The sequence below is a fragment of the Myxocyprinus asiaticus genome, chromosome 27 (assembly GCF_019703515.2).
Source record: "Myxocyprinus asiaticus isolate MX2 ecotype Aquarium Trade chromosome 27, UBuf_Myxa_2, whole genome shotgun sequence".
In the NCBI taxonomy this organism is placed as follows: Eukaryota; Metazoa; Chordata; class Actinopteri; order Cypriniformes; family Catostomidae; genus Myxocyprinus; species Myxocyprinus asiaticus.
In genome coordinates this window covers 554,354-1,072,500 of record NC_059370.1, presented here as the reverse complement: position 1 = coordinate 1,072,500, position 518,147 = coordinate 554,354, and the positions used below count along the sequence as shown (strand labels likewise).

General features: G+C 42.1%; 7 protein-coding genes across 7 annotated transcripts; 5 read left to right on the top strand and 2 right to left on the bottom strand.

Annotated features, from left to right (window-relative positions):
• Positions 1–31,603: 31,603 nt before the first annotated feature.
• LOC127418180 (uncharacterized) lies at positions 31,604–477,759 on the top strand. Its single transcript, XM_051658628.1, has 2 exons — positions 31,604–32,334; positions 476,981–477,759. The coding sequence occupies exons 1-2, from the start codon at positions 31,869–31,871 to the stop codon at positions 477,178–477,180; spliced, it is 666 nt and encodes a 221-aa protein (XP_051514588.1). The 5' UTR covers positions 31,604–31,868; the 3' UTR covers positions 477,181–477,759.
• On the top strand, positions 39,568–45,542 carry sh2d1ab (SH2 domain containing 1A duplicate b). Its single transcript, XM_051658638.1, has 3 exons — positions 39,568–39,734; positions 40,217–40,280; positions 43,865–45,542. Exons 1-3 carry the CDS (start codon positions 39,598–39,600, stop codon positions 44,018–44,020), a joined length of 357 nt encoding a protein of 118 aa, XP_051514598.1. The 5' UTR covers positions 39,568–39,597; the 3' UTR covers positions 44,021–45,542.
• Positions 65,016–118,296, bottom strand: LOC127418175 (ADP-ribosyl cyclase/cyclic ADP-ribose hydrolase 1). The gene is made up of 11 exons (XM_051658623.1): positions 118,159–118,296; positions 117,949–117,997; positions 117,621–117,683; positions 117,391–117,511; positions 117,058–117,184; positions 116,138–116,276; positions 114,385–114,467; positions 71,314–71,387; positions 70,434–70,526; positions 70,031–70,117; positions 65,016–65,813 (listed from the first exon to the last, which is right to left on the bottom strand). Exons 3-11 carry the CDS (start codon positions 117,631–117,633, stop codon positions 65,741–65,743), a joined length of 810 nt encoding a protein of 269 aa, XP_051514583.1. The 5' UTR covers positions 117,634–117,683; positions 117,949–117,997; positions 118,159–118,296; the 3' UTR covers positions 65,016–65,740.
• On the top strand, positions 255,973–277,286 carry LOC127418183 (ectodysplasin-A-like). Its single transcript, XM_051658636.1, has 6 exons — positions 255,973–256,079; positions 256,538–256,714; positions 256,792–256,826; positions 257,880–257,931; positions 273,401–273,522; positions 277,007–277,286. Exons 4-6 carry the CDS (start codon positions 257,886–257,888, stop codon positions 277,250–277,252), a joined length of 414 nt encoding a protein of 137 aa, XP_051514596.1. The 5' UTR covers positions 255,973–256,079; positions 256,538–256,714; positions 256,792–256,826; positions 257,880–257,885; the 3' UTR covers positions 277,253–277,286.
• LOC127418174 (gap junction beta-1 protein-like) lies at positions 363,340–367,395 on the top strand. Its single transcript, XM_051658622.1, has 3 exons — positions 363,340–363,441; positions 364,066–364,188; positions 364,679–367,395. Exon 3 carries the CDS (start codon positions 364,693–364,695, stop codon positions 365,518–365,520), a length of 828 nt encoding a protein of 275 aa, XP_051514582.1. The 5' UTR covers positions 363,340–363,441; positions 364,066–364,188; positions 364,679–364,692; the 3' UTR covers positions 365,521–367,395.
• Positions 367,894–372,788, top strand: LOC127418160 (gap junction alpha-3 protein-like). Its single transcript, XM_051658586.1, has 2 exons — positions 367,894–368,098; positions 368,837–372,788. The coding sequence occupies exon 2, from the start codon at positions 368,861–368,863 to the stop codon at positions 369,926–369,928; it is 1,068 nt and encodes a 355-aa protein (XP_051514546.1). The 5' UTR covers positions 367,894–368,098; positions 368,837–368,860; the 3' UTR covers positions 369,929–372,788.
• LOC127418156 (RING finger protein 148) lies at positions 388,080–431,320 on the bottom strand. The gene is made up of 7 exons (XM_051658579.1): positions 430,885–431,320; positions 414,884–415,131; positions 414,702–414,773; positions 413,851–413,933; positions 412,959–413,046; positions 391,508–391,625; positions 388,080–390,252 (listed from the first exon to the last, which is right to left on the bottom strand). Exons 1-7 carry the CDS (start codon positions 431,306–431,308, stop codon positions 390,143–390,145), a joined length of 1,143 nt encoding a protein of 380 aa, XP_051514539.1. The 5' UTR covers positions 431,309–431,320; the 3' UTR covers positions 388,080–390,142.
• Positions 477,760–518,147: the final 40,388 nt, after the last annotated feature.

Below are 518,147 nucleotides of genomic sequence, written 5' to 3'. Positions count from 1 at the left end.
AATGAGCTAGTGGGCGATCCTCTGCTTGGAGACAGTGCTTCCTTTCTGCTGTGCACCAAAGCAGACAAAGAGCTGCTCGGAGCTTCTAAAGCTCTGCGTGCGATCCAAATAGATGCGTAAGGTGCGCACCGGACACAGCAACGACAGGGCTGGGTCTGCCTCCTCCTGGGGCAGCGCTTGCAGGTTCAACACCTGGTCCTTAAAAGGGGTCGTGGGAACCTCGGGCACATAGCCCAGTCGGGGTCTCAGGATCACATGAGAGTAGCCCATACCGAACTCCAGGCACGTTTCGCTGACAGAGAACGCTTGCAGGTCTCCTACCCTCTTGATGGAAGTGAGTGCAGTCAGGAGGGCAGTCTTCAAGGAGAGTGCCTTATGCTCAGCTGACTGCAAAGGCTCAAAGGGGGCTCTCTGTAGACCCTGAAGAATTACAGAGAGGTCCCATGAGGGAACGAGGCGCGGTCTGGAGGGATTCAGCCTCCTGGTGCCTCTTAGGAAGCTGATGATCAGGTTGTGCTTCCCTAAGAACTTACCGTCGACTGCGTTGTGGTGTGCTGCTATGGTGGCAACGTACACCTTCAAGGTGGAAGGGGACAGCCTCCCTTCCAACCTCTCCTGCAGGAAGGAAAGCACTGATCCGACTGCACTTCTCTGGGGTCTTCCCATCAGGAAGAACACCACTTAGCGAACAGATGCCACTTAAAGGCATACAGGCGCCTCGTAGAGGGGGCCCTAGCCTGAGTGATCGTGTCTACCACCGCAGGTGTAGACGTCCCATCCAGGGGCCAGACATGGAGATTCCAGAGGTCTGGTCGTGTGTGCCAGATGGTGCCCCGTCCCTGAGAAAGAAGGTCCTTCCTCAGGGGTATTCGCCGGGGGGGTGCTGTCGCGAGGAGCGTGAGGTCCGAGAACCACATCTGGGTGGGCCAGTAGGGTGCTACCAGGACGACCTGCTCCTCATCCTCCCTGACCTTGCACAGGGTCTGTGCAAGTAGGCTTACTGGGGGAAACGCATATTTGTGCAGGCCAGGGGGCCAGCTGTGTGCCAGCGCGTCTATGCCGAGGGGGGCCTCGGTCAGGGCATACCAGAGTGGGCAGTGGGAGGATTCTTGGGAGGCAAACAGGTCCACCTGTGCCTGTCTGAATCAACTCCAAATCAGCTGGACCATCTGAGAGTCTCCACTCTCCCCTGAGGGTAACCTGCCATGATAGCGTGTCCGCTGTAGTGTTGAGGTTGCCCGGGATGTGAGTGGCTCGCAGCGACTTGAAGTGCTGCTGACTCCAGAGGAGGAGACGGCGGGCGAGTTGTGACATACAACGAGAGCACAGACCACCTTGGCGGTTGACATATGCTACCGTTGCCATGTTGTCTGTCTGAACTAACACGTGCTTGCCCTGGATCAATGGCCGAAAAGTCCGCAGGGTGAGCAGAATTGCCAACAACTCGAGGCAGTTGATGTGCCGGATAGCCTCTGTCTGCAGCTTCACCGCTGAGAACTGCTTGGCAAAGTCCTTGACGGTGTCGCCGAATAGGCCAGCCTGGGAAATGGAGGCAGCAAGAAACCGTGTCTTGTCGGCCTCACCCATCTCGACCAGGTTGAGCCAAAGGTGGTGCTCCTGGACCACTAATGTGGCCATCATCTGCCCAAGAGACCGCGCCATGACCTTCGTCACTCAGAGAGCGAGGTCGGTTGCAGAGCACAGTTCCTGCATCAAATCTGGGGCGGAACTACCCTCGTGCAGTTCTTTCAACGCCTTGGCTTGGTGGACCTGCAGGAGAGCCATGGCGTGCAGGGCAGAGGAGGCTTGTCCAGCAGCACTGTAGGCTTTAGCTGTCAGGGACAACGTGAACCTACAGGGCTTGGACGGGAGCTTAGGGCATCCGCACCAGGTGGCGGCACTCTGCGGGCATAGGTGCACCGTGAGCGCCTTATCCACTGGGGGAATTGAAGTATAGCCTCTGGCCGCCCCACCATCGAGGGTAGTGAGGGTGGGGGGAACTGCAGAATCGGGGCCAGGCAATAAAAGGTGCCTCCCACGATTTCGTCAGCTCCTCGTGCACTTTCGGGAAGAAAGGCACTGGAGCGGGGCGTGGCTGCTTTGAGTGCCAAGGGTTCAGGGGAGAGTGGAGGGTTCCACTCTTACCCGACACTCGCAGCCGCCTGGGAAAGCATGTCTGTCATTTCTGCATCAGCCTGTGACTGGGCAATCGTCCCCGAGGGGTTTCAGCCCCCAGCTGAGGTTTCTGTGTCCAACTGGACAAGCCTACTCTCCGATGCTGCGCTCGAGAGCTCATCATCTTCACGGGCTCCGAACAAGAGGCCAGACGAGCCGTGAGACGAGCCGGCGGACTCATCCGGAAGCCCGAATGGGGCAGACGAGCGTGCTGGGGAATGGGAGGTCCACGAGGGATACCCAGCGGAGGTGATCCCATTGGGGTCCCCAAATCACCCCCAGTGCTAGCCGCGCTGACCTCATACCCGTAGGTAGAAGGACCGAGGCGGGGAGACACTGGGGTGGTTTGCTTTCTTATGAAAGCAAGCTGCGACCGCAACATTGCCATGGTCATGTTCTCGCAGTGAGAACATGAACCATCCACAAACGCTGCCTCCATGTGGGTCACGCCCAGACACGAAAGACAGCGATCATGACCATCCGAAGTTGAGAGATAACGACCGCAACCAGGAATAACACACAATCGGAAAGGCATCTTTAAAAAGACGTGTCTTTAAAAAGACGTTCCGTGTGTGCCTATAGAAATATACTCTTTTAGAGGAAAAAGCCCTTTCAGAATATATACTCTCTTTTTATTTTCTGCCGAAGCACCCAGGGGCGTTCTCTGCAGTGCACCAGTGCAGAGGAGGGAGAAGCCACTGAAATGCGCCGTCAGATCCAGCAGAGGTGAATGAACAATAGAAATTCAGCTCAGTGAGCATGACCGTTCGGCTCCGAAGAGAAAATCTGAATGAGTGGTTGCATACCAGCTCCTTTTATACCCGTATGTCCGGGGGAGTGGCATGCAAATACCACTCGCCAATTTTCATTGGCCTTTTATCAAAGACCAGAGGTGTCTCGGGCTCCCAAGAGTGACCCCTAGTGTCACTACATCGACACAACGTCGAGTGAGTGACAGATAGGGAACACTGGTATTCACGGAAAAACTGAACCGGATACAAAAACAAAGATGAAGCTAAACTAACAATCAAGGCAATACAAATACTGGAGATATCGTCACGAAATCTATCCCAAGAAGGAATGGCGAGAACATGTGAAGTCCAAACGAGACTAGACCAAGAATGAGAGCCTGAGGTGAGTATTTATAGTGTTCGTGATGACATGATTAATGGAGATCAAGTGAGCTTAATTAGTATTTAGGAGAGTTGGAGCAGGGAAGAGAGGGAGCAGAGACTGATGAGGGCCTGACTTATACATTTTGAACAAAGACGTTGTAGAAGTTCCAATGAGAAGCAGGGTGGCAGTCCAGGTAAGTCAAGATTTAATGGTTTTTCAGTCTAACAAACACAGTCTTTGGCTTTTCAGCTTCACAAGACAGCATTGGCTTTTCAGCTTCACAACAGAATATACAGCTTCACGACAGAATATACACTTTAGCTTCACAACGGAATATACACTTTAGCTTCACAACTTCAGGTCTCTTTGTCCCTGACTCTCTCTGTTTCTCCGGCGTTCTCGGCAGCCTTTTCAAGCCCGTCTCCACTGTAATGAGACACAGGTGTTTAGTGTTAATAATCACCAGGTGATGGTCCTTACCGCTTCCTCTCTCCCCAGTGACAGACACATGACCACGTCCCTCTCCACAGACGTGTAATATTTTAATACATTTCCTGATGATGTTTAATATTAGGAAACAAACTGGCCTGGTTTAGGTTCAGATGTCCCTAGAATAAAAATTATTCCCAAATCATTAAGAGTCTGCTAAAAGGAAAACAATACCTGTTAACAAAAATGTTTACTATAGAAGAACAGTACCAAATCAGTAAAGTGGTTTACTCATGAATATGATATTTAGGCATATAGTAATACGATGTTAAGATAGTTTGATTTCCCACAGCACCCTGAAGTACAAAAATTGTTGAAGTTTCTAGATGCTCAGATCAAATATAAATAATATTAATTACAAACATGAAATGCAACTAAATATCTTAAATACTAATTGCAATAATGTGAAGGAAAAAAAAACTGCTTCACACACATGTTAACCATGTACGACGGACACCACAGAAGACCATTTCTGACGCAGGAAAAACCATTACCGTTATGTGAATCACATCTTCGGACACACATTACAAGGCAAACCAAACTTTTACTCTAAACACGCAGTGAAAGGATGCTGAGCTGGGGAGTCAAATCTGAAATATTACCAGGCAGTGGCTTATTACAGACATTTTAAGTCGCATATGCAAGTGATAAACTCTCATTGTAAAGTGCTGTTCATAGAGTAAAAGATTATTTTTGGGATTTTAAGAATCGATATCGATATAATCAAATGAAGATTACAGTTAGTCAGAAAATCAATATTTTTGCACGCCCCTGGTTTTAAAAGTGTGAGGGGACTAGCATGTCTGTGAAAGAAATTGGATCAGTTTCAGTCTCTCTTTTGCACCTCATAGAAGCATCACTGACTGCACTAAGAAACGCCACTCTGAGTTTGCACTTTAAACCACCTACTTCGTCTTTATTGAACTGTTGGACATGACATGAATACAGAAATAGTTTAATATAAATATCATGATACAGGGATCTAAAGTACCAATACATTATCATGAGGAAAAGTATTGCAATATATCAATATTTGATAGTATTGGTACAACCAGTGGCGGCTGGTGCCCAAATTTTCAGGTGGGGCTCTGAGCCAATGCGCGCGCGAGAAAAATTTTGGCGCATGTGCATGTTTTTTTGTTATGGAGGAAGATGGATTTATCAATAAATCCAAGTCCAGAAGTAAATTGCCTTTTACACTGAATTCTCTTTTATTCTTTATATAATTTACAGTTGTGCTCAAAAGTTTTCATACCCTGGCAGAAATTTTGGCATTGGTTTTGAAAATATGACTGATCATGCAAATTATGTCTTTTATTTAAGGATAGTGATCATATGAAGCCATTTATTATCACATAGTTGTTTGACTCCTTTTTAAATCATAATGATAACAGAAATCACCCAAATGGCCCTGATCAAAAGTTTACATACCCTTGAATGTTTGGCCTTGTTACAAACACACAAGGTGACACACAGAGGTTTAAATGGCAATTAAAGTTTAATTTCCCACACCTCTAGCTTATTAAATTGCAATTAGTGTCTGTGTATAAATAGTCAATGAGTTTGTTAGCTCTCACATGGATGCACTGAGCAGGCTAGATACTGAGCCATGGGGAGCAGAAAAGAACTGTGTAACAAGGTAATGAAACTTTATAAAGATGGAAAAGGATATAAAAAGATATCCAAAGCCTTGAAAATGCCAGTCAGTACTGTTCAATCACTTATTAAGAAGTGGGAAATTCAGGGATCTCTTGATACTAAGCCACGGTCAGGTAGACCAAGAAAGATTTCAGCCACATCTGCCAGAAGAATTGTTCGGGATACAATGAAAAACCCACAGGTAACCTCAGGAGAAATACAGGCTGCTCTGGAAAAAGATGGTGTGGTTGTTTCAAGGAGCACAATACGACAATACTTGAACAAAAATGAGCTGCATGGTCAAGTTGCCAGAAAGAAGCCTTTACTGCACCAATGCCACAAAAAAGCCTGGTTACAATATGCCCGACAACACCTTGACACGCCTCACAGCTTCTGGCACACTGTAATTTGGAGTGACGAGACCAAAATAGAGCTTTATGGTCACAACCATAAGCGCTACGTTTGGAGAGGGGTCAACAAGGCCTATAGTGAAAAGAATACCATCCCCACTGTGAAGCATGGTGGTGGCTCACTGATGTTTTGGGGTTGTGTGAGCTCTAAGGCAAGGGGAATCTTGTGATAATTGATGGCAAGATGAATGCAGCATGTTATCAGAAAACACTGGCAGACAATTTGCATTCTTCTGCACGAAAGCTGCGCATGGGACGCTCTTGGACTTTCCAGCACGACAATGACCCAAAGCACAAGGCCAAGTTGACCCTCCAGTGGTTACAGCAGAAAAAGGTGAAGGTTCTGGAGTGGCCATCACAGTCTCCTGACCTTAATATCATCAAGCCACTCTGGGGAGATCTCAAACATGCGGTTCATGCAAGACGACCAAAGACTTTGCATGACCTGGAGGTATTTTACCAAGATGAATGGGCAGCTATACCACCTGCAAGAATTTGGGGCCTCATAGACAACTATTACAAAAGACTGCATGCTGTCATTGATGCTAAAGGGGGCAATACACAGTATTAAGAACTAAGGGTATGCAGACTTTTGAACAGGGGTCATTTCATTTTTTCTTTGTTGCCATGTTTTGTTTTATGATTGTGCCATTCTATTATAACCTACAGTTGAATATGAATCCCATAAGAAATAAAATCAAATCAAATCAAATCAAATCAAATCACTTTATTGTCACACAGCCATATACACAAGTGCAATGGTGTGTGAAATTCTTGGGTGCAGTTCCGATCAACATAGCAGTCGTGACAGTGATGAGACATATACCAATTTACAATAACATCAAATTAACACAACGCAATTTAAACATCTGTTATACATAATTAAACTCGACTTAAAACATCAAATTAACACAACACAATTTAAACATCTGTTATACATAATAACACTCAACTTAAAACATCAAATTAACACAACACAATTTAAACATCTGTTATACATAATTACACAACTTAAAACATCAAATTAACACAACACAATTTAAACATCTGTTATACACAATTACACTCAACAATATACAAATAATAACATACACTGTACAGTATACAATATGCTGTTTTTTTTTTTTGTTTGTTTTTTACTATATAGATACTATATAGATACACATTATTCAATAAAAATTAAAATATATATGAAAAAAGTATATATATAGAATGTACAGTATTGTACTGTATTGACATTCAGGCTGTCGGTTGATAGTCAGTTGTTAAGAGAGACATAATATAATAACAGTAATATAATTTATGACAGTCCGGTGTGAGATAAAAGAGTAATAAAGTGCAGGGCTGATGTATTTTGATCGTGGGAGATCAAGAGTTCAGAAGTCTGATTGCTTGGGGGAAGAAGCTGTCATGGAGTCGGCTGGTGCGGGTCCTGATGCTGCGATACCGCCTACCTGATGGTAGCAGTGAGAACAGCCCATGGCTCGGGTGGCTGGAGTCTCTGATGATCCTCCGAGCTTTTTTCACACACCGCCTTGTATATATTTCCTGGAGGGAGGGAAGCTCACCTCCGATGATGTGTTTGGCAGTTCGCACCACCCTTTGCAGTGCTTTGCGGTTGTGGGCAGTGCTATTGCCGTACCAGGCGGAGATACAGCCAGTCAGGATGCTCTCCACAGTGCAGGTGTAGAACCGTGTGAGGATGTGGCGGTTCATTCCAAACTTCCTCAGCCGTCTCAGGAAGAAGAGGCGCTGATGAGCCTTCTTCACAACGACTTCAGTGTGGACGGACCATGTGAGTTCCTCAGTGATGTGGACACCCAGGAACTTGAAGCTGCTGACTCTCTCCACTGGTGCTCCATTGATGGTGATTGGACTGTGTTCTCTGTCTTTTCTCCTGAAGTCCACCACAAGCTCCTTTGTCTTACTGACGCTGAGGGAGAGGTTGTGCTCCTGACACCAGTGTGTCAGAGTGTGCACCTCCTCTCTGTAGGCTGTTTCATCATTGTCAGTGATCAGACCTACCACCGTCGTGTCATCAGCAAACTTAATGATGGCATTGGAGTTATGTGTTGCCACACAGTCATGTGTGTACAGGGAATACAGTAGTGGGCTGAGAACACAGCCCTGTGGGGCTCCAGTGTTGAGGGTCAGTGATGAGGAGATGTTGCTGCCTATTCTAACCACCTGGCGTCTGCTTGACAGGAAGTCCAGGATCCAGCTGCACAGCGAGCTGTTTAAGCCCAGAGCCCGGAGTTTCTCATCTAGCTTGGAGGGCACTATGGTGTTGAATGCTGAGCTGTAGTCTACAAACAGCATTCTCACATAAGTGTTCTTTTTTTCCAGGTGGGAGAGAGCAGTGTGTATTGTAGATGCAATGGCATCATCAGTGGAGCGGTTGTTGCGGTAAGCAAACTGCAGCGGGTCAAGATTGAGTGGTAATACAGAGCAGATGTAATCTCTGATTAGTCTCTCAAAACATTTGCTGATGATGGGGGTCAGAGCAACAGGACGCCAGTCATTTAAACAAGTTATTTTCGATTGTTTTGGAACAGGCACAATGGCGGATGTTTTAAAGCATGTGGGGACTACAGACAGAGAGAGGGAAAGGTTGAAAATGTCCGTAAAAACACCAGCCAGCTGGTTCGCGCACGCTCTGATGACGCGGCCCGGAATGCCGTCTGGACCCGTGGCTTTGCGGATATTCACCCGTCGGAAGGATCGGGTTACATCCGCTACAGAGACGGAGAGTGAACTAACCTCTGTAGCTTCGGCCGCGAGAGCTCTCTCCGCGAGGGCGGTGTTATTTCCCTCGAAACGAGCATAAAAAGTATTTAGCTCATCCGGTAGAGAGGCAGCGGTGTTCATGGCGGAGTTTTTATTCCCTTTAAAGTCCGTGATGATGTTAATTCCCTGCCACATGCTTCTAGAGTTGGTGGTGTTAAACTGTCCCTCAATCTTACTCCTGTACTGGCGTTTTGCTGTTTTGATAGTTTTTCGGAGGGCATAACTGGCTTGTTTATGCTCCTCCGCGTTCCCGGAATTAAAAGCGGAGGTCCGCACATTAAGTGCCGCGCGAACATCGCTGTTGATCCACGGCTTCTGATTCGGATAGATTCGCACAGTTCTGGTCGGAATCACTTCCTCTACACACGTTCTGATGAAACACATTACGCTATCAGCGTAAAGCTCGATGTCGTCATCAGAGGCGGACCGGAACATCTCCCAGTCCGTGCGATCAAAACAGTCTTGTAGCGTAGAGTCTGATTGGTCCGACCAGCACTGGATCGTTCTGAGGGTGGGTGCTTCCTGTTTCAGTTTCTGCCTGTAAGCGGGCAGAAGCAGAATGGAAGAGTGGTCCGATTTGCCAAATGGTGGGCGGGGGAGGGATTTGTAGCCATCCCGGAACGGAGAGTAGCAATGGTCCAAAACCCGGTCCCCTCGTGTGTTGAAACTAATGTGCTGGTGATATTTTGGTGCGACTGATTTTAAACTGGCTTTATTAAAGTCCCCGGTCACAATGAACGCGGCCTCAGGGTGCGCGGTTTCCTGCTCACTTATACTCCCATACAGTTCCTTGAGTGCCCGGTCTGTGTCGGCTTGTGGGGGAATGTACACAGCTGTGATAATGACTGCTGTGAATTCCCTCGGTAGCCAGAATGGTCGACACAGAAGCATAAGAAATTCCAGATCAGGAGAACAGAAAGACTTGATGGAATGTACGTTCCTTGTGTCTTGCCTGCTCACTCATGTTTTCTTTAAAAATGGTACATATATTACCAATTCTCCAAGGTTGTGCAAATTTTGCGCGCAACTGTAATGCCAATATGAAAAAATTCCAATTTTACAAACGTGTGTGTGTGTGTGTGAGAGACAGACATCTTATTTGTACAGGACTTTTGCCCTTCTGTCCTTCTGAGTCCTAACTTCTCAATGACACTATACAGGTGTCCACTTGTGATCGAATCAACCAAGACACATGTTAATGCCAGGTGTGAACAGGTCCATAGACCCTTACAGCTTACCTCTGTAGCCAACCGCTGTTGCTCTCCTGGTCCTAGTGTCCTCCGATTCTTTGTGGGCTGCTGCTGCACAGATCCAGAAGGAATGGAGTCCCTGATCCAAAACACAAGTTACCATCCACAATTAGTCTGTCATTGAGTACTCTGTGTTTAATAAACTATATTATCATCCTAAATTGATTTTCTATTTTTTTTTTGGCATGCTGTCGGTGAACCTCTGGATGAATCCTGCGATGTAGACAGAGTTGATTTTCCTCTTCTGCAGCTGGTTAAACAATGTCAGGAAAAAGCAGAAATCCTCATCTTCCATCATTCTCACAAAGCCCCCAGCCTCTCTGAGAGTTGAAGGATCAAAGTTACAAGAGTCTCTGATGGTCAGGAAACACCGTAGGAAGTCATCCTTGTGTTCATACACACTGTTAACAGCATGACTGTGGAAGTTCCATCTTGTTGTTGAAGTTCCAGGAAGTCTGTGTTCCTTTGAAAACGGTAGTTGTCTGAAGGTGCTTGTCCAACACATTGTCTAGCGAGGTGGCAAGATCCACTAACCCCCTGAAAACACCAGGGTTGTCTGAAGATTCGGTCTCATCGTGGCCACGCAAGGCTAGCTCAAATGCCCCGTAGAATTTCACACAGTCAGTTATCTTTGATAAAATGTGCCTATTCTTATCCACCTGTTCATTGTGCTTTCTTACCCTGATTCTGTGGCCTTCGTCCAGTTGCATAGCTATGTTGACTCTGCCAAGGATTGCTAGCTTGACACTATTGTCCATATGTGCTCTTGTAGACTCGTTTCTTTGTCCTCTCCGATCAATGTTTTATGTTCCTTAATCCTAAAACAGTCCATGTTCCATCTGTCCCCATTGTTTTAAAAAGTAGACATGGAAAGCAAAATAAGGCATTTGCATGACTACATCCAGCTAGCATCGTGTGTATGTTTTGCTCTTTTCGTTAGCCTGTTGTTTGTTGTTGATGTCAGGTTGATCTGGGCCAAGCTCTTTTACCCGTAGTTTCTCCACAAAAGTTCTCCTCTCATATGGATTTTGCTGAAGAGATCTTATTGAATTTGGGGCAGACTGGGCAACTAAGATCCTGCTCCTGTGTCCACTTTCATCATTGCTATAGTATTACAATCTACAGGCAGAGACTGTTAGTCGTCCAATTAGACGATGTCAGGAGTCCCAACCACCACCGACTGCGCATGCTTGGGGTGCTTCTGTCAGTGCTCCTCAGGCCATAATATCAAGGCCGTTGATTGGCTAAATTTCTTTGCACATGTGAATAACTTGTGTCAGCATTGGTTGGCACCGCTCCTTCCAGCACCCCAAGCATGCGCAGTCAGTGGTGGTTGGGATTCTTGACGAGAGAAAGGATAAAAAGGAAGCTAATTTTCCCCCACATAATGATTTATATTTTATATATTACACGTTCATATGCATTTTAAACACACACATACTTAAAATAAGTTAAAAAAAAATTACTTAAATGTTTATTTAAAAAAATATATATATATACTTTCCACCAGGTGGGGCGGTGCCCCAGCGCTCCCTATGGACCAGCCGCCACTGGGCTCAACCCTATTTTGTGTACTCTTAATTGTCTCATCTGTGTTTGATCTGATACTGCAGCAGCACATGCATCTTCACACAGGAGGTGCTATTTCCTGCAACTTTGCTGCATGAGAGAATGTTCCTGCAATGTTCACGTTCATTAGAAGAAAAAAAAACTGCCGGTAGAAGAGGGAAAAAAACACGATCTACCACATCCTGAAAACATCACAGATATTTCTCGTGTGCATGTGCCTTATGCACCTTGCTCAGTTACCAGTTACACACAACACATAGATTAACTTGTACAATAATTTGTTTGGCTTGTTTGTAGATTAGCTTTTTTTGTACCTTAGCTAACTATACATGGTTAAAAAAAGAAGTGTAGTTAAGGTACTGAGAAGGTAGAGTAAATGTAGTATACAGCCTGCATACTGCCTTCTTTGCTAATGGGTGGAAAACCAAACTTAGTTCCAGAAACGTTTTAAGCCATAAATGTCATGTGACTAATAACACTGGAGCCACCGGAAAATGACGTCCTAACACAGCTCCCAATACTGCAGTAATACTGCATCCAGTTTATCACACTTGTACTACAGTTATAAAACTGCAGTCATTTTTTGTAAGGGACTCATTTGCTTCAATCACACAGTGTGTCATAGGCGGTCCTTTCAAGGCTTTCTTAGCTGCAATTCTCTGATTGGTGGATCTTTCTCTGCTGGGCCATGTTTATTGCAGTTGTTCACCAGGAACTCTGTTAAAGAAATCATTCACCCAAAAATGAAAATTCTCTCATCATTTACTCACCCTCATGCCATCCTAGATGTGTATGACTTTTTTTTTATTCTGCAAAACACAAACAAAGATTTTTAAAAGAATATCCAGCTCTGTTGGTCCTCACAATGCAAATGAAAGGTGACCAGAACTTTGAAGGTCCAAAAGGCAGTATAAAAGTAATCCATAAGACTCCAGTGGTTAAATCCATATCTCCAGAAGCAATACAATAAGTGTGGATGAGAAACAGATCAATATTTATGTCCTTTTTGTACTGAAAATCCACTCTTTCACTTTCACATTCAGCTACCTACTAGTTGGTGTTGGTCAAAGGTGCAGACTGATAGTAAAAATTAAATATGGACTTAAATATCTGTTTCTCACCCACACCTATCATATTGCTTCAGAAGATATGGATTTAACCACTGGAGTCGTATGGATTACTTTTATGCCTCCTTAATATCATTTTTGGACCTTCAAATTTCTGTCACAATTCACTTGCATTGTGAGGAACAACCGAGCTGAGATATTCTTCTAAACATTTTTATTTGTGTTCTGCAGAAGAAATAAAGTCATACACATTTAGGATGGCATGAGGGTGAGTAAATGATGAAAGAATGTTCATTTTTGGGTGAACTACCCCTTTAAACATGATTTTTAAACAATGAAGTTGCAATAATGCGTAATGATGGCTTCAGCAAAAGCATATACCATCGATGCACAACCTCTGAGCTCAAGATAGGTCTGTCTTTAAATATTTGTAAGTTATCAGTAAAAACCAATTAGTCTATGGGAAAAATTAATGGGATTTTTACTTCCGGAACCTGACTGTTGCACTCTATAGTGGGAGTTCCCTCTTAAGTCATACTCTGGGATTCCCCCATCAGTAGTAGTACAGTAGTTATTATTGTAAATTATACAGCAGTTAGTTCTGGCCCTTGAATCTGACTGGACAAGAGGCGTTCCAAGAATGCTAAAACAGCAATTCATATCAGCAATGCTTCACTGTTTGTATAACTCCGCTTGAGTATATAATTGTAATAATTTTACGGCATGATTTTCAATGATGTTTTTTAATGAATACTGCTCAAAGAGGACTATAAGACAAAGCTGCTTTGACACAATGTGTATTGTGAAAAGCACTATACAAATAAATATGACTTGACTTGTGTTAGTGGCATTCCAAACTAAAAGTGTAAGTGCAGTTCAGAAATGTAAGAGCAACTATAGATGTGGGGATTTTCATTCATCCCTGTGATATTAAAGGTTTCAGCCAGCAGGTGGCGACCATCTTTTATGTGAAATGACAGAATTTAGTTGAGGTTAAAAGAGACTGCTTTGTCAGTCAGTGCACGAGTTTGACATCATTGGCTTGTCTCTCACTCCATGATTGCTCAGATTACTACTAAACTATAGCTGAGAAACAGAGTTCAACTAAAAGCTTCAGCATTACTGACGATCACAGCTGAGAGTCGAGCAATCACACGCTCAGGGTGTCTACCTGATACCAGAGTTGGGAGGAGACAAACTTTCAACATGGCGAAGGAGAGTACAGTTTCTAGTGAATTATTCTTGAGAAACGGCAGTTGTATAAGGTGCCAGTGCAGTGTCTTGTTCCCGCAAAATGCCCAGGAGGACCCCCGTTCCGGGGGTTCATATTTTGAACTAGCAAAGGCAAATCTTGATCCGTGGCGCAAGAAAGTAGTTCCACACCCAAGTACATTTTTGGGACAGTTCTTAGTTTTTCCTTTTTTTCATTGTTCACTGAACTGTTGTATATAAGCAATACCACACGAGATCTTGCTGTTTTGTCCATACATCTGCACAGCTGTGATTACCTGCTGACTCATGCCTTCAGTTGAATTAAAGCCGTGCTGATATACGGCCATGGCAGCACTCTTGATCATGTCATATTGCTTTATTGATGTGTTCTGGTGATAGGTTTGGACAGTTCATATAAATTAATTAGTTCAAATGAAAAAATAAATAAATAAATCAGAAATTCACTTGAGCCCCTGTGTAAAACTCAACAGTCTTAATTCTTTTTTTTTTTTTTTTTTTAAATAAAAATATTTACAATTATGTACAAAAAGTTTAGGGTGTTTTCAAACCTAGCTCATTTGGAACATTTGTTACGGAACCAGGTGCGGTTTCTCCCTTAGTTCAGTTGTTTAGGCATATATGAAAACAGCAAACACACTCAGATTTGCTCCAAAACAATTGGCCCGAGACCTCCTGGATGAGGTGGTCTCGGACTGATTGCAAGCGAACTCTGGAGCAGTTCGCTTGTGGTGAGAATGCAATCCGACCCAACGGACCAATGATCCGACATTAGATAAAGACATTGAACTATAGAGATCAAGACAGAATTCTTTAAAAGCATTATTAATATCAGTGGCCGAGGTAAATATTTCACCACCAGCAGATTTCACTGAGGGAATGGTAGAAAAAGACTCTCTCTGTTTTATAGGTCTAGCCAGAAGATTCCCTGCCTTGTCCCCCCGGCTCAAAGTATGACTGTCTAGCCCTGAATAGCCAAAACTCCACCTTCTGCGACAAAATAGTATTATATCTGTATTTCAATCGGGTCAATTCCCTGAGGCCATTAGACAACAATTGGCACTTCAGCTCTGCCTCGGCACTTTTAATATTCCCTTCCAATTTCATGAGTTCTTGTGCTTTGGATTTTTTGATAAATGAGGCATACTGTATGATCCGACCCCTAAAAACCACCTTAAGTGCCTCCCAAGCCACTCCCACAGAGAATATTGAGGACCAGTTGGTTTCCTTATAGACACTGATTTCAGCCTTTAGCATTTGTTGGAATTCAGGATTATGCAAAAGGGATACGTTAAAGCACCAACCATATGATTTCTTTTTCTCCATATGTGACAACACCTCTAAACACACCAGGGCGTGATCTGAGACTAAATGTTTCCAATTGAGCAATCAGCAACTGATGAAATGAGGGACTTATATAAAAAATAAAATCTATTCTAGAGTAAATCTTATGGACTGATGAAAAAAATTTATAGTCCCTCCCATATATTTACAAAAGTCTCCAAATATCTGTTAGACCAAGATTTTTACACATCCTGTGAAGCGTCAATGTTGCTTTAGGGGGCTTGCACACTTTTGCTTCACTATGATCAAGGACTGAGTCCATCAAAAGATTAAAGTCTCCTCCCAATATTATATCAAGAGGGGTGCCAGCGGCTTGCAACATCCCTTCAAGATCTATAAAAAAGCCCTGATCATCAACGTTAGGTGCATAAATATTAGCCAAAATAAGACTTTGTCCCTGAATTTCAGCTAAAACAATAATGAGTCCCCTGCTCTTACTCGAGCCAGCACTATAAAAAAACATGCCCACCCCATATCTTCCCAAATTTTTCAGCTTCCTGCGGAGAAAGGTGGATTTCTTGAAGAAACACTATATCATATTTCTTACGCTTAAGAAGAGAAATAACCTTCCTTCTTTTCATGGGGTGCCCCAACCCATTCACAATCCACGTGGACAGAGACAATCCACTCATATTAACATTTGACATTTTGACATATAAGAAAAAATAGATCGTGTGTTAAAAACAAGATTATAAAGACCACATTCCAACATTAGTGCAACAATCAAAACCCGAACATCCCCCAGAACAATACAAACAGAAAAAAGAAAAACATGCACATTAACCCCATGCACGACAGCGCCAACTGGTGTCCATCCCTCCAAACATAAACTATGAGAACCCCCACGACATCCTTGCCGTCGGATTGCTCAAGTCCGGTGTTTCTATACAAATTTTGTGAGATATAATAAAACAGCAAAAGATAATCTATAAAACAAACTCCAGCCAATAGGTGGAATAAGCACAAGAGCATGTAGATTCGTCCAAAAAACTGTCCTGAAGGTGTGATACTCTACAAAATAAACTCCAGCCGATAAGCGGAACCAGCACAAAAAGAACACGCAGATTCCGCAAACAGTCAAGCAAATGTTCAGTGAGCCGGTCCACTCGGCTGCAACATGAGTGCAAACAAATGCATGCCGCTATTGTGGTCGGTGGTTGTAACATGTCAGATTTGGTTCAGTAGCATTTAAAGTATTGTGTTAGCTGGGTTAGCTAGCTAGCTACTAGGGATGGGACAATATATCGAATTTTGATACATCGTGAACCCAAAAAATGACGAACCATATAGAGGCTCAATATGGTTCTTTATTTATTTATTTTATTTGCAACAAACATCAAACATTCTACACTGTTTACAGGGTTCACACAAGGTCCTTGAAGTGCTTAAAGTTTAGTGTTTTGTTGAAAAGTGCTTGATAATAAAACAGAATATTTCTTCCGTGTAATGTGTCCATCAAAGATGAGATCCTGCACTCCACTTTCATTGAATAATGTGTCTTTTAATATCCCTTCTGTTATTTACAGTCAGATAAAAAAGTAAAAAGAAATAGCATGGATGCACTAAAAAAAGAGAGACAATAAACAGTGCCATTTTTGTGCTTGTTATAGGAATATTCCAGGTTCAATACAAGTTAAGCTCAGTCGACAGCAATTGTGGCATAATGTTGATTACCACAAAAATTTATTTGGACTTGCTCCATCTTTTCTTTAAAAAAATAAAATAAAATAAAAACGTCATGGTTACCTGTGTAACCTCCATTCCCTGATGGAGGGAACGAGATGTTGTGTCGATGTAGTGACACTAGGGGTCACTCTTGGGAGCCCGAGACACCTCTGGTCTTTGATAAAAGGCCAGTGAAAATTGGCGAGTGGTATTTGCATGCCACTCCCCCGGACATACGGGTATAAAAGGAGCTGGTATGCAACCACTCATTCAGGTTTTATGCTGAAGATCCGATATAAGGTCCGACCATTTCAGCGGGTAGTTCAGCGTTGTGGCAGGAGGGACACAACATCTCGTTCCCTCCATCAGGGAATGGAGGTTACACAAGTAACCATGACGTTCCCTATCTGTCACTCACTCGATGTTGTGTCGATGTAGTGACACTAGGGGTCCCTATACGAAATGCCACAATTGGCTGAACTGTGTTATGTGAACTGGCGGTGTGTGGTGGGCAGACTACTGTGTGACTCATAGCCAGCACACCAGGTCGACATGTAACCTCCCACAACATAGTTATGAGTGTCAAATGGCCCTTTTTGGAGACAAGTTGACTACAGAGACAGGCTTAAACCAGTTGTGGCCTCTTTTCCCCTTCTCTTTTTTCCACTCCCTAAAAAAGAAGGGGGATTATCTGTCTGGGCCGCCAGGTCTAGTCGGGGGGTGTCCCTCCCAAGGGGAAGACACAGCAGAGACCACATCTCGCCCAAAGAGAGGGGGAGATATTTAAGTGGAAGGATACCTCACATGGTCTTTCCAACCATGTGGAGAGTCTTCAAGGTAGATCCTGCCCAATGGGGGAGGAGTTACTACAAACATGGAGACTGGGGCAGAGGGGCAGAGGGGCAGTTTGCCAACAGGGAAACGAGAGTGCCTTAAGCTCGGCTGACTGCAAAGGCTCAAAATGGGCTCTCTGTAGACCCTGAAGAACTACAGAGAGGTTCCATGAGGGAACGAGGCGCGGTCTGGAGGGATTCAGCCTCCTGGCACCTCTTAGGAACCTGATGATCAGGTCATGCTTCCCTAAGAACTTACCGTCAACTGCGTCATGGTGTGCTGCTATGGCGGCAACGTACACCTTCAAGGTGGAAGGGGACAGCCTCCCTTCCAACCTCTTCTGCAGGAAGGAAAACACTGATCTGACTGCGCATCTCTGGGGGTCTTCGCGTCGGGAAGAACACCACTTAGCGAACAGACGCCACTTAAAAGCATACAGGCGCCTCGTAGAGGGGGCCCTATCCTGAGTGATCATGTCTACCACTGCAGGTCTTCCGCGTCCCGTCCAGGGGCCAGACATGGATATTCCAGAGGTCTGGGTGCGGGTGCCAGAGGGTGCCCTGTCACTGAGAAAGAAGGTCTTTCCTCAGGGGAATTCACCAGGGGGGAGCTGTTGCGAGGAGCGTGAGGTCCGAGAACCATGTCTGGTTGGGCCAGTAGGGTGCTACCAGGACGACCTGCTCCTCGTCCTCCCTGACCTTGCACAGGGCGCGCTGTCAAGGAGACTGAGTCCAACTCCAAACCAAGAAAAGAGATGCTCTGAACGGGGAGGAGTTTGCTCTTTTCCCAGTTGACCCGAAGCCCTAGTCGGCTGAGGTGTGAGAGCACCAGGTCCCTGTGTGCACACAACATGTCTCGAGAGTGAGCTAGGATTAGACAGTCGTCGAGATAGTTGAGAATGTGAATGCCCACCTCCCTTAACGGGGCAAGGGCAGCCTCTGCGACCTCCGTAAAGATGCGAGGAGACAGGGACAGGCCGAAAGGGAGGACTTTGTACTGATACACCTGACCCTCGAATGCAAACCGCAGGAAGGGTCTGTGTCGAGGAAGGATCGAGACGTGGAAGTACGCATCCTTCAGGTCTACCGCCGCAAACCAATCTTGATGCCGGACACTCGCCAGAATGCGTTTTTGTGTCAGTATCTTGAACGGGAGTCTGTGTAAAGCCTGGTTCAGTACTCGCAGATCCAAGATTGGCCGCAACCCACCGCCTTTTTTCGGTATGACGAAGTAGGGGCTGTAAAACCCTTTCTTCTTCTTGGCTGGAGGGACAGGTTCTATCGTACCCTTCCGTAGGAGGGTAGCAATCTCCACACGCAAGGTGGCAGCATTTTCGCTCTTGACCAAGGTGAAGTGAATACCGCTGAACTGGGAGGGTGCCTGGCGAACTGAATCACGTAGCCGAGTCGGATGGTCTGGATCAGCCATCGCGACGGATTGGAAAGCGCGAGCCATGCGTCCAATTTCCGCGCAAGGGGGACCAAGAGGACAACATCGTCGGACGTACCGGCAGGTGGGGCCTCGCGGCGGGGTGGAGCTCAAGGTGCCACACCACTTCGTGGCCGTGCTGAGTCTAGGGACATTGAAGCACTTACCTGGCTCCTTGTGACCACCCCCGGAACAGCCTGGGATGGGGGAGGAAGAGGCCTGTCATCATAACCCGTGGAGACTGCCAAATCTGGGGCAGCTGTGTGCCACAGCTGGGTGCTCAGGGGTGGAAAGGCCACCGCTGGAGTGCCAATCCTGCAAGAAAAAACCCGTGGACGGTAGTCATGGTGATGACAGTACACACCGGGTATGTGACCCAGGGAGGAAGGAAGGAAGACGCTCTTTTGCTGAACTGTTGGGTACTGCAGCCATGCGGCGAAATCAAACAAAAAGGCAACAAAAGATTTTCCACCTGGCCCTCCACCGGGGGATGGAGTGGTCTTTTTACCAGCTCCACATGAGTGGGTTCCCTCGTCCCTGGGTCGCCCGTCTCGGGGGCACTTTGAGGACCTCCGTGGGTTCTTAGGCACCAGCTGTGAGATGGGTGGCGTCTGCTTCCTGTGGTGGGCTCCACGCTGGGGCCGGGCCGAAGGAGCGGGCTGCAGCAGAGCCGGTGCAGTCACCGCAGGGGGACGCCCTTGGCGACGAGCAGACGTCTGCTGTTTTGTCGGCCTCGCCCATATCGACCAGGTTGAGCCAAAGGTGGCGCTCCTGGACCACTAGTGTGGCCATCGTCTGCCCGAGAGACCGCGCCGTGACCTTCATCGCTCGGAGAGCGAGGTCGGTCACGGAGCGCAGTTCCTGCATCAAATCTGGGGTGGAACTACCCTCGTGCAGTTCTTTCAATGCCTTGGCTTAGTGGACCTGCAGGAGAGCCATGGCGTGCAGGGCAGAGGTGGTTTGTCCAGCAGCGCTGTAGGCTTTAGCCATCAGGGACGACGTGAGCCTACATGGCTTGGATGGGAGCTTAGGTCGTCCGTGCCAGGTGGTGGCGCTCTGCGGGCATAGGTGCACCGCAAGCGCCTTATCCACTGGGGGAATCGCCGTATAGCCCCTGGCCGCCCCGTCATCGAGGGTAGTGAGAGCGGGGGAACTGCAGAATCAGGGCCGGGCAGTAAAAGGTGCCTCCCATGACTTCGTCAGCTCCTCATGCACGTCCGGGAAGAATGGCACTGGAGTGGGGCGTGGCTGCTTTGAGCGGTGCCGCGAGCCCAGGAACCAATCATCAAGCCACAAGGGTTCAGGGGAGAGCAGAGGGTTCCACTCTAACCCAACGCTCGCTGCCGCCCGGGAAAGCATGTGAGTCATTTCGGCATCGGCCTGTGACTGGGCAATCGTCCCCGAAGGGGGAAGCCCAGCTGAGGCTTCTGCGTCCGACTGGACAAGCCTGCTCTCCGATGCTGCGCTCGAGAGCTCATCATCTTCGCGGGCTCCGAACAAGAAGCCAGACTCGCCATGAGACGAGCCGGCGAACTCATCCGGAAGCCCGATTGGGGCAGACGAGCGTGCTGGGGAATGGGAGGTCCGCGGGGGGATACCCGGCGGAGACGATCCCATTGGGGTCCCCAAATCGCCCCCAGTGCTAGCCGCGCTGGCCTCATACCCGTAGGTACGAAAGCAAGCCGTGACCGCAACGTTGCCATGGTCATGTTCTCGCAGTGAGAACATGAACCATCCACAAACGCTGCCTCCATGTGGGTCGTGCCCAGACACGAAAGACAGTGATCATGACCATCCGAAGTTGAGAGATAACAACCGCAGCCAGGAATAACACACAATCTGAAAGGCATCTTTAGAAAGACGCGTCTTTAAAAAGATGTTCCGTGTGTGCCGCTCTTTTTGAGAAATATACTCTTTTAGAGGAGGAAAAGCTTTTTCAGAAAATATACTCTCTTGTTTTTCTGCCGAAGCACCCAGGGTCATTCTCTGCAGTGCACCAGTGCAGAGGAGGGATAAGCCGCTGAAATGCGCCGTCAGATCCAGCAGAGGTGAATGAACAGTAGTATTCAGCTCAATGAGCATGATCGTTCAGCTCCGAAGAGAAAATCTGAATGAGTGGTTGCATACCAGCTCCTTTTATACCCGTATGTCCGGGGGAATGGCATGCAAATACCACTCGCCAATTTTCATTGGCCCTTTATCAAAGACCAGAGGTGTCTTGGCCTCCCAAGAGTAACCCCTAGTGTCACTACATCGACACAACGTCGAGTGAGTGACAGATAGGGAACCTGTGTTACAGTGAGGCACTTCATTTTTGAACGTTAAAATACTTTTTCAAAAGTATAGCCACAAGACAAACAATGTGTAAACATGATTTTAGAGTGATACAATCGCTTACTAACCTTTTCTGTGCAAAGTTATAGTCAGTTTTAGCCATGATGATGTAATGTCAACAAACCCTAAAATGACTGTAAAAATTACGATTTAAACAACTTTACAGCTCAAATACTACACATGTTTTAACAGAAGAATTAATGTCAGTGCTTTTGTAAAATTACAAGCTTCACATTTCTGCCTTTAAACCTTCCAAAAATTGGCCCCCATTCACTTCCATTGTAAGTGGGCTCATTGTGCCTCACTGTAACACTAATTTTTCCTTTTTTTAAGAAAAGGAGGGACGAGTTGAAATTATTTTTGTGGTAATCAACATTATGCCACAGATGTTGTTGATTGAGCTTAACTTGTATTGAACCCAGAATATTCCTTTGAGACACACTTGTAACTTTCAAGCACATCCCTAGGCAGACAAATTGAACTGAGATCGGTGCCCTTAGTGACCTTACTAACCTGACTTAATGGAGCCAATCCGCAAGTCTCAAAGTCATTCTGTTTGGAAGATATCCTTCTGAGACATTTTGAATGGAAGTTAATGGTGGTGGTTGCTAGGGTGCTCTAAATCAGGGGTGTCAAACTCAGTTCCTGGAGAGCCACAGCCCTGCAGATTTTAGTTCCAGCCCTGCTCCAAAATGCCTCCTTGTAATCTTCAAGCGCTCTTGAAGACCTTGATTAGCTGCTTCAGGTGTGTTTAATTAGGGTTGGAGATAAACTCTGCTGGACTGTGGCCCTCCAGGAACCGAGTTTGACACCCCTGCTCTAAATGGTTGCTAGGGTGTGGCTATGCCATTTCCAAGATGATACTTAAAGACTGATTGGTAGCCCGAGTGAAATGAGCCCACCCCATGTCTCTACGACATTCTGATTGGGAGATATGATCCCACAAAATTCATTATCTTGTCATAGTAGGAAAAACAATTTTTTTTTTCATGGGCGAGACCCTCGGCATAGTATGTCAATGGGACATTTTTGGGACGTTTTTTTGCCCCCCCCAGGGGTGCACCATACCCCCAACCCCTTAGAAAAGTCATAGCACAGGTGTCGTCAATAGGCCGGTTGATTTGACACCTCATTTGTGGGTCTACGACAAACGGTGCGGGACGAGATAGGTGTGAGATTACAATGTGAGATTGCAATAGTGATGCTGTGCTTCGCAAGCACCACTAATAATAATAAGCTTAAATAGTAGATCAGTAGGTTGGCTCTTTCAAGCCAACCTAATGAAACATGAACCAATAACAAGACAAGACTAATAAACCAATAAAAACAAAAACACAATGAAACATGTTGGGAACAGGACAAGACATATGACAATGAAACAGGAATAGGAAATAAACAATGAACTTCAAAATAAGAGAGATGAAAACATGAACAAAACACATAAAGGTGACAGATGGTCAGTTGTGCTACAAAAGCTTAAAATGATCTAATATGTAAAGGGGAACACAACAAGAATGAAAAACTGGATTAAGTGGAATTATAGAGCAAAATGTCCCACTACACAGTTCATGAATCATTGGATAGCATTCCAGGAATAACTGAAACTGCGTGAATGTAAAGGGTGGTGGTGCTACAGCTTTTTAATTCTTTGCATTCCATTATTTTTATAGAATAATATATATATATATATATATATATATTTATTTACATTATTTTTTGCTCCCTGTTTGTAAAAGATGAATAAATATGATGCATCACCAAGCAAGCACCCTGAAAATTTTAGTGTGTGATAGACCAGCAGCTGTCGTGTGATGTCTTTGAGATACCTCTGTAAAAAATGCTTCTGCTCCGACAGGTATAACGCTAAAGGGCGTGTCGTCAATGTCACTTTCCCAACTGGAGAAGTCAGCAGTTCCCTATCTGTCACTCACTCGACGTAGTGTCGATGTAGTGACACTAGGGGTCGCCCTTGGGAGCCCCGAACACCTCTGATCTTTGAAAAAAGGCCAATGGGAACTGGCGAGTGGAATTTGCATGCCACTCCCCTGGACATACGGGTATAAAAGGAGCTGGCTCGCAACCACTCATTCAGATTTTCTCTTCGGAGCCGAGCGATTGTGTTCAGCGAGATTAATTACTCTGCCGATCCATTCACCTCGTAAAGCTGTTGGATTTACAGTGCATTACAGCGGCTTCTCCACCTCTTGCACTGGTGAAGTGCAGAGAACGCCCCTGGGCACTTCAGCAGCTAAAAGAGTATATTCTTCCTACTAAAAGAGCATATTTTCCCTTCTAAAAGAGTGGCATTAACGGAGAGCATCTTTTTAAAGATGCCTCTCCATCTGTGTGTATTTCCTGGTTGCGGTCGTTACCTATCCGCTTCCAATGGCCACGATCGCGGTCTTTCGTGCTTGGACGCTGCCCACGTGGAGACAGCGTTCGTGGATGGGTCACGTTCTCACTGTGAGAGCATGACCATGGCAACGTTGCGGTCGCAGTTTTTCCTTCGTTAGAGGGAAAGACCACCCCAGCAGCTCCCCGCCTTGGTCCTTTTACCTACGGGTTTGAGGCTGCATAGGTTAGCACTGGGGGCAATTTGGGGACCCCAATGGGAGCCACTCCGCCGGGTAACTCCCCACGGACCTCCCATTCTTCCCGTTTGCCCCGCTGGGATGAGACCGCCGGCTCGTCTCAGGGCGAGTTTGCAATCTCGTTTTGGCACTCGCGAAGTGGATGAGCTCTTGATTGCAGCATCGGAGAGTGGGCTGTCCAGTCTGACGCTGAGGACTCGACTTGGCTCCCACCTTTGGGTGTGGTCACCCAGTCGCAGCCTGACACGCAGCTGGCAGCCATGCTTGCCCGGGCGGCTGCGTGTGTCAGGCTGGAGTGGGACCCTCCACCCCCCCTGAACCCTCGTAGCCTGACGATTGGTTCCTGGGCCCGGAGCGCCACTCATGGTCCCTTTTCTTCCCAGAGGTGCATGAGGAGCTCACGAGGTCAGGGCGGGCACATTTCACTGCCCAGACCCGGTTTCTGAGCTCCTCTGCTCTCACTACCCTCGATGGTGGGGCTGCCAGGGGGTACTTGGCGATTCCCCAGGTGGATAAGGCGGTTGTGGTGCACCTGTGCCCGCAAAACGCTGCCACCTGGCGGGGCCGCCTGAGACCCCCATCCAGAACCTGTAGGGTTATGTCGTCTCTGGTGACTAAGGCCTACGGTGCCGCTGGAAAGGCCGCCTCTGCCCTGCACGCCATGGTTCTCCTGCAAGTGCACCAACCCAAAGCGCTAAGAGAACTGTACAAGGGTAGTTCTGATCCGGGATTGATGCAGGAGCTGCGCTGGGCGATGAAGGTCATGGCATGGACTCTCAGGCAGGCGATGTCCACCCTGATGATCCAGGAGTGCCACCTATGGCTCAACTTGGTCGAGATGTGGGAAGCTGATAAGGTACATTTCCTTGTTGCCCCCATCTCCCAGGTCAGCCTGTTCGGCGACACTGTCTAGGACTTCGCCCAGCAGTTCTCGGCGGTGAAACAGCAGACGTAGACTATTCAGCACATCCTGCATTGGTGCGGTTCAAGACCTCACACCTTGTCTGCTTGTCACCAAGGGCATCCTCCTGCCACAACAACACTGGTTCCGCTGCAGCCCGACCAGGTTCAACGGCATCCACTTCAATTCGGTGAAAGGTGAGAACGCTGCTGCCTTGCGCGCCTGTTTCTCCAGCCAAGATGAAGAAGGGGTTTTACAGCCCCACTTCATTGTACCCATAAAAGGAGGTGGGTTGCGGCCAATCTTGGACCTGCGAGTTCTGAACCGAGTTCTTGACTCCTGTTCAAGATGCTGATGCAAAAGCGCATTTTGGCGAGCGTCCGGCATCAAAATTGGTTCGCGGCGGTAGACCTGAAGGACGCGTACTTCCACGTCTCGGTTCTACCTCTTCCTGCAGTTTGCTTTCGAGGGCCGGGCGTATCAGTACAAGGTCCTCCCCTTCGGTCTGTCCCTGTCACCTCGTGCCTTCACGAAGGTCGCAGAGGCAGCCCTTGCCCTGTTAAGGGAAGTGGGTGTTCGCATCCTCAACTATCTCGACAACTGACTGATTCTAGCTCACTCGTGGGACTTGTGTACGCACATGGACCTGGTGCTCAGGCACCTCAGCCGGTTGGGGCTTCGGGTCAACTGGGAAAAGAGCAAGCTCTCCCCAGTTCAGAGCATCTCTTTTCTTGGCATGGAGTTAGACTCAGTCTCAATGATGGCGCGCCTCACGAGCGAGCGCACGCAATCAGTGCTGAACTGTCTGAGAGAATTCGGGTGGAAAACGTCAGCCCCACTGAAATTATTTCAGAGGCTTCTGGGGCATATGGCATCCTCAGCGGCAGTCACGCCGCTCGGTTTGATGTATATGAGACCACTTCAGCACTGGCTTCAGACTCGAGTCCCGAGATGGGCATGGCGCCATGGCTCGTCACGCCGGTCTGCCACCGTCTGTTCAGCCCTTGGACTGACCTGGCATTTCTACAGGCAGGGCTTCCCCTAGAACAGGTCTCCAGGCACGTCGTGGTTATGATGGATGCCTCCAAGTGTGGCTGGGGCACCGTGTACAATGGGCATGCAGTCGCCGGTCCTTGGTCTGGCCCACGACTGCATTAGCACATCAACTGCCTTAAGTTGCTAGCAGTATTGCTCACCCTGCAGAGGCTTTTGCCGTTGATCCAGGGCAAGCAGTTGTCCATCCGGACCAACACAGCAATGGTAGCGTACATCAACCGCCAAGGCGGTGTGCGTTCTTGTCGCATGTCGCCACTCGCCTGCCGTCTCCTCCTCTGGAATCACCAGTGACTCAAGTCATTGCAAGCCACTCACATCCCGGGCAACCTCAACAGCACAGCGGACACACTGTCACGGCAGGTCACGCTCAGGGGAGAGTGGAGACTCCACCCTCAGGTGGTCCACCCTCCCAGGTGGCTCCCCTCAGCACAGATGCGCTGGCACGCAGCTGGCCCCTGGGACTACGCAAGTATACGTTCCCCCCAGTGAGCCTACTTGCACAGACATTGTGCAAGTTCAGAGAGGACAAGGAGCAGGTCATCCTAGTAGCACCCTACTGGCCTACCCAGACCTGGTTCTCAGACCTCATTCTCCTTGTGACAGCGCCCCCCCGAGGAAGGACCTTCTTTCTCAGGCACCATCTGGCACCCGCGACCAGACCTCTGGAATCTCCACATCTGGCCCTTGGACGGGACACGGAAGACCTAAGTGGCCTACCACTGGAAGTGGTAGACACGATCACTCAGGCCAGGGCTCCCTCTACGAGGCGCCTGTATGCCTTGAAGTGACATCTGTTCTCTAAGTGGTGTTCTTCCTGACGCGAAGACCCCCAAGAGATGCGCAGTTGGATCAGTGCTTTCCTTCCTGCAGGAGGGGCTGAGCAGCTCATTTGAAAAGCAGCTTGAAGGTGTATGTAGCTGCTATATCTATTTCTGCCTGCCTGGTAGACATCTCGGCCTGGATGAAGGAGCACCACCTGCAACTCAACCCAGCCAAGACTGAACTCCATGTCTTTCCAGCCAACCCTGCTGTTGAACACAACATCACCGTGCAGCTGGGTGCAACTACAGTAACGCCTTCCAAATCAGTCAGAAATCTAGGAGTAACCATCGATAAAAGACTAAATTTCACAGACCACATCTCAAAGACTGCAGGATCATGTAGATTTACACTCTACAATATCAGGAAGATAAGACCCTTCCTCTCTGAACATGCCATACAACTGCTTGTCTAGTCACTTGTCGTAACTAGACTGGACTACTGTAACGCTCTCATTGCAGGCCTCCCTGCATGTGCAATTAGACCCCTGCAAATGATCCAGAATGCAGCAGCACATCTGGTCTTTAATGAACCAAAGAGAGCACATGTTACACCACTCCTTGTCTCTCTCCACTGGCTGCCGGTTGATGCGTGTATCAAATTCAAGGCTCTGATGCTGGCATACAGAACAGTCACTGGGTCTGCTCCAGCATACCTAAAATCATTTATGCAGAGCTACGCGCCCACTAGAAGCCTGCGGTCAGCTAAGGAACGTCGCCTTGTTGTACCAACATAAAGAGGCACCAAAGCACTTTCCCGGACTTACGGCTTCATCATACCACGTTGGTGGAACGACCTTCCCAACTCCATCCGTGAAGCTGACTCACTCTCTGTCTTCAAAAAATGACTAAAAACACATCTTTTCCATGAGCACTTAACCAGTCATTAAAAAACAAAAAAAATCCTGTTGCACTTTATTCTGATGCTAGTGAAACTTTGTAATACAGCACTTTTCGTACCACTGTCTCCTTAAGATGATTCGCTTATGTTTTCCTCTTTTGTAAGTCGCTTTGGTAAAAGCATCTGTCAAATGAATAAATGTAAATGTAAATGTAAATGTAAATGTATATTGGCACATCACGATGCAGTAGACGGTAAGTATTTGGGGAAGCACGAATTGATCGTCAGGTTCCTAAGAGGCGCTATGAGGTTAAATCCCCCCAGATTGCGTCTCATCCCCTCGTAGGACCTCTCCGTGGTCCTTCGGGGCCTACGGGGAGCTCCATTTGAGCCCCTAGAGTCAGCTGAGCTTAAGGCATTCTCTCTTTGAAGACTGCCCTCCTGACAGTGCTCACCTCCATCAAGAAGGTAGGGGACCTGCAGGCATTCTCTGTCAGCGAAACATGCCTAGAGTTTGGTCCGGGTTGCTCTCATATTATCCTGAGACCCCTATGTGCTCAAGGTTCCCAAGACCCCGTTTAGGGGGAGACCCAGCCTTATCGTTGCTGTGTCCGATGCATGCTTTGCGCATCTATTGGGATCACATGCAGAGCTCTAGACGCTCTGTGCATCTCTTTGTCTGCTTTGGTGGACAGCGAAAAGGGAGCACTGTCTCCAAACAGAGGATCGCCCACTGGACGTGCCACCCCCCTTGGGGCTATGAGCCCACTCTACTAGGAGTGTGTCGGCCTCCTGGGCTCTGACCAGTGGTGCCTCTTTAGCAGACATCTGCAGAGCTGGGCAACACCCAACACCTTTGCGAGATTCTATAATCTCCAGGTTGAGCTGGTTTTGCCCCGTGTGTTTTCATGTACGAACAGGTAAGTTCCGGGACAGCTGGCCAGTGTACCGCTTGTGCATAGCGCCTTTACCCTCCCCCAGGTAAAGACGTGCGCTTTGACTCCCATTCCTGTCCACAAAGTTATGGACCCTGGATGACATTCCTCCTTAGCCCTGTGGCAGGCGGGTTTGTGGAGAAACTCGCTGCCGGCCTAGTACATGTGCTAACTAGGCCCTGTACTAGGATTGGTGCTCCACATGCACTGGTTCCCCGTAGGTAACCCCGTGTGATGTATCTTCCGCAAAATGGTTTCCCTGTTGGTAAACTTCCTTGGGCAGAGGTTCCTCTGCCCCTGGTCACCGTGTCTGTAGAGCTCCTTCCCCCTTGGGTAGGACCTACCACGGGACTTCCCCACATGACATACTTCTGACAAAACTCGGTAAGACCATGAGATGTATTTCCACTCAAATACCCCCCCCCCACCTCCGGGCAGAGTGTGGTCTCCGCGGTGTCTTACCCTTGGGAGTGACACCCCCCTACACGGACACTTATGGCCCCCAGTCGGTAAATGATTTCCACTCTTTTTGGGGAGAAAAAAGAGGAGAAGAGGCCACAGCTGGGCTAGTCTGTCCCCATTTTTTGGGCAGTCGACTTATCCCCGAAGTACAGGGGACTGTTCGACGCTCGAAGGAGTGTCGGGGGAGGTAACTTGACAGCCTGGTGCTCTGGCTACGAGGCACACAGTGGTCTGCCCGTCTCGCACTGCCAGTCCATGTACACAGTTCAGTCATTGTGGCGTTTTGTATAGGGACATCGACACAACGTCGAGTGAGTGACAGATAGGGAATGTCCTGGTTACTTTCGTAACCTCTGTTCCCTGATGGAGGGAACAAGATGTTGTGTCCCTCTTGCCACAACACTTAACTACCCGCTGAAATGGCCGGGACCTTGTCTCGGCTCCTCAGCACAAAACCTGAATTAGTGGTTGCGAGCCAGCTCCTTTTATACCTGTATGTCCGGGGGAGTGGCATGCAAACTCCACTCACCAATTCCCATTGGCCTTTTTTCAAAGATCAGAGGTATTCAGGGCTCGCAAGGTCGACCCCTAGTGTCACTACATCGACACAACGTCTCGTTCCCTCCATCAGGGAACAGAGTATTGGACTCAAGATGGCGCCGAGTATGGCTGCTGCGTTGTGAGCTCCGACACAACATAGCAATGGTTTGTTTGTTTTGTTTACAATTCTTATGTTTTTTTGTCTTGGATGTTGTCTGCCTTATTGTCTACGACAGACAAACACTTTTGGACATTGGTTCAGCGATCTCACACCGAAAACCGGACTTCACATTCCTCAATGCCGACCCGCTGTTTACAAACACGCAAGCGGAGCCCTTTGTCTGGGCAGCACAGCCGCGGAAACGCAGGAGGAAAAGGGGAAACAGAGCCGGCGTTCTCATCAGAGTAAGACGCCGCGCAAATCGACCCCCGCTACCCACTATTCTACTGGCAAATGTTCAGTCTCTGGATAACAAGCTCTGCGAGCTGAAAGCGCGGATCTCTTTCCAACGAGAGACGAGGGACTGCTGCATTATCTGCCTTACGGAAACTTGGATGTCTGCGGAGATTCCAGACTCAGCCATTGAACCCGCGGGGTTCTCCATGCTCCGAGCGGACAGAGCGAAAGACCTCTCAGGTAAAACTAGAGGAGGTGGTGTATGTTTTATGATCAACAAATCCTGGTGTGATCAGAGGAACGTACATTCCATCAAGTCTTTCTGTTCTCCTGATCTGGAATTTCTTATGCTTCTGTGTCGACCATTCTGGCTACCGAGGGAATTCACAGCGGTCATTATCACTGCTGTGTACATCCCACCACAAGCCGACACAGACCGGGCACTCAAGGAACTGTATGGGAGTATAAGTGAGCAGGAAACCGCGCACCCTGAGGCCGTGTTCATTGTGACCGGGGACTTTAATAAAGCCAGTTTAAAATCAGTCGCACCAAAATATCACCAGCACATTAGTTTCAACACACGAGGGGACCGGGTTTTGGATCATTGCTACTCTCCGTTCCGGGATGGCTACAAATCCCTCCCCCGCCCACCATTTGGCAAATCGGACCACTCTTCCATTCTGCTTCTGCCCGCTTACAGGCAGAAATTGAAACAGGAAGCACCCACCCTCAGAACGATCCAGTGCTGGTCGGACCAATCAGACTCTACGCTACAAGACTGTTTTGATCGCACGGACTGGGAGATGTTCCGGTCCGCCTCTGATGACGACATCGAGCTTTACGCTGATAGCGTAATGTGTTTCATCAGAACGTGTGTAGAGGAAGTGATTCCGACCAGAACTGTGCGAATCTATCCGAATCAGAAGCCGTGGATCAATAGTGATGTTCGCGTGGCCCTTAATGTGCGGACCTCCGCTTTTAATTCCGGGAACGCGGAGGAGCATAAACAAGCCAGTTATGCCCTCCGAAAAACTATCAAAACAGCAAAACGCCAGTACAGGAGCAAGATTGAAGGACAGTTTAACACCACCAACTCTAGAAGCATGTGGCAGGGAATTAACATCATCACGGACTTTAAAGGGAATAAAAACTCCACCATGAACACCGCTGCCTCTCTACCGGATGAGCTAAATACTTTTTATGCTCGTTTCGAGGGAAATAACACCGCCCTCGCGGAGAGAGCTCTCGCGGCTGAAGCTACAGAGGTTAGTTCACTCTCCGTCTCTGTAGCGGATGTAACCCGATCCTTCCGACGGGTGAATATCCGCAAAGCCGCGGGTCCAGACGGCATTCCGGGCCGCGTCATCAGAGCGTGCGCGAACCAGCTGGCTGGTGTTTTTACGGACATTTTCAACCTTTCCCTCTCTTTGTCTGTAGTCCCCACATGCTTTAAAACATCCACCATTGTGCCTGTTCCAAAACAATCAAAAATAACGTGTTTAAATGACTGGCGTCCTGTTGCTCTGACCCCCATCATCAGCAAATGTTTTGAGAGATTAATCAGAGATTACATCTGCTCTGTATTACCACTCAATCTTGACCCGCTGCAGTTTGCATACCGCAACAACCGCTCCACTGATGATGCCATTGCATCTACAATACACACTGCTCTCTCCCACCTGGAAAAAAAGAACACTTAAGTGAGAAAGTTGTTTGTAGACTACAGCTCAGCATTCAACACCATAGTGCCCTCCAAGCTAGATGAGAAACTCCGGGCTCTGGGCTTAAACAGCTCGCTGTGCAGCTGGATCCTGGACTTCCTGTCAAGCAGACGCCAGGTGGTTAGAATAGGCAGCAACATCTCCTCATCACTGACCCTCAACACTGGAGCCCCACAGGGCTGTGTTCTCAGCCCACTACTGTATTCCCTGTACACACATGACTGTGTGGCAACACATAACTCCAATGCCATCATTAAGTTTGCTGATGACATGACGGTGGTAGGTCTGATCACTGACAATGATGAAACAGCCTACAGAGAGGAGGTGCACACTCTGACACACTGGTGTCAGGAGCACAACCTCTCCCTCAACGTCAGTAAGACAAAGGAGCTTGTGGTGGACTTCAGAAGAAAAGACAGAGAACACAGTCCAATCACCATCAATGGAGCACCAGTGGAGAGAGTCAGCAGCTTCAAGTTCCTGGGTGTCCACATCACTGAGGAACTCACATGGTCCGTCCACACTGAAGTCGTTGTAAAGAAGGCTCATCAGCGCCTCTTCTTCCTGAGACGGCTGAGGAAGTTTGGAATGAACCGCCACATCCTCACACGGTTCTACACCTGCACTGTGGAGAGCATCCTGACTGGCTGTATCTCCGCCTGGTACGGCAATAGCACCGCCCACAACCGCAAAGCACTGCAAAGGGTGGTGCGAACTGCCAAACACATCATCGGAGGTGAGCTTCCCTTCCTCCAGGAAATATATACAAGGCGGTGTGTGAAAAAAGCTCGGAGGATCATCAGAGACTCCAGCCACCCGAGCCATGGGCTGTTCTCACTGCTACCATCAGGTAGGCGGTATCGCATCAGGACCCGCACCAGCCGACTCCATGACAGCTTCTTCCCCCAAGCAATCAGACTTCTGAACTCTTGATCTCCCACGATCAAAATACATCAGCCCTGCACTTTATTACTCTTTTATCTCACACCGGACTGTCATAAATTATATTACTGTTATTATATTATGTCTCTCTTAACAACTGACTATCAACCGACAGCCTGAATGTCAATACAGTACAATACTGTACATTCTATATATATATATATATATATACTCTTTTTATATATATTTTAATTTTTAATTTTTATTGAATAATGTGTATCTATATAGTATCTATATAGTAAAAAAAAACAAAAAAACAAAAACAGCATATTGTATACTGTACAGTGTGTTATTATTTGTATATTGTTGAGTGTAATTATGTGTATAACAGATGTTTAAATTGTGTTGTGTTAATTTGATGTTTTAAGTTGTGTAATTATGTATAACAGATGTTTAAATTGTGTTGTGTTAATTTGATGTTTTAAGTTGAGTGTAATTATGTGTATAACAGATGCTTAAATTGTGTTGTGTTAATGTGATGTTTTAAGTTGAGTGTAATTATGTATAACAGATGTTTAAATTGTGTTGTGTTAATTTGATGTTATTGTAAATTGGTATATGTCTCATCACTGTCACGACTGCTATGTTGATCGGAACTGCACCCAAGAATTTCACACACCATTGCACTTGTGTATATGGCTGTGTGACAACAAATGTGATTTGATTTGATTTGATTTTTGAGGTTACGAAAGTAACCAGGACATTTCCAGGGCAACAAGGACATTCATCACCATGGAAGTCAACGGTTCAAACACTGAGAACTGTGCCACAGCCATCAACTATTCTTCTACAAATGTCATTTTCACATTTCATCAGGGTATGTCTCATGGCTATATCTTTTTCCCCCCATTGCTATAAATATTAAATCACATACCTTCGAAAGGTAAATTATTGCATATAATTAATGTTATGATTATTGATTAATGCTTATTCTCTTCAATAAATTTATATCATTAACAGAAGTGTTTCATCTAGGACAAGTTAAAGTTGGTACCATGTTTATATATTTATAAAATGTATTTGTCTTTTATTTACATTTATGTGTATGCATTAGGTAGATGGGTTATCCTAGGTTACTTGTGCATATCCAAGCTCAGTCAAACTAGACAGTTATCAGTATGTATATTCCCTAAGTATTCATCAGTGTGTTCTTAAATAATTAAACCCATCACCTTGGCATTAGCACCACACTCTACCAGTTGAAGTAGGAGTTTTTACATTTTGACGCCAAGGACCCCAAAATATGATGAACCCTTGTGTGAGAAAAATAGCAAACATGATACTATGAAGACTTTTAGTTTTTAAAATTAAATTATCTCTTTTTGTATTGTTATTGTACTAAAGCTAAAATAAATTATTATAACTTTATCTGGAAAATATTTACTTTTTATTTATTTGACAGTGTATATTTCTTCTGTTAGAGTAAGATGAATAAACCTAAAGTGAAACAATTCAAATGTATTTGTCGAGTGCTTTCACAATACTGTTTCAAAGTAACATTACAGAGAAAAGTGAATTACAACCCTTATTTCTAACAAACAAAAGTATATATTTTTTCATAATAAATGAAAATATATGCAGATTTTTTTATGTGTGTTTTTATTCCTTACTAAGGCTGTCAAAAGAATAAAATAATTTTGATTAATTTAATGATCTTTTAGAATTAAACCATAATAATATCAAATTATGTTAACATTTTTTCTTTACTTTTGTTTTCTTTGAATAATTTTTCTGGACCACCCCTTTGTGGCACCCTGTGGGCCCCCAGTTAGAGAATGAGGAGGGGAAAATAGTATCATCCTGTGGGAAGATTCTGCAAAGGTGTGAAGAGCTCGACCTGCCAAAACAAGAGAGCACAGGAAATGTTTTTTTTTTGGCATATGCCTCAGTTTCTTTTGAGATTTGCACTGTACATTTTTTTTTACTGTTTACAGGAAGTCAACACAGAGCTCTGCAGCCACAGCAGTCACAGTTTAACCGTATTTTTTTCACAGGAGACACTCAGAACACTTACTGTGTTAGCGCCGATGGCTTTTTCCACATGACCTTTGCCAACAGCATGGATGTGACGCCAACCACAGAGCTTTACGTGTCATCTGGAGTCCTTAACGTGTGACCAAGTGCAACTTCACCCTACGCGGCGATCACAGTCCAAACCTGAATGGGTGGAGGCAGAGACACGAGCCGGCAAACAGCAACTTCACCAGCTCCAGCACAGACTGAGGGTACACGCAACACATCCCCACCTCAGCTCTCCAGAACTGTTGCATCACCAGCACCTGTCACTGTTCACAGTCAACCACAGACCACCCAACCACAGATGTGTGACATGGGCTGCACTCTGTTGTCAAACGACTCTAGATTTACTTAATGTGAGAAGATTTATTTTCAGTTTGATGAGTTTAGAAAAATTACATATGCTAATTAGCCCACTGATGTATGCATTATTAACTCACTCAAAAAACAAACAAAAAAATAAATTTATGTTGTATATGCCTGTTTTGGATCAAATATAGAAAATACATACCCTAAAACATATTTTATATTTTTAAAAATTAAATAATTTTTACCCATATCATTTTTTTTATTTCCTGATGTTTCTTTTTACTTCAAAACAAGAATATAATGAGTTAAATTCTTTCGTTTTTTTTTGTTTTTTTTTACCTCAGGATTACAACCTGTGATCACCTAAATACAATGAAGTGAACATCACCTACTCGGCCAGACATGGAGCTGCTCAGAACTCAGCTTTGTGTTCTGTTATGTTTTATGAGTTAAATTATGACAAATTTACTTGGATTATGACTAATTAGCCTAATTAACCTAATTAAAGCAAATCATAACAATATACAGAAAATGTATTATAAAGCGCTACACACTCATAAAGAAACTCATAAACATTCCCCAGTCTAATGAACTGATATGATGAGTTGTTGCTCATTCTAAAATTATAACAATAAAGTTAGGCATCTAAAAATATGGCGGCCACATCAATAACATCAAACCTCATTGGTTCCTATCACGTCAAACATAACGTTATGCTGCAAATTTGATCAAGAAACCAAAGAGGTTTGATGTTATTGATGTAGCCACCATATTTTATTCCCCTAAAATTTCGTCTGAAATGTGGCAATGACATGTTTAATTTACTGTATCATATCACACATATACCTGTACCATTAGTTCCCTATCTGTCACTCACTCGACGTTGGTGTCGATGTAGTGACACTAGGGGTCACTCTTGGGAGCCCGAGACACCTCTGGTCTTTGATAAAAGGCCAATGAAAATTGGCGAGTGGTATTTGCATGCCACGCCCCTGGACATACGGGTATAAAAGGAGCTGGTATGCAACCACTCATTCAAATTTTCTCTTCGGAGCTGAACGGTCATTTTCATTGAGCTGAATACTACTGTTCATTCACATCTGCTGGATCTGACGACGCATTTCAGCGGCTTCTCCCTCCTCTGCACTGGTGCACTGCAGAGAACGCCCCTGGGCTCGTCGGCAGAAAAACTAGAGAGTATATTTTCTGAAAGAGCATTTTTCCCCTCTAAAAGAGTATATATTTCTCTAAAAGAGCGCACACACGGAACGTCTTTTTTCCGATTGTGTGTTATTCCTGGTTGCGCTCGTTATCTCTCGCCTTCTGACGGTGGCGATCACTGTCTTTTTTTCCCCACTGTAATCTGATCACTGTAAATTTATTTGGTCACACCCCCTTTGAAACAACAAAAACGTTCACAACTTTTCTTCCAAATGGACAATGACCCCAAGCATACCTCCAACGTTGTGGCAAAATGGCTTAAGGACAACAAAGTCAAGGTATTGGAGTGGCCATCACAAAGCCCTGACCTCAGTCTGATAGGAAATTTGTGGGCAAACTGAAAAAGCGTGTGCGAGCAAGGAGGCCTACAAAGCTGACTCAGTTACACCAGTTCTGTCTGGAAGAATGGGCCAAAATCCCAGCAAATTATTGTGAGAAGCTTGTGGAAGCCAAGTTAAACAATTTAAAGGCAATGCTACCAAATACAAACAAAGTGTATGTAAACTTCTGACCCACTGGGAATGTGATGAAAGATATAAAAGCTGAAATAAATCATTCTCTCTACTATTATTCTGACATTTCACATTAAAAGAAAAGAAAAGAAAATAGTGATCCTAACTGACCTAAGACAGGCAATGTTTACTACGATTAAATGCTAGGAATTGTGAAAAACTGAGTGTAAATGTATTTGGCTATGGTCTATGTAAACTTCTGACTTCAACTGTATGTGTTCTTAGAGAACAATCCTTTTGATACAATCTAATCATCTCACTGTCAATAAACAGTGCATTCTGGGAATGTCAGTGTTTCTGTCAGCTGCATGTACAGCATGGCAATACTAAAACAAAAATAACTTTGCATTCGTAATTTTAATGACCACATAAAATTGCAACAGACAGCAGTCATTTATATTTCAGCAGTGGTGTGGTGTAGTGGTGACAGCGCAGTACTGGTGTTTGCTGGTTCGATCAAGGAGTGGGTCATCACCATTGTGACCTTCAGCAAGACACTTAGCCAGCTTACTACAGGGGCACTAAAACTGTAATAAGTGAACTGTAAACCACTTTGGAGAAATGTGTCTGGTAAATAACAATTTACTAAAGTTTAGGAAAGGACAATATTTAGAAGCAACATAGAAAGCATTGTTGTTCAGAACCTATTTGCAATTAACATATGAACAAAGCACAAAAAAAAAAAAAAAAAAACAGCCACAATCATGAACATACACCCACACAGAGACAGGATGTAAAGTGGTAACAGGGATGCTCTGCTGACAGCATTCTGTGCTTGATCAGCTGCATGCACGCTTGTGTTTATGTGGCAGACACTTGTCAAGCCTCCAGATTTACAGAACTCTCATATATCTCTCATACTCATCATATCTGATGGCTTTTATTTTCTTTTTTTTTTCAAGGAAAAAAAGGAAAGATTTTACTTTTCAACATACCCTGTGATAATTATATGAGCCCAGGGCCGCAATGCTATTGTTCTATTATGCAAAACTCTTCGATATCTTACAGCTTTATCCATAATTTTAGCTGATCTGTTACCTGAAATTATTTTATTATTGTGTGCAGGTGAAATTTTATGTAGGGATTATGTCCCTTTCAGAACTTTCAGAAAATCGGAAATGTCCCGACCATCATTTGGGCAGTTTTACCTCACAGAAAATACTTAAACTTTTTTTATACCATTTTTATATTTTCATTTGAACAACTATTAAATGTCCTTAATATATTTATTAATGTGTAAATTATTGTACTACCTCTTCTGAAGCAGCACATAAACGGTGTTGTCACGTGGCACCATTTACTTTTCTCAGCACTGTTCAGGGTGCACCAATCACAGACAAAATTGATAAAAAATCATTTTCTGGAGATTATACAGCCAGATTTCCATTGATATTTTACATCCAATCCTTGAAATTAGTAGATTTAAACAAGCATACTTTTCGTGTACAAAATCTTTCCTGACAAAATGTCAAAAACTTTGTTTTGCATAAGTTTTGCATGACACGATTGTGTCAGAGGTGCAGGATTTTAAGATGCTGGTATAATTTTGTGTTCCATTCAACTCGGAAAGTTGGATTTTCCAACTTCCTACCAGGAAAAGTGCAATGGAATGGCGCTTGAAGTCGGAATTCAAACTGGGAAACTTTTGCGGAAATTTTCAACTCCGATTTCTACGAGATGCAGATGCTTCCATACACATCATCTTCCGAGCATCTGGAATGCCTTTATGGTCGGAGATATCAAGTTCCAAAAGCACCATCTGACTTGAATGGAACACAGCATAACTCCCAATAAATGTTTTATTTTGCACACTGGAGAAGAGCATCAGGATTATAAAATATTTTTTTGTTAATAAAATAAGGCATTTGTGATAAAACAAAAATAAATAATTAATTGTAGGCTAAGCCTAAAGCCTATACTTTGTTCAGGAGGTCTTCTTTTTCAGATAAAAATGTAAGTACATAAAAATAAGCAATATGTGAAAAGATTATGTGGGAGTGAGGGGAGTTGGAAAGCAGAATGTGAGGAAAATGTCAGTGTTTCATTCTCCTCATAATTTGTTTATTTTGTGATGTCATTTTACACATGTAAATTGTAATTTACGCTTTGATAAGATTTCCATTATAATACATTTTAAAGAATCTCACTTTATGTCCCTTGGATATTATATTCTCGAGGTAAATCATCTTGAAAAAGATAACATTTCATTTTGACCCATTAATCTTAGGTTTATCGCATCGCATATCACTGCATATTATCCAAGTGTATCTTGCATATCACATTTTTCCTTCTAACATGAAGCCCTAGTGGACTGTTCTTAATCTGTTTATTGTTTAGAAATTCTTTTTTTTTTTTTTAAGGCTAATATTTAATATGGTGGGGCAGTGAAATCAGAAATGAGACTTGTTATATGAGGTAATACATTTATTTTGCCTATATTACCAGACGCATTTTCTTAATACCAACATTTTGAGTATTATCCTTGCCATATGTCCCTACCAACTTTCAAACCAAACCTACGCCCTTGATTGTGTGTATATACAGTATATGCCACATAACGAAAGACATTAGGAAAATCAGAGTAATATTACAATATTATGTAGATCTTCTGAAATGTAATTTGTTGACTCATATTACAATAAATACAAGTTTTAAAGAACTCTTTGAATACTTTTTACAATGCTCTGTAATTACATTTCACAATAATCTAAACTAATTTAACATTAACTTCACAGACAAAAAGAGAATAACACATATTTACAGCATTAATCTGCAAAATACAACTAATGTTCTAAACCCTGTTTGGATGTAAGTTGGCTTTATGTGCTATAGGCAAGTAGTATAGCAAAATACTATTCAGTAATCTTCAAGTGACATTTTCAAGGCATTTGCAATTGTTGCGGAATATGTGTTTTTCTGCCTTGTTTCATCATTTCCTGCTCAAGGGACAAATAGCACATGCTTATAGGGGTTGTCTTAGAAACAATGCATGCAGCACAATGGAATCACTTTCTGTTTATCACGGGGCCATCAGCCGAGACATGTGTGAGAGGCGCTTGTGTGAAGTGGGTAAAGACGGGAGCTATTTAATTCGTGACAGTGAGAGCGTGCCGGGAGCGTACTGCCTCTGCGTTCTGTAAGTTAATGAAATCGCTGCACTTGATGTTTTAAGATCATTAAAAAAATAGCTAAATATTATTTATTTCTGAACACTTTAGTATTTTCTCAAATAAGGAGTCTTTTATTATTTAGCTCTACTGTCAAGATGTGACATATATATATATATATATATATATATATATATATATATATATATATATATATATCTTTTTATAATTGATTTAATGATAAAACAATTATATTTTGGCTGGAATTAAATTGAATAAGTAGTAATAAATATATTAAAATGTATATAAATAAATGTTGTTTTTTTTCAATGAGATACATAAAAGTGCCAGTATTGGTTTAAGATTTAACATCAGAGTATTTAAGTGTAAAAGCTGGGTCCTATGCTATAGTATACTAGTAATTTCGTACTCCCGTAGCACCTCTCAGGTCTTAGTCCTGCAGTGGCTTTGCTTAAGATGTGTTTCTCATGTTTGCGGTGTGATTTTGCAGATGTAAAAGTTTTGTCTACACATACAGACTTCAGCAGGACACAGCAGGCTCCTGGGCAGCAGAGGTGAGAGGCTCTGAATACAAGCAAACACGAAACATTTGAAGATATACACAAAATTTAACCTAATGCGCAAAAGTAAATATAAGCATTAAACAAAAATCTGTTATAGTTTTATAGTGTTGTGGTCTACTTTTGAAAAATTCTGCTGTGGCACTAATGATGTTTTTGCTCCTAATGATAATGTTTATAGTTCCCTATCTGTCACTCACTCGACGTTGTGTCAATGTAGTGACACTAGGGGTCACTCTTGGGAGCCCCAAACACCTCTGCTTTTTGAAAAAAGGCCAATGGGAATTGGCGAGTGGAATTGCATGGCACTCCCCCGGACATACAGGTTTAAAAGGAGCTGGTATGCAACCACTCATTCAGATTTTCTCTTCGGAGCCGAGCGGTTGTGTTCAGCGAGCTGAATTACTCTGCCGATCCATTCACCTCGAAAAGCTGTTGGATTTACGGCGCATTGCAGCGGCTTTTCCCCCTCTTGCACTGGTGAAGTGCAGAGAATGCCCCTGGGTGCTTCAGCAGCTAAAAGAGTATATTCTTCCTACTAAAAGAGTATATTTACCCTTCTTAAAAGAGTGCCATTAACGGAGAGCATCTTTTTAATGATGCCTCTCCGTTTGTATGTAATTTCTGGTTGCGGTCGTTAACTCTCTGCTTCCGATGGCCACGATCGCGATCTTACGTGCTTGGGAGCTGCCAATGCGGAGACAGCGTTCGTGGACGGGTCATGTTCTCACTGCGAGAGCGTGACAATGTCAATGTAGTGGTCGCGGGTTTGAAGACTGCCCTCCTGACTGCACTCACTTCCATCAAGAGGGTAGGGGACCTGCAGGCATTCTCTGTCAGCGAATCGTGCCTGGATTTAGGTCCAGGTTACTCTCACGTGATCCTGAGACCCCAACCGGGCTATGTACCCAAGGTTCCCACGACCCCTTATAGGGATCAGGTGCTGAACCTGCAAGCACTGCCCCAGGAGGAGGCAGACCCAGCCTTGGCGTTGCTGTGTCTGGTGCGTGCTTTACGCATCTATTTGGATCGCACGCAGAGCTTTAGAAGCTCCGAGCAGCTCTTTGTCTGCTTTGGTGGACAGTGGGAGCGCTGTCTCCAAACAGAGGATCACCCACTGTGTCGTTGACGCCATCGTGATGGCATATCACACTCAGGACATGCCACCCCCCGTGGGGTTACGAGCCCACTCTACTAGGAGTGTAGTGGCCTCCTGGGCCCTGACCAGTGACGCCTCTTTGGCAGACATCTGCAGAGCAGCGGGCTGGGCAACACCCAACATCTTTGCGAGGTTCTACAATCTCCAGGTTGAGCCGGTTTCGTCCCGTGTATTGTCAGGTACGAGCAGGTATGTTCCGGGACGGGTGTACCACTTGCGCATAGTGCCTTTCCCCTCCCTTGAGGTGAAGACATGCTCTTTTGACTCCCAGTCGTGTTCACAAGCTGTGATCCCTGGATGACTTTCTTCCTTAGCCCTGTGGCAGACGAGTTTGCTGAGAAACTCGCTGCTGGCCCAGTATGTGTGCTAATTAGGTCCTGTACTGGGGTAGGTGCTCCACATGTGCTGGTTCCCTGTAGGTGTCCCCATGTGATATCTTCCGCTAAATAGTTTCCCTGTCGGTAAACTGCTTCTTCCTTGGGCAGAGACCCCTCTGCCCCCGGTCACCATATTTGTAGAAACTCCTCCCCCCTCGGGTAGGACCTACCATGCGACTTCTCCATATGACATACTTCCGACAAGACTCGGTAAGACCATGTGACGTGTTTCCATTCAAAATACCCCCCCTTCTCTGGGCGGGGTGTGGTCTGTGCAGTGTCTTCCCCTTGGGAGTGACATCCCCCCAACGTTGACATTTATGGTCCCCAGTCGGTTTACAAATTCCACTCTTTTTTGGGAGAAAAAAGAGGAAAAGACTGGACTAGCCTGTCCCTATTTGTTGGGCAGTCGACTTGTTCCTGAAGGACCTTTCGACGCTCATAAGAGCATTGGGGGAGGTTACGTGGTGGCTTGTTGCGCTGGCTATGAGGCACACAGCGGTCTCGCACTGCCAGTCCACGTAACACAGTTCAGCTAGTTGTGGCGTTTTGTATGGGGACCCCTAGTGTCATTACATCGACACAACGTTGAGTGAGTGACAGATAGGGAACATCCTGCCACAACGCTGAACTACCCGCTGAAATGGCCGGGACCTTGACTCGGCTCCTCAGCACAAAACCTGAATGAGTGGTTGTATACCAGCTCCTTTTATACTGTATGTCCGGGAGAGTGGCATGCAAATTCCACTCGCCAATTCCCATTGGCCTTTTTTCAAAAAGCAGAGGTGTTTGGGCTCCCAAGAGTGACCCCTATTGTCACTACATTGACACACCATCTCATTCCCTCCATCAGGTTATGAAAGTAACCAGGACGTTTTCTTCATTGCTACAGTAAATAAACAAATACTTATGTGCCAATCTCAGGAAACAGTGCCATTTATGCCTGGTAACGTAAAAAAAGATCCAATTAAAGTATAGCAAAATACTATTCAGTAATCTTCAAGTGACATTTTCAAGGCATTTGCAATTGTTGCGGAATATGTGTTTTTCTGCCTTGTTTCATCATTTCCTGCTCAAGGGACAAATAGCACATGCTTATAGGGGTTGTCTTAGAAACAATGCATGCAGCGCAATGGAATCACTTTCTGTTTATCACGGGGCCATCAGCCAAGTTGTTTTTTTTATTTTTTTATTATTATATTTATCATTGTGCATGACCATCCACATTAAAATGTAATGGTGATGAATAGGGACATGAAAACTGGCAAATATTCCAATGAAAAACAACTATTTTAAAAACCATTTAAAAAAATATATTTTTTTTTCCTACATTTTCTAAATTGAGCAAATAATGTAAGTTAAGTATGCTCTTAATTATATGAGTAGTGAGTCATGGGATCACACAAATCACACAAATGACAAAGTTTCTGAGATCCAATTGTAAATATAACTCAGAGGTCTGAAACAATTAATGTTTTCAAGGCAAATATAAGTTATGGTCTGGGTCTAAATGACATTACCCTCATAATTCTCTATTCTTTGAATTTGGACGTATCTGTAAATATATGTGCATTTGGGTCGGTTGAGATTTCACAGAAAGAAATCTCGATTTCTATTAGCACAGCTGTCATCTCTGTGAGGTATGAGGTAGACCCCCTTAACGACACACAACCATTTCATAAAGTGAATGTCTCATTTTAAGACTGTAAAACCTCAGTTTCCACAGCAGCTGCATCCGAGGACTGCATGACATTGCGGTTACACTTTTGGTAGAGATGACACGATAAAAACAATACAAGCATCATTCTATTTGTGCATCTTAAACAATTCATCACTGAAAACATAAACATACAGTATATCTGGACTACTTATGATTGTGATTTTTACAACAATTGTTAAAACAATTTTTTTAACCAAAAAATTGTTTAAACAATTTTACTGACATTTCTCTAAGCTAGTTCAACGGATTCTTGATTATGCTGATTTAATATTAGTCATCAGTATTTTTATTTAATTATAATTATTATTATAATTTTTTTCAGACTGCACCTGGTCAGAATAAACGTTCATTCCGGAAAGTCAAGAATTTGATAAGTGCATTTGAGAAACCGGACCAGGGCATCGCTGTTCCCCTCCTCTACCCTGTAATGGTCCAGAACTACGTCCATGGGGACTCATCACCTGTGGAAGATAGATAAAAAACAGTTACTGTGAATTTAACAAAACAAATGTAATATTGAATAAAAGGTGATAGATGTAGCTGTTCATGTTATCTTTAAATTCATAAAAGATTTTAAATGATAATGCAGGTGTAACAAAAATACTCTACATAAAAATTTAGAATAAACCTTATTAATCAGATCTTAGTCAAAATTCAAAACCATAATTTCTGATACTACAGAGAACTTTACAGCTGTGATGGGGACTGAACTATTAATCTAAATTCTAAATCTATGTGATTATTTTGGTTATTACTATTAATAAAGCGCTATATTATTTAATTCCTGTTACAGTAAGACTGTAATTCATACAATTTGAATAAAATTTGAGTAAATGTTTGTAGTATCAGTTTTATTGTCTTATATGTTTTTAATCAAATTATGAATTTGTATATATATATATATATATATATATATATATATATATATATATATATATAATAACACATGATGTTACTTTTTCCAAGACATTTTGTTACATGTGTTTTTTAGTTGAATGTTATGTCACAGTCTGGCCATGACTGTGCCCTCTTCCCTCTTTCTGTGTGTCATGTCTGTGTTTCATTTGGAAGGCTGCATGCTAGGTAGGACGCGTCCTTCGAAGGCCGTCTCGTTTAAACAAGTCTTGTTTAAATGAGACAGCCTTCGTAGGACAAACGGAAACGGAATGTAACATGGTTGCTATGACAGCACGCTACTCTTTAACAAGTGCCAGTGTTTTGAGTGAGAATTTAACAAATTCCCTTTGGAAGGGAATGTATGAGGTCAAATTTAGGAGAGTTATAATGATGTAAATTGAAAAGAAAATAGATTTTACAGGTGTACTTTTAGTCTAATACTTTAATATAATTATACATATTATATACTTTGCACCCATCTACTGAGGTACTTAAACTTGGGAATTAACATTACTTGCATTTGAACATCATATTTAATTTTTTTTAGACATTTCTGTTGAAGCATATAATTGTGGGTTGTGAGTGCCCACAAAGGATACACCTCATGCATCCTCCGAATTCCTGTGAAAGAAGGTCGCATTTGAAGGATGCATTCAAAGTGTCCTACTGGCTTTTCTGAAACGAGACAGCCTCGATGACGTATGCGGCCAACAAATGCGACCTCCGGAGGATGCAGCCTTCCAAATGAGACACAGACTGTGTGTGTCATGTCTGTGTGTGCTGGTGTTTTCCCTCATGTGTTTCAGGTGCCGCTGGTGGGCGATTGCCATTTCCATGGGAACGGTGATTGCTCAGCTCATCAGTGGACAGACGGCACCTGTCCCTCATTATGTACCTCCTTATTTAAATCCCCCTCATGTTTCTTTTCCTTTGCTGAATTCTTTTGTTTGTTTATAAGTGTATCAGATGGTCTGTATTCGGTTGGTAAGGCTTTAATAGCCCTCAGTCGGTTCCAGAGTACTAGTTAGATACTAGTTCTGTTTTGGTTTTGGTTTTTCTCCATTGTGAGTTTTTGTTTGTATTTTTGCCTTTGTTAAATAAAGCTAATTTTAGTTCCATCTCTGTATTTGGGTCCTTCATTTCTGCAACACATCTGTGACAGAAGAATTCAGACACAGACGAACCCAGCAGAGATAGATTTAAAAAAAAAATCTGGTTCTCCTGAATGCCAGCATGCGGAGTACATGAAGAAGCTGTGTGGGGTACGGCAGGAGGACAAATCCGTGTGGGGGTATGCCTTAAGAGTTTTTGGCATTATCCATGGGTCTGGGATACAATCAGCATGCCTTATTGAGCTTTTTAGGGCAGATCTGACTGAGCCCATAAGTCAAGTCATTTGTATTTATATAGCGCTTTTCACAACACACAGCTTTACAGAAAATCATCTTTCAACAGAAAATGAAACTGTAATATCTATAAAGTCTTAGAGTGATCATTGTGTAACTGTAAATTGTGTATAAAAACAAATAATTAAATAGTTAAATAATAATTGTATTTAGAACCTCAGTGAGCAAGGCGACTGTTGCAAGGAACACAAAACTCCATAAGATGTTGGTTAATGGAGAAAAATAACCTTGGGAGAAACCAGGCTCACTGTGGGGGCCAGTTCCCCTCTGCATGAATATAATGCCAATATTAGTTATTTGTGTGCAGTGCAAAGTCATGGTTTAAACTGTTAAGGGCCAGTGTTTTAACAAAGATTTTGTTGGATTACTGTAAGACTATTGACTAATGTCTTTGAAGTCCATCCTGGATTAACTGCAGAATTTCACATAAACTATGTTTCCATCCAAGGATTTTTTGCTAAATTAGTTTTTGTGCATCAAAATATAGCTGATGGAAATGCAAATTATCGCTAAAATATCGACATAATATTTTTCCGTTTAACTCTAGCACATAAACTCTATGTCGATTCTTCAAATGTTGCGAAAAACTGGTTTGGAAACACTTTTTGTCGAGAAAATTGGCATTAACGCAAAAATGTAGTGTTACATGACAGAGTTTACCCCAATCGTTAGCCTGTGTTAATCATGACGACGGTATACATCCTTGAAAGCCAATTTATTGTACATTATTATGGATTGATCTTAACGGCATATAGATCCGATGCTGCAAACATGACACTTCCAGGAATGCCAACACAAATATCTCCTATCATGCACATAGACAAGTGCATGGAGAACAAATTAATGGCCACTCTTTGCGATTAATTTAATCATGGTAGACATCCATTTATTTATTAAAGTTGCTTTTCCACACCATTCAAAATAATAGACGGCAGTCACGGAATTAGTCCACAATACAAAAAACATAACATTTCTGTGCACAAAGATGTTTTAAATTAAAAATAAATACACAATACTAGGAAAAAAAAAACTTCAGTGTGCTTTTTTGGAACACTAACATATAACCCAATTCTATAAAATTATTGTTTAGCTTACTTTTGAAAAAATGCCATCAAAATTCCCTGTATTAAATTAAATAAATTACCAAACGAAAAAAGCATTAAATTAAAAAAATAAATTACCAAACGAAAAAATATTTTTAGACCTGTATATGCCTTTTCTTTACACAAACTTAAATTAGCTTTACCCTGTTCTGTAGACAAAAAAAAAAAAAAAAGCTGAATTTCATTATCAGAATGTTCTAAATTTTTTTTCAAGACTATAAACTATCATAAACTTGGACTCAAGATGGCGCCGAGTATGGCTGCTGCGTTGCGAGCTGCGACACAACATAGCAATGTTTTGTTTGTTTTGTTCACAATTCTTATGTTTTTTGTCTTGGATGTTGTCTGCCTTATTGTCTACGACAGACAAACACTTTTGGACATTGGTTCAGCGATCTCACACCGAAAACCGGACTTCACATTCCTCAATGCCGACCCGCTGTTTACAAACACGCAAGCGGAGCCCTTTGTCTGGGCAGCACGGCCGCGGAAACGCAGGAGGAAAAGGGGAAACAGAGCCGGCGTTCTCATCAGAGTAAGACGCCGCGCAAATCGACCCCCGCTACCCACTATTCTACTGGCAAATGTTCAGTCTCTGGATAACAAGCTCTGCGAGCTGAAAGCACGGACCTCTTTCCAATGAGAGACGAGGGACTGCTGCATTATCTGCCTTACAGAAACAGAAACTTGGATGTCTGCGGAGATTCCAGACTCAGCCATTGAACCCGCTGGGTTCTCCGTGCACCGAGCGGACAGAGCGAAAGACCTCTCAGGTAAAACTAGAGGAGGTGGTGTATGTTTTATGATCAACAAATCCTGATGTGATCAGAGGAACGTACATTCTATCAAGTCTTTCTGTTCTCCTGATCTGGAATTTCTCATGCTTCTGTGTCGACCATTCTGGCTACCGAGGGAATTCACAGTGCTCATTATCACTGCTGTGTACATTCCCCCACAAGCCGACACAGACCGTGCACTCAAGGAACTGTATGGGAGTATAAGTGAGCAGGAAACCGCGCACCCTGAGGCCGTGTTCATTGTGACCGGGGACTTTAATAAAGCCAGTTTAAAATCAGTCGCACCAAAATACCACCAGCACATTAGTTTCAACACACGAGGGGACCGGGTTTTAGACCATTGCTACTCTCCGTTCCGGGATGGCTACAAATCCCTCCCCCGTCCACCATTTGGCAAATCGGACCACTCTTCCATTCTGCTTCTGCCCGCTTACAGGCAGAAATTGAAACAGAAAACACCCACCCTCAGAACGATCCAGTGCTGGTCGGACCAATCAGACTCTACGCTACAGGACTGTTTTGATCACACGGACTGGGAGATGTTCCAGTCCGCCTCTGATGGCGACATCGAGCTTTACGCTGATAGCGTAATGTGTTTCATCAGAATGTGCGTAGAGGAAGTGATTCCGACCAGGACAATATGGATCTATCTGAATCAGAAACCATGGATCAATAGCGATGTTCGCGCGGCACTTAATGTGCGGACCTCCGCTTCTAATTCCGGGAACGCGGAGGAGCATAAACAAGCCAGTTATGCCCTCCGAAAAACTATCAGAACCGCAAAACGCCAGTACAGGAGTAAGATTGAAGGACAGTTTAACACCACCAACTCTAGAAGCATGTGGCAGGGAATTAACATCATTACGGACTATAAAGGGAATAAAAACTCCGCCATGAACACCGCTGCCTCTCTACCGGATGAGCTAAATACTTTTTATGCTCGTTTCAAAGGAAATAACACCGTCCTCGCGGAGAGAGCTCTCGCGGCTGAAGCTACAGAGGTTAGTTCACTCTCCGTCTCTGTAGCGGATGTAACCCGATCCTTCCGACGGGTGAATATCCGCAAAGCTGCGGGCCCAGATGGCATTCCGGGCTGCGTCATCAGAGCATGCGCAAACCAACTGGCTGGTGTTTTTACGGACATTTTCAACCTTTCCCTCTCTTTGTCTGTAGTCCCCACATGCTTTAAAACATCCACAATTGTGCCTGTACCAAAACAATCAAAAATAACTTGTTTAAATGACTGGCGTCCTGTTGCTCTGACCCCCATCATCAGCAAATGTTTTGAGAGACTAATCAGAGATTACATCTGCTCTGTATTGCCACTCAATCTTGACCCGCTGCAGTTTGCTTACCGCAACAACCGCTCCACTTATGATGCCATTGCATCTACAATACACACTGCTCTCTCCCACCTGGAAAAAAGAATACTTATGTGAGAATGCTGTTTGTAGACTACAGCTCAGCATTCAACACCATAGTGCCCTCCAAGCTAGATGAGAAACTCCGGGCTCTGGGCTTAAACAGCTCGCTGTGCAGCTGGATCCTGGACTTCCTGTCAAGCAGACGCCAAGTGGTTAGAATAGACAGCAACATCTCCTCATCACTAACCCTCAACACTGGAGCCCCGCAGGGCTGTGTTCTCAGCCCACTACCTTGTACACACATGACTGTGTGGCAACACATAGCTCCAATGCCATCATTAAGTTTGCTGATGACACGACGGTGGTAGGTCTGATCACTGACAATGATGAAACAGCCTACAGAGAGGAGGTGCACACCCTGACACACTGGTGTCAGGAGCACAACCTCTCCCTCAATGTCAGTAAGACAAAGGAGCTTGGTCTTCAGAAGAAAAGACAGAGAACACAGTCCCATCACCATCAATGGAGCACCAGTGGAGAGAGTCAGCAGCTTCAAGTTCCTGGGTGTCCACATCATTGAGGAACTCACATGGTCCGTCCACACTGAAGTCGTTGTGAAGAAGGCTCATCAGCGCCTCTTCTTCCTGAGATGGCTGAGGAAGTTTGGAATGAACCACCACATCCTCACACGGTTCTACACCTGCACCGTGGAGAGCATCCTGACTGGCTGCATCTCCGCCTGGTACGGCAATAGCACAGCCCACAACCGCAAAGCACTGCAAAGGGTGGTGCGAACTGCCAGACACATCATCGGAGGTGAGCTTCCCTCCCTCCAGGAAATATATACAAGGCGGTGTGTGAAAAAAGCTCGGAGGATCATCAGAGACTCCAGCCACCCGAGCCATGGGCTGTTCTCACCGCTACCATCAGGTAGGCGGTATCGCAGCATCAGGACCCGCACCAGCCGACTTCATGATAGCTTCTTTCCCCAAGCAATCAGACTTCTGAACTCTTGATCTCCCATGATCAAAATACACCAGCACTGCACTTTATTACCCTTACTCTTATATCTCACACCGGACTGTCATAAATTATATTATTATTATTATATTATGTTCTCTCTTAACAACTGTCTATCAACCGACAGCCAGAATGTCAATACAGTACAATACTGTACATTTTATATATACATATACTTTTTTTATACATTTTTATTTTTAATTTTTATTGAATAATGTGTATCTATATAGTAAAAAAAAAAGAAAAAACAGCGTATTGTATACTGTACAGTGTATGTTATTATTTGTATATTGTTGAATGTAATTATGTGTATAACAGATGTTTAAATTGTGTTGTGTTAATTTGATGTTATTGTAAATTGGTATATGTCTCATCACTGTCACGACTGCTATGTTGATCGGACAATAAAGTGATTTGATTTGATTTGATTTGAATTGAAACAAACGAAGCAGAGCTGGAACTACAAGCCTGCTTTGACTGCACTGATTGGAGTGTTTTTGAGGCTGCAGACACCAATCTGGATGAGCTCACAGATACTGTTACATCATATGTCAGTTTTTGTGAGGATATGTGCATTCCTACTAGGACTTATTTAACATTTAATGACAAACCATGGTTTACAGCAGAACTCAGGCAGCTTCGTCAGGCCAAAGAGGATGCTTACAGAGTTGGGGATAAAGTCTTGTACAATCAGGCCAGGAACGCACTGAATAAGGGAATCAGAGCGGCTAAAAGAAGATACTCTGAGAAGCTGAAAAACAAGTTTCAGCTAACGACCCTGCATCAGTGTGGAGTGGCATGAAACAACTTATGAATTACAGGACTCCTGCCCCAAACTTGTGGTGGACAAACAACTGGCTGATGACCTGAATGTGTTCTACTGTAGATTTGAAAGGCCCAATCTCACACCCCACACCCACTCTGACCTTCACTTCACACAAACACCAACACCTCCTACAACCCCCCTCCTCCCCCTCCTGCTACTCAACCTGCACTTAAGATCTGTGAAGATGATGTGAGCCACGTCGTTCAACAACAAAGGATAAGGAAAGCACTGGGCCCAGATGGCATTTCACCTGCATGTCTTAGATCCTGTGCTAACCAACTGGCCCCCATCTTCACACAGATCTTCAACAGATCACTGGAGCTGTGTGAAGTCCCATTCTGCTTCAAACGTTTCACTATCATCCCCATCCCAAAGAAACCAAAAATCACAGAATTTAATGACTACAGACCTGTCGCCCTGACATCTGTGGTCATGAAATCATTTGAGAGACTGGTGTTGGCCCACTTGAAGAACATCACTGGACCCTTTCTAGATCCCCTTCAATTTGCTTATCGAGCAAACAGGTCTGTGGATGATGCAGTCAACATGGGATTGCATCATATCCTGCAACATCTGGACAGACCAGGGACATATGCAAGGATCCTTTTTGTGGATTTCAGTTTGGCTTTCAACACCATCATCCCAGCTATACTCCATATTTTCTTTAATCTAGTAAAGAAAAATAATGAGTGATTTATTTTATTGCTAAATAAATCTATTTATTTATGGCGATCTATCTACAGTAGTCTGCAGTTGCGTGTAAGTGTGTTTATTTCATTGTTTTACTTTGTTGTAGAGTGGTATTCATTGCTAGACTTGTGCTGTTTGTTTACTGTCTTGAACTTGTGCTGTTTGTTTACTGTCTTGAACTCGCGTCGCTTAAACGTGGGTTGGTGTGTGTGTGTGTGTGTGCTATATTGTTTTGACTTGTCCCAGGGTATTCACTGCTAGATTTAGCGTTGGTTGTCCAGTGTGTAAAACTATCGTGATTTTTATTGTCTATAAACAGTGCTTCACTTGTTTTAGAGTATTATTTATTGCTAAAGTGCTGCATAATTTATTTGCGGTGTACGGAAGTTGAGTTTGTTCCTGAGCTTGTCACCTCGCGCGACCCTTAGTTTCGGTTGACCACGTGACTAGATTTGTTGTGCTAAATAGCATTAAGCATTAATTTTTTTTCATTGAACAGCTTGTTATCATCGTGTATATATTTGACTTGAATGCTGACACAGAAGCGGCAGCGGAAGTGGTAGCCGTCGTGTAAAGCCCTCCTCGTGTGAAGACCTACTCGGGTAAAGACCAGCGAGTCTACCTGTGCGAGTCCACCGAGCAAGAACACAGACAAGGCACCACTCACCTTAGCACTTAAGTATTTTTTAATTTTATCTCTTGTCTTATTTTCCATCTATATACTAACATGTCTACTTCACGAATAACACATGCCTTCAAGCACATCCCTGTTATCTGTTATAGACTGTTTACACGATATCGATGCAAGACCAAACGCAACCCACACAACCTACGGCCACTTTGCACTTCAGCACCTGCTCCGCTCTCTTTCTCAGTGGGACTCTGGAACTGCCAGTCAGCTGTGAACAAAGCTGACTTCATTCCAGCCTTTGCCACACAGTCCACCCTCAGCATCCTGGCACTGACAGAAACATGGATACGTCCAGAGGATACAGCAACACCTGCTGCTCTCTCCAGCAACTTCTCCTTCTCTCACACCCCGGTACACACCGGTAGGGGTGGGGGAACAGCTGCTCATTCATAGCAACTGGACTTTTTCACCACACTCTTCACTATGTAACAATACTAGTTTTGAATTCCATGCTATTACTACAATGCAACCCTCAAAAATACATGTTGTTGTAGGGCTTTACTGGTTGTTTAAATCAGTGTTACTATCAGAAATAATTAATAATTATTTCTTTAGTTATTAATTAATATTTAAATTAATTAATTGAATCTAACTCATTAAAACCTCATATGGGGCTCCATATGTAAATGTAGTGCGCTATGTTTAGGAGCGGGTTTGGTTATTAGCAATAATTAATAATTATCAAAGATAATTATTAATTATTAAAATCAATAGAACATTGATGAGAATCAATGTTAGCTTTTTTTAATCCTTTAAATCAACAATTATCAAAGATAATCACTAATCATTAACATCGATGAAACATTAATTAAAATTAACACTAGCTTATTGATCATTCAAATTCAACAATCATCAAAGATAATTATCAATTATCAAAAATCAATAGAATATTAATAAGGATTATCATTGATGGGGCACCACCCTGGAATCAGGGACTAATAACCAGATTGTATAACAGTCTCAATATTAGATTGTTTTCTTAGGAAAATCGACATCCGAAGAATATCGATTTTCGGGAAGAAAAAAAACAATGAATGAAGGCTTCAATCCGAGCACTGACATCCCGTCAGCATGACACAGGTGTATGCAAAACAAACCAAAACACTTCTCTTTGTAATATAACAAAGTTTATTTATGCAGTAATATCAATTAATAATTAATACAATGCAGTCAATAAACTTCCGACTTACAACTACAAACTAAACAGTGATATGATTAGATATGGAAACCAAAATGATCCTATAACACATGAGGGTGTGTGTGTGTGTGTGTGAGAGCGAGTGTGTGTTTGTGTGTGTGTAAGGAGGGACGCGCGCAAAATGGTGGACGTGACTCTCGTGGAGAGTATGTCATGCGAGACTTCCGGCCAGGGAATTTGGCCGTGAATATGGGTGGAGAGAAACTAGTCAATGGCGTCTACTAGTTACCGCGTGTATCCGCTTGTATGATAGCTTAGGGACAAAGCTGAGCTTTATCACGAAGCTATCTACTAGCCAAAAATGTGTCCGAGAATGTTTGTGAAGGATCGCACGCGTGTGTGTGTGTGGTTAGTATGAGAGAGAGAGAGAGAGAGAATTAAGTGACGGCCCCAAAGCCGATTTCGCGATAGTGGGAGAGAAAGCAGCTGTTAGTTCATCACTCAGAGACGTGGTGGACGGCTCGTAAACCATCCCGCGTTCTTTGATTCTTTAATGGATACTCAGTTTGCCGGTTGTGGTTGGACCATAATACAGCAAATCAAATTTGTGATAATTAATACCCTGAGTGTTAATAATGAGCGGACATGGCGGTCCGTAAACTGTACAAGCAATAACCTTGGTACACAGGAATAACACACTATAATATTCTATCTCTGCCCAGACATAAAACTCTTACTTGAATCGCATGAGGATGCAGAATGTGTGTTCATCCGTCCTTTAACTCAGACTCAGTTCCTCGAGGCTTGGGTGATGACGGGAGGCCATTTCCTCGCTCTGTCGGCGGGCGGTATGGCTGCTGATTCTCGGCGGGCTGGCGGAGAAATCAGCGACTTCACTTCTGCAGGCAAACAGAAGAAGATGCGAATTGCTCGGCGGTCTCCTTCGGATCCGTTAGAGTGTTCGGTGGAACACAGAGTAATCTCAACTCGTCCAGCGAGATGGAGATTGTATGGCCACAGTTTCAAGTCGGACGTTACTTCCTTGTGCCACGAGGCTGCACCTGAGAGCAGCGATGAGCTGCATCTACACACGGCGAGCAAAGTTGCTGGAAGCAAATCCTGGAAGCATTTCAGAGGTATTTCTACTCCTGATGATGTCATGGTTGAGGTGCGTTCTGTCATGTGCCTCATCCTATAGGAGTTGAGAGTTCGATCCTTTAGTGAGCAAGGCTTCATGGGATTTGTAGTCTGTTTTGGACTCCCTTTGTTTGATTTTGGCGCGATGTTTATCAGTATAATGTATGACCTGGTATGTGGGCGCCTGAGTTAGGTTTTACAACTGTGTTAGGCCTGCCTTTGTCTTCTATCTGAATACATGAGGCCCAAAATTGTTGTCATCTATCGCCCTCCAGGTCAGCTGACAAAATTTCTTGAGCAGTTGGATGTCCTGCTCTCCTCCTTGCCGGAGGATGGTAGGCCACACTTGTGGTTCTTGGTGATTTCAACATACACCAAGACAAGCCCCAGGCCACTGAACTGAATACTCTCCTGGCCTAATTTGACTTGGAAAGATTACACACCACAGCAACTCACAGATCGGGCAACCAGCTGGACCTCATTTTTACACGTAACTGTACCAACTCAAATATTCTTGTTACTCCTTTACATGTCTCTGATCACTACTTTGTTCAATTCAACATGACTCTCCCATCTACATTAAAACAGTCTCCACCTTTGGTTTCCTTTTGCCGTAACCTCCGTTCTCTTTCACCCTCAAGCCTTTCCATTGCTGTCTCTACCTCTCTTCCCACACTAAATGTATTTACCACGCTTAATGTAAACACTGCCACAGACACACTAAGCTCTACTTTAACAACCTGCCTGGACAACATCTGTCCTATCTCCTCTAGGCCAGCACGTGCTACACCACCCAGCCCCTGGCTGTCTGACGTTCTTCATGAACATCAGACTGAGCTCAGGGCAGCTGAGAGGAGATGGCAGAAATCTAATGATCCAGCAGATCTAGGTAAATATAAGCCTCTGCTTGCAACTTTTTCAGATAACGTTAAACCTCCTATTACCAGAACAAGATCAATAGCACCACAGACACTCGCAGCTTTAGAACATTCAACACACTTCTCTGCCCTTCCCCTCCATGACCTGACACATCACTGACAGCAGACGTCTTTGCCACATTTTTTACTAATTAGGTTACAACCATCAGCAATACATTCTCAGCACCACACCCTGTCAAACACCCGTCTCCTGTATGCAACTCTTCTGTCTATATGTTATCTCCTCTGACTGACACTGAGGTCTCTAAACTCCTCCTCTCCAACCACCCCACCACCTGTTCCCTTGACCCCATTCCTTCTCACCTTCTCCAGGCCATTTCTCCGTCCATTCTACCTGCACTCACACACATAATTAACACATCTCTACTTACAGGCACTTTTCCTACTACATTCAAGCAGGCTCGAGTAACCCCGCTGCTGAAGAAACCCGCACTTAACCCCACACAAATAGAACACTACAGAGCAGTCTCTCTCATCCCATTCATGGCAAAAACACTTGAAAGGGCAGTTATCAATCAAACCTCTGCCTATCTCTCACAGAACAAGCTGCTGGATGACAATCAGTCAGGTTTCAAAAGTGGACACTCCACCGAGACTGCCCTGCTGTCTGTCACTGAGTCGCTGAGACGGGCGAAAGCTGAATCCAGATCATCCGTCCTGATTCTGCTGGACCTTTCTGCAGCCTTTGACACAGTCAACCATCAGATCTTACTCTCTACCCTCTCCTCGCTGGGCATCACAGGAACTGTGCTTGACTGGTTTAACTCCTATCTCTCAGATATGTCCTTCAAGGTAGCCTGGAGAGGTGAGGTATCCAAGCCATATCCGCTACTTACTGGGGTACCTCAGGGATCAGTGCTTGGGCCACTTCTTTTCTCTATATACACAACATCACTGGGACCCATCATTCAGACACATGACACGCAACTCTACTTGTCTTTCCAGCCCAATGACACCACAGTGACTGCTCGAATTTCTGCCTGCCTGGCAGACATCTCGGCCTGGATGAAGGAGCACCACCTACAACTCAACCCAGCCAAGACTGAACTCCTTGTCTTTCCAGCCAACCCTGCTGTTGAACACAACATCACCGTGCAGCTGGGTGCAACTACAGTTACGCCTTCCAAATCGGTCAGAAATCTAAGGGTAACCATCGATAACAGACTAAATTTCACAGACCACATCTCAAAGACCGCAAGATCATGTAGATTTACATGATAAGACCCTTCCTCTCTGAACATGCCACACAACTGCTTGTCCAGTCACTTGTCATATCTAGACTGGACTACTGTAACGCTCTCATTGCAGGTCTCCCTGCATGTGCAATTAGACCCCTGCAAATGATCCAGAAGGCAGCAGCATGTCTGGTCTTTAATGAACCAAAGAGAGCACGTTACACCACTCCTTGTCTCTCTCCACTGGCTGCCGGTTGATGCACGTATCAAATTCAAGTTTCTGATGCTGGCATACAGAACAGTCACTGGGTCTGCTCCAGCATACCTAAAATCATTTATGCAGAGCTACGCGCCCACTAGAAGCCTGCGGTCGGCTAAGAAACGTTGCCTTGTTGTACCAACACAAAGAGGCACCAAAACACTTTCCTGGACTTTCGGCTTCATCATACCACATTGATGGAACGACCTTCCCAACTCCATCCGTGAAGCTGACTCACTCTCTGTCTTCAAAAAACGACTAAAAACACGTCTTTTCCATGAGCACTTAACCAGTCATTAAAAAAAAAAAAATTCATGTTGCACTTTAATCTGTTTTGAATACTATTCTGATGCTAGTGAAACTTTGTAATACCGCACTTTTCGTACCACTGTCTCCTTAAGATGATTTGGATAAAAGCGTCTGCCAAATAAATAAATGTAATGTATGTAAAATGCATTGATTCAATGGAATGTAACTTTATAATTAACATATTAACATTAATTGACTGATGGAACTGTGAAAAGAATGTGGGTTATATGATATTTGTATTAATTAATTAATTAATTATATTTATTTATCACACATCTGCACATATACAGTGAAATTCTTTTTTTTTTTTTTTCCCCCACATATCCCAGCTAAGCTGGGGTCAGAGTGCAGGGTCAGCCATGATACAGCACCCCTGGAGCAGATAGGGTCAAAGGCCCAACAGTGGCATCTTGGCAGTACTGGGGCTTGAACCCCTGACCTTCTGATCAGTAACCCAGAGCCTTAACTGCTGAGCCACCACTGGGCTAAATATAAACACATAAAACCCTCTCTTCCCATTACAAGAAAAAGCACAATGTACACAATTTGTTCACTTTTGAAATGTGTAATCTCACACAAGTTTGTTGGCTTTGTAAGTCTCTTCAAGCAAGCTTTTATTTTCCAAGCAAGTGGTTTCTGTGAGACTGAGCTACTCTATCTGTGGGAGGAACTGTTCTAGCAATAGACTCTTAACCTGTGGCCTGTTTAATCCCACTATTTCTACTGTTTGCACTGCTTTCAGTCTCATATGATGAAAATTAATTTCAGTTTGGCATCGTTCTGCTTACTGTTTTTCTGTGACTTTGGGATTGTTGGACTTGGATCAAGAGAGTCATACAATAGTTTAACAGTTCAACTGGATATACTGAATAGGCATGCCTGCACTACCTGTACTGCAGCACTGGATTGGAAATCTAAAGTGTTGATGGGGCCACCCTTACTCATAATTAACACTACAACATCACTTCATCCTCATTGTTTTCTGATTTCAAATGACCAGTTTATTATTTTTTATGAATTCTCCTCCTATTCTTTTAGATTATCAAAATAATTTGGATAAATCATGTTGTAAAAATGCTAGGTATAGATTATCGTTTTCTTATTGTTAATATCTGGTAATGTTCAGCCTAATCCAGGCCCAAATGCTGTTTCACATGATATTACTCCTGCTGATTTTAAAACTAGGACAGGCCTGGGAATTATTCATATAAATGTACGTAGTTTAATGTCACAGCTGAACTTAGTACGAATCTGGATAAATACAGTGCTGATGTTGTTTTATCTGAAGCTTGGCTGACCAAATCAGCTGCTGAAAAAGATATTAAAATTGTAGGTTAAAATGTATATCGCACTGATCGCCAAAGAACAGGAGGTGGTGTTGCTATATACTCTATATTAAAACATTTTTAATGTTAAAGTAATTATTTCAGAATCTCTGCCAACACAGCTGGAGTTTTTAGCTTTAAACATAGATATTTCTAAGATCTTGGGCTAAGGCAAGAAAGTCAGATACTGAGGCTGACTGGCTTTGCTAGTATAGACAGTTTAGAAAGTTACTTCTCTGTTGAGGAAAGCAAAGGCTGAGTTTTATTTATCGATGACAACAGAAAATGTAAAGAACCCAAGGAAGTTTTGGAAGACAGTTAAATCACTATATGGCTGTAATATTTCCTCGGATTTTCCATCCTCTATAGTGAAGATTGATGAGATTGTATCAGATAAACTTTCAAATTTTAAATGTTTTAATGAACATTTTATTTCTTCTGGATCTTTGGTCTAATTCTAGTTCTCCTGATGTGGTGGATTATTTAAAGGTAAAGATTAAGAGTTTTGCTGATTAAACTACTTTTAGTTTTGCTCCCTTGTTAGTTTCAGAGGTTCATAATGCCTTGAAATCACTAAATCCTACAAAACCGGCTGTTCCAGATAGATTAGAAACTGTTTTCTTAAAATTTGCTGCTGATTTTATTGCAGAGCCTTTGACTCATCTTTTTAATCTTTCCTTGGACACAAACATAATTCCTAAGGCCTGGAAGGCTGCTTATGTTATCCCCTTATTGAAAGGTGGAGATCCAACACTCCTAAATAATTACAGACCCATTTTCAATCTCTCTGTAATAGCCAAAGTATAGGAATCATTGGTCAGCAAAAATGCAATTGGTTTATGCAAAAATTCAGTACTATCAGTCAGTTTTCTGGAAAAAAAAATAATATGAAAGTCACATATGACACTATTGAGGCTTTAGATAATAAGCAACAGTGTTTGTCTCTTTTTAGTGATTTATCTAAAGCATTTGATACAGTGGATCATGATATTTTAATACAGTGTCTGGGTGATTCAAGCTTGACTGATAATGCTATAGGATGGTTTACTAGCTATCTTACAGACAGAACCCAGACTGTTAAGGTCATTGGTAACCTATCTGATGCTTTGAGAGTGTGTAAAGGGGTACCACAAGGATCAGTTTTTGGTCCTCTTTTATTTTCTATATATACAGTATATAAATTGTGTCGGGGATAATATTCTTGATTCCTCAGTCTGTTTTTATGCGGATGATATTGTAATCTATTGCTGTGATTCCACCCTAAGCAAAGCTTTTAGGTGCTTGCAAAATGCCTTTGATTTGATACAAGCTCAGCTTTATCAACTGAAGCTAGTGTTAAATGTGGATAAAACTAAGCTTGTGAGTTTTACAAATTCAAGAAATGTTAAATGGACTGAAAGTAAATTTGTCAAAAAGTTTAAGTTGTTTCTACTTTTAAATACTTGGGTTTTTTTAATGGATGACAAATTGTCTTTTAAGCCTCATATACAGCAGTTAGTAAGCTGAAGTTGAAACTGGCCTTTTATTTAAGGGTTAAATCATGTTTTTCACTTGATGTGAGAAGAAAATTGGTTGAAGCAACATTTTTGCCTATTCTTGACTATGGTGACCTGTTGTACATGAATGCATCAGTGCACTGTCTTCATATGCTGGATGATGTCTACCTTTAGGCCTTAAGGTTTATTACTAATTGCTCAAACCTTACTCACCACTGTACATTATACTCCAAAGCCGGTTGGCCATCACTTTCAGTGCGTAAACTTATTCATTGGTATATATTTATTTACAAGGCAATTTTAGTATTGTTACCTAGTTATTTATCTGAATTAATGAAGCGGAAATGTGGTGTTTATGGACTACGCTCTCAGGATATTGTACTTGTGACTGTTCATAAAGCTCACTTTGAAATGGGTCAAAAGGCTTTTCAGCACAATTTTCTTGAAACAATTTGAAATCTGTCCTTAAACTTCAAATTAAGTCCAAGGAATTACAATCTTATGATTGTAACTGTTGGTAATGATTGTATTGTTATGTTATTTCATATGATGTTGATTTATGTATTTATGTGGTATACTGTCTAGATCTGGTGGCTACCATAGGAGAGTTGGCATCCTTATCCGCCACTCCCACAGTGAAGTCTGATCCACAGCGCAAGATCAATAAATCAATCCAGAGTCCATGGGCTTTTGCCATAAGGCATCAGAGACTTGGCTGGTGTATTGTTTTCACAGTCACCTGATCGATGACAAACCAAACCTCACTTTCTGTCTAATCACGTGCGTGCTTTGCTTTGCATGTTGGAATGTTTGAACCCAGACCTTACTTTATGAGTCATTGTTGGCTCAGTCTGGTTGGTTGGATTGTGAGAAGAGTACTGTACTTTGAAAGTTGAATAAGCAATACGTTACATTTAAATGATCACTAATTTAGTTTTTTTGGTGGATTTTTGAACTTTTTGTTTTGTTTTGGTAATTTGGTGTTGGTGTTTGGTGAGGGAGTGATCACTTTCACAAAAGCTTAACATTCACTGTTTACTTACATAACAATGGCATCACCAAAAAAATCCCGTTTGGGAACATTTTCAGTTGACAACTGCCAACGTATGTATGGTATTTTCAAGGGGAAAGAATAGTTTTACATATCACAATTTTTGGCATGTTTTATGCTATTATACATATTAATTCATTTGATTAATATAATTAATATCTTAATTTCATAAAACTTTATTTAGAAGGTGAGATATTTGGTGTGTGACAAGATGCACAGACCAGTTTTTAAACTGGTCAATGAGATGGAAACACGGTGGAACAGCACTTTTCACATGCTTCAATGCCTGCATGATGAAATACAGATTGTGGGGGCATCCCTTGCCTTGCTTTAAACTGACATCATCCATTTCATGTGCAGGAGTATGAAGCCATAGAGCAAATTCTGTATGTTCTCTCCCCATTCCACCAGGCCACAGTAAAGCTCTCTGAGGAAATACCAGTGTCTGGCTCCAAAGTCATTCCATTACTGAAAATGATTCACCATTCTTTACAGGGGGAAAAAAATCAGGTATTTATTTAGCCTATTCATTAACAATAATAATCAATGTTTTGGGGCTGACTTAGACTGTTGTTTTATATTAGACTGTTACATACAGTATAAATAATTAAATACAGTATATTTTAGAAATATTATATTGTTTATATGTATATACTGTATGTTTTTATTGCAACTTTGAGTAACCCATTTTTTATTTCATAGGTTAACCATGGACATCTCAAAAGAATTAAGTGAAAACCTCATCAGGCGTCTGAGGGAACACATCTGGAATATGGAGTCGCTGAGCATAATGATCACGGTAACTTTGCTGAAACCCAGGGTTTAAAACCTTGGGTTTCCTCAACCAGAATAAAATAACAGAGGCTGTCAAATACCTAAAAGCAGAATGTGCTAATATCACCAAGACCGAAGACGAAAGCATCGACACTGACACGCACTCTGTCAACAGAACCACCATCCTCAACTCAACAGCCTACAATAAGCTCAAATGTTTATTTATTAATGTATTTTTAAATAATAAAAATTAATAGTTGTTGACTGTTGGTGTATGATGTATTCAGTCAATGTACATGTACTGTCACTCCCATTCAAGTTCTTTTCCCTTCACATTTCTTAGGTAGAAACTTCTTGTTGGACAGTGCTGTGGACCAGAGCAAAAAAAGCTCAAAATGCCACAGCTGATGCAATAGTCGAAGTTGATAGATACCTTACAGAGACAAACAGTCAAAGAGCCAAAGATCCACTGGGATATTGGAAAATACAAAAACATGTGTACCCCAATCTATACACTTTGGCACTGCAGTTTCTTTGTACACTGGCCTCCTCTGTACCCTGTGAGAGAGTGTTCACTAAGGCAGAGGAAGTACTGTCAAAGAGGAGAAATAGACTCAGCCCCAACGCTGTCAAATAGCTCTTATTTCTCAATAAAAATAATTAAAAACTTCTCCATCCCCCTTCTGCCATTCCCACAGTTACACAAGCACTATCACTGCCAAGTCTCATAAGCACATTTAATAACCAGATGATCCCATCACACAATATGTTCTTATTAACATCTTAATCCTGCACTTTAAATGGATGGATCATTTTATCCATTTCAAATTTCTTTGACTTTTATTCAAACTTATTCAATTATATTATGAAATATCTTGTCATGCAAGTAGTATAGAGAATACCAATAATTACAGCCCAAATACTTGCCAAGTGCAACATATTGCACTTGTCATAGACAAGACTAGAAAATAAGCGTGAACATTAGGTTGATCATATTATTTACATTATTCTATTACATCATATTTAATTATATTGGTTCCTATTGGCATTTACTGCCATGCTTTAATGGGTAAATGATTTTATCAGAGGCAGAAAATCAGCATACACACACACACACACGCACGCGTGTTAGGCTTTTATTTGTGCATGTACCATTGAAACTACATCAATTAGGTGTGTGGTTGGTGCTTCATCTGATGGAGCTTCATCCTCAGTTTTTTTTTGCTGCTTTATTTTGTACTAACCACCAGATGACACTGTTTTGACACTCTCGAAGCTTTGAATCTTTTCCAGGAACAATCAGAGAAAAGCCTCAGAGCTTTACGAGGCTTCATTTCCTCATCCCTACAATGAAGACAGCAAACTATATGCAAACTAAGGTAAGTATAAACACAAAGACTATATAATCAGAAGAGTAAACACTTTAGGAAGTGATAAGGAGGTCTTGCACTTGTCATAGACGAGACTAGACAATAAGGGTGAACATTTGGTGAGTAGATATAGAGTCTTGGTAATGAGGGGATTAGAACAGGTGAAATTGAGTAGAGTGGAGTGAGTTGGAGCAGATGATGGCTGGAGATGGAGAGACCGATGGGGGCGTGACAATATTACATAACATATTTATATTCATATACCTACAAAAGTGGCCCTGTCCAAAATATATTGCAACTTTGAATAGTCACGATGATGCATAATCTGAAGCAGAGAGTCAGACACCGGCCTCATTCAAGGCCTATAGACCCCATATCCACCTAGTATTATGATGCGTCTTGGGTGATCTGATCACATGTGGTCAGGTGAGACACATCACTGTTTACACCTGGTCGCTTAAATGCGTCTCCTGTGACCACTTGTGATTGGATTTGGAGGGGAGGGACTCTGTTTCATGACGACATACATTAATCCCTATTTCTCCCAGATGCATCTGAAATTTAATCTAAGCACAAAATCAACATTTCGAGCAGAATTGTCTGTTATTTTAGAGGATCAGCTGTATAAACCTGAGCTGCAGATGTTCGTGCTTCTCATAAGTGTCTGTGCATGTTGATATCAGACAAACTAAAGAACTCACGCTTGTGTATTTCTGCTTTTTTAATTTTTCCGATCAGATGGTTATTTCCTTTTAAAAGTGCTCATAACCAGCAAGGTTTAAACTCTTGTTTTAGTGCAGCGGTTGATTGACACCTCAAATGTGATGCTGTCACATGTGTTTTTGACCACATACATATGTGGTTTTTGTAATCCGATCACAAAACGTTCAGACCCCATTTAGACCTGTATTTAGCGCTGACCACATGTGATCAGATCACTAAAAATGCATCTTAATACAAAGTGAAAACGGGGTCATAGTTACTATAGGTAAATAACTTAAAGGAGATTAAAACTAGAATTAAGTGGTGTGGGGTAATAATCAATCACACCTCAACAGGTGTACTGCAGCATAATTTATAACCTTTTGAATAGGATGGTTTTCTAATGACTAGTTTTGCACATTAATTGATGCAAACAGAATCAACAGACAATAGAAACAAGAATAAAAATAGATAGATGTATGAAAAATGAATTTGAAAATGTTATTTCAACAAACGATTATTTGATGAACCAAATATATGAAATAAAAGAAAGAAATCTCATAAAGATGTCAGGGGTACTTACATTTGTTCTCAAGATTACTGATAACATTTGTTTCAGACATGAAAAGAATGTATATATTTTGGAAGCTGTAATTTTTTTATTAATTTGTTTCTGCCTTTTTGCAAAATTTCAGCAGCGATGAAGGGGAAGAGCAGTGATAAGGCACTTGTTGGTTTTTGCTCAGTTATTAGCTTAAAGCTTTTAAATTTTAGCTCAAAAATATTTTTCATTCTGGTTATTATTACCTGTTTCAATTAAATGTATAACATATTCAAGTTGGATATAATTAAACAGGAAATTCACAAAGGATTTTATTCAATTCATGACATCTGGAATGTATGATTGTCACAGAGGTATGTAATAATTGTATAAATAAATCACAAAGCACTTTTATGTAGAGTATGTATTTAAAGTGAATAATGTTAGTCAGTAAACAACACATCTTAAAATGATGAAGCACAGGCTTTATTCACAACATCAAATGTAAAAATTGTTACACAGCTGATTAAATAATCATTTCATACTTTAAGCCCTAAAGACAAAGTTTTTAAATGCATGTCAATAGAATAAAACAACAGTAGTGACTTGTGAAGGAGAGATGTTTACAATGATATACTGGTACAGTAGTTGTACTCCAGTAGCATATACTGTACATAGCATAACCATCAAACCTGCTGGTGTATGGAGATGAATCATGGATATAGACATGTCTGTGAATGGCAAATTTGGCTATATTTATGCAAATGTCTGACCTGCATATATTATTCCTGAGACTTTAAATAAATCAAAAGCAATTACTGAAGTTTATTGATATTGTTTCTTGGGTGTTTTTCCACTCATCTTCATTGCTTTCCTCTACAGACGGTCAGAAATATGAAGAAAAAGTCATCTGATTAAAACAGATGAATGTATGGCCATATATTTACAAACTGTGGGTGTATTCACAAAATGATATGGCTGGTCCATGTAAAAGAATAAAGCAAAACTTTATTTGCTATTTTGTGAGAAATAGGCCATTTGAGAACCATCGCTATTCTCCTCGTTCTAATTTTTTGACATTGCGTGGACATTGTTTGTGAGAATCATTCATTTATATTTTGCATTTGGGTCTTGATTCACTTTGGTAGCTGTCCAGTTGGTAATACTCTATAAATAGCATCTCTCTCTGTTAAAGGCTGTTGGAACATCTCTGACAGGCTGCCCATTGGGGATTCTTTATACACTGCAGGATTATCAGTGTTCTGTTAGGAAAAGATACAGGAAAACATACAGTATGTGTTATTTACTATTGATATGATATATAATGGTATTACCATCAATTTAATATATAACTGTATGTTTTGAGCAGTAATTGCGATTACAAAGCTAGAGGAGCTATTTTGAATTTGTGGTTGTTTTTTTCATTTGTGTTGGGAAAACTAGTTTGAATCTTCCTGTGCTACAAGCTACTCTTTTTAAAAAGTTGTTAACTACACTGCAAGCTACTAAGAAAAAGTAGCTTAGTACACTGAATATATTTAAAAAAGAAAATAGAGACCGGACCTCTTGGAACTTTAACTGAGTACCCCTGATTTAAAGGAATATCCCGGGTTCAACACAAGTTAAGCTCAATCGACAGCATTTGTGGCATAATGTTGATTACCATAAACATTTATTTAGATTCATCCCTCCTCAAATAAATAAATAAATAAATAAATAAGTAAATCGAGGTGAGGTGAGGCACTACAGTGGAAGTTAATGTGGCCAATTTTTGGAGGGTTTAAAGGCAGAAATGTGAAGCTTATAATTTTATAAAAGTACTTACATTAATTCTTCTGTTAAACGTGTGTATTATTTGAGCTGTAAAGTTGTTTAAATTGTAATTTTTAAGGTTGTTTTTGGGTTTTAGGGTTTGCTGACTAGGGTTGGGAACCAAGAACCGGTTCTTGTTCAGAACTGGTTCCATTCTTTAAAGAATACCAGAATCGTATGATCTTCGTGACTGTCGGTTCCATTGACAGTTCACCTAAGTGGAATTTTCCGGCAATGAGGCTGTAACAGTGTCCTGAAATCCTCTGACAGTGTTTCCAGCAGCACATTTCTGCAGCAGCGCTGCCATCTACTGACTTTACAGCATAAAACACACAGCTCTAGCAGTGCTGGCTCTTTTAAATCTACAGCACGAAACATACATGCTTCCGGTACGGTATAGGTCGATTCCCGAAAGAATCATTCTAATGAGCCAGTTATTTTGAATCTACAGCACAACAAACAGCGCTTTCATTTATAGTCCAGTATACAGGTAATCTTATACTGATGTGCAAGTTATGAATGTCCAACTCAAAATTAAATAAGCACTGTTGAAGTCTCACAAGCCTGAAGTACAACATTAGGCTACAAAACAGTCCAAACTGTCTCTGGAACTGTTACTGTTTATTAATGATGATCTGTGAGGCTTAAATCAAGCAGGACAGTTACTGACTGTTTGTTCATATGACAATGTATAATTAAAAATTCATGAGATAAGTGGAATTTTATAAAAGAATAAATGAATTAATTAAATATGCCATCACATTTCTTGTTGGTTCAGATGTTTCTTTAAAATATAGTAAGGATCTATTATTGGATTGTATTTATGTCTCTAAAAATTCTGCAAACACACTTTTTACAAGAACTGCATTAAATGTATTTCTGATTTGTTATATCTGCTCTGTAGAAATCTAAAATTATCTCATTATTTGGTAACAGACAGCAGAGAGTAGTAAATGCAATAAGAAATTCCAAGAATTTTCGTTAATTGAACCGTTAAGGAACCGGAATCGTTAAGAGGAATCGGAAACGGAATCCTATTGTTATCATCCCTATTGTTGACATTTTATCATGATGGCAATGAAGTTGTAAAATTGGCTATAACTTTATACAGAAAATTTTAGTAAGTGTTTTTATCACACTAAAATTGTTTACATGCATACTGTTTAATGTCTTGTGGCTATACTTTTGAAAAAGTGAGTATTTTCCCTTCTAAACTAGCCGCAAATTTGCCACTCATTATTTTCACATGCAAATGAGCTTGTGATTCACCGCAGATGTTCTCCAGAAGTTTGCAGCTCTTCACCGGTAGTGGTGTACCTTTGGCAAACCTTTGGCAACAATGGACAATTTGCCGCAAGCTCATTTGCATGTGAAAATTATGTGTGGCAAATTTGCAGTGAACTCTAAATTTTTGTAAGGATTAACATTCAGAAATTGGCCCCCATTCTCTTCCATTGTAAGTGCTTCACTGTAACCTCAATATTTGCTTCTTTTCTTTTAAAGGAGGGGCGAGTTAAAATATTTTTTTTGTGGTAATCAACATTATGCCACAAATGCTGTAGATTGAGCTGAACTTGTATTGATCCCGGAGTATTCCTTTAAAGTTGAAAACAGGGCATTACAATAATCTAGGCGAGACGAAATAAAAGCATAAGCTTCTCTGTATCCCTAAAACTCAAGACATGTCTAACCTTGGAAATGTTCTTTAACTGATAAAAACGAATTATCTGACATAATTTTCTAAATGTACATTTTTATCAAAATAGATGCCCAAATTTCTCACCACCTGTTCAACGTTTTTTTTTAGAACCATGACCAATTATAACAACCTCAGATTTGTTAGTATTTAACTGAAGAAAATTACACATGATCCAATTTTTTATACAACAATATGTCAATTGTAAAATCATGGTTAATTATCATAAGAGTTAATAAATAGGGTGACAACATTAAATTGAATAAATATATATTTACTATACAATAATACAACTAGAAAACACCATATTTTATATAAATGAATCAAAATATAGTGATAAACTGGAGCAATAAACTAAATATTTCGCTTCTAAAAAGAAAGCAAAGACTCTAAGGATTAAGTGAATCAGTTCGTTTACATTAAACATCCAAAAATACTGACTCACTATGACTCACTAATAAGTATTGGAATTACACAACATTAATTAGAAGGGAATTGTTTATTTCAACCTTTAAACAGATTCACTAGACGATTTGGTTTTCAGCACTACATGTGAGACCCTGCGTTCCAAATGACATAAATTATGGGATGGGAAAGTCTTTGAATAGAATAAGGCTTAGGGATGATGATTACTTTTGAATGGAATGCACCCAGAGAGAGGACAGTTTAGGTTTTGATTACTCCTTCAGCTCCATTATAGCATTCACAAAACAACGTGACAAATGTAGCGTTTTGTGATGCTACAGCACTACTCATTGGAAAATGTTTTTTGTTACTGGAAAAGCCACACTATTATAAAAATAGCTACTGTCATACTATTGAAAATGTAGTTTAAACACAGTAGTAGTGTTGCTACTTTTAGTTAACTACTCTCCAACACTGTTTTTCATTTGATGGAATCAACATCTGGTTGAGTGCTAGAGAGCCTGATGAGAGTTTACATAGTTTACCACCTGGGAATAGCATGCAGCATGAGGTCTTTTAGATAAGTCCATGCCCTCAGACCCAGGAGTGACATAAGGACCTGGCTAGTGAGATACACCATAAAGATTAATTCAAATACTGGTGGAGGTTATGAACAGGAAAGCAGACACTCTCAGTATTGAGTTTTACACACCTCTTGGCATCTCGCCAGTGGCTACCCAAAGCTGCCAGCAGCAAATTCAAGGATATGATGTTGGCCTTCAGGACTGACTCTCTTTTCTCTACTTTTTCTATAGTTACACTTCTGCTTTAGCTTCTGTAGTACTCTGGTTTATACTCAAAATTTGATATTGTGGTATACTGCCAATACTGTTGGCTCCTGTATGGCAATTTCCACCCTTTTTTAAATCATTTTGATAAAAGTGAGCTAAAATCTGATGCAATGTGTCTGAAGGCACCATATTTGATTTGAGAGAGCAAGATTTTCAGTAAATAATGACTTAAGTTTTGATCTGTGCATCACACAAAGCTATTGTATGACTTCAGAAGACCAGCCAGTGAATTTAGGAACCTTCTGTGTTACACAAAGGAAAGTCAAAGCAGATCGGAATGACATGAGAGTGAGGAAGATTTGACAATTCAAACTTTTCCTGAACTGTAAAAAAATATTGTCAGTTAACCTAAACATCCAAATTAAAGCTGAAGTGTGTAACTTTTTTGGTGTTGAAATACTTTCTCTTATCCCAGCTTAATGTGCAGAGACAACTTTAAGTAAGCCATTAATTTGTAGGTTAATTTTCTTGAAAACTCCCAGTTTTTGTTAAGCTAAAATAAATTAAAATCTGTGTTAAGGTAATGTAGTGTAATCCAGCCTTAAATCAACCTTTCAAATTAGGTTACACAAACTATAGTCATTTTAATGGGTTAGATCTGGTAGAAATAGATCCTTGAGGGAACAATGGCAGGTTACTATTTTAATATTTTTCATTGTATAATGTGTTCTCATTCTCAAGAATTAGAATATTTTGCAAAAGTAACCAAACATACAAGTCACTGTCTGTGCAGGTCCAGAGGAAGCCTCGTGTTGTTAAAACCTCTGTGAGTCCCACGACTGAACCCTGGGTGCAAGACTCCCTAAAGACACAAAAACACCATCAGACATTACACTACTGTGTGATCCACAGAACTCAATAAATGTTGTTAGACCACAAGATTCATTTTTCTGATCTTGGTGTTCGTGCAAGGCACAGTGTTATTAAACTGGAAATTCTGCTTTCTGATCCACTGTTTTTTCTTCTCCTCAACTGGATCTGAAAACAGGCCATTCGGTCTCCATCTTTTGATCTTTTAAAAGATTACAAAGTTGACCTCTGTGCAGCCTGAATTTCAAATGATGAACAAAAGGAACAAGCTTGCATGCAAACAAATACAGATATGTTGTCTCTCTTACACAAAGGGACCCTCCAGGTTGTATACGACTTTAATGTGAACATGGAAGACCATCCTCGGGTTGAGATTGTCCAGTTCCACACTGCCAAACATGCTGAGGAATAAAAGCACTTGGGAATGTACTTTGAATGTGCAAAATACATTAATTGTGCCATTTGTCACATGTACATACACACTTTGTCCATAAACTCATTAGAGTTAAACACAAACAAGGTTATCCATACTCTAAATTGCTTGAATTAAACAAGTGGTGGTTTGGTTTACATCATATTACAGTAATTTCAATAGTATTTTCTGATTAAAAAAAGATCAATATTGAGACCTGGGTCTCTCCTCTGTTCAAGACATGATACCACTGCTGATTGCAGTAAATATTTGGCATTCAACAATTTAAAACAATTCAAATCATATAGTTTTGACAATATAATCACTTTATTACAAAAATGCAAATATGAAAATTTAAGTGTAGCAATCAAAGTATACAGACAATGTTAATATTCAAAGTATAGACAAAGTTTCCAGAGAGGAAGGAAAGGTCAGGGCCATCCTTACAATAACATCTAGAGTTCTGGCAAACTAGCCGCAAACTTGACAAATTTTACACATTATTTTCACATGCAACTGAGCTTGTAATTCGCCACAAATGTTTGCCTGAAGTTTGCTGCTCTTCACCAGCAGTGAACCTGCAGCAAACCTTTGGCAACAATGGACAATTTGCCCAAGTTTGCCACAAACTCTTTTGCATGTGAAAATAATCAGGGGCAAATTTGCCATGGACTCTTGATTATTGTAAGAGCAGGGATTTGACAAAGGGGATTTTTTTTTTTCACATGGTTTGTAATTCGACAAAAGTGAAATTAATACTTATTTGGCGTACCTACCTTTTTCTGTTAAAAGCGTGATGAATGGATCCATTTAGCAATACTGTAATATTGCCACAGGCAGCTGTTGCAAACTGTAATGATCAATGGTATGCATCAGTGCATCTGCATTCAATCACTCAAGTCCATTCACATCAGTATTTAGAAGTTATTACTGGCCAGCTGTGTGTTTCAGCTGAGAGTATATGACTGATTTAACTATTCTGGGGTGCGTTTCCTGAACAACGATATAACTCACTGCTTAAACACTATAGTAAGATTCTTTATTGGAGAAATTAACTAGCTCGTCACAACTGTCACCCAAAACTTTCAAACCACGTTGGTTCAACAATATAGAACACTCGTTAATGACATTCTGCAGGGGGTGGAATAATAACTTCTGCGGATATCAAATATAAATAGCTAATTTACACATATACTAGAAAGCTGTTTAATGCACTAAAGCTGATGAAGACATGAAAGCTGCATGCACTGTGTCATGCGACGTATGTATACGTTGCAATAAATGGGTTTCTTCTACATTAGACTTTGGGGTTTACCCTAACGCACTTGAGCACATACGCACATGCTTATTCTTCAAAAAAACATACAAGAACACTAATTCTTTATCATAAACACTTAAAAGCCGTGTTCTCCGACAGAAACCATTTTTGATAAAGTACTTTGTCTTAACTCCTTTAATCCCTTAAACGGCTAAATTCCTGTTTACATGGCGTTTCAGAACGCTGCTTTCCCCAGAATAAGTTGATTTAAAAAAAAAAAAAAAAGACATTGTCCGGGGAGGACAGTACGCGTTGCAGCCGGCGGGCTAGAAGGCCGAGCCGCCTTCCCCTCACACCTGCCATGGGCCTGGGAAGACAGGCCATGAAGGACGGCGCCAGCCCACATGCCTCGGGCCCAGGAGGGGAGCGCGTGGGGCCATCGGACCCCACTTGCACCTGGGCCATTCCATGGACAATACCCAGACCTTCGCAGAGCCCCTTTTCACTGGGAGGATGCCAGATCCCTTATTATTTTAGACACTGTTTTTTTCCCTGGTTACTATTTCTCCTCTTTTTATGGACATTTTATGTTTATTATTATTTTCAATAAATGCCTCTCTGAGGCTTGATGCCACACCCACTGGTCTGTCTCTTGCTCTCCTCCGCCACATATTATTAGGGCCCAAGCATTGAAAGTGTAAAGGCCCTATTGTTCTTCTTAGGATTATTATTTAGGGCCCAAGCACTGAAAGTGCGGAGTACATATTTTACTAGTTGGACTATTTCCAAACTTGCCAGCCAGTATTCAAAGTATTGAAATTTGAAATATGTCCTAATAGGCAAGTTTTAGTTACATTTAAATGTTGTTTTGGCTAAAGCAGGTATTTAAATTGTATGCTGTATGATATAAATATGATATGTAATATGATATAAAAATAATATGAATGTTTAGATTATATTTTAACTAGTGTTTATGCTGCCTCATTATCATCAACGAAGCTTGTGCTTCAAATATCTGTTCGGGTGTAAATGTGTAAAATGTGCTGTATATATGCCCATATTAGAAAATCAGCATATTAGAATGATTTCTGAAGGATCATGTGACACTGAAGACTGCAGTAATAATGCTGAAAATTCAGCTTTGATCACAGGAATAAATTGCATTTTACAATATATTCAAATAGAAAACAGTTATTTTAAATTGTAAAAATATTTCACAATATCACTGTTTTTGCTGTATTTTGGATCTAATAAATGCAGCCTTGGTGAGCAGAAGAGACTTCTTTTAAAAACATTAAAAAATTTTTACAGATCTTAAAACTTTTAAATGGTAGTGTAGGTCTAAAGTTTTTAAGTAAAGTCTTTATGTAAAGAAAATGTATAGTCAGATTACTTATTTTAACTTAAACTTGACTTTGTGAATATGCTACAAACAATACATTCAATCATTAAGTCTCCTCACATTCATTCTCTCTCAGGGGACGGGTCTTTGTCTCATCAGGTGTGAATCACATCTATATTCATGATCATCCACGCCTCCTCGCATATGGCCTTTCTAACACTAAAAGTGTCTTACAAAAGTTAAATGACTATATTGTTTTGCATGAATGAGTGATCAGGATGGTTTTCACATAATTTTTGTAGCAAAAACTCTAGGCTACAAGATCCAGTTCTCAAAAGTCTTGTGAACAAATGTTTAGTATGTGTTATATGGCCTTATTTCAGTGACTTAAAATTGTTGTTTTTTCAAAAACCACGCATAAACGTTGTGCTGAATACAGTGTTATCAGACTTTAGCCATTAATATATTTTTAAATGTAAAAAAAAAAGCACAAATGTCAAGGCCCAAAACACCATCAGACCCCAGAGGGTTAATGTCATACAAAGTCCAGTAAACATAAAAAAGCTAAATCAATATTCGGTGTGACCACCTTTGCTTTTAAAACAGCACCAATTCTCCTAGGTACACCTGGACTCAGTTTTTCTTGGTTGTTGGAAGATAGGATATTCCAAGCTTCTTGGAGAATTCGCCACAGTTCTTCTATCTATTTAGGCTGTCTCAGTTGCTTCTGTCTCTTCATGTAATTCCAGACTCGATGTTCAGTGGGGGGCTCTGTGGGGGTCATGCAATCTGTTGCAGGGCTCCCTGTTCTTCTATTCTATTCTATTTGCAAAAGTAATGTTTGGGAGTCTAAAATATATATTTAATTTTGACTCAATAAAGCTGAAGATATAAATAACCACCTTAAGACAAATGTTTTTGTGAAATATCTAATGTGCCTAAGACTTTTGCACAGTACTGTACATTCACATGTTTTTGAGGTACTTGGCATGCTTGAATATTCATGATATTTTGCACACACATCAGAGTTGTTGGCCATTAGGCCTGGGCAAAAATTAACACATGGGCATGGCTAGGGAGCTCTGTTGCGCCACCTTTTGACAAAAGTGGTGGGGTCAGTTTCTTCTACAGTCACCAAACTTGCTACATATATTGTTCTCATCAAGCCAGACAACTTTCAGAATTAAAGTCATTAGCTCCACCCAACAGGAAGTCGGCTATTTTGGACTGAATGTGCATTTTTTGAAAATTGCAGGGTCTGAACTTTTGAATACTCCTACTAGGGGATTCAAGTGACTGGCACCTAACGTTGGCAACATTATGCCAAGATATTGAAGATGCTAAATAAACAGATTTTAAAATTTTTTGAACGGTGTTACCATGGCGAGGCAATAAATTAGGGGCAAAAATGTGAAACAGGAAGTTCCTTATAACTTCTGTGTGCATTGTATGACTTTGATGAAAATTCAGCTGTTTGTTTGTAATGGGGCTGATCACATTTATGCAGCTATTGTAGGTCACGGTCATAGCGCCACCAACTGGCACCAGGAAGTAAGTCAATTTTATCAGGCTTTGAAATAGCCCTCTTGTGTTTACATGAATTGCTTCAAAATTCTTTAGAATAATTTCAAGACACTTGTGGTGTAAAATTGTAAAATGGATATTTGATATCTTAAATAGTGTTGCCATGGCAACACATTTAGTGTTATTATTCCTTTCTTCATATATTTGGGTGTAATCTTAAATGGTTGTAACTTGCAGTACAGACCTAAGCCTGGTCTCTTTTTAAAGAAGACATTTGGTAGTTCATTGTGCAAGTGAAAACAAATAGTTATAGAAATGTAAGTTTAATGTAATGAAAATGTACTGCACAAACTATATTTTTTATATAATTAAAATATACTAAAAATATCAACTGAAATGTAAAAATAATAGAAAATCAAAGCCGCATGACTAATCCAGTTCTGTTCTAAATTGTAGGTCGATATATAAAAATTACCTTTTGGTGGCAAATTTCAGATGCAGTACCAGAAATGTCCAATAGAGGACAGCCAAGCTCCATTGGTGAATGATTCCCAAAATACCACATCTGCACAATAGACTTTTTTTCCTGCCTTATTTAGCAGTGTAAATCTCACAATTTTTTTATATTATACATTTTTGTATTAACATTTTTACTGATTCATAAAGATGACAAAGAAAAACAAAACATATATACAATGAATCAACATCCAACTCCCACTACCACCCCTTCCCCTCCCCAATCAACAACCCCACCCCGACCCCCACTGAACATCCCCGTGGTCACACAAAAGTACACACACACACAATAAATAAATAAAATGTAAAAAAAACAACAACAAAAAAACATATATATAATAAAACACATTTAAAACTATGCCTCTCTCTCCACAGCCCCTGCCCGAGAGTCCCCCAAAAATGCCAAATAACTGCCCCATTTCCCATCAAATGAATCCCAGATCCCCAGCCTTCTACACGACACCTCCTCGAAAGCTGCCACCCTCCCCATCACCGAGCACCACTCCCAAAATGAGGGCGCTCCAGCCGACTTCCATCCCCTTAACATAAGCTGCTTGCCTATCATAACACTGGTCAAAACCTAATTTTTTTGTGTTTATCCCCTATATCGATGACCGCCCCATCGCCCAAAACACATAGTCTGGGGCAAAACTAAACCTGAGTGCCCAACACGCCACACACAAAACTCTGAACCTTCAACAAAAATTCCTGGATCTCAACACACCACCAAAAAACATGGGCCGTGACTCCATCCTCCGATTGGCATCGCCAGCAGGTGGGTGTGTCTTTAAGACCAAGCCTATACAATCTAGAGGGGGTCCAATAGAATGTATGTAAAATCTTGAATTGCTTAAGGCACACCCTTGCATCTCTAGATACAGACTTGATATTTTTTAGAATCCTAGCCCACACTCCCTCCTCCAATACCAAGTTTAAATCTTTCTCCCATAATCTCTTGATAGAAGTTAAAGCTCCATCCCCCAGACTCTGAATTAGCAGGGTGTAATACACTGAAGCCTCATGACCTTTTCCAAAAGCAGGAATCACCACTCCCAGAGTATCTGCCGCTTTAGGGGAGTTTATACTTCAACCAAAAATAGTACAGAGCAGATGGCGCAGCTGTAAATACCTAAAGAACTGAGATCTGAGAAACCCAAAATGTTGAACCAAATTTTCAAATGATCTCAACACTTCACTCTCATATAGGTCACCGAGCGTATTAACCTCCCTCACAATCCACTCAGACCAGCAGAAAGAGGTCTTATTAATACATAATTTTGGGTTCAGCCATATGCTCAAGGCAACATTTAAATAACTGTCCGAATTAAACACTCTGGACACTTTTGTCCATACTGAGTGCAAATGCGAGATAATGGGGTATAACTTAACTTCTCCGATTAGTTTGATAGAAAGGCTTTGCAATGGCGAAATAGGGGCAAGAACTTCCTGTTCAATACAAAACCAGGGAGGGGCTCTCTCAGGTGGAAGTGACCAATGAGCCAAATGTCTGAGACCGAATGCATAATAATAAAACAAAATCTTGGGTAAGCCTAGCCCACCTTTGTCAATCGGCCTATGTAATTTATTGAAATGTAATCTGGGACGCTTACCATTCCAAATGAAGGACTTCGCTATGCTATCAAATTGCTAGAAATAAGAGAGGGGGACATCTACAGAGAGAGATTGTAGCAGGTAGTTGAATTTTGGAATACAATTCATTTTAATAACATTAACCTTCCCAATCATAGATAAATGTAATGAAGCCCACCTGCCCTCATCGCTCGAAAACCTTTTAATTAAGGGGTCAAAATTAACGAACTAAATCACACAAATTTGCTGGGAATAAAATGCCCAAATACTTAATGCCCTGTTTGGGCCACTGGAAGATGCCTGGCTTAAAAGCCGTCGCTAGGCAGAGCCAAAGCTTCAGATTTAGACCAACTGACTCTGTATCCTGAGAACTTAGAAAAGGAATTAATAATTCTGTGGAGGCAAGGCATACATCTAGTGGGGTTATTATCATCTGCATAGAGCAAAAGATTATGCGCCATACCTCCTGCCACCACCCCTGGAAAATCATCTTCCTATCTTATCACGGCTGCTAATGGTTCCAGGGCAAGACAGAACAATAATGGGGAAAGAGGGCAACCCTGTCGGGTGACCCTATCCAGAGTAAAGTAATCTGAAATTAATCCATTTGTTTGTACTTCCGCTACCGGGTGTTTGTAAAGTAACTTAATCCATCCAATAAAAGTATTCCCAAACCCGTATATTTCCAAAATTTTAATCCCATTCTACCATATCAAACACATTTTCAATGTCAAGTGAGATGGTAGTGACCAGAGTCTGATCATTCGCCACTGACCACATGATATTTATGAAACGCCTAATGTTATCAGAAAAGCTACGGCCCTGAATAAACCCCACCTGATCTATAATAGATGTCATAACTTAATCGGTTAGCCAGAATTTTGGACAATATTTTTACATCTAGTTGGATCAGGCAAATTGGACGGTAACTCTTACACTTGCTTGGATCTTTGTCCTTTTTAAGAATCAGACTGATCCGGGCTTGTGTCATGGTTGGAGGAAGCTTTCCATTCTTTTATGTTTCCGTATAAACTTCTAGCAAATGTAGAGCCAATTCTGTAGCATAAGATCTAAAATATTCAGCGGCAAAGCTGTCTGGCCGCGGAGACTTGCCTGTGGGCAAGGCCTTAATTACCTCGCCAAGCTCTTCCAATTTTCTCAGAATCAAGATTTTGTTTTGCTCAGTCATCAGTTTAGGGAGTTCTAATGGTTCCACAAAGTTTCTAATATTTTCATCAGTAGAAGAAGACGTGGAACTATACAGATCAAGATAGAATTCTTTAAAAGCATTATAAATACCAATTGCCAAGGTAAATCTTTTACCACCAGCAGATTTCACTGAGGGAATGGTAGAAAAAAACTCTCTCTGCTTTATATATCTAGCCAAAAGCTTCCCTGCTTTGTCCCCCGACTCAAAGTATGACTGTCTTGCCCTGAATAGCCAAAACTCCACCTTCCGCGACAAAATAGTATTATATCTGTATTTCAGTTGGGTCAATTCTCTGAGGCCATCAGACGACATTCGGTGCTTCAGCTCTGCCTCGGCACTTTTAATATTCCCTTCCAACTCCACAAGATCTCATGCTTTGGATTGTTTGGTGAATGAGGCATACTGTATGATCCGACCCCTAAGAACCGCCCTAAGTACCTCCCAAGCCATGCCCACAGAGGATCCTGAGGACCAGTTGGTCTCCATATAAACATTGATTTCAGCCTTTAACATTTGTTGGAAACCAGGATTTTGCAAAAGGGATACATTAAGGCACCATCTATATGATTTCTTTTTCTCTATATGTGGCAACACCTCTAAACTCACCAGGGTGTGATCCAAGACTAAAATGTTTCCAATTGAGCAATCAACAACAGATGAAATGAGGGATTTGGATATATAAAAAAAATCTATTCTAGAATAAATCTTATGGACTGATGAAAAAAATGTATAGTCTCTACCAGATGGGTTCAAAAGTCTCCAAATATCTGTAAGACCAAGATTTTTACACATCCTGTGAAGCGTCAATGTTGCTCTAGGAGGCTTACACACTTTTGCTTCACTATGATCAAGGACTGAGTCCATCAAAAGATTAAAGTCTCCTCCCAAAATTATATCATGAGGGGTGCCAGCGGCTTGCAACATCCCTTCAAGATCTATAAAAAAGCCCTGATCATCAGCGTTAGGTGCGTAAATATTCGCCAAAATCAGACTTTGCCCCTGAATTTCTACTAAAACAATAATGACACTTCCTAATTTATCATTAATCTGTTTGAGACATTTGAATTGTAAATGTTTATTTACCAATATAATGACTCCCTTGCTCTTACTTGAGCCAACACTAAAGAAAACATGTCCATCCCATATCTTCCCAAATTTTTCAGCTTCCTGCGGGGAAAGATGCGTTTCTTGAAGAAACACTATATCATATTTCTTACATTTAAGAAAAGAAATAACCTTCCTTCTTTTTATGGGGTGCCCCAACCCATTCACATTCCATGTGGAGAGAGATAATCCACTCATATTAACAATTGACATTTTGATATAATAGAAAAAATAAATTGTGTGCCAAAGACAAAATTATGAAGACCACATTTCAACCTTAATGCAACAATAAAACTACAAACTTCCCCCCAAATAAAACAAACAGAAAAAAGAAAAACATGCGCATTAACCCCACGCATGACAGCACCAACCGGCGTCAATCCCTTTAAACTCAAAGAGTCCATGTATGCCTACGAGAGCCCCCGTGACAACTTTGCCATCAGATTGCTCAATTTTGCCTCACAAATTTGTAAGGCAAAATTACATAACATCAAATATTTTGTAAAACAAACCCCAGCCAATAGGCAGAATAAACACAAAGAACATGAAGACTCATTCACAGAACTGTCTCGAAGGTGTATTCCTTCACAAAACAAATTCCAGCCGATATAAAGCCGTTCAGTTTCCTCGGTCAGACAAACAAATCTTCAGTGAGCCAGCTGATGAGTGCAGCAGATGACATAATCATTCCAATGTCCCACGAAAATACTCCACAAATCATACTCCAGCCAACAGGAGCCATAAGCACAAGGAACTGACAGATTAATCCATAACTGTCCCGAAGTAGTGTTATTTAACAAAACAAGCTCCAACCACTAGGCGGAACCAGCATATAAGGAAACGAAACACGCATCACGGTTCCTTGGATGGTCAAGAGTCAATTCACTTGGAGGCCGCAAAAAAATATATCCCATGATTTACACAGTCCGCCAACTTTATAAAAGACATCCTTTGTTTGGGCATGTAGATATTTTGCGGTCATCCGTAGTGTCTATTCTCAATCTGCCCGGGAACTTCATTGTAAAAGTGATCTTCCATCAATGCAAAAGTTTCTTTAAGGAAAAGTGTTAATCCACAAAACAAAACAAACTCCAACCACTCGGTGGAGCCAATGCAAAAAGAAACAAAAATGGTGCCCAGCTTCCTTCGAAAACCAGAGTACATTGAGCCAATCAACTCACAAGAAAAACACCCAATGGTTACTCACCCATTGTTTCAATAAAAGACATTGCCTGATTGGGACATGTAAATACTTTGCTGCTGTCCTTGGTGTTTATTCTCAGTCTGGCTGGAAACATCAGAGCAAAAGTGATCTTCCGCTGATGTAAGAGTTTCTTGCATTCCTTAAACCGATTGCGTTTCTCTCGTCAAGTTTGCAAAGTCCGGGAACAAGAAAATATTGTAATTCTTCCAAGAAAGCTTTCCTTTGCTCCTCGCCTGGCGCAACATGAGATCTTTATCGGATGATTTCAAAAATTTGGCCAGAATCGATCGGGCCTGTCTCCCTCAGCAGATCTGCGAGCTGGGACACTGTGAGCTCGCTCGATTTCCAGCTTGTGGCCTGTTATGTCGCGCAGACTCTGGAAAAGCTCATCTAGGAATTTCACCATATCTCTGCCCTCCTCATGCTCAGGAATTCCAACAATTCGAATGTTATTCCTGCGGCTTCTATTCTCAAGATCTTCAAGCTTTTCAAGAACACGATCCAAATCAACTTTGGTTGCGGGCGGATTAGTGGCTAATTCCCTCTCTGATGCCTCCAAATAATCAATTTGTTTTTCAACATCCGTCACTCTTGTGACTAGCTCAGAGAATTTTTTTCCATCACCGTAATCGATCGACGTATTACAGCGAGATCCTCCAAGTCCACAAGTACCTTCGTCAACATCACCGACATGTTGGACAGTTGACGGTGGATTCCTTCTCCCACCGCGCCATCCAAATCAAGTCCCTGGTCCACAGGCCTGTCTGGGCTTTCATCTTGAACCCGTAAGTGTCTTTTAATGTCTCCAGAGCCTGAGGATTTTGACTTTGCCATGTTTACCTCAAACAGTAAATGTGTAACTGGGTGTATCGAATTTCACCGGATTATATCATGAAAATAATTTTAAAAATTAGCAAAGTGTGCAGAGCTGTCTCTCACATGTCTGCCCTTCGCATGGCGTCACGTGGCTCTCCCTCATTTAAATGACTACTAAACTTTCTCAGTGTCATTATTAATATGTAAATTATTGTCCAACCTCTTCTGAAGTGGTGAATAAATGCATGAGGGGAGCGTTGTCACGTGACAACTGTTCCTTTTCTCAAGATGCTAAATTGCAAACGGATTTTTGATATATCGAACAGCGTTGCCATGGCGAGGCAATAAATTAAGAGCAAAAATGTGAAACAGGAAGTTTCTTATATCTTCTGTGTGCAGTGTATGATTTTGATGAAAATTCAGCTGAATATTTGTTCATGGGGGCTGATCGTATGGATGTGGCTTTTGTGTGTCACAGTCTTAGTGCCACCAACTGGCAACAAGAAGTGTGACACTTTGTGTGACTTTGAAATATTCCTCTTATATTTACCCTTTCAAATGCATGTGCCCACCATGCGTTATTTTCCTAGAGCCACCAGGTGGTGATGGCACCGTAATGCTTGGGCCCTTCATCGCTGCTTGCAGCTATATATTTATTTATTTTTTCAAGGTTTCGGGGGCTTTTGGGTCACTAAACATGCCAAAAACTCATGAAAGTTTTCACACGTGTCAGAGTCGTCGCCATCTGGACTTGGCAAAAGTTCATACATGGGTGTGTAGAGGGGGCTCTGTAGCACCACCTAGACTATGGGCATGTTCGGGGGCTCTGTAGCACATCCCTTTTGAGCTACAGTCACCAAACTTTGTTCATAAACTCAGCAAAAAAAGAAATGTCCCTTTTTCAGGACACTGTATTTTAAAGATAACTTTGTAAAAATCCAAATAACTTTACAGACCTTTATTGTAAAGGGTTTAAACAATGTTTTCCATGCTTGTTCAATGAACCATAAACAATTAATGAACATGCACCTGTGGAACGGTCGTTAAGACACTAACAGCTTACAGATGGTAGGCAATTAAAGTCACAGTTATAAAAACTTAGGACACTAAAGAGACCTTTCTACTGACTCTGAAAAACACCAAAAGAAAGATGCCCAGGGTCCCTGCTCATCTGCGTGAACTTGTCTTATGCATACTGCATGGAGGCATGAGGACTGCAGTTGTGGCCAGGGCAATAAATTGCAATGTCCGTACTGTGAGACACCTAAGACAGCGCTACAGGGAGACAGGAAGGACAGCTGATCATCTTTGCAGTGGCAGACCACGTGTAACAACACCTGCACAGGATCGGTACATCCGAATATCACACCTGCTGGACAAGTACAGGATAGCAACAACAACTTACGAGTTACACAAGGAATGCACAATCCCTCCATCAGTGCTCAGACTGTCCACAATAGGCTGAAAGAGGATGGACTGAGGGCTTGTAGGCCTGTTGTAAGGCAGGTCCTCACCAGACATCACCTGCAACAACATCACCTACAGTCATGTGAAAAAAAAGGACACCCTCCTTGAATTCTATGGTTTTACGTATCAGGATATAATAAAAATCATCTGGTCCTTACCAGGTCTTAAAATTAGATAGATACAACCTCAGATGAACAAAAGCACATGACACATTACACCATGTCATAATTTATTTAACAAAAATAAAGCCAAAATGGAGAAGCCATGTGTGAAAAACTAAGTACACCCTTACTGCTTCCATAGGATTTAAGAGGCTTAGTAGTAGCCAAGTGCTGCTAATCAAATGCCCTTGATTAATTGATCATCAGCAAGTGTGACTACCTCTATTAAAGCTAAACTTTTAGAGTTTGCTGGTCTGGAGCATTCAGGTGTGTGTTAACACAATGCCAAAGGAGGAAAGACATCAGCAATGATCTTAGAGAAGCAATTGTTGCTGCCCATCAATCTGGGAAGGGTTATAAGGCCATTTCTAAACATTTTAAAGTCCACGTTCTACAGTGAGAAAGATTATTCATAAGTGGAAAACATTCAAGATAGTTGGCAATCTTCCCAGGAGTGGATGTCCCAGCAAATTCACCCCAAGGTCAGACCGTGCAATGCTCAGAGAAATTGCAAAAAACCCAAGAGTTACATCTCAGAATCTACAGACCTCAGTTAGCATGTTAAATTTTAAAGTTCATGACAATACAATTAGAAAAACACTGAACAAGTATGGTTTGTTTGGAAGGGTTGCCAGGAGAAAGCCTCTTCTCTCTAAAAAGAACATGGTAGCATGGCTTAGGATTGCAAAGTTGCTTCTGAACAAACCACAAGACTTCTGGAACAATGTCTTTTGGACAGACGAGAACAAAATGGATATGTTTGGCCATAATGCACAGCGCCATGTTTGGCGAAAACCAAACTCAGCATATCAGCACAAACACCTCATACCAACTGTCAAGAACGGTGGTGGAGGGGTAATGATTTGGGCTTGTTATGCAGCCACAGGACCTGGGCACCTTGCAGTCATTGAGTCGGCCATGAACTCCTCTGTATACCAAAGTATTCTAGAGTAAAATGTTAGGCCATCTGTCCGACAGCTAAAGCTTGGCTGAAATTGGGTCATGCAACAGGACAATGATCCCAAGCACACCAGCAAATCTACAAAAGAATGGCTGAAAAAGAAAAGAAACAAGGTGTTGCAATGGCCCAGTCCAAGTCCAGACCTCAACCTAATTGAAATGCTGTGGCAGGACCTTAAGAGAGCTGTGCATAAACAAATGCCCGCAAAGCTCAATGAACTGAAGCAACGTTGTAAAGAAAAGTGGGCCAAAATTCCTCCACAACGATGTGAGAGACTGATAAAGTCATACTGAAAACGATTACTTGAAGTTATTACTGCTAAAGGTGGTTCTACAAGCTATTGAATCATAAGGTGTACTTAGTTTTTCACACATGGCTTCTCCATTTTGGCTTTATTTTTGTTAAATAAATCATGACACAGTGTAATATGTCATGTGTTGTTGTTCATCTGAGGTTGTATTTACCTAATTTTAAGACCTGCTAAATACCAGATGATTTTTATTATGTCCTGATATGTAAAACCATAGAATACACGGAGGGTGTACTTTCTTTTTCACATGACTGTATGGGCACAAACCCACCTTCGCTGGACCAGACAGGACTGGCAAAAAGTACTTTTCACTGACGAGTCGCGGTTTTGTCTCACCAGGGGTGATGGTCGGACTCGCATTTATCGTCAAAGGAATGAGCGTTACACCGAGGCCTGTACTCTGGAGTGGGATCGATTTGGAGGGTCCATCATGGTCTGGGGTGGTGTTTCACAGCATTATCAGACTGAGCTTGTTATCATTGCAGGCAATCTCAACGCTGTGTGTTACAGGGAAGACATCCTCCTCCTTCATGTGGTATCCTTCCTACAGGCTCATCCTGACATGACCCTCCAGCATGACAATGCCACCAGCCATACTGCTCGTTCTGTGCATGATTTCCTGCAAGACAGGAATCTCAGTGTTCTGCCATGGCCAGCGAAGAGCCCGGATCTCAATCCCATTTAGCATGTCTGGGACCTGTTGGATCGGAGGGTGAGTGCTAGGGTCATTCCCCCCAGAAATGTCCGGGAACTTGCAAGTGCCTTAGTGGAAGAGTGGGGTAACATCTCACAGCAAGAACTGGCAAATCTGATGCAGTCCATGAGGAGGAGATGCACTGCAGTAATTAATGCAGCTGGTGGCCACACCAGATACTGTCTGTTACTTTTGTTACCCCCCCCTTTGTTCAGGGACATATTAGTCCATTTCTGTTAGTCACATGTCTGTGAAACTTGTTCAGTTTATGTCTTAGTTTTTAAATCTTTTTATGTTCATACAAATATTTACACGTTAAGTTTGCTGAAAATAAAAGCAGTTGAAAGTGAGAGGACATTTCTTTTTTTGCTGAGTTTATATAGATCTCATCAAGCTGGAAAACTTTCATGCTTACAGTCATAAGCTCCGCCCAACAGTAAGTCGGCCATTTTGGATTGTTTGAAAAATGCATGCTCTGGAATTTGAAATACTCCTAGGGGATTCATGTTACAGGTACCAAATGTGGGCGACATCATGCCAAGACATTGATGATGCTAAATTGCAAACAGATTTTTGATATATCGAATGGTGTTGCCATGGTGATATGATAAAATAAAAACGTTAAAAAAAGGGAAACAGGAAGTGTCTTGTATCTTCTGTGTGCATCATGTGCTTTACATCAAAATTGGCCTATGTTTGGCCTTGTGGGCTGATCACATCGATGTGGCTATTGTGGGTCACGGTCGTAGCACCACCAACTGCCGGAAGTGTGACACTTTTAACAGACTTTGAAATATACCTCTTATGTTTACCTGAATTGCTTAAAATTTTTCTGTCTTTTAGACAGTGCAGATTTAAAATTCTGAAGGGATTCTTGATATCTTAAATAGTGTTGCCATGGCAACGCATTAAATGTCATTATTCCTTTTTAAGTATATTCTCATGTTTTTGAGGTACTTGGCATGGTACTTACAATTCATTTATTTTTGATAACAATTAACAGAAAATTAAATGTAAAAATGTGCACACAACACATGCATCAAATGATCCACTATTTAGAGCAGGCTATACTGTATAATCGCACTTTTAAAAAAGTGTGGACACACTGTGCCACCAAAGGTCTGTTTGTTTGTAGCTTGCTAGCCTGCTTAGCATTGTTTATTCCTCTACGTTCATTGCTTTATCCTTTGCCATCTTACCACGTGCTTAGTTTTTTTACCACTTTTATACCACATTTCAACAGTGTGTATATTACCGCAAGCACCCATTTTCTTTTCTTTTTTCCGCTTGTCTATATCTCACATTTCGACTGTGTGCATTCGTTTTCTCTGTGTTTTACATGGATTATTTAATCAGTCTCAAACATCTGCTGATCACAAACCTCCACAACAACAGCAAACAATTGCATGAGGGATTTACAGCGATCTCAAACCCTCGTGGCTCAGGAACAAACATAACAACAACAACAAAAAAATTGCGGTAAGTCATGGCATCTGCTCATGTTATTGCTTCCTGTATTCCATGCCACATGTTTACTATAGCTTCTTCCGTCAGCAGTGAGGGATTTACATGTGATAAATGTAAGGAATTAGTCAGCCTGAGGGACAAGGTTAATGAGTTAGAGACAAGCATCTGAATTCTAGTGGAAGTCAGTGAGAAAGAGAAGCCAGTAGATACTGTTTCAGATGCGGGTAGAACTACGAGCAACACACACACTTTTTGGGTGATGTCTCGGTGGCATACTCACTCAGCAAAGTGACACCACTCTCCCTTTCCTGTTAGGGTTTCCAATCGATTCTCCCCACTCAGTGATGCACCCACTGAGAATCATGTTGAAAGCGGCCTTGTTATAGGAGATTCTATTGTAAGGAACATGGAAATAGAGTCTCCAGCCACTACTGTTAAATGCATTTCAGGGGCTCTGGCATCTGACATCAGATACAATTTACAAGTGCTGTCTAATGCTAAACGTAAAGTTTCTAAAATTGTTATTCAAGTTGGCACTAATGATGTCTGGCTTCACCAGTCAGAGATCACTTGAGATAATGTTAAAGAGGTGTGTGTACTTGCAAATACTATGTCAGACACTGTAATATGCTCTGGCCCCTCCCTGCTCATTGTGATGATGAGGTTTAAAGTAGATTTATTAGTGTCACTGATCTGAGTGGTGTCCGGAGAATAGTATAGGATTTATAGACAATTGGAAGAGTTTTTGGGGTAGACCTGACCTGCTAAAGAGAGACAGACTCAAGCGCTTCTAGGAAGGTGCCGCTCTCCTCTCTAGTAATTTGGCTCATAGTCTTAATAGTGATAGAATTTGACTAACTGGGGCACAGGTCAAGAAGCAGAAAAACTGGCTGATCCGAACTTCTGCAAGCTGCTTTGAGAAGTCAAACAGGTCACATAAACTACAACACATAGAGACTGTATCACCTAGAAATCACACAGAGACTGTGTCTGTCCCCCAAACTAACAAACACAAATCCCTCAATAAAAAATAATAAAAAAAAATAAAAAAATGAAGATAAACATCATATAAAGGTAGGGCTACTAAACATTAGGTCTCTTTCAAATAAAGCACTAATTGTAAATGAAATTATTACATAACATAATTTGGATGTGCTCTGTTTGACTGAAACCTAGTTTAAACCGGATGAATATATTAGTTTAAATGAATCTACTCCCCCAAGTTATTGTTATAAACATGAGCCTGGCTGAAGTATTGAGGAGGACGTGTTGCTGCAATTTACAGTGAAGTTTTTGGTGTTACTCAGAGTACAAGATATAAATGTAAGTCTTTTGAAGTAATAATGCTTAATGTGACACCGTCAGATACAAATAAAAAATCTCTGTTGTCATTTGCCCTTGCTACAGTATATAGATCACCCAGGCCTTATTCTGATTTCCTTGATGAATTTGCAAATTTTCTATCAGATCTAATAGTTACTGTGGATAGAGCTTTAATTGTTGGTGACTTCAACGTTGATATAAATAATGAAAATTTGACATTGGGATTAGCATTTATCTATATTCTCACCTCTCTTGGAGTCAAAATGTGACAGGACCAACTCATTGCCATAATCATATGCTACAGTCAAGATGGCACCACGGATGGCAGCCTCGGTGTGGAGCTCTCCAATTATTTTGTTGTTTTTGTTTGTTTGTCCTGTGTTTAGTAATTTTTTCCAATAAGTTTTACCAGGGATGAACTGCTGACCACTCGGCAGCACATACCAGACAATCTTTTCCTGGTTTTGGACTATTCGGATGTTCTGATTGACATTTTAGTTGTGTTGTTTAAGCGCGCTATGAGATGCAGGTGAGGGAAGTAAGCCGGCATGCTGGTCAAGTTCCGACAGCGGCATTCGAACAGTGCTGCCGAGTATTCATCTAGCGAATCTCCGTCTCTTCCTAGCAAAACGGATGAACTACATCTCCTCACCCATACAAACAAGGACTTTTTAAACTCTGCTGCCTTGTATTTCACAGAAACCTGGGTGAGTGAAGCCATTCCAGACTGCGCTTTACATCTGCCGGGCTTTCAGCTGTTCACAGCGGATCGCATTGCATCGCATCGAGTTAACGGGAAAAGCGAGAGGAGGTGGAACATGCTTTTACATAAATGAAAGTTGGTGTACAGATGTAACAACATTAATGAAGATGTGCTGTCCTAATTTGGAAGAGCACTTCATCAACCGTAAGCCTTTCTACTCGCCACGGGAGTTTTCCTCGTATATTCTGGTGAGTGTTTATATTCCTCCATACGCGTGCATGAATGCAGTGCTGCAACAGCTGGCTGATCATAAAACAGACACGGAACAACAATACCCGGACTCACTTATTATTATTTTGGGAGATTTTAATAAAGCTAACCTCACCCATGAACTGCCAAAATACAGACAGCACATTACATGGCCCACCAGAGACAGAAATACATTGGATCATTGCTACACAACCACAAAGGATGCATATCGCTCTGTCCCTAGAGCAGCTTTGGGACTCTCTGATCACTGTTTGGTTCATCTTCTTCCAACCTATAGGCAGAAACTAAAATCAGCTAAACCTGTATGAAAGACTCTAAAGAGATGGAACAATGACGCAGAGCTGGAACTATAAGCCTGTTTTGACTGCACTGATTGGAGTGTATTTGAGGCTGCAGACACCAGTCTGGATGAGCTCACAGATACTGTTACATCATATATTAGTTTCTGTGAGAATATGTGCATTTCTACTAGGACCTATTTAACATACAACAATGACATACCATGGGTTACAGCAAAACTCAGGCAGCTTCGCCAGGACAAAGAGGATGCTTACAGAAGTGGGGATAAAATCTTGGACAATCAGGCCAGGAACACACTGAATAAGGAAATCAGAGTGGCTAAAAGAAGCTACTCTGATAAGCTGAAAAACTAATTTTCAGCTAACGACCCTACATCAGTGTGGAGAGGCCTAAAATACTTTACTAACTTCAAGACACCATACCCCAACACTGTAGGGAACCAACAACTGGCTGATAACTTGAATGTGTTTTACTGTAGATTTGAAAGGCCTAGTCTCACATCCCACACCCGCTCTGACCTTCACTTCACACAAACATCAAAACCTCCTGCAACTCCCCTCCTCCCCCCTCCTGCTACTCAACCTGCACTTAAGATCTGTGAAGAGGAGTTGTGCCGTGTCTTCTGGAAACAAAAGACAAGGAAAGCACAGGGCCCAGATGGTGTTTCACCCACTTGTCGAAAATCCTGTGCTGACCAGCTGGCCCCCATCTTCACACAGATATTCAATAGATCACTGGAGCAGTGTGAAGTTCCCTGCTGATTCAAATGATCCACCATAATTCCTGTCCCAAAGAAACCCCAAATCACAGAAAATAATGACTACAGACCCATCGCTCTGATGTCTGTGGTCATGAAGTAATTTGAGAGACTGGTGTTGGCCCACCTGAAGGACATCACTGAACCCTTTCTAGATCCCCTTCAATTTGCTTATTGAGCAAAAAGGTCTGTGGATGATGTAGTCAACATGGAATTGCATCATATCCTGCAACATCTGGACAGACCAGGGACATATGCAAGGATCCTTTTTGTGGACTTCAGTTCGGCTTTCAAACCATCATCTCAGCTATACTCCGGACTAAAGTACACCAACTCTCTATTCCCACGTCTATCTGTCAGTGGATCACCAGCTTTCTGACAGACAGGCAGCAGCTAGTGAGACAGAAGAAATTCACTTCCAGCACATGTACAAGCACTGGTGCCCCCCAGGGATGTGTTCTCTCCCCACTAATCTTCTCCCTGTATACCAGTGACTGCTCCACCAAGGACCCCTCTGTCAGCTCCTAATGTTTGCAGATGACACTACTGTCATCGGCCTCACCTAAGATGACTTTCTGTATACAGAAGGGAGGTCGAATGGCTGGCTCACTTGTGCAGTCAAAACAACCTGGAGCTGAACACACTCAAAACAGTGGAGATGATAGTGGACTTTACAACATTTACCCTGCTCAACATTCTAAACAGCACTGTGGCAGCAGTGGAGTCATTCAGGTTCCTGGGCACTACCATCTCACAGGACATGAAGTGGGAGACACACATTGACTCCATTGTGAAAAAGGGCCAGCTGAGGAAGTTCTACCTGCCACAGGCGCTGCTGATACAGTTCTACTCAGCAGTCATTGAGTCTGTCCTCTGCACTTCAATAACTGTCTGGTTTGGTTCATCTACGAAATCAGACATCAGAAGACTACAAAGGATAGATCGGACTGCTGAGAGGATTATTGGTTGCCCCCTGCCCCCCTTTCAAGAACTATACACTTCCAGAGTGAGGAAAAAGGCTGGAAAAATCACTCTGGACCCCACTCACCCTGCCTATTACCTTTTTGAACTGTTGCCTTCTGGCCGACGCTTCAGAGCTCTGAGCACCAGAACCATCAGGCACAGGAACAGTTTTTTCCCTCAGGCTATCCATCTCATGAACAGTTAAATTGCCCCATTGAGCCATAACTATGTGCAATACACAGTTTAGTCTTTTTTATATTTATCCAACACATCCAACCTCCTGCCATTTCATTCCTCTGAAAAAATAAAAATAAAATAAAATTGCAATGTACATAACAGATTGTATTTGCACTGTACATAACAGATAACAGATTTGTATTAGATTTGCACTACCTATGTGTATGTGTGTATGTATGTATGTGTGTGTATGTACGTATGTGTATAATTATTTTTTATTTTTTATTATTATCTATGTCTTGCTGCTGTTTTTGTATTGTTTTTGTATTATTGTACACTGGAACCTCCTGTCACCAAGACAAATTCCTTGTATGTTTAAGCATACTTGGCAATAAAGCTTGATTCTGATTCTGAATCTGTTTTCTAAAAATCTTTGTTTAAACACTGGCCCTTAACATTTACTTGGTTTACTAATTTTAAACCATGACTGGCACTGCACATAAATAACTAATATTGGCATTATAGTCATGCTGTTTAGCCAGAGGGGAATTGGCCCTCACAGGTTATTTTTCTCCATTAACCAACATTTATGGAGTTTTGTGTTTCTTGCCACAGTCGCCTTCGGCTTGCTCACTTGGGTTCTAAATACAATTCTTATTAAATTTTTTATTTATATACACAATTTACAATCATATTTAATCAAACTACACAATGATGACTATAAAACTTTATACATATTACAATTTCATTTTCTGTTAATTCATGATTTTCTGTAAAGCTGCTTTGAAAACATGCCTGTTGTGAAAAGCGCTATACAAATTCAAATGACTTGACATAGCTTATTCGTGATTGGCCAGATTTCTCTGATGACAATGGAGACATGAGTTTCATGGGCTCAAATAACAATGTCATACTTCACATACTACTCTTACCACTTATGCTGTCAGTCTACGGCAGAAATAAAAGTAGTGTGGTAGTACTGTATGCCATTACCAAGGTGTTTATTCTGACACCTCCAGTTCAGCAAAAACTCTTACAAATCCATGTTTTTATATCAGTACATCATAATATCATATTATATTATGTTTTATCATAGTAATATTATGTTTATTCATAAAAAACAATGGAAATGATTAAAAATACAGAATCATTTATTGGTAAATAAAAATTACTTGATTTGAAACTGGGACTGGAAAATTTAAGTGTTAAGAAACCAACCTCAGGCAAGTCAGATGGGCATCATGTCATGTGTCATCTAATAGTAGCAATAAAAGAAAAATAGCACATTATTTGTGTACACTTGTTGTCTATTTGTGTGGCTTTTGCCCTATGTGGAAAATAAATGCGGGGTTGCGTGAACGGGAGTGATTGGGAAGAAAATCATTATGGGCAGAGAGCAGGTGAGCATGGAGTAAAATGCAGTGGGAGCATTCGTGTGTGGGATAGAAACTTAAGGAGTGGGATGGAAAAAAACAGTCCTCTAGTCTGGAGCAACTTAAAGAGATATATGTCAAAAAAGATGACAAACATTCACATACAGAATTTTACTCCTAAAATACTCTCAACACTGCATCACATCACTCCATATCCATTTAGACAATGGAATAAGCTTACCAACACAGTGACACAGCAATTCACAAAAAAGTAGCTGTTAATGTATATAAAAAATGCATTGGTGAAAGTTCAATGTATCAGCACCATATTTGGACTCTATGCACAATGCCAACAGTATTTTGGAAGAGGTTTGGAAAGTGAACAATGCATAGGTAAAACCTTAAAGACACTCTTCTAACTGTGAACTTTAGGCTATGCAAATGAGAGAAGGAAGGATTGGCCACACTGTACCTGCCACTTCTGTTTTTAACAGCCAGTCAGGACACTGGAACAGGACAGCACCAAATTGGAATCGCCTCATGAAAAAGGCATAAAAGTGTCCTTAAAACAGCCACACACCTTACTGAGTCTCTGAAGGAGACTGTATCAGATCACTTCAACATTCTGCGTATTGGCTCCATGAGGAAAAAGAGAATATGTCTCCACACAAAAGAGAAAGGAGACACTAACAGAACAACACTTCAACATTCTGTACCTCCAGTCTACATGGAGACTGTTGCAGATGATCCAATGTTCAGAGTCTCCATACCAGAATCAAAATCAAAATGAGCTTTATTGCCAAATATGCTTACATATATTAGGAATTTGACTTGGTGACAGAAGCTTCCAGTGCACAAATAATACAGCAACAAGACATAAGATAACATATCTCTAATAACAAGAGATAATAATAAAAAAATAGAATAAAATAAAAAGTGAATAGAAAATAAAGTATATCTAGAAATACACAATAGGACTATATATATATATATATATATATATATATATATATATACGTATGTACAAATCTGGAATGTAATGGCAGAAGAGGTATGGTATGTTGGATAAATATAAACAGACTAAGCTGTGTATTGCACATTTGCGATTAACATTTTTATTGATATGTCTATTAAATATGAACAGCAGAACATATATATACAGAATCAACATTTAACTCTCACTATCCCCCTATAATGTTCGAATTAAACAGTCTGGACACTTTTGTCCAAACCGAGTGCAAATGCGAGATAATGAGATGTAACTTAACCTCTCCGATTAATTTGATAGAAAGGCTCTGCAATGACGAAATAGGGGCAAGAACTTCCTGTTCTATACAGAACCAGAGAGGGGCTCTCTCAGGTGGAAACAACCAATGAGCCAAATGTCTGAGACCGAATGTATAATAAAATAAAATAAAATCTTGGGAAGGCCTAGCCCACCTTTGTCAATCGGCCTGTGTAACTTATTGAAATGTAATTTGGGACGCTTACCATTCCAAATGAAGGACTTCGCTATGCTATCAAATTGCTTGAAGTAAGAGAGGGGGACATCTACAGGGAGAGACTGCAGCAAGTAATTGAATTTTGGAATACAATTCATTTTAATAACATTAACTTTCCCAATCATAGATAAATGTAATGAAGCCCACCTGTCCACATCGCTTGAAAACTGTTTTATTAAGGGGTCAAAATTAACTCTAACTAAATCACACAATTTTGCTGGAAATAAAATCCCAAATACTTAATGCCCTGTTTGGGCCACTGGAAAGCGCCCGGCTGGAAAGCCGCTACTGGGCAGTACGCTGTCAGAGCCAAAGCTTCGGATTTAGACCGATTGACTCTATATCCTGAAAACTTAGAAAAGGAATTAATAATTCTGTGGAGGCACGGCATAGATCTAGTGGGGTCAGAGATGAAAAATAAAATATGATCTTCGTAAAGCAAAAGTTTATGCGCCATACCTCCCTGCCACCACCCCTGGAAAATCCTCCTCCTTTCTTATCAACAGAACAATAATGGGGAAAGAGGGCAACCCTGCCGAGTGCCCCTATTCAAAGTAAAATAATCTGAAATTTGTCCATTTTTTTGTACCGCCGCTACCGGGTGTCTACAAAGTAACTTAATCCAACCAATAAATGTACTCCCGAACCCGTATATTTCCAAAATCTTAAAAAAATAATCCCATTCTACCATATCAAATGCCTTTTTGGTGTCAAGTGAGATGGCAGCGACCGGAGTCTGATCATTCACCACTGACCACATGATATTGATGAAACACCTAATGTTATCAGAAGAGCTGTGGCCCTGAATAAACCCCACATGATCTATATGTATAAGAGATGTCATAACTTTATCGGTTAGCCAGAAATCTAGCTGAATCAGGGAAATTGGACGGTAACTCTTATGGTGTCATGTTGTAGGAAGCTTTCCATTCTTTAATTTTTCCGTATAAACTTCTAACAAAAGTGGAGCCAATTCTGTAGCATAAGATCTAAAAAATTCAGCAGCAAAACCATCTGGCCCCGGAGCTTTTCCTATAGGCAAGGCCTTAATTACCTTGTCAAGCTCCTCCAAGTTTATCTCAGAATCAAGAGAATTTTTTTGCAAAGTCATCAATTTAGGGAGTTCTAATGGTTCCACAAAGTTTCTAATATCTTCATCAGTAGATGAAGACGTGGAACTATAGAGATCAAGATAGAATTCTTTAAAAGCATTATTAATATCAATGGCTGTGGTAAATATTTCACCACCAGCAGATTTCACTGAGGGAATGGTAGAAAAAGACTCTCTCTGCTTTATATATCTAGCCAAAAGCTTCCCTGCTTTGTCCCCCGACTCAAAGCATAACTGGCTTGCCCTGAATAACCAAAACTCCACTTTCCGCGCAAAATAGTATTATATATGTATTTCAATCAGGTCAATTCTCTGAGGCCATCAGATGACATTCGGTGCTTCAGCTCTGCCTCGGCACTTTTAATATTCCCTTCCAACTCCACGAGTTCTCTTGCTTTGGATTTTTTGGTGAATGAGGCATACTGTATGATGCGACCCCTAAGAACCACTTTAAGTGCCTCACAAGCCACACCTACAGAGGATACTGAGGACCAGTTGGTCTCCATATAAACTTTGATTTCAGTCTTTAACATTAGTTGGAAATACATTAAAGTGCCAACTATATGATTTATTTTTCTCTGTATGTGGCAACATCTTTAAACTCACCAGGGCATGGTCTGAGACTAAGATGTTTCCAATTGAGCAATCCACAACAGATGAAATGAGGGACTTAGATATATAAAAAAAATCTATTCTAGAATAAATCTTATGAACTGATGAAAAAATGTATAGTCCCTACCAGATGGGTTCAAAAGTCGCCAGATATTTGCAAGACCAAGGTTTTTACATATCCTGAGAAGTGTCAGTGTTGTTCTAATGGGCTTACACACTTTTGCTTCACTATGGCGAAGGACTGAGTCCATCAAAAGATTAAAGTCTCCTCCTTATATTATATCATGAGGGGTGCCAACGGCTTGCAACATCCCTTCAAGATCTATAAAAAAGCCCTGATCATCAGCGTTAGGCGCGTATATATTAGCCAAAATCAACCTTTGCGTCTGAATTTCTCCTAAAACAATAATAAGTCTTCCTAATTTATCTTTACTCTGTTTAAGATGTTTGAATTGTAGATGTTTATTTATCAGTATAATGACTCCCCTGCTCTTACTTGAGCCAGCACTAAAGAAAACACGTCCATCTCATATCTTCCCAAATTTCCCAAATAATTACTCCTGCGGGGAAATATGCGTTTCTTGAAGAAACACTATATCATATTTCTTACGCTTAAGAAAATAAATAATGTTCCTTATGGGGTGCCCCAACCCATTCACATTCCATGTGGAGAGAGATATTAACTCATAGTAACATTTGACATATTGATATAATAATAAAAAAAAATTAGATTATACAGACCACATTCCCCATTAGTGCAACAATCAAACCCCGAAAAACAAACAGAAAAAATAAAAACATGCGCATTAACCCCGTGCACGACAGCGCCAACCGATGCAATCAATCCCTCTAAACTCAAAAGGTCCATGTGCGCACACAAGAACCCCCATGGCATCTTTGCCTTCGGATTATTCAAGTCCGGTGCTTCTGCACAAATTTTGTGAGGCAAAATTACATAACAGAAAATACTTTGTAAAACGTCATGGTTACTTATGTAACCTCCATTCCCTGATGGAGGGAATGAGACGTTGTGTCGATATAGTGACACTAGGGGTCACTCTTGGGAGCCCGAGACACCTCTGGTCTTTGATAAAAGGCCAATGAAAATTGGCGAGTGGTATTTGCATGCCACTCCCCCGGACATACGGATATAAAAGGAGCTGGTATGCAACCACTCATTCATGTTTTATGCTGAGGAGCCGATATAAGGTCCGGCCATTTCAGCGTTGTGGCAGGAGGGACACAACGTCTCGTTCCCTCCATCAAGGAACGGAGGTTACACAAGTAACCATGATGTTCCCTATCTGTCACTCACTCGACATTGTGTCGATGTAGTGACACTAGGGCTCCCTATATGAAATGCCACAATTGGCTGAAGTGTGTCACGTGAACTGGCGGTGTGTGGTGGGCAGACTACTGTGTGCCTCATAGCCAGCACACAAGGTCGACGCGTAACCTCCCCCAATATATTTATGAGTGTCAAACGGCCCTTTTTGGGGAAAAGTCGACTACCCAAAAGATAGAGACAGGCTTAACCCAGTCGTGGCCTCTTTTCCCCTTCTTTTTTTCCACTCCCTAAAAAAGAAGGGGGATTATCCGACTGGGCCGCCAGGTCTAGTTGAGGGGTGTCCCTCCCAAGGGGAAGACACAGCGGAGACCACACCTCGCCCAAAGAGAGGGGGAATATTTAAGTGGAAAAATACATCACATGGTCTTTCCAACCATGTGGAGAGTCTTCAAGGTAGATCCTGCCCAATGGGGGAGGAGTTACTACAAACATGGAGACTGGGGCAGAGGGGCTTTGCCCAAGGAAGACACAGTTTGCCAACAGGGAAACGAATTAGCGGAAAATATATATTGCATGGGATTAGCCTTACAGGGAACCGCCATATGCGGAGTACCTACCCCAGAACAGGACTCTTAGTTAGCGCGTGTACTGGGCCACAGCGAGTCTCTCTGAATACTCGACTGCCACAGTTTGTGAACACTACTGGGAATTAATGGCGCATGTCTTCAGCTACAAGGGAGGTGGAAGGCGCTATGTGCAAGCGATACACCCGGCCAGCTATTCCGGGCTTATCCACTTGTGTTGCGTGCCACTACCTGGGACGAAACCAGTTCCACCCGGAGGTTGTAGAACCTTGCAAAGGTGTTGGATGTTGCCCAGCCTGCTGCTCTGCAAATGTCTGTTAGAGAGGCACCTCTGGCCAGGGCCCAGGAAGCCGCTACACCTCTGGTAGAATGGGCTCATAGCCCTACCGGGGGTGGCAGGTCCTGGACGAGATATGCCATAGTTATGGCGTCAATGAGCCAGTGTGCGATCTTCTGCTTGGAGACAGCGCTTCCTTTCCGCTGTGCACCAAAGCAGACAAAGAGCTGCTCAGAGATTCTAAAGTTCTGTGTGCGATCCAAATAGATGCGTAAAGCGTGCACCGGACACAGCAACGGCAGGGCTGGGTCTGCCTCCTCCTGGGGCAGCGCTTGCAGGTTCACCACCTGGTCCCTAAAAGGGGTGGTGGGAACCTTGGGCACATAGCCCGGTCAGGGTCTCAGGATTACATGAGAGTAACTCCAGGCACGTTTCGCTGACAGAGAACGCTTGCAGGTCACCTACCCTCTTGATGGAAGTGAGCGCAGTCAAGAGGGCAGTCTTTAAGGAGAGTGCCTTAAGCTTGGCTGACTGCAAAGGCTCAAAGGGGGCTCTCTGTAGACCCTGAAGAACTTCAGAGAGGTCCCATGAGGGAACGAGGCGCGGTCTGGAGGGATTCAGCCTCCTGGCGCCTCTTAGGAACCTGGTGATCAGGTCGTGCTTCCCTAAGGACTTACCGTCGACTGCGTCGTGGTGTGCTGCTATGGCGGCAACGTACACCTTCAAGGTGGAAGGGGACAGCCTCCCTTCCAACCTCTCCTGCAGGAAGGAAAGCACTGATCCAACTGCGCATCTCTGGGGGTCTTCGCGTCGAGAAGAACACCACTTAGCGAACAGACGCCACTTAAAGGCATACAGGCGCCTCGTAGAGGGGGCCCTAACCTGAGTGATCGTGTCTACCACCGTGGGTGGTAGACCGCTTAGGTCTTCCACATCCCGTCCAGGGGCCAGACATGGAGATTCCTGAGGTCTGGGCGCGGGAGCCAGAGGGTGCCCCGTCCCTGAGAAAGAAGGTCCTTCCTCAGGGGAATTCGCCAGGGGGGAGCTGTCACAAGGAGCGTGAGGTCCGAGAACCACGTCTGGGTGGGCCAGTAGGGTGCCACCAGGATGACCTGCTCCTCGTCCTCCCTGACCTTGCACAGGGTCTGTGCAAGCAGGCTCACTGAGGGAAACGCATATTTGCGTAGGCCAGGGGGCCAGCTGTGTGCCAGCGCGTCTATGCCGAGGCTCGGTGAAGGCATACCAGAGCGGGCAGTGGGAGGATTCTTGGGAGGCTAACAGGTCCACCTGTGCCTGTCCGAATCGACTCCAAATCAGCTGGACCACCTGAGGGTGGAGTCTCCACTCTCCCCTGAGGGTAACCTGCCATGACAGCGCATCCGCTGTAGTGTTAAGGTTGCCCGGGATGTGAGTGGCTCGCAGTGACTTTAAGTGCTGCTGACTCCAGAGGAGGAGACGGATGGCGAGTTGTGACATACAACGAGAGCACAAACTGCCTTGGCGGTTGACACATGCTACCAGTGCCATGCTGTCTGTCCGAACTAACACGTGCTTTCCCTGGATCAACGGCCGGAACCTCCGCAGGGCGAGAAGAATTGTCAACAACTCGAGTCAGTTGATGTGCCAATGCAGTCGTGGACCCGTCCAGAGGCCGGTGGCTGCGTGCCCATTGCAAACAGCACCCCAGCCTGTTTTGGAGGCATCTGTCATGACCACGACGTGCCTGGAGACCAGTTCTAAAGGAACACCTGCTTGTAGAAATGAGAGGTCGGTCCAAGGGCTGAAAAGACGGTGACAGACCGGCGTGATGGCCACGCGATGTGTCCCATGGTGCCATGCCCATCTCGGGACTCGAGTCTGGAGCCAGTGCTGAAGCGGCCTCATATGCATCAACCCGAGCTGGGTGGCCACCGCCAAGGACGCCATATGCCCCAGGAGCCTCTGAAAAAGTTTCAGTGGAACCGCTGTGTTCTGTTTGAACGCCTTCAAACAGGCCAGCACCGACTGGGCGCACTCGTTCGTAAGGTGCACCGTCAAGGAGTCTGAGTCCAACTCCAGTCCGAGAAAAGAGATACTCTGAACTGGGAGGAGCTTGCTCTTTTCCCAGTTGACCCGAAGCCCTAGTCGGCTGAGGTGTGAGAGCACCAGGTCCCTGTGTGTGTACAACATGTCTCGAGAGTGAGCTAGGATTAGCCAGTCATCGAGATAGTTGAGAATGTGAATGCCCACCTCCCTTAACAGGGCAAGGGCAGCCTCTGCGATCTTGGTAAAGACGCGAGGAGACAAGGACAGGCCGAAAGGGAGGACTTTTTACTGATATGCCTGACCCTCGAATGCAAACCGCAGGAAGGGTCTGTGTCGAGGAAAAATCGAGACGTGGAAGTACGCATCCTTCAGGTCTGGATGCGTTTTTGCATAAGCATCTTGAATGGGAGTCTGCGTAAAGCCCGGTTCAGTACTCGCAGGTCCAAGATTGGCCGCAACCCACCACCTTTTTCGGTGCAATGAAGTAGGGGCTGTAAAACCCTTTCTTCATCTCGGCTGGAGGGACAGGTTCTATCGCGTCCTTCCGTAGGAGGGTAGCAATCTCTGCGCGCAGGGTGGCAGCGTTTTCGCCCTTGACCAAGGTGAAGTGAATACCGCTGAACCTGGGTGGGCGCCTGGCGAACTGAATCACATAGCCGAGTCGGATGGTCCGGATCAGCCATTGCGACGGATTGGAAAACGCGAGCCACGTGTCCAAGTTCCATGCGAGGGGGACCAAGGGGACAACGTCATCGGACGTACCACTCTATAGCCCCTGGCCGCCCCATCATCAAATGTAGTGAGAGTGCGGGAACTGCAGAATCAGGGCCGGGCAGTAAAAGTCGCCGGGCAGTAAAAATCGCCCCCAGAGCAAGCCGCGACCGCAACGTTGCCATGGTCATGTTCTCGCAGTGAGAACATGAACCATCCACAAATGCTGCCTCCATGTGGGTCGCGCCCAGACACGAAAGACGGCGATCAATGCCATCCAAAGTTGAGAGATAATGACCGCAACCAGGAATAAAACACAATCGGAAAGGTATCTTTAAAAAGACACCTCTTTAAAAAGACGTTCCGTGTGTGCCGCTCTTTTAGAGAAATATATACTCTTTTAGAGGAGAAAAAGCTCTCTTTCAGAAAATATACTCTCTCTAGTTTTTCTGCCGAAGCGACCAGGGGTGTTCTCTGCAGTGCACCAGTGCAGAGGAGGGAGAAGCAGCTGAAATGCGCTGTCAGATCCAGCAGAGGTGAATGAACAGTAGTATTCAGCTCAATGAGCATGACCGTTCGGCTCCGAAGAGAAAATCTGAATGACTGGTTGGATACCAGCTCCTTTTATACCCGTATGTCCAGGGGAGTGGCATGCAAATACCACTCGCCAATTTTCATTGGCCTTTTATCAAAGACCAGAGGTGTCCCGGGCTCCCAAGAGTGACCCCTAGTGTCACTACAGCGACACAACGTCGAGTGAGTGACAGATAGGGAACAGACCCCAGCCAACAGGCAGAATAAACACAAAGAACATGTAGATTCATTCACAGAACTGTCTTGAAGGTGTATTCCTCCACAAAACAACTTCCAGCTGATATAAAACCGTTCAGTTTCCTCGGACAGACAACCAAGTGATCAGTGAGCCGGCTGTTATGAGTTCAGCAGATGATGATGATTTAATTCTAAAGTCCCTTAAAAATACTCCATAAAACAAACTCTAGCCAACAGGAGGCATAAGCACAATGAACAAACAGATCCATCCACAACTGTCCCAAAGCAGTGTTATTCCACAAAACAAACTCCAGCCACTAGGCGGATCCAGCACAAAAAGAAACAAAATAGGCATCCCTGTTCCTCAGATGATCAAGTGTGTATTGAATGAGTCAAATTCATTCAGAGGCCACATAAAAAAAAATACACCATGACTTACTCATCAACTTTATAAAAGACGTCCTCTTTGTGAGCATGTAGATATTTTGTGGTCATCCATAGTGTCCATTCTCAATCTAGCCGGGAACTTCAGTGTAAAAGCGATCTTCCGTCAATGCAAAAGTTTCTTGGAGTGTCATGCCATAATACAAACTCCATACGCTACGCAGAGCAAATGCAAAAAGAAACAAAAATTGCGCCCAGCTTCCATCTCAGAGAATTTTGTTTCCATCGCCGTAATCGATCGTTGTATTACAGTGAGATCCTCCAAGTCAGCAACAAACTTCGTCAGCATCACTGAGATGTTGGACAGTTGACGCTGGATTTCTTCACCCGTCGCACCTTTCAAATCGAGTCCCCTGTCCGCAGGCCTGTCAGAGGCCTCAGCTTGAGCACTTAAGTGTCTTTTAATGTCTCCAGAGTCTGAGGATTTTGACTACTTTGCCATGTTTACCTCAAAGAGCAAATATGTAACTGGGTGTATTGAATCTCACCGGATTATAACATGAAAATAATTAAAAAACTAGCAAAGTGCATAGAGCTCGTGGCTCACACGTCTGCTTCTCGCATGGTGTTACGTGTGTATTGCACATTAATTATTGCTCAATGGGGCAGTTTTAACTGTTCATGAGATGGATAGCCTGAGGGAAAAAAACTGTTCCTGACGGTTCTGGTACTCAGTGCTCTGTAGCACCTGCCAGAAGGCAACAGTTCAAAAATGTAGTGGGCTCCAGAGTGATATTTCCAGCCTTTTTCCTCACTCTGGAAGTATACAGTTCTTGAAGAGAGGGCGGGGGCAACCAATAATCCTCTCAGCAGTCTGAACTGTCCTTTGTAGTCTTCTGATATCTGATTTCATAGCTGCACCAAACCATACAGTTACTGCAGTGCAGAGGACAGACTCAGTGACTGCCAAGTAGAACTGTATCAGCAGCGCCTGTGGCAGGTTGAACTTCCTCAACTGGCGAAGGAAGTACAACCTCTGCTGGGCCTTTTTCACAATGGAGTCAATGTGGGTCTCCCACTTCAGGTTCTGTGAGATGGTAGTGCCCAGGAACCTGAATGACTCTGCTGCCACAGTGCTGTTTAGAATGGTGAGGGGGGGTCAATTTTGGGGTGTTCCTCCTGAAGTCCACAATCATCTCCACCATTTTGAACGTGTTCAGCTCCAGGTTGTTTTGAATACACCAGTAAGCCAGCCGTTCAACCTCCCTTCTGTATATAGACTCATCGTCATCTTGGATAAAGCCAGTGACAGTAGTGTCATCTGCAAACTTCAGGAACTTGACAGAGGGGTCCTTGGCAGTGCAGTCATTTGTATACAGGGAGAAGAGTAGTGGAGAGAGCACACAACCCTGGGGGTACCAGTGCTGATTGTGCATGTGCTGGAAGTGAACTTCCCCTGTCTCACTAGCTGCTGCCTGTCCGTCAAAAAGCTGGTGATCCACTGACAGATAGACGTGGGAACAGAGAGTTGGTGTAATTTAGTCTGGAGAATAGCTGGGATGATGGTGTTGAAAGCCGAACTGAAGTCCACAAAAAGGATCCTTGCATATGTCCCTGGTCTGTCCAGATGTTGCAGGATATGATGCAATCCCATGTTGACTGCATCATCCACAGACCAGTTTGCTCAATAAGCAAATTGAAGGGGATCTAGAGAGCGTCCAGTGATGTCCTTCAGGTGTGCCAACACCAGTCTCTCAAATGATTTAATGACCACAGACGTCAGAGCGATGGGTCTGTAGTCAATAATTACTGTGATTTTGGGTTTCTTTGGGACAGGAATGATGATTGAGCATTTGAAGCAGTATGGGACTTCACACTGCTCTAGTGATCTATTGAAGATCAGTGTGAAGATGGGGGCCAGCTGGTTAGCACAAGATTTTAGACAAGTGGGTGAAACACCATCTAGTCCCTGCGCTTTCCTTGTCTTTTGTTTTCAGAAGACACGGCACACCTCCTCTTCACAGATCTTAAGTGCAGGTTGAGTAGCAGGAGGGGGGAGGAGGGGGGTTGCAGAAGGTGTTGATATTTGTGTGAAGTGAAGGTCAGAGCGGGAGTGGGGTGTGAGATGGAGATTCAGGTCATCAGCCAGTTGTTGGTCCACTACAGTGTTGGGAGTAGGAGTCTTGTAGTTAGTAAGTTGTTTCAGGCCACTCCACACTGATGCAGGGTTGTTAGCTGAAAACTTGTTTTTCAGCTTCTCAGAGTATCTTCTTTAAGATGGTCACAATTAGTGTTTCTCATTCTCAATGGGGCATGTGGCAAGTTGTGCATGAAAAGGAGATTAAAAAAACTCCAATCAGTGCAGTCAAAGCAGGCTTGTAGTTCCAACTCTGCTTCATTGGTCCATCTCTTTACAGTCTTTCCTACAGGTTTAGCTGATTTTAGTTTCTGCCTGTAGGTTGGAAGATGATGAACCAGACAGTGATCAGAGTCCCAAAGCTGCCCTAGGGACAGTGCGATATGCATCCTTTATTGTTGTGTAGCAATGATCCAGTATATTTCTGTTTCTGGTGGGGCATGTAATGTGCTGTTTGCATTTGGGCAGTTCATATGTGAGGTTTGTCTGTTAAAATCCCCAAGAATAATAATAACTGAGTCCGGGTATTGTTGTTCTGTTTCTGTGATCTGATTAGCCAGCTGTTGCAGTGCTGCATTCAAGCACGCATGTGGTGGGATATAAACACTCACCAGAATAAACGATGAAAACTCCAGCAGTGAGTAGAAAGGCTTACAGTTAATATGGAGAACTTCCAAATTAGGACAGCACAACTTCTTTAACGTTATTACATCTGTACACCAACTTTCACTGATGTAAAAGCATGTTCCACTGCCTCTCGTTTTCCCTGTGCTCAGCGATGTGATCCGCTCTGAACAGCTGAAAGCCCGGCAGATGTAATGCGCTGTCCGGAATGGCTCGTCTGTTCGTCCGTTTTGTTAGGAAGCGGAGATTCGCTAGATGAATACTCAGCAGCACTGTTCGAAAGCTCATTTTCCTCGCCTGCATCTCTTAAACAACAAAAGCTGTGCCTCCGAAATGTCCAGCAAAGCATCTGAATAGTCAAAAAAATGCCAGGGAGAAACAACAGAGACAACCAGCAACAAGGTTTAATTCTGGCAAGCAAAGCTTCTCTTCAAGTTTCATGCATCTGCACGTTCCAGATTGCAAGAACCATCTTGATGCTTCCAGGAGATCAGATTTCCTCAGCTTCTTCATGTCCATGGTGGCTGAAACTTAATCCAGCTCTTTTCCCACTGTAATGTGGCCCTAAACAGGCAGGGGAAGATGTCGCCATCACTGAACTCAACAATTGATCAAGTAGAACATAAATATTTCACTATCCAAACTTCTCTCCAGAAACCTTGCCATTATCAATCTATGATTATCTAATGTTCCTTAGATTGCATAACCTGTATATCAAATGTCTAGCAAATAATCTTTGTTATTTGTTTAAATAGAAATAAGTTTTTCACCTTATTCATTTACAGAAACAGCTATTTATCTTTCCTTAAGATAATAGTCATAGTTTCCCTTTGCTACAGTACATCCAATTCGACTGCACCTGCATCTGTCCATACTATGCACTTTTATTTACCTATTCATTTATATTATTAACATATTAGAAACATTTTTTAGTTATTGTTATTCTTGTTTATCTTTTTTTTTAAATTAAACCAATTTTATCACAACTGTGTCTTCCTTGTGTTGATAATACAGTAAGGGCTCTAAAGGGTTAGGCTGAATCTCACAAATCCTTCAGATTAATCAGGTGTTTATACTGTTAAGGCGAAACTCCTTAGTTGGTGACCTGAGAATGGAGGGAGGGTACTTTAAATGACATGTGATCAAAAATCACCACATACGGGGAGTCGCATGGCGCCATGCGAGGGTCGGATGTGTGAACAGCAAGCTCTGTGCACTTTGCTAGTTTTTAATATATTTTGTGTCATAAACCGGTGAGATTCGATACACCTTGTTCCATAACTGTTCTATGAAGATAATATGTCAAAGAATTCAAAATCCTCAGGTTCTGGAGACATTAAAAGACACTTACATGCTCAATCTGACACCCCTGACAGGGCTGCAGACCAGGGACTTAATTTGGATGGTGTGGTGGGAGAGATTCAGGGCCAACTGTCGAGCATGTCGACAATGCTGATGAAGGTCGTTGCTGACTTGGAGGATCTTGCTGTAATACGTCAATCGATCACTGCCATGTAGACGAAGTTCTCTGAGTTGGTTACAAGAATGTGGGATGTCAAGAAACGGATCGATTATCTGGAGTCATCAGAGATGGAATTAGCTGCTAACCCACTAGCGACCAAGGTGGACTTGGAACGCGTTTGGGAAAAGTTGGAAGACTTTGAGAATCGTAATCGGAGAAACAACATCTGAATTGTTGGAATTCCTGAGAACGAAGTTGAAAATAGTGAAATTCTTAGACGAGCTCTTCCCGAGTATGCTCGACATAACAGGCCATAAACTGGAAATCAAGCGAGCTCACAGGGTCCCGGCTCGGAGATCTGCAGAGGGAGACAGGCCCCAATCAATTCTGGCCAAATTTCTGAGATCATCCAGTAAAGACCTTGTGTTATGCAAGGTGAGGAGTAAAAGAAGGCTTTCTTGGAAGAACCACAGCATTTTCTTGTTCCCAGACTTTGTGAATTTGACAAGAGAGAAACGTGATCAATTCCAGGAGTGCAAGAAACTCTTACATCAATGGAAGGTCGCTTTGGCACTGATGTTCCCGGCCAAATTGAGAATAGATAATAAGGATGGCCACAAAATATTTACATGTCCCCAACAAGCATTGTCCTTCATAAAGTCAATGGAATGAGTAAGTCATTGTGTGATGCAGCCGAGTGGATTGACTCACCGAACATTCACTTGATCATCCGAGGAAACTGGGTGCCTTCTTTGTTTCTTTTTGTGCTGGTTTCGCCTAGCATCTGGAGTTTGTTTTGTGGAATAACACACCTTCGGGACAGTTTGTGGATGTATCTGCGTGTTCTTTGTGCTTGTGCCTCCTATTGGATGGAGTTTGTTTTGTGGAATATTTCTTGCAAATCATTAGAGCGATTAGGGCATGTGTTACACTCATGTAACAGCCGAATGGGCCAGTTCACTGAACATTCGTTTGACTGCCAGAGGAAACTAAACAGACTTTTTTTGTGCTTGTGCCTCATATTGGCTGGAGTTTGTTTTATAGGTTATTTTCTTTTGTGTAATTCTGTCTCACAAAATTTGTATTGAAGCACCGGACTCGAGAAATCCGATGGCAAAGGTGTCGCAGGGGCTCTCGCTGTCGTGCGTGGGGTTAATGCGCATGTTTTTCTTTTTTCTGTTTTGTTTGTTTTTGGGGAAGTTCGGGGTTTGTTTGTTGCTCTAATGTTGGAATGTGGTCTTTATCAGTTTATTTTTGACACACAATCTATATTTTCTAATACGTCAAAATGTCAAATGTTAATATGAATGGATTGTCTAAGGGCTATTTGGCAATCCCCCAGTGGATAAAGGCGCTCGCGGTGCACCTATGCCCACAAAGCGCCGCCACCTGGCGTGGACGCCCTAAGCTCCCGTCCAAGCCCTGTAGGCTCACGTCGTCCCTGACGGCTATACCTACAGTGCTGCTGGACAAGCCGCCTCCGCCCTGCACGCCATGGCTCTCCTGCAAGTCCGCTAAGACGCTAAAGGAACTGCCCGAGGGTAGTTCTGCCCAGTGATTGATGCAGGAACTGCGCTCGGCGACCGACCTCACTCTCCGAGTGACGGAGGTCACGGCGTGGTCTCTTGGGCAGACGATGGCCACACTAGTGGTCCAGGAGTGCCACCTTTGGCTCAACCTGGTTGAGATGGGCGAGGCCGACAAGACACGATTCCATGCTGCCCCCATTTCCCAGGTGGGCCAATTCGGCGACACCGTCGAGGACTTTGCCCAGCAGTCTTCGATGGTGGAGCAGTAGACGGATGCTAGCCAGCATATCCTGTCCCGGCGCAGCTCAAGATCCCGCACCCCGTCTACTCATCGCAAAGGACGTCCCCCTGCAGTGACTGCACTGGCTGCGCCGCAGCCCGCCCCTTCGGCCCGGCCCCGGCGTGGAGCCCACCGCAGGAAGCAGATGCCACCCGTCTTGTGGTCGCCCAGAACCCGTGAAAGGCTTCAAAGCACCCTTGAGACGGGTGAACCAGGGACAATGAAACCCGCTGCTCTGGAGCTGGTAAGCAGATCTCTCCATCTTTTTGTTACCTTTTGCATTTAATTGTGCTGCATGCCCAAGTGGCTGCAGTACTCAAGAGCTCAGCAAGAGCAGTTTCCTTGTTCCCTGCATCACGTATCCAGTGTGCATGGCCGTCATCACGACCACCGTCCACCACTCTATTTGGCAGGTTTGGCGCTCCAGCGGCGGTCTCCCGCCCCTGAGCGCCCAGCTTTGGCACAAATCCACCACTGATGTGACAGTCTCCACAGGTCATGAGGACAGGCCTCTTCCTCCCCCATCCCAGGCTGTTCCGGGGGTGGTCACAAGGAGCCAGGTAAGTGCTTCGATGTCCTTAGACTCAGCTTGGCCACGACGTGGTGTGGCACCTCGAGCTCTGCCCCGCCGCGAGGCCCCACCTGCCGGTACGTCCGATGACGTTGTTCCTTTGGTCCCCCTTGCGTGGAACTTGGACGCATGGCTTGCGCTTACCAATCCGTCACGAGGGCTGGTCTGGACTGTCTGACTCAGCTGCACGATTCACTTTGCCGGGCATCTGCCCAGGTTCAGCGGTGTCCACTGCACCTTGATGGAGGACGAAAACGCTGCTACCTTGCGTGGAGATCGCTACCCTCCAACGGAAGGGCGCAATAGAACCTGTCCCTCCAGCCATGATGAAGAAGGGGTTTTTCAGCCCCTACTTCATCGTACCGAAAAGAGGCGGTGGGTTGCGGCCAATCTTGGACATGTGAGTTCTGAACTAGGCTTTACACAGACTCCCGTTCAAGATGCTGATGCAAAAACGCATTCTGGCGAGAGTCCGGAATAAGATTGGTTCACGGCGGAAGACCTGAAGGATGCGTACTTCCACGTCTTGATCCTTCCTCGACACAGACCCTTCCTGCGGTTTGCATCCGAGAGTCAGGCGTATCAGTACAAAGTCCTCCCTTTCGGCCTGTCCCTGTCTCCTCGCATCTTTACGAAGGTTGCAGAGGCTGCCCTTGCCCCGTTAAGGGAGGTGGGCATTCGCATTCTCAACTATCTCGACGACTGGCTAATCCTAGCTCATTCTCAAGACATGTTGTGCGCACACAGGGACCTGGTGCTCTCACACCTCAGCCGACTAGGGCTTCGGGTCAACTGGGAAAAGAGCAAGCTCCTCCTGGTTCAGAGCATCTCTTTTTTTTTCTCAGTCTCCTTGATGGCGCACCTTACGAACGAGCGCGCCCAGTCAGTGCTGGCCTGTTTGAAGGCGTTCAAACAGAAAATAGCGGTTCCACTGAAACTTTTTCAGAGGCTCCTGGGGCATATGGCATCCTCGGCGGTGGCCACCCCACTCGGGTTGATGCATATGAGACCGCTTCAGCACTGGCTCCAGACTCGAGTCCCAAGATGGGCATGGCACCACGGGACATGTCGCGTGATCATCACGCCGGTCTGTCACCATCTTTTCAGCCCTTGGACCGATCTCTCATTTCTACGGGCAGGTGTTCCTCTAGAACTGGTCTCCAGGCACATCGTGGTCATGACAGACGCCTCCAAAACAGGCTGGGGCACTGTTTGCAATGGGCAGGGTCCGCAACTGCATTGGCACATCAACTGCCTCGAGTTGTTGGCAATTCTGCTTGCCCTGCGGAGGTTTCGGCCGTTGATACAGGGCAAGCACGTGTTAGTTCAGACAGACAACACGACAACGGTAGCATATGTCAACCGCCAAGGCGGTCTGCGCTCTCGTTGTATGTCACAACTCGCCCGCCGTCTCCTCCTCTGGAGTCAGCAGCACTTCAAGTTGCTGCAAGCCACTCACATCCCGGGCAACCTCAACACTACAGCGGATGCGCTGTCACGACAGGTTACCCTCAGGGGAGAGTAGAGACTCCACCCTCAGGTGGTCCAGCTGATTTGGAGTCGATTCGACAGGCACAGGTGCACCTGTTCGCCTCCCAAGAATCCTCCCCACTGCCCGCTCTGGTACGCCCTGACCGAGGCCCACCTCGGCATAGATGCGCTGGCACACAGCTGGCCCCCTGGCATGCACAAATATGCGTTTCCCTCAGTGAGCCTGCTTGCACAGACCCTGTGCAAGGTCAGGGAGAACAAGGAGCAGGTCTTCCTGGTAGCACCCTACTGGCCCACCCAGACGTGGTGCTCAGACCTCACGCTCCTCACAACAGCTCCCCCCTGGTGAATTCCCCTGAGGAAGGACCTTCTTTCTCAGGGACGGGGCACCATCTGGCACCCGCGCCCAGACCTCTGGAATCCCCATGTCTGGCCCCTGGAAGGGACGCAGAAGACCTAAGCGGTCTACCACCTGTGGTGGTAGACACGATCACTCAGGCTAGGGCCCCCTCTACGAGGCGCCTGTATGCCTTTAAGTGGCGTCTGTTCACTAAGTGGTGTTCTTCCCGACGCGAAGACCCCCAAAGATGCGCAGTTGGATCAGTGCTTTCCTTCCTGCAGGAGAGGCTGGAAAGGAGGCTGTCCCCTTCCACCTTGAAGGTGTATGTTGCCGCCATAGCAGCACACCGCGACACAGTCGACAGTAAGTCCTTAGGGAAGCACGACCTGATCATCAGGTTCCTAAGAGGCACCAAGAGGCTGAATCCCTCCAGACTGTGCCTCGTTCCCTCATGGGATCTCTCTGTAGTTCTTCAGGGTCTACAGAGAGCCCCCTTTGAGACTTTGCAGTCAGCCGAGCTTAAGGCACTCTACTTGAAGTCTGCCCTCCTGACTGCGCTCACTTCCATCAAGAGGGTAGGTGACCTGCAAGCGTTCTCTGTCAGTGAAACATGCCTGGAGTTCAGTCCAGGTTACTCTCACTTGATCCTGAGACCTTGACCGGGCTATGTGCCCAAGGTTCCAGGTGGTGAACCTGCAAGCACTGCCCCAGGAGGAGGCAGACCCAGCCCTGTCGTCACTGTGTCCGGTGTGCGCTTTATGCATCTATTTGGATCGCACGCAGAGCTTTAGAATCTCTGAGCAGCTCTTTGTCTGCTTTGGTGCACAGTGGAAAGGAAGCGCTGTCTCCAAGCAGAGGATCGCACACTGGCTCATTGACACCATAACTATGGCATATGTCGCCTAGGACATGCCGCCCCCGGTAGGGCTACAAGCCCATTCTACCAGGGGTGTAGCGGCTCCCTGGGCCCTGGCCAGGGGTGCCTCTCTAACAGACATTTGCAGAGCAGTGGGCCGGGCAACACCCAACACCTGTGCAAGGTTCTACAACCTCCGGGTGGAATCGGTTTCGTCCCAAGTAGTGGCACGCAACACAAGCGGATAAGCCCGGGATAGCTGGCCGGGTGCATTGCTTGCACATAGCGCCTTCCACCTCCCTTGTAGCTGAAGACATGCGCCATTAATTCCCAGTAGTGTTCACAAACTTTGTTCCCTGGTTGACTTCCTCCGAGCCCTGTGGCAGTCGAGTTTTTGGAGAGACCCGCTGCCGGCCCAGTACATGCGCTAACTAAGAGCACTGTTCTGGGGTAGGTGCTCCGCATGTGGCGGTTCCCTGTAAGGCTAACCCCATGCGATTATATATCTTCCGCTAATTCGTTTCCCTGTTGGCAAACTGCGTCTTCCTTGGGCAGAGCCCCTCTGCCCCAGTCTCCATGTTTGTAGTGACTCCTCCCCCATTGGTCAGGATCTACCTTGAAGACTCCCCACATGGTTGGAAAGACCATGTGACGTATTTTTCCACTTAAATATCCCCCCCTCTCTTTGGGCGAGGTGTGGTCTCCATGGTGTCTGCCCCTTGGGAGGGACACCCCCCGACTAGACCTGGTGGCCCAGTCAGATAATCCCCCTTCTTTTTTAGGGAGTGGAAAAAAAGAAGGGGAAAAGAGGCCACGACTGGGTTAAGCCTGTCTCTATCTTTTGGGTAGTCGACTTGTCCCCAAAAAGGGCCGTTCGACACTCATAAATATGTTGGGGGAGGTTACGTGTCAACCTGGTGTGCTGGCTATGAGGCACACAGTAGTCTGCCCACCACACACCGCCAGTTCACGTAACACAGTTCAGCCAATTGTGGCATTTCATATAGGGAGCCCTAGTGTCACTACATCGACACAATGTCGAGTGAGTGACAGATAGGGAACATCATGGTTACTTGTGTAACCTCCGTTCCTTGATGGAGGGAACGAGACATTGTGTCCCTCCTGCCACAACGCTGAAATGGCCGGACCTTATATTGGCTCCTCAGCATAAAACCTGAATGAGTGGTTGCATACCAGCTCCTTTTATAACCGTATGTCCGGGGGAGTGGCATGCAAATACCACTCGCCAATTTTCATTGGCCTTTTATCAAAGACCAGAGGTGTCTCGGGCTCCCAGGAGTGACCCCTAGTGTGACCCCTACATCAACACAACGTCTCGTTCCCTCCATCAGGGAACGGAGGTTACACAAGTAACCATGACGTTTTCTTTAGTACTGGCTCAAGTAAAAGCAGGGGAGTCATTACATTGATAAGCAAGCATCTACAATTCAAATGTCTCAAACAGATTAAAGATAAATTAGGAAGAGTCATTATTGTTTTAGCAGAAATTCAGGGGCAAATGTTGGTTTTGGCTAATATTTACGCACCTAACGCTGATGATCAGGGCTTTTTTATAGATCTTGAAGGGAGGTTGCAAGCTGCTGGCACCCCTCATTATATAATATTGGGAGGAGGCTTTAATCTTTTGATGGACTCAGTCCTTGATCATAGTGAAACAAAAGTGTGTAAGCCCCCTAGAGCAACACTGACGCTTCGCAGGATGTGTAAAAATCTTGGTCTTGCAGATATTTGGAGACTTTTGAACCCATCTGGTAGAGACTATAAAGTTTTTTCATCAGTCCATAAGATTTATTCTAGAATAGATTTTTTTTTATATCTAACTCCCTCATTTCATCTGTTGTTGATTGTTCAATTGGAAATATTTTAGTCTCAGATCACGCCCTGGTGTGTTTAGAGGTGTTGCCACATACGGAGAAAAAGAACTCATATAGTTGCCGCTTTAGTGTATCCCTTTTGCAAAATCCTGATTTCCAACAAATGTTATTCATCAAAAAATCCAAAGCACGAGAACTCATGGAGTTGGAAGGGAATATTAATCAGACGACATTTTTCTACCACTCCCTCAGTGAAATCTGCTAGTGGTGAAATATTAACCTCGGCCATTGATATTAATAATGCTTTTAAAGAATTCTATCTTGATCTCTATAGTTCCACGTCTTTGTCTACTGATGAAGATATTAGAAACTTTGTGGAACCATTAGAACTCCCTAAACTGACAACAGAGCAAAACAATTCTCTTGATTCTGAGATAATATTGGAGGAGGCAAAGGCTCCAGGGCCAGACGGCTTTGCCACTGAATTTTTAAAATCTTATGCTACAGAACTGGCTCCACTTTTGCTAGAAGTTTATACGGAATCATTAAAGAATGGAAAGCTTCCACCAATCATGACACAAGCCCGAATCAGTCTGATTCTTAAAAAGGACAAAGATCCAAGCGAGTGTAAGAGTTACCGTCCAATTTCCCTGATCCAGCTAGATATTAAAATATTGTCAAAAATTTTGGCTAACCAATTAAGTTATGACATCTCTTATACATATAGATCAGGTGGGGTTTATTCAGGGCTGCAGCTCTTCTGATAACATTAAGCGTTTCATCAAAACCATGTGGTCAGTGGCGAATGACCAGACTCCGGTCACTGCCATCTCACTTGACGCCGATAAGGCGTTTAATATGGTAGAATGGGATTATCTTTTTAAAATTCTTGAAATATACGGATATGGAAATACTTTTATTGGATGGATTAAATTACTTTATAGACACACGGTAGAGGCGGTACAAACAAATTGATTAATTTCAGATTATTTTACTCTGGATAGGGGCACCTGGCAGGGTTGCCCTCTTTCCCCATTATTGTTCTGTCTTGCACTGGAACCATTAGCAGCCACAATAAGAAGGGAAGATAATTTTCCAGGGGTGGTGGCGGGAGTTATGTGTAGGGTTTCCGACCATACTAGATCTATGCCTTACCTCCACAGAATTATTAATTTATTTTCTAAGTTCTCGGGATACAGAGTTAATTGGTCTAAATCCAAAGCTTTGTCTCTGACAGCGTACTGTCCAGTAACGGCTTTTCAGCCGGGCGCCTTTCAGTGGCCTAAACAAGGCATTAAGTATTTGGGTATTTTATTCCCTGCAAATTTATGTGATTTAGTCAGAGTTCATTTTAACCCTTTAATAAAAAGGGTGATTATTTCGAGTGATGTGGACAGGTGGGCTTCAATAGATTTATCTATGACTGGCAAGGTTAATGTTATAAAAATGAACTGTATTCCAAAATTCAACTACCTACTACAGTCTCTCCCCATTAAAGTTCCCCTCTTTTATTTCAAACAATTTGATAGTATAGCTAAATCTTTTATCTGGAATGGTAAACGTCCTCGGATGCATTTTGTCAAGTTACACAGGCCAATTGACAAAGGTGGGTTAGGTAAAAATAAAAAATAAATAATTAAAATCACCACATAATTTGGTTTCCAGTTCATTTAAATTAGTGCCAGTGTGATTCTCACTACAAGTGTCTTTTCCCACAATGCAATGCAAATTAGACTGTTTTACTTAAGACAGCTCTGAACTAGTTTTATGCAACAGGCTTTCTCTGGAATCTTTAATCAGTCAGACTAATTGTTAGAAGCAGTCTTAAGTTAATGGCTATGTTCATGCAACCATTCCCAAATCATCAAATTACTGTATGTTGGTAACAATGGAAATTGCATCCATAGTTGGCTAATGATGCTTTTGGGAAATGCACCCTGGTTTGTGCTAGAATAAACAAAGCTCACATTCACAGAAGCTTGCTTCCATAGTGAGTACACGGGATGGTTCAAACATGTTGACCATTCAGGACAGGAGTGATAGTCGAAACCTTGCAACAGACAGATAGAGAAAGGACTTTATTATCAATGATGTACAGCTGGTAATGGCCCTGTAAAATGTGATAAGCATCTATTTTTGTTTTTTTGTTCTTCTTTAGAGTCATACTCTTGGAAAAATATGCTTAAAAAATTAATAGATTATATTTTATAACACCTGAAATATCTTCTAAGTATAATCAAACAACTCCAAAGTGTTGGAGAGAGTGTGGTGAGGTTGATGGTAACCACATACATATTTGTTATTCTTGTAAAAAGTTTAAAATATTATAGACAGGAGTAATCCAGACAATAGACCAAATCTTAAGACATCAAATATAATAAAGGCAAGAACATAGTTTTGGGTATATGTCCTGTAGTCCTCAATAGAGATTAGTTTTATTTGTTTAGAATCTTAAAAGAATAGTTAAATTCTCTCATCATTTACTCACCCGCATGCCATCCCATGTATGACTTTCTTTCTTCTTTAGAGCACAAATGAAGATTTTTAGAAGCAAGCAAGTGAATGGGTGCCAAAATTTTGAAGCTCCAAAATGCAGAAAAAGGCAGCAGAAAAGTAATCCATAAGATTCCAGTGGTTTAATCAATGTCTTCTGAATTGATCCAATCAGTTTTGGGTGAGAACAAACCAAAATACAAACCTTTTTCACTGTACATCTGGCCATTGCAGTCTCTAGGCACGATAATGATTTCAAGCTCGATTGCTCTCCCTAGCGTCATCTAGCGACTCTGCGCATGTCAAGCACTAAAAGTGTAATCAAACTTGAAATCATGATTGTGCGTAGAGACTGCAATGGCCAGATGTACAGTGAAAAAGGAGTTATATTTTGGTCTGTTCTCACACAAAACCAACTGCATCACTTGATTAAACAACTGGAAACTTATGGATTACTTTTATGCTGCCTTTTTTTGCTTTTTGGAACTTCAAAATATTGGCACCTATTCTCTTGAATTGTATGGACCAAGAGACCAGAGGTATTCTTCTAAAAATCTTCATTTGTGTTCTGCTGAAGAAATAAAGTCATACCCATCTGAGATGGCATGAGGGTGAGTAAATGATGAGAGAATTTTCATTTTTGGGTGAACTATTCCTTTAAGAATTACAGCCCTTAATCAAATAACATGGAATTGGAAAAGACAAGAAGCCCCTGTTTTAAAAGGTTGACTAAACTAAATACTATATGAATAATATATTAAAAGAATATGGAAAATATTAAAACAATAGTAAAAAAAAGCTTTTTGAAAAAAGATGGTCACTATTTAATGTAATATATGAAATTAAGGAATAAGTAGGAAGACAGAAAAGTGAACAGTCAAAAGGAACTGCTTTACCATTTTTTAAAAAAGCTTCTATGCATGTATGCATTATCGAATTGAAATCCAATTGTGAGATATATGTATGTGTATGAAGTGTTAACATATACAGTACAAGCACTTGTATTTTTATTTATTTTGTTACTTATTTATATTATTATTATTTTTATTATAATTATTATTATTATTATTATATTTGCTGAATAATGTGTGAGTGGGTGGAGAGAAAAAAAAGGGAAAGTAATAAAAAGTTATGCCTACTGAAAATAATTTAAATGTACAATGTAATTAGAAATGTATTGAACATATAGACACAATCAAGTGTATATAAATGTAAAAAAAGTCATACCTCTCTCTCTGTCCTGCTGTCCGCACCAGATCAGGTCATTGAACATGAATCCCACCAGTGTGTTTTCTAATGTCCAGACACTGCCTTTGACAGCTGCATAGCTGTGCATGAGATCTCTTGTCTTACTCCAGAAGAGCAACTGTTTAATGATCAGAGCAATCTGAGTCTCATCAAAATTAACAAGAGAAGGCAAGTAAATTATAGCTTCATCAAGAGCCCAATCATTCAATCAATGCCATGCATGTTTTAAGTCTGTTTGTAATTTACTGTTACATAATATAACAGATCTCAACAACACTTCATGTTTTATTAAAACACCTTCATATTGGATGAGTTTCAGGATAAGTTCATAAGAATAATTTTAAAGGAATAATGGTTGAATAAAAGTTAAGCTAATTCAACAGCATTTGTGGCATAATGTTGATTACCACAAAAAGATTACCCTTTACAAAAAAAAAAAAAAAAGACAAAATATGGATTACAGTGAGGCAATAACAAAGGAAATTAATGATAATTTACTTCCAAAAAATTTTGATTGAAGGGAATCAATATTATGCCAGTGCTGTTGACTGAACATGGAATATTCCTTTAAAGCTTAATCTAATATTCAAATTTGAATAAATTTTTGCCTTTTGACTTTTTTGACTAGAATTTGGGTCTGTGAAACTGTGAAAGGATGACTCCTTAAACTAAAAACAGTCAATGTGAGTATCAGCACTATGGAGCCACATGCTTTGTTTTTTTTTTATTTTATTTTTTTTACAAATTTAATATACTAAACATTACATTATCTGCTTAGAACATACACCGATGCAAATGAAAACAATGGAGACCGGAAAACGAAAACAAGCTTCCGTTCCGAATCGTGGAACACTTGTGTGTTCAGGAAAAGGGTGGATATTGCTGTTCTTGGGTGTCACCTTGTCACATGGTAAGATCTGAGCGCTGGCCCGGAACATTCTCTGGTAATCTTTAACTCTCACGCCACAAGGAGATCGCCTGATAACAGCCTCTTCAAACTCCCGCCAGATCTCCTCACAATTATACCTGTTAGAGAAACACACACACACCTCAAACTGGGATGTATTTTATGTGCATAATCAATGCAGGATGTCTTGTCACGTTAATCCTTGAGATGAAAGTAATGAATTGTTCATGGATGAATTCATATCAGACAGACAAAACACAAATAACACATTTAGGTTGCCTATTTTAGAGTAATACTTGTGTGCCAAAATGCTTTGACATCTCACCTGGAGCTGGGGTTAATCAGCATTACATATTCATAACACCGCCCAGTGACAATCTGCTTAAGATGTGGGGTGGTCCCAAACCCTGCTGCTGCATCCGCGAGGAAAAGAACAAAGGCAAATCCTGTTTTAATCATGCAGAAACAAGGTATTAAAGAAAAAAAAAAAAAAACTTTATTATTTAACACACTGAAAGTATTTAATAGTATTCATGTGGCCTACCAGATACTCACCAAAATACTTCATTCTGAAAACAACCTGCTGTCCTCTCTAGCAGTTAACATGCTTTATTACATCTGTCAAAAGGTGGGGGAGTAAAAACTTCATAAATGTCTAGTTGTGTCAAGGACTAATGTGGAATTTAGGGATTTTTGTCACTGAGCTCAAAGATAGAAAGAGAGATAGAGAGAGAGAGAGAGAGAGAGAGAGACAGCACTGTTGCCAGTGTACAGTATCTGTTAGATTTGCATTGTTTATTCTTTGTCCTTTTACAACAACAATATGAGTCTGTGTCCTTCATTTTAACTAAAATAATTAAATCAGTGTAAATAGGTCCTTCACCCTCACATGCTCTGGTCCATTTTTCTCACAATACAGATGCTTATCTGATCTTAAAGAAAGAAGAGATTAAAACTTGAGCGAGTGATGCAAAACAGATCAACATATATAACAGATATGATTTTAAGGTAACAAAAAATAAAACTGGTCCACAGGAACAAATAATCAGCCCAAAGCGAAGAGAAATTAAAAGGAAATTATCACAACACATACCTTCTTGTTCCGATATTTTAAAAAAAAAGTGTACTGAATGTCTGTGGTTGAGGTTTGGTGACAGATATCTTCATGTTATTTAGAAAGACTAAACTAGACTAGGAGATCCACCAACTGCTTTTTGGTTTGGTCCGTCTGAGTAAAGAAACAACCAATTCCTACACAAACACTTTCACAGTCTACTATTAAATGGCAGATTCCCATGATTCCAATTATGATGTTTGGCAGCATGTTCACATAGAGGGAGGAGGCAGTGACCCTGTGCTGACTATAGTACCAGGAGGGAGTTCCTTTAAAGCTGCACTATGTAAGATACATTTTTTTTTTTTTTTGGTTAAAAATTAACAAATTTAGATTGAGTACAAAAACAATCAGTGTTCAAAACAATGTTGTTACCTCCTCACATGTTCCAACTGGAGAAACTACACTGTTCACTCAGTCACACTCACACAGTTAAAGGAATAGTTTAACCAATAATGAAAATACTCTCATGATTTACTCGCCCTCTTGGCATCCAAGATTTGTATGACGTTCTTTCTTCTGCAGAATACAAATTAAGGTTATTAAAAGAATATTTCAGCTCTGTAGGTCCTCACAATGGAAGTGATGGGTGCCAGAATTTTGAAGCCCCAAAATCCACATCATAAATTCTCCTCTCTGCCCAGTAGGGGGCAATATGCATTAAGACTGTGAATCACCAAAAACAGAAGAAGAATGGGAAAGTGAAACTGAAGTGTAAATTGACTGAGCAGGGAGGAGAATTTCAGGTATAAATAATTACTTTAATATTGATCTGTTTCTCACCCACTCCTATCATATTGCTTCAGAAGACATTGATTTAACCACTGGAGTCGTCTGGAGTACTTTTATGTTGCCCATCTTTGAATTTTGGAGCTCCAAAATTTTGGCACCCATTCACTTGAATTTTTTGGACCTACAGAGCTGAAATATTCTTCTAAAAATCTTAATTTGTGTTCTGCAGATGAAAGAAAGTCATACACATCTGGGATAGCATGAGGGTGAGTAAATGATGAGAGAATGTTCATTTTTGGGAGAACTATTCCTTTAAGGACAGCATCACTGTAGTCTAGATAGATGTTTATCTGTTAACTGTTTGGCGAAGTTGTTTACCTGCTATAATGTTCAGATATGTTGTCTGGTAGAGTTGTTGAAGCTTACTGCTTGTCATGCTTTTATGAATTGATCAGTACCTGTGTGTTAACTGATCCCGATGTATCTACATTGTCCGATGAATTTACTGTAACATGTTTACTATTATTCATGACTTCTGAGTATTTATAACACTGCTGTAGTTTTCAGGTTGCCTAACAGTGTGTGTGTGTGTGTGTGTGTGTGTGTGTGTGTGTGTGTGTGTGTGTGTGTGTATGCGTGTCACTCTTTTCTCATTTCTTCTGTCCCAGTTACAGAAATGCACAAGCTATCACTTATTGTCCTTATCTGTCTGTTTAAAAGCCACTATGTCCAAGTTACTATTAGGTGGTTACCCATGAAATGTATGATCAGCTCAAGTTGTTTTAAATGTACCAATTTCATAGCACAGTAATGTACATATTAATTTGTTTAGTTTGTAACCATCTCTCAATTAGAACTTTACTGCTAAACAAATGATTAATTAAATCTATTGGTAACTCTTTACAATTAGGGCTGCAACTAATGACTATTTTGATAATCGACTAATCTAACGATTATTAAAACGATTATTCGACTATTTGGGCGATTATTGCAATGATTAATCATTAGCCCTTAACCGATTATTTAGCTTGTGCCCCGATTTAAAAGGTTGTATTAAACATGCTTTCTAACAATAAAGAGGACAAAATCATCTTTTAAAAATACCTCTAAATGACATTCACTGAATTAAAGGAAAAAAATACCTTTTATTAAGTTTAATTCAATAAAATATTCACTGCAAATAATCCTATTGTTATCAAGTGTTTTTGTCTTGTTTTCCATTTTAAATTGTCAAAAAATCCTTAAAACAAGATACATTTAAGAAAATAAGAATTGCTTTCAGAGAATGTATCTTAAATGTAAGTGTATTTTGTATATAAGTGTATTTTTTCACTTGGTTATACTTCTGCGAGTGCAGTAAAGACAAACTATACTTATATTCAAGATCTATTCTCTTAAAGCAAGTCTAAATATTTTATATGCTGCTTCTCAGGTGAATGCATCTTTTTTTAGGATTTTTAGATATTTTAAAATATAATTTTTTTAATATATTATATTCATTTTCTTCTACAGTATAGCTCCTAAAGTAAATGTATGTTGTTTTAAAGGAGTTTTAGATATTTATATTGGAAAACAAGCCAAAACAAAAACAAATCAAAAACGTATTTTGTTGCAGTGTGTAATGAGGCGAAGACTACCCTCTTTCACCATTCTGTTCACTTCAATCCATCTTTACTCACAAAAAAACAAACTCTCTCTTCTTAATAGAGCTGTGTACCGCCGATTTTCTTCATGATAAGATAAACACTGCAAAACATATGCATTATGATTTACTACGTTGCGAGCCATCACATAATAATCTAACTGCAGCAAGCATGCGAGAGGGACGACTGTCCCCACGCCAGAATGTGCATGAGCCGGGATGCAGTTTCAGTCTCTCCTCTCCCCCTTAGATCGGGTCACTTCTCGCGACTAATAGAAGCGAGTGCGGTAAAGTTAGTTTTATATTTGACATTCGTGACAATACCAATTAAACTCTCCATGTCTATCACATTTTCAAGCCAAACCAACTTGGAAATGCATGAATAGGTTTTCTTTGCCTAGCACAAAGCTGAATTTTAAAAAAGGAGATTTTGTTTCATACAAATTGTATTAGCCCTATAAATCAATTAAACAATTTAACCTTTTGCTATTATGACATCACAACAAATATGAAATGTTCTTAAAAATATCCCTTTCATGACACAAGGCTCTGTTTGTGGAATTTACGTTCTATATGTTTTCAAATAAATATAGTAGTGTAAATGTTTGTAATATTCTAATTCCATTAAACTCAATGACCATTCTGCATTCCCAGAATTAAAAGCGGAGGTCCGCGCATCAAGTGCCATGCGAACATTGCTATTAATCCAAGGTTTCTGGTTGGGGTAGATCCGTATTGTTTTGGTCGGAACAACATCCTCTACACACTTTCTGATGAAACACGTTACACTATCAGTGTAAAGCTCGATGTTGTCATCAGAGGCGGACCGGAACATCAAAACAGTCTTGTAGCATAGAGTCTGATTGGTCTGACCAGCACTGGATCGTTCTGAGGGTGGGTGCTTCTTGTTTCAGTTTCTGCCTGTAAGCGGGCAGAAGCAGAGCAGAAGCAGAGCGGAAGAGTGGTCCGATTTGCCAAATGGTGGGCGGGGAAGGAATTTGTAGCCATCCCGGAAGGGAGAGCAGTAATGGTCCAAAACCCGGTCCCCTCGTGTGTTGAAACTGATGTATTGGTAGTATTTCGGTGCTATTGACTTGAAGTTGGCTTTGTTAAAGTCCCTGGTCACAATGAACGCAGCCTCAGAGGCGCGGTTTCCTGCTTGCTTATACTCCCATACAGTTCCTACGGCCCTTTTTGGGGACAAGTCGACTACCCAAAAGATAGAGACAGGCTTAACCCAGTCGTGGCCTCTTTTCCCCTTCTTTTTTTCCCACTCCCTAAAAAAAGGGGGAATATCCGACTGGGCCAACCAGGTCTAGTCGGGGGGTGTCCCTCCCAAGGGGAGGACACCGCGGAGACCACACCTCACCCAGAGAGAGGGGGGGATATTTAAGTGGAAGAATACGTCACATGGTCTTGCCGAACTATGTCGGAAGTATGTCATGTGGAGAAGTCTCATGGTAGATCCTACCCAATGGGGGAGGAGTTACTACAAACATGGAGATCTGACCAAGGAAGACGCAGTTTGCCAACAGGGAAACGAATTAGCAGAAGATATTCATCGCATGGGGTTACCTTACAGGGAACCACCACATGAGGAGCACCTACCCCAGAACAGGGCTCTTAGTTAGCACATGTACTGGGCCAGCAGCAAGTCTCTCCGAAAACTCGACTGCCACAGGGCTCGGAGGAAGTCAACCAGGGAACATAGTTTGTGAACACTACTGGGAATTAATGGTGCACATCTTCAGCTCAGAGGAAGTGAAAGGTGCTATGTGCAAGCGATACACCCGTCTGGCTATCCCGGGCTTATCCGCTTGTATTGTGTGCCACTACCCAGGACGAAACCGGTTCCACCCGGAGGTTGTAGAACCTCGCAAAGGTGTTGGGTGTTGCCCAGCCTGCTGCTCTGCAAATGTCTGTTAGAGAGGTAGGTGCTCCTCAAAGCAGACAAAGAGCTGCTCAGAGATCCTAAAGCTCTGCGTGTGATCCAAATAGATGCGTAAAGCGCACACTGGACACAGCAACGACAGGGCTGGGTCTGCCTCCTCCTGGGGCAGTGCTCGCAGGTTCACCACCTGGTCCCTAAAAGGGGTCATGGGAACCTTGTGCACATAGCCCGGTCGGGGTCTCAAGATCACATGAGAGTAGCCCGGACTGAACTCCAGGCACATTTCGCTGACAGAGAATGCTTGCAGGTCTCCTACCCTCTTGATGGAAGTGAGCGCAGTCAGGAGGGCAGTCTTCAAGGAGAGTGCCTTAAGCTCAGCTGACTACAAAGGCTCAAAGGGGGCTCTCTGTAGACCCTGAAGAACTACAGAGAGGTCCCATGTGGGAACGAGGCGCGGTCTGGAGGGGTTCAGCCTCCTGGCACCTCTCAGGAACCTGATGATCAGGTCGTGCTTCCCTAAGGACTTACGTCCACTGTGTCGTGGTGTGCTGCTATAGCAGCTACGTACACCTTCAAGGTGGAAGGGGACAGCCGCCGTTCCAACCTCTCCTGCAGGAAGGAAATCACCGATCCGACTGCGCATCTTTGGGGGTCTTCCCGTCAGGAAGAACACCACTTAGTGAACAGATGGCACTTAAAGGCATACAGGTGCCTGGTAGAGGGGGCCCTAGCCTGAGTGATCGTGTCTACCACCACAGGTGCCGTCCTGTCCAGGGGGCCAGACATGGAGATTCCAGAGGCCTGGTCGCTGCCCCGTCCCTGAGAAAGGGAATTCACGGGGGGGGGCTGTCGTCAAGATCGTGAGGTCCGAGAACCACATCTGGGTGGGCCACTAGGGTACTACCAGGACGACCTGCTCCTCGTCCTCCCTGACCTTGCACAGAGTCTGTGCAAGTAGGCTCACTGGGGGAAACGCATATTTGCGCAGGCCAGGGGGCCAGCTGTGTGCCAGCGCGTCTATGCCGAGAGGTGCCTTGGTCAGGGCGTATCAGAGCAGGCAGTGGGAGGATTCTTGGGAGGCGAACAGGTCTACCTGTGCATGTCCGAATCGACTCCAGATCAGCTGGAGGGTGGAGTCTCCACTCTCCCCTGAGGGTAACCTGCCGTGACAGCGCATCCACTGCAGTGTTGAGGTTGCCCGGGATGTGAGTGGCTCGCAGCGACATGAGGTGATGCTGACTCCAGAGGAGGAGACGGCGGGCGAGTTGTGACATACAACGAGAGCACAGACTGCCTTGGCGGTTGACATATGCTACCGTTGCCGTGTTGTCTGTCCGAACTAACACATGCTTGCCCTGGATCAACAGCTGGAACCTCTGCATGGCGAGCAGAATTGCCAACAACTCGAGGCAGTTGATGTGCCAACGCAGCCGCGGGCCCGTCCATAAGCCGGCTGCTGAGTGCCCGTTGCAAACAGCGCCCCAGCCCGTTTTGGAGGCATCTGTCATGACCACGACGTGCCTGGAGACCTGCTCTAGGGGAACTCCTGCCCGTAGAAACGTGAGGTCGGTCCAAGGGCTGAAGAGACGGTGACAGACCAGCGTGATGACAACGCGATGTGTCCCGCGGCACCATACCCATCCTGAGTCTGAAGCCAGTGCTGAAGCGGTCTCATATGCATCAACCCGAGCGGGGTGGCCACCGCTGAGGATGCCATATGCCCCAGGAGCCTCTGAAAGAGTTTCAGTTGAACGCCTTCAAACAGGTCAGCACCGACTGTGCACGCTCGTTCGTGAGGCGCGCTTTCAACAAGACTAAGTCCAACTCCAAACCGAGAAAAGAGATGCTCTGAACCGGGAGGAGCTTGCTCTTTTCCCAGTTGACCCGAAGCCCTAATTGGCTAAGGTGCGAGAGCACCAAGTCCCTGTGTGCACACAACATGTCCCGAGAGTGAGCTAGGATTAGCAAATCATCGAGATAGTTGAGAATGCGAATGCCCACCTCCCTTAACGAGGCAAGAGCTGCCTCTGCGACCTTCGTGAGGGGACAAGGACAGACCAAAAGGGAGGACCTTGTACTGATACGCCCGACCCTTGAATGCAAACCGGAGGAAGGGTCTGTGTCGAGGTAGAATCAAGACGTGAAAGTACGCGTCCTTCAGGTCTACCGCCAAACCAATCTTGATGCCGGACGCTCACCAGAATGCATTTTTGTGTCAGCATTTTGAACGGGAGTCTGTGTAAAGCCCGGTTCAGTACTCGCAGGTCCAAGATTGGCCGCAACCCACCACCTTTTTTCGGTATGATGAAGTAGGGGCTGTAAAACTATCACACCCTTCCGTAGGAGGGTGGCGATCTCCACGCGCAAGGTAGCAGCGTTTTCGTCCTTCTCCAAGGTGAAGTGGATACCGCTGAACCTGGGCGGACGCCTGGTGAACTGAATCGCGTAGCTGAGTTGGACGGTCCGGACCAACCATCGCGACGGATTGGAAAGCGCAAGCCATGCATCCAAGTTCTGCACGAGGGGGACCAAAGGAACAACCTCGTCGGACGTACCGGCAGATGGGGCCTCGCGGCAGGAAGGAAGAAGCCTTGGGTCACTTGTCTCAAGAGCGCTTTGAAGCCCTTCGTGGGTTCTTGGCGGCCGGCCGTGAGACGGGTGGCGTCTGCTTCCTGCAGTGGGCTCCACGCCGGAGCCGGGCCGAAGGGGCGGGCTGCGGTGGAGCTCGTGCAGTCACCGCAGGGGGACACCCTTGGCGACGAGCAGATGGGGTGCGGGATCTTGAGCCACGCTGGGGCAGGATATGCCGGATATCACCGTCGAGAACGGTTGGCGAAGTCCTCGACGGTGTCGACAAATAGGCCAGCCTGGGAGATAGGGGCAGCAAGGAACCGTGTCTTGTCGGCCTCACCCATCTCGACCAGGTTGAGCCAAAGATGGCACTCCTGGACCACTAATGTGGACTTTGCCCGCCCGAGAGACCACCCGGAGAGCGAGGTTGGTCGCCGAGCGCAGTTCCTGCATCAGATCTGGGGCGGAACTACCCTTGTTCAGTTCTTTTAGTGCCTTGGCTTGGTGGACCTGCAGGAGAGCCATGGCATGCAGGGCAGAGGCGGCTTGTCCAGCAGCACTGTAGGCTTTGACTGTCAGGGACGACGTGAACCTACAGGGCTTGGACGGGTGCTTTGGGTGTCCGTGCCAGGTGGCGGTACTCTGCGGGCATAGGTGCACCACGAGCGCCTTATCCACAAGGGGAATCGCCGTATAGTCCCTGGCTGCCCCGCCATCGAGGGTAGTGAGGGCGGGGGAACTGAGAAATTGGGACTGGGCAGTAAAAGGTGCCTCCCACGATTTTGTCAGCTCCTCATGCACTTCTGGGAAGAAAGGCACTGGAGCGGGGCGTGGCTGCTTTGAGCGGCGCTGCAAGCCCAGGAACCAATCATCAAGCCGTGAGGGTTCGGGGGAGAGCGGAGGGTTCCACTCTAGCCCGACACTCACGGCCGCCTGGGAAAGCATGTCCGTCATTTCCATATCAGCCTGTGACTGGGGACAGTAAAGCCCTACACAAGGAACCTTTGAGGTCACACGATGAGTGGGGGATCTCGATTATGAGGTAAAGCGAACCGATAGAGGGGGCGCACGTCAAATATATCAGCTCAACCTCCTGAAATTGTGGAGGGAGGCGGTCCCTGTGACGTTGGTTACTGTAGTCCCGGAGAGGGCGGAGCTCAGGCCAGAGGTGAATACAAATGGTGAACCTCACTCTCTCTCCTCACCTTCGTCTCGTCCTGTTCCTCCTCCTTGGACAAGTGTGTACCACCCGCAACGGAATTGGGATAAGTGGCTTAAACCCCTGTTATTCGCAGTTCGAGAGGTCCCGCAAGCCTCCGCGAGGTTCTACCCACTTGAATTATTGTATGGACATAAGCCTTGCGGTGTCTTAGATGTCATGAGGAAAAATTGGGAGGAGGGACCTTCAAACAGAAAAAACAGCTATTACAGGAGAATTTGCTTCAGGCTCAAGAACGTCAGTCCCAGCTGTAAAACAGGGGAGCTCAGCTATGGGAATTTACATAGAGATAAAGTCCTTGTATAACTACCCATATCAAGCTCTAAATTACTCGCAAATTGGCAAGGGCCCTTTATTTTATTTTAATTTTATTTTTTCTCCCCTTTTCTCCCCAATTTGGCATGCCCTATTCCCAATGCACTCTAAGTCCTCGTGGTTGCGTAGTGACTCATGACTTGCCTCAATCCGGGTGGCAGAGGATGAATCTCAGTTGGCATCAATACACGCATCTTATCACGTGGCTTGTTGAGCATGTTACCACGGAGACCTAGCGCATGTGGAGGCTTCATGCTATTCTCTGTGGCATCCACGCATAACTCACCACGTGCCCCACCGAGAGTGAGAACCATATTATAGCGACCACAAGGAGGTTAGCCCAAAGTGACTCTACCCACCCTAGCTACTGGGCCAATTGGTTGCTTAGGAAGCCTGACTGGAGTCACTCAACATGTCCTGGATTCGAACTTGCGACTCCAGGTGTGGTAGTCAGCGTCTTTACTTGCTGAGCTACCCAGGCCCTGGCAAGAGCCCTTTGAGGTCACACTGCGAGTTGGGGAAGTCGATTATGAAGTCAAAAGAACAGATATGGGCAGAGTGTGGCAAATTTACCACCTCAACCACTTAAAACCATGGAGGGAGGCGGTCCCCGTGTCTTTGGTGACGGCGGTTCCCGATAGGGAGGAGTTCGGGCCAGAGGTAAACTTAAAAGCCAATCCAGACTTGTGGAGACCACCTCTCACCATTGCAAGTCACGAATGTAGCCTGGATGCAAAGATAATTCTCGGACATGTTCTCGCCTCTTCCCGGTCGTACAAACCTCATAGAACACCATATCGAAACAACCTCAGGGGTAGTGGTATGCAGCCATCCCTAAGATGCTTGATATGGGGGTAATAGAAGGCGCTAGTTCCGAAGAGTGATGGTTTCATCCGGTTCTGTGTGGATTATAGGAAAGTCTACGTGGTGTCTAAATTCGATGTGCATCCAGTGCCTCATATTGATGAACTGCTCGATCGGTTGGGTGTGGCTCACTTTTACTCGACACTAGATTTGACAAAGGGTTATTGTCAGATCCCCTTAACGCCAATGTCCTGCGAGAAAACAGCTTTTTCTACACCATTTGAATTACACCAAATTGTGACCCTTCCATTCGGTTTGTTTGGGGCCCTGGCAATGTTTCAACACCTGATGTACTGAGTCCTCAGACCGCACTCTGCTTATGCCACTGCCTATCTGGATGACATCATTATATACAGAAAATGAATGGCAACGGCATATGTAGCATCTGTGGGCTGTTCTGAGATCTCTGCGACAGGTGGGACTCACAGCAAACCCTAAGAATTGCGCAATTGGATGGGTGGAAGTACGGTATATGGGGTTCCACTTGGGCCACGAGCAGGTGTGTCCCCAAATAGTTAATACTGCAGTGATTGCAGCCTGCCCGAGACCTAAGATCAAAAAGGAGGTGAGACAGTTCCTGGGACTGGCTGGCTACTATAGAAGGTTTGTGCCTAATTATTCGGATGTCACCAGCTCGCTGACTGATCTCACTAGAAAGAGAGCCCCAGACCCGGTCCAGTGGACGGAGCCGTGCCAACAGGCTTTTATGCAGGTGAAAGCTGCACTTTGTGGGGGTCTGTTTTTACATTCTCCTGATTTCTCTCTCCCTTTTATGTTACAGACAGATGCGTCGGACAGGGGGTTGAAAGCCGTGTTGTCCCAGGTGGTCAAGGGGAAGGAGTGGCCTGTGCTGTACATCAGTCAGAAGCTCTCGGCGAGAGAGGCGAGGTATAGCACCATTGAGGAGTGTCTGGCCATCAAGTGATCGGACCTCACCCTTCGCTTCTACCTCCTGGGATGGGCTTTCATCCTCTGTTCGGACCATGCCCTGCTCCAGTGGCTCCATCGCATGAAGAAAGCAAATGCTGGTATCTGGTGCCTCAGGCATTTAAGTTTGAGATTGTCCACAGAACAAGGGTGCAGATGGCTGTCGCAGACTCCCTCTCCAGAAATGGGGGGCGGGGAGGTGGAGTACTGGGCAGGCCAGATGTCTCCCCAGTCTGAGTTGGGTGATGGGGGTATGTGGAAGTGGGGGCGTGGTTGAGCTTGTGAATGGAGAGATCAGGAGATGAGAACGGTAAGGATCATCACCAGTCAATCATTGTCTCTAACAGCTGTTTGTCATTGCAATGAGAGTTGGAGATGGATTAAAGGGCAAGCCAGATGCCAGTGAGGGGAGAGAGAGCTACCATGCACCCACAGAGACTCGTGTGTATGTTAATGGAGTGATTTTTTTGTTGTTGTTGAAAAATAAATACCTTTTTGTGTTGGAACTCGCCGACTCCCGCTTCGTCCTTGCACCCCATAATGAACGTCTTAAAATAATACTGTAAGTTTTATATTGCATATTATTTTCATGTTTAATAAAGTATGTTTTGTCCCCATCATTATTGAATCCTTGTTTTATGTTTTTAGTTTACAGTGTTATGGTTTCACTTGCATTATCAACTGAGGCTGTACCAGTGTTAATTTTTTCACAGTTTTTTGTTTTAGTTATAGTTTTAGTCTTTTGATGAAAATGTCCTTTAAAAATATTTTTGTCATGTCATATTCATTCATTTTAGTCAGTTTTACTCTAACAAAAATGACATAATTTTAGACAACGAAAATAATTTTCTTCATGCTTTAGAGACTTATTAATTTTCCGTGAAAGAATATTACATTGCGTGTAGCTTGTATCTTATGGAAACCGCATTGTCAGTGCAAGTTACACAACACAAATCACGCATATTCTGCGTGTCATTTAATTCATGTTCACCTGTTCATTCAATTCACTGTGAAGATGTAAGTTGTTCCATAAATGTTGTGGATATATTGTTGAATTTCATGTATAAATAGGATGCATTTGAATTAGGTATTTTCCCCGTTTTAAAGCCGTTCATTTTGCTGGTGTTAGCACGTTCAACTCAATCCCCAACATACTGGAATATTATTCATAAAGAATTAGATGAATCCATATCCATATAATCCATATGTGCTTCAATAGATGTTAGTTGGCGGCAGATGCATTTGTGAGTATGCATGTCTATACCTCCAGATGTGCACCGTACGAAAGGGAGGGCTTGCACTTGCAATCCGAACGGGTGCTCCCGGTGCAAATGAGGGTTCTTGCTCACAGCATTCGAATGGGTGAGCCCCCTCAGTGCTTCGAAAGGGAGAGCCGATGATACAAATAAATGCGAGTTAGCTCACACAGCCTTCGAACGGGAGAGCCCTCGCTGCGATTTTAATGGGAGAGCCTGGGTGTCATTCGAGCGGGCGAGCCCTTACTGCGATTCGGACGGGAGAGCCCACAGTCGGATCGTGAAAGCCCACACAGCGCTTGAACGGGACAGCCCACGGCCAAAACTTGGAAGCTCAAATGGTATTTGAACGGGGAGCCCACAGCCGGAGCTTGGTAACTCATGCCATACTCGAACAGGAGAGCCAGCGCGGCGCTCAAACGACGGAACTGAAAGCTTTCTAGAGGCCCTGGAGATGAGCAGAGCCTTGAGCTATGAACAACGGCTGAGTTTAAGTTGCAAAAAAATTATTAATTATTTATTCGTTTATGTATGATTAAACGCTTATGATCTCATGTATATTATCAATATGCACACATGCGTACCTATGAATGAACGTACGAGCAACATGCGCATGGACGCCCATACGCATACGGCCTTTCATTATATGAGAGTAAGAAAAGGTTGGAGAAGACGACAAAATGTGTGATTACTTCAAGGGCGAATTAGCTAATAAGAATTTGGCTAGCTCTTCTGAAACAATTTGTTCTGATGTAACTGTGGAAAGCATCTGAAAACCAACAGCGAGAGACTGAATTTGCTGCTCAGGTAGACCTTTGTGCGGTGGTGGTTGCTGCTCCATTGTGGAATGAATGACTGGAATAACGGGTCAACCGGGATGCTGAATGGAGAACTTGGGGATAGCAATTTGAGATAGCAGAGAAGAAAATGTAAGCATTGTGGAAGCAGTGCACAGGACCATCACCCGGACATTTATTTGATGTGTGTTTATATCTATTTATACATATTTCAATAAGTATGTCTCAGAAGTCAATAAGATATTCAGCAGATGTCCCTGAGATGTTAGTGATTTAGAAAGTTTACAACTCTGATCTTTAATACCTTTAGCAGATGCCAAATAGACTAATGCTTCCAGATGAAAAGGTCTATAATTGAAATCTCAGATGCACGTAGCCTATGCCATCTTGGGTGGCAGTTACCAGTGCCTGGAAATGAGCTCTCGCAGGAGTTGTTGTGAAGAATCCGCAATGCCCAGGCAGGGAGGTCACCCCCCCCTTCCCCCCTGAGAGGACCCCGTAATGCCAGTGCCTGTCTTCCCCAGGCAAGAATGGACCACTCTGCTCTTGGCAGGTGGGCCTGCCTCACCCTGAATTTGACCTTAATCCACCTGCAGACGCAAGTCATACGAACGGGAGGGTTCACTCTGTGAAACAAATGGGATGAATCCTAAAGCAAGACACCACACAGCATTCAACGGGAGAGCCTATGCTTTCCGTATGAAAATTATTGATTCTGGATTTCGACCAAGAGCTCACTCGGCGCTGCTAACGGGCTGAATCATCTAGCATGGGACCATACAGCGTTTGACGGGAGAGCTCCTAATTCAAATAAACATTAGTAATGCTGTTGTGGCAGGGAGGAGGGTGGGGCCGGGTCGTGATGCTGCACATCTAATCAGGCTAATCAAGCCCTCGAGAGGGATAAAGGCGACCGGAGGCAGCAGTTCCAGAAAGAGAGAGAGAGTTACGGGCAGCTGCCCGGCATGCGTTTGTGTTTGTCTTTTTGTTTAAATTAATCATTAAATGATTATTTATGTTTTTAAGCCGGTTCTTGCATCCTCCTTTCCCTTTTACCTTGTTACACTGGTGCCGCAACCCGGGAAGGAGGAGGGATGTGCCGTAGTAGAGTCCTCGCCACTACCATCCACCCCAATGGAGCAGCCATGGCCATCCGCTGGGGGACGGAGGGTCCGGGCCGCCTGAGAGTGGAGGAATGGCCTCCGACTGTGAGGGGAGGAGGGGCTCCTAGCCGACTACCTGGAGTGGTCACGCTGCTGCCAGGGATGGAGGAGACCCCTACCAGCCGCTAAAAGGCAGAGGGGTCGAGAGGACTGCCAACTGCGAGCGGGGAGGTGTTCCTGGCCAGCCGCCTCGAGTGGGAGAACCACTGCCAGGGGCAGGGGATACCCCTTCCATCCACCAAAAAAGTGGCGGGGCATTCCGTCCGCCAGGGGCTGGAGGACTGCCTCCGATCCGCCTGGGGAGGCGTGGCTGTCGTCCACTAGAGGGTGGAAGAGTGGCCGAGGGCCAGGCTATGGCGTATCGGAGAACCGGCAAGTAAATTTTTTTCTCTCTCTCTTCTCTCTCTCTCCTGCTGTTGCTCCGTGTTGGCCTTTCCCTCTCATTTATGTTGTTGTTGTTGTTTTTTCCCTCCCCTTGTCACCCTCCCAGGTCCGAAGAGGCAGGGATGACCTGCCAGCAGGCGGGGCCGGAAAGGTTGGGCATACATTTGCGATCTGCTGAGATCAGAGCAGAGCCCAGCACTCTGATAGCAGGTGTCTCCATTATCAGGAACATTGGCACGAAGGCTACCACAACTTGCTGCTTCCTAGAGCAACAGTGTTTGCGTATAATATGACATTTACAGATTATATATGTGTAAATTCTGCATTTGCAGACACACATACCATTAAAAGGCACTGGCAATTAGGGTATTTAATGAATAGTTGAGCAAGAATAGTAAAATGTTTGCTCCTGCAGGAGCAGAGTTTAAAACACTGTTGTAGTGGCTGAGCAATTGAACTAGAATGGTAATGGAATGGCGCAATTGTATGGCGCCTTGGGCGAAACCTGCTTCAACACGCCCCCAAAGTTGTTGACCAGGGGTGGGGTCTGTGTGGGTGCCTCCTGCCCATGTCGCCCATGCCTAAATCTGCCACTGCTTATTGTAGTGGAAAGATAGTGTTCTCATTTCTTTACAATTGTAAGCAGGGGTAGAGGATGTAGAAACAAACTTTATTTATTTGCTGGATTAAATTTCTGGATCATATGTGAAGCAATCAGGATACAAATGTATGGGCATAAATGCGAAGTCGTTTAAAGTGGTGATTTGTCATTGAATTAGGAGGCACTTGAAACTAAAGTACTTGGATGACTGTCCATGGTCTGATATTATTTAGTTTATACATATGGTTTGGAAGTTTAGTAGATTATTCTCCGAATGTAATGTAAGTAATTCAGTTAATTCTGTATTATATTGGGACGAGATGACTCAACCCGTTATGATGGGGACAAACAAAATGATTTTAGGTTTGTGCCTGAGAATCGGATTTAAAAATATATGGACACCATTTGTAGAAGTGTTGTATAAATATGGCTTCTTTATATTATGGCTAGTAATAAATTCTACAGAATAACTGAAATATTCGGAGGATAAAAGACAAATTCGAGGCAAAATCATCAAGCGCTGATTTCAACACATTACTTTAAGATTGTGTGGAGCGCTGCATTATGACAGATTTGATGAGCCACATTAAAAGGTAGACATAGGTACAAATTAGGCTCTAAGGTAAAGTTAAAGAGTCTATGATCCAATAATTCAGAATAGCTTTATTTTGTCACATGTTGTAGAGAAGATTTTCCTGTGAGATTAAAGAGATGAATTAAGTTCACCTGTGTGAAACTTTCATCCTGGTCAGTGGGAGGAGAGAATATCATACAATGGTTTAATTATACGTTTGCATAAAGTTTGCAGAAAGCGCTTGCTGCGTATTTGTCAGAGCTGTGTGGCATAGTGATCGGTCGCAAATGCTTCGAGGAGGCGAGATAGTTGCGAAATTAAGTTGTGACGTGGAGCGCAACACGCCACTTGGGGAGGCAGCTTCAATGTCAGGGTCTGCTTCATTGAGAAAAGTTTCGAAAGAAAGACATGGCAGAAACAATAGTTAAAGTGGCAGCCGCTGTTGCCACGAAAATAAGAAAACAGTGAGCTTCTGTTTTCTGTTCAGTGAGAGATGTTTGCATGTATAAGCAGTTCTTATGTTATATGTGCAATATAACCCTATTCAATAAAACATCTCAATTGCTAGTTTGGACATAATTAGTAGTTTATCGGTGAGGCACACAAAAGAGGAACACATGCAGTCTGAAGTCTTTTGAAGTTTAATATGGAGAATTACAGCAGTGTCAGACAGTAAAAAAGGACAATTGCAATACAGTGTCTCTGCAGCACAAGAAGGATTATTGTCTTTCTTTTAAGAAAATAATAAAAAGGACACATTTACAATAAACATACTGTACATTGTGACACAAAAGGTAAATACCACCTTTATGACAGAATTTGTGACAAAAAAATTACTTAAATATTGAATTGTTTCTCACTCACACCTATCATATTGTGTCTGAACACATGGATTAACCACTGGAGTCTTATGGATTACTTTTATGCTCCCTTTATGTGGATTTTTGAGTTTTAAAATTTTGGCACCCATTCACTTGCATTGTGAGGACCTACAGAGCTGAAATATTCTTCTAAATATCTTAATTTGTGTTCTGCAGAGGAAAGAAAGCCATACACCTCTGGAATGGCATGAGAGTGATTAAATCATGAGAGAATTTTCATTTTTGGGTGAAAAATCTCATTACTTTTCAGTCACTTGTAACATGATGCTACATAACACCATTTTAAGACTATACAGGATCCTAAAATGACATCAATTTTTGTAATATATTATGTGCTACAGTTTCAAAATATTAGCCTATGTCAAACTTTAAAAAGAAGCTATTAATAACATGTCCGAAAAAAAATAATCTCATAACTTTTTTGTTACTTGTAACATAGTGCTACATCACACCATTTTAAGACTGTAAAGGATCCTAAAATTACATAATTTTTTTTAGATAAAGCAAACTAGTGGAATTGCTACAACTACTTGCTAAATTGCTGACCTATTTACAAAAACATAAAAATAAGTAAATGCTCTATGCAGGGCTGGTCAACCCATTAGGCGATATAGGCAAGCGCCTAGGGCGGCATCACTTCAGGGGCACCAATCTACAGAGCCAATAAGTATGTGTTCAATCTGTGTCAAACAAAATGTGCCCTGTGTGTTCTGATGATGTGTTGTGGCGCCTCCCACAGAACAAATAGGCCGTGTACTGAATGCCTTACTATGATAGTACTCTTACTGTTTCTGTTATACCTGTGTTTGGCAAAAAACAGTGAGAGTAGTATGGATAGTATGCCATTGTGAACACGGCCATAGACTCATAAGCACAGGGCTTGTGAATCAGAGTGATGCCCGATGTGTGAAATAATCACTCTTTTGAGTCGGTTCTTCTCATGAATTTGTCTAATGTGCGGGCTGAATTGTTTGAAGCTCTTTGTCACGCAGTAAAACAGTAACGGGATGCTTTAGAATACAAAGAACAAAAACAACACTGAATGACGTGAATATTTACTACAATTCATTGAAACAAAACCTGCAGCTGCATTCAATCGTCTGACAGTGATGAAGATCATGTGCGAGTGCAGCCTGTGAACCATTGTCTACTGCAGGTAAAGATACTTTCTAAATAAAAGTGTATCAAAACACTTACATTACATGAAAGCACTTAAAATTACCAAAACCAAACCAATACCATGTTTTTTGGACATGTTCTTTAGAGTAGCCTTCCATGTACTGTAAATACCATGATATAGGCCTACTGTATATAATAAATATACCAAGGTTTTACCATATTGTACCATCACTGTACCATGATATGCCACAGCAGGCTTTTGAGAAAGTTAATTTTGATAAACTTCATCTTGTGCTGTGTAATGTGAAAAGGTGAAGACATGTTTTTAGTGTTTCATTAATGCTACACAATATATATAGGTGTAAGGGGGTTTAGTGGAAAGGAGGAGGCGAGAACCGGCTTGACAACTTAAATAATAATTTAATAAACAATTTAAACAAAACACACAACCAAAAACACACAGTACAGCTGCCTGTAATTCTCTCTCTCTCTCAAACTGTCGTCCCTGGCCGCCTTTATCCCTCGCGCGCCCCATCAGGCTGATTGGGGACCGGGTGTGTCTCATTCCAGCCCGGCCCCGCCCTCGGCTCTACACTCCTCCCGGCATGACGTACACTCTCCGGGGGGGGGGGCGTGCCTTACGCCCCGACTGCCGGCGGGTCATCCCCGCCTTCCTCGACCTGGGAGGAGACAGGAGGGGAAAAACAACAAAACAAAATGGCGAGGGAAAGGCCAACACGGAGCAACAGAGAGAGAGAGAGGAGAGAGAGAAAAAAGAAACTCACCGCTTCTCTAATGCGCTGTCGCGTGGTCCTCGATCACTACTCCACCCTCTCAGGTGGACTGCAGCCGCTCCTCCCCGGGCGGACCGGAGTCAGACCTCCGACCCCCAGCGGACAGAACACCCCTCCGCGTTCCCGGGGGATGGCAGGGCACTCCTCCGCCCCCGGCAGCGGCTCCCTCGCTCCAGGCGGTCGGGGAGTCCCGTCCCCACTCGCCTCGCGGACGGCGGCCGTTCCCCGCGTACGGGTGGTCGGGCTACTCCGTCCCCCGTCGGACAGCAGCGGTGCTCCCCTGGGTGGACGGCAGTGTCGAGGACTCTGCGACGGGAATCCCTCGTCCTTCCTGGGTTTCGGCACCAGTGTAAGGGGGTTTAGTGGAAAGGAGGAGGCGAGAACCGGCTTGACAACTTAAATAATAATTTAATAAACAATTTAAACAAAACACACAACCAAAAACATACAGTACAGCTGCCTGTAATTCTCTCTCTCTCTCGAACTGTCGTCCCCGGCTGCCTTTATCCCTCGCGCGCCCCATCAAGCTGATTGGGGACCGGGTGTGTCTCATTCCAGCCCGGCCCCGCCCTCCTCGGCTCTACAATAGGCTACTAAAGAAAATGTTCAAATGATGCTCTTAAAATCACCAGAAATGAATCTTTGGTGCTGTTTTTGCATGAATAAATAAAATAAATAATTTTATCATAGTATCAGCATCATAGTACAATAGATTGTGTAGTTGATGAGCCCCAGACTCCCCAGTAATGATGAAAGCCTATAAATGTGACTGCTGTGAAATATACTGTACAATGTGCATAGATCTTTAGGGCAGTGTGCCTTTTTTTAACATCTTAGAGACCACTTGACTTCGTTTATGTGCACTTTACATTAAAGTTATTCCTATATATAGTGATACCCATTTATGATGCCTGCTTAAGAAGCTATAACATGCACTTGCATATTTCTTCCCAACATTGTTATAATTAATGTTTTGCTAGTTTGGGTTTATACACATTAGGGTGTATTATGTGTTAATTTGTACTTTAAAAAAAAAAAGTAATACATACAGTAGCTCTATAATAATTGGGGGGGGGGGGGGATGTTAGGTCTTGCCTAGGGTGCCAAATGGGGTAGGACCGGCACTGGCTATATGCATTATGTTGCTGACGCTACTTTTAGTGGGAAGAAAATGCAAGTCATCCCATTTCAAGTTAAGTCAAGTCAAGTGGCTTTTATTGTCATTTCAACCAACAGCTAGTACAGTACACAGTGAAATGAAACAACTTTCCTCCAGGACCATGGTGCAACATAAAACAACATAAAAACAACATAAAAACAAACACAGAACTACATGAGACTACACAGAACTAAAGACCTACAAATTACTACATAAAGTGCATATGTGCAAACAATGCAAGACAGTACAATAATTGCTAAATGTGAAAATCGGATGGTGTTACTCTCTGCCAGGTGAACACCAAGGAATTTGGTGCTCCTGACGATCTCCACAGAGGAGCCGTTGATGTTCAGTGGAGAGTGGTCACTCCGTGTTCTCCTGAAGTCAACAACCATCTCTTTTGTTTTGTGTATGTTCAGAGACAGGTTGTTGGCTATGCACCAGTCCGTTAGCCGCTGCACCTCCTCTCTGTATGCTGACTCATCATTCTTGCTGATGAGACCCACCACAGTCATGTCATCGGCAAAATTGATGATGTGATTTGAGCTGTGCATTGCTGCACAGTTGTGAGTCTGCAGAGTGAACAGCAGTGGACTGATCACACAGCCCTGAGGGGCCCCAGTGCTCAGTGTTGTGGTGGTGGAGATGCTGCTCCCAATCCGGACTGACAGAAGGTCTCCTAGTCAGGATGTCCAGGATCCAGTTGCAGAGGGAGGTGTTCAGGCCCAGCAGGTTCAGCTTTCCAATTAGGTGTTGAGGAACAATTGTGTTGAATGTTGAACTGAAGTCTATGAACAGCATTCAAACGTATGTTTTCTTCTTGTCCAGGTGGGTGAGGGCCAGATGGAGGGTGGTGGCGATGGCGTCATCTGTTGAGTGGTTGGGACAATATGCGAACTGCAGGAGGTCCAGTGAGAGAGGCAGCTGGGTCTTGATTTGCCTCATGACGAGCCTTTCGAAGCACTTCATGATGATGGGTGTGAGTGCAACGGGACGGTAGTCGTTGAGGCAGGACACTGAAGACTTCTTTGGTACGGGGACGATGGTGGTGGCCTTGAAGCACGTTGGAACGGCTGCGCTGCTCGGGGAGATGTTGAAGATGTCAGTAAGAACGTCTGCCAGCTGGTCAGCACATCCTCTGAGCACTCTGCCAGGAATGTTGTCTGGTCCAACAGCCTTCCGTGAGTTGACTCTGCGTAGAGTTTTCCTCACATCAGCCGTGGTAAGACATAGTACCTGGTCGTTGGGAGGAGGGGTGGTCTTCCTCGCTGCCACATCATTCTGCGCCTCAAACCGAGCGTAGAAGTCGTTCAGCGCATCTGGAAGGGAGGCATCACTGTCACAGGCAGGTGATGTTGTCCTGTAATTGGTGATGGCCTGGATGCCCTGCCACAGGTGTTGCGTGTCGCCGCTGTCCTGGAAGTGGCTGTGGATTCTCTGGGCGTGTGTGTGCTTTGCATCTCTGATGGCCTGGGACAGTTTGGCCCTCGCTGTTCTTAGGGCCACCTTGTCACCTGCTCTGAAGGCAGAGTCTCGGGTCCTCAGCAGCACACGCACCTCCGCAGTCATCCATGGCTTCTGGTTGGAGTGTGTGGTGATGGTCTGGAGAAAGTGACATCATCGATATATTTGCTGATGTAGCTGGTCACTGATGCCGTGTATTCCTCCAAGTTGGTGGAGTGGCCATCGGTGGCACCCTCCCTAAACATGTGCCAGTTAGTGTGCTCAAAACAGTCCTGAAGAGCATAGATAGCTCCTGCTGGCCAGGTGTAACAAGGTTAAGGATGGGAAAGGAGGAGGCGGGAACCGGCTGAACAGTCAAAATAATATTTAATTTAAACAAAAAGACACACAACACAAACACACACATGGCAGCTGCATGTGGCTCTCTCTCTTCCAAACTGCCACGTTCCACTGCACTTATCCCTCTCCTCAGCTGATTAGCCCAATTGGGGGCCGGGCGTGCATAGTCACGGCCCGGCCCTGCCCTCCTCCTCGTCACACCAGGTTTTCACCTGTTTCAGAACTGGTTTTGAGCGTCTGACGAGCGGTCTGTATGCTGGCATTAGCATAACAGAGATGTGGTCTTAGTAGCCGAGGTGGGGGCGGGGCTCTGCCCGGTACGCACCGGGGATGTTTGTGTAAACAAGATCCAGCGCGTTCACCCCTCTCGTTGCAAAGTCCACATGCTGATGGAATTTAGGGAGCACTTACTTGAGATTTGCATGATTGAAATCTCAGGCGACAATAAAAAGTCCATCAGGGTGAGCATTCTGCAGTTCGCTAATAGCCCCATACAATTCACAGAGCGCCTCCTTAGCATTAGCACTGGGGGGAATGTACACTCCGATTATGAGGACAGTTGTGAATTCCTGTGGTAAATAAAATGGTCTGCATCTAACATTCACAAACTCCACCAGCGATGAGCAGTAACTAGAAACTAGCACCGGGTTCTTGCACCATTCCGTGTTGATGTAAACACATATGCCACCACCGCGAGCCTTACCGCACAGAGCTGCATTTCTTTCGGCATGAAACGAGGCGAGCACGTCTAGCTGAATTGCAGTGTCCGGAACTCTGTCGCTGAGCCACGTCTCAGTGAAAACAAAGACACAGTAGTCTCTAAACTCACGCCGCGTTGTCTGCTGGAGTCGGATGTAGTCCAATTTATTGTCCAGGGAGCAGACATTTGAGAGCAGGATAGATGGGGAGCCCCCTAGCTAGGGTTTGTTTTTAGCCTAGCATGGACCCCTATAATTCTAGTGCTGTGCACAGTGGGACCACTACCCTCAACCTCTTTCTAAGCGCATTCAGCTTAACAGTTGAAGGACTAATAATGCACATCCCTGCAATACATTCAACAGGCAGAAAAGAGGCAGGAGATTCTATTTCACAGTCCAAACAACAAACTTGGATGGGGCTGCAATAAAACCATCTGTCAGAATGGATCTTACACCATGCCACTTCGGCAACAACATGTTTATGTTTTGCTCCTTGTTCTGTAGTCAAGTTCGGTATGAACAGTTTCTTTAAAAGCCCATGACGAGTGTCTGCCTGTACATCTATAATGGGCTCTTCCAAGCTAGGAGTACTACTACACCATTTTGCATATACACATACAGATCTTTCAGTTCTACAGCCATCAACAGAATAAGCAACACCTTTATGTCTAACCCTAGTGCATGTCAAGGAATCTGAATACATTTTGTTTTACAGGTTTAGGAAAGTATCCCTCAAACTTAAAGGAGACAAAGGCTCCACCTGTGATACATAGATTAGATTGAAGGCTGCTGTGTCAGATACTGAGAATTAGACCTGCTTTCTGCTGCTTTCTGCTGTAGAATAGCCTTAAAAGTTGGTCCATTATCCAAAGGCCAAGGCAGGTTGTCCAGCTGTTGACTTTGCAGGAAGAGTCAATGTTACAGTTAATATTTTGATAGCTTCCCAACATGCCATTGTAGCGCTCAAATTAAAAACACCAAAAAGAATACACTGGCCCATAATCGAAGGTACACACCTTCAGATGCATGTGCAAGTGCATATTGGGTGTACAGGGCTGTGGACCACACAGTCTCTCAAATTTCTGAAGCAAAGTCTTAAAGTAAGTATCTGCTTTTTCAACCTTTTCCACTGAAATGATATAGGAGCACAAAATTTAACAAGCCTGCACAAAATCATACCACATGTCATACTGATCTTCTCTAATCAGTCCTTTCAGGGTAAACAATAAGTATACAGTTGTCCAATTCTTCCACTGGTCAGCAGTGAAGCCACTGAACCCTGAGGTGATTTTAGAAGGGACTCTTCCCAAGTCCCAAGTTTCTTCAGCACTGGTAGATTTTTTCACTTGTTTTGACTATAAAAACTCTGCCAATTCAGTAAGACAAAATACACGTTAAAAATACATTCTCTGAAAAACCTAAATATCTTATGCAGTGTTGTTTCTAAAACAAGATAAATCAAATTGATCTTGTTTTAAAGATTTTTAGATATTTTTACAGGAAAACAATACAAAAATTATTATCAAGTATACGATTTTTGCCCTAATATCAAAGGTCTTACTAGAAAAAAAGAAATTATGATTCAACGTGAATTTTCTTGATGAAAAAATATGATTGTGTCTGGTAACATGTGCATGTAAAATGGCTAGAAATAGCACTTTAGCTTAGCGTAAAGCTGACAATTTACACAAGGTTTATTTCTATTTCTTCTGCTCCTAACTTACTTCAAACTTACTTCTCTGTCTGCTCGTATGCATGTAACGCAGCATAAGAAAGTATTTCACAGCTGTTCAAATGCACTTTGGATCACATCATTTATATGTATAAATGTTTTCCATCTAAAAGGACTAAATATTAAATGAAACAAATGACAATAAATTGTAAAGTAATCTCTTCAGTAATCAAAATACTTTTTGAATGTAACTGTATTCTAATTACCAATGATTTAAATTGTAACTGTAGTGAAATACAGTTACTTATATTTTGTATTTTAAATACGTATTCCCGTTACATGTATTCCGTTACTCCCCAACCCTCTGTGTGTATATATATATATAGACTCACAGCACGGGAGGCTCATGCTATTTTCTGCGATCCACGCACAAGTTACCACGCACCTCATTGTGCCCCACACACTCTGACACACTGGTGTCAGGAGCACAACCTCTCCCTCAACGTCAGTAAGACAAAGGAGCTTGTGGTGGACTTCAGAAGAAAAGACAGAGAACACAGTCCCATCACCATCAATGGAGCACCAGTGGAGAGAGTCAGCAGCTTCAAGTTCCTGGGTGTCCACATCACTGAGGAACTCACATGGTCCATCCACACTGAAGTCGTTGTGAAGAAGGCTCATCAGCGCCTCTTCTTCCTGAGACGGCTGAGGAAGTTTGGAATGAACCGCCACATCCTCACACGGTTCTACACCTGCACTGTGGAAAGCATCCTGACTGGCTGTATCTCCACCTGGTACGGCAATAGCACAGCCCACAACCGCAAAGCACTGCAAAGGGTGGTGCGAACTGCCAGACACATCATCGGAGGTGAGCTTCCCTCCCGCCAGGAAATATATACAAGGCGGTGTGTGAAAAAAGCTCAGAGGATCATCAGAGACTCCAGCCACCCGAGCCATGGGCTGTTCTCACTGCTACCGTCAGGTAGGCGGTTTCGCAGCATCAGGACCCGCACCAGCCGACTCCATGATAACTTCTTCCCCCAGGCAATCAGACTTTTGAACTCTTGATCTCCCACGATCAAATACATCAGCACTGCACTTTATTACTCTTTTATCTCACACCGGACTGTCATAAATTATATTATTATTATATTATGTTCTCTCTTAACAACTGACTATCAACCGACAGCCTGAATGTCAATACAGTACAACACTGTACATTCTATATATATATATACTTTTTTATATATTTTTATTTTTTATTTTTATTGAATAATGTGTATCTATATAGTGCGTATTGTATACTGTACAGTGTATGTTATTATTTGTATACTGTTGAGTGTAATTATGTGTATAACAGATGTTTAAATTGTGTTGTGTTAATTTGATGTTATTGTAAATTGGTATATGTCTCATCACTGTCACGACTGCTATGTTGATAGGAACTGCACCCAAGAATTTCACACACCATTGCACTTGTGTATATGGCTGTGTGACAATAAAGTGATTTGATTTGATTTGATTTGGATTTGAGAGCGAGAACTACTAATCGCAACCATGAGGAGGTTACCCCATGTGACTCTACCCTCCCTAGCAACCGGGCCAATTTGGTTGCTTAGGAGACCTGGCTGGAGTCACTCAGCACGCCCTGGATTCAAACTCGCGTCTCCAGGGGTGGTAGTCAGTGTCAATACTCGCAGATACCCAGGCCCCAGTCCTTAGGGACTTTGACACTATCCTGCTCTGCAAGGTCTCAAAATACTAGAGAAAGGTTGCTAGGTGGTTGCTAGGTGGTTGCTGGGGTGTTCTGGGTTGTTTGTTAGGGTATTAGGGTAGCCCAGCAGGGGCTAACAAGGACCTGCTATTCAGCTAACTTTGACCCCATGCTTCCTTTTCTGGTGAAATAAGCTCTCATGAACTACTGAAATCGTCTCTCATCAAACTGTGAAACTTGCTTTTACAGAACTTATTGAGAGGATGTGAGACATTTTAACATCTTGTTAGATCAGTATAAGCACAATTTGAGAGACAATTTCATAAGTGTATGAGAAGAGTTGAAGTAATGATTGTTAGACACTTTCAGCTACAAATGTGTAAATATAGTTCAGGTAATATAAGTCCAGAGAATCATGAATATCTTTTGCATATGAATCTCTTTCATCTTTCATTTTAATAGTGTTTATAAGAAGCTTTTCCTGCGCTATGAATGTGGAACTTGCAAGAATGATTAAAATTGTGTGCAATACCCACAATCACATGCAGAATTTCAGGCCCTGAGTTTAATAATTTTTATATTTTAAACAAACAATGTTTAAGTCCCTACGGTCACAGCTTCAACATGTCAAGTCCGTCATCCCATTGAATTGTGGAATAATTCTGGCATTTTAGTTTAGGTTATAGAGGCAGCTTCAACTGAGGAAAAAAATTAAATGGCTCCAGTGCACAACACATGGTTAAGATGGAAAAATATTCAGTTGTCAACTCTGTCAGATTTTTCAGAATAGTGTGAAAACAAGGAAAACATTTATAAAATGTATTTTATCACTTCACTCCTTTACTGAACAATATTATTAGATAATTAAAGACTTTTGACTCTTGTGAACAATAGCATAAAATAACATGCTTTTAGTGTGTCTGACATAGTTGACACAAATGACAGAAAGATTTAAGTTATGAACTAAATAAATGTCCATTTTCAGAATTAGCATTTTTATAAATGCTGTTCGGCCATGGGTTATTAGCTGAGACCTTTGTCTACAAATATATCCATTTCAAATTAATTTAGTATTAAACAATAAAAACTAAGATTTCAAACATGTTTTGTACCTTATCCCAAGAATCAGCAGATGTATCGAAAAGGTCAACAAAAAAAAAAAAGAAAAAAAGAAAAAAGAAAAAAGAAAGAAAGAAAGAAAAATAAATGGTATAAAAAAAATACATGGTTTATAACATGGTATTTACATGATTAAGACATGATGACATTTACTCCCTTTAACTTACATTTACATACACATTTACAACTTGCCAACTTGTTCATTGACTGGATGCTTCTTTCAAGTTCAGTCAGAGAATTTTAGGTTATTTTAAAAACAATATACAAAAGCCTTAATGAAATAAGAAGAATGACTGTGGTACAGACGGCAGAAACAAAAATATATAAATATAAACAAACATGCTGGGAGGTTTTCTGATACACTGCACCATCATCATCATCTTCATCCTCATCATCAGATTGCTCCTCGTCAGTTAGTTTCAGTGCAGCGTAGATTGCTCAAAACACACCACTTTCAACAATTCATAGATTAAACATGAAAAATATATTGTTTATTTGTTGTAGGTACAGTAGTGCAGAAATGAGTCGCTAAACTAAACCAGAGACTTTGACTAAACTAAACTAAGCTAAGCTAAACTAAACTAACTGCTCGCGGCAGTATCGCACGTGAAGTTAAAGTGCCCTTTGTCCCTTTAAGAGCATCTGCTAAACAAATACACCAAACGTAAATGCGCATCAATGCTTACCCAAGTTGTTTTCTTCCAAATTAAGACCATTTTTTATATGACTTAGTAAATAATCCATTGTTTCGCCTGCGTCCAAAAAACACAAACACGCCACACATCCCCCTCTATCACTGGAACAATGAGACTCCTCCCACTGCTGTGAGTGAAACTCTTCTGTACCTGAATGCACAAAATGAAGCACATTTTACAAAGTGCGCTTTTACAAAGCAAATTGCTGAAAAGAATGAATGCATTACCCTTGTGCAGTCACTTCGCCATGTCCGTCTTACTAATTATAAATAATTATGAATTTTCCATAATGTAGTATTTATTTATATTGTAGATATAACAGGCATATTTCTTTTTTTTTTCTTTTTTTCTTTTTCACTAATTCACGACATTAAACATATGGTTTACAAATTTTACAACATTATAGGTGTGTGATGTTCATTTTATGATACACATACAGTATAATGCAGCCTAATAAAGATTAATCCAAGCCGAATTATTTCCAGAAGTGGCCTGATCTGGCCCAGCTGTGTTGAGCCAGAATTGGCCAAGTGCTTTAACGCAGTAACTAAAACAGGCAGCCGGCTGCGGGTATCATTCGACATGGATCATACCTGCTGATGCCAAGTCTGACCCACAGGCACTGCTAGGCTGCCGAGCTCGGGCTGATACTACATGCTACCTGGGTAGTTTACCTTTTTTTTCTTTTTAATCATGCGCCAGACAAACATCTTTGTTTTGCAGCATCTTGTTGTTTATTCACCGTCTTGTGCAAGAGCGCTGTGTTTTTTAGATGACATGTCAAATTAAAAAGAACCTCAAAACACCTGCTTTCTGTTAAATTGTATTTGCTGTGCTGCCTGTAGCCTTTTTTAGCACAAGTGATTGGCACACATACAGAATTTGAATGCACTGTTTTGGCAATTGTATGTGTTTTTTTTTTTCTTTATTAGGATTTAAAATGTGAATTTGACAGCACTATTAGACAGCACTGAGATTTCTGTGTTCCCCCATTCAAGTAGATAGGAGCTGCACTGGCATTACTGGAAATAGCCTCCCGGAAGCATTCCAAAGATGGCTGCCAGTGGACTGACTTTCTAGAAAGACTTTGATAAGACTAGGAACATTGTAATCAGTGATACAGGCCTAAGCTACATAAAAAATATAGCTGGTTATTTTTTCATTTTTTATGTTTTAATCAGGCTCCTTGTCTGGTTGGGCAAGTAAAATTCTCTTACATGTCTCCCCTTCAAAATTAATCTTGTCCCGTGCAAGCAGACATGCATTAATGTTGAGTCCTGGCTACTATTCAATGTAGTTTAGGTTGCTTGATGCATGAGAAGTGTGTGTGTGTGTGTGTGTGTGTGTGTGTGTGTGTGTTTCTCATTTACACAATTTACACCACTGTTTAATTCTGTTCTGTTTTATATTCTAAATTATTTTGCATCATGTGCTTTCTAGTTTTTTGCATTTCTTTATCTCTGTGGTAGTTGATGGTAGACTGGCTGAAAGGTGCTTTGTGCCACCAGAATAAATTCCTATAGCCTGATGAATATTTGTTTTGCTTTTGGTGTGAATAGGCCTTAACACATCGTTCTGAAAATGCAGGTTTTGTGCTATGAGAGAATCGTAGCTTCCAGTTAAGGGGACCATAGCAGTTTTGAACTACACAATGATATGATATGGGCTCTTTGTAGGAGAAAAAAAGATGGAACTTTTTTGGATGGAACTGCTTAAAAATATGACATTAGCAATAATTTTTGTTTATGTTCTTTTTAGCTTTTAGATCTGTGGTCTACAGTGGTTCAAGAAGAAGAAAAGATATTGTGGAGTGGAGTCGGAGTTGATCACATGAGTGATGAGGAGGATGGGATGCTGGAAGGAAGGCTGGTGTAACTGGCTAAGCCACCATTCCGTAGTCCAGTTATTGATGATCTCTACAGAAAATTGCAGAGGCGACTAGAGAGTGATCCAAAGTACCTCAGCAACCACACCGCACGTGTATACGCTGGTGAGATATCCTCTCTGAGAATTTGGCATGGCTCAGGGGTCATGGAACGTTTGCATATGTCAAGCACATCATCTGTTTCTCTGGAAGTGCAGGAATCCTTTGAGAGAACATTTACAGCAGGGGTCGGCAACCTATGGCACACGTGCCAGCATTTGCACGTGGATGGGTAATCACCTGCATGCCAGCAATGGTGAGAGAGGTGTAGACTATTTTATTTATATATATTCCGTACCTGCATTCCAATCTACATCTTGATGTAATCCTTCCTCATAATCATGCAGCGTGTTTTCATGAGCTGAATGGCTAAACAAAAAGTTGAAATATGTGACAAGACTGCAGTATACCCAGCAGACTCATGCAGCGCGTGCAAGCCATTCGTGCATCACGAGCTGGCAGCGCTTCACTTTCGGTTAATCGCGCAAATAAACGCACCCGCTTTGCTTCAGTTAGGCTGTGCGGATGACAGCCTACATTCCGTGTTTCATTTGTTTCTTTTTGCTTTCAGAACAACACGTAATGCAATAAGAAAAACACCACTATTTATCTTGAGATTTACAACCCAGCATACAGGTACACCTTAAACCATTGTCACACTCAAAATTACATTAAACGATTAAAAGAGAAACATAAACCCACATCCTGGGGTTCAAAATCTTTGTCTATTCAAAAGATAAATTAAACCTGGAAATAAAGTTTTAGGACTTTGCAGGTGCGATTAACTGAAAATGGCTAAATAGTTGATTGGCTTGTGATGCGCGAATGTCTTGCACGCGGAGCGCGAGTCCCGTCACACTTTAAGAGTGTTTATCCTCCCATTTAGCTGATGAAAACATGCTGCGTGATCATGAGGAAGGATTACATCAAGATGTAGACTGGAATACAGGTACAAAAAAAATCATAAAGCCTGCTCCTTTCTCGCTGTTGCTTGAGTGCTAGTGATTAAATGATTACAGTTACATAATATAAGAAATATTTAAGATTCCACTCAATTTCATGATCAGTAATGATGTTAACTGTGTTAATTCATTTTGTACAAAAGGACAGGTTTTCTTTCATTAAAACACTTAAGATGCTTTGTGAAAATTCACATGCAGGATCATGTTTATATTATACATTTTCACTCAAACTGTTATGCTGATAAAATCATTTGTAATGAAAATAAAAACGATTAAATCAGAAAAATGCAAAACAGAAATATTTCCCAAGTGGACTCAAACTTGTATTTTTTTCTTTTTTTTCTCTCTCTCTTTTTTTTTTTTTTTTTTTTTTTTTTTGGGGGGGAGGGAGAGTGGGGCATCAGCACAGCCATTGACCAGGAAAATAAAAAATTGCAATCCATGTCAAAAAGGTTGCCGACCCCTGATTTACACCTTTATAACTGTTCAAGTTTTTATATTTTACATGTGTATATTTGATGGTTAATACTTTGAAAGGAGTGTGTGTGTGTGTGTGTGTTTGTATGTGTGTGTGTGTGTGTGTGTGAGTGAGTGTGTGTGTGTGAGAGATAGAGAGCGAGAGAGAGTGTGTGTGTGTGTGTGTGTATGTGAGAGTGAGAGAGAGAGCGAGAGTGTGTGTGTGTGTGAGAGAGTGTGTTTGTTTGTGTGTGTGTGTGTGAGTGTGTGAGAGAGAGATAGAGAGCGAGAGAGTGGGATTTTCTGTCTAATAAAATGAAGTTTTGAAAATGTCTTGCTGCTTTTATGACTTTATTGACAAATAAAATGAAGTTTTGATATACTGATGCACTTTTGTGCCGAAGTGGTAATTTAGCATTTCAAATCTGTTCAGTGTAGATAATTTACAGACATTATTAAGACATGAGTGGTTGTTTCCGGAGATTTCACTGCTCATGTTCTGGCAAGTACAGGTATTTATGGGTAAGTTAGTAAACATGTCCATCTGTGTCTGGGGGCTTCTCGCAGTGCTGTGCGGATTGAGAAACGGCCGTGCATATAGATTGGTCTGTTTCTGTCAGTGTAATGAAACCAGGCATGCCAGGGCACATGCCCGAAAATGGTCAGAATCGTTACGCTTACAGTGTTGTGCGCTGGCATGAACAGTCTGGAAATGAGCCTTTTCGTGCAGTGAAGTGTAAAATTAATTAATTCAAAATATGTAAATAAGAGTGTTGTTTATTTTCATCAAAGCAAGTAATGTTTCAGTTTTAAATGGTAGGCCAATACAATGCCGATATATCACACAATTGAATATAGTAAATAACAAACATAAAATTTCTAAAAAAATGAATAAACTCTTTTTTAACACTATATTTACTCAATTTCACACTAAACTTTGTAAAAAAAAAAAAAAAAAAAAAAAAAAATATTGTATTTTAATTGGTAGATAGCAGTTTCTTCTGATTTCTGTTTAGTCATCAAATTTTAGTCATTTATTTGCACATGAAGAAATTGTGGAAAGAAGGAAATAACAGTACACACAGTAGTCAAGCAACCATGGATAGCATGTCCACGTTAGCAATTGCATTTTCTCAAAAATACAGAATCAAACCAATTGTACATACAGTGCATAGTGAAGAAGACATTTACTTATAGCACACGTGAAACGCTTTTACTTTGAAGGTGCACTCACGTGCTCGTGCGAATCCAGCATAAGCAGCAATCTCCTGACAGTTTAAATGGCCTGGATCACCTGCTTGGATTGTCACGGAGTGACCATCATGATTTGTGAATCAGAGGAACCTTTGATCCTGATCCTGAAGTTTTTGATTCTGGCTGATAGAATGTGCGCTTCAGAGAAATATATTATATGAGTGCTCCATGGGAAGAAAACGCTAGGTTTTCATGAGGTTCCTGAATTACATCTTTTTAAACGAGATATTTGCATTGCTAAAGGGTATATAATAGAAGTTTTATTAATATTTCCCTTTTATCATTAAAAAAGAAAGTTACAAGTTACAGGGAACTGTTGAAAAGAGGCTGATAGAATACGTGCTTTAGAGGAAGATTTATGAGTGCTCCACAGGATGCTGGATCTGCTGAAGTTGTGTGAGGTTGGTTTATTACATCTGTTTAAACGAGATATGCACATATTTGCAGACGGTATATGATATTAGTTTTATTGATATTTGCCTTTTTATCATTAGACAAGACAGTTAAAAGTTACAGGGAACTGTTGAGGAGAGAGAGGGAGAATGAAACAGGTGAGCACTTTAACATAATGAGCTCAAACGCGTGTGATATGCAAAATGGTGATATGCAGACCATGTAAATGGCATTAAGAATTATTGTAGTAACGATGGCACATAACAACAAAACGAACCGTGACTGGTCTCAGTATCTTCACATGCAAGCAGGCGATTCTCAGTGCCTTCAAGAAACAAATCGGCCAAAGGGGATACATTTATCGGCCAATACCAATAATTAAAAATGTCCAAATATCGGCCTTGGCAATATATCGTTCGACCACTAATTGTAATCCAATTTTTCATTTTTCAAATAAGCACAAAGATAACCCCCCCCCCAAATTTTTTTTTTTTTTTTTTTTGTCCTGTGGTGATTATTTGCAACTCATCGGCTACATAAAAATGAATGTATATTTCTTTAAATAGGTATTATAATTATATTCCTCTATTATCTACAGTATATTTACTATATTACTTAAATATCAACTTGGACTGGAGCTGATTTGCAGGAAAATAATTTCACTGCCTATGTCTTGTGTATATGTGTGTTACAATAAAAAGACTTATGAATTATCGTATAATGTGCTTCTCAGATGGAAGGCTGCATTCTCGTTAGGCTAGATATCTCGGCTGCCACTTCAGGCCATCTCAATTGTGAGGACCCTTCACAATTCCTTGTGAAGACAGCCTCGTTTCGCAGCTTTCGTTTGCCATATTTTGGAGGATGCATCGGGTGTATCCTTCGTGGTCTTCTTTCACCCACAATCCTTTGCACATATCCCAAATTATTTTTTAAAAAGGGCGGAAAACAAGAGTTCGGCCACAAATAAACCCTACAGCTCAGACCGAAGTGACCGAACCTCAGCACAACGAGAAGACAGACTGCGACCCGGGCACACAGCGCAAAGCAAGTGAATGACAGACAAATACGAATGACGCGAATGCATGCCGCCAAGATGACATAAGCGCAATGCACTCACGCCAATAAAACACAGAACATGGTGCATGAGTGTCTAGATCCCCACACCAACCGAAACCGAACCAGATTGGGAAGTCAGGACCCACACACCATGCTCCGGACATGAAACACAAGACCGACTGAAGAGCACACGGCAGGGAAACCACACATGAAGCCATTTGTGCTCACACAAAGACAGAAAACAAAACACAAGACAGACATAGAACAATGATGTCACGAACCTGTCACACAAAAACCCAGACTGACAGAGAGACAGGATTGTGGCAATACAACAAATTTGAAGATACAAACTAATAAATAAATAAAATTAATAAAAGGGCAATTACATGAATTTGAAAAGCTTTAAAAGTTTTATAGTTTTTACAAGTCTAGGGTTCCGTTTTTTTATTTGTATTATTATTATTATTATTGAAAGGATTTAAATATAAATTTTATGATCAGTGTTGTAAAATGTATTAAAGGCTTTTTTGAGTAACTAGCTTTGTGAATAACAAATTTTGCTAAAATAATTTAGAGATTAAGGACATATTTCTCTTTTTCTGAATTATATGGGTTTTCTGAACAAAGTAAAACATCACATGGTTCTAAGCATATGGTTTGCCATGTGCACTTACTACACCATCTCATTCTAGCACTGAATACTGAGGAAGAGTCTAGCCCACAGCCTCAGAAGGACTGGTCTAGGAAGGACACAGCCTAACTAGGCTGCAGCCTAAGTCAAATATTATATTTACTGTATGTGGATCAATTATTGAAATATTAAAGATGCTTATTGTATGTCTGATGGTAGTTTTCATTTTTATATGCCACATTTCTCAGGCTTTAGAAGTGTTTAGAAACTGTTTTTTTTTTTTTATTTTTTTTTTTTTTATATCATTCGGAAATAACCTACATACTGTATATTTCTTCACTATAAACCATGGATATTCCTTTATAATAACTTTTTTAATTAAAATTAACTAACAATACATTGTATAATGCTTAACAGATTATTAAAACTGCAGTGCTGTTAATATCCACCATTGAAAGCTGCTGCTCTGATGAACCCAGAAGTGTGTTTGCCTGCGTTGAAACATCACTGTCATTTCATCTATAATGATTCTTGTTTTACACTGAACCATCTGTATCAGAATGTATACAGATCTGTATTAGAATAAGAGCATAAAAACACAATCATGATTTATCTGAAACTGTTATAGTTTAAAACTAATTATTTACTTGATATCAACACAGGTAGAGTCTACATAAAGTAAGAATACATGTAGCTGTACACTAAGCACAAATAAATTATTCATTTCAGATCCTACTGAGATAATGTAATAAGATAATCTGCATATGCTTTGCCTTAGTGGGAAGGGTACTGAAAGTTTAACAGGACATATTACATGATTTTATACATGTACTGTAGGTTCATACACAGCTAAATATTGATTACAAAGTTTAAAATGTGTTCTTGGTCCAAAAGATTTTAATTTATCTTTAAAATATTTACACTGTTTGTAAATACATGAGAAAAAAAAATCAATACAAGTTCTTACTCTCATCCAAAACATGAGTGCCATTACATCTTTTCATGATGTTAAAGCTGACATGTAGCTTTGAAATGGAGCTACTGTACTTTTTTTTTTTTTTTTTTTTTTTTGCGTAAAGGACACTGTTTTTTGGGACATCTGATTTGCTGGTTAATCAGTGTGGGCAGTCAAGAGGGCAGCAATGGGCAGGGCTTTTTTTTTTATTTTTTATCACAGACAGATAGTACATCTACTGTGATAGAACAATGTCAAAGCAACACAGAGATATGTAAGTAATTTATAAATATTTATTTATTAAAATATTTGCAAAGCACAAACTGGTTTAACTTTAATTACTGAGCCCATTCATGAGCACAGGTTAGTTTTCAAATTTTTATTAAATAGGAGTGCATAATGATTAAAAACATACCAATAGCAATTTCTCAGAGTAGGCAAGGGAGGCAGTGCCTCCTCAAAAATTCAGGTGAGAAAAATAATCAACTGTATATACATAGAAGAAATGAAATATTGCGAGATGTGAGCTCAACAAATGTGTATAGCAGTCATCTTTCTAAAGTCACTCTTTCAAACAGCGACACCAGTGGATAAAGTTTCAGAGTGAGGCAGTGTCTCTCAAGCCTCCCTTGATCTCACTGCAATATCATTGAGCTCCTAAAGCGTGGCATGAATGTGAGGCAGGGTAACTGCCGAATATAGGCGGAAAGTCACGTGATGGGGAGACATTGGCTCAGATTAGCACTGATTCCTTCAATATGCTGTTAATTAATCAGAGCGATAAACCCCGCCCCTCATGCTCTCATCCTCGCAGCGGATCTTCGTAGATCGCTATGAATGGGACAAACTGATGTAAGTAGAGAAACTATTTGCACAGTAAACCACTAACCGACACAGGCAACAGCACTTTTGGTCACTTCCAAATCAAAATGAACTTGAAATGTTTTTAAACATGAAATGTTGTGCCAGTGAGCCTCTTAAGCACTTGCACTTAAAGGTGGAAGCTCATGTTTACCAAGGAGCAGATGACAAATTATCCAAAAATAAATATTAAAATATAGCTGCAAGCAGCATTGATGGGCCCAAGCACTATGGGTCCATTTCCACTCGGTGGCTTTTGGAAACAAAGCATGATGGACACAGCAACAACTCAACATTAATGTAAACTTGGACCCTAAACATATAATGAGTAATAGAAATATGCCACCATTCCAGTTTGACTACAACTTCATGTAATTTAATCCATTGCCATGACAACACTATTAAAGCTATCAAGCATCCCTTCAAAATTTTCCATCAGCAGTGTCTAAACAATTTAAGCAATTTGGGTAAGATAACTTTTTCAAAGTCTGTTGTAAGTGCCACACTTCCTGCTGCCAGTTGGTGGCGCTATGACCGTGACCCATAATAGCCACATCCATGTGATTAGCCCACAAGAAAAAACAAACAACTCAATTTTAATCTAAATCACACAATGCATGCAGAAGATAAGGGATAGTTCCTGTTTGCCTATTTTTGCCATTAATTTAGTGAATCGTCATGGCAACACCGTTCCATATTTAAAAATCTGTTCGCAATTTAGCATCTTCAGTGTCTTGGCATAATGTTGACTAAATGTGGTGACAGTCTCATGAATCACCATTCAGAGAATCAATCAATCAATCTATCTATCTATCTATCTATCTATCTATCTATCTTTAATTGTAATTTTAAATTTTTTGCTAACTGATTAATTTGACATTTTTGCTACAATTTAATATAATTATTTATTGAATTTTTTTTTTTGTAGATCTAAAGATTATATTGTAATGAAATTATTTACCATTTTTGTTTATCCATAAACCGGCTTTAAATTAAATGAACAAATGTAAATCATAGCATTAGGTGTTAAGGTAGTCTAAGCAGATTTTAATATGAGCACAGAAGTCATTTAGGCTTGTAATTTTTTTTCTCTAAAAATAGCCTCTAAATTAATGTAGGGCAAATGAGGACATAAATTAGTTTAGAATACTGCATGTTCAGACTGACCACACTCACAAGAACAAATAAATCAATCTGATTGGCTGATGAATCTGGCAGTCTGACTTTAGATGCCTATTCACGTGCACTGTTGAGAGATTCTGAAGGCCTGACAGGGTGGAGCTCAGACTCACAGGCTGCTTCGGCTAATGAGCATGGCTTCAGGCATGTGATTTGTGAAACAGTTGTCACAGTTTGCTTGTTAGCATGGAGGAATTGGATACATTTTTTTTTTTTTTTGCTACTCGTTTGTAGATGAATTATGAGTGGAAAGCGATTGAAAATACATCACAAAAAGGTGATTGAGAATGAAAGGATGAAAAAATATGTATTTATTTATTAGGCATGTTATGGCAGCAGAGAAGACTTTGCTGGCCCTGAGAAAACGAACAAATACAATTAGAGTTCATATATTTGAGTATTTATGTACACATTTAAATTCTACAGGTGTTTAAAAAAAATGTTACATATATGAAAATTGTCACTTTGTTCAGCATATATTGCCATTTTCAAATTCGTAGCCTACTGTATTAATAGCACTTCAAATTCTAATCACATTTTATTACACAACTAATGGGGATTTTAAGTGAATGTTAGGGATTCTTTGTATAAATGTGGGTTTTGTGTCTCATTCTCAGCACACAGGGTGAAGATGTGCAGTAACAAATAATAAAGAACAGACAAGTGTGATCAAACTTTTCTACAGAGTTCTAGTCTTACACTGAGGGGCCGTTCACATTGAGTGCGTTTGTGTCCATCTGCGCTGTTTTATAATTGATTTAAATGTAAAGGTGCGCTAGATAGATGTCTTTAACGGCTTGTTTGTGTTTTCAGACGCCATGTCAAGTTAAAAAGAACTTAAACTGTTAAACGTCTCGAGTTGAGACACATACGTTTTGCTCTTTTGTGGTGCTGCGTGTAATTTTAGTGCAAAAACAAATGCATTCAAGCATGTGAACAGCACGTAACATGATTTCAAACATTGCGCTGAAATTTCAAAAAAATATTTTGAATATTAGCTAATATATAGGACTATGCAATTACACAAACACTGTCAACACGAGTCATGCCAGCTTCTAGCAGAATTAAAACTAATAAACGTATTCAGAGCTGAATACTGTGGCTGTTCACTTGTGAAAAAACTTCACTCATAATTTCACGGCTCCCAAAAGCTGTCTTGTTAAATACAAAGAAATGAATATGTCTGCCACTGTATGTCAGGCAGGCCCAGATCTACGGGGGTGCTTGAGTGTGCTAAGCACCCTCAATCGAAACTTAGAGCACCCTCAATTCCAGACAAGGGCAAACTACTACCCGCGGGTCTATTTATCTTGAACGTTTTTTATTAGATCTTTCATTTATCTGGATTTGGGACCTATTGTGCATCCACAAGCGTTTAATATGCTCAGGGTTGCCAGATAATATATGCAACACCCCAATCAGAGATATATAGTAGCACGAATAGGAAATATTTCGCATTATGTCATACTTAATTTATGCAATCTGGCAACCATGCATGCGAGTGCGCACTTTCTCCTCTTTGAAAAAAAAAACCTTAAAGTGCTCAATAGTGCAATATTCAAAAGTGTGATGTAGCCACTCTGTGTCCATTCCTGAGGCTGCGTGTGCTGTTTAGTGCCAAGTCTGCGAGCAAACCTTTTCAGTGATGAACTTTAGTAAAATCCCAATAGATCTTCTCATCATTTGCACACGGATGAGACACACGAGCAAAACCAAGTGAGAGAGTGAAATGTTTGTTATTTGTGTTATTTGTAAAATGCTGAAGTCCCTCTCACCTGTATGTGAATGTTACTCTGGCAGTAATCATTTATCAGTGTCATGCAGCCTGTTTTATTCAGTTGTGTGTTGAACGGGATGCCAAACAAACCATTGACGAGACCCACATCATGACCCATGAGCGTGTAAACAGGTTGACAATGTTTTCAGAATTAAACAACTTCATCCACTTTGCAGCAAACATTAAAATAAGAATATTTTATTTTACTTTTAAACCAGTCTCCTGATGTAGAGTGTTAAATTGAATACTAAATTACCACTGCATTGAAGTATGGTAAAATAAACAATTAATTATTTTATTCAGCTTTTATTCAGTTTTACTTACACATGATAGAAAAGTAGCAGCAAAACTTAAAGTAATCACAGAATGGTCCCATCAGTCAGTACACACTTCATTCATTAAGCGCATGAGTGCACTTCTACTTCTGGGATTAAAAGATACAACTATGCAGAACTTTTTATCTTCTCTCTTCCATGTTCTACTTAACGGCTGATGTGGCCCCTGTACCAAAATAATCACACACCTCTGCTCAACTGAATATGTAAGACTAATAACTGGCAAGCAGATTTCCTTGAATTCCAGCAAACACACAAAATGCTGCACCAAAACATATGAACGTTATGATTTTGCAAATCAGTATGTCCTAATCTGCAGGCACAGCATTTTGCTGTCATTTTCAGCAACAGATCATGTGAAGAAGAAGAAAAAACAAAAAACAAAGCAATAAATGTTTTGTACATAAAAAACAACAACCTTTCTTTACATTGTTTTAGTAGCCTAGTATTTAAACATGATTTAATGTATTTAAAAAAAAGATTTGTTTTTTAAAAATTGTAATTACGATACACCTCAGTGATTTTGATCTGGAACCGGGCCTGGTGGATGGGTGTTACACTTTAAAAATAAAATGTAATAAAAGATGCGGGGAGACGAGAGTAGCGGAAACACAGACACATTTATTGACCGTTCTATATTTGAAAAAATAAACAAAAAACAGCGAACTCCATAGATCAGACAGCGATGAACACAAAATCTCTGCTCCAGCAGCGGGAATTTGCACGAGAGCATCGGTGACCAAGATGGCACAGCTCACGAACACCCATCGCACAACCCACTGACACACCCACAAGAACAAATCAATCAATCTGATTGGCTGATGAATCTGACAATCTGACTTTAGATGCCTGTTCACTTGCACTGTTGAAGGATTCTGTGGAATTCTGAAGGCCTGAGGGGTGGAGCTCAGACTCACATGCTGCTTCGGGCATGCGATTTGTGAAACAGTTGTCACACTTTGCATGTAAGCATCAAAGAATAAATTCTGATTGGATACATTTTTTTTTTTTGCTATTCGTTTGTAGATGAATTATGTGTGGGAAGCAATTAAAAATACATAGGCAGCAAGGTCAATCAGAATGAAAAATATTTATTTATTAGGCATGTTATGCCAGCAGAGAAGGCTTTGCTGGCCCTGAGAAATCGCCACTGGCCATATATGAACAAATACAATTAAAGTTCATATATTTCAGCATTTATGTACACACTGAAATTCCACAAGTGTTTAAAAAACAAGATACATATATGAAAATGGTCATTTTTGTCATATTCTGTATATTGCATATATCTGCTGTAAATAATTGACATTTTTATATCAGTAAAAACATTTATGAACACTTACTTTCAGCATACAAGTGTTCAGCATATATTGCCATTTTCAGATTCGTAGCCTAGAGGAGCGCGGGCACAAACTAACGTGGGGTTAGTTGTCACACACGTGGTTTAAATGTTTCCACACACACTGGTAAGATGAAACTTAATTTGTTTACTTGTTGCCATATCAACACTGTGTAGATAAAAAAAAAAAAATGCAGGAAAATCCGGTCCAGCAGTGGGAATTTGACCGCGAGAGCACTGGTGACCAAGATGGTACAGCTCACGAACACCCATCGCACAACCCAGCCATGAAACACTTGGTTTATTTTGGAAGGAAACACACTGCGTGCCAGTGCTCTCCATTAACAATCAGATCACCTGATTACCCCACACCTGAGAGTGATTAAGAGAGAGAGAGAGATAAAGACAAAACACACACTCTACATACACACAAACAATATGGCTGAGAAGGCAATCACAATGGGGGACATATTTTGCTTTTCTATTTCCTGGAAAAGAGCGCGAGCTGCAGAAAAAACTGCTGACACTAAACGACTCAGAACAAATATTTATCATAAATTCAAAATAACACATTCCAGCACTGGATCGGCAATCAAAACATACACAGAGCAGATGAAACAGAAACTCCAACTCAAGAACTGGAGATGTTTAACACATGAAATGAGAAATATAGTTAACTGAAGAACGTAGTTACACATACTTCCTATTCATAACGGACGAAAGTGGGATCGCTTCTAGACAGGACACAAAAAATCTTCTCAGTGTTATTTTGGGTATCATTCAACAATGGAGCTTGGATGCATTTCTTATAATTGCCACTCAGAGTGGCAATTACAACACACTGGGTTAGACATAGCTTGGGTTTTCTAGTATTTTTACATTTCATTTGATATTTTTATTATATTTTATTTATATAAAAATAAAGAAATATGTTTAATAACAATAAACTTGAAAATCCAAGAATGCAAAATACCTCAAAACATGTGAATATACACAAAAAGGTATGATGACATTTAATGCATTGCCATGGCAACAGTATTTAAGATATCAAGAATCCCTTCAGAATTTTAAATCTGCACTGTCTTGACATTATTCAAATTTTTTTTTTTTAAGCAATTCAGGTTAACATAATAGGGATATTTCAAAGTCTGTTTAAAGTGCCACACTTCCTGCTGCCAGTTAGTGGTGCTATGACCGTGACCCACAATAGCCACATCCATGTGATCAGCCCCCATTACCAAACATACAGCTCAATTTTGATCTAAATCACACAATGCATGCAGAAGATATGAGACACTTCCTGTTTCCCAGTTTTTTCCATTAATTTATTGCCTCGCCATGGCAGCACCATTCAATATATCAAAAATCTGTTCGCAATTTAGCATCTTCAATGTCTCACCATAATGGTGCCTAAATTTGGTGACAGTCACATAAATGGCCGACTTCCTATTGGGCGGAGCTAATGACTGTAAATATGAAAGTTGTCCAGCTTGATGAGAACAATATATGTTCCAAGTTTGATGACTGTAGGTGAAACTGACCCCACCACTTTAGTCAAAAGGTGGCACTACAGAGCCCAATTTGGTACCTGTAACATGAAATCCCTAGGAGGAGTATTTCAAATTCCAGAGCATGTATTTTAAACAATCCAAAATGGCTGACTTCCTGTTGGGCAGAGCTTATGACTGTCAGCGCGAAAGTTGTCCAGCTTGATGAGATCTATATGTGTACAAAGTTTGGTGACGGTAGCTCAAAAGTGATGTGCTACAGAGCCCCCAAACATGCCCAACTTCTAGGTGGCGCTACTGCAGGGCCCTAATAATTATGATAATAAATATAGGGAAGCTTTCTTGGAAGAACCATAATATTTTCTTGTTCCCGGACTTTGCGAGTTCGACAAGAGAGAAACGCGATCGGTTCAAGGAATGTAAGAAACTCTTACATCAGAAAAACATCTCGTTTGCTCTGATGTTTCCTGCCAAACTGAGAATAGAAACGAAGGTCGGTCGCAAAGTATTCACATGTCCAAATCTGGCAATGTCTTTTATAGAATCAATGACTGAGTAAACCATTGGATGTTTCTCATGTGAGTGGGCCTGACTCGCTGTATCTTGAGGATGCTGGGTGACATTTTGGATTTTTTGCATTGGCTCCGCCGAGCGGCTGGAGCTTGTTTTGTGAATAACACTTTTCCTTAAAGAAACTTTTGCATTGATAAAAGATTACTTTTGCATTGAAGTTCCCGGACAGATTGAGAGTGGACACTAAGGATGACCACAAAATATCTACATGCTGCTCACACAAAGGATGTTTTTTATGAAGCCGACAGATTATGTAAGTCATGGTATATACTTCTATGCAGCCTCCGAGTGAACTGACTCGACCATCCGGGGAACCGGGATGCCGGTGTTGTTTCTTTATGTATTGGTTCCGCCTAGCGGCTGGAGCTTGTTCTATTGAATAACACTCCTTAGAACAGCTGTGGATTAATCTGTTCATTCTTCGTGCTTATTCCTCCTGCTGGCTGGAGTTTGTTTTGTTGAGTTTTTTTTTATTTTTTTATGGGACATTGGAATGATTACGTCATCCGCTGAACTCATAACAGCCGGCTCACTGAACATTCGTTTGTCTGTCCGATGAATCTGAATGGTTTTATATCAGCTGGAATTTGTCTTATGGAAGATCACACCTTTAAAACAGTTCTGTGAATGAATCTACACATTTTTTGTGTTCATTCTTCCTATTGACTGGGTTTATTTTACAAAGTATTTTCTATTATGTAATTTTGCCTCACAAATTTGTGAGGCAAAATTGAGCAATCCGATGGCAAAGTTGTCGTGGGGACTCGTGGGCGTTCATGGACCTTTTGAGTTTAGAGGGATTGTCGCCGGTTGGCGCTGTCGTGCTCGGGGTTAATGCGCACGTTTTTCTTTTTTCTGTTTGTTTTGTTCGGGGGTTGATTGTTTCACTATTGGGGAATGTGGTCTATATAATTTTGTTTTTGACACACAATTTATTTTTTTTACTATATCAAAATGTCAAATGTTAATATGAGTGTACTATTTCTCTCCACATGGAATGTGAATGGGTTGGGGCACCCCATAAAAAGAAGGAAGGTTATTACTTTTCTTAAACGTAAGAAATATGATATAGTGTTTCTTCAAGAAACACATCTCTCCCCACAGGAAGCTGAAAAATTTGGGAAGATGGACATGTTTTCTTTAGTGTTGGCTCAAGTAAGAGCAAGGGAGTCATTATATTGGTAAATAAACATTTACAATTCAAATGTCTCAAACAGATTAAAGATAAATTAGGAAGAGTAATTATTGTTTTAGCTGAAATTCAAGGGCAAAGGTTGATTTTGGCTAATATTTACGCACCTAACGCTGATGATCATGGCTTTTTTATAGATCTTGAAGGGATGTTGCAAACCGTTGGCACCCCTCATGATATAATATTGGGAGGAGACTTTAATCTTTTGATGGACTCAGTGCTTGATCATAGTGAAGCAAAAGTGTGCAAATCCCCTAGAGCAACATTGATGCTTCACAGGATGTGTAAAAATCTTGGTCTTACAGACATTTGGAGACTTTTGAACCCATCTGGTAGAGACTATACATTTTTTTCATCAGTCCACAAGATTTATTCTAGAATAGATTTTTTTTTTAATATCCAAATCCCTCATTTCATCTGTTGTTGATTGCTCAATTGGAAATATCTTAGTCTCAGATCACGCCCTGGTGAGTTTAGAGGTCTTTTTCTATCATTCCCTCAGTGAAATCTGCTTGTGGTGAAATATTTACCATATTAATAATGCTTTTAAAGAGTTCTATCTTGATCTCTATAGGTCCACGTCTTCGTCTACTGATGAAGATATTAGGAACTTTGTGGAACCATTAGATCTCCCTAAACTGACAAATGAGCAAAAAAACTCTCTTGATTCTGAGATAACCTTGGAGGAGCTTGATGAGGTAATTAAGTCCCTGCCTACAGGCAAGGCTCCAGGGCCTGACGGCTTTGCCGCTGAGTTTTTCAAATCTTATGCTACAGAACTGGCGCCACTTTTGTTAGAAGTTTATACTGATTCATTAAAGAATGGAAAGCTTCCGCCAACCATGACACAAGCCCGGATCAGTCTGATTCTAAAAAAGGATAATGATACAAGCTAGTGTAAAAGTTACCGCCCAATTTCGCTGATCCAGTTAGATGTAAAAATTTTGTCCAAAATTCTGGCTAATCGATTAAGTTATGACATCTCTTATACATATAGATCAGGTGGGGTTTATTCGAGGCCGTAGTTCTTCTGATAATATTAGGCGTTTCATCAATATCATGTGGTCAGTAGCAAATGAACAATCTCCGGTTGCTGCCATCTCTCTTGACGCCGAAAAGGCGTTTGATATGGTAGAATGGGATTATCTTTTCAAGATTTTGGAAAGGTATGGGTTCGGGAATACATTTATTGGTTGGATTAAGTTACACCCTGTAGCAGTGGTACAAACAAATGGGTTAATTTCAGATTATTTTACTCTGGATAGGGGCACCCGGCAGGGTTACCCTCTTTCCCCATTATTGTTCTGTCTTGCCCTGGAACCATTAGCAGCCGCGATAAGAAAGGAGGATGATTTTCCAGGGGTGACGGCGGGAGGTGTAGCGCATAAGCTTCTGCTTTACGCAGATGATATTTTATTATTCGTCTCCGACCCCACTAGATCCATGCCTTGCCTCCACAAAATTATTAACTCCTTTTCCAAATTCTCAGTATACAGAGTCAATTGGTCTAAATCTGAAGCTTTGGCTTTGACAGCGTACTGTCCAGTAACGGCTTTCCAGCCGGGCGCCTTCATGTGGCCCAAACAGGGAATTAAGTATTTGGGAATTTTATTCCCAGCAAATTTGTCTGATTTAGTCAGAGTTAATTCTGATCCCTTAATAAAAAGGTTTTCGAATGATGTGGACAGGTGGGCTTCATTACACTTATCGATGATTGGGAAGGTTAATGTTATTAAAATGAATTGCTTTCCAAAATGTATCTATCTGCTGCAATCGCTCCCTGTAGATGTCCCTCTCTCTTATTTTAAGCAATTTGATAGCATAGTGAAGTCCTTCATTTGGAATGGTAAGCTTAAATTTAAATTTCAGTAAATTACATAGGCCGATTGACAAAGGTGGGTTAGGCCTACCCAAGATTTTATTTTATTATTATGCATTCAGTCTTAGATATTTGGTTCATTGGTCACTTCCACCTGAGAGAGCTCCTCCCTGGTTTTGTATTGAAAAGGAAGTTCTTGCCCCTGTCTCGCCACTGCAAAGCCTTTCGATTAAACTAGCTGGAGAGGTTAAGTCGCACCCCGTTATTTTGCATTTACACTCTATATGGACAAAAGTGTCCAGAGTGTTTAATTCTGATATTTATTTAAATGTTGCCTCGAGCATATGGCAGAACCCTAAACTATGCATTAATAAGTCCCCTTTCTGTTGGTCAGATTGGATTGTGAGGGGGGTTAATGCACTTGGTGACCTATATGAGGGTGGAGTTTTGAGATCTTTTGAAAATTTTGGTTCAACATTTTGGGATTCCCAGATCTCAGTTTTATAAGTATTTGCAGCTGCGCCACCTGCTCTGCTCTGTTTTTGGGAGTAGCATACACCCACCTAGAGCGGCAGATACTCTGGAAGTGGCGATTGCTGCTTTTGGGAAGGGTCATGAGGCATCAGTGTATTACTCCTTGTTAATTCAGAGTCTGGGGGACCAAGCTTTAAATTCTCTTAAAAGATTATGGGAGAAAGATTTAAACTTGGTATTGGAGGAGGGAGTGTGGGCAAGGATTCTAAAAAACATAAAGTCTGCATCTAGAGATGCAAGGGTTCGCCTTATGCAATTTAAGATTTTACATAGATTTTATTGGACCCCCTCTAGATTGTATAGGCTTGGTCTTAAGGACACACCCATCTGCTGGCGATGCCATACTGAAGATGGAGACACCATCCATGTTTTTTGGGGGTGCCTTAAGATCCAAGAATTTTGGCTGAAGATGCAAAGTTTTGTGTGTGATGTGTTGGGTGCTCAGGTCTTGTTCTACCCCAGACTCTGTATTTTGGGTGATAGGGAGGTCATTTGGTAGATAAGCACATGAAGGACTGGGTTTTGACCGGTGTGATGATTGGTAGACAGGTTATTTTGAGGAGTTGGAAGTCGGATGTAGCACCCTCGTTCCCGGAGTGGTGCGCGGAGATGGGGAGGGTGGCTGCCTTCGAGGAGGGGTCGAGTATTAGGATGGGGGTTAGGGAAACTTACAGTAAGAAATGGGGCAATTATTTAGCATTTTTGAGGGAATCTCGAGGTGGGGCGGTGGAGGGAGTAATTTAAATTTTTTTTTTTTTTTTTTTTTTATTATTAAAAAATAATAAAAAATTATTATTTTTTTACAATTGATTATTGTATGTTAATTTATGTTGTTGTTTTAGTTTTCTGTGTGTGTGTGTCTATATTCTATTGACCACAGGGGTGTTCGTTGGGGGGGTCAGGGTGGTTTGAGAGTTTGGTAGGGGGAGGGGAAATAGTGGGGGTTTAATGTTAAAAGTTTTTGATTCATTATATAGATGTTGTATTTCTTGTGTTAATTTATGAATCAATAAAAAAAATTAATAACAAAAAATAAATAAATAAATAAGGGTAACAGATTATATCAAATAAAGTTAATATTTATTGCACCAATAGATAAAAATCATGTGCAGGCTAACAGGTCCATGTTTAAATGGAGCAGGGTCATAAAATGACAAATAATATTTTAGTAGCGTGTAAAGGCGATTGATTATACACGGTATACAGAGGCACCTCTGCTAGTCATGCTCATTCACGAGAACTATTTTACATCTATTGTGGAACACACTGTGATTGTTAAAATGTTTTATATTTTCGCGTGTCATTGGCTAAGTTCTGTTCATGGTTAAATTGTTTTATGGAAAAATAACAAATTTTATGGGTATACAAAAGCAACATTAACATAATAAATTGTAATCAGGGAAGAAGTAACAACAATGAACTTACTTTGGACAGATGGATGCTAACAGTTTTGAATGACACAAAGCCGAACTCAGCAACATCTGTCAATGGGGTGAACTAAGCAGCATAAAACAGTCAGCATTATCTGAAGTTACAAAGCTACATTTTCTGCTGTCTATTGTTGACAAACATTGCTGACAGGTACGGCTTTTACAGGCTTTTTTTTTCCCTCCCCTTTTTCTCCCCAACTTGGAATGCCCAATTCCCAATGCACTCTAAGTCCTTGTGGTGGCGTAGTGACTCGCCTCAATGCGGGTGGCGGAGGACGAATCTCAGTTGCCTCTGCGTCTGAGACCATCAATCCGCGCATCTTATCACGTGGCTTGTTGAGCGCATTAACGTGGAGACATAACGTGTGGGGAGGCTTCACGCTATTCTCCGCAGCATCCACGCACAACACACCATGTGCACCACCGAGAGCGAACCACATTATAGTGACCATGAGGAGGTTACCCCATGTGACTGGGCCAATTTGGATGCTTAGGAGACCTGGCTGGAGTCACTCAGCACGCCCTGGATTCGAACTCATGACTCCATGGGTGGTAGTCAGTGTCTTTACTCACTGAGCTACCCAGGCCCCCGCTTTTACAGGCTTTTTACCAATGTGTCAGTTTGAAGGTGATTAATAGGTTAATTATTACAGGCCGTTTTATAGTAAGTAGATAAAACATGCTGCATTTATTTTTACCTGCACAGGAATGCACACTCTGTAAAAAGTCTGTAAACACAGTCAAATATGTCTTAACCAAGTGTCAAACACTAATTAACCTTTTCGTATGCAGATCTAAAACAAATAATAAACTTGAGAAGACAAGGAAACACCTTTTATGATAAACGGAAAATATGTTGAGTGTGTAAAAGACAGTGACACAGTTATGAACATGGAAATATTTCTGAGGTAAAAATCAAATTGTTTAAACAGCAGCACACTCTGAATATATAAAACAGTAATAAATATATTATTACTATTTTTATTTGTCTCGTTTACAATAAATGGCTGTTGATAGATATTTTAATATTTCCCTTTTTTACTCTTTGAAGACATTCAATGATTTATTGTGATGTGGCTCCCTCTGGTAGACATTACAACAGCCTTTTATGGCTATGATTGCCTGAAATACAGTTGAGAAATTGGGTATTTCTTATGTTATAGCCATAACAAATTGATAAAATGCGTCAGCAAAACAAGTTACATTCAAACATTTTACCTCAGATTGTTCTTTTGAGCATGTATACTAAGTTTAATTTAAGTTTAAAATATGTGCTCACAAGATATGGGTCAATTAGTGGTTATAGGCCATACCCAAAAACCTATCGGCTAATATCTTCTGAATGATTTGACATATCAAAATTATTTGGATAACTTTTTGTCAGGGATGTCTGTAGATAATGTATACAAAGTTTCATGTGAATTGGGCTAACAGCCTAGGATGAGTTCGAAAAAGTAGGTTTTTAAAAAAAATCTAAATGGTAGAAAATCTTTTGCGGAAATGGAAATTCATTTGACCAAAAGATTTGGAGGTACTGCTGGATTCACAGAAATACAAAAAACATTTGTATCCTATACGGTTCTGGAGTTAATTCAACTGCTCTGAGCACAGTTGCAGAATTAGGATTTTCTTAAGTTATAGCACCCCTAGCATAAAAAATGAATGAAACTCTGGCTGTTACCTCAGAGTGTTCTCTTGTCAATGTGTAAAAATGTTTGTTAAGTTTGAAAATTGCGCTTACAAGATACAGGCTAATTAGTCATTACAGGCCATGCCCCAAAACATATTTGCTTACATCTTCGGAATGATTAGACATTTCACAATTCTTTTGATAACTTTTTGTCAGGAGGGTTTGTAGATGATGTATACCAAGTTTTGTGTGAATTGGGAAAACGGCCAAGGGCGAGTTTGAAAAAGTAGGTTTTTCAAAAAAATTTAAATGGTAGAAAAAAATCCATGTGACCAAATGATTTAGGGGCACTGACAGAATTGGAGAAACTTAAAAAAAAAAAATATTCTAGCCTATACAGTTACGGAGTTATTAGCAAAAATGTGAATTAGCTTATTATAGCGCCACCATGTGGCCGATTCTCACAAAATGTGATATTCAGCTTCGTGTAGAGACCCTTCTTGTATATAATAAGTTTCAGGACCATCAACCATTCACAATTCAAGTTATTAGGTGCTGAAGTCAAATCGATATGTTAAGTATACAGGTGCATCTCAATAAATTAGAATGTCGTGGAAAAGTGCATTTATTTCAGTAATTCAACTCAAATTGTGAAACTCGTGTATTAAATAAATTCAATGCACACAGACTGAAGTAGTTTAAGTCTTTGGTTCTTTTAATTGTGATGATTTTGGCTCACATTTAACAAAAACCCACCAATTCACCATCTCAAAAAATTAGAATATTTTGACATGCCAATCAGCTAATCAACTCAAAACACCTGCAAAGGTTTCCTGAGCCTTCAAAATGGTCTCTCAGTTTGGTTCACTAGGCTACAAAATCATGGGGAAGACTGCTGATCTGACAGTTGTCCAGAAGACAATCCAATGATTGTCACAAGGAGGGTAAGCCACCCTTCACAAGGAGGGTAAGCCACAAACATTCATTGCCAAAGAAGCTGGCTGTTCACAGAGTGCTGTATCCAAGCATGTTAACAGAAAGTTGAGTGGAAGGAAAAAGTGTGGAAGAAAAAGATGCACAACCAACCGAGAGAACCGCAGCCTTATGAGGATTGTCAAGCAAAATCGATTCAAGAATTTGGGTGAACTTCACAAGGAATGGACTGAGGCTGGGGTCAAGGCATCAAGAGCCACCACACACAGACGTGTCAAGGAATTTGGCTACAGTTGTCGTATTCCTCTCGTTAAGCCACTCCTGAACCACAGACAACGTCAGAGGCGTCTTACCTGGGCTAAGGAGAAGAAGAACTGGACTGTTGCCCAGTGGTCCAAAGTCCTCTTTTCAGATGAGAGCAAGTTTTGTATTTCATTTGGAAACCAAGGTCCTAGAGTCTGGAGGAAGGGTGGAGAAGCTCATAGCCCAAGTTGCTTGAAGTCCAGTGTTAAGTTTCCACAGTCTGTGATGATTTGGGGTGCAATGTCATCTGCTGGTGTTGGTCCATTGTGTTTTTTGAAAACCAAAGTCACTGCACACGTTTACCAAGAAATTTTGGAGCACTTCATGCTTCCTTCTGCTGACCAGCTTTTTAAAGATGCTGATTTCATTTTCCAGCAGGATTTGGCACCTGCCCACACTGCCAAAAGCACCAAAAGTTGGTTAAATGACCATGGTGTTGGTGTGCTTGACTGGCCAGCAAACTCACCAGACCTGAACCCCATAGAGAATCTATGGGGTATTGTCAAGAGGAAAATGAGAAACAAGAGACCAAAAAATGCAGATGAGCTGAAGGCCACTGTCAAAGAAACCTGGGCTTCCATACCACCTCAGCAGTGCCACAAACTGATCACCTCCATGCCACGCCGAATTGAGGCAGTAATTAAAGCAAAAGGAGCCCCTACCAAGTATTGAGTACATATATAGTAAATGAACATACTTTCCAGAAGGCCAGCAATTCACTAAAAATGTTTTTTTTATTGGTCTTATGATGTATTCTAATTTTTTGAGATAGTGAATTGGTGGGTTTTTGTTAAATGTGAGCCAAAATCATCACAATTAAAAGAACCAAAGACTTAAACTACTTCATTCTGTGTGCATTGAATTTATTTAATACACGAGTTTCACAATTTGAGTTGAATTACTGAAATAAATGAACTTTTCCACGACATTCTAATTTATTGAGATGCACCTGTATGTTAGCACTTGTACCAAAGAAGGTGCATATTTAAAATGAACATTGTCGATCAAACGGCTGCGGAATTACAACAGTTTTTTAGCTGTAGCACCCCCTATAGGTAGAACTAAAGAAAAATTTCCATGCATCCTCAACATGGATGGCTGACTATGTGTACCAGGTTTCATTATGTTTGGACTTTGTGTTGAGTAGATATTGATCAATGGATGAAATTGCATTCAACCGAAGGAATTGTATCGCTAATATCTTCAGAACGATTTGAAGTATCAAAATTATTTTGATAACTTTTAATCAGGAGGATGATGTATACCAATTTCCGTACAAATCGGACAAAAGGTCTAGGAGGAGTTTGAAAAAGTTTAGCAAAACATTCTAAATGGCGGAAAAAAATTTATAGATGGAAATGAAGATATAAGTATTGTAGAGCTTGACTCAAGGAATCAGAGGAATTTAGATTTTAGCCCATACGGTTGAGGAGATATGACCGAAAATGTAAAGGTGCTTATTATAGCGCCACCTAGGGTCGGAAGGGTGTGTGTATATTCTCCTGAGTAGTTGGGGGGTGGGGGGGGGGGGTGATTTGGGACCACCCTGGCAAGTTTGGTGTCTCTAGGTCTTACGGTTTTTGCTACCCATGCGCTTTTAGGGCAGAAAAAGAAGAAGAAAATCTTAACAAAAACAATAGGGTTCCAGCACCTTCGGTGCTTGGAACCCTTGAAATTAGTACAAATACAATAGGGCTCCAGCAACTTCGGTGCTTGGAACCCTAATAATATTAGCATAGATGCCATTCACTTTAAAGTTTTTAAGTTATAGAATATAAGAAGTGTTTCTGGTTCCGGCAGAACTGACTAATTCAGCATAAACTATGAGTTGAGGGATAAATTAGGTGTGTGCCTGGCTGACAAGATGAGTCTTTACTCTAGAATAAAACTGAGAGAGTATGTCTGAGTCCTGTACACTGCTCGGAAGGCTGTTCCATATTTAGGAGCCAACTAAGAAAAGGATCTACCTCCTTTTGTTGATTTCGACAGTCTAGATTCTACTAATAGGCCAGAGATTTGAGACTGTAGTGAATGTGATGGATTATAGTGTAATGGAAGATCACTCAAGTATTGGGGAGCTAAACCATTCAATGCTTTAAAATCAATAAGCAGAATTTTAAAATGTACTGTATATGAAACTTAACAGGTTGCCAATGTAGCAATGATAAAATGGGCCTGATATGATCATATTTCTTGGTAGTCAGCACCCTAGCTGCTGTATTTTACCAATTTGTAATGCTGGGGCAGGCAGGAGCAGATTAAGACAAGAGCAGATGACAAAGATGATGTGAAGAACCCAAGTGCAGTTTTACTGACAGTGAAATCCAACCGTGAAATCCAAATGTGAAAGAATCAGAACCAAAACAGAATATAAACATGAACTAAACTTGACTTGACTAAGACTTGTCTACAACATTACACAAACAATACCTGACCAAGGACAAGGTAAACATGAGGATTTAAATATTCAGACATGGGGTAACAAAATTACAAGAGAGCCAATAAAAAACTGAACTAATAACATAAGAACCAATGACAGAACAGAACTGGTAACAAGATAACAAGGCAAATGAAACATGAACCAACAACAAGACAAGACTAATAAACCAAGGAACCAATAAGAACAAAACACATGAAACATGGCACATGAAACATGAACAGGAATTTACATGACATGAACAGGAAACATGGCAACTAAACTATCAAAATAAAAGACATGAAAATCAAAACATGGACAAAAACACACATAAACTGAAACAAAACTGAAGCTTATTTATTCAACCTGCAGGACATCCTCCCAAAAAGGCATTACAATAATCTAGACTTGAGGTCATGAATGCATGAATTCGTTTTTCGGCATCAAAAACGGAGTGCATGTGTCGTAACTTAGCACTATTTCTGAAGTGGAAGAATACTGTTCTACAAGCATTGGAAATGTGATTTTCAAAGGACAAATTGCTATCAAACATAACACCCAAGATCTTAACTGTAGAAGACGACGTAACAGTACATCCATCAAGAGTCAGTTTATATTATAGCATCTTTAACTCAGCAAAAAAAAAAACGTCCCTTTTTCAGGACACTGTATTTTAAAGATAATTTTGTAAAAATCCAAATAACTTTACAGATCTTTATTGTAAAAGGTTTAAACAATGTTTTCCATGCTTGTTCAATGAACCATAAACAATTAATGAACATGCACCTGTGGAACGGTCATTAAGACACTAACAGCTTCTGGACAGTAGGCAATTAAGGTCACAATTATAAAAACTTAGGACACTAAAGAGACCTTTCTACTGACTCTGAAAAACACCAAAAGGAAGATGCCCAGGGTCCCTGCTCATCTGCATGAAAGTGCCTTAGGCATGCTGCATGGAGGCATGAGGACTGCAGATGTGGCCAGGGCAATAAATTGCAATGTCCGTACTGTGAGATGCCTAAGACAGTGCTACAGGGAGACAGGAAGAACAGCTGATCGTCCTCGCAGTGGCAAACCACATGTAACAACACCTGCACAGGATCGGTACATCCGAATATGACACCTGCAGGATGGCAACAACAACTGCCCGAATTACACCAGGAACGCACAATCCCTCCATCAGTGCTCAGACTGTCCGCAATAGGCTGAGAGAGGCTGGACTGAGGGCTTGTAGGCCTGTTGTAAGGCAGGTCCTTACCAGACATCACCGGCAACAACGTCGAGTATGGGCACAAACCCACCTTTGCTGGACCAGACAGGACTGGCAAAAAGTGCTCTTCACTGACGAGTCACGGTTTTGTCTCACCAGGGGTGATGGTCAGACTCGTGTTTATCGTCTAAGGAATGAGCGTTACACCGAGGCCTGTACTCTGGAGCGGGATCGATTTGGAGGTGGAGGGTTCCTTCATGGTCTGGGGCGGTATTTCACAGCATCATTGGACTGAGCTTGTTGTCATTGCAGACATCCTCCTCCCTCATGTGGTACCCTTCCTGCAGGCTCATCCTGAAATGACCCAGCATGACAATGCCACCAGCCATACTGCTCGTTCTGTGCGTGATTTCCTGCAAGACAGGAATGTATTCTACCATGGCCAGCAAAGAGCCCGGATCTCAATCCCATTGAGCACATCTGGGACCTGTTGGATCGGAGGGTGAGGGCTAGGGCCATTCCCCCCAGAAATGTCCGGGAACTTGAAAGTGCCTTGGTGGAAGATTGGTGTAACATTTCACAGCAAGAACTGGCAAATCTGGTGCAGTCCATGAGGAGGAGATGCACTGCAGTACTTTTGATTTTGAATTTTGATCACCCCCCCCCCCTTTGTTCAGGGACACATTATTCAATTTCTGTCAGTCACATGTCTGTGAAACTTGTTCAGTTTATGTCTTAGTTGTTGAATCTTTTTATGTTCATACAAATATTTACACATGTTAAGTTTGCTGAAAATAAAAGCAGTTGAAAGGGAGAGGACATTTCTTTTTTTTTTGCTGAGTTTATATTTAGAAGTTTTTTGTTCAATAATTAGTACCTCTGTTTTGCCAAAATTGAGTAGAAGGAAATTTCTGGCCATTCAGTCTTTGATATCATTGATACACTCCGCTAACTTGGAAAATTGCTAAATTTCATCAGGTCTTGAGGAAATATAAAGCTGAGTATCCTTGCCATAACATAATAAGGAGAAAAGCATGGGACCTAAGTCTGAGCCCTGTGGCACTTTGAACTTTACTTCTGCTTGATCTGAAAACTACTCATTTACAAAAACAAATTGGTAGCGGTCAGAGAAATAGGACTTAAACCAAGCTAATGCCTGTCCACAAATGCCAACATAATTCTCAAGCCTATCCAAGAGAATGTAGTGATCTATGGTGTCTAAGGCAGCACTAAGATCTCATAGCACTCAAAGAGAAATGCAGTAGGAGGACACTACCTTTTCTAGTATTTTAGACATAAACAGGAGATTTGAGATCGGTCTATAATTAGGAAACTCTCCAGGATCAAGTTGTGGTTTCATGATAAGCAATTTAATAACTGCCAGCTTAAAAGTTTAGGGTATGTGTCCTTAAGATGGTGAGGAGTTAATAATATTGAGAATATGTTCTGAGATTACTGGAAAATACCTCTCTTAGTAGCTTAGTTGGTATAGAGTCTAGCATATATTTTCAAAAATATGCAAGTACAAGTTTTGTTAGCTCTTCCTAACCTATAACAGGGAAGGACCAATGTTGTTCATAGGGAATACTATGAGATAATGTCTCATGAGGTGTTGTTGCAGGCGGTTGCATAATTTCAATTTTGTTTCTGATGATTTCAATTTTATCAGTAAAGTAATTCATATAGTCATTAATACTGTGCTGCGAGGCAATGTCTGGTTCAGTTGAAGTTTTGTTCCTTGTCAATTTAACCATGGTACTGAATAAACACCAAGGATTGTTGTGGTTATTTTTTATGAGTTCGCTCAAATATGCAGACCTGGCAGATTTTAGAGCTTGTCTGTATAGAGACATTATCCTTCCATGCACCGTGAAACACCTCTAATTTTGTACTCTTCCACATGCATCCAATTTTCAAGCCGCTCTCTTAAGAGCATTAGTGCGATCATTGTACCATGGTTCCTGGCTTTTCTCTTTGACTTTCTTTAATCAAAGGAGGAGGGGGCGACACTCTCTATAGTGCTACAAAAAAAAAAAAAAAAAACTGCATCCATGTTTTCTGTGAATACATCAAGTTCTTATGAACTTATGGCATACTAAGTATTTTAGACAGATCTGTAAGATTGTTGGTGAAGCTGTCTTTAGTGGTTGAAAGAATAATTTTACCTAAACGTTAATGTGTTGTTGATAGAGTGACAATAGCTAAGTGTAACATACAAGAGACAAGGTAATGATCTGAGATGTCATCGCTCTGCGGAAAATTGCTATATTATCAACTCCATATGACAGAATTATGTCTAATGTATGATTATGGCAATGAGTTGGTCCTGTCACATTTTGTCTGACCCCAACAGAGTTGAGTATATTGATAAATGCTAATCCCAATTTATCATTTTCATTATCTATGTGAATGTTGAAGTCACACTACTACTAGAATGTTGGTCTAGCACCAACAAACATGCCACGGTCCAAATCACCGAGATCATATTTTTTCCCCATTTTGATGGTTGATGTGAACATTAACTGAAGCTCCTGACCCGTATCTGAATGATTTTATGCACTGCACTGCTGCTACATGATTGGCTGATTAGATAATCGCATGGATGATTGTTGGTGCCAGACGGGCTGGTTTGAGTATTTCTGTAACTCCTGATCTCCTGGGATTTTCACACACAACAGTCTCTAAATTTACTCAGAATGGTGCCAAAAACAAAAAACATCCAGTGAGGGGCAGTTCTGTGGATGGAAATGCCTTGTTGATGAGAGAGGTCAACAGAGAATGGCCAGACTGATTCGAACTGACAAAGTCTATGGGAACTAAGATAACCGCACTGTACAATTGTGGTGATAAGAATAGCTTCTCAGAATGCTATTCTGAGATGTGGGTTGGCGCTGTTTTGGCAGCACGAGGAGGACCTACACAATATTAGGCAGGTGGTTTTAATGTTGTGGCTGATCGGTGTATATAAACTAGTGGCCAAAAGTTTGGAATAATGCACAGATTTTGCTCTAATGGAAAGATATTGGTACTTTTATTCACCGAAGTGGCATTCAACTGATCACAATGTATAGTCAGGACATTACTGATGTAAAAAAACCGCACCATCACTATTTGAAAAAAGTAATTTTTGATCAAATCTAGGCAGGCCCCATTTCCAGCAGCCATCACTCCAACACCTTATCCTATGCTAATGCTAAACTGCTAATTTGGTACTAGAAAATCACTTGCCATTATGTCAAACACAGCTGAAAGCTATTTGGTTCGTTATATGAAGCTTAACATTGTGTTTGTTTTTGAGTTGCCACTGTATGCAATAGACTGGCATGTCTTAAGGTCAATATTAGGTAAAAAATGGCAAAAAAGAAACCGCTTTCTCCGGAAGCTCATCAGTCAATCATTGTTTTGAGGAATGAAGGCTATACAATGCTTGAAATTGCCAAAAAACTGAAGATTTCATACAAAGGTGTACACTACAGTCTTCAAAGACAAAGGACAACTGGCTCTAACAAGGACAGAAAGATGTACAACTAAACAAGAGGATAAGTACATCAGAGTCTCTAGTTCGAGAAATAGATGCCTAACATGTCCTCAGCTGACAGCTTCATTGAATTCTACCCACTCAACACCAGTTTAATGTACAACAGTAAAGAGAAGACTCAGTGGTGCAGGCCTTATGGGAAGAATTGCAAAGAAGAAGCCACTTTTGAAGCAAAAAACATAAAAACAAAAGGTTAGAGTGGGCAAAGAAACACAGATATTGGACAACAGAAAATGGAAAACAGTGTTATGGATCTTAAACCCTTTGAGGTTTTGTGGGATCAGCTAGACTGTAAGGTACGTGAGAAGTGCCCGACAAGACAGCCACATCTATGGCAAGTGCTACAGGAAGTGTGGGGTGAAATGTCACCTGAGTATCTGACAAACTGACAGAATACCAAGGATCTGCAAAGCTATCATTGCTGCACGTGGAGGATTTTTTGATGAGAACTCTTTGAAGTAGTTTAAGAAGTTCTGAACATTTATTTTCCAAATTGTAATAGTAATTTTTTCATGTTATTAATGTCCTGACAATACATTGTGATCAGTTGAATGCAACTTTATTGAATAAAAGTACCAATTTCTTTCCATAAGAGCAAAATCTGTCCATTATTCCAAACTTTTGGCTGCCAGTGGTGTGTGTGTGTGTGTGTGTGTGTGTGTGTGTGTGTGGTGTGAGTGTGTCCAATAACAGGGCAGTTACTGACATTAAGTGAGTAGTACTCAGCTGGTCATGTGATGCTAACATGGCTGCCCCTATGAGGGCACCCCTGCTCTATATGCACTGTGCAAAAGTCTTAGGCACATAAGATGTTTCACAAAAGCATTTGTCTTAAGAAGGTTATTTATATCTTCAGCTTTAGAGTGTCAATAGGAAATATAAATGTTAGACTCCCAAACATTACTTTTGCAAATAGAAAAGATTAGAATAGAAGAACAGGGAGCCCTGAAACAGATGTCATGGCCCCCACAGAACCCCCCACTGAACATTGTGTCAGTCTGAGATTACATAAAGAGACAGAAGCAATAGATAAAAGAACTGTGGCGAATTCTCCAAGAAGCTTGGAACATCCTATCTGCCAACAACCAAGACAAACTGTGTCCAGGTGTACCAAGGAGAACTGGTGCTGTTTTAAAGGCAAAGGTGGTCAAACCGAATATTGATTTAGCTTTTTATGTTTACTGGACTTTGTATGACATTAAGTGATAAATAAAAACTATGTATGTACAAAATTCCCTGCTCCATGCATGCGCGAGTCAAACATGTTCAAACTAGTTTGGCGCATGCGCGAAAGTTTCAGTTTGGCAGCTTCTCTGTAACGGAGTTATATGGAATCTCCTGGCTTTTGTTTATTTCTTTAAAAGTATGTGTTTCTTGGTGTGGTGTTGTTATGCGTTCATACCTCTGTAAGTAACAATATTTATCACCATTATAAATATGTTTTAGAGAGTGTCAAAGTGTTATTAAGTTAATCTTACCTCAGAAATGCTTTTATGATAATATACATACAACAGCGGTAATATTTGATGAACCAACCCAGCTATTTGCTATCAAAGTGTTTATTTATTTCTACAAGTCTATCGCTTGTCATTATTTGTTAAAGAAAATAGTAATTCCGTGCTTAACCGGCATATTAACAATTATTATACAGAGCGCACGGCAGTGCTAAAGCATAGCGCACACACTTTTGTAACCTGACACTGCTTGTCAGTAGCAGCAGCGGCAGCCTAGTTCGCTTTAATAGTTGCATTACAATATGCTCTTATTTACTGTTGCATTATACGAGTTTAAACTTATCAGTATATGCACAGTCATTAACAGTGTTTATTTTGCCATGTCATATTAATATTGGTATATATATTTATTGTATTTAATTTGTCTTTCTAATAGAAACCACTGTAGGGCTTTACAGGTTGTTTAGATCAGTGTTACTATCAGAAATAATTAATAATTATTTCTGTAGTTATTAATCAATATTTAAATTAATTAATTGGATCTAACTCATTAAAACCTCATATGGGACTCCAGTAAATGTAGTGTGCTATGTTTAGGAGCAAGTTTGGTTATTAGCAATAATTAATAGTTATCAAAGATAATTATTAATTATTAAAATCAATAGAATATTAATAAGGATTAACACTGACGGGGCACCACCCTGGAATCAGGGACTAATAACCGAATATTAAAACAGTCTCATTATTAGATTGTTTTCTTAGGAAAATCGACATCCGAAGAATATCGATTTTCGGGAAAAAAAACAATGAATGAAGGTTTGAATCCGAGCACAATGCAGTCAATAAACTTCCGACTTACAACTACAAACTAAACAGTGATATGATTAGATATGGAAATAAAAAGAATCCTGTAACACATAAGGTGTGTGTGTATCAGTGTGTGTGTGTGTGTGTCAGTGTGGTTAGTGAGAGAGAGAGAGAGAGAGAGATTATTAAGTGACAGCCCGAGAGATTATTAAGTGACAGCCCGAAAGCTGATTTCGCGATAGCTGGAGATAAAGCAGCCGTGTTCATCACTCAGAGACGCGGTTTTACGAGCGGGGCTCGTAAAAGTCCTGTGTTATTTGACTCTAATGGATGAACTCAGTTGCTGTCTCACCCGCGATGGCGAAAATGCACAACAATCCAATTTGGTTGGACCACAATACAGCAAAACAAATTCGTGATAATTAATACCCTGAGTATTAATAATTAGCGGACATGGCGGTCCGTAAACTGTACAAGCAAAAACCTTGAAACACAAGAATAACACGCTATAATAGTCTATCTCTGTCCAGACGTAAACCGCTTACTTGAATCGCATGAGGACACAGGTAGAATGTGTTTTCCTCCGTCCTTTAACTCTGACCCGGTTCCTTGAGGCTCGTGTGATGACGGGAGGCCGTTTCCTCGCGCTGTCGGGGGGCGGTACGGCTGTTGATTCTCAGAGGGCGGTACGGCTGTTGATTCTCAGAGGGCGGTACGGCTGTTGATTCTTGGCGGGCTGGCGGAGAACTCAGAAATGTCGACTTGATTGAAGATGGAAGAGAAATCTTTAATCTCTTCACTTCTGTAGGCCAATGGATGAAGATGTGAATTGCTCGGCGGTCTCCTTCGGATCCGTTAGAGTGTTCGGTTGAACACAGAGTAATCTCAACTCGTCCAGCGAGATGGAGATTGTATGGCTACAGTTTCAAGTCGGACATTACTTCCTTAAGCCACGAGGTTGCACCGGAGAGCAGCAAAAAAGCTACGTCCGTATTCGGTGAACGAAGTCGCTGGAAGCAACTTTGGAAGCATTTCAGAATTATTTGAAGTCCTGATGATGTCATGTTTGAGGGACGTTCTGTTGTGTGCCTCATCCAATAGGAGTTGAGCGCTTGATCCTTTAGTGAGCAAGGCTTCATGGATTTGTAGTCTGTTTTGGACTCCCTTTGTTTGATTTTGGTGCGATTTTTATCAGTAAAATTTACGACTTAGAAGGAGGGGGCTTGAGGAATGTTTTTATGACTGTTAGGCCTGCCTTTGTCTTCTATCTGAATACATGAGGCCCAACATTCTCCCCTTTGTTCTGAAGAGTTGGTTGTTGTCCAGCATCTTTAGAGCAACTGAAGGGCCGAACAGTTCTTGTCGGTTCACAGTAACCTGTGGGTTACGCCATCCATGTATTCCTGATAGGAAAGAGAAATGGTTGCACAGTCCATACAGTTAGAGTTCACAGAGGTTTTATCGTCTGGACAGAGATTGAGGCACATCTGGGCACAGAACTTCTAGCTAATTCTAAAACTACATTCATCACGCATAAACATTTCAAGTTATTGGAAGGCACAGCATTAACCATAACACAATCCTTTGTTGTTCTTTGGTCATAACACAAAATCAAAGTAGAACCTGACATTGGTTACTAGTAACAAAATGTTAGAGGAAAGGAGGGTTAAAGGTTAAAAAGGCTTATCCTTGGAAATGATGGGGTTAACCTGTGGGATGGGCTCAGACTGGTGTGTAAAACGCGGCTGTATGAGAAGTGAGTCCAGTCTGGCCTGTAGGTGTTGAATGTACCTGTACATGGCGTGTGCAATAATTGCGATGATCCAACCACTAAGGAGGAGCCAGAGGGCAACCAAACTGATAGGGTGTTCTTGGTAAGATGACGATCTGCTTATGTGACTATGAAACATAGTGGTCAAGCCAGTCGGTTTGAGACTGAACTTCACTAATTCCATCCCTTCAGCCTGAAGCTGCTGTTGAAGGGTGTCATCAACGGTGAGGCTGTGACCTCTAAATACGTCCATGATCTCAATTTCTGCGTCATGTTTGTTGACATTGAGATGATGGAGGACAATATCGTCAGTGTGCATGCTGGCTCCTTGGGGAACCATTAAGAACACCGTTTGGTTTGGTAGCCTTGGTTTACTGGCCTTAGTTAGTGGCTGTATCATGGCAGTCGTATGACTTGGTTGGCTGGTGTGTTAACGAGCCAGCGACTGCCTGCTCGCTCTACCTTTGTCTCTGTTCCTTCATCTTTGATGGACATGCTATCATGACACTTGTTCATGGAATTCGGCTCTTTGGCCGCAGAGGTAGTTAGTCACCTCTCTAACAAAGGGGTTGCATTTTGACAAACCCAATGAATGTACTTTGTCTTAGTACACATGTTTAGGTTAGAGATAAGGTAGAGCGAGGGGTCCTCATCATGGTAGGCGAGTGTTGGTGGTGTTTTGAGGTGAATGTGTGCATTACCTCTCTGAAAACCAACATTAAATACAGATTTTAGTCTATATATATTCTGCCTATGACGGTAGATTGAGGATAAATCCTATTTTGAGGTTCTGAGGATTTACATGGATTGGAATTTCAATGCCAAAACTACATGCCATGTGTATCTGTGAAGGTTGCACAATGGAGATAGTTGCAGATCTATGGATTTGTTTGACAAGGTTTAAGGAGACCAGGTAAGCTGGAATCCTTCCATCACTCAGACTGTTGACTGAGGGGCTAATTTCCCTGAGGTCCTGCATTAGATCTCTAACGATACACGCATAAGTTGTTTTCTCTGACAAAATCCCTAAAGAGTGCAAAGTGTTATTGATAAGAACAGATTGCAAATTTACAGTGACTATAGTACCCTGAAGGGTTTTATTCAGGCCCTGTAATTGTTTTTATTGGAGCCGTCATCTCTGCTGGATTTTTGGACGATGGCGACGTGTGTATCTGAAGCTGGCGAACTGTTTTCTGGACCAAGTGGTCTCGGTATGTCAACCTGAGCCCACATGTGTCCGCGACGGCAGTCAATGAGCGGAGCCAATCGGTTCAGTAGGTCCTGGCCAACTAACGGTGGTTCCGTATTAATGGGACATATGTAAACAGGGTATGTTAGCATCATCCCTTGAAAGGTGTCAATCCAGGCCCATTTTGTGATAGATGACCTATCTTGCGTGTAGCTTGTGACGCTTACGTTGCAGGTCTCTGTCTATAACGGTTTGCCAAGGGAGAGCTTTGCTCTAGCCACCTCTGCGAAGGTGTTGGAACCCATTAGACTATTTCGGAACCGGTGTTGAGTAGTGTGTAGGAGTTGAATGACCCATGTGTCAGGCGTTGCCCTTACGGTACAGATCGCCCAAGAAGGTCAGAAAAGGAGGGTGTGGCATGTTAGGAGTGACTGTTTTGGGGAGCAACTTAGACACTGTTCCCCTTTTCCCGACCTACAAAGTAAACTTTGGCGTTAACGGGAGGGGGTACATCGTCTAGTCATACTGACGGGGTTTCAGTGCCGTGTTCCTTTGAGGAGGTCGACGGACCTGGTGAACAACGGAGCACGTCAAGCTTAGTTACTAACTCAGTCAAGCGTCTCCTAATATCCTCCATTTCCTCTCTCAAATCCTGTTCTCTGAGGGGATTTGAAACCTTGCCTACCCACTCACCTTCTTGTTTGGGTTTTCATTTGAAACGCGCATTTCTTTTCGGCCGGCGAACGTTTTGTTGTTTAGGCCTGCCGTGAGCCTGGGGGTGTGTCTGGTCACCACCCCCCTGGTTCTGTTGTCTACCCTGCTGGCGGGGTGATCGGCGCCTCTGGGGTCCTGTTGTAGCATTCACCTTAACGCGAGGCATTTCGTTGCCTTCAAGCGCTAAGTCTGCATATGAGGCTTGGATCCCCAGGGCTCTGGCGTCGCCTTCATGCCCTCAGGCAGGGCGCACGCGTGTCTCCCATGCCAGTTGCGCGTACTTTCTGATTTCCTGCGTGGTGGGGTTGCCCATTCTGCAATGCATTGTGACGTCATATCGCACGCACTCGTGGAGGTTGTGAAGGAAAAGAGACTTGAAAGCTCGTTCCTCCTCCAGACCTGGTGCGTTACTTCCTTGGAAGTACGTGGTTCTCAGGCGTCTATAATACTCATGCGGAGGCTCGTGCCTCTTCTGGGTGATGGCGAAAGCAGCTATGGTAGCGGATGCTTCGTCGATATACAGCGAATACTCCTCGCGTAGGGCTTTACACAGAGCTGAGTAGCGGTTTCGTGTACCAGTCGGTAGCGTTTCCATGAATGCATGGACACTCCTTACCGTGGTCTTCCATATGAGCTTGAGTTTTTCGCGCGACGAAGCGTAAGGCAAATCAATCAGGCAGTGCTCAATTTCCCTAAGATAATTGTCGATGTTTGAATCTCAATTACTTGGGTCAAAGTGTTCTATGTCCCCTGCGAGGGACTCGAGTTGTCGGATGCGCTAGCGTTGGTGTCGGTATGACCACGGGTCGTCCGAGTCATCCGAAACATCATAGTCACTCGGATCGCTATAGCGATGAGGACGACTTCCTTCCCTTCGTGATGGAGTCCAGTTGACGCGTGGGGGTGGACCCTGGGTTGCGTACAGCTCCCTGGCTAATGGGATATTCGAGCCGCTTACACCACTCTGGGCTTGAAAATAATCATCCCCCCTTCGTGGTGTGGAATCAGTCGGTTTGAAACGCACGGTGGCGTGACTGAAAAATGACTGAGGAGGGCAACTATAAGGAGGGGCACCTGCATCCAATCAGCGGGCCGCTGGAGGATTTTGAAAGGTGTCTTGGAGGACGAAGTCAGAGACTGTACCACAAGGGGCAGCTCGGCTCCTAGCGTGTGTTCCTGGGTTTCTCAGGGGCACATTTCTATGCGTATCGCTAAAAAGGGGGCCCTCTTCTATGTCAGATGTTGTGCTGTGCGTTTCAGCTGCACTTACCTGATCTGACTCTACTTTTAGCTGGGCAGCTTGAAGCTGCCTGCGCAGGGCTTCGTTTTCCTCCTGCAATCGGGCATTATCTTTCTGTGCCTGGACTTCCTCAGCTTGAGTGCACCTAATTTCTTGGTGCAGGCTGAGATTTTCCCTCTGCACCGCATGATAGCTGCTCTGCAGCTGTGCGATATGGGCCTGGTGCTCGGCGGTTTGCAGTTGGGTTTTGCGGTGATGAAGAAGGAACATTTGGCCCACAAGGTCCAGGATTGTGTGCATTGGCTTCCCGACCGGGTTGTTGACATAATCAACTAGTTCCTGCAATGCTTCATCACAACGACTAACATTGTAGCCGTTAAGGTTATTTCTCTCCTCTATGGAGAGATGGAGGACAGCAGCAACTACATCTTGCAGTGCTGGGTCGACTAACCTCTGTGGAGCTTCAGCTCCACTCACGCAGGGCGATTGGTGACTCATTTTACTGGGGCCGTAAAAATTCTTGTGATAGTGACTCTGACAGCTTGTTGTTTTACAGTTGATATAATGCTAACACAAAAGCACAGTTGAGAGGCTTCGACCTGTGGCTTACGGTCTACTGTTATGTAATGTGCAAATTTCACTGTGTTCTCTCTTTGATGGCCGTCAATGAAGTGACTTGGCACCTCTCTGTAACATTTAGATGAAAGCGTTAGGAGTTAAATAACAACAACAGCAGATTTTAAGCAGACTATAGTAAATTTACCAACCCCTAATTCACTCTTAAGAGTACTTTCACACCACACTGGCTTATGTTTGGCAAGTTGTGAGAAGTAAATTGTCAAACAGAACCAAACTTTGAAGTAAGGATTTCAAGTTATTACTTTGGATTCTTATGCATACACACTGTGACAGAACTGGCACGTAGGACGCCTCACACGGGGCACCAATTATTATGTAGGGCTTTACTGGTTGTTTAGATCAGTGTTACTATCAGAAACAATTAATAATTATTTCTGTAGTTATTAATCAATATTTAAATTAATTAATTGGATCTAACTCATTAAAACCTCATATGGGACTCCAGTAAATGTAGTGTGCTAAGTTTGGTTATTAGCAATAATTAATAGTTATCAAAGATAATTATTAATTATTAAAATCAATAGAACATTGATGAGAATCAATGTTAGCTTTTTTTTAATCCTTTAAATCAACAGTTATCAAAGATAATCGTTAATTGTTAACGTCGATGAAACATTAATTAAAATTAACACTAGCTTATTGATCATTCAAATTCAATCAAAGATAATTTTCAATTATCAAAAATCAATAGAATATTAATAAGGATTAACATTGACGGGGCACCACCCTGGAATCAGGGACTAATAACCGAATATTAAAACAGTCTCATTATTAGATTGTTTTCTTAGGAAAATCGACATCCGAAGAATATCGATTTTCGGGAAAAAAAAACAATGAATGAAGGTTTGAATCCGAGCACTGACATCCCGTCAGCATGACACAGGCGTATGCAAAACAAACCAAAACACTCCTCCTTGTAATATAAACAAGGTTTATTTATGCAGTAATATCAATTAATAATTAATACAATGCAGTCAATAAACTTCCGACTTACAACTACAAACTAAACAGTGATATGATTAGATATGGAAATAAAAAGAATCCTATAACACATAAGGTGTGTGTGTATCAGTGTGTGTGTGTGTGTCAGTGTGGTTAGTGAGAGAGAGAGAGAGAGAGAGAGAGAGAGAGATTATTAAGTGACAGCCCGAGAGATTATTAAGTGACAGCCCGAAAGCTGATTTCGCGATAGCTGGAGATAAAGCAGCCGTGTTCATCACTCAGAGACGCGGTTTTACGAGTGGGGCTCGTAAAAGTCCTGTGTTATTTGACTCTAATGGATGAACTCAGTTGCTGTCTCACCCGCGATGGCGAAAATGCACAACAATCCAATTTGGTTGGACCACAATACAGCAAAACAAATTCGTGATAATTAATACCCTGAGTATTAATAATTAGCGGACATGGCGGTCCGTAAACTGTACAAGCAAAAACCTTGAAACACAAGAATAACACGCTATAATATTCTATCTCTGCCCAGACGTAAACCGCTTACTTGAATCGCATGAGGACACAGGTAGAATGTGTTTTCCTCCGTCCTTTAACTCTGACCCGGTTCCTTGAGGCTCGTGTGATGACGGGAGGCCGTTTCCTCACGCTGTCGGGGGGCGGTACGGCTGTTGATTCTCAGAGGGCGGTACGGCTGTTGATTCTTGGCGGGCTGGCGGAGAACTCAGAAATGTCGACTTGATTGAAGATGGAAGAGAAATCTTTAATCTCTTCACTTCTGTAAGCCAACGGATGAAGATGTGAATTGCTCGGCGGTCTCCTTCGGATCCGTTAGAGTGTTCGGTTGAACACAGAGTAATCTCAACTCGTCCAGCGAGATGGAGATTGTATGGCTACAGTTTCAAGTCGGACATTACTTCCTTAAGCCACGAGGTTGCACCGGAGAGCAGCAAAAAAGCTACGTCCGTATTCGGTGAACGAAGTCGCTGGAAGCAACTTTGGAAGCATTTCAGAATTATTTGAAGTCCTGATGATGTCATGTTTGAGGGACGTTCTGTTGTGTGCCTCATCCAATAGGAGTTGAGCGCTTGATCCTTTAGTGAGCAAGGCTTCATGGATTTGTAGTCTGTTTTGGACTCCCTTTGTTTGATTTTGGTGCGATTTTTATCAGTAAAATTTACGACTTAGAAGGAGGGGGCTTGAGGAATGTTTTTATGACTGTTAGGCCTGCCTTTGTCTTCTATCTGAATACATGAGGCCCAACACCACACATATATCCTCATCCACACAACTGAAGCTATCCATGCATCATATTATTAATTCCATAATAAATATTTGGATTGTAAACTTCACTCTGGAGTAACTGCAGTTCTTTCTGACAGAAGAATTAGGCCAGTTGATGTACCACGATCCATCTACGCACAAAACATCTCACAATGTATGTCATTATTTTTGAAGACATCCTCGCTATGCAACATTTTTCACAAGTGCCTAAAACTTTTGCACAGTACTGTATATATATATATATATATATATATATATATATATATATACACTTTTTGTGGACTTCAGTTTGGCTTTCAACACCATCATCCCAGCTATACTCCAGAATAAATTACACCAACTCTCTGTTCCCATGTCTATCTGTCAGTGGAACACCAGCTTTCTGACGGATAGGCAGCAGCTTCTGAAACAGGGGAAACTCACTTCCAGCACCTGTACAATCAGCACTGGTGTCCCCCAGGGATGTGTGCTCTCCCCACTACTCTTCTCCCTCTACACCAATGACTGCATCACCAAGGACCCCTCTGTCAAGCTCCTGAAGTTTGCAGATGTCACCACTGTCATTGGCCTCATCCGAGATGACGATGAGTCTGCATACGGAAGGGAGGTTAAACAGCTGGCTGTCTGGTGCAGTCAAAACAACCTTGAGCTGAACATGCTCAAAACAGTGGAGATGATTGTGAACTTTAGGAGGAACACCCCAACACTGTCTCCCCTCACCATTTTAAACAGCACTGTGGCAGCAGTGGAGTCATTCAGGTTCCTGGGCACTACCATCTCACAGGGCCTGAAGTGGGAGACCCACATTGACTCCATTGTGAAAAAAGCCCAGCAGAGGTTGTACTTCCTTCACCAGCTGAGGAAGTTCAACCTGCCACAGGCGCTACTGATACAGTTCTACTCAGCAGTCATTGAGTCTGTCCTCTGCACTTCAATAACTGTCTGGTTTGGTTCAGCTATGAAATTGGACATCAGAAGACTACAAAGGACAGTTCGGAGTGCTGAGAGGATTAATTGGTTGCCCCCTGCCCCCCCTCTTCAAGAATTATTCACTTCCAGAGTGAGAAAAAAGGCTGGAAAAATCACTCTGGACCCCACTCACCCTGTCCACTACCTTTCTGAACTGTTGCCTTCTAGCCGACTCTTCAGAGCTCTGAGCACCAGATCCATCAGGCACAGGAACAGTTTTTTCCCTCAGGCTATCCATCTCATGAACAGTTAAATTGCTCCATTGAGCAATAACTATGTGCAATACACAGTTTAGTCTTTTTTATATTTATCCAACACATCCAACCTCTTCTGCCATTTCATTCCTCTGAAAAAAACAAAAAAAACAAAAGAAAAACCATTTGCACTGTACATAACAGATTTGTATTTACACTGTACATAACAGATTGTATTAGATTTGCACTACCCATGTGTATGTGTGTATGTATGTATGTGTGTGTCTGTACATATGTGTATAATTATTTTTTATTTTTTATTTGTTATTATTATCTACAGGTGCATCTCAATAAATTAGAATGTCGTGGAAAAGTTCATTTATTTCAGTAATTCAACTCAAATTGTGAAACTTGTGTATTAAATAAATTCAATGCACACAGACTGAAGTAGTTTAAGACTTTGGTTCTTTTAATTGTGATGATTTTGGCTCACATTTAACAAAAACCCACCAATTCACTATCTCAAAAAATTAGAATATGGTGACATGCCAATCAGCTAATCAACTCAAAACACCTGCAAAAGTTTCCTGAGCCTTCAAAATGGTCTCTCAGTTTGGTTCACTAGGCTACACAATCATGGGGAAGACTGCTGATCTGACATTTGTCCAGAAGACAATCACTGACACCCTTCACTTGGAGGGTAAGCCACAAACATTCATTGCCAAAGAAGCTGGCTGTTCACAGAGTGCTGTATCCAAGCATGTTAACGGAAAGTTGAGTGGAAGGAAAAAGTGTGGAAGAAAAAGATGCACAACCAACCGAGAGAACCGCAGCCTTATGAGGATTGTCAAGCAAAATCGATTCAAGAATTTGGGTGAACTTCACAAGGAATGGATTGAGGCTGGGGTCAAGGCATCAAGAGCCACCACACACAGACGTGTCAAGGAATTTGGCTACAATTGTCGTATTCCTCTTGTTAAGCCACTCCTGAACCACAGACAACGTCAGAGGCATCTTACCTGGGCTAAGGAGAAGAAGAACTGGACTGTTGCCCAGTGGTCCAAAGTCCTCTTTTCAGATGAGAGCAGGTTTTGTATTTCATTTGGAAACCAAGGTCCTAGAGTCTGGAGGAAGGGTGGAGAAGCTCATAGCCCAAGTTGCTTGAAGTCCAGTGTTAAGTTTCCACAGTCTGTGATGATTTGGGGTGCAATGTCATCTGCTGGTGTTGGTCCATTGTGTTTTTTGAAAACCAAAGTCACTGCACCCGTTTACCAAGAAATTTTGGAGCACTTCATGCTTCCTTCTGCTGACCAGCTTTTTAAAGATGCTGATTTCATTTTCCAGCAGGATTTGGCACTTGCCCACACTGCCAAAAGCACCAAAAGTTGGTTAAATGTCCATGGTGTTGGTGTGCTTGACTGGCCAGCAAACTCACCAGACCTGAACCCCATAGAGAATCTATGGGGTACTGTCAAGAGGAAAATGAGAAACAAGAGACCAAAAAATGCAGATGAGCTGAAGGCCACTGTCAAAGAAACCTGGGCTTCCATACCACCTCAGCAGTGCCACAAACTGATCACCTCCATGCCACGCCGAATTGAGGCAGTAATTAAAGCAAAAGGGGCCCCTACCAAGTATTGAGTACATATACAGTAAATGAACATACTTTCCAGAAGGCCAACAATTCACTAAAAATGTTTTTTTTATTGGTCTTATGATGTATTCTAATTTTTTGAGATAGTGAATTGGTAGGTTTTTGTTAAATGTGAGCCAAAATCATCACAATTAAAAGAACCAAAGACTTAAACTACTTCAGTCTGTGTGCACTGAATTTATTTAATACACGAGTTTCACAATTTGAGTTGAATTACTGAAATAAATGAACTTTTCCATGACATTCTAATTTATTGAGATGCACCTGTATGTCTTGCTGCTGTTTTTGTATTGTTTTTGTATTGTACACTGGAAGCTCCTGTCACCAAGACAAATTCCTTGTATGTGTAAGCATACTTGGCAATAAAGCTGATTCTGATATATATATATATATATATATATATATATATATATATATATAATATGCACAGTAAGCCATGATTAATTTAATCCATGAATGAAAGTGTCCAATAACAGGGCAGTTACTGAAATTAAGTACTCAGCTTGTCATGTGATGCTAACATGGCTGCCCCCATGAGGGAGCCCCTGCTATATTTAGAATAAAAGAGCTTTTATAAGGTTACTGATATGCCTGAACTCTTCATTTCACATGAATGGTCATGATTTAATACATATGTTTTAAAATTACTATTCATTTCTTTAGACATAAAACTTTTCAAATTAAGAAAAAATAAAAAATAAATACTGAGTCTACCTTTAAATAGTAAAATTGTACCTGATACTTGTAAATGCACGTGAGTGGGTTTTCGTGAATTATGTCTTTTTTTTTTTTTTTGTTGTCTGATTTGTCAAACGTTACAAGCAACGGATCGAGAAAGAGTTTTCAGAAATGTAGGCCTGCACAATCAGTTAAATATTAATGATAAATAATAAAATAATTCCTGTTAGTTAATGTAAACGTTATGCCTGTGAAATTGTGTTCTGCAACATATGTAAGCTTATTTATTGCCTTTATATACAGGTATTAATCTTCCAAAATGTGATGTGGCAGATTTTTGCGATTATAAAATATTATAATGATTAACTAATCTATCGATGACTTGTCTGTTTATTGGGGTTGCAGCACAGTTGCAGAAAGGTTCTGGAAATTAAGAGATTAAGCGAACGTTAGGAGAACCATCATGTACAACCTAAACAAACGTTCTATTTCCGTAATACTTTCCTAGAAAACCAGAAACATACCTAAAACTAAAAGTTCTGTTCTGGGAACCAAACATTGTTAGTTGGGACGGTTTTCGTCCTGGAGTACAGAGTGGGATGGTCAGTATGGGGGCGTTACTCTGATTCAAACACCTCTGACAAGAAAATCAACACTGCACATGTCTCGACTTTTCTAAGGACTTCAGTACACGTCAAAAGCTCATACAGCTTCAGTGCAGAGCACTGGATCACAACTAAACCCATGATGATGGTGATGATGAGATAGTACTTGCTCTTCCTCAGTGATGGAGATCTCTCGAACTCACAGTCTTGTGTCCTGCACCTGCAAGAAGAACTGCAACAACTGCAGGATTTTCGTGGGATTCTTTATATTTTCACTTTTGTTACACGCGATAACTCTGCTGTGCTTCTTTAATCTTCGCTCTGAAGTCACTCGTGAGATCGCCCAGAGGAGAAGAAGAGAGCCGATGTTTGGAAGACACGAAGAGCGTATAGAGGTGGGGATCAAACATCTAAACATGAATGCTGTTGTCTGTAGAGCTGAACATCGCAGTCGTTTGAACAGGTTTTGTTCAGACAGGACGCGTTCTTGCGCTGGTTTTTAATTGTTGCTCGATGTAAACATGCGCAAGAGGGACGGACACTGAATGAAAGGCGCGCTTGCATCCACCGTTTCTAATTATGGGTACGTTCGCGAGAGTCCAGCACTGCGTGTGCGCGGCCGGTCTGTGTGAGAGGGGTAAAGTTGTTTTTAAGTTCGATATTCCTTGGATATTCGCCTAGAGTGCGTTAGGGACCGCCTGAAAAAGTCACACATTGAGCAAAAACGTCACTGGCGTCTTACTACAGGGGCGATTCTTACTGAAAGTCAAATTATTTGAATACATTATTTAGTTATTTTAGAAATAATATATTAGGGCTGTTAATCGGTTAAATAATGTTAACTAATTAGTCGCCCAAAATTGGGTGATAAATCCCAATTAATCACAATAAAATTATGACACAGGATACATTACAACATACCTAAAAAGCCTTCATAAATATATTTACTTAATACTTTGGCTCATAGAACTATTTAAATATGTTAAAATGTTTATACACACACACACACACACACACACACACACACACACACACACACACACCGATCAGCCACGACATTACAACCACCTGCCTAATATTGTGTAGGTCCCCCTCGTGCCGCCAAAACATCACCAACCCGCATCTCAGAATAGCATTCTGAGATTATATTCTTCTCACCACAATTGTACAGAGTGGTTATCTGAGTTACCGTAGACTTTGTCAGTACAAACCAGTCTGGTCATTCTCTGTTTACCTCTCTCAACAACAAGACATTTCCATCCACAGAACTGCCGCTCACTGGATGTTTTTTTTTGTTTTTTGCACCATTCTGAGTAAATTCTAGAGACTGTTGTGTGTGAAAATCCCAGGAGATCAGCAGTTACAGAAATACTCAAACCAGCCCATCTGGTTGGAGTTAAGGTTGTAGTAGGCTCCCAGTGGGTGGACTGACTTCCTACAGGTCAAATTTTTCCAGCATGTGTTATTATACAGAGGCAGTATTCAATTATTAAAAGCAAAATTCACCTAAATTGCATTGGCACATTCTAAAGGCTGTAGTCTTAAAGTGAACATCTGTGTTACATCCTTTTTGAGTTGGGGTTAGGGTTGCGTTAGGGTTAAATGAGGGCTAGGGTTGATGGGTGGGGTTTATTTTATATAGTGTTTGCTAGTGTTTGTTTTATTTTGCACAACACTGTTATGGTTGCAGTGTTTGTCTAACATAGTAAAGAGAGAACAGTCTAATCCTAACTCAAACCTAACCATAACGCAACCTAAATTCACAATTTTATTGAATTTTTATGACTGATAATTTTATACTGTATATTTGGTATATATCCGTATAGTTGTACATACAGGCAAAATTTGACATGTAGTAAGTTTTAGTGGTTTTATTTCTATATATAATTGAATACTGTATAATTAGACATATTAGAAAAATGGCATCTGTAGTAAGTCAGTCTATCACACTGAGAACTAACTACATCCTTTGGAATGCAAAAATATGATTTTGGTCAGATGCACAGGTAAATGTCTAAACCTGCTGGGCATTATTGCCTGCCGCACCTCCGCCTGTGCCTTCAGTTGTCCAGCTATGGGTTCATCAGCCGGGAGCCACCCATCACGAATGTTTTGCCCTATTAATCTCAGAACATCTCCTGGTGGTGGGGCAGTGGTCAGGGACGTCTGGACACCATATCCTTTCCACTGCTTCATGTTCTTCCATTCCCATCAAGACATTCCTCCTTTTCAGGTCATACCATACAGCCAGCGTTCAATTATATACACTTTAACTTAATTGTGCTAATGATATATTTGTAAGAATGTCACATCGAGAGAACACGGGTAGGAGAAACCAAAAATCCAACGAATATCGAACCTAAAACTTTACCCCACTGTCAGAGAGCTAGTGGCGTGGAACAGTAACTTGTTGTGTGTTTGTGTGTGTTGTAACAGTTGGTTATAATTTATTTCTGTGTGCACCGTGCCTTTAAGAACTTCTCATTTGCATAATACATGTTGGGTGTGGTGTGTGCGCTCAGAATACATGCACAGGTAAAGAGTGATGGCCACAGATCTGCTCTGCTGTACTGAATGATGGATGTAATTGTAATGCATTGTGAACTAACAATGAACAGTTGTGTTTTTATAAATTAACAATAACCAAGATTAATAAATATATTATTCTTTGGTAGTTCCTGATACCTAACAAACATATCCTTGTTGTAAAGTATTACCAATATTTTTGACAGCCCTAATTGAGACTATCTGCAATCACTGTACCCTCTTACCTGATGTGTTGGCTCCCTTGCATCTGTCAGTTCCAAAATTTACAGACAGACTTCTCATTTGATAAAGCATACTTTCTGTTTTCAAATATTTTATGGAGTGAATCTTTTTAGTAAATATTTTATAATGAGTTGCACTCAGTAAAAAAAACGTTTATATTTACTTTTATTTTTATTTTTGCATCTGGGACTGAGGAACCCAGACACAAAGGATTTAGCAAAATATGTATTTAATTGTGCACATTATTATTATTATTTTGCACATAATATTTATTTATTCATATTTATTTTTGCGCAGCTGCTTTTTTTTTTTTTTACACCACAATATATTTTGTGGTGCACTGCTGCAGCTGCTGCTGATGAACTGTCATAGCTACATCTGTTTTAGGATCTAGAGACCAGCCCCAGTGGCGAAGGTGGAACAGGTTATGGGGCTGGTTACCACGAATCTCAAAGTACTTCTGAGCCTGCTTCCCCACAATGATGACTGGTGACTTGCGTCTTGTGCCACCTGCTGAGGATCTGATGAAATGTGATCACTTGTTCTTTCTGGAGTGATGTCCTTGTCCAGTAAGGGGTCAGAGAGGATTAGGTGGAGACTTTTACCCTGAGGCAGGACATCCAGCGCATCCTCTCGAGTGCACGGTTGAAGCCGTTCAAGCTGGTTCATGGGGCGGACACTAACAAAGCTGTTAACCTCTGGAATGGTGGCCGTAAAATTTCCAGGGGGCAGAGCAGGCGGGTTGGGTTGCTGGACAGACACCACCATTTCAGAGCTTACAGGTAATTCAGTAGCAGTGTCAGGCACTGCCACCTCTGTGCTCTTTTGCCGAGTCTCTTCAATGACGTTGTCAGACAATGTGTCAGAGCTGTCCTGGTGCTTACGTTGGTCCTTCTTTTCCACACTTCTGGACAGAGTGACACTTAACAGCCTGTTGCCAATAACATGGCCATTCATCGCTGTCAAATCCTTCATCAGAGCTTCACTAGTAGAGAAGGTCACAAATCCAAACCCCCTACTGTTCTGCATCATTACGGTGGCACTTGTGATGTTCTGAAATGGAGAGAACAGTCTGCGGAGCTGCTCATTGCCGAAGCTGTATGGCAGGTTTGAGACAAAGACTCACACCTGGGTAACAGCTCTTGTTGTCCGTATGCTCAGGCTGTTTAAACCTGGCCTTTTGCTCTGCCTTGATGTTCTTCTCTGCACATCTCTGGACAGGTGTATCGCACTGGGCCTACTTTATTTGAAGTGGCCTGCCCAGCAGGTCCTCACCGATCAGTGCCTTCATTGCCTTGTCTGAATCTCCGAAATATGCAAAGGTGACATAACCGTACCCCAGAGAGCGGCTGGTCACCTTTTCTCTGCACACCCTCAGATAATTTATGGGACCGAACGGGATGAATGTTCAAAACAACAGCTTGTCATCCACCTCTTGTTGAAGGCCCCCATGAGCAGTGCTCCTCTCTGGTCATAATTTCCAAATCCATGTTTGTTGGACGAGGCCATTTTAATACAAATATTACTGTAACTCACAATATATATCTGTCAAAATGAACTGGCAGCAATCAGATCAAACTGAAGCAAATTAAAGGATTTTGCTCCTTCTGTTAGCTGCAAACATTCTAAATCTTGTCAACAAAACATTCTTTTGATACTGAGTAGGCCTAACCAGCAATGATGTCACACAGAGTTCCATTCACATTGCAGCTGTTCACCGTTTAAACTTTGTTTAATTTTGACCCCTGAGAATGTTGATTAAGTATAAATTAACACTGAGCAAGTTGTTGTGCATCATCACCAAAACATAATTGATTTGATTGATTTACATTGCATTAAAGAGTTAGTTCACCTAAAAATGAAAATTCTCTCATTATTTACTCACCCTCATGTTATCCCAGGTGTGTATGACTTTCTTTCTTCTTCAGAAAATATTGGAAGAAAAAATATCTTAGCTCAGTAGGTCCTTAAAATGCAAGTGAATGAAGATTTCTCTTTTGAAGCTCCAAAAATCACAGACAGTCAGCATAAATGTCATCCATGCGACTCTAGCGGTTCAATTAATGTCTTCTAAAGTAACACGATCGCTTTTCGTGCGAAAAAGATAAATATTTAAGTACTTTTTCTTTTTTTTTAAAGAGCCCACATTATGCTAATTTACAGGTTCATGATTTTATATTGGGGGTCTACTAGAATAGGTTTACATGTTTTAATGTTCAAAAAACACATTATTTTTCTCATACTGTACATTTCTTTTCCCTGCTCCTCATACTCTGGCTGAAACACACTGATTTACCTCCTATCTCTTTAAAGCCCCCCTTTCCAAAAAGCCCAGTCTGCTCTGATTGGTCAGCTGGCCTAGTCTGTTGTGATTGGTCAACCGTGTAGAGCGTGTGTCAGAAATGTAACGCCCCTTACCATAAACGAGTTTCAGCTCCCGAGTCTTAGTGAGCAGCTCTGTAAACACTACTGTAACTATGGTAACAATGCCGTCAGTTTTTGACATACCAGCTCTAGCCCGAGTCCGTTAATTAATGAAATAATGAAAGTTTGGAAGAACCAGCTGATCGACCCAAACCACCTTCGCAAGCATGACTTGAGCAGGACGTTTCACAGTGGTAAGTTTTAATTTTGTAGCTTTCTTACAAGTACACTGTTGATAATTGTGAACCTAACAAAGCTTCAAGTAAAAGACACATAGTGCATCTGAGTTAGTCATCTTTTGCTGGAATGGGTGTAGCCGAACTTTTGTCACCCGAGCTATGAACGGAGAACAGAGGCTTACTCCCGGTTAGTGAGCAAGTTAGCCGTGGACTACCTTGGATAGCGGCCATAACATTAGAGCTAAGACTCTTGAGATCGACCATTTTGTTATGCAGTTTTAGGTAAAAGCTGGCCCACAGCTGAATAGTAAACCCTTACCAAAACAATAACATTACATAGCAAGTTAGCCGAGCACTACTGTGGGTTGCAAATGTAAAATAACCGTTTGTTAAAATAAATCCATCTCCACACTTTATCACTATTCATGATAGTTAGAACAACAAACAATCTGCATAATTCTACACAATTGTAGGTAAATGTGGGCCCGCAGCTGATTAGCAAATCTATTTCAACACAATAACATTAGCTAGCAGGTTAGCAGAGGCCTACATCTGTGCACTGGGTGTACACCGTAGCTACAACACAAAACTCTGCATTTGAACTCTCGGTAGCAGATAAATACACAAATAATCAAGCATACTTACAGGTTGTGATCCTGAAGCGCCAGATTGTCCCAACAAAGTGGGAACTGCACCATCTTTCAGGAGTAACTGTCTTGAAAATCCAGCATTGGTTGTGGTTGTACTGCTAAATAATTACAATAAATATGAACCACTGATTCTTCAATTCTTCTGCCTTTGGAAGTCCAAACAAAGAGGTTTTGCTTTCGCAGTGAAGAAAACAGCATCTTCTCGACATGGCGACAACACTAACCCAACTCATCCTAGCCTCTGCTATAACTATAACGTTTGTTTGAGGGCGGGCCAAAGTAGCCCTTTGCATTATGCAAATGTGTTACATGGTGATGTAGATACTTTACAGAAGAAATGGCTGGACTACAAACAGCCCGTTTCTTGTAGTTCTTGAGCAGTGTGGTCTGTGGGAGAGAATAACTCACTTTTGTATGGACTTTGTGCTTTGTAACTTTGCAGATCTTTTACATGCACAAACAGCTATATTACACACTAAAGGAAAGGTAAAATCCCAAAAAGCATAATAGGGCCTCTTTAAATCTGAATCATGCTTCCGGTTGGCAGCGGAAAGCGTGTGACATAAGGCCGTAAAATAAATAAATATACCAAACCCTAATTAATGCAATAAATAAATAATGATTCATTGTAATTATTATAATTATTGAACAAAATATTATGAGTCATATATTTGTTTTATAATTGGCAATATAGAAATACAGAATTCTTACATAATCTATTTTCCAAGCACCACAACCAATTTTTTTCGATATGCAATATCAGTATATATATACAGACAGCACAATACATAATATTTTTACATCCCTGTATTTTAACATTTTATAATTTTATATCACGGTAATGGTATATATCACAATATTGTTATGTTTGCTGAAAATACATAGCCAATATGTTTTATTTATTATGCAATAATGTCTATTTTTCAATCATTTTTCAATAATATCATTCCAAACCTGCATGACTATCTTTTGCAGGACACAGAAGGACAAATTTGCAGAATTGCACTTCTTTCTTGTTTTTTCTTTTCTTTTTTTTCATGCATTTACAATGAACAACTTAAATTTCAGCCTGTTCCTCATGCCAAGTTGTCATCCCAGTAAAATTATGTTGTAAAAAATGTGAAGTAGTTCCATAAAGCACCTGAGCATTTTTAAAGCCTGCTTGGCTCATCCGCACAGGCACAACGGTTAAATTATGGAATTTGTTATGAAAAACAATATCCTAAACAGTGTAGAAATAAACATACAATATTTTTGTAATAATAGTTACATTTATTATGAATGTACAGTATATACATTATTTCCATGGTTTGAAATTAACTTTTTGGCTTGTGGCTGGTAGTTTCCAAGGTCACTAGCCACTCAGCATTTTCACTAGCCAAAATCCCCCACCTCGCAAAAAGTGATAAAGTTAACTGGAGACTGTAACTGTATGCATTTGTTTGGACATTTTGTTTGAACAAGAATGATACTACTGATTTAAGTCACCTTTAGAATATCAGAAGGCAAACTTGAACAGTTAGAACAGGAGTGGGATAGATCAGGTCAATCATTTGTCCATAATTCATGTTTAATTAAAGTTTTTACCCCTTAATTAAATTTACCATTGTTCTATATTGTTTAACAGTAGCATTTATATGATAAGGCCATTAACACATGTAAGACCATGGATGGCTCCACATTACTGTGATTAGTTGAATATAGTCTTCATAGTCTTTTCTAAAAAATAAACAATAGTATTTGTTATAAAAATACTAATAGCCTAAACACATTTAGAGCCTGTCTCTAAATTGTTATACAATTAAAGTGTAATAGTTTAGCCCTAATAGATTTAGTATGAATCTGTACAAGTTTCCAGTTAGTGTTACTGCAATAAAAAAATAAAAAATAAATTAAATAAAAAAATAATAATAAAAAAAAAAAAATATATATATATATATACAGTTGTGCTCAAAAGTTTGCATACCCTTGGAGAATTGGTAATATATGTACTATTTTTAAAGAAAACATGAGTGAGCAGGCAAAACACATTTCTTTTATTTCTTACGGGATTCATATTCAACTGTAGGTTATAACAGAATGGCACAATCATAAAACAAAACATGGCAACAATAAAAAAAAATGAAATGAGCCCGTTCAAAAGTCTGCATACCCTTAGTTCTTAATACTGTGTATTGCCCCCTTTAGCATCAATGACAGCATGCAGTCTTTTGTAATAGTTGTCTATGAGGCCACAAATTCTTGCAGGTGGTACAGCTGCCCATTCGTCTTGGCAAAATGCCTCCAGGTCATGCAAAGTCTTTGGTCATCTTGCATGAACCGCACGTTTGAGATCTCCTCAGAGTGGCTCGATGATATTAAGGTCAGAAGACTGTGATGGCCACTCCAGAACCTTCACCTTTTTCTGCTGTAACCACTGGAGGGTCAACTTGGCCTTGTGCTTAGGGTCATTGTTGTGTTGGAAAGTCCAAGAGCGTCCCATGCGCAGCTTTCGTGCAGAAGAATGCAAATTGTCTGCCAGTATTTTCTGATAACATGCTGCATTCATCTTGCCATCAATTTTCACAAGATTCCCCGTGCCTTTAGAGCTCACACACCCCCAAAACATCAGTGTGCCACCACCATGCTTCACAGTGGGGATGGTATTCTTTTCACTATAGGCCTTGTTGACCCCTCTCCAAACGTAGCGCTTATGGTTGTGACCATAAAGCTCTATTTTGGTCTCGTCACTCCAAATTACAGTGGGCCAGAACCTGTGAGGCGTGTCAAGGTGTTGTCGGGCATATTGTAACCAGGCTTTTTTATGGCATTGGCGCAGTAAAGGTGTCTTTCTGGCAAATCGACCATGCAGCTCATTTTTGTTCAAATATCGTCGTATTGTGCTCCTTGAAACAACCAAACTGTCTTTTTCCAGAGCAGCCTGTATTTCTCCTGAGGTTACCTGTGGGTTTTTCTTTGTATCCCGAACCATTCTTCTGGCAGTTGTGGCTGAAATCTTTCTTGGTCTACCTGATCTTGGCTTGGTATCAAGAGATCCCCGAATTTTCCACTTCTTAATAAGTGATTGAACAGTACTGACTGGCATTTTCAAGGTTTTGGATATCTTTTTATATCCTTTTCCATCTTTATATAGTTCCATTACCTTGTTACGCAGGTCTTTTGACAGTTCTTTTCTGCTCCCCATGGCTCAGTATCTAGCTAACAAACTCATTGACTATTTATACACAGGCACTAATTGATTAATTTAAAAAGCCACAGGTGTGAGAAATTAACCTTTAATTTCCATTTAAACCTGTGTGTGTCACCTTTTGTGTCTGTAACAAGGCCAAACATTCAAAGGTATGTAAACTTTTGATCAGGGCCATTTGGGTGATTTCTGTTACCATTATGATTTAAAAAGGAGCCAAACAACTATGTGATGATAAATGGCTTCATATGATCACTATCCTTAAATTTTCAAAATCAATGCCAAAATTTCACAATTTCTGCCAGGGTATGCAAACTTTTGAGCACAACTGTATATATAGTAAGAATGATATCTACTTTACAAACTGATGATGTGTATTTGTCTCCTCTTTACCTCATCAGTGCTGTTGATAATGCAGGGGCTGCCTGTCTGTTTGAGAGGTTTGACTTTCTCCATATAGAGATTTTTAGTAGAATTGAAATGGGTCACAAGTGTTATGGTGTCCGCCGGCCGCAGCGATATCGAGTGAAGTGCGACAGAATTGCGCAAGTTTCACTCTGTGCTGTTCCAGCGCTCTGGCGATCTTATTTCTGGAGCACACTGATGTGTGCGAAAGCACGCTTCATTCGCCCGCACAGATGCACGTATAAGTTATGAGAGGCATGAATACCATTAAATTTGCTTCGGGAGCGCAGCTCCAATTTGCCCAAATTTTATAGAAATTTCAATGCAAGAAAAACTTTGAAAACATCACCTGCCAAAGTGGTTAGTAAAAGTGATGGAGTTACACGCCACTGCCGATTTTTACCCGTAATTGGCGGGTTGGCAGATGTTAATTTCAAACCCTGATTATTTCAGGCAAAACACCAAAGTTACTACAGTTAATGTTACTACAGTAACTGCCAGGTAAATTTCAATAAGGGTGCTGATTTGTGGACTGAAAAGCCTGTACTTACCGTTCTGAATGGAACGATGTTTTCCTGTTTACCTCGTCACTGTAGTTTAATATGTTGGGGCTTTTAATTTTGTTTCAACTAGCTACAGCACAGAGCCTTTAAGGTTCTCATATCAGCAAAACGGCGCAGCAATATGCCGAAGGGGGCCGCGATATGCAGAAAAGGACAGCAACAACCAGGGCCGAATTCTCTTCCCAGTCCACCCATCTCGCTCTGCTCTGCCCAGCGGATGCGCTGTGCAGCTTCAGGTAGTGTCATTTCGTCACAATCTTGTAGTATTTGCAGACACCAAAGATTCCAGCAAACTGTCTAAACTAAATTGTACATGCATGCAGACACTCAAAAGAGTTTTCAACCACTGATTTCTTCATTCAGTTGTATATAGCATCAAATTTAATTTTTTTATATGAAAAATGTAGGTGACCTCGTAGCTGGTTACGGCCATGGTACCCCTTGGTTTTATTTTCTTTATTTTTTAACGATCAGTGTTTCATCTTGCTCTTCTCTCTCCCTCACGTATGAGTGTGCAGTCATAAACTAGCCATTAAATGAGTGGATCACCAACATTTGCTGTCTGCCTCTGTGCTTCATAAAGTTAATCATCAGATTAAAATACTCATATCTCTCAGAGTTATGATAAGAACGACTTAAATATTGATGAGTTTCTCACCCACACCTATCATACCCATTCTGAAGATATGGATTAAACCACTGGAGTTTTATGGATTACTTTAATGATGCCTTTATTTGCTTTTTGGAGCTTCAACATTTGGTCACCATTCAATGATGAGAGAATTTTCATTTTTGGGTGAACTATCCCTTTAAATGTTATGCATGAAAAGAATTAGTAGTGGTCATTTGTTAGTTATCAGCTATCCCTTTCACAAATATACAGTAAATGCATCACAAATGCTGGAGTACTGGTGAATCCAGAAGGAAAGCAAAAAAATCTTGCAGGACCATAATCCATCCCTGCCTGTAATGTCAGCTAAAGCATTATTCAATTTTCTTCATGCACTTGTTTCTCTCCATTAGGGACAAACATGTACTCAATCCACTAACTTTGCTGTAACTTTGCATTTCTACCAGTCTTTTCTTCTGGTTGAACTCATATAGCCTGACCAGATCCCAAACTCAAGCAAGAACAAGAAACAGGTGTCAGTGCCTGCTGGACTTTGCTGGCTTGGATTCAAGACTGAGATTATAATTAGACATAATTACTACATGCTGTAATAAATTTGTGAACTACAGGCCACATGTTGTTGTTGATGATACCTCATTCAGAGTTCTTTTGTCCGTAAAAACCTGCAATGTCACTGGTATTTAGGCCAGATGGCAATGTACCGTGAGGTGCAAAACTCTACTGCAGCTGTGAGTATTTAACTGTGTCGCTGTCCGATCCAGATGTCTGTATTAAACAAGCATGATTACAGATACCGCAGTTTACATAGCTGGAGAAACAGGAGCATCTGGCAGCAGAATGGCTGAACTCACTGGCAAGCTGCAAGAGGGCTCGGCTTTGAGGGTTTCAAAACACTGCAAGTAATTGTTTCTTTTTATAAGTGTGCTCTCATTATTGGCATTCCAACACCTGTTCACTTGTTCTGTCAACGGCGCTTTAATCAGGCAGATGGACGTGAGTTATTTCAGTGTTAATAGCCTGAATGTGTGTCTGATATTAAAGTATTTCATCCCAAATACGTTTGCCATTTCCATGATGGGACATGAAAGTTGGCTATCAGAGCGATGCGCGAAACCATGTGCGAGTGTTTGTTGACACTTCATCGAGAGCCCGAAACACAACAGCTGGATGAATGCTATTAAACACCTGTACGCCAAATGAACAATCACACAGACTAGAGGAACATCTGGGAACGTGTGTATGAAACATCTCGACGAGCAGCTCATGATGTCATCGTACTGCTTGTACTGCACATTGCCAGGACAGCATGCGAGAGAAGTCTTTTGTCTAATGCCCTAGATATTTTAAATGTGCAGGCAATTTAATTTTTTTTTTACATTTGATATATTTCAGAATATTCTGTTGTAGGCCTAGTACTCATGTGTCAGATGGACGTCTGTTGTAATATTTTACTTGTGTTGTTCGGAACCCATATGACTTTTCTTTCTTCCATGGTACACTCAGTCACCATTCGCTTTCATTGTATGAAAAAAAGATGCAGTGAAAAGTGAATGGTGCCTAACATCTACTGCACAACATGCCTAACACTTAAAGTCACAGTGTTGACAGACACAAATCACTGTGTCATGAATTAGATGGCAAGGTATTGGCAAAAAATAAAGTTGATATTGTGAAAAAAGTTTATGCTTAAAAATTATGCTTAAAGTCCCTGGATACAAATGTCAGGCATATGTGGTATCATTTGAAAGCTTAGAATCAGAACTTTTCAGGGAATACCATCACTTTTGCATTTATGTTACATAAAATAACAAAATAAGGCCAAAAAAAAAAAAAACATTTGTCACAGATGAGTGCCACCAAGAGGTGATGTAGAAATATTAATATGAATACAAAAGTTTTTCACAAAGCACTTAAATAGACTAATCATATATCAAATGAAAGACAACACAGTTTATTTTGTTACCCTACCTACCACAGTTCGAAATATGATTTCATTCAATATGATCAAATACAAACGCCACAAACTGTACATCAACTCTTACATTGGGTTGTTTTCTTTCAAATGAGCCATTGTTTACTTGTCTGTGAGCTTGTTTTGATCCAATGTTTTGTCTCAGAAGTCCAGATCGAAATATGCAGTCCAATAGAAAAAGCATGAGAAACAAATCATCAGCAAAATAGGATCTATTGATGATAAATCATAGCTTACATAGCTGGAGAAACAGGAGCATCTGGCAGCAGAATGGCTGAACTCACTGGCAAGCTGCAAGAGGGCTCGGCTTTGAGGGTTTCAAAACACTGCAAGTAATTTTTTTTTTTATAAGTGTGCTCTCATTATTGGCATTCCAACACCTGTTCACTTGTTCTGTCAACGGCGCTTTAATCAGGCAGATGGACGTGAGTTATTTCAGTGTTAATAGCCTGAATGTGTGTCTGATATTAAAGTATTTCATCCCAAATACGTTTGCCATTTCCATGATGGGACATGAAAGTTGGCTATCAGAGTGATGCGCGAAACCATGTGCGAGTGTTTGTTGACACTTCATCGAGAGCCCGAAACACAACAGCTGGATGAATGCTATTAAACACCTGTACGCCAAATGAACGATCACACAGACTAGAGGAACATCTGGGAACGTGTGTATGAAACATCTCGACGAGCAGCTCATGATGTCATCGTACTGCTTGTCAAATCATCAGCAAAATAGGATCAATTGATGATAAATCATTCTACATCATCGCAAAGCTGATGATCTCAGCTTTCTAACGAGACCTAGATAAAGCTTCTAGACAACTCAGACAAGCTATTCAACGAAAACAATGTTTAGTTAATTTATTGCCAAAACTAAACAAATAATTAGAACATTTTGCAAACAAACACAATCCATTTCTCAAAGAAAATCTCGATTCTCAAACAAACAGAAAGCGATGTGCAAATACAAAGGGACATTTGAGAGAAAATGAGTAGTTGTCCTGTACCACAGGCTTAAAAAAAAAAAAAATGCATTTTTATTTTACAAATATAAAAAATGTGTTTCAGATGAGCACACATTATATTTCACAAATAAATACAATCTATTCTACAAATTCTACACCATCACTGAACAAATACATACCACTTGTTAGTCACGTGACTTTTGGCACAATTTTCTCACAAATGGGCTGAGTGATCCTCTTTCAACAGTAGATGACGCAGTGCTGCCACAAACATGTTAAACAACTTATTAAACACTCATTTTCTAGTAAAAACTTGATCCTTTCTAGTAATAACGCGATATTATGTCATGAATAACAAACATTTTTAGTAAAAACTGAAACTGGTATTTTCTTTTTTTTATCAAATGTCCCTTTGTATTTGCAAATCGCTTTATTTTTAAGAATCGAGATTTTCTTTGCGAAGCGGACTGTGTTTGTTTGCAAAAAGTTATATTTGTTTGTTTAGTTTTGGCACTAAATTAGCTGGATGATGGAGGTCTATGCACTCTAAAAAAAAGACTTGTTGTCAACAGTGTGTGTGCTCAGCTGCGTTAGAGCTCCACCTACATTTCAGAGCTGTATATTGTGAAAAATATTTTTCCTAGTACTTGCTCCCATATACTAGAATGAAATAAGAAAATGTATGTTCATCATAACATGATGTAAACATGTACCATGTTATTTATGAATTATTGGAATATTTTCTTAAAATGTAGGAGGTTTTCTGTAAAATGAGACCAATTTTATGCAATAAGTCCACTGTATGTGTGTAAGATGAGATTTGAAATGGGTGTGAAAAACTGCAGGCAGCAGCAAAAAAAACTGTTCTAGAGTCGAAGTTAATGCATATGGTACTTGCTGAAAAGAAAAACTAGAGGGAAAATTTAATCCATGATTGATTTCTGCTCAACATCATCTGCAACTGGTGTAGCATTTGACATGCCAGAATGCTGCACATTAGATAAATGGAGTACTTGAAACAAATCTGTTGCAGATGTTGGAAGCACAACACACAATGTTCAAAATGTGTAATATTGTATGGTTATTCATGTCTGAGTCTCTGCTCATGGATTTTGGGAGATCCCCAAGAAAATGTGTGTATGTTGGCCCTGTATCTGAAATAAGGACATATACACAGTCTTCAAATCCATGAGCTATTATTGTAGAACTGGACTTTGCCTGTGTCTCAGTACTCTGCCTTTCCATGACCTTGAAATCTGTTTTTCTTTTTTAATCAGGCACATGGAGACACATACACATACTCTCAGTTTCAACACCAAGATAGAATGAGACACTTCATTTAATTCTGTTTTCACACCAGAGTTGGATCCCTAATTGTATTCTGTCATCATTTACTCACCCTCACGTTATTCCAAACCTGTAGGACTTTGTTCTGCGGAGCACAAAAGGAGATGTTCGGCATAACGACATTGTATGGGGAACAGATACAATGAAAGTGAGCGCCGACTGATTTCTGTTAGTCCTTTCATTCTGCTAAAAATCTCCTTCGGTTTGGAACATCATAAGGGTGAGTAAATGATGACAGAATTTCCATCTTGGATAAACTATCCTTTAATCTTTTGTCTGCGCGCAGGACTCTAAATTTACTATTGGAAAGTTTCTCAATAAATTCAAGACGCAAGATTTGTCATAGAAAGGTGAAAACTGTCAGACGGGCCCTGGGGGTCCCGTTTCACAGTCTAGACAAGATGTCCTGCTTTTCAACCCTAATTCACTGTGCACGCCTCGAATATGTCTTTCGTTCGGAGCCAGTTTAACTTATCAACCATCGGCCTCCTAGATCATCAAGAGTCTAATAACAATACATGAATACCAAGCACACAAGTGCAGTGAACAGGGCGTCTGGGTACGTGGTTATCCGACACCGATGTTCGCTTTGCCATTCGCTTGAGGTTTTGGCCAAGATGTGGAAGGAGGGTACGAGCACATAAATGTAGGTCATTTTGGGCCATCTGCAGTGTCATAAGACACCTGTAAAGCATTTATATATGTTTACCCATGGGGTGAGCCCAGTCGCGCCTCAGGAGAGCTTTGATTCGAATTGCTTTATCTGATCATTCTTGTGTCTTTGAATAGGGCGGAAAGCACACAGCCCACAGTCACTCTTTGGATGGGTGACAATTTCCTGCCCCTTTTTATCAGAAGGTGAAATTCAAAGCATTTCTAGTTTAGGGGCTGAAACAGAGAAGAGGTCTCTTTGGTTTTGACTGTAATGACTTGGATGAAGTGTAAGTTGTTGCCAGTAGGGTCTGTTTTGAAAAGCATGGAAGGGGCAAATGGTGGGAAATCGAACAATGTTACAGAACATTCTGTGATCTTAAAGCTCATGTGTTTCATTTGTTCTATAAAACACTTTCTCTGATCCCTGTTTAATATGCAGTCAGCAATAATTAAGCCATTTGTAGGTTGATTTGTGTGAAAAGTCTAAACACTGACTGTGGCGCTATAAAAACATTATTTTGTTTGTTTGAGCATCCCGACCATCCCGACACGGCAACATTGACTCAACCGGTGATGTGAGTTTAGGGCGGGACTATCAGCTAGGTCACCCAATGGAAAAAAGTAGGGAAATTATGTCATAATTTACTCACCCTCATGCCATTCCAAACCGTTTTGACTTTGTTTGTTGTGTGGAACACAAAAGGAGAAATGTAATGAATTTGAATGAACGAGGAGGCAAAAGTATCTTAATGTAGTCCATGCGGCTCATGCGTCGTATTCCAAGTCTTCTGAGAGCATACGCACACATACTTTAAGTAATTTTTTAGTGAAAATGAGCTTCCCTTGTGCACTCATGAACACACAACTGACAGACTTTCACAAAACTTAAATTCTGGGTTGTTCCACAACAAAATCATATATATACGATGGCAGAGGAGTGTACAACACAATCAGATTAGCAAAGCAAATAAAAGCTGAAAACACGAAATTAACAGAAAATAAGTATTTTTTAAGCACTGTATTTTAAGTCGTGTGGCATTGGGACTCATGCATGAGAGATCACAAGGCTGCTCAGAAGAAGCAGAGAGCTGCTCGTCCCACTGTAAGTCACTCACAAGAGAAGTTCCCCAGTCAGCGCATCACAAGAGAGCATTGACTGGGGAACAGAGAGTTACCCCTGAGCTTTCCTCTGTCCTAGCATGGAATAAAGCCCATTTTCGTGGGAGCAGAGCACCTTATAAGAGCTACTGGTACGCAAGAATAGCTGCAGATACTGTGACGTCATTTCGCATCATTGCCGCTACGGATCAACCAAATGTTGATGAAGTTATGTAGGGCTGCAATTAACCATTATTTTGATAACTGATTAATCTTCAATTATTTTTACAATTAATCGATTAATCAGGTAAAAATAATTTTTTTTTTAAAAATCATTTAATTTATTTTCAAAAAACTGATATGGTAAAGGCCATAAGGATTTTGTTTGATTTACAGTACTGAATTCATGATTCTATACTCTCACAAAATGTGAACAAAGCCTGAATCATGAAAAGTTAAGTTTGAAATTTTTACTATTACTTTAAGGACATATGCAAAACAGCTTCTTTTCTTTACTTGTAAAACTTAACAAAAAGTGCTTATCATTAACCCCCCTATGCTGTTCAAAAATGGTCAACACCTTGGCTGTTTGCAGTCATTTTTGACCGGATACAATAAAGGTGTACCCCCATATGTTACTCCAGAATAGAAATGTTAATAATTCTGTCCAGCTGAAAAATACATAATTATGTTAGATACATATGCTTGTACACTGTCACTAATTACATACAGTTATTTAAGTATTTTATTATTATAGGTTTTAAAATAGTATTGTCACTGATTAAAATATTCTTTAAAAAAATGGTATGTGTATCCAGTAAAATAATGTTTGCCATAGTATAAATTTACTAGTGAAATCAGACACTACAGTGGCATTATCAGAAGGACCTTAAAATATCGGGACCATTAGCATTATTATGCATTATATTCAGTATTATATACAGTTTAATATAGTACAATCATCTAAACCCTGTGGAGATTTACTCTTGCGCTGAAAAGACTCATCCTGGTGCTCACTGTATTATATGCGCTTACATGAGGAGGAGAAACCAAAACACTTTAAAAACATGAAAAGCTGCACAATTGATTACATTGAAACTGAAATCGCGGTATGATGTTGGACAGTTTAATCAAAAATACTGCACACTCTTTCTGCATTGCGATCGGTTCGATTGACGTGGATGCGCGCGATCGCTTGTTCATTACAGTTTAATGGAGACTCGTTTGTGGTTTTGCGAAATATATCAGCTGATTTTGAATTCATAACATGTATACATTATAAAACATAGAAAATAGCAGTAAAATGTAAGTTTTGCACTGGAGAGAAACTCTTGCACATCAAACAGAACAAGGACTCTGTCAACGCACCTGAAGCAGCAACCGCTTCACATTAAACTGTATGCTTATTATGATCTTCGAATTGTTTATAAAGTGCTCTCATGCGCGGACAACTTGGGTCGAGTTTTTTTCTGCTTCTACTTGTTTCCGTTGTTTTTCAAACGAGTTTCATCATGCAACACATTTTTCACCAGGCTCTAAAGTGACGTCACTGATGGGGCTTCTCCATACTTACTGTAAATATCCAATAATCAATAATAAAATTTGTTGTCGGTGATTTCCATTATCGATAATTAACAATTTTATCAATTAAATGTTGCAGCCCTAAAGTTATATGCATTAAGAGTTCTGTTAGAAACCCAGACAATTTGCATTGTCCATTGTCCAGAGCACTTAAAGCTGAAGTATGTAATTTCTGCGACACTAGCACCACCAAAAGGAATTGCAAAAATAAACAATCTGAAACTTGACCGACACAAGATGAACCCAACAGTTCAGCTCCTCCATCTATGCCAGGGGAGTCGTCCCCTGGAGGATTATGTGGAGGAATTCTGCGCTCTGGCCTGCAAGGTGGATTTTAATGAAGTGGCCCTCAAGCACTGTTTCCGTTTTGGGCTGAATGAGCCGATTTCCTCTCTGATGCCTGACGGTCGGTGTGCTGACAGCCTTGCTCAGTATATCGACCTTGCCCTGCAGATTATTGGTTCTACTTTCACTGTGGGGGAGGTGGATGCCAAGCCGGAGTTCCACGTCATGGCCGCCGAGCCGGAGTTCCACGTCATGGCCGCCGAGCCAGAGTTCCACAAGCCTGAGCCTGCTCCATGCCACGTCACAGCCACGCCTGAGCCTGCTCCATGCCACATCACAGCCATGCCTGAGTCTGCTCCATGCAAGGTCTCAGGCTCATCACTGGCCAACGAATCAGCGTTGCAGGCCTCGTTCGTTCCAGAGCCATCTTTCACTGGGCTATTTGAGCTGGAATTGGTTCCCACCCTTGTGCCCACCCTTAGTTCTCCTGTTCAGGCAAGGGGAACTTTCAACCCTCTGACCCCGCCTAGACCCTCCGAGCCCTGGACTCCGCCTTGGCCCGTCGATCCCTCAACATCACCTCGGCTCTACGTTCCCTCGGCTCCACTGCGGTCCTTCAGCCAGTCGGCTTTACCGGGGTCCCTCGTCCCTCCAGCTCCTCCTTGGTCTGTCGGTCACCTGGCTCCGCCTTTTCTCTCTGATCCTCTGGCTACGCCTCGTCTCTCCGATCCCTCAGCTCCACCAGGGACCTCCATCCCTACGGCTCCACCTTGGTCCTCAGCCCCACAGGCTCCACCTCAGTCTTCCGATCCCCCAGCTACGCCTTGCTCCTCCGAACCTCCGGTGCCACCTTGGTCTTCCATGCCTCTGGTTCCACCCTGGCCCTTCGAGCCGTCGGCTACTCTCCAGGTACCAAGTTCCCTGGTGTCACCCTTCAAGTCTCTCACGGCTCCGCCTTCCATGGCTCCGCCCCTCAAGTCTCTCAAGGCTCTGCCCCTCAAGTATCTCATGGCTCCACCTTCCACAGACGTTGCCCTGATCCCATGCTCCACGCCTTGTCTTGCCAAGCCATGCCTCAAGACCCCCCCCAGCTCCCTGCAGAACTTGTTCATGTGTTGGGGCATCGGGAGCCACCCCTAGTGGGGGGATATGTAATGTTTAATGTGTTTGTTCATGTGTTCCTTGTCATGTGATCTGGTCATGTGATTTTGTTGTGATGTGGCTTATTTCCATTGTGCTGTGACTCTTCCATTGTGTTTAATTGGATGTGACAGATGTTCGTATTTGGATCAAAAGGAGGAAGTGGAAGACAGTGATTCCTACACAGGAATGTCTTTTATTAAACTCCAAAAACTCGTTCACTTTACAGTGCAACGGTACAGCTTCACACGTACACAAACTCAAGTTGCTTCAATATACAAGAACAACGGCAGCGATCAACACACATGCAGCTTCTCAGCTGGGCTCTCACTCCCTTTTAGTGGACTTTTATCTCCCCCAACTCTCACTGTGAACATGGAAATGGTAATTAGTCACAATTCATCTCAGGTGGATGACCTTACCGCTTTCTCTCTCCCCAGACAGACGCTCGACCATGCCCTCACCTCCACATACCCCCACTGCCCCCGGCTTTTTCTGGAGAGGAATCTGCGACAGCCATCTGTGCCTCCGGTCTCTGGACCACCTTGAACTTAAATGGCTGGTGTGCCAGATACCAACGGGTGATCTGGGTGGTGGCATCCTTCATGCGGTGGAGCCATTGGAGCGGGGCGTGGTCCGAACAGAGGGTGAATGCTCATCTCAACAAATATTAGCAGAGAGTGAGGACCGCCCACTTGATGGCCAAACACTCCTTCTCTATGGTGCTGTACTTCGACTCTCTCATAGAGAGCTTTTGACTAATGTACAGCACCGGGTGCTCCTCCCCCTCCACCACTTGGGACAGAACAGCACTCAGCCCCCTGACCGATGCGTCCATCTGTAAAACAAAAGGCAGAGAGAAATCAGGGGAATGCAGAAGCGGGCCACCACAAAATGCAGCTTTTACCTGCGTGAAAGCTTGTTGGCACGACATGGGTCTGGGGCTCCCTTTTTATTGAGATCAGGCTGGTGACGTTGAAAAATTTAGGCACAAACCTCCGATTGTTGCCGGCCAGCCCCAGAAAATGTCTCACCTCATTTTTGGCCTTGGGTCTCAGGCAGGTCGCAATCGCTGCAGTTTGATCAATTTGGGGTCACACCTGCCCGTGACCGAAGTGTCACGTTCAGGGGATCTGCCAATATCCCTTTGCTAAATTCAGTGTCGAATAAAAGCAAGCTGAGCTCATCCAATCGAACAGTTCTTTAATACGAGGCATTGGATAAGCATCAAATTTCGACATTGCATTGACCTTTCTATAATCCACACAGAACCGGACCTAGCCATCGCTCATAGGCACCAGAACCACCGGGCTGGCCCAATCACTGTGGGATTCTTCTATTACGCCCATATCGAGCATGGCCTTTAATTCTTCCTGTACTACTTGTTTCTTGTGTTCAGGTAAGTGGTAGGGATGACTACGTACCACTACCCCTGGGGTTGTCTCGATGTGGTGTTTTATGAGATTAGTGCAGCCAGGCTTTTAGACTCACCTCCGGACCAAGCTCCCCCCTCTCCGGAACTACTGTCTCCAAGGATATGGGGACTGCCTCTCTCCATGGTTTTAGTAGGTTGAGGTGGTAAATTTGACGAGCCCCACCTCTATCCATTCGCACTACCTCATAATCGACTTCCCCAAATCGCCGTGTGACCTCAAAGAGCCTTTGCCACTTTGCGAGTAATTTAGAGCTTGATATGGGTAGTAATACAAGAACTTTATCTCCCTGTGCAAACTCCCGTAGCAGAGCTCCCCTGTTATACAGCTGGGACTAACATCCTTGAGCCTGTAGCAAATTCTCCTGTGATAGTCGCCCCAGTGTGTGGAGTTTTGCTCTCAGGTCAAGAACATATTGAATTTCATTTTTGCTCTGTGAAGGTCCCTCCTCCCAATTTTCCTTCATGACGTCTAAGACGCCACAGGGCTTACGCCCATATAACAATTAAAACAGGGAAAACCACGTGGAGGCTTGTGGGACCTCTCACACTGCCAATAACAGAGGTTCAAGCCATTTGTCCCAATTCCGAGTATCTTCGTGCACAAACTTATTCTTATTAAATCGTTCGACCAAGCCATCCGTTTGTGGGTGGTACACGATCGTCTGAATAGATTTAATACCATTAATTACAATAATTCATACAGCTCGCATAGTGTATATGACATGAAAGTAGTGCCCTGATCAGTGAGGATTTCTTTCGGAATCCCCACTCGGGAGATTATTCTGAAGAGTGCCTCCGCAACACTACGTGCTGAGATGTTGCAAAGAGGCACTGCTTCCGGGTATCACATTGCGTAGTCCACCAGAACCAACACAAAGCGATGCCCACGTGCTGACCGTTCTAATGGCACGACAAGGTCCATGCCAACTCTGTCAAAGGGAACCTCAATCAATGGAAGAGGGTGCAGTGGCGCTTTTGGAGTGGCCGGCGGATTCACCAGCTGACATTCGCGGCATGCCGCACACCACCGGCTAACATCCCTGCGAATGCCTGGCCAATAGAAATGGGCCATGAGATGGCTTAGTGTTTTCCTTTCTCCTAAGTGACCCGCCATGGGATTATAATGAGCCATCTGGAATACCATTTCCCGACGGCTCCATGGTATTAAAAGCTGGGTTGTATCTTCTTTTGTCTGAGCGTCCTGCGTCACTCTATACAACCGCTCATTTATAATTGCAAAATAGTGATATGAAAGGGCGATGTCTGGCTGGAGTCATTGACCATTGATGACTCTCACTTGGTCGAAGGCATGTTTGAGGGTTTCGTCTCGCAACTGCTCCAAAGGGAATTCTCCCTCAGGGAATTCCCTGAGAAGGGGAGGGGCTACAGCACTGGCCCTGCCTCCCCTGCCAGAGTATCGCACATTTCACATCCCCCTAATTTAGTGCAGGACCCATCCGCACAAATTCCCTTAAATGAATTTCTAAAATCAGGCCAATCCGTTCCCAAAATCAGTGGATGGGTGAGGCGGGAACTAACCACAGCCTCCACTCTATGCTTTTTCCCCCGGAATTTAATCATAAGAGTTACCACAGGATACTTGTGAATATCCCCGTGCACACACTTCACTCTCACCGTTTTAGCTGTGCTCAAAGCCTCGGGTTGAACCAAGCGTTGGTGGATAGTGGTTTGATTGATTACAACCGGTGTCCACCAATGCATGGTGAGTACCCCCCTTGACATGTACCGGTATCTGGTATGCCCAAGCCCAGTCGGGGGCAGCCTGCGGGATGTTGGAGACCCGTACCACCATCCCCAGCTTCATCAGAGGGCACTGATCCCAGAAGTGGCCCGGGTCTCCGCAACTCCAGCATGCTGGTCCAGGCGCTATGCCCGCACTTGCATCGGCGGGCGCCCCCACCTGAGAGGGAGAGCGGCAGGGCAGGGGAAGGTGTCGCCTCCCACGCCCAGGGAGCTGGTCTCGGTGGTGGAAGTCCTCCTCGCCTGCGTGGGGCAGGAACGGGCCCTGGGAAGAGAGCAGAATGAGAGGAGAGAGGGGAGGGGGATGAGACGGGAAAACACAGGGGGAGGGGAGAGAGAGTAGGAGGGCTCTTTCGCTCTCGGGATCGCCGTCATGTGGTCCTCCGCAAGCCGGACAGCTTCCTCCAGCGACGCCGGGCGGTGGCACTAGACCCACTCCGCAGTCCCTTTTGACAGTCGATGTATTAACTGTTCCAGTACCACCTGGTCGATGATCCCGTCGATCACTAGCAGCCATCTCCGGCAGGCGTCGCGGAGCCGTTGGGTGAAGGCAAACGTGCGGTCGGACTTCTCCAGCTTCAGGCTCCGGAAGAGTTGACGATTCTCTTCCGGACTCCGACCAACCCATTGCAAGATGGCTTTTTTTAAGTCACCATAAGCCAGGAGGCTCGTCACCGGCAGTTGTTGAGCCACAAGCTGGGCTTCCCCGGACAACAGCGGAATAAGTCGGGCCGCCCACTGGCCGAGCGGCCAGCCCCAGATCTCGGCGGTGCGCTCAAACAGATCAAGGAAGGCTTCTGGGTCGTCCGCCATCCCCATCTTCTGTAACGCGGATGGGGGCAACAGCGTGTGGGTGTCCGGGGTCGCGGCTGGGGTGGCCTCCTGGCTGAGGAGGCTCTGGATCGCATGCCGGTCCTCTGCTTGAGCCCGTAGGAGCTCCACAAACTGGCGTTCTTGGTCTTGCCGGAGCTCAAGCAGGGTTTGCTGGTGGTTCTGATGTAGGCCAGCGAGGGATTGGAGGAACTCCGCCAACTGAGAGGACTCTACGGGGCGACTTCTGTCCATCTTCAACCAAGATATTCCCAGGTTTCGGCACCAGTGTAAGGACAGTCGATAAGGAGGACATGGGAGGCAGTTTGCTCCACTCACAGGTAAGGCTTTTAATGACCACACTAATCTCTTCAGCTTCACAATAATAAATTCTTAGCTTCACAATAATAATCTCTTCAGCTTCACAATAATAATTTTCTGGACCCAGGCTCTCTCTCTGGTCTGCTGGCGGTGTGGCTCTTTTATGCCACTCTCCCCGTGCTCACTGTAATTAGAGACAGGTGTTAGACATAATTTAGCTCAGGTGCAAGCGCCCTTATTGCTTGCTCTCTCTCCAGACGGACGCTTGACCACGCCCCCACTGTCACAACAGGAGTAATATTTTTCTGTCGTTATGTCTTCAATTTCACGCAATCAGTTGAATAGAGCTCTCATTTCAGCGGTACTTTTATTTTGAAAGCTATTTGAAGTTCTTCCTGTATGTGAAGGGTTCATACACCATTATATCAAGCTTCACGCAACACGCGAGCTGAAATCTCCAAGCTGCAATGGAGAAAGAGTTCATTTGAGAGTTTACAGCTGTGTATACACTAAACACACTGATCTGTGCCTCAGCAGATTGATACTATTGGACACACTGCATGAAAATCTAGCATTAGTAGTGTGTGTTGCTTTTGTGTGTGCGTGTTCTTGTGTGTGCCTGTGTGTGTGAAGGAGATCACAGGGCAGAGAGGCACCTCTAATACTGTGGCGCGCAGTGCATGTGACTGTATATTATTTCATTAAATGACATCCTTCTGTTGTGTAATCAGAATCAGAATCAGAAACAGCTTTATTGCCAAGTATGCTTACACATACAAGGAATTTGTACAACAATACAAAAACAATACAAAAACAGCAGCAAGACATAGATAATAATAAAAAATAAAAAATAAAACTAATTATACACATACGTACAGACACACACATACATACATACATACACATGGGTAGTGCAAATCTAATACAATCTGTTATGTACAGGGTAACATTATGTAAATGTTTTTTTTTTTTTTTTTTTTAGAGGAATGAGAAGGCAGAAGATGTTGGATGTGTTGGATAAATATAAAAAAGACTAAACTGTGTATTGCACATTGTTATTGCTCAATGGGGCAATTTAACTGTTCATGAGATGGATAGCCTGAGGGAAAAAACTGTTCCTGTGCCTGACGGTTCTGGTGCTCAGAGCTCTGAAACATTGGCCAGAAGGCAACAGTTCACAAAGGTAGTGGGCAGGGTGAGTGGGGTCCAGAGTGATTTTTCCAACCTTTTTCCTCACTCTGGAAGTGTATAGTTCTTGAAGGGGGGGGCAGGGGGCAACCAATAATCCTCTCAGCAGTCCGAACTGTCCTTTGTAGTGTTCTGATGTCTGATTTCGTAGCTGAACCAAACCAGACAGTTATTGAAGTGCAGAGGACAGACTCAATGACTGCTGAGTAAAACTGTATCAGCAGCGCCTGTGGCAGGTTGAATTTCCTCAGTTGGCGAAGGAAGTACAACCTCTGCTGGGCCTTTTTCACAATGGAGTCTATGTGGGTCTCCCACTTCAGGTCCTGTGAGATGTTAGTGCCCAGGAACCTGAATGACTCCACTGCTGCCACAGTGCTGTTTAGAATGGTGAGGGGGGTCAGTGTTGGGGTGTTTCTCCTAAAGTCCACAATGATCTCCACTATTTTGAGCGTGTTCAGCTCAAGGTTGTTTTGCCTGCACCAGACAGCCAGCTGTTCAACCAGACTCATCATCATCTCGGATGAGGCCGCTGACAGTGGTGTCGTCTGCAAACCTCAGGAGCTTGACAGAGGGGTCGTTGGTGATGCAGTCATTGGTGTAGCGGGAGAAGAGTAGTGGGGAGAGCACACATCCCTGGGGGGCACCAGTGCTGATTGTACAGGTGCTAGAAGTGAGTTTCCCCTGTCTCACAAGCTGCTGCCTGTCCGTCAGAATGCTGGTAATCCACTGACAGATAGACATGGGAACAGAGAGTTGGTGTAATTTATTCTGGAGTATAGCTGGGATGATGTTGTTGAAAGCTGAACTGAAGTCCACAAAAAGGATCCTTGCATATGTCCCAGGTCTGTCCAGATGTTCAAGGATTTGATGCAATCCTGTGTTGACTACATCATCCACAGACCTGTTTGCTCGATAAGCAAATTGAAGGGGATCAAGAAAGGGGCCAGTGATGTTCTTCAGGTGGGCCAACACCAGTCTCTCAAATGACTTCATGACCACAGACGTCAGGGCGACAGGTCTATAGTTATTAAGTCCTGTGATTTTTTATTTCTTTGGGACAGGAATAATGATTGAGCGTTTGAAGCAGCATGGGACTTCACACTGCTCCAGTGATCTATTGAAGATCTGTGTGAAGATGGGGGCCAGCTGGTTATCATAGGATCAAAGACACGCTGGTGCCTGAAGCCTTCCTCATCTTTTGTTTCTGAAAGACGCGACTCACATCATCTTCACAGATCTTAAGTGCAGGTTGAGTAGCAGGAGGGAGGGGGGGTGGGGGATTGCATGAGGTGTTGGTGTTTGTGTGAAGTGAAGGTCAGTGTGGGTGTGGGGTGTGAGATTGGGCCTTTCAAATCTACAGTAGAACACATTCAGGTTGTCAGCCAGTTGTTGGTTCCCTACAGGGTTGGGGGTAGGTGTCCTGTAATTTGTGAGTTGTTTCATGCCACTCCACACTGATGCAGGGAACTGAAAACTTGTTTTCTCAGAGTATCTTCTTTTAGCCACTCTGATTTCCGTGTCTGTGATTTGATCAGCCAGCTGTTGCAGCACGGCATTCAAACACGCATTTGGCGCGATATACACACTCACCAAAATAAACGAGGAAAACTCCCGCGGCGAGTAGAAAGGCTTACAATAATAAAGAGCGCTTCCAAATTAGGACAGCACATCTTCTTTAACGTTGTTACATCTGTACACCAACTTTCATTGATATAAAAGCATGTTCCACCGCCTCTCATTTTCCCCGTTAACTCCGCAATGCGATCTGCTCTGAACAGCTGGGAGCCCGTAATGATCACACTTTGCTATATAGAGGCTTTTTTATTATTATTTTCAAATGGTCTTTGATTGCATCTCAAAACTCTCACATTACATTACATTTTGCTAACGGCAGCATACTTCAATCTGGTACTGAAATTAACAACATGATGATATCGTACCATTTACATTTTTTTGGTATCGCAGAATTTTGTTAGTACCAGTATACCGTGCAACCCTACTGTTCAAAAGCATCAAGTTTCACAGAAAACTGAAGGTAGACAATGCGCTCTTATATTCCTTCAGCACAATTTTTTTTTTAATTATTGGTCAATTTATACACGTGACAGATAGAGATCTTTTGCTGCTGTGTTGTGTCTTGACGTTTTTTCAGTGTCACACACTGATGAGCATTGTGTTCAATAAAAAAAAAAAAAAAAAAAAATGTTTCTGCAAAGAATCACTACTGCATTTAAATGTGTGATTGAATCCCTAAATGATTGTCCTGTGTGTGCAGAATACAGAAGTCACTCCCCAAATTGCCTTGATAGACAGTAATAACCATCTTTGAACAATTTACATAATGAACGCCATGTTTTGTTCATGCTGGTTAAAGGAATAGTTTAACCAAAACTGAAAATTCTCTCATCATTTACTCACCCTCATGACATCCTAGATGTGTATGACTTTCTTTCTTCTGCAGTGCACAAATAAAGATTTTTAGAAGAATATTTCAGCTCTGTAGGTCCTCACAATGCAAGTTAATGTGAGCAAACATTTTGAAACTCCAAAATACACATAAGGGCAACATAAAAGTACTCCAGACAACTCTTGTGGTTAAATCAATGTCTTCTGAAGCGATATGATAGGTGTGGGTGAGAAACAAATCAATATTAAAGTCCTTTCTCTTTAACTTTGTCCTTGTGATTCACATGCTTCCTGCATATCACCCTCTACTTCACAGGGAGGAGAATTTATGATAAAAAAAATTACTTAAATATTGATCTGTTTCATACCCACACCTATCATATCATGTCTGTACACATGGATTTAACCACTGGAGTAATATAGACTACTTTTATGCTCCCGTTATTGTAGCTTTAAAATTTTGTTACCCATTCACTTTCATTGTATGGACCTACCCTTACAAAAATCAAGAGTTCATGGCAAATTTGCCGCAAACTTTCATGTGAAAATAATGAGTGTGGTTGTGGCTAGTTTGCCAGAACTCATTGTAAGGGAACAGAGCTGAGATATTCTTATAAATATTTTAATTTGTGTTCTGCAGAAGAACCTTCTCACATCTGGGATGGCGTGAGAATTTTCATTTTTGCCATTAAGCTGCACGCTCACTCTGGACTGATATGTACGTGTTACAATGAGACCGCCGGGCTGATGAGAGAAATTACAGTAAAGAGATACACACTGGAATATATGAATGAATAAATGAACGAATGAATAAAGACACATACTGTACCTCTGTTTGTGTGATTGAACCTGTTCCGTTTGCTGCCGGCATGCTGCTTGTGTCTGAGTTTGTAGCTTGCTAGCCTGCTTAGCATTGCTTATTCCTCTATGTTCATTGTTTTATCTTTAATCTTTGCCATTTTACCACACACTTAATTTTTTTCCACTTTTCTACTTTTTCATCTGCATTTATTTTACCTTGCGCACCCGTTATTCTTTTTTCCCGCTTGTCTACATCTCGCGTTTCTACTGCGTGCATTCGTATACTCCTCTGTGTTTTACACGGATTATTGCATCAATCTCAAACCACTGCTGATCAGGAACCACCACAACAACAGCAAACAATTACGTGTGGGATTCACATGGACCTCAAACCCTCACTGCTCAAGAACCACCACCACAACATTAACAACAAACAATTGAGGTAAGTCATATCATCTGCTCATATTATCGCAGCAGTGAAGGATTCATATGTGATAAATGTAAGGAATTAGTCAGGCTGATGGAGAAGTTTAATGAGTTAGAGACATGCATCCAAACACTAGTGGAGGTCAGTGAGAAAGAGAAGCCGGAATATACTGTTTCAGATGTGGGTAGTACAGCGAGCCACACACACTTTGGTTCCAGCTGTAGAGCCCCCGCAGCAGGGAGTTTGTGTGACGTCTTGGCGGCATACTCTCACAGCAAAGCGACACCACTCTCCTGTTCCTGTTAGGATTTCTGATCGATTCTCCCCACTCAGTGATGCACCCACTGAGAATCATGTTGAAATAGCCATTGTTATAGGCGTTTCTATTGTAAGGAATGTGGAAATATCCAGCCACTATTGTTAAATGCATTTTGGGGGCTCAGGCATCTGTTATTGTTATAAACATGAGCCTCGTCTGAAAGGTCGAGGAGGAGGTGTTGCTGCAATTTACAGTGACATTTTTGGTGTTACTCAGAGGACAGGATATAAGTTTAAGTATTTTGAACTAATAATGCTTAATGTGACATCTTCAGATATAAATAAAAAATCTCAGTTGTCTTTTGCCCTTGCTACAGTATATAGATCACCTGGGACGTATTCTGATTTTCTTATTGAATTTGCAGATTTTATCAGATATAGTGGTTGACACATTTCGATTACCATTTATCGATATTCTCAACTCTCTTGGAGTCAGGCAAAATGTGGCAGGACCAACTTATCGCCATAATCATACGCTAGATTTAATTCTGCCATATGGAGGTGATGTTGATACTATAGAAATTCTGCCTCAGAGCGATGACATCTCAGATTATTACCTTGTCTCTTGTATGCTACGATTAGCTAATGTCACTCAATCTACACCACACTATCATGCAGGTAGAACTATTCTTTTGACCACTAAAGATAGCTTCACTAATAATCTTCCAGATTTGTCTCAAATACTCAGTAAGCCACAAAGTCTAGAAACAACTTAATGTAATCACAGAAAATAGAAATAGTCTTCTCTAGCACTCTTGATAATGTTGCCCCCCTTTGATTAAAGAAAGTTAAACAAAAAAGCCCTGCACCATGGTACAATGATCACACTCATGCTTTCAAGAGGACATCTCATAAAATGGAGCGCAAGTGGAAGTATACAAACTTAGGGGTATTTTGCTGTGCATGGAAGGATAGTGTCTGTAGCTACAGACAGGCACTAAAAACTGCCAGGTCAGCATATTTTAGCAAATTAATAGAAAATAACCACAACAGTCCTATATGTTTATTTGGTACTGTGGCTAAATGGGTTAGGAATAAAGCCTCAACTGAACCAGATATTCCGTCACAGCACAATAGTAAATACTTCATGAATTTATTTTCTGATCAAATTGAAAACATCAGAAATAAAATTGGAATTATGCAATTGTCTGTCACAGCACCTCAGAAAACAGTGTCTCATAATTTTTCTCATGAGCAACTTCAATCCTGTCATAGGTCATGAAGAGCTAACAAAAATCAAAACATGAAAAGCAACAATATGTATGTTAGATCCAATACCAACTAAGCTCTTTAAAGAGGTGTTCCCTTTAATCTCACAACCTCTTCTTAATATTATTAACTCCTTGCTTTCCTTAGGAAATGACCCCAAGAAACTTTAAAATGGCAGTTATCAAACCTCATATTAAGAAGCCTCAGCTTGATCCTGGAGAATTGGCTAATTATAGACCGATTTCAAATCTCCTATTTATGTCGAAAATACTAGAAAATGTAGTGTCGTAGACATGGTATACATGAACAGTTTCATTCATGATTTAGGCCCCATAACAGTACAATCAATCAATCAATCAATCAATATTTATTTATAAAGCACATTTAAAAACAACCAAGGTTAACCAAAGTGCTGTACAGTATAAAAAGAAAGAAAAATTGCTATAGCAGATATAACTGGAAACAAGTTAAAAACACATAAAATATTAAAATGGACAATTCATAATGATAATGGGATATTAAAAGCCAGAGAAAACAGGTAAGTCTTTAGGACAGATTTGAATGCTGGGATTAAAAGGGCTAGCCTGATGTGGAGAGGCAGATTATTCCATAGTTTCGGACCGGTGACCCTAAATGCACGATCACCTCTTTTTTAAGTCTAGATCTAGGCACAGAAAGTAGGCCAAGATCACAAGATCTCAGATTTCTCGATGGAGTGTATGGATGGAGCAAATCAATCAGATATTTGGGGGCCAAATTATTAAGGGCTTTACAAACATACAATAACATTTTAAAATCAATTATATACCACAGTACAGAAACTGCTCTTATCAGAGTTACAAATGACTTGCTCTTATCATCTGATCGTGGCTGCATTTCTCTTCTAGTGCTTTTAGATCTTAGTGCTGCCTTCGACACCATAGATCACAACATTCTCTTGGATAGGTTTGAGAATTATGTTGACATTTGTGGACATGCATTAGCATGGTTTAGGTCCTATTTAGCAGACCGCTACCACTTTGTCTGTGTAAACCAGGAATTGTCAAATCAACAAAAATTAAGTATGGAGTGCTACAGGTATCAGTTTTAGGGCCTCTGCTTTTCTCCTTATGTATGCTTCACCTGGGAGACATTATCAGGAATCATGTAATATCTTTCCACTGTTATGATGATACCCAACTTTATATATCTTCAAAACTTGACGAAATTTAACAATTCTCAAAATTAGCTGAGTGTATCAATGAAATGAAAGATTGGATGGCCAAAAATTTCCTTCTGTTCAATTCTGACAAAAACGAGGTACTAATTATTGGACCAAAAACCTCTAAGTATGCTGCTAAAATATAATTTGACTTTCGATAGATGTACTGTTACTTTAACTTCTACAGTGAAGAACTTAGGTGTTATATCTGATACCAATCTGTCCTTTGAAAATCAAATTTCCAGTGTTTGTAGAACAGCATTCTTACACCACAGAAATATTGCTGTTACAACACATGCTTTCTGTTGCTGATACCGAAAAACGAATTAATGCGTTCATGACCTCAAGACTAGATTATTGTAATGCATTACTGGGAGGATGTCCTGCAAGTTCAATAAATAAACTTCAATTGGTTAAAAATGCAGCAGCCAGAGTGCTGACTAGAACCAAGAATTATGATCATATAAGCCCCATTTTATCATTGTTACATTGGGTACCTGTTAAATTTCATATTAATTTTTAAATTCTGTTAATCACGTACAAAGCATTGAATGGTCTAGCTCTGTAGTACTTAAGTGACCATCTACCACTCTATATTCCATCACGTTCATTACGGTCACAAAATTCAGGCCTGTTAATAATACCTAGAATATCAATATAGGTGGATCCTATGGAATAGTCTTCCTAACAACAGACACACTCTCTCAGTTTAAGTCTAGACTAAAGACTCATCTATTTAGCCAGGCATACACGTAATTTATATATCAACTCATAATTATGCTGCTAAAGTTAGGTCTGCCGGAACCGGAAACACTTCTCATAATCTATAACTCTGCAATAAATTGAATGGCATCTTCGCTAACATTATTCTATTTGTTTCCCTGTCTCAACCTTGGGATTCCTATCCAGTTACCAGAGCTGGCTGGATCCACCTTCTATACCGAGATTACCAGAGCTTGCCGGATCCAGCTCCGTTCTAGCTTGGTGTCGGACTCCACTGCTATGTGTCGCTGAGTGATGATGACTAACTGCAGCCGGTGCCATCCAGACATCACTTCAATCTACTACAATGGACTTCAGAGGATGAACTGATGCCAACTCCAACCGTAAGACATGGGATACTTCATATGCCACTGCCTGAACCTTGGATTTAGGATGGACCTCACTGAACCTCACCGAAATGATCTGCCAGTTGATCTGCGATGCACATCAATGATCTCTGTCTGCATCACCTTAGTCTATTGATGTACTACACTCTTGAAAGGAATACAAGAGTCAATCAATTAATTGCCAACAATAGCCTTTATCAGCCAACAAAAATGGACGATGCATCTACGTATGTAAACTTCTGCAGTTAATCCAGGATGGACTTCAAAGACATTAGTCGTTACTCTTACAACACATACAAAATCTTTGTTTAAACAATGGCCATTAAAACTTACTCAGTTTACTAATTTTAAACCATGACTTGCACTACACACAAAAAGTAATATTGACATTATATCCATGCTGTTTAGCCAGAGGGGAACTGGCCCCCACAGTGAGCCTGGTTTCTCCAAAGGTTATTTTTCTCTATTAACCAACATCTTATGGAGTTTTGCCACAGCCACCTTTGGCTTGCTCACTGGAGTTCTAAATACAATTATTATTTGCTTAATTTACCTATTTATATTTATACAAAATTTACAATCATATTTTAATCAAACTACACAATGGTGAATCTAAGATTTATAGATATTACAGTTTCATTTTCTGCTAAACCATGATTTTCTCTAAAGCTGCTTTGAAACAATGTGTGTTATGAAAAGCGCAATACAAATAAAAATGACTACTTGACTAAGACACACACATCTCACATGTGCTATTACTCACATCATGTTAACTAATTGTTCTGTTTGGTTCTGTAGGCATTATATTGTATTTATGAAAATGTCTGGGTTACTTGTGTAACCCCTGTTCCCTGATGGAGTGAACGAGACATTGTGTCAATGTTGTGATACTAGGGGTTTGATCTTGAGAGCCCCAATCACCTTTGCTTAAAATAGAAAAGGCCAATGAGAACTGGCGAGTGGAATTTGCATGCCACTCTCCACCCCGGACATATGGGTATAAAAGGAGATGCCGTGCATCACTCATTCAGATTTATGCCGGTTCAGCGCCGCGGCAGGAGGGACACAACATCTCGTTCCCTCCATCAGGGAACAGAGGTTACACCAGTAACCCAGACGTTCCCTGTCTGTCACTCAATCGACATTGTGTCGATGTAGTGACACTAGGGGTTCCTATAGGAAATGCCGCAGGTGCTGAACCATGTCACAAGGTACAGAAGAGTGGACACAAGCAAGCTGCTGCGTGCCTCGCAGCGAGTGCTCAACCACATCGTGACCTTCCAGCAAGTTTAGGTAAGGCATCTCCCTAGTCCCGTTAAGGTGGGAGGATGCACTACCCAAGGAGGCTACAGCGGTGGTTAAGTAATTTGCTGTTAAGTAATTTCCTGCCGAGCACCTTCTAGAATAACGCTGGGAAGTGCTCTTCCCTCTCCAGGAGGGAGGGCACTATGGAGACCACAACCTACCAGAGGGAGGAGGGACATGGACTTACCAACGGGGAAGTTTTCATATGGAATGATACCACTGGGAGGACCCTATCTATGGAGAGGGTACACAGCAACAGTGGCCGAAGCAGAGCGAGGCTCTGATGAGGGGAAACACAGGGTTCACCAGAGGGGAAACTGAACAGTGGAAATGCGTCACACGGGATTACCCAGAGGGGAATCACCACGTATGGAGCACTGAGGCCAAGTACACGGGCTCATCTAAAAAGGGGCATACCACGAGTACTGGGCCTGGTGATGTCACTCCTCCACCGAGTTAGTCACCGAACAGTGCCTAAGATTTAGAGAGGCGACCAGGGATCACCAGTTACAGGGAACTGTTGTGGACAAAACAACGCACATTATCACCTTGATAATGTGCGTCCACACCGATGGCGCCGCGGATGGCCGTCTCAGTGTGGAGCGCTTCTATTGTTTTGTTATTTTTGTTTGTTTGTCCTGTGTTTAGTAATTTTTTTTCAGTCAGTTTTACCTGAGACGAACTGCTGAACATTCGACAGCATACAACAGTCAATCTTTTCCTGGATTTTGAATATTCTGACATTTTGTTTGACATTTTAGTCTGAGGCGCGGCTGTGTTGTTTAAACGTGCTATGAGATGCAGCCGAGGGAGACGAGCAGGTGCGCTGGTCAAACTTCGTCGGCGGGGCTTTTGAACAATGCTGCCGAGCATTCATCTAGCGAATCTCCGCTTTCTCCCTAACAAAACGGACGAACTACATCTCCTCACCAGCACAAACAAGGACTTTTCAAACTCTGCTGCCTTGTGCTTCACAGAAACCTGGCTGAGTGAAGCCATTCCGGACAGCGCGTTACATCTTCCGGGCTTTCAGCTGTTCAGAGCGGATCGCATCGCGGAGTTAACGGGGAAAACGAGAGGCGGTGGAACATGCTTTTACATCAATGAATGTTTGTATACAGATGTAACAACGTTAAAGAAGATTTGCTGTCCTAATTTGGAAGCGCTCTTTATAAATTGTAAGCCTTTCTACTCGCCACGGGAGTTTTCCTCGTTTATTTTGGTGAGTGTGTATATCGTGCCAAATGCGTGTTTGAATGCCGTGCTGCAACAGCTGGCTGATCAAATCACAGACACGGAACAACAATACCCCAGACTCAGTTATTATTATTCTTGGGGATTTTAACAAAGCAAACCTCACACGTGAACTGCCCAAATACAAACAGCACATTACATGCCCAACCAGAGACAAAAATATACTGGATCATTGCTACACAACAATAAAGGATGCATATCGCTCTGTTCCTAGAGCAGCTTTGGGACTATCTGATCACTGTCTGGTTCATCTTCTTCCAACCTACAGGCAGAAATTAAAATCAACCAAGCCAGTAGTAAGGACTGTAAAGAGATGGACCAATGAAGCAGAGCGGGAACTACAAGCCTGCTTCGAATGCACGGATTTGAGTGTTTTTGAGGCTGCAGCTACAGACCTGGATGAGCTCACAGATACTGTTACATCATATATCAGTTTCTGTGAGGATATGTGCATTCCTACTAGGACTTATTTAAAGTTCAACAATGACAAACCATGGTTTACAGCAGAGCTCAGGCAGCTTCATCAGGCCAATGAGGATGCTTACAGAGTTGGGGATAAAGTCTTCAACAATCAGGCCAGGAACATACTAAATAAGGGAATCAGAGTGGCTTAAAGAAGATACTCTGAGAAGCTGAAAAACAAGATTTCAGCTAACGACCCTGCATCAGTGTGGAGTGGCATGAAACAACTTACGAATTACAGGACTCCTGCCCCCAACCCTGTGGTGGACCAACAACTGGCTGACGACCTGAATGTGTTCTACTGTAGATTTGAAAGGCCCAATCTCACACCCCACACCCACTCTGACCTTCACTTCACACAAACACCAACACCTCCTGCAACCCCCCTCCTCCCCCCTCCTGCTACTCAACCTGCACTTAAGATCTGTGAAGATGATGTGAGCCGCGTCTTTCAACAACAAAGGATAAGGAAAGCACAGGGCCCAGATGGCGTTTCACCTGCATGTCTTAGATCCTGTGCTAACCAGTTGGCCCCATCTTCACACAGATCTTCAATAGATCACTGGAGCAGTGTGAAGTCCCATGCTGCTTCAAATGTTCCACAATCATCCCCATCCCAAAGAAACCAAAAATCACAGGACTTAATGACTACAGACCTGTCGCCCTGACGTCTGTGGTCATTAAATCACTTGAGAGACTGGTGTTGGCCCACCTGAAGAACATCACTGGACCCTTTCTAGATCCCCTTCAATTTGCTTATCGAGCAAACAGGTCTGTGGATGATGCAGTCAACATGGGACTGCATCATATCCTGCAACATCTGGACAGACCAGGGACATATGCAAGGATCCTTTTTTTGGACTTCAGTTTGGCTTTCAACACCATCATTCCAGCTTTACTCCAGAATAAATTACACCAACTCTCTGTTCCCATGTCTATCTGTCAGTGGATTACCAGCTTTCTGATGAACAGGCAGCAGCTTGTGAGACAGGGGAAACTCACCTCCAGCACCTGTACAATCAGCACTGGTGCCCCCCAGGGATGTGTGCTCTCCCCACTACTCTTCTCCCTCTACACCAATGACTGCATCGCCAAGGACCCCTCTGTCAAGCTCCTGAAGTTTGCAGATGACACCACTGTCATCGGCCTCATCCGAGATGACGATGAGTTTGCATACAGTAGGAAGGTTAAACAGCTGGCTGTCTAGTGCAGTCAAAACAACCTTGAGCTGAACATTTACATTTATGCATTTGGCAGACGCTTTTTTTATCCAAAGTGACTTACTTATTACAGGGACAATCCCCCTGGAGCAACCTGGAGTTAAGTGCCTTGCTCAAGGACACAATGGTGATGGCTGTGGGGATTGAACCAGCAACCTACCAGTTATGTGCTTTAGCCCACTATGCCACCACCACTCCACTACATGCCCAACACTGACCCCCCCTCACCTTTCTAAACAGCACTGTGGCAGCAGTGGAGTCATTCAGGTTCCTGGGCACTACCATCTCACAGGGCCTGAAGTGGGAGATCCACATTGACTCCATTGTGAAAAAGGCCCAGCAGAGGTTGTACTTCCTTCGCCAGCTGAGGAAATTCAACGTGCCACAGGCACTGCTGATACAGTTCTACTCAGCAGTCATTGAGTCTGTCCTCTGCACTTCAATAACTGTCTGGTTTGGTTCAGCTATGAAATCAGACATCAGAAGACTACAAAGGACAGTTCAGACTGCTGAGAGGATTATTGGTTGTCCCTTGCCCCCCCTTCAAGAACTATACACTTCCAGATTGAAGGAAAAGACTGGACTTCTGGACCCCACTCGCCCTGCCCACTACCTTTTTGAACTGTTGCCTTCTGGCCGATGCTTCAGAGCTTGAGCACCAGAACCGTCAGGCACAGGAACAGTTTTTTTCCCTCAGGCTATCCATCTCATGAACAGGTAAATTGCCCCATTGAGCAATAACTATGTGCAATACACAGTTTAGTCTTTCTTATATTATCTGAAAAAAACATTTGCACTGTACATAACAGATTTTTATTTACACTGTACATAACAGATTGTATTAGATTTGCACTACCCATGTGTATATGTGCATGTATGTATGTGTATGTCTGTACGTATGTGTATAATTCTTTTTTATTTTTTTATTAATATCTATGTCTTGCTGCTGTTTATGTATTGTTTTTGTATTGTTGTACACTGGAAGCTCTTGTCACAAGACAAATTCCTTGTATGTGTAAGCATACTTGGCAATAAAGCTCATTCTGATTCTGATTCTGAAAAAGGGGAAAGGTGTAATGCAAGCAGTACACTCAACCAGCTGCCCGGCCCACCTGCTGTTACCTCGTAACACTCGGGACGGAACCGGTTCTATGCGTAGGTTATAAAACCTCGCAAAGGTATTGGGTGTAGCCCAACCCGCAGCTCTGCATATGTCTGCTAGAGGGGCCCCCCTTGCCTCAAGGCATACAGCCGCCTCATAGAGGGGGCTCTGGCCTGAGTGATTGCATTTACCACCGCTGGCGGAAGATTCGCTAGGTCTTCCGCATCCCATCCAGGAGCCAGACGTGGGGATTCCAGAGGTCTGGCCACTGGTGCCGGAACGTGCCCTGCCCCTGAGTGAGAAGGTCCTGCCTCAGGGGAATGCACCAGGGGGGGACTACTGCCAGGAGCATCAGCTCTGAGAACAGTGTCTGTGCAATGAGGCTTACTGGAGGAAACGCATACTTGCGTAGCCCCTGAGGCCAGCTCTGCACCAGGGCATCCATGCCGAGGGGAGCCTTGGACAGGGAGTACCAAAGGGGGCAGTGAGAGGACTCTCGGGAGGTGAACAGGTCTACCTGCGCCTTCCCGAATCTCTCCCAAATCAGCTGGACTACGTGGGGGTGGAGTCTCCACTCCCCGCGGAGCATTACCTGCCATAAGAGTGCGTCCACTGCATGGTTGAGGACCTCCGGAAGGTGAGTGGCTTGCAGAGATTTCAGCGTCTGCTGACTCCAAAGGAGGAGGCGGCAGGTGAGCTGCGACATGCGACGTGAGTGTACGGCGCCTTGGCGGTTTATGTACACCACAGTCGCTGTGTAGCCGGTCCGGACCAACACATGCTTGCCCTGAATCAACGCTGAAGCCTCTGCAGTGCCAGTGATACTGCCAGCAACTCTAAGGGAGTTGATTTGCCATTGGAGATGGGGCCCTGTCCAGAGCCCGATACTGCTTGCCTGTTGCACATGGCGCCCCAGCCCGAGTTCGAGGCGTCTGTCATGACCATGACACACCTCGAAACCTGTTCTAAGGGAACACCCGCCCATAGAAATGCGAGGTCTGTCCGAGGGCTGAAAGTCTGACAGCACTGTGGTGTGATAGACACATGCTGGGTGCTGTGGCGCCATGCCCACCTTGGGACTCGAGTCTGTAGCCAGTGCTGAAGCGGTCTCATATGCATCAACCCGAGGGGGAGAACCGCCGCCGAGGATGCCATATGCCCCAGGAGCCTCTGATATTATTTCACTGGTGCCACTACCTTCTGCCTGAAGCTTTTCAGGCAGGTCAGCACTGACCATGCATGCTCGGTCCTGAGACATGCCGTGAGAGTGACTGAGTCCAACTCCATACTGAGAAAAGAGATGCTCTGCACAGGGGAGAGCTTGCTCTTCTCCCAGTTGACCTGAAGCCCAAGTCGGTCGAGGTGCTAAAGCACAAGGTCCCTGTGTGCACACAATAGATCCTGCGAGTGAGCTAGGATTAGCCAGTCATCGAGATAATTGAGTATGCGTATTCTCTTCTCCCTTAATGGGGCCAGGGCAGCCTCTGCGACCTTGGTAAAGATGCAAGGGGACAGGAACAGACCAGAGGATCTTGTACTGGTATGCTCGTCCCTCAAAGGCAAACCAAAGAAAGGGTCTGTGTCGAGGAAGGATCGATACGTGAAAATACGCATTCTTCAGGTCGATGGCCACGAACCAGTCCTGATGATAGCAGGATGTGCTTCTGCGTTAACATCCTGAACGGAAGTCTGTGTAAGGCTTTGTTCAAAGCACGCCCGGAGGACGGAGGCACCCTCGCCCCGCACCGCAGTGGAGAGGATGCCACTGAACCTGGGCGGGCATCTGGCGAATTGGACCGCGTAGCCGAGGCAAATCGTCCTGACGAGCCACCACGAGGGGCTAGAGAGCTCTAGCCAGGCCTCCAGACTCCATGCCAGCGGCACCAAGGGAATGACTAGATTCACCGGGAAGGGTGGTTCATGGCAAGGCAGAGCAGGTGCCCCACCTGGAAGACAACCCAGGGAGGATGTGCTGCTCCGCAAGCCCGCAACGGAGGCCGGTGGCTGGGGTGGGCGCGCGGACCAGGAGACCAGCACACTTACCTGTTCGCCAGCCGTCTCTCGCGTAAATGCACCGCTACAGCGTGATCTACATGGGGAACTTCGCCCCAAGCACTCGAGACAGATCTCATGGGAATCTGGAGGGGAGAGATAATGGCCACCTCCAGTAGCACAAAGGTGAAAGGCCATCTTTAAAAAGATGCCAATCGTTTGTGCAAACTCTTTTAGAAGAATATATACTCTTTAGAATATACTCTTTTAGCACCTGCAGACTCGGCTGCCGAAGCGCCCAGGGGAAGCACAACACTCGACCGTGCGAGGGTGACCACTGATATGTGCCGTAAATCAAAAGCATAGCCATCTCCTTTTATACACGTATGTCCAGGGCGGAGAGTGGCATGCAAATTCCACTCGCCAATTCTCATTGGCCTTTTCTATTTTAAGCAAAGGTGATTGGGGCTCTCAAGATCGAACCCCTAGTGTCACTACATCGACACAACGTCAAGTGAGTGACAGACAGGGAACGTGGTTGTCATTAGAGGTCACAATATATCAGTTTTGATGCTATTGTATCTGAATGGGAATGAACCCCCAAAGCCTTGTTCAACATCTAGTGGAAAGATCAACATCAAGTGTGGAAGCTGTTTAAGCAACTCTTGTTAATACAAAGTTTATTTTAAATTAAATGTTCAAATAGCACATATGAGTTTGTTGTTCATTTGTCCACATTCTTTTGGCCATGAGGTGTAGATTAAATAACCGTAATTTATCTAGCACTGCCCATCACACTATGCCCATATATCTCTTGTAACCCTGCAGGACAGATAGAAACTGTGATTGATTGTTGTACATGTCAGTTTGCTCATCCTGTCTAAATAGGTGGTTCTTGACAAGAATAAGCTGAACTCTGGCCCAGACCTTTTGCCATTTAGTTGAGCATTTTGTCAAAGTCATTTTATCAGAGAAAAGAAAATGCACTAAAATACTGGACACCCACACGGCTCCAATTCCTTGTCCTGCCATCTGCCAAACGTACTGTACCGATTCGCTTTCAGTGCTATTTCCTATGAAACTGATGGAGCTGATTGTCTTTTTTATACAATTGCAACATGTGCTGAAGATGTGATGTCATGTGAAATCAAGTTTTATGTGCTTGCTTTGCTGTATTTTTGGAACTCTTCTCTTAGATCTGTTGACATCTTTCACTCAGTGAAGCCAAAGCAATAATACACATCTGAAAATTGTTATCATTAAAGGTGCTCCAGCTCATTCCACTAAATACTGCTAATCAATCATAATTTAATTTCTCAGAATATGAGTACAAATAACTTAAGATGAGATTGCAACCAATCAGAGATTTAGCGCTCTTTGAAATAATCGCTACATAAAACGTGTCAGCGTCCACTACACCAATCTTTTAAAAAAGCTCTCTATTAAATAGAGCTGGTTAACGCCAACTACCTCAAGATAAGATACACATCCCAGTTCAAATGTTATGACTCAATTCATGGCGAGGCATCGCAATATCATAATTGGATCACGATTAAAGCCACAGCAAACGTGTGACAAAGCAGCGCTAATAAAAGCGACTTTGCTTGATGCTTCAGTGATGCTTGATATTGTCAAAACCGCACACATGATATGGATGTTTGAGATAGTATATCAGGGAAACAGTGGTTCTTATCAGTAACAGTCATAATTATCTGTGATCTTTTCACAGGTGAAGAGGCCAGAAGAAACTCATGAAGATTATGGCCATCTCACAGACGCAGCCAGAACAATTCTGTGGCGAACAAAACGGGCAGCTAAAGGTAAAATGTAATTCAGTCATAGTGATTTTGAAATTGGTTGATAACACATTTGACATACTACTTACAAGGATGTACACACCATATACATACCGTATTTAGTGTGATGGTTGCAACTGTTTCTGTGAGCAGATTACGGAAATCCGAGGTTTAATACCCAGCACAGCTAGTCATAAATCAGCCTCTGGTACCAAAAAATATGAGCGGTGCTTATTTTTGTTGAACATGAGTATGGAAAATGTGGATTTGCAGAGCCAGTTTGAGGCAAAAGGTACAAGTACAACAATTGTGAGTTTTGAAAGTTTGGGGTATTCTGACTCCATTGACAGCCAGAATTCTGAGAGTGTGGTTGAGTCAAAGAGTGCCTTCAAAGAGCAGTCACTTGAAAGGTCCAGAAAGGCATCCTGTTGTTCTGATGACAGGTGACACCTCACGTTTTCAATGAAGGGATTTCGAACTCAGTTGTGCTGGTTTCAACTCTGCTGCTCAGGAAAATACTTTGTGAAATGCTCTGACAGGGCTTGCAGATGTACAGTGATTTCCTTTTTTGTAACATCCCAGCTAAGCCTATTCTCCATGAGAAATTCATCCAAGGTAGGGAACATGTCCACATTTCCCCCATCGACCTGCCCTCTCCATCGCTCCAGTTTACTCACGAACCCCAACATTTTGTCAGATGTTGTTAGCTGGTTTGAATTTGGGCCCTGCAGAGACAAATTAAGTGCATTAAGCCTGTCAAAAATGTCCGACAAGCATGCAAGATTTGCGAGCCATGTTGGGTCAGTCACAAATTTTGCAAAGGAAGATGCACAATCAAACAGAAAAATCCGTAGTTCGTCACACAATGAAAATACCCGCTGAAGGACTTTCGGTCTGGAGAGCCAACGTACCTCAGTATGCAAGAGTAATGATTCATATTTGGAACCCATTTCTTTGCACAACAGGGTAAACAGTCTCGATTTTGTAGGACGAGTCTTCATTAAATTCACTATTTGTATTGCTGTCTGAAGCACAGTGTTCAAATCTGCAGGTAAAGTTTTTGATGCAAGGGCATCCCTATGAATCATACAATGAGTGAAATGAACATGCGGAGCAACATCAAGCACTAATGCCGCAAGGCCTTTATTTTTCCCAAGAATGGCTCCTGCACCATCTGTACACACGCTGACACAATTGTCCCAATACAGATCCAGATCATCCAGTTTGCTGTTGAGTTTGTCAAAAATTTCTCTCCCTGTGCATGTTTTCTCCAGAGCTGAGCAAAATAAAAGATCCTCAACCAATCGTTTCTCATGATGGTAGCGATACAAGTAGTTGGGAGGCGTTTGAGATGTCTGTCGACTCATCTACTTGCAATGAATACAATTCCCGACTCTTATTCTCTCAATTGTTTAAAGACTGACATTGGTTGCCATCTCACTGATGGTGTTATCTGACAGCGGAATTTGCTCAGTGTCACTTGCAAACTTGTCCCCAAACATTATTTTACAGATAGTCACTGCTCCTGGTCGAATAAGTCTCTCTGCAATTGTATGAGGCTTTTTTGCTTTAGCGACCAAATACGCTACCTCATATGAAGCACTCAGGGCCTTGGTCGATACTGTTGTATGGGTGGTCATTGTAAGTTTTTGGTTTGTCAACCAAATGACACTTTACGTCAGAAAAATTCACAGGCTTCAAACTGTCATTAGCAAACACCTCTGAACAAACAACGCACTGTGGACGTGACTCCTTATTTATAACAATGCATGTGTATATTTTATGTACTGTTCATCATATTTTCGTCGTTTCGATGCACCGTTGAATTTTAATCTAAGCACAAATGCAACATTTCAAGCAGAATTTTCTGTTATTTTAGTGGATTACCTGTATTAATCTGAGCTGCAGGTGTTCATGCTTCTCATAAGTGTCTATGCATGTTGATATCAGACACTCTGAAGAAGATCTGTGAAGTTCTCATGTTTGTGTGTGTATCCACTTTTTTAAATTGTCTGATAGGACAGTTATTTCCTTTTAAACCACTCATAAACGACAAAGTTTCAACGAGCCTTTATTGGTAGTTCGAAAACATCACTTTAGAACTAACAATGGAGATGCTTGTGCTGCTTTGCCTGTGTGCGTTTGTGTGTGCTTGTGAGTGAGCGAGAGAGATCGCGAATTACCTTGGTGCCTGTTGCGGCTCTCGTCAGGAATATCATTGCTTCAAATTGTCAAGATGTAAGTTTAAGTGTACTTCTCAGCAGCAGTGAGTGTCAAAATTCTTGTAGCTTTTCTATTGTTAAACAACTGTTTACAATCCCACTGAGTAGCGGGGGTGCGCTGACATGAAGGCCCTGTTTGTTGCTCGAGTGTGTGTGAGAGCGAGACAGAGGGGGAGTGACGGCTCAAATGACGGCCATTCAAAGGTAGCCATTTATTATGATGGAAGATTTATATTGTAAAAGCATAATTATATTACTGTAGAAATATTACAGTAATAAACACATTTGCAGGGACATGTGCTTAATTGTCATGAATACAATGTCACAATGCTAGAAATCCTAATGTACCTAAAATTAGGCTACATTTTCTTTAAGCACAATTATCTTATTTCTTTCTTTTGATTTTTGGGTACAATAAAACCTGTACTCATTCATGATGGGTTTTGTGAGATTCATCCAGTAGCTGCGATGGCTTTTTTTCTTAAAGTTTACTTTACTGTCTCTCTGACATCAATTTTGACTCCCAGTGCTTATAACGAGTGTTTATATCCCGCCACACGCGTGCGTGAATGCAGCGCTGCAACAGCTGGCTGATCAAATCACAGACACAGAACAACAATTCCCGGACTCAGTTATCATTGGCTGGTTCACCTTCTTCCAACCTACAGACAGAAACTAAAATCTGCTAAGCCTGTAGTAAAGACTGTAAAGAGATGGACCAATGAAGCAGAGCTGGAACTATAAGCCTGCTTTGACTGCATTGATTGGAGTGTTTTTGAGGCAGCAGACACCAATCTGGATGAGCTCACAGATAATGTTACATCATATATCAGTTTCTGTGAGGATAAATGCATTCCTTCTAGGACTTATTTAACATTCAACAACGACAAACCATGATTTACAGCAGAACTCAGGCAGTTCTGTCAGGCCAAAGAGGATGCTTACAGAGGTGGGGATAAGATTGGTGTCTGGGCAGCAGACACCAATCTGGACGAGCTCACAGATAATGTTACATCATATATCAGTTTCTGTGAGGATAAATGCATTCCTTCTAGGACTTATTTAACATTCAACAACGACAAACCATGATTTACAGCAGAACTCAGGCAGTTCTGTCAGGCCAAAGAGGATGCTTACAGAGGTGGGGATAAAGTCTTGTACAATCAGGCCAGGAACACACTAAATAAGGAAATCAGAGTGGGTAAAAGAAGATACTCTGAGAAGCTGAAAGTTTTCAGCTAATGACCCTGCATCAGTGTGGAATGGCCTAAAACAACTTACTAACTACAAGACTCCTACCCCAACACTGTAGGGAACCAACAACTGGCTGACGACTTGAATGTGTTCTACTGTAGATTTGAAAGGCCCAATCTCACACCCCACACCCACTCTGACATTCACTTCACACAAACATCAACACCTCCTGCAACCCCCCTCCTCCCCCATCCTGCTACTCAACCTGCACTTAAGATCTTTGAAGAAGAGGTGTGCCGTGTCTTCCAAAACAAAAGACAAGGAAAGCACAGGGCCCAGATGGCGTTTCACCTGCGTGTCTTACGATAACCAGCTGGCCCCCATCTTCACACAGATCTTCAATAGATCACTGGAGCAGTGTGAAGTCCTATGCTGCTTCAAACACTCAATCATCATTCCTGTCCCAAAGAAACCAAAAATCACAGGACTTAATGACTACAGACCTGTCGCCCTGACGTCTATGGTCGTGAAATCATTTGAGAGACTGGTGTTGGCACACCTGAAGGACATCACTGGACCCTTTCTAGATCTCCTTCAATTTGCTTATTGAGCAAACAGGTCTGTGGAGGATGCAGTCAACATGGGATTGCATCATATCCTGCAACATCTGGACAGATGCAAGGATTCTTTTTGTGGACTTCAGTTTGGCTTTCAACACCATCATCCTTGCTATTCTCTGGACTAAATTACATCAACTCTCTGTTCCCATGTCTATCTGTCAGTGGATTTCCAGCTTTCTGACGGACAGGCAGCAGCTTGTGAGACAGAGGAAATTCACTTCTAGCACCTGTACAATCAGCACTGGTGCCCCCCCCCCAGGGATGTGTGCTCTCCCCACTACTCTTCTCCCTGTACACATATGACTGTGTTGCCAAGGACCCCTCTGTCAAGCTCCTGAAGTTTGCAGATGAGACCACTGTCATCGGCCTTATCCAAGATGATGATGAGTCTGCATACAGAAGGGAGGTTGAACAGCTGGCTGGCTGGTGCAGTCAAAGCAACGTGGAGCTGAACATGCTCAAAACGGTGGGGATGATTGTGGACTTCAGGAGGAACACTCCAACACTGACCCCCCTCACCATTCTAAATAGCACTGTGGCAGCAGTGGAGTCATTCAAGTTCCTGGGCGCTACCATCTCACAGGACCTGAAGTTGGAGACATTAACTCCATTGTGAAAAAGGCCCAGTAGAGGTTGTACATCCTTTGCCAGTTGAGGAAGTTCAACCTGCCACAGGCACTGCTGATACAGTTCTACTCAGCAGTCATTGAGTCTGTCCTCTGCACTTCAATAACTGTCTGGTTTGGTTCAGCTATGAAATCAGACATCAGAAGACTACAAAGGACAGTTCAGACTGCTGAGAGGATTATTGGTTGTCCCTTGCCCCCCCTTCAAGAACTATACACTTCCAGATTGAAGGAAAAGACTGGACTTCTGGACCCCACTCGCCCTGCCCACTACCTTTTTGAACTGTTGCCTTCTGGCCGACACTTCAGAGCTCCGAGCACCAGAACTATCAGGCACAGGAACAATTTTTTTTTACCTCAGGCTATCCATCTCAACAGTTAAAACTGCCCCATTGAGCAATAGTTATGTGCAATTCACAGTTTAGTCTTTTTATATTTATCCAACACATCCTACCTCTTTTGCCATTACATTCCCTTGCACTGTATATAACAGATTTGTATTTAAATTTGCACTACATATATATATGTATGTATGTGTGTGTGTGTGTGTGTGTGTGTGTGTATGTGATATCTATCTATCTATATATATATATATATATATATATATAGTCTTATTGTGTATTCTATATACAGGTGCATCTCAATAAATTAGAATGTTGTGGAAAAGTTCATTTATTTCAGTAATTCAACTCAAATTGTGAAACTCGTGTATTAAATAAATTCAGTGCACACAGACTGAAGTAGTTTAAGTCTTTGGTTCTTTTAATTGTGATGATTTTGGCTCACATTTAACAAAAACCCACCAATTCACTATCTCAAAAAATTAGAATACATCATAAGACCAATAAAAATAAAAATAAAACATTTTTAGTGAATTGTTGGCCTTCTGGAAAGTATGTTCATTTACTGTATATGTACTCAATACTTGGTAGGGGCTCCTTTTGCTTTAATTACTGCCTCAATTCGGCGTGGCATGGAGGTGATCAGTTTGTGGCACTGCTGAGGTGGTATGGAAGCCCAGGTTTCTTTGACAGTGGCCTTCAGCTCATCTGCATTTTTTGGTCTCTTGTTTCTCATTTTCCTCTTGACAATACCCCATAGATTCTCTATGGGGTTCAGGTCTGGTGAGTTTGCTGGCCAGTCAAGCACACCAACACCATGGTCATTTAACCAACTTTTGGTGCTTTTGGCAGTGTGGGCAGGTGCCAAATCCTGCTGGAAAATGAAATCAGCATCTTTAAAAAGCTGGTCAGCAGAAGGAAGCATGAAGTGCTCCAGAATTTCTTGGTAAACGGGTGCAGTGACTTTGATTTTCAAAAAACACAATGGACCAACACCAGCAGATGACATTGCACCCCAAATCATCACAGGCTGTGGAAACTTAACACTGGACTTCAAGCAACTTGGGCTATGAGCTTCTCCACCCTTCCTCCAGACTCTAGGACCTTGGTTTCCAAATGAAATACAAAACTTGCTCTCATCTGAAAAGAGGACTTTGGACCACTGGGCAACAGTCCAGTTCTTCTCCTTAGCCCAGGTAAGACACCTCTGACGTTGTCTGTGGTTCAGGAGTGGCTTAACAAGAGGAATACGACAACTGTAGCCAAATTCCTTGACACGTCTGTGTGTGGTGGCTCTTGATGCCTTGACCCCAGCCTCAATCCATTCCTTGTGAAGTTCACCCAAATTCTTGAATCGATTTTGCTTGACAATCCTCATAAGGCTGCGGTTCTCTCGGTTGGTTGTGCATCTTTTTCTTCCACACTTTTTCCTTCCACTCAACTTTCTGTTAACATGCTTGGATACAGCACTCTGTGAACAGCCAGCTTCTTTGGCAATGAATGTTTGTGGCTTACCCTCCTTGTGAAGGGTGTCAATGATTGTCTTCTGAACAACTGTCAGATCAGCAGTCTTCCCCATGATTGTGTAGCCTAGTGAACCAAACTGAGAGACCATTTTGAAGGCTCAGGAAACCTTTGCAGGTGTTTTGAGTTGATTAGCTGATTGGCATGTCACCATATTCTAATTTTTTGAGATAGTGAATTGGTGGGTTTTTGTTAAATGTGAGCCAAAATCATCACAATTAAAAGAACCAAAGACTTAAACTACTTCAGTCTGTGTGCATTGAATTTATATAATACACGAGTTTCACAATTTGAGTTGAATTACTGAAATAAATGAACTTTTCCACGACATTCTAATTTATTGAGATGCACCTGTATACTTTATTTTCTATTCAATTTTTATTTCTTTTTTTGTTATTTTTTTATTATTATCTCTGTCTTGTTGCTGGATTGTATTGTTGTGCAAGGGAAGCTCCTGTCGCCAAGACAAATTCCTTGTATGTGTAAGCATTCCTGGCAATAAAGCTGATTCTGATTCTGAAAATAATCGTCATTCTCCGCGGCTCTGTGTTTTTGAAGTTTGTCTTGTGACTGCAGTGCTCATTCACTGTGATAATTGCTCACATCCAGAGACACGTGTTGCGTGACTGTGAGTACTTCAGGAAAGATTGGTGATCTGTTTAAACGAGAGAGGCACATAAATAGGCCATAAATCTGTTCACATTATGACTGTCCAAACATGAATTAGTCCAAAGCGTGTGTGTGTACAGCCTGTAATGTCAACTTCACAGGACAAATCCAGCAGGGTTTCAGAGAGATTGTGCTCTTGAGGTCAAACTCATGCAGTGATTGAAGCAGAAGACAAACACTGGCTGCTGTGACTGTGAATGTTTGAACATTAAGGTTTCTTACCTCTCCTAGACATCTCTTTTCTGTATTCTAGCTTTGTTCTTTTATCCTCATGGTGTTAAATAAAACGAAATAGTCTTTCTAGATGTAATGACACAGTATATTTGAACCTGGACGACTGCACTTTAAAAGAATTCCTCTGCATGTGTACGAGCATACGAGATTCACTAGAAACACAAGGATGGTAGTGTAGCACACACACACACACATACTTTTTCATGCACACTTTCCATCTGGGCTTAATTGAAAGGCAAGGAATTTGGCAGGATATTGTATCTGTAATGAAGCTTGCTCATTGTGTTGCGGCTAATGCTGCAGGCACATGAAAATCATGTAAACAGGAATACACAATAACAAGAGTGCACCTTACTGAGACACTGTGTGTGTGTGTGTCTGTGTGTGTGAGTGTATGTGTGTGTGTGAGAGAGAGTGTGTGTGTGTGCATGCAGTGTGTGTGTGTGTGTGTGTGTGTGTGTGTGTGAGAGGGTGAGTGTGTGTGTGTGCAGTGTATGTGTTTGTGTTAGCGTGTGTGCGTCTGTGTGTGTGTGAGAGAGTGTGTGTGTGTGTGCAGTGTGTGTGTATGTGTGTGTTAGCGTGCGTACGTGCGTGTCTGTGTGTGTGTGTGTCTGTGTGTGAGTGTGTGCAGTGTGTGTGTGTGCAGTGTGAGTGTGTGTGTGTGTGTGTCTGTGTGTGAGTGTGTGCAGTGTGTGTGTGTGTGCAGTGTGAGTGTGTGTGTGTGTGCAGTGTGTGTGTGTCTGTGTGTGAGTGTATGTGTGTGTGCAGTGCATGTGTGTGTGTGTGTGTGTATGAGCATGCGTGTGTCTGTGTGTGTGAGTGTATGTGTGTTCTGTGTGTTGCAGTGCGTGTGTGTATGTGTGTGTGTGAGCATGCGTGTGTCTGTGTGTGTGTGTGTGAGTGTGTGTGTGTGTGTCTGTGTGTATGTGTCTGTGTGTATGTGCTGTGTGTGTGCGTGCATCTGTGTGTGCGTGCGTGCGTCTGTGTGTGCATGCATAAGTGTGTGTGTGTGAAACCCAACAGGACGGAAAGGTTTGACTGAACACTGCAGGCCTATTCATGTTTTATAAACATCTGTGCTCTTATATCGGTGCTTTATGACACAACTCTTTATCAAATTCAGCCCAAGAGTCCCAGAGGAAAAGTTAATCACTCAGATTTCGTTCTTTTGGCTCTCAGATATGTTTCGTTGAGGTCTCAAAATTTTCTCAGATGTTTCTCCTAATATTCCTTAGGGAAAAAATTACAAATTAGTCAATTGTTGACATAGTATAGAGTATAAAGCTGTGAATTACTGTGGATATTAATGTAGATGGTATAGGTCACATCATTCGATCATATCATCACTTGAATTTGATGAGAAATGTTTGAGTTATAATTGAGATCTCTGACTTTTGTTGCAAACTTTGGTATCTTGGCAAATCTGAACTTGAGATATTATTCTCATTTTGAGATCTCAATAATGATTTGTCTTATGGATCATAACTTTGATGTACTCTTTGTTTCTCTGTTACAGAAGGCAGTGGAAAAAGAAAAAAAGGTAATTATTATCTATTATATATTTTATTGTAAGTGTCAAAACTGATCTTTACAAAAACACAGTAAAACAAAACACAAACCTTTGTATATACAAAATAGACTGAGAACTAATATAGACTTTAGAAACTTAAACTGAATTAAAGATAAATTAAGAATCAAAGACAAAGATAATTTGAACAGTACTTAATAAATTATAGGCTAAATATAAAATAATATAATTCTTATACTTATCATACTTACACAGCGTATTGCTGGTGTGAACTTTGAAGATTTCTAATACAAAATAGAAATGCAGAAAGTTCAAATAATAATAGTTGCTCACATAACTTTCTCTATAAGAAAAGACCACAAACAAATAAGCCTTCAAAAATAAGTGGCTACTGTTATGCCCAGAGGAAGAGGACGACAGAAGTGATGAACCCAAATGCAGATTTATTAAGGGATACAAACAAAACACAGGTATATACGGAGAACAGAACTGGATATAAAAAAAAAGGTGAAGTCAAACAAACTAATAACTTAACTCAAACAGGAGATATTCTTCATGAAAAGTCACAAGGATGAGTAGTTCACATGTAAGGAGTCCAAACGAGACTAGACAGAATGGGAGCTAGAGGTGAACATTTATAGTGTCTTTGATGAGGTGGCTGATGGAGATATGGTGAGTGTAATCAATAATCGAGAGAGTTGGAGCGGGGAAGAGGAGCAAATGACGTCGTGGGTGGCCTCGTCCCCGTGGAGCAAGACGGTCAGGGTATTGCTGATGGAACTGTGTGAGGAGTGATGGGTCCAGGATGTCATGGCGGGGTACCCAAGATCGCTCCTCCGGACCATACCCCTCCCAGTCAATGAGGTACTTTAACCAGCCCTGATGACGTAGGGAATCCAGGATGGTCCGCACAGTGTAGGCAGGACCATCCTCTATGAGCAGCGGTGGGGGGTGACTCCTGTCAGACTCTAGGGAGGAAGGAGAGAGAGAAGGCAGGTGAGGTTTGAGGAGGGATACATGAACAGATGGAGAAATACAATAATGGGCAGGGAGTGTTAACCGGTATGTGACAGGATTGATTTGCTTATTGATAGTGAAGGGGCCAATAAATCGAGGACTTAGCTTTTTGCATGGGAATCTGAGGCAGACATCCCTGTTGGAGAGCCACACCTTCTGGCCGGGATAGAACTGAGGGGTGGAAGAACGCTTGGTGTCTGCCTGGATCTTTTGATGCCAGACAGCATGTTGAAGGTGGATGTGGGCTGCGTTCCAGAGCCTATCACTTCTCCGGAACCAATGATCTACGGCAGGGACCTCTGTGGGCTCTCAAGACCAAGGAAACAGAGGGGGTTGGTAACCAAGGATGCACTGGAAGCAGGTGAGACCAGCAGCTGGGTGTCAAAGGGAGTTCTGAGTGTACTCAGCCCAAGGCAGGTAGCAGTTCTACTCAAATCAAGTCAAATCAAATCAAATCACTTTTATTGTCACACAGCCATATACACAAGTGCAATGGTGTGTGAAATTCTTGGGTGCAGTTCCGATCAACATAGCAGTCGTGACAGTGATGAGACATATACCAATTTACAATAACATCAAATTAACACAACACAATTTAAAGTCTAATATACACATAATTACACACAACACAATATACAAATAATAACATACACTGTACAGTATACAATACACACAATATAGATACACATTATTCAATAAAAAAAGTATATATAGTATATATAGAATGTACAGTAGGTTGTATTGTACTGTATTGCCATCCAGGTTGTCGGTTGATAGTAAGTTGTTAAGAGAGAATATAATATAATAATAATATTATTTATGACAGTCCGGTGTGAGATATAGAGTAAGAGTAATAAAGTGCAGTGCTGATGTATTTTGATCGTGGGAGATCAAGAGTTCAAAAGTCTGATTGCTTGGGGGAAGAAGCTATCATGGAGTCGGCTGGTGCGGGTCCTGATGCTGCGATACCACCTGCCTGATGGTAGCAGTGAGAACAACCCATGGCCCGGGTGGCTGGAGTCTTTGATGATCCTCCGAGCTTTTTTCACACACCGCCTGGTATATATGTCCTGGAGGGAGGGAAGCTCACCTCCGATGATGTGTCTGGCAGTTCGCACCACCCTTTGCAGTGCTTTGCGGTTGTGGGCTGTGCTATTGCTGTACCAGGCAGAGATGCAGCCAGTCAGGGTGCTCTCTACAGTGCAGGTGTAGAACCGTGTTGGGCCTCATGTATTCAGATAGAAGACAAAGCCAGGCCTAACACAGTCGTAAAAACATAACTCAAGCCCCCACACCATGTCGTAAATCTTACTGATAAAAATCGCGCCAAAATCAAACAAAGGGAGTCCAAAACAGACTACAAATCCATGAAGCCATGCTCACTAAAGGATCGAACTCTCAACTCCTATTGGATGAGGCACACAACAGAACGTCCCTCAAACATGACATCATCAGGAGTTGAAATACCTCTGAAATGTTTCGTGAGTTACTTCCAGCGACTTTGTTCACCGAATATAGATGTAGTTTTTTTTTGCTGCTCTCCGGTGCAACCTCGTGGCACAAGGAAGTAATGTCTGACTTGAAACTGTAGCCATACAATCTCCATCTCGCTGGACGAGTTGAGATTACTCTGTGTTCAACCAAACACTCTAACGGATCCGAGGGAGACCGCCGAGCAATTCGCATCTTCATCCGTTGGCCTACAGAAGTGAAGAGATTAAAGATTTCTCTTCCATCTTCAATCAAGTCGACATTTCTGAGTTCTCCGCCAGCCCGCCGAGAATCAACAGCCGTACCGCCCGCCGACAATCAAAAGCCGTACCGCCCACCGACAGAGCGAGGTAACGGCCTCTCGTCATCACCTGAGCCTCAAGGAACCAGGTCAAAGTTAAAGGACGGAGGAAAACACATTCTACCTGTGTCCTCATGCGATACAAGTAAGGGGTTTACGTCTGGGCAGAGATAGAATATTATGGCGTGTTATTCTTGTGTTTCAAGGTTTTTGCTTGTACAGTTTACGGACCACCATGTCCGCTCATTATTAATACTCAGGGTATTAATTATCACAAATTTGTTTTGCTGTATTGTGGTCCAACCAAATTGGATTGTGCAATTTCGCCATCGCGGGTGAGACAGAAACTTTCATCCATTAAAGAGTCAAATAACGCAGGACTTTTACGAGCCCCGCTCGTAAAACCGCGTCTCTGAGTGATGAACACAGCTGCTTTCTCTCCCGCTATCGCGAAATCGGCTTTAGGGCTGTCACTTAATCATCTCTCTCTCTCTCTCTCTCTCTCTCTCTCTCACTCTCTCACTTACTAATCACACACACACACACACACACACACACACACACACACACACACCTTATGCGTTATAGGATTATTTTGATTTCCATATCTAATCATATCACTGTTTAGTTTGTAGTTGTAAGTCGGAAGTTTATTGACTGCATTGTATTAATTATTAATTGATATTACTGCATAAATAAACTTTGTTTATATTACAAAGAGAAGTGTTTTGATTTGTTTTGCATATGCCTGTGTCATGCTGACGGGATGTCAGTGCTCGGATTCAAACCTTCATTCATTGTTTTTTTTCCCGAAAATCAATATTCTTCGGATGCCGATTTTCCTAAGAAAACAATCTAATATTGAGACTGTTTTACTATTCGATTATTAGTCCCTGATTTCAGGGTGGTGCTCCGTTAATGTTAATACTTATTAATATTCTATTGATTTTGATAATTGATAATTATCTTTGATGATTGAATTTGAATGATCAATAAGCTAGTATTAATTTTAATTAATGTTTCATTGATGTTAACAATTAACGATTATCTTTGATAACTGTTGATTTAAAGGATTTAAAAAAGCTAACATTGATTCTCATCAATATTCTATTGATTTTAATAATTAATATCTATCTTTGATAATTATTAATTATTGCTAATAACCAAACTTGCTCCTAACGTAGCACACTACATTTACTGGAGCCCCATATGAGGTTTTAATGGGTTAGATCCAATTAATTAATTTAAATATTAATTAATAACTACAGAAATAATTATTAATTATTTCTGATAGTAACACTGATCTAAACAACCGGTAAAGCCCTACAACCATGTGAGAATGTGGTGGTTCATTCCAAACTTCCTCAGCCGTCTCAGGAAGAACAGGCGCTGATGAGCCTTCTTCACAATGACTTCAGTGTGGATGGACCATGTGAGTTCCTCAGTGATGTGGACACACAGGAACTTGAAGCTGCTGACTCTCTCCACTGGTGCTCCATTGATGGTGATGGGACTGTGTTCTCTGTCTTTTCTTCTGAAGTCCACTGCAAGCTCCTTTGTCTTACTGATGTTGAGGGAGAGGTTGTGCTCCTGACACCAGTGTGTCAGAGTGTGCACCTCCTCTCTGTAGGCTGTTTCATCATTGTCAGTGATCAGACCTACCACCGTCGTGTCATCAGCAAACTTAATGATGGCATTGGAGCTATGTGTTGCCACACAGTCATGTGTGTACAAGGAATACAAGAGTGGGCTGAGAACACAGCCCTGTGGGGCTCTAGTGTTGAGGGTCAGTGATGAGGAGATGTTGCTGCCTATTCTAACCACCTGGCGTCTGCTTGACAGGAAGTCCAGGATCCAGCTGCACAGCGAGCTGTTTTAGCCCAGAGCCCGGAGTTTCTCATCTAACTTGGGTTGTGGGCTGTGCTATTGCCGTACCAGGCAGAGATGCAGCCAGTCAGGGTGCTCTCTACAGTGCAGGTGTAGAACTGTGTGAGGATGTGGCGGTTCATTCATGGTGTTTAATGCTGAGCTGTAGTCTACAAACAGCATTCTCACATAAGTGTTCTTTTTTTCCAGGTGGGAAAATCTCTGATTAGTCTCTCAAAGCATTTGCCGATGATGGGGGTCAGAGCAACAGGATGCCAGTCATTTAAGCAAGTGATTTTTGATTGCTTTGGAACAGGAACAATCGTGGACGTTTTAAAGCATGTGGGGCTACAGACAGAGGGAAAGGTTGAAAATGTCCATAAAAACACCAGCCAGCTGGTTCGCGCACACTCTGATGATGCGGCCCGGAATACCGTCTGGGCCCGCGGCTTTGCGGATATTCACCCGTCGGAAGGATCGGGTTACATCCGCTACAGAGATGGAGAGTGAACTAACCTCTGTAGCTTCGGCCGCGAGAGCTCTCTCCGCGAGGGTGGTGTTATTTCCCTCAAAACGAGCATAAAAAGTATTTAGCTCATCTGGGAGAGAGGCAGCGGTGTTCATGGTGGAGTTTTTATTCCCTTTAAAGACCGTGATGATGTTAATTCCCTGCCACATGTTTCTAGAGTTGGTGGTGTTAAACTGTCCTTCAATCTTGTTGGAAGGTCCACGCATTAACTGCCGCGTGAACATCGCTATTAATCCATGGCTTCTGGTTCGGATAGATCCGCGTTGTTCTGGTCGGAACGATGTCCTCTACACACTTTCTGAAGAAACACATTACGCCATCAGCGTAAAGCTCAATGTCGTCATCAGAGGCGGACCGGAACATTTCCCAGTCCGTGTGATCAAAACAGTCCTGTAGCGTAGAGTCTGATTGGTCCAACCAGCACTGGATCGTTCTGAGAGTGGGTGCTTCCTGTTTCAGTTTCTGCCTGTAAGCGGGCAGAAGCAGAATGGAAGAGTGGTCCGATTTGCCAAATGGTGGGCGGGGGAGGGATTTGTAGCCATCCCGGAAGGGAGAGTAGCAATGGTCCAAAACCCGGTCCCCTCGTGTGTTGAAACTACTGTACTGGTGGTATTTTGGTGCGACTGATTTGAAACTGGCTTTATTAAAGTCCCTGGTCACAATGAATGCGGCCTCAGCGTGCGCGATTTCTTGTTTGCTTATAATCCCATACAGTTCCTTGAGTGCCCGGTCTGTGTCGGCTTGTGGCGGGATGTACACAGCAGTGATAATGACCGCTGTGAATTCCCTCGGTAGCCAGAATGGTCGACACAAAAGCATGAGAAATTCCAGATCAGGAGAGCAGAAAGACTTGATAGAATGTACGTTCCTCTGATCACACCAGGATTTGTTGATCATAAAACATACACCACCACCTCTGCTTTTACCTGAGAGGTCTTTCGCTCTGTCCGCTCGGTGCACGGAGAACCCTGTGGGTTCAATGGCTGAGTCTGGAATCTCCGCAGACATCCAAGTTTCCGTAAGGCAGATAATGCAGCAGTCCCTCGTCTCTCGTTGGAAAGAGATCCGCGCTTTCAGCTCGCAGAGCTTGTTATCCAGAGACTGAACATTTGCCAGTAGAATACTGGGTAGCAGGGGTCGATTTGTGCGGCATCTTACTCTGATGAGAATGCCGCGCTCTGTTTCCCCTTTCCCTCCTGCGTTTCCGCGGCTGTGCTGCCGAGACAAAGGGCTCCACTTGCGTGTTTGTAAACAGTGCGTCGGCATTGAGGAATTTGAAGTCCGGTTTACAGTGTGTGCTTGCTGAACCAATATCCAAAAGTGTTTGTCTGTCGTAGACAATAAGGCAGACAACATCCAAGACAAAAAACATAAGAATTGTAAACAAAACAAAGAAAACACTACCACGTTGTGTCGGAGCTCGCAACGCAGCAGCCATACTCAGCGCCATCTTGAGTCAAAAAAAAAAAACAGCACTCGTGTTGGCTGTTGTTGCAGTAGGAGCGGAGAAACTGACCTATCTCCTGGATCTTTCTCTCAGCCTGGCTGTTGGACTGGGGGTGGTATCCTGAGGAGAGACTAACAGAAACACCCAGGTGGTTAACCCTCTGGGGTCTGAGGGTGTTTTGGGCCCTGGAGAAGTTTTGACATGCCTTGACATTTGTGCATTTTTCAGTTGCTTAAAAACATATTAATGGCTAAAGTCAGATAACACTATATTCAGCACACACTGGGCTACAATAATATGTGAACAACATGTATGTACATGTTTGTATTTTTGAGAAAATAACGTTTATGCGTGGTTTTTGAAAAAACTAAAATTTTAAGTCACTGAAATAAGGCCATTTAACACATACTAAACATTTGTTCACAAGACCTTTGATTGGGCTGAACAGAAAAATTAAAACGAGTGAAGAATAGGGCCCATCTCATCTGTTGGGGAGTGAGATGTTTAGCAGATTGTAGGTACTCTAAATTATTGTGGTCTGTGATGACAAGCACCTTCCAGCCAATGGTGCCACTCTTCCAGTGCCAGTTTGATGGCTAACAGTTCCCTATTGCCAACATCGTAATTTGACTCTGCTGGGGATAACTTCTTGGAATAGAAGGAACGGGATGTAACTTGGGGGGGCTGCCCTGACGCTGAGAAAGAATGGCCCCTACTCCAGTGGTGGATGCGTCTACCTCGATGAAGGGAAGGTTGGGATTGGGATGCCTGAGGATAGGTGCTGACATGAAGGAAGCTTTCAACTGCTGGAAGGCCGTAGAAGCTTTGGGGATCAGGTAAGGGTCTTAGGTTTCCCCTCGAGGTGGCTGGTGATTGGAGTGACTACTGTGCTGAAGTTCCGGATGAAGCGCCTGTAGAAGTTTGTGAAGCTGAGGAACTATTGCAGTTCTTTCAAGGTCGTTGATGGGGCCCAGGTGGTCACTGCTTGTACCTTGGAGAGGTCCATGTGAACTCCCTGGGGCATATGATATATCCTAAGGACTGGATTGTGGGTTGGTGGAAAAGACACTTCTCAGCTTTCAAATAAAGACTATGATCTTGGAGACACTGTAGGACCAGCCTTACATGATGGACATGTTCCTCGAAGGAGGGGGAGTAGATGAGGATATCATCGATGTATACTAGGACAAACCGGAGAATGTCTCAGAAGATCTCATTCATGTAGGACTGGAAGACTGAGGGGGTGTCCATACGGCATGACCTGATATTCGTAGTGGCCGCTGGAGGTAACGAAGGCAGTTTTCTCCTTTTCTGATGCGGATCATGTTATACGCACTACGAAGATCAAGTTTGGTGAAGATGTGGGCCCCTCTCAGTAGTTCCAGGGCTGCAGGGACTAAAGGTAATGGGTACCAGAACTTCACGGTGATGTTATTGAGTGTGCACTGTAGTCGATGCAGGGTCGGAGCCCTCCTGCACCGATTGTGCTATCGCCAAAGTGCCTCGCTGCCCTCCAAATGGAGGCTTTTTGTTGGCTGAACACCTCAGAGAAGTCCAGATACTCAGCGGGGATGGAAGTCTCCTGTGGCGGATGAGGGCTCTCAATGGTGGAGGTGCGACACAGGAGAGGTTCAGGATGGGAGAGACGGACAGACATCGAAAGGCACCGTGAAAAGCAGTGAGAACCCCAAGCAGTTACCTCGTTAGTGGACCATGATATGACTGGATTATGGTGGGTGAGCCAGGGGAGACCGAGGATGATGTCCGACTGGGAATCTGGGAGAACGAGCAATGGCATGGACTCGGTGTGAAGGGCGCCGATCTGGATGAAGAGAGGTTCAGTTTGGTGGGTGATATAACCAGAGCCGATAGGTTTGCTTATAACTGAGTGGAAGGGTAGGAGTCTCTCGACCAGCTTGATCTGGAGGTTGAGCCAGTTGATGAGTGAGGGTGAGATGAAATTGCCTGCCGAGCCAGAGTCAAGAAGGGCATGTACATTGAAGGAAAAGGAAGCAGCTTTCACCAAGACATCAATGTAGAAGGGTTTGCTGGATACAGGGTTACAAAAGATGGAGCTTACCAGCAACCTGGGAGGGTGGATAGGGCAGTTCGCTACATGATCCTCAGCAGCTCCACAACAGAAGCACAGGTTGTTCATTATCCTCCTCCTTCGCTCAGCCAGTGTTAAACAAGCGGAACTCACTTGCATGGGCTCCTCCTCATCCGGTAGAGATAGACAGAAGGGTGGAAGTGTGTGACCGCCTACGGTCGAGCACTGTTTGAGGCGTCGTTCTACGTGGAGGGAGTACTGAATGAGGGCTTCCAAACCATGTAAGTCATCGAACCCAGCGAGATGAATTTGAAGAGCCTTATTCAAACCTTGTCGATAGTGGATAATCAGCACTGATTCATTCCAATGGCTGGCTGAGGCTAACATGCGGAAGCAAAGGGAATACTCAGGGACTGACAACTTTCCCTGATTAAAATGGCTAAGTTTCTCACCGGCATGGAAATCCCACATGGATGGCTCGAATACCTCCCGGAAGTGTATTGTGAAAGCCACAATGGATTGCATGACGGAGCCTCCCTGTTTCCACATCACGTCTCCCCTTTGAAGAGCCTTTCCAGTGAGGTGGGATATGATAAAAGTGATCTTTGAACGGTCATTGGTGAATCGCTGGGGTTGTGTCTTGAACACCAAGGAACACTGGAGAAGAAAACCGCTGCACTCTTCTGCTGAGCCAGAGTAATTTGCCAGCAATGCCACTGGGCTGATTAATGCCGGAGGAGAAGGAAGGAATGGAGGAGCTGTTGTGGACGCTGTGGAATCTGTGTAGGCGTCCGGAGCGGAGAAAGATGAGATGATGGGTGGAATATTCACAAACCTTTCCAGGAGGGTCCAGATTTCATCAAGTGTAACTTCGTGTCGCTGGAGCTGATGTTCAAGTTCGGTTAATCGCTCGATGTGAGACATTTCTTCTGCTGGGTTAATTCTGTAGATGGTCTAGTCTTCTGTTACGCTCAGAGGAAGAGGACGACAGAAGTGATGAAACCAAATGCAGATTTATTAAGGGATACAAACAAAACACGGGTATATACGGGGAACAGAACTGGATATCAAAAACAAAGGTGAAGTCAAACAAACTAATAACTTAACTCAAACGCAGGAGATATTCTTCAGGAAAAGCCTCAAGGATGAGTAGTACACACGTGAGGAGTCCAAACGAGACTAGACAGAGAATGGGAGCTAGAGGTGAGTATTTATAGTGTCTTTGATGAGGTGGCTGATGGAGATCAGATGAGTGTAATCAATAATCGGGAGAGTTGGAGCCGGGAAGAGAGGGAGCAGTGACTGATGAGGGCCTGACAGCTACATTCAGGACAAGCAATATTAACTGAACAGAACATGTATATATTGTATATTATATACAGTATATATACAGTGAATACTGTATATATACACCGATCAGCCACAACATTAAAACCACCTGCCTAATATTGTGGAGGTCCCCCTCGTGCCGCCAAAACAGCGCCAACACGCATCTCAGAATAGCATTCAGATATGATATACTTCTCACCACAATTGTACAAAGCAGTTATCTGAGTTACTGTAGACTTTGTCAGTTCATACCAGTCTGGCCATTCTCTGTTGACCTCTCACATCAACAAGGCATTTCTGTCCACAGAACTGCCACTCACTGGATGTTTTTTGTTTTTGGCACCATTCTGAGCAACATCAGAAATGCGTAGCCGCACATGCACGCAGCTTAGAAGGAACATTGATTATAATCACATTTTAGCTCTTTAAAATATACTATTAATTAATATGATAACATGAAATTGCATATACAGTACAGCTCTGGAAAAAATGAAGATACCAATCAAATGTTTCTTAAATCAGCATCTCTACATGTAGGGCAGCAGTTCCATTCCAGTGTCTGTTGAATTCCTGCTTGAATTATTGCACCAGGAGTGGCATAAAGTCACCCAACAGCAATGTGAAAGACTGGTTGAGAGCATGCCAAGACGCATGAAAGCTGTGATTGAAAATCAGGGTTATTCCACCAAATATTGATTTCTGAACTCTTCCTAAGTTAAAACATTAGTATTGTGTTGTTTAAAAATGAATATGAACTTGTTTTCTTTGTATTATTCCAGGTCTGAAAACACGGCATCTTTTTTTGTTATTTTGACCAGTTGTCATTTTCTGCAACTAAATGCTCTAAATGACAATATTTTTATTTGGAATTTGGGAGAAATGTCGTCAGTACTTTATTGAATAAAACAAAAATGTTAATTTTACTCAAACATTTACCTAGATCCAGAGAAACTGATAATTTTGCAGTGGTCTCTTATTTTTTCCAGAGCTGTATAATAATGAAATGAGCTGTTACTGTTTGAAACAATGTTTACAATTTACAAGTATTTACAATGAATTTACATTTATTGTATGGTAATATAATGGTAATGCCTCTTTAAGAATTGTGGCAGTTTAGCAAGAGTCTCACAGAAGTGTTTTGGGTAGCGCTCATTAACTTTAAATTATCTTTACTGAACCCATGCGTGTTTGTGTTTATGTGTGGTTTTGCACAAAACAAGACAATTTTCCAAGTATTCCAGTTCTTACATTCCTGAAAGATAAATTCAAGCACTTTAAGCACTTCAAGGACCTTGTGTGAACTCCGTAAAGGGATATCTTCATGTTTGAAGGGTCATTTCATTTATGATCACATGGACATAAAAAAGTAAATACTACAGAAATATATTACTATTATATATAACCAAACTAAAGTTATATTAATTACATTTTATATTATAAAAATAAACTTGAATGGGAACCACAATGATAATATTATATAATATAATATAATAATAATATAATAAAATAATATTCAAACACAATACAGTAGTCATGCAGTATCAAACCAGCCCTTTTACTCTCGCATTAGCAAGGTGTCATTTAAATATGTGACTTCATGTTGCATCTAGTGGTGGGTAATATGCATTAAGGGATAGTTCACCCAAAAATGAAAATTCTCTCATCATTTACTTACCCTCATGCCATCCCAGATGTGTATGACTTTCTTTCTACTGCAGAACACAGATGAAGATTTTTAGAAGAATATTTCAGCTCTGTAGGTCCATACAATGCAAGTAAATGGTGACCAGAACTCTGAAGCTCCAAAAAGTACATATAATCATCATAAAAATAATACATACGATTCCAGTGGATTAATTAATGTCTTCTGAAGCGAAACACTGGGCCTGTGTAAGAAATAGATCACTATTTTAAACATTTTTTTTTTGTAAAAATGTTTGCTTCTGGCCAGCTGTGGTACGCACGGTCACTGCCTCTCGCGTGACATAAGCGTGTTGGCATGTCGATGTTGTCGGATCCCTCGGCTGGTCTGAAATCGGCAGGGAAAAATGTTCACTGCACACCCTCAATGTTTTGAGTGACTCAATGGGTGTTTTGATTTCCCAGTGAACAGCGAGCAGCCATAGCTTCAGTCGCTCAGGATCATTGATAGAAAATCAGTGAAAAGTCTTTCCTCTTGCGATGGTGACGAGGATGTAATCTAAAGTTTTTCAGTAGTTTCAGGCATCCAGGATAAGCACACGCGGGCACTATCTTGAAAAAGAAACAGATACAAATCTATAGCAAAACCAATTCAGCTCCTGTCTAACTTTCCATCACCCGCTGTAAACAAAACAGTGCTTCCGTATTTTATGTATTTCACGCGTCAGTGCTTGCCAACATGCTTACAGTTCTTTGCGAGAGGCTGTGTAACCTTGACCCTCATGAACATGCATATGTAGGGCCTTGGCCCACTCAAAATGGCAGCAGAGACCCTTTGTTCTATAATCAAAGGAGAGACATTGAACTCAGTTTCCCAGGATCCTTTACAAATTCACAACTGGATGCGAAGTCCCGCCCATGGACCCAGTCTCAAACACCATTGGTCGAAAGCGGCCTACGATCGATGACGTCATCTTGTCAATAAAACCAGCGGACAGATGTAGTTCGGCCTCTCTGTGCTAAGCTCTGCCTGGCTGTTAAGGGACATCTGTACTGTGCACGTACTGAAGGAGTTTTCCCTCCATTTTGGACTGAGAACAAAGAGACCACTTTTTCTAACCTCACCATTTGGCCACAGTAGAGTAAGATTAACTTAGCTTTGTTCAAGTCTTATAGTATACTTATAACAACCGGTTCAGTTTCACTGTAAAGCAACAGTGAATTTATTTTGAAAAACGGAAAGGCGACCGAAGAATAAAGCAGAGACGCGTCTTTTCGCTGACGAGCGTAAGACAAGGGACCATCCAGACCGTTTCTCCTGACCGCTCAATGCAACTGGAATTCCAACGGACAACCCTACTGAAATCACATAGGATTTCCCAAGTAAGGCTTGATATCTGGGCAGATTTAGTTTAGAAACTGTGATTTTTCTTGTGAAACTAAATCCTATTTTTGATTCTAAATGCTGATGTTTTGAGTATATTTGTATGTTAAACTCTGCTCGCTGTTTCGAGTTGGAAGATTTGTATTTAGTTTTCTTTTGGAAAAAGAAAACTAAATGTGGGTAAAATTTTACGTTTGTTTTGTTGAGTGATCTGAACTAGTAATTCAGTCCCGCTGTTACAAGCGGTTACCCTTAATTAAATTGCATGCACTTTTCCTCTCTCTCTCGCTCTCATTCTCTCTCTCTCTCACTGATATTCATTGAGTAAGCGGCGCCGCGGTTTATGTTCAACTCAGGCTGGTGAACCAAATTCTCCCGCCTGTTTCGTCAGTTCCTTTGTGTGTCCGCTCATTTCCACCCTCACGTGGTATCAGCTCCATTTTGGATCTAACCTTCCATTTTGAACCTGAGACTCCATTTTGATTCCTTTGTTACCGCATCTGGACACACACACACACACACACACACACACACACACTAGCATATAGCTCCACTGTTAGTTTAGGATTTCCTTGATGTATTTTTGGATTATATTCAGATAGTATTGGCTGTGTTCACTACTGCTTGATTATAATAAATCTTGTTATATTATAATAAGTACGCCTGTTTATTTTTGTTTGAATGTTGTGTTGTAGCCAACCTCTGCCACGTGAAGAACTCCCAAGTTACCTCAGAGTACTGTTATTTTATTGGTGTTAGAAACTAACTGTAACGAGATTACTATTAGATTTGTATCCCAATAATTTAACTAGTTTTTCCCCTTTTTGATTATTTTGATTAACAATTAAGATACTCAACCTGCAGGGTAGATTTTGTTTTGTTCAGAGGCTCAATCAGTAACTTGCTATCATTTTTCTCTTTTCAAAGAGTGGTGCCCCGAGAATAGAATTTAATGAGTTAAATTCTATTTAATTATTATTTAATTATTTAATTGTTATTTAATTATTCCATAATTAATAACAGTTAATTATTGATTATTTCTGATAGTAAAACTGATTTAAACAACCAGTAGCACCTACATAATACCACAGCGGGCCGGAAGTGATCGTTTTTAGTAAAAAAAAAGTTTTAAATATTGATCTATTTCTTACACCTAGCATTTCATTATAAGACATTAATTTATCCACTGGAGTTGTATGGATTATTTTTATGATGATTATATGTACTTTTTGGAGCTTCAAAGTTCTGGTCACCATTCACTTGCATTACATGGACCTACAGAGCTGAAATATTCTCATTTGTGAATCAAAATCTTCATTTGTGTTCTGCAGAGGAAAGAAAGTCATACATACAGTATCTGGGATGGCATGAGGGTGAATAAATGATGAGAGAATTTTCAGTTTTGGGTGAACTATCCCTTTAAGCACATCTCTATGCATTACATTATAAGTGCAAAGTGAATGGACATGACCATGAAGTTTTGATATTTTCATGCAAGTATAGCGCTATGCGCTAAGTCTAGGTGCAAGTGGGTTTGGCGAAATTGCGAGTGCTAAGCACTAATGGGCTGGGTCAAGTGCAATTTAATTCAGAGGTTCTTTTCCAATTATTGCACCGTTTGCGTCCTAACCCTACATTTTTCAAAATAGCAAATTGCGCCACCACTTCATAGCTTATTTGCTATTGACCAGATTCTCCAACGACAAAGATTATGTATTAGTTTCACGTTTATTCTGACACCTCCAATTCAGTTAAACTCTTACAAATCTGTTTTTCTAACAGTAAAATTGTGTAATAATATAATCTTATATATTATGGTCATTCATGAAAACAATTAAAATGATGAAACAATACTGACTCCTAGGCAGTTCTCTGACTTAACGTAACCTATTCAAATGAATAGTGTTTCTGGTTATTACATGTAAAATAAAAATGTCTGTCTGTCTGACAAATATGACATGTAATGTGATCACAACTGACCCTTCGCTAAGCTCCAACCCCCCCCCCCCCCCCCCCCCCCCGCAGAACTCCCCGTTGGAATTAATGGGAGATTGCCGTAAACGAAGCGGTTTTTGGCAAAATATTCTCATAAATGGAATGGAAAATATTTTTCCTTGGGCTGGTATGAAGAGTGACATAATTATGCATATTTATCTTAAGGTTTTTGTAAAAGAAATTGTTAAATGACACAGTAATTTGATTAAAAACTGCAGACTGAATCAGAATCAAAGGCAAACGATTATTACCGTCACTTAAAAAGAGAAAAACTTTCTTTAATAGCAATTACACATCTAATAACATTAGCGTAAGTGAACAGAGCTGTTTATAATATCTTATAACACACTCATTTTGATGCTGTGAACTGTTTATTTACTATCGCTTTTACTATGAATTTACTATTATTAGCTTTAATTTATCTTGGAGTAAATGTAGGTGTCGTTGTAGATGTTAGAAGTTCATTTGGGAATGAGGACTGACACAGTTTAATCCATAACATGCTCTTCTTTAGATTTATTTAAAGATTATTTATTAAAAGTAAAAAAAAACAAAAAAACACTGCGGGTATCCTCCCTGGGTAACACGTGTCACTATTACAAATGACCCGGTAACAACGTATTTTACATTTTTGGGATTATTTTGATAAAATCCTGCTTAAAAGTACTCAAACAGACATTACTCCTGTAGGCTTTCATTGTAAAATAGCAAACGCGTGTCAGAGTAATGGCGGCCCGACAACAGTTGCTAAAACAGGACTGGTCAGAAGCGCTTTTAAGGCAGGGCTTAGCAAAGGGTCAATTACATACTACGGGAAGCTCAAAGTGTCCATCTTGACAGCTCTCTTTTTAACTCTTCCTCAAACTGCAGTCACACTGGCACCACAAGAACGCGCACATTTCAAACTCTTCAACAGCAGCTATCCTGAGCTGTGACGTCAAAGGCAGCAGACAGGGGGAAATACATTTTATTGTTGTAAGGGCATTTGTAAAACATCTGCTTTAATATGACATATTTGAAATGTTTATGTTTAAAGTTTAATATGAAAGCTCGCAATTTAATTGGCTGTTGATGCAGGTGAGCACAGTTTTAAATTGAAAAAGTTACAGATTTATCATACCGTCTGTGACTACTTAAACTGAGTTGGAATGTAGTATGCATACTAGAAGAGAATCGATGACAGGCATGAGTTGTCTTTTTGTCACAGATTTAAACACAAAATGGTTACAAACAGAAGTTTTCCATCATTTACATTGACAGATAATTCCAGGTACAGGTTTTCATTTTGACAGAATTAAAAAAAAAAAAAAAGATGATTTGAATCCAGTGCGTCTATGTACATTTGTTTAACCATCTTTGGGGGCAGGGATATGTGAAAGTTATTATTTATGCAAGTCTGTTGGTGGTCAATTTCCTCTGTCCACACCTCTAAGGTGGGAAAAGATCGCCTGGTGCACCTGGACCTCCAGGGCCTCCCGGACCACCAGGGCCACAGGGGCCTCCTGGTTATCCAGGCATCCCCGGGATCCCTGGCAGCAATGTTTTTGGGCCTGTGGGCCCACCCGGACCCCCAGGGCCCAAAGGACTTCCTGGACCCCAGGGTCCAGCAGGTATAAGAACAAATATATATATGATAAAAAAAATAAAAATCTGGTTATCTCGTTAATAAAAATATACTTCTTTGCAGGAGCTGTTGATAAAATCAAAACAAGAGAGTTCCAGGTGAGTGTTATTTGTGTTGTTTGTTAAGGAATTACTGTTGTTCATACTTGTGTTTAGGTGTTTGTTTCAATCACTAACTTTAAGTATTGAACTTCTGCATGAAACTCATGGAATGATTTCTAAAATATTGTGGATTGTTGATGAGAGGTGTTCCCATCCATGAGGAGAAACTGGGTTTCTGTCCTTGTGTTTTTATGCAAATTTTGGAATATTGCATAAACAATGCTGGTTAGAAACACAGAGATGCAAATAAAAAATGTATATGCTTGCTTGAGGTGGATATTATTATTATTATATATATATTTGATTTATTTTTTTGTAAGAAGACATGCATATAAACTGCAAAGGAAACACATTTCCCAAATAAATTCTTAGATGCGCATCAACTTGATAAGTCATGTTATTGAATTCACTCATAACTGGACTAATATGATCACTTAGTATCTAAAACATTGTTCTGGTCATTCTGAAATGCCTGTAATAACTACTATTACTACAGTATAGTCTCTGTTTGAGGAAACGCTGTCTCAGACAATTCTGATCTGACTGGCTGGTTTGGTGGACCTTCCGTAAATAGAAACACGTTGATATAACGAGTGTTATTGAGGACGAAATAATCACTGGATTTGCCCAAGTTTGTTGAAATTGCTTCATCTGAACAAGCAAGTAAATTAGATATACACAATCAGAAATGCATATTCTGCTTTGTTTCCCTGGAAATGAACATTGGATGTTTATGTAACATTTTGATTTCTCACATCAATTAAATGCTGATGGAAACCCAGCTATAGTGACTTGGTGGTGTGCCCTTTTGTCTGGGTTAGTAAGCAACCACCTACAGTAGCAATGCCCTAGTAACCACTGAGAACTCCCTAGCAAGTGCATAGCAGCATGACAACAACCACTGGGAACTTCTTAGCAACCGCATAACAACGCCCTGGAGTTTTATGGGCATCACTCACATTTTCTTCTGAATATGTACAAATCTTGTTGTGTTTGAGCATATGATGATGAACATTTCACGTTTAAAGCTCTGAGCTGTTTGTATTGCAGCCGGCTATGGTGCACCTGCAAGGCCAAGAAACCACAATACAAGTGAGGGAAGGTAAGTATCTAACACAGTTTAGTCTATTTATTGCTACATTCACACAGCAGTAAAATACCCTTGTCAGTCCTGTTTGAAGAAATGCGTTCAGTTATCATGTCAGCAGACGTTGATAAGGCTGTTTGTACAGTCATCCGCCACTAGAGTGTGCTTGCATGCTGCAAGTCACGTCTTGTCCGCAACACAGAATAAAACCACACAGACTTCTTCATCTCACCATCACCAGAGGAGCAGTACTGTGTTTACACAGCAATTTATGATTTGGCTTCATTTCAAACAAAAAAATAAGCCAAAAGGTCCAAAATATCTCACAAACTTTTAATGAATGCTAATATGTATATTACTAACATATTTCATTAACAGTAATTAAACAATTCACAAATTTGTTCGAAACACAGCCTAAATGAATTAAAATACACTGAACTAAGAATATTTTAAGAGGAAAATGCCAATACTTGCATTTCTTAAGTGCATTCAATTTAAGGAATATTCCTGGTTCACAGCATTTGTGGCATAATATTGATTACAACAAAAATTAATTCAACTCGTCCCTCCTTTTCTTTAAAAAAAGCACAAATCTGTGTTCCAGTGAGCCACTTACAATGGAATTCAATGAGGTCAATCTGTAAACATTAAAATACTCACTGTTTCAAAAGTATAGACACAAGACATAAACAATATGTGTGTTAACATGATTTTACTGTGATAAAATCACTTACTAACTGCATCTGTGGAAAGTTATAGACAATTTTACAACTTCATTGCCATGACAATGTAACGTCAACAAACCCTTAAACCCTAAAATGACTGTAAGGATGATGATTGAAAAATTTTACAGCTCATGAATACATGAGTTTTAACAGAAGAATTAATGTAAGTGCTTTTATAAAATTATGAGTTTCACATTTCTGCCTTTAAACCCTCCAAAAATTTACCCCATTGACTTCCATTGTACAGTGGCATGCAAAAGTTTGGGCACCCCTGATCAAAATTTCTGTTGCTGTGAATAGCTAAGCGAGCAAAAGATGGCCTGATTTCCAAAATGCTTAAAGTTAAAGATGACACATTTCTTTAATATTTTAAGCAATTTTACTTTTTTATATTCATCTTTTACAGTTTCAAAATAACAAAAAATGAAAAGGGCCCGAAGCAAATGTTTGGGCACCCTGCATGGTCAGTACATAGTAACACCCCCTTGCAAGTATCACAGCTTGTAAAAGCTTTTTGTAGCCAGCTAAGAGTCTTTCAATTTTTGTTTGGGGGATTTTTGCCCATTCTTCCTCACAAAAGGCTTCTGATTCTGTGAGATTCTTGGGCCGTCTTGCATGCACTGCTCTTTTGAGGTCTATCCACAGATTTTTGATGATGTTTAGGTCGGGGGACTGTGAGGGTCATGGCAAAACCTTCAGCTTGCACCTCTTGAGGTAGTCCATTGTGGATTTTGAGGTGTGTTTAGGATCATTATCCTGTTGTAGAAGCAATCCTCTTTTCATCTTCAGCTTTTTTACAGATGGTGTGATGTTTGCTTCCAGAATTTGCTGGTATTTAATGTAATCCATTCTTTTCTCTACCAGTGAAATGTTCCCCTGTGCCACTGGCATCAACACAAGCCCAAAGCATGATCGATCCACCCCCGTGCTTAATAGTTGGAGAGGTGTTCTTTTCATGAAATTCTGCACCCTTTTTTCTCCAAGCATACCTTTGCTCTTTGCGGCCAAAAAGTTCTATTTTAACTTCATCGGTCCCCAGGACTTGTTTCCAAAATGCATCAGTCTTGTTTAGATGTTCATTTGCAAACTTCTGATGCTGAAATTTGTGGTGAGGATGTAGGAAAGGTTTTCTTCTCATGTCTCTTCCATGAAGGTCATATTTGTGCAGGTGTCACTGAACAGTAGAACAGTGTACCACTATTCCAGAGTCTGCTAAATCTTCCTTAAGGTCTTTTGCAGTCAAACAGGGGTTTTGATTTGCCTTTCTAGCAATCCTACGAGGAGTTCTTTCTGAAAGTTTTCTTGGTCTTCCAGACCTCAACTTGAACTCCACCGTTCCTGTTAACTGCCATTTCTTAATTATATTATGAACTGAGTAAACGGCTACCTGAAAACACTTTGCTATCTTCTTATAGCCTTCTCCTGCTTTGTGGGCATCAATTATTTTAATTTTCAGAGTGCTAGGCAGCTGCTTAGAGGAGCCCATGGCTGCTGATTGTTGGGACAAGATTTGAGGAGTCAGAGTATGTATAAAGCTTTGAAATTTGCATCACCTGGCCTTTCCAAATGATGACTGTGAACAAGCCATAGCCCTAACAAGCTAATTAAGGTCTGAGAGCTTAAAAAGAGAGAGCTCAAATCTCTTGGGGTGCCCTAACTTTTGCATGGTGCTCCTTTCATTTTTTTCACTCTAAAATTGTACAAAATAAAAATAATACACTAATCTTGCTTAAAATCTTGAAAAGAATGTTTCATCTTTAACTTTATGCCTTTTGGAGATCAATTCATCTTCTACTCACTTACCTATTCACAGCAACAGAAATTTTGACCAGGGGTGCCCAAACTTTTGCATGCCACTGTAAGTGTCTCACTGGAACACAGATTTTTGCTTTTTTTAAAAACTTTTTTAGGAGGGACGAGTTGAATGAATTTTTGTGGTAATCAACATTATGACACAAATGTTGTCGATTGAGCTTAACTTGTATTGAACCCGGAATATTCCTTTAAACTATATTCAATCGGTAGGCTATATGCTCTTATTATTCGGAGTCCTCCACATGCATTTTGCGGTATTAACGTTAACAATTAATTGATTGTTAATTTCCAAGACAAATGATTATGAAAATGTCTGAAAATTGACCTCCCTACTTTGCAGATGTTTCGTTGCAGTCAAACACTAATGTTAGGGCTGTCAAATTCTCTCAGTTTATTAAAACTTGATAGCAGTCCGATCACAGACACAAAATAGATGTGTAAATGCCTCTGGCTGTTCAGGCCAGATATAATATTTAAACTTTAATTCTCCCAAACATAAGTGTGTACAGCCCGTCAGAGATGAGTGTCTCTTTACTTCATGATGTGGATGTTGGACAGCCAGTGATTGTCAGTAACAGTAGTGAGCACCGTATTCTCCCACCAGAGAGGACTCCACACTCTCACACATCTCACTCTGTGATTAAAATGTAACACTGAATCTGTACATAACAGCTGACCAGGACAGTTTAAGAGTCACACAAGTAAATACAGTTGTCAATCCCAAACACTAACTATTTGAACAAAGCTATTCTGGTCAGGGAAAAAAATAAATAAATCCAATATATCTGAAAACAGCAATGACGATGCCACACCAAGCTAATATTCACTAAGCCAGTGCAAAGAGTTCAAAGAATACAGAAGTACAACTTAAAAGACTAGGCTGATTGAGGTTGACAACTGCTGTATGAACATAGTAGGGCTGCAACTAACGATTATTTTGACAATCGATTCATCTTCGATTATTTCTTTGATTAATCAATTAATCGGATAAAAACAAATTTCTTATATTTTATTAAAATATGATTTAAAAAAAAAAAATGATAAAGGGCATAAGGATTTGGTTCGATTTACAGTACTGAATTCACAATTCTTTACTCTACTCTTACAAAACTTTGAACAAAGCCGGAATCAAGAAAGGTTACATTTGAATTTATTATTATTATTATACTTTCTGAACATATGCAAAACAGTTCCTTTCCTTTTCTTGTAACAAAAAGTACACTGTAAAAAATGTCTATAATTTTAACGGTAAAAGACTGTAAAAATGCTACAGAAATAAAATGTTAATTGATTAACGAATATTAACAGTAAAATATACAGTAAAAATTTGTAATATGTTTTAAAAGACAATACAGTAGTTTTTACAATAAATTGTTGTAAAAATGACATTTTTTAGATGTAAAAAGTATGATTTTCCTGTATAATTAATGGTAAAAATTTACATTGTTTAACAAGAGAGTATGTGTACTTTTTACAGTAAATTATTGTTAAAATTACGGCAATAATCGGGCGTTCCCAGAATTCCCTGCGTGACCTATTACATTTCATTATATTTTATGGGAATAGTTATGTTTCTTCATATTTTTAATATCAGTTATGTACTTCGGGGTGTTCTGTGTTATATTTGATTTAATGTTTATTGCATAATTTTAATTTCACATGTGCTAGCCTGATGGTGTTTATTGTTTGTGTCTCTACATGTTTGTTGGTCATTGCTCCAGGAAGGGTCACTATTGATAAACTTCATGTCATCATTGTCAGCATCCTACCTCCTGTAGTTTGTCTCCATGCCTCTAGAGGTCCCTTGTGTTCTCCTCTACCTTAGTTCTTCCTCGTGTGGCCTTGTTAGCGTTATCCAGCTCACCTGTGCCTTGTTTCCCCCAGTGTATTTAAGTTGTGTTTTTTTCCCTTGGTTCCTCACTCGGTTTCTGAGTCTCTGCCCTGTGTTTCCTGCCTTGTCTCGCTAAAGCCTCTCTAGCTACCCCAAGTAAGATATCCTGAGTTCCTTTCACTGATTGTAATTGTTCACTGGCTTTGTTTTCTCCCCTCGTGGAGTTTTATTTTCTCCTTTGGTTTTGCCCATTGTTTTTTTTTTTTGTTTATGTGGTTAACAAATCTTTTGTTGATTCACCACTCCTGTGGCTCAGTGGTAGATCTCTCAACCACCACGCCAGTGACCTGGGTTCTAGCCCAGCTCATGACAACCAAGACAGCAACATGGACCCAAAAACACTCACCTGTTAGCAGTGATTGCCCAACATGAGTCATCTTTCCAGCACCATGAAGCTGTTCTCAGCCACCAGGAGGACCTAATGACCAAACACTCTCAACTCCTGGCTGATGTGATGGGTTCCCTCTGCCACCTCTTTGAACAGCTCCCAGGTGCTTTGCCTCCCTCTGCTTCACCCCTGAGTGGCAACAGGCCTACTTCAGTTGCAGAGCCTCAATTACCACCTCCCAAGCCCTTTGCTGGGGATCCTAGTTCCTGCCAGGGTTTCCTCACCCAATGCTCTTTGAGCTCCAGCCCTCAAGTTTTCCTACAGACCGCTCCAAGATTGCTTACATAATTACCCTTCTCTCAGACAAGGCACTCTCCTGGGCCTCTGCGGTGTGGCAATCCCAGGATGCCTGTTGTGCATCCTACGCGGCCTTTGAAGAAGAGTTCAAGTGAGTGTTTGACCATCCAGTCAGTGGTCAGGAAGCTTCCAAGCGTCTGCTTACTCTCAATCAAGGCTCCCACAGCACCGCAGATTTCGCCATCAAGTTTCGGACCATTACGGCAGGAAGTGGATGGAACAATGAGGCATTGATGGTCTGCTTTCAAGGAGGGCTGTCCGAGCCCCTTCAAGATGAGTTAGCCACCCGAGAACCAGCTGCTGATCACGAGTCCCTCATTGCGATGGCCATCCGCCTGGACAATCGCCCGAGAGAGCGGAGGGTGGCTCGCCGCAAGGCGTCTCAGTCCCAAGTTCCTGTGAGCAGATCTGTTTCCCCAGTCCATATTCCTGCGCTCAGGGCTTCCCCGGCTCCTGAACAGCCCCATGATTCCCCGGAGGACATGCAGTTGAGTCATTCCAGGCTCTCTCCCAACGAGAGGGAACGTCGTATGAGGGAGCGACGTTGCCTCTACTGCGGTGCTTCTGGCCACTTTCGCTCCACTTGTTCCGAGCTCTCGGGAAACGGTTATCCCCACCCAGCTACAGGAGGGCTGTGATGGGGAAAATTAGAGCTCCTCCTACTAATGCCGTTCTAGCTGTTCCAGCCACTCTGTCCTGGGAGGGCCACCAGCATCGGGTCCAGGCCATGATCGATTCTTGCGCCGCAGGTGACTTCCTGGATCTATCCTTGGCTAAGGAACTTAGGATCCCTACCCAACTTCTTCCTCATCCCCAGGCAGTTACGGCATTGGATGGTAGACCTCTGGAACCTGGCAGAGTAACAGAGGCCACTCAGTCCCTGCGACTTACCATCCATCAACACCAGCAAGAGGAGACTTTCTATCTTATTGACTCCCCCGAGTATCCTGTTATCCTGGGCCACCCCTGGCTGCGCAGACATAATCCCTGGATCGACTGGTTTGCTGGCACCATTCGGACCTGGGGTTCCACTTGCCATCTCACCTGCCTGAGTCCCTCAGCCCCTAGTTCTGAGTTTCAAGAGTCTGTCAACCTGTCTCGAGTCCCCAGTTCCTATCATCAGTTCAAGGCAGTGTTCAGCAAGTCCCAGGCTACCTTCTTACCACCTCACCGCCCCACGACTGTGCCATTGAGCTACTCCCCAGCTCCTGCCCTCCCAGGGGTCGGATCTTCTCCCTGTCGTCCCCCGAGTGCACAGCAATGGATACCTACATTAAGGAATCATTGGAAGCCGGCATCATCCATGCCTCTACTTCCCTGGCTGGGGCGGGCTTCTTCTTTGTGGGGAAGAAAGACGGGGGTCTTAGGCCATGTATTGATTACCGTGGCCCAAACAAGATCACGGTTCGGAATCAGTATCCCCTTCCTCTCATGGCCACTGCTTTCGAGCTACTACAAGGGGCTTCCATTTTTACTAAACTGGATCTATGCAACGCTTACCATCTCGTGCGGATCCGACAGGGGGACGAATGGAAGATGGCCTTCAACACCCCCACGGGCCACTATGAGTATCTGGTGATGCCGTTCGGGCTCACCAATGCCCCCACTGTGTTCCAAGCACTGAAAAATGACGTTCTCCGGGACATGCTTAACCAATTCGTCTTCGTATATCTTGATGATATCCTCATTTTCTCTGGGTCATTGGAGGAGCACAAGGGGCACGTCAGCAGAGTCCTCCAGAGACTCCTTGACAACCATCTCTACGTGAAGCCCGAGAAATGTGAGTTTCACGTAACCCAGGCTCAGTTTCTCGGGTTCATCATCACTCCTGGCCACGTGGAGATGGACCCTAAGAAGGTTGAAGCTGTCCTCAACTGGCCTATTCCCGCCACAGTTAAGGAGGTTCAACGTTTCATCGGCTTCGCAAACTTCTATAGGAGGTTCATTACGAGCTTCAGCTCCGTGGTGGCCCCCTTAACTGCGCTGACCAAGGGAGGAGGAATCAAGGTTTACTGGGGTCCGGAGGCAGCGGGGGCCCTTGAGGAGCTCAAGCGCTGCTTCACTTCCGCTCCCATTCTCTCGATCCCCGACCCAGAAAGACATTTCGTGGTGGAAGTGGACGCCTCAGAGGTGGGCGTCGGGGCAATCCTGTCACAAAGGGGTGAGGATGGGAAATTACACCCTTGTGCCTTCATGTCTCGTCGCCTGTCGGATGCCGAGCGCAACTACCACGTGGGGGATCGAGAGTTGCTTGCAGTTAAACTTGCCTTGGAGGAGTGGCGCCATTGGCTTGAGGGGGCTCAGCACCCTTTTCAGGTGCTCACGGACCACAAGAACCTGGAATATCTCCAGCAGGCTAAGCGGCTTAACCCTCGGCAGGCTCGATGGTCATTGTTTTTTTTAATCGATTTCAGTTTCTCCTGTCTTACAGACCCGGCACCAAGAATGTCAAGCCGGATGCCCTGTCCCGAGCCTACTCTCCCGAGACACAGGAGAAGCCTTTGGCATCGATTATTCCGAGGTTTAGGATTGTCGCACCCCTTCAGTGGGAACTGAAAAGGGTGGTGCGAGAAGCTCAAGCCCAAGAGCCAGACCCAGGAGGTGGTCTGGCAGGATGCCTGTACATCCCTCAATCTGCCCGGGCCTGGGTCTTGCAGTGGAGTCACGAGTCTCCCTTGATGTGCCGTCCAGGAAATGCTCGCACTCTTGACTTCCTCCAACGGCGGTTTTGGTGGCCGTCCATCAAGGAAGACGTAAAGGTCTATGTGGAGGCCTGCCCCGTGTGCAGCCAGGGAAAGTCTATACATCAGCGACCTCAGGGACTGCTCCATCCCTTACCCGTTCCCCGTAGGCCATGGTCGCACCTTTCTTTGGACTTTGTCACGGGACTCCCACCATCCCAGGGCAACACTGTCATCCTGGTGGTTGTGGACCGGTTCTCTAAGGCCGCACGGTTCATTCCCCTGCCCAAATTGCCTTTGGCCAAAGAGACAGCAGAGCTCCTCATGAACCATGTCTTCCGGGTGTTTGGAATCCCCCTGGATATTGTCTCCGACCAAGGGCTCCAGTTCTCGTCCCGGTTCTGGGGTGCCTTCTGCAAACTGGTTGGGGCCACAGCCAGCCTATCGTCTGGGTTCCATCCAGAGACTAATGGCCAGATAGAACGGATTAACCAGGATCTGGAGACCACTCTGCGGTGTATGGCGGCCAATAACCCCACCTCTTGGGCTACCTACATCATATGGGCAGAATATGCCCACAACACCCTCCTGTCCTCGGCCACTGGACTATCCCCCTTTGAATGCCAGTTCGGGTATACTCCCCCATTGTTCCCTGAGGAAGAGTCACAGGTTGGCGTTCCCTCGGCCCGGCATTTTGTCCAACGCTGTCGGCAGACCTGGAGGAAGGTTAGGCGTGCCCTTGTTCAGACCTCCCAGAGATACCAACGTCAGGCTAACTGCCGCCACCGGACGGCCCCTAATTTCCGAGTTGGTCAAAGAGTCTGGCTAGCCACCAAGAACCTTCCCCTCCGGGTCAAATCAAGGAAGCTTTCCCAGAAATACATTGGCCCTTTTTGCATAGCAAGGAAAGTTAACCCTGTTTCCTATCGTTTGTTTCTTCCCCGTTCACTTAGAATTAACCCTACATTTCATGTCTCATTGCTAAAACCTGTTTTGTCTTCTCCATTTGCCCCCCCACGCAGACCCCCTCCACCTCCTAGGATCATTGATGGCCAGCCAGCCTACACAGTCCACCGGATACTGGACTTCCAGAGGGTCCAGAACTCACTGCAGTATCTGGTGGACTGGGAGGGTTATGGGCCGGAGGAGCGCACCTGGGTTCCAGCCAAAGACATCCTGGACCCAAGTTTGATCTGGGAGTTTCGCACCCAGAGGCCGGGAGGTTCTGGAAGGAACGTCAGGAGCCGTTCCTAGAGGAGGGGGTCCTGTCAGCATCCTACCTCCTGTAGTTTGTCTCCATGCCTCTAGAGGTCCCCTGTGTTCTCCTCTACCTTAGTTCTTCCTCGTGTGGCCTTGTTAGCGTTATCCAGCTCACCTGTGCCTTGTTTCCCCCAGTGTATTTAAGTTGTGTTTTTTTCCCTTGGTTCCTCACTCGGTTTCTGAGTCTCTGCCCTGTGTTTCCTGCCTTGTCTCGCTAAAGCCTCTCTAGCTACCCCAAGTAAGATATCCTGAGTTCCTTTCACTGATTGTAATTGTTCACTGGCTTTGTTTTCTCCCCTCGTGGAGTTTTATTTTCTCCTTTGGTTTTGCCCATTGTTTTTTTTTTTTTTTTTTTTTTTTTGTTTATGTGGTTTATACCTTGGTCCGAGAAGAACTTTTGTTGATTCATTTTTGCAAGGACATTTTTTTAATAAATCTACATCTCCTGGAGTACTGCCTTTAGTATTTCATTTGGGTTCAACATTACCACTCCCATGGCTCAGTGGTAGATCTCTCAACCACCACACCAGTGACCTGGGTTCTAGTCCAGCTCGTGACAATTATGTGCCCTTTTGTAATTACTGTGGTGATTAGCAATACATTATGAATTAAAAAGCAGATTTTTACAGTTTCAGAAGGTTAATATCAAGTTTATGATTTTTTTTACTGTAAATTTAACAGAATTGTTATTTATTTTTTACATTGCCATCGTGGTCATGTAAATTACAACAGTTTTAAATGTACAGGTTGTTCTGTAAAGTTGTTTACATTTTTACTGTATTTTTTATGTAATTATTCTGGCAATCACAGCTGCCAGTTTATTTTTTTTATTTTTTATTTAAACAACAGGATTTTTTTACAGTGTACTGTTCATTAAAGAGTAAAATGATCTATAGGGTATGGAGTGGGTCAATAAATTAGCCCAGCAGAAGGCAATGGTGACACCAGAATAGAAATATTAATAATTCTGCCCAGCTAAAAAATTCATAAATATGCTAGATACATATGCTTGTACACAGTCACTGATTACATACATGTTAACTATTTTAAATTAATATTGTATGTTTTAAAATATTAGTCACTGATTACATGTTTCTAAAATATTCTTTTAAAAAATACCTGTATGCAGTAAAATAATGTTTGCCATAGTATAAATTTACTAGTGAAATCAGACATTACAGTGGCATTATCAGAAGGACTTTAAAATATCGGGACCATTAGCATTATTAAGCATTATATTCAGTATTATATACAGTTTAATATAGTACAATCATCTAAACCCTGTGGAGATTTACTCTTGCGCTGCAAAGACTCATCCTGGTGCTCACTGTATTATATGCGCTTACATGAAGAGGAGAAACCAAAACACTTTAAAAACATGAAAAGCTGCACAATTGATTACATTGAAACTGAAATCGCGGTATGATGTTGGACAGTTTAATTAAAAATACTGCACACTCTTTCTGCATTGCGATCGGTTTGATTGACGTGGATGCGCGCGATCGCTTGTTCATTATAGTTTAATGGAGACTCGCTTGTGATAAAAACAAAAAGTTTTGCAAAATATATCGGCTGATTTTGAATTCATAACATGTATACATTATAAAACATAGAAAATAGCAGTAAAATGTAAGTTTTGCGCTGGAGAGAAACTCTTGCGCATCAAACAGTACAAGGATTCTGTCAATGCACCTGAAGCAGCAATTACTGTATGTTTATTATGATCTTCTTTGAATTGTTTATAAAGTGCTCTCATGCGCTGGACAACTTGGGTCGTGTTTTTTCTGCTTCTACTTGTCTCCGCTATTTTTCAAACGAGTTTCATCATGCAACACATTTTTCACCAGACTCTAAAATGACGTCACTGATGGGGCTTCTCCGTGCTAACCGTAAATATCCAACTAATCGATAATGAAATCCATTGTCGATGATTTCCGTTATCGATAATTTCGATTTTAGCGATTAGTTGTTGCAGCCCTAGAACATAGCCAAAGATACATACCAATTGGGAGTCACCTGCCTGCTGAGATACCCTACAGTTAGCATGCTAACCGATTAGCATGCTAAAGTCGCATACTCTTCAATGAGATTATGGGCATTGTAGACATCTTCACTGACTATATGCAGAACTATTCAATTCCATTCAAAGAGAACCATGTCCTATAGAGTTCAGCTCCAACCCTAATCAAGCCCTAATCCTGAACCAGTTGATGGAGTTTTTCAGGATTATCTGAAAATTACAGGCAGGCATGGAAGAGCAGGGTTGGAAGTAAGATTTGTAGGACGTGGGCCTCCAAGAATGGAATCAAATAGTCATAATTCAGTAGCCTAACTTTCATGAAAATCAAAAATAAAGCAAATACCTTTGTGAATCTTGGTCCATATGCAGCCCAGCAGAACTGGCTATTATAGTCAGTCAAGTACAACAGATTACATTTTCAACTCACCCCAAACAGGATTCGAAATCTTAACCTTTGGGATTCAAGCCCAATGCTTTACACACTACACCAGTCAGCTGACAGTGTTAGAGGATGCCAAAGAGACATACCAAGTTAACTTAGCACACCAATTATTCACATTATGCACCAGAGAAACTAGCACGCAGCTATCTTGAAAATGGTGTCTTTGAACTTCCGGTCCAGCAATTGCTAGATGGATCTCATGGTGTCAATATCAAGCTTTATTAGCTAGCGAAGTGGATTTACAGGTTGTAGAGTTGGCAAAAGTTATCATGAGTATTTTAAAGTATTCAGGGGATGTCATAAGAACTGGAAGCAGACGGGAACATTTTAAAATAAATAATTAATAAATCCACAATATCTTACCTTCACGCTGTGGACAATCTGGTATGCATCTGTGCTCATGAAAGTCCAAAAGACAACACAAAGTCATTAAAAATATGTAAGACACCTCTGGCCATCTTCTTATGTCATTCAATCATCATGTTATAGTTAATGTGAGCAGATTTTATGAGTGTTAACCCGAGACTGGGGAAGGAGTGCCACTATATTCATACACACACACACATACACACAAGTATACACGTAAAAGTGTACGTTTTATTTTATATTCCGTTTACAACCATTTTAATTTAAGATTTTCAAAAATGTGGGGTGACAAATACATTTTAAATAGTACAATACTTTCCTTTAATGTCATGAACTTGCATGTGAAATAATATGCACTTCCACAGTTTAAAATGTTATGTAACTACACATTTTAACACATTTTGAAACCTAAAAATTAAGCAGAATTACCCGTATAACAATTAAACGCTTGTATCATGATAAAGTGCAGTGTCATAGCTGTCTGAATGTGATCTGCCAGGTCCAATTTACCTCCATTAGTGTCGAAAAACGAACATTTAAAAGTGCGTTTTCATGCACGTTCTTACACCAACGCATGTGGTCATGTAGGTAAATGCAATAAACCTCTGTTCCTTTATCGGTGTTAAGGCCATAAATGGCTTATGAATAACCTGATTGCCATAGGTAGATTTTTGCCCATTACGCCGATTTCGCTTGCCATGTAAACACCTCACTAGCATTTTTATGTAGTGGAGGGATGGTGCAGACTCACTCCATCAGCTATTCCTGAAAAATATGTTCTGTGCTCCCACCCGTAATACATTTTAATTGACTCTTCTCAGTAGTTTCAATTCAAACCAGAAGGTAAGAGACAAAACACGAAAGTGCAAAGCTCTGAATAAGGTTAATAATAGCTGAGAAAATGAATTTGATGTTGTAGCCAAAGGGTATCAAATACAAAAAACAAAGTGATAACTTTTGTCCGGTATGGTCTAAAGGTCATGTGAGCCAAATTAGTTGAGACAAAGTGTTTAAAAGACTGTTGGGCCTCATGTATTCAGATAGAAGCAAAGGCAGGCCTAACACAATCGTAAAAACATAACTCAAGCCCCCACCTTCTAAGTCGTAAATTTTACTGATAAAAATCGCGCCAAAATCAAACAAAGGGAGTCCAAAACAGACTACAGATCCATGAAGCCTTGCTCACTAAAGGATCGAGCTCTCAACTCCTATTGGATGAGGCACACAACAGAACGTCCCTCAAACATGACATCATCAGGAGTTGAAATAATTCTGAAGTGCTTCCAGAATTCGCTTCCAGCGACTTTGTTCACCGAATATAGACGTAGTTTTTTTGCTACTCTCCGGTGCAACCTCGTGGCACAAGGAAGTAATGTCCGACTTGAAACTGTAGCCATACAATCTCCATCTCGCTGGATGAGTTGAGATTACTCTGTGTTCAACCAAACACTCTAACGGATCCGAAGGAGACCGCCGAGCAATTCGCATCTTCATCCGTTTGCCTACAGAAGTGAAGAGATTAAAGATTTCTCTTCCATCTTCAATCAAGTCGACATTTCTGAGTTCTCCGCCAGCCCGCCGAGAATCAACAGCCGTACCGCCTGCCGACAATCAACAGCCGTACTGGCCACCGACAGAGCGAGGAAACGGCCTCCCGTCATCACCCGAGCCTCAAGGAACCGGGTCAGAGTTAAAGGACGGAGGAAAACACATTCTACCTGTGTCCTCATGCGATTCAAGTAAGAGGTTTACGTCTGGGCAGAGATAGAATATTATAGTGTGTTATTCTTGTGTTTCAAGGTTTTTGCTTGTACAGTGTACGGACCGCCATGTCCGCTCATTATTAATACTCAGGGTAATAATTATCACAAATTTGTTTTGCTGTATTGTGGTCCAACCAAATTGGATTGTGCAATTTCACCATTCGTCTCTGAGTGATGAACACAGCTGCTTTCTCTCCCGCTATCGCGAAATCGGCTTTAGGGCTGTCACTTAATCATCTCTCTCTCTCTCTCTCTCTCTCTCTTACTAATCACACACACACACACACTGTCACACACACACACCTTATGTGTTATAGGATTATTTTGATTTCCATATCTAATCATATCACTGTTTAGTTTGTAGTTGTAAGTCGGAAGTTTATTGACTGCATTGTATTAATTATTAATTGATATTACTGCATAAATAAACTTTGTTTATATTACAAAGAGAAGTGTTTTGGTTTGTTTTGCATACGCCTGTGTCATGCTGACGGGATGTCAGTGCTCGGATTCAAACCTTCATTCATTGTTTTTTTTTCCCGAAAATCGATATTCTTTGGATGTCTATTTTCCTAAGAAAACAATCTAATATTGAGACTGTTTTAATATTCGGTTATTAGTCCCTGATTTCAGGGTGGTGCCCCGTCAATGTTAATTCTTATTAATATTCTATTGATTTTTGATAATTGATAATTATCTTTGATGATTGTTGAATTTGAATGATCAATAAGCTAGTGTTAATTTTAATTAATGTTTCATCGATGTTAACAATTAACGATTATCTTTGATAATTGTTGATTTAAAGGATTTAAAAAGCTAACATTGATTCTCATCAATGTTCTATTGATTTTAATAATTAATAACTATCTTTGATAATTATTAATTATTGCTAATAACCAAACTTGCTCCTAAACGTAGCGCAATACATTTGATATGAGGTTTTAATGAGTTAGATTCAATTGATTCATTTAAATATTAATTAATAACTACAGAAATAATTATTAATTATTTCTGATAGTAACTTTGATCTAAACAACCAGTAAAATCCTACAAGACACAATTATCAATGATAAAAATCATGAAAAAATGCACGATTAAAAAAATTATAATAATAATACAATTTAAAGTTATGAGCAAAAATGTACATTCTTGGGATTTTTTTGACCAGAAGGTGGGTGAGATGATGGTTGCAATTAGGCCTATGCACACCAAGTTCTGTTTCAGTTGGGCAAAGCGTGGCTGAGATGTGGTCTGACTTTGAGATTTTAGTTGACTTCGCCAAATTCATGACGATGTAATTTGATTGTTTGTGGAAATTAAAAGTCCATCTAATAACTTTTGTGCAGCTCATTCTAAAAATAAACTGAGACAAATATAGGAAAAACTGGACAATATTTGTAGGTATAGCGAAAAAACTGTTAATGATATATTTTATAATATTGTGCGATCGATACAATGTAAATCAAAAACACCAGTTTCACTCAACTCAGCATTAGGAGTGAAACCTGAAGAAAAAATATATTATTATTCTAGGCAAAAGGGTTCAGAAGTTACAAGCAAAAGAAAGGTCAAACTTTGGACTGTTGGTTGCACTCGAGAGTTGGTCAGAAGACTTTTGAGGACCACCCCAATAACTGTGCCAAATTTCACAAGTTTTAAGGGCTACCATAGATTTCAATGACAGAGGAGGTATAATAATAATAATATTTTCAGCACCAGAATGACTGGTTACTTCAAAATAGTCTGAAAATCTTCCAAAGACTTTAGCAATTGTACAAATCTTTGTTGGGTGACGATACTGAGTGATTGCCATTTTCTCCTACTGAGATCTTTCAGAGGGTGTGTTGAGAAACTGGAAGATGATCGCAGCGCACCACAAAGTGTTCAGGATGCACTCGCGCTCAGGAGAGCTGGAGGTGCTGCTGGACGGGATCTACTTCATCTATAGTCAGGTAGAAGTGAGTACGCTCCTGTATACACCTCTTTATTCAGGCCTCCACCATAACACTTGTCTCTGCAACAGCTCATTCATCATTTGAAGTCTGTTACAGGTGCACTCAGTAATTGTTAGTTTATGTTGAATTGAACCTTGTAGTGTAGAAGCGTTATGCAAACGTTACCTATGCCATTGTAGAAATTCACTGTTTGCAGTCAGCCATGATTAAATCATTCCGCAAGTAAAAGTGTCCGATGACCTGTGATTACTGAGATAAAGAAGAAAGTATTCAGCTGGTTATGTGATCTTAAAATGGTGGCCCAGCACCATAGTGAATAAAACTGCTTTTATGAGAACACTAGTATGAATGAACTCTCCATCTCATGTGGGTGTAAATCATTTAAAACACATGCTCATCAGAATTGTTCTACTTCTCACTTCGGAATTTGTAATTATGACCATGGCACTCACGTTCAAGTGTTTTGATGTCGGGGAGGAAGCATTGAGGATGCTGGGTTCATTCTTGGATATTTTTTGGGAAACTCTTATTTTGACACCGTAATACATGTTAGTCAGCTTGCTGAAATTAATGTCATTTTTTGATCAAATACATGCTGTTTTCTCTGTGTAAAAAAAATACAATATGTATAAATGGTTAATGATATACATAAATGTTTATATCGAAACAATAGGCACTAACAAGGCAGCTGCATTTAGAAAAATAAATATAACCATGCTGAAAGTTTGTCTCTTCCCTCGGAAACTCCGGTGTCAAAATGATCTCTGAGTTTCCCAGTCTAAATTACGACTTGAGAGGGCGTTCATGTGCAACTTCCAAGAAGGAAACTCATATTTATGATAGCACGTGAAGGCAGCATAATGAGGAAAATCACTGTTATGTTTATTATATTAACTCAATAAGTACTTTAAAATCAGTAAGAGTGTGTATTCTAGGGCTTTCATTTGATTTTAAAATGTAATTGCAACCATTACAAAAATCAAGAGTTCATGGCAAATTTGCCACAAATTCGCCACTGATTATTTTCAAATGCAAATGAGTTTTGTGGCAAACTGTCCATTGTTGCCAAAGGTTTGCTGCAGGTTCACCACTACCGGTAAAGATGGATATATATATATATATATATATATATATATATAATACTGACGGCCAGAAGTTGGGAATAATTTACCGATTTTGCTCTTATGGAAAGAAATTGGTACTTTAATTCACCAAAGTGGCATTCAACTGATCACAGTGTATAGTCAGGACATTAATAATGTGAAAAATTACTATTACAATTTGAAAAAATGTTCAGAACTTCTTAAACTACTTCAAAGGGTTCTCATCAAAAAATCCTCTACGTGCAGCAATGACAGCTTTGCAGATCCTTGGTATTCTAGCTGTCCGTTTGTCCAGATACTCAGGTGACATTTCACCCCACACTTCCTGTAGCACTTGCCATAGATGTGGCTGTCTTGTCGGGCAGTTCTCATGCACCTTACAGTCTAGCTGAGCCCACAAAAGCACAATGGGGTTAAGATCCATAACACTCTTTTCCAATTATCTGTTGTCCAATGTCTGTGTTTCTTTGCCCACTCTAACCTTTTCTTTTTGTTTTTCTGTTTCAAAAGTGGCTTTTTCTTTGCAATTCTTCCCATAAGGCCTGCACCCCTGAGTCTTCTCTTTACTGTTGAACATGAAACTGGTGTTGAGCAGGTAGAATTCAATGAAGCTGTCAGCTGAGGACATGTGATGCGTCTATTTCTCAAACTAGAGACTCTGATGTACTTATCCTCTTGTTTAGTTGTACATCTGGCCTTCCACATCTCTTTCTGTCCTTGTTAGAGCCAGTTGTCCTTTGTCTTTGTAGACTGTAGTGTACACCTATGTATGAAATCTTCAGTGTTTTGGCAATTTCAAGTATTGTATATCCTTCGTTCCTCAAAACAATGATTGACTGATGAGTTTCTAGAGAAAGCTGTTTCTTTTTTGCCATTTTTGACCTAATATTGACCTTAAGACATGCCAGTCTATTGCATACTGTGGCAACTCAAAAACAAACACAAAGACAATGTTAAGCTTCATTTAATGAACCAAATAGCTTTCAACTGTGTTTGATATAATGGCAAGTGATTTTCTAGCACCAAATTAGCAATTTTGTATGATTACTTAAGGATAAGGTGTTGGAGTGATGGCTGCTGGAAATGGGGCCTGTCTAGATTTGATCAAAAATTACTTTTTTTCAAATAGTGATGGTGCTGTTTTTTACATCAGTAGTGTCCTGACTATACTTTGTGATCAGTTGAATGCTACTTTGGTGAATTAATGTACCAATTTCTTTCCAAAAACAGCAAAATCTGTACATTATTCAAAATTTTTGTCCGCCAGTGTATATATGTGTGTGTGCAAATAAAGTATGTTGGAGTTGGGGAACATACTTTTAAAAGTGTACTTACGTTATTGATGCTTCTTGCTGAGAGCAGCTTTAAGAAGAATTGTCAGCACTGTATCAATTAAAAACTGGGTTATCACCAACAGAAAATGAACCAAATGAACAATTGTTTATTATCGTTTTATTTTTTAAACTTATTGTATCACTGTAATATAGTGGAGGTCAGATTCTGTTTCATTGGACTGTTGTAATGATGTAAACAGTATGTGACGTTGCCAAAGATAAACAAATAAAGTGATCCAGCACAATGTCATTCATGTGTTCTGTCTTTACGACTTGGTAGAACATTTAAGTAAATAATACAAGGGACACAGGGAGTGATATTGGAAAACCAAATTCAGTATTCAGCCTTTGCATCATCAATTAAGAATCTGGTCCTCCAATTCCAATTGAGACAGCCTAAATAGATAGAAGAACTGTGGCGAATTCTCCAATAAGCTTGGAACATCCTATCTGCCAACAACCAAGAAAAACTTGTGTCCAGGTGTACCTAGGAGTACTGGTGCTGTTTTAAAGACAAAGGTGGTCACACCGAATATTGATTTAGATTTGTTATGTTTACTGGACTTTGTATGATGTTAATTGATAAATGAAAACTATTTATGGCATTATTTCTGAAGACATCCTCACTATGCAAAATTTTTCACAAGTGTGATATGAATAGGCCTCCTGAAATTAATAATTGAACATGTATTTTTGTATTGTATTGATTGGCTCTATGTAGACAGGTAGAGCTTGACAAGTTCAAGTAGATTCTTAGTAGTATCCCTCATTTTGGCTTTATAATGTCATTTTGTAAATCTGATTTTTAAGTAGAGTATTTTTTAAAGGCATGAAAAATTTAACGTTTAGTGACTTGAGACTCGACTCGGACTCAGGCGTTAAAGACGACATACTTTACTCAGACTTCTCTTTCATCTCACATCGCTGATGTGTAAAATATAAACTGTATATTCATGTTAAACATGTTAAATTGACAGCCCTAGTATCTCCACAGGACATAGAAATAAAAAATATTGAATGTGATTTGTTGTGTTCTGTTCTGTCGATCAGATATACTACCTGAACTTTACGGATATCGCCAGCTACGAGGTTCTGGTGGACGGATCAGCGTTCTTGCGCTGCACATGCAGTATTGAGACCGGCCAGCGCAAATTCAACACATGCTACACGGCTGGAGTGATGGTGCTGCACGCGCATCAGCGCATCTCTGTTCGCATGGTTTACCAAGACACGCTGATAAGCATGAGCAATCACACCACATTCCTTGGCAGCGTGCGGTTAGGAGATGCACCCTGAACATCATTTCAACACCACATGTTACAGGGGAGACCGGGGGCTAGTTGTCACACTTTGTACTCCAGTGAATATTTCTCAGGGCTTGCTTTTGAAAGTCAGTTTACGAATAAGTACATACCTGGAAGTCTTCACTACAAAAAAGCTATTGAATGCTTTCATTGTTATTGTCCAGGAAAAAAGATACAGTTCAGTGAATGCATGTTAATAACGGGGCACGTTGTCATGACAATTTCAGTCCAATATGTTGGCCAATAAATATAGTAATTTTTTTTACACATTTATAACATTTTAAATGTGTGACAACTTGCCCCGACCTGACACTGATGAAAAAAACCTTGTCCAGAGAACAGAGTTCAGTCTTTGGGTTAAAATTTCAACTTTATTATACAGTTGACTCCTCTGTTGATGTTTGCCAATGTGGTTTTATTGTGTTCCACTGTTGCTAAAGCAAAAATGACAATTTTAGCTTGGAGGGTTGAAATCATAAAAATAATTCTAATTAGGGGCGGATCTACTGGGGTGGCATTGGGCATGTATAAAATATAAAAGTATATTATAGTTTATGCTGACGTTATGTAAGAGTTTGTTGAACTGTCTCAACTCTGCCCGAATGCATTAATGACTACAGCGGTCCTTGACTATTGATTACAGCAGCGGCCAATCACTGGTTTGTCTACTGCAGTGCATGCACAGTGATTCTGTATCTGGCCTTGTTATTTAAATGAAGTCGCTCATAAATATGGGCAACTGCAGGTTGCGGTTGTTTTTGGGCTTATTTCCAGAATACAGTCACGTTTTGGGGGCTTGTTCATGTTTTGTCCACCATAGCACAAAAATATGGTCAAAAATCCCCACCTACTACCAATGTCAGAGTTGACCTTGTAATTAAAATGATCTATACCTTTAATTTTTATGTAGGCCTTAGGTGCTAATGTTCAGTTTGAGATGGTGTATTACTGCTGTGACAAAGGTGAAAAAGGACTTTATTAAGTGGAATCTGTGCATGAATCAAATAAAATCAAATCACTTTTATTGTCTCTCCATTATCTGAACTCTCCATTCATGAGTACATCAAGCTTTACCATGACTTTAATAAATCAATTCAGCCTGCAGTGTGACTTTTAGACCAATCCGGCCCTCAGTTTAAAATGAGTTTGACACTGCTGGTCCACATGATCTGTCATTATTAATCTTGTAGTTTGTTTCTCTTTTCTTTCCCTGTTTCACCCCAGAGATGCTTAATAAATGTGATCTATTCATTGACTTTAGATTGTCAGTTCTATATGTCAAATATTAAAATAATTGTTTTTGAAAAAGCATATAATTATTGAAGTGAGATTATTTTGATATAGGGAGATCGGGGCTAATTGTCACAGGGGGAAGCTGTCACAGGTAAGTTTGCCACGATACCAAAATTTCAGTAATCAGTACCAATACAAGTAAAATGTAACGATTCTCGATACCACAACAAAAATGTATAATACTGTATGCTACTGAACACACGTGCGTTTTTCAATTAAGTAAACATTACTTTAAGTTTGTTTTTTTCCAAGTAGGGCCCTATAAAATGTTTTCTTTTTTCCCAAATCTTGTTTTCTATTTTTATTTTCCAAATTCCATGTTTTAAACTTTAATTCAACTTCAGCATCAAAACGGCGTTTAATCAAATTAATTCTTAAAACTTTCATCAAATGAAAATAGAACAATTACTTCTCAGCACATTATTAGAATTATTATTATTGTGAATATACCTTTTAGTGAATATTACATTTTACTATACAGTATAAACATATTTCTGTTGGATCGAGCTTTTATTCTGACAGACTTTTCAGATTGTGTGTGTTTTTGACAGTAGCGTCACACCTCCGGATAAGCAGTTGTTTAAATGACCCAGTGTGATTATTAAAGGCAAAGTGCTGTGATTTAATTATATAAATACACTGCATGCACTTAACAGTGAATATGTGCTCTGTTCTGTCATCTATTACAACACGTGCGTGATGCTATTAATGCTGTGAGTTTAGCATATGAGCGGCTTCACACATTCATTGTAAGAACTGGTATCATGACATCTTTTTTATTTTAGCCCTGACTTGGTTCCTAAGTTCGGATAATTTTGACATTTGTAGTCACAGGGGCTACAGTATATTTAAGGATGTTTTGAGTTAAAAGTCTAATTACACAAATGTGTGTAGTGTTGTTTAGTTAAAAACTGTCATGTATTCCCTGTTTTTTGCCTTGACTCGCATGTTGAAATTCTTGTTTAGTTCCCTGTTCCTGTTTCCTGTTAATTTTGTAGTCCTTTGTAGTTTTCTTTCATGATTGGTTTTGCCCTGATTGTTTTCCCCAGGTGTTGCTCATTCCCTTGTTTGCCCTTGTGTATTTAAGCCCTTGTTTCCCCTGGTTTCTTTGTCAGTCTTCACATGTGTTGTCATGTTCTGTGCCTGGTTCCCTGTGTTTTGTTTCCTTTTATTCTGAGTTACCTTGTTTATCTTTTGTTTCATTAAAAGCTGCGTTTAGATCCTCGTCTGACACGTCACAGAAAGACTGACCAAAAATGGATCTAGCGGCTGTCAGAATTCTGCTTCTGAAGCAAGGGGACCATCCAGTTGAGGATCACGTCCGTTAGCTTTTAGAGCTAGCGAATTTAGTGCATTATCCAGACCGCTCTCTGGTGGTTTTCTTCCGAACCGGTCTGAATAGTGCACTGAAGGAACTGATGCCTGCGGCTGATCCTCGCTGGACACTCCGCAAATATGTGGAGAAGGCTCTGGAACTTTGCGGATCCCTTTACACAGTGGCTTATGGTGGGAACCCTGGGCCAAAACATGCATCTTCTGCTCCCTCGTCCAAGCCTTGCTCCGAGCCTGCCATGGCCAACAAACCAGCGCTTATGCCTGTGGCCTCGTCCGCTCCCGTGACTATGCTCCCAGCTGTCTGGAAAAGGAAAAGGACACCTTCTTCCCAGTCGCTGCCAGTGCCCACGACCATGGAGGTCGTTCCCCAGTCTCTGCCAGTGCCCACGACCACGGAGGTCATTTCCCAGTCATCCAGGACTCTTAGCCTCGAGCCTCCAGCGGCTCCGCCCGCTCCCCCAGAGACTATCTCGGCCCTCTGGCTGCCTACCAGGACTCCTGACCCAGTCCCTACCCTGAGGTGGTCTCCTGGCAATCCGCTTGATCTGCTCCGGTCTCCTGGCCTTCTGCCTGATCTGCTTCGGCCTCTTTGGTCTCTGGCTCCACCTTGGTCCTCAATCCCACCGGCTCTGCCTCGGTCTTCTGAGCCCCCAGCTCCACCTCAGCCCTCTGAACATCTGGCTCCAGCTTGGTCCTCCGAGCCTGCAGTGTCGCCCTGGCTCTCCATCCCTCTGGCTCTGCCTTGTTCTCAAGCCTCCCTGACTTTGCCTTGTTCCTCTGCTCCCTTGTGCCCCCTTGAACTGCCTGTTTCTTTTTTTTTTTTTTTTTTTTTTGTTCTTTCGTCTGGAATCAGCTCCTTTTATAGGTTGGGGCTCTGCCATGTATTCCCTGTTTTTTGCCTTTTTACTTTTATATTGAAATTCTTGTTTAGCTCCCCGTTCCTTTTTTTGTAGTTTTCTTTCATGATTGGGTTTTCCCCAGGTGTCCCTCGTTCCTCATGTATTTAAGCCCTTGTTTCACCGGTTTCTTCGTCAGTCTTCACATGTGTTGTCATGTTCTGTGCCTGATTTCCTGTGTTTTGTTTCCTTTTTATTCTGAGTTCTTTTTCTTTTGTTTCATTAAAAGCTGCATTTAGATCCTCATTCCTCGTCACAACCTTCTTAAGTTACAATTGTTCTTTGAATTCTAATGGTGACATTCACATGGAACTTAAGGTTAGGTGCCACTGGTTTAATGGCAGGATTCATAGTGACAACTTACCCTTTTTTGTTTTGACAAAAGGTCAATGTTTGTTCAGTGCCTCTTTTTACCTTGGCAATAACTGAAAATGTTAAATTGCTTTTGTAGCCAAGACTTCATTGTATGTGGCTATAGACATTTCAGAAAACCACCTATTCTGAGAAACATTTACTGAAGTAAACGTGTGACATCTAGCCCTGGACAAGCTGCTGCTAAGGAACATTTAGAATCTGTTGAAGTGTTTAATAGACAATGTCTTGCCACTCTGCAGATAAACATTTTATTTATTTTTAATGTTATATATACTTTAATGTAAAAAAACGCATTCTTTGAATGTTAGCAAAACAATTGTAAAATGATGACTATGTGGTCTCTGTGGAAATGCAACTGTATCACACATTCATGGGCATTTGTAACTTGATAGTGACTTAAATGGTATCTTAATCCAGAAGAACTATGCATTTGTGCTTACTTTAGTGTTGCCACCCCTCGTAGTCCTCATGCCAACCCCTTGCCACACCATACATGATTTTCCAGATCTGCTGCTGATTGAAATTTAAGAGGGCTTTGAAGTAAATGTGTGAAGCCAACAAACAAAACCTCTGCTAGAGCAAAAACACATTTGTGTAAGTGAACATTAGACTCAACCTGTAAGTGAGATGGGTGATACAGTATATCTCAGTAGGTTTTGAGTCGAAAGCGTGACAACTAGCCCCGGTCTCCTCTACCCCAAGAAGTTCTGAGCATGCTGGTGATTAAAAACATTTCATGGTGTGTTTGTAGAATTATTATTCTCAATGTATGTACATAAAGAATCTGTTTTAGTAAATTGATCTAATTGTAATAAATGCTTCTGAAGTTATGTGTGGAGTTTGTCTAATGTTTGGCAGTACACTACACATGAATATCTTGTTATGAAACATGATTGAGAGGTGTAATGTATCTGAGGCAGTTTGGATGAACCTGTGAATCAACTTGAACACAACTGGACGAGGCCACTCACTGTAATGATGCAATAAATCTGGTTTGTATGGAAATATGAGCCTTGGATAAAGCTGGCTGTGTCATGAAATATGTGTATATTTTCAACTGTTTAAATTTTCTTTAACAAAGCTTAAGCTGATTTAGTGTGCTGTGATGTCAATATGAACATATTATTTTCACTCATATCAATATCTTTTTGTAACTACAACATCACATTTATTTACAGTTACAGTATGTAGTCTGTGTTCAGAATAGCATACTGTAGTGTCCATACTGTGCATAGTATGCAAACTTTTGGTCTGCACAAAATACCCATTATAACCTACAGTACTTTGCAACCTGGTCTCATAGAATCAATGTTACTATAAATACATTTTTACAAACAGAATTTTACACGCCATAGTTTCCTGGATAAATGAACACTACAACAACGTGCATTTTATTCACTTTCACACAAATCACGAATACAACAACTGATTATGACTTTATAAACACACACACTGCTATGATATCGAAACACTTTTCAAATGACAGAAGACACCTTTTAAGGCTTGTATTACAGACTTGCCAACATTTACACACTTATTCCGTTCAAAATTGAAAATGCAAAATAACTGGACACGACTCACTTTATTAGGAGTAAAGCTTTGTTTGAAATGTTTATTTTTTCTTTAATGTTCATTAAAAATAGTTTTAGGTAACTGTCACACTTTTTTCTCCAGTGAAAATCGTATATGGGGTAAGTTGTCATAACAGGAACCAGCCATTAAACAGATTTTAAGCTAAATGTAACCAGTAAAAATATTATGTAACACAAAACAAAAAATGAAACCATAAACATTTTTTTCCACAACAAATAAATTGTATAGATTTATAACATTTAAAACTGTCCCCGACCTGACATTTGTTAAAAATGCCCGACCTGAGAACACAGTTCAAGTTGAAATCTTCCTTCGTTATATAATCGACTCTTATCTGAACGTATGCCCATGTGGTATATAGTTGAAAAAAGAAAAAATGATGATATTGAAATTTATGTAGGCTAAAATTATTCAATTTTAAGAGGATTTTTAACTAGGTCTTTTCTAGAGAAAACACATACACATTCATGTAACTGGACTTTGGACCTTTTTGTTATAGCCCATATGAGAACTTGTGACAACTAACCCCGGTCTCCCCTATACAGTACATGCTACTGCACAGCAAGTAACTCCACCTGAACAAGGAAACAAGATCAGACCGATGATGACAAAAGAATGTAAATTATTTGAATTTGAGAGAAGCATCAGCATAAATTCAAGAGTTCATTCTTGAAAAACGCCGTAGGACGATGTTGTTTTTATCGGTTCAACTGTAGTCAGTACTCGTAATAAATGCTGTTCATGACTTACATGTGGGAGGTTGGCACGTTACTCTAAAACACTCGCTTCAGATTTGTTTTAATCAGTGAAAGAGTTTTCATTAACATTTTGACACACTGGTTACGTTTACTGAAAGATCTCTTTATATCATTGTTTACTGTACATGTTCCCAGTTTGTACATATTTAGGTTTCGCTTTCCACAAATCAAACGGGAACTGTCAGTTGTACACATAGCAGCATATGTTTGCAGTTTATTGGCTCAAAAAATATGACTGAAGTAGTATGATTCACAGTTAGAGTATTACAAGTCAGGCAAAACATGTAATTGTCCTCTACACATGATGACAGACAGCGATTCATTAATGTCATGAGAGCTGTTTCTGCAGCCAGCAGAAGAATGACGCTCACCTGCTCTGACATTATTCACATAGTATACTCATGGAATGAGTGAATCTCATGGAAATTACAGCACAATCTTAATGGTCCTATAAAACAAACTTAATTTAATTTATAAAAAATGTCCCTGGACTGTATTAGTGAGAATTACCATTGACTAATGGAATTTACCAACTAACTCAAAAGTACAACATCCAGTGATGTCATGCATAAAACATTTTTTTTTTTTTAATCTTACTGGTCCTAAAAGTAAACTTCATTATCCTTTATTTTCCTTATCTTTTGATTTTAGGGTGCAATATGACCCTTATTTCTTCATGAGATTCATTCACTATACTGTGATTCAGAAATGCACATTATGGTAATTTACATAAATAAATAAAACTGTGGGAATGTTTAATTGCATCGCAAAGAAAAATCAGTAGAATAATAGTAGGCTATCATAATGCACATAAGTCAATTTTAATTATAAAGCACATTTAAATTCAGCTTACACTGACCAAACTGCTGTACAAAAACAATTATAAAATACAATAAAATAAAATAAAATAAAATAAAATAAAAAGATAACGTCATGGTTACTGGTGTAACCTCCGTTCCCTGATGGAGGGAACGAGACGTTGGTGTCGATGTAGTGACACTAGGGGTCACTCTTGGGAGCCCGAGACACCTCTGGTCTTTGATAAAAGGCCAATGAAAATTGGCGAGTGGTATTTGCATGCCACTCCCCCGAACATACGGGTATAAAAGGAGCTGGTATGCAACCACTCATTCAGGTTTTACGCTGAGGAGCCGATATAAGGTCCGGCCATTTCAGCGGGTAGTTCAGCGTTGTGGCAGGAGGGACCAACGTCTCGTTCCCTCCATCAGGGAACGGAGGTTACACCAGTAACCATGACGTTCCCTATCTGTCACTCACTCGACGTTGGTGTCGATGTAGTGACACTAGGGGTCCCTATACAAAGCGCCACAAGGCTGAACTGTGTTACGTGAACTGGCGGTGTGTGGTGGGCAGACTTGCTGTGTGCCTCATAGCCAGCACACCAGGTCGACACGTAACCTCCCCCAACACAGTTATGAGTGTCGAACGGCCCTTTTTGGGGACAAGTCGACTACCCAGAGATAGAGACAGGCTTAACCCAGTCATGGCCTCTTTCCCCTTCTCTTTTTCCACTCCCTAAAAAGAAGGGGGATTATCCGACTGGGCCGCCAGGTCTAGTCGGGGGGTGTCCCTCCCAAGGGGAGGACACCGCGGAGACCACACCTCGCCCCAAGAGAGGGGGGGATATTTAAGTGGAAGAATACATCACATGGTCTTTCCAACCATGTGGAGAGCCTTCAAGGTAGATCCTACCCAATGGGGGAGGAGTTACTACAACATGGAGACTGAGGGGCTCTGCCCAAGGAAGACGCAGTTTGCCAGTAGGGAAACGAACTAGCGGAAGATATCGATCGCATGGGGTTAGCCTTACAGGGAACCGCCACATGCGGAGCACCTACCCCAGAGCCGGGCTCTTAGTTAGCGCGTGTACTGGGCCGGCAGCGAGTCTCTCCGAAAACTCGACTGCCACAGGGCTCGGAGGAAGTCAACCAGGGAACAACCTTTGTGAACACTACTGGGAATTAACAGCGCACATCTTCAGCTCAAAAGGAGGTGGAAGGCGCTATGTGCAAGCGATACACCCGGCCGGCTATCCCGGGCTTATCCGCTTGTGTTGCGTGCCACTACCTGGGACGAAACCGGTTCCACCCGGAGGTTGTAGAACCTTGCAAAGGTGTTGGGTGTTGCCCAGCCCGCTGCTCTGCAATGTCTGTTAGAGAGGCACCTCTGGCCAGGGCCCAAGAAGCCGCTACACCACGAGTAGAATGGGCTCGTAGCCCTACCGGGGGCGGCATGTTTTGGGCGAGACATGCCATAGTTATGGCGTCAATGAGCCAGTGGGCGATCCTCTGCTTGGAGACAGCGCTTCCTTTCCGCTGCGCACCGAAGCAGACAAAGAGCTGCTCAGAGAGTCTAAAGCTCTGCGTGCGATCCAAATAGATGCGCAAAGCGCGCACCGGACACAGCAACGCCAGGGCTGGGTCTGCCTCCTCCTGGGGCAGCGCTTGCAGGTTCACCACCTGGTCTCTAAAAGGAGTGGTGGGAACCTTGGGCACATAGCCCGGTCGGGGGTCTCAGGATCACGTGAGAATAGCCCGGACCGAACTCCAGGCACATTTCGCTGACAGAGAACGCTTGCAGGTCACCTACCCTCTTGATGGAAGTGAGCGCAGTCAGGAGGGCAGTCTTCAAGGAGAGTGCCTTAAGCCCGGCTGACTGCAAAACTCAAAGGGGGCTCTCTGTAGACCCTGAAAAACTACAGAGGTCCGATGAGGGAACAAGGCGTGGCCTGGAGGGATTCAGCCTCCTGGCGCCTCTTAGGAACCTGATGATCAGATCATGCTTCCCTAAGGACTCACCGTCGACTGCGTCATGGTGTGCTGCTATGGCAGCAACATACACCTTCAAGGTGGAAGGGGACAGCCTCCCTTCCAACCTCTCTTGCAGGAAGGAAAGCACTGATCTGACTGCGCACCTCTGGGGGTCTTCCTGATGGGAAGAACACCACTTAGCGAACAGACACCACTTAAAGGCATACAGGCGCCTCGTAGAGGGAGCCCTAGCCTGAGTGAATGTGTCTACCACCGCAGGTGGGAGACAGCTTAGGTCTTCCGCATCCCGTCCAGGGGCCAGACATGGAGATTCCAGAGGTCTGGGCGCGGGTGCCGGATGGTGCCCCTTCCCTGAGAAAGAAGGGCCTTTCTCAGGGGAATTTGCCCAGGGGGAGCCGTCACGAGGAGCGTGAGGTCCGAGCACCACGTCTGGGCGGGCCAGTAGGGTGCTTACCAGGACGACCTTCTCCTCGTCCTCCCTGACCTTGCACAGGGTCTGTGCGAGCAGGCTCACTGGGGAAAACGCATATTTGCGAATGCCAGGGGACCAGCTGTGTGCCAGCGCATCTATGCCGAGGAAGGCCTCGGTGAGGGCGTACTAGAGCGGGCAGTGGGAGGATTCTTGGGAGGCGAACAGGTGCACCTGTGCCTGACTGAATCGACTCCAAATCAGCTGGACCACCTGAAGGTGGAGTCTCCACTCTCCCTTGAGGGTAACCTGTTGTTACGGCGCGTCCGCCGAAGTGTTGAGGTTGCCCGGGATGTGAGTGGCTTGCAGCGACTTGGTGCTGCTAACTCCGTTGGAGGAGACGGCGGGCGAGTTATGACATACAGCAGGAGCGCAGACCGCCTTGGCGGTTGACATATGCTACCGCTGCCGTGCTGTCTGTCCGAACTAGCACGTGCTTGCCCTGGATCAACGGCCGGAACCTCCGCAGGGCGAGCAGAATTGCCAGTAACTCGAGGCAGTTGATGTGCCAACGCAGCTGCGGACCTGTCTAGAGGCCGGCAGCTGCGTGCCCGTTGCCAACAGCGCCCCAGCCCATTTTGGAGGCGTCTGTCATGGCCACGACGCGCCTGGAGACCAGTTCTAGCGGAACACCTGCTCGTGGAAACGAGAGGTCGGTCCAAGGGCTGAAAAGACGGTGACAGACCGACGTAATGGCCACGCGGTGTGTCCCGTGGCGCCATGCCCGTCTCGGGACTCGAGTCTGGAGCCAGTGCTGAAGCGGCCTCATATGCATCAACCCAAGCGGGGTGGCCACCGCCGAGGACGCCATATGCCCCAGGAGCCTCTGAAAATGTTTCAGTGGAACCGCTGTTTTCTGTTTGAACGCCTTCAAACAGGCCAGCACCGACTGGGCGCGCTCGTTCGTAAGGTGCGCCGTCAAGGAGACTGAGTCCAACTCTAAACCGAGAAAAGAGATGCTCTGAACCGGGAGGAGCTTGCTCTTTTCCCAGCTGACCCGAAGCCCTAGTCGGCTGAGGTGTGAGAGCACCAGGTCCCTGTGTGCGCACAACACATCTCGAGAGTGAGCTAGGATTAGCCAGACATCGAGATAGTTGAGAATGCGAATGCCCACCTCCCTTAACGGGGCAAGGGCAGCCTCTGCGATCTTCGTAAAGACGCGAGGAGACAGGGACAGGCCGAAAGGGAGGACTTGTACCGATACGCCTGACCCTCGAACGCAAACCGCAGGAAGGGTCTGTGTCGAGGAAGGATCGAGACGTGAAAGTACGCATCCTTCGGGTCTACCGCCGCGAACCAATCTTGATGCCGGACGCTCGCTAGAATGCGTCTTTGCGTCAGCATCTTGAACGGGAGTCTGTGTAAGGCCCGGTTCAATACTCGCAGGTCCAAGATTGGCCGCAACCCACCGCCTTTTTTCGGTACAATGAAGTAGGGGCTGTAAAACCCCCTCTTCATCTCGGCTGGAGGGACAGGTTCTATCGCGTCCTTCCGTAGGAGGGTAGCGATCTCCGCGCAAGGTAGCAGCGTTTCCATCCTTCACCAAGGTGAAGTGGACACCGCTGGACCTGGGCGGATGCCCAGCGAAGTGAATCGTGCAGCCGAGTCGGACGGTCCGGACCAGCCCTCGCGACGGACTGGAAAGCGCAAGCCATGCACCCGAGTTCCGCGCAAGGGGGACCAAAGGGACAACGTCATCGGATGTACCGGCAGGTGGGGCCTCGCGGCGGGGCGGAGCTTGAGGTGCCACACCACATCGTGGCCGTGCTGAGTCCGAGGACATCGAAGCACTTACCTGGCTCCTTGTGACCACCTCCGGAACAGCCTGGGACGGGGGAGGAAGAGGCCTGTCCTCATGACCCGTGGAGACTGTCACATCGGGGGCGGATTTGTGCCACAGCTGGGCGCTCAGGGCGGGAGACCGCCGCTGGAGCGCCAACCTGCCAAATGTAGTGGTGGACGGTGGTCGTGATGCCAGCCGTACACACCGAATATGTGACCCAGGGAACAAGGAAACTACTCTTGCGGAGCTCTTGAGTACTGCAGCCACTTGGGCATGCAGCGCAATTAAATGCAAAAGGTAACAAAAAGAAGATCTGCTTACCAGCTCCAGAGCAGAGGGTTTCGTTGTCCCTGGGTCGCCCGTCTCAGGGGCGCTTCGAAGACCTCCGTGGGTTCTTCGGTGCCGGCTGTGAGACGGGTGGCGTCGGCTTCCTGCGGTGGGCTCCACGCCGGGGCCGGGCCGGAGGGGCGGGCTGCGGCGGAGCCGGTGCAGTCACCGCAGGGGGACACCCTCGGCGATGAGTAGATGGGGGGATCTTGAGCCACGCCGGGGCAGGACAAGCCGGCTAGCATCCATCTACTGCTCTACCATCGAGAACTGCTGGGCAAAGTCCTCGACAGTGTCGCCGAATAGGCCCGCCTGGAAAATGGGGGCAGCAAGGAATCGTGTCCTGTCGGCCTCACCCATCTCGACCAGGTTGAGCCAAAGGTGGTGCTCCTGGACCACTAGTGTGGCCATCGTCCGCCCGGGAGACCGCGCCGTGACCTCCGTCGCTCGGAGAGCGAGGTCGGTCGCCGAGCGCAGTTCCTGCATCAATCCCGGGGCGGAACTACCCTCGTGCAGTTCCTTTAGCGCCTTGGCGGACTTGCAGGAGAGCCATGGCGTGCAGGGCGGAGGCGGCTTGTCCAGCAGCACCGTAGGCTTTGACCATCAGAGACGACGTAAACCTACAGGCCTTGGACGGGGGCTTTGGGCACCCACGCCAGGTGGCGGCGCTCTGCGGGCATAGGTGCACCGCGAGCGCCTTTATCCACCGGGGGATTGCCGAATAACCCTTGGCCGCCCCACCATCGAGGGTAGTGAGAGCGGGGAAGCTGAAAAGATCGGGACCGGGCAGTAAAAGGTGCCTCCCGCGATCTTGTCAGCTCTTCATGCACTTCCGGGAAGAAAGGAACGGGGCGGGGCGTGGCTTTGAGCGGCGCCGTGAGCCCAGGAACCAATCACAGAGCCGCGAGGGTTCAGGGAAGAGCGGTGAAATCCACTCTAACCGACGCTCGCGGCTGTCCGGGAAAGCATGTCGTCATCTCCGCGTCAGCCTGTGACTGGGCGATCGACCCCGAAGGGAGGAGCCCAGCCGAGGCTTCCGACTAGACGAGCCCGCTCTCCGATGCAATGCGCTTGAGAGCTCATCCGAATAAGAGGTCGAACTCGCCGCGAGACGAGCCGGCGGACTCACCCGGAAGCCCGATCGGGGCAGACGAGCATGCTGGGGAATGGGAGTTCCGCGGGGGGATACCCGGCGGAGGCGGTCCCATTGGGGTCCCCAAATCGCCCCCAGTGCTAGCCGCGCTGGCCTCAAACCCGTGGGTAAAAGGACCGAGGCAGGAGCCTCTGGGGTGGCTCGCTTCTTTACGAAGGCGAGCCGCGACCGCAACGTTGCCATGGACACATTCTCGCAATGAGAATGTGACCATCCACGAACGCTGTCTCCGCGTGAGCAGTGCCCAGACACGAAAGACAGTGATCGTGACCGTTAGAAGGCGAGAGATAACGAGCACAACCAGGAATAACACACAATCGGAAAAGCATCTTTAAAAAGACGCGTCTTTAAAAAGACGTTCCGTGTGTGCGCTCTTTTAGAGAAATATATACTCTTTTAGAGGGGAAAAATGCTCTTTCAGAAAATATACTCTCTAGTTTTTCTGCCGAAGCGCCCAGGGGCGTTCTCTGCAGTGCACCAGTGCAGAGGAGGGAGAAGCCGCTGAAATGCGCCGTCAGATCCAGCAGGTGAATGAACAGTAGTATTCAGCTCAATGAGCATGACCGTTCGGCTCCGAAGAGAAAATCTGAATGAGTGGTTGCATACCAGCTCCTTTTATACCGGTATGTTCGGGGGAGTGGCATGCAAATACCACTCGCCAATTTTCATTGGCCTTTTATCAAAGACCAGAGGTGTCTCGGGCTCCCAAGAGTGACCCCTAGTGTCACTACATCGACACCAACGTCGAGTGAGTGACAGATAGGGAACAATTACTAATCAACAAGTTAATAGCCAGGGAAGGCCAAAGAGTAAAAATGTGTCTTAAGTCTAGATTTAAAGATAGAGATTGAAGGATCACACTTAATATCAGGTGGCAATTGATTCCATAAGTGTGGAGCAGCAACTGCAAAGGCTCTGTCACCTTTTAATTTAAGACGTGACTGTGGGACATAAAGGAAAGCTTTATTGGCAGACCTGAGAGACTTAGGAGATGAATGCAAATAATAAGGTCAGAAATATAAGATGGGGCTTGTCGATTAAGAGCTTTAAAAACAATCAGCAAAATCTTGAACTGAATTCTAAACAAACCGGAAGCCAATGAAGAGAAGCTAAAATTGGAGTGATATGATCACAGTTTTTTGCACTCATTAACAGTCTAGCCGCTGCATTCTGTACCATCTGCAGATGTGCCTATGAAGATTGGGGAAGACCAAGGTATAGAGAATTACAATAGTCCAGGCGTGATGTAATAAATGCATGAATGACTTTTTCCAGATCTTGAAAGGAAAGTGACGATTTAAGTCTGGAGATGACTCTCAACTGGTAATAGCTGTTTTTAACAACTGAGCTAATTTGTTTTTCAAGACAAAGCTCAGTCAAAGATAACACCTAAACTTCTTGCATGTGACAATATATGGAGTGAGATTGTCTAAGTAACTAACTATAGAGCTTCTAGTTTTGGAGGGACCAAAGATAATCACCTCAGTTTTATCATTGTTGAGCTGGAGAAAGTTATTTGCCATTCAGCATTTAATATCCTCAAGACTGTCCATGAGAGGCTGCAAAGAGTCTCTAGATTTTAATGGGAGGTACAGCTGAGAATCATCGGCATAGAAATGGAAAGATATGTTATATTTCCTAATGATGTTACCAAGTGGAAGCATGTACAGATTGAAGAGTAGTGGCCCCAAAATAGACCCCTGAGGAACCCCACAGAAGACAGAGACAGATGATGAAAAGAACTGGCCAATAGCCACTGAGAATGTCCTGAATTTAAGATATGAATCAAACCAGAGTAGTGCTGTATCCTTAATGCCCACCCACTGTTCAAGGCATGACAGAAAGATGTTATGATATACCATGTCAAAAGTGGTGCTAAGATCCAGTAAAATCAAAACTGCATTATCACCAGAATCAACTGCAAGTAACAAATCGTTCGTAAAACCTGATTGAAATGAGTCGAGTTCAGAAAAGGAAGTAATTGACAAAACAACTTTTTCCATAACTTTTTAAACAAATGGCAATTTTGAAATGGGATGATAATTATTCAAAAACTTTGCGTCAAGATTGGGCTTTTTGAGCAACGGCTGGACAACTGCACGCTTTAAACAATGCCGGAAACTAAGCAAGAATGAATAATTACTTGGATACTAGGCCCAATTGTATCAAAAGCAACTTTAATGATGTTAGAGGGAACAACTTCATAAGGCGAAGTTGTAGATTTAATCTCAAATCAAATCAAATCAAATCAAATCACATTTATTGTCACACAGCCATATACACAAGTGCAATGGTGTGTGAAATTCTTGGGTGCAGTTCCGATCAATATAGCAATCGTGACTTTGATGAGACATATACAAATTTACAATAACATCAAATTAACACAACACAATTTAAAGTCTAATATACACATAATTACACACAACACAATATACAAATAACATACACTGTACAGTATACAATACGCACAATATAGATACACATTATTCAATAAAAATAAAAAAGTATATATAGTAGTATATATAGAATGTACAGTAGGTTGTATTGTACTGTATTGACATTCAGGCTGTCGGTTGATAGTAAGTTGTTAAGAGAGAATATATATATAATAATAATATAATTTATGACAGTCCGGTGTGAGATATAAGAGTAAGGGTAATAAAGTGCAGTGCTGATGTATTTTGATCGTGGGAGATCAAGAGTTCAAAAGTCTGATTGCTTGGGGGAAGAAGCTATCATGGAGTCGGCTGGTGCGGGTCCTGATGCTGCGATATCGCCTGCCTGATGGTAGCAGTGAGAACAGCCCATGGCTCGGGTGGCTGGAGTCTCTGATGATCCTCCGAGCTTTTTTCACACACCGCCTTGTATATATTTCCTGGAGGGAGGGAAGCTCACCTCCGATGATGTGTCTGGCAGTTTGCACCACCCTTTGCAGTGCTTTGCGGTTGTGGGCTGTGCTATTGCCGTACCAGGCGGAGATGCAGCCAGTCAGGATGCTCTCTACAGTGCAGGTGTAGAACCGTGTGAGGAGGTGGCGGTTCATTCCAAACTTCCTCAGCCGTCTTGGGAAGAAGAGGCACTGTCTCACTAAGTCCTTCAACTCAGAAAAAGACACTGGCTGAAAGCTGTTCAAGATAGCTGTATTAAATGAACAGTCGAGCAAAGTATTAGAGTGAAAAGGAGTGAGGGAGGATCGAATGCCATCAATCTTTTCAATAAAGCTCCTAGAAAATCTCTCACAAATCTCAGGAGATGGTTCTATTTAATAAGAGATGAGAGGATTCATTTTTGAATTTATGGTGTTAAACAGGATTTTAGTGGTATGACAATATTTACTGATAATATCAGAGAGGTATTTAACTCTAGCTTTTTTGGCTGCTTTCTGAAAATTCACCAGGCAGTTTCTAAAGATATCAAATGAAACAGTAAGATGATTTTTTTCTCCCATCTCCACTCTGTTTTCTGACAAGTCTGTCTGAGTGCACGAGTAGAGTCATCCAACCATAGTTGTGATTTAAATTTAGGGCATTTGTATTTAAAAGGTGCTATAAAGTCCAAGATATATGTGCAAGAAGAATTAAAGAGAGAAATTAGATCATCCGGGCTCGAAAAATGCTCAGCAGCAAATGAAATTGATGATGAGACATCATTACTTTGATACATGTCGGGAAACTGATTTACAGTGAGAGAACACAGGAAAACATTCTGTTTGACAAGACAAACTGACAGTCAGAGGAGACACAGTCAAGCAGACACTCCAACACAGGAGGGACTGACCAAGGGAGGGAGGGTGGGAAGAAAAAAAAAGACATGGAGCATGAGTGTCTGGATCCCGACATCAGAACCGAAACAGAACAAGACAGGAGAGTCAGGATCCAGATGCCATGCTCTGAACATGAAACACAAAACAAACAGAAAAGCGCATGGCAAGGAAACCAAACCTGAAGCGGTGTGCCTACACAGAGACAAAAAACAAAGACAGATAGAGCACATGGCCAGGAGATAAACACTGAGCCATGCACTCAACACAAACACAGAATATGGGTGTCAGGATCTTGTCACCACAATAAACATGACTGACAAAGTGACAGGATCCTGACACAACCCGCCACCTGGCATCCCAAAAGGGGTACATCAAACAGATGACAAGAACAAACAACACCGACAAACACAAAGATTAGGGCTAGATGAAGGCACAGAAGGTACCTTCCACAGGGGGGGAAGGGTGGGGGAAACCATAAGGGTGTCTCTAAGCTAGGGGTGGGGTCGGGCAGACCAGGAGGGGGATTGAGAAAAGGGACGGGGTCCAGCGGCCTGAGGAAGGGGGGCGGGGGCTGGCGGACTGGGAGGAGGCCTCAGGACAGACACAGGGTCAGCCGACCAGGGCGTAAGTCTGTGGGAAGGAGCAAGGTTCAGTGGAACAGGTTCAGTTGGCCAGGGCGGAGGCCTCAGGAATGGGACAGGGTCTGGCGGCCAGGGAGGAGGCCCAAGATCAAGCTTGTCTTTGGCGGCCACGGGAAGTTGGGCAGACTGGAAATTGGACGCTGGTGACTGGACAGTCCAGATGGTGGCCACAGGAGACTGAGTCGTCAATGACCACAGGGAACTGGATGGGCCTGAGGATGGCCACGTCGATGGCCACAGGGGACTGGTCAGGCTTGAGGACAGCCACATTGATGAACACAGGGGACTGGTCAGAACTGGCAGTGGCCGAAGAACAGGGGTCAGAAGACTGGGTGGCGGCCGCTGGACAGGGGTCAGAAGACTGGGTGGCAGCTGCTGGGAATTGGACGAGATCAATCAAGATGGCCACAGAGGACTGGACAGACTGGTCAGTGGCTGCTGGGGACAGGACTGGATCAGACTGGTCAATGGCTGCTGGGGACATGACTGTGCCAGGCCGAGTGGCCACAGGGGACTGGACAAACTGTGTGTCGGCCACAGGGAACTGGACAGACTGAGTGGCCGCCGCCGTGGTCAGGAGCACTGGCAGCAACTGGGGAATGGCCTCTGTGGCGTGAGCGCTGGCAGCAACTGGGGAACAGGCTCCATGGCCATGAGCACTGGCAATGACTGGGAAACGGCCTCCATGGCCACGGGGAATGGGAGCGCTGCAGCAGGCACGGCCACTGCCTCCTGGTGGTCAGCAGAGGGCCTCTCTACCTTCTGGTGGTCAACAGTGGGCCCCTCCGCCTCCTGGCGGTCCGCAGTGGGCCACACGCTCCTGCCGGTCTGCAGCGGGCTCCTCCGCCTCCTGCCGGTCACCAGCGGGCTCCTCCGCCTCTTGGCAGACTGCAGCGGGCTCCTCTGGCTCCTCCTGGCGGTCAGCCGCAATCTTCCTCCTCCTACGGCAATGTGAAGCCTGAGAAGTGCCCTGTGGTGGGGGGGTGGGCATGATCTCCACCTCTGCAAGATGGCAGACATGGTACACCAGATCCCAAAGGGGTAAAACAAAAATCTCACTCAGCACCTCAGTGCTAAGCGGACTGTCCAAGACCGAAAGGAACATCTTTTTTAACATCAAGAACAGCAAACGATTTGACAGGACTCAATACGAGGGGAGCTTAAGAAGGGAATGGGTTGATAGGGAGCAGGTGCCTCTGATGATGGGATAATTGAAGAAGAACTGTTGTCCAGGTAACGGAGCTGGCGTTCTCCACGTGGCACCTGCACAACACAAGAGGGAGTGACAGACAAAACCAACACAGGACAACACTCACACAAGACAAACTGACAGTCAGAGGAGGCACAGTCAGGCCAGACTGTGACAGAAACTGTGTAACATTAAATACAGTGGAATATAATTTACAACCACAGGCATAGATTTAGGAAGGGATGATGGGAAAATGTCCATACCAACTTTCAGAAAATCATAATTGTACCAACCAACATTTGGACAATTTTACCACACAGAAAATACTTTTTTTATTTTTTTATTTGAACAACTATTTAATGTCCTCAATATATTTATTAATGAGAAAACTATTGTCCTACCTCTTCTGAAGCAGCACATAAACGGTGTTGTCACGTGACACCACAGAAACAACTTTTCTCAGCGCTGTTCACGATGCACAAAATCACAGTCGTTTGTAAGACTGATAAAAAATATTTTTCTAGAGATTATGCAGGCAGATTTATATAGGTATTTTACGCCCAATCCTTGAAATTAATTGATTTAAACAAGCATACTTTTCGTGTACAAAATATTTCCTGTCAAAATATCATAAATGAGTCATAAAAAGAGTCTTGCATGCAGCCCAATGAAGGATTCTGCTTTTTCGACCAGTAAGCACCCTTTTGAGGAAGAAACCTTAAAAATGTCATGGTTGTGTCAGAGGCAGTGTTGCCAACTGTTTCTCATGAGAAGTCGCCAAAGGCTAGCTGAACTGCCTCTAAAAATAGCTAAATCACATGATGACATCATTTATTACGTGAGACGTCAAATTTACATATGTAAATGAATTGGTGTAAAGAGCTACGGCAATTCTTTAAAGGTGTAGAACCGTATGCTTTTTTATTTTTTTATTATTGTTATTAACAATTTTTATTGATTCCATTCAACAAATTAAATAAACATCACAGAAAATGCGGAATCAAATGTTGGGCCTCATGTATTCAGATAGAAGACAAAGCCAGGCCTACCACAGTCGTAAAACCTAACTCAGGCCCCCACATACCAAGTCGTAAATCTTACTGATAAAAACCACGCCAAAATCAAACAAAGGGAGTCCAAAACAGACTACAAATCCCATGAAGCTTTGCTCACTAAAGGATTGAACTCTCAACTCCTATTGGATGAGGCACACGACAGAATGCACCTCAACCATGACATCATCAGGAGTAGAAATACCTCTGAAATGCTTCCGGGATTTGCTTCCAGCAATTTTGCTTGCCATGTATAGACGCAGCTCATCGCTGCTATCAGGTGCAGCCTCGTGGCACAAGGAAGTAACGTCTGACTTGAAACTGTGGCCATACAATCTCCATCTCTCTGGACAAGTTGAGATTACTCTGTGTTCCACCAAACACTCTAATGGATCCGAAGGAGACCGCCGAGCAATCCGCATCTTAATCTGTTTGCCTGCAGAAGTGAAGAGATTAAAGATTTCTCTTCCATCTTCAATCAAGTCAACATCGCTGATTTCTCTGCCAGACCGCCGAGAATCAGAAGCCGTACCACCCGCCGACAGAGCGAGGAAACGGTCTCCGTCATGACCCGAGCCTCAAGAAACCGAGTCTGAGTTAAAGGACGGATGAACACACATTCTGCATCCTCATGCGATTCAAGTAAGAGGTTTACGTCTGGGCAGAGAGAGAATATTAGTGTGTTATTCTTGTGTTCCAAGGTTTTTGCTTGTACAGTTTACGGACCGCCATGTCTGCTCATTATTAATACTCAGGGTATTAATTATCACAAATTTGATTTGCTGTATTGTGGTCCAGCCAAATTGGACTGTTGTGCATTTTCACCATCGCGAGTGAGACCGGCAAACTGAGTTTCCCTATCTGTCACTCACTCGACGTTGGTGTCGATGTAGTGACACTAGGGGTCACTCTTGGGAGCCCGAGACACCTCTGGTCTTTGATAAAAGGCCAATGAAAATTGGCGAGTGGTATTTGCATGCCACTCCCCCGAACATACGGGTATAAAAGGAGCTGGTATGCAACCACTCATTCAGATTTTCTCTTCGGAGCCGAATGGTCATGCTCATTGAGCTGAATAGCACTGTTCATTCACCTCTGCTGGATCTGATGGCGCATTTCAGCGGCTTCTCCCTCCTCTGCACTGGTGCACTGCAGAGAACGCCCCTGGGTGCTTCGGCAGAAAAACTAGAGAGTATATTTTCTGAAAGAGCATTTTTCCCCTCTAAAAGAGTATATTTCTCTAAAAGAGCGCACACACGGAACGTCTTTTTAAAGACGTGTCTTTCTAAAGATGCCTTTCTGTTCGTGTGTTATTCCTGGTTGCGGTCGTTTTCTCTCAACTTTGGATGGTCATGATCGCTGTCTCTCGTGTCTGGGCACGACCCACACGGAGGCAGCGTTTATGAATGGCTCATGTTCTCACTGCGAGAACATGACCATGGCAACGTTGCGGTCGCGGCTTGCTTTCGTAAGCGGCTCCCCGCCTTGGTCCTCCTACCTACGGGTTTGAGGTCAGCGCGGCTGGCGCTGGGGGCGATTTGGGGACCTCAATGGGATCGCCTCCGCCGGATATCCCCCCGCGGACCTCCCATTCCCCAGCACGCTTGTCTGCCCCAATCGGGCTTCCGGATGAGTTCGCCGGCTCGTCGCACGGCGAGTCTGGCTTCTTGTTCGAGGCCCGCGAAGATGATGAGCTTTCGAGCGCAGCATCGGAGAGCGGGCTTGTCCAGTCGGACGCAGAAGCCTCAGCTGGGCTTCCCCCTTCGGGGACGGTCGCCCAGTTACAGGCCGACGCCGAAATGACAGACATGCTTTCCCAGGCGGCCGCGAGCGTCGGGCTAGAGTGGAACCCTCCGCTCTCCCCTGAACCCTCGCGGCTTGATGATTGGTTTCTGGGCTCGCGGCGCCGCTCAGACCAGCCGCGCCCCGCTCCAGTGCCATTCTTCCCGGAGGTGCATGAGGAGCTGACGAAGTCGTGGGAGGCACCTTTTACTGCCCGACCCCGACTCCGCAGTTCCCCCGCTCTCACTACCCTTGATGGCGGGGTGGCCAGGGGCTATACGGCGATTCCCCCGGTGGATAAGGCGCTCGCAGTGCACTTATGCCCGCAGAGCGCCGCCACCTGGCGTGGATGCCCTAAGCTCCCCTCCAAGCCCTGTAGGCTCACGTCGTCCCTGACGGCCAAGGCCTACAGTGCTGCTGGACAAGCCGCCTCTGCCCTGCACGCCATGGCTCTCCTGCAGGTCCACCAAGCCAAAGCACTGAAAGAACTGCACGAGGGTAGTTCCGCCCCAGATTTGATGCAGGAACTGCGTTCGGCGACCGACCTCGCCCTCCGGGCGACGAAGGTCACAGCGTGGTCTCTCGGGCGGACGATGGCCACACTAGTGGTCCAGGAGCGCCATCTGTGGCTCAACCTGGTCGAGATGGGCGAGGCCGACAAGACACGGTTCCTTGCTGCCCCCATTTCCCAGGCGGGCCTATTCGGCGACACCGTTGAGGACTTTGCCCAGCAGTTCTCGACGGTAAAGCAGCAGACAGAGGCAATCCGGCACATCCTGCCCCGGCGCGGCTCAAGACGCCACACCCCGTCTGCTCGTCGCCAAGGGCGTCCCCCTGCGGTGACTGCACCGGCTCTGCCGCAGCCCGCCCCTCCGGCCCGGCACCGGCGTGGAGCCCACCACAGGAAGCCAATGCCACCCGTCTCACAGCCAGCACCGAAGAACCCACGGAGGTCTTCGAAGCGCCCCTGAGACGGGCAACCCAGGGACGAGGGAACCCACTCACCTGGAGCTGGTAGAAAGACCACTCCATCACCCGGTGGAGGGCCGGGTGGAAAATCCTTTGTTGCCTTTTTGTTTGATTTCGCCGCATGCCCAAGTGGCTGCGGTACCCAACAGTTCAACAAAAGAGCGGCTTCCTTCTTCCCTGGGTCACATACCCGGTGCGTACGGTCGTTACCACGACTACCGTCCACGGGCTTTATCTTGCAGGATTGGCGCTCCAGCGGTGCCCTTTCCGCCCCTGAGCGCCCAGCTGTGGCACAAATCCACCCCCGATGTGACAGCCTCCACAGGTCACGAGGACAGGCCTCTTCCTCCCCCGTCCCAGGCTGTTCCGGGGGTGGTCACAAGGAGCCAGGTAAGTGCTTCGATGTCCCTAGACTCAGCACGGCCACGACGTGCTGTGGCACCTCACGCTCCGCCCCGCCAAGAGGCCCCACCTGCCGGTACGTCCGACGACGTTGTCCCCTTGGTCCCCCTCGCACGGAATTTGGACGCATGGCTTGCGCTTCCCAATCCATCGCGGTGGTTGATCCGGACCTTCCGACTTGGCTACGCGATTCAGTTCGCCAGGCGCCCGCCCAGGTTCAGCGGTATTCACTTCACCTTCGTCAAGGGTGAAAACGCTGTTACCCTGCGTGCGGAAATCGCTACCCTCCTACGGAAGGGCGCGATAGAACCTGTCCCTCCAGCTGAGGTGAAGAAAGGGTTTTACAGCCCCTACTTCATCGTACCAAAGAAAGGCGGTGGGTTGCGGCCAATCTTGGACCTACGAGTACTGAACCGGGCTTTACACAGACTCCCGTTCAAGATGCTGACGCAAAGACGCATTTTAGCGAGCGTCCGGCATCAAGATTGGTTCGCGGCGGTAGACCTGAAGGACGCGTACTTTCACGTCTCGATCCTTCCTCGACACAGACCCTTCCTGCGGTTCGCGTTCGAGGGTCGGGCGTATCAGTACAAAGTCCTCCCTTTCGCCTGTCCCTGTCTCCTCGCATCTTTACGAAGATCGCAGAGGCTGCCCTTGCCCCGTTAAGGGAGGTGGGCATTCACATTATCAACTATCTCGACGACTGGCTAATCTTAGCTCACTCTCGAGACGTGTTATGCGCACACAGGGACCTGGTGCTCTCGCACCTCAGCTGACTAGGGCTTCGGGTCAACTGGGAAAAGAGCAAGCTCCTCCCGGTTCAGAGCATCTCTTTTCTCGGTTTGGAGTTGGACTCGGTCTCCCTGATGGCGCGCCTTACGAACGAGCGCGGCCAGTCGGTGCTGACCTGTTTGAAGGCATTCAAACAGAAAACAGCGGTTCCACTGAAACTTTTTCAGAGGCTCCTGGGGCATATGGCATCCTCGGCGGTGGCCACCCCGCTCGGGTTGATGCATATGAGGCCGCTTCAGCACTGGCTCCAGACTCGAGTCCCGAGACGGGCATGGTGCCACGGGACACACCGCGTGGCCATTGCGTCGGTCTGTCCCCGTCTTTTCAGCCCTTGGACCGACCTCTCGTTTCTACGAGCAGGTGTTCCCCTAGAACTGGTCTCCACAGACGCCTCCAAGACGGGCTGGGGCGCTGTTTGCAACGGGCACGTAGCCACCGGCCTCTGGACGGGTCCGTGGCTGCGTTGGCACATCAACTGCCTCGAGTTACTGGTAATTCTGCTCGCCCTGCAGAGGTTCCGGCCGTTGATCCAGGGCAAGCACGTGCTAGTTCGGACAGACAGCATGGCAGCGGTAGCATATGTCAACCGCCAAAGCGGTCTGTGCTCCCGCTGTATGTCACAACTCACCCGCCGTCTCCTCCTCCGGAGTCAGAAGCACCTCAAGTCGCTGCGAGCCACTCATATCCCGGGCAACCTCAACGCTACAGCGGACGCGCTGTCACGGCAGGTTCCCCGCAGGGGAGAGTGGAGACTTCACCCCTAGGTGGTCCAGCTGATTTGGAGTCGATTCGGTCAGGCTCAGGTGGACCTGTTTGCCTCCCAAGAATCCTCCCACTGCCCACTCTGGTACGCCCTTACCGAGGCTCCTCTCGGCATAGACGCGCTGGCACACAGCTGGACCCCTGGCATTCGCAAATACGCGTTTCCCCCAGTGAGCCTACTTGCACAGACACTGTGCAAAGTCAGGGAGGACGAGGAGCAGGTCGTCCTGGTAGCACCCTACTGGCCCACCCAGACATGGTTCTCAGACCTCACGCTCCTCGCGACAGCTCCCCCCTGGCAAATTCCCCTGAGGAAGGACCTTCTTTCTTGGAAAGACCATGTGATGTATTTTTCCACTTAAATATCCCCCCCCTCTCTGGGGTGAGGTGTGGTCTCCACGGTGTCCTCCCCTTGGGAGGGACACCCCCCGACTAGACCTGCCGGCCCAGTCGGATAATCCCCCTTCTTTTTTTAGGGAGTGGAAAAAGAGAAGGGGAAAAGAGGCCACGACTGGGTTAAGCCCGTCTCTATCTTTGGGTAGTCGACTTGTCCCCAAAAAGGGCCGTTCGACACTCATAACTGTGTTGGGGGAGGTTACGTGTCGACCTGGTGTGCTGGCTATGAGGCACACAGCAAGTCTGCCCACCACACACCGCCAGTTCACGTAACACAGTTCAGCCTTGTGGCGTTTTGTATAGGGACCCCTAGTGTCACTACATCGACACCAATGTCGAGTGAGTGACAGATAGGGAACGTCATGGTTACTGGTGTAACCTCCGTTCCCTGATGGAGGGAACAAGACGTTGGTCCCTCCTGCCACAACGCTGAACTACCTGCTGAAATGGCCGGACCTTATATCGGCTCCTCAGCATAAAACCTGAATGAGTGGTTGCATACCAGCTCCTTTTATACCCGTATGTTCGGGGGAGTGGCATGCAAATACCACTCGCCAATTTTCATTGGCCTTTTATCAAAGACCAGAGGTGTCTCGGGCTCCCAAGAGTGACCCCTAGTGTCACTACATCGACACCAACGTCTCATTCCCTCCATCAGGGAACGGAGGTTACACCAGTAACCATGACGTTATCTATTAAAGAATCAAAGAACGCAGTACTGTTTACGAGACGTCCACCACATCTCTGAGTGATAAACTAACAGCTGCTTTCTCTCCCACGATCGCGAAATCGGCTTTGGGGCCGTCACTTAATTTTCTCTCTCTCTCTCTCGTACTAACCACACACACACACACACACGCGACTCCTCACAAACATTCTGGCACACATTTTTGGCTAGTAGATAGCTTCGTGATAAAGTTCAGCTTTGTCCCTAAGCTACCATTGACTGGTTTCTCTCCACCCACATTCGCGGTTATATTCCCTGGCCAGAAGTCTCGCGTGACATACTCTCCACGAGAGTCACATCCGCCATTTTGTGCATGTCCCTCCTTACACACACACACACACACACACTCGCTCTCACACACACACACACAACCTGTGTGTTATAGGATTATTTTGATTTCCATATCTAATCATAATCATCACTGTTTAGTTTGTAGTTGTAAGTCGGAAGTTTATTGACTTTAATTGTATTAATTATTAATTGATATTACTGCATAAATAAACTTTGTTTATATTACAAAGAGAAGTGTTTTGGTTTGTTTTGTATACACCTGTGTCATGCTGACGGGATGTCAGTGCTCGGATTCAAGCCTTCATTCTTTGTTTTTTTCCCGAAAATCGATATTCATCGGTTGTCGATTTTCCTAAGAAAACAATCTAATATTGAGACTGTTATACTATCTGGTTATTATTGTTAATCCTTATTAATATTCTGTTGATTTTTGATAATTGATCATTATCTTTGATGATTGTTGAATTTGAATTATCAATAAGCTAGTGTTAATTTTAATTAATGTTTCATCGATGTTAACAATTAACGATTCACTTTGATAATTGTTGATTTAAAGGATTAAAAAAGCTAGCATTGATTCTCATCAATGTTCTATTGATTTTAATAATTAATACTTATCTTTGATAATTATTAATTATTGCTCATAACCAAACCCGCTCCTAAACGTAGCGCACTACATTTACTGGAGCCCCATATGAGGTTTTAATGAGTTAGATTCAGTTAATTAATTTAAATATTAATTAATAACTAAAGCAATCATTATTAATTATTTCTGATAGTAACACTGATCTAAACAACCAGTAAAGCCCTACAAAATTATGTACAATTAAACCCTTCCCCCCAAACACCCCCACCCGACATAAACACTCACCCCAGTGGTCATAAATATTTGAAAAAAAAAAAAAAAAAACAACACATAACACGCACACACAAAAAATAAATAAATAAATAAATAAAAAACATATTTTCAAAAAACAATCAAATTGCACACACATATTTAAAACTAGAGATCCCTCTCCACTACCCCTCCCTGAAAGCCTTCCAAAAAGGCCAAAATATCTGCCCCATTTCCTATCAAATAACCCCAGATTTCCCAGCCTTCTTTACATCCCTTCCTCAAAGGCCGCCACCCTCCCCATCTCCGAGCACCACTCATGAAATGAGGGCGCTCCAACCGACCTCCAAATCCTTAAAATAACCTGTCTGGTGATCATGACGCTCGTTAAGACCCAACTCTTTATGCGCCGATTCTCAACGTCGATGACCACCCCATCGAAATACAGAGTCTGGGGCAAAGTAAAAGCCGAGTGCCCAATACATCACATATAAGACTCTGAACTTTCAACCAGATGGGGTGCGTGCCACTCCCTAAAACAGTGCAGAGTAGGTGGCACAGCTGTAAATACTCATAAAACCAAATTTTCAAAAGGTCTCAATACTCCACTCTCATATAGGTCACCAAGTGTATTAACCCCCCTCACAATCCAATCTGACCAACAGAAAGGGGACTTATTAATACATAGTTTAGGGTTCAGCCATATGCTCAAGGCTACGTTTAAATAAATATCAGAATTAAACACTCTGGACAATTTTGTCCATATCGAGTGCAAATGCAAAATAACGGAGTGCAACTTAACCTCTCTGGTTAGTTTAATCGAAAGGCTTTGCAGTGGCGAGATAGGGGCAAGAACTTCCTTTTCAATACAAAACCAGGGAGGGGCTCTCTCAGGTGGAAGCGACCAATGAGCCAAATGTCTAAGACCGAATGCATAATAATAAAACAAAATCTTGGGTAGGCCTAACCCACCTTTGTCAATCGGCCTATGTAACTTATTGAAATTTAACCTGGGACGCTTACCATTCCAAATGAAGGACTTCGCTATGCTATCAAATTGCTTGAAATAAGAGAGGGGGACATCTACAGGGAGAGACTGTAGCAGGTAGTTGAATTTTGGAATACAATTAATTTTAATAACATTAACCTTCCCAATCATCGATAAATGTAATGAAGCCCACCTGTCCACATCATTGAAAACCTTTTTATTAAGGGATCAAAATTAACTCTGACTAAATCAGACAAATTTGCTGGGAATAAAATTTCCAAATACTTAACTCCCTGTTTGGGCCACTGGAAGGTGCCTGGCTGGAAGGCCATTACTGGACAGTACGCTGTCAAAGCCAAAGCTTCAGATTTAGACCAACTGAATTTGTATCCTGAGAACTTGGAAATGGAGTTAATAATTCTGTGGAGGCAAGGCATAGATCTAGTAGGGTCGGAGACGAATAATAAAATATTATCTGCATAAAGCAGAAACTTATGCGCCACATCTCCCGCAATCACCCTTGGAAAAACATCCTCCTTTCTTATCGCGGCTGCTAATGGTTCCAGGGCAAGACAGAACAATAATGGGGAGAGAGGGCAACCTTGCCGGGTGCCCTTATCCAGAGTAAAATAATCTGAAATTAATCCATTTGTTTGTACCGCTGCTACAGGGTGTCTATAAAGTAACTTAATCCAACCACTAAATGTACTCCCGAACCCATACATTTCCAAAATCTTAAAAAATAATCCCATTCTACCATATCAAACACCTTTTCGGCGTCAAGTGAGATGGCAGCGACTGGAGATTGATCATTCGCTACTGACCACATGATATTGATGAGACGCCTAATATTACCAGAAGAGCTACGGCCTCGAATAAACCCCACCTGATCTATATGTATAAGTGATGTCATAACTTTATTTAATCGATTAGCCAGAATTTGTGACATTTTTTGTGACATCTAACTGGATCAGGAAAATTGGGCGGTAACTTTTACACTCGCTTGGATCTTTGTCCTTTTTAAGAATCAGACTGATCCGGGCTAGTGTCATGGTTGGCGGAAGCTTTCCATTCTTTAATGATTCCGTATAAACTTCTAACAAAAGTGGAGACAGTTCTGTAGCATAAGATTTGAAAAACTCAGAGGAAAAGCCATCAGGCCCCGGAGCCTTGCCTGTAGGCAAGGCCTTAATTACCTCATCAAGCTCCTCCAATGTTATCTCAGAATCAAGAGAATTTTTTTGCTCAATCATCAGTTTAGGAAGATCTAATGGTTCCACAAAGTTCCTAATATCTTCATCAGTAGACGAAGACGTGGAACTATAGAAATCAAAGTAGAATTCTTTAAAAGCATTATTAATATCAATGGCCGAGGTAAATATTTCACCACCTGCAGATTTCACAGAGGGAATGGTAGAAAAAGACTCTCTCTGCTTTATATATCTAGCCAAATGTTTTCCTGCATTGTCCCCCGACTCAAAGTATGACTGTCTTGCCCTGAATAACCAAAACTCCATTTTCCGCAACAAAATAGTATTATATCCATATTTCAATCGGGTCAATTCTCTGAGGCCATCAGATGACATATGGCGCTTCAGCTCTGCCTCGGCACTTTTAATATTTCCTTCCACAAGTTCTTGTGCTTTGGATTTTTTGGTGAATGAGGCATACTGTATGATCCGACCCCTAAGAACCGCCTTAAGTGCCTCCCAAGCCATGCCCACAGAGGATACTGAGGACCAGTTGGTCTCCATATAAACATTGATTCCAGTCTTTAACATTTGTTGGAAATCAGGATTTTGCAAAAGGGACACATTAAGGCGCCAACTATACAATTTATTTTTCTCTGTATATGGCAACACCTCTAAACTCACCAGGGCGTGATCTGAGACTAAGATATTTCCAATTGAGCAATCAACAACAGATGAAATGAGGGATTTGGATATAAAAAAAAATATCTATTCTAGAATAAATCTTATGGACTGATGAAAAAAATGTATAGTCCCTACCAGATGGGTTCAAAAGTCTCCAAATATCTTGGATTTTTACACATCCTGTGAAGCGTCAGTGTTGCTCTAGGGGGTTTACACACTTTTGTTTCACTATGATCAAGGACTGAGTCCACCAAAAGATAAAAGTCTCCTCCCAATATTATATCATGAGGGGTGCCAGCGGTTTGCAGCATCCCTTCAAGATCTATAAAAAAGCCCTGATCATCAGCGTTAGGTGCGTAAATATTAGCCAAAATCAACCTTTGCCCTTGAATTTCAGCTAAAACAATAATGACTCTCCCTAATTTATCTTTATTCTGTTTGAGACATTTGAATTGTAGATGTTTATTAATCAAAGAAAACGTGTCCACCCCATATCTTCCCAAATTTTTCAGCTTCCTGCGGGGAGAGATGTGTTTCTTGAAGAAACACTATATCATATTTCTTACATTTAAGAAAAGTAATAACTTTCCTTCTTTTTATGGGGTGCCCCAACCCATTTACATTCCATGTGGAGAGAGATAGTACACTCATATTAAAATTTGACATTTTGATATAGTAGAAAAAATAATTTGTGTGTCAAAAACAAAATTATACTAACCACATTCCCCATTAGTGAAACAATCAAACCCTGAACTTCCCCCCGAACAAAACAAACAGAAAAAAGAAAAACGTGCGCATTAACCCCATGCATGAAAGCGCCAACCGGCGTCAATCCCTCTAAACTCAAAAGGTCCATGAACACCCACAAGCCCCCATGACAACTTTGCCATCAGATTGCTCAATTTTGCCTCACAAATTTGTGAGGCAAAATTACATAACAGAAAATACTTTGTAAAATAAACCCCAGCCAATAGGAAGAATGAACACAAAGAATGTGTAGATTCATTCACAGAACTGTCTCAAAGGTGTGATCTTCCACAAAACAAATTCCAGCTGATATAAAACCGTTCAGATTCCTCAGACAAAACGAATGTTCAGTGAGCCAGCTGTTATGAGTTCAGCGGATGACATAATCATTCCAATGTCCCGTAAAAATACTCAACAAAACAAACTCCAGCCAGCAGGAGGAATAAGCACGAAGAACGAACAGATCAGTCCACAGCTGTTCCAAAGGAGTGTTATTCAATAGAACATGCTCCAGCCGCTAGGCAGAACCAATACAAAAAGAAACAAAACCGGCATCCCGGTTCCCCAGATGGTCGAGTCAATTCACTCGGAGGCCGCATAAAAGTATATACAATGACTTACACAATCCGTCAACTTTATAAAAGACATCCTTTGTGTGAGCATGGAGATATTTTGTGGTCATCCATAGTGTCCACTCTCAAACTGGCCGGGAACTTCAATGCAAAAGTAATCTTTCGTCAATGCAAAAGTTTCTTTAAGGAAAAGTGTTATTCACAAAACAAACTCCAGCCACTCGGTGGAGCCAACGCAAAAAGAAAAAAGAAACCAAAATGACGCCCAGCTTCCTCAAAAGTCAGAGTAAGTACAGCAAGTCGACCCACTCACATGAGAAACACCCAATGGTTTACTCACCCATTGATTCTATAAAAGACATTACCTGATTGGGACATGTAAATACTTTGCGACCGTCCTTCGTTTCTATTCTCAGTTTGGCCAGAAACATGAGAGCAAAAGTGATCTTTCGCTGATGTAAGAGTTTCTTACATTCGTTGAACCGATCGCGTTTCTCTCTTGTTGAACTCGCAAAGTCCGGGAACAAGAAAATATTATGGTTCTGCCAAGAAAGCTTCCCTTTGCTCCTCTCCTGGCGCAGCACAAGATCTTTATTGGATGATCTCAGAAATTTGGCCAGGATTGATTGGGGCCTTTCTCCTTCAGCAAATCTGTGAGCTGGGACTCTGTGAGCTCGCTCGATTTCCTGTTATGTCGAGCAGACTCGGGAAAAGTTCATTTAGGAATTTCACCATATCTCTGCCCTCCTCATGCTCAGGAATTCCAACAATTGGAACGTTATTCCTGCGGCTTCTATTCTCAAGATCTTCAAGCTTTTCAAGGAGAGGTTCCAAAAAAACTTTGGTCGCAGGCGGATTAGTGGTTAATTCCCTCTCCGAAGGCTCCAGACACTCTTGTAACTAACTCAGAGAATTTTATTTCCATCGCCATAATCGATCAACCTATTACAGCGAGATCCTCCAAGTCAGCAAGAACCTTCGTCAACATCACCGACATGTTGGACAACTGATGCTGGATCACCTCTCCCACCGCGCCATCCAAATCGAGTCCCCGGTCTGTAGGCCTGTCGGGGCTTTCATCCTGAACACATAAGTGTCTTGTAATGTCTCCAGAGCCCGAGGATTTTGACTTCTTTGCCATGTTTTGCCTCAAAGAGCAAATGTGTAACTAGGTGTATCAAATTTCACCAGATTATAACATTAAAATAATTTAGCAAAGTGCGCAGAGCTCATTGCTCACACGTCTGCTTCTTGCATGGCATCACGTGACCTCCTTTATTTTTATTATTGAACTAATGATATAACAATTAGTATTTAACTACTAATCATTTAGCTATCACTAACTGAACTTGTCAAACATTAGACAGTGGAGATTTCTATTTATTATTATTATTATTTATTTTATTTAGATTTTTTTTTTAATTAAACTGTATTATTGAACAATGACAGTCCAAATTTATCCTAGTAAATATCAGCTAGGGGTAGGCAGCGGTGCAGTGTTGGGGATTTTTTTTTTATTATTATTTATTTTTAAACATAGATCTATATGCTTAATAATGCCTCACATGGAGCTGTTTTGGAAATCATATGTAATACATATATATTTTAAACATATCTGTTGTGTGATGCTGAACCCTCAGTGTGTATTACTTGTGCCAGTGTTACTGTGTCACAATGACTTTTTGACAGTGACACCTCATCTGTTCATATCACTTATACTTTATTATTGATCAGGAGTTCATATCCTCTCTCTCTCTCTCTCTCTCTCGCCCTGCTAGATAATTTCTCAATGCTCCTCTATCACTGTAGGCTGACTTTTCTCTTCTAAACAGAGAGCATGCATGTGAATTGAGGTTGAGAGTGTCGCAACAAATACCAACAACATGTCAGCTCATCAGTCATTCGATGTAGAACATCTGTATGGACATAAATCCAAGTGCTGATGGCATGCAGGTCAGTCACATTACTTGAAACACAAGGGGGAGCTAGAACACTGAAAAAAATGAGACATCATTCATGATAGAGCTGATGTTTTTTGTGTCGCCAGATGTGGAAGAATGTCGCTAAAGCAGGCTACAAAGGTCGTTAAAATTGTCGTTAGTCGCTAGATGGGTCTTTTACTCTAAGGGGTTCAAAAAATCACTAAATCACCAACAAAAGTTGTAGACACTGGTCAGAGGTGCAGGATTTTAAGATGCTGGTATAAGTCCCAATAAATGTTTTATTTTGCACATTGGAGAAGAGCATCAGGATTAGAAAAATGTTTTGTTAATAAAATTATCACAAATGCCTAAAGTAATTAGTTGTATACCTAAGCCTACTCTGTTTAGGAGGTCTACTTTTTCAGATTAAAAATATAAGTACATAGAAATAAGCAATAACAAAAGATAACCTTTAATTTTGATCCATTAATCATAGGTTTATCACATATCACATTCCTCTTAACCTCAAGCCCTAGTGGACAGTTCTTAATCTGTTTAAAGAGATTTAAAAGGATTCTGCCCTATGGAATAACATACCTCTGGACAATAGATCCGCTCCAACTCTTCACCTTTTTAAGTCACATCTGAAGATATGTGAAAAAAAGAATTTCACTGTATATGTGCAAAATGTATAATGTGTGATAAATAAATAAAATTATAATTATAAAATTATAAGTTATAATTATAAGACTTATCTATATTCTTTGGCTTTTGAATGAATGTATTTTGTGTTGTTTATTGTATTTAATGTCAATCTTAATTCATTGTTTTATTTACCCATGTACAGCACTTTGGTATACACTTGTTGTTTTTAAATGTGCTCTATAAATAAACTGACCTTGACCTTTTTTGTTCTTTAGAAATTCCTAAATATATAAGCTAATATTGTGGGGGAGAGAAATAAGAATTGAGAAACATGCTTTTTTGTGCATCTGCACTGTTTTTCTATAATGGATCAGTGATACTGACACGCACTGGACGGGCGTCAACTGTTGCGCTGAATCTCACTTGTTTCTTAGGGTGGTTTCACATATAGTATGTTTTAAGTAAATCAAACCCAGTTGGGTTAAAGTGAACCAGAAAGGGAACCAGCCGCAAATGACATCAGTGCTTTTGGTGTTCACAATGTAAGTGGACTTAAAAGAGGACCCATTATCTTTTTTGGTCCTCTTCACATTATTGTGGTCTCAGACCACTTGTTGTTTACACCACAGCTCCTTAAGATCTCAGACCGCATTGCAGCTAGGGCTGTTACGATTATGAAATTTGGCTGACAATAATTTTTCATAAATAATTGTGATTATTATGATAAGCAATTGTAATTGTAATAAACATAAATTGTCATACTTCTTGAGGTGTACGTATGCTTATGACAGTTACCTTAAGCAGTAATTTATTGATATTTAACTTGAAATCATATAATAAAATGGGGCTATATAATTACTTTTAAGGCTTTAAACATTTTAAAAAGAATTTTTCATTAAAAATGATTGCACAGGGATAAAATTACATAAAAAGTAATATTTTATATGTTATATCATTTATGAAACCCAGACAACACCGGCAATTATATTACATTATGCAGCAGTAATAATGTATACTGTATTTCTGTCCTAAATTCTTCACTCTCTCACGTAAGGCTCTCCGATAAAACCTACAAGCCCTTATTTCGCATGAAGGAAAACATATGAAATTCTATGTGCATTTGAAAATATGTTTCTTTATCATCTCTAGAGTAATGGAACAAGCAATGCATGTCATTTACATTGTGTGTATGAGTACTGTATTTTCATGGGAGTTTGGCGCAAACCTCCGTAGACGGTACGCCCATCAGATCACTTTAAAGCGGTTCATCTTAATGCGCTGCTCTACATGTGGCCTGTCCGTTCATTTTAGGTGCTCAAATAATACAAATAATAACAAGAATGGAATATGAGACACAAAAACACGTCATGGTATATCTACTGTACATTCGCTTAAAATTCCCATATGTGGACAGTAAATTGTGACTGGAATATGAAGTATGTAATACAGTTATATATGGCAAGCCACGAGGTACTTATGTCATAAAATGCAAAGCGGACTGGTACCTCTTCGCTTTCACATGAGACCCACAAACAAACCACAAAAGGACCCACAAACTAACCGTACTCAAACCACCTCTTGTGGTGGTCTGAGTACGGTTCACTTTTGGGTCCATTTAGGGGGGTCTGAGACCACTTGGGTTGTTCACATATACACGTTATACCGTGTGAGAGCGCATGGAGTGCTCAAACGAACTAGGCGTGAAAACAGCCTTAATGCGCCTCATGTATGATCGCCGCATTTTTAGGACATTTTCACACCTGACTCGTTTGTTTCAGAATCTAGCGCATTTTCTCCCTTGGTTCAGTTCATTTAGGCATATATGATAATTTTATAATTCCTGAGGTAATTTTAGTAAGATCGTTTCTTTCTTATGGGTAGCAGCAGAACACGGGTAGGATGGCATTAGCAACTTTCTGACAAATAAATTTTTTTTTTATGAGGCTGTTTGTGTGTGTGTGTGTGTGCGCGCGCGTGTGTCTGTGCGAGAGAGGGAGAGATCTGTGAGAACAGGCATGTTTCAATGGAGGAATAATGCAAAAGCAACTAATGACGGATATAAATAACCATGACTGAAACTTTACAACTCATATCCATCCGAGTGTAGGATAATTTATATTTGGAGCACAACTTTTAACTGGTGACGCTTGAAAATTCTCGAAAATTTGTAATGGTTGACAATTTTTTTTTACAGGTATATAATTTTAACCAGTATATCAATGGATGAGCTTAATCCTGGAACAGCGAACAAACATAGTGACCAATAAGGGGACAGCTTGCTCACATGTGACTTTTATTGACAGTTTTGGTCTGTTTTCAAATGTTGCCTTGTGAAAGTGAACTGAACCAAGAAGAAAATGCAACACTGTAACAATTTAGTCCCCTTTTCAGAACAAAGCAAATGGTCTACAGGTCTGAAAACAGACACACAGTAAAGTTAAAAAGACTTTTTTTAAAGATAAAGATAAAGTTCTGAAGAAGAGTACTTTACCATTAAACATGATTCAAGTTTGTTTTTCACCAAACAGCGTTTCAGAACTTGATAAACAGTAATACAGGGATTTTCCCATTTTGCTCTAGTGTGCATATTTAGTACAATAATTAGACAAGTTCAATGTAATTTGATTTTAAATCATTTAAAAATTAAAAGAACAATGAAGAGGCTATTTAACCACAAATGTGTGACTCCAAGTACATGATAATAAACTCAGCAAAAAAAGAAACGTCCCTTTTTCAGGTCACTGTATTTTAAAGATAATTTTGTAAAAATTAAAAATAACTTTACAGATCTTTATTGTAAAGGGCTTAAACAATGTTTACCATGCTTGTTCAATCAACCATAAACAATTAATGAACATGCACCTGTGGAACGGTCGTTAAGACACTAACAGCTTACAGACGGCAGGCAATTAAGGTCACAGTTATAAAAACTTAGGACACTAAAGAGACCTTTCTACTGACTCTGAAAAACACCAAAAGAAAGATGCCCAGGGTCCCTGCTCATCTGCGTGAACGTGCCTTATGCATGCTGCATGGAGGCATGAGGACTGCATATGTGGCCAGGGCAATTAATTGCAATGTCCGTACTCTGATATGCCTAAGACAGCGCTACGGGGAGACAGGAAGGACAACTGATCATCCTCGCAGTGGCAGACCACGTGTAACAACACAGGATCGGTACATCCAGTTACACCAGGAAAGCACAATCCTTCCATCGGTGCTCAGACTGTCCGCAATAGGCTGAGAGAGGCTGGACTGAGGGCTTGTAGGCCTGTTGTAAGGCAGGTCCTTACCAGACATCACCGGCAACAACGTCGCCTATGGGCACAAACCCACCTTCGCTGGACCAGACAGGATTGGCCAAAAGTGCTCTTCACTGACGAGTCGCAGTTTTGTCTCACCAGAGGTGATGGTTGGACTCGCGTTTATCATCGAAGGAATGAGCTTTACACCGAGGCCTATACTCTGGAGCGGGATCGATTTGGAGGTGGAGGGTCCGTCATGGTCTGGGGCGGTGTGTCACAGCATCATCGGACTCAGCTTGTTGTCATTGCAGGCAATCTCAACACTGTGCGTTACAGGGAAGACATCCTCCTCCCTCATGTGGTACCCTTCCTGCAGGCTCATACTGATATGACCCTCCAACATGACAATGGAGATGCACTGCAGTACTTAATGCAGCTGGTGGCCACACCAGATACTGACTGTTACTTTTGATTTTGACCGCCCTTTGTTCAGGGACACATTATTCCATTTATGTTAGTCACGCATCTGTGAAACTTGCTCAGTTTATGTCTTAGTTGTTGAATCTTTTTATGTTCATACAAATATTTACACATGTTAAGTTTACTGAAAATAAAAGCAGTTGAAAGTGAGAGAACGTTTCTTTTTTTGCTGCACGGATGTGTGAACCTGCCCGGTGTTACAATATATTCAGTTCCTCAGATATTTGGTTCCAGTGGGCAGAGCATACACGAATTTTCATGGATTATTCTGACATGCGTGTTGAAATGGAACTGAAAATGTTAGCGCACCACTGTCATGACTCAATATCAACTTGTCTGAAGGATTATTTCGAAAAGGTAATTAAACTTTGACAAAGTTAGTCTAAACTACAACAGTTTACATTTCTGTAACATTTGATAATTTGTCAAGTGCTTTTGATCAGTCTGTGCGCTCTGCATTCTTCAGCCACTTTAGGATACAGGAGAGCAAGCTTAAGCCACTAAACCACCCAGTAGCTTTTTCAATTCTTAATTGCGTTCTTCTATTGTATATTAATTTTTTGCAACAATTCATAGGTTGTGTACATTTTTTCCACAAAGATGTGTTTTATTAACAATTAAGGTTTCAATGCTACTGTAATTGGCTGTCAGAAAACAAGAAATAAAACAAGTTATACTTTCAGTGAGTCTTAACACTTTTTGGCAAATTTGCTTTACAAAGGATGTTTAAATATTTCTACAAGAAACAAGTTTCTGCCTTTATCACAGTTAACAACCTGATAGCAGTTCATGTAGGTCACTATATCAATATATGCCATAAAATGTTGCAACATAAAATGTTGATTTATACTTTGTTCTTGTGGCACATTTATTATTATTATTGTAGTGTGCAGATGCACCAGTTCTCTTGTCTCCTCTAACTGAGGAAAAGGACTGTAAAGTGAGGACAGAATCAGTATGTTAAACACAAGTCAGAACAGGTTAAGGAACCTCATCACCATGGATCACTAAAAGTTGGAAGCTATCATCAAACAACATTCCACAACAATACATTCCACAACAGTAGGGCTGCTCCCGACCAAAGATTTTCCTAGTCGACTAGTAGTCGTTAGTTTAAGCCATTAGTCGACTAGTTGTCACACGTTTATGATATTAGTTTAATGACTTAAATATTTTTTTTTTGGGTGGACATCAAAAAATGGTTTGAGTTCCAGGGCTGAGAAAGAATGTTATAAGTAACATTGCTAACAGTGTTCTACATTACAAAGAAATACGAAACTATAATAACGAGCCTTTAAAATATAAATGCTAAGTGGCTAACGTTAGGCTACTTACATGTTTCAAATGATAAGCCATGTTTGAGGTCGATGAATGATAGGCGAACGTTTGCCTGCAGAGTTTGCATGTCACCTTCTTGGGGTCATCCTTTACCCTCTCGAAATGTTCCCACACTTTGGATTTCCTTCCCGACATAATTAATTACCGCATGGACCAGCCGCGTAAACGATCATGTCTGTTCGTCATTGACTGCGTGACTTCGCCACTTCCTGTGGAGTTTTTTTTTTTCTGCAACCAACCGACCAATCAATACTTGGTCGATCAAGACTCTTCTCATCGACTAAAGTTTGGTCGACTATTAGGGGGCAGCCCTACACAACAGTATAGTATATATATATATATATATATATATATATACTGATTAAATGTATATCTACTAATGAAGACCTTTTTAAATGAAATGATTGAAAGAGGTTGTGTATATTGTTCACAGTGCAACACATGGTCAAAGAACAGACAATTGGGTCTATTTAATATTCGCTATTTGTCCTATTTACAAAATGAGCAAGAAATAAAGAGTGACAGAATAATCACACCAAGGTAGGTTACGAACATTGTATTAAATCACAGATACTTCTGAAGGTTTATTTTAGTCGTTGTTGTTAATGATAACAACTAATAGAAATACGAAATTAAAGATATGAAAGAAAAACAATGCAGGATAACGTCTCCGTTACGTATGTAACCTTGGTTCCCTGATACGAATTGAATGAGACAATGTATTTATTAACGCATATGGGCCAGGCTTGTGCCTTCTTACACGACCTAGTTGAAACCTCTCTACAATAATGCCAATATTCTAATATTGGCTATGGTGTTTGAGCTCCGCCTGTTTTGGTGCGAATCTGTCAGCTATAAAAACAGGTGCACAAACACCATTTCCTCAGAATTTCTGACTGAGAACATGGAGCGCATCACTCGTACCTCAAGAACTCTGAGTCTTGTAGTGCGGCTAGCATTTGCAATGTCTCGTTCCCTTCGTCTCAGGGAACCGAGGTTACGTATGTAACAGAGATGTTACCTTACGACTCAGTACACTTGACATTGCATTTATAAATGTATATGGGGAACAGAATCCCATCATGCCACACTACACAACATAACCTCCCAGAAAGGAAGCATGACGCTGCAGTACCGTGGGACGGCGACCGACAAGAGTATGCCGCAGTGAGTGACGTGTTGGGCCAGGAGGGGAGCACTCAGGACGAAAATATGGCCTAATGCAGGTGGTTGTGTAAAAGATGGGGAGCTCATCCTAAAAGGGAGGTGCATAAATATATATATTTGGCCAATGGATAGCAAACGCTGTAAACAGAGAGGACTTGTGAAGAGAGAGATGTTACGTCTAGGTTGTAAACCTTGCAAATGTGTTTTGAGAGGATCATCCTGCTGCAAAACATATGTCCTGTAAGGACACCATTCATCCATGCCCATGAGGAGGCCATGCCTCTAGTTGAGTATGCTTTAACACCAATTGGGCAAGTCTTACCCTGCGACTCATAAGCCAGGGCAATTGCATCGACAATCCAGTGAGAAAGTCTTTGCTTGGAGATGGATATTCCTTTTGTGCATCCTCCATAGCATACAAAGAGCTGATCAGACAGTCTGAACTGGCGTGTACACTCCACATATGTGTGTAGTGCTCTCACAGGGCATAAGAAATGGAATTATTGTACCTCATCCGAATTAATGGATGAGGGAAGAAGGCCTGAAGGTGAACCACCTGTGCTCTGAAGGGCGTGGTTAGGACCTTAGGCACATAGCCTTTTCTGGATTTGACAGAGGCTCTTGAAAGACCAGGGCCAAACTCCAGACATGTATTGTCGATTGATAGTACATTTAAGTCACCAACCTGTTTTACTGAGGCCAGATCCAGCAGTAGTGCGGTCTTAATGGAGAGCATGCACAAATCAACAGAGTCCAACGGTTCATGGGGGGCCCTGCGATAGCTTTTAGGACTAAAGATAAGTCCCAAGTCGGGACTGTAGCCAGCTGAGGTAGGTTTAATCGTCTTGCTCCTTTAAGGAACTTTATGATTAAATCATGCTTGCCTAAAGAGGCACCGGCTTCATGTGCGTGATACACAGATATAGTTGCCACATACACTTTGAGCGTTGATGGGGTGAGTCCTGCATCTAATCGCTCTTGAAGAAATATGAGAACTTCATGTATGGGCCAGTTTACTGGGTCTTTGCCATGTGAGAGATACCAGTCAGTGAGCACCTTCCATTTTAGCGCGTAGAGGCATCTCATGGATGGCGCTCTGGCCTGTAATGGTGTTCATGACTAAAAGCAACAGTTCTGGTGCATCTAGTATGCTCAGTTCAGGGGCAACACATGCAGGTTCCACATCTGGGGCTGGGGATGCCAGACTGTGTCTTGTGCCTGAGAGAGGAGATTCCTCCTCAGTGGTATTTCCCATGGCGAGCTGTACAGCATCTCAAATCAAATCAAATCAAATCAAATCACTTTATTGTCACACAGCCATATACACAAGTGCAATGGTGTGTGAAATTCTTGGGTGCAGTTCCGATCAACATAGCAGTCATGACAGTGATGAGACAGTACCAATTTACAATAACATCAAATTAACACAGCACAATTTAAACATCTGATATACACATAATTACACTCAACAATATACAAATAATAACATACACTGTACAGTATACAATACGCACTATATAGATACACATTATTCAATAAAAATAAAAAATAAAAATATATAAAAAAGTATATATAGTATATATAGAATGTACAGTATTGTACTGTATTGACATTCAGGCTGTCGGTTGATAGTCAGTTGTTAAGAGAAATATAATATAATAATAATATAATTTATGACAGTCCAGTGTGAGATATAAGAGTAAGGGTAATAAAGTGCAGTGCTGATGTATTTGATCGTGGGAGATCAAGAGTCCAGAAGTCGGCTGGTGCGGGTCCTGATGCTGCAGTACCGCCTACCTGATGGTAGCAGTGAGAACAGCCCATGGCTCGGGTGGCTGGAGTCTTTGATGATCCTCCGAGCTTTTTTCACACACCGCCTTGTATATATTTCCTGGAGGGAGGGAAGCTCACCTCCGATGATGTGTCTGGCAGTTCGCACCACCCTTTGCAGTGCTTTGCGGTTTGTGGGCGGTGATATTGCCGTACCAGGCGGAGATGCAGCCAGTCAGGATGCTCTTTACAGTGCAGGTGTAGAACCGTGTGAGGATGTGGCGGTTCATTCCAAACTTCCTCAGCCGTCTCAGGAAGAAGAGGTGCTGATGAGCCTTCTTCACAACGACTTAAGTGTGCATGGACCATGTGAATTCCTCAGTGATGTGGACACCCAGGAACTTGAAGCTGCTGACTCTCTCCACTGGTGCTCCATTGATGGTGATGGGACTGTGTTCTCTGTCTTTACTTCTGAAGTCCACCACAAGCTCCTTTGTCTTACTGATGTTGAGGGAGAGGTTGTGCTTCTGACACCAGTGTGTCAGAGTGTGCACCTCCTCTCTGTAGGCTGTTTCATCATTGTCAGTGATCAGACCTACCACCGTCGTGTCATCAGCAAACTTAATGATGGCATTGGAGCTATGTGTTGCCACACAGTCATGTGTGTACAGGGAATACAGGAGTGGGCTGAGAACACAGCCCTGCGGGGCTCCAGTGTTGAGGGTCAGTGATGAGGAGATGTTGCTGCCTATTCTAACCACCTGGCGTCTGCTTGACAGGAAGTCCAGGATCCAGCTGCACAGCGAGCTGTTTAAGCCCAGAGCCAAGAGTTTCTCATCTAGCTTGGAGGGCACTATGGTGTTGAATGCTGAGCTGTAGTCTACAAACAGCATTCTCACATAAGTGTTCTTTTTTTCCAGGTGGGAGAGAGCAGTGTGTATTGTAGATGCAATGGCATCATCAGTGGAGCGGTTGTTGCGGTAAGCAAACTGCAATGGGTCAAGAATGAGAGGCAATACAGAGCAGATGTAATCTCTGATTAGTCTCTCAAAGCATTTGCTGATGATGGGGGTCAGAGCAACAGGACGCCAGTCATTTAAGCAAGTTATTTTTGATTGTTTTGGAACAGGCACAATGGTGGATGTTTTAAAGCATGTGGGGACTACAGACAAAGAGAGGGAAAGGTTGAAAATGTCCGTAAAAACACCAGCCAGCTGGTTCCCGCACGCTCTGATGACGCGGCCCGGAATGCCGTCTGGGCCCGCGGCTTTGCGGCTATTCACCTGTCGGAAGGATCGGGTTATATCCGCTACAGAGACGGAGAGTGAACTAACCTCTGTAGCTTCAGCCACGAGAGCACTCTCCGCGAGGGCGGTGTTATTTCCCTCGAAACGAGCATAAAAAGTATTTAGCTCATCCGGGAGAGAGGCAGCGGTGTTCATGGCGGAGTTTTTATTCCCTATCATTCGCATCTCTATCATTTCCAGAAACCATGGCTGGTTGGGCCATTTTGGCACAACTAATAGAATTGTTTCCTTGTCCTCTCGGACTTTACATATGACAGAGTGAACCAGGCATACCGGGGGAAACGCATATTTGAATTTTGCCAGCCATCTGTATGTCATTGTGCCCACTCCAGCTGGGCTTGGGACTTTGAGTACCAGAGGGGACAGTGGGTATTCTACACTGAGGCAAACAGATCGATTTCTGCTTTGCCGAATATTTCGCAAATCCTCAATACAGTTTGAGGATGAAGTCTCCTGAATTCTGCCTTGGCGATTTATATATGCCACAACTGTCATGTTGTCTAATCGAACCAGGACATGACAGTTCGCTATTTCTGACTGAAAAGCCTTTATGGCTAGAAATACAGCCAATAGCTCTAGGCGCCGTGTGACAACTTGCCCCAGCACGACACCTCGCTGGTAAAACACAGGAGCTGTCCATATTGCTAAAACAGCTATACAGCGGCTGGATATAGTGATGCGCATGCACCCTTGGCACCAAGCACGTTGTGGCACACGATGCTTCAGCCAGCACTGAAGAGGTCTCATGTGTAAGAGACCTAATGGAATGACAGTGGATGCCGCTGCCATAAATCCCAATGTTTTCTGAAACAGCTTCAGTGGAAGTGTTCTCCCCAGTTTGAACTGAGACAGACACTGTAGAATGGCCTGAACGCGCTCGCTCTTGAGGTGCGCACGCCCGCTCATGGAGTCGATGCGGACTCCCAAAAAGGAGATTTTTTTGGCTGGGGGAGAGTGTACTCTTTGCCCAGTTCACATTGAGGCCCAAGATGCTGAAGCAGTAAGTCTCTGTGTTGGCATAACAGAGCCTCTGATTGCGCTAGTAACAGCCAATCATCGAGGTAGTTCAAGATACGCATGCCGCTCAGTCGCAGAGGGGTGAGAACCGCATCAATGCACTTTGTGAATGTGCGAGGAGCCAGAGACAGTCCGAAGGGCAGGACTTTGAATTGATATGCTGTTCCCTAAAACTCAAATCTCAAAGACATCCTGTGATGTCGTACAATTTGGAAATGAAAATACGCATCCTTCAGATGCAGTACATGCGATAAGATCCGTTTCTGAGTAATAATTTTGAACGGGTGCTTTGTGAGTGCGCAATTTAAACGTCTCAGATCCAGGATCGGCTGAAGTCTGCCATCTTTCTTTGGATGTAAAAACCCCTTTTGTGCTAGACAATTTGGCACAATCTCTATCATGTTTTTCATGATGAGACTGTGTATTTCGGCTTGTAACACTGGCGCGTATTCGGGTGAAACCGTGGAAGACAGAACGCTGTTGAAACGGGGCGGCCGGTGTGAAAACTGGATCGTATAACCATGTTCGATCGTTTTTTGCACCCATTCTGAAATACCCGTTAGGTCTCGCCACACATCCACATAACAGGACAGAGGGCAATTTGGTTTGTTTTCCGTATGATATAATGCTTCGCTCACCATAGGGAAGTGGTTGCGCATAATGTGCTTTGAAGAGGGTAAAAGGGCTCTTTACTGAGAATATGTGAGCATCTTGTGCATTTGCAATGAATGCTGTATACTTTTTTGCACTTATTGCAAAAAAGTCAATTTGCCTGAGGAGCTTGGCTTGAAATACCTGGAGCACTGCCACTGCGTGGAGTGCTGATCCAGCTTATCCTGCCGCTGAGTAAGATTTACCCGGCAGTGCGGACGTTTGTTGACAAGGCTTGGGGCGTGATTTCCACAGCCTGTTACTCGCTGGGCAGAGGTGTGCCGCTACCGCCTCCTCCACAGGGGGTAGTTGGGCATAACCGTTTTCTTCCCTGTGATCCACATTAGAAAGGATGCCGTCACTGCGCAAGTGCACCGAGAAGGGCGCGCGCCAGGACTTAGACAGTTCGTTATGAACTTCGGGGAAGAATGGGGCAGATTTGCAGATGCCGTTTGACGGAACCATTCATCGAGGCGAGAATGTTCAGGTTTCTCTGGGGGAGACCATTCAAGGTGAAGCTCTTCAACCGACCTTGTAAGGATGCGGAGCATCTCCCTGTCAGTGGCACATGCACATTCCTTGTCATCGCTGGGGGGAGGGGCGGCAGCATCATCCACTGACCACTGGCCTGATGCAGCGGAAGACATGACATTGTCATTATTATCCCATTGTCAGAACCGCTGAACGAGACGAGGCCACCCGCTCTTTCGGAAGGCCGGAGCTCATTTCGCACATTGCATATCAGAAAACATGTGCTTCATAGAGATTGAGGGGCTCGCAGGGCATGTGCTGCCATGAGGACCACCTCAAAGTCATTCTGCTGATCTGACGGCAGGATGAATCTCTCACACAAGGAACACTTACAGAACGACATCTTTAAAAAGACACGAACACGTAAGTGATATATAAATATATAAATAAATATATATTTATAATTATATCACACAAAATACAATACACAATATACAATTGTTTTGTAAGGATACACAAACCCTGCCGAAGCGCTGCGGGGAATCAGGATGCTGAGGTATGATGTTCACTGGAGCACTGCAGAGGAGCGGAAAGTGTTCCCGTGAAGATTCCGCCCGCTGACTTGTGTATATCGACAGCCATGGTAGAGGGTTTCTAGGCATGAGATGATCACTGTCTTGAAAGAATAAATTCTAAGGAAATGGTGTTTGTGCACCTGTTTTTATAGCGGACAGTTTCGCGCCAAAACAGGCAAGGCTCAAACACCATAGCCAATATTACAATATTGGCATTATTGTAAAGAGGTTTCAACTAGGTAGTGTAAGAAGGCACTCCCCATATGCATTACTAAATGCAATGTCAAGTGTACTGAGTCATAAGGGAACTTTAGACTACTGTATTTGTGTTTGCTAAAGTTTGCTCTGTTGTACTCTAATTTTGCCTAATACCTACTTCAGTAAATGCTGCATTCAGGAACATAAAACTAATCAAAACACATATAGCACTTATAAACTACAAACTGTTACTGAAATCTGAATATTGTAGTTATTACATACTTCATTCAATGCTGAAACTGCTGTACTATTTATACCCTTGTTTACGCCAGTAAATGCTGCTCTGGATTTCAACTAAAACTTATAGTTCATACAAAATAATTTTGTTTAAACAAATAAACATCACTATTTAAAAAAAATAAAACAATGAAAAATAAAAATGTGACTTTTTTTTGCATGATGACGCAAAGGAGTCGCTGAATCATTTTTTCATCGATTAATTTTGTCGGACAGCTCGAAAGAACCGACTTTCCAACGCTTCTAGTGAAAAACAGCACTATTTAAAAAACAATAATAATAAACAATAACATGTAAATGGCAAGCAAAGGCTTTTTGGAACAACATTTGAGGGATGACGCAAAGGAGTCGTTTTATCATCGATTCATTTAGATTGGACAGCTCGAAAGAACCGATTCACTAAACAGAGTTGGAGTTCTCGATGTTTCATTAAAGTTTACACTTAACAAAATGATGGAAAACATATCATAGTCCTTAGACATGTAAGAAAGACATACCAATATAATGCGATCTTCTTGATAACTTCTGGCAGAAAAGCCTTTGAAGCGCTCATATACTTCATTAATTCGGATAGCTGAGACACATGCCAGTAACCCACAGAAAAAGAACGTCCAAATAAATCTCTAGTTGCATTCTTCAAACATTTTCTACATTTCAAAAGCTTTGTTTCTTGCACGAGTTGTTGAAAGGGGCTTCGGACATAGATCGCTTACTCAGTTACCTAATAAATGAAGAATATTTTTTGGCCTTTTGTCCCTGAGAACAGCAGTGGGACCGGAGAGAAGATGAACAGACAACTCAACCCAGACAAACCGAGGAGCTTCACCGAGAAGGTACATTATTTATTACAAAATTCAATAATAATTACAAGTTCAGGTTTTGCGAGCTTCATTTGCTGAGCTTTTATTATAGCCTCACGTGTCCCTCTCATTTTACTGCTAATCTGATGAAAGCGCTGTTTAATTGGATTTTTTTTTAATATGTAATTCATTTTAATAAATGTATTTGGTGTTGACGATGGTATTAAGTTCGGTATTGGTTCACTTTTATTAAGGGGCATTTAGTTTTTTCTGACCAGATAAAACTGTGTGTCATTGATTAATGTAAAATAGGCCTGATTCATTTGATTCAAGATAATCAAATAAATACTACTCAGTCTGACAAATTACTGCTGTCAACAACACAGTCTGACACAAAAATCAGCTGTATGAAATGCACAAAACAGTGCATTGTGATCTCTGTTTTCAGAGCTGATTTTAATTTCATTAAAAACTCTTTAATATAATCGCCACATTCAACAACTCACCTGAGACAAAAAATGCTGCTAAAGGATGTAAACTAAGGCTTTCAGATATTTAATAATAATATATAGTGATGTTATTTTTCTCAATGTTCCATCAGTTTCCACTTTGATATCAGTCTTTTAGTTTCTGGATCTGGTATTAACTCCAGACTTCATCATTTCATCACAAAGTTGTGGCAAAATGGCTTAAGGACAACAAAGTCAAGGTATTGGAGTGACCATCACAAAGCCCTGACCTCAGTCTGATAGGAAATTTGTGGGCACAACTGAAAAAGCGTGGAGGCCTACAAAGCTGACTCAGTTAAACCAGTTCTGTCAAGAGGAATGGGCCAAAATTCCAGCAACATATTGTGAGAAGCTTGTGGAAGGCTATCCAAAATGTTTGACCCAAGTTAAACAATTTAAAGGCAGTGCTACCAAATACTACAAAGTGTATGTACATTTCTGACCCACTGGGAATATGATGAAAGAAATAAAAGCTGAAATAAATAATTCTCTCTACTATAATTTTTTTTTTTTTTATTTCTCCCCTTTTCTTCCTAATTTGGAATGCCCAATTCCCAATGCGCTCTAAGTCCTCGTGGTGGCGTAGTGACTCGCCTCAATCTGGGTGGCGGAGGACGAATCTCAGTTGCCTCAGTTGTCCGTGTCTGAGACCGTCAATCCACGCATATTATCACGTGGCTTGTTTCGCGTGTTACAGCGGAGACGTAGCGCGTGTGGAGGCCCGCACTATTCTCTGTGGCATCCACGCACAACTCACCACGTGCCCCACCGAGAGCAAAAACCACATATTTTAGCGACCACGAGGAGATGACCCCATGTGACTCTACCCTCCCTAGCAACCGGGCCAATTTGGCTGCTTAGGAGACCTGGCTGGGGTCACTCAGCACGCCCTGGATTCACACTCGCGACTCCAGGGGTGGTAGTTAGAGTCAATACTCGCTGAGCTATCCAGGCCCCCCTCTCTACTATTATTCTGACATTCCACATTCTTAAAATAAAGTAGTGATCCTAACTGACCTGTTTTCTACAATTAAATGTCAGGAATTGTGAAGAACTGAGTTTAAATATATTTGGTTACGGTGTATGTAAACTTCTGACTTCAACTGTACCTCTAAATGACATTGTAACAGGTTCTTGTTACTCTCCTGAAATGAGGAAGCGGGAGCCAAGGAATTTCCTCCTCCTCTCATCTTTTATTAAAGCACTTTTTAGTGTTCAAAATAAATCACTACACACACACACACACACACACACACACACACACACACACACACAAACACACACACACACAAACACACAGTCAATGCATGTCACTCTCCTCCTCTGTGGCTCTCATTTTCCCTTTTATCTCTCTGTCACCTCTCACTGCAACACAGCACAGCTGTTAGTTACCCACAGGTGTAACTCCTTAACGCTCTCGTCTCCCGGTCTCACTCTCCATTCACAAAATGGTGCTCGACCACACCCCCACATACCCCCATCGCCCGACTCAGGCTGGGTAGCCATCCGGCCTGCCCGTTACTACCCCCCTCAGACTGGCCATGGGTAAAGATTATGTTTTTCCAATTAATCGTGATCTTCATTTGTACTATATTGATATTGATTCTTAAATACCAAGATCGATCTTTCACTCAATGCTCAACCCTCTACTGCAATGAGAGGAAATCACTTGCATTTGCAACCAAATTTTGCGCTATGCGAGTTAAGTGAATATATTTGGCAACTTGCTGGTAAATGTTTACATTTCACTCACAAGTAATTGTGTAGTTTAGTCATGAAGTGTTCAGGAGCGAGATCCTTTCACAGCGTGTTGAGAGTAAAAGTTGTTCCATGTAATGTGTGTCCAAAGACAAGATCCACGCAACCCATTTGCCATTGAATCTTGTCTCTTTTAATACCCTTTCTGTTCTTTACAGTCAGTTGTTAATCAAAAACAACTACAAAAAAAACATTTAATTCTAATCATGTGTCGCACAGATGAGGTAAAGTCATTCAAGTCCTCTCTCGTTAACATGCGCTCATTTAAAGGCGCTGTTTACTGAAATGCTGTTTTTTGTTAAAGAGACAGTACCGGTTTTAGCACTTGTTCAACAAATCAATGTGAATACATAGAACAAATTATGCAATTTAACAATAAATATGTTACAAAAATATATTAAATATAATATCTTATTTATTGTTTGAATACCTTTTGTTTATTTAAAAAAATATATATAATTAGTAAAATTTATATTTTCCTAATGTACTTAGTTCAAAGGTCCCCTTTACAATTAACTGCATTAGCTGGGAGATATTTTTATATGTAAGCAAAAGGGGCATTATAACTAAAATAAACCCATATGAATCGATATTGAATCGAAATTGAATCGAAAGCTTATGAATCGGAATTGAATTTAATCGGGAAATCTGTATGAATACTCAGCCCTAGTCTTAGTTGTCACTTAGCTAATTGTCTCTTAGAGTGATGTCTCTCAGTTTCCAAAAACAATTTGGAAAAATGAGGAGAACTGTCACAACTTACCTTTATCTTGCTGAATTGAACCGAATGATTGTCACGCACATGAGCGATCATTTTGGAGGTGTTCCTGTGTTTCGCTGCCACATTTCTGTCGCATGATTTACACAAAGGGGAACCAAATCAAATCAAATCCCTGTCACTCAACCATATACACATGTGCAACAGTGGGTGAAAATCTTGAGTGGCAGTTCCAAGCAACATAGCAGTCACAACAATTTACAATAAACATCTGATTTACACATTACACAATTTACACATCTTGTTTACACAACACAATATACATTATACAGTAAACAATATTACACAAAATAAGATACTCTGTGGAGTATCTTCTCTGGGGAAGAAGCTGTCATGAGTGGTGGCGGCGCAGTGGGCCATAACTGGTAAGGTTGCTGGTTCAATCCCCACAGCCATCACCATTGTGTCTTTGAGCAAGGCACTTAACTCCAGGTTGCTCCAGGGGGATTGTCCCTGTAATAAGTGCACTGTAATTGTATAAAAGTGTCTGCCAAATGCATAAATGTAAATGTAAGTTGGCTGGTGTGCTTCCTGATGCTGCGATATCACCTGCCTAGGGTGGCTGGCCATCACTCCCTCTGCATTTTTATTGAACCCAAAATACTTCCACACTCCCGACTTAACCCTATTAGAAGGCAGATAAAGGGTCGGCTGCGTTCCTCCTCCAGCCATGCTTCTAGTCCATGCTGGTTTGTTTACATCAGAATTTGCTTATGTCATTTGTGCCTCATACACGCAGCGTTGTAAATCTTGATTCGTTGATGGAATAAAAATTATTGTGCCATAAAAAAAAATCTAAACAATTTGGATAAAAGATTATCTAGACTTATTTACGGTAGTTTGAAGTGCCCAAAATAACAATATTGTGCATGTTATTTACCGTGATATACCATATAACTGAATATCGTCACATGCCTAAAGTTGATTTCTGACCAAGGTTCCATCTGACCTATACAGAAATTGAGAAATGTAGCCTCCCGTGAGATTTAGGTGAGTTTGTTGTCAAATTTCTGTTGTTTTAGTGTTACGAGTTTTATTACCCCCCCAACCCTCCAAAGTGCATAAATCCCCCCATATGAGCCGTGGAAGGGAGGGATTCCTCAGTTGTTAGTTAGTCTTTCTTAAAAAATAAACTGTTTGTTAAAAATAATAGTCTAAACACATTAAAAACTTAAATACAAAAAATCTATTAAAGTTTACTGTGGTAAATGTTAGTAAGGGTGTGTTGATATGTAGATGTGAAAAGTAGTGGTCGACCAATATATCACAGAGGGCGATGAATCGGCCAATATTCTGACTTTTTTCAATATCGCATCGTCCGAATTTTACCATTTGGCTGATTTTTTCTTGAGGGTGCCGAAAATCGGCTGCTTGCACGTGAAGTGACTGAGACATGTAAACGACCAGTCATGGTTCATTTTGTTGTTATGTGCCATCGTGTTACTACAGTAATAGACCTGTGTGCAACACTGTCTCATTTAAATGGGCTGCATATCAGCAGACGTGTTTGAGGTCATAATGTTAAAGTGCTCGCCTGTTTCATTCTCCCTCTCTCTCCTCAACAGTTCCCTGTAACTTTTAACTGTCTTGTCTAATGATAAAAAGGCAAATATCAATAAAACTTCTATTATATACCATTTGCAAATATGCGCATATCTCGTTTAAACAGATGTAATAAATCAACCTCACACAACTTCAGCAGATCCAGCATCCTGTGGAGTGCTCATAAATCTTCCTCTAAAGCAGGTATTCTATCAGTCTCTCTTCAACAGTCCCCTGTAACTTTGAACTGTCTTGTCTAATGATAAAAGACAAATATCAATAAAACCTTTATTATATACCCTTTTGCAAATGTGCAGATATCTCGTTTAAACGGATGTAATTCACGAACCTCAAGAAAATCCAGTGTTCTCTTCGAGTGCTCACATAATATATTTCTCTGAAGCGTGTATTCTGTCAGCCAGAATAAAAAAAAACTTCAGGATCAAAAGTTCCTCTCATTCACAAATCATGGCGGTCTGACCTGTGACAATCCAAGTAGGGGATCCAGGCCGTTTAAACAATCAGGAGATTGCTGCTGTTTTCACTGAATCCGCACGAATGCGTAAGTGCAACTTCAAGGCTGCACCTGAAACCAGGGAAATGCTGCCTCCAGAGGCTGTGTATGGAGGTATGATGAAAATAAGGTGCTTTTCAAACTGTTTGGGGACCAGTTTCCTTAAGAGTTCCATTCATTCAAAACAGATGTCAGTTAAGCCATTAACTGATTATGCAGCAAGGTAGCAAGTCAGCTGCCTACGTTTTCAGATGCAGTCCAAAGTAAAAGCACTTCATGTGTGCTATAATTAAATGTCTTATTCACTATGCACTGTATGTGCAATTGGTTTGATTCTGTATTTTTTGAGCAAATACGATTGCTGACGTGGACATGCCATCCATGGTTGCTGGACTACTGTGTGTACTGTTATTTCCTTCTTTCTACAATTTCTTCATGTGCAAATAAATGACTAAAATTTGATGACTAAACAGAAATCTGAAGAAACTGCTATCTACCATTTAAAATATGGTATAATTAAAATACTTTGTAATTTTTTTATAATTTTTTTTAGGTTTGTGTCAAATTGAGTAAATATAGTGCTAAATAAGAGTTCATTTTTTTAGCAATTTTATGTTTGTTATTTACTATATTAAATTGTGTGATATATCGGCATTGTATCAGCCTATCGGCCACCCTGTTCTCTGGGTATAGGCATTGACCATTAAAAAAAACCCATATCGGTCGATCACTAGTGAAAAGTCTTGTTATTGATGCTAGTGCAGGTGTTTTCTCTTTCCCTCATCAGTGCTGTTCAGAGTGTCAGTGTTGTAGCCTTTTCAAATGGTTGAATTGCTCCATAGCGCTTTAAAATAGAAAATTATCATGTAGAATTCAAATGGGTCGCATGAGGTTTGTTATGCGTCATGATATCGAGGGAAGCCCAGTTTAATCGCGCATGAGATCCGCTCTGCGCTATCCTGTCAACGGAGCTCGCATATCGACGGAAGCCTGGTTGATGCATGTGCACATGATTATCGATGGATCACGCCGATTTGAGGGACACGCACACGATACCAGTCGTCAATCACCCTGCAAATGTTTGGTGAATTTAATTAAAACCTGCTCAAATGATAGGAGCAGCATCTTCAACAAATGAAATGTATACTTTTATCTAAGTAATCCCTGAAACACCACTGTCATATGTTGTGTCTTCTGACTAGTAACAGTGTGATGTTTTTGGAGTTCAGGTGATCATGAACTACATGCATCAGAGCCTTCCAGCAAAACCCTGTCAAAATATGATCTCCAACCCCATTGAGATGTATCTCAGACCGAAATATGTCACTCAGCAGAATGTTCTGCAGCAAAAGCTGATGTGCTCTCAACTCATTCACTTTCTGAGAACCAGTGCAAGAGTGGAACAACCACCTTCTTCTGGTCCTGATGTGAAATATAGAGCAGACACAGCTGATGGATCATTGACATCAATGCAGCATCAGAACACAGCACCTATTGAGGGTCATGAGGTTATTGCTTCGGCCAGAGGCAAGAAGGATATTAAGAATGACCAGATCTGTTGTGAAGTTTCTGAAACTTTCTTTGCAGTGAAAGACCGCAGCACTGATCGTGTGGCGTATCGCTGGATGGTCACCTCCAGCAGCAAACTGTGGGACATTGGGGATGTTTTCACAGGCATGAATCAATCTCTACCAGAGCCATTACCAAACAAAGTAAAGGATTTTCTTTTCCAAGATGACTGGAAAGTTCCTAATGCCTTCAGCCAAAGCATCTGTCCCTCAGGTGAAGAGTCCACACAGATCGATGATGTTAAAGATGGAGACGGTGAAACTATCAGAATCCCAGAGTTTCAGATTCACAAGTTTGAGGAGATGCCCGTCGTTACTACACAAATTGTAAATCCAAACAAGTTCTTCATCCAACACAAGGACACACATTTTGTGAACTGTCTGAATCCTGCTGTAAGTAGAAAGACTTTTAAATTTATTATTTTATTACTGTACCTGTGTTGTTACAATGCTGTACGAATGTCTCTCTCCTATCTCCATGTTGAAGCAGTAGTAAAAGCGGTAGGTCCTTTGTGGAGATGAGTCACATCCCAGATATTGGAGCGTATGTCTCAGCATGGTTTCCCCAGCAAGAGATGTGGTGCTGTTCCCAGGTCTCCAAAATATGTGGATTGAGCCAAGGTGAGACTAAGGCATTTTTAACTAATAATTCACCCAAAAGTTGGACCGAACCCACCCTTATGTTGTTTCAAACCCAAAGGACTTACTTCCGTGGAACACAAGGGGAGATGTTTAGCAGAATATCCATACTTATTCTTCATAAGACTTGTGCACTATATTCACTATAGAAGTGTTCTGAAGCTATGTACGATAGCTTTCTTTGAGAGATGAACTCAAGGTTAAGTCATTACTCACTGAAGATTTTGCACACAAACACAAGTGAGATTTGATTAGGCAGTGTTAATTTTCTGTTTTTTAATGTATTCATAAATTGTCTTATGAAAATGTCCTTTTTAAATTTAGTCAATAGGGCCTGAAATATGGCGTGGGATTGCATGTATTGGGCACATTTTTAATCATTACTGCAAGTTTATAACGCAGGAAATTCCCACACACATTTATTCACTTAAACATGTACAGTAGTTGAGAATTTGTAAATGAAACCACACAGCTGTACAATCAACAGAATCCAAAATAAACTTTTTATCCCACCAGCCTAGATGGCTGGTAGATGAAAACATTTACCAGCCAGTCAGATTTCTTACAAATAAACAATACAGTAAACATGTTTAAAAGTGAACTGCTTTTTTTTTTATTTTTTTTTTTACTAATTGTATTGTTTTATTATTTATTAAATATTTAATTGCCAGATAGTCCACTTAGAATTCTTTTTCAGATTATTCACTTATTACGCAAAACTACATTTGTATATTAAACTACATGTCACATGAACCTTAAGCACACATAACACAGTAACAATTCTTAGTTTATTTGGATTTAATTTCAGTCAGCTCCAGCTGATTCATAAGTCTTTATGATTCACTAAAAAGAGTCAGCTTATAGATTTACTTCTAACTAGGGATGTCCCAATACCATTTTTTTTGTCTTGTTTTGAGAATGAGTACCAATACTTCCTTTTCAGTGCTCACCAATAATGACACCTGTTTTTTTTCTTTCTGAAATCCATATCAACAGTTTATTGAAATTTAATCATAAAAATGATCTAAATAAATGTATGAATTAAAACTTTAATAAAATATAACTATTAATTTTCAATAATGTATTTTTATCAACAAAAAAAATAATAATTATCAAATGAGGTGCTTTTATTCAGAAGCTCACAGCACAATACAAAATACAACATTAGAGTTATATATTGTCAAATAAAGTGCTGCATAACAGAGTATCACAGGTGTGAGATATTGCTTAAATAAGATACAATTACTATTGATTTATTATTATTATTCGTATAAGTAGTATTACAGTTAATATTACTTAACTATACAGTAGTGATATATTTCTGTCGTCATATTTCCGTTAATATTGAGCTTTTATTTTGAAGCCCTTTCCGTTTCTGTGTGTTTTAAGGGAAGTTTTCACCTCTGGAAAAGCCGGTCGCTACGTGACTCAAAGTGATTATTAAACTGCAAACGGCTAATATTTAATTAAATAAATATGTAGTCTGTATGAAGCGAATAAGCGCTGTGCTCTCGGTCATCTGCTACAAACAGAGTGCGCAAGTGTGAGCCAAGGAGATTGTAAGAGCAGCCGGCGTCAGCATAACACCGGCTCCGTACATTCACAAGCTCTAACATTTGAAGCACACGGACACAGCACATGCAAACTATATATATTTATCTCATTAAGTCTTAAAAGTATTTGTGGTTTAATAATCACACAAGGAGATAGCATGATTTTATTTTGTGCGCTGAATGTTTATGGATTGATATTCGTTCATCAGATGGTATTGGAGCATTTTTACGGGTACAAGTACTGTATATGAGCACAGCATCCCTACTGCTAAGTGCTAACTGAGACATTCAATGAGGAGCGGGACTAGCTAATGAGAGCTGTTCCATGTAAACGCCTGCAACTTTACTGACTGCAGGCCTACAGAGCCCCCCTGATAACAAAACTGGAACGTGACATTATTTTACAACCTGACACAAGCTGACAGAAAGAAGAAAGTGCCCGAGTCTCTCTCTCTCTCTCTCTCTCTCTCTCTCTCTCTCTCTCTCTCTCTCTCTCTAAATAATTTAGTAGGCCTATGTATCGATTTGCATAATATAAATAATATATTAATAATATACATACTTAAAATATCATCCTATTAACCACCTTTATTATCTATTTTCCATAAAAATCATTACTGATTTAGCAGTAAGGTCCCCTCTTTTGGGATTCCATCTATTCATTTTCAGTGCATTTTGTCAACTTTAATCAGGTGAGTACTGACTTAAACTCTTAAAGAGATTGTTGACCCAAAAATGAAAATTCTGTCATAACTTACCTAAGGTTTTGCAAACCCACATGACTTTCTTTCATCCATATATCACAAAAGGAGATGTTAGGCAGAATGTTAGTCTCAGTCACCATTCACTTTCATTGTGTGGAAAAAAAGATGAATGAAAGTGAATGGTGACCGGAATTAAAATTCTGCCTAACATCTGCTTTTGTGTTTCATTTGAATTTCTCTCTTCTGTGGGCTTGGAAAAACATGGGTTGGGTAATCATGACAGAATTAAAATTTTTGGGTGAACTATTCTTTTAACTGCCTGTTTAAGTATTTGATATAGGTATTTGCAAAAAGCAACAATATAAATGTATGTCGGTACACTTTTGCATCACATCATCCTGGGAAACAAGTGACTAATTGAGAATATTTCTTCTGAAGAAATTGTATTTACACCGGAAACTGAAAAGTAACGTTTTTATTTGTACAAGTGTATGACCGATTAAATTGTCTGAAGATCAAGCACATGAAAATGCTTAAAGTTGTGACCTATTATCCACCTTATTTTGCAGCACAGAGGTAAGAATGCGGCTGTGTTTGCGGCAAGTGTGACAGAGTTCCGCTGCCAATGACCTCTAATAACTTGAAGGATAATAAGACCAGAATTTGGTGATATGGACTTGATATACTCAAGATGGCACCGAGTATGGCTGTTGCGTTGCGAGCTCCGACACAACATAGTAGTGTTTTGTTTGTTTTGTTCACAATTCTTATGTTTTTTGTCTTGGATGTTGTCTGCCTTATTGTCTACAACAGACAAACACTTTTGGACATTTGTTCAGCAATTTCACATCGTAAACCGGACTTCAAATTTCTCAATGCCAACCCGCTGTTTACAAACACGCAAGCGGAGCCCTTTGTCTGGGCAGTCCGGACGTGGAAATGCAGGAGGAAAAGGGGAAACAGAGCCGGTGTTCTCATCAGAGTAAGACGCCGTGCAAATCGACCCCTGCTACCCTGTATTCTACTGGCAAATGTTCAGTCTCTGGATAACAAGCTCTGCGAGCTGAAAGTGTGGATCTCTTTCCAATGAGATACAAGGGACTGCTGCATTATCTGCCTTATGAAAACTTGGATGTCTGCGGAGAACCCGCGGGGTTCTCCGTGAACCGAGCCGACAGAGCAAAAGACCTCGCAGGTAAAAGCAGAGGAGGTGGTGTATGTTTTATGATCAACAAATCCTGTTGTGATCAGAGGAACGTACATTCTATCAAGTCTTTCTGCTCTCCTGATCCGGAATTTCTTATGCTTCTGTGTCGACCATTCTGGCTACCGAGGGAATTCACAGCGGTCATTATCACAGCTGTGTACATTCCCCCACAAGCCGACACAGACTGGGCACTCAAGGAACTGTATGGGAGTATAAGTGAGCAGGAAACCGCGCACCCTGAGGCCGCGTTCATTGTGACCGGGGACTTTAATAAAGCCAGTTTAAAATCATTCGCACCAAAATACCACCAGCACATTAGTTTCAACACACGAGGGGACCGGGTTTTGGACCATTGCTACTCTCCGTTCCGGGATGGCTACAAATCCTTCCCCCGCCCACTATTTGGCAAATCGGACCACTCTTCCATTCTGCTTCTGCCCGCTTACAGGCAGAAACTGAAACAGGAAGCACCCACACTCAGAACGATCCAGTGCTGGTCGGAACGATCAGATTCTACTCTACAAGACTGTTTTGATCACACGGACTGGGAGATGTTCCTGTCCGCCTCTGATGACGACATCGAGCTTTACGCTGATAGCGTAATGTGTTTCATCAGAACGTGCGTAGAGGACGTGGTTCCAACCAGAACAATACGGATCTATCTGAATCAGAAACCATGGACAAATAACGATGTTCGCGCGGCACTTAATGTGCGGACCTCCGTTTTTAATTCCGGGAACGCGGAGGAGCACAAACAAGCCAGTTATGCCCTCCGAAAAACAGAACCGCAAAACGCCTATACAGGAGCAAGATTGAAGGACAGTTTAACACCACCAACTCTAGAAGCATGTGGCAGGGAATTAACATCATCACGGACTTTAAAGGGAATAAAAACTCCGCCATGAACACCGCTGCCTCTCTCCCGGATGAGCTAAATACTTTTTATGCTCGTTTTGAGGGAAATAACACCGCCCTCGCGGAGAGAGCTCTCGCGGCTGAAGCTACAGAGGTTAGTTCACTCTCCGTCTCTGTAGCGGATGTAACCCGATCCTTCCGACGGGTGAATATCCGCAAAGCCGCGGGCCCAGACGGCATTCCGGGCCGCGTCATCAGAGCGTGCGTGAACCAGCTGGCTGGTGTTTTTACGGACATTTTCAACCTTTCCCTCTCTTTGTCTGTAGTCCCCACATGCTTTAAAACATCCACCATTGTGCTTGTTCCAAAACAATCAAAAATAACTTGTTTAAATGACTGGCGTCCTGTTGCTCTGACCCCCATCATCAGCAAATGCTTTGAGAGACTAATCAGAGATTACATCTGCTCTGTGCTGCCTCTCTCTCTTGACCCGCTGCAGTTTGCTTACCGCAACAACCGCTCCACTGATGATGCCATTGCATCTACAATACACACTGCTCTCCCACCTGGAAAAAAAGAACACTTATGTGAGAATGCTGTTTGTAGACTACAGCTCAGCATTCAACACCATAGTGCCCTCCAAGCTAGATGAGATACTCCGGGCTCTGGGCTTAAACAGCTAGCTGTGCAGCTGGATCCTGGACTTCCTGTCAAGCAGACGCCAGGTGGTTAGAATAGGCAGCAACATCTCCTCATCACTGACCCTCAACACTGGAGCCCCGCAGGGCTGTGTTCTCAGCCCACTCCTGTATTCCCTGTACACACATGACTGTGTGGCAACACAGCTCCAATGCCATCATTAAGTTTGCTGATGACACGACGGTGGTAGGTCTGATCACTGACAATGATGAAACAGCCTACTGAGAGGAGGTGCACACTCTGACACACTGGTGTCAGGAGCACAACCTCTCCCTCAACGTCAGTAAGACAAAGGAGCTTGTGGTGGACTTCAGAAGAAAAGACAGAGAACGCAGTCCCATCACCATCAATGGAGCACCGGTGGATAGAGTCAGCAGCTTCAAGTTCCTGGGTGTCCACATCACTGAGGAACTCACATGGTCCATCCACACTGAAGTCATTGTGAAGAAGGCTCATCAGCGCCTCTTCTTCCTGAGACGGCTGAGGAAGTTTGGAATGAACTGCCACATCCTCACACGGTTCTACACCTGCACTGTAGAGAGCATCCTGACTGGCTGCATCTCCGCCTGGTACGTCAATAGCACCACCCACAACCGCAAAGCACTGCAAAGGGTGGTGCGAACTGCCAGACACATCATCAGAGGTGAGCTTCCCTCCCTCCAGAAAATATATACAAGGTGGTGTGTGAAAAAAGCTCGGAGGATCATCAGAGACTCCAGTCACCCGAACCATGGGCTGTTCTCACTGTTACCATCAGGTAGGCGGTATCGCAGCATCAGGACCCGCACCAGCCGACTCCACGATAGCTTCTTCCCCCAAGCAATCAGACTTCCGAACTCTTGATCTCCCACGATCAAAATACATCAGCACTGCACTTTATTACCCTTACTCTTATATCTCACACCGGACTGTCATAATTATATTATTATTATATTATATTCTCTCTTAACAACTGACTATCAACCGACAGCCTGAATGTCAATACAGTACGATACTGTACATTCTATATATACTATATATACTTTTTTATATATTTCTTTTTATTTTTTTTTATTGAATAATATGTATCTATATTGTGTGTATTGTATACTGTACAGTGTATGTTATTATTTGTATATTGTTGAGTGTAATTATGTGTATATCAGATGTTTAAATTGTGCTGTGTTAATTTGATGTTATTGTAAATTGGTACTGCCTCATCACTGTCACGACTGCTATGTTGATCGGAACTGCACCCAAGAATTTCACACACCATTGCACTTGTGTATATGGCTGTGTGACAATAAAGTGATTTGATTTGATTTATAAACTATTACACAACCACAGATGTACAGCAGAGTAATATCCTAATACTGAATAATTTTCACTTGCTGCTGTGTGTTGTATTGAAGAGATGATAATAAAATCTGAATCATTACTGAGTGTGACAATGCAGCTTCTTAATGTCTCCATGTAAACCTCCATTCATGTTTATCTGCAAAACCTCTGATGTTGCCTTAATTTATTTAGTTTAGAAGGCGATCAGCGCCTGATCTCTCATTCATTCTGCCTGTGCGACTGTGTGTGATGAAATGATGGCAAAGTATGACAAACGGTCAAACTATTTGTGTAACAAACCACTATTTATGAAAATAATAATAATGATAATAATATGATGTCATGCATTGCCAGCCTGCAATATAAAGCAACATAATGTAATATTTTTGTGTCGCTAAAATAGCTGGAGGTGGCTTATACCGAGAAGTCCACATTCAAGGAGGATAACGGCGGTGCCCTAGTCACGCTGAAAAAATAAGGTGGATATACTTTAAAAATCATTCCATCTGAATGTAGACTCCCCTCCTTATGTTAATTGTAGTGCGTGTTACATGTTGACTAAAATGACATAAATGTAGTCCACAAAAATAAACAAAGTGCAAAATGACAAAAACTTGTATTAAACTGTATCAGACCAAACTTTAACCAAATATTCAGGTACTTTGAAAAATGTATTAAATTACTTATTTAAACGTGTATGAAATATATTAAAGATTAACATGAGAAAACGTCATGGTTACTTGTGTAACCTCCGTTCCTTGATGGAGGGAACGAGACATTGGTGTCGATGTAGTGACACTAGGGGTCACTCTTGGGAGCCTGAGACACCTCTGGTCTTTGATAAAAGGCCAATGAAAATTGGCGAGTGGTATTTGCATGCCACTCCCCCGGACATACAGGTATAAAAGGAGCTGGTATGCAACCACTCATTCAGGTTTTATGCTGAGGAGCCGATATAAGGTCCAGCCATTTCAGCGGGTAGTTCAGCGTTGTGGCAGGAGGGACACAACATCTCGTTCCCTCCATCAGGGAATGGAGATTACACCAGTAACCATGACGTTCCCTATCTGTCACTCACTCGACGTTGGTGTCGATGTAGTGACACTAAGGATCCCTATACAAAACGCCACAAGGCTGAACTGTGTTACGTGAACTGGCGGTGTGTAGTGGGCAGACTTGCTGTGTGCCTCATAGCCAGCACACCAGGTCGACACGTAACCTCACCCAACACAGTTATGATTGTCTAACGGCCCTTTTTGGGGACAAGTCGACTACCCAGAGATAGAGACAGGCTTAACCCAGTCGTGGCCTCTTTTCCCCTTCTCTTTTTCCACTCCCTAAAAAAGAAGGGGGATTATCCGACTGGGCCGCCAGGTCTAGTCGGGGGGTGTCCCTCCCAAGGGGAAGACACCACGGAGACCACACTTTGCCCCAAGAGAGGGGGGGATATTTAATTGGAAGAATACGTCACATGGTCTTTCCAACCATGTGGAGAGCCTTCAAGGTAGATCCTGCCCAATGGGGGAGGAGTTACTACAAACATGAAGACTGGGGCAGAGGGGCTCTGCCCAAGGAAGATGCAGTTTGCCAGCAGGGAAACGAACAACGGAGGATATAGATCGCATGGGGTTAGCCTTACAGGGAACCGCCACATGCGGAGCACCTACCCCAGAACAGGGCTCTTAGTTAGCACATGTACTGGGCTGGCAGTGAGTCTCTCCGAAAACTCAACTGCCACAGGGCTCGAAGGAAGTCAACCAGGGAAAAAATTTTGTGAACACTACTGGGAATTAACGGCGCACGTCTTCAGCTCAAAAGGAGGTGGAAGGCGCTATGTGCAAGCGATACACCCGGCCAGCTATCCAGGGCTTATCCGCTTGTTTTGCGTGCCACTACCTGGGACGAAACCGGTTCCACCCGGAGGTTGTAGAACCTTGCAAAGATGTTGGGTGTTGCCCAGCCCGCTGCTCTGCAAATGTCTGTTAGAGAGGCACCTCTGGCCAGGGCCCAAGAAGCCGCTACACCACGGGTAGAATGTGCTCGTAGCCCTACCGAAGGGGCATGTTTTGGGCGAGATATGCCATAGTTATGGCGTCAACGAGCCAGTGGGCGATCCTCTGCTTAGAGACAGCGCTTCCTTTCCGCTGTGCACCAAAGCAGACAAAGAGCTGCTCAGAGACTCTAAAGCTCTGCGTGTGATCCAAATAGATGCGTCAAGCATGCACTGGACACAGCAACGACAGGGCTGGGTCTGCCTCCTCCTGGGGCTTCACCACCTGGTCCCTAAAAGGGGTTGTGGGAACCTTGGGCACATAGCCCGGTCGGTGTCTCAGAATCACGTGAGAATAACCCGGACCGAACTCCAGGCACGTTTTGCTGACAGAGAACGCTTGCAGGTCACCTACTCTCTTGATGGAAGTGAGCGCAGTCAGGAGGGCAGTCTTCAAGGAGAGTGCCTTAAGCTCGGCTGACTGCAAAGGCTCAAAGGGGGCTCTCTGGAGACCCTGAAGAACTACGGAGAGATCCCATAAGGGAACGAGGCGCGGTCTGGAGGGATCCTGGTGCCTCTTAGGAACCTGATGATCAGGTCGTGCTTCCCTAAGGACTTACCATCAACTGCGTCATTGTGTGCTGCTATGGCGGAAATTTACACCTTCAAGGTGGAGGGGGACAGCCTCCCTTCCAGCCTCTCCTGCAGGACTGCGCATCTCTGCACATCTCTGGGGGTCTTTGTGTCGGGAAGAACACCACTTAGCGAATAGACGCCACTTAAAGGCATACAGGTGCCTCGTAGAGGGGGCCCTAGCCTGAGTGATCGTGTCTACCACCGCGGGTAGTAGACCACTTAGGTCTTCCGCATCCCGTCCAGGGACCAGACATGGAGATCCAGAGGTCTGGGCACGGGTGCCAGAGGGTGTCCCGTCCCTGAGAAAGAAGGTCCTTCCTCAGGGGAATTCGCCAGGGGGGAGCTGTCGCGAGGAGCGTGAGGTCCGAGAACCACGTCTGGGTGGGCCAGTAGGGTGCTACCAGGATGACCTGCTCCTCATCCTCCCTGACCTTGCACAGAGTCTGTGCAAGCAGGCTCACTAGGGGAAATGCATATTTGCGTAGGCCAGGGGGCCAGCTGTGTGCCGGCACGTCTATGCCGATGGGAGCCTCGGTGAGGGCGTACCAGAGCGGGCAGTTGGAGGATTCTTGGGAGGTGAACAGGTCCACTTGTGCCCGTCCGAATCGACTCCAAATCAGCTGGACCACCTGAGGGTGGAGTCTCCACTCTCCCTTGAGGGAAACCTGCCGTGACAGCGTGTCCGCTGTAGTGTTGAGGTTGCCCGGGATGTGAGTGGCTCGCAGCGACTTGAAGTGCTGCTGACTCCAGAGGAAGAGACGGCGGGCGAGTTGTGACTTACAGCGAGAGCGCAGACCGCCTTGGCGGTTGACATATGCTACCACTGCTGTGCTGTCTGTCCGAACTAACACATGCTTGCCCTGGATCAGTGGCCGGAACCTCCGCAGGGTGAGCAGAATTGCCAGTAACTCGAGGCAGTTGATATGCCAATGCAGTCGCGGACCCGTCCAGAGGCCGGTGGCTGCGTGCCCATAGCAAACAGCGCCCCAGCCCGTTTTGGAGGCGTCTGTCATGACCACGACGTGCCTGGAGACCAGTTCTAGGGGAACACCTGCTCGTAGAAACGAGAGGTCGGTCCAAGGGCTGAAAAGACGGGGACAGACCAACGTAATGGCCACGCGGTGTGTCCCGTGGCACCATGCCCGTCTCGGGACTCAAGTCTGGAGCCAGTGCTGAAGCGGCCTCATATGCATCAACCCGAGCGGGGTGGCCACCGCCGAGGATGCCATATGCCCCAGGAGATATGCCTTTAAGTGGCGTCTATTAGCGCCTTATCCACCAGGGAAATCGCCGTATAGCCCTTGGCAGCCCCGCCATCGAGGGTAGTGAGAGTGGGGGAACTGCGGAGTCGGGGCCAGGCAGTGAAAGGTGCCTCCCACGACTTGGTCAGCTCCTCATGCACTTCCGGGAAGAATGGCACTAGAGCGTGGCGCGACTGTTTTGAGCGGCACCGCGAGCCCAGAAACCAATCATCAAGCCGCGAAGGTTCAGGGGAGAGCAGAGGGTTCCACTCTAGCCCGACGCTCGCGGCCGCCCGGGAAAGCATGTCCATCATTTCGGCATCAGCCTGTGACTGGGCGATCGTAACTGAAGGGGGAAGCCCAGCTGAGGCTTCTGCGTCCGACTGGACAAGCCCGCTCTCCGATGCTGCGCTCGAGAGCTCATCTTCTTCGCGAGCTCCGAACAAGAAGCCAGACTCACTGTGCGACGAGCCGGCGAACTCATCCGGAAGCCCGATTGGGGCAGACAAGCGTGCTGGGGAACGGGAGGTCCGTGGGGGGATACCCGGCGGAGACGATCCCATTGGGGTCCCCAAATCGCCCCCAGTGCTAGCCGCGCTGGCTTCATACCCGTAGGTAGAAGGACCGAGGCGGGTAGCCGCTGGGGTGGATTACGAAAGCAAGCCGCGACCGCAACGTTGCCATGGCCATGTTCCCGCAGTGAGAACATGAACCATTCACAAACACTGCCTCCATGTGGGTCGCGCCCAGATCATGCGATCATGACCATCCGAAGTTGAGAGAAAACGACCGCAACCAGGAATAACACACAATCGGAAAGGCATCTTTAGAAAGACGTGTCTTTAAAAAGACGTACCGTGTGTGCGCTCTTTTAGAGAAATATACTCTTTTAGAGGGGAAAAATGCTCTTTCAGAAAATATACTCTCTAGTTCTTCTGCCAAAGCACCCAGGGGTGTTCTCTGCAGTGCACCAGTGCAGAGGAGGGAGAAGCCACTGAAATGCGCCGTCAGATCCAGCAGAGGTGAATGAACAGTGATATTCAGCTCAATGAGCATGACCGTTCAGCTCCGAAGAGAAAATCTGAATGAGTGGTTGCATACCAGCTCCTTTTATACCCGTATGTCTGGGGGAGTGGCATGCAAATACCACTCGCCAATTTTCATTGGCCTTTTATCAAAGAAGTGTGAACGGCGAGCTCTGCACACTTTGATCATTTTAATACTTTTAATGACATAAACCAGTGAGATTCGATACACTCTGTTCCATAACTGTTCTAGGAGGACAATATGTCAAAGAATTCAAAATCCTCAGGCTCTGGAGACATTAAAAGACACTTGTGTGCTCATGCTGATGCCCCTGAGCAGGCCACAAGCCTGGGAGTCGATTTAGTCGGGAAGATGCGGGTAATGTGGTGAGAGATGCTGAACATGTCGGCAATGCTGACGAAGGTTGTTGCTGACTTGGAGGTTGTCGCTGTGATATGTCGATCGATCACTGCCATGGAGGCGAAATTCACTGATGTGGTTACAAGAGTGGGGGGTGCTGAGAAACGTATCGATTACCTGGAGTCATCGGAGAGGGAATTAGCTGCTAACCCGATAGTGACCAAGGTGGATTTGGAGCGTGTCTGGGAGAAGTCGGAGTACATGAAGAACTGTAGTCAGCGGAATAACATCTGTATCATCGGAATCCCCGAGGGAGCAGAGGGACCGGATACTGTGAAATTTCTGGTTGGGCTCTTTCCGAATCTTCTCGACATAGCAGGCCATAAGCTGGAAATCGAGCGAGCTCACAGGGTTCCTGCTCGGTGATCTGCGGAGGGAGACAGGCCCTGATCAATTCTGGTCAAATTTCTGAGATCATCCGATAAAGATGATATGCGAGGCGAGGAGTAAAGGAAGGCTTTCTTGGAAGAACTACAGCATTTTCTTGTTCTCAGACTTTGCGAATTCGACAAAAAGAGAAATGTGATCAATTCAAGGAATGCAAGAAACTTTTACATCAACGGAAGGTCGCTTTTGCACTGATATTCACGGCCAAATTGAGAATAGATGCTAAGGATGGCGGTAAAACATTCACATGCCCACAGCAAGCGTTGTCCTTTATAAACTCAATGGAGTGAGTAAGTCATCTTGTTGCACTCACGTTGTAGTTGAGTGGACTGGCTCACTGAACATTCGCTTGACTGTTTGAGGATTCTGCACACTCTTTTTGTGCTGGTTCTGCCTTGCGGCTGGAGTTTATTTTGTGAAGTGTCACACCTTCAGGACAGTTTTATGGATGAATCTACATGCTCTTGGTGCTTATTTCTCCTGTTGGCTGGGGTTTGTTTTATAGACTATCTTTTGCTGTGTAATTCTGTCTCACAAATTTTTTATAGAAACAGCGGACTTGAGCAATCTGACGGCAAAGTTGTCGTGGGAGTTCTCGTAGGCGTGCATGGACTGTTTGACTTTGGAGGGATGGTGCACAGGGTTAATGCGCATGTTTTTCTTTTTTCTGTTTGTTTGGTTTTGGGGGAAGTTCGGGTTTTGACTGTTGCACTAATGTTGAAATGTGGTCTTTATAATCTTGTTAATCTATTTTGTCTTATATATCAAAATGTCAGATGTTAATATGAGTGGATTGTCTCTCTCCACGTGGAATGTGAATGGGTTGGGGCACCCCATAAAAAGAAGGAAGGCTATTTCTCTTCTTAAGCGTAAGAAATATGATACAGTGTTTCTTCAAGAAATGCATCTTTCACCGCAGGAAGCTGAAAAATTTGGGAGGATATGGGGTGGGCATTTTTTTTATAGTGCTGGCTTGAGTAAGAGCAGGGGAGTCATTACGCTGATAAGTAAACATTTACAGTTCAAATGTTTAAAACTAAATTAGGAAGAGTCATTATTGTTTTAGCTGAAATGCAGGGGCAAAGTCTTATTTTGGCTAATATTTATGCACCTAACAATGATGATCAGGGCTTTTTTATATAGATATTGATGGAACGTTGCAAGCTGCTGGCACCCCTCATGATATAATATTGGGAGGAGACTTTAATCTTTTGATGGACTCAGTTCTTGATCATAGTGAACAAAAGTGTGCAAGCCCCCTAGAGCAACATCGATGCTTCACAGGATGTGTAAATTCTTGGTCTTACAGATATTTGGAGACTTTTTAACCCATCTGGGGGGGACTATACATTTTTTCATCAGTCCATAAGATTTACTAATTTTTTTATGAGTTTTTTTTTTCATAAGATTTTTTTTATATATGTAAGTCCCTCATTTCATCTGTTGTTGATTGCTCAATTGGAAACAGTTTAGTTTCAGATCACACCATGGTGTGTTTAGAGGTGTTGCCACATATGGAGAAAAGGAAATAATTTAGTTGCCGCTTTAATGTATCCCTTTTGCAAAATCCTGAATTCCAACAATTGTTGAAGGCTGAAATCAATGTCTACATGGAGACCAACTGGTCCTCAGTATCCTCTATGGGCGTGGCTTGGGAGGCACTTAAGGTGGTTCTTAGGGGCCGGATCATACAGAATGCCGCATTCACCAAAAAATCCAGTGCACAAGAACTCGTGGAATTGGAAAGGAATATTAAAAGCTGAAATGCTGAATGATGTCTAATGGCCTCAGAGAATTGACCCGATTGAAATACAGATATAATACTATTTTGTCACGGAAGGTGGAGTTTTGGCTATTCAGGGCAAGACAGTCATACTTTGAGTTGGGGGACAAAGCAGGGAAGCTTCTGGCTAGATATATAAAGCAGAGAGAGTCTTTTTCTTCCATTCCCTCAGTGAAATCTGTTTGTGGTTAAATTTACCTTGTCCATTGATATTAATAATGCTTTTAAAGAATTCTATCTTGATCTTTATAGTTCCACATCTTCATCTACTGAAGAGGATATTAGAAACTTTGTGTAACCATTAGAACTTCCTAAACTGTCGGCTGAGCAAAAAAATTCTCTTGATTCTGAGATAACCTTGGAGGAGCTTGGCAAGGTAGTTAAGGCCTTGCCTACAGGCAAGGCTCCGGGGCCGGACGGCTTTGCCGCTGAATTTTTTTAGATCTTATGCTATAGAACTGGCTCTACTTTTGCTAGAAGTTTATACGGAATCATTAAAGAATGGAAAGCTCCTTCCAACCATGACACAAGCCCAGATCAGTCTGATTCTTAAAAATGACAAAGATCCAAGTGAGTGTAAGAGTTACCGTCCAATTTCCCTGATCCAGCTACATGTTAAAATATTGTCAAAGGGGGCCTGGGTAGCTCAGCAAGTAAAGACACTGTATACCACCCCTGGAGTCATGAGTTCGAATCCAGGGCGTGCTGAGTGACTCCAGCCAGGTCTCCTAAGCAACCAAATTTGCCTGGTTGCTAGGAAGGGTAGAGCCTCCACACGCGCAATGGCTCCGCGGTAACGCGCTCAACAAGCCATGTGATAAGATGCGTGGATTGACGGTCTCAGACATGGAGGCAACTGATATTCATCCTCCGCCACCCAGATTGAGTCACTATGCCACCACAAGGATTTAGAGTATATTAGGAATTGGACATTCCAAATTGGGGAGAAAAGGGGAGAAAATCGGGGAAAAAAATATATATTGTCAAAAATTTTGGCTAACCGATTTAGTAAAGTTATGACATCTCTTATACATATAGATCAGGTGGGGTTTATTCAGGGCTGTAACTCTTCAGATAACATTAGGCGTTTCATTAATGTCATGTGGGCAGTGGCGAACGATCAGACTCCGGTCACTGCCATCTCGCTTGACGCCGAAAAAGCGTTTGATATGGTAGAATGGTATTATCTTTTTAAGATTTTGGAAATGTACGGGTTCGGGAATTCTTTTATTGGGTGGATTAATTTACTTTATAGACACCTGGTAGCGGCGGTTCAAGCGAATGGATTAATTTCAGATTATATTACTCTGGGTAGGGGCACCCAGCATGGTTGCCCTCTTTCTCCCTTATTGTTCTGTCTTGCCCTGGAACCATTAGCATAAGGATTGAGGATGATTTTCCAGGGGTGGTGGCAGGAGGTGTGGCGCATAAGCTTTTGCTTTACGCAGATGATGTGTTATTATTTGTCCGAAGCTTTGGCTCTGACAGCATACTGCCCAGTAATGGCTTTTCAGCCGGGTGCCTTCCAGTGGCCCAAACAGGGCATTAAGTATTTGGATATTTTATTCCCAGCAAATTTGTGTGATTTAGTTAGTTAATTCAATTAACTCTATTTAATAAAAAGGTTTTTGAGCGATGTGGGCAGGTGGGCTTCATTACATTTATCTATGATTGGGAAAACTAATGTTATTAAAATGAATTGTATTCCAAAATTCAACAACCTCTACAATCTCTCCCTATAGATGTCCCCCTCTCTAATTTCAAGCAATTTGATAGCATAGCAGTAATCTAGGAATGGTAAACATCCTAAGGGTGCCAGGCCTACCCAAGATTTTGTTTTATTATTATTATGCATTCGGTCTCAGAAATTTGATTCATAGGTTGCTTCCACCTGAGAGAGACCCTCCCTGGTTTTGTATTGAACAGGATGTTCTTGCCCCTATCTCGCCATTGCAAAGCCTTTCTATCAAACTAACTGGAGAAGTTAAGTTACACCCCGTTATCTCACATTTGCATGCGGTACGGACAAAAGTGTCCAGAATGTTTTAATTCATAAAACGTTTTTTCGAGCATATGGCTGACCCAAAAATTATTTATTAACAAGTCCCCTTTCTGCTGGACAGAGTGGATTGTGAGGGAGATTAATGCGCTCGGCGACCTATATGAGAATAGAGTGTTGAGATCCTTTGAAAATACGGTTCAACATTTTGGGATTCCCAGGTCTCAATTCTTTAGGTATTTACAACTGCGCAACCTGCTTTGTACTATTTTTGGGAGTAGCAAACACCACCCTAAAGCGGCAGATACTCTGGGAGTGATGATTACTGCCTTTGGAAAAGGTCATGAGGCCTAACCCTAACTCTCTGCTAATTCAGAGTCTGGGGGACAGAGCTTCAACTTCTCTTAAGTGATTATGGGAGAAAGATTTAAACTTGGTATTGGAGGAGGGGGTGTGGGCTAGGATTCTGAAGAACATCAAGTCTGCATCTAGAGATGCAAGGGTGTGCCTTAAACAGTTTAAGATTTTACATCGATTCTATTGGACCCCCTCTAGATTGTATAGGCTTGGTCTTAAATACACACCCACCTGCTGGTGATGCCAATCAGAAGATGGGGACACAACCCATGTTTTTGGTGGTGTGTTAAGATCCAAGAATTTGGTTGAGGGTTCAGAGGATTATATGGGAAGTAGGGGTTCACCGATCAATCACCGAAATCGGCCAATCCAGTCTTATATCTGTCTTTAATAAATCTTATATCTGTGATAGGCTGATCATGCCTAGATTTAGAGCCAATCTTTTTTGCAGCATGCAGGGAATCACACATACACTGCTACTCTAATAAATGAGTGCTTGCTTAGCCCTTGAAGCATGACAGAGTGGCCTCTGGAGGGTGAGTTGTTGGCAATTCTAAGCATTCACTAATGAAAACTTTCAGACATGACGTAATTCACATCAATTCATATGTAATTCATATGATGTTTTGTTTTTAAAAATGTGTAAGAATTACATGTGGATGAATATTACATTGCCCATTTTCTAGAATCATTACAGTAGTTAATCTGACTCACTGCACAGCAAGTAGGAAGTGGATAAAGAGGCTGCTAACGGATATAAAAATGAATTAAAAACAACAAATAAACATGCGAATACAAATCTGAGTACATTTGATATAACATCAAATCAAATCAAATCACTTTTATTGTCACACAGCCATATACACAAGTGCATTGGTGTGTGAAATTCTTGGGTGCAGTTCCGATCAACATAGCAGTCGTGACAGTGATGAGACATATACCAATTTACAATAACATCAAATTAACACAACACAATTTAAACATCTGTTATACATAATTACACTCAACAATATACAAATAATAACATACACTGTACAGTATACAATACGCACTATATAGATACACATTTTTCAATAAAAATAAAAAATAAAAAATATATAAAAAAGTATATATAGTAGTATATATAGAATGTACAGTTTTGTACTGTATTGACATTCAGGCTGTCGGTTGATAGTCAGTTGTTAAGAGAGAATATAATTTAATAATAATATAATTTATGACAGTCCGGTGTGAGATATAAGAGTAAGGGTAATAAAGTGCAGTGCTGATGTATTTTGATCGTGGGAGATCAAGAGTTCAAAAGTCTGATTGCTTGGGGGAAGAAGCTGTCATGGAGACGGCTGGTGCGGGTCCTGATGCTGCGAAACCGCCTGCCTGATGGTAGCAGTGAGAACAGCCCATGGCTCGGGTGGCTGGAGTCTCTGATGATCCTCCGAGCTTTTTTCACACACCGCCTTGTATATATTTCCTGGGGGGAGGGAAGCTCACCTCCGATGATGTGTCTGGCTGTTCGCACCATCCTTTGCAGTGCTTTGCGGTTGTGGGCGGTGCTATTGCCGTACCAGGTGGAGATGCAGCCAGTCAGGATGCTCTCTACAGTGCAGGTGTAGAACCATGTGAGGATGAACATGAGTCGTGACAATCAGACGCAGTGTGGAGCGATAGAGACTGAGTGATCATGAGCGCTTTTAGCTTTACTCTCTTTAACATGAGTGCTCTTGGTGTCAATCAAACATGCGCGCTCTTCAGGTGCTCTCAATATCTCATCATCAGTCACTCATCCCAGCGCTATTCTGTGAGGATCCCAATTTAAATCAGATTAATGTTGGTCACAATACCACTAATGACAGATATAACTTTAACCTTCAATATCGGCACAGCGTCTTCATGCATTTGCTTAATAATTAGTGATTTGTGTTACAACAAAATGCCAAAGACAGTAAACAAATCATAGATATGAATGATTTCACACTGGAGCAGTTTTAGAGCTTGTAATGGATATATTTGTCTTATATTTGAAAGTATCTCTGCTGTGTGTAATGCTCTCATGGTTTTTACTGGTTTCCAGTATGTCACAATGACCTCTTGATATTGACAACAGAACTATACATAACTGTTTTCAGTACAAATAAATGCAATTCACAATTAATATAATTTTAATGTAATTTTGGTGATACTTTATAAAAAGGTTTAATTTCTTTGACATTAGTTAATGAATTAGGTATCATGAACAAACAATGAATAATATATTTTTTACAGCATTTATTCATCATAATGTTAGTTAATAAAAATACAATTGTTCATTGTTAGTTCATGTTAGTTTATAGTGCATTAATGTGTACATTTTAAAAATGTAATAGTATAATGTTAAAAAAAATGGAACCTTTTTGTAAAGTGTTACCATATTTTTACAGTGTGGGGAATAAACATATAACTGCACAATATAACTTGCAAAAGTGTGGCAAAGGGAACTTAAAATTTTTTTTTAAAAAAAATCTGTATTGTATCGGTATAGGCCAATCTTAGTGTTAAAAATTCAGAGATCGGTATTGGCCTCGAATTTCCTGATCAGTGCACCAATAATGTTGAAGTATTAGGCACTCAAATTTCATACTGCCCCAGACTCTGTATTTTAGGTGATGGGGCGGTTATTATCCTTAAGGGATGGAGGTTGGCTGGAGTGCCCTCATTTCGGGAGTGGTGCACAGAGATGGGCAGGGTGGTGGCATTTAAAGACATGTCAGATAGAAGGCTAGGCACCTGGAGGTATTGAATAGGAAGTGGGACAGCTATTTGACCTTTTTTGAAGGCTCTCGGGGAGGGGCAGTGGAGAGGGATTTATAGCTTTAAGTGTGTGTGATTTATAATTTTTATATATATATATATATGTGTGTGTGTGTGTGTGTGTGTATATATATATATATATATATATATATATATATATATGTACACACACTACTGGTCAAAAGTTTTGAAACACTTTCACATTCTTTATTTTTTATATATATATATATATATATATATATATATATATATATATAGTTCACATTTTAGAATAATAGTAAAGTCATTAAAACTATGGAATAACATAAATGCAACTATGGGAATTATGTTGTGACTAAACAAAATCCAAAATAAATCAAAACTGTGTTATATTTTAGTATCTTCAAAGTAGTCATCCTTTGCCTAGATTTAGCAGAAATGTACTCTTGACATTTTCTCAACCAACTTCTTGAGGTATCACCCTGGGATGCTTTTTAAACAGTATTGAAGGAGTTTCCATCTATGTTGGGCACTTATTGGCTGCTTTTCTTTATTATTTGGTCCAAGTCATACATTTCAAAAACTTTTTTCTTTTATTAAATTTTAGTTTTATAATGAAATAAATTAATATGTTGGCACAATTATATTTTTGTCTACAAAACTAATTTCAAACATTTAAGCATACGCCTTCAGATCAAAAGATTTTTAAGATCATGAGAAACATTTCAGTCAAGTGTTTCAAAACTTTTGACCGGTAGTGTATATCTAATTTTATTGTATTTTTATTGTTATTATTATTATTATTATTTTTTTTTTTTCCCTTTCTTTGTGTGTACTTTAGCTTGGACCACAAGGATGTTTGTTGGGGGCAGGGTGGGGTTGGGGATTGGGAAGAGGAAAGGGAATAATGGGGGTTAAAAGTTGATTCTGTACATATTTGTTTTGTTTTTCTGTTTCATTTGTTGGAATCAAAAAAAAAAAAAGTGTTAATCGGAAAGGATGTCTATGGAGGAGATGCTTCATAACGCTGAATAAACTGCTTTTGTGAGGAAAAAGCTCATCATTTAATGAATTAACCGCCTGTTCGCTAATCTTCAACACTAAACAATGCTTTTGGTGTGAACTGTGTGGAGTTTACTATGAACAAATTGCTATTTTATAAGAGAAGTCACAGACAATTTTACAACCGGAAGGTGTCAGTTTACGGCTCTCTCCATTCATTTGTATAGCATCAGCAAACTGTCATAAAATGCTAGTTGACTGTTATAGCCGTTATGCTCTCTCCAATTATATAACCGCGAAGGATATCTCAGTACTATAACATCTCTGGCCAAAAGTAAAATTGATGGCATTATCAGCAGTATCTAAGGGTGTCTTCAATCTCTCTCTACCTGCACGCGCTGTGTGTGCTCATGTGTACGCGAGAGAGAGAGCGCAAAGGTCGTGAGAAATGCAAAAATAATGCAAAAGTATAAAGACTGACAAAAATAATACGATTGTAATAAAACAATTTTTGTTGGAATACACATTCCCTGCCATGCTTTTGGATTTTGCATAACCGTGATAAGTTAAATATTTCTAGCGGTTTACATTCAGAGACCTTCTGCAGCTGCTTGATGGTCTCATAATAAAGAGTTAACATGTCAACAAGGTATGTTGTTAAAAGAGGTTTTTGCAGTCTTTCAGTGCATGGATATGATGCAGAAATTCCATGAATTTTTTAGATCCAAGAAAAATAAACTCTCACGCAATTGGCCACGTGACAGTCAATGCGCCGTACCTCCATTGAGAAGCAGAATGCTGTGCTTCATTCTGACGCAGTTGTGCAAAGAGGCTCTGGTTGGTGGGGTTTTATGAAGTTTTGCTACAGTTATCAGGGTGTCAAGGTCTTTGGACACTTTTTTTTTTTTTTTTTATCTTGAGATTTTGCTCCTTTGCGTACTTATGTTAGATGAGGACGCTGACATTCTGTCTTACTGGTATTGGCCCTCTTGTGAACTCTGGCACCCCCCTAAGGGGTGAACGGACCCCTTGTTGGGAACCACTGTAGTAGAGGTTTGCGCATTGAGTAAAAATCAATTTTGGGATTTAAGAATTGATATCGAGATTGTTCAAATGAAGATCACAATTAATTGGAAAAACAGTATTTTTACCCATCCCTAATGTTTATTGCAAAGGAATTTCCTCAAACATTCAAATAAAGTGCACAGTGTGCTATGAGCCTAAATAGCTCAGTACATACACTGCCTGGCCAAAAGGTTGCATACTCTAATATTTAGTTGGACCGCCTTTAGCTTTGATTACGGTGCACATTCGTTGTATCAACAACCTTATGCAACGTCACAACATTTATTTTCATCCAGAGTTGCATTAATTTTTGGCCGAGATCTTGTATTGACGAAGGGAGAGTCGAAACACTCTGTAAAGTCTTCTCCAGCACATCCCAAAGATTTTCAAAGAGGTCAGGACTCTGTGGTGGCCAGTTCTTGTGTGAAATGATTCCTCTTGCTCCCTGAACCACTCTTTCACAATTTGAGCCTGATGAATGTTGGCATTTTTGTCCTGGAACAAAAAAAAATTAATTGATGGGATAACCTGGTCATTCAGTACATTCAGGTAGTCAGCTGACTTCATTTTATTGCCGCATAACGTTGCTGAGCCTAGCCTGACCGATTGAAGCATCCCCAGATCATAACACTCATAACTCCCAGATCGTAACTCCAAACGTGACATTTTTTTGGCCAGGTTGTGTAGATCTTCAAATGATAAAATCTCACATTAAAATCATACAAAAATAATCAATTGTCACTGCATATTGTCAGCTGGGTAGGCTGACATTTCCGTGAGGTAAAGAACGCAAGTATTATCATGTGCTTGGAGTCACACTGCTGCGGTTAAATAGCCTCTTTGGGGTGCTTTGATTTTTAAATGGTTTAAAATCAAATGGCATCAAACTTGTCTAATTATTGTATGTAAATATGCATATTAGAGCAAAGGGGAAAACACTGTCGTTTATCAAGCACTGAAACTTTGCTCAGTGATAAACAACCTGGAATCATGTTAAATGGTGTAACAAAGTATTCTTCTTCAGAACGCAGCACAACAAATGTAACAATGCAGGTGTTTCGAGATACGTTTATAAAAGATAAAGTTATTTTCTAACTTGGTGTCAAAAAATGTGGCGGTCTTGCACGAGACACCCATCCAGCATGTGTTAACAGTATATTTAAAAAAAAGTGCAGACGCACAGAAAAGCATGTGTGAACAGCCCCTAGCTCAGCCTATACTTGGAAAAACTGACCCAAACCCGGCGGTTTGTCAGAACTCATCGAGTTCGAGTCGGGCTGAAGACTTGCATTGCACATGTAGAATAACAGAATAATTATTTTGTTATTCGAATAGTGGCGTGTCGAGCGGTTAACCGAATGTTGACTATCCGTGCGCATTCCTAGTCCAGTGAGTAAACCTTGTTTTGAGACGTTCACTTGTGTTATTTAAAGTCCTGCAGCAAGGAGACCCATTCTACACCCAAGTACATCCTGGTTTTGGTGTTAACACAAATAGACCCACATGTCGAGCACTAGCAATGGTAGAGATGGTGCTGAGCTAATTTTTATCATATTTTATTATTATTGTTGGAATAAAACGTCACAAGACAGGATGTTCCCTATAATCTGCCTTGAATCCTCCCATGTTAGTGACCCCCACCCCCCTCAACAAAAGCAAAAGTGGTCTAGTCCATCAGCCAGTACACGGTCCAAATCGAGTACACATCATGATGTACATTGCTTAGTCCGTTAATGTAGTATCTATAGAAATGAATCAGAAATCGGACATTCAAAAGAAAAAGTAGCAGAGAAAAAGCTGGAGTTATCAGACAATAAGTGAGCCATACCTTGAGCCATACCTGTCAGCTTAGGTGAATATTTGTTTGAAATCCATGTAAACATGGTCCAAAATTAACACTTGGCACAACACAAGTGTGAGGAAAAAAATAGCTTTTGGCAAGAAAATAAAACGGAAACATTCACCAGTTGGTAGGTAGCATTATTATCAACTGCATCATTACATGCTTTTCATTAAATAGTGAACAGCAATCAAATGCTTGCTTAGTTAAGTGATGTGCACAATTCAAATCAAACTGTCTTTTAACATCTGCTGCTACTCACGTATCTACTGTATAAACATTTTACTTTAGTGCAAAATTTACCATCATATGTGTATCTCCGATGATGCCTAAATGTTATTTTTCTCCAGATCTCCATAAGATATATGTAAGGTTGCCACCCGTCCTGGATTTTCTGTTTTATGGGCATCTGTCCTGAAAAAAAAAAATAAATAAAAAATTCGAAATGTAAAATGTCCAGGAATTTCAATATTTTCTCGACACGTGTAAAATTAGTATGATGAGCACCTTACCACATGGCTCGCATGGCCGCGCTCAAGAGCCACAAACCTCAATTATATGCACAGTACGCAAAAACGAGCAGCAGAAATGTAGAGTCGATCAAATAAAACTCGAGGTATTATTCTGTTTGCCTGCAAGTCTGGGAGTACTGTATCTAGATGCTTGACTTACAGAGTGAGCTTACAGATGGCGAGCTTTGACTCTGAATGCAACATGTTTGTTAGAGAAAATGTAATGGCTTCCTAATTTGATATTCATATTAGTTGTCGACAGATAAGGGGTTTTCAACGGTCTATTCTTAAACTAGTATAATGAATGTTAATCAAAACCAGGGGTCCTCAAACTTTTTGCTCAGGGCCAGGTCACTCTGTTATGTTTTCATGGCGGGCCGGACTGAGCCTACAGTATTTTTGTCACAGAGATTATTATTCTGCTTTTATTACATAGTAATTTCAACAAAAATCTGTGTGAAATGTTACATTTTAGCCCACTTCATCTTACATCTGTGGATCCATTCATTGGCTCAAAGAACTTGTAATAAATACTCTATCCAATAGTGGTGGTGATTTTAATTCATCTCAGTGACATCTAGTTTATCGATTCATTTATTGGCCATTTCTGCAAATTATGCTTTTGCGCCAATAGATGGCACCAAAATGACCATCTTTTATGCTTTAAATGAGGAAAGAGAGTTATTCGTGATCGGAAAAGTTCTAATTATCATTTATTAAAATTTGCATCTCAACAGTTCTACTAAGAGACTTCAGCACTGCAGAGTGTTTAAGCATCATAAACATTTCCCCACTAATGACAACAAAGAATATCTATCATACTGTGAACTGCTGAGCATGAATTTTTATCCAGGCTAAAACTAGGCTAAAAATAATTATGAGTTTCAATAAAGTCTATGCCATTGTAATAAGTTGTTTATCACTTCATTTTATTTATAAGTCATCCGGGCCCATTTTCTTGTTGAACGAGATTGCCGAATTGAACAAATGACTCGCCTCCTCCACTCGTTTAGTTTCTCAGCAGATCCTCGTTAATGATGACTGATTCATGCATTTAGTTCATGAACAAATGTACCAGTATGTTCAGTTTGTTCATGAATGTGACATCTCATCTTGTTCAGACGACTGACTCGAACTTCAGTGAAGGGGCGTGTTCATTCAGTGGGTGAAACCAATGAGATTCTCCTTTATAGCCTGCACTGAATGATATTGGCTTATGCTATAGTCAGTCTTACAGCATGAAAAGCTGCTCTACCAGTACGGGCCGGTCAAAACATTTTGGAGGGCTGTATTCAGCCTGTGGGCCGTAGTTTGGGGACCCATGATTAAAACATTTATTAAAATGGTTACATTTATTTTATTAGTGTTTATTACAAAGCAGGACAAATGAAAAGGCATATTCATTGCTGTGTTTGAGCTTTAGCAATGGCTATAATTGACCTTAACATGAATATTAATAGTAAGAGAAGTACAGTATGTCATTATATCAAAATATGTTATGGAAATGGGACTGTTTATTTTACACTCCCTTTTAGTTGCTTTACATGTAAAACACCAAACAATTTAGACAAGGAAGTTTCAAGGATTTTATTTACTCAGTGCTAAAGGTTCGTCTCAGTCAGATTTTTTATTTTACACATTTTAATTTCATAACAAAATTCTATCAAATTGTATTTAGTATTCTTAACAAAATAAAAATAAAAAATGAATATTTTGAGTTTCATTAATTTAGTTTAAAATGACAATTCGTTTTGCTGGAATTTTTATATGAAATTGAAATTATACATGATCCATGCGGTAATTTCCATATCAAACAAGAGTAAAAAACATAATATATTTTATTCGTTGTTTTGGTCACTGATAATGTGTCCAGGAATTTTACATGGCCGAGATGGCAGCCCTAGGTACATGTGAAATTTTCCTCACATTAAGCCACCAAAAGGATATGCGGGGAACAAAATCACCTGTCATTGCGCTCCAATGCCTTTGTCTATTTAAAGAGACTGTACCGATTTAGCATGTGTTCTGAGTATCCGTGTAAATAATTGTAAACGATTTATGCATGTAAACAATAAACATGTAACAAATATACACTGATCTGCCACAACATTAAAACCACCTGCCTAATATTGTGTAGGTCCCCCTGTGCCGCCAAAACAGTGCGCATCTCAGAATAGCATTCAGAGATGATATTCTTCTCACAACAATTGTACAGGGCGGTTATCTGAGTTACCGTAGACTTTGTCAGTTCAAACTGCCCCTCACTGGATGTTTTTTTGTTTTTGTCACCATTCGGAGTAAATTCTAGAGACTGTTGTGTTTGAAAATCCCAGGAGATCAGCAGTTACAGAAATACTCAATCATCCATGTGATTATTTAATCAGCCAATCGTGTGGCAGCAGTGCAGTGTATAAAATATGCAGATATGGGACAGGAGCTTCAGTTAATGTTCACATCAACCATCAGAATGGGGAAAAAATTTGATCTCAGTGATTTGGACCGTGGCATGATTGCTGGTGCCAGAGGGGCTGGTTTGAGTATTTCTGTAACTGCTGATCTCCTGGGATTTTCACGCACAACAGTCTCTAGAATTTACTCAGAATGGTGCCAAAAAAACAAACAAACAAACAAAAAAAACATCTAGTGAGGGGCAGTTCTGTGGATGGAAATGACTGGTTAGAACTGAAAAAGTCTACGGTAACTCAGATAACCGCTCTGTACAATTGTTGTGAGAAGAATATCATATCTGAATGCTATTCTGAGATGCGGGTTGGCACTGTTTTGGTGGCACGAGGGGGACCTCCACAATATTAGGCAGGTGCTTTTAATGTGATCGGTGTATATGCAGTATAATAAATGCCGTTTCAAGACATTTATTGATGGAATATACTGAATTTGAACATTTTTCAAAAGCTAAAATGCGACCAATATGATAAACTTATGAGAAAATATAATTTGTAAAATTTATATATTCAAGTTGTACCTAGAAGGGTGACCTAGAATGATAAACAATCCTTTCATAATTAACAGCATGAGCTGAGTGAGAATTTGTTTTATATTTAAGTTAAATGGACATTGTAACCAAAACGTACCTATATGAATTGATATAAAATAAAATCAGAATTGAATCGAATCTGGAAATTTGTAACAATATCCAGCCCTAATTTTAAGTTAATTTTGGACCCTATGTAAATGTCACTTAGCAAGTTAAGACTTTCGAAAATTACATGAGAACAGATATAGACTGAACAACCTGGCACTCTTCTCATTTCAGAAATGTTATGGTGACAACAATTAAATTAATATATGCATATATATATATATATATATATAAAAATTTTGCATAGTGAGGATGTCTTCAAAAATAATGACATAAATAGTTTTCATTTATCACTTAATGTCATACAAAGTCCAGTAAACATAAAAAAACTAAATCAATATTCGGTGTGACCACCTTTGTCTTTAAAACAGCACCAGTTCTCCTTGGTACACCTGGACACAGTTTGTCTTGGTTGTTGGCAGATAGGATGTTCCAAGCTTCTTGGAGAATTCGCCACAGTTCTTTTATCTATTGCTTCTGTCTCTTTATGTAATCTCAGACTGACACAATGTTCAGTGGGGGGTTCTGTGGGGGCCATGACATCTGTTGCAGGGCTCCCTGTTCTTCTATTCTAATCTTTTCTATTTGCAAAAGTAATGTTTGGGAGTCTAACATTTATATTTCCTATTGACACACTAAAGCTGAAGATATAAATAACTTTCCTAAGACAAATGCTTTTGTGAAACATCTTATGTGCCTAAGACTTTTGCACAGTACTGTACATATATTTATGTATTGCTTGATTAAAAAAAATATTTGTTTGAAAATAAAAAGTTGTTTATTACTTTTGAATTAGCACTGTTAAATATCCATCTAAAAATGTTTATACTGGATATTATCCCCACCACAAATCTAAATTGTTCAGGGGGCCCTAAAATAGTTCTGTGACCACAGCCCAAAATTGAGTGCTACACCCCTGCACACGCTCCTCGCTTTAAAGTTTCTGTGCACATCTCTATTCTGTTTGTATGGTATTAGTGTATTACACAGGTGTTTTCAGAGCAGTTCTGTGCTTCACACCTTATCATAGCTCAAGTCTTTTTATTTGCAGATAAACATGGGCAAAACATTTACTTCGTTTTGGTCAAAAGCAATCACTTAATAGTTTTAGTTTTTTGTTTATCATATTACAGTTCAAATTACAATCACAATTTTCAAAATAATTGCAATATGATTTTTTGTCCAAGTCATATAGCCCTTCTTTCACATTTTTGTAATTTAGTGTGTGGTTGTGAGACACAGTTCTCAGTGCTTCCCATCAGATAATTGAGTGAAAAGCATCAATACCATCAGCACATGCAAGAATTTCACAGAACAGTTGCCATCTAGACACAAGTCTTTATTTAATACATGAAATCAGAAGTTCATCCCACAATGCATTTGTGTGTTCTGCCATCATTTCAAACCTGTGACTTGATTCTGTGGAACACAAAGAGTGTTTGGAGCTGACAGTCTCAGTCACCATTCACTTGCATCTGTTTCCATCAATGAAAGAGAATGGGGACTACCTGAGTCAGTTGGGTTTGGAACACATGAAGGTGAGTGAATAACTACACCCAGTGATCTCTGTTGTTGTTTATATGAATGTAGGTGAGGCCGGTGAACGGTGAACTCTGGTCTGTTGAAGCCATCAGCTGGTTTAAAAGTAAAGTGCAGAACAAGACTCTGTATGCCAGACTTCACCCACAAGCAGCTGAAGTTTCTATGGAGCTCTTCATGGAGAAGGGAAAGATCGGTGCCATGAGGTGAAGCTGAGTTGTCACTGAAATATGAAATATTGTGTTATAAACGGTTTTACAGGTCAAATCATTTCAAATGGAAATGCCAATCAGCGCTCTTCCTCCCTGATGAGAAAGTCTTCAGTTGTTTGTGTTTGATTCCATTAGGAGAGGTGACTCACTGTTGGTCAGACTGGTGCAGCATGGATTTGCCCAATATGAGCTTCAGAAGCCCAAGAGATTGAGAACAAGTGAGTGGACCTGTTGAAATGTCATAGATAGATAAAGGACTTCAGTTCTGTACAGTAACAGTCATGAACTTATTCTCCAGGTCATGTCCAACTGCAAACAATACTGCAGTCCTTAGAGTGGGAGAAGTATCTGATTTCCTGTTACTGTCACAACAGGAAACGAAATCACAGCTGTTCACAGCAGTCCCCAGACATGCACTCATACGCAAGGCTGTAAAATAGGATATTTGTGCTGAGAAGTTTACACACAGCAGCGTGTGGATGCTCAGTGCTGCCCTGAAGAAGCTTCTTAACATTTTAAGGAACTGAAGTTACACAGATTATCTTTTTTTCTCTTTTTTTTCCCCTGAATTTATTTATTCAGAATTGAACATCTTGCAGAATTTGTATGTGATTTGCAAAGTAGTCTCATGTGCTTTGGTTTGTGTCTTTTAAAAGGTTACGAGATATAGTTTGTGTTATGGAAAACATTCAGTGATGTGTGTAAAATGTGCTGATTTTTGTTGAAAACGTTCTCTGTCAGAATTGTTCAGAAGATTGTTTGAGTTTCACCCTCATGGGCTCTTAGATAATAATATGTCAGATGTGTGACTGAAGTCTGTATAGTTTTTTTGTTTTTTTTGGAGAACGCTGACCCGGGGTCAGTGTGAGAGAGTTTCGGAGCTTACAGTCTTACATTCCAACCGTTCATTCATCATAATTTCAAACGTTTGGTTTTCTGATGCGTTTTGAACATTGTGCTATATAAATGTAACATTGCTGATTGAAATATGTCTCAAAGGTAACATTATCTAGCTGACTGAGCGATGAGGTTTTGTTAAAATTGTGAGAATGACTTGCGATTAGTCAAGATTGAGTTGAAACTGCAAAAGTATGAAGTTTATATAGCTGTCACAGTTACATTATAGCCTTTAAACTACTAGCTATTATTGCAAAATTACCAAGTATTTTATTTGATTTCTTTTGCATTTATCAAACTGCAGCTGCTTTGAGAGACATTTATTGAAAATGATTTTTACTTTTATGACTGCTTGAGTAGATTATGTGTGAGTGTTCGGTTGAACTTCTTTTTGAAATTTAGTTTCATTTGGGAAAATGACAATAAAAGCTGCTTTGTTATTTTGTTGCGTCATTTAGCTCTACTTCTCTTTCCCAGTCAGGGGAGTTTCAGCTGGTCACTAATATGAACCAGGATGCTTTCCTGCCAAAGATGCCAGTGAACTTACAATAAATGTCAGGACAATTCTGCATGCGGAAGCACACAATGGTTGCCGTTCCTGTGTGTCACACCTCTCAACACTTGACATTTTTGTGCAATAATCTGTCTGAAATCTCTAAAGTATATTTGAAGCAAAATCACTCTTGCAATAATGCTGTTCTGATGAATAGCAAATGTGATATTGTTTTTAAACAACAATAAAGAAAGTTAATTTCAAGTAGCATACAATTCAGGCATTTGATACTGCTATAGTAAATAATAGTACCCTTCAAACACCGGCTGTCCAATCAGATTAGTGGACTGGGAAAAAAAAAATGTTATGACTAAAATGAGACATGGCTCATTTGTATGATTTGAATTGTTTCCAGGGCTATATTATGGACACCAAAGATTGAGGCTGTGTTAGTCTTGATAAGTTATTTGTTCTTTTTAAAACTATATACTTATGAAGTCATAAATTGAAGCTAAATGTCTTAAATTAATAATGTCATAGTTTTCAGTGTTACATGAAGGATTATAGAGCTCTGCTACTGACAAACGGGTGGGTTTTGCATCAGTTTTTAACTTCACGTTTGTGAATAAATGATGCACAAAAAGACAATTTAGGGGCTGTTCACACTGAACGTGTTTTTTCCCTATGTTAACAGGGACTGGACGGACATCTTTTGTCTGCTGCACGGCTTCTTGCTGTTTTTCCAGCGTCTTGTGATGGACCACCGTGTTTTGTAGACACTGTGTCAGGTTACAAAGATGATCAATATTTATAAATGCATCTGGAGACACCTGCATTTTGTGTTGTGCTGCATCAAGATTTTTTAGTGCACGTGTCACAAAGACTCAACATCCTGAAGAAGTTCAGGCTGCAAAGGGGACTTCATGTGACTGTTGCATTGTTACACGATTCCAGATTGTTCTGCATCCAGCAAAGTTTTGACGCTTGATAAACGGTAAACCTTTGTTTTGTTTTGTTTTTTTCTGCTCTGCTCTGGTGTAACGAGTTGTGTTGCGATAAAACTGTGTATGTTTACCATTACTAAACTGTAATGAATGTTGCTTATGATTCCTTAATAACTTAAATACAGTGTATTACAACAAATTTACTTGGAGAAAAATCATAGGGTGAGCGACTTCTGGTTCGGAATCGTACGGGTCAGTTTTGGGCCTCAATTTAAAGGGATAGTTGACCCAAAAATGAAAATTGTATCATCATTTACTCACCCTCATGCCATCCCAGATGTGTATGACTTTCTTTCTTCTGCACAACACAAATGCAGAATTAATTTCTCAGCTCTTTTGGTCCATACAATGCAAGTGAATGGTGACTAGAACTCATAGTAATCCATATGACTCCAGTGGTTTAATCCATGTCTTCAGAAGTGATTTGGCAGGTGCTTTTTATAGGTCCTTTTTTACTATAAATATCCACCTTTGACCAGCCCCAAATAGTAGGTAGCTGAATGTGGATGTGAAAGTTTCTCACCCACACCTGTCATATCATGTTTGATATAGATTAAACCACTTGAGTCGTTTGGATTACTTTTATGCTGCTTTTGTGTGGATTTTGGAGCTTCAAAGTTCTGGTCACCATTCACTTGCATTGTATGGACCTAGAGAGCTGAAATATTCTAAATTTGTGTTCTGGTGAAGAAAGAAAGTCATATACATCTGGGATGAGGGTGAGTGAATGAAAAGAGAATTTTCATCTTGGGGTGAACTATTCCTTTAAGGCCTGTGCCGACCTCTTTACAGCACTTGTGATCAATTTCTTGTTGCATAAAATTTTGAATTGTTTGATTTCTGTCATTAGTGTCAACCAGCAAAAATTATTTCATTTTTAGCAGGTTTACTGAACTGCGATTGGTTGGACAGATCTGCAAACTCAAATCATGGGTTGATCCAGAAGATGACATATTGAAGGACTCAAACAGCAGAGCCATGACATCACAGATATCTGATAGTTTGTCATATGTTTCATATAGGTGGTCTTAACAAGGTCTTTAAATGAATAGTTCACCCAGAAATGAAAGTTCCCAAAGTTGACTCGTGCATCATATTCCAAATCTTCTGAAGGCATTCGATCAGTTTGTATAAGAAACAGACTGAAAGTTAAGTATCAAATCATTGATCAACTCTTAACATAACTGATTTAACAGCACAAATCAAACATGGCAACATGTCAATAACATCAAACCTCACTGGATTTTGTCATAACATTTGGTCACATGACGAGCAAGAACCAATGAGGTTTGATGTTACTGACATGTTGCCATGTTTGATTTGTGTTCTGTTAACAAGAGTTGATCAAAAGTGAACAGTTCCTTTAAATCTAGCTTCATGAATCCTGCAGAAACCTTCACGTCTCTGACTATTTCACCTGAGTTTGAACCCAGAAATATACACAAAAGCCTGACAATGTAATTAAACAAGTCGAGCGTCTTTGATAAATTGTCCAGTGTTTGATAAAGTGTGCACGGGTCAGAATCAGCCCTCACTTCCTCTGCCTGCCAAGCACAATGAATAATGTTGCTGCTATTGTGAATCCACACAGATTCTTTCTTCTGGCCCGGGTGGGCGGAAATCATGGCATTTGATCTGAATTGTGAAGAGTCTTGTTGGCCTCAATAAAGAACGGCATTGTGTGTAAAAGTGTTATATAAGTGCGTGTGACATCTGTGGTGCAGGGTTGTGGCTAGTAGCGCGTCAACGTTTCGCATTTGCAAAGGACATGGTGATCTTCAGCAAGGCCTCTGGATGATTCTTGGACATGTTTGTTCACTATCACAGCTGAAGGTAAACCGTTCTCCAAATCTTTTTATCTAGGGCACACCAGGGCTAGTTGTCACAAGGGCAGTATCTCGGTAACTACAAGGGGATAGCTCATAAAGGTCAGGTGGAGGCAAGCTGTCACGTGTTTTAAATATTTTTAATTTATACAATATATTAATAAAAACATTATTTGCTGGCTAAAACAATGGTTGGATATTTTTGTGCATCACCTTTTACATTTGTGTTGTTTCATGAATTTAGTTTTTCATAATTTTTACTGTTTACATTTTTCAAAGAAGTCTATAATAGCTGTTTTATGACAACATGCCCCAGTAGCAATCACTGCATCTTCAGAGAACTGCATTGTTTTTCCTGGACATAATCGGTGGAAATGTTCAATAGGTTTTATGTTAAGACTTTAGGGTTTGTGTCAACCCTGTTATAATCATTAAAGCAACCCTGAGAAATATTCACTAGAGTGAAAAGTGTGACAACTAGCCGCTGTCTCCCCTACTATAAGATACTTTTTAGTAATCAGTAGTCAAAAATTGGCATATTTCTTGTGAGAGGTAAAGTATACTTTTAAGTAGTTTGCAATGTGCAGAATGGATTTGAGCTTTTTACTCCGGTAAATCCTGAATTGTGTAGCCTTTGTGTGGGCCGGTGACCAGAACACTTATTTCATTCAAATCAAGTGTCCAAATGCCAAGAATACAGACGGCTGTTCATCACATTTGGTCCTGCTACAGCGTCAGCTGCTTCATCTGTCAGGTAAATGACTTGTAATTATTATTTACAGGAAAGATTATTTGTTTATGTGTGTATTGTGATGTTGATTAGGAATAAGTGGGTCCAAATTGAAAATCTGAGATTTAAAATTCTGAATTACAAAATAATTTATTAATTTAATAATTTAATTAATTAATTTGAATTTAATTATATTTATTTATCACACATTATACATTTGCACATATACAGTGAAATTCTTTTTTTCACATATCCCAGCTAAGCTGGGGTCAGAGTGCAGGGTCAGCCATGATACGGCGCCCCTGGAGCAGATAGGGTCAAGGGCCTTACTCAAGGGCCCAACAGTGGCATCTTGGTGGTTTAAATATGAGTTAAAACTAGTTTAAATCTGGAAATAAACAAAGTTATAGGATTTGGAAAAAATGGGAATTTGGGAATATTGTGAATTGATGAAACTGAGCAGAACTGGTGTAGTTGAAGGTCCTTGTCATGTTTTGCATTCTCTTCTCTTTAGTTTTGGACTCAATCATGAATTGGGCGTCGTTTTATGCCGTGATAAGTGGTGTGAACAGGCATTCGACGGGCATCGGGCGCATCTGGCTCTCTGTCATCTTCATCTTCCGGATCCTGGTGCTGGTGGTGGCGGCCGAAAGCGTGTGGGGTGACGAAAAGTCCAGCTTCACCTGCAACACCCAACAGCCCGGCTGCAACAGCGTCTGCTACGACCAGTTCTTCCCCATCTCTCACATCCGCCTCTGGTCTCTGCAGCTCATCCTGGTGTCCACACCCGCCCTGCTGGTCGCCATGCACGTAGCTCATCGCCGGCACATCGAGAGGAAGATCCTGAAAATTTCCGGCCGGGGGAACACAAAGGACTTTGAATCCATCAAGACTCAGAAGTTCAAGATTGCCGGTTCTCTTTGGTGGACTTACATGATCAGCATTCTATTCCGCATCATTTTCGAGGCCGTTTTCTTGTACATCTTCTACATGATCTACCCAGACATCAAGATGGTGCGTCTCGTAAAGTGCGACTCCTACCCCTGCCCGAATACGGTGGACTGTTTTGTGTCTCGCCCAACAGAAAAGACTATCTTCACTGTCTTCATGCTGACGGTGTCTGGAGTGTGTGTTTTGTTGAACTTTGCAGAGGTGGTGTATTTAATAGGCCGTGCGTGTCTCAGATACTTTCAGGGAACAGGAGGGGAATCCAAAGGGCCTTGGCTCTCTCAAAAACTGGCATCCTACAAGCAGAATGAAAGTAATCAGCTGATATCAGAGCACTCGTTTAAGCCCAGATTTAACGTTGGCCGAAAACCGGTCGCTGATAAGAGCGAGCGCTGCTCTGCTTTCTAGACTCTTCAAGACCACTTGATGGTCTCAACCAGGGACGTTTCTAGACATAGGCGAACTAGTCGGTCGCCTATGCAGTCAATGAATAGGCTAAATCCCCCCTCCACTCGCCAACAGGGATCTTGCCTAGGGTTGGGGGGGCTCCAATGAGGCAGCCCACCTGGCAGCGAGTAGGGATATTGCAAATGGCGGAAAAATGGCCAGAAATGGCCCTGGTCTCAACCAACTATCGATAACCCATGGAATGTGGATGTCAGTAATCTTATTAATCTGTCTTCATTGATTTATTTGATTCATTCATTCATTTAGGGGACACTACAGGTGAGAAGTGATCATGGGTAGATAAATGCTGGAGAACTGTCAACTTTTACACATTCAAAATGGTGCAAACATTTGTCTTCTCCCAAAGAGATTGGAGGACTAACAGTATGATCTCACTGGACTTTGTGTTTCATTAACTTCCACTCATGCACATGCGAATGCAAACATACACTGACACTTCAATCACATGTATAAATAATTCAATGCCATTGCATTACATACCAAAATATCAAAGCAAGTGTGATCTGTGTGTCTCAAGTGCTGCTGGATGTTTTCTCAGAACTAACGTTCACTTTTCTGAGTGATTCTTGCTCAATGTCTTTTAATGAACTGGTGTTGTGGTGATTTTTAGTGGATGTATGAAGTTCACACAGGTGTCCCAGAAGAGGAACCAGGTGGAGTTCAACACATTCACTATGGACATCTGAGGCCAAATATTTTGTATTTATTTTGATCTATTGTTTTATAATTTCACACCTAACAAACTTCTTTTTTGTGAAACGTTTTCCTTGAAAAGTGTGCTTGTGCTGTTTTACTTGAAAAATAAATGCCACTTGGTTTGATATTTTGCAATGCAAAGCAAAGACATTTGTACATTTTTAGCATTGCTTAAATTGTCAAATTATTTTAGGGTCCACTGTATGTTCATCTTACACTGTGCACCAAAGTTCAAGTTTATTGAACTCTGACCTGCTAATTCATATAAAAGTTTGACCAGTAAGATGTTTGACCATTAGAGGATCTAAACGTCACAGATTAGCCTCATCAGTACAAATAAAAACTTTAAGGCTGCGTGGTTTGGAGTGTACGTGACTAGTATATTTTAACATTTTGAAATGTTTTTTTGTTGTTGTTACTGTTTATAATTTATTAAAAACAAAAGCCCATAATTTCACATAACGTGAGCACCCATTAAGAATGTTAAATTTTTTGAAGAAAATTTTAAATATTTGAGTGTTTTTACCTCTAAACTGTGCACAAAATGTTCAAACTTGGACTTCCTCCAGAAGTCACCTGTATCAATGTCTGATGTTTAAGTTTGAAATACAAAAGTGCAATCATTTTTTTTTTTTTTTTTTTTTTTTTTGGCCTGTAAGTTAATCAAAGTGCTTCTATATATTGTGTTAAGTTTCTTTGTCATATTCCTGTAATGTTTAATGTAACATCTACAGAAATGTATTTATGAATGTGTATTAGAAAAGAGATTCAAACTTGATGGCAACTTGTGTGTTTTAATAGTGTTTCATGTGTGAACGTCTCTTAAACTTGTTTGTTTCAGTTACATGCGCCAGCTCTGCAGAAAGTGTGTTGAATCTTTAAATTGCTCTTGTGTCTCTTACATGTTTGCAAGCACAAAACTTTTGAGTAGACAGAATCAACTTGACTTGAGACTGCATGATATTTATTTGACTGTAAATGCTTCTTGGTCTCACACAGTATGTCACAGCAGTATGTACCACACAATCAGATAGAACTGACTGGCTGGGAAATAATATTTTCACTTGATGCTGCTTTTTGCTTGTAATATTGTATATTGAACATTCTTTAATAAAATTTGGGATCATTTTAAGGAAATATCAATATGTCCATGTATTTCACTGTAATTTTATTTGATTTATCCATTAATATCTAAGGGGTTAGTACAAATGATTTTTTTTAATTTTTTTTTTTATTATTATTTTTTTTATACAGGTTTCACCTATTGTTCTGAAATGATAAGTGTGATCCAAGTTATTTAATATTGCATAGTCCTAACATTTGCAAAGGGACAGATTTGTTTCTTTATCTAATACATTATTCACAGCAATCATGACATATCTGTGCTTTTTAAACTTATCTAAGGCCCTCTGTATTGGTCAAGATTAAGATCAGTATAGGTTGTCAAATGTCTGTACACTTTTAAGTCATGTCCTCTGTGACAGGAGACCTGTGTGCTATAATTAGAACTGACCTTGGGTCAGCCTAGGCCTTTCTCATTGGTAAACTACTGTGTCACTTTAAGTAACTAGCAAGTAGTGTGGTTTTGGACTATATCTGAGCCTGAACCATATTTAACCCTGAGGGAGACGGCACGTCAGTGGAGGACTGATCTCTCTGTGTTTTTGATTTGTGAAGCCACACATGTCTGTGGACATGATCATTTGAAGTGCACATTTCATTCTCTTTGAGGGACTTTCTTTTAAAGGGCTCGTGTGAATGAGCTGCATGGATCCTCTCTCACGGTTCCTGTCCCACCATTGGAGATGTGCTCACTGAAAAGGTTGGTACAGCTCAGTGAATTATCCATGCATACATACAAAAGTGTTTAAAATCTTTGTTTTTTATTTGGTTTCTTTCAATCTAACACATCTTAACACTAGGGTTTAACCAAACATGAAATATCACCATGAAATAACATAACTTTTCAGGTGTGCATATCTGTGTAGAATAAACTTGAAATAAACTTCTCAGTATTTTAAAAGTTATTATTATTGTAAGGATGTATAAAATATCCTTAGAGACAAATTGCCATGGGAGTCATAACCACTTAAATATTACAACAACAACAACAACAACAAAAAATGTGTGTCTCTCAGTATGAAAGTTATTTACTGTTTTCTCTTACATACTGAACCTGAAAAAAGATGATTTACATTTGAAACATTACATTTGTTCCTTTAGAGATCCTTATTGTCCCCACTGAACTAAATCAGCACAAATATGACATACAGCACAGATATTTGGATTGTTTTTTCTCAGCATTTTAGAATTGATGTAATGTACCGAACTGTATGTCCAACAAAAGGTTATAGACAGAAACCTTGTAAATAATAATGGGAATTAGTGTTATTGTTGTTTTTATTGAATGATTGAATTATTTGTTGTTACTGAAATATACAAATATTGTCATAGACAATAGAGGGCCTTGGAGTCAAAAAGGGTTAAGAACTGCTGACTTACAGCACCTTAAATATATATATGTGATGGTGCCTGAGCATGTACTGTATGTGTTTTCCAGAGCTAGTCCAGGAATCTGGAAACAATGGGTGACTGGAGTTTGCTGGGGAAGCTCTTGGAGAGCGCTCAGGAACATTCCACTGTGGTGGGCAAAGTGTGGCTGACGGTTCTCTTCATCTTCCGGATCCTCATTCTTGGCACAGCGGCAGAGAAAGTGTGGAGCGACGAGCAGTCGGGCTTCAGCTGCGACACCAAACAGCCCGGCTGCCAAAATGTCTGCTACGACAATACCTTCCCCATATCTCACATCCGCTTCTGGGTGTTACAGATCATCTTTGTGTCGACTCCAACGCTCATATACCTGGGCCACATCCTGCATTTGGTGCGCATGGAGGAAAAACACAAAGAAAAAGAGAAGAAACTCGCCCAACAAGGAAACAAACAGCCCCTCATTGAAGAGTCCAAGTCAAGGAAGTTTCCTATTCGAGATGAACAAGGCCATGTGCACCTCCAGGGAGATATTTTGCGCACATACGTCTTTAACATCATCTTCAAAACATTGTTTGAGGTAGCTTTCATTGTTGCACAATATTTTTTGTATGGATTTGATCTGAAACCGCTCTATACGTGTGACCGACCACCTTGCCCCAACACCGTCAACTGCTACATCTCCAGACCGACCGAGAAGACCATCTTCATTATCTTCATGCTTGTGGTGGCCTGTGTGTCTCTCATTCTTAATCTGTTGGAAATCTATCACCTGGGCTTCACAAAGTGCCATCAGAGCCTGAGGTACAGAAAGACAGCATTGTCTCCTGGAACTTCCTCTAAAGCACCTAGTGAACCCGTACTTCCATTTATCCCCAATTGTAACTATTTTCATGGGCATCAGCAGCATTACCAACCTCCCCCAGAATACAGTCTCTCCACCGCAGCTGTAAAAGGTTCTTTCCTACTGTATAACAACAAGACAGCTTACAAGCAGAACAAGGATAACTTTGCAGTGGAGAGGAATGTCAAACCAGAGAAATGTGACCTGACATTATACAAGGCGTTGGGTGTAGTCGCTGGATCACTATCAGATCACCAGCCAAAGCCAAACCCCACTGCAAAACACGTCAACAAGACCAGAATAGATGATCTGAAAATCTGATGCCCGAAACAAAAACCGAACTGGACAATCTGATATCAAGTGTATCAGAAGGACTTAATTAAATAATAATAATACAAATTAATACAAACTCAGATTTTACTTTAATTATGAATATTTTGGGGGTCAGCAATCCCAAAGTCCTTCACTTTGCATTCATATAATGGAATGATGCAGATAACATTTTGCATAATTGGAAGATTTGTGAAGGTTTTGTGACCTGAAGCTAAGCGCACACACTTTGCACATTTAAAGACTCTTTAAATGTCCTTGTTTTCTGTTGTGTTGGTGCACACTTTACTAAACTAATCATAAACTTTATTAATTACAAGACAACTCTCCTCCCTAACTTACAATCCCAAAATTTGTTCTCACAAAACTTTAGCACATAGCAATACGAGAGCTGATTCCAACCAAAATGACAACAACATTGTTTGGCTTCCAATTCCCAATGTCATGTGCCTTCATCTTGCATTTTTTCACTCTCTTGCAATTTCATTGCTCATTGCTGCTCTCTCACTTGTCTGGACAGTATGCACACCTGCCGACTAGGGTTGGAAAAATGCATCGATGCATCGCGGTGCATCGAGCTATCAAAGAAATTTCAAGGCATCGATTACTACATTTAAGAATCGATTATCATATACCCAATGTGTCAGTCTCAGATGGATGGATGGATGGATACTGCCGAGTTTGGCTGTCTGTGTCATTCAAAACTGTTTGCATCCATTTGACCAACGTAGTTCATTCTTGTTGCCGATATATATATATATATATATATATATATATTGTGCTAATATTGCTTTTGTATCTCCATAATATCTCCATAAATCAGTTTAACCATGAATAGAACTTTGTTTATATAAATATGACTGGTGGGCAGACATTGGCTGCGAATGAAAACACTCATTCATTCATTCTCTTTATAGTGAATGCCACAGAATAGGGAGCGAATTCAGACTGTTCTGAAGGGAACTAACCAGTTGATTACAATCACCTGTGATTGGTCAATGACATGCAGCAGCTGTGAAAAGATCAAACATTTGTATCTTACATTTGTGTGCTACATACAGTCCTGCATGAAAATGCGATTTAATTCTCGTGAACGGGCTTGACAAGCGGATGTGTCTCTGTTTAGCCGCCTAGTGCCTCTTTCTCTATTCCAAAATGAATAGGGAACTCACGGTTACATCCTGTTTAACCGCCTTTCCATGCTACTAATAGACTGTTTTTCATTCTATGACCCTGCCGAGCCCGCTCTGTTAAAATCCTGGAGTTGTATCTGCCTGCACATGCCATTTCATCTATAATTACTGGTTTCAGATTTCACAATGTTTCATGATGCATCGTAATTGTTAGGTAGAGAATTGTAATCAAATGGAATCGTTGTCAGAGTGAATCATCACACCCCTACTGCCGACTGCTCGGCCAGATTTCAATCAAGTGTAAGATTTATTGTAGCACCTGCGAGTAGTTGCAGCATGTCACACATTTATGCACACAAGAGCATCAGCAATGGGCACACACTGGCTACAATCCAGATATTTTTTGAGGCAGACTAGTTGCAGACATTAAAACATCAACAGGCAATAAGCTTCTGTCTTATGTTGTACTCTTGGTTTAAGTTCATTGGGAAAAACTTTTTGGGAATGTTTCTAATATTTTTGGAACAGATGTATACTAAATCAGTCATTTGAATAGTTGAACAACCCAGAATGCTCTTTGAGATTTTGATTAGTAGATACAGTATATTAAAGTAGAATCAAAGTAACTGCTAAAAGAAAACCAGGTAAAGAAAATGAATCTAACAACAATGCTTATCATCAAAAATGTAAGTGGTACCATTTTATTTACAGTTATATTATAAAAAATAAAAAAATTCAAGTTCATAACAAATGTTCTTATATGATGTTAAATTCATATTTGATCATGAGTAGTAACATTTCATTGAAACTTCTACATACAGTAAATGTTTCCATATAATACACAGTACAGTTTGCGCAATTCTTTATGCGCTCTTTTGCACAAACGTGATTATTCAATAGCAGGCAAATACTGTATGTGTTGGCTATGACTATATATGGTAAAGAAATAAAAGAAAAAAATCTGAACAGTGTCAAAATTAAACTAAATACAAAATATCTAGTAATTAATTTCACCTCAGAGGAAAGAGCCCAGTCTGAACAGTTAAATTTAGCCAACATCTCAACGTACACTGCATTCCAGCTTTCACCTCCTATGTTGAGTAGCACTTCAGAGATGTCCACTCTAGTGTTATTATTAGCTCACAGATGGCAGGAGACACACAGTTCCTGAGTAACAGGACACAAGTCAGTGGCTCAACAATTAATATTTGCTACATTAATTGAGAACAATTCAACTGCAAAACCTTTAAAGTGAATTTGTAGTCACTGCATTGACTACATAAAATTGGATCTGTTGATGTGTCTGGTATATGACTGTTAATATGACACTGAGTTTAACTGGAGAGTTTTACCTGTGTGAACAGCTTGACTGACATGAATACATCAGCTTTAAAGATCCATTGTAATTACAGAGATGCTTTTTTATGTGTCAGTTAATGAAACTGTACAGTCAGTATGAAACTCAACTAACTGTAATATAGACTAAACCAACTTTATATTAAGTATTGCATTAAAGTCAATTTCTTTTGGAATAAAAATTAAAGGAAATGAATTGCACAGCAAATAACAGAAACTCTCTACAACAAACTTGCAGTGACATTACATACACATGAGTTGACATGTAATTCTTTTGAGAAGTTGACCTGTTCTGTGGTGTGATATGTTAAACTAATCGAGAGACTACATGAGAAATCATGATTAAAATAAAATAAAAATTCCATGAACATGTTCAACTTGCCAGATGTTTAGCTAATTATTTAGGCATGTTTAGTCCTATCAAATATTACAATGAGGTCCATGAATGGTAAAAACCAGAGATGTTCACAAGTCTTTCATCTGAAGTCTGAGTCATGTCTGTCTGCAGTCTTTAAGCTGGAATCCGAGTCAAGTATGAAGTTTCTGTTGGACGTATCTGAGTAATGTCTAGAGTTTTCCATCACGAGTTCGAGTCTAGTCTCAAGTCACCAAACTTCTTTCATGGCGTTTTTTTAATTTTATTTTTATTTTTTTATATATTCTAGTTAAAAAAACTATTTACAAAAAAAAAAAAAACACCACCTTTGTATACCCAGTGTATCCACAGAGGTTCTTCCCCCAGTGGATGCGGTGTGCAATGTGGAAGTCTTGAGTCTATTTGAGCACCATCTCTTTTATTAACATCCCTCTCCCCAATCCAAAAAAAGAAGAAAAAAAAAAAGCCACTGACTCTTTTCCATTTTTTTTTCTTTCTTTCTAACAAGTACAATAAAGAACATCAAAGCTCCATCGAACACCAAACTCCATCAAAACACTCTCTGGTTAGACAGTGTAAACTTGGTCAAAAAGGTCAAAGAACTGTTATCAGTTTAGACTACAATGTTTCCACCCACACTAAAGATCTAAATTGCAAAATGCTGCACAACTAACACAATTCTTCTGTGTAAACACAGTTGTACACACTCTTTGATGTTAGTTTAACTTTTTTGAGAAATACGCCACAGGTTTATTCACCCTACTTGAATTAGCCTGCAACAGCACTGCTCCTACCCATATGTCACAAGCATCTACTGCCAGCTTGAAAGGCACAGTAAAATCAGTTTGGCAGTCTTTGGATGCCTCAAATCTCACGCTTTTCCTCAGCAGGTTAGTAGGAGGTTCGATGGCAGCTGAAAAATTATGCACATTTTCGTTATGAACCACTTTCCCAAAACCCATTTTAACTGCTTTTGAGTCAAGGGAACTGATATGTCCAAGATGACCTGGACCTAAGCCACACAGGATGGTACCGAGCCTCATCCGCAGTATGTGACCTTACCCTGTGCAGTCTCATATGTGGATAAGTTTATCACCAGCCCAGCTTTCTCAAGCTGCTTAAAGAGCTGCCCGATGTGTAATAAATGATCTAGACAAGAGGTGCTATAAACAATCGTCAATGTAAGTGACTACATTCTCAAGGACACTGGTTACCTGGTTCATCAACCTATGAAATATGACTGGCACATTTTTTAAACCAAAGGGAACAGATAGACATCAATAGGCATCAGGAGTAACAAAAAGAGCAATCCCTTGGGCATGATCAGACAGAGGCACCTGTCAGTATACTTTCATTAAATCAAATTTTGACACAAATTGAGCTTGGCCCATATGATCAATACAGTTCTCTAATCACGGTATAGGAAAAGCAACTGTATTCAGCACTGCATTTACTTAGTAATCTATACAAAAGTGAAGAGACCCATCTGGATTGGGTACAAACACTACAGGGGAACTCCAATCACTCTGACTTACCTCTACCATCCCAATACTACACATGTAATCAAATTCCTCCTTTACCTTGGAAAGCTTACTGGGATTTAACCAATAGGAATTATGTTTTATGGTGGCAGCATCTCCTGTTTCCACATCATGTCTGGCCAATGAGGTGTGAGATAAGCATTCAGCAGATTCACCACCACATCTGCACACTGCTCTGTTGATAAATGACTGAACTGCTCATCTCAGTCTGTTCTCTTACAAAAGTTTTCCAATCAAACTTAGCAATAACATGCACATAAATTACCTGTTCAAAAATATCTTCTCCTGTTTCTACCTACAACTCTACAGGTGAACTGCTGTGAACTGGGGTGAGACAAACATGAACACATGATAAATCGTTACTCAGAATCAACTAGATCCCACGAACGGGCCGAGATGGTACAGCATCAAGTGTGACATAACCATTAAGTAAGTTGGAAATCAAATACACCCAGTGCAAGTACTCTGAACCAAACTTACTTCCCAAACAGTTTCCACAGTTGAAAGAAAGAGGCCACTCACCATTTCCCTTACCTCCCTAAGAGTAGCACGATGACTATGTTCTGCGTAGACAACACACTCTACAACAAAGAAAGAACGTGTTGGACTTGTGATAGTGGATACATTGAAACTCGTTGTGAATTAAGCATTTGAAAAATGTTATGAGCTACATGCCTTTCAGAGGGCTGCAACAATTAATTAATAATATCTAAATATCACAAAAATGATAAAAATCAATTATTAAAATAATCAACAATAAATTCAATTATGATTAGTTGAATATCTTTGCACTAGCACTGCAATCTCCATCAGTAACGCCACTTTACAGTAGTGAAAAAAGTTTTGATGGGAAAAAAATACATTTGTAAAATGGTACAGAGCTGCATCTGAAAAGAGCCCAACCCAAGTAACATATAAAATGTTTAATAAGCTCATATTTTTGTGTGGGGTGTCACGTGCTTTAACAGATTCCTTCTGCTGTTTAATGTGCTTGAGAGATGTTAAACCCCAGCTCATAACTTATATTTTACTGATTTATTCTTATTTGTAAATATTATAAACTCAAAGTCATTCAATTCCTAGTTTGCAAAACAACTTTTCTAAAACAGCAAGTCATTATTACTTCAAGCAGGCCAAAAATTCAATACAAAAAATAAAAATAAAAATAAAATAAATCACGGAGTGAAGTAACCAAACAGAGTGCCACAAATTAAATATTGTTGATATGTTGAATGTCAAATTTATCACTAAATTAAATCATTTAACTGACATTTTATATGTAACTGTAATGAGATTGTTACAGTTTGGTTTATTATCATTTCATGATTTAAACTGTCCTTCTATTTATATTTCTTCTATTTATATTTATATGGCAAGATTTTGCATTTTGATTTTTTGTAGCTTTCAATTTGCACATTGTTTGAGGACAACATTTAGCAAGATGTGGAATAATGTTTTAAAATACATGAAAATTAAATTGGCTTTCTCATTTGATCAGCTGTTTTGAACTTCTTTTTACCTCTGAATGAAGAACAAAGAAGAACTTCCCCAAAAGTGTGCTGGAGCCTTCAAGGGATAGTTCACCCAAAAATGAAAATTCTCTCAATATTTCTCTCAATTATCCTCTCAATAAAGTGATCGTATCACTTTAGAAGACATTGATGTAACCGCTGGAGTCGTATCAATGATGTTTATGCTGACTGTGTGATTTTTGTAGCTTCAAAAGAGAAATCTCCATTCACTTGCATTTTAAGGACCTACTGAGCTAAGATATTTTTCTATTTTTCTTCAAATGTGTTCTGGTGAAGAAAGAAAGTCATACACACCTAGGATATAATGAGGATGAGTAAATTATGAGATAATTTTCATTTTGGGGTGAACTACCCCTTTAACAGGACTCCCTGTGGTAGGTCAGACAATGCAGTCCACTAAGGAACCCAAAGCGATTCCATTTTCAATAGGTACTCTGTTCAGTGCCTTATTAGAAATCCAACAAAATCTCTTTATGATGTATGTACTGTATACATAATATAAATACAAGAGGGTCATTCCTTCAGTTCAGTGACATTTTGGCTTTGAAACTAAAAATGTAATTTAAATTGGATACTGTTAGCAGCATCAGTAGTGTGCGGGATTTTTTTCTTATTTATTTACTTCAATAAAAAAAAAAATCCTACGCACCTGCTGATAATCTATCAAGTGTGCTGTTTTTTTTTTTTTTTTTTTTACTTTGAAACTTATATACCTGCATATATATCCTTATCCCTATAATGCCATGTGTATCAGATATGATACACAATGTTTGACAGCTCCTGTCTCACTCTGTGTTCAAGCTGAAAGGAAAAAAAAAAAAGGGTATGGTATGTAAGTTTCAAATGTTTATGTCACCATCTAGTGGTTATTTGTGAAATTTCAATGTCCATCTATTTAAAATGGTGGTCAAAAATTTTGTCAAAAATTTTGGCCAACCGATTAAGTAAAGTTATGACATCTCTTATACATATAGATCAGGTGGGGTTTATTCGGGGCCGCAGCTCTTCTGATAACATCAGGCGTCTCATCAATATCATGTGGTCAGTAGCGAATGATCAATCTCTGGTCGCTGCCATCTCACTTGACGCCGAAAAGGCGTTTGATATGGAAGAATGGGATTATCTTTTTAAGATTTTGGAAATGTATGGGTTCGGGAGTACATTTAGTGGTTGGATTAAGTTACTTTATAAACACCCTGTAGCAGCGGTACAAACAAGTGGATTAATTTCCGATTATTTCACTCTGGATAGGGGCACTCGGCAGGGTTGCCCTCTTTCCCCATTATTGTTCTGACTTGCCCTGGAACCATTAGCAGCCGCGATAAGAAAGGAGGATGATTTTCCAGGGGTGGTAGCGGGAGATGTGGTGCATAAGCTTCTGCTTTACGCAGATGATATTTTATTATTCGTCTCCGACCCCACTAGATCTATGCCTTGCCTCCACAGAATTATTAACTCCTTTTCTAAATTCTCAGAATACAAAGTCAGTTGGTCTAAATCTGAAGCTTTGACTTTGACAGCATACTGTCCAGTAATGGCCTTCCAGCCAGGCACCTTCCAGTGGCCCAAACAGGGCATTAAGTATTTGGGAATTTTATTCCCAGCAAATTTGTCTGATTTAGTCAGAGTTAATTTTGATCCCTTAATAAAGGTTTTCGAGCAATGTGGACAGGTGGGCTTCATGACATTTATCGATGATTGGGAAGGTTAATGTTATTAAAATGAATTGTATTCCAAAATTCAACTACCTGCTTCAGTCTCTCCCTGTAGATGTCCCCCTCTCTTATTTCAAGAAATTTGACAGCATAGCGAAGTCCTTCATTTGGAATGGTAAGCGTGCCAGGTTAAATTTCAATAAATTACATAGGCCGATTGACAAAGGTGGGATAGGCCTACCCAAGATTTTGTTTTATTATTATGCATTCGGTCTCAGACATTTGGCTCATTGGTCGCTTCCACCTGAGAGAGCCCCTCCCTGGTTTCTTATTGAACAAGAAGTTCCCTATCTGTCACTCACTCGACGTTGGTGTCGATGTAGTGACACTAGGGGTCACTCTTGGGAGCCAGAGACACCTCTGGTCTTTGATAAAAGGCCAATGAAAATTGGCGAGTGGTATTTGCATGCCACTCCCCCGAACATAGGGGTATAAAAGGAGCTGGTATGCAACCACTCATTCAGATTTTCTCTTCGGAGCAGAACGGTCATGCTCACTGAGCTGAATACTACTGTTCATTCACATCTGCTGGATCTGACGGCGCATTTCAGCGGCTTCTCCCTCCTCTGCACTGGTGCACTGCAGAGAACGCCCCTGTGCGCTTCGGCAGAAAAACTAGAGAGTATATTTTCTGAAAGAGCATTTTTCCCCTCTAAAAGAGTACATATTTCTCTAAAAGAGCACACAAACGGAACGTCTTTTTAAAGACGCGTCTTTTTAAAGATGCTTTTCCGATTGTGTGTTATTCCTGGTTGTGCTCGTTATCTCTCGCCTTCTAACGGTCACAATCACTGTCTTTCGTGTCTGGGCACTGCTCACGCGGAGACAGCGTTCATGGATGGTCATGTTCTCATTGCGAGAATATGTCCATGGCAACGTTGCGGTCACGGCTCGCCTTCGTAAGAAAGCGAGCCACCCCAGAGGCTCCTGCCTGGGTCCTTTTACCCACGGGTTTGAGGCCAGCGCGGCTAGCACTGGGGGCGATTTGGGGACCCCAATGGGACCGCCTCCGCCGGGTATCCCCCCGCGGACCTCCCATTCCCCAGCACGCTTGTCTGCCCCGATCGGGCTTCCGGGTGAGTCCGCCGGCTCGTCTCACGGCGAGTTCGACCTCTTATTCGGAGCCCGCGAAAGTGATGAGCTCTCGAGCGCAGCATCGGAGAGCTGGCTCGTCCGGTCGGAAGCCTCAGCTGGGCTCCTCCCTTCGGGGTCAATCGCCCAGTCACAGGCTGACGCGGAGATGACGACATGCTTTCCCGGGCAGCCGCGAGCGTCGGTTAGAGTGGATTTCACCGCTCTTCCCTGAACCCTCGCGGCTCGGTGATTGGTTCCTGGGCTCGTGGCGCCGCTCAAAGCCACGCCCCGCCCCGTTCCTTTCTTCCCGGAAGTGCATGAAGAGCTGACAAGGTCGCGGGAGGCACTTTTTACTGCCCGGTCCCGATCTTTTCAGCTTCTCCGCTCTCACTACCCTCGATGGTGGGGCGGCCAAGGGTTATTCGGCAATCCCCCGGTGGATAAAGGTGCTCGCGGTGCACCTATGCCCGCAGAGCGCCGCCACCTGGCGCGGGTGCCCAAAGCCCCCGTCCAAGGCCTGTAGGTTTACATCGTCTCTGACGGCCAAGGCCTATGGTGCCGCTGGACAAGCCGCCTCCGCCCTGCACGCCATGGCTCTCCTGCAAATTCGCCAAGGTGCTAAAGGAACTGCACGAGGGTAGTTCCGCCCTGGAATTGATGCAGGAACTGCGCTCGGCGGCCGACCTCGCCCTCCGGGCGATGAAGGTCACGGCACGGTCTCTTGGGCGGACGATGGCCACACTAGTGGTCCAGGAGCGCCACCTGTGGCTCAACCTGGTCGAGATGGGCGAGGCCGACAAGACACGGTTCCTTGCTGCCCCCATTTCCCAGGCGGGCCTATTCGGCGACACCGTTGAGGACTTTGCCCAGCAGTTCTTGACGGTAAAGCAGCAGACGGAGGCAATCCGGCACATCCTGCCCCGGCACGGCTCAAGACCCCACACCCCATCTGCTCGTCGCCAAGGGCGTCCCCCTGCGGTGACTGCACCGGCTCCGCCGCAGCCCGCCCCTCCGGCCCGGCCCCGGCGTGGAGCCCACCGCAGGAAGCCGATGCCACCCGTCTCACAGCCAGCACCGAAGAACCCACGGAGGTCTTCGAAGCGCCCCTGAGACGGGCAACCAAGGGACGAGGGAACCCACTCACCTGGAGCTGGTAGAAAGACCACTCAATCCCCCGGTGGAGGGCCGGGTGGAAAATTTTTTGTTGCCTTTTTGTTTGATTTCGCCGCACGCCCAAGTGGCTGCGGTACCCAACAGTTCAGCAAAAGAGCGGCTTCCTTCCTCCCTGGGTCACATACCCGGTGTGTACGGTCGTCACCATGACTACCGTCCACGGGTTTTATCTTGCAGGATTGGTGCTCCAGCGGTGTCCTTTCCGCCCTTGAGCGCCCAGCTGTGGCACAAATCCACCCCCGATGTGACACATTACCGGTGGTCACAAGGAGCCAGGTAAGTGCTTCGATGTCCCTAGACTCAGCACGGCCACGACGTGCTGTGGCACCTCACGCTCCGCCCCGCCGCGAGGCCCCACCTGCTGGTACGTCCGACGACGTTGTCCCCTTGGTCCCCCTTGCACGGAATTTGGACGCATGGCTTGCGCTTCCCAATCCATCGCGGTGGTCCGACTCGGCTATGCGATTCAGTTCGCCAGGCGCCTGCCCAGGTTCAGCGTTATTCACTTCACCTTCGTCAAGGGCGAAAACGCTGTTACCCTGCACGCGGAAATCGCTACCCTCCTACGGAAGGGCGCGATAGAAACTGTCCCTCCAGCCGAGATGAAGAAAGGGTTTTTACAGCCCCTACTTCATCGTACCAAAGAAAGGCGGTGGGTTGCAGCCAATCTTGGACCTGCAAGTACTGAACCGGGCTTTACACAGACTCCCGTTCAAGATGCTGACGCAAAGACGCATTCTAGCGAGCGTCCGGCATCAAGATTGGTTCACGGCGGTAGACCCGAAGGATGCGTACTTTCACATCTCGATCCTTCCTCGATACAGACCCTTGCTGCGGTTCGCGTTCGAGGGTCAGGCGTATCAGTACAAGTCCTCCCTTTTGGCCTGTCCCTGTCTCCTCGCGTCTTTATGAAGATCGCAGGGACTGCCCTTGCCCCGTTAAGGGATGTGGGCATTCGCATTCTCAACTATCTCGATGACTGGCTAATCTTAGCTCACTCTCGAGACGTGTTATGCGCACACAGGGACCTGGTGCTCTCACACCTCAGCCGACTAGGGCTTCGGGTCAACTGGGAAAAGAGCAAGCTCCTCCCGGTTCAGAGCATCTCTTTTCTCGGTTTGGAGTTGGACTCAGTCTCCTTGACGGCGCACCTTGCGAACGAGCGTGCCCAGTCGGTGCTGGCCTGTTTGAAGGCGTTCAAACAGAAAACAGCGGTTCCACTGAAACTTTTTCAGAGGCTTCTGGGGCATATGGCATCCTCGGCGGTGGCCACCCCGCTCGGATTGATGCATATGAGGCCGCTTCAGCACTGGCTCCAGACTCGAGTCCCGAGACGGGCATGGCACCACGGGACACACCGCGTGGCCATTACGTCGGTCTGTCACCGTCTTTTCAGCCCTTGGACCGACCTCTCGTTTCTACGAGCAGGTGTTCCCTTAGAACTGGTCTCCAGGTGTGTTGTACGCCTCCAAAACGGGCTGGGGCACTGTTGGCAATGGGCACGCAGCCGCCGGCCTCTGGACGGGTCCGCGGCTGCGTTGGCACATCAACTGCCTTGAATTACTGGCAATTATGCTCGCCCTGCGGAGGTTCCGGCCGTTGATCCAGGGCAAGCACATGCTAGTTCGGACAGACAGCACGGCAGCGGTAGCATATGTCAACCGCCAAGGCGGTCTGCGCTCCTGCTGTATGTCACAACTCGCCCGCCGTCTCCTCCAACGGAGTCAGCAGCACCTCAAGTCGCTGCAAGCCACTCGCATCCCGGGCAACCTCAACAATTCGGCGGACGCGCCGTCACAACAGGTTACCCTCAAGGGAGAGTGGAGACTCCACCTTCAGGTGGTCCAGCTGATTTGGAGTTGATTCGACAGGCACAGGTGCACCTGTTCGCCTTCCAAGAATCCTCCCCACTGCCCGCTCTGGTACGCCCTGACCGAGGCCTTCCTCGGCATAGACGCGCTGGCACACAGCTGGTCCCCTGGCATTCGCAAATATGCGTTTTCCCGCAGTGAGCCTGCTCGCACAGACCCTGTGCAAGGTCAGGGAGGACGAGGAGAAGGTCGTCCTGGTAAGCATCCTACTGGCCCGCGCAGACGTGGTGCTCGGACCTCACGCTCCTTCCGACAGCTCCCCCCGAGGTAGGACCTTCTTTCTCAGGGACGGGGCACCCTCTGGCACCCGCGCCCAGACCTCTGGAATCTCCATGTCTGGTCCCTGGATGGGACGCGGAAGACCTAGGTGGCCTACCACCCGCGGTGGTAGACACGATCACTCAGGCTAGGGCCCCCTCTACGAGGCGCCTGTATGCCTTGAAGTGGCGTCTGTTCGCTAAGTGGTGTTCTTCTCGACATGAAGACCCCCAGAGATGCGCAGTCGGATCAGTGCTTTCCTTCCTGCAGGAGAGGTTGGAAGGGAGGCTGTCCCCTTCCACCTTGAAGGTGTACGTTGCTGCACACCACGACGCAGTTGACGGTAAGTCCTTAGGGAAGCACGACCTGATCATCAGGTTCTTAAGAGGCGCTAGGAGGCTGAATCCCTCCACACTGCCCTTCGTTCCCTCATGGGATCTCTCCGTAGTTCTTCAGGGCCTACAGAGAGCCCCCTTTGAGCCTTAGCAGTCAGTCGAGCTTAAGGCACTCTCCCTGAAGACTGCCCTCCTGACTGCGCTCACTTCCATCAAGAGGGTAGGTGACCTGCAAGCGTTCTCTGTCAGCGAAACGTGCCTAGAGTTCGGTCCGGGCTATTCTCACGTGATCCTGAGACCCCGACCGGGCTATGTGCCCAAGGTTCCCACCACTCCTTTTAGGGACCAGGTGGTGAACCTGCAAGCGCTGCCCCAGGAGGAGGCAGACCCAGCCCTGCCGTTGCTGTGTCCGGTGCGCGCTTTGCGCATCTATTTGGATCGCGCACAGAGCTTTAGTCTCTCTGAGCAGCTCTTTGTCTGCTTTGGTGCACAGCGGAAATGAAGCGCTGTCTCCAAGCAGAGGATCGCCCACTGGCTTGTTGATGCCATATCTATGGCATATCTCGCCCAAGACATGCCGCCCCCGGTAGGGCTACGAGCCCATTCTACCCGTGGTGTAGCGGCTTCTTGGGCCCTGGCCAGAGGTTTCATTGGCCTTTTATCAAAGACCAGAGGTGTCTCGGGCTCCCAAGAGTGACCCCTAGTGTCACTACATCGACACCAATGTCTCGTTCCCTCCATCAGGGAACGGAGGTTACACCAGTAACCATGACGTTCTTGCCCCTATTTCGCCATCGCAAAACCTTTCGATCAAACTAACCGGAGAAGTTAAATTACACCCCGTTATTTTGCATTTTCACTCGGTATGGACTAAAGTGTCCAGAGTGTTTAATTCTGACATTTATTTAAATGTTGCCTCAAGCATATGGCTGAACCCTAAATTACATATTAATAAATCCACTTTCTGTTGGTCAGAGTGGATTGGGAGGGGGGTTGCTACACTCGGTGAGCTATATGAGAGTGGAGTACTGAGATCTTTTGATAATTTGGTTCAACATTTTAAGATTCCTAGATCCCAGTTCTTTAGGATTTTACAGCTGAGCCACCTGCTCTGTACTGTTTTTGGGAGTGGTGTACACCCCCCTAAAGCAGCAGATACTTTGGAAATGGTGATTACTGCTTATGGGAAAGGGTTATAAAGGGTTATAAGTTGATTCCTAATGTATAATTTTGTGGTTAAATTTATTTTTGTCTGTCTTGGAATCAATAAAAAATGTTAATAACAAACAAAACAAAACAATTGTCAATTGAAAAAAAAAATAATATTCATATTTTATTTCATTTGCTGAACTGAACTGTGATACATTTCAATCCATATTTAAAGAGCAAGAAGAGGAAGTTGTCATGGCCAAACTCTCAAATATTTGGTATCTCTGAAAAACCCAGGGAGTCCTCTGATAATACCTCATGATTTACCACTGTAGAAAAACTTCAATAACACAAAAATGAATTATGATTTCTTTTTATATTTTGTGTAATAGTACTAAAAACAGTTTAATGTCAAAAAATTCGCATTTTCTGATAATTCTTTCATATGTCAGACTTTACAGGGTTATGTGTTTTATCTTTATGGACATTCAGAGGATAAATTAGCTACTACATGGTCTGTGAAAGATATCTAGCAAACATATTTGTAAACTTATTTTGATAATTTTATTTCTATTAACATAAACATATTGACATTTTATTTTCCCTATATCTTATGTAGCACAATGCGTACACCTTTTATCCTGTTATTTTAATCAGTGCAGATAAAGGTAGTCAGTCTATCCTAAATTATAAGCAACTAGGCCTTTGTTACTTACAAACTGGATATCCTTAAACTGAAAGACTTAAAATCTCAAAATTAAAGCATCGGGAGGCAATTTGTAACCTTAAAACCTCAGTTTTATTGGTTACAGTACTTTTCCACCAAAAGTAAAAATATAAAAGGTATTGTAAAATAAACTACAATATTAGCTGAGTAAGAGTAGCATTGGGGAGACGACTCAAATCGATGTCGAATCCAATGGTTTATCAGTCCTTATCTTGTATAGTCAGTGTCTCTAAGTCTAGGAATCCCTATAATTATGTAATTTAAAGCTTAGAATGCCTACAAAACCCTCTTCTGGAGTCTCTTAGCCACACGATTTCTTCTCCTCCTGGCTCTTCTTTGTAGTATCTGCTGTCTCGTGTGTAAAATATTCATACATTCTCTGTTGTACATGCATAAGTTGTTACATGTTTTTAATCACAGATTACATTTTTAGGTTTAACTTCTTATACATGTTGTATATTCTCCTATTCTAAATGTAAGTACATAATAAAACAGTTAAAAAAAAAAAAAAAAAAAAAGATGATTACATACAATCAGTTGCATGTTTAGCAGCCAGAAGCTTTTTGTACCTTCAAATCTTCATGGAACGCTGTCAATTTTGCTTCTCAAAACTAATACATTGATGCTATCTACTGGTCATTCAAAAGTACTAAATTATAAGAATTTCAAACTAGGTAAATTAATAAAAAAATGAAGCATAAATGGTAAAGTATAATTAACAATATAACATATAATAAACTGGTAAGATTACACACAAGTAAAATGAGAAATCATTAAGGGTGAATACATAGCATACTTGTAAAAACAAATAAGAACTGGATTTTGCATCTAATTTTCCATCGTACCATTTCCAGTAACAGAGCGGACATGTTATGCTTTACCATGTATGACAAACATCACAAAATAAAGGAAAACATAAATAAACTGGAAGAGTTACACACTTCAAATAAGTCCAGCATGAGTTTGCTGAATGGCTGATGTTACCTGCAGCGTGAGTGACATCATTTCATGACATAAATCTTCAATTAAAGGTTGCAGCCTCATGACACAGAGTGGACAAAAAGTCAAGGGACACTCAAATGACATATTTACCACACATGAATGCATTTTAGTGAGAGGATGTAATACAAACCAACTCATTTATCTAATGAGCTAGCACTTATTTTAATGCAATGACAGTGCAATAGTTGAAAATGGTTTTAGTTATTTAAAATGTGACTTTTTTTGGACCACAGCAGTGTGCACTATTATAAATATTCTCTATTTTTTTTTTTTTTTTTTTTTTTTTTTTTTTACCAAACCTATTAAAATTGCGTTCTGGTGAAATTAAACTATAGCCTAGTTTCCATCCACTTTTCACGCTATTTTGTTATCGACAAAGTGAAAATGCAAAAAATATTTTGCGAAATTTGCCGTCTTCTGCCTGTTTCCATTCAAATGGCCTTTTATCGATAAAAATGGTGTGCGTGATGACGTCATGCCTAAAAAAAAAAAAAAAAAGAAAAAAAAAACACTTTGTCGCATAAGTTTTGGTTTAGCTCAAAAGAAATCTGACCTAAAGCCGTTTCCATACAGAAATATGTGTTTATCGCTAATCACCTCCCAGATGTCCCTATTTTTTTTCCTCCGAAGTTATCCAGTTTACTGTCATTTTAATTTCACAAATAAAAGCAATCAGAAGAGGAGGAATTGCAATCAAAAGGGAACAGTTGCCCTTCTGATAGGACTGTAATATTGGTCCTGATGTTGCGCCTACCGGTTCCGACCTGAAAGCAAATCGTAATGGCGCTGTTCAAGCTGGCAACCTGCACAAGTAGTGGGGGAAACTTTATGTCTTAGTAAAAGGACCATCCATTGATGTGTATATGCTGTGTACACAGCTAATAAAAAAAAAAAAAAAAAATTGATGTGGTGTAATATCAGGGTTTACATATGATACATTCCTGATATTTAATAGGCTATTTTGAACAATCATCTAATCTAAAGCATCGCCATCACAACTGCATTATGTCCTGCATATTTGTCCAGCAACTTTTAACGACCAACTGAACTTGATTATCATCTCAAATTAATTTTAGCGTCATAATGCAATTGACAGAAGCTCTGCAAATGCGATCCGAGGTAAAGAGGGTTAAATTTAAAATATTTAAATGTTTTAAAATGTTCAAAAGCTCGTTTTCTGAAAGTGAACTCAGCATTGTACAAATAGTTCTGATAGTTTATAGTCTTGAAAAAAGTGTAGAACATTCTGAGAATGCAGCCTAATTCAGCCTACTTTTTTCGCCTACAGAACAGGGCGAAATATATATATATATATATATTCGTTTGGTAATTTTTTTTTTTTTTTTTTTTTTCGTTTTATTATTATTTAATGCTTTTTTCGTTTGGTAATTTATTTAATTTAATACAGGGAATTGTGCCGGCATTTTTTTTTTTTTTTTTTTTTTAAATAAACTAAGCAATAATTTTATAGAATTGGGCTACATGTTAGTGTTTCAAAAAAGCACACTGAAGCGTTTCTCCTAGTATTGTGTATTTATTTTTAATTTAAAACATCTTTGTGCACAGAAATGTTATGTTTTTTGTATTGTGGACTAATTCCGTGACTGCCGTCTATTATTTTGAATGGTGTGGAAAAGCAACTTTAATAAATAAACGGATGTCTACCGCGATTAAATTAATCGCAAAGAGTGGCCATTCATTTGTTCTCCATGCACTTGTCTATGTGCATGATAGGAGATATTTGTGTTGGCATTCCTGGAAGTGTCATGTTTGCAGCATCGGATCTATATGCCGTTAAGATCAATCCATAATAATGTACAATAAAATGGCTTTCAAGGATGTATACCGTCGTCATGATTAACACAGGCTAACGATTGGGGTAAACTCTGTCATGTAACACTACATTTTTGCGTTAATGCCAATTTTCTCGACAAAAAGTGTTTCCAAACCAGTTTTTCGCAACATTTGAAGAATCGACATAGAGTTTATGCGCTAGAGTTAAACGGAAAAATATTATGTCGACACTTAACGATAAATTGCGTTTCCATCAGCTTTATTTTGATGCGCTAAAACTTTTTTTCTCAAAAAATCCTTTGATGGAAACGTAGTTAATGTAAATACCACAACTTGTACTGAGAATTTAAATGTAAAAAAAAAAAAAAAAAAAAAATATATATAGGAATGACCCAACAATGTCTTTTAAATTAGATGTTACACATCATAGTACATAACTGTAGCTATAGATTGTGAAATTAAAACTTCTCATTTGAGTGTTTTTCAATTAGCTTTCATTGCACAGCTTAGCCTGCTAGCTTACATATTACAACCACAATAACATGATAGGGTTGACCAGGCATTACAAATGGCTACATGCGCTTCATTAAATCTGATGAACAGGATGCAGCTTGAAACATTACGTTTTAGGAAGCTCAGCAAATTGAATTCAGGAGCAACAGTGTGCCGACACTGTTAGTTTCATCAATATATTAAGTCATGCACATGTATTTCTAAGAGGTGCATGTTTTCCATGAGTTTTAATATTACAAATGGGGACTCCCTGAGGTGTGCCTCCGTTTTGCATGCCAAACTTGTCTATGGTGAATGGTAGACAGCAAACCATTTTTTTTCCACCGTTGTGTGGAAAATAGTGACTGCATAAAATCACTTTTTAAGAACTCTTCAACTTGGTCCAACTACATCTTGCCTGGCAAATCGGTGAACTCCACTGGTGCTTTTATCTTAACAGATCCTGACACCTGCTGGAGACAGTTTCTGTTGGAACCGTTTCATCTGCCTTGAGGAGAGCCTTCATGTTAGAGCGAGACAAAAGGAAGCCAAAAGCAGAGGAACAGTTCAAAAGGATTTTATTAAACAGCAATGGTAGGGTTCACTGTGCCGGCAAAGGCTGGAGACCCTGGCACCGGCTGCAGCAGAGGGAAAGAGTCTCACCTGTGTGCAGTTTAAAAAAAAAAAAAAAAAAAAGCATAATGGGCAGGGAAGAGTGGGTTCGTAGATGAGTGTATGCATTGTGGAAGTCAGGAGCAGATCTGTAGGAAATCTCAGTTGAGGCATAGTGAGGTGCAGAAAACACCCAGCCGATTTGGAGGCAATCACATTCCCAACACGTGGGCAGAGATGAGAAATCCTCCGCTGGCATCCGTGGGTGCAAAGAACAAGCGTACAGCAAGCTGGAAGGTAAACACACTTCCGACACACAGGCAGAGACAGGCCCAACTAGGCAAGAGAGCAATGTTAATTGCTTGACATCATACAATAATCTAGCAAAGACACTGAGAACACGAAGGGTTTAAGTAGGGAGTGAATTAGAGTGGAACAGGTGTTGCTAGCATGCTAATCAGTGGCATGATCAGCGTTTCCCTGGGAACAATCAATGTTCCCATGGAAACACTGATCATGCATGCCAGCTTCACCTGCGAGACATGAGGGAGAAAATAACAAAACACAGTATTACTTTATTACTGCACTTTTACAAAATTGCCAAATCTCCTCCATTTTTACTTAAACGTTGGTCCAAATTTAAGGTTTTTTTATCTAATGGTGATATATTTCATAAAACAATATTGTTTCCAAAATATCCTGCATTTTGAATAAGCAATGGGAAAACTAAGTACAGTTTTTAAAATCAGTTTTTCACATCAATGATTACACTAATCTTTTCTACAGGTCAAAGTTTGGAAATCAGTCATAGTATTTGCTTTTACTTAGAGCAGTGTTATCAATGAATACACTGTAGTTTAACTTATTTATTCAACATTTAGTTAACAGTGATTTATTCATTTAAAAAAAATAATCACATTGTAATTTGTGTATCCACACACAAAATATGTATGCCTGATACATATTTAACATATGTTTAATGTTGTTTTGGCATGGAAAACATGCATAGGTCAATGCAGCTAATACAGTCTGACTATTTTACATTCAGTGAAACATCAATCACATAGTTGATTATACATATAAAGTATATCTGAATCAATGAATGTAACGATGATGTGGATGATGAATGAGGAAGTGTGATGATAAAAATGGAAAATCTGCTGTAGCAGTACAATTACACACACCATATTTCAAATGGATGGATTATTGTTATTATTATAACGGAATATTAATAACTGCATTAAACTGTTCTGTTTACACATTATATCATTGTTTCAGAGGATATAGAAAGACTAAACTCACTGTTTAAGTCCAACAATTGAATTGCACCGGTATTTATGTCAAATCTTTATAATTATTAATGGTTATTTTTTAAATCTTCATATAGTAATTAAAACACACATCAGTGTAATCTGGGAAAGCTAGACCAGCTAGCCCCTGTTCAGAAATCTGTCATTGAGGCAATTAATATTAAACCTCAGACTTCTTTCAAGAAGGGAAAGACTCCAGCAGCTGCAGGCCTCAACAGTCTGTTGTCATATTTTAAACATCCCATTTTCATATTTTTCAAAAACAGTTTCACACATAATTTTTTGTTCGTGATATTGAAGCTACATTTAAACCTCTTTTAACTTTCTTCTGTTTTACAGAAAAGATGTTTAGCAGAATGCTCACGCTGCTCGATTCCATACAATACAAGCTGCCATACAAGATTTCCAAGGCAAGATTTTCAGTGAATAATGACTTAAATCTCAGTCTGTTCCTCACACAGTGCTATTGTACGGCTTCAGAAGACTTGGAACTGTAGTATTCAGAATATAATCATATTGACAGCTGGTATGATATTTGTATGGTGTTGTTTGTAGTTTTTGGAGCGTGACGGTCCTGGTCCCTTCCCACTTTCATTGTATGGAAGAGAACAGCTTGGACATTCTGCTAAACTTTTCCATTTGTTGTTCTACAGAGGGAAGAAAGTCATACAGGTTTGGAACAACATGAGGCTAAGTAAATTATGACAGAATATTCATTTTTGGAAACAATCCCGTAAATATCTCTGCCAGTAGTCCTACATTTGATTGTTGATGTTGTGATGTTCCAGGGTCTGTGGTTCATCTTCAAATGCTGGATTCTCATAAATATGCTGTGTCTGAACACCCATCTCACAGTACACATGATCTGCCACATGGAAGAAACATTTATGACATCACATACTGATATTAATGCCTATTAGTCATCAGTGCACATGCAGTATAAATGAATCAGCCATATCGCCCTGCAACTCTCGCCTGGTTGCCCACTATAGCTAAGCAGGGTTGAGCCTAGTCAGTACCTGGATGGGAGCCCTACTGGGGAAAACAAAGTTTGCTGCTGGAAGTGGTATTAGGGAGGCCAGCAGGGGTTGCTCACCCTGCGGTCTGTGTGGGTCCTAATGCACCAGTATAGTGATGGGGAATCTATACTGTAAAAAAGCACCGTCTTTCAGATGAGATGTTAAACCAAGGTCCTGATTCTCTGTGGTCATTAAAAATCCCAGGTCACTTCTCGTAAAGAGTAGGGGGTATAACCCCGGTGTCCTGGCCAAATTCCCCCCATTGGCCCTTATCTATCACGGCCCCCTAATAATCTCCATCCCTGAATTGGCTACATCACTCTGCTCTACTCTCCACCAATAGCTAGTGTGTGGTGGGCGTTCTGGCGCACTATGACTGCCGTTGCATCATCCAGGTGAATGCTGCACACTGTTGGTGGTTGAGGAGATTCCCCTTTTCACTATGTAAAGTGCTTTGAGTGCCTAGAAAAGCGCTATATAAATGTAAGGAATGTAATGTAATGTAATGAATCCAGATAGAATACAATTGCTCCGTAAACGAACACGTATCCTATGTCTATAACTTTTGTTGTTTTTAGTTCATTTATTTATTTCCCTCAAATTGCAAGATAATTTTTTTACATTAAAAATTGTGTTATATATAAAAGTAAAATATATGTATTATGACTTTTTACTCTGTATTTTTATTTTATTATATAAATAATTTTACCATCTATTTTTTATATTCTTATTTTTATACTCTTACTCTATATTATTATATTCTTAGTTTAGTCCCTCTGAATGGGAAGTACTGTGGATAATGTACTTATCAAGGACAGAAAATTAGCAGTCAAAAGTTTGGACACACTTGACTGAATGTGGAGTATAAGTGCTCGAGTATGCAGCGTACATGTGAACTCTGTCAAAAGCACCTCATGAAGTCAACTGAGAGATTGAACAGAGTGTGCAGAGCTACAGTCTACACAACGGAGGCTTGATAATTAGATCGTTTGGATTTATTTCAAATGTTTTGGTCACTGTATAATTCCCACACTCCCCTTTGTGTTAGTTCAATGGTTTGACTTCAGTATTATTGTGAATGTGGAAAATACTTTGACTCACTCTCTGCAGTCTGGACATCTGATGTGTGGCGTTGATGTGTTGATGTGACTGTCATCACTACAGGGGGACAGAAGCTCACGTCTGATGATGAACGCTGCTCACTGCTTTCTTCATCCATCTAAAAACACGACAACACATGGTAAAGCTTCAGAATACTCTTTCATACTTAATAGGTAATTATAGGGGGCCTGGGTAGCTCAGCGATTATTGACGCTGACTACCACCCCTGGAGTCGCAAGTTCGAATCCAGGGTGTGCTGAGTGACTCCAGCCAGGTCTCCTAAGCAACCAAATTGGCCTGGTTGCCAGGGAGGGTAGAGTCACATGGGGTAACCTCCTCGTGGTCGCGATTAGTGGTTCTCGCTCTCAATGGGGCTTGTGGTAAGTTGTGCGTGGATCGCGGAGAATAGCATGAGCCTCCACATGCGGAGTCTCCGTGGTGTCATACACAGCAAGCCACGTGATAAGATGCGTGGATTGACTGTCTCAGAAGTGGAGGCAACAGAGACTTGTCCTCCGCCACCCGGATTGAGGTGAGTAATCGCGCCACCACAAGGACCTACTAAGTAGTGGAAATTGGGCATTCCAAATTGGGAGAAAAGGGGATAAAAATGAAAAAAAAAAAAAACAATAAAAAAAATCAAATTAAAATAATAAAAAATAGGTAATTATACAGGAATTAATGCAGGACACATGAGTAGTACTACATTAACACTTCAGTCATAACTATTAACTAATGCAGAAACACAATTAACTAATCAATAAGTAATACTGATCTGAAAACTGTGGTTGTTCACTGTTAGCTAATAAATATTTACTGATTTATATTTGCCTCACTGAGAACTAATAACTAACTATGGGTAAATAATAATAACTACTAATTATTTGCTCATCACAACATAAACTCCTCAAAATCCAGTGTCTAAAATGTGAACAATTATACTTTTGTGGTCAACGTGAAATTGCATCATAAAAGCAGCATGACATTGTTCCTCTGTTCTTGTCAGAGATAATAAAAAGGAACATTCTTTTAAAAATCTAGTTTCCAAGTTTTTGCGGATGCCAAGTTCTTATAAATTTCATATTTGTATTAATGTTGGCTTCATACATTTTTGAAAACATTTATCAATTTTACAAACAGCTTGATTCAGTGACTCCTATGTGACTTCAGTGATGTCTATTTAAATACTTTCCTAGCACCATGAATACACATACAGTAAGTGCATACTTAATCATTATTCCCCAAAAAGGTTTCAAACATATTTTTCAAGGAATATACAGTATACTGTGTGTGCACAGGAGAGGTGTATTTAAGTTATTTTTTAGATTAATTGTATTTTTATGCATTTTAATAATTTCATTAGTCTAATCCAATTGAATTATATAAACTTGAAAACTACAAGTTCATCAAGCCTGTTATGTCATCCAATCAGGGTTTGCATTATTCTGTGCTCGATCTGAGGAGGTGGGTGGTGTAGGTTCTACTGGTTGTTTAGATCAGTGTTACTATCAGAAATAATTAATAATTATTTCTTTAGTTATTAATTAATATTTAAATTAAATAATAGAAACTCATCAAAGCCTCATACGGGACACCAGTAAATGTAGTGCGCTACGTTCAGGAGCGGGTTTGGTTATTAGCAATAATTAATAATTATCAAAGATAATTATCAATTATTAAAATCAATAGAACATTGATGAGAATCAATGTTAGCTCTTTTAACCCTTCACATCAACAAGCAAAGATAACCATCCAATTCAATAGAATATTAATTATTATCAAAGATAATCTTTAATTATAAAAATCAATGGAACTTTGATTAGAATTAACACTAGCTTATTGATCCTTCAAATTCAACAATCATCAAAGATAATTATCAATTATCAAAATCAATAGAATATTAATAAGGATTAATATCGCCGGAGCACCACCCTGGAATCAGAGACTAATAACAGACAGTATAACAGTCTCAATATTAGATTGTTCTCTTAAGAAAATTGACATTCAAAAGGAAACAATGAAGGCTTGAATCTGAGCACTGACATCCCCTGCCAGCATTTGACACAGGCGTATGCAAAACAAACCAAAACACTTCTCTTTGAAATATAACAAAGTTTATTTCTGCAGTAATATCAATTAATAATCAATACAATGCAGTCAATAAACTTCTGACTTACAACTACAAACTAAACAGTGACATGATTAGATATGGTAACCAAAATAAGCCTATGACACATGAGAGGTAGGTAAGTGTGTGTGTGTGTGTGTGTGTGAGTGAGTGTGAATGGGTGTGTGTGTGTGTGTGTGTGTGTGTGTGTAAGGAGTGACGTGCACAAAATGGCAGACGTGACTCTCGTGGAGAGTACGTCACGCGAGATTTCCGGCCAGAGAATATGGCCGTGAATGGAGTCTGCCCGTTTACCGTGTGTCTCCGCTTGTACGCTAACTTAGGGACAAAGCTGAGCTTTATCACAAAGTTATCTACTTGCCAAAAGTGTGTGCAAGAATGTTTGTGAGGGGTCGTGTGTGTGTGGTTAGTACAAGAGAGAGAGAGAATAAAGTGGCGGCACCAAAGCCGGTTTCGCGATCGTGGGAGAGAAAGCAGCTGTTAGTTTATCACTCAGAGACGCGGTGGATGGCTCGTAAACCGTCCTGCGGTCTTTGGTTCTTTAATGGATAAACTCAGTGTGCCGGTCTCACCCGCAATGGCGGAAATACACAACAGCCCAATCTGGTTGGACTACAACACAGCAAATCTCATTTGTGATAACAGTACATTACAGTAATACCTTGAGTATTATTAGCAGCAATGAGCGGACTCGGCGGTCCGTAAACTGTACAAGCAATAACCTTGATACACAAGAATAACACACTATAATATTCTGTCTCTGCCCAGACGTAAACCTCTTACTTGAATCGCATGAGGATGCAGGTAGAATGTGTGTTCATCTATTGTTAAACTCCGACTCTGTTCCTCGAGGCTCGGGTGATGATGGGAGGCTGTTTCCTTGCTCTGTTGGCGGGCGGTACGGCTGCTGATTCTCGGCAGGCTGGCGGAGAAATCAGCTACGTCGACTTGATTGAAGAGGGAAGAGAAATCTTTTTCTCTTCACTTCTGCAGGCAAATGGATGAAGATGTGGATTGCTCGGGGGTCTCCTTCGGATCCGTTAGAGTGTTCGTTGGAACACAGAGTAATCTCAACTCGTCCAGTGAGATGGAGATTGTATGACCACAGTTTCAAGTCGGATGTTACTTCCTTGTGCCACGAGGCTACACCTGAGAGCAGCAATGAGCTGCGTCTACACACGGCGAGCAAAGTTGCTGGAAGCAACTCAGAGGTATTTCTACTCCCGATGATGTCATGGTTGAGGGGCATTCTAATGTGTGCCTCATCCAATAGGCACACATTAGAATAGAGAATTAGAATAGAGAGTTCGATCCATTAGTGAGCAAGGCTTCATGGGATTTGTAGTCTGTTTTGGACTCCCTTTGTTTGATTTTGGCGCGGTTTTTATCAGCAAGATTTATGACTGTGTGTGGGCCTCAGTCAGGTTTTACGACTGTGTTAGGCCTGCCTTTATCTTCTATCTGAATACATGAGGCCCAACAGTGGGGTTCTTGTTTATCTGCATGCACTTGAGTGGCTCCGTCTAAGCACGTGTCATGGTGAGCCCATACACACTGTCAGAGTTTTTTGCTTTAATGTTATATTTTGGCCACTAGAGGCCCTCATTGTGTTTCATTTCAGTTTCCCGCCTTTGTATCATGTGTTATTGTTTTCACATGTGCCTCGTTCTGGGCTATGTATTTTAGCTGATCACTTCCTTTTGTTTCTTTGCTTGGTTATTGATGTTCCTAGCCAGTTGCTGCTGTAAGTCTCCTCTAGTTCTAAGTACTAAACTTTGAATGCCTTTTGGATTGTTTTTTCCCTGTGTTTATTTTTGCTGTTTTTTGGTGTCTTTTTCCTGAGTTCTTTGGGGATTATTTTTTCCCTCCTTTTGGATCCTTTTTGGACGAAAGGTCTTTCTGTTTTGTGGTTGTCAGTAAGAAATTGCTTTTTGTACCCTTTTTGCTATTTTTGTTAATAAACTCTTCTGAGTTCTTTTAAGAACGCGTCTGACTATTGGGTCCATCTCCCTTCTGTGGCTCAGTGGTGGAAATTAAGACTCTTGTGCCAGAGACCCAAGTTCAAATCTTGGCTCTGACAGAATAACCAAGCCAACATTATGAACCCAGAGATGCCTAATGCTCAAAAACTCCCGGCCACAATTGCTCAGCAGGAGTCCACAATCCAACGCCATGAGTCAGCATTAGTTCAGCAGGAGACTGTGATGGCTAAACACTCACAAGTGCTGTCTGATCTCATGATTTCTGTCCGTCAGATCCTGGACCGTCTGCCCTTTACTTCAGCTACTGCTTCTACTGCTGCCTCGGTACCACTTCCGGATTCTCGAGTGCTCTCTCCTCTGATTGAACCTCGCCTACCTCCACCACAACATTTCTCAGGTGATCCCAGTGCATGTGATGGGTTCCTGACTCAATGCTCTCTCACATTTGAATTACAACCATCTTCCTTCCCCTCAGATTGGGCCAAGATCGCATATGTTATCACCCTCCTTTCTGGTAAGGCTCTTTCTTGGGCAACAGCGGTCTGGAAGGCATAGGCACCCTTCTGTTCAAGTTATTCTGTGTTTGAAAAGGAGTTCAAGCGAGTCTTTGACCACCCCCTCAGTGGCCGGCAAGCCTCTAAGAGACTTCTCACCCTCCGACAAGGTAATGGCAGCGCGGCTGAATATGCCATACAGTTTCGGACAGTTGCAGCAGGGAGCGGCTGGAACGACGAGGCCCTTTCCTGAATGGTCTGTCTGAGGCAATCAAGGATGATATGGCTACCAGAGAACCTGCTCGTGATCTCGAGACCCTCATGGATCAAGCAATCCGGCTGGATTCGCCTGAGGGAGAGAAGACTGAACCAGTCATCTGTTTCCACATTGTCTGCCAGTCCAGCACTTGCTCAAATGCTACCAGTGCCCCACGAGTCCTCGGAACCCATGCAATTGAGAAGGACTAGGCTTTCCCCATCTGAACTAGACCGTCGCATGAGAGAGCGCTGTTGTCTATATTGTGGATTGTATGGTCATTTTCGCTCCGCCTGCCCCGAGCTTTCGGGAAACGCCCAGTCCCGTACAGGCAAGGAAGGACTGTAATGGGAGTTACACGCACAGCTTCACCTTCCAACTCTGGATTGTTCCTTCCCATCACACTCACTTGGGGAGATCAAAAACACCAACTCCAGGCATTGATTGATTCTGGTGCTGCTGGGAATTTCATGGATATTTCCTTCCTGCCAAAAGTCTCCAGATTCCTATCAATTCCCTTCCTGCCCCCTAACTGCGACAGCTTTGGATGGAAGACCGTTAGCTCCAGGGAAAATAACCCACCTCACCTCTCTCCTTTGTCTCGTCACTTACCAGCACCAGGAGAGAATGTGCTTTCACCTTATACAGACTCCAGAGTTCCCTATTATCCTCGGTCACCCCTGGCTCCTCCAGCATAACCCACACTTTGACTGGTCCACTGGCGCTGTTCTCAGTTGGGGTCCCACCTGTCAGACTACATGCTTGGCCCAGAACTCCCCTGATCTTGTTCTCGAGTCCCAAAAAGCCCTAGATCTGCCTCAAGTCCCTGCTCAGTACCACCACCTCAAAGCAGTGTTCAGCAAAAGGAAGGCCACCTCCTTACCTCCTCATCGCCCCTATGATTGCGCCTTTGAGCTGCTCCCAGGAACCTGTCCCCCCAGAGGTCGTATATTCTCTTTGTCTCTCCCCGAACGAACTGCTATGGACAAATACATTAACGAATCCCTTGCGGCAGGTATCATCCAACCATCCACTTCCCCTGCTGGAGCTGGGGTTTTTTTCGTTGGGAAGAAGGATGGCGGGCTCCGGCCATGTATTGATTACAGGGGCCTTAATAAGATCACTATTCGAAACCGCTATCCCTTGCCGCTAATGACCACTGCTTTCAAAATTCTGCAAGGAATCTCCATCTTCACTAAGCTTGACTTGCGCAATGCCTACCATCTCGTGCGCATCAGACAAGGAGATGAATGGTAGACCGCCTTCAACACGCCCACTGGGCATTATGAATATTTAGTTATGCCCTTCGGTCTCACTAATGCTTCTGCAGTGTTTCAAGCTCTCATCAATGATGTTCTCAGAGACATGCTCAACCAATTTGTGTTTGTCTACTTAGACGATATCCTCATCTTCTCGAGTTCCCTCCAAGATAAAACACGTCAGTAAGGTACTCAGACGTCTTCTTGATAACCATCTTTATGTTAAACCTGAGGAATGTGAGTTCCATGTGACCAAAGTTCAGTTCCTGGGGTTCATTATCAAGCCTGGCCAGATACAAATGGACCCTCAAAAGATTCAAGCAGTTGTGGATTGGCCCTCCCCCTCGTCGGTAAAGGAAGTACAGCGTTTCCTTGGCTTCGCCAATTTTTATCGCAAGTTCATCCGGAACTTCAGTACTGTGGCGGCTCCTTTATCTGCCCTCACCAAGGGGAACACAACCAGCTTTAATTGGGGACATGAAGCAGAGTTGGCCTTCAGTAAACTCAAAAGCCATTTTACCTCTGCTCCTATTCTCATTCTCCCTAACCCAGATAAACCCTTCATCGTGGAGGTCAATGCTTTGGACGTAGGGGTTGGAGCTGTGCTGTCCCAAAGGGGGGAGGACAACAAGTTGCATCCATGTGCATTCCTTTCCCACCGCCTTACACCGACTGATATGAACTATCATGTAGGGGATCGAGAGTTACTGGCAGTTAAGCTAGCGCTTGAAGAGTGGAGGCATTGGCTTGAGGGGGCCAAACACCCATTCCAAGTATTCACTGACCACAAAAATCTGGAATACATTCAGCAGGCAAAGCGACTCAAACCCCGCCAGGCACGTTGGTCCTTATTCTTCAACCGATTCAAGTTCATCTTATCCTACCGCCCCGGCTCTAAGAATCTAAAACCTGATGCTTTGTCCCGAGTATATGTAAACACTCCTCAGGAAGATTCTATTGCATCGATTATCCCCAGTTCCAAGATAATAGCTCCTATCAGGTGGGATCTGGAAAATACTGTAAAACAAGCCCAAGCCCGAGAACCTGAGCCAGGAGGGGGGCCCAACCCACTGCCTGTTTGTCCCTAAAGCTGTACGCTCCCAGATCCTCCAGTGGGGACACTCCTCTCGTCTCACTTGTCATCCTGGTACCTCTTGCACTCTTGAGTTCCTCCAAAGATGATTTTGGTGGCCAACTATCAAGGAGGATGTGACAACATTTGTAAATGCATGTCCCACGTGCAACCAAAGTAAGGTCCCTCACCGTTCTCCTCAGGGGCTATTGCATCCTCTCTCCATACCTCATAGACCTTGGTCTCATCTTTCCATGGATTTTATCACTGGACTTCCACTATCACAAGGCAACACCACTATCATGGTCATAGTTGATAGATTCTCCAAGGCCGCCCGGTTTATTCCTCTGCCCAAACTACCCACCGCTAAAGAAACTGCTGAATTGGTTATAAACCACGTCTTCCGAGTCTTTGGCATCCCACAAGACATCGTCTCTGATCGAGGACCCCAAATTTCCTCCCGATTCTGGCGGGCATTTTGTCAATCTCTGGGGGCTACAGTTAGTCTATCTTCTGGGTTCCACCCGGAGTCCAATGGGCAAACGGAGAGGCTTAACCAAGATCTTGAGACTACACTGAGGTGTATGGCAGCTAACAACCCATCCTCTTGGTCTTCCTTTATCATGTGGGCAGAATACGCTCACAATACCCTTCGCTCCTCTGCTACAGGCATGTCCCCTTTCGAGTGCCAGTTGGGATACACCCCTCCACTATTCCCTGAGCAAGAAGTGGAGGTTGCAGTTCCCTCTGCTCAACAGTTCGTTAAACGTTGCCGCCAGACATGGAAAAAAGCCCGACTCAAGCTCTTGAAGGTCTCTCAGCAGTATCAGCACCAGGCCAATCGCAGACGCAGACCTGCCCCCACTCTGCGCCCCGGCCAAAGAGTCTGGCTCTCCACTAAGAACATTCTCTTGCGGGTGGAATCCCGTAAACTTTCCCAGAGGTTCATTGGCCCCTTCAAGATTGCCAGGAAAGTAAACCCAGTTACTTATCGTTTATACTTGCCTAAGTCTTTGAAGATAAATCCCACTTTTCATGTCTCACTGTTAAAACCTGTTTTGTCTTCTCCTTTTCTTGTGACAGGTAAACCTCCCCCTTCTCGTATCATTGGTGGCCAGCCAGCTTACACAGTCCACAGAATACTGGATGCCCGTCGAGTATGTGGGTCCCGGCAGTATCTTGTGGACTGGGAAGGCTATGGCCCTGAGGAGCGCTCCTGGGTTCCTGCCAAGGACATCTTGGACCCCAAACTAATTCAAGAATTTCATGCTCGCAAGTCCAGTCATCCGGGAGGGAACGTCAGGAGCCGTTCCTAGAGGGAGGGGTCCTGTCAGGGTTTTTTGCTTTAATGTTATATTTTGGCCACTAGAGGCCCTCATTGTGTTTCATTTCAGTTTCCCGCCTTTGTATCATGTGTTATTGTTTTCACATGTGCCTCGTTCTGGGCTGTGTATTTAAGCTGATCACTTCCTTTTGTTTCTTTGCTTGGTTATTGATGTTCCTAGCCAGTTGCTGCCGTAAGTCTGCTCTAGTTCTAAGTACTAAACTTTGAATGCCTTTTGGATTGTTTTTTCCCTGTGTTTATTTTTGCTGTTTTTTGGTGTCTTTTTCCTGAGTTCTTTGGAGATTATTTTTTCCCTCCTTTTGGATCCTTTTTGGACGAAAGATCTTTCTGTTTTGTGGTTGTCAGTAAGAAATTGCTTTTTGTACCCTTTTTGCTATTTTTGTTAATAAACTCTTCTGAGTACTTTTAAGAATGCGTCTGACTATTGGGTCCATCTCCCTTCTGTGGCTCAGAGGTGGAAATTAAGACTCTTGTGTCAGAGACCCAAGTTCGAATCCCAGCTCTGACACACACATTTAAGAGTTGTTTATGTCACATGTTGTGGTAGTGAAGATGAAACAACGTGGACCTATTTTCGAGAGGCGATGGACCTATTTTCAGGCTTTAATGATGAAGATGAGACAACGTGGAGTGCCATAAACTAAATAAACAAACTATCACAAGTCTTACATAGATGAGAACTGACAAACAATAAACAAAACTGGAAGGTATTTATACACAAAGGAACTAATGAGGGGATGAAAGACAGGTTAGGATGATGAGGAACAGCTTGTAGTGATGAGGGTAGTGCACTGCGGGAGATGTAGTCTGGGAGGAAACTTCAAAATAAGAGTCTGAGGAAAACATGAGGGAGACAGAATGTGACATTACCCCCCCCTACAAGGCGACTCCTGGCACCTAAAGATGGAGGGGCAGGAGGAAACAGGTGACCAAAAGACAGGGGTAGGGGTGGGGGTGGCCACGGAGCAGGGACAGGATCAGGAGGCCTGGGAGGTGGCCACTGAGCAGGGACAGGATCAGGAGGCCTGGGAGGTGGCCATGGAGCAAGCACAGGATCAGGAGGCCACAGAGCAGGGACAGGATCAGGAGGCCTGGGAGGAGGCCACAGAGCAGGAACAGGATCAGGAGACCTGGGAGACTGAGTCATGAGAGGCGGAGCCAAGGAAGGTGGAGCCAGGGAAGGTGGAGCTGAGGAAGGAGGAGCTGTGGAAGACTCTGGGGGCGGAGCCGTGGAAGGCGGAGCCGTGGAAGACTCTGGGGGCGGAGCCGTGGAAGGTGGAGCTGTGGAAGGCTCGAGGGGCGGAACTGGGGATCCTAGTGCCCAGAGCGTAGCCGAAGGCTCGAAGGACCAGGGTGGAACTCGGGGATCAGAGGACCGAGGTGGGGATCGGAGGGAAGGAGGTCACCAGCACTCGTTCACAACACCGCAATGGGAGAAAGGTGCCATATGTTGTTCCTGGCAGGCTAGTCTGCCTTAAAGGCTCCATATGGTTAGGATTATGGTGGGGGCAGGGTAAGGGCATCTGCTGCCTGCCAGGAATAAACCATGGCACCTTTGAACAATGGCCGTGAAAACACATTATAAACAATTGATAGTAACTGAGATGTTAACATTGAACACTCTAGTATTTGGTTCTACATTTGATTTATTAAATCAGATACATTAATCAATTACATAAACATTCACACAGATTCAAAACATCTTTCTGTGAAATTAAATTCATTGACCATATACTTAATAATAAAGCCCATTGTAAAAAGGGGCCACAGTTTATGTAAGAAGTAATTATTGAGAAGAACTCATTATGTACTATGTAACATGCACAAGTTACTTAAAGAGTTTGGACACATACAGTACAACATCCTTTTACTTAAGGTAAGCTGACTAGTCATGATACTCTACCAGGCACTGTCGACCAGTGATTTAGAGTGGTGTTAGGTTCATAACTGATTTCTGGTTAAAGAACGCATATGCATCTCTGATGATGCAATTTCATGTTGACAGTAAAAGTATAATTGTTCACATTTGTGGCGGGGTGAGCAAGAGACAGACACAGTGTGGCGTCAAGCCTTGGAAGGCATTTATTGAAAATAATAATAAACAAAATGTTCATAAATAGGTAAAATAGTGTCCAGGGGGAATGGTGTTCAGAATAAAGGGGGAATCTGGCATTCTTGTGGTGAAATGGGGCTCCGTGAAGGTCGGGGGCGTGTCCGTGGAATGGCCCAGGCACTCCCCTCCTGGATTCGTGGCAGGTGGGGTGGCGGCGTCATTAGCGGCATGTCTTCCCAGGCCCACGTTAAGCCTTGTTTATACTTTCGCCTGGCTCCGCACCGCGAGCCTCCGCTGACTGCGTGCGCACCTCCCTAAACAGATGAGGCATTTATACTTGACGCGCTCGCCATTGTACTATTCTTTGAAACGAAAGGGGGTGACTCAGAGTAATCATCCTCTAAACCAACAGCAAGCAGCTGTGAGGAGTAGTAGTTTGCCGGAACAACACTCATAAACATGGCGTCTTGCGTGGAGTTCCTGAATGCTGAGGAGGAATTGTTGTGTTTGTTGTTGTTGTCTAAAAGACGAAGGAGAATAAGATGGAATGTCTGCCCATTAAATACCACTAGACACAGAGATGGCAAATACACCACTCTTGTCAGACAGATGCATGCAATGTATGAGGAAATGCACTTCAGCTATTTCCGAATGTCTGCTCACTGGTTTGACAACTCGTTGCATCGCATCAAGCCGTATCTTGAACGTGAAAGAACCCACAGGAGCCCAGTGAGTTTGCGAGAGAGGCTGGCCATCATACTTCGCGTACTTGTGTCTGGTAGTAGCCAAAAATGTGTTGCCTCAAGTTATAAATTGGGATCGACCAAATCGCTTTTCGGCAAATCACTTCTTCTTTCCCCAACGTGGCTGAAATTTCTTTCCAGGAATTCTGTGCTATCTGGCTGTCTCTATTGTCATGGATGAATCATAGAGATGCCTGAACAGACGTACTTGTTTTCGGATGCAGAGTCGTGCGCGTAGTTACAAAAAAATGCCATGTGCACTGCCACGTGAAATAAAGTCTAGCACACTCAATGTGCACGACCGGCCACTCCGCGGTGACGTCACTTTTGCCGTGCGTTCCCTCATGCTATTGCGGACGCATCGAGTATAAACCAGGCTTTAGGTGTGAGGGGAAGCAGCTCTGCCTCTAGTCTATGCCGTGATGCATGCTGTTCTACCCCGGTGACACATCTAACTTGATCGTGCAGGGGATCTGAGCAGCATGTCCGGTGACGCATCTAATTTGGTTGAACCCACCCTGCTCTGCTCCTGGGTCTGCAAGGATACCAGTGTGTGTACACATGGAGATTTGAAGCTGGCTCCCTGAGAAGAAGTGCTCTGCATTTGAAAAACAGCTGTGATGAAGCAGTATTCACATCAGGTGTGCTTCATCCACCACTGTCGAAACAAGGCTTATTAACTATGCACCTCTTTTCCCTCCAGCCCATGCTCGTTGTGAGCCTGGCCGAAGGACAGCCCTCAGAGGCGGGGTGACGGTGACTAGAGGGAGGGGCGGGTTGTTCCGCCACACATTTTAGACATTTGATTTTGAGGAGTTTATGTTGTTATGAGTAAATAATTAGTAGTAATGGTTATTTACCCATAGTTAGTTATTAGTTCTCAGTGAGGCAAATATAATTCAGTAAATATTGATTAGCTGACAGTGAACTACCACAGTCATCAGATTGATTAGTTAGTGACTGAAGTGTTAATGTAGTTCTACTCATTTGTCCTGCGTAGTTACCTATTAAGTATGAAACAGTATTCTAAACCGTCACCCAACAAACAATCTGACATCAGTACATCATTAGTGTCTGAATAAAGATGGCAGTGGAATCTTTTCTGATTAACATTTTTTATTGATTCATAAAGAAAACAAAGAAAAGCAAAACATATATATACAGAATCAACATTTAACCCCACTATTCTTGAATATGAATCTTGAATTGCATAAGGCGCACCCTTGCATCTCTAGATGCAGACTTGACATTTTTTAGAATCCTAGCCCACACTACTTCCTCCAATGCCAAGTTTAATCTTTCTCCCATAATCTCTTGACAGAAGTTAAAGCTCCGTCCCCCAGACTCTGAAATACGCTGATGCCTCATGATCTTTTCCAAAAGCAATAATCACCACTCCCAGAGTATCTGCCGCTTTAGGGGGGTGTATGGTACTCCAAAAAACAGTACAGAGCAGGTGGCACAGCTGTAAATACCTAAAGAACTGAGATCTGGGAATCCAAAAATGTTGAACCAAATTTTCTAAAGATCTCAACACTCCACTCTCATATAGATTACCGAGTGGATTAACCTCCCTCACAATCCACTCTGACCAGCAGAAAGGGGACTTATTAATACATAATTTGGGGTTCAGCCTCATGCTCAATGCAACATTTAAATAAATGTCCGAATTAAACACTCTGGACACTTTTGTCCATACCGAGTGCAAATGAAAGATAACGGGGTGTAACTTAACTTTTCCGATTAGTTTGATAGAAAGGCTTTGCAATAGCAAAATAGGAGCAAGGACTTCCTGTTCAATACAAAACCAGGGAGGGGCTCTCTCAGGTGGAAGAGACCAATGAGCCAAATGTCCGAGACCGAATGCATAATAATAAAACAAAATCTCGGGTAGGCCTAGCCCACCTTTGTCAATCAGCCTATGCAACTTACTGAAATGTAATCCTCCATTCTAAATGAAGGACTTCGCTATGCTATCAAATTGCTTGAAATAAGAGAGGGGCACATCTACAGGGAGAGATTGTAGCAGGTACTTGAATTTTGGAATAGAATTAATTTTAATAACATTAACCTTCCCAATCATAGATAAATGTAATGAAGCCCACCTCTCCACATTGCTCGAAAACCTTTTTATTAAAGGGTCAAAATTGACTCTAACTAAATCACACAAATTTGCTTGGAATAAAATGCCCAAATACTTAATGCCCTGTTTGGGCCACTGGAAGGTGCCCAGCTGAAAACCCGGTACTGGGCAGTACGCTGTCAGAGCCAAAGCTTCGGATTTAGACTAACTGATTCTGTATGCTGAGAATTTAGAAAAATAATTAATAATTATGTGGAGGCAAAGTATAGATCTAGTAGGGTCAGAGACGAATAATAAAATATCATCTGTGTAAAGCAAAGATTTATGCGCCACACCTCCCGCCACCACCCCTGGAAAATCATCCTCTTTTCTTATCGCAGCTGCTTATGGTTCCAGGGCAAGACAGAACAATAATGAGGAAAGAGGGCAACTCTGCCGGGTGCCCCTATCCAGAGTAAAATAATCTGAAATTAATCCATTTGTTTGTACTGCCGTTACCGGGTGTCTATAAAGTAACTTAATCCATCCAATAAAAGTATTCCAAAATCTTAAAAAGATAATCCCATTCTACCATATCAAACGCCGTTTCAGCATCAAGTGAGATGGCAGCGACCGGGGTATGATCATTCACCACTGACCACATGATATTGATGAAATGTCTAATGTTATCAGAAGAGCTATGGCCCCGAATAAACCCCACCTGATCAATATGTATAATAGATGTCATAAATTAATCCGTTAGCCAAAATTTTTGACTATATTTTAACGTCTAGCACTCACTTGGATCTTTGTCCTTTTTAAAGAATCAGACTGATCCGGGCTTGTGTCATGGTTGGCAGAAGCTTTACATTCTTTAATGATTCCATATAAACTTCTAGCAAAAGTGGAGCCAGTTCTGTAGCATAAGATCTAAAAAATTCAGCGGCAAAACCATCTGGCCCCAGAGTCTTGCCTGTAGGCAAGGCCTTAATTACCTTGCCAAGAGAATTTTTTTTGCTTAGTCATCAGTTTAGGAAGTTCTAATGGTTCCACAAATTTTCTAATATCTTCATCAGTAGACGAAGATGTGGAACTATAGAGATCAAGATAGAATTCTTTAAAAGCATTATTAATATCAATGGCCGAGGTAAATATTTCACCACCAGCAAATTTCACTGAGGGAATGGTAGAAAAAGACTCTCTCTATTTTATATATCTAGCCAAAAGCTTCCCTGCTTTGTCCCCTGACAGACTATGACTGTCTTGCCCTGAATAGCCAAAACTCCACCGTGAAAAAATAGTATTATATCTGTATTTCAATCGGGCCAATTCTCTGAGGCCATTAGACGACAATCGGCGCTTCAGCTCTGCCTCTGCACTTTTAATATTCCCTTCCAATTCCACGAGTTCTTGTGCTTTGGATTTTTTTGGTGAATGAGGCATACTGTATGATCCGGCCCCTAAGAACTGCCTCCCAAGCCACGCCACAGAGGATACTCAGGACCAGTTGGTCTCCATATATACATTGATTTCAGCCTTTAGCATTTGTTGGAATTCAGGATTTTGCAAAAGGGATATATTAAAGCGCCAACTATATGATTTCTTTTTCTCTGTATGTGGCAACATCTCTAAACACACCAGGGCATAATCTGAGACTTAACTGTTTCCAATTGAGCAATCAACAACAGATGACATTTTTTTTTTCTAGAATTAACCTTATGGACTGATGAAAAAATTTTATAGTCCCTATCAGATGGGTTCAGAAGTCTCCAAATATCTGTAAGACCAAGATTTTTACACATCCTGTCCAAAATAAGACTTTTCATAAATTTACTCTAGAATAGATTTCTTTTTTTTAATATGACTTGAAAGATGGCGGCGTGTAATATATTGGCTGGCCGTCACTCTCCCTCTGTACTTTTTGTGTTGTTTTTATTAATATTGTCTTTGTGTTTTTTGTGTGCCCTACTCATGCTAAATGGATTTACAATCGGCAAACTTTGCTGCATACATTCAGTGATGGCAGACCTTACCTGTAGTTGCAAGTTGTCACTCCTATGATGTGTGGATTGCACAGAAGGAGATGTAGGAGGAAGTGGCCTTGAGTTCAAGGAAGTTCATTTTTAATTAATTTTATTTATTTATCACACATTTGCACATATACAGTGAAATTCTTTTTTTTTTTTTCCACATATCCCAGCCAAGCTGGGGTCAGAGTGCAGGGTCAGCCATGTTATGGCACTCCTGGAGCAGATAGGGTCAAGGGCCTTGCTCAAGGGCATCTTGGCAGTGCTGGGGCTTGAACCCCCAACCTTCTGATCAGTAACTCACAGCCTTAACTGCTGAGCCACACTGCCCAGGAAGTACCTGTTTACATAAACTACTCTGGATTACGCTGAGGCGTCGACGACATGGAGTTTGAAATATTCTTGTTTGCGTCCAGTCTTCCCGGCTCAGAGGATTCCGAGGTCGCGGATGGTGGCCGAACGGATCAAGGTTTCACTAGGTGCAAATCCAAGTAATCTGTGTTATCTCAAGTCGGTTGAAGTTCAGAATGAATTATCCATAGTTTTAATGGAGTCTGGTACTTTTAAGATGGCATTGGCTAGATCTATTTTAAACAAAACATTTATTTTAAATGATTTTGTTCATCATGAACTGGACTTTCTATTTGTGTCTGAAACCTGGCTTAATATCGGTGAGCTGAGCCCCCTTATTAAACTTTCTCCACCGGGGTGCTCATTTTTTAGCACTCCACGAAGGGTTGGTCAAGGAGGTGGGCTTGTTTGTGTTTATAAAAATCACTTTAAATGTAATTTACTATCAATTGAGAGTTATGAAATCTTTGAAGCACAAGCAATGATGCTTGATGCACGGAGTCCAGTTTTGTGTGCAGTGATATATAGACCGCCGAAATACAACAAAGACTTTTTTCAAAGACTGTTTTCAAAATTTTGTCATATATTGTGCCAATGTGTGACAATATTCTAATTCTGGGTAATTTTAATATTCATGTATGTTGCCTGACTAAGCCTTTAGTTTCTGACTTTTTGGATTTGGTGGACTCTTTTCATCTTATTCAGGTTGTTACAGGACCCACCCATGAGCAGAGTCATAGGTTGGACTTGGTTTTATTGTCAGGACTTCCTATTCATGATGCTGATATTTCTAATGACTGTTAATCAGATCATATGCCTGTTATTTTTAATTTGATTGTGCCATGTAAACCCTCCACCCTTCAGCCTGTTCTGTCATGCTCTCGTCTTATAAACTCATCAACAGCTGTGAATTTTTTGGAGATGTATATATTGTCCCCATCGATCAGCTTTATCGAGTCCCCACCTCCTTATGTGGGCCCTGAGGAGCTGGTGACTCGGTTCAACTCTGTGTGTATGGATATTCTTGACTCTGTTGCTCCATACAGAGTCAAGAAATTAAATGTAACTCCAGAGCCTTAGCTTAATAATTATATCTGTGCCCTCAGGCAGGAAAGTAGGAAAGCAGAGCGGAAATAGAGGAAAGACAGATTTTATGTCTCTCTCCAAATTTTAAGGGAGAGTTTGAGAAAATATCAGATGGCTGTGAAGACTGCAAAAGCAAGTTATTTTTCTAGGATCATAGAGCAAGACCAAAACTCTCGTAGGATATTGTTTTAAACTATAAATAGAATATTTAACCCAGCTGGAGGGCTTGGTTTTAACCCCTCTGTAGGCACATGTGAAATGTTCTTAAACTATTTTGTTAACAAAGTAACTATGATTTGAGCTAATTTTTCCATACAAGTTGTTGATGCAGCGGAGACATCCGCTTGTGTTAGCACATTTGATCGATTTGAGGATGTATCAGTGTCAACAGTTAAAGACACCATTATGCACATGAGGCCATCCTTGTGCAGTCATGATGTCGTTTCGCTACGACTTCTCAAGAAGATGGTAAATGATTTTTGCCCCAGCATTACTGCCATTATTAATAGTAGCCTCCGGAAAGGAGATGTTCCTCAGTATTTTAAGTATGCATTGATTCAACCGCTTCTTAAGAAGCCAAGTTTAGATCCGGTGGAGCTGAAGATTCATCAGCCTGTTTCTAAGCTACCTTGGCTGTCAACAATTCTTGAGAAAGTAGTTCTATTGCAGTTAACCCCATTTTTGGAGAAGAATAACATCTTGGAAAAATTTCAGTCAGGTTTTAGGATGGGTTATAGCATAGAGTCTGCTCTTTTAAGAGTTGTAAATGACCTGCTTATAATTAAGGATTCAGGCGATTATGCTGCTTTAATTTTACTTGATCTGAATGCAGCATTTGATACTATAGATCATGCGTGTCTCATTGAGCGGTTATCTAAAATAGTGGGGATCAGTGGGATTGCTCTTCAATGGTTCTCCTTTTATCTTGCAGATAGAGCGTTCTCAGTAAAGATTGGCAACTTTTCGTCATCCTTTGTGCCTGTTACTTGTGGGGTTCCACAGGGGTCTGTTTCAGGGCCTATGTTGTTTTCTTTGTATATGCTTCCTTTGGGCATGATTAAAATATGATATCATATCATTTTTATGCTGAATATACTCCAATTTATCTGTCCTTGAAATCTGGTGACTGTGTTTTTAATTCTTTATTAGCATGCTTGGAAGAGGTTAAAAATTGGATGGCTCACAATCTACTCCAATTAAATACAGGGAAGACGGAGATAATGATTTTTGGGCCAGCCGATGGAGCACTGAACATTGCTTCAAATCTGGGTCCGTGGACAGCCCATCTTCAGAGTCAAGTTAGAAATTTGGGGGTTGTCCTTGATCCGGATCTTAAACTAGATAAGCAGATAAATGCTGTGGTTAAGAGCTGCTTTTTCCAAATCAGAGCAATTGCTAAGCTTAAGCACATTGTTTCAGCCAATGATTTGGAGAAAGTGATTCATGCCTTTATTTCATCACGTTTAGATTACTGCAATGTACTTTACATCTGGTCCTGTCAGGCCTCGATTTCGAGACCGCAGCTAATTCAAAACGCAGCAGCAAGACTGCTTGCTGGGGCAAAGAAAAGGGATCACATCTCGGCAATTCTGGCTTCGCTTTGCTGGCTGCCGGTTGAATTTAGGATAAAATATAAGGTATTACACTGTATGTGTTTAAAGCAGTCCATGAAATGGCCCCCGCTTATGTGTCTGACCTCATTTCTTTAAGCGGCCACAGAGAACACTAAGATCAGCTAACAAATTATTACTCTCGGTGCCCCGATCTCATTTGAAATCAAAAGGTGATCATACCTTTTCAATTGCAGGGCCTAGATTATGGAACAAACTGCTGCTTGAAATTAGAGCTGCTCCTAGCATTTCTACTTTTAAAGTTCATGTAAAAATGTATTTGTATTCCTTGGCCTTTGAGTAGAGGCATTGATGTATTGTTTGAGGTTTTAATGTGGACAGTAATTTGTGTTTTTATGTTTTCTGGCTTTTATGAATGTACAGCACTTTGAGCTACAATGCAGTAGGAAAGTGCTTTATAAATAAATGAAATGAATGAATGAATGAATTTCTGCTAAAACAGTAATGACTCTTCCTAATTTATCTTTAATCTGTTTGAGACATTTGTATTGTAGATGTTTACTTATCAGTATAATGACTCCCCTGCTCTTACTTGAGCCAGCAATAAAGAAAACCTGTCCACCCCATATCTTCCCAAATTTTTCAGCTTCCTGCGGGGAAAGATGTGTGTCTTGAAGAAACACTATATCATATTTCTTACACTTAAGAAGAGAAATAACCTTCCTTCTTTTTATGGGGTGCCCCAACCCATTCACATTCCACATAGATAGAGACAATCCACTCATATTAACATTTGACATTTTGACATATGAGAAAAAATAGATTGTGTGTCAAAAACAAAATTATAAAGACCACATTTCAACATTAGAGCAACAATCAAACCCCGAATTTCCCCCAGAACCAAACAAACAGAAAAAAGACTAATGTGTGCAATAACCCCGTGCACAAAAGCAGCAACTGTCCATCTATTCCTCTAAACTCAAACAGTCCATGTATGCCTACGAGAGCCCCCGCGACACTTTTGCCGTTGGAATGCTCAAGTCCGGTGTTTCTATACAGAATTTACACAAAAGAAGATAATCTATAAAACAAACTCCAGCCAATATGCAGAATAAACACAAAGAACATGTAGATTCATGCATGTAACTGTCCCGAAGGTGTGTTCCTCCACAAAACATACTCCAGCCACTAGGCGGAACCAGCACAAATAATAATAATAATAATAATAATTAATAATTTAAAAAGCTGCTCATTTTCCTCGGACAGTCAAACGAATGTTTAGTGAGCCGGCCCATTCAACTGCTACATGAGTGCAACAAATTACCTAATCACCCCAGTGTCTTGCAAGAAATACTCCACAAAACAAACTCCAGCCAATAGGAGGCATAAGCACAAAGAACATGCAGATTCATCCACAACACTGTCCTGAAGGAGTGTTACTACACAAAACAAACTCCATCCGCTAGGTGGAACCAGCACAAAAAGACACAAAAAAAAGGCGCTCAGTTCCTCAAACATTCAAGTGAATGTTCAGTGAGTCGGTCCGCTCGGCTGCAATGTGATTACCACAAAATAACTTACTCACTCTATTGACTTTATGAAGGACAACGTGGGCATGTGAACGTTTTACGGCCATCCTTAGCATTTATTCTCAATTTGGCCGGGAACATCATTGCAAAAATGACCTTCTGTTGATGTAAGAGTTTCTTGCATTCCTTGAATCGATCACGTTTCTCTTTTGTCATATTCGCAAAGTCTGGGAACAAGAAAATGCTGTGGTTCTTCCAAGAAAGCCTTCCTTTACTCCTCGCCTCGCATAACACAAGATCTTTATCGGATGATCTTAGAAATTTGGCCAGAATTGATCGGGGCCTGTCTCCCTCAGCGGATCGCCGAGCCGGAACCCTGTGAGCTTACTCGATTTCCAGCTTATGGCCTGTTATATCGAGCTGACTCGGAAAGAGCCTGTCCAGGAAATCCACCATATTCTAACCCTCTGCTCTCTCAGGAATTCCAACAGTACGGACGTTATTCCACTTACTACGATTCTCCATATCCTCCGGTTTCTCCCAGATGCGCTCCAAATCCATCTTGGTCGCTAGCGGATTAGCAGACAATTCCCTCTCCGATGACTCAGATAATCAATCCGTTTCTCGACATCCCCCACTCTTGTAACCATCTCAGTGAATTTCATCTCCATGGCAGTGATCGATCGACGTATTACAACAAGATCCTCCAAGTCAGCAACAACCTTCGTCAGCACTGCCGACATGTTCAACAATTCTCACCGAATTTCCCTCTCTTCTCTGGCCAAATCGGCTCCCTGGCCCGCGGCCTTGTCAGGGGCATCAGCTTGAGCACGTAAGTGTCTTTTAATGTCTCCAGAGCCCGAGGATTTTGAATTCTTTGACATATTACCTAGAACAGTTATGGAACAGGGTGTATTGAATCTCACCGGTTTATGACATTAATAGTGTTAAAACTAGCAAAGTGTGCAGAACTCGCCGTTCATGTGTCCGAACCTCGCATGGCATCACGTGACTCCCCGATGGCAGTGGAATCTTAAAAATACAGCCTGACTTAAAGAGTTTGAAAAATGTAAAACAAAGAAAAGTTATGACATACAATTAAGAAGAACTTAAGAAATTCAACATTTAGAAGAAATGTCCTTATCAGATAAACACCATCGATGATGTTACTCTTTTGTACAGATGGTCAGATTGAAGTCTGATGCTCTTTGGAAAATTCTCAGTGCTCATCAGGTTTTGTTCATGTCGTCTCCGGTGCATGCTGTCTTGTCATTCAAATATCAAACACTAAGACATTCTCAAATGTTCATTTTTGGATTAAACGTTTCGCTCAGATTTTTATGCCGATAATATAATTGTCAATGAAAGTGTTTGTTATAAATTAGAAAATTCTAAATAGGAGAATTTTCTCTAGTGATGTCAGGCTTTTGGACCCCGCTGTGTCTCTTTCCTGAAATCACCACAGAGACATAAGTGAATGTGGACAAGCTGACCTTAGATTTGAGGATGTTGTATTTACAGATGGGGCAGGTCGGGTGTTCCAGAAGCCATGGCTCAATACACTTCTTATGGTAGAGATGCCTGAAAAAAAAAATAATAATATACAAAATATTTTCCTACAATTGGAAAATGCAAATGTTAAGTTAAAATACGTATATTGCAGCTGTACTTAAAGCTGGTCTTAGTCAATAATGGGGTTATAAAAAAATAAATAAAAATAAATAAACAGATCTCAAAATATTGTATTATTATTAATAAAATACACTGGCTCTTAAAACTATTTATACACTGAAGTCACACTTAAAATGTCTGAATGTGATTGTGTTAGATAAAATATCAAAGCAAGTGTGATCTGTGTATCTCAAGTGCTGCTGGATGTTTTTTCAGAACTAACGTTCACTTTTCTGAGTGAATCTTGCTCAATGTCTTTTTAATGAACTGGTGTTGTGGTGATTTTTAGTGGATGTATGAAGTTCACACAGGTGTCCCAGAAGAGGAACCAGGTGGAGTTCAACATACTCACTATCAACACATTGACAAACACAAGCTGGCTTCATTTTACACACTAAAGCTATTGTTTTAACATTTGTATCATTTCAAATCTAGCACATTTCTTTTGTGTGCTTGCTTGTGTTATCTTCCTTTAAAATAAATGTCACTTGCTGTTTGCAGATATTTTTAAGTGTGACTTAAGAGTCCGGATACTGCATGTTTTTATAGTTTAAACACCACTGCTTTGCTCATTTTCTTTTATCCACAGGTATGCCACATTCATTGACCGAGCGTAACTTCATATCTTTTATTATATCTTATAAAAGAGAGAACACAGACACACACACACACACACACACACACTTCATCCTGTCATGTTTCAGGTGACTGTACCTGCAGGGCAGCACTGTGACCTTTTCATTGTGTTGGAATGAGTCAGTACATACAGCACAGCTCGTGTCCTCTGAGTCCACTTCCTGCAAACACACGATGCTTTTCATTGCACCACTTTTGACCAAACTTCTTCAAGCTATGTTTATATACAGTATATTTGGTAAGCCATAACACAACAAGTTAGAATTAAAATGGTCAAATCTTAACCATTATAGTTATAACACTTATTAAATAATAAAAAAAGATTGAATTAAATGAATTGCATTATTACATGTAATATATTTCATTACATTATGTATTAATCAAACTGTCCCTCTATTACACTGTCAGGATATGTGCTCTTGTCACTTCACATTTCTATCATAACAGATATAAACTTTTTTGTGAGACCTCTTAAATGCTTAGCATGATGGTAGTAACAGCAGTATTGAGGACAGCCGTTCTTTGTTATTAAAAATAGATCAAATACAATTTTACCCATAAATAACAAATTAACTGAAAAAGTTATTAGGAAAAAGTTCAACATTCTCCTGATTGTAACACTTTATATACATTTAAACCCAGTAAGTGCAAACCCAATAAGAACACTTTTTAAAAATGTTGGAAAAAGTATTTAAAAATATATAATTTTATTTAAAGCTATTATATTCCATCCTTTAAAGCTATAACGACTTTTCTTTTAAAAGCATCTGTTTGTTTGTTTGTTTGTTTGTTTTTTCAAACTCATCCCACACAACTGAAGAATTGCTCTTTAATTGTGCAATGCTTTACATTAAATTTAACTGAAATTCTTTCTTCAGTTCTCTAACTGACAGTAGTCATGTATCTATGATTTAGCAAAGGCACAATACCGGGTCACCTCTCCGCAAAGTCCGAACTTCTAACTGTGCTATTGCACTTTCAGCCACTCGTTTCATCTCTCTCTGCAAAAGTGAATAATAGAACAGGGTTAGCATGTGACATTTTGTTAACAGAAAGTGTGGATTGATTTTGACTCATACATTGTGCTTGACTAACTGCCTGAATACTTTACCAGCTGCATTCGAAGTTGTTGGTTTCTGTACATTCGTTTAATAAACAGGAAAGCGAAATAGAACAGGGTGATCGCTGTAATTCCGATGAAGGCAAAAGACAGCGCGTATGCCCATGTAGCGCCAGACCACAGGCCGTAAGGATTGGCTACTGTTATTTTCATATACACATATGTGCCACTCTTGATCAGGTTGGTGATTTCTGTGCCCTGAATGTTGCCAATCATGATGGCAACTACACCATCAGCATCTGCAGAAATAAAATACATGAACCATGACTGGATGACTTTACAAAACCATGTTTAAGATCAACAGCACATATCAATAGAGAGTGATGCAAAGTTTCAAAAGGGCATGTTTTTCTCAAACCTTAAATAGTAAAGTGTCAGGCCACTTTAATATTTACAACAGAACCTCTTTCTGTACAGTGATTTTAACTAATTAAGTATAAGAACATGAAGGGAGAACGTCACAAAAATTCTATTTCATACATTAGAAATGTTTCTGAAATAAACTGGATTTGTACTTTTTCTGTGGCACATGCCCATGCAAACCTCACCACCACATTGGCCATGTCCAACATGACACACTATACACTATGCAGTCGGCCATGTAGTGTATGAATTTTAAAGTGTAGTTTCATCTTTAACGGGACACTAAGGGTTTACAACTCGGAGGCACTCGCTGTTTTTCAGCTGACAGAAGTGTCATTTTAAACACACCCAATGTATTGCTGTTAGCTTTAGCACATTAGCCAAACACAGTTCAACAAGTTATGTACATATTCACATAGTGTTCAGCATTCAACTCACATTTGTAAGGTACTGTGTTCACAGAAGTTTCACTAGTAGCCACATTCACCATTAATTACCATTGTTTTGTGTCTGAAGTGTCCAGCATTACACCCTGGTTTATCGGCTAAAAATGTAATCATTCGAATCTTGTAGTACACTTATTTTTGTTGCATTTTCAGTGTGAACACAATACTCGCACTACAAAATGGCACAGAATAGTGCAGAAGTGTTTGATTTGGGACCAATTAATGTTTGGGGGTTCAGGGTGCTTGCAGTGCAGATGCTAATTTGTTTTGAGTAGCTAGTTGTTTACTTCAAGTCAGTGGGATTGTTTCCATAGGTAAGTGTGATCTCTTATTAAAGCAGCAGCACATCTCTCCTCAACAAGACAAATAATTTGAGGAATCATTCATGTCTGGAGCTCAAACACTGCTATACTTAGTGTTAGTAATTTTGAACAAACCCTAAACCCCTAAGTATGAGCGATAGCAGTAGCGATGCTGAGCAAACACCACTAATACATGATGAGGTTGTGATTTTTTTTAGTTAAGTCATGAATAGTTTGTAATACTCATAGGTGAATTACGGACCGGCCAATAGGGCCAGTACCTAGGGTCCCCGGAGGGCCCATCATCTTTGAAACCAAATGTTTGTACATGCTTAAATATGTGGGCCCCACAGCTTATACAAGGTCCCCTCAACAGGGCACTGTGACTATGAGGGCCCCCAGCCCTCTTATAGGACACTTTCTGTTTCTAATAAATTTTTTTGAGCCACTCTTTAATCCTGTAATGCCGCCTGGTGAAAGTTTCCATGCTCTTCTGGAAGTAGAAGAATAATTTCCAAAACAACTACCTTCATATTTTGATGCACTCATCTTTTTTAGATGAAATCTTTGCTGATTTTGATAAAGTAAAATTAACAATAAAGTTTATATTGTTAGTGATATTTCAGAAGTAGTATTTATTGAATTCAAGCAACATGTGCTTATTATTTTATAGAAATATAGGTTTAAACAGATTTAAAAATATAATTTTTGGACTTTTATTTCATATTTATATGGCTTTATATGGTTCAGCTTTAGTCGTTGTATAAATGGGCTGTTGAACAAAAATGTTTATTATACTATTCATTGTTATAACTGCATGTTTGCCGTACATTACAAAAAATAACTTGGCTTAGGTGGTTGGGAAAAAGAAAATATTGATATTTTACTTTGTGTGGTTCAAAACTACTGATTAAACTAGATATGTAAAATTTGCTGAAACAAACTATAATGTTGGTCTGACAAAACCTTGTCTGAAAGTTTAAAATAGTTTTAAATGCTTGAAGATAGAAATGTTTACAGGTTGGAGAGTCGCATGACGCCATGCGAGGTTCGGACGTGTGAACGGTGAGCTCTGTGCACTTTGCTAGTTTTAATACTTTTCATGTCATAAACCGGTGAAATTTGATACACACTGATCCTTAACTGTTCTAGGAAGACAATATAATAATATAATAATCCTCGGGCTCTGGAGACATTAAAAGACACTTACGTGCTCAAGCTGACGCCCCCCCTGGAGGCCTCGGAACAGGGAGTCAATTTGGCCGGAGAACTGAAAGATATTCGGCATGAATTGCTGAACGTATCGGCAGTGCATGGCGAATGTCATTGCTGATTTGGAGGATCTTGCTGTAATACGTCAATCGATCATTGCCATGGAGACGAAATTCTGCTCGATGTGTCTGCTCGACATAACAGGCCATAAGCTTGAAATTGAGCAAGCTGACAGGGTTCCGGCTTGGAGATCCACGGAGGGAGACAGGCCCCGATCAATTCTGGCCAAATTTCTGAGATCATCCGATAAAGATCTCATGTTACGCGAGGTGAGGATTAAAGGAAGACTTTCTTGGAAGAACCACAGCATTTTCTTGTTCCCAGACTTTGCGAATTAAACAAGAGAGAAACGTGATCAATTCAAGGAATGCAAGAAACTCTTACATCAACGGAAGGTCGCTTTTGCATTGATGTTCCTGGCCAAATTGAGAATAGATGCTAAGGATGGCCGTAAAACATTTACATGCCCACAACAAGCATTGTCTTCATAAAGTCAATGGAGTAAGTCATTTGATGTCGAGTGGACTGACTCACTGAACATTCACTTGACCATCCGAGGAAGATGAACGCCTTTTTTGTTTCTTTTTGTGCTGGTTCTGCCTAGCAGCTGGAGTTGTTTTGTGTAGCAGCACTCCTTCGGGACAGTGTTGTGGATGAATCTACACGTTATTTGTGCTTACGTCTCCTATTGGTTGGAGTTTGTTTTGTGGAGTATTTCTTGCAGGACATTGGAGTGATGGGTCATCTGTTGCATTCATGTAGCAGTTGAATGGCCAGCTCACTGAACATTCTTTTGAATGTCCAAGGAAACTGAACAGCCCTTTTTTAAATTCTTTAATTTTAATTTTTTTTTATATATATAGAGGCTGGAGTTTGTTTTGTGGAGGAACACACCTTCGGGACAGTTATGTGGATGAATCTACACATTCTTTGTGTTTATCCCACCTATTGGCTGGAGTTTGTTTTATAGATTATCTTCTGTTGTGTAATTCTATTTTACAAATTTTGTATAGACACACCGGACTTGCGTAATCTAATGGCAAAGTTGTCGTGGAGGCTCTCATAGGCATACATGGACTGTTTGAGTTTAGAGGGATGGATGCTGGGGGAGGCTCAGGGGTTTGATTGTTGAACTAATATGGAATGTGGTCTTTATAATTTTATTTTTGACACACAATCTATTTTTTCTAATATGTCACAATGTCAAATGTTAGTATGAGTGGACTGTCTCTCTCTCTCCACATGGAATGTGAATGGGTTGGGAGACCCCATAAAAAGAAGGAACGTTATTTTTTTTCAAATCAAATCACATTTATTGTCACACAGCCATATACACAAGTGCAATGGTGTGTGAAATTCTTGGGTGCAGTTCCGATCAATATAGCAGTTGTGACGGTGATGAGACATATACCAATTTACAATAACATCAAATTAATACAACACAATTTAAAGTCTAATATACACATAATTACACACAACACAATATACAAATAATAACATACACTGTACAGTATACAATACACACAATGTAGATACACATTATTCAATAAAAAAAGTATATATAGAATATATATAATGTACAGTAGGTTGTATTGTACTGTATTGACATTCAGGCTGTCGGTTGATAGTAAGTTGTTAAAAGAGAATATATATAATAATAATATAATTTATGACAGTCCGGTGTGAGATATAAGAGTAAGAGTAATAAAGTGCAGTGCTGATGTATTTTGATCGTGGGAGATCAAGAGTTCAAAAGTCTGATTGCTTGGGGGAAGAAGCTATCATGGAGTTGGCTGGTGCGGGTCCTGATGCTGCGATATCGCCTGCCTGATGGTAGCAGTGAGAACAGCCCATGGCTCGGGTGGCTGGAGTCTCTGATGATCCTCCGTGCTTTTTTCACACACCGCCTTGTATATATTTCCTGGAGGGAGGGAAGCTCACCTCCGATGATGTGTCTGGCAGTTTGTACCACCCTTTGCAGTGCTTTGCGGTTGTGGGCTGTGCTATTGCCATACCAGGCGGAGATGCAGCCAGTCAGGATGCTCTCTACAGTGCAGGTGTAGAACCGTGTGAGGATGTGGCGGTTCATTCCAAACTTCCTCAGCCGTCTCAGGAAGAAGAGGAGCTGATGAGCCTTCTTCACAACGACTTCAGTGTGGATGGACCATGTGAGTTCCTCAGTGATGTGGACACCCAGGAACTTGAAGCTGCTGACTCTCTCCACTGGTGCTCCATTGATGGTGATGGGACTGTGTTCTCTGTCTTTTCTTCTGAAGTCCACCACAAGCTCCTTTGTCTTACTGATGTTGAGGGAGAGGTTGTGCTCCTGACACCAGTGTGTCAGAGTGTGCACCTCCTCTCTGTAGGCTGTTTCATCATTGTCAGTGATCAGACCTACCACCGTCATGTCATCAGCAAACTTAATGATGGCATTGGAGCTATGTGTTGCCACACAGTCATTTGTGTACAAGGAATACAAGAGTGGGCTGAGAACACAGCCCTGTGGGGCTCCAGTGTTGAGGGTCAGTGATGAGGAGGTGTTGCTGCCTATTCTAACCACCTGGCGTCTGCTTGACAGGAAGTCCAGGATCCAGCTGCACAGCGAGCTGTTTAAGCCCAGAGCCCGGAATTTCTCATCTAGCTTGGAGGGCACTATGGTGTTGAATGCTGAGCTGTAGTCTACAAACAACATTCTCACATAAGTGTTCTTTTTTCCAGGTGGGAGAGAGCAGTGTGTATTGTAGATGCAATGGCATCATCAGTGGAGCGGTTGTTGCAGTAAGCAAACTGCAATGGGTCAAGAGTGAGAGGCAGCACAGAGCAGATGTAATCTCTGATTAGTCTCTCAAAGCATTTGCTGATGATGGGGGTCAGAGCAACAGGACGTCAGTCATTTAAGCAAGTGATTTTGGATTGCTTTGGAACAGGCACAATGGGGGATGTTTTAAAGCATGTGGGGACTACAGACAAAGAGAGGGAAAGGTTGAAAATGTCCGTAAAAACACCAGCCAGCTGGTTCGCGCACGCTCTGATGACGCGGCACGGAATGCCGTCTGGGCCCGCGGCTTTGTGGATATTCACCCATCGGAAGGATCGGGTTACATCAGCTACAGAGACGGAGAGTGAACTAACCTCTGTAGCTTCGGCCATGAGAGCTCTCTCTGCGAGGGTGGTGTTATTTCCCTTAAAACGAGCATAAAAAGTATTTAGCTCATCCGGGAGAGAGGCAGCGGTGTTCATGGCAGAGTTTTTATTCCCTTTTAAAGTCCGTGATGATATTAATTCCCTGCCACATGCTTCTAGATTTGGTGGTGTTAAACTGTCCTTCAATCTTGTTCCTGTACTGGCGTTTTGCTGTTCTGATAGTTTTTCGGAGGGCATAACTGGCTTGTTTATGCTCATCCACATTCCCGGAATTGAAAGCGGAGGTCCGCACATTAAGTGCCGCGCGAACATCGCTATTTATCCATGGCTTCTGGTTCGGGTAGATCCATATTGTTCTGGTCGGAACGACGTCCTCCATGCACTTTTTGATGAAACACATTATGCTATCAGCGTAAAGCTCGATGTCGTCATCAGAGGCGGACCGGAACATCTCCCAGTCCATGTGATCAAAACAGTCTTGTAGCGTAGAGTCTGATTGGCCCGACCAGCACTGGATCGTTCTGAGGGTGGGTGCTTCCTGTTTCAGTTTCTGCCTGTAAACGGGCAGAAGCAGAATGGAAGAGTGGTCCGATTTGCCAAATGGTAGGCGGGGGAGGGATTTGTAGCCATCCCGGAAGGGAGAGTAGCAATGGTCCAAAACCCGGTCCCCTCGTGTGTTGAAACTAATGTGCTGGTGGTATTTTGGTGCGACTGATTTGAAACTGGCTTTATTAAAATCCCCGTTCACAATGAACGTGGCCTCAGGGTGCGCGGTTTCCTGCTCACTTATACATTCATACAGTTCCTTGATTGCCCGGTCTGTGTCGGCTTGTGGGGGAATGTACACAGCTGTGATAATGAACGCTGTGAATTCCCTCGGTAGCCAGAATGGTCGACACAGAAGCATGAGAAATTCCAGATCAGGAGAGCAGAAAGACTTGATAGAATGTACGTTCCTCTGATCACACCAGGATTTGTTGATCATAAAACATACACCACCACCTCTGCTTTTACCTGAGAGGTCTTTCGCTCTGTCCGCTCAGTGCACGGAGAACCCTGCAGGTTCAATGGCTGAATCTGGAATCTCCGCAGACATCCAAGTTTCTGTTAGGCAGATAATGCAGCAGTCCCTCGTCTCTCATTGGAAAGAGATCCGCACTTTCAGCTCGCAGAGCTTGTTATCCAGAGACTGAATATTTGCCAGTAGAATACTGGGTAGCGGGGGTCGATTTGCGCGGCGTCTTACTCTGGTGAGAACGCCGGCTCTGTTTCCCCTTTTCCTCCTGCATTTCCGCGTCCGGACTGCCCAGACAAAGGGCTCCGCTTGCGTGTTTGTAAACAGCGGGTCAGCATTGAGGAATTTGAAGTCCGGTTTATGGTGTGAAATGCTGAACCAATGTCCAAAAGTGTTTGTCTGTTGTAGACAATAAGGCAGAAACATCCAAGACAGAAAACATAAGAATTGTGAACAAAACAAACAAAACACTGCCATGTTGTGTCGGAGCTCGCAACGCAGCAGCCATACTCGGCGCCACCTTGAGTCCACTCTATTTCTCTTCTTAAATATAAGAAATATGATATAATGCTTCTTCAAGAAATGCATCTTTCCCCGCAGGAAGAAAAAGAAATTTGGGAAGATATGATGTGGACATGTTTTCTTTAGTGCTGGCTCAAGTAAGAGCAGGGGAGTCATTACACTGATAAGTAAACATCTACAATTCAAATGTCTCAAACAGAATAAAGATAAATTAGGAAGAGTCATTGTTGTTTTAGCAGAAATTCAGGGGCAAAGTCTGATTTTGGCTAATATTTACGCACTTAACGCTAATGATCAGGGCATTTTTATAGATCTTGAAGGGATGTTGCAAGCCGCTGGCACCCCTCATGATATAATATTAGGAAGAGGCTTTAAACTTTTGATGGACTCAGTCCTTGATCATAGTGAAGCAAAAGTGTGTAAACCCCTAGAGTAACACTGACGCTTCACAGGATGTGTAAAGATCTTGGTCTTACAGATGTTTGGAGACTTTTGAACCCATCCAGTAGGGACTATACATTTTTTTCATCAGTCCATAAGATTAATTCTAGAATAGATTTTTTTTTTTATCTAAGTCCCTCATTTCATTTGTTGTTGATTGCTCAATTGGAAACATCTTAGTCTCAGATTATGCCCTGGTGAGTTTAGAGGTGTTGCCACATACAGAGAAAAAGAAATCATATAGTTGGCGCTTTAATGTATCCCTTTTGCAAAATCCTGAATTTCAACAAATGTTAAAGGCTGAAATCAATGTTTATATGGAGACCAACTGGTCCTGAGTATCCTCTGTGGGTGTGGCTTGGGAGGCACTTAAGGTGGTTCTTAGGGGCCAGATCATACAGTATACCTCATTCATCAAAAAATCCAAAGCACGAGAACTCGTAGAGTTGGAAAGGAATATTAAAAGCGCAGAGGCAGAGTTGAAGCACCGAAAGTCATCTGATGGCCTCAGAGAATTGACCCGAAATACAGATATAATAATATTTTGTTGCAGAAGGTGGAGTTTTGGCTATTCAGGGCAAGACAGTCATACTCTGAGTTGGGGGACAATGCAGGGAAGCTTTTGGCTAGATATATAAAACAGAAAGAGTATTTTTCTACCATTCCCTCAGTGAAATCTGCTGGTGGTGAAATTTTTACCTCGGCCATTTAAATTAATAATGCTTTTAAAGAATTCTATCTTGATCTTTATAGTTCCATATCTTCGTCTACTGATGAAGATATTAGAAACTTGTGGAACCATTAGAACTCCCTAAACTGACAACTGAGCAAAACAACTCTCTTGATTCTGAGATAAACATGGAGGAGCTTGGCTAGGTCTACAGGCAAGGCTCTGGGGCCAGATGGCTTTTCCACTGAATGTTTTAGATCTTATGCTACAGAACTGGCTCCACTTTTGTTAGAAGTTTATACGGAATCATTAAAGAATGGAAAGCTTCCGCCAACCATGACACAAGCCTGGATCAGTCTGATTCTTAAAAAGGACAAAGATCCAAGCGATTATGACATCACGTATAGATCGGGTGGGGTTTATTTGGCGCCGCAGCTCTTCTGATAACACAAGTTGTTTTATCAATATTATGTGGTCAGTGATGAATGATCAGACTCCGGTCGCAGCCATCTCACTTGACGCCAAAAAGGCGTATGATATGGTAGATTGGGATTATCTTTTTAAGATTTTGGAAATATACGGGTTTGGAATACTTTTATTGGATGGATTAAGTTACTTTACAGACACCCGGTAGCGGAGGTACAAACAAATGGATTAAATTCAGATTATTTTACTCTGGATAGGGGCACCTGGCAGGGTTGCCCTCTTTCCCCCTTATTGTTCTGTCTTGCCCTGGAACCATTAGCAGCCGCGATAATAAGGGAAGATGATTTTCCAGGGGTGGTGGCGGGAGGTGTGGCGCATACTTTATTATATTTTATATATTTTATTATTCGTCTCCGACCCCATTAGATCTATGCCTTTTCTCTATAGAATTATTAATTCCTTTTCTAAGTTCTCAGGATACAGAGCCAATTGGTCTAAATCTGAAGTTTTGGCTCTGACAGCATATTGCCCAGTAACGGCCTTCCAGCCGGGCCCCTTCCAGTGGCTCAAACAGGGCATTAAGTATTTGGGCATTTTATTCCCAGAAAATTTGTCTGATTTATTTAGATTAATTTTGACCCCTTAATAAAAAGGTTTTCGAGTGATGTGGGCAGGTGTGCTTCATTACATTTATCTATGATTGTGAAGGTTAATGTTATCAAAATGAATTGTATTCCAAACTTTTACTGCCTGCTATGATCTCTCCCTGTAGATGTCCCACTCTCTTATTTCAAGAAATTTGACAGCATAGCGAAGTCCTTCATTTGGAATGGTAAGCATCCTAGATTACATTTTAATAAGTTACATAGGCCGATTGACAAAGGTGGGCTAAACCTACCCAAGATTTTGTTTTATTATTATGCATTCAGTCTCAAATATTTGGCTCATTGTTCGCTTCCACCTGAGAGAGCCCCTCCCTGGTTTTGTATTGAGCAGGAAGTTCTTGCCCATATTTCGCCATTGCAAAGCCTTTTTATTAAACTAACCGGAGAAGTTAAGTTGCACCCCGTTATCTCGCATTTGCACTTGGTATGGACAAATGTGTCCACAGTGTTTAATTCGGACATTTATTTAAATGTTGCCTCAAGCATATGGCTCAACCCTTAATTATGTATTAATAAGTCCCCTTTCTGCTGGTCAGAGTGGATTGTGAGGGGTGTTACTACACTCAGTGACCTATATGAGAGTGGATTGTTGAGATTGTTGAGAAAATTTGGTTCAACATTTTGGGATTCCTAGATACCCCTAAAGCAGCAGATACTCTGGGAGAGGTGATTGCTGCTTTTGGAAAAGGTCATGAGGCATCAGTGTATTACACCCTCTGTCCCAGAGCTATAACATCTATCAAAGTATTATGGGAGAAAGATTTAAACTTGGTATTGGAGGAGGGAGTGTGGGCTAGGATTCTAAAAAACATCAAGTCTGCATCTAGAGATGCAAGGGTGCGCCTTATGTAAATCAAGATTTGATTTCAAAATTTTTTACAGGTTTAAGAGAAAGAAAGAAAGAAAGAAAGAAGAGAGCATCTTAAAGCCGATTAAAGGGCTTGTAAGTTTTGACAGCAGAAGTTTGAAATTACAAACATTCCAAAACAGACTCGTAGCTCATTTAAATATTCTGTCAAGATTCAAGATTCAAATAGCTTTATTGGCATGGTAAAATAAAAGCTTTACATCACCAAAGCATAGTAACATTAAATATACATACATACACATTTACACACATATACATGCAGTTAAAGAAAAAGATGTAAAAATACAATAAAATAAAGGAATAACTTTGTCATGCTATGTTTTCCATTTTATGCATGTGGCACAGTGTTTCGGTTATTGTCTGGTAGTGGTCCTGTTCCATTGGTTGTCCTTTTGTTGTGGCAGGACTTGACATATATTGCAGCCATGTTTGAGCTTGCTGGGGTTTCTCCAAATAGGTATGAAAGTATTTCCTTGTGACGTATCCAATTAAAGTCTTTGTGATGGGTTGTGAAATGGGGAATTTGTGCAGAACTAGGCCATGTTGTTAAAAAGTGCAGTTCTGTTAACACTTCATTTTGTGTGCAGTGGGGGCACAGCCTGTCTTCTTTTGGTAACCAGGTCTGTCTGTGTCTGCCCATCTCTATGGCAAGGTTATGTTCACTGAGTTTGTACATGGTCAGGACTTTTCTTAGTTTAGGGTCGGTGACTGTGCTCAGGTATTCTGCCAGTATATATTCTCTGTTTATGGACAGATACAGTAGCATTCAAATTTACTTTGTTAAGCTGTTGCTTCTGTCCAATGTTTTAGATATTTTCCTTTTTGTGTTTTAATAATTTGATTTGGTCTTGTTGGGGTTTTGTTCTGATGTTTAGCTGGTCATGTTTCAGATTGTAAAGTCAGCTCTAAGACCAACTGACTAAGCGTGTTTCTTTCTGAGGTCAGCTCTTTGTATCTTAGGGCTTTGTGGTGAAGGGTTTGTGTATCACTATTTTTTTAGGTGGGCATGGAATTTAATGTCTCTTTTTTTAATTGTAATTATTAGTGGGTACAGTCCTAATTCTGCTCTGCATGCATTACTAGGTGTTTTTCGTTGTACTTGCAGTATATTTTTTGCAGAATACTGTCTGCAGGGTCTCTATTATGTGTTTGTCCCATTTGGTGAATCTTGGTTTGTGAGTGGGCCCCAGACTTCACATTCATAGAGTGCGATGGGTTCTATAACCAACTGAATTATTTTTAGCCATATTCTGATTGGGATGTGAATTTTGACATTTTTCTTAATAGTGTAAAAAGCTCTTCATGCCTTTGCTCTCAGGTCGTTCACAGCCTTGTTGAAGTTTCCTGTGTTGCTGATGTTTATTCCAAGGTATGTGCAGTTCTGAGTGTCATGCTGTCTAATTTGAAGTTATGGTGTTGTTCTTGGCGACTGGGTCTTTTTCAGAATATCATTATTTTTGTCATTTTGGGGTTAACTGACAGGGCCCATGTTTGGCAGAAATTGTGCAGTAGGTCTAGATGCTGCTGTAGACCCTCTTTTGTAGGCGACAGCAGCAGTAGATCATCTGCAAACAGGAGGCATTTGACTTCAGTGTCTAGTAGAGTAAGACCGGGTGCTGGAGACTGTTCTAGAGCTCTCGCCAGTTCATTGATGTATATATTGAATAGTGCAGGGCTCAGACTACAGCCCTGTTTCACTCCATGACTCTGAGGGAGAAAATCTGTGTGTTTGTTGCCAATTTTGACAGCAAATTTGTTGTTAGTGTACACTGATTTGATGATGTCGTATGTTTAACCTCCGATGCCACTCTGGATCAACTGAAGCAAAAGCCCCTCTTGCCAAATTGAGTCAAAAGTTTTTTTTAAGTCAACAAAGTATGAGAAGATTTTACTTTTGTTTTGGTTGATTAGCTTGTCAATTAGAGTATGTAGAGTGTAAATATGGTCTGATGTGCGATATTTAGGTTGGAATCCAATTTGGCATTTGCTCAGGACATTTCTGTCAGTGAGAAAGTGGAGGAGTCTGTTGTTTATGATGTTGCAGAATAGTTTACCTAGGTTTCTGCTTACACATATTCTGCAGGAGTTATTAGGGTCAAATTTGTCTCCACTTTTATGAATAGGGGTTATGAGGCCCTGGTTCCAGATGATGGGAAATACACCTGCACTAAGAATGATATTAAAAAGTTTGAGAATGGCCAGTTTGAATTTATGGTCTGTGTACTTAACCATTTCATTTAGGATGCCATCAATACCACATGCTTTTTGGGATTTAAGGGTTAGTTCAGCTAATGCAATTGGAGAATCTAAAGGGTTTTGGTAATCTTTGATGGTTGATTCTAAAGCACAAAGTTATATATGGCGTTTTGCTCATGATTTTTGTTTACATTACTAAAGAGGTTGGAGAAGTGGTTAATCCACACATCTCCATTCTGGATGGCTAGTTCTTCATGTTTAGATTTGTATAGTGCATTCCAGTGTTCCCAGAAGTGGTATAATTCTACAGATTGTTAAATTTTCCTTAACTGATTTGGTATGTTTTGTTCCTTTTTCTTCCTGATGGTATTCCTATATGGTTTGAGTTTTTCATGGTAGTGTTGACGGATGCTTACATTGTCAGTGTCTCTGTGTTTCTGATTTGATAAAATGTTCACTTTTTTCTAAGGTGTTTGCATTCATTGTCAAACAATTTCTCATTGTAATAGTGTATTTGTTTTTTTCTTTGTGGTTTTTAGGTTAGACAATTTTGTAGATATTTCAAATATTTTGTTCAGCCTGTCCACTGCTAAATTGACACCTTCACTGTTATTCAGGAATGATGTAGCTAGGAAATAAGTAGAGTTTTAATTTTTGGTTTGCCAGTTATGCTTTGGTATGTATCTTTACTATTTTGCTCCCATCTATATGACAGAATATTCTGTCAATGTAATGTAGTCTAGGGGATTTTTGGACACTTTGAAAAGGCTTAAATGATGCCTTCCCAGGGCTTTTTGATGGAAGAATAATAATGGTAGCCAAGCTGTAGGGTCATTCCAAACAGAATTTTCCAAAGAATTACCAAATGACCACTATTGGAGGGTAAAGTCTCTGAAGGAAATAGGGTGTAGGGACAATCACTTCTGAATGGAATGCACCCCATCATTAAAATTAATTAGAAAAATATAGCAGCACGAGCCAGAACTGCCTGAACTCTTTGCCGAATTTCACCAAACCCTTGCATAAATACTGTAGGAGCCTACTGAATTTGTAAATTCATCAAGTGTTTGAAGTTAAAATATTTCATAATTAATATGGTCCCTTTAAATATATGCATTTTGTATGCATAATTTGTAGTATTTACATTAGAGTTTACATTATGTATGACAAACGTACTGTCTCTTTAAGAACAGTGGCTCTTGTTTCGGTTGAGTGGTTTCCACATCCGTGCTGTGTGTTTGAATTAATCTGACTGTAAATAACAGAACAGGTATTAAAAGAGACTTAAATCAATGAAAATCGATAGCGTAGATCTCTAATAATTGGACCCGGGGCCCTTGCCAGTCATTATCCGCCCCTGGTAATACTGACTGTAATACACAGTTAAACATGTCTAATAGTGCTGGCCTTGTACTGAAGCCTTCTACTCTATTAAGAAACTGTCTGACAGGTTGCTTCAAAAACCATTACTAGGTACCCATCCATGCATTTGGAGTAAAAATATGTTACATATATCTTTTGCTATCAGATGTTTGTCAACTAAAAATGAAGATCTAGTATACCAGGTGTAACAGTTAACGAATGGGCAAGGAGGAGGCGGGAACTGGCTGAACAATCAACAAAAAGTTTTAATGCAAAACTCAACATAAAACAAATATAAACCATAACACAAACAGACACACACAATGCGGCCACGTGCGTCTCTCTCTCTCTCTCAAACAGGCGCCTCCGGCTGCCCCTTATCTCGCTCCCGTTGATCAGCTGATTCAGCGCCGGCCATGCTACATCACGGCACGGCCACGCCCTCCTCCTCGTCACACTCCTCCCCTGCCCGATTCAGGCCAGGGTGCCACCGGTCTGACTAACTCCCCCCCACCCTATCTCTGGGGGGGAGACGCTGCCCTTCCGGCCATTCTGTCAGCCGGAGATCCACCCCGCCTCCTGCGAACCTGGGGGTGAGACGAGGGGAGGCGTGGGGAGAGGGAAAGGGCGAGCGGAGACACAGAGAGAGAGAGGAGAGAGAGAGAAGAACTTGCTCACCGGCTCCCAGATGGTTGTCACCCGGTCCTCAACCGCTCCTCCGCCCTCTGGCGGACGCCAGCTCGCTCCTCCCCTGGCGGACGGCAGCAAGTCCTCTGGCCCCTGGTGGACGGAAGCGCTCCTCCCCTTCTCGGCAGACGGCCGCGGTTCCTCCGGCTCACGGCGGCTGGCAGCGACCCCTCCGTCCCCAGGCAGACAGCCGCGGCTGCTCCCCTGGCGGATGGCAGCAGCGAGGACTCCGCGACAGTGCATCCCTTCTCCATCCCGGGTTTCAGTACCACTGACATAAACCATAACACAAAAAAAAAAAAAACACAACGCGGATGCGTGCGTCTCTCTCTCTCGAACCAGCGCCTCCGGCTGCCCCTTATCTCGCTCTCCCGCTGATCAGCTAATTCAGCACCGGCCGTGCTCCATCAAGGCCCGGCCACGCCCTCCTCCTCATCACACCAGGTTAGTAAAACACATCACAGAACTCCGGCATTTTTCTGTTATGGTAGGTAGAAAGTCTGGAATGATCTGGAATTTGGCATGAATTCCTTCTAAACATGTAATCTAAGCTCATAACAACGATCTCATAACAAGCAACTCACATAAAATTTTACAGTGCCATATCTTTACTGAGCAAATAAAACAATAAAATGATGTGAACTTCACCCATACACCTTTCATAACTGCTGATAACTACTGACCTGACAATGTGTTTGTGCACATACTGAATGCTTATACAAAACTGAATCAACTGTGTTTTGTGGCTTGTTGAAACAGTACGGATCAGATCGCATGATGTGAACTATTCTGAAACATACAAATATCTGATATATTTAGAGCAATATATTGTTGATTTATGATTGTGTTTATGATCCTTCCTAACTCATGTTCTTTTGAGTTGTCAATTACAGCACAGATCTGTGACTGAATGGAAGGACCAGGAAACCACAATGATGCATTTCTTGGAACACTTAACTGTAATTCTTCTTAAATGGTCTTTAACCCAGAGGTTCATGTTCATCAATAACATTAATGTTCAAAATATTGTTATATAGTTTTTGCATAAAGAACATTTCACCAACGATTCACTTTCACAGAATCATTTCTTATTTCTTTGTTTTGATATTGAGGTGAAATATGACCTCGACATGTTTCATGACATTTTGCCATAATAATCTGTAATGCTAGTCAGGGTCAGAAATTAACTTTTTTTTTCAGGGATATTTTTTACCTTTAAAATATTTTTGTCAAACCAATGTAAAAACACACTGTGTGTCACCCATTTATGACAAATACTTCAACTGAATGAAATAATTGATGTAAACTGTAAATCTGAACAACAAAATCAAATCAACATTACAAAAGTAACTTTAAATAATATGTCATGCTACACCTACAATGAAATATTATGAAATATATCAAATGTTATCAAAATATTAATAATAAAATAATAATAATAATAAGTAAATAAATGAATGAATTAAAAAATAAATAAATGCCCCCAAATCTAAAATATCTGGGACATTTTGTCAGTTTGACCCTGATGGAGTTTCATATCTTTTAAAGAAGTGGTAGTAGCATTAAAATCAACTAGACAACCAGACAATCAGTTAGACAGGAAGCTGTCATACCTGGATGGGACATAATGTTAGTATTGTTGCCCGTCCCATCTATGTTGTAAATTACCACAGCGGAGGCTCCATTTCGCCGGGCGGCCAGGATTTTCCGTGTATAAGTACAATTCCCTTTTTTGATGAGGGCGATCCACGGCTCGTGAGGGGCGGTGAAGGTGGTATTCCTGGAACATGCCAGTGGATCTGCATTAGGAAGCACAATCCCCCCAGAAGCAGATTCCAGGAGCGAGTGTGCTCCAAACACACCACACTCACACATACTGCCCACTGTTTCATTTGTCCATCTGTCCAAGTATCTGAGCTCCACATAAGCACTCCAGTAGATGAGAGAAGCGCTGAGCTGGAAGCAGCACTGCAGGACCAACACCGGCAGCCACACACAGGAACTACTGCTCATTCTTCTCAGCTCCATGCTTGGCATTACTCTGTACCCGTGAACAGTAACCAGATGCCTATGGGTGGTAATCCAAGATGGTTTTATGTCAGGTGAGCTGTTCTTATCACTGTGGACTTTGGACGTTGGTTAATATAATGTTCGTTTAAAGGGTTGGGCTTTGACCTTTTCTCTCCAGGAAACCGACTCCTTTTAAATGAAAGACTTCAGATGGCAAAAGCTCTTTATGTTCATACACACATGTGAATAACTTCCTCATTCTGAGGAGTGCAAAAAAATTATAATATTGTTTATCATTTTTATTTAGCATACTTTATATATAGTATGGAATACATGAAAAGTTTTTTTCTATCTACCTCTGTCTGTCTGTCTGTCTGTCTGCAGTAATGGTTCATACTTCTAATGAGACATGACCATCTGTTGATCCTCCATCTGACATGAGCGACATCTGCTGGACAGTGTTAATGCACACCCCTCAGCGGTTGATTTTCTGATAACACTGAGTCAGGCCACTGCACCCTCAGTCAAACTGTTATATCTTTCACATGTGCTTTATTCTGCTTAATAGATACAATATGCAAATCTATGACTGTATACAATGAATAGATCATTGACAAAAATCAAACTTAAAAACTTAAATTAACTAAATGAAACTATTTGCTTCGGGCAGTGGCGTATGCTGGCACTGGCGATACAGGCAGTCATGTGAAAACGGTAGTAACGGTCCATCAGAGGAGGGATGGATGGCTGAACCTCCTCAGAAAAGTATTCAAAATGAACATAACAAGTAAAGTGATCAAATTAATAGTTGTTTTGGTCAATTTATCTACCAATGTGCATAACTCAGATACATATAATGTGAAAATATATACTTTCTTAACTTTCTTTCATATGCGGTAGGCCAGGCATGAAAAGAAGCATCAAGGCTCTGCTCAGTAAACTGACAGATCACAATGTATTTTCGTAATTTGCTTCCGCCCAAAATGTGGCAGAAAAAGGCCGGATGAAATTTTCCACCTTCCCCATTAATAACCAGTTATTGTCTGAGGTAATCAAGCCAGTCAACTGTCTCGTTAGACTTTAGTCATCAAGCCGTTTGCGGTTAAGGAGACAAATGAGAAGAAAGTGGCATTTAGCTAAATATTTATGAAATTCCAACTATTGTAGGATCTAGTGAGTGAAAGACTAAAGGATATTTCCTTTTTAATTTTTAATGATGGAGCGGAGGATGAAAATGGAGTTGCTCTTCACATGGTAACCTGATGTTAGCTGGAACGGGGCCCTTCATTCATGCATTAATTGGTCAGTCTGTAAATTATATTTTCCATAAAAAACTGCCTATCAAGGTTGTCTCCTCACTTTACGTCAACACATTTTTTATAGTACTTATGGCATTGTATATATACTCAGATTTTTTTTATAATCCTGAATAAATCAGACAATGTAATGGTCAGCTATATCTCTGAGGGCCCCTTTCCCACATCCTGTTCATGGTGGATGCAACAGTAGGACACGTGGTCTGGTAAGTTTTATATTTTTTTATATTTTAAAAAACAATGTTTAATGTTTAACTTCATCATTCCCATTATGATCTGTTAGAATTGTGGAATAATTTTGGCATTTGAGTTTAGGTTATAGAGGCTGCTTTTAGGAAATTTCAGAATAGTTTGAAAACAGAAAAAAATTTATAGAATGTATTTTATCACTTAACTCCTTTACTGAACCCCATTATTAGATAATTAAAGACTTTACACTCTTGTTGGATCGATCAAATTAAAATAGCATGCTTTTAGTGTGTCTGACAGAGTTGACACAAATCACAGTAAGATGTAATTTATGAAGGGAATAAATGTCAGTGTTGTCACCTTTGTCTACAAACATATCAATTTAAAAATTAATTCAGTATGAAAAAAAAAAACTCAGATTTTAAACATGTTTTGTCACTTATCTCAAGAATCAGTTAATTATATCCTGTTTTAAGACTGTTTAGATGTATTTTTTATTTTTACTGAAAAACAAGAAACAAGATAACAATACTTAAGAAAATTATTATTATTATTATTTTTTTTAGGTGCACTCAGTTATTTTGTGCTAATCAAATATTTCACAAATATATTATGAGTGTGAATCCAGCACCATACGTAGAATAAAGCAGTTTTTAATATTATTAATAGTAATGGGCCTAAAAGAATTTGAGATATTTTTGAGAAATCTGTTTAAAATGGTGTACTCTCACATAGAAATATCAGTCACTTAAAAAACTGCTTTATTCTACATATGGTGCAGGATTCACATTCATAAGCACTGATTAGCTGAATATTACTAGCTTTATCTCAATAATACCATGTAATTGGACACTTTCACTCATGGAATATATGAATCATGGCTGACTGTGAATGGAACATTTTTACAATCACACAGTGTCTGAGAAGTGAAAACTTCTGTTTTTTGTGTGTGATGCTGAGTCTACGCTGCTAGGTGTCAGCGCCACAGAAACACAGATATTACTGGGTGCACCTTAAACATTCTTTTCAAAACAAACATTTCAATGCTAACTTTAACTACATTTTGCAGTAGCCTTTTTAAAATGTTATTAATAATAATTGAAGCCAATAGCATTTGAGAGTGGGCGGTGATGAGACATCTTGTTCATGAGCAAAATGAATGAATCAGTAATCTCATACATGAATGAGGATCTGCTGACTGACTGAACAAGGAGCTGTATTTTGTTCGATCAGTTCAGCAATGATCATTTCGTTCATCAAGACAAGAGGCAGAATTAATTATGAATAAAAGTGACTGATAACCACACATTACAATGGCATAAGAATGTTATTTAAACACATACTTATTTATATTTTGACTCGTATTGTTGTCTTTTTGTATAGATTGATAAAAGTCATGCTCAGCAGTTAAAAAAATCCCAGCACAGATATGTTGTGAGGACGTTACAAGACCAGACCATATTCTTATTTATATTATTTTACAAAATGGTAAATTTTCTTACATTTCTGAAAGACGATTTGGATGACGTGACCGTGTCAAATTTTTGTGAGAAGTTAAAAACAATATGTGAATAATGCACAGGTTGATTTCCTTTGCTTTCTGGCTGATTCTTTTTTAATGTATTTATTAAATAATAACATATACTGTATACCAAACAAGCCTGTTACATGGAAACATAGATGCAATATATTTCTTATAGACATTGAAAATCAACTACATAAGACAGTTCTTCTTCACATAGTAAAAACTGTTAATAAATATTATTTTATTGGCAGTAAATGTGATTGTGCAATGGTGTTTATTTGATCATTTCTGATAATATCCATATATTTTTCATGTATTTTCTCTTGCCACTGGCGAACTTAACTCAAAACTGAAGAAAACAGCGTAAACTATGTAAAACAACCACTTTGACAAATAAGTGAATTGATTAACTCAATGGAACATGAGGCAAAGACCAAGCAAGGAAAGCAAGAATCAAAGCAAAAATGCACCATGTACTGGCCATCACACCAAAGTTCATATACTGGTCTTTACATTTATTGTTTAAAAATTACAGTTCAGTCAAATAGTGAAAGCTTTTGCAGGCAGATTATCTTGGAACATTTAACATAAGTTACTTATTTTTCTCTTTCCTTCTAGACTGACTGTTATGCAGTCAACAGTATGTCAGATGAACAACTATTGAAATGTGTCCATAGATTTAGAGACCGTATTGCAATAAGGCAATATTGCATTAGAGAAGTAGCTGAACTAGAGGGGTCTCAGTACTGTGTTTAAAGCCACTGAAAAACTAATGTCAAAATTGCAAGAAAGGCAGTCTGCAAGAGGAATCATAGCGGTAATCGTTCAGAAAAAGTCGGTGGAAACTCAAATGCCCAAAAAACAGAGCTGAGTTACCAAAAAGGGCTGTTTGAAGAGGTTGGAGGCTGTTTTGTCCAAATCACAGAAAACGAGGTGTTGGATCATTGCAGTTAAAAGTTTTGAAGAGTGCTACGATGGAGGAGCTATTGGAGCTAAAGATAGATCCACAAACAACATTTGGTGAGCAATATGAAATGATGAGAAAGATACAAATACTGTGACTGTATCTGTCTTGCAATAGGATAGACACAGACACTCAAAGAGTAGATGAATCCTCTACTTGAAGGTCCTTCTGCCTTTGCATGTAACTGTGAGGAAGAACATGTTGCTATAATTGAGGACAACAATGGCACTCTACCAATGGACCCTGTTGAAGCAGAAAACCTTTGGCAACAATGAAGAGTTTGCCGCAAAGCTCATTTGCTGCAAATTTGCAGCAAGTTTGCAAGAAGTTTGCCAGAACTCTCAATTTTCGTAAAGGCTGAGAATGGAGGAATTCTCAGAGATGCATGGAGTGAGTACTGGGGTACTTTTGTCAAGAAATGTACAGCAGGAAGCACATTAAAATACTCATGATGAGGCATGACATGAAAGATGGCTGGGAAAATGTAGCCAAAGTGATGTTTTTTGGTTACAACAATGTTAAATACTTCCCATTTTGTGCTGGCCAAGCCTTTTTTACATTACTGTCTTGAAATTGATATGGATGAGCTCTTTGCAGCATTTTTTGGAGACAGTTTCCTCTGGTGGAAAAGCAACTTGTTGAAGAAGCAATGAGAGACTTAACATCTGTATCTAAAAGTGAAGAATGGGTTGAATTCTTGGAAGCTCACAATGTGAAACTTCTTGTTACTGAGAACAATGACAGTTGGATCTTACTTGAGGTGGCACACAAAGAAATGATACAATATCCAGCTTACATAGCAGAGCATTGGAGTTAAGTTTTGAAGAAATTAAAACTGCTTCCAGGAGTACTGGATGAACTGATGATGAGCCTCACACTAACAGCAAGGTTTTAGGCAAACTACAACATGAATCACTTACTAACAGAGATTGCCAGATCGTGGATTATCTTAAGAGGATCATCAAGAACTCCAGTGATGTTTGGCTCAGGAAATTCCTGCATTTTTGCACAGGTGATTGATTACTTAAGATATTTTGTGCATGTTCTGCTGTTGTGTATTGCTCTTTAAATTGCATGTATACATTTTAAATAGTTTATTGGTTTCAGTAGTTCGTATATTAATGTAATCTTGTGTTGAAGGTATTTGGCTTGCTGTCTGTATACTGGAGGGCTCGGAGCTCGAGACTCGACTCGAGTCCTGATTACCCCCCCCCCCCCCACTGCATTTCAGTAGTTCGTATGTTAATGTAATCTTGTGTTGAAGCATTAAATGTATTGGGCTTGCTGTCCGCATACTGGAAGGCTCGGAGCTCGAGACTCGACTCGAGTCCTGATTACCCCCCAAAAAGGCGTTAAGATGAAAGAACAGTACCATGACTATGGCAGGAAGTATTTAGGACAGCAAGCCAGCAACAATTCTGTTTGGTAAATTGGTTTGGCAGATGTTTCTGAATTGTTTTTCCCCAAAAAAAATTTGTACAGAGGGAGTGCTTTAAGCATTTGTTTGAAGGTGCATTCTTGTACGATTGCTGGTCGAGAGGGCTACGCTGCGATTCGAACAAGAGACCACCACTCATTGTAGAAGTGGGTGGGCTCACGGTATGCGAACAGGGAGGGTGAAAATGAGAGTTGGCTCATGCTGCGTTCGAAAGGGAGGGCTCACACTGCAATTCAAATGGGAAACTGTTCTAAGAGAGAGAGGTTTAGCTCATGGCATTTGAACGGGTAAGCCCAGCAAGCAGTCGAATGGGGAGAAGGCTCGCGCTGTGTTCGAAAGGGAGGGCTCACACTGCTCTATAAAGAGAGAGCGCTCATGGCATTTGGACGGGTAAGCCCAGCAAGCAGTCGAATGGGGAGAAGGCTCGCGCTGTGTTCGAAAGGGAGGGCTCACACTGCTCTATAAAGAGAGAGCGCTCATGGCATTTGAACGGGTAAGCCCAGCAAGCAGTCGAATGGGGAGAAGGCTCGCGCTGTGTTCGAAAGGGAGGGCTCACACTGCTCTATAAAGAGAGAGCGCTCATGGCATTCGAACAGGTAAGCCCAGCAAGCAGTCGAACAGGGAAAGTGAACACTAGGTGGTTGTGCTGCGTTTGAAAGGGAGGGCTCACACTGCGATTCAAACGGGAGACTGCTCTATAAAGAGAGAGTGCTCATGGCATTCGAACGGGTATGCCCAGCAAGCAGTCGAACAGGGAGAATGATAATGAGAGTTGGTTTGCACTGCATTCGAAAGGGAGGGCTCACACTGCGATTCAAACGGGAGACAGCTCCATAGATAAAGAGTGCTCGTGACATTCGAACTGGTAAGCCCAGCAAGCAATCGAACGGGGAAAATGAGCACAAGAGTTGGTCATGCTGCGTTTGAAAGGGAGGGCTCACACTGCGATTCAAATGGGAGACTGCTCTATAAAGAGAGAGCCCAGCAAGCATTCGAACAGGGAAAGTGAGCACTAGTTGGCTCGCGTTGTGTTCGAAAGAGAGGGCTCACACTGCGATTCGAACGGGAGACTGCTCTATAAAGAGAGAGTGCTCACGGCATTCGAACGGGTAAACCCAGCAAGCAATCGAATGGGGAAAATGAGAATGAGAGGAACAGGGTCTGTTTGCAGGGGTAGCCTCACTCAATAGACTCATAGATAGGGAAATATGGTGCTATGAGAAGAGGTGGTGACCGCTATCTCCTGTAATGCTAGCTGCAGCTGCTGAGAAGCGAAGGCAAAAAGGCTTCGGCAGAAGCATGGTAAGTGGGCCTTCTGTGGGAGTGGAGTTTAAAGCACTGCTGCAGCAGTGGATTGAGTATTTTGGGGCATAGTGAAGGAGCTCCTGTGGGAGCGCTGCTGTGTTTCCATTGCTGTAGATGCACTTCTATGAAAGTATGGAACTTAGACATTGAAATCGCCTGTAGAGAAAATATTAACAACTGTGTACACAAAATTGGTATGGGTGGGGCACTGTTGCTGTGGTATCGAGCAGGGCACAAAAGACTTCATTAGATTTATTAACACCTGTAATGGAAGCAAAGGTTAGTTTGTACTTACCTACAGTGGAGCAAATGGTTAATTAGGAATACGTAAATGTATTACCTTTATATACGTCTGTAAGGGAAGCAAAAGGTTAGTTATGGTAAACGTGTCAATTATGTTCATATGCAGCTTTGAGGAAAGCAAAAGTTTAGTTAAGAATACAACTTTATTATGTTTGTCATGGCAAGACACTGCTGCTGCAGTATTAAGTAGGGCACAAAAGACTTCATTAGAATCATCAACACCTGTAAGGGAAGCAAAGGTTAGTTTGTACTTACCTGTTGGGGGAGCAAATATTAGTTAGGAATATGTACCTTTATATACATCTGTAAGGGAAGCAGAAGGTTAGTTATGGAAAACGTGTCAGTTACGTTTATATGCAGCTTTGAGGGAAGCGAAATGTTAGTTAAGAATACAACTATTACGTTTGTCATGGCAGGACACTGCTGCGGCAGTATCAAAATGCAAAAGGGGTGATGCTGTGGCATAATTGAGAGTATGCGGGCAATGCTGCAGCAGTATTGAGCGTGGGTGGGCGCTGCAGCACATTATCTGGTGGGGCACTGTGGCTGCAGTATCAGATAGGGCACACATAGTTTATCACATTTAGGCACACCTTATTGTGTGTTGGGCTCATTTCGACCATGAGCAAAGATCATGCCAATGCCACGGTTAACGGGAAAAGCTAAAAGGCTCTTAAGATTACTGCACCACCACTGCACTCAAACAGGAGAGCTCATACTGCGTTTCGGATGGGAGAGCCCACCCTGTGATTCGAACGGGAGAGCCTGCATTGCGGTCGAACGGGAGGGCCCACACTGCGATTCGAATGGGAGAGCCTGCGACCAATGCGCTGAGGCTAACACTGCATTCAAACGGGAGAGCCCACATTGCAATTCGATGGGAAAGCCTGCATAGCGTTAGAATGGGAGGGCCCACACTGCATTCGAATGGCGGGTGGCGCAGAGTAAAGAACCTGGCTGAATTGCGGTTTGTGATGGGTATATATTTATGAGCTGTTCCCCTCGAGTTTTAATAAGAGGAAACATAAGAGGAAACAGGAAACATGATTGCGGTGTTGTGGGAGATTTTGTGGCAAGGCCTGAAAGGTTCCACAGTTGCGGCACATGGAAAAAACACATTTGCGCTGCTTTGCAGTGTGGTGGAAGTTTGTCGCATGGGCCGAAGGACACCGCAGTTGTGGCACCTGTACAACATATTTGCGTTGCTCTGCGGTGTGGTGGGAGTTTGTTGCATGGTCCAAAGGACACCGCAGTTGCAGCACCTGTACAGCACATTTGCGCTACTTTGCGTGTGGTGGGAATTTGTCACGTGGTCGAAGGACACCGCAGTTGCGGCACCTGTAGAGCAAGTTTGTGCTGCTTTGTGGTGTCGTGGTGGTTTGTTGCATGACCCAAAAGACGCCACAGTTGTAGCACGTGGACAGCACATTTGTGCTGCTTAGGGATGTTTTTTTTTAGCCGAAGGCAGAAGCACCGCAGTTGTGCTTTCTTAACTAAAATGGTTGCCATCTTTGGCTCCTCGGTAGGTAATGGTGAAGTCTTGGAAAGACACCTAGATAGAGAAAGTGAGAGGTAAACCTGCGTACAATCCAGTGACAGGAATTTAAATGGGCTCTCGTAGAGACCTGCTGGAAGTAATATTGGTGAGACTCTGCAGAAGGCGCAATTTCAGGCGTTGCTGTAGAAAAGACAAAATAATCATATTTAGGTGAAACTTTAGAAAACGTGCTAGGGAATACAGTACATCTTCATAAACAATGTGATAAAATAGCATAAAATGATCTGAGAAATAAGAGCTTTGGCTCTGTACTGCATACAGATATGCATGGACTTGCAATCATCATTGAAGGATTCACTTTAGGCCATTCACTCTTTAGGAGTATAACTGTCACCTGTAGTACAATATACTTCTTGCATAGGAAATGCTTTACATAGCAATAGGTGTGAATTATCTAGGAATGCATCACAATAGGAGTTGCAGCTCTGCACTGCATACAGAAATGCAGGAGATATGTGCTGGGAAATACAGTACATCTTAATAAACAATGTGAAAAAACAGCATAAAATGATCTGAGAAATAAAAGCTTTGGCTCTGTACTGCATGCAGATATGCAGGAGAAATGGACTTTACTGGATCATTACTGAAGGATACATTTGTGGTCATTCGCTCCTTAGGAGTATGACTGCCCCCTGCTGTACAATATACGCCAATATATGTCAATAATGCTGAGAGGAAGCGAGACATGTTGCAGAATGATTATGAATGAGTTGGAACGCGGCGCATGATCTGCCTCTTGCGGAGCCGAATTCGGCTCGTGTCTGTTCGGACAGAGGCTGTGTAGAACTGCAGTGTGCTGTGGAATGGTCAAATCGAGTGCTGCACGGCAGCAAAGTTGCGTTAAAATGTCTGCGTTTGTTTGAAAAGTATTGTCATTAGATTATCGGTCGATTGAAGGGAGTTCTGTGTTGCATGATGCCCCTGTGTTCAGAATGAAATAAATAATGCCCTGAAGGGCACTTTGGAGGGAGAAACCTTCATGATATTCATGTTAAAAGATGACAAACAATCGCTGAATAGAGCACGCCCTCTAAACAAGCTGCGGCATGGTAATGAGGCTGACAGGCATCACCTGTGTGGCAGAACCTGATTAAAAATGCTGGGGGTTGAAATGGTGGTTGGATTGAATAGTTAATCTTTGTTTCTTTCACTTTCAAATAAAATTGAATTCTAATGGCATGAAGCCGGAATGGCGCCCGTTCGCGGAGGCAGTTGGCACTGCTTTCAGGGTGAGCAGTCGCAGAGAGCTGTTTAAAATTTTTAAAGTGCAGGAACAGCCAGTTTGCGGCAGCAACTTCGCACTATAAACTGCTTCATCGAATGGAGCATAGAAAGACAGACAGGGTAAAAAAAAAAATCATAATAATAATAATAATAGTAATATATAAACGTGATAGCCGTCAATACTGCTAAAAAACAAAGAGCTGCTGTGGCAGCTTCTGTTGAATAATGAGACTGTTTGGATGGAAGAGCTGTTCTAGCCGAATGCTTTGCAGGGAAGTTGTATCCGATGATCCGTCTGCCTGGGTCTGTTCGTGGGGAAATGGGCAGGGCCAAATGCCAGAAAGACTCTCATGTCAAGAGAGTTGTCACAGGAAGCAGGTAAGCAGCGGCTTATATACTCCTGCTCGTGGGCTGTGATTTGTCAGATTAAAATTAACATGCTCCTCCCGAACCTCTGTTAATTAACTGGTAGGAGCTGTATTTATGTTTGTGGAAACAAAGAGTTCCTTCACAAGAAGTCCCCAGTCTCACCAGGGCCGGATTAACATAAGGGCTAGGTGGGCCCTGTGATTAGCTGTGGAGGGCAGGAGTTCATTACTGTTGGTAGCATTCTTGATTGACATGTCATAAGTGGTTTGTCCGTGTTTAACGTAAAAAATAAAAAGAGATGGTTTGAACACTTGCCTGGCTGTTTTCATTCATTATCCAATGAAAATCACTTTTCAATTTGTGTAATTACATCGGGGAACGCCTCTTTCTTTTACCTGTTGGTATGTCGGAAATGTGGCTAGAACGTGTAGAAATAGCGGTGTTCAAAAATGTAAAAAAATAAATAAATTAGAGAGTGGTTTGTACGTCCGTGTGCACCATGAGCCTGCCAGGAATCATTTGGAGTGGTTTCTCACTCATTTTAACAGTATCAGGATATTAACGAACACAGGGAACAAACAGCACTGGATAAAGTGGATATTTATCTACAATCAACTGAAATAAAAGGCTGCATTTTTGAGAGGTAACTTTGAGAAACTTCAGCTAGTGCTGTGCCATGTGAACAAAGGGCTGTTCAAACCGAAAGTCTTTTTGTGTCCACTTGCACTGGTTTTGTTTATCATTTTCCAGGTAAACATTTGCTAGATGGATGTCTTTTGATAACTGCATCATGTTTCATTGTATTTTAGCATCTCTCACAGGAGCACTGCATTTTTAGATGCCATGTCGAGTTAAAAAGAACTTCAACTGTTAAAAACATGTCTCGAGACACCTGCTCTATTCATTGTGCTGCATCTTACTTTTTTAGTGCGAGAACCCTTCTGACTAGTTACTGTCTTTAAGGAATGCTTTAGCCAGTAGTTCCATGAATGCCACACATACCCTAGAAAAAAAAGCTTCTTTCAAAGTTATCAGAATTTAACAGTGTGTTGTTTTTGCAAACAAATTAAAAATAATAAAAAATCTCACCATTGGAGCATGCCCCTAGACCCCGCTAGATATAAGGGCATGCTTTTGTCAGATTTCTGTGTGTACCCTCAGTTGAAATGCTGCAGGTGCCCATGCCTCATTCCCAGTCACATATGCTTCAGGAGAGTGCTCCTTCTCAAAATGATAATTAATTAAAAATCAGTTGTGATCAACAATGGTATGGGAGAGACTGAACCACCTGACACGGATGTCCCTAGAATATGACATTGTTAGAACCATGAATTTTAATGATATCATCAAGGATTTCTCCTCTTCTAAAGCCATGTAAAAGACCATCTAATGGTAAGATCCACTCTGCACTTCTTAAAGCAGCATATGTGCAAGAGTTGCGATGATTTCATATCTGGGGTTATTGTAATTATGTTGTACTTAATGTGTCTGGAATAGTTAGTATACGTACTAAATGCTGCTCCATTGTGTGCTTGACAAGCACTGCTTGTGTGAAATGCAGTTTTGTAAAATAAAAAATAAATAAATAAATAAAAAACAACAGGCCATGATGGGGGCCCTTGGGGTTGCTATAGCCCCAGGGCCCTGTGTGTTCTTAATGTGGGCCTGAGTCTCACACTTGACTCGAGTGTGTTGGAAGTCCTAAATGATTATACTTCATACCTTGAGCTTATAGAGGAGTTCACTAGTGTCCTTAATGCAAACATAAGGTTTATGGATATTGCACAGAGGTAAATTAATAACAAGAAAAATGTGCATGTTACATTCGTAAATTGGCCTCATCTAATATTATCATTCATGTTGTTTTTGTGCTAGGTGATCAGACTGGGAGAGTTTCGTCATCAGTTGTATGTGACTTACTGAATCATTCTTTCCCTTACTCACACTCTCTCTCTAACATACGCACACATGTGCACGCGCACACACACACACACACACACACAAACATGTTGGTGAAATTAACACTAGAGGGGCTACACACACACTTTCACACAAATCACGACTACAACAGCTGATTATGACTTTAAAAAACTTATTTTTCACACTATTACTCACACACTGCTATATTATGATACTGAAACACTTTTACCATAACGCATCATTTGAAAAACTAAACATTTTAATGCTTGTATTACAGACCCAACAACATTTACAAACGTTTTTCAATATGATTAGCATCCTTGGTAGCTCACTTGATAAAGTGTTGGACTTTGTAATCGGAGACTGAGGTCCAAGCCCAGCCAAGCACACAAGCAGATACATGAGCAAAAATTGTCATAGAAGCATCTCGAAATGATGTGGTTGCTTCAGAAAATTTGCTTTTTATTTCACATTTTCTTTTTTCACACTATTGGATAGGTTTAGGTAAAATTTTTGGTTAGGAATGTGCATTTTACATAATAAAACCTCAATCTAATATTCACCTTAAAAACCTTGTCTGATTACGACACAATTTCACTCACTTTGGCGCCGCTGTTGGACATTTAACTGGGAAACTGCAGCGAAACAGGTAATGAAGCATGCCATTTCGTTTTGCAAAAATATTGCCACGTTCATGTAATGTTCATGAGATCAGGCTGAATTATACAGGCCTTCCACTTTTGACTGACTAGTTGTTCAGACAAACCAACAAATACAGTAGTCGATTGTTAAAATATGTAGTTTTGCACATTCCAAACATTTGTACTCCTAAACTATGGAATAGTCTCCCTAACTCCCTACTGTTCGGGATGCAGACACACTCACTCAGTCTAGACTAAAGACTCATCTATTTAGCCAGGCATACACCTAATTTATCCATCAACTCACAGTTAGGCTGCTTTAGTTAGGTCTGCCAGAACCAGAAAATTCTATCATGATCTATAACTCTGCAAAAAATCCATCTACGCTAATATTATTCTATTTGTATCCATCCAGCTCCATTCTTGCTTGGTGTCGGACTCCACTGCTACGTGTCTCTGATTGATGAGGACTAAATGCAGCCAGTGCCAGCCAGACATCACTTCAGTCTTTTACGATGGACTTCAGAGGATGAACTGATGCCAACTTCAATCATAAGACATGGGATACTTCATATGCCAATGCCTGAACTTTGGATTTTGGATGGACCCCATCGAACCTCACTGAAATGACCTGACGGTTGAACTGCGATGCACCTTACTGATCTCTGCCTGCATCACCTTTGTCTATTGATGGATTACACTCTTGAAATGGAATACATAGACTATCAATTAATTGCCAACAAAAGCCTTCATCAGCCAACTAACAAAGGACAATGCATCTATGTGAACTTCTGCAGTTAATCCAGGATGGACTTCAAAGACATGTCATTAATCTTTTTGGATAATCAACTGACTGTTAAGAACAGAAAGGATATTAAAAGAGACATTAATCAATGACAAATGCGTGGACCACATCTGTGGACACACATTACACAGAACGAGTCAAACCAAACTTTTACTCTCATAATGTCTATTGAAACCCAACAAAGGCATTACAATGGTCTAGCTATGCAGTAAATGGAGAATGTTGTGAAAAGAGTCTATGGAAAAGTTTAATCAAAATCAGAGTGAACCTTGTTAAATGTAGATATAACGATGGCATATCATGGCTCAAATAAAGCGATGGTGACAAAGCGATGGTGACAATGAAACGGTTGTCAGCACAGCCATTGACCAGGAAAATAAAAAATGGCACACATGTCAAAAAGGTTGCCAACCCCTCCTCTAGAGAGTGCGCTCATGTGACACAACATGCAGTGAAAGGATCTCTCTCACCACTTCACAAATCTGAACATTTCTATCCGAACATTTACTATCCAGTGATTAATCACGGACATTTTTTATCACCCATTGCAAAATATGGTCACATAAAAAGAGTGTTTAATTAATTGATAGTCACATTAGTGGTCGACCGATATATCGCAGAGGCCAAAAAATCAGCTGATATTCGGACTTTTTTTATTATCGGCATCGATCGTTACATTTTTGTTTTCGATCGGCCGTTAAAATTTCGATTTCAGCTGATTTTTTCATGAGGGTGCTGAAAATCACCTGCTTGCATGTGAAGCGTCTGAGACATGTAAACGACCAGTCACAGTCCGTTTTGTTGTTATGTGCCATCGAGTTACTGCAATAATAGACCGGTGAAACCACAGTGTCATTTAAACGGTCCACATATCAAAGGCGTGTCAGACGGTTTGAGCTCATAATGTTAAAGTGCTCACCTGTTTCATTCTCCCTCTCTCTTCTCAACAGTTCCCTGTAACTTTTGACTGTCTTGTCTAATGATAAAAAGGCAAATATCAATAAAACTAATATCATATACCGTCTGCAAATATGCACATATCTCGTTAAAATGAATGTAATAAACCAACCTCACACAACTTCAGCAGATCCAGCGTCCTGTGGAGAGCTCATAAATCTTCCTCTAAAGCAGGTATCTCCTCAACCTGTCTCTCCTCAACAGTTCCCTGTAACTTTTCTAATGATAAAAGGCAAATATCAATAAAGCTTCTATTATATACCATCTGCAAATATGCAGATATCTCGTTTAAAAAGATGTCATTCATGAACCTCACGAAAATCCAGCGTTTTCTTCTCATCGATCACTCATCTAAAATCTTCTTCTGAAACGCGTATTCCATCAGCCAGAAAACTGGAAACTTCAGAATCAGGATCAAAAGTTCCTCTCATTCACAAATCATGACGGTCCGTCTGTGACAATCCAAGCAGGCGATCCAGGCTGTTTAAACTGTCAGGAGATTGTTGCTTGTGCTGGATCTGCACGAGCGTGTGAGTGCAACTTCATGGCTGCATCCGATACTAGGAAAATGCTGCCTCCGGAGGCTGTATACAGAGGTACGATGAAAATAAGGTGCTTTTCTTAAAGAGCCCATATTATGCTCATTTACAGGTTCATAATTTTATTTTGGGGGTCTACTAGAATAGGTTTATATGCTTTAATGTTCAAAAAACTAATTTTTCTCATACTGTACATTGCTGCAGCACCTCTTTTCACCCTCTGTCTGAAACACTTTGTTGTAGCTCCTGTCTCTTTAAAGCCCCCCTTTCCAAAAAGCCCAGTCTGTTGTGATTGGTCAGCCGCTTAGAGTGTGTGTCAGAAATGTAACAGCCCTTACATAACTACGTTTCAGCTCCTGGGCATTAGGCGGGCATTATGCAGATGTGTTACATAGTGACGTAGCTATGTTACGGAAGTAATGGCTGGCCTGCAAACCAGGCATTTCAGGCAGTTCTTGAGCAGTGTTTTCTGTGGGAGAGAATGACTCCCTTTGATGTGGGCTTTGTGCTTTGTAACTTTGCACACCTTTTACATGCACAAACAGCTATATTGCACACTATAGGGCCTCTTTAAGAGTTCCATTCATTCAAAACAGATGTCAGTTAAGCCATTAACTGATTAGGCAGCAAAGTAGCAAGTCAGCTGCCTACATTTCCAGATGCAGCCCAAGATAAAAGCGCTTCAAGTGTGCTATAAGTAAATGTCTTATTCACTATGCACTGTATGTGCAATTGGTTTGAATCTGTATTTTTTTTAGAAAATGTGATTGCTTTAAATGGCTTTAAACTAACAACTTCAGCATTAAGGCTCATCAAAGCTGAGAGACACAATAGACTGATTAATTACACAAACTCAAGGTGCTTACATCTTACCAGAGTTTCCACATTGAAGAGGAATTACTGTTCAAAATAGCGGAGGAGATTGCGGTTTCTATAGTGAAAGACTCTTGCGCACCAGCTACCGCGATATAGGGAGGAATACCCCCATTGGGACGGCTATTTTTCCACAGAGAAAATAGGATGAATTTCACCAAAATGGCATTATCTTCAGAGAGCTGACTAACAGATACAGCATCATCAACACGTGATCACACACACTCCATCTCTCTCTCTCACACACACACACACACATTTTATGACCGTATTCAGTTTTTCCTAAATTTTTTAAATGTACTTGTTCATTGTACGGTTGTATATAAGTAATATCACACTCACAGTCATACTATATGGCCCTAAATCATCATAGTTAAGCAATATCACGAGCAAGAGTGTGATATGGCCCTACATCAGCACTGCTGTGATTCGGCCACAGACACGAGGCCATAGGCAATCACAGCAGTGCTGATGTAGGGCCATATCACACTCTTGCTCGTGATATTGCTTAACTATATTAAATTGTGTGATATATCGGCATTGTATCAGCCTATCAGCCACCCTGCTCTCTGAATATCGGCATCGGCCATTAAAAAACCCATAGCGGTTGACTACTAATTCACATGTCCTCAGAATATACAGACTGGGCAAAATACGGCATTAAAATTCCCAACACGGACAAACGTTAGATGAAACCTCTGATATTGAGAAGCCATCTGAGATGTAGATAATTTATTTCTGACAGAGAGGGGAAAATGTCAAAACATAAAAAGAACGAATGGTGCGACTCTATGCCAAGAACTTAATGAAGTTTACAGGAGGTCAAGAAACCTGGCCATCATTTTTCACACCGAGTCTAATCCAGCTAATTAGATCTGTCATTTATGGTATAGACCACTCTATCTCACATAATTTGTGTTTATTTAAAATTCAATATCACTATCAAATTTGCTTCACAATTATGTTGATTTGGTTCTAAATAAAATGCATTACTTCATGGTATAACTGGATCAGTGATGATGCTCATTCATTCAATTTGTCCAGATCTATTAAAGCAGTGTTTCCAAACTGGGGTATGCATTAGGGATGGGAGGATTGATACTAAAGTATTGATACTTCCGATACTGATGTGGTATCAAGAACATCGATCCTCACATAAAAAAATATCAATTCTGAAGTGATCTTATTATTTAAATTACATGAATATTAATGCATCTCATTAGCTTCAAAGTGTAAAAAAAGAATTATATGAGTGAATTGTTGCATGGCACCAGAACTATATTTTCTTCATCTCATCTTGACGTGCAGAAATGCTAAAATGCACTAGCAGTCAGAAATCTCCCACCCTTTCAGACATAGCACTTCTTCAAATAGGGAGCAGTGCTTTCCTGAGGTAATGACAGAAAAACATCATCTGGAGTTATTCACACTAAGTAATGACAAACCTAGATGTTACATGTATTATAATGGGCTTGTGTGACAATTTTTACAGGTTTATTTAAATTCAGAGTTGATAAAACACTGATAATGATCTGTAATCCTTGTTAATAAATGATTTTTTGGCAGTAACCAAGGTTTTGATACAATTAACCATGGTTTTACTACAGCATTACTGTAAGTATCCATATGGTATCTTGGTTTTAGTAATAGTAACCATATAATAATATCTATGGTTAATTTTGAGGTTTTATATGTGGCTTATACTAACAAATTTTTAAAGGGTAAACAAAGCAGCCTAATAATTTTCTGTTTAGGCCCATATATATCTATAAGTAATATTAAAGTTACTAATTTTATCCAAAGAATATGTAAAAATTTAATTTAATAGAGGTATCAGATATTGGTATCGATATCGGCGATATTGGCTTAAAAGTACTTAGTATCGGATCTAAAAGAAAAGCTGTCAGAAGGTGGCTCGCACAGACCCAGCACTTACAGTACGGTATTAATATATTACAGTATATGTTAATATATACATATTATTGACTTTTAATATTTGAAGTATTTTAAAGATTCAAATATTGCAAAATAACAGCAAAATTCAGCAAAATTAGCTGCAAAAATAAAGGGCAACTTGTGGAGCACTTGCTGCTTTTTCACACATGACAATAAAAGACTGAACACAAGCTGGTCCTGAATAAATTATTTAATCAATTACAATAATGACAATTGTGCTTGTGCATTGTGGGATTTAAATGTATCCAAGTGGCTCAAGTGTTTTGACTACATTCACCAACATTTTTTGAGATTAATTTAATGATTCAATAATCATCCCAGCTATTCTCCAGACTAAATTACACCAACTCTCTGTTCCCATGTCTATCTGACAGTGGATCACCAGCTTTCTGACGGACAGGCAGCAGCTAGTGAGACAGGAAATTCACTTCCAGCACATGTACAATCAGCACTGGTGACCCCCAGGGATGTGTGCTCTCCCCACTACTCTTCTCCCTCTACACCAATGACTGCATCGCCAAGGACCCCTCTGTCAAGCTCCTGAAGTTTGCAGACAACACTACTGTCATCGATGAATCTGTATACAGAAGGGAAGTTGAACAGCTGGCTCACTGGTGTAGTCAAATCAACCTGGAGCTCAGCACACTCAAAACGGTGGAGATGATTGTGGACTTTAGGAGGAACACACCAACACTGACCCCCTCACCATTCTAAACAGCACTGTGGCAGCAGTGGAGTCATTCAAGTTCCTGGGCACTACCATCTCACAGGACCTGAAGTGGGAAACCCACATTGACTCCATTGTGAAAAAGGCCTAGCAGAGTTTGTACTTCCTTCGCCAGTTGAGGAAGTTCAACCTGCCACAGGTGCTGCTGATACAGTTCTACTCAGCAGTCATTGAGCCTGTCCTCTGCACTTCAGTAATTGTCCGATTTGGTGCAGCTACAAAATCGGATATCAGAAGACTACAAAGGACAGTTCAGACTGCTGAGATGATTATTGGTTGCCTCCTGTTCTCCCTTCAAGAACTGTATGTAAACTTCCAGAGAGATGGAAAAGGCTGGAAAAATCACTCTGGACCCCACTCACCCTGCCCACTACCTTTTTGAACTGTTGCCTTCTGGCAGGTGCTACAGAGCACTGAGCACCAGAACCGTCAGGCACAGGAACAGTTTTTTTTCCCTCAGGCTATACATCTCATGAACAGTTAAAACCTCTTCTGCCATTACATTCCCTTGCTTCTGTATATAACAGATTGGTATTTGTATATTGTACATATATATATATATATATATATACGTATGTGGCAGCGGGGGACGTGGTCAAGCATCTCTCCGGAGAGAGAGAAAGCAGTAAGGGCGCTTACACCTGAGCTTGATTATGTCTAACACCTGTCTTTAATTTCAGTGAGCACGAGGAGAGCGGCATAAAAGAGCCACACCACCAGCAGACCAGGGAGAGAGACTGGCACAAGGAAGGCCACGGTGCTATAGAAGCTGTTATGATTATTGTGTTATGAAGTTAAAGTGTTTAAGTAACTATTTGTCTGTGAAGCTGATGTGTTTAAATAACTCCGTGCCTGAGAGACTGTTGAGTTTATGAAACTGTAAGCATCAAGGTGGCCAAATTAAACGCTTTCCTGAACCTGGAAACCTCGTTTCCCTGTTATCCTTTCCACTGAACAGATACACTGGTGCCGAAACCCAGGAACATTTTGATTGAAGATGGATGGAAGTCGCCCCGTGAAGCATAGAGTGGAGGCTGCGGTTAGCTCCCACCTCACCCATCCGCTGATTTTGGGGATGGATTGGCCTGACTTTAGAGATTTATTAAAGGGAATTTGTGAGGCTGCAGCCCCTCCCCTTCTCAGGGAATTCCCTGACGGAGATTTCCCTTTGGAGCAGTCGCAAGATGAAACCCTCAAACACGCCTTCGACCAAGTGAGAGTCATTGATGGTCAATGATTCCAGCCTGACATCGCCCTTTCATACTCCTATTTTGCAATTATAGATGAGCGGTTGTATAGAGTGACACAGGATGCTCAGACTAAAGAAGATACAACCCAACTTTTGATACCACGGAGCCGTCGGGATATGGTATTCCAGGCAGCTCATTATAATCCCATTAATTTAATTAATTTTTATTTATTTATCACACATTATACATTTGCACATATACACTGAAATTCTTTTTTTTTCCACATATCCCAGCTAAGGTCAGAGTGCAGGGTCAGCCATGATGCGGCACCCCTGGAGCAGATAGGGTCAAGTAGGGCCTTGCTCAAGGGCCCAACAGTGGCATCTTGGTGGCGCTGGGGCTTGAACCCCAGACCTTCTGATCAGTAACCCAGAGCCTTAACCACTGAGCCACCACTGCCGCTGCCTATTTAGATGACATCATCATTTACAGCAATGATTGGCAGCGGCACATGCAACATCTGAGGGCGGTTCTGAGATCGCTGGGGTTCCACTTGGGCCACGGGCAGGTGCGTCCCCAAATTGACAAGACAGCAGTGATTGCGCCCTGCCCAAGGCCCAAGACCAAAAAGGGGGTGAGACAGTTCCTGGGGCTGGCTGGCTATTATATAAGATTTGTGCCTAACTATTCGGACGTCACCAGCCCGCTGACTGATCTCACTAAAAAGGGAGCTCCAGACCCTGTCAAGTGGACGGAGCAGTGTCAGCAGGCGTTCATGCAAGTTAAAGCCGCACTTTACATTCACCTGATTTCTCTCTCCCTTTTCTTTTACAAACAGATGCTTCAGACAGAGGGCTGGGGGCCGTACTCTCGCAGGTGGTGTAGGGGGAGGAGCGCCCGGTGCTGTACATTAGCTGTAAGCTCTCGCTGAGGGAAACTAAGTACAGCACCGTGGAAAAGGAGTGTCTCGCCATCAAGTGGGTGGTCCTCACTCTCCGATACTACCTGTTGGGGTGGGCCTTCACCCTCTGTTCCGATCACGCCCCGCTCCAGTGGCTCCACCGCATGAAAGATACGAACGCGCGGATCACCCGTAGGTATCTGGCTCTTCAGCCGTTTAAGTTCAAGGTGGTCCACAGACCAGGAGCGCAGATGGCTGTGCCAACATCCTTTCCAGAAATGGGGGGGAGTGGTAGGCAGGCAGGATGCCTCCCCAGCTTGAGTTGGGCGGTGGGGATATGTGGCAGCGGGGGGTATGGTCAAGCATCTCTCTGGAGAGAGAGAAAGTGGTAAGGGTGCTTACACCTGAGCTAGATTATGTCTAACACCTGTCTCTAATTTCAGTGAGCACGGGGAAAGCAGCATAAAAGAGCCACACCGCCAGCAGACCAGGGAGAGAGACTGGCACAAGGAAGGCCATGGTGAAATTTTCTATTGACTTTTATTTTTATTCTATATTTTTATTATTATCTCTATCTTGTTGCGGTATTGTTTGTGCACTGAACGCTTCTGTCACCAAGACAAATTCCTTGTATGTGTAAGCATACTTGGCAATAAAGCTCATTCTGATTCTGATTCTGGTATACAAATCTACCATTTGGACTCGGTATGGGTTTAGCTTGGAAAAGTGCGGGGCCCAAAAATCACCTTTTTAAAGAGTGTGGGGGATGTGTCCCCCACATACCCCGTGGCTGCTATGCCCTTACATCTGGGCTGCTTAGAAGACGTGGGCATGTCTGCTGCAGCCTGGAACATAAAGCAACAGAGCAAAAGAGTGCACGAGAACAAACAAGGCCGGCTATGAATATAAAAATGGCTGGGCGATAGAAACTAATGCATATAGGAGGACGAGCTGGGGAGGAGGTTGGTTTGGTGGTGAGTGCTTGGCTGAGCTGAAAAGGAATAACAGTGATGAATATATATAGACCACCCTAGATTAGACAGACAACTGGGATAGGAGGAAGTAGATTGGCTGGGTGTCAGGTGATAGCTGAGCTGTGCCTATCTTGGCCTGCCTGAACTATTGCTATGCTCGATTATTATTTGTTATATATATATATATATATATATATATACAAAACAACAACATCAAGTGGAGACTGTTTCATAACACGCAGCCTTTTGCATGTAGTATCGTGTAAGGCCACATCACGATTTCATTCTTAATTCAGTCAATCGTGCTGCCTTAATGGATACCATACCGAAGTCTCAGAAGTTAAAGTCTACAGGATTAGAGCGTTTTGGATGATTTTCTCCTCAACATGAACACTAAATGCTACTTTTATAACTCTCATGTCAGCAACGCTGGTTTTTCCTCATTAATGTGAAAATGACAAAGAATATTAATTAAATATTATATGTTCTGAGGAGTGCCAACCCTTCTACATTATGTAGCTATTATTATTTCTGGATTGAGTATTTAAATTCACAGCTTTTAAAGAATGTTTGGTCTCCAAAAAACTGTGATATTATTGCACTACTTTATTTCTGTGTCTGATTTAGAACAGCAGAACTCTAGATCTAATGACCTGTAGATAAAGTTAATCGTTATTGTTATTCTTACAGTCAAAATTTCAGAGGTGTATAGTAAGGAAGTACAAATACTTCATTACTGTACTTAAGTACAGTTTTTCAATATTTGTACTTGAGTATAAATATTTCTTTGGACTTTTACTTCACTACATTTTGAAGAGAAAATTGATACTTTTACTGCGAAACATTTCTCCAGACCCTTTCATTACTTTTGCGACCGAACACCGTGAAAAATAACATAGCTGTATGTATAAACATTTAAGCAGATTAGCAATTGTGATGTCTGATTTGTGAAAGAATCATTTGAGTCAAATCTTTTACTTTTGATTCATTTGAACCGATCAAAAAGATTCAAAAAGTATTCTGAATGATTCGTTTTGTGAATCACGAATCTGAATCAAAATCTCAAGGAAGCGTGCTCCAAGTAACGTGTGTTTTGTCATCTGTATTAACAGGGGAAGACAAGAAACTGCTCATGTGAGTTTAAATAATTGTTTTGACAAATTAATTTGAAACGTTTAGGCTTAAACATGTAAAATAATGTGCTATCAGTCGCCCATCTTTCCAGGAGACCTGTTCATGTGAAAGTTGATCAAACGCATTTAACTTTTACATTTAACCAAGGTGCAATGTGTATGAATAATTACTGTACCAGCACTCATGAAAATGTCTAACAATATTTATTTTAAAAACTATGGTGTTCTGGGTGGTTGCCAGTGTTCTCTTTGCTTTTTAGCACACTGATGCTACAGTATGTGGCATCTCATCTAACAAAATGCTGAGTCATCAGACATGAGCGGCATCGATTAAATTACTTGATTGAGATGTATAAACATGATTTCTCCACATATTATGCATATAAAGTCACAATTAAAGTAATTATGTTTACTTACAGTTTGTTCCACTCACAAATCCACAATAGATAAACAAATAGATCTGCAACACTCTGATGCTTGCTGCTCTGCTCGTTACCCTTTCACCTACTAAAGTTGGTGAGATGCCATCATGCACAAATGAGCTGTTGCGCAACCATCTAAGCCAAATACCATCCTTTGGCGGCCTCTGCTGGATGGTCTTATAGTACCCTTCAGAACAGCCCCCTCCAAATTTGTCTCACAAATTTGCAGTTATTGGGACCTTTCATCCTCATCATTTGGTATGGCAGGTAGGCGGATCAGACGGCTGGTAGGTCTGATATACTGTATGTCCAATCTTTTACCTTCACCTCTGCTGTACGTATTCACCCATCAGACCCTGGAAATACTTTGATGATTCGTCCCATGGGCCATAGTGTTCTGGGCAACTGAGGGTCCATGATGAGGACAGTGTCTAGTTGAAGGGGGTCGGTATCCGCTTGCCATTTTTCCCTGGTCTGCAAGGAGGGTAAGTAGTTATTTAGGAATTGGGACCAGAATCTGTCAGCAAGGACTTGACAGACCCTCCAGCGCCACCGACTGAGTAGCTCTGAATCATGATGCACAGTTTGTGGCAGTGAGGGGTCCAGCTGCACCATCAAGAGCAGGTAAGGAGTTTATGGGTCTGGGTCAGCTATGTCTGTGGATACATAGCCTAATGGCTTGGAATTTAGAATCCCCTCGATCAGAATGGTGGTGAGCATTTCCTCTGTTACAGTCTGAGCATTAAGGGTGGCATATAAGGCTGTCTTAATGGACCAAATTTCTCGCTCCCACGAACCTCCAAAGTCTGGTGCATTCGTGGGTTAAAGATGAACTTGATCTGGTGTTCCACCAGATGAGTTTGCAGGGAAGAGTGCATGGCTTTGAAAGCATCTTGGAGCTCTCACTCACCCCCTTTGAAATTAGTGCCTTGGTCAGTGAGTAGCTCTGCTGGTTTGCCTCTGTGAGATATAAACCTCTTCAAGGCCATTAGGAAGGAGTCTGTATCAAGGCTGGTCAACACTTCAATGTGGATTGCTCTCGTTGTCAGGCACTTGAACAGGACACCCCATCTCTTTTCATTATGGTGACTTTTTCTGACAGAGAAGGGCCAGAAGCAGTCTACCCCTGTAGAGAAGAAGGCAGGTCGCTGTAATCTAAGGCAGGTAAGGCATTGGGTCTCTTCAGGAAAACTCTTTCTTTGGGCATATTTCAGAATCTCATTCAGCCTTCTGATAAATTTCAGCTGGAGGTCCTTGAGTATCAGGCAGAGCTGCCCCATGAAGGTACTCCACAGTTGCCTTTACCAAGTCTTTAAAACAGTGGAACTGCTCAGGATCAGGAACCGAGTGGCAGGAGTCTGTAAAAAGGTTAAGACCAGGGTTGGGGAGTAACGGAATACATTTAATGGGTTTACGTATTTAAAATACTAAATATAAGTAACTGTATTCCACTACAGTTACAATTTAAATCATTGGTAATTAGAATACAGTTACATTCAAAAAGTATTTTGATTGCTGAAGAGATTACTTTGCAATTTATTGTCATTTGTTTCATTTAATATTTAGTCCTTTCAGATGGAAAACATTTATACATATAAATGATGTGATCCAAAGTGCATCTGAACAGCGGTGAAACACTTTCTTATGATGTGTTACATTCATATGAGCAGACAGAGTTTGAAGTAAGTTTAGAGCAGAAGAAACCTTGTGTAAACTGTCAGCTTTACGCTACGCTAAAGTGCTATTTCTAGCAATTTTACATGCATGTTACCAGGCACGATCATATTTTTTTATCAAGAAAATTCACGTTGAATCATAATTTCTTTTTTCTAGTAAGACCTTTGATATTAGGGCAAAAATATTTTTATTGATAAGAATTTTTGTATTGTTTTCCTGTAAAATATCTAAAAAATCCATAAAACAAGATCAATTTGATTGATCTTGTTTTAGAAACAACACTGCATAAGATATTTAGGTTTTTCAGAGAATGTATTTTTAACGTGTATTTTGTCACTGTACTGGCAGAGTTTTTATAGTCAAAACAAGTGAAAAAATCTACCAGTGCTGAAGAAGTAATCCAAAGTATTTAGAATATGTTACTGACCTTGAGGAATCTAACGAAATACATTACAAATGACATTTTACAGCATGTATTCTGTAACCTGTAGTGGAATACATTTCAAAAGTAACCCTCCCAACCCTGGTTAAGACACATGACAATTTTCCGAAGTTCCTCTGAACACACCTCTTTGGGGCTTGTTGGTGTATTTGGCCATTGTTAAGTCAGCAGAAACAAGAAGGAAGGCCCTCTGACCCATCAATTTTTACCTGTAAGTTCCAGTAGTGTCTTCCCTTCAAGGAGTCAACATAATGCCAGTGTTCAACATTAGTAAGTTCCTGTATCTCAGCAACTCCATGTCGGGACATGTGGTTGAGTCTGTCCACAGGATGATTTAACCAATGTCTATTGTAAGTTCCTTCCTTAACAAATGTGCAAGTTGGGCTTCTGTGAGGGTGGCACATAGCTCCAGCCTGGACATTGAAAGCTGTTTCTTGAGGGCCATCATGATCTGCCAATAATGAAGGTTACGTCCACTCTACCTTGTAGGTTCTCAGTCCGTAGATATCCCACACATCCATAAGCCCATTCTGACACATTACGAAAATTTGGAGCTCTTAGGTGCAGCTCAGATGGTTTAAATTCGGGTTTACATAACATCAAGCCAAACTGATTTTTTTCCAGATGGTGGAGTTCACCTTCACATGTTTTCCATGCCTGAAGGAGATCACTAGGGAGCAGTGGGTTATCCCATTCTCTATTTTTATTCCACCGCTGCTGGACCAGGATTTTGGCATGCTTATGGTAAATGGTGTGATGAACCCAAGTGGTTCATACTGACTGGTCAGCACTCTGTAGATGTTCCTCATTGTTGTGGGACTTGCTTCCAGCAGATGAGACTTTTATATTAGAGTGTCGGAACTGCATCTCCAGCAGAGTCCTAAATCAGGTTCCTGCGGTCACATTTGGCTTTGGTTGAGCCATTGTTCACTGTCCTGGGAGAGATTTTCTGAGGACAGGTGTTTTATGACTTTGGGACATTGCTTGCCCATAGCCTTAGCTCAAAGCCTCCACTAGTAAGTAATTCCCTCAGATTGTCGACCAAGGTCTTAGCTGCTTCAGGAGTAGGGAAGCTCTTGAACTAATTGTCCACATAAAAGTGTCTTTCAATAGCATCATGAACATCATCTTCCTGCTGGCTATGATCAGTGACGTGCCTCTGATCTGCATATGTGGCACAGCATGGGGAACAAGTTGTTCAAAAGGGGAGGACCTGTCATTATTAATTAGGATTAATTTCACCGGGGCACCACCCTGGAATCAGGGACTAATAACCAGACAGTATAACAGTCTCAATATTAGATTGTTTTCTTAGGAAAATCAACATCCGAATATCGATTTTCGAAAGAAACAAGGAATGAAGGCTTGAATCTGAGCACTGACATCCCGTCAGCATGTGACACAGGTGTATGCAAAACAAACCAAAACACTTCTCTTTGAAGTATAACAAAGTTTATTTATGCAGTAATATCAATTAATAATTAATACAATGTAGTCAATAAACTTCCGACTTACAACTCCAAACTAATCAGTGATATGATTAGATATGGAAATCAAAATAATCCTATAACACATGAGGGTGTGTGTGTGAGAGTGTGTGTGTGTGTGTGTGTGTAAGGAGGGACATGCACAAAATGGCGGACGTGACTCTCGTGGAGAGTTTGTCACGTGAGACTTCCGCCTAGAGAATATGGCCGCGAATGTGGGTGGAGAGAAACCAGTCAATGGCGTCTACCAGTTTACCGTGAGTATTCGCTTGTACGATAGCTTAGGGACAAAGCTGAGCTTTATCACGAAGCTATCTACTAGCCAAAAATGTGTGCGAGATTGTTTGTGAGGGGTCACGCGTGTGTGTGGTTAGTACAAGAGAGAGAGAATAAAGTGACGGCCCCAAAGCCGATTTCGCGATCGTGGGAGAGAAAGCAGCTGTTAGTTTATCACTCAGAGACGCAGTGGATGGCTTGTAAACTGTCCCGCAGTCTTTGATTCTTTAATGGATAAACTTAGTGTGCCAGTCTCACCCGTGATGGCGGAAATGCACAACAGTCCAATGTGGTTGACTACAACACAGCAAATCTCATTCGTGATAATTAATACCTTGAGTATTATTATTAGCAATGAGCAGACTCGGCGGTCCGTAAACTGTACAAGCAATAACCTTGATACACAAGAATAACACACTATAATATTCTATCTCTGCCCAGACATAAACCTCTTACTTGAATCGTATGAGGACGTAGAATGTGTGTTCATCCGTCCTTTAACTCCTACTCAGTTCCTCGAGGCTCGGGTGATGATGGGAGGCCGTTTCCTCGCTCTGTTGGCGGGCGGTACGGCTGCTGATTCTCGGCGGGCTGGCGGAGAAATCAGCGACGTCGACTTGATTGAAGATGGAAGATAAATCTTTTATCTCTTCACTTCTGCAGGCAAACGGATGAAGATGCGGATTGCTCAGCGGTCTCCTTCGGATCTGTTAGAGTGTTCGGTGGAACACAGAGTAATCTCAACTCATCCAGCGAGATGGAGATTGTATGGCCACAGTTTCAAGTCGAACATTACTTCCTTGTGCCACGAGGATACACCTGAGAGCAGCGATGAGCTGTGTCTACGCACAGCGAGCAAAGTTGCTGGAAGCAAATCCCGGAAGCATTTTAGAGGTATTTCTAGTCCTGATGACATCATGGTTGAGGGGCATTCTGTCGTGTGCCTCATCCAATAGGAGTTGAGAGTTCGATCCTTTAGTGAGCAAGGCTTCATGGGATTTGTAGTCTGTTTTGGACTCCCTTTGTTTGATTTTTTTATCAGTAAGATTTATGACTTTGTATGTGGGCCTGAGTTAGGTTTTACGACTGTGTTAGGCCTGCCTTTGTCTTCTATCTGAATACATGAGGCCCAACAGCACTGTCATTGACCTGGTTCCACTTTTAGCATCATTTCTGTGCTCCTTTGGCCTCTTAGACAAATCTTTGCCATTTTTTATGCGATCAAGCCTGTCACCTCCTTCCTGTATTTCCAGCTCATAATCCAACCACTCTGCAAAGTCCAAGAGAGAGGGAACTCCTCTCTTTAAGGGGTGAATGTATTAGCCAGTTCCCTTCTGGCTAAACAGCATGAATATAATGCCAATATTAGTTATCTGTGTGCAGTGCAAATCATGGTTTAAAATTAGTAAACTTAGTAAGTGTTAAGAGTAAGTGTTTAAAGATTTTGTATGAACCTTGTTGGGTGCTTCGTTCAGGAGCGGGTTTGGTTGTTAGCAATAATTAATAATTAATCAAAGATTATTATTAATTATTAAAATCAATAGGACATCGATTAGAATCAGCATTAGCTTTTTAATCCTTTAAATCAACAATCATCAAAGATAACCATCAATTATCAAATTCAATAGAATATTAATTATTATCAAAGATAATTATTAATTAATAAAATCAATAGAACATTGATTAGAATTAACATTAGCTTATTGATCCTTCAAATCAACAATCATCAAAGATAATTATCAGTTATCAAAATCATTAGAATATTAATAAGGATTAATATCACCAGGGACTTGAATTTGTTCAGTTTATTGGGACAACAAAAGCATGTTTCATTTCTTCATATCAAATGAGCATTAATATTCTAAATAAATGTACACTATAGAGAATTTAAACCTCACTGAAAAAAAAGAATTGTTTTTTTTTGGGGGGGGGGGTTCCCCTTTTTTCTCCCAATTTGGAATGCCCAATTACCAATGCGCTCTAAGTCCTCATGGTGGCGTAGTGATTTGCCTCAGTCCGGGTGGCGGAGGACGAATCCCAGTTGCCTCCGCGTCTGAGACAGTCAACCCGCGCATCTTATCACGTGGCTTGTTGAGCGTGTTGCCACGGAGACATAGCGCGTGTGGAGGCTTCACGCTATCCACCGCGGCAACCACGCTCAATTCACCATGCGCCCCACCGAGAACAAACCGCATTATAGCGACCACGAGGAGGTTACCCCATGTGACTCTACCCTCCCTAGCAACTGGGCCAATTTGGTTGCTTAGGAGACCTGGCTGGAGTCACTCAGCACGCCCTGGGATTCGAACTAGTGAACTAGCGAACTCCAGGGGTGGTAGGAAAAAAAAGAATTGTTGAGCAAACTTACAAATTACAAACATGATGCAGTAACATTTTAGATTTCTCTTAATGACTATCTTAATAATTGTCCTCAGTAAAATTGCTTTGTTTAGTCAATTAGTCATGTGAATTTCTTTTGCTCACTAAATGCAAAAATTCTTGTTGCGAGAACTACTAATTTCTTGTTCAGCCAACTATCAATTTGCAATTTCAATGACTTTTATATGAAACTAACTGCAATCTTTGCCTCTGAAGAGAGTTATGTCTTCCAATTGTTTGATGTAGACACACAATAGACCTCAACCCTTAAAGCTGCACTATGTAACTTTGTGCTCTCTAGTGGCATCTGTGGTTGAAATGTAAAATTGCAAACAATCTGTGGAAGAATACACGTCCATTGTGTTTTGACACTGCTGCTCTGGCGGATGAATCTCATGATTTGAGGTTACCTGGACATCGCCTGTGTGATCATGACTGGAAGATATTGAGAGCCGGAGTTTTAACATGCTATTTTCATGTTAAATGATTAAACATTTAAAACTGAAATAATACTTGCTTTGATGAAGATAAACATCTTCAAAAATCTAAACAAAAATCTTTTTTACATATTTTGAATGAATGAATTGTACACTTTTCTGACACTACACTCAAAGCACATTTACGTAGAGAACAGGGGACTCTCCTAAATCACCACAAGTTACAAGTATATTTTAGTATGATTATTCAAGTGTTTTATCAACTATTAATATTTGTATTCTATTGTATTATCAATTTAAGAGGTGAAACTCGTGATGCTGCTGATTCGAGTTCAATGTAAGACTTTATTATGTTGGCTTGAGAAAGCCAACGTACTGATATTCTATTTAAATTTATTATTATTCTTCCGAGACTAAAATGTCTGACTTTTAAGCTAAATGCACCAAACTCAGCACAGACCTTCAGACTTATCCTGAATAGTGTGTTATATATTTTCTAACTGATCAGAATTACGGTATTCCAGTATCGGATTTCCGAAAAGGCCTCATGTCTCTTTGACTTCCATTCAAGGTATGACATTTTTCCTAACTCCTTTAGAGAATTCAAGCTACATCCCTTAACTCCACCACTCATACTTTCTATCTATCACTCCATCACTTTCTTTTTCTATCTTTACATCACTCTTTTTATTCTTTCTTTCACTCTATAATTTTAACACCCTAGCAACTGCATACAACCTAGCAACCATTTAGTGCACCCTAGCAACCAAAACCAATTGACTGCCATTCAAAATGGCTTAGATGGATATCTCCTGATCAGAATGTCATAGAGTCTTCAGGTTTGTCTCATTATACTCAATCCAGCAAGCAGCCTTTTTAGGATCACCCTGGCAACTTCCTAGCAACCAGATGGACTTACCCTAGCAACCGTACAGCAAAACACATATCTCTGCACCACAACATCATAGAGATTCAACTTTGGCTTGTTTGACTCAGACCAGCAAGGAGCCTTTAAATATCATACTGGACAATACTTAGCTACACCCTAGTAACCATTTAGTGCACCCTAGCAACCAAAACCCATTGACTTCCATTAAAATGATCTTAGATGGATATCTCCGGATCAGAATATCATTGAGACTTCATTGTTGGCTCGTATGACTCAGGCCATCAAGCAGCCTTGTTAGTATCACTCTGGAGACTGCCTAGCAACCAAGTGAGCTCACCTTAGCAACCAAGTAACAAAACATATATCTCTGCACCAGAACTTCATAGACACTTCCGGTTTCATTCATTGGACTCAGGGTAGCAAGGAGCCTTTTAAGTTTCACCTTGGTAACTTCCTAGTAACCAGATGGTGTTACCCTAGCAACCAAGTAATAAATCATATATCTCTGCACCAGAACATCGTAGAGACTTCCGGTTTCATTCATTTGACTCAGGCTAGCAAGGAGCCTTTTGAGTATCACCTTGGTAACTGCCTAGCAACGATATTGGGTTACCCTAGCAACCAAGTAACAAATCACATATCTCTGCACCAGAACAACATAGAGACTTCTGGTTTCATTCATTGGACTCAGGGTAGCAAGAAGCCTTTTGAGTAGCACCGTGGTAACTGCCTAGCAACCAAATGAGCTATCTATCTATCTATCTATCTATCTATCTATCTGATCGACTGAATGATTTATAATCTTTAAACTCTGAACTTTTAAAACTACTATTTAAACTTGTAACTACTTCAAATTAAAACCTTCAAACTTCAAGCTTTTACAACTACTTCAAAACTTTCAGGCTAGGCTTTCTCAAGCCAACATCAAAGTTTGTCTTGACAAACTTTTTTATCCAATTTTTACATTATTAATCTTGTCAATGAAATCAATGATGAAAACATTTGTTGACAAAAGGTTTTTTGATTTTTCAAACGATAACGAAAACGAGACGAAAAAAGTGCATCATGAAGATCATTAAATTATTTTATTAAAGATATAAACAGAAGAAGAAACATCTTGATATTAGAAGATATCATTGAAGATATTAGATATGGATTAATTTTATCCATTAATCCAGTGTGTTGGGCATATCTTTGAGCTACGTGAGTTGAACTTGCCAACACCGGCAAAATTAACCACTTTAAAATGGGGTAAATACCTCAGTCAAACACATCCTATTTATACATGATATTCATCAATATATCCACAACATTTATTGAACAACTTACATCTGCACAGTGAAGCAAATGAACAGGTGAACTTGAACTATAAGACGCGCTAGTCAGAATATGCGTAATTTGCGTTGCGTAACTTGCATTATGAATATGCGGTTTCCATAAGAAACAAGCTACACACAATGTAATATCCTTTCACTGAAAATTAATAAGTCTCAAAAGCATGAAGAATTCAGAGTACAGTAGGCTAACTTATAAAAAGTAGCTAATACTTCAGTCTATACATTAATATTTCAGGAGTTCAGGTTTTTCACAACAAGGACAGTAGGCCTATGTACATTCATACTGTATGTTTGATTCATGTTTACATTAGAAAATGTTTATACCTTTTTGTTCTAAATATTTGAATATTTGATTAAGTTTGGTCTGTTACAGTTTGACACTTTTTTGTCCATTTTGCACATCATCATCAAGTAAAAGATATTATTTTTGTTAACTGAAATTTTATGTCATTTTTGTAAAACTGACTAAAATTAATGAATATAACATGACAAAAAATTTACTATTTTTAAAGGACATTTTTGACAAGACTAAAACTGTGACTAAAATGAAAAAATGAACACGGCAGTTGATAAAGCAAGTGAAATTGTAGGCCTAGTAAAACTGTAAACTAAAAACATAAAACGAGCAATAATGGGATAAAATATACTTTATTAAACATGACAATAATATGTACAAGAAGTCCATTTCAGAAGTCATACGTATTAGCAAACATGCACAGTGATTCCCCTGACAACGTATCGCGATCAGTAAACACATGAGTAATGTACGATTCATAAAAGTATTACCCCTATCAGACAACATACTGTATCCAATTATAGCAAGTAAACAACTTCACCAAATGGATAACAGATAAACATCCATCTGTACTGCAGCGATGCTCTCCTGAACTGTGTGATTGTGACTGACTGAACTGAACAGCGTCCTCAGCCGGAACACGTGACAGCCGGCACTTCTTTCCTGTGTTTACGGACATGACGTCATGACGCAAAGAGGAATGAAATAAGCCAGTGATTTCACACCATAATCCGACCCGACAGCTCAAAATACAAATTATTTTTATAGGTTTACCGAAATGAATTGGGGTAAGGTAAGTACATTGTTTTGAACACTGATTGTTTATGTACTTAATCAATAATGGTTCATTTTGTTCATTTTTAAACAAAAAAATCTTACATAGTGCAGCTTTAACACACAAACCTCAATAACAAAACTCATTAAGTTAAAAGATCAGCTCCTAACATAACCACACAACAACTGGCTTACAGTGGCAACAAAAAACAACAACATTGTAAATAAAGTCATCAAACAGCAAAAAATAAATAAATAAATAAATAAATAAGCCTATAACATTAACCACATAATTTATTCATGTTGCAATGCATGATGGGAACTCACAAATCAGCAACATTGATCAACTTGAAATTGTTTGTTCAGACAACTCTGTTAGGATGGAATTAGTTAGGTGGAATATTGTTGGTTTAAGATGTTTTTTTTTTTTATATATATATAGATGGAAAGTCATTCACATTTTGAGTTTTTATGACTCAAAAAAAAAAAAAAAAAAAACATGTTTTGGATAAAATGCAATTTGATATTTTTACAGTATGGGACATTTTAACTTTTTTTTGGAATAAAGACTTAAATATGTCGACTTTAAGAGACGGACAGACGAGCTCCGCTGTAAAATCATCACAAATCAGAAATGTATCATCATGCTCAGCTTGGTTTATAAATGACTACATGAGAATCATTACATGTGAATTGTGTAACACATTAACACAGACATTTCAAGAATTTAAAAAATGTATACAGTATAATGTAGTATCTTACTTAATGTTACTCTTGACAAGCTCCAGACACGCGCAATAAATGGAGACAGCAAATGGAGTTTAGACCGCGGCCATTCAATTTGAAATCACACCATGCGCATTTACATTCTTAAGGTTTACACTTTAGTTATATTGGCTTCACAGACTCATAAATTTGTTGTAATTTTGGATATATGAAATTTGACTTTTAATTAAAATATTTTCCTCCTTTTGTACTTAGCAAATGAAAGAAAGTCATATGGGTTTATAACAACTTGTGGTTGAGTAAATGATGAAACATGTTCATTATTGGGTGAACTACTCCTTTGAACTACTCTAAATCCTAATTGGCTTACAGCCTTCTAAAATACAAAAAGTTATTTATTGATATAGTAGTAATGAATTCCCATGAAATCTCACTTTCAATGCATATTGTATGTTACATTTAATTTTGGGTTCAATGTTATAGGGTTGAAGATCAGTGCCAAAATATTTAATTGTAACCTTAAATAGCAAATAGCAAATCTATTTGAAAATAGAAAACAATATGAAATGCAAACATGTTCTTAAATAAACATTAAAATGCCCAGTATGTTATTGCAGATATAATTTTGATTTATTGTTCTCACAGTGCTATTGAGTTTGAAGTGGTTTAGTTGGATTAAACATTGTGATGTGTTCCTGCATGTCAGATGTTGAGCATTTGAGCAGCTTTAATCTGCCTGAGCACTCTAATGAGACAAAATTTTGGAGACTGAAGCACTTGACACTGGAGTAGACAAACTTGTTCTGTGAAACTCAGACTCAGACAGATCACACAGAAGAAGAGAGAATAGAGGACAAAGAGCAGCTGCAACAAATGCAAATAAACAAAGGGTTAGTCACTGAACCTCCTGCCTGAAACAGACTATTTGCTTCTCAGACATCAACTGCATGTGATTTTCACTGCCCTAGAAACAGCACAATGTTCATGTCTCTGAGTAAGCTACAAAATGCATTTTCAGGGGCACCGTTAGGAATTTTGGGCCCCCTGACAACCTTATATACGTCACATATTCCCATGTTTGTTTTGACTTTTATGTTGAAATTCTAGTTTAGTTCCCTGTTCCTGTTTCCTGTTAGTTTTGTAGTCCTTTGTAGTTTCTTTTCATGATTGGTTTTCACCTGATTGTTTCCCCAGGTGTTCCTCGTTCCCTTGTTTTCCCTTGTGTATTTAAGCCCTTGTTTTCCCCTGTTTTTTTTTTTTTTTTTTTTTTTTTTTGGTCAGTCTTCATCTGTATTATGCTGTTCTTTGGTCCCTGTGTTTTGTTTCATTATGTTCTGAGCTACCTGGTTTACCTTTATTTTATTAAAAAGGCTGCATTTAGATCCTCATTCCTCTCCTGCTTCGTCACAATATATGTTTGTAAAACAGTATATAAACATCATCATTAGTTGTAAACATCAATATAAGCATATTCAATAGACACTAAAAAACAAATTAATTCAAGTTGATTTAGTAAACTATTTGAACATTTATTATATAGAAATAACTACATACAAAATAAACCTACAGTATTTATAGTACATTACTATGTTTGATCACATCATTTCAATCAGTTATTTTTCAGTTACATTTCTTAATTGGGATATTGTGTTTAAAGAAAATGTTACTTATGACACACAATGTTTTCCTTTCATCAGGTTCTTAATGATTTTAGTCCTCTGAGGGCAAAAAAAAAAAAAAAAAGATTTTTCCCACTGCATTCACATTAGAAAAAAATGATAGCTTTGCTCACAATTCATGGAGGTCCATGCTTTAAGATTTGCCACTTCTTCCATAGTTAACTGTGGCATTTGTAATAATAAGACTAATGAGTACGCGGAACATTATCACTCAATCACCATGTGCTATACGGATGGGTTTAGCGTTGCACACCCTCTGTGTTTACATCAGCATCTCACACTGAACACGTTTACATACGTGCCCTCCCGAGAACATCGACGGGAGAATACAGCAACTGGGACCCTGTTCACGGCAGTTTGATTGGCTCAATAAATCAGGTTTCTATTAAGCAGCCCTCTCGATTTTCTCACTGCTGCAAGCTGGGAACGAGTTTGTGGCATGACACGTGTCATTCGGTACCTGTTTTACTGTGTTGATGCCTTGCCACAAAACTGGCATGTAACAACACTACGATTTTTGCCGTCTTTGTGTCACCTAAGCAGCCCTTTAGATTTTCCCACTGTTGCAAGCCGGGGGACAAGTTTTGTGGCATGACACCGGCACCTGTTTTACTGTTGGTGACGCCATGCCCAAAAGACTGCTGTAAAGGAGGAGGCGAGAAGCAGCTTTCCTTGTTTAGGTAAGGAATTTTATTTTCTGCATCTGTAGCACAATTACAGTCTTTTGCGTTATCCACTAAGTTAATCTCCAATCACACACAAAATGCACTCTCATCATTTATAATAATAACACTCTTGTTTCATTCTCGTCTGTCGTGCCCAGGCTCTCTCTCTCGTCTAAGTGCTGTGTGGCTCTATTTATGCCGCTCTCCCCGTGCTCACTGAAATTAGAGACAGGTGTTAGACATAATTTAACTCAGGTGTAAGCGCCCTTACCGCTTTCTCTCTCTCCGGAGAGATGCTTGACCACGCCCCCGCTGCCACATATCCCCACCGCCCGACTCAGGCCGGGGCGGCATCCGGCCTGCCTACCACTCCCCCCCCCATTCCTGGAAAGGAAGTCGGCGACAGCCATCTGCGCCCCCGGTCTGTGGACCACCTTGAACTTAAACGGCTGAAGAGCCAGATACCAACGGGTGATCCAGGCATTGGTATCTTTCATGCGGTGGAGCCATTGGAGTGGGGCGTGATCGGAACAGAGGGTGAAGGCCCGCCCCAACAGGTAGTATCGGAGAGTGAGGAGCACCCACTTGATGGCAAGACACTCCTTTTCTATGGTGCTGTACTTAGTTTCCCTCAACGAGAGCTTACGGCTAATGTACAACACCGGGCGCTCCTCCCCTTCCACCACCTGTGAGAGTACGGCCCCCAGCCCCCTGTCTGAAGCATCTGTCTGTAAAACAAAAGGGAGAGAGAAGTCAGGTGAATGTAAAAGCGGCCCCCCGCAAAGTGCGGCTTTAACTTGCGTGAATGCCTGTTTACACTGCTCCGTCCACTGGACTGGGTCTGGAGCTCCCTTTTTAGTGAGATCAGTCAGCGGGCTGGTGACGTCCGAATAATTAGGTACGAACCTTCTATAATAGCCAGCCAGCCCCAGGAACTGTCTCACCCCCTTTTTGGTCTTGGGTCTCGGGCAGGTCGCAATCGCCGCTGTCTTGTCAATTTGGGGACACACCTGTCCGTGGCCCAAGTGGAACCCCAGATACCGTACCTCCACCCGTCCAATTGCGCACTTCTTCGGATTCGCTGTGAGTCCCGCTCGGCGCAGCGATCTCAGAACCGCCCTCAGATGTTGCATATGCCGCTGCCAATCATTGCTATAAATGATGATGTCATCTAAATAGGCAGCGGCGTAAGCTGAATGCGGTCTGAGGATTTGGTCCATGAGACGATGAAACATAGCCGGGGCCCCAAACAAACCGAACGGAAGTGTCACAAATTGGTGTAATCCAAATGGTGTGGAGAAGGCGGTTTTCTCACGGGAAATTGGTGTCAAGGGGATCTGCCAATAACCCTTCGTCAAATCCAATGTCGAATAAAAACGAGCAGTGCCCAACCGATCGAGCAACTCATCAATGCGAGGCATTGGATACACATCAAATTTAGACACCGCATTGACTTTTCTATAATCCACACAGAATCGCACAGACCCGTCGCTCTTAGGCGCTAGAACAACTGGGCTGGAGCAATCACTGTGGGATTCTTCTATTACCCCCATATCAAGCATCGCATCCAATTCTTCCCGAACGATTTTCTTCTTGTGTTCGGGTAGTCAATAGGGGCGGCTACGTACCACGACCCCTGGCTCGGTCTCGATATGGTGATGGATGAGGTTTGTACGTCCCGGTAGAGGGGAGAACACATCTGCAAACTCCTGTTGCAACTTAGCAACCTCCTCGAGTTGGCTCGGTGAGAGGTGGTCTCCGCAAATGACCGGGGTGAACTGTTTATGTTTTGAACTCGCCTCCGGTCCGAGCTCCGCCTTCTCGTGAACTACCGTAGCCAACGTCACGGGAACCGCCTCCCTCCACAATTTCAGGAGATTGAGGTGGTATATTTGACGTGCGGCCCCTCTATCGGTTCGTTTAACCTCATAATCGAGATCTCCCACTCGTCGTGTGACCTCAAAGGGTCCTTGCCACTTGCCGAGTAATTTGAGCTCGATGTGGGAAGCAATACAAGCACTTTATCTCCCGGTGCAAATTCCCTTAGCTGAGTTCCCCTGTCATACAGTCGGCGCTGTCGTTCTTGAGCTTCGAGCAAATTCTCCTGTGTTAGTTGCCCCAAGGTGTGGAGCTTTGCTCTAAGATCAAGAACTTATTGAATTTCATTCTTACTATTTGAAGGTCCCTCCTCCCAGGCCTCTTGCAATACATCAAGCACACCGCATGGGCAATGCCCATACAGCAGCTCGAATGGGGAGAAGCCAGTGGAGGCTTGCGGGACCTCTCGTACTGCAAATAACAGGGGGTTGAGCCATTTATCCCAATTTCTAGCATCATCGTGCACGAACTTACGAATCATGTTTTTGAGGGTTTTATTAAAACGTTCCACCAGGCCATCCGTTTGAGGATGGTACACGCTGGTGCAAATCGATTTAATATTTAACAACTCGTACAGTTCGTGTAGTGTTCGTGACATAAACGTTGTGCCCTGATCGGTGAGGATTTCTTTCGGAATCCCCACCCGGGAGATTATTTTGAAGAGTTCCTCTGCAACACTGCATGCTGAGATGTTGTGAAGAGGCACTGCTTCCGGATATCGCGTTGCATAGTCCACTAGGACCAATACAAAGCGATGTCCGCTCTAATGGCCCAACGAGTTCCATTCCAATTCTCTCAAAGGGGACCTAAATCAGAGGGAGAGGGCGCAATGGCGCTTTTGGGGTGGCCGGAGGGTTAACCAGCTGGCATTCGCGGCATGCCGCACACCACCTGCGGACATCGCCGCCGATGCCCGGCTAATAGAAACGGGCTATTAGACGGTTCAGTGTCTTCCTTTCTCCTAAGTGACCCGCCATGGGATTATAATGAGCCGCCTGGAATACCATTTCCCGACGGCTCCTTGGAATCAAAAGTTGGGTTGTATCCTCTTTGGTCCGAGTGTCCTGTGCCACTCTATACAACTGCTCATTTATAATTGCAAAATAGGGGTATGAAAGGGCGATATCAGGCTGGAGTCGTTGACCATCGATGACTCTCACTTGGTCAAAGGCGTGTTTGAGGGTTTCGTCTAGCAACTGCTCCAAAGGGAAATCCCCCTCAGGGAATTCCCTGAGAAGGGGAGGGGCTGCAGCCTCTCCCCCTCTCTCGTCATTATGAAGTGGAGCTGTCAAGGACGGCCCCGGCTCCGCCTCCCCTGCCAGAGCATCGCACATCACACATCTCCCTATTTTCATACAGGACCCATCCGTGCAAATTCCCTTTAATAAAACTCTAAAATCAGGCCAATCAGTCCCCAAAATCAGCGGAACAACCACGAACAGAGACTCTCACTTGAAGCAAATGCAGACACGAGCAGCCTGAGTGTCGGAACCCTAGAGTCTAAGTATGCAACTTTAGCTGACAAACACGCTAAACTCAAGGCCAAGGTTATGGATTTAGAAGGGAGGAGCCGCAGAAATAACATACGAATCTTCGGCTTACCTAAGACGATTGAAGGCCCTCATCCGTCCACTTTCTTTTCGGAGCTCTTAGTGGAAGTTTTTGGGGCGAGCCTGTTTAACTCTCCTCCTGAGTTGGATCGTGCTCATCGCGCCCTCACAGCGAAACCGAAGTCGGAGGACAGACCTAGATCTGTTATTATTCGCTTTCATAAGTTCCAGACCAAGGATTTGGTCATTCACGAAGCCCACAAGCTAAGAGGAAAGCTTCAGTATCGTGGTAATCCGATTTTTGTCAATGAGGACTACAGTCCCAAAGTTCTGGAAATGCATGCCGAATATCAAGCGGTGATGAAGGAGCTGTACCAGTTGGGTCTGAGACCATCTCTTCACTACCCATCCAAACTTTTCATCATGACATCGGACGGTAGGAAGAGGCAGTTGTCGTCAGTTCATGAGGCCGGTGAGTTTCTCAGAGCCCACCGGCACAAGACGACAGAAGCTAGAACTTGAGTCTATTTTTGACTACTCGAGTCTACTCCTCACTAACCCGATGCTGTGTTTTGGATTTAACGTGTTAATGTATCATCTAGTATACAGTAATCTGGACACCTGAGTTCATAGCTAATTATGCTGTATGAACCAAAGGATGTTCACGTTACAACATTTTATGAGTACAGAGACTCACTGAACTCGTACTGAGCATTGACTGTTTATCCTTCTTGCTCATTTTGCTCCTGGATGATCATAAGACTGATAAGACTGTAATTTTGTACATCTACTGCCCAGGAGAACTTTTATGTGGACTGCTTTCTGTTATATATAATGATGCTTTTGTTGCTGATCGTTTGTTCTTGATCAGTTTTTGTTTTTCATTCATGGGCTAAACTACATATTTTTGTGGAGCCGGAGTCCTTTGTGCAATCTGATAGTAAATTAGAATATTTTGAGAAATAACATTGAGATGCGGATGTTTAGCAGGTTCTCTGCACGGTTTTGGGTTGATATGTTGGGATGGGATAGTGAATGGGATTTAGGATCTTGAATTGTGTTTTTGTTTCTTTTTCTTTATTGTTTTCCATGGTTTTCTACCTTGCTCTGTTCTGTTTCATTTTATTTCACTTGAAGTTTTACTTTTTTCCTTTATTCTTTTGTGTTTTGCTCAGATATAAAACTGTCTTGTGGCAGATTGATAATGGCTAAGACTAAGGAGAGTTCCAGTACTCATTTCATATCATGGAATGTTAAAAGGGTGAATAATAATGTTAAAATTAGCTGCATTCTGTCTCATCTCCAACATCTTAGGGGTGATGTTTTTTTTCTCCAAGAAACCCATCTTAAATCAAGTGACATTCAACGACTTAAAAAGAGCATGGGTGGACCATTTGTATCACTCAAAGTTTAGTGCACGTGCAAGAGGTGCTGCTAATCTTATTCACAGAAGTATTCCTTTCGAGTTGGAAAATGTTTTGTCTGATTCTAATGGGCGTTATGCCATAATTACTGGCAAACTCAGAGATGTGCCTGTCATTATGGCAAGTATTTATGCCCCTAACTGGGATGACGACAAGTTTATATCCAATTTCTTTTCATCCATTCCTGATATTGATAGAAGACGTTATTATAGGGGTTGACTTTAACTTCGTTCAAGACACGGTTTTAGATAGATCCTCGAGCAAACCTTGTGTATTAACTAACTCCAAACGTTGAATACCTTTGCTGGATGACTAGGGGTGTCCGATCCTTGGAGATCAAAATGGACAACAGATTACTTTCAAACCTATCGAGCTGTGAATATCACAACATTGTTATTTCGGATCACGCTCCCACCTCTGTTGACATTAATCTTTCTCAGTTCATACCTTTTCCTAAACAGTGGCGCTTCCTCTCTTATATTTTGGCTAGAGACGATTTAAAAAAAAAATTTACTGAGCAAATAGCCCTATTTTTTGAAGTCAACGATATGCCAAGTATTAGTAGAGAGACTCTTTGGGAGATGTTCAAGGCATATTTAAGAGGTATGATAATTTCTTATTTTTCTGGTACAAATAAGGCTGACAAGCTTAAATTAGATTCAATCCTGAAAGACCTACAAAGTTTAGATCGTCAGTATGCTGTTGATCCAAATAAAGATCTGTATAAAGAGCGCCTTCGTCTGCAAACGGAATTTGATCTTTTGACCACGAATAAGGCTGAAGTGCAGTTGCTTAAATCTAGGCAACGTTTTTTTGAACTGGGTGATAAGGCAGGTAAATTATTAGCTCATCAAGCTAGAGCATCGGCAGCATCAAGGCTGATTACTGGAATAAGGTCACCACAGGGAGATATTTTTCATGATCCATATAAAATTAATAGCATTTTCCTAGAGTTTTACTCAGGCCTTTACACTTCTGAACTTCCCTTATGCATTGACTGTGGGGAATGGTCCTTGGATAAGATTACCTTTCCCAGCATTGATAGTGCTATTGCTAGAACCCTTGGTGATCCAATATCAGTTTCTGAGGTGGTGGAAGCTATCAAACTTTTACAGAATGGCAAGTCACCAGGCCCTGACTGGTTTACTACCGAGTTTTATAAAGTGTTTTCTACATCCCTAGCACCTGCACTACAGAATATGTTTAACGAGGCTTTTTCTAAGGGCTGCATACCTCCCACCCTGTCGTTAGCATCAATCACTTTGATTGCCAAGAAAGACAAAGACCTCTTATTGTGTAGCAGTTATAGACCCATTTCACTTTTGAACGTAGATTATAAAATTTTAACTAAGATTTTATCCTTGCGTTTACAACAAGTGTTGCCCCAAATAATTTCGGCTGACCAAACAGGTTTTATGATTGGAAGACATTCTTTCTATAATACAAGGAAACTTTTCAGTATTCTCAATATGCCTAGTTCAGATGCACCAGAGGTGGTTTTGGCTCTTGATGTGGAAAAGGCGTTTGATAAGAGTCGAATGGAGATATCTATTTTGTGTAATGGAAAGCTTCAGCTTTGATGATTGCTTTATTTCCTGGATCAAACTATTGTACATCTCTCCACAGTCATCTGTGTTAACTAATGGTGTGGTTTCACCTCCATTTTTAATTCAGAGGGGCACTAGGCAAGGCTGCCCTCTGTTGTCTTTGCTTTTTGCCATTGCCATTGCCATTGAGCCCTTAGGCATCTGGCTTCGTGAGGATGTAAATTTGATAGGTATCAATTGGCTAGGTAAAGAGTATAAATTATCCCTATATGCAGACGATTTTCTACTTTTTATTTCTGATCCCGAGACTTCTGTTCCTATTATTTTGAACATTTTAAACCATTTCGGTAAAATTTCAGGTTATAAGATTTAACTTTTTTTAAGAGTGAGTTGTTCCCTGTAAATTATTTGGGAGATAAACTTGCACATTCACTTTTACCCTTTAGATGGGCGGCTGAAGGATTTAAGTATTCGGGTGACCAAATCCTTAAGTGGAATATGTGTTTTAATTTTGTCCCCTTACTTACAAATTGTGAATCTGACATGGAACGCTGGGGTAACCTCCCTCTTTCTCTTGCTGGGCGTATAAACCTAATTAAGATGACTGTTCAGAAGGAACAGTCCCCTCGGAGAATTCGGATTGTTCCTCCAGTATAAACTTTTCTGGATACTGCAAGCCCAATAATAGTGCAAAAATTTGGGAGTGCAAAACCTCCCTTATTTTCAGGGAGCTGTTAAATTGCTTTCCTAATTCGAGCTGGTCTATTTCCTCATAAAAAGGAAATTATTCATTTGTCCAAATCCATAAACTTTTTCTTAAGGTAAATTGGAATATGTTGATGGTGATGGGACTGTGTTCTCTGTCTTTTCTCCTGAAGTCCACCACAAGCTCCTTTGTCTTGCTGACATTGAGGGAGAGGTTGTGCTCCTGACACCAGCGTGTCAGAGTGTGCACCTCCTCTCTGTAGGCTGTTTCATCATTGTCAGTGATCAGACCTACCACTGTCGTATCATCAGCAAACTTAATGATGGCATTGGAGCTATGTGTTGCCACACAGTCATGTGTGTACAGGGAATACAGGAGTGGGCTAAGAACACAGCCCTGTGGGGCTCCAGTGTTGAGGGTCAGTGATGAGGAGATGTAGCTGCCCATTCTAACCACCTGGCATCTGTTTGACAGGATGTCCAGATCCAGCTGCACAGCGAGCTGTTTAAGCCTAGAGCCCAGAGTTTCACATCAAGCTTGGAGGGCACTATGGTGTTCAATGCTGAGCTGTAGTCTACAAACAGCATTCTCACATAAGTGTTCCTTTTTTCCAGGTGGGAGAGAGCAGTGTGTAGTGTAGATGCAATGGCATTATCAGTGGAGAGGTTGATGCGGTAAGCAAACTGCAATGGGTCCAGTGAGGGAGGCAGCACAGAGCAGATGTAATCTCTGATTAGTCTCCCAAAGCATTCGCTGATGATGGGGGTCAGAGCAACAGGACGCCAGTCATTTAAGCAAGTGATTTTAGATTGCTTTGGTACAGGCACAATGGTGGACATTTTAAAGCATGTGGGGACCACAGACAAGGAGAGGAAAAGGTTGAAAATGTCCATAAAAACACCAGGACCCGCGGATTTATGGATATTCACCCGTCCGAAGGATTGGGTTACATCCGGTACAGAGACAGAGAGTGAACTAACCTCTGTAGCTTCGGCCGTGATAGCTCTCTCTGTGAGGGTGGTGTTATTTCCCTCGAAACGAGCATAAAAAGTATTTAGCTCATCCAGGATGAGTTTTTATTCCCTTTTGTAGTCCATGATGATATTAATTCCCTGCCACATGCTTCTAGAATTGGCGGTGTTAAACTGTCCTTCAATCTTGTCCCTGTACTGGCATTTTGCTGCTCTGATAGTTTTGCAGAGTGCATAACTGGCTTGTTTATGCTCCTCCGCGTTCCCGGAATTAAAAGCGTAGGTCATTGCATCAAGTGCTGCGCGAAAATCGCTATTTATCCATGGCTTCTGGTTGGGGTAGATCCGTATAATTTTGGTTGGAACAACATCCTCTACGCACTTTCTGATGAAACACATTACGCTATCAGCATAAACCTCGATGTCGTCATCAGAGACGGACCGGAACATCTCCCAGTCCACGTGATCAAAACAGTCTTGTAGCATAGAATCTGACTGGTCTGACCAGCACTGGATCGTTCTGAGAGTGGGTGCTTCCTGTTTCAGTTTCTGCCTGTAAACGGTCCGATTTGCCAAATAGTGGGCGGTGGAGGGATTTGGAGCCATCCCGGAAGGGAGAGTAACAATGGTCCAAAACCCGGTCCCCTCGTGTTTTGAAACTGATGTGTTGGTGGTATTTTGGTGTGATTGATTTGAAATTGGCTTTGTTAAAGTCCCCGGTCACAATGAATGCGGCCTCAGGGTGCGTGGTTTCCTGCTTGCTTATAATCCCATACAGTTCCTTGAGTGCCCGGTCTGTGTCGGCTTGTGGCGGGATGTACACAGCAGTGATAATGACCGTTGTGAATTCCCTCGGTAGCCAGAATGGTCGACACACAAGCATGAGAAATTCCAGATCAGGAGAGCAGAAAGACTTGATAGAATGTACGTTCCTCTGATCACACCAGGATTTGTTGATCATAAAAAGATCCGTGAAGCTGACTCACTCTCTGTCTTCAAAAAATGACTAAAAACACATCTTTTCCATGAGCACTTAACCAGTCATTAAAAAAATAAAAATAAAAAAATAAATAAACAAATTCTGTTGCACTTTCTGTTTTGAATACTATTATGATGCTAGTGATACTTTGTAATACAGCACTTTTCATACCACTGTCTCCTAAGATGATTCACTTAGTTTGGAATGAACCGCCACATCCTCACACGGTTCTACACCTGCACTGTGGAGAGCATCCTGACTGGCTGCATCTCCGCCTGGTACGGCAATAGCACTGCCCACAACCGCAAAGCACTGCAAAGGGTGGTGCGAACTGCCAAACACATCATCGGAGGTGAGCTTCCCTCCCTCCAGGAAATATATACAAGGCGGTGTGTGAAAAAAGCTCGGAGGATCATCAGAGACTCCAGCCACCCGAGCCATGGGCTGTTCTCACTGCTACCATCAGGTAGGCGGTATCGCAGCATCAGGACCCGCACCAGCCGACTCCATGATAGCTTCTTCCCCCAAGCAATCAGACTTCTGAACTCTTGATCTCCCACGATCAAAATACATCATCCCTGCACTTTATTACTCTTTTATCTCACACCGGACTGTCATAAATTATATTACTGTCATTATATTATGTCTCTCTTAACAACTGACTATCAACCGACAGCCTGAATGTCAATACAGTACAATACTGTACATTCTATATATATACTTTTTTCATATATATTTTAATTTTTATTGAATAATGTGTATCTATATAGTATCTATATAGTAAAAAAAAAAAAAAAAAAAAAAAAAACAGCATATTGTATACTGTGCAATGTATGTTATTATTGTATATTGTTGAGTGTAATTGTGTATAACAGATGTTTCAATTGTGTTGTGTTAATTTGATGTTTTAAGTTGTGTAATTATGTATAACAGATGTTTAAATTGTGCTGTGTTAATTTGATGTTTTAAGTCGAGTTTAATTATGTATAACAGATGTTTAAATTGTGTTGTGTTAATTTGATGTTTATTGTAGATTGGCGTATGTCTCATCACTGTCACGACTGCTATGTTGATCGGAACTGCACCCAAGAATTTCACACACCATTGCACTTGTGTATATGGCTGTGTGACAATAAAGTGATTTGATTTTGATTTTGACTTATGTTTTCCTCTCTTGTAAGTCGCTTTGGATAAAAGCGTCTGCCAAATGAATAAATGTAAATGTAAAACATACACCACCACCTCTGCTTTTACCTGAGAGGTCTTTTGCTCTGTACGCTCGGTGCATGGAGAACCCCGCGGGTTCGATGGCTGAATCTGGAATCTCAGCAGACATCCAAGTTTCCATAAGGCAGATAATGCAGCAGTCCCTCGTCTCTTGTTGGAAAGTTATCCGCGCTCTCAGCTCGCAGAGCTTGTTGTCCAGAGACTGAACATTTGCCAGTAGAATACTGGGTAGAGGGTTAATTTGCGTGACGTCTTACTCTGATGAGAATGCCGGCTCTCCTTCCCCTTTTTCTTCTGCGTTTCCATGGCTGGGCTGCCCAGACAAAGGGCTCCGCTGCCATGTTTGTAAACAGCGGGTCGGCACTGAGGATTTTGAAGTCTGGTTTACGGTGTGCAATTGCAAACCAATGTCCAAAAGTGTTTGTCTGTCGTAGACAATAAGGCAGACAACATCCAAGACAAAAAAACATAAGAATTGTAAACAAAACAAACAAAAAACTGCAATGTTGTGTCGGAGCTCGCAACGCAGAAGCCATACTTGGCGCCATCATGAGTCCAATGTCTTGATCTCTGAACGGGGCTTGTTTGACACAACAAGGTTGTCACAGTCAGTTTTAAGCAATATACTACAGGCCAGGGCCCCCTCAACAAGTTGGCTGTATGTCTTCAAGTGGTGACATTTTTGCTGATTGGGTTCTTTCCAGGGTGATGACCCAAAGTATTGCCCTGTGCAGATGATACTATCTTTTATACAAGAGCAGTTGGATGTAGGACTCTCTCCATCCACGCCCAAAGTTTATGTCGCTGCCATAGCAACCACTCATGACCTCTGGTGGCTTGTCTATAAGCAACAACCTCTAGTCAGTATTCTTCACACTCTCATCCCAGTCTGGGGCTTAGTGCTGGTGTTAAATGCATCTATGGGTTCCCTGTTTGGGTTATTAGAGGTGGTAAGCTTACACATACTTACTTTGGAGACTGTGCTGCTACTTGCTGTGGCATTAATCAAACATATTGGAGACCTTCCGGTCCTTTTTTGTCAATATCTCCTGAGAGTTTGGACCGGGTCTTTAGAACGGCATTCTTAAGCTCAGGAAATGTTATGCACCCAAGTGCTGGCAACCCCCTTTAGGGCTCAGGTTGTTACCCTAGAAACATTCTCTCCTCCTCCTCCCTTGAATCGGATGAAGCTAAGAGAGTAGACATTCTCTGGGCCTTAAGGGATTTGAGGATCTACCGTATTTACTGATTGAATGAGTCAATTCAGGATGTCTGAACAACTTTGTTCATTTGTTTTGGAGGCCACAACAAAGGTTTGGACATCTCAAAGAAAAGGTGTCCCATTAGGTTGTTGAAGCCATTGCCCTTGTTTATGACTTGTCTTGGCAGCGAACCATTTGGTTCTGGGTTTCCCACTCCCTTTTTGTTAATATGAAGCAGCAGTTTATGCAGTGTCTTTTTCACTGTCCTGTTGGCTAATGGACATTGCTGATCAGTAGCACTACTTTATGGTATTTGATTACCTAGCATCAGATTCTGGCACAGTGTCAAAGTTACCTCCTTGAAAGGGATCATCTCGGTAAATTGTGTACCCTTGATTCCCTGAAAGGAGCATTCGCACTCAAGCTGTGCCACACTACTGATTTTCCCCTGGAGGGGGTCGAGAGATATGCTCTCCTCCCTTCAATCAGAAAATTCTGGGGATGTGATGCTGGCGCTGTCTTATATACTCACGGTGATGAGAGCAATGGCCAGAGTGCCAAGGGTCACCATCCAATCAAATTGCCATGATGTTTTAAGGTACAGCCTCCCCAGTAGAGCATCTTGTTCACTCTTTTCATAGAACCAAGGTTACGCAAGTAAATTAGACGAGTATGTACAGTATATATAATACTATAGTAGTAGGGGTGTGACGATTCACTCTGACAATGATTCAATTTGATTACGATTCTCTACCTAAAAATTGCGATGGATCGTGAAATCTGAAATCAGTAATTACAGATGAAATGTCATGTGCAGGCAGATACGATCCAGGTTCTATTGGAGCAGGCTAAGCAGGGTTATAGAGTGAGAAACTGTCTATTAGTAGCATTTTAAGACCGCAATAAGGATAGTTTGCGATTTGAAATTTAGACTTCAATTGGCTATAAATCCGCTATGCGCTAATGTTGCATTTTATTCTTCATGATTTGTGAATTCGGATGGCATCATCCTCCTCTCCACAATCAGTTGTTTACATTTTATGACTCTTTATTTTCTAATCCAAACAGCTCCAAAAGTTGAACACCTAGAAGACTGAAACCACTCTCATCTTGAGTCTGATTTGTGAATTTTTTCACAGCAGTTTGTTTTCCTGTCAACCCATTTTAAGTTCATGAGTCGGGAAGGTGAAAAATAAGCGCTCTTCACTTTTAACGGCTATTTCCAGCAAACACGCAGTCTAAGTTCATGGAAATTCATTTGTATTAGATAGAGCCTGTGTAGGAGACATTTATTATTTTTTTAACTGTATTATGACTTTGTATTTCTTGAGTTGTGCACCCTCTGCAGGACAGATGATGCCTTAAAAGCCCAGGTTTTGCATGCTGATGAGGTGGTCTGCTGGAGCACACAGTCTTTAGACCTTCTTCTGTTTGTGCTTGGCCATAGCTTGTATTGTTTTAATTTGTTTGGTAAATGTTGTATTTTCAATTCAGTTTTATTTTCTAAATATTCTGTAACACAAATTAAGTCAATAAAACTTGAAGGAACTTGATGCAAACTTGTGGACAATGGAATCATTAACAAAAGGAAGCGTCTAAACCGCACAGCAGACCCAGGAAGTGATTATTTATAGGAATTTTATTTGAGGATAGTCACTACAACAGTCTAAAGACCCGCTCTGGAATTGCTTGGATTTGGAATTATTTGGATTAACTTGGACTGAGCGCAACAAAGAGGACTGAACACCCACAGGCCGGAGCATGCAAAGTTGTACAATATGTAAAGTTTAAAAATGTATTTCAAGCAATCACATGCTGAATTGAAAAGGATTTGAAGGAATTTGTTTGAGATGTGTTCAAACTTAATTTGGAAGCACAATTGGAATGAATTTGTCAAACAAAGCACACATAATGGATTTAACACGTGCTGCACCACAGAGTTTTTGAACAAATGCATTCAGCCAGTATCGGCTTTTGAAATAACCACAGCACATTTTGAACTTTGAAAATTTCTGCCGTGAAACAAATATGTCTGATGAAACAACTGATAAAAAATTATGGAACGTCAGGATTTGGGAATTTAATCATATGCGGGCAAACAGAAAAATAAGATTAGCACAGCTAACATGCAGAACAAAGGAGATAAAGGAGAAGCGTGCACTAGAGGAGAAAGAGCAGATGCTGAACTGGCAGAAGGAGCAAATAAGAAAGCAAAAGAAACATTGGAAATGGAGACTGAATTGGTAGCTGCTACTGCTAAACTCAACGTCTTGAAATAGATTCACAGGTAAATCCTGTAAAAAAGAAAGAATGAATACTTTGAAAAAAGCTAAGAAGCTTCTGTTTTGAAAACACCCCAGATAACTCGAGAGGAATCAGTGAAAGGGAAGATGGAGATTCAAAGTGTGCGTCCCAAAGAGCCCTTTTCCACAAAGCATTCAATGGTTTCTCAAAAGGATGTAAAATCTGGGCCAGTCATTTTAGATCCAAGCTCACTTATGTCTTCTCAAACGGAAACCCACACAGTCTATTCAGAAAAATTCTGTGAACCTCCATTGAACCAAACACCTTTACAAGACAAAACGCTGTATAATATCTTACAAAAGCAAAATGATATCACATCTTATCTTGTCAAACAGACACTTTTGACCTCTTTTAAGAGATTTAAGAGATCGTTTGAACATGTTATTGAATGCAAAATTGACAATGCCCAAGACATACTGTATTTTCTAGAACAGTACACCAGCGGGCAAATAAAAGAACTGGTTAAAACTTGCCTTCACGTGGGCCCTGTAAGGGGTAACAAAGAGCCAAGACCCTTCTCAAAGAACATTTTGGCAATTAATTTAATATCTCTTGTGCATACATAGAAAAGGCCTTGTCATGGCCAGCCATAAAACCATAAAACCAAAAGCTCTACAATCATTTGCTCTGTGCCTTAGAGGATGCTGTAATGTCATGGAGGAGAAAGCATTCATGGGAGGGCTGGATCTTGCTTCCAAACTAAAATCTCTGCTATCCAAGTTGCCTTACAAGCATAGAGAAAGATGGTGAACAGCGGTTTCACAAGCTGCAAGAAGGAATTACAAGGACAGATTCTGTGACCTAGTCAATTGAATTGAAAAGCAAGTCAAAATATTAACAGACCCTGTGTGTGGTAATACAACCCCAATTTCGAAAAACAAAACAGTGATATTGAAAGCACTACAAATACACATTATTTGATGTTTTTCCTTGTGAATTTCCTTGTTTTTTGAAAATGTACAGTAATTTCAAATCAGATGATTGCAACACACTACAAAAAAGTCTAGGACTGTCGAGTGTTTTACCACTGTGAAACATCACCATTTCTTTTAATAACACTTATTAAGCATTTGGGCACTGAAGACAAGTTTGTTAAGTTTAGAAAGTGGAATTTTCCCCCAATTATCCATTATGTACGTCTTTAGCTGCACAATTGTACGGGGTCTTCTTTACCATTTGGTGTGCTTCATAATGCGCCACACATTCTCAATTGGAGACAGGTCAGGACTTCAGGCAGGCCAATCTAGCACCCACACTCTCTACTTACACACCTATGCACTTGAAATCTGGGCAGTATGTGGTTTGAAGTTGTCCTGCTGGAAAATGCAGGGATGTCCCTGGAAAAGACGGTGCTGGATGGCAGTATATGTTGCTCCAAAATGTGTACATATATGTCTGCATTTAGGGTGTTCTTACAGATGTGCGAATTACCAATGCCATGGGCACTGACACACCTCTGGCCCATACACGACGACTTTGTTTTTAAAAAAACTTTTTGAAAAAGACCAAAAAATACAGTTCCACTGTTCTACTTTCCATGTAAGTCGGCAGCGCTTCTGGACAGTGTTGATGTAGGGTTTCTGCTTTGCATAGGAAAGTCTTAACTTGCATCTGTGGATACAGCGGCGAGTGGTGTTGACTAACAAAGGTTTACTAAAGTTATCCCAAGCCTGGGTAGCTCAGTGAGTAAAGACTTACAAAGAGTAAAGACGCTGACTACCACCCCTGGAGTCGCGAGTTTGAATCCAGGGCATGCTGAGTGATTCCAGCCAGATTTCCTAAGCAACCAAATTGGCCCGGTTGCTAGGGAGGGTAGAGTCAAATGGGGTAGACTCCTCGTGCTCGCTATAATGTGGTTCACTCTCGGTGGGGCGCGTGGTGAGTTGTGCATGGATGCCGCGGAGAATAGCGTGAAGCCTCCACACACGCTATGTCTCCACAGTAATGCACTCAACAAGCCATGTGATAAAATGCGCGGATTGACAGTCTCAGAAGCGGAGGCAACTGAGATTTGTCCTCCGCCACCTGGATTGAGGCGAGTCACTACGCCACCATGAGGACTTATAGCACATTGGGAATTGGGCATTCCAAATTGGGGAGAAAAAGGGGAGAAAATCAAAACAAAAAAAGTTCTCCCTAGCCATTTTCATGATATCCATTACAGATGAAGGCCGTTTTTTAAGACAGTGACATCTGAGGGATCAGCAATCATGTGCATTCAGAAATGGTTTTCGTCTTGCCCATTACCGCAGAGATTTGACCAGGTTCCCTTAATCTTTTAACTATATTGTGCACTGTAGGGTGCAGGGTGAAAATCCTTCCAATTTGTCTTTGGGGAACATTGTTCTCAAAGTGCTGGATTATTTGCTGAAGCATCTGGAGACAAACTGACAAGCCTCGAATGATCCTTGCTCTTGTAGGACTAGGCTGTTTTTGGAGGCTGCCTATATACTATGACACAATTGCCTCACCTGTTTAACATCTCCTATTTCACATTGCCTTGTTATTTCAACTTATGAAATTATTAGTCTTAAATTGCCCGTCTCAACTTTTTTAGACCGTGTTGCAATCATCTTTTTTGAAATTACTGTACAATGAACTCAAAAACAATGAAATTCACAAGGAAAAACATAATATAATGTGTAGTTATAGTGCTTTCAATATTGCAATGGGTGAATATAATTTATAAATCACTCCATTATGTTTTTATTAGCATTTTTCATACTGTCCCAACATTTTCAGAATTGGGGTTGTATACAAATCTGACAAGCGAAACATAACTAACTCAATGTCTACAGTCAAGGCTTTCAAGCCAAAATCCTCAAGCAGTAGCTTTGCTACCAGCATGGACAGTGTAATGAAATTCACTGAAAACACACAGAGCAAAATTCTGAACCCCAAAGTGCCTGTCTGCTTACTCTGTTCAAATGAGCATCTGTTGGATGTTTCTTCAATTTAAAAGGAAAATGCACAAAGAAAAAATCCAATTCATAAAGGAAAAAGGAATATGTTTTGGATGTCTTGTTCAAGGCCACATGAGCAAAACTTGCACAAAACTGTAAAATCTGCAATCAAAAACACTCCACTTCACATAGGAAAAGTAGACAAAGGAACAATAACTGGAGAACAACATCCTGATTGTGCCAAACAGGCAATATCTACCAACACTTTGATCATATTGCGGCCGGTGAAAAAGAATGTGTATTAGCAATTGTGCCAGTGAAGGTGAAAGTAAATAAAGGAAGCAAGGTAGTACAACCATCCGCATTTCTGGATCCTGGAAATTCTGCCACATTTTGCACCACAGCTCTCATGAATCAACTTGGCATGACTGGAAGAAGAACCAACATTCTATTGCGAACCATAAACCAAGAGAAGACGATGGTTAGTCATGTGGTATCTGGTGTGGAGGTGAGTGCACTACATGAGAACAACTTCTTTACCCTTCCAGATGTGTACTCACAAACTTCCATGCCTGTCAACAAATACAACATTCCAACCCAGAATGAATTATCAAGATGGTCTTACCTGAAAAGAGTTTCTCTTCCCACCATCGACACAGACGTTAGCCTATTAATTGGCACTAATGCTTCTTAAGTTCTAGTGCCCTGGGAAAGAATCAACAGCCAGTGAGATGGACTGTACGCTGTGAAGACATTGTGTGGTTGGGTAGTTAATGGTCCACGGAGGGGAAAAGGCAATGTATGTGATGCCAATACTTCAGTTCAAGTCAACAGGATATCACTGGTAAGTCTGCATGACTTAATGGTTTCACAGTATAATGCTGAGTTCAGTGAGAAAGCACATGAAGAGATTAAAGAAATGTCTGTGGAAGACAAACAATTCATGAAAATTGTTGATTATTCTGCCAAAATTGTAGATGGACATTACAGCCTCAAATTACCCTTCAAGAAAAATGATGTGTCATTACCAAACAATCAACAAATTGCAGATCAACGTCTTGAGAGTCTAAAGAGGAAATTCAAAAGAAACCCTGTGCTTCATGAGGAATACACCAGCTTTCTCTCTGATGTAATTAGTAAAGAATTCACTGAAATAGTGCCAAAAGAACAGCTGAAAGGAACAGAAGGCAAAGTTTGGTATATACCTCACCATGGAGTACACCATCCAAAGGAAAGAAAGTCAAGAGTAGTTTTTGATTGTGGAGCATCATTCAAGGGAACCTCTCTCAACTCAAAATTAATTTAAAGGTCTTGATCTTACCAATAAACTCAAAGGAGTGTTAATGAGATTCCGCCAGGAGCCAGTTGGAATGATGGGTGACACTGAAGCAAAAGTAACAGAGGAGCATGTTGACTTAAGATTTCTGTGATGGCCAGGAGGTGACGTAAGTCTTAGTCCCTTAGAGTACCGCATGACTGTACATATTTTCGGAGCCGTATCCTCACCCAGCTGTGCAAGTTATGACCTTAGAAAATCAGCTGAGGACACTACAGGCCTGAAGTGACTGACACAATCTTGTCTAACTTCTATGTGGATGACTGTTCGTAATCTGTAGGCACAGAAGTGGAAGCAATATTGGTTATCAAGGAATTGACAGCTGCTTGCAAAAGAGGAGGATTTCGGGGGCCTGGGTAGCTCAGCGAGTAAAGACGCTGACTACCAGTAAAGACTAACTACGTTGTTTTGTTTTTTGTTTTATTGCATTTTAATATCTCTGTGAAGCACTTTGTGATTTACATCTGTGAAAGGTGCTATATAAATAAACTTTACTATATAAATAAACTTTACTTACCACCCCTGGAGTCACGAGTTCGAATCCAGGGTGTGCTGATTGACTTTAGCCAGGTCTCCTAAGCAACCAAATTGCTAGGGAGGTTAGAGTCACATGGGGTAACCTCCTCATGGTCTCTGTAATGTGGTTCGCTCTCAGTGGGGCGTGTGGTGAATTGTGCATAGATGCCGCAGAGAATAGCATGAAGCCTCCACACACACTCAAGCCACGTGATAAGATGCACAGATTGACGATCTCAGATGTGGAGGCAATTGAGATTCGTCCTCCGCCACCCGGATTGAGGCGAGTCACTACGCCACCATGAGGACTTAGAGCGCATTTGGAATTGGTCATTCCAAATTGGGGAGAAAAAGAAGAGAAAAAAAGGAGGAGGATTTCACCTTTCCAAATGTGTAAGCAACAATCAATTGGTGCTATCCAGCATCACAAAACCTGATCGAGCCAAGGAGGTAAGAAACCTAGACCTGGACAGAGACAAACTTCCATTAGAACAAGCACTGGGAGTACAGTGGTGCATGAAAAGTGATACATTTTCATTTAGTGTCACAATCCAGCCACAACCACATACCAGATGAGGAATAATGTCCACCGTAAATTCAGTTTATGACCCTCTAGGGTTTCTTGCTCCTTTTACTCTACCTGCTAAGCTGCTGTTACAAGAAGTTTGTAGAGTGAATGTTGGCTGGGATGAAGAGATACCAAAGAGTTTAAGTGGATTAAATGGAAAGACAATCTCAAGCAAATAACCAACTTCAAATAAGCATATGTATAAAACCCAAGCATTTTGGCACTCATTCACAAGCACAGTTTCATCACTTTGCTGATGCAAGCGAGCAAGGATATGGAATTGTGACCTATCTGAGACTTGTAAATGAACAAAATGCAGTACATGTTATCTTCCTGATGGTGAAATCTAGTGTAGCCCCTCTGAAGAAGATGACAATCCTCAGACTGGAGCTATCTGCAGCAGTTCTAGCTACTAAGGTAGACAAGGTAATCAAATCTGAGTTGCAACTAAACTTAGGACAAACAGTGAATTGTATTGAAATATATATAGAATCAACAGAACTGTCACAATGGAAATTTGTAGACACAAAGTCTAACCCTGCTGATGAAGTCTCCAGAGGTCAGAATGCAGAAAAGTTTCTGCAAAACAAAAGATGGATTCATGGTCCATATATCCTTTGGAGAACAGAACGAGATTGACCCTCAGTAGCACAAGTAGAAACCCACTCTCTGTCTGAGGAGGATCAAGAGATTAAAAGAAAGCCAACTGTAAATGCAATTGTTAAAAAAGAAACCAAACCTACAGACAAACTGGTGTCTCATTTTTCAAGTTGGACTAAGTTCAAAGTCACAGAAGCATGGTAGCAGAGGCTCAAAGGAGGCTTGAGATGTTTTGCTCTCAAAAGAAAAAGATCTAATGTCAACAGTCAGTCCTTCAAAGCCAGTTACTCGGATCATGCATAAAAACTACAGCAAGAGAAGAAGCTGAGCAAGACCATACTGGGATAGGCAGAGCCTAAAAGTTTCAGACTTGGAGATGGCTGAGCAGTCTATTATCAAGTACATTCATCATCAAGAAATAACCTAGGTGAAGTCTAACATCAGGAAAATAAGTATCATTTACAAGCTAGATCCAATGTTAAATGATGGAGTTCTTCGAATAGGAGGATGTCTATCCAAAGCAGCTCTTCCCAAGGAGGTAAAGTATCATGTTATTTTGCCCAAGCATACTCATGTATCTACACTAATCTCAGGCACATACATAGCTGACTGCATTGTGTCAATCAAATCAAATCCCTTTATTGTCACTCAACCATATGCACAAGTGCAATAGTGGGGGAAAGCCTTGGGTGCAGTCCAAGCAACATAGCAGTATGACAATTACAATAAACATCTGATTCACACATAACATAGTTTACACATCTTGTTACACGACACAATATACAATATACACCTAATAATATACAATATACAGTATACACAAAATAAGAAGACTGTATACAATAAAAATGCACTGTGGAATATAATGGAGTTTTAATCCCCCGGGATCATCTCACCATGGAGGGGTATGGAAGCACCTGATCAGATCCACTAGACAAGTCTCTGTTTTAAAACAGCAATAATTTACTGAAGAAGGACTGCATACTCTGTTATGTGAAGTAGAGGCTATATTAAACAGTTGCCCAATAACTACAGTCTCTAATGACCCTCATGATTTAGAGCATCTCACTCCAAACCACATTCTACTTTTAAAGTCTCAACACATCTTTTCACCTAGATTATTTAACAACACGGACTTGTACAAAAGATGCCGTTGGAGGCAGGTCCAGTACATAGTGGATATATTTTGGAAATGCTGGATTCATGAATTTTTGCCTCTAATGCAGGAAAGACAAAAATGGAACAAAAAAAGAAAGATCTTTGCTGTTGGTGATATGGTATTGTTGGTAGATTCCACTGCCCCTGGTGGCTCTTGGATTCTAGGAAGAACTGAGGAAGTCATGCCTGTTAGTAATGGACTGGTACGAACTGTCAAAGTGGACCTCATCAGATCCAATATCAATACTAAAAGATAAGTATTGAATTAATATTATTCATATTGATTTTCATTTATACGTATACTGTATATGCTGTAGATATAATATTGGCTCCTTTGATAATTTTTTACAATTGTTTTGTTTTAAACCGAATACAATTAGGGGTTGGTTTTATAGGAGCCATACTTTTTTTTTTTTATTGTATTATGACTTTGTATTTCTTGAGTTGTGTGCCCTCTGCAGGACAGATGATGCCTTAAAAGCCCAGGTGTTGCTTGCTGATGAGGTGGCCTGCTGGGAGCACACAGTCTTTAGACCTTCTTCTGTTTGTGCTTGGCCTTAGCTTGTATTGTTTTAATTTGTTTGGTAAATGTTGTATTTTCAATTCAGTTTTATTTTCTAAATATTCTGTAACACAAATTAAGTCAATAAAACAATAGACTGGATGCAAGCTTGTGGACAATGGAATCATTAACAAAAGGAAGCATTAAACCCCTCAGCAGACCCAAAAAGTGACTAATTATTGCAATTTTATTTGACGATAGTCACTACAGCCTGATTTGTGAAAACATGTAAAGGCAGTAACACGGGATGTGGTAACCGTGAGTTCCCTATTCATTTTGGGATAGGGAAAGAGGCGCCAGGCAGCTAAATGGAGACCCCTCCACTTGTCAAGCCCATTCACGAGAATTAAATCGCATTTTCATGCAGGACTGTTTGCGCACACACTGCGAAAACATTTTTTAATCTTTTCGCGGCTGCCACATGCCATTGACCAATCACAGGTGACTGTAATCAGCTGGTTAGTTCTCTTCAGAACAGTTTGAAATCACTTCCTATTCTGTAGCATTCACTAAAGAGAATTAATTAACAGGGGGCCTGGGTAGCTCAGCGAGAACTGATGCTGACTACCACCCCTGGAGTCGCGAGTTCGAATCCAGGGTGTGCTGAGTGACTCCAGCCAGGTCTCCTAAGCAACCAAATTGGCCCAGTTGCTAGGGAGGGTAGAGTCACATGGGGTAACCTCCTTGTGGTCTTGATTAGTGGTTCTCGCTCTCAATGGGGTGCGTGGTAAGTTGTACGTGGATCGCGGAGTCTCCACATGCTGGGATTCTCCGCGGTGTCATGCACAATGAGCCACGTGATAAAATGCGCGGATTGACCGTCTCAGAAGCGGAGACTTGACCTCCACCACCCGGATTGAGGTGAGTAACTGCGCCACTACGAGGACCTACTAAGTAGTGGGAATTGGGCTTTCCAAATTGTGGAGAAAAGGGGATAAAAGAAAAAAGAAAAAGAGAATGAATTAACAAGTGAGTGTTTTCCTTCACAGCCAATGTCTGCCCACCAGTCACATTTATTTAAGCCATTCGTGGTTAAACTGTTTTATGGAGAAATTACACTGTGACGAGGTGGAGGGTGTGGCTGGGCCGTAATGATGGACACCCGGTGCTGAATCAGCCCAGTCAGCCTGGAGAGGGATATAGAGGAGCCGGGGACGCCAGTTCGAGAGGGAGAGAGAGATGCACGCAGCAGTGGTGGGTGTGTGTGTGTGTGTGTGTGTGTGTGTGTGTGTGTGTGTGTGTGTGTGTGTACATGTTTATACTACATTGTGGGGACCAAATGTCCCCACAAGGATAGTTAAACCTGAAATCACCTACCTTGTGGGGCCCAGCCAGCAGTCCCCACGAGGGAAATGGCTTATTAAACATACTAAACAATGTTTTTTTTCTTTTTTTTTTTTTTTTCATTTAAAAATGCAAAAAGGTTTGTGTGAGGGCTAAGTTTAGGGGCAGGGTTAGAATTAGGGTATAGAAATTATCGTTAGATCTGTTTAAAATCCATAAAATGCATGGAAGTCTGTGGAGAGTCCCCACAATGATATAAAAAACGTGTGTGTGTGTGTGTGTGAGAGAGAGAGAGAGAGAGAGAGAGAGAGAGAGAGAGAGAGAGAGAGACATATGCTGGAAAGCAGTTTTATGTTGTGTTTTGTTCATTTGTTTATTAAAAGTTTACATTGACTGCTCAGCTGGTTCCTGCCTCCTTGCCCATCGTGTGAATCCATTACAGACACATTTTATGGAGATACAAAAGCAATATAAACATATCACAATCGGGGAAGAAGGCAACAACAATGTACTTATGTTAGTCAGTGGATGCAAATGTTTTGAATAATGATACAGAAAGCTGAAGCATCCATATATCCAATCTTATGTAGGATCGTGGGGTGAAATCGGCTGCATAAACTTTATTTCAAAGTGCGCTTTCTTTCCCTTTAATCTTGAGTGCTCCGTTCCTTGTCTGTTACAGAAGGTTTGTGACACGTTGAGTGTGAATTTAAAATGATAATCAATTCTTAAATTTCGTATTCGATGCATCGAAATTTCTTTAATAAATTAATGCACTGCGATGCATCGATGCATTTTTCCACCCCTATATTAGACTTATGGACAAAACAGCAGCCTAAACTCATTAAGAATCTATAACAAAAACTACATTAACCTAGTTTCCATCCACTTTTCACGCTATTTTGTTATCGACAAAGTGAAAATGCAAAAAATATTTTGCGAAATTTGCCGTCTTCTGCCTGTTTCCATTCAAATGGCCTTTTATTGATAAAAATGGTGTGCGTGATGACGTCATGCCTAAAAAAAAAAAAAAAAAAAGAAAAAAAAACACTTTGTCGCATAAGTTTTGGTTTAGCTCAAAAGAAATCTGACCTAAAGCCGTTTCCATACAGAAATATGTGTTTATCGCTAATCACCTCCCAGATGTCCCTATTTTTTTTCCTCCGAAGTTATCCAGTTTACTGTCATTTTAATTTCACAAATAAAAGCAATCAGAAGAGGAGGAATTGCAATCAAAAGGGAACAGTTGCCCTTCTGATAGGACTGTAATATTGGTCCTGATGTTGCGCCTACCGGTTCCGACCTGAAAGCAAATCGTAATGGCGCTGTTCAAGCTGGCAACCTGCACAAGTAGTGGGGGAAACTTTATGTCTTAGTAAAAGGACCATCCATTGATGTGTATATGCTGTGTACACAGCTAATAAAAAAAAAATTGATGTGGTGTAATATCAGGGTTTACATATGATACATTCCTGATATTTAATAGGCTATTTTGAACAATCATCTAATCTAAAGCATCGCCATCACAACTGCATTATGTCCTGCATATTTGTCCAGCAACTTTTAACGACCAACTGAACTTGATTATCATCTCAAATTAATTTTAGCGTCATAATGCAATTGACAGAAGCTCTGCAAATGCGATCCGAGGTAAAGAGCGTTAAATTTAAAATATTTAAATGTTTTAAAATGTTCAAAAGCTCGTTTTCTGAAAGTGAACTCAGCATTGTACAAATAGTTCTGATAGTTTATAGTCTTGAAAAAAGTGTAGAACATTCTGAGAATGCAGCCTAATTCAGCCTACTTTTTTCGCCTACAGAACAGGGCGAAATATATATATATATATATATATATATATATATATATATATATATATATATATATATATGTATATATATATATATATATATATATATTCGTTTGGTAATTTTTTTTTTTTTTTTTTTTCGTTTTATTATTATTTAATGCTTTTTTCGTTTGGTAATTTATTTAATTTAATACAGGGAATTGTGCCGGCATTTTTTTTTTTTTTTTTTTTTTTTAAATAAACTAAGCAATAATTTTATAGAATTGGGCTACATGTTAGTGTTTCAAAAAAGCACACTGAAGCGTTTCTCCTAGTATTGTGTATTTATTTTTAATTTAAAACATCTTTGTGCACAGAAATGTTATGTTTTTTGTATTGTGGACTAATTCCGTGACTGCCGTCTATTATTTTGAATGGTGTGGAAAAGCAACTTTAATAAATAAACGGATGTCTACCGCGATTAAATTAATCGCAAAGAGTGGCCATTCATTTGTTCTCCATGCACTTGTCTATGTGCATGATAGGAGATATTTGTGTTGGCATTCCTGGAAGTGTCATGTTTGCAGCATCGGATCTATATGCCGTTAAGATCAATCCATAATAATGTACAATAAATTGGCTTTCAAGGATGTATACCGTCGTCATGATTAACACAGGCTAACGATTGGGGTAAACTCTGTCATGTAACACTACATTTTTGCGTTAATGCCAATTTTCTCGACAAAAAGTGTTTCCAAACCAGTTTTTCGCAACATTTGAAGAATCGACATAGAGTTTATGCGCTAGAGTTAAACGGAAAAATATTATGTCGACACTTGTGAAATTTTAGCGATAAATTGCGTTTCCATCAGCTATATTTTGATGCGCTAAAACTTTTTTCGCAAAAAATCTTTGGATGGAAATGTAGTTATAGTTATAATAAAAACAAAGTAGACTTCTCATTCCCCTTATGGATGTTTTAATATGAATCTGCAACATTTGTCAAATACCAGTTACAATGTTTGTTTGTTTTTTTTTGTTTTTTGTTTTTTTAAATACAAAATTGGCATTACAAAAAATTATTATTATTTTTAAACACATTTCCCATACATTTCTACCATCTTTTATTTGTCAAACAAACACCCCAAAACTCACATCATTGGTCAGTAAGCCAAATGAGCTTGTTAGGCTGGCTTGAGAAAGCCAACCTACTGAAATCCTATTTAAACTTATTATTATTATTATTATTATTATTATTATTATTATTATTCTGAGACTAAAATTTCTGACTCTAATTCCTCCTAGATTTTTTAAACTACATGCACCAAACTCGGCACAGACCTTCAGACTAATCCCCAATAGTGTGTTATATCTTTTCTAACTGATCAGAATTACGGTATTCCAGTATCGGACTTCCGAATAGGCCTCATGTCTCTTTGACTTCCATTCAAGGTATGACCATTTTTTCCTGTACTAACTCCTTTAGAGAATTCAAGCTACATCCCTTAACTCCACCACTCATACTTTCTATCTATCACTCCACCACTTTCTTTTTATATCTTCACATCAATCTTTTTATTCTTTCTTTCACTCTATCACTTTAATACCCTAGCAACTGCATACAACCTAGCAACCATTTAGTGTACCATAGCAACCAAAACCAATTGACTGCCATTCAAAATCACTAAGATGGGTATCTCAGGATCAGAATGTCCTACAGACATGAGAATTGGCTTGTTTGAATTGGGTGAGCAATCAGTCTTCAAGTATCATCATGGAAACTACTTAGCCACGCCCTAGCAACCATTTAGAGCACCCTAGCAACCAAACACCATTGACTTCCATTCAAAATCACTAAGATGGGTATCTCAGGATCAGAATGTCATAGAGACTTCCGGGTTGACTTATTTCACTCAGGATAGCAAGGAGCCATGTTAAGTATCACCTTGGTAACTGCCTAGAAACCACATGGGCTTACCCTAGCAACCAAGTAACAAATCACATATCTCTGCACCAGAAAATCGTAGAGACTTCCGAGTTGACTTATTTCACTCAAGATGGCAAGTAGCCTTGATAAGTATCACCCTGGTAACTTCCTAGCAACCAGATGGGGTTACCCTAGCAACCAAATAACAAATCACATATCTCTTCACCAGAAAATCGTATAGACTTCCGGGTTGACTTATTTCACTCAGGATGGCAAGTAGCCATGTTAAGTATCACCTTGGTAACTGCCTAGCAACCAGATGGGGTTACCCTAGCAACCAAGTAACAAATCACATATCTCTGCACCAGAAAATCATACAGACTTCCGGGTTGACTTATTTCACTCAGGATGGCAAGTAGCCATGTTAAGTATCACCTTGGTAACTGCCTAGAAACAAGATGGGGTTACCCTAGCAACCAAGTAACAAATCACATATTTCTGCACCAGAACATCATAGAGACTTCGGGTTGCTTTCATTGGACTCAGGGTAGCAAGGAGCCTTTTGAGTATCACCTTGGTAACTGCCTAGCAACCAAATGATCTATCTCTCTATCTTTCTATCTATCTATCTGATAGACTGAATGGTCTTATAATCTTTAAAGTTTGAACTTTTAAAACTACTACTTAAAATTATAACTACTTCAAACTTAAAACCTTCAAACTTCAAGCTTTTACAACTACTTCAAACTTTCAGGCTAGGCTTTCTCAAGCCAACCTAAAGTTTGTCCACAAACTTTTCAGTCTAGTTTACATGGACATCAGAAAGCTGTTTGTTGTGAAAAAGCTGCTATAGAAACAGTTTACCCAAAAATGATTTACTTAATTTACTCACTTTTATGCCATCATAAACTCAGAAGTTTCCTTCTTTTGCGGAACACAAGCAAAGCTGTTTTGATGGAGAAATGAGGTGTTCATGATTCATGACATGTGTCAAGCACAAGGAAGTGTAATCAAGCTTTAAATCATGATGGCGAAGATGACTGCAGATGTCAATATTTACAGTGAAAAAGGAGTTACATTTTGGTCTGTTTTCAACCAAAACTGATCATATCACTTTAGAAGTCACGGATTAAATGGTAACACTTTATAACTTTCATTAATAAATCATTAACAAACATTATATAGTGCTTAACAGATCATTAGTTATTGTATATTCAAATAGTTAGAAATATGAGGTAATGCACTTGTTAATGTTAGATGTTGGTTACTAATAAGCTGAACATTATTAAATAATTTGTAAACATGAATAGTGTTTGAAACCATTTCTTAAATCATTTGTGAATGTTAAAAAAGAGCATGAGCTCATTTATAAATCATTTATGAAAAGTTTAATGACATTTGTAAACATTCAAATGTAAATTAATGAATGATCTGTTCATCATGATGTAACATTTGTTAAAATCATTAATAGATGTTAAAAAGTGCAAAGCCATATAGGAATAAAACTTAAATAACAAATGTAAGTATTTGAATTTACATTACATAATGCTTAAAAGATCATTAGTTAATGTAAGTTACAAATGCATTCTCATATTTCTAACTATATGAATATACATTAATGGTCTGTTAAGCATTAAATAATGTTTGTAAATTATTAATGAAAGTTATTATAAATGTTACTGATTAAACCACAGGAGTCATATGGATTATCTATGTGCTGCCTTTATGTCCTTTTTGAAGCTTGACATTTACATTTACATTTATTCATTTGGCAGACGCTTTTATCCAAAGCGACTTACAAAAGAGGAAAAACATAAGCGAATCATCTTAAGGAGACAGTGGTACGAAAAGTGCCATATTACAAAGTTTCACTAGCATCAGAATAGCATTCAAAACAGATTAAAGTGCAACAAGGATTTTTTTTTTTTTTTTTTTTTTAAGTGACTAGTTAATTGCTCATGGAAAAGATGTGTTTTTAGCCATTTTTTGAAGACATTAAAGTGAGTCAGCCTCACGGATGGAGTTGGGAAGGTCATTCCACCAACGTGGTGTGATGAAGCCAAAAGTCCGGGAAAGTGTGTTGGTGCCTCTTTGTGTTGGTACAACAAGGTGACGTTCCTTAGCTGACCGCAGGCTTCTAGTGGGCGCGTAGCTCTGCAGAAATGATTTTAGGTATGCTGGAGCAGACCCAGTGACTGTTTTTTAATGCCAGCATCAGAGCCTTGAACTTGATACATGCATCAACCAGCAGCCAGTGAAGAGAGACAAGGAGTGGTGTAACATGCACTCTCTTTGGTTGATTAAAGACCAGACGTGCTGCTGCATTCTGGATCATTTGCAGGGGTCTAATTGCACATGCAGGGAGGCCTGCAATGAGAGTGTTACAGTAGTCCAGTCTAGTTATGACAAGTGACTTAACCAGAAGTTGTGTGGCATGTTCAGAGAGAAAGGGTCTTCCTGATATTGTAGAGTGTAAATCTACATGATCTTGCGGTCTTTGAGATGTGGTCTGTGAAATTTAGTTTGTTATCGATGGTTACCCCTAGATTTCTGACTGTTTTGGAAGGCGTTACTGTAGTTGCACCCAGCTGCATGGTAATGTTGTGTTCAACAGCAGGGTTGCCTGGAAAGACAAGGAGTTCGGTCTTGGCTGGGTTAAGTTGCAGGTGGTGTTCCTTCATCCAGGCCGAGATGTCTGCCAGGCAGGCAGAGATTCGAGCAGTCACTGTGGTGACGTTGGGCTTGAAAGACAAGTAGAGTTGCGTGTCATCAGCGTAGCAATGGTAAGAGAAACCATGTGCCTGAATGATGGGTCCCAGTGATTTTGTGTATATTGAGAAAAGAAGTGGCCCAAGCACAGAACCCTGAGGTACCCCAGTAAGTAGCTGATGTGGCTTGGACACCTCACCTCTCCAAGCTACCTTGAAGGACCTACCTGAGAGATGGGAATTAAATCAGTCAAGCACAGTTCCTGTGATGCCCAATGAACAGAGGTTGGAGAGTAAGATCTGATGGTTGACTGTGTCGAAGGCTGCAGAAAGGTCCAGCAGAATCAGGACGGATGATCTGGATTCAGCTTTCGCCGGTCTCAGTGACAGACAGCAGGGCAGTCTCGATGGAGTGTCCACTTTTGAAGCCTGACTGACTGTCATCCAGCAGCTTGTTCTATGAGAGTTAAGCAGAGGATTTGATTGAAAACTGCCCTTTCAAGTGTTTTTGCCATGAATGGGATGAGCTTGAAAGTGTTGGACCCCATTTACTTGCAAAAATGGACACAAAACCAAAACTTTGTTTGTGTTCTGCAGAAGAAAGAAAGTAATACAAGTTTGAGACAGCATAAGGGTGAGAAAATGATGAGAGAAAGATCATTTTGGTATACAAATAATAATTGTATTTTTAGAACCCAAGTGAGCAAGCCGAAGGTGACTGTGGTAAGAAACACAAATCTCCATAAAATGTTGGTTAATGGAGAAAAATAACCTTGGGAGAAACCAGACTCACAGTGGGGGGCAGTTCCCCTCTGACTAAACAACATGAATATAATGCCAATATTAGTTATTTATGTGCAGTGCAAGTCACTGTTTAAAATTAGTAAACTAAGTAAGTGTTAAGGGCCAGTGTTTAAACAAAGATTTTGTAGGAACTACACTACTGGTCAAAAGTTTTGAAACACTTACTCATTCTTTATTTTATATATATATAATTATTATTATTATTATTATTATTATTTTTTTTTCACATTTTAGAATAATAGTAAAGTCATTAAAACTATGGAATAACATAAATGCAACTATGGGAATTATGTTGTGACTAAACAAAATCCAAAATAAATCAAAACTGTATTATATTTTAGCATCTTCAAAGTAGTCACCCTTTGCCGAGAATTTGCAGACATGTACTCTTGACATTTTCTCTACCAACTTCTTGAGGTATCACCCTGGGATGCTTTTTAAACAGTATTGAAGGAGTTCCCATCTATGTTGTTCACTTATTGGCTGCTTTTCTTTATTATTTGGTCCAAGTCATCAATTTAAAAAAAAAAACTTTTTTTTTTTTTTAATTTATTTTTTTATACAATTTTAGTATTATAATGAAATTAATATGGTGGCACAATTATATTTTTGTCTACAAAACTAATTTCAAACATTTAAGCATAAGCCTTCAGATCAAATGATTTTTAAGATCATTAGAAATGTAGGGCTTTACTGGTTGTTTAGATCAGTGTTACTATCAGAAATAATTAATAATTATTTCTGTAGTTATTAATTAATATTTAAATTAATCAATTGAATCCAACTCATTAAAACCTCATATGGGGCTCCAGTAAATGTAGTGTGCTACGTTTAGGAGCAAGTTTGGTTATTATCAAATAATTAATAATTATCAAAGATAATTAGTAATTATTAAAATCAATAGAACATTGATGAGAATCAATGTTAGCTTTTTCTAATCCTTTAAATCAACAATTATCAAAGATAATCGTTCATTGTTAACATCGATGAAACTAATTAAGATTAACACTAGTTTATTGATCATTCAAATTCAATCATCAAAGATAATTATCAATTATCAAAAATCAATAGAATATTAATAAGGCTTAACACTGACGGGGCACCACCCTGGAATTAGGGACTAATAACCAAATAGTAAAACAGTCTCAATATTAGATTGTTTTCTTAGGAAAATCGACATCCGAAGAATATCGATTTTCGGGAAAAAAAACAATGAATGAAGGTTTGAATCCGAGCACTGACATCCCGTCAGCATGACACAGGCGTACGCAAAACAAACCAAAACACCTCTCTTTGTAATATAAACAAAGTTTATTTATGCAGTAATATCAATTAATAATTAATACAATGCAGTCAATAAACTTCCGACTTACAACTACAAACTAAACAGTGATATGATTAGATATGGAAATAAAATAATCCTATAACACATAAGGTGTGTGTGTGTGTGTGTGTTTAGTACGAGAAAGAGAGAGAGAGATGATTAAGTGACAGCCCTAAAGCCGATTTCGCGATCGTGGGAGAGAAAGCAGCTGTGTTATCACTCAGAGACATGGTGGACGGCTCGTAAAAGTCCCGTGTTATTTGACTCTTTCATGGATGAACTCGGTTGCTGTCTCACCCGCGATGGTGAAATTGCACAACAATCCAATTTGGTTGGACCACAATACAGCATAACAAATTCGTGATAATTAATACCCTGAGTATTGATAATGAGCGGACATGGCGGTCCGTAAACTGTACAAGCAAAAACCTTGAAACACAAGAATAACACACTATAATATTCTATCTCTGCCCAGAAGTAAACCTCTTACTTGAATCACATGAGGACACAGGTAGAATGTGTTTTCCTCCGTCCTTTAACTCTGACCCGGTTCCTTGAGGCTCGTGTGATGACAGGAGGCCGTTTCCTCGCTCTGTCGGCGGGCGGTACGGCTGTTGATTCTCGGCGGGCTGGCGGAGAACTCAGAAATGTCGACTTGATTGAAGATGGAAGAGAAATCTTTTATCTCTTCACTTCTGTAGGCAAACGGATGAAGATGCGAATTGCTCGGCGGTCTCCTTCGGATCCGTTAGAGTGTTCGGTTGAACACAGAGTAGTCTCAACACGTCCAGCGAGATGGAGATTGTATGGCCACAGTTTCAAGTCGGACATTACTTCCTTGTGCCACAAGGTTGCACCTGAGAGCAGCAAAGAGCTACGTCTATATTCGGTGAACAAAGTCACTGGAAGCAACTCACGAAACATTTCAGAGGTATTTCAACTCCTGATGATGTCATGTTTGAGGGACGTTCTGTTGTGTGCCTCATCCAATAGGAGTTGAGAGTTCGATCCTTTAGTGAGCAAGGCTTCATGGATTTGTAGTCTGTTTTGGACTCCCTTTGTTTGATTTTGGCGCGATTTTTATCAGTAAGATTTACGACATGGAATGTGTGGGGGCTGAGTTAGGTTTTAGGACTTGTGTTAGGCCTGCCTTTGTCTTCTATCTGAATACATGAGGCCCAACAGAAACATTTCGGTTAAGTGTTTCAAAAGTTTTGACTGGTAGTGTATATGATTAATGTCTAATGTCTTTGAAGTTCATCCTGGATTTATGGCAGAAGTTCACATAGATGCATTGTCCTTTGTTAGCTGGCTGATGAAGGCTTTTGTTGGCAATTAATTGATAGACTATGTATTCCATTTCAAGAGTGTAGTTCATCATTAGACCAAGGTGATGCAGGCAGAGATCAGTGAGGTGCATCGCAGTTCAACCGGCCGGTCATTTTGGTGAGGTCTATCCTAAGTCCAAGGTTCAGGCAATGGCATATGAAGTATCCCATGTCTTAGGTTGGAGATGACATCAGTTTATCCTCTGAAGTCCATCGTAATAGACTGAAGTGATGTCTGGCTGGCACCAGCTGCATTTAGTCTTCATCACTCAAACACGTAGCAGTGGAGTCTGACACCAAGCAGGAACGGAGCTGGATCTGGCCGGTTCTGGTGACCTCTGGATAGGAATCCCAACAGGGATACAAATAGAATAATATTTGTGTAGATGCCATTCAATTTTTTGCAGAGTTATAGATCATGATAAATGTTTCTGGTTCTGGAAGACCTAACTAAATCAGCCTAATTGTGAGTTGATGGATAAATTAGGTGTATGCCTGGCTAAATAGATGAGTCTTTAGTCTTGAATTAAACTCAGTGAGTGTGTCTGTGTCCCGAACTGTGTTAGAGAGACTATTCCATAGTTTAGGAGCCAAATAGGAAAAGTATCTACCTCCTTTTATTAATTTTGATATTCTAAGAACTATTAACAGGCCAGAATTTTGCGATCGTATTGAACGTGATGGAATATAGCATGGTAGAAGGTCATTTAAGTACTGCGGCGCTAGACCATTCAAAGCTTTGTACGTAGTTAATACATTTTTTAAATGAATATGAAATTTATCAGGTAGCCAATATAATGACAATAACCATGCCATTACATTCCCTTGTACTGTATATAACAGATTTGTATTTAGTTTTGCACTACGTATGTGTATGTGTGTATGCATATATGTGTGTGTCTGTGTGTGTATATATATGTATGTGTATGTATGTTTTTTTCTTTTTCTTTTTTTATTCAATTTTTATTTTTATCTATGTCTTGTTATGCACTGGAAGCTCATGTCACCAAGACAAATTCCCTGTATGTGTAAGCGTACTTAGCAATAAAGCTGATTCTGATAAAATGGGGCTAATATTATCATATTTCTTGGTTCTAGTCAGCACTCTGGCTGCTGCATTTTTATCCAATTAAAGTTTATTTATTGAACTTGCTGGACATCCTCCCTGTAATGCATTACAATAATCTAGTCTTGAAGTCATGAACGCGTTAATTCATTTTTCGGCATCAGCAACAGATAGCATGTGTCGTAACTTAGCAATATTTCTGAGGTGGAAGAATGCATTAGAACATTGGAAATTTGATTTTCAAAGGACAGTTTGGTATCAAATATAACACCTAAGTTCTATGCTGTAGAAGACGATGTAACAGTACATCCATCGAGAGTCAAATTATATTTTAGAAGCTTATTTGTAGAGGTTTTTGGTCCAATAATTAGTACCTCTGTTTTGTCGGAATTGAGTAGAAGGAAATTTCTGGCCATCCAATCTTTGATTATATTGATACACTCTGCTAATTTGGAGAATTGTGAAATTTCATCAGGTTTCAAAGAAATATAAAGTTGGGTATCGTTGGCATAACAGTGGAAACGTATTCCATGATTCTTGATAATATCTCCCAGGGGAAGCATATATAAGGAGAAAAGTAGAGGCCCTAAAACTTATCCTTGTGGCACTCCATACTTAACTTTTGTTTTATTTGACAATTCCTCGTTTACATAGACATAGTGGTAGAGGTCTGCTAAATAGGACCTAAACCATGCTAATGCAAGTTCACAAATGCCAAACTAATTCTCAAGCCTATCCAAGAGAATGTTGTAATCTATGGTGTCGAAGGCAGCACTAAGATCTAAAAAGCACTAGAAGAGAAATGTAGCCGCGATCAGATGATAAGAGGAAGTAATTTGTAATTCTGATAAGTGCAGTCTCTGTACTCTGATGGGGCCTAAATCCTGACTGAAATTGTTCATATATACTATTTCTCTTTAGAAATGAACATAGTTGGGAGGACACTACCTTTTCTAGTATTTTTGACATAAATGGGAGATTTGAAATCGGTCTATAATTAGCCAACTCTCCAGGATCAAGCTGTGGCTTCTTAATACGTTGCTTGATAACTGCCATTTTAAAGTTTCTTGGGACATCAGAATCAGAATGAGCTTTATTGCCAAGTATGCTTACACTGTACATAACCGATTAGTATTTAGATTTGCACCATGTATGTGTGTGTGTGTGTATGTATGTATGTGTATGTGCATTTATATATGTATGTACATGTGTATGTGTATATATGTATGTAATTATATATAAATATATATATATATATATATATATATATTTGTCTATTGTTTATTCTATATATACTTTTTTCTTTTCAAAATGTATGTATTTTGTATTCAATTTTAATTATTTTTTAAAAGTCTTGTTGCTGTTTTTGTATTATTGTGTACTGGAAGCTCCTGTCACCAAGACAAATTCCTTGTATGTGCAAGGGAATGTAATGGCAGAAGAGGTAGGATGTGTTGGATAATATAAAAACACTAAGCTGTGTATTGCACATTAATTATTGCTCAAAGGGGCAGTTTTAGCTGTTCATGAGATGGATAGCCTGGGGAAAAAACTGTTCCTGTGCCTGACGGTTCTGGTGCTCAGAGCTCTGAAGCTTCGGCCAGAAGGCAACAGTTCAAAAAGTAAGTGGGCAGGGTGAGTGGGGTCCATCCTTTTTCCTTACTCTGGAAGTGTATAGTTCTTGAAGGGGGGGCAGGGGGCAACCAATAATCCTCTCAGCAGTCTGAACTGTCCTTTGTAGTCTTCTGATGTCTGATTTCATAGCTGAACCAAACCAGACAGTTACTGAAGTGCAGAGGACAGACTCAATGACCTCTGAGTAGAACTGTATCAGCAGCGCCTGTGGCAGGTTGAACTTCCTCAACTGGCGAAGGAAGTACAACCTCTGCTGGGCCTTTTTCGCAATTAAGTCAATGTGGGTTTCCCATTTCAGGTCCTGTGTGATGGTAATGCCCAGGAACCTGAATGACTCCACTGCTGCCACAGTGCTGTTTAGAATCATGAGGGGGGACAGTGTTGGGGGGTTCCTCTTAAAGTCCACAATCATTTCCACCGTTTTGAGCGTGTTCAGCTTAAGGTTGTTTTGACTGCACCAGACAGCCAGCTGTTTAACCATCCTTCTGTATGCAGACACATCGTCATCTCGGATGAGGCTGATGAAAGTGGTGTCGTCTGCAAACTTCAGGAGCTTGACAGAGGGGTCCTTGGCGATGCAGTCATTGGTGTAGAGGGAGAAGAGTAGTGGGGAGAGCACACATCCCTGGGGGGCACCAGTGCTGATTGTACAGGTGCTGGAAGTGAATTTCCCCTGACTCACAAGATGCTGCCTGTCTGTCAGAAAGCTGGTAATCCACTGACAGACAGACGTGGGAACAGAGAGTTGGTGTAATTTAGTCCGGAGAATAGCTGGGATGATGGTGTTGAAAGCCGAATTGAAGACCACATAAAGGATCCTTGCATAATATCCCTGGTCTGTCCAGATGTTGCAGGATATGATGCAATCCCATGTTGACTGCATCATCCACAGACCTGTTTGCTCGATAAGCAAATTGAAGGGGATCTAGAAAGGGTCCAGTGATGTCCTTCAGGTGGGCTGTAAGACTGACACAGAATTGTTTGCATTACTTCCGGGATATTCAAAGAATTCTGCGAGAACCAACGTCACAAAACTCTCACACAGAGGAGCATCTCCACCTGAGAAAACGTCATGGTTACTGGTGTAACCTCCGTTCCCTGATGGAGGGAACGAGATGTTGGTGTCGATGTAGTGACACTAGGGGTCACTCTTGGGAGCCCGAGACACCTCTGGTCTTTGATAAAAGGCCAATGAAAATTAGCGAGTGGTATTTGCATGCCACTCCCCCGAACATACGGGTATAAAAGGAGCTGGTATGCAACCACTCATTCAGGTTTTACGCTGAGGAGCCGATATAAGGTCCGGCCATTTCAGCGGGTAGTTCAGCGTTGTGGCAGGAGGGACCAACGTCTCGTTCCCTCCATCAGGGAATGGAGGTTACACCAGTAACCATGACGTTCCCTATCTGTCACTCACTCGACGTTGGTGTCGATGTAGTGACACTAGGGGTCCCTATACAAAACGCCACAAGGCTGAACTGTGTTACGTGAACTGGCAGTGTGTGGTGGGCAGACTTGCTGTGTGCCTCATAGCCAGCACACCAGGTCGACACGTAACCTCCCCCAACACAGTTATGAGTGTCGAACGGCCCTGTTTGGGGACAAGTCGACTACCCAGAGATAGAGACAGGCTTAACCCAGTCGTGGCCTCTTTCCCCTTCTCTTTTTCCACTCCCTAAAAAGAAGGGGGATTATCCGACTGGGCCGCCAGGACTAGTCCGGGGGTGTCCCTCCCAAGGGGAGGACACCACGGAGACCACACCTCGCCCCAAGAGAGGGGGGATATTTAAGTGGAAGAATACATCACATGGTCTTTCCAACCATGTGGAGAGCCTTCAAGGTAGATCCTACCCAATGGGGGAGGAGTTACTACAACATGGAGACTGAGGGGCTCTGCCCAAGGAAGACGCAGTTTGCCAGTAGGGAAACGAACTAGCGGAAGATATAGATCGCATGGGGTTAGCCTTACAGGGAACCACCACATGCGGAGCACCTACCCCAGAACCGGGCTCTTAGTTAGCGCGTGTACTGGGCCGGCAGCGAGTCTCTCCGAAAACTCGACTGCCACAGGGCTCGGAGGAAGTCAACCAGGGAACAACTTTTGTGAACACTACTGGGAATTAACAGCGCACGTCTTCAGCTCAAAAGGAGGTGGAAGGCGCTATGTGCAAGCGATACACCCGGCCGGCTATCCCGGGCTTATCCGCTTGTGTTGCGTGCCACTACCTGGGACGAAACCGGTTCCACCCGGAGGTTGTAGAACCTTGCAAAGGTGTTGGGTGTTGCCCAGCCCGCTGCTCTGCAATGTCTGTTAGAGAGGCACCTCTGGCCAGGGCCCAAGAAGCCGCTACACCACGGGTAGAATGGGCTCGTAGCCCTACCGGGGGCGGCATGTTTTGGGCGAGACATGCCATAGTTATGGCGTCAATGAGCCAGTGGGCGATCCTCTGCTTGGAGACAGCGCTTCCTTTCCGCTGTGCACCAAAGCAGACAAAGAGCTGCTCAGAGATTCTAAAGCTCTGCGTGTGATCCAAATAGATGCGTAAAGCGCGCACTGGACACAGCAACGACAGGGCTAGGTCTGCCTCCTCCTGGGACAGCGCTTGCAGGTTCACCACCTGGTCCCTAAAAGGAGTGGTGGGAACCTTGGGCACATAGCCCAGTCGGGGGTCTCAGGATCACGTGAGAATAGCCCGGACCGAACTCCAGGCACGTTTCGCTGACAGAGAACGCTTGCAGGTCACCTACCCTCTTGATGGAAGTGAGCGCAGTCAGGAGGGCAGTCTTCAAGGAGAGTGCCTTAAGCCCGGCTGACTGCAAAACTCAAAAGGGGGCTCTCTGTAGACCCTGAAAAACTACAGAGGTCCAATGAGGGAACAAGGCATGGCCTGGAGGGATTCAGCCTCCTGGCGCCTCTTAGGAACCTGATGATCAGATCATGCTTCCCTAAGGACTTACCGTCGACTGCGTCATGGTGTGCTGCTATGGCAGCAACGTACACCTTCAAGGTGGAAGGGGACAGCCTCCCTTCCAACCTCTCTTGCAGGAAGGAAAGCACTGATCTGACTGCGCACCTCTGGGGGTCTTCCTGATGGGAAGAACACCACTTAGCGAACAGACACCAATTAAAGGCATACAGGCGCCTCGTAGAGGGAGCCCTAGACTGAGTGAACGTGTCTACCACCGCAGGTGGGAGACAGCTTAGGTCTTCCGCGTCCCGTCCAGGGGCCAGACATGGAGATTCCAGAGATCTGGGCGCGGGTGCCGGATGGTACCCCTTCCCTGAGAAAGAAGGGCCTTTCTCAGGGGAATTTGCCCGGGGAGAGCTGTCACGAGGAGCGTGAGGTCCGAGCACCACGTCTGGGCGGGCCAGTAGGGTGCTTACCAGGACGACCTTCTCCTCGTCCTCCCTGACCTTGCACAGGGTCTGTGCGAGCAGGCTCACTGGGGAAAACGCATATTTGCGAATGCCAGGGGACCAGCTGTGTGCCAGCGCGTCTATGCTGAGGAAGGCCTCGGTGAGGGCGTACCAGAGCGGGCAGTGGGAGGATTCTTGGGAGGCGAACAGGTGCACCTGTGCCTGACTGAATCGACTCCAAATCAGCTGGACCACCTGAAGGTGGAGTCTCTACTCTCCCTTGAGGGTAACCTGTTATTACGGCGCGTCCGCCGAAGTGTTGAGGTTGCCCGGGATGTGAGTGGCTTGCAGCGACTTGGTGCTGCTAACTCCGTTGGAGGAGACGGCGGGCGAGTTATGACATACAGCGGGAGCGCAGACCGCCTTGGCGGTTGACATATGCTACCGCTGCCGTGCTGTCTGTCCGAACTAGCACGTGCTTGCCCTGGATCAACGGCCGGAACTTCCGCAGGGTGAGTAGAATTGCCAGTAACTCGAGGCAGTTGATGTGCCAACGCAGCTGCGGACCCGTCTAGAGGCCGGCGGCTGCGTGCCCGTTGCCAACAGCGCCCCAGCCCATTTTGGAGGCGTCTGTCGTGACCACGACGCGCCTGGAGACCAGTTCTAGCAGAACACCTGCTCGTGGAAACGAGAGGTCGGTCCAAGGGCTGAAAAGACGGTGACAGACCGACGTAATGGCCATGCGGTGTGTCCCGTGGCGCCATGCCCGTCTCGGGACTCGAGTCTGGAGCCAGTGCTGAAGCGGCCTCATATGCATCAACCCGAGCGGGGTGGCCACCGCCGAGGACGCCATATGCCCCAGGAGCCTCTGAAAATGTTTCAGTGGAACCGCTGTTTTCTGTTTGAACGCCTTCAAACAGGCCAGCACCGACTGGGCGCGCTCGTTCGTAAGGTGCGCCGTCAAGGAGACTGAGTCCAACTCCAAACCGAGAAAAGAGATGCTCTGAACCGGGAGGAGCTTGCTCTTTTCCCAGCTGACCCGAAGCCCTAGTCGGCTGAGGTGTGAGAGCACCAGGTCCCTGTGTGCGCATAACCCGTCTCGAGAGTGAGCTAGGATTAGCCAGTCGTCGAGATAGTTGAGCATGCGAATGCCCACCTCCCTTGACGGGGCAAGGGCAGCCTCTGCGATCTTCGTAAAGATGCGAGGAGACAGGGACAGGCCGAAAGGGAGGACTTGTACCGATACGCCTGACCCTCGAACGCAAACCGCAGGAAGGGTCTGGGTCGAGGAAGGATCGAGACGTGAAAGTACGCATCCTTCGGGTCTACCGCCGCGAACCAATCTTGATGCCGGACACTTGCTAGAATGCGTCTTTGCGTCAGCATCTTGAACGGGAGTCTGTGTAAGGCCCGGTTCAGTACTCGCAGGTCCAAGATTGGCCGCAACCCACCGCCTTTTTTCGGTACAATGAAATAGGGGCTGTAAAACCCCTTCTTCATCTCGGCTGGAGGGACAGGTTCTATCGCGTCCTTCCGTAGGAGGGTAGCGATCTCCACGCAAGGTAGCAGCGTTTCCATCTTTCACCAAGGTGAAGTGGACACCGCTGGACCTGGGCGGATGCCCAGCGAAGTGAATCGTGCAGCCGAGTCGGACGGTCTGGACCAGCCCTCGCGACGGACTGGAAAGCGCAAGCCATGCGTCCGAGTTCCGCGCAAGGGGGACCAAAGGGACAACGTCATCGGATGTACCGGCGGGTGGGGCCTCGCGGCGGGGCGGAGCTTGAGGTGCCACACCACATCGTGGCCGTGCTGAGTCCGAGGACATCGAAGCACTTACCTGGCTCCTTGTGACCACCCCCGGAACAGCCTGGGACGGGGGAGGAAGAGGCCTGTCCTCATGACCCATGGAGACTGTCACATCAGGGGCGGATTTGTGCCACAGCTGGGTGCTCAGGGCGGGAGACCACCGCTGGAGCGCCAACCTGCCAAATGGAGTGGTGGACAGTGGTCGTGATGCCAGCCGTACACACCGAATATGTGACCCAGGGAACAAGGAAACCACTCTTGCGGAGCTCTTGAGTACTGCAGCCACTTGGGCATGCAGCGCAATTAAATGCAAAAGGTAACAAAAAGAAGATCTGCTTACCAGCTCCAGAGCAGCGGGTTTCGTTGTCCCTGGGTTGCCCGTCTCAGGGGCGCTTCAAAGACCTCCGTGGGTTCTTCGGTGCCGGCTGTGAAACGGGTTGCGGCGGCTTCCTGCGGTGGGCTCCACGCCGGGGCCGGGCCGGAGGGGCGGGCTGCGGCGGAGCTGGTGCAGTCACCGCAGGGGGACACCCTCGGCGATGAGTAGATGGGGGGATCTTAAGCCACGCCGGGGCAGGACAAGCCGGCTAGCATCCATCTACTGCTCTACCATCGAGAACTGCTGGGCAAAGTCCTCGACGGTGTCGCCGAATAGGCCCGCCTGGAAAATGGGGGCAGCAAGGAATCGTGTCCTGTCGGCCTCACCCATCTCGACCAGGTTGAGCCAAAGGTGGCGCTCCTGGACCACTAGTGTGGCCATCGTCCGCCCGGGAGACCGCGCCGTGACCTCCGTCGCTCGGAGAGCGAGGTCGGTCGCCGAGCGCAGTTCCTGCATCAATCCCGGGGCGGAACTACCCTCGTGCAGTTCCTTTAGCGCCTTGGCGGACTTGCAGGAGAGCCATGGCGTGCAGGGCGGAGGCGGCTTGTCCAGCAGCGCCGTAGGCTTTGACCGTCAGAGACGACGTAAACCTACAGGCCTTGGACGGGGGCTTTGGGCACCCACGCCAGGTGGCGGCGCTCTGCGGGCATAGGTGCACCACGAGCGCCTTTATCCACCGGGGGATTGCCGAATAACCCTTGGCCGCCCCACCATCGAGGGTAGTGAGAGCGGAGAAGCTGAAAAGATCGGGACCGGGCAGTAAAACGTGCCTCCCGCGACCTTGTCAGCTCTTCATGCACTTCCGGGAAGAAAGGAATGGGGCGGGGCGTGGCTTTGAGCGGCGCCGCGAGCCCAGGAACCAATCACAGAGCCGCGAGGGTTCAGGGAAGAGCGGTGAAATCCACTCTAACCGACGCTCGCGGCTGTCCGGGAAAGCATGTCGTCATCTCCGCGTCAGCCTGTGACTGGGCGATCGACCCCGAAGGGAGGAGCCCAGCCAAGGCTTCCGACTGGACGAGCCTGCTCTCCGATGCTGCGCTCGAGAGCTCATCACTTTCGCGGGCTCCGAATAAGAGGTCGAACTCGCCGTGAAACGAGCCGGCGGACTCACCCGGAAGCCCGATCGGGGCAGACGAGCATGCTGGGGAATGGGAGGTCCGCGGGGGGATACCCGGCGGAGGCGGTCCCATTGGGGTCCCCAAATCGCCCCCAGTGCTAGCCATGCTGGCCTCAAACCCGTGGGTAAAAGGACCGAGGCGGGAGCCTCTGGGGTGGCTCGCTTCCTTACGAAGGCGAGCCGCGACCGCAACGTTGCCATGGACACATTCTCGCAATGAGAATGTGACCATCCACGAACGTTGTCTCCGCGTGAGCAGTGCCCAGACACGAAAGACAGTGATCGTGACCGTTAGAAGGCGAGAGATAACGAGCACAACCAGGAATAACACACAATCGTAAAAGCATCTTTAAAAAGACGCGTCTTTAAAAAGACGTTCCATGTGTGCTCTTTTAGAGAAATATATACTCTTTTAGAGGGGAAAAATGCTCTTTCAGAAAATATACTCTCTAGTTTTTCTGCCGAAGCGCCCAGGGGCATTCTCTGCAGTGCACCAGTGCAGAGGAGGGAGAAGCCGCTGAAATGCGCCGTCAGATCCAGCAGGTGAATGAACAGTAGTATTCAGCTCAATGAGCATGACCGTTCGGCTCCGAAGAGAAAATCTGAATGAGTGGTTGCATACCAGCTCCTTTTATACCGGTATGTTCGGGGAAGTGGCATGCAAATACCACTCGCCAATTTTCATTGGCCTTTTATCAAAGACCAGAGGTGTCTCGGGCTCCCAAGAGTGACCCCTAGTGTCACTACATCGACACCAACGTCGAGTGAGTGACAGATAGGGAACAAACCCTACTGATTGGGGACCATAAAACGCAATTCACACTCACATCTGCTCTCTCTCTCTCACCTTAAGGACATTAAAAACTAAGTTATGACTTATCCTGTTCTGTAATGTAAAAGGTTTTCTGATCATACATGTTTGGTATCATTCAAGAGGTCTCAGTGCGACTGGTAAAATGGTCTCATTCCTTTTCAGCAAAGTCAAATCACAAGTAAGATTTAAGAACTTAATAAAATACAGTATCCTATCCGGGGCATGCCCCTCCCAAGTCTCACACAGAGACCAGATGCTGTATGCAGATTAGGTGTCAAACACACACATCTGAAATAACAATGGAATCGTTTGGTACTTAAGGAGGGATGGCAGAGAAGCTCGGGGAATCTGCAAATCAGATCTCCCATGCTTCATCGTTTGCATGTAGTTTTTTCACTACCAGGTAATTGCAATTTGTATTTCTTATGTTTGGTAAATGTTTGAATGGAATACAACTTTAAATATATTGTTATGTTTGGTTCACTGATAGCTTTGAGTTTGATTTATTATTTTAATTGGATTGTTTGAATGTATTACTATTACCTGGTAAATAAATTGTTATTATGATTCATTCTGAAGGACTGTTTTCTAGTATATTTCTTGTTAACTACAAATCTATGGTCAGAGTTGGCTTAATTAAGCTACTTCAGAAGTAACCCATTAGTTAAGTATGTAAGATGCTAAACGGTAAACCGAGAATCTATAATAGATCTTAGCCAAGTAGAATTAAATGGGAATACTCAATGTAGGACCGAGAACCTGTAAAACAGGACTTAATTGACTGGGGTTAAGCAGTAAACCGAGAATCTATTATAGAACTTAGCCAAGTAGAATCAAATGGGAATACTAAATGTAGGACCGAGAACCTGTAAAACAGGACTTGATTGACTGGGGTTAAACGGTAAACCGAGAATCTATTATAGAACTTAGCCAAATAAGACTAAACGGATAAAGCCAAGAACCTATATGGACTTAGTCTAAAACTTACTAATATCTGAAACTGATGAATTTGTAGTTAAAAGGACCTGTGTCTGACCAGCACAGGACCCAAATAACATTGAAGTAACAAATGCAGTCTAGAAGAGAGAATTACTAAAATTCAGAGCATAGATACTTCAACGAGGTTTTTCATAATTGGAGTCAGATGAAATATAGAAAAGAATTAATGATAAGATTAATAAAAAACATGGAACTCAAATCAAATAATCAAAGTATTATTTAATGTCGCGCACGATAAGACAGAACACGCAAGAGACCTTCAGCCACGCCATTGGATACCGTCCTTGGGCCAGTGGGTGACTTCCCCCTAACAGGGCCAACACCAGTCTCTCAAATGACTTCATGACCACAGATGTCAGGGCGATAGGTCTGTAATCGTTAAGTCCTGTGATTTTTGGTTTCTTTGGGATGGGGATGATAGTGGAATGTTTGAAGCAGCATGGGACTTCACACTGCTCCAATGATCTATTGAAGATCTGTGTGAAGATGGGGGCCAGCTGGTTAGCACAGGATCTAAGACATGCAGGTGAAACACCATCTGGGCCCTGTGCTTTCCTTATCCTTTGTTTTCGAAAGACGTGGCACACATCATCTTCACAGATCTTAAGTGCATGTTGAGTAGCAGGAGGGGGGAGGATGGGGGTTGCAGGAGGTGTTGGTGTTTGTGTGAATTGAAGGTCAGAGTGGGTGTGGGGTGTGAGATTGGGCCTTTCAAATCTACAGTAGAACACATTCAGGTCATCAGCCAGTTGTTGGTCCACCACAGGGTTGGGGGTAGGAGTCCTGTAATTCGTAAGTTTCATGCCACTCCACACTGATGCAGGGTCATTAGCTGAAAACTTGTTTTTCAGCTTCTCAGAGTATCTCCTTTTAGCCACTCTGATTCCCTTATTCAGTGTGTTCCTGGCCTGATTGCACAATACTTTATCCCCAACTCTGTAAGCGTCCTCTTTGACCTGACATAGCTGCCTGAGTTCTTCTATAAACCATGGTTTTTCATTGTTAAACGTTAAATAAGTCCTAGTAGGAATGCACATATCCTCACAGAAACTGATATATTATGTAACAGTATCTGTGAGCTCATCCAAGTCTGTGGCTGCAGCCTCAAAAAATCAGTGCAGTCAAAGCAGGCTTGTAGTTCCAGCTCTTCTTTGTTGGTCCATCTCTTTACAGTCCTTACTACAGGCTTAGCAGATTTTAATTTTGTCTGTAGGTTGGAAGAAGATGAACAGACAGTGATCAGATTGTCCCAAAGCTGCTCAAGGAACAGAGCTATATGCATCCTTTATTGTTGTGTAGCAGTATCCAGTATATTTCTGTCTCTGGTTGGGCATGTAATGTGCTGTTTGTATTTGGGCAGTTCACATGTGAGGTTTGCTTTGTTAAAATCCCCAAGAATAATAATAACTGAGCCCGGGTATTGTTGTTCCGTGTCTGTGATTTGATCAGCCAGCTGTTGCAGCGCCACATTCAAACACACATTTGGCGCGATATACACACTCACCAGAATAAACGAGGAAAACTCCCACGGCGAGTAGAAAGGCTTACCGTTAATAAAGAGTGCTTCCAAATTATAACAGCACATCCTCTTTAACGTTGTTACATCTGTACACCAACTTTCATTGATGTAAATGCATGTTCCACCGCCTCTTTTCCCTGTTAACTCCGCGATGCGATCCGCACTGAACAGCTGAAAGCCCGGCAGATGTAACGCGCTGTCCGGAATGGCTTCACTCAGCCAGGTTTCTGTGAAGCACAAGGCAGCAGAGGTTGAAAAGTCCTTGTTTGTGTGGGTGAGGAGATGTATTTCATCCATTTTATTAGGAAGAGAGCAGAGATTTGCAAGATGAAAGCCCCGCCGACGGAGCCTGACCAGCGCGCCTGCTCGTCTCCCTCGCCTGCGTCTCATAGATTAACTGGTATATGCTGTCGAATGTTCAGCAGTTCGTCTCTGGTAAAACTGACTGGAAAAAGATTACTAAACACAGGACAAACAAACAAAAACAACAAAACAATAGAAGCGTTCCACACCGAGGCGGCCATCCGCGGCGCTATCATGATATAAAAACGTGTCTTAAGGATAGTGAGGAGTTAATAATATTAAGAAGGAGTTCTGAGATTACAGGGAATACCTCTTTTAAGAGCTTAGTTTGTATTGGATATTACATGAATGTTGTGGCTTTGATGTTTCGATAAGTTTTGTTAGCTCTTCATGACCTATGACAGCAAAGGATTGATGTTGCTCTTGAGGAAAATTATGAGACACTGTTTTCTGAGGTACCGTGACAGACGATTGCATAATTCCAATTTTAATTCTGTCACATTAAGCATTATTAGTTCAAATGACTTAAATTTATATCCTGTCCTCTGAGTAACACCAAAAACTACACTGTAAATTGTAGCAACACCTCCTCATCGACCCTTCAGACGAGGCTCATGTTTATAACAATAACCTGGGGGAGTAGATTCATTTAAACAAATATATGATATGATATCTAGGTGATACAGTCTCTGTGTGTTGTAGTTTATGTGACCTGTGTGACGTCTCAAGGCAGCAAGCAAACATTCAGATTAGCCAGTTTGTCTGCTTCCTGACCTGGGCCCCAGTTAGTCAAATACTAACACTATTAAGACTATGAGCCAAATTTCTAGAGGAATGGAGTCCATCTCTCTTTAGCAGGTCAGGTCTACCCCAAAAACTCTTTCAGTTGTCCACTGTTTTCTCTGAACGTTAGTTCTGAGAAAACATCCAGCAGCATTTGAGGCATACACATCACACTTGCTTTTTATATTTTGTTATCTAATGCAATGACATCCAGACATTTCTGAGTGTGACTTCAGTGTATAAAAACTTTTTGGGGCCACTGTTTAATCTCCATGTGCACTCATTTGGGTTCAAATGCCCAACCCTCTGGCATTCTTCATCTGATCATAAGCATCATTGATGAATCCAGAGACACAACCCAAAACCCTCCCAACAGAGTAAATCTCACCAAGTCTTCTCTGCTGGATGTTCTTCTACTCTTTGTTTTTCTTTTACTGCCTGTGTGAGGAGATAAAACAGATATGTGAAAACTCCAGCAGTTTGAGAGCAGAGATAAGAGATTTATCCAGCGGTGCATTGTCTGCCAGTAATTGGCAAGAGTTTGATGTGTGGTAGTTTTTCAAGCTCAGAAGTCATCTTGTGTATCCTGTTTGAGTGTTTCTCAGAGGTCAGTGACGATATAATGCAGCCTGAGATGTTTCATACTCACTATGAGCTCAAGAATGACACTTCCATGCAGATTGTGTGAAAACAATCAGATTCATCCCAGAGTTTTAGAGGAATTGAGGCTGATGGAACCATCTTGTTCAGCTCACATAGCTCAACAGGAGTACCGCGTGAGCATAAACATCAATATTTTAAGCTTATTTTAAACTTCACAACTAAGAAAAACAATTTGTCAATATAAATGCAACAAAAACACCTCTGTTGCATTTCATATATACATTTTATGATTTTATAAACTTCAAAAGTGGTTTCAGAATGAAAGCATATGCTTTAGGTGTATGAAGACAAAACTGTCCTTCAACACACTTCTTACTGTGTTCTGTTGACTTTTTCAATTTGTCCATTCAATATAGCTGAGTTTTATCTAAAATTATGGGTGAAATACATGTAATGTAATTAATAAAATACATTTAATGTGTTTAATACATTTTATAAATGGTAATATTAAAACATTTAATAATGCCCATAAAATTAAACAGAGAATAAAAACAGAAAAGATCAGATACCATTAGAAATATATATTTTTTCTACTACACTTCACACTTTTCAGTCCTCTTGCTGTGTCCAGGTGTATCCTACTTCCCTAAAGTTTTCAGATCTGAAAAAGAGGACATGTCTGGGAAAAAGAGGATGTATGGTCACCATATGTTACATTATTTTTTTGTCATTGTATCACAAATGCCATGGACTCAGCTGGACTCGGAAAATAATCCAGAGATCTAAAGGCTCAAGTCCGAGTCAAGTCCGAGTAAAAATACATCCGAGTGACAAGTCCAAGTCCATTAAAATTGGACTCGAGTCCGAACTTGAGTACCCCAACTCCAGAAACCGGACTGAGTAGTGCCAGTGATCACATGTTCTGCGATCTCCTGTCTGTGAAGCACAATCTTGAAGCCTGCTGGAGTGGACTCGCATGCACGTTCATGCTTCAGAGATCAATCAAGCACGTGAAACACAGCTGCGTGTGTCTGTTGAGAAGCATATTCAGAACGCGAGATTAATGTAATTGAATTTGCTTTGGTGGCCCGAAATTTTGCTTGAGGGGCCACTGAAAAATTGTCAGTACATGAAAAACCCTGTTTCTTCAATTCTCTCAGTCTCAAATAAAGCCGCTCAGTCTTCCTCCTCCGGTTGCCAAATTTAAATTTTTTTATCATGTCTACCTGTATATCGCCCACCCTTACATATCTTATTATTTTGTGTTTTGCAATAACTGTGACCATTATGTTCAACTAGATTGAAAAGTCTGTGAACAAACTTTAGATAAGCCTGGTCTGAAAGTTTAAAATAGATGTATGTATGGATGGATGGATAGAGAGAAAGAAAAGACAGAGTTCCCTATCTGTCACTCACTCGACGTTGTGTCGATGTAGTGACACTAGGGGTCACTCTTGGGAGCCCGAGACTCCTCTGGTCTTTGATAAAAGGCAAATGAAAATTGGCGAGTGGTATTTGCATGCCACTCCCCCGGACATACTGGTATAAAAGGAGCTGGTATGCAACCACTCATTCAGATTTTCTCTTCGGAGCCGAACGGTCATGCTCACTGAGCTGAATTCCCACGACTGTTCATTCACCTCTGCTGGATCTGATGGAGCATTTCAGCGGCTTCTCCCCCCTCTGCACTGGTGCAATGCAGAGAATGCCCCTGGGCGCTTCGGCAGAAATAAAAGAGTATATTTCTCTAAAAGAGCGGCGCACACACGGAACGTCTTTTTAAATACGCGTCTTTCTAAAGATGCTTTTCCGATTGTGTGTTATTCCTGGTTGCGCTCGTTATCTCTCGCCTTCTGACGGTCACGATCACTGTCTTTCATGTCTGGGCACTGCTCACGTGGAGACAGCATTCGTGGATGGTCATGTTCTCATTGCGAGGACATGTCCAAGGCAACGATGTGGTCGTGGCTCGCCTTCGTAAGAAAGCAAGCCACCCCAGAGTCTCCCCGCCTCATTCCTTTTACCCACGGGTATGAGGCCAGCGCGGCTAGCACTGGGGGCGATTTGGGGACCCCAATGGGACCGCCTCCACCGGGTATCCCCCCGCAGACCTCCCATTCCCCAGCATGCTCGTCTGCCCCAGTCAGGCTTCCGGATGAGTCCGCCGGCTCGTCTCATGGCGAGTTCAACCTCTTATTCGGAGCCCGCAAAAGTGATGAGCTCTTGAGCGCAGCATTGGAGTGCAGGTTCGTCCAGTCGGAAGCCTCAGCTGGGCACCTCCCTTCAGGGATGATTGCCCAGTCACAGGCTGATGCGGAGATGATGACATGCTTTCCCGAGCAGCCATGAGCGTCGGCTAGAGTGGAACCCTCTGCTCTTCCCTGAACCCTTGCAGCTCGATGATTGGTTCCTGGGCTTGCGGCGCCGCTCAAAGCCACGCCCCGCCCCTGTTCCTTTCTTCCCATAAGTGCACGAAGAGCTGACAAGATCATGGGAGGCACTTTTTACTGCCCGGTCCCAATCTTTTCAGCTTCCCCGCCCTCACTACCCTCGATGGTAGGGCGGCCAAGGGCTATTCGGCAATCCCCCGGTGGATAAAGGCGCTCGCAGTGCACCTATGCCCGTAGAGCGCTGCCACTTGGCGCGGGTGCCCAAAAGCCCCGTCCAAGGCCTGTAGGTTTACGTCGTCTCTGACGGCCAAGGCCTACGGTGCCGCTGGACAAGCCGCCTCCGCCCTGCATGCCATGGCTCTCCTGCAAGTCTTCCAAGGCGCTAAAGAAACTGCACGAGGGTAGTTCCGCCCCGGGATTGATGCAGGAACTGCGCTCGGTGACCGACCTCACTCTCCGAGCAACGGAGGTCATGGCGCGGTCTCTCGGGCAGACGATGTCCACATTAGTAGTCCAGGAGTGCCACCTTTGGCTCAACCTCGTCAAGATGTGTGAGGCCGACAGGACATGATTCCTTGCTGCCCCCATCTCCCAGGCTGGCCTATTCGGCGACACCGTCAAGGACTTTGCCCAGCAGTTCTTGACGGTGGAGCAGTAGACGGATGCTAGCCGGCATATCCTGCCCCGGCGCGGCTCAAGATCCCGCACCCCATCTACTCATCGCCAAGGGCGTCCCTCTGCGGTGACTGCACCGGCTCCGCCGCAGTCTGCCCCTTTGGCCCGGCCCCGGCGTGGAGCCTACCGCAGGAAGCAGATGCCACCCATCTCGCGGCTGCCCAGAACCTGTGAAAAGCTTCAAAGCATCCTTGAGACAGGTAACCCGGGGACAACGAAACTCGCTGCTCTGGAGCTGGTAAGCAGATCTCTCCATCTTTTTGTTACCTTTTGCATTTAATTGCGCTGCATGACCAAGTGGCTGCAGTACTCAAGAGTTCAGCAAGAGCGATTTCCTTGTTCCCTGGGTCACGTATCCGGTGTGCACGGCCGTCATCACAACCACCGTTCACCACACTATTTGGCAGATTTAGCACTCCAGCGGGGTCTCTTGCCCCTGAGCGCCCAGCTGTGGCACAAATCTGCCCCTGATGTGACAGTCTCCACGGGTCATGAGGACAGGCCTCTTCCTCCCCCGTCCCAGGCTGTTCCGAGGGTG

What these genes read in the sequence shown, in the direction of transcription:
- LOC127418175 (XM_051658623.1), bottom strand. An exon ending in CTGATTAACCCCAGCTCCAG is followed by an intron (nt 117,185 to 117,390) that starts GTGAGATGTCAA and finishes TTTCTCTAACAG; the next exon opens with GTATAATTGTGAGGAGATCT. An exon ending in AACCTGGAGGGTCCCTTTGT is followed by an intron (nt 70,118 to 70,433) that starts GTAAGAGAGACA and finishes TTGTGTCTTTAG; the next exon opens with GGAGTCTTGCACCCAGGGTT.
- sh2d1ab (XM_051658638.1), top strand. Translation starts at nt 39,598, where the DNA reads ATGGAATCACTTTCTGTTTATCACGGGGCCATCAGCCGAGACATGTGT. An exon ending in GCGTACTGCCTCTGCGTTCT is followed by an intron (nt 39,735 to 40,216) that starts GTAAGTTAATGA and finishes GTGATTTTGCAG; the next exon opens with ATGTAAAAGTTTTGTCTACA. An exon ending in CAGGCTCCTGGGCAGCAGAG is followed by an intron (nt 40,281 to 43,864) that starts GTGAGAGGCTCT and finishes AATTTTTTTCAG; the next exon opens with ACTGCACCTGGTCAGAATAA.
- LOC127418174 (XM_051658622.1), top strand. Translation starts at nt 364,693, where the DNA reads ATGAATTGGGCGTCGTTTTATGCCGTGATAAGTGGTGTGAACAGGCAT.
- LOC127418183 (XM_051658636.1), top strand. Translation starts at nt 257,886, where the DNA reads ATGGTGCACCTGCAAGGCCAAGAAACCACAATACAAGTGAGGGAAG. An exon ending in CACAATACAAGTGAGGGAAG is followed by an intron (nt 257,932 to 273,400) that starts GTAAGTATCTAA and finishes GAGATCTTTCAG; the next exon opens with AGGGTGTGTTGAGAAACTGG. An exon ending in TCATCTATAGTCAGGTAGAA is followed by an intron (nt 273,523 to 277,006) that starts GTGAGTACGCTC and finishes TCTGTCGATCAG; the next exon opens with ATATACTACCTGAACTTTAC.
- LOC127418160 (XM_051658586.1), top strand. Translation starts at nt 368,861, where the DNA reads ATGGGTGACTGGAGTTTGCTGGGGAAGCTCTTGGAGAGCGCTCAGGAA.
- LOC127418156 (XM_051658579.1), bottom strand. Translation starts at nt 431,308, where the DNA reads ATGCCAAGCATGGAGCTGAGAAGAATGAGCAGTAGTTCCTGTGTGTGG. An exon ending in AACAACTTCGAATGCAGCTG is followed by an intron (nt 414,774 to 414,883) that starts GTAAAGTATTCA and finishes TCACTTTTGCAG; the next exon opens with AGAGAGATGAAACGAGTGGC. An exon ending in AGATGTCCAGACTGCAGAGA is followed by an intron (nt 390,253 to 391,507) that starts GTGAGTCAAAGT and finishes TCCATGTGGCAG; the next exon opens with ATCATGTGTACTGTGAGATG.
- LOC127418180 (XM_051658628.1), top strand. Translation starts at nt 31,869, where the DNA reads ATGACGGTGGTAGGTCTGATCACTGACAATGATGAAACAGCCTACAGA. An exon ending in TGCCAAACACATCATCGGAG is followed by an intron (nt 32,335 to 476,980) that starts GTGAGCTTCCCT and finishes ACATCATCGGAG; the next exon opens with GTGAGCTTCCCTCCCTCCAG.